The sequence below is a fragment of the Peromyscus californicus genome, unplaced genomic scaffold, assembly GCF_007827085.1.
Source record: "Peromyscus californicus insignis strain IS unplaced genomic scaffold, ASM782708v3 Scaffold_4__1_contigs__length_199733344, whole genome shotgun sequence".
NCBI classification, from domain to species: domain Eukaryota; kingdom Metazoa; phylum Chordata; class Mammalia; order Rodentia; family Cricetidae; genus Peromyscus; species Peromyscus californicus.
In genome coordinates this window covers 70,012,664-70,482,348 of record NW_026294562.1, presented here as the reverse complement: position 1 = coordinate 70,482,348, position 469,685 = coordinate 70,012,664, and the positions used below count along the sequence as shown (strand labels likewise).

The 469,685-nt window shown below is 45.8% G+C and overlaps 4 protein-coding genes, 2 long non-coding RNA genes and 1 pseudogene across 12 annotated transcripts; 5 read left to right on the top strand and 2 right to left on the bottom strand.

Annotated features, from left to right (window-relative positions):
- Window positions 1–3,813: 3,813 nt before the first annotated feature.
- Window positions 3,814–45,749, top strand: Abraxas2 (abraxas 2, BRISC complex subunit). Its single transcript, XM_052763389.1, has 9 exons — window positions 3,814–3,915; window positions 10,524–10,614; window positions 19,931–19,967; window positions 22,351–22,417; window positions 32,727–32,917; window positions 34,908–35,027; window positions 37,200–37,284; window positions 40,899–41,013; window positions 43,619–45,749. The coding sequence occupies exons 1-9, from the start codon at window positions 3,817–3,819 to the stop codon at window positions 44,086–44,088; spliced, it is 1,275 nt and encodes a 424-aa protein (XP_052619349.1). The 5' UTR covers window positions 3,814–3,816; the 3' UTR covers window positions 44,089–45,749.
- Window positions 45,750–54,872: 9,123 nt separating this feature from the next.
- On the bottom strand, window positions 54,873–91,832 carry LOC128095063 (uncharacterized). Its single transcript, XR_008213141.1, has 3 exons — window positions 91,343–91,832; window positions 70,827–70,912; window positions 54,873–59,721 (listed from the first exon to the last, which is right to left on the bottom strand). It is a non-coding gene; the product is annotated as an uncharacterized LOC128095063 (long non-coding RNA).
- A 6-nt stretch (window positions 91,833–91,838) lies between these two features.
- Window positions 91,839–153,454, top strand: Zranb1 (zinc finger RANBP2-type containing 1). Of its 4 annotated transcripts, XM_052713743.1 has the most exons (11): window positions 91,850–91,939; window positions 110,682–110,846; window positions 112,197–113,047; window positions 131,960–132,147; window positions 136,630–136,783; window positions 139,467–139,538; window positions 140,241–140,439; window positions 148,262–148,382; window positions 149,449–149,578; window positions 149,765–149,994; window positions 150,948–153,454. In XM_052713743.1, the coding sequence occupies exons 2-11, from the start codon at window positions 110,806–110,808 to the stop codon at window positions 151,164–151,166; spliced, it is 2,205 nt and encodes a 734-aa protein (XP_052569703.1). In that variant the 5' UTR covers window positions 91,850–91,939; window positions 110,682–110,805; the 3' UTR covers window positions 151,167–153,454. The 4 variants fall into 4 exon arrangements, with proteins under 4 accessions (XP_052569705.1, XP_052569704.1, XP_052569703.1 ...); XM_052713744.1 differs by lacking the exon at window positions 110,682–110,846 and having other exon boundaries at window positions 91,844–91,939; XM_052713745.1 differs by lacking the exons at window positions 110,682–110,846; window positions 112,197–113,047 and having other exon boundaries at window positions 91,839–91,939.
- Window positions 153,455–153,974: 520 nt separating this feature from the next.
- Ctbp2 (C-terminal binding protein 2) lies at window positions 153,975–294,267 on the bottom strand. Of its 4 annotated transcripts, XM_052713740.1 has the most exons (12): window positions 294,077–294,267; window positions 293,556–293,766; window positions 253,211–253,314; window positions 196,868–197,027; window positions 169,669–169,823; window positions 169,308–169,452; window positions 164,850–165,056; window positions 158,797–159,011; window positions 158,349–158,479; window positions 157,754–157,881; window positions 157,230–157,347; window positions 153,975–155,332 (listed from the first exon to the last, which is right to left on the bottom strand). In XM_052713740.1, exons 4-12 carry the CDS (start codon window positions 196,923–196,925, stop codon window positions 155,152–155,154), a joined length of 1,338 nt encoding a protein of 445 aa, XP_052569700.1. In that variant the 5' UTR covers window positions 196,926–197,027; window positions 253,211–253,314; window positions 293,556–293,766; window positions 294,077–294,267; the 3' UTR covers window positions 153,975–155,151. The 4 variants fall into 4 exon arrangements, with proteins under 4 accessions (XP_052569700.1, XP_052569701.1, XP_052569702.1 ...); XM_052713741.1 differs by lacking the exons at window positions 293,556–293,766; window positions 294,077–294,267 and adding an exon at window positions 293,110–293,221; XM_052713742.1 differs by lacking the exons at window positions 196,868–197,027; window positions 294,077–294,267 and having other exon boundaries at window positions 293,556–293,818.
- LOC128095062 (uncharacterized) lies at window positions 293,228–299,776 on the top strand. Its single transcript, XM_052713748.1, has 3 exons — window positions 293,228–293,502; window positions 294,184–294,281; window positions 294,388–299,776. Exons 1-3 carry the CDS (start codon window positions 293,407–293,409, stop codon window positions 295,169–295,171), a joined length of 978 nt encoding a protein of 325 aa, XP_052569708.1. The 5' UTR covers window positions 293,228–293,406; the 3' UTR covers window positions 295,172–299,776.
- A 20,787-nt stretch (window positions 299,777–320,563) lies between these two features.
- On the top strand, window positions 320,564–322,386 carry LOC128123827 (heterogeneous nuclear ribonucleoprotein A3-like; annotated as a pseudogene).
- A 70,107-nt stretch (window positions 322,387–392,493) lies between these two features.
- Window positions 392,494–407,443, top strand: LOC128094988 (uncharacterized). Its single transcript, XR_008213123.1, has 4 exons — window positions 392,494–392,629; window positions 393,401–393,752; window positions 396,052–396,254; window positions 406,682–407,443. It is a non-coding gene; the product is annotated as an uncharacterized LOC128094988 (long non-coding RNA).
- The last annotated feature ends 62,242 nt before the right edge of the window (window positions 407,444–469,685 follow it).

The window sequence follows — 469,685 nt, the reverse complement described above, 5'->3', positions numbered from 1 at the left end:
TGCTCCCAGTCAGTTGAACCCTTCTACTTCGGTTAGCAATAAAGGAAATGCCCCCACAAACATGTTCAGAGGCCAGTCTGATGGAGGCAGTTCCTCAGTTGTGATTCCCTTTTCCCAGGTATGTCTAGGTTTGTGTCAAGTTGACGAAAACCAGCCAGCATAATCACTAATCCAAACATCTAAAATCCAAACAACCCCAAAATCCGAAATAATTCTGATCTTGAGTGTATCAGATAAAGGACACCCTAGCCCAGTGGTTCTCAACCCTCCTAATGCTGCGACCCTTTAATACAGTTCTTCATGTTGTGGTGACTCCCAACCATAAAATGATTTTGTTGCTTCTTCATAACTGGGATTTTACTACTATTATAAACCATAATGTAAATATCTGATATGCCAAAACCCACAGGTTGAGAACCACTGCCCTAGCCTGTAATGACTTCCAATTTAACCTCTTGCCTCAGCTCCAACTTATTCTTCTAGCTGCCTGGATTTCTCTTGATACCTTGAATTCAATGAAACTGAATTTATGGGTCCCATCACCCACACCCATGCCTCCAGACCCTCTCTTGTAAAAAGTTTATCACATGCTTATTGTGTATGCAAGCCTCTCCTCCCCTCTCCCCCTGCACACACATACACATGTGTATATTGTGTGTGGAAAGGTCAAAGAATAACCCTCAAGAGTCAGTTCTAGGGCTCGAGAGATGCCTCCGTGGTTAAGAGCACTGGCTCCTCTCCCAGAGGTCCTGAGTTCAATTCCCAGCAACCATTGGTGGCTCACAACTATCTGTAATGAAATCTGGCGCCCTCTTCTGGCCTGTAGGCATACATGCCTTAAAAAAAAAAAAAGTCAGTTCTTTCCTTCCACCATGGGGGTCCCGGATTGAACTCTGTGCTGAGCTAGTGGTAGTGGTGCCTGCCTCTGCCTCCCAAGTATTAAGATTCAGGCAGGCATCACCAGCCCAGCATATTTCCATTCCCCTGCAGTAACCTGCTGATAGAATAAAAACCATCTTCCTTTGGACTCCACACTTTTTCACACAAAATTTACTCAACAGTTACAAATTGGGCAGCATTAACATGCCTAGCATTATTCCATATGGCAAAAATGCAAGAGCAAACAATTAAAACAGGAATCCTTATTTTTGATGAATTTCAGAATAGGATAGCAGGGGAAAAAAGACAATAATCTGGAAAATGGAATTAAAAAAATAGAGCTAAAGCTAGATAGTGATAGGAATTTGTCTTGGTTAGCTTTGTCAACTTGACACCGCCTAGGATTATCTGGGAAGAGAACCTCAACTGAGAAATTGCCTAGATCAGAGTGGCTTGTTGGGCCCTACTGCAGGGGATTGTCTCGAGAGTGTCAGAAACAATAATCCTCACTTCATAATAAGAGTACTGGAAACTTAGTAAAGAAAGCGAAGCACTTTATTTTGCAAGCTTGAAAACTCCTGTGTGAGCCTAGGATGGCAAGCCTACTAACTGAGTGTAGAGCACAGCTATAAATCCTAACAAATGACCTGTCCTTCCCTTTTTGAATAATTAGGAGGGGACAGTCCTAACAACAAAAACCATGGGTGGATCTATCTCCATATTTTACATCCTGTTTATTTCATTTTATTTTTGGATTTTCAAGACAGGGTTTCTCTGTATAGCCTTGGCTGTCCTGGAACTCTATCTGTAGACCAGGCTGGCCTCGAACTCATGGAGTCTCAGCTTATCTCTGCCTTCTGAGTGCTGGAATCAAAATCATGTGCCACCACCGAATCCTGCTTATTTTAAAGTGTAGCAAACACAGTTGGGCAGTGGTGGCAGACACCTTTAATCTCAGCACTCGGGAGGCAGAGCCAGGCGGATCTCTGTGAGTTCGAGGCCAGCCTGGTCTACAGAGTGAGATCCAGGACAGGCACCAAAACTACATGGAGAAACCCTGTCTCGAAAAACCAAAAAAAAAAAAAAAAAAAGTGTATCAAACACATGACCTTGTAGGCAAGCTTGCTGTTTGTAATTTTCTACTCTACACTTCCATTCTGGGAGGGTAGCATATTAAAGTTTGGGTGTGGGAGGACTAGAGAGACTGTTTTCTGTTCATGTGTAGCTGGATCTAAGCTGGCTCGAGGAACCTTTGAAAAGTGAACTATCACACCTAATTTCTAACAACTGTTAAGTGATGTAGGAGGGCCCAGGCCTTTGTGGGTGGCACGTACGTGTGCGGTCTTAAACTGTAGGAGAGAACTAGCTGAGCTGGAAAGGATTGCTGTTGGAAAATTAGGTTGTCTTTCTTAGAGAATCATCCCAGGAGATGTAAGTTGGGAGCTGGCAATGGGAAACTTCCCCAGCAGCCAGTCCTGCAAGCAGGGATCTGGGTGGCCTTTCAGTACACCTAGAGCAGGCATGAAACAGTGAATCACGCAGTTGTCCAGGAGACCAGCGTTCTAGGCAGAGGAAACAACAAATGTAAGGCACTATGACCCGATGAACTTTCAGTGCTTCCAGAAAGCAAAAGGCTACTACTGTAGCTGAAGCTGAGCAAACCAAAGTAGCAGAAGTGGAAATACAATCAGAAATTGGGGGAGGGGGTGTGTGTGTCTGTCAGTGTAGGGTTTGGAGGCTGGCCAAGTCTGACTGACACCTTATATTTAAACATTAACATGGCCATTTCATGGCTGTGTTGAGAATGTATTTGGCAGGTTAATAGCATCACGTCATTATCTTGACATTGTGGAATAGTTAATTCTGTTATGAGGCCTTTCCTGAGTTTAGCTCCTTCCCCTGAGTTGGGCATTGGAAAAATATCTGCTAACAATGTCAAGTGTCTCTTAAGGGCAAAATTGCCACCAACTGGGACACTCTCAGAGAGGTTATTATAATGAAGAGAGAGGTGGTGGTGCATTGCTCAGGGTGGCAGGTGTGCTGGTGGTGAATTGTAGGACTCTGTATTTTGAAGATTGTTTTAGCTGATCTGATGTGGGGAACGAGAGAAAAGAAGTTGTCAAGGTTGACTACAAGGGTTTTGACTTGAACAATTGTCAGAAACAGTTGTATTTATGAACTTGGGAAAGGAGTGAGAAGCAGCTTTGTAGGGAAACCAGAAGCCCAGTTTAGAACACTGAAGATTCAACAAGTTACAAAAGAATTAGTTCCTTCCCTGTGTTTCTTTCTTTCTTTTTTGGGGGTGGGGGTGGGGGAGCAGGTGAGTTTCTTTTTTCTAACTTTGATAGTTTAGTTTTCACTGTTACTTATTTGTTTTTTATCTTCCATGGCTTTCCCTAGGTTTTGTTTGTTTGTTGAAACAATGAAACAAGTCTATGTAGCTTTGGCTGGCATTGAATTTGCGACTCTTTTGCTACTACACGGCTTATAGTTGAATTATTTTTCAATACAGAATCCTATCGTTTTACCAGCTCCACTGCTTTTGACCAAAATTCCACTGTCGCTACACTAGTCAGGATTATTGTAGATCTCCCTTCCACCTCTCCTAGACGTTAGTCTCAACCAGGCAGGCAAAGTGTTGTGTTCAGACTGAAATTACATCACGCTTTTCCCGTGTCAAATCTCAAACTGTTCAATTGCTTGAATCATCTCCGACCTTTCATCCTTCAGCTTCATCTGCAGAATGGACAGACTGGATTATAACAAGGTTGTACAGACAAGCAGCCCTCTGAGGGACTCGTGTAACAGAAAGTGCTAGGTCTCTTTGATCAGGAATCCTTAATTTCCACGGTCCTCTCCCGGGGCAGCTTGGAAGACTCCATTTCCCAGAATGCTCAGCGGCGCGACGTCCAGAAGACTCTGCGCCCTCCGCAGGGCATGATGGGGGAGGTGGAGATTTCCATCATGGCGGCTTCCATTTCGGGCTACACCTTCAGCGCTGTGTGTTTCCACAGCGCCAACAGCAACGCCGACCACGTAGGTGCCGGGCCCCCTGCTGTGGCCGCTGGGGCCTTCGGCCTCCTCCTCGGGCCGGCGCCTGCGGCCAAGGGGGGACTGCTGGAAGCTCGGCCCTCGATACCGGGGCCAAGCCGAGGAGCTGGTGACCCAGGCGGCTCCCGCCCCCCTCCAGCTCCTGCACTTCGCGGGCCCTTCCTTCACTTGGCCCTCTCGGCCTCGGGCGGGTCCTGGCACAGCAGTTCTCAGTCCAGCGGACCTAAAGTGCCCGGCCCCGCCAGTGTCAGGAGTTGCCTAGCAAAACTGGGTGCCTACTGTTCGCTGAGAGTCGGGCTTACAGACTTGAGGAGCGCCCTGGGTCTGGAAGGAGTAGAGAGAGATCAGGCTTGTAGTCTAGGAGACCCAAGCCCTGCCTGCCGGCCTCACGGGTTGTCGTGGCTGTCACTGTTCATACTTATCAGACTTGGTTGTGTGTGTGTGGTTTTTTTTTACCCCAGTGGAAAATGGAGAATGTGAACAGGCGCGTTAGGTGGAGAGTCTGTTTGCACTTCCTCGAAGTTGCATGTTTAGTTCCTCAGCGAACGTAATAGTCCACGGAACTAGTCTTATAGGGAAGTGACAGGCCCACATAGGAGCGATCCTAAGTGCGTAGACCGTGGAGTCCATAGGAGCATAGTTTCTATTTTACACTGACCTGTAACTGAAAATTCTTTGTGATATAGATGCTTTTACAGGACGTAATTAATTTACCCACTATTTAGGGGATTTTTTTTTTCAGTGATGTTATTGGTGAACGATTCAAATTCATAAAGTAAGAGAGTGGGCTTTTGTGGTTGTCATTACAAAACAACGGAAGCTGGAGGAGGTTTGGATTTGTTTTGATGTCAGCAATCTTCGCTTCCATTAATAAATACTGATTCCGAGAGGTGATTCCATTAGTAAATTGAGCGGAAAGTTCTTTTCATCTCTACAGGGTTGATGGTAGAGATTACTGATAGGAATATATTCAGCATAGTTTTGTTTTTGTTTTTGTTTATTTGTTTGTTTGTTTGTTTTCAGAGACAGCTTTTGGTATTGCAGCCTGCCACTTAATAATGTAAGTGGTTGTGATACTCCTAGTGTCCATAGACTACAGTTACGAATTCAGGGGTGCTGCTTTACTCAGTTTTATGGAATACCTAGGAATATCATAGTCCATGTATAAGGCAAGATTATTGTAAAGATAAGAAGCTTCAATTGATGTGGTCCTGTTGTTTTTATTGTTATTCATTCTTTGTTGTCTTTTTCGCTGTTTTGAGATAATGTCATATAATAAAGGCTGGCCTTGAACTCCTGATCCTATCTCAACCTGCTATGTGCTGGAATTTCAGGGGTGTGCCATTATACCCAGCTCTAGATTGTTAGCCGTTTAATAATGGTCTTCTTACTATTATTTCATGCTTGGCATGAGGCTAAAAATTTTATACAAAGTAAATAGTTTGCATTGTGTTTTATACAATTATACTCGTTTCTATTAATCTTACATTTATGGATGTGGAATACTTAAAAGTAATGTCATTTTTAAAGTTAAAGAACCAAGAATTTACTTTGGTAAGACACATTTGTTTGGTCTAAGAAAATTAGTCTAAAGCCAAAATTATTCTGTAGAGGTAAGGTTAGCAAACATTTAAAAAAATTTTTTCCTTTGGTTTTGAGATTATAATATAATTACACCATTTCTCTCTCTTCTTCCCTCCAACCACCCCCCCCCATGGTCTCTTTTTTCATTAATCATTATTACATGCTCATATTTATATATGTGTACATACATATTCCTAAATATAACCTGCTCAATCTGTATAATGTTACTCATATGTATGTTTTCAAGGCTGACCATTTGTGTTGGATAACCAGTTGGTGTGCTCTTCCCTGGGGAGACTGTTTCTCCCACTCTCACCATTCCTTAGTGATCTGTAGTTCTTTGTGTAGGGCTGAGGCCTTCTTGACTTTCGTCCTTCCACTTTGGCCTGTCTATTGGTGTCATCCTTGTTCAGCTCAAGTTTAGCCAGTCATGTGTGTGAGACTTTATGGGCACAGCTTCTAACAATCTCACAGCAAACTCCATGATCCTCTGGCTCTTACAGTCTTTTTGCCCCATCTTCCACAATGTTCCCTGAGCCTTAGGTGTGGGAGTGTTTTGTAGACGTTTTGTAGATGTATCCATTGGGACTGGGCTCCATGATTGGTTGTGTTTTTCGATAATGGTTTTCATCTGTTGCAAAGAGATGTTTCCTTGATGAGGGGGTGAGGACTACACTTATCTATGAATATAAGGACAAATATTTAGGTTGTTGTTAGGGTTATGCTGGTGTAGTAAAGTGGTTATAGGTTCTGCAAGATCCATGACTTCACTAGCTTTGAGTAGTTGTTAGGTGTCTGGTACCAGGCATGGTTTTTCTTTTATTGAATAGATCCTAAGTAAGTCCAATTAGAGAGCTGTTGGTTACTGCCAAGTTATGTGTGCCACTGCTGCACCCTTAGGGTTATTGTGACACTCTGGTTATTGATGTGGTTCATAAGTGTCACAGGTGTTCGTTGCCTCCTTCCTTTGGAAGCTTGCATGGTGGCTTCTGGTACCATGAAATCTAGTCTGTGGGGGGTGGGGGTATTCAGGTCTGTTCCAGCTCAGGAGCCTCTGGACTCAGTTTCTGAAGTGCAAGGTGTGTCTTCAGCAATAGGAACTTCTTCCACCTCTTGGGGGCAACCAAGGGCAATAGCAATAGACTGTATGACTTAGGAGTCTCTTAGACAGCCTTGACCAACAACTCTTTAAAAAGAGTTTCTTATGCCTGATGGTAGGTTTTTGTTAGGTGGGTTTTTTACTCTTGGAGGAAAGCAGACATTTTCTGAAAAGGACCAGATAATGAAAGATAGTACTTTCTCTCTATTTAAAAAGTTTTGAGCCGGGCGGTGGTGGCGCACGCCAGCCGGGCGGTGGTGGCGCACGCCTTTAATCCCAGCACTCGGGAGGCAGAGGCAGGCGGATCTCTGTGAGTTCGAGGCCAACCTGGGCTACCAAGTGAGTTCCAGGAAAGGCGCAAAGCTACACAGAGAAACCCTGTCTTGAAAAACCCAAAAAAAAAAAAAAAAAAAAAAAAAGTTTTGGGGGCTGGAGAGTTATGGCTCAATGGTTAAGAGCACTGGCTATTCTTCCAGAGGTCCTGAGTTCAATTCCCAGCAACCACATGATAGCTCACAACCATCTGTAATGAGATCTGGCGCCCTCTTCTGGCATCCAGACAGAACACTGTATACATAATAAATAAATCTTTAAAAAAAAAGTTTTGGAGCCATACGGTCTCTTGAGCAACTCTTCAATTCTGTTGTTGTAAGGAGAGACAAAGTGCAGACCATGAACAAATGAGGTGACTGTGTTCTAATAAGAGCTTATTTATAGCACTGAAATTTGAGTAGCTAATGATTTTATCAGTTCATGGAGCATCTATTTTAATTTTTGCAACCGTTTGAACATGTAGAAACCATACTTGGCTTGCAGGCCATGCATTAACAGAGTTGGGCCTGTGGTTTGCCTCTTCCTGCTATAATTGAATCCAATGATTCTCAACCTTCCTAATGCTACAACCCTTTAAAACAGTTTCCCATGTTGTGGTGATCCCCCAACCATAAAATTATTTTGTCACTACTTCATAACTGTAATTTTGCTGCCATTATGAATCATAATGTAAATATCTGATATGAAAACCCTGTGAAAGGGTCATTTGACCCAAAAGGGTCATGACCCACAGGTTGAGAAATGCTGATGTAATAGTTACTCAGATAATCCAGACCAGTGATGAATAAACATTCCTAGTTAACTTTAGAATGTTTTAATGTCATGTGAGTTTTTTGTTTGTTTTTTGTTTTTTTCTTTTGAGACAGGGTCTCTGTCTCTGTGACCTTGGCTGTTCTAGAACTCCCTATGTAGACCAGTCTAGCCTAGAATTCAGAGATCCACCTGCTTTTGCCTCACCAGTGCTGGAATTAATGATGTGTGCTACCATGCCCAGCTTCATGTGAGTTTTATCATTGTTTCTCATGCTGGAGGATTATTGTGGTTAATAGGGAAATACAGAACACAGTTAAATTTGGATTTCAGATAAATAATTTTATGTAACATTTAAGATATACTAAAAACTTGTTTGCAGCCAGGCATAGTTGTTTGTGCCTTGTAATGAGAACTCTGAATTGATAAGACAAGTTTATTTAGTGTTTCTCATGATCCTCCTACATCAGCCTCTTCAATATATCCTGCTGGCTTGGACCACCATAACCAGTTAGTTGGTGTTTCTCAAACTAGTAATCATAAACATCTGTTTGAGTATGAGGAGATTCTTCTGTCTTTTTCTTTCTCTGCAGTATGGGGATTGGACCTTGGTATTCTACTACTGAGACACACTCATGCCCAGCCCAAGATTTGTTTTTGTAAATGAAATCTGTACATTAGTCAGATTTAAATGTAGGCATAGTTTTTTGTTGGGACCATGGATCAGTTCTGTTCCACCAGAGCTTTCCAAATAACCACTCAGAGACTTATTAATTATAAATGCTAGGCTGATAGCTCAGGCTTATTACTAACTCTTACAACTTAAATTCACCCATTTCTTTTTTTTTTTTTTTTTTCCGAGACAGGGTTTCTCTGTGTAGCTTTGTGCCTTTTTCCTGGAACTCACTTGGTAGCCCAGGCTGGCCTCGAACTCACAGAGATCCGCCTGGCTCTGCCTCCCGAGTGCTGGGATTAAAGGCGTGCGCCACCACCGCCCAGCCTAAATTCACCCATTTCTATTAATCTATGTGCTGCCCCGAGACTCGTGGCTTTTTCCTCTCTTGCATATCCTGCTTCCTTTCTGGCTGGCTGGTGACTCCTCTGACTCCACCCTCCTTCCCAGCATTCTCTCTGCCCCAAAAATCCTGCCTAGCCATCAGCCAATCAGCTTTTTTTTTTTTTTTTTTTTTTTTTTGGTTTTTCGAGACAGGGTTTCTCTGTGTAGCTTTGCGCCTTTCCTGGAACTCGCTTTGGAGACCAGGCTGGCCTCGAACTCACAGAGATCCGCCTGGCTCTGCCTCCCGAGTGCTGGGATTAAAGGCATGCGCCACCACCGCCCGGCACCAATCAGCTTTTTATTGACAATGAGAACAATACATTTTTACTGTGTACAAAGATTGTTCCACAGCATTTAAAGAATGCCCTGAGTGTGGTATTTGGGAAGTTTGGGATACTCCATCTCTTTTGGGGTTGCTGGCAGTGCTGTGGGTTGAACTCAGGGCCTCACATTTCCTAGCAAGTCCTCTTCATATCCAGCAGACACTCCCAAGTCAAATACAAAAGTGAGGGTCCAAAGCATCTGTTTTGCTGCCTTCACCCACAGATGTGCATTTGCCATTGGAAATGTTTTTAAACTGGGGACCTTCTGTGGCTGGTTTGATGAATCAGCATAGAGTGAAGGATTATGTAGAACCTTGTTGGAACAAAATTTATGCAACCAGTATTTGGTGAACACTAAGGGAGGTTGGGCACCACGTACATGTTGCAGTCTAACAGTGAACAAGCAGAGATGCCTGCTCCTGAACTTACATTTTAGCCAGGGTGGGCATTGATTATGTCTGTAAGTCTGTAACACGGCATATTATGAGAAGACAGTGAAGGTGGGCTATACAGGACAGAGTGTCTGGCAGATGTGATTTCACACATGTTAGTCAGGCAAAGCCTCTCAGATGAGGTGCCATTTGAGCAAAGGGAAGGAGTAATCCCTGGGTTATCCAGGAGAGAGATTATAAGACAGTGGTTCAGTTCATCAGTCTCTGCAGGAGGGTTATTTTGACTTTTAGGGTGTATCCTTACCAGCCATGTTTGTACTGAGCATGGCAGCAAGTGCTCAAATTGGTAATCTGCAAAGGAATTCCTGTTGACTATGTTGATGGATGTTCTCCACAGGTGTAAATAAGCAAAGTGTGTTGTCTGAAATCCTGATTTCTCATGCCAGCCCTATCCTGTCATTGTCTTTATTCTGTCATCATTAGTGGGGTTTTTTGTTTTAAAGATTTATTTATTTATTATGTATATAGCATGTATGACCAGAAGAGGGCAACAGACCTTATTACAGATGGTTGTGAGCCACCATGTGGTTGCTGGGAATTGAACTCAGGACCTATGGAAGAGCAGTCAGTGCTCTTAACCTGTAAGCCATCTCTCCAGCCCTATTTTTTTTTTGTTTTTTGGGTTTTTTTTTTAAGCAATAAAGAAGTTATATGAAGTTTCAAGAAAGCAACTGTGGTATATTTCTCTTCCTGAGATTGTCTAGCATGTTATGGGACTGACTAGGATTTAAGTAATGAACTCACCTAAAAGCAGGGAATGCTTGTTAGTTTACAATAATATGTCATTTTGGGACATTTTCTTCCATACAATCCAATTAAAAGATATACCAGCTTGCTGTGGTCCTGTCGCTGGTTTATAAATCAGCACTTTACATGCCACATGCCTTATTTGGATTATTGTTAAAATTGATATAAAATAGTAGTCCTCATTTCCTTTTAATTTTACTAAAAATTTTCTTTAAGTTTAACCAGTTGTTTTTCTCCTGTTATTTTAGGAAGGATTTTTGCTGGGAGAGGTAAGACAAGAGGAAACATTTAGTATCAGTGACTCACAAATCAGCAACACAGAGTTCCTGCAAGTAATTGGTAAGCCTGTCATTGTCCTTAAAAATAGCCTTTTTTTATAATCTTTATTTATTTTTTTTTTTTTGTTTTTTTGTCTTTTTTTTTTTGGTTTTTCGAGACAGGGTTTCTCTGTGTAGCTTTGCGCCTTTCCTGAAACTCACTTGTAGCCCAGGCTGGCCATGAACTCACAGAGATCCGCCTGGCTCTGCCTCCCGAGGGCTGGGATTAAAGGCATGTGCCACCACCGCCCGGCCTTTTTTTTTTTTTTTTTTTGGATAATCTTTATTCTTATGTGTATGAGTATTTTGCCTACATGTATGACTGTGTATCATGTGTGTGCCTGGTGCCCTTGGAAACCTAAAGACCTAGAAGCCAGAACAGAGCTTCATATACCTTGGAATTGAGTTACAGACAGTTGTGAGCCACTGTGTGGGCCCTTGAAATCAAACCCACGTCCTCTAGAATCAAACCTAACTCTGGAGGTGGAGGCAGGAGGCTCAGGAGCCCTTGCTACATGGCTAGTTTGAAACCAGCCTGGGTTATTTGAGCCCTTGTCTCAAGGTTAAATAATTAATAAAGTGTTAAAAGAATGCAAGGGGGCTGGAAAGAAGGCTCAGCAGTTAAGAGCACTGACTGCTTTTCCAGAGGACCTTGGTTCAATTCCCAGCACCCAAATGGCAGAGAGAATGCACAGAAACTAAAATTATATCCACTAATAGATGATATGATGACTGGTGAAATAGCTCAGTAGATAACCCAAGTTTAATCCACAGGATCCACATGGTGGAAGGAGAGAATTGATTCCCACAGATTGTCTTCTGATCTCCACATGCATGCTATAGCATGCCTTGCTCCTCCCGCAAAAATAAATACATTGAATAAAAAAAAAAAATAAATGATATGATGAAGTAGAGAGATGGCTCAATGATTAAGAATACTTGTTTCTCTTCTAACACCTGTGTCAAGTGGCTTGCAACTGCCTGCAACTCCAGCTCTATGGGCTCTGATGTCCTCTTATGGCCTCCACAGGCACCTGTACTCAAGGGTGCTTATACACACAGATACACATAATATACATAGAAACAGTGATTTTTTTTTTTTTTTTTTAAGACGGGGTTTCTCTGTATAACTTTGGCTGTCCTAGAACTCGCTCTGTAGACTAGGCTGGCCTCGAGAGAGATCCAACTGCTTCTACCTACTGAACACTGGAATTAAAGGCCTGCACTACCATGCCTGGCCTAAAGTAAATCTTTTAAATTTTGTTTTTATTTATTTATTTTTAGTTTTTATGTATATGGGTGGCTTTCCTGAATATGTGTTTGTTACCACATGTGTGCCTAGTATCCATGGAGGCCAGAAGAGGGTGTTGGATCCCCTAGAACTAGAGCTGTAGATAGTTGTGAGCCATCATGTGGGTGCTGTGAATTGAACCCAGGCCCTCTGAAAGTGCAGCCATGATCTTAACTCCTGAGCAAGAACTCAAGCTCCTAAAGTAAATCCTTTTTTAAAAATAGAAATTAATTATATAAGATGTTATGTAGACAGATTTTTCATCGGGACTGTTGGCTCCCCAATAATGAACGGAGACTTATTATTAATTATGTTTTTTTAGTATTTATTTATTTATTTTATGTATGAGTGCTCGATCTGCATATATGCATTTATGCCAGAAGAGGGCATCAAATCCCTCTAGAGATGGTTCTGAGCCACCATATGGTTTCTGGGAGTTGAACTCAGGACCTCTAGAAGAGCAGCCAATGCTCTTAACTACTGAGCCATCTCTCCAGCCTTTATTATTAATTATGAAAGCTCAGCCAATAGCTTAGGCTTGTTTCTAACTAGCTCTTATAACTTAAATTAACCCATTTCTATTCATCTACATATTGCCATGTGACTTGTGTGGCTTTTACCTTTCCTCCTGTATGTCTGCTCCCCCTGCGGCCACTGGCAACTCTGCCTTTCGTCCCAGCATCCTCTCTGCCCCAAAAATCCTGCCTAGCTGTTGGCCATTCAGCTTTTTATTAAACCAATCAGAGTGACACATCTTCACAGTGTACAAAAAGATTATTCCACAACAATGTTATGTCAGAGTGCACAACTGTAAACATGGGTCTTTTCTAAAGCTATTTCTTACTCAGTAATTAGTCTGACTTTTACTGAATAGGTATGTGACTACTTGATAGTATCCCCAAAACCACAGTGAACCTGAAGACTGACTATAGATCAGTTTTTCCCCATTGCTTATTTCACTTTGTGCTACAATGAATGAAGGTGTTGTTTTAGTCTTTTCTAGAGGGATCTGGCAAAGACAGTTCCACATGCTCTTAAGATACTTGCTTGAGTGCCGGGCGGTGGTGGCGCACGCCTTTAATCCCAGCACTCGGGAGGCAGAGCCAGGCGGATCTCTGTGAGTTCGAGGCCAGCCTGGTCTCCAAAGCGAGTTCCAGGAAAGGCGCAAAGCTACACAGAGAAACCCTGTCTCGAAAAACCAAAAAAAAAAAAAAAAAAAAAAAAAAGATACTTGCTTGATCTACACAGGAGTTCACAGGGTACACTCAACATTCACTTTGGGGAAGGTTGCTGAAGAAGAGGAAGGAGAGCTTATGGATGTATCCCCTCCCTTTCAATCAGTTTAGTTTTGATAAATAGCATAGTCTTTTCAGGAATACCTTAAACCCATAACCAAGTGGCAGTCTTCATAAGCAGAATAGAGCAAGGGATGTTTTGTTTATTTATATAGCAAATGTGTTAAAGGACTTCTCTCTATCTCTTTTTCTTTTTATCTCTCTTTTTTTTTTCTTTTTAAATTATGTGGGTGGGTATGTGCATGTGATTGCAGGATCCTGCATCAGCTCCCCATAGAGCTGGAGTTAAAGTAGCTGTGAGCTGTCTGATGTGGGTGCTGGGATCTGAACTAGGGTCCTCTACAAGAGTGCTCTTAACCACTGGGTCTTCTCTCTAGCCCCTTTTAATAAAATTGTGTGGGCTTGATGCCAAGGCAGAGGTCAACTTTGTGGAGTTGATTCTCTGCTTCCTCCTTTACATGGGTTCCAAGGATCATACTTAGATTGTCAGGCTTACGTAGCAATCACTTACCCGCTGAACCATCTTGCTGACCTTGTTGAAGACTTGGTATGATTGAGGCCAAAGCTAGGCAAAGAAAAGAATACCCAGATATCTGTCTTCCAGAATGATGGGAAGGATATGACAAACAGAGAAATACTACACAGCACAAGATAAAGCTGTAAAAAAGAAACAAAACCCCATAAGTGTCTGAGTCAAGGGACAAACTCATAGTGGAAAACCAGTAATGATATCATGAAGGAAAAAACATAGGGTTAGAGGGCTGCACATTCTGGGGAGTGAAGCGCAGTCCTAATTGGTCTTAACAATAAAAAACCCGGCGTCAGATATCAAGTGTGAAAACTGAAAGATCAGAGAAGTAGAGCAGCCAGCCACTAGAGACTTCTTACCTTTGTGACATCTCAGACCGAATGCGGGGCCCCGTCTCTATGAATCCTCAGACTGAATGAGCCATGAGATCCTGTCTCCACCCACCTTATATTCCTGTCTTTACCTCCTTAGTGCTGGGATTAAAGGTGTGTACCACCTCTGCCCAGCTGTTTCTCTTTTAAACTGACTCAATCTCATGTAGCCCAGGGTATCCTTGAACTCCTGATCTTCCTGCTGCTTCCTCCCAAGTGCTGGGATTAAAGATGTGTGCCATGACTGCCTGGCCTCTATGGTTAACTATTGGCTAGCTCTACCCTCTAATCTTCAGGTAAGCTTTATTTGTCAGAACACAAACAAAATATTATACAACAAGGGAGCACTGAATAAAGGCTGTATAAAGCATACAGAGAATCTGCTCTGTTTCTGTATAACTGAAACACAGGTTTCAAAGTGAAGCTGAGTGGAAGATGAGTTGTCACACTGGGACCAAGTCATTGATTTAAAGTCTGTTCTAATGGCCTTCTAGTACAGAGAATGGGGGCAAGAGTGAGGATGGAGGTGGAGTTGGAAGTGAGGGAGAACAGGTGATCCATCTGCAAGAGTAAAGACTGTAGCGTAAATTCTAATTGGTCTTAATAATAAAAACCCAGAGTCAGATTATCAGGGTAAATGCTGAAAGATCAGAGAAGTAAAGGAGCAGCCACAGTCACCTCTCACCTCTCCGACTCCTTAGACCAAAAAGTTCTCCGCTCACTTTATATTCCTCTCTCCTCCCAGCTATGTCACTTCCTGTCTCCTCTCTATACAGACCTCCAGACCTCTATGGTTAACTAATGGCTAGCTCCACCCTCTGATCTTCAAGCAGGCTTTGTTAGAGCACAAACAAAATATCACCATAGTTCCCCTTTTTTGTCTAAAGAAAAAGTTGTAGGCAGAAGTTTCTCTCCCGGGCTGGAGAGATAGCTTAGAGGTTAAGAGCACCAACTATTCTTCCAGAGGTCCTGAGTTCAATTCCCAGCACCCACATGGTGGCTCACAACCATCTGTAATGAGGTCTGGCACCCTCTTTTGTATATGTAATCAATAAATAAATCTTTAAAGAAGAAGAAGAAGGCCGGGCGGTGGTGGCTCACGCCTTTAAACCCAGCACTCGGGAGGCAGAGCCAGGCAGATCTCTGTGAGTTCGAGGCCAGCCTGGGCTACCAAGTGAGTCCCAGGAAAGGCGCAAAGCTACACAGAGAAACCCTGTCTCGAAAAACCAAAAAAAAAAAAAAGAAGAAGAAGAGGAAGAAGAAGAAGAAGAAAGTTTCTCTCCCACCTGCCTGTTCCCAAATACCCAGCGGCTGCTTCCCAAATAATTGACTTGAAGGCTTAATATTACTTATAAATGCTTGGCTGGTAGCTCAGGCTTATTACTAACAAGCTCTTACACTTAAATTAACCCATAATTCTTATCTATGTTTAGCCACGTGGCTTGGTACCTTTTCTCAGTGTGGCATTCTTATCTTTCTTCTTCTGTGTCTGGCTGGCAACTCCTGACTCCGCCCTCCTTCTCAGAATTCCCCTAGTCTGGTTGCCCTGCCTATACTTTCTGCTTGGCAAATCTTTATAGTGTACAAGAGCATTATCCCATAACAGGTTATAACTAATATAAGAAAAACTATATACAATAAGTACAATAACTTTATACAATATATACAGACAGTAAATATATCAGCAATGTCTAGTCCATAAGCATTTGACAAATTCAGAGAAAATACTCCATATCTATCCTATCTTAGTGAGTGCAAAGTGTTGTACCTTATTCACCTTCTATCCTAATTTACATTACCATCCTCAAACCATCTTTTGATGTCTCCCAACCCTGTACATTTATACCTCTTTTTGGTTTTTTTGTTTTTGTTTTGTTTGTTTGTTTTTCAAGACAGGGTTTCTCTGTGTAGCTTTGGTGCCTGTTCTGGAACTCACTCTGTAGCCCAGGCTGACCTCAAACTCACAGATCCACCTGCCTCTGCCTCCTGAGTGCTGGGATTAAAGGTATGTGCCACCACTACCTGGCTTATACTTTACACCTCTTTAGTGAGTTTCTTTTCTGAATTTGTTAACAAGGAAAACTATAACTATCTAGTCTTCAACTCCCTCAGAGACCTGAGAAGGAAATAATATTACCTAAGTAAGCAGGAAGTGCAAGCAAGCGGTTTCCAAAACGTGAGAAATGACAGAAACAGCTAGCTGCCTGGACAGTTACCCAAGGTTCCTCTGTAATGTTGGGGCATCCCTCTTCGGCCTACAGGCCTAGGATATCTGACAGACTTTTCTGTGAAGCAGGATATTCTGAAAGGCTGTATTACCTTGTCTTGGCAAAGTTATGCAGTCACTTTCTTTTGTGTCCTGCTTGTCCAGTTTGGACAGCATATTGTCAGCAGTCGAGGCAAGAGCACTTTCTTGCCCAGTGGCTGATTTTTTTTCGTTTGTTTGTTTTACAGGGTTTCTCTGGGTAGCTTTGGAGCCTGTCCTGGAACTCACTCTGTAGACCAGGCTGGCCTCAGACTCAGAGATTCCCTGCCTCTGCCTCCTGAGTGCTGGGATTAAAGGTGTGCACCACCACCCAGCTTCCCAGTGACTAACTTTTTCCACAAAGAAAGTAAACTTGGGGCAAGAGGAGGGAGGAGAGGGGAATCTGGTGATATATAAAATGAATAGACAATCTCTTAATAATAATAATAATAATAATAATAATAAAGAAAGTAAACTCCATATGGAGTTTCTTTAATACCCATCATCTTTTTTTTTTTTTTTTTTTTTTTTTTTTTTTTTTTTTTTGGTTTTTCAAGACAAGGTTTCTCTGTGTAGTTTTGCGTCTTTCCTGGAACTCAATTTTGGAGACCAGGCTGGCCTCGAACTCACAGAGATCCGCCTGACTCTGCCTCCCGAGTGCTGGGTTTAAAGGCGTGTGCCACCACCACCCGGCAATACCCATCATCTTGTCTGAAGTAGATTGGTGCTGCCAGGAGCAGATGTCCCATTGTTATTTAAAAAAAAAAAAAAAAAAAGAACCTATGATATTAAAATATCTTAAATGCCATATTTTGTAGCTCTCTGAAGTATTTGAAGACCACCTGTTGTGGAGGCCCACAAAGGTTTCCTAGTGAGATCTGAGCTTGCTTTACCCAGCAGAGCTGCATTAGAGGATTGCTTGACCATGTGCATGGTTACTAGGTGATTTGAAGAGTCTACACTTGGCTGAGCTAGGGGGAGGTCATTTGCTCCATCCTTTGGCATTCCTATAAAAAGTCCTTTAGAAGAGACAGAAGGGGCCAGTGGATAAGGATAACCCTTCCGAGGCTATCCTGTGTTTCTGTTTCTCTCCCCTCTATCCCTCTAATATTTCTTATCCCTCTCTCCTCTAGAGTACCCTGTTGTAAAATGTGGGAGCTGGGCTCCCAGCTGGGCTCCCACAACCTGTCTACCTAAAATATATCTGTTGGACCTTGAAAACATACCCAATATGACTACAAGTTTGATTGTAATAGGTGACTAACTACTAACCTGCATTTCTTTATGATCTTAAATAGTATGTAATATTAACTTTCAAGGACTAGAAATTTGCATTATATTGTTAAAAGAGCTGTATAGGTACAATACCTTGGACAAGAGTAGAAATGTATTTACAGTATGTTCTAACAAAAATAACATCAAATTTTATCGATATATAAAAATCCAAGGCAGTGTAAAATATTTAAAACTAGCAGTTGCTTTTTTAATTGAAAAGTAGATTCAATCATCTACCCTTTTATCCTATCATATCTATATCCCACCCTTTTTCTTTTTCAAAACAAGAACCCTGAATCTAATCTCTTTTGTTCAGCTTTTTTCCTGACCATTACTAATAACAACTTGTAACCAGCCACTCTAAACAATGACAAATATCCATAATCCACTGAAAAACTAAAAACTACCCACCCCACCTCTTGGTTTGATCTTTGGAATCCACGTGGTAGAAAACGAGAACCAGCTCCTGAAAGTTGTCCTTTGACCTCCACACCTGTGTCATGGCATATGTAGGTGCTCACACAGACACAAAATGCTATTAAAATTCTGAATAGTAGAATTTTACTTCATAAGGTGTTGGTGTGTGTAGTTATTTATTATTTGCACCTATGTTTTCAGAATTCATCTAGTAAATAAAGGTTAAATTGATAGATGCAAGGCCAGGAAAATAGCCCAGTAGGTAAAAGCACTTCCTACCGTAATATTTGGAGTTGAGCCCCTGGACCCATGTAGTGGAAAGAAAGACTAAATTGATCTCTGGCCTCTACACATGTACTATGATGGTTGCAAACACACAAATAAATGTTTTTTTTTAAAAATCTAAATTGCCAGATTCTGTTAAGTGAGTGCAAAGATTGCATTATTTAAGTACTGGATATCAAATCCAGGGCCTCCACATATACTAGACAGACTTTCCCCCCATGACCTACATGCCTAGAGCATGTCTGTATGCCTCTAATCCAGTGGTTCTCAACCTGTAGATCATGACCCCTTTGGGAGTCCCAACAGTCCTTTCACAGGAGTCACATAGCAGATATCCTGCATATGAGATGTTTACATTCCTATTCAGAACAGTAGCAAAGTTATAGTTACTAAGTAGCAATGAAAATAATTTTATGGTTGAGGGTCACCACAGATAAAGAACTGCATTAGGAAGGTTGAGAATCACTGCTCTATTCTGACTTATAAATTAAGAAGGTCGATGCTGGACAATTTAGCTTGAGGACTACTACATGTTCAGAGTTCAGAATTTGCTCTAGTGCTTTCAATCAACAAAATAGTGTTACCTTTAAAGTAAAAGGTAAGTTTTCTTTTTCCTAAATCCTAAGTAATATTTTTGCTAACCATGTTCCATAGTCATCGTAATGACTAACAGTATCTGAAATAATGTAAGGGTAGTGCATTGTATCACTGTAAGCATCAAAAGAAGGGAATTTTCTAGATGAGGTTTTCTTTTTTGTATTGTGTATTGATACCATAGTGGGGCAAATGAACTCTTCTTTTCAGTGGCAGTTCTGCATTTGGACATGGATTCGGGGAGCCTTAACTAGTGAGAATAGCTCTGTCCTTGAAGGCACTGGTTTTATTTTAATTGAGGTAAAATTATTGCCTAAAACCCCAAGGCTGTGTCTTTTTAAACAGCAGGTGATGAGTCACTCTGTAGGAAAATGTGGTAAATAGAATTGAATAGTCAATTAGTCTCATGCTTTCCTAAAAAACCAGCCTGTGGCCCCCTGATGAGTTTGAAGAAATTGTTCATTCTGCTTAACCCAGCATCTTTTTAGAAGCTGTTAGGATCTGTCTAATAAATGACTGTTTTCCTTAATGCCAACCAGCTCTGAAAGAGTTAATAGATATCCAGCATTCCAAACACCTGGCCCGAGTTGTCAGGCATCATTAGAGGGTTATTAATGGTAGGAAAGTTGAGGCCTTTCTCTTCCAAAGCTGTCCCCACAGCTTTTATCCAGTTTGATTAAATGCTTCCAGTCAGTGGCTACGTTTTCCTGTGATGCTTTGTTTAAATAGGTAAGATTGAGTAAGTTGTACAATAGCTTCGTTTCCTGAATAAGAACTGTCAGATGTGCACTCATCACACAGAGACAAGTGAAAGCAGAACTTCACTCTCCAGTCTGCTTTGTTCTGAGACCTCATCTCTTGCTGTAATGGGAAGCAGTCAACTGCCTTCATGGCATACACATGGCACCTGTTTACAAGAAGAAAATGGTCTTGGTTATCCTAAATTTTGGTTTGAAAAAAATCCTGAGCTATTTTATAATTGCCCGTGCCTTACATGATTAACTGATTTTTGTTTTTTTCCTTTGTCTGATTACAGAAATTCATAACCATCAACCCTGTTCAAAACTTTTTAGGTAAGCCATATGTGGTTTTTATAGTTTGGATCCTCATTGAAAAAGTTGTTAGAAACCAGTGAATTTAGGCCTGTAATTGGTTATGTTATAAGCATAATTAAGGATACTCCAAATCTATTTAAAGCTTTTTTTCTCGGTTTGTGTGTGTGTGTGTGTGTGTGTGTGTGTGTGTGTGTTTGTGTGCATGCACGTGCGTACATGTGTGTTGTTTATTGCTTGAGAGAAGATCTTGCTATATAGACCAGGCTAGCCTTGAATTTATGATCTTCCTTCTCAAGTGCACTGCCACACCTGCCTTCAAAATCTTATTTATTGGATGTAACTGTGTTTGCGCAACTGTGCTTGAGTAGGAAAAGGGATGCATGGACATGTAAATCATGTGTCAGTGCTTTAGATTGAGCTTTCTCTCAACCTCTCTGTCAAGAATTCTTTACTTAGAGAAGAAAGTTACTCAAAGATTACATATAGATAAAATTATTTATAGAAATCACATATAGATATAAATTTAATTTTGAGAAAAATTAAAAATATTCAATGATCAGCTTTTATTTTAAGGAGCCAATGAGTGGTGGTGCATGCCTTTAGTTCCAGCACTTGGGAGGTGGGGGCAGTTGGATCTCTGTGAGTTCAAGGCCGACTGGGGCTACACAGTGAGAGCTTATCTTTAAAAAAAAGGAACATAAACTTTCCCTTTTGTGTTTAAGTTAATATATACCAGTTCTGTAACATTGGCCACTGAAGGACAGAACTTATTGGAAGAGAGACATTCTGAAGGACAAAGCAACAGGCGAGTGACACCTGCAGGGAAAAGTAGATGCTCCCAAACTAGCACCAGGCCTTCTGTCATTGTGACTGGATGAATGGAGGGTCTTTCACATGCTAAGCAAGCCAGTCCCACTGAGCTACATCCCTGGTCTTCTTTCTTAACCCATCCCCTTCCACCTGAGGATTCGTGTGTGGATTTCAGAAAACTCCCCAGGCTCTGCTTCTTCCCCACCCCCCTCTAAAGCCAGGCCAGTGCTTTTCTTCCAGTGTGCCCACATAAACAGTAGTCATTGTTGAGATAGGATCTTGTTATGTAGCCCCAACTGACGTAGAACTAACCGTGGACCAAGTTGGTTTCAAACTCAGAGATTCCCCTGCCTCTGCCTCCCAGGTACTGGGATTAAAGATAGGTGCCCCCATACTCACCTTTTCTTCGGTGTTCTTTTTTTTTTTTTTTGGCTTTTTTTTTTTTGTTTTGTTTTTTTGAGACAGAGTTTCTCTGTGTAACTTTGGTACCTGTCCTGGATCTCACTCTGTAGACCAGGCTGGCCTCAAACTCACAGAGATCCACCTGGCTCTGCCTCGGGTTTGGGTATCATAGGGGCTTTTTTAGCCATTAATGCAGAGTTCTTGGTATTGCCGGCCTCCATAATCATGGAATTCATGGCTGAGGGCTGGGACCGGTCAGAGGCCCCGGGGTGTCGGTACTCACTGCCAGCAGGCGCAGGATGATTTGCGTCAACTCTGGCCTGATTCGGCAACGCCACAGCTAAAGACTGTGTAGCTGACTCACTTGGCATTCTTTGGATCTTAGTATCAGCAGTCAGGGCAACACCAGGTCCTGGTGGATATGGATGTGTACCTGTCACCAAATATTCAACATCTTGTCCTTGATTGGCAGGATACTTTTTATGAGGATAAGAATCTGCTGCGTTCTGAGGTCCCTTCTCCTTAAGGTTCTCTTTTGAAGTAGGCATATGCAATACAGGACCAGAGCCAGGTGCTGGGATTAAAGATGTGCGCCACCACCACGTAGCCAGTGGTGGGGCATTTCTAAGACCATCACCAGGGACAAGGGCCCTCGTGTCAGCACATCTGACTTGTCTGTCCCACTAGCTCTGCAGTTGGGACCAGTTGGTTAGTTTTGCTGTCTCTTTCCACAAAAATAGCAGAAAACCTTGTTGAATTTTGATGAACTCATGCCTCAGCACTGTGGCTAGAATATGTAATGAAAAAGCATCCAGAGGAGGGTCTGTTAAACATTCCACAAATGTTCATTTCCCTTCGTTTCTCAGAAAATGAGGTGCTTTTATCTTTTTTCCTAAGTAATTGATACTAGAAACAAAGTAGTGGAGCCATTTGAAACCACATTTTGTAATTACTTGATTACTTCCCACACATGGAAGGAATGTCTTTTGAATGGAGCAATCTCTTGAGTAGTATTTGATACAAAGTGTAGCTTCCTATCAAGAAAGCACTTAAGCTGATTTCTGTTTACCAACCTTGAGAAGAAGCAGTTGCATCTATTAGGATTAGATGTTCTGTAGGCCCCTGTAGTCATGTCTATGTCACAGTACTATAGCATTTTAATTGATTTTTTTCTTCTTTAAAAAAACAGTTTTTATGATTATGCAAGCAAAGTGAATGAAGAGAGTTTGGACAGAATCCTTAAAGATCGGAGGAAGGTATGTTTTGTGTATTACTTGATGTGATTTGAAAGCCATACCTTAGCACACAAAAGGAAGAACAGCTAGCTCATGATAACCAGTGTGTATGAAGTATTTTCTCTTGGTGCTGGAAATCAAACCCAGGGCTTTGCGTACAACAAGCAAGTGCTCTGCCTTTGAGCCACACCTCAGACCTGTAAGTAGATTTTAAAGGTAAATTACAGTTTTAAAACATTTCTCTATATCAGTGGGGGGCAGGAGATAAGTCTTTATAATATGATCTCATTTAAGTAAAATTTGGAAGAAAAAAATTAGCTTTAAGCCAGGTGGTGGTGGCATACACCTTTGATCCCAGCACTCAAGAGTCAGCAGCAGGCAGATCTCTGTGAGCTCAAGGCCAGCCTGTTCTACAGACTGAGTTCCAGGACAGCCAGGACACAGAAAACCTTCATTCAAAAAAAAAGACCGTTAATACAGAAAATTACCAGTAGTCCAAATGACTCTGGATAGTTCATTCTTATTAGTTTATAATTTGAAAAGTAATTTTGTAGATTTTTTTTAGTTTTAAAAATATTTTAAACTTACTCAACAATTTCATGCATGTGTGGTGTGTGTCTTGATCATATCTACCTCCAACCTCCCTTAATCATCTTAGACCTCTCCCTAACATTTGTCCCTTTCATCTTCGTGTCCTAATTTTGTTTGTTTTTTTTTTTTTGTTTTTTTTTCGTTTTTGTTTTTGTTGTCTTTTGATTTTGGTTCTTTGAGACCCGATTTCCCTGTGTAGCTCTGGCTGTCCTGGAACTTGTTCTGTAGACTGGGCTGGCCTCGAACTCAGAGACCCACCTGCCTCTGACTCCTGAGTGCTGGAATTCCTCTTTGTTTTTTTTTTTTTTTTTAAAGATTGATTTATTTATTATACAGTGTTCTGACTGCATATATGTCTGCAGACCAGAAGAGGGCATCAGATCTCATTGTAGATGGTTGTGAGCCACCATGTGGTTGCTGGGAATTGAACTCAGGACCTCTGGAAGAGCATCCAGTGTTCTTAACCTCTGAGCCATCTCTCCAGCCCTCCTCTTTGTTTTTTAACTCACTGAGTCCAGTTCATTCTGCCTAAATGTACATGAGTAATCTACCAGTATCCACTCACCCAAAGAAAAATGGCTTCTGCTTCTTCAGCACCCTTCAATTGCTATAGCTCCTCAGCTTCAGATATACTCATAAAGATATACTAATATTATAGTCAAGACAATAATCCTGAAAAATGTAAATTATACTGGGCATGGTAGCATATGCCTATAATCCCAGGACCTGAGAAGTAGAGCATTGGCCACATTGTGAATTGAAGGCCAGCCTGGGCCACTTGACACCCAGTCTCAAAACAACAACATCCGCCACCCCAACTCCCCAACAGATGTAGGGATTGGAAAGATGGCTCAGTGGCCAAGAGTGCTTGCTGCTCTTCCACAGGTCCCACAGTCAGTTCCTAGCACCTGTGTTGGCCAACTCACAACTGCCTATAACTTCTGCCCCAGGGTATCTGATGCTCCCTTCTGGCCTCCAGTGGCATCTGCATACACAAGGCACACACAGACATATACATCAATTTTTAAAATAAATAAATAACAGGGGTGAAGATATGGCTCAGTGGTTAAGAGCACATTTGCTCTTGGAGAGGACCTGAATTCCATTCCCAGCATCCACATGCCAACTGCTTAGTTAAGGTTTCTATTGCTGTGATAAAACACCACGACCAAAATAAGGGTATATATCATCTTATAGCTTGTAGTCTGTTATCCAGAGAAATCGGGAACCTAGAGGCAGAAACTGATGCATAGGCCATGGAGGACTGCCGTTTCTTCCCTTACTCTTCATGGCTTCCTCAGCATGTTTTTTTTTTTTTTTATAGCACCCAAGACCACCAGCCCAGGGGTGGCACTGAGCCGGGCCCTTCCACATCAATCATCAGTCAAGAAAATGCACCACAGGCTTGCCCACAGGCCAATCTGCTGGAGGCATTTTCTCAATTGAGGTTCCCTCTTCTAAATGACTAACTTGTTACAAATTGACATAAAACTGACCAGCATGGCCAATTCAGTTTCAGGGGATCCAGTGCCATCTTCTGGCCTTCAGGATAGCTGTATTCATGAGCACATACCTACATGCAGTGATACACATGTACACATAATTTAAAATAAAATAGGGGCTAGAGAGACAGATCAGCATTTAGGAGCACTTGCTGCTCTTCTAAAGGGCCTGAGTTTAGTTCCTACACCCATGCAAGGCAGTTCACAACCACCTGGAACTCCAGCTCCAGGGATCTGATGCCTTCTTCTGGGCTCTGTGAGCACCACATTTACATAAACACAAACACATTCACATAAATAAAAATAAAATCTTTAAAACAAAATTTTTTTTAAGTCTTAAGAAAAAAAGTTAGTAAGGGGCTGGGAGGTGGCTCAGTGGGTCAAGTACTTGCTATACAAACATGAGAGCCTGGGTTCAGATCCCCAGTGCCACATAAAAGCCAGACACAGGTATACTTCCCACATGTGTGCACTTGACAGTTTTATTAGTATTTGTGTTTTGGGGATATGTATGCATGATGTGTTGTGGCAGAAGTCATGTGAATGTTGGAAGGTAACTTTGTGGAGTCGGTTTTCAAGTTCCACTTTTATGTGGTATATTAGTTACTTTTGTATGCTGTGACAAAACACCATCAGCCAGCTTAGAGAAGGGCTTATTTTGGGCTTACAGTTCCAGAGGGTCAGAGTCTGATGGTGGGACAGCATGGCCTCAGGCAAGCGATGGAGGCTGAAACAACTGAGAACTCACATTTCAGACTCAAACAGGAAACAGATAGAATGGGAGTGGCATGTGGCTTTTGAACCCTCAAAGCCCCCAGTGATACACTTCCTTCAGCCAGGCCTTATACCCACTAAGCCTCCCCAAACAGCACCAACAACTAGGGACTAAGTATCCAAATGTGTGAGACCTATGGGGGACATGTCATTCAAACCACCACACTTGGGCTCCAGGGTTAGGATCCGAGGCTTGCACAAGCACCCTACCTACTGTGCATCTCACTAGTCCTCCACACAATCTTTTTTATTTTTTTTATTTTTATTTATTTTTATTTTTTTTTTTTTTTTGGTTTTTCGAGACAGAGTTTCTCTGTGTAGCTTTGAGCCTTTCCTGGAACTCACTTGGTAGCCCAGGCTGGCCTCGAACTCACAGAGATCCACCTGGCTCTGCCTCCCGAGTGCTGGGATTAAAGGCGTGCGCCACCACTGCCCGGCCACAATCTTTTTTAAAAAGGAGAGAAGAAAGAAAAAACAGAAAAGAGCAAGCAAGTTACAAGATGTAAAAAGAAGTCTGTAATGGCCAAGACACACATGAAAGGAATTCTACCTCAACCAAAACCACACATTGTAATAATGAGATGCCATTTGTGACCCATCACATTAGAAGATTAGAAGACTCGGCACTGACAACGTGGTGGGAATGAGTGGGGAGTGGTTGGTGAATGGAAACTAATGCAGGCATTTGGCAGGCAGATATTGTTTGTTTGTTTTTTGAGACAGGGCGTGCAATAGTCCAAACTGGATTTGAAGTTGGTGTGTAGCTAAGGGTGACTTTGAACTTCTAATCCTTTTATGCCATTCTAGTGCTGGGATTACAGGCATGAGCTACAACACCTTGCTTATGTCATTCTGAGGCTCTAATCCAGAGTTGGGTGACTAATGGACAAGCTTTGTTTTTCCCAACTGAACTACTTCCTCATCCCCAAGAAAAGTGTTTATAGGAACAGTTTTAAGTTTGCTGCCCTGGCTTTAGAAATCAGACACAAGAAGCCGGGCGGTGGTGGCACACGCCTTTAATCCCAGCACTCAGGAGGCAGAGGCAGGTGGATCTCTGTGAGTTCGAGGCCAGTCTGGGCTACAGAGTGAGTTCCAGGACAGGCTCCAAAGCCACACAGCTTGTCTTGACAAAACCAAAAAGAAAACAAAACAAAACAAAAACAAAAACAAAAAAGGAATGAGACCCACAAAAAGAATTATACTAACATCTAGAATTATTGAACATTTATTCAACCCTGCCAGACTGTGTTCTAAGCCCTTGCCATGTATTGACACACTCCTGCTCTAGCCGGTGAAACAGATCACTCATTTGACATTTTAAGCTACTTAAGTTGTAGCCAGAAGGTTTCTCCAGTTCTGCCTGACCCTGTGGTTGGGATGAATCTCTCCCTCCCGCATCCTGCAGCTGCTTGATCCCAAGTAAACACACAGAGGCTTACATTATTTACAAACTGTATGGCCTGTGGGTCAAGCTTCTTGCTAGCTAGCTCTTACATCTTTTATTTATTTATTTACTTATTTTAGGGTTTTTATTATTTATTTATGTATGTGAGTGCTTTACCTGCATATACAACTGCATGTACAACTTTATGCCAGAAGAGGGCATCAGATCCCACTAGAGATGGTTGTATGCCACTATGTGGTTGCTGGGAGTTGAACTCAAGACATCTGGAAGAGCAGGCAGTGCTCTTAACCACTGAGCCATCTCTCCAGCCCCTGCTCTTACATCTTAAATTAACACATTTCTATTAATCTATGCATTGCTACGTGGCTTTGTGGCATGCCAGTACTTTTACATCTTGCTTCTCCTGGCAGAGGCTCCCAGCTTCTCCTCAGACTCCGCCTTTCCCTTTCCTGTCTCTCTCACATTTCCCGCCTTGCCATAGGCCAAATCAGCTTATTTATTAACCAATGGGAACAACATATATTCACAGCGTACAGAAAGACATCCCCCAGCATCAAGTAATTTGCTTAAGACTCTAGTGATTAGTGACTGAACGAAGGCTTATACCAGAGTCTACTGTCCTGATCCCATGTACAAGGAAATTTGTTGTTTCAGTCTTAAAAGCCATCCATATATTCACTGGCAGAGAATGATTAGATCAAGTTGATTACATTTGTACATCATGCTGTGAAACTTGAAGCAGCTGTTAAAAAGAATGGGGGAGGAACTGGAGAGGTGGGTCTGTAATCAAGAGCATTGGCTGCTCCTGCAGAGGACCTGGATTCTATTCCTAGCACACACATAATGGTTCAAAACCATTTATAACTTAGTTCCAGGGAATCCATTGGCCTCTGAGGGCACCACACATGCGCGCACGCGCGCGCGCGCGCGCACATACACACACACACACACACACACGCACACGCACACGCACACACACACACACACGATGCACAAACATACAAGCAGGCAAAATACCCATACAAAAAATATAATATTTTAAGAAAAAACACGAGAGGTCTTCATGCAGTAACAGATCTCTAAGTTACATTAAGTGAAAAGAGTAGGGGGTTGTTTTTGTGTGTTTATTACATTTAGTTTTTGCATGAGTATGTGTATGCACATGACATGCATACATATGCATGTACCACAGCACATGTGTAGGTCAGAGGACAGCTTGTGAGAGCAGTTCTCTCAGTCATGTGGGTTCTAGGAATCAAACTCTAGTCCTCAAATTTGGTGCCTTTACCTTGTTTTGTGAATGTAAAATTAAACTTGAGCCTTGTGCACTCTGGCACCCTACTACTGAAGTAGTCCCAGGAGAAAGCAGCATTCTATGTAGCTAGATATAGTTTAAGTGAAGAGTTCAAATGCACAGAAAATCATCTTGAAGGAACTTTGTAAAGATTTTATAGTTTATTCTTATTTGGGTCTACTCCTACCACGAAAGGCATGAAATTAAACTCTCACCTCAAAAGAATGTGTTACCTACAAAGGAGCACTTAAAATGTTAAGGTTGAAAATGGAACTAACTAGGCAGTGGTGGCGCATGCCTTTAATCCCAGCACTTGGGAGGTTAGCCTGGTCTACAGAGCGAGTTTCAGGACAGGCTCTAAAAGCTACACAGAGAAACCCTGTCTCGAAAAGAAGAAGGAGGAGGAGGAGGAGAAGAAGAAAGGAAGAAAGAAAATGGAACTAATGTTTTTTTGCTATAAAAATCTCATATTGGGGGCTGGAGAGGTAGCTCAGAGGTTAAGTGCACTGGCTGTTCTTTCAGAGGTCCCGAGTTCAATCCCCAGCAACCACATGGTGGCTCACAACCATCTATAATGAGATCTGGTGCCCTCTTCTGGCCTGTAGACAGAACACTGTATGTGTAATAAATAAATAAATCTTAAAAAAAAAAAAAAAAAATCTCATATTGGGCAGGTAGAAGGCTCAGCAGATAAAGTGTGTCCCTTGCAAGCATAAGGGCAGGAATTCGGGTTCCCAGAACCCATGTACAAGCTGAATCGTGTGCTGGGGAGATAGCTCAGCTGTTTAGAGTGCTTGCTGCTGCTTTTGCAGAAGACTGGGGTTTGGTTTCTAGCACCCACGATAATAGCTCATAATTTGTAATTCCAGTTCTGGGGAACTGATGCCTTCCTCTGGCCTCTACTGGCACATGTGGTACACTTAAAATTTTACAGAGGCAAAATATTCATAAAAAAAATAGTACGGGAGTTCGAGGCCAGCCTGGTCTGTAGAGCAAGCTCCAGGACAGCCAGGGCTGCACAGAGGTACCCTGTCTTGAAAAACAAAATAATGACAATAAGGACTGGAAAAATAGCTCCACAATTAAAAGCATTGCTTGGTTGCTCTTCTCAGAGGACCTGGATTTGATTCCCATGGTAGCTCACAACTGTCTGTAAATTATAGTACCAGATGATCCAGTGCCCTCCTCTGGCCTCTACAGGTACTGTAACACGCATGGTATGCATAGTACATGCAGGCAAACACTCAGATACATATAAAATAAACTAAATCTTTAAAAAAATAATAAATCTTAACACATACACACAAAGCAGGTTGGGAGTGGCAGCTGCCTATACATTTCCAGTTGGAAAGTAGAGACAAGCTCCGCAGAGCAAGCTGGCTAGCTAGACAAGGGTTTCAGGTACAGTGAGACTGCACTTCAATATACAAAGATACATGGATTCACTCTTAGACACACACACACACACACACACACACACACACACACACACACACGTATGTATGTATGTATGTATGCATGCATATGTGCACATGCACATATGCTCCCACATACATATATACCACATGTATACATAGATCTGCTTTAAAAAATCTCTAGTAGTGTGCAATTCTAGCAGAATAACATACTGTGCTTACAAAGTTTCCATAGGCCTCAGGTTTTAGGTTAAGACAAGCATGTGGGTGAGAGTTTTTTTGTCTTCTGAAATCAGAGCATCCTTTATGAAATAGACCATAACAGACATAACGGCTTCTTAGTAGCATTGTAAGGACCAAGAGAACACAAGAGAAAGTTGGTCAGTATGTCCAAATGGACAAAGTGGATACTGAGGCGAGGAAGGAAGTCTGAAAACTTATCTATGAAATGTTACAGACAAGGTTTAGGGAGAGAGGTCCTTAACTCTATCCTGGCCTAGATACAGCCATCCAAAAATGTGCTTTTAGTACTAGTCTCTGAGTGAGTTTGCAACTAGCTTCTCTACTGATCCAAAAATACAGAATTGTAGATATCACAGTATGAATTTGGCATTTTAGAATGACGAGAGGATTTCATCTAAAACTGTCAGCAAATGTCAAATCCCGCCCCCTTTTCTTTTTAAAGTATGGATTTTGTATTAAGGATGCTTAATACTATAGAGGAAATAGACAAATAGAATAACTGAACAGTTAACAAGCAGAGGGTCTGAAAGGAGTTAGAGTGAGGAGTGATCAAGTACACATGTATGAAATTCTCAGAGAAGTATTACAAATAGTTTATTTAAAAAAAGAACAAGGCTAAAATTAACAAACAGTAGATCTAATGAAAGCTAAAAGTCTTTGGCCATCAAATCTATCTGTGTATGGCTGTGTGTATATGTGTGTTATGTGCACATGCTTTTTCTTAATTAAAAAACAAAGTATGTTTATTCATCAACAATGATATAATTTAGAATTATAACATGAAGTGAAAAACAAACAACTTTCTTGGTATTTTCAAATTTCTGGCATGTTACTGTTGAAATTCAGGGACAATAAATCAGTATTCCCAGATCTTCTCAGAGTTTTCAAAATTATGGTATTTTAAGATACTTCTAGGGCTGGAGAGATGGCTCAGTGGTTAAGAGCACTGACTGCTCTTCTGGAGGTCCTGAGTTCAATTCCCAGCAACCACATGGTGGCTCACAATCACCTGTAATGAGATCTGGTGCCCTCTTGTGGCCTGCAGGGACACATGCAGGCAGAATACTGTATACATAATAAATAAATAAATAAATCTTTTTAAAAAAGATACTTCTAACACTCTTCACACTCAATAATTTGAATAAATTATTATTAAAAAAGCTGTGATTCTTGTTTAAAGATGCTCTTGTGTGTCCAGCGGACACATTATGAGGCGTATTCTGAGAGTAGTTGACCAGCCAGCTTGGCTATGCTGTAGGCAGGGCTAGTAATGCTGACCTTTAAACCCAGGCTGTATAGTGGGCATGTGACAGAATGACTTGATGTGTGCTTTCATCAGTTCAGTCCTGGGCACACACTCAACACTGTCACCTTGACGTGATGGTGGACATTCCTGCTGCCTGCAGACCTCTTCTGAGTCCCCTTCCCACCCCTCCTCCTCCTCTTCCTCGCGTCTCCCTTCCCTGTCTTGTTAGCCTCTGAATTGCTATGTCAGGGCTTCTTGAACGTCTCCACTGTCAAACCCTTTTTGTTCAAACTTTTTACAGGACCCTAGGTTTATGTATCAAACATTTACTGATAATAGGTCACAAAGAAATTGATTATAAGACCATGCATTGGTATACATACATAATTTTATCATTTATTGACAATGAAATGAAAGCAAACTTGCTTCCTACTGAGATGGTGTCCTTATTTATTTTTACATAAAGAACTAAACCTTTGATAGACATTTGATACTGTGGGTATAGGAATCTTCAATGTATTTCAAATTAGTCAATACTTAGATCTTAAGTAAGGCTGGGAAAGCAGCTTCACATGATTGTGTGCAAAATAGCATTACATATGACAAACATTGCTGAAAAATTCTGTCGTCATCCAAGCCAAATTCATTCCATGATTTTTTTTTTAAGCCCAAGTCAACAATTAAAAAAACAACATTCTAACACAGTTCAGTTCAAAGATACACTAATTTGATATTTAGGCACTGAGAGATGACAGTAGAAAATGTTGTTTTTGTGTTCCATAATTAAACCATTACATTTCTACCAGCGCTAAAAGCTTTGTCTGTTCAGTCCATGGGAAATGCCAGTCTGGAATGAGAGCCGAGGTGCTTCTGGGCAGCATCTGCTGGCAGGGCATGGTGTGCCGCATGTACAGTGCTGCCTGTGCTGTGCTGCATGTGCAGTGCTGCCTGTGCAGTGCTGCCTGTGCAGTGCTGCCTGTGCTGTGCTGCCTGTGCAGTGCTGCCTGTGCAGTGCCTGTGATGTGCCACATGTGCAGTGCCTGTGCAGTGCTGCCTGTGCAGTGCCACCTGTGCAGTGCTGACTTGCAGTGGTAACTTGCAGTGCCTGTGCAGTGTTTCAGAAGCCAGGCTTCAGTGAAGCCTTGCAGTGCAGCATTGGAAAGTGCTGCCACATATATCTCAGATTCAGTGTGTGTGTGTGTGTGTGTGTGTGTGTGTGTGTGTGTGTGTGTGTGTGTCCCTGTGTGTGCACACACTTATTTTGCAGTCATTTTGTGCCATATCACAGATGGAGAAATTAAAGGGTAACCTTCGTGAGCGACTTTTTTCCTTCCACCATGTAGGTTTTGAATATCAAACTCAGGTCAGCAGCCTTGGTGGCAAGCACCTTTACCTATTTGAGCCATCTTTCCAGCCCTGCATATTTGATTTTGAATTCATTTTTGGTCATGTCACATTTAGAAGCGTTTTTTAACCTCACATTTAGTTATGCAGCCTTATATGGGGTCATGACACAGTGTAAGAAGCTATGCTATATGTCACTATCGATTCATTTTCTGGACTTTTATACTAAAAACCCTCCAGCATATACTCTCCATACCCTTATATCTGGTTTTTTTCATTGAGCATAGCTATTTTGAGATTCCTCCATAGTGATTTGTTCCTTTTTATTATTGCATATGATTCCAGTATACCTCAGTTTTACCCAGTTCATCCATTCACTTGTTCACAGATGGTTGTTTTTAGTTCTGGGCTAACCAACATAAAGTGATCATGAACATTTGTTTACAGATGTTCATTTGGGTGCATTCTGAATTAAATAAGCTCTTACTTCTTTCCTTTCTTCGGTTCTTATTGCAGAAAGTTATCGGATGGTACAGATTCCGTCGAAACACTCAGCAACAGATGTCCTACAGAGAGCAGGTTATCCACAAGCAGCTCACCCGCATCCTCGGTGTGCCAGACCTTGTCTTCCTCCTCTTCAGTTTCATCTCTACCGCCAACAATTCTACTCATGCTTTAGAATATGTTCTCTTTAGACCAAATCGCAGGTAAAGAAAACCTCCCACCACTGTACATAAAAAGAAAGATGCTGGGCCTCAGGGGAGGGCTCAGTGGGTAAAGGAAGTATGGACCTGAGTTTGGCTCCTTAGCAACTATGTAAAAGTTGGACATGGGCCGGGCGGTGGTGGCGCACGCCTTTATTCCCAGCACTCGGGAGGCAGAGCCAGGCGGATCTCTGTGAGTTCGAGGCCAGCCTGGTCTACAGAGTGAGTTCCAGGAAAGGCGCAAAATTACAGAGAAACCCTGTCTGGAAAAACCAAAAAAAAAAAGGAAAAAAAAAAAAAGTTGGACATGGCACCCTGCATCTGTAACCCAGCACTTGGTGGGCAGAAACAGTGGATCCCCTGGGGCTTGCTTACCAATTAAATGAATTAAAATAGTTTGGGGGGTCAATAAACTTCATTTAGACATGTTTGTATTCTTATATCAGATACTTCATTTGCTTCTTCATGACCCACTATACAAAAATAGAGTTTTGCTACTTTTGGAGTCTAATTGTAACTTTAGAGCATACAATGCAAAGACAGAAATTGTAAAAATGATCCATCATTAGTGATGAAGGTTTTGCATTGAAAGAGAAAAAACAACATTATGTGACCATGTTTTCTGTTTGTGAGTTGCACAAAGCTTTCCCTCTGGAAACATGCTCATAGGATCAGTAGTCTACGTCAGTGAAAATAGTTATATTGTTTGGTAGCTATTTCTAGGATTTCATTAATTTTCCACTAGGTATTTCTTTAGGATTTCTCAGTCACTGTGGGCATGCAAAATAATGTCTGAGCCAGAGCCACTGCCCTCAGGGAGTTTACAGCAGAGTTTATGCGAGAAGGGAAGGGAAGCTCACTGATTGTGCATCCTCTGTGGGTTAGCTTACCAGTTTTGGAGACACAGAAGCCTGCTGTCAACCCTGTCCTTTTGCTTTGTTTTTTTTTTTTTTGTTTGTGTTTTTGCTTTTTTTGTTTTTGTTTTTTTAAAGATTTATTTATTTATTATGTATACAGAAGAGGGTGACAGATCTCATTACAGATGGTTGTGAGCCACCATGTGGTTGCTGGGAATTGAACTCAGGACCTCTGGAAGAGCAGTCAGTGCTCTTAACCTCTGAGCCATCTCTCCAGCCCCTGGGGTTGTTTTTTTTTTTTTTTTTTTTTGAGGCAGAGTCTTGCTCTGTAGTCCAGATGACCCTTTGCTCCGTAAAGCAGGTCAGCCTTTAACTTGTGATCTTCTCGGATTTGCTGTTTGCTTTTTTGAGATAGGGCCTCCCTTTGGATCCCTGACAGACCTGTTACTCACCCTGTAGCTCAGAACTAGCTTGTATAGCTAAGAATGACCTTGAACTTCTGATCCTCCTGCCTCTGCTTCCTAAGGAATGCCAAGATTACAGATGTGTGCCACCACACCTGGCTTATCTGGTTCTGGGTATTAAGCCCAGGGCTTTGGGCACTCTTGGCAAGTACTCTATCAGCTGAGCCACATCCACAGCCTTCAATCCCAGTCCTTTAATTTTTTAAAAAATTTTATGTGTATAGATGTTTTGCCTGCATGTATTTCTGTATGTATACCACATGCACATGCGTGCCTGATGCTGGCAGAGGCCAGAAGAGGCTGTCGGATTCCCTGGAACTGGAGTTAGAGATCCATCAGTGAGCCATCATGTGGGTGCTGGGAATCAGACCTGTTCATCCCAATTCTTAAACGAGTACTTCTATAACTGAGAATGGTGACACATGCCTGTAAACCCAGCAATGAGGTACCAAGGTGAGCAGAGTATTTGAGCCCATGAGTTCAACACTGAGCTAGGCAACACAGCAGTAGAACCAAGGATGGTGGCATACGTCTGTGATCGCAGCCATGGGAAGCTGAAGCAGGAGGAAACAAGGTGCTTTGGAAGCCAGCTTAGGCAACATCGTGAGACCCTGCCTCAAACAACAAAGAGATGTCCTTATTATGTGCTGTTTTTCCTCAATCTCCCCACAGGTATAATCAAAGGATATCACTTGCTATTCCCAATCTAGGCAATACTAGCCAGCAAGAGTACAAAGTGTCTTCAGTGCCAAACACTTCTCAAAGTTATGCCAAAGTTATTAAAGAGCATGGGTAAGTTGAAAGGTAAAATGAGTTCTTTTGTCAACAGTATTTTCTTTGTTAATATTTTTTAAGTAGGGGGAAATGTAAAATCAAGTTTATTTTAACTGAAATTAAAAAAGACAGTTCTGTAAACCACCACCATATATCAGAATTCATTCTTAATGAACTATTGAAATGATCCCTATAGCCAGGCAGTGGTAGCTATATGTCTTTAATCCAAGCACTTAGGAGGCAGAGGCAGGTGGGTCTCTGTGAGTTCAAGGCCAGCCTGGTCTACAGAGCTAGTTCCAGGACAGCCACGGCTACACAGAAAAACCTTGTCTCGAGAAACCAAAAAAAAAAAAAGAAGATGAAGAAGAAATAATAATCCCTGAAGTGAAGTATGGTAGCTCACACCTGTAATCACTTCACTTGAGAGACTGAAGCAGGAGATAGTCATAAGTTCAAGGCCAGTTTACAGAGTAAGATCCTTCCTACAAAACAAAACAACAACAACAACAAAAACAAAACTAAACAACTCATAATAAAACAAACCTGCTCTGTAAGACATGGTAGCATATACTTCTAATCCCAGCACCCAGGAAGCAGAGGTATTGGATTTCTGTTCAGTTCCAGCCTAGCCTGGGCTACATAGTGAGACCTTGTTTCAAAAAGACAAAAATAAATCTAAACAACTGAGGCTGGAGAGAGAGTTCAGTGATGATTAAGTATTTGCTGTGCAAGCATGAGACCTGAATTTGTATTCTCATCTCGTTAAAAAGCTGGGTGGGAGGCTGGAGAGAGATGACTCATCGATTTAAGAGCACTGCTCTTGCAGAGGACCTGGGTTCTACTCCCAGCACCCACATAGTGGCTCACAACCATTGTAACTCAAGTCCTAGGGGATCCAGTGCCCACTTTTGGACCCTGCAGATACCAGGCATACATATGGTTCACAGACATGAATGCAAATAAAACATTCATACACAAAAGACAAATTAAAAGTAAAAAGCAGGGCTGGGCAGAGCACGTTATGACTCCAGCACTGGGAGCACAGAAATAGGCAGGTGCTTGGGACTTGCTGAGGTAGCCAGCAAAACAGACAAAATGGAGAGACTCTGCCTCAAGCAATAAGGTGGAGAGAAATAGGAGGACACCTCACAGTGACTTCTGACCCCAACACAAGCATGCACATTGGAGTGTACTTTTACATTCACATGAACAAACATGCATGTGCACCTTTACACATACACAAATAAAAGAATCCCTGAAAGTAATATTTTTTTTTATTCTTATTGAGTTAATTTTATTTTACTGTATTTTTTTTTCTCAGATTGTATCTTTTTTTAAAGGATTTTTTGTTTGTTTGTTTTTTTATGCATGTGAATGTTTTCCTGGGTATCTGTATGTGTACTGTGTGTCCAGTGCCTGAGGAGACCAGAAGAGAACATTGAATCCTCTGGAACTAGAGTTATAGATGCTCTGATTTGTGGGTGCTGGGAACTGAGCCCTGGTCCTCTGCAAGAGCAGAAAGGCTTGTAACCTCTGAGCCATCTCTCCAGCTGCTTTTTTCAGGTTTTAAAAAGAAAATCAGCCAGGTGTGGTTGCACACATCTTTAATCCCAGTACTTGAGAGGCAGAGGTAGGTGGATTTTTTTTTTTTTTTTTTTTTTTTTTTTTTTTTGAGTTCCAGGCCAACCAGGACTTCATAGCGAGTGTCAGGCTGGCCGGGGCTGCATAGACCCTGTCTAAAAATAAAAATAGTCGGGCGGTGGTGGCGCACGCCTTTAATCCCAGCACTCGGGAGGCAGAGCCAGGCGGATCTCTGTGAGTTCGAGGCCAGCCTGGTCTCCAAAGTGAGTTCCAGGAAAGGTGCAAAGCTACACAGAGAAACCCTGTCTTGAAAAAACCAAAATAAATAAATAAATAAATAAATAAATAAATAAATAAATAAATAAATATAAATAAAAATAATAAAAAAGAGAGACAAACATGATCACTGGAAACTGTTCTGTTTTTAGTTGGTGCTGTGTTCTTTTTTATTCTCTTCTATAACTCTAGTAAGATTAGCATATTATTGCCTAGACCCTGTCATCTTGAGTCACAGCACATAATGAATAGTATGAGGTAGAAGGGATAACAAATGCCTCTCATAGTCATGGTGATTTTAATAACTCTGACATCTTTTTTTCTGTCTTCTAGTACTGACTTTTTTGACAAGGATGGAGTCATGAAGGACATCAGGGCAATTTATCAGGTTTATAATGCACTTCAGGAGAAAGTACAGGTAACTGATGTTTCCATCTTGTTTATATTGCTCAAATCCTACATTTTTGTTTTTCAAATCTATATCTTTTAACTCACAAATGAATAGCTGTGGTTCACAGTCATAATGGGGATCTGGAGAAATGGCTCAGTGGTTAAGAGCACTGACTGCTCTTCTGTAGGATCCAGGTTCAATTCCCAATACTCATAGGTAATGTAATAAATAATGTCAGATGTCAGTCTACAAGCCCTGCCGCATGCTGAGGTAGAGGCCTTGAAGTCATCTATTAATGCTGATTCTTAGAACACTTAGGACCCCTTTGCAGCCGTGCTTTTTCTGGGAAGCGCATCTTCAAGTGTGAGTTTAAAGGGGTGCTGAGAACACAGTTGTCTCTGTCCGTCATATTCTAAAGGAAATGATGTCCAAGCCTACCCCCTGCTCTAGCTCTGCTTCCATCCAGTCGGTTCATTTTCCCCCAGCCGCCATGTGGAGTAGGAGGATTGCAGTGGAATCTGTTTCTTCCTAGTCATTCATGCAGCAAATATTTATGGCACCACCTCCAACTGCCAGCTACATGCTGACAGTACTTCCCACTGCACTTACATTCGAGAGCTAGAAGAAAAGCAGCAAAGTTGGAACTCTCCGAGCCTGGGAGAGACCCCAGAGAATGGAGGGAGAAGTGAAGGTAGCATCTGGGGAGGAGGGTATGTGGGGGGGGGGGGGGGGGGGGGGCTCAGTGAGAGGACAGAAGTGCAGGGCAGTTTCCAGGGCTGTGTTCACTGTATACTTGGAAGTGGAGGGAACGCCATTCATGCTCACTGATGCCAGACTTGCTTTCTGGAAGTTTCTGGTATTTCTGCTATGGGAGGAATGTGCAGTGGAAAACAGCTCTTTGTCCCAAATTCATGACCTTGGCCTTTCAACCCATCAGCATTAGCCAAACGACTTCTATATGGTATCACACATTACCTTCTGATTAAAGAAGGCCAGCTCTCATAGTGGTTATTGGTAGCTGAATTATATACATTCAAACCTCAACTCTGAAACTTACTTTCTTTTCCAGATTTCCCTTATCATAATTTTTTTCAGTTAAATAAATCTGTCTTATGTGTTTTTTAATTTTTTTATTTTATGTGTATGGATATTTTGCCTGCATGTATGGATGTTTTGCCTGTGTGTATAGATGTGTGCCATATGCATGCAGTGTCCATGGAGGCCAGAAAAGGGCATCAGATCCCCCTGGAGCTTGAGTTATAGATGGTTGTGAGCCACCATGAGGGTGAGTGCTGGGAATCAAACTCGAGTCCCTTGGAAGAACAGTCTGTGCTCTTAGCCTCCAAGCCATATTTCCAGCCCATCTTATCCTATGTTTAATTGTTGGTTATAAATGAATGTTGAAAGCATCTCATTCTAGGCTTATCTTTTATTCTTCCTTCCCTTGTAAGCTAGACTGATACCAAAAATTGCTTTTTTTGTTCCAATAAAATTAAGTAAGGGAAGAAATTCTATTTTTCCCATCTTAGCTAGCCTTTTAAAAGGCTTATAAACTGAATTGCACAATCATCTTAAAATGATAAAAATTAAGAAAGCAAGTTAGTCAGGTGGTGGTGGCACACACTTTTAATCCCAGCACTCGGGAGGCAGAGCCAGGCGGATCTCTGTGAGTTCGAGGCCAGCCTGGTCTACAGAGTGAGATCCAGTACAGGCACCAAAACTACACAGAGAAACCCTGACTCAAAAAACCAAAAACAATAAATAAATAAATCTTAAAAAAGGTTGGACATGGTGGCATATACCAGCATCAGGGAGACAGAGACAAGAGACTCCCTGGGCTACTTGACCAACCAGTATAGCCTATTCAGTGAACTCCAGGCTAATGAGAAACTCTGTTGAAAACAACAACAACAGCAAATGCCTATAAATCTGGCAACCTGGATGTGATCCCTTGAGCTCCCCCCACTCCCCCCCCAACCCCCCCCACCCCCCCCCCCCCCCCCCCCCCCCCCCCCCCGAGACAGTGGCTACCTTTTGCTCTTGCACAGTGAGAAACTGTGACCCTGGAAGATGTATTTTGTTCAAAATCATTGCACATTTCTGACAGGTCTCCTCAGTCTGGTTTGGGGTTCTTTATAGTGAATAGGAGTCCTCCATTGCTGCAGGATAATGCTCTTGTACACTGGTTTAATAAAACTCTGATTGGACAGTAGCCAGGCAGGAAGTATAGGTGAGACAAGTAGACTAGGAGAATTCTGGGAAGAGGAAGGGCGGAGTCAAGAGTTGCCAGCCAGACACAGAGGAAGCAAGATGACAAGGCAAAGCAGAGAAAAGGTACCAAGCCACGTGGCTAAACATAGATGAGAATTATGGGTTAATTTAAGTGTAAGAGCTAGTCAGCAATAAGCCTGAGCTAATGGCTGAGCAGTTATAATAAATATAAGCTTCTGAGTGGTTTATTATTATTATTTTATTTTGTTTGTTTTTTTTCAAGACAGGGTTTCTCTGTGTAGTTTTGGTGCCTGTCCTGGATCTCGCCTTGTAGACCAGGCTGGCCTCCAACTCACAGAGATCCGCCTGCTTCTGCCTCCCGAGTTCTGGGATTAAGGCATGCGCCACCACAGGCTGGCCCTGGAGCACTCTTAAAGGTGGACGAAGAGAACTGACTTCACAGTTTCCCTCTGACCTCCACATGTGGTCACGGCACACACACACACACACACACACACACACACACACACACACACACACAAATTATGTACTTATTAATTTTTTAACTAACTAAATATGTGTGTGTATGTGTTTGTGTGTGGGTATGTGTATGTGAATGCAAGTGCCCACAGAGGTGAGAGAATTCCCCTGAGCTCAAGTTAGTCAGTTATGCGTCTTGGTGGGTGCTAGGAACCAAACTCAAGTCCTCTGCAGGAGCAGTCCTGCTTTTAGCCACCGAGCCATCTCTCTAGCCCCCTAACGAAAATAATTTTGTTAAGATGACTAAAACTGACTCCTCACTGTGTTGATTAATGTAATATAGCTTCTAGGACACAGCCTTCAAAAGGAAACCAACAAGCTGGAGAAGTGGTTCAGTGGTTAGCGAGTGCTTGCTGTTGAAGTGTGAGGACTAGAGTTGAGATCCCAGTGTCCATGTCATAAGCTGGACGTGGTCCTGTGCATGCCTGTACATGCACTGAGGGGGCAGAGACAGGACCACTAGCTTAGCAGCTTCCAGTCTAGCCAAAAAACTCAGGAGCTCCATGTTAGGGAGAGACACTTTCTCAAAGGAATAAGGCAGGAAATGACGCCTGAGCTATGTGGGGAGGTCTTGTCTCATAAAGGGGAACTCAGCCCTGCTCTCCTGGGCGCTCAAGACTGCCCTACCTTACCTGTCTGCATTTAATTTGGGTGACTTCAGCGCCTGGTGACCTTGGAGGCCAGAAGACGGTGTGGATCCCTTGGGAGCTCAGTTACAGGTGTTGTGAGCCTGCTGGGAATCAAACCTGGGTCCTTTGGAAGAACAGGAACCAGTGCTCTTAAGTGCTGAGCCGTCTCTCCAGCCTTTTGTCCTGGGATTGTAAGGCGGAATTTACAGATTACCTCCTGCCTGGTTTGAAGCTGACGTTGTTGTGCTTTTTTTCCCTCAGGCAGTGTGTGCAGATGTAGAAAAGAGTGAACGAGTTGTTGAATCTTGTCAGGCAGAAGTGAACAAATTAAGAAGACAAATCACTCAGAAGAAAAATGAAAAGGAACAAGAAAGAAGTAAGCTTCTGACTGAGTCTGCCATTCCCTGTCAGAGAAGTGGCTTGGTTTGTTGGGGTGGGATGCTGAGGACTGCACATAGGCTTTCCACATGCTAGGCAAGCACTTCACCACTGAGCTACATTCCAGCCCCCCCTTTGCATTCATTTTATTTCATTTTATATTTATTTTATACACTGTCACTGTGTATCCATGGTAGGCTTGAAACTCACTGTGTAGACCAAGCTGGCCTGATCTGTCCCCTAAAGCCTCCCAAGTACTAGGATTACAGGTACGTGCTCCCATGCCTGATGAGATCCAAACGACTCTACCTCCTGAGTATTGGGATTAAAGTCATGAGTACCCAGCTTTACTTTTTGTTTATTTTTGGTTTTGTATTTGTTTGTTGTGAACATCAGTGGGAGGTCAGGTTGTAGAAGAAGAGTTGGTTCTCTTCTCCCAGTATACGGGCCCAGGAGATTGGACTCAGATTATCAGGCTGGGAGGCAGGGTTAATCTGTTGCACCATCTCACTGGCCCTGCTTTTTAGTTTTGAGAGTGTTGATAAGTTGCCCAGACAGGCTTTGAACTTGCTTCATGGTCCAGGCGGGCATCAGACTTGTGATCTTCCTGCCTCAGTCTCCAGAGTACCTAGAATTTTTTGTTTTGGAGTTTTTTATTTGTTTGTTTTTAGAGATAGGGTTTCTCCGTGTAATCCTGGATGTCCTGGAACTCGGCTCTGTAGACCAGAGATCCACCTGGATCTCTACTGGAATTAAAGGCGCGTGCCACCATGCCCACCTCAAAGTAGCTAGAAGTACAGGTCTTGTTATCTGGCTAAACTATTCATTACTTTAATTATCAAATTACCCATTCAATGACATGAGACCATTCTGAAAACCTCTCCTAATCCCCATGCTTGTGAGGAAGGGCCTCATATACCCCAGACTGACCTTGAACTTTCTCTGTAGCTGAAGATGACGTTGAATTTCTGATTCTCCTGATTTTTCCCTCCCGGGTACCAGCACCCCCACACTTTTTTGTAGGGGTGGGGACTGGATCTCAGGCTTTGTGTGTGTTAGGCAAGCTCTTTACCCATGAGCCATAGCTTCAGTTTGGCATAAATCCTTCTATACTAAGCAAGTACCAGGTTCCCATGATAGAGGAAGGACATTTCCTTGTCATTGAGCATTTAATGAGAAGTGCTTTTTTCATAGTATTCCTCAAATTTCTGAAACTAAAACAAGAGGGCCAAAGAGAAAAGCTGAAGCAAAAGTTAGTACAGATCTTAGAAATTTGGTGCAGATTTTTGTGTGTATTGACAATATCATCTATTTCTAGCAACTGTGATAACTACTCCCAAGCTAACCATGGCATGCTGTACATATCAGGATGGTGTCCTATGTTCATTAGAGCCTTGTAACTTGGGGGCTGGAAAGGTGGCTTGCTGCTCCTGCAGAGGACTAAGTAGGTTCCCAGCACCCACGTAGAACAGTTCACAGTTACCTATAACTCCAGTTCCAGAGGATCCAGCACCCTCTCTGGCTTCCTTTGGTACTTTTATGCAAGTAGTAGACACAAATACACATTCAAAGAAAAGCAATGTGATATTTGAAAGGATACTGTCTAAGGAATGTTCCATGTTCCTGTGACTTGTAAAGGTGGTGGGATGGTTTTCAGTGTCAGCTAGTAGTCCCAAATTTTTGAGCACAGTGGGCAACAGGTGGGCAAAATAGCACATAATTTGAAGTGACACCCTGTTTTACACATTGGGGCTACATTTCTAGTCAGATTGCCTGGATTTTCAACTGTTTTCTTTTTTGTTTTGTTTTGTTTTTTGAGACAGGGTCTCACTGTGTAACCATGGTTGACCTGGTACTCAAGATGCAAATAAATGGATGTATAGAGAAATTATTTATAAAATATAAACAACAATAACTTCACAGCCTTGCTGATCATTTCCAAAACATTTTTATAATATATTCCAGTTAATTTATTGAGTAGTATCCAAAACTAGATTTTTATTTTGCCAGAGAATAAAGATAACAGATTTTTCTGGTACACTAGCTGTTTTGATTCCCAATTAAAAATAAATATGCAGTTTAAAATCTTAAAAATACCTATCACTTTGCACACCCCATTAAATCACTTCATCTGCAGTGATGGCAACAGTCTGGCATCACAATGCCTGCATGAGAAGCCACTGAGTTTACATCGAGGATGTTTGTGTAATACTTCTATGCCCGTACAGATGAACAATTCAAACAGACAGACAGACACAAACCCTGTTAATTATTTGTACTACCAATAGAAGTGATATAAAATAATAATTGATTAAAACAAGATAATTCAAAGGTTCATTCTTTACTTTTTTCTAATATTAAAATTATAGTAGCTATTGCTTAGCTACCTTCAGAAATTGTTGACCTATGAAAACAGCAGACTGGCAGGATACAGTGCAAACTTCATTGTGAATGGTTCACCTTTCTGTTCCCTAATGCCATGGGTATGATATGATGGTCACTTCACATGATAAAACATTTAAGTTGACCTTTTTTTATTGAGTGGAAGTAAAAAGCTGTGAAGATAGAAAATTTGTTAAAACATTCTTCCTGTTTCCATGCAGGATTGCAGCAGGCCCTGTTAAGCAGACAGATACCATCTGAGAATCTGGAGCCAGCATTCAGTCCTCGGATGTCCTATTCTGGGTTTGCAGTCGAAGGGAGAAGTACTCTAGCAGACACTGAGCCCTCTGATCCTCCTCCCCCTTACTCTGATTTCCACCCAAACAATCAAGAAAGTCCTCTGAGCCACTCTCGCATGGAAAGGAGTGTCTTCATGCCTCGGCCTCAGGCTGTGGGCTCTTCCAGCTACGCTTCCACCAGTGCCGGACTGAAGCTCTCTGGAAGTGGGGCAGATCTTCTTCCTGCCCAGAGAGCAGCCGAAGACAGTGGGGAGGAGTCAGACAACAGTGATTATGAAAATCTGATTGACCCTGCAGAGTCCCCTCATAGTGAATACTCGCATTCAAAGAGTTCACAGCCTGTGACACATCCCGAGGAGGACCCCAGGAACACTCAGACCTCCCAGATTTAAGTAAACAAATGACATTCTCTCCACTTGGCACTGCTTTTCTTAAAGGCTTATTGAGAGTTTGTTGAGGACTTAATCTGTGGGGAGAACTGCTTTCTCAGATGCCGTGGCTCCCAAGTGGAGCACCCCATGCACAGAACCCCCAGAATCCTCTGTCCGCTGGTCCTCGCCTTGGGGTGCAGTGCATGGGTTCACAGCAGAATCATTATGATAATCAAATTGTCCTAATTCTGGTGCGATTCATGGATGTACTAGTCAGTTTAGGCAGAGTGAAACTCCTCAGTGTAGTCTGTTCTTTAAATTGGATGAGAGACTAAGCACAATTAGTCTATAAATACTCTAGAAGTCAGAAACTTACCTCTGCACTATCATGCCTTGAAATTTGCTTTTCAAAGGGAAATGAGTTTAGCAGCAGCCTTCCAAGAACTTTCTATGATGAGCCAAATTCATCTTTGCCAGAAAAGAAATTTTGTTAATTCCAAGAAGCCTAATTGGAACAAATCAGACATTCCTTCTCCTGTCTGCATGACTTTGTAAGATGGGAGAGAGGGCTTTGTTTCAACGTTTTTTCTACTAGCCTATGTATTGTCACTTAAAATGGTTGCCTTTTTAAAAACGTAGACATACTAATCCCCAGTGAGTACTCATCCAGATCAGTGTCATGAAGTCAGTTCCTTGTCTCCTGGTGTACGGCGGCCACTGCTGCACTGCACCAGCACATTTGGCCTCTGTTCTGGAGTCTTTGAGGAAGGCCACACGGCAGTGGATGGCAGAAAGGAGTGAGATGCCAGGCCTGAGTCTGTGCTGAACAGATCCCAGACACAGCGGATTTAGCTGAGTTCCTGTGGAAGAGATGTAATGCACTTCGGCCTGGCACAGCCAGGGCTAGGTTTGTGGAGGAAGGACGTTTTTAAAAACACATCCAGGAATCTTGGTGAATAAGATCTGCTGCAATGGTCTGAACAACCATACCCCCTCCCCTTTTTTAAGTTGCCATTTGGAGGATAATTGCAAATGTGTGGAGACCATTGGGATGCACTTATGTTTTTATTTAACTACTGCTTGTTTTCTAGTTTTGCCCAGAATGTGTAAAACCACTAAAAAACATTTTAGAATATATTGGGCTCTTGGATTGGAAATGGCAAGACCCATCATTTATGGCAGTCAGCCCGCCCATGATGCTTGCCGCTCAACTGCCTTTCCTTGGAATAGTTAAAACATGTGAGGATGAAGAAGTTGTTAAAAGGCTTAAAATTTGGTTCCAAAGGATTCCTTTCTTTTACAGTGATGTTTACTCATGAGCTCCAGCTCCCAGGCTCAGACAGCAGATACAGGCGTAGAAATGAGAGGCTGGACTGCCCTGCCTTGGTTGTGCCCTGGCGTCGGCACTGGAACTGCTGTCCCGGTTTTGCTGGGCTTACACCACTGCCGTTTGATTTGAATGTTGAGGGTCACTTTATCCGCAGTGAGTTCCAGCTTTTATCAGCTACCTACTAGCGGCTTCAGCACGGTGTGAATTCCAGTTTTCTAAAGTGCCATCACCATCTCCTCTGTTCAGATTTTGACATTCAGGAAAATATTCTTATTTTTATGCCATACTGAAATATACAGTGTATATCTGACAAAGCAGTTAAATGTGACAATAAAAACTTATTTAATCATGATACATTATTTTAGTGTCTGTCTCAGCACCAGCATGTTCTTGCTTCCATAGGTATTGCCTCTTGGGTAGCTCTTACTTTTTTTAAGACTTTATTTTTGTTTATGTGTCTGTGGGTCCATGTGGTGTGCATTTGTGGGTGCAGGTGCTAGTGAAGTCCAGAAGAGGTCCCCTGGAGCTCCATTTACAGATGATTGTAAGCCTCCAATGTAGACACTGGAAACTAAAGCGATTCCTTTGTAAGAGCAACAAATGCTCTTAACCACTGAGCCATCTCCAGCCCATGCTAGGTAGTTCTTTAAAGGGCATTAAAACTTGTCCTCAAACAAAAAAGCTTGTCCTCAGTCTCGATAGAGACCTGTCAGTCTGGCTTCAAGAGAAATCTAAGAACACAACTTAGTAACATGTTCATGTTGACTTCAAGGAAAGTGTGAGAACCAAGCTATCTAGAGAAGTACCCATAGTGGGTAAAGCTGCAGCCTGGAGAGGCCTCTGATAGCATCCACCCAGAAGAGTCACGCTTGTTTGAAGTGATTGTTAACCCAGGTCACCAACCACTGAGAAGCAGAACTTGGTGCTCTGAGAGTATCTTAGGATATGTGGGCTCTCCTCAGAACAGGGCCAGCAAATGTGTTCTGGACTTAGGGAGCTATTGCAGTTGAGCGATGTGGTTTCCAAACCCAAGGTGTACAATTCTGGGGAAATGTAATTAAATGTTGTAATTGGTGTTTCTGAAGTAGTGTCAAAATATAAAATTGGAAATTTCATCCCTAAATATTCAGGATATATATTTTTCCGCAAGTTAGCATTTTTTTTAATTTATTTATTATGTATACAGTGTTCTACCTGCATGTGTACCTTCAGACCAGATTTCATTACAGATGGTTGTGAGCCACCATGTGGTTGCTGGGAATTGAACTCAGGACCTCTGGAAGAACAGCCACTGCTCTTAACCTCTGAGCCATCTCTCCAGCCCCAGGATATATATTTTTAAATGGCAGGCAGTAGGGCAGGTGACACTAATTACTTTAATAAAATAATTTCACTTTACTAAGGAGGTTAAAAAAAAAAAAGGCTAGTGAGGTGGCCCAGCTGGTAAAGTGTTTGCTTATACAGTGTGATGACCCAAGTTCAATCCCCAGAACCCACATAAAGGTGGACAGAGAGTGGACGCCACAGAATTGTCCTCTAACCGCCACACGTCATGCACACATGCAATAATAGTTTTTCTTATATTTTAAAAAGTGGTCAAGAAGACTCAAAGAGTAAAGTGTTTGCTAGAGTTCAGATCTGCACCCACGCCAAAAAGCCAGGTGTGGTGATGTGCATCTGTCACCCCAGTGCTGGGGAGGTGGAGACAGGAGGATCTCTGGAGCTTGCTGGCCACCTAGTTATGCCCAGTCATTGAACTCTAGGGTCAGCAAGATGCTGTCTCAAAAAAATAAAAAAATAAAAAGATGGAGGGGCTGGGGAGATGACTCAGCTGATAAAGACCTAACTGATTCATTTCTTGGGATCCAAATGACAGAAAGAGATAACCATCCCATAAGTTAGTCTCTGACCTTCCTGTGTGTGCCATGGCATACATAAACACACATACAAATTAATAAAACAAGGCACCTAATGTTGACCTCTGACCTCTACATGTGTAGACATGGGCAAACACACAAACATGCACACAACTCACAATAATTTTTTAAAGTCAAGAATGGAAATACAAACTTAGGAGAAAGTGACAGTTGTGAACTGTGTTCTGGTTCTGTTTTGCGCTAGTTGCAAGTTTCTTTTCTTTACTGGGTGCCTCTTACAAGGTTCTGCTCATCCTCCCCAAATCTGCTAATAAAGAGTGGGAAGTAGGGCCGGGTGATGGCAGCATACCCCTTTAATCCCAGCACTCAGGAGGCGGAGGCAGATGGATATCCGTGAGTGGCAGGCCAGCCTGGTCTACAAAGTGAATTCCAGGATAGACAGGGCTACACAGAGAAACCCTGTCTTGAAAAACAAGTAAAAGAATGGAAAATGTAGCTGGGCATAGTGGTGCATGCCTTTTAATCCCAGCACTAGGGAGCAGAGGCAGATGGGTCTCTGTTCACTCCAGCCCATCTTGGTGTACATAGAGGGTTCCAGGACAGCCAGAGCTACATAGAGAGAGCCTGTCTTGAAAAAAAAAAGCGGGGGAGGGAGAATGTTTACTTCTCAGCTGACAATCTTCTGAGAGATCCTAGAATTTAGCTTAACTCTTCCTGTGTGTTTATGTCTGTGTTTGTATTGTGTGTGTATGTATTTTGTGTGTGTGTGTGTGGTGTGTGTATCACAGCATGTATGTGGAGGGAGGTCAAAGGACAACTTTGGGTGGGTGGTTCTCTCCTTCCACTGTGGAGTTCAAAGGTCAGACCCAGGTTGTCAAGCTCACACAGCAGGCACTGGCACCTGCTGGGCCCTCTTGCCAGCCAGTCTTACTTTTTATAATGATTTCTGTGATGTCTTTGGTCAGGCAGGAGTCAGGCCTTGGGGTACAGATGACCTGGCTAGCTGGTCTCTGATCACTGGGACAGGGGCATCGGAACTCTCAGATAACTGTACGTTCTCAAATAGCCTTTTATTCAAGCAATGATTTGGCAAAAGGGAGCCAGGTCTTGTGTTTGCAAACACTGGAAATAACAGCCATGCTAATTATTATCAAAAGGTTCCATTCCTATACAGTCTTGGGAAGAAATTTTTTGCAACCGTTAAAAATATTGAGGTAGAAGTCAAAAAATGTTTTAGAGCCTGGCAGTGGTGGCGCACACCTTTAATCCCAGCACTTGGGAGGCAGGGGCAGGAGAATCTCTGAGTTCCAGGCCAGCCTGGTCTACAGAGTGAATTCCAGGACAGCCAGGGCTACACAGAGAAACCCTGTCTCAAAAAAACAAAAAGAAAGAGAGAGAGAGAGAGAGAGAGAGAGAGAGAGAGAGAGAGAGAGAGAGAGAGAGAGAGAAAGTTCTAGGTGTGAAAATACTAAATGAAGAAGCACAGGTTTCCAGATTTAGTATGATCTGATTTTTGTGTGTGTGGGGGGGGGGAATTTATATGGGATTGTTCCTTGATGGAAAAGTCTGGAAGGATATTCACTTAAGTAATAATGGTGTTATTTGTAGGCTGTGAAAATAAGGATGATCTTTCTCCTATTTTTTGCTGCTTATTCACTTTTTTAAAAAAAAATTATTTTAGTTTTTTGAGACAGGGTCTCACTTTTAGCCTTGCTGGCGTAGAACTCACTATGTGGACCAGGCTGACCTTGAACCACCTGCCTGCTCCCTGAGTGCTGAAATTAAAGGCACCAGCCACTGTGCCTAGCATTTTCCTAGTTATTTCTGTGTGTTGATGGGTTGGTCCTGTGTATTCGGTGCATGAGTGCAGTCCCTGTGGAAGCTAGAAGAGCACCAAGTAAGTGCTGGGAACCGAACTGGGGTCCTCTGAAGGAGCAGTGCACGCTCTTAACCTTGGGCCATCTCTCCATCCCCTCATTTACACCTTCTAAACTTCTTACAGTAACTGATTTTATAGTGACGCCTTCAGAAATGGTGAGCCTTTCGCACATGCCACCCCGGGTTGACTCTAAGCGTGGTGCGTCTTTGGTTTCCTGCTGCACATGTCTCTGTTTTCTCAGAGACATGATCCATGTCCCATCAGCCTTGCTGGGGCAGCTAGGGCAGCTGGAGCACTTCCTGGTGCTCAGCCTTTTGTCTCCCTCCTGGAGAAAGGCACCCGTTCACATTTTTTTTCCCCATCGACACTGATTGTTCCCCGCCCCCCAAAAAAAAAAAATCTGAAACCAACTTAACTTTCCTTAGTTCAGAATTGTTTCCTACAGGTCCAAAAAGTTTCAGAGAACAAAGGTGACAAGAGGCCAGATAGGTTACATTCCTCTAAGGCTGAAGCTGGTAAGTGCTACAGCATGGATTTGGAGAGACTTAAAATGTAGGAACAATTTCCTTGATTAGTGTTTGTGTGTGTGTGTGTGTGTGTGTGTGTGTGTGTGTGTGTGTGTGTGTTCATGTGTGTGTGTGTTCATGTGTGTGTGTGTTCATGTGTGTGTTCATGTGTGTGTGTGTGTGTGTGTGTGTGTGTGTGTGTGTGTGTTCATATGTGTGGCTGCACAGGCATTTCTTTGATCATGTGGATACTCTCTTGGCAAGACTCTGTCTTCTGCCTGGGGTTGCTCCTTAGTGTGGTGAGCTGCTATGTGTTAAGTATCAGGAGGTGCAGAGTGCCAGCCTCTTTAGTCTGGTCTCCATACAAACAAGCCTGGGAGGTATTTGATTCCAAAACAAACATTTGCTTGTTAGGAACATTTGCTGTGGTCAGCTCACTGTGGTTGGGAGAGCTGAGGGCATTTGGTCTCAATGACAAACAGATGTGGTTTAGTTGTATTAAAAACATGGGTTACTAGCCAGGTGGTGGTGACACACGCTTTTAATCCCAGCACTCCCAGCACTCGAGAGGCAGAGCCAGGCAGATCTCTGTGAGTTCGAGGCCAGCCTGTTCTACAGAGTAAGATCTAGGACAGCCAGGACTATTTCACAGAGAAACCCTGTCTCAAAAAACCAAACCAAACCAACCAACAAACAAAAAAGCCATCGGTCACCCAAAAGGACTTTCTGACAGTTTCAAATCAAGTGTGTGGGAGGAGCAAAGAAACGGCAGCTGCTCCCTAGAAATAAGCACAGGGTCCCTGACTCGCAGGAGATGAGAGTTGGGAGTCAGTTTATGCAACTTGATGCTTTAAAGGAGTTTTCAGTCTGAGACAAGGCTGCCCATTGTTTGGGGGCCAGCTCAAATGTCTCCTTTAGAAAACCCTCTGAGTCCCTGGGAGAACTGTGTAGCCCAAGTGCCATGCATGTCTCTAGATGCAGTCACTACCCAACACACGGCAGACTGAGACTTAATATGTCTCACACTGTGGTAGGTGGTGATGCCCCAGAGGGCAGAATAGGGACCAAAGCACCTCAGAATCCCCAGGGCTTGGTTCAGACTGGGTACCAGGAAATACAGGGTTCATAAAGGAAGACAGTTACTCTGTTAAAAAGGAGTCAAATAAAATCCTGCAGTTGTTTAGAAGAATGAGGTGGTAAGACAGGTTAGTTACCACCTGGGAGGTGCTGGTGAGAACTCTGGGCTGGTGAGACGGCTCAGGTGGGTAAAGGCACATGTCACACAAACCTGGTGACCAGGATTTGAGCTCCAGAACCCATATAATGTGGAAGGAAAGAACAGTCTCCACAAAGTTGTTCTCCGACCTCCACTTGCATGCTGTGGCACACACAGGTGTTTGAGTGTGCACACAGAAACATGCTCACAACATTTACACCTGTAGGTGTACCATCCCTACTGGGCTATATGCCCGGGTAGCAGAGGACAAAATAAGCTCCTTTCCTCACATTAACTTTGCAGGTATTTCATCACAACAAAGAGATAAGTAATTACTCTATCAGGTTTTAGTCAACTAATCCCTAAATATATAAGAAAGTCCTAACAAGATCACCCCCACATGCAACTATTTGCAGACCTATCTACCCAACTCACAGCTGTCTACATATAAAACAGGGAGTTAAGCTGGTGTCTTGGATACCCCACCATAGCAATGGAGTGTAATTGAAAGTTTTCCTCCAGTTCCGCCCATCCCGAGATCCAAAGCTGCTTATAAAACAAATCACTCAGGCAGGCCGGCAGTGCACACCTTTAATTCCAGCACTCAGGAGGCAGAGCCAGGCAGATCTCTGTGAGTTCAAGGCCAGCCTGGTCTACAGGGTGAGATCCAGGACAGGCACCAAAACTACACAGAGAAACCCTGTCTCGAAAAAAAACAAACAAAATAAAATAATAATAATAATAATAAACCACTCAGAAGCTTATATTTATTATAACTGCTCAGCCATTAGCTCAGGCTTATTGCTGACTAGCTCTTACACTTAAATTAACTCATAATTCTTATCCACGTTTAGCCATGTGGCTTGGTACCTTTTCTCTGCTTTGCCTTGTCATCTTGCTTCCTCTGTGTCTGGCTGGCAACTCTTGACTCTGCCCTTCCTCTTCCCAGAATTCTCCTAGTCTACTTGTCTCACCTATACTTCCTGCCTGGCTACTGTCCAATCAGAGTTTTATTAAACCAGTGTACAAGAGCATTATCCTGCAGCAATGGAGGACTCCTATTCACTATAAAGAACCCCAAACCAGACTGAGGAGACCTGTCAGAAATGTGCAATGATTTTGAACAAAATACATCTTCCAGGGTCACAGTTTCTCACTGTGCAAGAGCAAGAGGTAGCCACTGATGGCTTGATAAGTCCCATTACCTTCCACGTGGAAACTTCTAGATGATGGCAATGTTGTATACCCAGAGAACTCAGAACTGAGAAAAACAGTGGAAAATCTGGTAGAGTACTTACTTCCTTCTCCTTCCGCTTGACCTGGCATCTGAGGTCTGGATTTCTGGATTCTGCATCAGGGGCCAGAGCTCATCTGTCCCTCTAGGCTCTGTGGTTTTACCAACAAGGTGGTCCCATACCCAGTGCACTTCTCAACAGGGGCAGGTCCTGAGAGAGGCATTTATAGACTGACAAAATAAAGTCCCAGGCACAGCCTGGCCTGGAGCAGGAAGATAGCTGGCTGGAGGTCACAGAGGATGGCTTTGTGTGTCCACACGTTTATTTGTCCTCTGAGTCTTTAAGTGCCTGTTGCATTTGGCACTGTAGAATGGATAAGACATGGTCCTGCCTTAGACCTCTCCATGTGTGTCTCAAAAGACCATCCACCTGGGCGGTAGTGGCATGTGCCTTTAATCCCAGCACTTGGGAGGCAGAGGCAGGTGGATCTCTGTGAGTTTGAGGCCAGCCTGGTCTACAGTGAGTTCCAGGACAGCCAGGGCTACACAAAGAAACCATGTCTTGAAAAACAGAAACAAACAAAGGCCACCCACTCCTCATTTTAGTGGTAGATGCCTGGCCCAAACTAAGCCAACCAGATTCTAGAAATTTGTAAAGCTATACCAAACCTCAAGGTGGCTGGAGCTGAGTCACAGGGGTGCGGGTGGGCCTCAAAGCCTAGAGGAATGGCCCAAGAGGATCTGCTTCTGAGTTCTCTGGAGAGCTCCTCTCTTCCATGGCCATGGCTCTCCAGCACATCCCCTGATAAAGGATGCCACTCAGAATTCCTCCGGCGACCTCTTTTATCCCTGCTAGTTTGTGTTTCCGCTGCTCCTAGCCAGAGCACACTAGCTTCTAGGGAAAGTGATAGGAAGTTGCCTGCTCTCGGGTAGGCAATCTCATCCTTGTTCACCTGAGATCTAGTGGATGCACCCAGAGCCTCCGAGGACAGTAACTCTTCAGCAGTGCCGTCACTCAGCCCTGGCTTTCTGCCCCCAAAGCTGATGGCCCCTCCCGTTTCCCCCAAATTTTTAGCAACTATGCGTTGTTGATTGAGAGGTTTGGGAGCTCTAAAATATTGGGAATTTTCCTTTCTGTCAAGACAGAGTCTCATATATCCTAGGCTGGTCTTGAACTCCATTTATAATCAAGAATAAGCTTGAACTTCTGCTCCTCATCCTCCTATCACTTCTGGAGTGCTGAGGTCATAGGTGTGCACTACCACACCCAACTAGGGACCGAAGTCATTGTCGAAACGCATGCTCAGCAAGCACTCTCTCAACCGACTTACAGAGCCAGCACTCCCTACCCTCTATTTTAAACTTCAAAAATGATTTATGCAGATGGGTGTTTTGTCTGCATGTATGTCTGTGCACCACGTGTGTCCCTGGTACCTGTGGAGGTCAAATTGGTTGTAAACTACTGTGTGGGTGCTGGGAACCTAACCTGGATCCTCCGTAAGAACACAAGGGTTCTTTTTTGTTTGTTTTTGAAACAGTGTTTCTCTTTGTAGCCCTGGCTGTCCTAAAATTCACTCTGTAGACCAGGCTGGCCTGGAACTCAGAGATCCCCTTGCCTCTCCCTTGGCATGCTCCATCGCTGCCTGGCTGCAACAAGTGTTATTTTAGAGAGAAGTGAGCCCTCTCTCCAGGCCCAGCCCTTTTTATTATTGTTGTTTGAGACAGAAATGGTCTTACTATGTGGCTCAGGATGGCTTTGAATTCCCAATCTTCTGGCTTCTGCCCTGTAAGTGATGGGATTACAGGACTGCATCATCATCATCAACCCCAAGGGCTTCCGTTTTTCCACTCATGGCAATGGTCTAGAAGTTTGTCTTGCTCCACCTGGCCACCAACAACACAGATACAAGACCCCGGGACTCAACCTCTCCTCTGGTAGTATCCATAAAACTATCTTCAAGCTGGGCAGTGGTGGCACATGCCTTTAATCCCAGCACTCGGGAGGCAGAGCCAGGCGGATCTCTGTGAGTTCGAGGCCAGCCTGGTCTACAAAGCAAGTTCCAGGACAGGCTCCAAAAGCTACACAGAGAAACCCTGTCTCAAAACAAACAAACAAACAAACAAACAAACAAACAAACAAACAAAAGGTAAAAAACATATCTTCAGTTTCTGATGTCAAAGCTAGAGGTCCTTGGATGGTAGCCACTCAGTAGAGTGACCAGTCTCCTACCTCCCAGCCATACCAAGGACATCCCAGTTGAGCACTGAAAGTACCGTGTCCTGAGTACCCTCAAGACGATTGGCCACCTGACCTAAACTGAACTCAAGAACCAGATGGCGCTGTAGGATGGTTTTGTAGGAAGCTGGTTAGTGCACTTTATTTTTTTCTTTCTGTCGGTTATTGCACTTTAATAGCCCATTTCTTCCTTGAGAGAAGCTGGGAAAATGTTGGCACTCGGGCCAATCTGAGCTAGGAAAACTATGTCAAATATCTTCTTTTATAGGCGTCATTGGTGAGAAGAAATGACCATAACTCAGTCAACAGTACCTTTCAGTTAGAAAATGTCTCAGGTGAGAAGTCTCATGGGAGTGTGCAGGAGGAGGAGAAAGAAGTTTGTACTGGCCTCCTTGACAGTGTCCTAAGCCAATGGTCCACCAGATAACTCAACCATCTCACCTGCCCCAGAGAAGCGTCTTTCTGTTAACTCTCATGCCCCCCCACCCCCCCCACCCCCGCTCCCTAGGCCATCAGCTGTGGTCCAGCTTAGAAGATGTCCTGTCTCCTCAGTCCTGGCCTCTCTCCTGCGTCCCTTGCTGTCAAACACACCACTGTCTCAAGGAGAACATCAACCATTTCTGTGATGAAGTATAGAACTCAGGGGCCACCTGGCCATCGGGTCACCTGGCCCAGGCCTAGGAAGTAGGCTAAGAGAACCCAAAGCAAGACTCGAGTTGGGCTGGGCAGTGGTGACGCACGCCTTTAATCTCAGCATTCAGGAGGCAGAGGCAGGCAGATCTCTGTGAGTTCGAGGCCAGCCTGGTCTACAGAGTGAGTTTGAGGATAACCAGTACTGTTTCACAGAGAAACCCTGTCTCAAAAAGCAAAAACAAAACAAAAAGACTTCAGCTGGAATCTTAGCCCTGTACTTTCCTTAATTACACATCCTAGGGCAATCAGTCCCTGTCTCGGAGCCCGCCCCATCTGCAGTTACAGATGGGTGACAATACTTATTTCAGAAGGCTGTGTTAGGGGCAGAGCATAAGATCTTGAAAACAAAGTGTAGAGGACAGTAAGTTGAGGTTACTATTGTCCAGGATTAAGCTTTCCTCCATGATGACTGGTTTTATAGACCAGAACCAGCAGGGGTGGGTGCTGAGAGCCCTGTTCTCTGAGCTACTCCACAGAACGGGCTCTATGGAGGAGCATGGGCTAAGTGTGGGAGATGGCCAGCCACAAGCATCAAGTGCCTTTCCTAAATGTTATCAGTTGGCTAGATTGGTCTTTTGGTGAGCTTTGGTCAGAATGAAAAAGGAAATGTATCTAGATTCCCCAGAACCCACAGTGGAAGGAAAAAACCAAGCCCTGAGAGCTGTACTCTGAAAATGAAGCAGGATATAGGAAATAGAAGTACAGATGGGGCCAGGCCAGCACTGTCCAATAGAACCTTCTGTCCCAATGTCCCGCCTCAGCACTGTTTAGCGCAGTCTGCCTCAGGTCACGTGGGCTACTGAGCTCGCAAATGTGCCTGGCAATTCAAAAAAAAAAAAAAAAAAAATGAGTTTTAGGGGCTGGGGATAGAGTACTTGCATAGCCCCAGGAAGTAGTCCATGGTTTGTTCCCAGCACTGTGCAAGCCAGGCACAGGGGTTCATGCCTGTAATCCCAGCAGTTGGGAGGTGAAAGAGGAAAGATCAGAAGTTTTAATTCAGCTACACGGCAAGCTGGAGGCTAGCCTGGAATATGTGATTCTGTGTCGAAATCAAGAAGAAAGGGAGGCAGGGGAGATGGTTCAGTAAGAGTGCTTGCTGCAAGATCATGAGGACATGAGTTCAGATCCCCAAAGCCGTGTCAAAACACCCAAGGACACTTGTAACCCCGGCACTGAGGATGGGGGTGGAGGAGGACCACTGGGACTTGCTAGCTACCAGACTAGCCCCAAAGCAAGCTCCAGATTCAGTGAGAGACCTTGTCTCAAGGAGATAGGGTGGAGAGTGGCTCACATCTTCCTCTGGCTTCTGTTTGTACACCTGCATGCTCTCACACACACTTTAAAATTTAATGCAATTTTGCTTAAATAGCTGTGTGGCTAGTGGCTACAACACTGGCCAGCCAAGGATGCTGAGCATCTGTCTCTTAAGGAGGGGACCAGAGAGGCTGGTGTGCATCATGATGTACCCAATGTCACAAAGCTGCTGAAAAATCCAGGAGGGAGCCTCCTGCCTCCTCTGTAGCTGCTCCCAATTAAGATGAGCTCGGTGAGTGCTAACCCAGGAAAGGACAGCTCCTGCCCCAGATAGACATAAGCAAAAAGCAAGCAGAAACACGCAAGTGTTCTGGAAGCCCCACAGGGCTTGGCAGCCAGTTTAGGATGTATGGCTGTCCCCTCACCCAGCCTGAAATGCCCTTCGCAGTGTCCTGGCACTTTCAATGTATGCAAGCCAGAGCCAGACAAGGACAAAGGGACCACACTTGGGGCAGCTGCAATCTCTGGAACCCTCTTTCTGACTGGCACACTTGCTCCCTCCCCCATTAGCCCAGCTTGGACAGGGAAGGCCACCTTTGGTGGAGGTCAAGGCCATCTTAGCAGCTCAACATGGATTCCACCTGCACATTCCCTCAGCCTGCCTACGCACAGACACCCAGGTGGAGGATCAAATTAATCCAGCTCTGTATCCGGAGGGCTGGCACTCATATCTCCATGCACCAGGGAGGGTGTGCAGAATTATGGACAAGGCTGAGTGACGGCCAAGCCCTCAGGAGCAGAGGTGGGTGGGAGAGAGTTCTGGCACCTCTTTCAAACCATCTGTCCCCAACCAAACCATGTGAGTACACCGGAGCATTCCAGGCACCCTGAGACCAGGCAGGACCAGTGTCCAGCCCCATTCCTGACCCTCCTCTTTCTTCCCCACCCCTTCCTGCTTTCTTTTCCTTCTCTTCTCTTTTGTTCAAGTAAGTTTTTAACCAAGGTATAATAGCACAGAAAAGGACACGAATCATAAACATATGGAATTTTCCCAGTCACCTCAGCTCGGTAACTGGCCTGAAGATCAAGAAATGGATCATAGAGCTGGAGAGAGGGCTCAGCAGTAAAACAAAACAAAACAAAAAAAAACAAAAAAAACCCCGCTTGTTCTTCCAGAGAATCTGGGTTTCCAGCACCCACATAGTAGATCACTGCTGTGGGGATGTCTTTCTGTATGCTGTGAATATGTGTTGCTCTGGTTGGTTAATAAATAAGCCACATTGGCCTATGGCAAGGCAGCTTAGAGGCAGGTGGGAAATCCAAGCAGAGATACAGGAAAGAGAAAGGCAGGATGGGAGAGATGCCAGCCCGCCACCCAAGGAGCAACAAGATGCCAGCAGACCGGTGATGCCAGCGGACGGATAATGCCATAACCATGTGGCAACATATAGATGAACAGAAATGGGTTGAATTAAGTTATAAGAGCTAGCTAGCAAGAAGCCTGACCCATAGGCCATACAGTTTGTAAGTAATATCAGCCTCTGTGTGTTTACTTGGGACCAAGCAGCTGCACAACACAGATGAGAGAGACTCGTCCTGATGGTGGGGCCAGACAGAACTGGAGAAACTTATGGCTACAGCCTATAACCATCTGATGCCCTCTTCTGATCTCCCTGCGCACTGGGCACACAGGTGGTGCACATACATACACACAGACGAAACACTCATACACACGAATAAAAATGAAAAGAAATAGGACACACTGTGCTTGAGAATTCCCCTGCCTGTCCCTTATCGGCCATCACTCCGACCTTTGTTCAGGTTGCTATTGCTGGGACAAGACATCGTGACCAAAAGCAGCTTGGGGAGAAAGGGTTTGCCTCAGCTTCTGCTCCACAGCACGGTCCATCATCAAAGGAAGTCAGGGCAGGAACTAAAGTCAGGAAACTGGAAGTGGGAACAGAAGCAGAAGCAATGGAAGGATGCTGTTTGTTGGCTTGCTCAGCCTGCTTTCTTATGCCATCCAGGGCCACTTGCCCAGGAATAGCACCATCCACAATGGGCTGGGCCCTTTTTTTGTAGCAATTCTATTGGATTGAAGAAGTCAATTTCTATAAACCTACCCCTAGTTTTAAACTTATTTATTTTTAAATTACCATTATTATTTTATCTATCTATCTATCTATCTATCTATCTATCTATCTATCCATCTCTCTATATATATCTATTTTATGTGTATGGGTGTTTTGTCTGCATGTATGTGCACCACATATATACAGTACCCTCAAAGACCAGAATAGCGTGTCAGATCCCCAGAGTTGTAGCTGTTTGTAAACTGCCATGTAGATGCTGAGAATCAAACCTGGGTTTCTCTGGAAACCTGTCCTCTCCAGTGCACTTAACCACTGAGCCATCTCTCCAGCCCCTAAATTGTTCTTTATTTTTTTTTAATAATATATTTGTTTTTGTTATTTTATGTGTGTTGGTGTTCTACATGCATGTATGTCTGTGTGAGGTGGTCAGATCTCCTGGAACGAGAGTTATAGACAGTTGTGAGCTGCCTTGTGGGTGCTAGGAATTGAACCAGGTCCTCTGGAAGAGCAGCCAATGCTCTTAACCACTGAGCCATCTCTCCAGCCCCTGGATTTTTGTTTTTCATATAATGTTAAGAGCACTGGCTGCTCTTCCAGAACCAGTTGTTGTTGTTATTATTATTATTGAATTTTATTTGTATGAATGTTTTGCCTGTACATATGTCTGTTCACCATGTGCATCAGATTCCCTGGGGCTGGAGTTAATGACAGTTGTGAGCTTCCATGTGGGTGCTGGGAATCAAACCTAGGTCCTCTGGAAGTGCAGTCAATGCTTTCAACTGGTGCGTCATCTCTCTAGTTCCTTAATTTCCCCTTTAAAGACCCCCATCTCTAAATGCAGTGCTATTTTGAGGTATAGACATTATTTTAATTAATTAATTTTTTATTTAAAAATTTATCTTTACTTTTATTTAATATGTAGGGTCTCTTGCCCACGTGTATGTCTGTGCACCACATGTATGCAGTTACCATGAAGACAAGAAGGTATCCGATTCCCTGGGTCTAGAATTACAGGAAGTTGTGAGCTGCCATGTGGGTTCTTGGAATTGACCCTGGGTTCTCTGGGAAAGCAGCCAGTGCTCTTAATGGCTGAGCCATCTGTGGTGGTTTGAATGGCCCCCATAGGCTCATGTATTTGAAGGCTTAGTCACCAGGGAACAGCACTATTTGAAAGGATTAGAAGGACTAGGAGGGTGGCCTGGTTGGAGGAAGTGTGTCACGTTTTTTTGAGGTTTCAGAAGCTCACGCCAGGTCCAGTGTCCCTCTCAGCTACCGCTCCAGCACCACGTCTGCCTCCATGCTTCCTGCCATGATGATCATGGACTAACCTCCGAACCTGTGAGAGAGCACACAATTAAATGCTTTCTTTTATAAGGGTTTCCTTAATCATCATGTCTCTTCACAGCAATAAAACAGTGACTAAGACACCATTTCTCTAGCCCCTCTCACACATCTCTGTGTGTATTCCACTTGTGTGCAGGTACCCATGGAGGCCAGAAAGGATGTCAGATCCTCTGGAACTGGAGTTACAGGAAGTTGTGAGCTTCCCCTTCATGGGTGCTGAGACCCAAACTCAGGTCCTCTGCAAGAGCAGATGTGCTCTTAACCATTGAGCCATCTGTCTAGCCCCCGAATCTTTTTTTTCTTACAAAAGATTTCTTTTGTACCGTACTTGGGGTGGGGTGCAAAGAATATTCTTATAAATGTCATGAGTATGAGTGCTTTTGTTCATTTGCTTCATTTTCTGTTTTGTTGAGATAAGGTCTTATGAATCCTGGCCTGGAACTTTAGAGATGGTTTATGGTGTACAGAAGCTTGCCAAGCAAGCCTGATGACTTCAGTCTGATACCAGCACGGCAGTGTAATATAGTCAGGAGATCTCCGCCCAGGCTGTCCTTCATAGTCCACTAGGGAGCTTTAGCCAATGCCTCCATCAACTCTCCCCCTGTAGAACTCCTGCTCCGATTGGTCTAGGCAAGCTGGGCTCCTAGCATTGTTTCAGTGCTCTCCAGGGGATCCGGATGGGCAGGCAAGGTTGAGAGGGCCAATCTGTCTTCACAGTGATTTAAGGGCAGGATGTGGTGAGAGGGCTCCTTGTTGCCTCTGTCTTACAAGTCAGGGGTGGGGGTGGCTGAGACCCGAGAGAGCCCTCGGGCTGGTTATAACAGGCTCTTCATTCAGCCTTTCTTATGACTTGACAAGCCATTCTCTTTAGAGAGCACAGCCTGGTGGAGTCAGCACCTCAGACCTCAGAACAGGTCAGGCTAGTGGCAAGAATCTGGGCCTGGGTGACCACAGCCTCTGGCGTGCTGGACACACCCAGTGTCTACCAGACTCTGTGTGGGCATTTTTCCTTCAACCCACAGGTGTTATTATGTGTGCTGCGTGTTGATGGCAGTGGAGTCCACTCGGCTCAAGCTGCATAGGACGAAGTGAGCCAGCCTGGAAGCACCTATGGGTGCCTGACCGTGAGCTCTGTGGGTATCTCATTAGTCCTTTCTGCTCCCTCTGTCCCAGGGGAGGAGGCCATGAACACCCAAGTCAGGTAACAGGCCTTCTGTGGGCAAAGCCATACTCCTCTAGCCTCAGTGTCTTTGGAAACCCAAATGCCATCTGGTACTCGGTACAGAAAATATTTCTAAGGAATCCTGCCCATCACGGCCCAGCTTCTGCAGTTTCACCTCTGGACACGTGCATATTCATCAGCAAATGTCTGCCATTAAAAGAATGCTTGTTGTTTGACACCCCATGTTCCCTTTCTGAAGGACAGACGGCTGCTTGCTTTGCTCTCGAAAAGAGTAAACCTGATGCAGATGGCTGAGTGCACATCTTCCCGACTTGCAGGGAGACAGGTTGTTCGGAAAGGTCTCAGTCTAGCCTCCCGTTAGCAGGCTCCCTGTCCAGGCTCCAGCATCATGTTTGCTTTCTTTCCAAGAAAATGTTTAAATATGCCAACAGTAAGGGTTATCTGTTAGGAATTGCACGCGGCGGGACTCCCAGATGCAGCGGTGGGCTGGCAGGCGGCCCAGTCCATGTGGGTATGGCGGCCGGCTGCGGGTGGAGATATACAACTCAGACGCTGCATCTGCGTGGAAATGGTTTATTATAATAGAGAGATGGAGAGGCAGAAAGACAGAAAGAGGGAGAGGGATAGAGAGAGAGGGGGATAGAGAGAGCGAGGGATAGAGAGAGGGATAGAGAGAGAGAGGGAGGTGAGGGGTGCCAGAGTTGCACACCTCGTGGGAGGAAAGCGGAAGAGAGAGAAGGGAAGGGGCGGAGTTTTCCCTTCAGAATAGGCTTCTACATCAGGGCATTGGGTGGCACCAAGGGGCGGGATCAGATATGTTAACAATATCTATCTCTCTTATTCCCTACCCCCGCTCCTCCTCCAGCCCCCCCCCCCCCCCCCCCCGCCCCAGATGCAACTCAGGTTGTTAACACTTTCTAAGCAAGTGCTGTATCTCCAAGCATGCTTCCCAGCCTTGGAAAATTCACACTTCTACCTTTTGAGTTTAAAAAAATAAAAATCCCTTGCAGCTAGGGAGATGCTCACTCAGTCAAATGCTTGTGTGAAGATATGAGGACTTGAGTTAGAACCATCCAAATCTACATGGAAAAGCCAGGCATGCTAAAATGCACATCGAACATCAGTGCCGGAGAGAAAGAAACAGGAAATGGCCTTCCCCAAAGCAGCCGCGTGTCCCCTGACACGCGCATTTTCTTGCCTTCTCAAAAGTCATGCAGAGAAGCTGGGCGGCACACGCCTTTAATAACAGCACTTGGGGGGCAGAGGAAGGAGGATTTCTGTGAGTTCAAGGCCAGCCTGGTCTACAGAGTGAGTTCTAGGATAGCCAGGGCTGCAGTGAGAAACCTGTCTCTAAAAACCAGGAATAAAAAAAAAAAAGAAAGAAAAAAGAACAGGTAAAAGTGCAGGGACCTCATTGGGTCTCTGACAAGAGCAGCCATCATTAGTGTCCTGTCCTGTCCCTTTCGTGTCCTCCTCGCGCACGCGCGCGCGCGCGCGCGCGCGCGCGCGCACACACACACACACACACACACACACACACAAGTCCCAGTTCCTCTGAACTGGGCCAGTCACCTGCGACTTCCTTCTTCCTGTGTCTCTGGAAGAGGTTGTAATGGAAAACTCCCAGTGCCTGTGCTGGGACTTGAGGGGCGTGGCTTGCACACATCACGTGAATTGGCAGAGGCCACCTCTTGGCAGCCATTACTTGCTACATCCCAACCTTGATACCTTTTAGGGGGCAAGGCAAGGCTCCTCCACCAATGGGAACCGCACAGGCCATCTGGCAGTCAAGGTTGCTTCAGCTCTTCATGAGTTTCAGATGTTCAAGGACTCTTTGATTTCCACATTATGACTGATTTTCTTTTTTGGTCTTTCTAAGCTGCAATCAGTCCAGCATGGGTGTGGGAGTCCTTCCAATATCAGCGAGTCTGGATCCATGTGTCAAGTGAGGGAATAATTAGGTAAGGAAATAGGCTTCATTTTGCTACTTCAGAACCGTGAGGGAGAACCAGCTTTAAAAAATATCAGGGAAGGTGGGGCTCGGTGTCTGGCTCAAGTCTTAAATGCCAGCAGAGGCAGAGGCAGGAGGATCTCTGTGAGTTTGAGGCCAGCCTGGTCTACATAGGGAGTTTTAGGACAGCCAGAGCTACATAGCGAGACCCCATTTAAAAAATCATTAATAATAACAGCTTTATATGCCAGTGGTTTTTTGGAACAAGGAGAGCCAACACTCTGAAAAGGTTCATTACTAATATGTTCAAAAGATGGTAGGCACACTCGGCCCCAACTGGGGCTTTTTCCTCATATAATTTGTCATGAATTGGCCAAATGTGAGTATGCCTGGGGACCCTTCCCCAAGAGCTACTGCTCACTAGGACTATGGTACAAGACATGTTGATACAGATACATTCAGCTCCAGGGCTATTTCCAAGGTCACTTTTTCTTTGCTGTGGGTTTTGCAGGATATTAAGAAAGAACAAAACAAAAGGCTGAAGTAATGGCCCAACAATCAAGAACACTTGCTATTCTTCTAAAAGACCCATAATCAGTTCCCAGCACCCACACTGAGTGGCTCATGATGTAACTCTAGTTCCTTGGGATCTGGTGCCCTCTTTCAGCACCATGAACACTAGCACGCACATTAATTAAAAACAAAATAGGAAGAACCTTTTATGTACACCCATATGGAACGTTTCTTTTCTTGCCGATTTAGTTTTTAAAGTGCTTCATTGGAAAGCATGTCTCAGTTCCTGGGAGAGATGATAATGGATGCCATGTGGCAAGGGAGGCAAGAAGAGGAAGAGGAAGGTTCATCGGATGACAGTACTCTCTGGCTGCACTTTCAGAGGATCAAGGTTCGATTCCCAGCCCACAATGGTCTCTAAATTCAGTTTCAGACTCCCATTTCTGGCATCCCAAGGCACTGCACACATCTGCTGCACATACATGCAGGCAAAACACTCATAAAAATAAAAATAAATCTTAAGATGTGGAAGTGGTCCTCATTCAGGCTGGCCATCGGCATGTAGTGTGCGCCCCCACCATGTAAATCTATCTTATCTGTGCATAGTGACACACACTTATAAACTGAGGCAGGAGGACCGCTGTATGTTCAAGTCCAGCCTGGGTTACATAGCAAGATCAGGTTTCAAAAACACAAGCAAGGGCTGGAGAAATAGCTCAGTGTTAAGATAGTACAGTGCTCAAGGAAGACAGGGTTTTGATTCCCAGCTCTATATAGCGGGTGGCGCACCAAGTTCCTGAAACTCCAAATCCAGGGGACATAGTGCCCTCTTCTGGCTACAAAGGACACTGCACTCACATACACAAGCCTGTATTTAGACCCACATATACACATAATTAAAAAAAAATTAGCTGGGTGTGGTGATGCAGGCCTTTAGTCCCAGCACTCAGGAGGCAGAAGCAGGCAGATCTTTGTGAGTCTGAGGAAAATCTCATCTGCATAGTGAGTTCAAGGCCAACCAGGGCTACATAGTAAGACCCTGTCTCAAAAACAAAATAAAACCCTAAAATTAATTTAAAAAAAACACAAAGCAAACAAACAAGAGTGAACCCATATCAGAAAACATCTCTCAGGCAGAATGCAATAAATGACTTGTGTGGGTGACTGGAGAGATGGCTCAGAGGTTAAGAGCACTGGCTGCTTGTCCTGAGGTCCTGAGTTCAATTCCCAGCAACCACATGGTGGCTCACAACCATCTATAATGAGATCTGATGCCCTCTTCTGGCTTGCAGGTAAAACACTGAGTACATAATAAATAAATCTTAAAAAAAATAAATGAATGAATTGTGATGCCTTCATCTTAGGAATATGATCCTGACTCCAACAAGTGAGACCTATCTGATATTTACGTACATAATCATATATAGAAAGATATAGCATGAAGTGAGAAAAAAAAACATGGTACAGAAGATGTGTTTAGTATGTCTTAATTTATGTAGAAAAAGCAAGCATGGCCAGGCGGCGGTGGTGCACGCCTTTAATCGCAGCACTCGGGAGTCAGAGGCAGGCAGATCTCTGTGAGTTCAAGGCCAGCCTGGTCTACAGAGCGAGTTCCAGGACAGGCTCCAAAGCTACACGAAGAATCCCTGTCTTGAAAAAAAAAAAAAAAGCATGCTGGAACATGCATATCCTTCCACCCATACCCATGAAGGCATTGCCAGGACTCCCTCCTCCTGTGAGTTTGAGTTAGATGTAGCAGTATTCCTGGGGGCTCCAGGAAGCCTCTTCCATCACTTTTCATTGTCCACTTGACTGGATTTGGAATCGCCTAGGAGACACACCTCTGGTTGTATCGTTGAGGGTATTTCCAGAGAGCTTCCACTGAGGAGGGAAGAAGCACCCTGATTGTGGGCAGCACCATGCCATGGGCTGGAGTTCCAGGCTGGATGGAAAGTAAATGGGGTACCAGTGCTCCCTTCTCTGCTTCCTGGCCAGTGCTGCGGATCACTACATTCCTGCTGCCACACCTACCACCATGGTGACTGCCCTCCTTTGAACCGTAAGCCAGAAGAAACACTCCTCCCCTCGGGACACTTCTGATCATATATTTGGTGACAGTAACAAACAAACAAACAAACAAACAAAAAACCAAATACACTTCCTGTGATGGTTTATATTGATTGCCGCTTGACAGACTCTTGAATCTCACAGGAAACATGCCTCTGGGATACCTATGAGGGCTTATTTAGGTTAGGTTAATTGAGGTAGGAAAGAAGACTCACCTTAACGATGGATGTTCCATGGACTGGAGTCCCATGGGAAAGAGGAGAAAATGAGCGAGACACCAGCACCAATCGAGCCCGCCTTCCTGACTGTGGGGTCTGTGGGTGCGATGTGACCAGCTACCTCAGGCTCCTGCCACCATGAATTCCTCATCGTGATGGAGTGTCACCTCAAACTGAGAGGCAAGATAAGCCTTTTCTTCCTTAGGTTGCTTCTTGTCAGGTAGCTGATCACAGCAACAATAAAAGCAGCTCACATATTCTCCTACTACCAGGGATTGAACAAGCGTGGGATCGAGGTGGGAACCGAGATTCTACAGTCTCTCCATGTTTCACCCATCGAACCAAAGTGGCCTGACACCACAGGCTGTGTCTTCGGGGATGAGAGTCTGTGACAAGGGTTGGGACTTTTGGAGGAAGTGTCCTGCTATACAGATGATGATGGCAATGGGCAGGGGGAGGGGATCATCTTCAGCCACATTCCCTTAGCTGGGGGCTGTGGCATCTTCTCTTCCCTCTTCTTCTTTTTCCTATTCCTCACCTCTCTCCCTTCCTCTTTCCTTCTTCCTTATTAGCTCCAGGCCCTGCTGGACTGTAGAGAGCCCATCTTTAAAAAATGACAGGGGGATGAAATAAAATGTCCTGTTTCTTCTATTGGTACATGGTAAATGTAATTCAGTTTTATAATTTAAAGTGATATTACCTGCTGTGGTGGGGCAGGCTTATAACTCTAGCACTTAAGAGGTGGAGGCAGAGGACATGGAAGGGGAGAGTTCAGGGTCCTAGGGAGGAACCTACTACTGTCTCTTTGTTAAATAGGCATGTTGTTACAATGTCTTTTTGTTTTGTTTCATGTTTTGTTTTGGGACACAGGGTTTTACTATGTAGCTCCAGCTGTCCTGGAACTCACTCTGTAGACCAGGCTAGCCTGGAACTCACAGAGATCCACCTGCCTCTGCCTCCCAAGTGCTGGGATTAAAAGTGTGGATCAACACCATCGGTGTTGTTACAATGTCTTTAAATCTATCTATGTTCATAACCCCAGATTAGCCTTGGTCATAGAAGTTTCTTTTTGCAGCAGGCAGAGGTTGGTGCAGAGACTCATCACTGGTCACAGTGCTGAGAACAGGTACCTGTTGCATGCTTAGTCCTAAACAAAACATGACATTCATCATGTCACCTCTCAGGGAGCCTCTGAAGAGGGGGCAGAAAGGATGTAAGAGCTGGAGGGTGGGAAGAGGTCTCGGGGAACATTCTCTTCTGAGGGTGACATGGCTGACGCACCCATGACCTCACAGCAGCTGTGGTTACCTGCACAATAACATTGTGCAAGCCCATGAATATTCCATCATGGGTGGAGTGGAATCCACCCCGTCTGAGGAGCTGTAGATAGTTAATAACATTGCCGGAGAGGAGGGAGTCATAGTCCTCAGTGGTGTAGTCCCTGGTAGGTTGCCCTTGCCGGAGTAAATAACCCCACACCCAGGCTCATGCAGACAGCCCTCATTAAGTGCAGAGGAGCACAGGCACGAAAAGACAGACAAGGTATAGGGAGACCCTGTCTCAAAAACAAACAAGCCTCGGCGTATCAGAAATTCACTTTAGGGAGCTGGAGAGATGGCTCAGAGGTTAGGAGCACTGGCTGCTCTTCCAGAAGTCCTGAGTTCACTTCCCCACGACCATATGTTGGCTCACAACCATCTATAATGAGATCTACTGCCCTCTTCTGGTGGGCAGGGGTATGTGCAGACAGAACACTGTATAACATAATAAATAAATCTTAAAAAAAAAAAAAGAAAAAGAAATTCACTTTAGAGGAATTTTCTTTGAAGAGTCTTATTTCATCTGCAAAGTAGTAATGTAAGTTTTCTTCTCTAGGGGATGGCGAGATGGCTCAGAGCTGTGTTCACAGAGAACCTGAGTTAGGTTTCCAAGCATTTGCATTTGAGGTTCACAGCTGTCTATAACTCCAGTTCCAGAAGATCTGACGGCCCTCCTCTGGCTTATGTGAGCACCTGTGCACACATGGTGAGCACACATACATTCAGGTACACATCCATACATGGAATGAATAAATAAACTTTTTAAAATGTCTTCTGGCCGGGCGGTGGTGGCGTACGCCTTTAATCCCAGCACGTGGGAGGCAGAGGTAGACGGATCTCTGTGAGTTCGAGGCCAGCCTGGGCTACAGAGCGAGTTCCAGGACAGGCTCCAAAGCTACACAGAGAAACCCTGTCTCAAAAAACCAAAATAAGTAAATAAATAAATAATAAATAAAATGTCTTCGGGGTGGTGCACGCTTTTAATTTCAGCACTCGGGAGGCAAAGACAGGTGACTCTCTGAGTTCGAGGCCAGCCTGATCTACAGAGTGAGTTCCAGGACAGCCAGGGCTGTTACACAGAGAAACCCTGTCTCAAAAAAAAAAAGTCTTTATACACACACACACACACACACACACACACACACACACACACACACACACACACACAGGGTCTGCTATGAAGATTGGGCTGGCCTGGAACTGGTGCTGCTCTTTCTGTCTGGACACAGGACCTGCCCCTCCACAGGCACTCCTTGAAGGCCCTACCTCCTGGATTCTTGACTCAGAGGCTTTTTGGTCATCACCAGCCAGCCCTCACAGAGCAGCTGTACCTGTGGGACAGGTCTCTTGTTCAACCCTGCCTACCTGGCTCCTCATACTTCCTTACTGCTGAAAACAGAATTTGGGGCTGGGGACCCTGTAGTCGGTGGAGTTGACGTCACCCCTCTACTTCTGGTCACTTTCCTGTGTTCAGCTGCTATGAGGTCAGGGGTGTATAACCTTCTGAAGACAGTGCTCCCCAAGACTTCTTCCCACCCTCCAGCTCTTGCATCCTTTCTGCCCCGGCTTCAGAGGCTCCCTGAGCCCTGGAGAGGTGACATGGATGTCAGGTCTTGTTTAGGACTCAACAGGCACTTGTTCTCAGCACTGTGACCAGTGATGAGTCTCTGCATTAAGGTGACAACAAATTGAAGTCCCTTTCTGCCACAGGTCCCATCACGTGATCCTGAGCTGCTGGTTCAAGCAGTCTTGTTTTATGTAACTTGTGTCTCCGGAGGGAGACCGGTGACTCGTCTCCTCTACCAGACCAAGGAATGGAACAATCCCATCAGCAGTGGCTGAGTGACACAAACCGGTTGTGCAGGCTGCCTCGTTAACCACCCCTGCCATGAGAGAGCATGGGCAGGGAAGGGCTGGGGACTGGGAGGCAGTGGTGCTGTGGTACCTCTTCCATCCCCGAGCTGAGGGAGGCAGCATTGCCAGTGGGGAGACTGGCAGGCCATCCTCAAGTTGGTCTGAAGAGTTCCCCAACAGAGCCACTGCTGACGAACTCGGGAAAGCTCTGAGGTAAGCCAGAGTGGGCTGGATGCCATCCCTGGAGGAGTATGCTGGTAACCGGGAGCTGGAGGTACTAGGTGAGGTCAGCCTGACAGTGACTCACCTGCATCAGGGCCTGTGTGATGTTAGAAGTCAGCTTTGGAGGGGTGGCTGGGCCCTTAGCCTTCATCCGAGCCTCAGTGTGGACCGAGGGAGACGGCAGTTACACATCTGCCATGGCGGAGGGCAGTGACAATGATGTGAGTGCCAGGAGCTGAGTAAGAATGTACCTTTTGTTGTTGTTGTTGTTGTTGTTAGTGTGCTGTTTGGGTTTTGAGAGAGGGTCTTGTTACATAGGCTGGCCTGGCTCAGGACTTGAAATGCTCCCACCTCTGCCTCTCGCTCGCTGGGACTACGGGTTAGGTTTGTACCACCACACCTTTCCTCTTTTACTGACCCCTCCTCGTCCCTGTTTCAGAGTGGGAGGTGCTGTGGGTAGCAGCTAACCAGTGGGGATGAGAATGGGATGTAGAGGACAGAGAAGATGGACCTCAACTCTTTCTGCTCTCCTTGGGGAGTCATGGTTTACCTTGAACCATGTTCTTTTTTTTTTTTCCTTTGGTTTTTTGAGACAGGGTTTCTCTGTGTAACTTTGCGCCTTTCCTAGAACTCGCTTTGTAGACCAGGCTGGCCTCAAACTTACAGAGATCCGCCTGGCTCTGCCTCCTGAGTGCTGGGATTTAAGGCGTGCGCCACCACCGCCCGGCTGAACCATGTTTTTTATACCTAAAATGAGAGCTGCTGCTCAACACCTGAAGGCTGCTGGGAGTGTGTGGGATGCACTAAGGGTCATCTGGGAGGGGAGAATTGGCAGAGGAGCTCTGCTCAGGAGGTGGAAGGCTCTTGGGTGCAGCCGGACCTGTGGTGTACTTGCTCCAAGGTTGAGAATGTTGAGGAGGCCTGAGGATGTGGCTCAGTTGGTGGAGTGTGCACAAACCCCCAAGGATGATACCCAGCACTGGATAAACCAGGCACGGTGGCCTGTAATCCCAGCACACGGGAGGTAGAGGAGTTCCAACTCGGCTAATAGCAAATTCAATAACAGCCTGGACTACACAAGCCCAGTTGCAAAAGAAAAAAGAAGTGGCTAAGAGAAGAACAAAAAGAAAAAGAAAAAAGGTTGCTGGGCATGACGATATGCACAATGGTCATCCCAACATCTGGGAAGTGGAGGTAGGAGGACCAGATGTTCAAAGGTCGTGCTTGGTGTGGAAGTTAGAATGACAAATATTCCCCATAGTTTCAGGCATCTGAATACTGGGTCCCTAAGTGTGTCTGTCGCTAGGACTGGACTTTGAGAAACCGCCCAACACTTCCAGTTCACTTTCTCCGCTTCCTGCTTGTGCTTCAAGATGGGAGCTGCTCTCAGCTTCCTGTTCCTGCTGCCATGCCTCTGCTCCACCATCACGGACTCTCATCCCTCTGGAACTGTAAGCCACAATAATGTCTCTATTCTTTAAGTTGCCTTCGGTCATGGCGATTTATCACAGCAACAGAAAAGTAACTAATACAATCAATTACAGAGCAAGATGGAGGGGAGCCTGGACGACACGAGAGACTGTCTGAGAGAGAGAGAGAGAGAGAGAGAGAGAGAGAGAGAGAGAGAGAGAGAGAGAGAGAGAGAGAGAGAGAGGAGGGAGAAAGAGGAGGCAGTTCCAGAAGGCCCTTTAGCTCTTACTTTTCCTTCACACTTCAGTCTAGAGTGTCCTTCTCTGAGGGCCTTCCTGTCCGGCCCCACCCCATGCTCACCTCTGTAATGTGGGGTTTATCTGGACTCTGAAGGCTTCCACAGCAAAGGCTGCATCTTACTCCAGTGCTGAGCACTCAGAATTCTCCTGTCAAGTTAAAGAATGAAAAGAAATGAAGACAGCTGGTCTAGGAGAGAATCATCCGAAGACAAATTCTAAAAAGCAAGAATGACACTTGTCTCTACATTTGGTCGGGACGAACATTTACAACTGGATCTGACTGGTTGTCAGATCAAGGCCTGAGGTTGTAAACCAACATTTGTTTCCCGCTTGTTTTTTTCATTGCCATCAAAACAGCCTATAAAGGAGAAAGAACCCCACCCGTGGCTATCAGCTGAAGAGGAAGAATACTTTTCTGACGGTTTCTTTTTAGGAAAAATGCAGGGTTTGTTGCTAAGAGCTTACTGTTCTAAATCAAAGTCAGGACCCATTGGCAAGAGATTCTTCAGAAGATGGATGTTTCGTATTAAGGACCATAGAAGATCAGCTACTGTAAAGAAGAACATAGATGCATAGGGTTTCTCTAGTCCACCTCCTTTATCAGAAGCATCCTTATGTAGACAGTCCAGCATTGCCCTATGAATTAAAGGGAACAATTCTCTTCTGCCCCCCCCTCACTTTTTGAGATTTTATCTATTTTTAGTTTATGTATGGGGGTTTTGTCTGCATGTATGTCTGTGTATACAGTAGCCTCAGAGGCCAGAGGAGGATCTCAGGTCTTCTGGAACTGGAGTTACAGATGGTTGTGAGTTGCCAAGTGGATGCTGAGAACTGGGTCTGGGTCCTCTGGAAGAGCAGCCAGTCCTCTTTACTGATGAGCTATCTCTCCAGCTCCAAATTCTCATGTTTATTTGCTTGTTTTTGAGACAGGTTTCATGTATCAAGGCTACAACTTGAACTTCTGATCCTCTTACTTCCATGTGCCAAATATTAAAATTACAGATATATGCCACTCCACTCTGTGTGTGTGTGTGTGTGTGTGTGTGTAGGTCGGGGATTGATGTCCAGTGTCTTCTTTCTCTCTACCTTATTTTTTGAGAGCTTATTTCACTGAACCTGGAGCTCACCCACTGTACCGACTGTAGGATCTTCCTGTCTCCACTGCCCTGGTGTTGGGGTTACAGATGTACGCTGCTATGCCTGGCTTTTTTGTTGGCATGGGGTTTCAGATTCAGGTCTTCGTGCTGGCTCGGAAAACACTTTACCAGTGAGCGATCTCCTCAGATACTGACCTCCTTCTTTTGAGACAGTCTCACTAACAGCCCAAACTGGCTTGAAACTCACGGTCTTGCCATCTCAGCATTGGAGCTCTAGGATTACAGATGTTCACGGAAATGTCAGCATCAAGAGGGGTAATTTCCTGTCTCAGTTTATTGGACCTCTTTCTCTGTGTATACTCATCATGCCTTTCTGAGAAGCCAAAAGCCCGAGTTAAAAAAAATGTATGCAATGCTCTTTTGAAGTATAATGAGCTTGCTAATCACATTCATGATCACATTAGCCCTTGTGCATAAGCATATAATCCCATATGTATAAGAGGCCTGGCAGATGTTATTATTACCTTAATTTAAATTTTATAGATGAAGAAACTGAGCTCAAAGAGATTAAGTGATATGTTCCAGTCACAGGAAGCAGGAGGTGATGCTATCCAAGCCACCTCAGGAATCCTTCCAAATTCTGTGTGGACTTCTGTAACACCCTGGTGCTCATCGGAATGCCCCAGGGGCAAGAAGTGGGAGTGTTTCCAAGACAGCTAGGGTTACATAATGTCTCGAAAAACAAACAAACGAACAAACACCACAAAACCAACAACAACAACAAAGGAAAACTCAAAGTCTAATAATAATACATTAAAAGAATATATTTGTGGAAATATCTTAAAATTTTATCTGTAATTATCTCTCTTGCTTTGGCATACATTGACAATTATTATTTTCTTTTATTCATTATTGTCTTTCTAAATCTTTTTATAAGAAATGAGTATTGGGGGTGGTGTATGGCTTAGCAGACAACCATGAGGGACTGAGTTCACATCCCTAGAACCCATGTAAAAAGCTGGCTGAGTAGGGCTAGGGAGATAGTTCAATGGGCAAGTGTTTGGAAGCTTGAGGACCTGAATTCAAGTCCCTGGCATTCGTGTAACACGTCAGGCACAGGTATACATGCCTGTAAAACCAGTCTTGAAGGGCGGAGACAAGTAGATCCCAGGGGCTCCCTGGTCAGGCAACCTAGCTGAAATGGTGAACTTCTGAACCTAGCTGAAATAGCTTTGTGCTCACTCAGGATCCGGTCTCAAGGCACTAAGATGAGGAGAAGTGCCCCTCTATTATGGCATACACATGTGTACATACACACACATGTGCACATACACCTGCACACTCACCTTCATTCAGCAGAGAGGAGAGAGAGAGAGAGAGAGAGAGAGAGAGAGAGAGAGAGAGAGAGAGAGAGAGAGAGAGAGGAGAGAGAGAGCCAGGAGAGTTAGCAAGACCTGGAGAGGCAGGAACAGAAGGATCCTTGGGTTTATTGGGATAGCCAGTCTATCCAACCAGCCAGACTTAGGTTCAGTGAGAGAGATCCTTTTTTTCTGCTTCTTAAAAAAAAAAAAGAAAGAAAGGAATATTTTTTGCTTTTGTGTGTGTGATATGAAGGAGTGAACCCACGACCGGGCTCCTTCGAGGCAAGTGCTCTACCACTGAGCTATGTCTCCAGCTCAAGAAATGAACATCCTCATTTCCTTTTTCCCCTATAAGAACAGAGCTCTAGACAGTGAGCCCTGAGTGGGCAGTAGTGGTCCTGAGAAACCAGGGTTGGATGGGCTGTTGTCCTGGGCCCTAGATCCAACGTGAAAGGCCGGGTATCAGGAATGTCCTAGCGGAAAACCAGAGATGCTGCCACTATGTTGTTGCCTGGATTAGGCCAGCAGGAAGGACAATCAAGAGTAGGAAATCCAGAAACCAGACAGAGTCCACAGGGGAGGGAGTCAAACTGCCCCCCCCCCCAGGCACATGGGGGTTGGGGGATGCTTCAGGCCTTTGCCAAGCAGGATTGAAGAAGTCTCACATTTGCCCAGGAAAGGAGTTGTTAGTGTGTTGTCTTGACTGCTACAGCGCTTACAATTGTAGGAATCCTGGCAAATGTGATCACAGGAGCCATCGTTCCTTTTTGGGCCTGACAGACAGCTCTGCCTGCTGCCCTATAAAGCACCATGCTCAAATGTCTTGGCAAACTCTCTGTAAACCCTGAGACCCGCATCAGTGACAACATCAGGAGCCATGGCCTCAAAGAGCCACAGACTGGCAGGATACCGAAGTGCAAACTCAAGGCCAGCAAGTGACGGGGAGATCATGAAGGTGGCAGCAGTGTGCCTCTAGGACAAAGGTCTCAAGCCACCAGGACTCGGGGGCCCAGAAGATCTGTGAAGCACAGCCTTTCCAGCAGGGAGCTCTGCCTTTACTTTGCCCTTTGGTGGCCCCAAGCCTGGTGCTGGCCCAGGCATGCAGAGCCCCGTCATAACACCGCTGAACTTCCTGGACCCATTCCTTTTGTTGATGACATCTCATTCCTGTGTGGCAACACTGCTATTGGACCCCATTGTTCGGCGTCTGGAGCCTTGTAACAGCTGAGTCAGAATGCTCCCCTAGATGCCTGTCGATTCTTTCTCCCATCTCACCCTCCCTTGCTCCCCCTCACCCGTCTCTTTCTTTTTGGACAGGGTCTCATGTATCCCAGGCTAGCCTCAAACTCACTGTGTAGCCAAGGATGACTTAAACTTCTAATCCTCTTGCCTCTACCCCCTGAGTTTGGGAATTATGGATATGTGCCACCATACTGGATCGATGCACTGCTAGAGTGCTAACACAGGGATTCACGAATACTAGGCAACTGTACTCTATCCCCAGCCCCACATGGCTCTTTTCTCTACGTATCTTGAAAATTGCTCCCTTGAGTCCGGGGTGGGGTGGGGGGACCATCCAGTTGTCCAGGATGTCTCAGCATCCCTATCCATCCTGCTAGCTCTCAAAACCATGCCATTTTCTTTCCTGCAATCAGTTGATCTGCTGTTGGTCAAAATAAAGACCAGACACACAGTATGTTCCATTTTGTTTGCTCTTCTAGACTGCAGGAGAGAAAATTCTCACTATGTCAATGTCTTATTAATTCTTCATATTTTACTTTAGTTCCTTAGATGAGTGGGGTGCCATCCAAATGCTGCAGCAACTCCTTTTCCTTTGGGCCCCCGACTCGGGCTTTAGAATCCCCTGTGGGAGCAGTTTCTGTTGCCATGGCACCACAAATGATTTGTAAACCCTGAAAGGCTTTGATTGCACTAGACCCTCAAAGAGTTCACGATGTTGCCACATGAGGATTGGGGTTATGTGAAGATTTATTCACCGAGTGACTGACATCACAGACCACCCTCCAGGCATCATCCTTAGAGCCTAATTCGATCACTTTCCTGACTCTTAATTGACAGATTTGCAATGGATGGTTCAAACAGCCAAAATAAGTCACTTGACAGAAGGATGCTGAACCACAGCTGCCAGATGAAGTACTTCTTGGCCTTGATCGGTTATGGTACCTATACTCTGGGGCTGCTCGGGAGTCAGCCAAGAAGTGTCTCTGTCACCGGTGATTATAGATCTCAGATGCACTGCCTCCTGCTTAGCTTGGACATCCATCCGTTGTCTGCTCTTCCCAGGAGCAGCTTTTTTTTTTTTCTTTTTCCAAGATGGGTCTTAGCCTGGTGGTGGCCCAGGCCTTTAATCCCAGTACAAAGCAAGTTCAAGGACAGCTAGAGCTACACAGATAAACCCTATTTTGAAAAACAAAGAAAAAAAAAAAAAAAAAAAAAAAAAAAAAGAAAGAAAAGAAAGGAAGACAGGGTCTGACTATGTAGCCCTGGCCTGGAACTCATGATATAGACCAATCTGGCCTTGAATTCACAGAGATCCACCTGTCTCTGCCTCTGCCTCCAGAGTGGTGGGATTATGGCCATGAGTCACCACATCTGGCAGTGGCAGTCTCTTGACTCCATTATCAGTCATGCTCAGCATGATTCCCCTGTGTTTGAGAGATAGAGTCTACCCCAGGTTTAAAAGTTGTATGCATCCTATGAAAGATGCTATGGAGTGTGTAGCAGGATTTCTTTGGGGCCACCTACCAGCTCCCAAATCATGACAAGAGACTTATTAGTTAAGAATGCTCGGTCTTATCTTATGCTGTTTCTTGCTAGCTCTTATAACTTAATTTAACCTGCTTCTATTCATCTATGTTTTGCCTTGGGGCTGGCAGCTGGCTGGTCCCAGGCATTTCCCTCTTTTTCCCTTGTTTTCTTCTCTCTCTTCTCTTGAGCCTAGATTCCTCCTCCTACTTATTCTCTCTGCCCGCCAGCCCCACCTATCCCTCTACTGCCTAGCTATTGGCCATTCTGCTTTTTATTAGACGAATCAGGTGCCTTAGGCAGGCAGTGTAAAACAGCAACACACCTGTACATAATTAAACAAATGCAGTATAAATAAATATAACACACCTTTACATACTTAAAGTAATATTCCACAATAGGAGGGCCACAATCTCTACCCTGCTCCTTTACCAACAAGCTAGCTGGGCAGCCATTTGTTGGTGGCATAATGAAGGTAAATACATTCATTGTAGCCGGCGGTGGGGGTGGAGTGGGGGGAGGTGGTAACTAGAATCTAAATAAGGATGCTACCCTTGAGGCTCATGGAACCTGTGATCAGGCCCAGCTTAGCCTCCCTGTTGCCAGATCCTCTTCTGTTAATGGGTGCTGACCATGGGACATTCCATGAGCTGGCTTTTATTGTGGCATAGAGCACAGTATGTGCTTGGGAGTTTGGGAGACCTTCCTTCTTTGTTCCTTCCCCGATGAATAAGGGGGAAAGAATGAAAACCAGCCCTACCTGTATGCACACAGTGTGTGAACACTCCTACTTGTTCACACTCTGTAAGGCGTGTGCCTTAATTTCTTTGGGCTATCATAAGCTACCGCCTTCAGGGCTTTGCACAACAGAAAGGCATCTTCTCTCACAGTTTAAGAGGCTGAGAGTTGGGAATCAAGTCATGGGCAGGGCCATGCTCCCTTCAAGGCTCTGGGGAGGAGGTGTCCTTACTTGTTCCTAGGTGTTGGCATTTGCCAGCTGTCCTTGGGGTTCCTCAGCTTCTAGGCCGATCACTTCAACCACTGCTTCCCTTGTCACATGGCCACCTATGTCTCTGTGTGCCCTTTCCTCCTCTTGTAAAGACCCCACTCACTGGATTTAGAGTACATCCTACTAGTCACATTGACTGGTTACATCTACAAAGTCCTTACTGCTTAGTAAGGTCACATTCTGTGGTTACAGATAGAAATTTTGAGGGGATACCATTCAACCTTGTGCATGAAGTTGAGAAAGAAAGCTGAGTTTCACAGTGAAATGCATCTCAAGTTAAATGACATTAAATGTGAGCCGGGCGGTGGTGGCTCATGCCTTTAAATCCCAGCACTCGAGAGGCAGAGGCAGGCAGGTGGATCTCTGTGAGTTTGAGGCCAGCCTGGGCTACAGAGTGAGTTCCAGGAAAGGCACCAAAACTACACAGAGAAACCCTGTCTTGAAACAAAACAAAAAAAAAAAATGAGATTAAATGCAAAAAATAATGTCCATTTGTTCGTGTGTGGACACATATGCATGTGTGCTTGCATGCACATGGGTGCATGTTGAGGCCGGATTCAGTGTTGGGGGTCTTTCTCGATCAGTCTCCAGCTTACGTCTGAAGACAGGTTTTCTCACTGAACCTGAAGCTCATCCATTTGTAAATGATGGCAGCATGCCCCATCTGCCGTCTCAGTGCTGGGATCACAGCTGTGCACCACCATGCCCAGCTGTGTGCGTGCGTGCGTGCGTGCGTGCGTGCGTGCGTGCGTGCGTGCGTGTGTGCGTGTGTGCGTGTGTGTGTGTGTGTGTGTGTGTGTGTGTGTGTGTGTGTGTGTGTGTGTGTATGTATGGCGGTCGGAGGACAACTTTTGGGGATTGGTTCTCTCCTTTCTTTGAGTCCTGGGGATTGAACTCAGGTTGTCAGGTTTGGCAGTAGGTGCCTCTACTCTCTGAACCACTTTGCCAGCCTGTGCCGAGCTCTTTTATATCCGAGCTGGAGATCCAAACTTGGGTCTTCATGATTGCATGGCAAGCACTTTTACCAACAGGGCCATCTCTACAGCCCTGCAAAAGGTCTATTTTAAGCCCAATGCAATATCCATCTTACGTCTGTGTGCACACACCCAGTTCACCAGTGCAGGTGAAAAAGAGTTCTCAACAGCTACATGATGAGTTTTTGGTGGATCCCCAGTTGAGGTGCTTCAACTTTTTGTTGTCATTGAGACAAGTTTTCTCTGTGTAGCTTTGGCTGTTCTGAAACTCATTATGTAGACCAGGCTGGCCTCGAACTCAAGATATCTGCCTGCTTCTGCCTCTCAAGTGCTGGGATTAAAGGTGGACACTACCACTGCTTGGGGAGATGCTTCAGCTTTGCTGGAGCAGAGGCACTCAGGGGCTCCAGAATAGTTGGAGTTTCTAGAAAAGAATTTATTCATTGATTCATGGTAAAGTGGATCCTAAGGAATTGCTAGGGTTTGGTGTAGTCTTTTAAGATATAAGATAACAGCCACGTCAATGATTTCCAACAGTCTAATGTGATAGAAATAAAGGTTAATGTGTATGCAGATTTACCACTTCATGCCCAGGGAGGGCCGTGTCCACAAAGGTGAGCATAATGGGCTTCAAGAAGTCACACAATGGGACTGGAGAGATGGCTCAGGTTAAGAGCACTGACTGCTTTTCCAGAGGACCTGGGTTCATATTCCCAGCATCCACACGGCATAACGCTCACAGCTGTCTGTAACTCCAGTTCCAGGGGATCTGACACCAATACATACCACATATGAAGGCAAAACACCAATGCACATAAAATTAAAATAATAAACAAAAATTTTTTTTAAAAAGTCACACTAATTCCTGTAAAAATGCCTCACCACTGAGTAAAAAAGAGTAAGTCTTTGTGGTTTCATAAACTCAAAGTCTGTCATCAGGGCTCCAGCCACCTTTGCTAAGCGGATTCATCTTAGAGCCCTACACACGACTTTTCCACATGTAGACTGATTATGGAGGGAGGGGCAAATTCCAGAGCATTTGATCAGCGTCACATGCTGAAGGATTTTACAGTTTTACAGTGGGTCAATCGTTTTTGCAAGGGGTCAACAGATCTCTGTACCTGTAAGGAAATAGCATTCACTCGCATTTCTCTCCCTCCCCTGCCTACTGTCTACCCCAGTGAAAGAAGACTTGAGGTAAATGCCTGGCTGGGTTGAGCAGAGGAGTAGGAAGTTGATGCATAACTGGAGAGTTTCTGAAGCTCAGTCCTGTGCTACCTTCTTTGTTAGACTACAAGGTGGAGGTGACACGCACACTCTTGTTTGGTCTTCACAATAAATGTACAAAACAAGTATACTACTGTTCTCACTTCACAGGTGAATGAACAGAGTCGCCCAATTTAGTGTCTGGCATAGAAACACAAGCTGGTATTATGCAGGGGACCACAGCCAGGCTCCCTATCACTTCTTCCTGTTGCACAAACCATAATGGAAGGAGAAATAAGCCATTGGGAGCATCTTCACACCTTCCCCCCAGGCAGTTCATCTGGCCTCCCAGTATCCTGACTAAAGTTTGAAATGAAGCATGAGTCTCTTTCAATTTTAATTTTGTTTTATGAGCACACCTATGTGTCTGAATATATGTATGTGCACTATGTGCGTGCAGGAGCCTACAGAAGTCAAAAGAAGGTGTCAGATCGTCTGGCCCTGGAGTTAAAGGCAGTTGTGAGCTGCCATGTAAGTGTTGTGAACCAAACCCAGGTCTTCTGGAAGGGCAGTAAGTGCTCTTAACCACCGAGGCATCTCTCCAGCCACAAAACACTTGTCTTTAAAAGTGAATGGGATTAATCACTAAAGAAAATGTCTGGGTGCTCATAAATGGTGTAGGAAGCAGAACATGGTATAGTGATGTGACTTGAAGTCTGAGGCACAGGAGGGGTCCCCAAGCTGCCCGTCTCTCTGTAGATGTGTATGTTGGCATCCATCATCTAGCAATGTTTTATTCTAGTAACCACTTCAGTTCAGCCACTGCAGATGAAGGCTGGGACTGATGGTGGCATAATCCACAGGCTAAGCAGCTGGCTTACTGAAAAACTAAGCAGGTCACAGTTTCATCAGAACTTAAGAGACCATTTGCCTGTAACAGTGATTTTACATTTTTGCACTTTATCTCGCCAGCTGCCTGTTGCTTACAATCTGAGCCAATGATGTGGTATGTGTGTGTATGTTCGCATGTGTGTATATATATTTGGAGGATGTTGTGTCTTTCTTGATCACTTTCTACATTACATATTGTGCAGGGTCTCATGATGAACCCAGAGCTTGTTGTTTTGGCTAGTCTGGCTAGCCAGTTTGCCTTGAAATTACAAGCGAGTTGCCATATCCACCAGATGTGGGTTCTGGGGATTCAAATTCTGTTCTTCAAGCTTGTGTGGCGAACTTCTACCTACTGAACCACATCCCTAGCCCCACAATGACTTTTGTTTAATGATTTATTTGTTTTTATATGTATGGATGTTTGCCTGCATGTTTGTCTGCACCACTTGTATCTTGTGTCTATAGAGGCCAGGAAGCACTGGATTGGATCCCTTGGAATTGGAGTTACAGATGGTTGTAAACCACCATGTGGGTGCTGGGAATTGAACTCAGGTCCTCTGGAAGAGCAGCAGCGCTCTTAAGTGCTCTACAGCACTGCCCTCCCATCAGTTATTTTTACCAAGTAAAAGTTGGAAATTGATTTTTGGAATTCTGTTAGCATGTTGGAATTATGAAGCCACATCCCATACAGACATAACTACTTTTCCCTCTGTCTTCTGGAACTTTCTTGCACATATTTGGATAGGAAATGTGGCTTCCTAATGTTTAGATTCAACAGCTCTTGTGATCAAAGTTCTTCCTGATTTTTCTTGTCTACTTTCCAACTTCAGCTGATTTGTTTCCATATGGAAACAAATTTCCAAATCTCCTTCCACAGGGCACAGAAAGAGCAGCAATCTGTGGACAGTGATTATCTGGGTTAGTGCTGATAATCTCAGAAGTCAATGTGAATTGCATACTTTTTCACATATGACATTCCATATTCAAACAAAAATTTAGGTCTGGGAATGACTTTTATAGTGAATGCACCGTCATTTTAAAGACTGCTCATGTGGTCATTTCCATTTTACCCACTGTATGAAACCTACCAGGCACGTCTTTCCCAGCAATGATGATGACAACCCCATGCATCAGGACTGCTGACAGCAGGCACATGTGAGTTCTTGGTTTATTCTCCACTAAGCTGATTACCTAGTACAGATTTGATTTGACCTCAAGATCTGCCAAACAACAGAAGGCTGTCCCCCCAGCCTGCTGTGTCTGGGAGGGAACAGGGATAATGTCCTCAAAGGATGTGCTTAAATGTGACTCTCCAAGTAACTGACCCTGAGTTCTCATGAGTTTGCCTTTTTACTGGCTGGTTCTTCTCTTTCCTCCCTTAGAGGAATGGTAGAGTGTGACTGAGGACTACACCTGATGCTTTCCTCTCTGCTCTGCACAGTGCACACAGATGAAAGCACCAGACAAATATGCACATGCACAGATATATCCACAAACATACAAATAAATAGAATGTTAAAAAATTGCTAATGATTGGGAGTTTGAGGCTAGCCTGGACTACATCAGATAGAGGTTAGTCAAAGCAACACAGACCTTGTTTCAGGAGAAAAAAAATTAAGTTCATTTGTTTATTCAATATTTTATTTTTAATACCTGTATGCACCATGTATGTACCTAGATGTCCAGGACATATCAGTAATCATCAAAACATCTAAACAAGGGGGAAGGCATATTTTGTTCAGTAAGTAGTAAGTTCTAAATGACATGTGAAGACTAGCAGGCTGGAGTTCACTATAGAACAATTCATGCTTTCTTTTTTTTTTTGGTTTTTTTTTTTCTTTTTTTGGTTTTTCGAGACAGGGTTTCTCTGTGTAGCTTTGCGCCTTTCCTGGAACTCGCTTTGGAGACCAGGCTGGCCTCGAACTCACAGAGATCCGCCTGGCTCTGCCTCCCAAGTGCTGGGATTAAAGGCGTGCGCCACCACCGCCCGGCCTTTTTTTGGTTTTTTGAGACAGGGTTTCTCTGTGTAGCTTTGGAGCCTGTCCTGGAACTCTCTCTGTAGACCAGGCTGGCCTCGAACTCATAGAGATCTACCTGCCTCCGCCTCCCGAGTGCTGGGATCAAAGGTATGCGCCACCAACGCCTGGCCATGCTTTATTTTTTATGTTAACTGAGTGAGTCTGTGCTGGGCAGAAAGGTGCATTTAACAAATATTTATAGCCATTATAAATCTGCCATATCTATGGCTACATAAAGGTCACAAAATGCTGGTTTTCATGATTCCCTATTAACCCTGAGGCTGCCAGGCGGGCTCTTCTCTTTGGTTCATTGTTTGAATGTGCATACTGTTTCTGAAGCAAATGAAATCATTTGCATGAGTCATTTGAGTTAACTTAAGAAATACTAGAATGATGTCATGGATAGTTTCAAATACTTTGAAACAGCTTTAGCCTGCATTATTTCTGAAATGACCGAAAGGAAAAAATGAAAAATAGCCTAGCATTCCTAACTGCCCGGCTTTGGAATTACTTCTAGCTAATTTGTCATTGTATCATTTGGCAAAATGGCAGAATAGTTTCAATCCCATAAGTGTTATATGATAAGGCATGTGATGAAGGACTACTTTACAGATCAATTTTATTTATTCATTCATTCATTCATTTATTGGTTTTTCGAGACAGAGTTTCTCTGTGTGGCAGCCCTGGCTATCCTGGAACTCACTTTATAGAACAGGCTGGCCTCAAACTCACCTGCCTCTGTTTCCTGAGTGTAAGGAATAAAGGCATGAACCACCATACGCAGCTCAATATTTTTATTCTTATGTATGCATTCATGTCTGAATGTGATATTTGTACATTATGTGTGCTGATACACACACATATATACATGTATATCTATACATATACACACACACATATGTACTCTTGGTATGTGAGCATGTGTGTAAGCATGAATATGTGCTTGGGATGACACAGATGTCAGTTTGTCCATAGTGAAATGAAAAGAGGTTTGTTAAAAACAATTGGGCATGCCAGGCAGTGGTGGTGTATGCCTTTAATCCCAGCACTTGGGAGGCAGAGGCCGGTAGATCTCTGTGAGTTCCAGGCCAGCCTGGTTTACAGAGCAAGATCCAGGACAGCCAGGGCTACACAGAGAAACTCTGTCTCAAAAAAACAAACAAACAAACAAAACAATTGGGCAAGTAAATATCCCCTTGAACCCATGATCTTCCTGCCTCCACCTCTTTAGTAGGACTACAGGCATGTACCACTAAGCTCAGGTTTTGGTCTATGGTTTATCCTTTTGCCTGAGTATGTGGTTTAGGTGTATGTGTGTTTGCGTATGAATGTTTGTATGTATGATGTCAGCATACATATATATGCAGACGCACTTACTGATGTGCGTGGAGGTGCCTTCTTTGATTGTTCTAAACTTTATTTATTGAGGCAGAACCCAGAGCTTGAAAACTCTGCTTAGCTAGCTGGCTTGGTCTGGAAATCTCTTCTCCACCTTCTGAGTGCTGGAATTACAGATGGGCCACCATACTCATCCAGTATTTTTGTTGTTGTTTTATTTTTTTGAGACAGGGCTTCTCTGTGTAACCTTTGGCTGTTCTGGAACTCACTCTGTAGACCAGGCTGGCTTCAAAATCACAGAGACCCACCTGCCTCTGTCTCCGGAGTGCTAGGGTTAAAGGCATGTGTCACCACTGCCTGGCTACTCATTCAGCATTTATGTGAGTTCTGGGGATCTGAACTTAGGTCCTTATGTTTGTGTGGCAAATGCTTTACCTAAAAAGCTATCTTTTTGGATGAGATGAGGGAAGGGGTTTCTCACTAAACAGCCTTACCTGGAACTCACTATGTAGATCAGGATTGAACTCACAGAGATCCATCTGCCTCTGCCTCCCAAGTGCTGGGATCAAACACATGCACCACCACACAGGCCAGAATTACTTTTTATTTTTATTTTTTAATTGAAATATATTTATTTATTTATTATTTATTTTATTCCTTTTTATTGAAGAGGGAGCAAGTGATAGCAAGTGAGCATGAGCATGGCTCATTGTGTGTGTAGGTCAGAGGACATCTTGTAGGAGCTAGTTCTCTTCTTCCACCATGTGGGTCCTGGGGATCGAACTCAGGCTAGTTAGTCTTAGTGGCAAGTGCCTTTGTTGAGCCATCTTGCCAGCTCCTGAGATGATGATGATGATGTTGATGATGAAGATGATGATGATGATTGTTGTTGTTATTGTTTCAAGATGGGGTTTCTCTGTGCAGCCCTGGCTGTCTTGGAAATCACTCTATAGACCAGGTTGGCCTAGATCCACCTGTCTCTGCCTACTGAGGGCTGGGATTAAAAGGATGAGGCACCACCACCTGGGTGCTGCTGCTGCTGCTGATTACTATTATTTTAATGCACAAAAATAAATGACATTACAAGGTAACTGACTACATTAAAATATTAGTTATTGAAATGATTTTAAAAACCTGTAATATTCATTCATATGCTTCAATGACATATTAAATGACAAGACCCAGTGGCAGATCATATGGTCACCATTGCTTTGCAGCTGTGAACATAAATCGTATTTTGAGATGGCCACAACCATAGGTAATCCCAGACAGAATCTATGCTTCTAGGTGCCAAAGCCATAGGTCTGCTATTGTGGTTGATGACTGTGCAGATAAGTGACGTAAATACTACATCTTGGTTAATCAAGATGTATTTTCTTCACATCCAAGTTCAGGGTCTGCTAGAGGGCATGAAGAGCCTTGGGTTAGGCACCATCCCCCTGCAGTCTGTCAGCCCCCTGACACAGAGAGCCTTATTTGTCTCTACATTGCCAATTCTTAATACAGTACCTGGTATAGACTCAGTCTCCAACAACCATCGTCTGATGAAGTAAAACACAGAGCAAAAGAAGTGGTGCTTGCCGGGCGGTGGTGGCGCACGCCTTTAATCCCAGCACTCGGGAGGCAGAGCCAGGCGGATCTCTGTGAGTTCGAGGCCAGCCTGGGCTACCAAGTGAGTCCCAGGAAAGGCGCAAAGCTACACAGAGAAACCCTGTCTCGAAAAACCAAAAAAAAAAAAAAAAAAGAAGTGGTGCTAACCACGTGACTGCAAGACTGCAAGGACTTTGTTTATTCCACCAGATCTTCGGGAACTGTAAGGGAAATAGTATTTTGTGTTCCCCTCCCTCCCTCCCTCCTTCCCTCCCTCCCTCCCTTGCTTTCTTTGAGACAGACAGGGTCTCTCTATGTAGGCCTGGCTATCCTGAACTCACTCTGTAGACCAGGCTGGCCTCAGACTCACAGAGATCCACTTGCCTTTGTTTCCCGAGTGCTGGGATTAAAGGTGTGTGCCACTATGCCCAGCCATACTTTCTGCCTCTCTGTTGAAGAAGCAGGGACTCAGGGACCAGGCAACAGATACAGAAGAGTATAATTCGGACTCAGGACTGTTTGACTCCAAAGTCTGTGACTGGGCCACTCACAGCTCTAGGTTCAGATGATAACACAAGTGAAGTTATGTCAGACCCTGGCATGTTTTGCTGTTTCTCCCTGTCCTCTTCCTCCTTGGGCTGTACTGGAGATCAATCTCAGGTTTTCATGCACAGCAGACAAGAGGTCGTCTAATGAGCTGCACTCATTTACAAAGAATCAATAAAATAGCAATGATTCTCTCACAACTCAGCGAGTCTAGCTTATACGGACATCTGGCCAAAGAGTTATTAGAAGCATTCTTAGTCTAGCCACAGGGTGCTTTGTTCCTATTGCTGTAGGAAACCCAGGGAAGGCACCAGAACTGTGCCAGGAAGCTGTTGACTGGATACATGCAATAAGGTCCAGAAGACATTTGTCCAAAAAAAGGGTCGATCCTCCGACTATCCCAAGATTGGGGTTTTTGCACATGTAGAATTTGTGTCCTCTTTCTATATAACGACACACTCTGTGATTGGGTGTTTTAAACTACTAGACAGCGATGACTAGAAAGAGAAAGGAGGAGACAAGGGGCTCCGGGGGGAGCACCAGAGTACATGCCAGCTAGCATGTATGGCTGAGCTGGCTGGGCCTTGACCAGTCCACATGGCTGTTTCTTGTTGCTCTTTCTCAGTCCTCTAGGGTTTCCTCTTCCCCCTACCACACTATGACTATTAATTTCTGCCCATTAGGTGAGACCTGCTGCAGGACAGTTGAAGACTGTCAGAGGGACCAGTAGGAAGGTATGATGTACATGTGTGTATGCACATTCATGTGAGTAAAGGTATGCACGTCATGACTCAAGTGGAGGTCAGAGGAAAACTTGGGGCGTTGGCCCTCACCTTCCACTTTGAGGGACCCTCTGTTCTCTGCCTCTGTCTATGCCATTCTAGCTGGCCTATGAACTTCTTGGGGATTCTCTTGTCTGTCTCTTCTTCCCATTTTGCCTTGAAAGCACTGGGATTACAGATGTGTGATAACATATTCAGATTTAAGTTGGTTCTGGGGATTTGAACTCAGGTCTTCAAGCTTGTGTGGAAAGTGCTTTTCTTACCCACCAAGCCATCTCCCCAGCCCTAGAAGAGCTATATTTTGTCTGATGCTTCCCAAGTTTATTTTGTCTGCTCACGGGAGATTTTATTTTCTGTGCAGGCTTGTGGCTGGCATCCAGGAAGGCCACAGGAAGGTACTAGTTTCCCAAAAAGCAGTGTCTTTTGTTACAAATGCCAACATGCAACAAAGGCTGCTCTGAATTTAACTTCCCTCCGGCTTTCCAACAATCCCTCCTCCACCTTCTTTCTCTCCTTTGTTTGCAAAAGGGCAAAGATATGCTGAAAACAGAACTTTTTCCCTGGGCCTACTCCCTCACTGTGGCTGTCCCTCTATTTCCTGCCTTCCTCTCGTGGCCAAAGCTCCTGGATGGTAGTCTATAAACCCATGCATGGCTTTAGCTTTTAAAACTTGGCATCTCTCCTAATCATCCTACTGAGGACTGTTCTCTGTAAGGTCAGGGAAGCTGTTTGTCAAATACACTGACCTTTTTATCGGTCTAATTTTCAAAATCTGCATACTCAGTACTATTCTGGGAACCATGTACTTGATGCTCACCACACCTGCAGCTTCTGTAATGTCCACCTTTTTGAATATTCATTCTTTTTTTCTCTGTTGGGAGTTTTCCCACTTCTTAGACTTCCACAGTGACTGCTCTGTAGCCAACTCTGATGTTTGTGTCCAGGATCAGCCTAGCATATTTCCTAGTTCTAACAATCCTTCGCTGCACTCTTGTGAGTGCTGGATCTGTAGACAGCTGATCTGAGGAGGGCATCTCACTGCACCTAGTTCTTCCTGTGAATCCTGACATTGTTCATATCATAGTCACGCAGTTCTCTGACTTCTGATTCTTCCTGCTGCCCCAGTTTCAGGTACTGGCAAACCATAAATAGAAAGGTTCTTAAAACCTTTTCCTAGTGAGCCTCATCACTCACTGCACTCTACCTCTGTCCCTCCTTCCCACTCCCAAGGCTACTCAGGTTTTAGCTCCTTGTCTTTCCATTGCTTTTGCTGCCCCTATTTCTATAGTTTTCTTCTCGTTTGTATCACAGACATTCCAGGAAGGTAGTTCTCATAAGGCACCTTATCATGCAAGACTCTTCTGGTGGCTATTAAAAAAAAAATATTTTAAGCTGGGCATGGTGGTGCATGCCTTTAATCCTAGCACTTGGGAGGCAGAGGCAGGCTCCTGTGAGTTAAAAGGCCAGCCTGGCTTAAATTGGAAATTCTAGTTCAGTCAGGGCTATATAGTGAGACCCCGTCTCAAAACAAAAAAATATTTTATTTCTAATTATGTGTGTGGGTATGTGCACATGAGTGCAGGTGCTCCTGGAGTCCAGAAGGCATAGGATCCTCTAGGGCTGGAGTTACAGGTGGTTGTGAGCTGCCCACCATGTTTGCTGGGAACTGGACTCCAGTCCTCTTAACTTTGGAGCCACCTCTCCAGTCCAGGCTTTCTACTATTCATAGAACTAGGCAGAAATCCTCAAATGGAAAACAAGAGAAACATGATGGAATGTATTTTCTACAGGTAGCTCAGGAAACACCTAACAGAAAAGGCATAGCAAACAATATTGACCCTATTTGTTACTATGGTGGTTCCAAGAAATATATTACTTCATTCTTTAAATGAATTGTTTCTCAAACCACAAATATACCTAAGAAAATAGTATTTGATCTTTGCCAAATAGCACAAACCAGTCTTTTTCAATTTTTAAATTACATGTATGTGTGGACAAATGCCTCTCTTGGCACACGTGTGGTACAGGACAACCCATGGGAATTAGTTCTCTTCTTCCACTGTGTGAGTTCCAGGGACCAAACTCAGGTCATCAGACTTATGGCATGTTTACCACAAGAGTCAACTCATAGGCCTCCAAGTTGGTTTCTTTTTCTTTTTCTTTTTTTCCCCCCCTTTTCCTTTTTGGTTTTCTAAGACAGGGTTTCTCTGTGTAACAGCCCTGGTTGTCCTGGAACTCTTTGTAGACCAGCTTGGCCTCGAATTCACAGAGATCCACTTGCCTCTGTCTCCCAAGTGCTGGGATTAAAGGCATGTGCCACCAACACCCAGCCCAAATTGTTTTTTTATCTATGACCAAGTCATTTATTCTGTTTATTGGCATGTTAAATCACTTAGTATCTATAGATATGGTGCCTCATGTGCAGAATTTGGGGGTAGGACTTCAACAGTAGTTTTCAAACCTGGATACACATTAGAGTAGCTGAAGGATGTTTAAGACCTGTTGATGCCCAGAAACTCCTTCTAGGGACCATCTCAAAAGATCTCAACAGGTGGAGCCTAACATCTATGTTTAAAAAGCTGCACCATCGATTCTAATGTGTTGCCAGGGTTGAAAACTAATACATTCCCTTTTGTGTATGTTCTTGTGGGTGTGTGCAGGCCTGGGGGCAAAGGTCAATCTTCGATGTCATTCTTCAGGAACATCCACCTTTTGTGTTCTTTTTTTTTTTTTTGGTTTTTCGAGACAGGGTTTCTCTGTGTAGCTTTGCGCCTTTTCCTGGAACTCGCTTTGGAGACCAGGCTGGCCTCGAACTCACAGAGATCCGCCTGGCTCTGCCTCCCGAGTGCTGGGATTAAAGGCGTGCACCACCACCGCCCGGCCCACCTTTTGTGTTTTGAGGCAGGGTTTCTCACTGGCCTAGAACTAGTTGTGATCTGCTGGCCATGGGAGCCCAGGATCCTCGTCTCCTTTCTGGCAGTGAGATTACAAGCATGCTCTACTACACTTGACTTTCTTATGTGGATTTAGGGGCTGGAACTCTAAGCTCTTTACGTACTGATTCATCTCCTCAGTTCTGAGAACTACTAGATTCCTATCAAGTGTCTTTTTGTCTTTAAAGTGGTTTTCTGACTTTGTTCTTCCTTTCAATGAGAAGTTACCTTTCACTTTAGTTTACTTAGCAATCACATTTGGTGATTGTGGTTATTTTTGACTTAGCCTCTTTCTGTGCCATCGTTCTTGCCACTAGGATGAGCCTTCCTTACCTTGTGTGCTTATTCCTTGGTACGCAGATTTTTACAAGACTAAACTGAATTAAAAAGCTTCCTCTTGGGGCTGGAGAGATGGCTCAGCAGTTAAGAGCACTGACTGCTCCTCCAGAGGACCCGGGTTCAATTCCCAGCACTCACATGGCAGCTAACAACTGTCTGTGATTCCAAGCTCTGACACCCTCACACAGAAATACATGCAGGCAAAACACCAATGCACACAAAATAAAGATAAATAATTTAAAAAAAAGCTTCGTCTAAATCATATTGTTTTTTCTTCCTAAAATAACATACAACTTGGACACCTCATCATGTGATTGATGCTTATTTGTAGGTAAAATGCTGTGAAGCTTTGATTCAGGAAGGGGAAGCTGGAAGTATTCAGAAGTGCTTAAAGGAAATATTTCCAAAGTGTTAGTTGAACTATTGTTCTTACATAATAACACGGTGTGTGATTCTATCTATATATGAGTTAATTATATGTTCAAGAATGTTGTTTTATAGGCAAAAGGCTATTTCTGTTTAAACTGAATTCATGGATAAGCTCTTGAGCAGGATGGGGGTGTTGAAGGCCTCTACTTCATAGCAATGACTACGGAAAAAGAAGCACCCCAAGGGTTATGGAAGACATTGGTGAAGGGAAGCTATAAAAGACATTATTCTTTGCTGGCCATGGCGCAGCTGTACATATATCTTATATCAATTAATGCAAAGAATTTAGAATACCATAGACAGCTTTACAAAGTGAGTTCCCACCCAAGTTTGGAAACATCAAACTTCAAGTAATATGGTCATCCTCTTGTACCTGATAGATCCAACACAACCACTAAATGCCCTCCCAGAGTGCTGTAATTTTCTGGCAACATACTATTTAAACGTTTTCATTTTTATGTGTGTGTTTGTGCAAGTGAGTGTGGGTGCTAATAGCAGCACAAGAGGGCATGGAACCCTCTGGAGCTGGAGTTACAGGAGACTGGAGCCCACTGAAGTGGCTGCTGGGAAGTTAACTCTGGTTCTTTGAAAGAGCAGAAAGTGCTCTTAAATGCCGGCCATTTCTCCAGCCCCCACATTATTATTATTATTTTTTTAAAAAATCACATTTACTTATCGCGTGTGTCGATCAGAGAACTTGTGGAAGTTCTCTTGTTCCACTACGTGGGTAGTGAGAACGGAACTCAGGTCGTCAAGCTTGGCACCTTTACCCACTTCGGTCCTCAACACATTACTTCTAAAGCAATTTACACTTTGAAAAAGTTTGAGTATAAAAAAATTTTAGGTGAAGCCGAGCATGGTGGTGGCACACCTATAAGTACAGCACTCGGGAGGCTGAGGCAGGAGGTTCAGGAGTTCAGGGCCAGTCTCGGCTATTTAGTGGGGTTAGAAGCAGACTGGGCTACAAGAGACCCCTTAATCAATCAATCAATCAATCAATCAATCAATCAATCAATCTCAATCAATAAAATGCAAACTAAGCAGAGCTTGTAATCCCAGCACTCTTAGGGAGGCTGAGGCAGGAAGACTATTAAGAGTTCTAGGCCAGCCTGAGCTACAGAATGAGAGTCTGTCTCAAAATACTGAAATTAAAAAAAAAAAAAGTTTTAAGTTGCATAAGGAACAGCGAAGCAGCCTCCCAGTTAGCAAGCAGCTCACTTCTGAGATGCAAGACTCGCGCTTGAGTCAAAGCTCTGGCGACTCTGCTGCAGAGAAGAGCCCACGGCGGCCCCGCGTACCTGCCTCCTGCCTTCCACATGCATCCCGTACCAGCACTTCGGGACACTTGCCAACGCCGAGGACGCGTCGCGGGACCGCGCGCGCCGCGGCCTCACAATCAGGACGCACGCTGCTGACGTCAGCGGCCGCGGCCCGCCTCCGGCGCCTGGAAAGAGCCGGCTGTCTATTGGCTGGACTTCCGGCGGCCTCGGAACCAATCACAGGACGGCGAGCAGCAAGGTCCAGTCCCTGACGTTGTGCGGTCGCCGCGGGGTTTATTTAGCTCTAGGGTCCTGACCGCCGCCATTCGGAGTCCTCAGCGCCCGAGGCAGTCCCTCGTCCGCTCCGCCCCTGCCCCCGAGCCGCGGCCCCCGCCTCCGCGCCGCCTCTCCGCCCCTCCGGCCGCTGGGAGCCGCGCGCGGGCCCGCGGAGACCATGTCCTGACTGAGGCGGGAGGGCGGAGGCGGCAGCAGCGGGGTGGGCGGCGGCGCCGAGGGAGGCGGAGAGGGGCCGGGCTCGGCTCGTCGCCGCGGGCCGTGCGGGAGTCGCCGCCGCCGCCGCTGCCGCGGCCGCCGGGCGCCGCGCGTCAGACGGGGAGGAGGAGCCGCGGCCGCCAGGTAACCGGGCCAGGGCTGGGGGCGCCGCGGCACAGGCCCCTCGCGGGTCGGCCGCGGCCTGACGGGGCCTCGCGGGGCCCAGGCTGCTAAGCCTCCGGGCGGCAGCGTTGCGGGGAAAGCTCATCGCAGGCCCGGGACTGCCGGCAGCCGCGCGTCCATCTTGGGCTTCCCGGTGCGGGGAGAGCCCAGAGGCTGAGGGAGAGTGGCCCGCTCGGCTTGTTTACCGACCTGAGTTGGCCACTGTCGGCTGCCTGCCTGGCGCTGCCCTTCTGCCCGCCGCATTCCGGCAACTGGGATTCCTCCCGAGTCCGAGTGTGTGGGTCTTGTTCCCATTCCTCAAGTAGGCCGTAAACACCCGGATTTGTCGCTATAAGTTGGTGCTGGTCTCCAAACTTGTATTTTGGTCCCTTGTCCGCTTTCTCTCCGGCTGGTACAGTGGCTTGCCGCTGTTGCCATTTTAAAGCAAATCAGGGCGAGAGTTGAGGCTTCGGGTGGCGATGAGCACCTGGAACTCTGCTCCTAGTAACGATCGCTTAGTGCAGCTACCTTGTACTTTGTTGTTGTTGTTTTTCTGCTCAGATTTGGCCGGTCATTGCACAGACAAAAATGTAATACTTGCTTTAAGCGCCGGGGACAGGCAGTTTAGGTTAAGCAGGAAGTTTGAACCCGCCCATTATCTTGGAGAGACACTGGTGTTTTGAAACCACCTTGCTTAGAATTTTGTATCTCAGCCCTCGATTTCCCCTTTCGGTTACCATACCCTGACTCACTGTTATCCTCTACTGCTGCCAATGTTTGGGCTCATCGTACGTTTGATCTGTGATGATGATAATAAACGTGATGTACAAATACTTGGAAGTGTTATATAATGAATGGCTCCTGTACCCTGTGGTCTCTCATTTAGTTGACTTTCTGTCAACTTTTGCAGCATCCATGGTACCTTTGTTGATCAAAAATGGGTGACTTGGTATACGTAGAGAAGCCAGGGGAGATCTTGGTTTGACAGGGGCCATTAGAAAATGGCTATACTTGGGAAAGGTAAAGCTGGATCCTGTTAATTTAATTAAATGAAGTAATTGTAAATATATTTAGAAGCCTGCTCTTTTTTGATTTGGGGGCTCGTAAAATAGTCTCATTAAACTTTTGTAACTTTTTTTAAATTGAGGGTAATGAGACATTTTTACATTTTTCTGGAGAGGATGTTATTTGAATGCTTCGAGAGATTTTTACTTGTTGCAATTTTAACACCTTTATTAGTGCTGTTGAGTGTTGGGACACCCATTTATTTACTCTTGAAATGTGTTTGGGATAGGATGATGAACTCATTCACGGTAGTGTATTTTAAGCTAATGGCCTTGATCCAGCTCAGTGTACTCATAGAGGTTATGACATATCACTTTTAAAGTCTGAGGATTAAGCCGAGAATGGTGGCACACGCCTTTAGTCTCAGCACTCAGGAGGCAGAGGAAGGTGAATCTCTGAGTTCTGGGCCAGCCTGGTCAATAGATGGAGTTCCAAGATAGACTATATAGAGAAAAACCTTCCTCCTCCCATCAAAAATAAATAAATAAATAAATAAATAAATAAATAAAGTCTGAGGATTAACAGAATTCAGTTGTACAACATTTGAGGTAAATTGATTCATGTGTAATTGATACAGTGAGAGTCATTTCATGTATTTTATATTTATATTGCTTTTATAAATTTTAAACTTTAAATGTAGTTGCAGAAGTAGGATGCTAACTTTTTATGTAACTTGATTCGGTTTTATATGAGCTTTGCTATGGCCTTCCCCTCTTCCCTAGAAATACCCTCTTGTTTGAACACTTTTCTTTGTTTGTGGTGGCTTATTTGGAATATGACAATTCCCACTTATGCCTTGGGTACATTATAATTTGTGTATTTAAACACACCTCTTGCCACAATATATAAACCTACAGAAATGAATGAAAAAAATTCAAACTCCTTATGGTGTTCAAATTTCTCAGTAGTCTGGTGTTGATGTATCCTTTAGTATTAATTTTGTCTTCTTCCCTATGTGAAGCTCAGTCTAGCCAAACTTAAATTGTTTGTTCCTGTGAAGTCTCCTCTTGGTCTTTATTTAATCCACCCTTTCTGTATTCATGGGTCTTAAGTGTGATTCATGGGTCTTAGTGTGGGACAACTTCAGTGCTGTCTCCTAAGAACCCTCTTGAGGCTGGGCCCTGGTAGCACATGCCTTTTATCCTAGCACTTGGGAAGCAGAGGTGTGAGTTTGAGGATAGTTAGAGCTACAAAGAGAAACCCTGTGTCGAAAAACAAACAAAACAACAAAAAATAACCCCCCTGAGAACTTAACCTGAAGGGATATATTTGCTCTTCTTTTGTGTGAAACTTTTCTACCTTTTTTTCCCCTTATTCTGTGGTAATGTAGATTTCTTTTTATGATTTCTGCTTCCCAACTGTATTTTTAAGGATCAGAGAAATGAGTTTATCTATGGAGACAGTGCAGTTGGCCCTGAAAATATGGTCTGGCAAAGTATTTCTGGTTATAGAGGTATTCCAGAATATATAGTTTATATGCTTTCTACTATTGGAGTTTCTGGGATTTTGGGTGACTTATGAGACAAAATATTTGAAACTATGGTCATGTCTTAAAAAATACTTGGTCAGTATGTTTACATCTGTTAGCACTTTTTTTTAAAACTAGTACAAGGTGTTGGTATTTTTCCAATGACTGTGTTATATTATTCAAATGAAAATGTCTGGTTTCCTTCACTGGGTCTGAGGCAGTTACTTCGCTTTGGGTTTGGTACTAGTGACCGGAAGGGTAGCCATCCTGCATTGTATGCAAATGACATGGGAAGGAGCAATAATTTGTAGCCTCAGTTTGCATTTCTAACCTCTGATGCTGATGGTATGTATCAAAAGGCCAATGAGACAGAGGAATATGTGATGTAGCTCAGAACTAGAATGCTTACCTAACAAATTTGATCCCTAGCACCATAAAAATAATAAACAAACAGGTAAGCTTTAGCTTCATTAAATACAAAGAGAAATAAAAGAAGAAAGTTAATTATATGTCCTAAACAAGGAAGCAGAGAATTGAAGGGGGTTATTTAAAGCAAAACAACAACAAATCACAGCCATTATATACTGTCTTCTGAATTCGAATTGCAAGTGTGTTATTGCAGCTTAATATGCAGCACTAAATGAGGATCCTTTCCTTCAGCTACACAACAGGGATTTTGGCATACATCTAAAGAATACTGTCTCAAAATAAAGAGCTTATAGTTGAGAATAATTAGGCTTAAAGTTCAGTAATCAACATACAGTAGGAGAAATGGATAGCTGCATTCAAAAAAATTAAGTTGTAACCCTGACTTCATCTAATATTTTATAGTTTAGCTCTTAAATTTATGTTTATGGTCAGCCAGGCGGTGGTGGCATAGGCCTTTAATCCCAGCATTTGGGAGGGAGAAGCAGGTGGATCTCTGTGAGTTCAAGGCCAGCTTGTTCTGCAGAGTGAGTTTCAGGACAGCAAGGGCTACACAGAAAAACCTTGTCTCAAAAAAGAAAAAGTTTATAAATGATATGAAGTAATGGATCCAACTTAATTATTAGTAGGAATGCTAACTGATCTAGGTTTCAATCTCATTACTGGTATTGGTCTATGAAAGTGCTTTTTACAAATCCAAGTAGCCCATTGACTTGATAAGGTTACATTATTATTATTATTATTATTATTTTAGTTTTTTTGAGACAGAATTTCTCTGTGTAGTTTTGGTGCCTGTCCTTGAACTTGCTCTGTAGACCAGGCTGGCCTCAAACTCAGAGAGATCCGCCTATGCTGGGATTAAAGGTGTGCGCCACCAACGCCCGGCTACATTAATATTTTTAATAGTTAATCAGTTTGTTGGTTCAATTATTTATGTCACTTGGATATATAACTCTCTTTCTTTCTTTCTTTCTTTCTTTCTTTCTTTCTTTCTTTCTTTCTTTCTTTCTTTCTTTCTTTCTTTCTTCCTTCCTTCCTTCCCTCCCTCCCTCCCTCCCTCCCTCCCTCCCTCCCTCCCTCCCTCTCTCTCTCTCTTTCTTTCTTTTGTCTTTTCAAGACAGGGTTTCTCTGTGTAGCCCTGGCTGTTGTAGAACTCACTCTGTAGACCAGGCTAGCCTTGAACTCAGAAGTCAACTCACAGGCCTCGAACTCAGGTCCACATGCTTTGCCTCCCAAGTGCTGGGAATAAAGGCATTCAACACCAGGCCCACCTGTTTGTTTTGTTTGACAGGGTCTCAGTGTCTCATGGCAAGCCTAGAACTTGCTATGTAGAGCAAGCCAGCCTTGAACTCATAGAAATTTGTCTGCTTCTGCCTCCTGACTGTTGAGATTAAAGTTGTGTACACTGTGCCTGGTGCAATGTATTTTATAGATTTGTGCTTGTATACTCATGAACCTTTCTTCTTTTTTTTCTTCTCTTCTTCCTCCTCCTGTGGTGATATTACGTTCCCCAAAATATTGTGCACCCTAGTAAACTTATCTGGGGTCAGAGAACAGAACAGCCACTAGATATAGAGGCCAGAAAATGGTGGCACACACGCCTTTAATCCTGTCACTTGGGAAGCAGAGATCCATCCGGATCTCTGTGAGTTTAAAGCCACACTGGAAACAGCTAATGTTGACTCACACCTTTAATCCCAGGAAGTGAGCCTTTAATCCCAGGAAGTGATGGCAGAAAGCAGAAAGGTATATAAGGCGTGAGGACCAGGCACTTAGAGCCTGGTTAAGCTTTTAGGCTTCTGACTAACAGTTCAGCTGAGAGCCATTCGGATGAGGACTCAGAGGTTTCCAGTCTGAGGAAACAGGATCACCTGAGGAATTGGCGAGGTGAGGAAGCTGTGGCTTGTTCTGCTTCTCTGATCTTCCAGTATTCACCCCAATCCTAGGCCCTGGGTTTGTTTTTATTAATAAGACTCTTTAAGATTCATGCTACATCCTCCTCCTCTCTTCTTTGAGACAGGTTCTCATGTAGCCCAGGCTTTCCTAAAACTTGGCATGTAGGTGGATTTCTGATCTCCTGCCTCTGCCTTCCCAATGCTGGAATTACAGGAATGTGCTGGAGATGTAACCTTGTTCATGCTAGATGAGTCCTCTGCCAATTAAGCTACATCCCCAGCTCTGCAGTACCAAACTGTTAAGAAGGCAGCATTTTACTACTTCATTTTCCTGAAGTATACTCATCTGTGGAAGTTTAGGATGAAAGGAACTTTGGTTTGTATTTTGTTGTATTTCTCACTTTTAAACCATGCCTGTAAGTTGTAGAATTTTTTTCTTTTCTTTATAAGACAGGATCTCATTGTGTACTCCAGGCTAGTTTGGTGAATACTTTGCAGGCTGACCTAGAACTTGAGGAAAGTGATCCTCCTACCTTAGCTTTCTGAGTGCTGGCTTTGTTAGGCATATGCTACCACTCACAGCTATGCTATATTAAGTTGTTTTTTTTTTTGTTTGTTTGTTTTTTGTTTTGTTTTGCTTTTTGAGACAGGGTTTCTCTGTGTAGTTTTGGAGCCTGTCCTGGATCTTGCTCTGTAGACCAGGCTGGCCTCGAACTCACAGAGATCTGCCCGGCTCTGCCTCCTGAGTGCTGGGATTAAAAGAGTATGCCACCACCACCCAGGTTATCCAGAATAATTTTTAAGTGTTGAATACAATGACATAAAACATTCAGTTTGGGTTTGGAAGTTAATATTATTTTTAAAACTTAATATAGCTGCCAGGCGGCGGTGGCGCTTGCCTTTAATCCCAGCACTCAGGAGGCAGATCTCTGTGAGTTTGAGGCTAGCCTAGTCTAGAGAGTGAGATCCAGGACAGGCACTAAAACTACACAGAGAAACCCTCAAAAAAAAAAAAACAAAAACAAAAAAACAAAACAAAAAAAAATTCTGTAAAATTGCAAGAACAGTTTTTTTAAACATTTACTTTGAATTTGTTTACAATCCAGTAAAGCGTTTATAGACCAAGTCTGTAAGTCCCTGGACCATTATTTTCAGTAGGATTGTGTTAATACTCTCCAAAACATTTCATTCTGTGTTCTGTTCTGTCCCTTCCAGGACAATGAATTCTCATGTGTTCATAACCTCATTATCAACACATGGCACACATTGTTTCATTTCTAGTTTTTCTACCTCTTCCTTGGGGATTATTTAAAGAAAAACTGCAAATATTTCAGTGCTGATTTCCCTCTCCCACTGGAACTATCCCAATATATCCCAGTCTTGTGCCTCTCTGTCTACTACATCCTATAACTCGGCAGTCATATCAGAGGCTTGATCACATTCTATTTCTATTACCATTTATATTATGTGGTACATTTAATTCATGGTAGGGCATATGACAGCATTAGAAACAGGTTTTGATATTGCTCAGGTCTGTTATGTAGTAACAAATTAAATATTAGTTAGGATTTTTGTTTGTTTGTTTTTTGTTTTTTGAAACAGGATCTCTTTCTGTGGCTCTGGCTGTCCTGGAACTCGATCTTTAGACCAGGCTGGCCTTGAACTCAGAGATCCGCCTACTTCTGCCACCCAAGTGCATGCACCATCACTCCTCAGCTAGTTAACTTTTAAAATTTGAGCTTAACTCGGTATATTACAGTGGAAACAGGGAAAATCTATTTTTTTAATTATCTTTGGAAATAAGGTGTTTGCAGAATAAGTCCATTAGTAGAAATTCTAAAGTGAGTTTTATTTATTTATTTTTTTTTTACACAGAAGAACAGAGGCTTTGCTAACTAGTGTAGTACCATGCTGGAGAGCACATTATTTAATTGCCTTTTATTTTTACAAGAAAGATGATTTTGGCTCTAACAGATATGTAGAATATGCTTACTAATCACATAGACAGTCATTGCTTTTCTTTACAATGTGATCATCTGTAGATTCTATACCATCTAAACATGTCATGTAGTTAGACTTACTCTTTTTCACTTGGCTGAATGCAAATAGAAGGCTTTTAAAATTTTTATTAACATAGCATATTTGTTTGTTTTTATTGTTTTTTGAGACAGGTAGGGTCTCACTCTGTAGCTCTGGCTGTCCTGGAACTCACAGAGATTTGCCTGCCTTTGCCTCCTGAGTCTGATTCTTTCTTTCTTTCTTTCTTTCTTTCTTTCTTTCTTTCTTTCTTTCTTTCTTTCTTTCTTTCTTTCTTTCTTTCTTTTCTTTCTCTCTCTCTCTCTCTCTCTCTCTCTCTCTCTCTCTCTCTCTTTCTTTTTTTTTTTTTTTCCTTCTCCAATCTGGACTATTATAGATTAGTCTAAAGTCAGGCTGCCTGTAATGTGTCCCTTCACCCCCACCCATTCTAGGTGCAAATTTAGTGTTTTGTTTTTAAATAAATTTCTAGGTTCTGCTTATTTGTTCAACTTTTTAGACATCTCTTTCATCATTCTAAATCTAAAAAGGAAAACATGAATAAAATGTGTGTCACCAAGTTTCTGTTGTTTTTCAAAATGTGTGTTTAGATATTGCCTGTTGGTAGTCTCAGAGGGATTGCTCTGCAAGAAACTCAGGCAAGTTAATAATTCGAGTTTTGGATGGTGGGAACATGCAACTGAGTGTGTGCGCTTGGATATAGAAGGCTTGGATTCAAATTGTGGCTCTATCACTTAGCAGCTCCTGATTATTATTATTTTTTTCTTAATGGTAGTTACTGTACTTTGTCTCTAGTCTTTTTTTTTTTTAAACTTTTTTTTAAGATTTATTTATTATATATATAGTGTTCTGCCTACATGTATGTCTGCACACCAGAAGAGGGCACCAGATCCCATTACAGATGGTTGAGAGCCACCATGTGGTTGCTGGGAATTGAACTCAGGACCTCTGGAAGAGCAGCCAGTGCTCTTAACCTCTGAGCCATCTCTCCAGCCCTGTCTCTAGTCTTTAAAATTGGACATAATAATAGTTCGGAGGAGTGAATTGGCTAATATATGTAAAATGTTTCATATAGTGCTTAGCAAGGTTTGTTAGCTATTATGTTTACTTGTTGAACAGGGCTAACTTTGGCAGAATTGTGAAATAGAGTTGGCCTAACTGTTCACCCACTTCTAATGATTTGGAACGAACAGTGTTTTCACTGTTCTGCATGATGCCCTTTGCTGTCTTTACAATGAAAGAAAAAGAAAAACTTCATCCTGTTCTTATTACTTATACTATAGGAATCATTGGTTTTTATTTGTTTGTTTTGGTTTTGTTTTGTTTCAAGACAGGGTTTCTCTGTGTATCCCTGGCTGTCCTGTAACTCACTCTGTAGACCAGGTTGGCCTCAAACTAAGAGATCCTCCTGGCTCTGCCTCCTGAGCACTGGGATTAAAGGCATGTGCCACCACCGTCTGGTTCTAGATTACATTATTAAGTAACACATTTTAAGTAAAAAAAAATTTTTTTTTAATACAGTCTCATTATGTAACCCTGGCTAATATGGAGCTTGCTTTGTACACCAGACTGGTCTTGAACTCACAGAGGTCTGCCTGATTCTGCCTGAGTGTTGGGGGTAAAGATATGGGCCACTATACCTGATGTTTTTATACAATTTTAATTCAAAAATAACTTTTATGTTTCAAGTGAATAACAGAAGTTGAATTGATTTGAGAGATTGGTATTTTTGAATCAGATGGTAAATCTAAGTTGGCACTGCCTTGGAGTATTTCAGATGTTTGCTTCTGCCACTTTTTCAGAGCCTTATTTCATATACTTTTATGTAAAAGTTACAGGTTTCTACCTCCTTCCCCTGTCAAACACATAGCTCCTTTAGCATCTGATGAAAAGCTGCTATTAGTGAGCTAGATATCCTTATCAATAACCTTCTTATAGGTGCTTTGTAATTTGGGAGTAATCTGTTGGCAATCTCTACAGAGAATAGAATAATGAAAGAAGTTTTGAACATGTTAAGTGCTGTTGGATGTCTTTCTGTATTCTGTGAATATGTGTTACTCCCCATTGGCTAATAAATAAAGCTGCATTGGCCTATGGCAGGGCAGGATGGAGCCAGGCGGGAAAATCCAAGAGAGATAGTGAAAGGAGAAAGGAGAGTAAGGGGAGACACCCCCGCCGCCTAAGAAGCAACAAGATGCCAGTAGACGGGTAACACCATGGCCACATGGCAACATATAGATTAATAGAAATGGGTTAAGTTATAAGAGCTAGCTAACAAGAAGCCTGACCAATAGACCATACAATTTGTAAATAATATAAGCCTCTGTGTGTTTACTTGGGACCGAGTGGCTGCAGGATGCGGGTGGGAGAGATTCGTCCAGACTGCGGGGCAGGGCAGGACCAGAGAAACTTCAGGCTACAGTTAAGTTCTTAGAAAAGTCTCATTATTTTATGATCCTCGGGATGGAAGCCAGGATTTCAGGCATGCTAGACTGAATTAGCTCCCAGACCTCTTTTATTTTTACTTATTTATTTTTGTCTTAGAGACAGGGTTTTTCTCTGTAGTCCTGGCTGTCCTGGAACTCACTCTGTAGACCAGGCTGGCTTTGAACTCAAAGTGATCCACTTGCCTCTACCTCCAGAGTTCTGGGACTAAAGGCGTGTGTCTTCTCTTTTATTTTTAAATGCTGAATTGGCAATGTACTCTGAAGGTTAATTGTCCCAGTCCCATACACATCTAAGAAGTCTGTAATTTTTCATTTCTATAGTTTCCCTGAGCACAAGGAGAATGTTTTACCTAGTTGTATCTGTCTACTACTTCTGAGTTGTAAATTGATTAGTTTTGTTTGAGATTGTAATTTGGGGTGCATGACTAAAATTGATTTTACTATAGCTGAGGGACATGCATGTATGTAGTATTCCTTACCTTTCTTACACTGTCTAGTAACTGAAATGCTTAGGAGAAAGTTGATTTTGTATTTAATGAGATAAAGTTGGTAAGTAAAGGGAATTCCTGAAATGACTAGGAGGTAGATGAAAAGAAATGTCACTATTTATGTTATATAAATGTCATATATATGTTATATGCTAGATTGGATACAATTGTAAATAATTGTGTTTTCTAGGTCTTTTTTTTTCTCATCAGTGGATTGCTAATTCATGTTTAAGAGGGAGAACCTGTGATAATTCTCTTACTATGTTTTCTCCCCTAGTTAATGCATTCTTTATTTTTTTTTTAAGATTTTTTATGTGCACTGATGTTTTGCCTGAATGTATGTCTGTGTGAGGGTGCCAGGTCCTCTGGAACTGTAGTTACAGACAGTTGTGAGCTGCCATGTGGGTGCTAGGAATTGAGCCCAGGTCCTCTGGAAGAGCAACCATTGTAGCCATCTCTCCAGCCCCCTAGTTAATACTTTTTTTTTTTTTTTTTTGGTGTTTTGAGACAGAGTTTCTCTGTGTAGCTTTAAAGGCTGTCCTGGAACGAACTCTGTAGCCCCGGCAGGCCTTGAACTCACAGAGATCCGCCTGCCTCTGCCTCCCAAAAGTGCCGGACTAAAGGCGTGCACCACCACCGCCGGCTAGTTAATACATTCTTTTTCTTTTTTGGTTTTTGGAGACAGGGTTCTCTGTGTAGCTTTGCGCCTTTCCTGGAACTCACTCTGTAGACCAGGCTAGCCTGGAACTCACAGAGATCCGCCTGGCTCTGCCTCCCGAGTGCTGGGATTAAAGGTGTGCACCACCACTGCCTGGGTTAGTTAATACATTTTTATCACATTGAAATGATAATCTTTAATGGGGTTGGAGAGATGGCTCAATGGTTAAGACCATGTACTGTTCTTGCAAGAGGACAGGAGTTGTGTTCCCAGCACCAACATCAGGTGGCTTACAACTGCCTGTAACTCCAGTTTCAGGGGACACATCTGTTTCCCAACACTCAATATGTACACACGTATAAATAAAATATTAAAAACTAGATCATCTAGTTGTAGTATGGGTAATTGCCTCAGTTAAGTAATTGTAGCTAGAGTTTTCCTGCCTGGCCCACTGTCAGGACAAATCTCTCTCACCCACCAGTCCCACAGCCGCTCAGACCCAACCAAGTAAACAGAGAGACTTATATTGCTTACAAACTGTATGGCCATGGCAGGCTTCTTGCTAACTGTTCTTATATCTTAAATTAATCCATTTCTATAAATCTATACCTTGCCACGTGGCTTGTAGCTTCTATACTGGCATCTTCACATTGCTGCTTGTCATGGCGGAGGCTGGCAGTGTCTCTTCCCACCTTCCTGTTCTCTCAGTTCTCCTCTCCGTTAGTCCCGCCTATACTTCCTGCCTGGCCACTGGCCAATCAGTGTTTTATTTATTGACCAATCAGAGCATTTGACATACAGACCATCCCACAGCAAGTAATGGCATAGTGCTGGTGTGGCCAGTGTCATTCTGATAGCTGTTTTTTTTGTTTTATTTTGTTTGTTTGTTTTTCTGAGACAGGGGTTCTCTGTGTAACAGCCCTAACTGTCCTGGAACTCATTCTGTAGACTAGGATGGCTTCGAACTCACAGAGATTCAAAAGCATGCATCACCACACCTGGTCTGATAACTGTTATTTAACTTGAATTTATTTTGTACTACTTTTCACATTCTTGGGAGGACTTTTACCAGGTTTGTTCAGTTCAGTCTTCTTTGATAACAGGGGACTCTTTCCTAGGTAACAGTGATTTCTGTAGAGGAAGGGTAATTCTGAGATCTACTTATACATTGTTTTCACATGTATGTAGTATTTTTAGATACTTGGACTATAGCTCAGAGTACTTGCCAGCACATGCAAAGCCCTGGCTTTTTTTTTTTTTTTTTATTAATTCCTCAGAACCACTACCAAAAATTAGTGATTTGTAAAAAATTGGTACTTGTGCCCTTTATGTAGCACTATCCAAATAATCAGTACATGGGTTGTGATAGCAGTTCATGTTGCTCAGATTTTTAATACAGAAGTCTGGCATAGAATGGCATACTTTCAGGTATCGAGGGATGGAACAGTATTTCTTTCTTTCTTTTTTTTTTTTTTGTTTTTGGAGACAGGGTTTCTCTGTGTAGTTTTGGTGCCTGTCCTGGTTCTCGCTGTCTAGAACCAGGCTGGCTTCAAACTCACAAAGATCTGCCTGGCTCTGCCTCCCGAGTGCTGGAATTAAAGGTGTGCGCTACCACTACCCAGCTGGAACAAGTATTTAATGAACAATTTATTCTTAGTAGTCTAGTTCCTTTAAACTGTTGATAGTTAAACTGAAGCTTAGAAACATGAAATTCTGATATAGAATTCAGTTTTGGATATGGTAAGTTTGAGATGTTTGTTAAATAGTTGAGTAAATGTTCTGGAGGCGGCTGGATTCATTAATCTGAAGTTGGGTAGTGTCAGACTGGAAATAGAATTTGGGAATCATCAGCATATAGGTAGGATTTAACACCCACAGATGGGAGCCAGTGAGATGGATCAGGTACAGGCATTTGCTGCCAAAGCTGATGACCTGAATTTGATCCCTGTAACACCCATAGTGGAAAGGGAGAACTGACTCCTGAAAGTTGTCCTCTGACCTACATGTGAACTACATACAAATAAAGAAAGGAAGGGAAAAAAGTAAAACCACAGATTGATTGAAATTCCTAAAAGAGTGAGTTGGTGGTTAGAGCTGTGTCAACCAAGGAACTCTTGGTGCCTGAAATCAGAAATAAAAAGAAGCCAACAAAGATTGAGGGAGAAGAGCTAGTGAGAAATACAGGAAAGCCAAAACATGTCTTGAAGTCTGGTGAGAACAGTGTGCTTAGTTGTGGGTCACAGGACCAGAAGGCTCCAGACTAAGCTATTTGACAAATTTTATGGTTGTTCTTTTTTTCCCCATAAGTTATTCATATTCCAAATATCAAAGTAGCAGGGGCAAAATGTTTTATAATTTTGTTATGGAAATTATATTATTTCTATTATAAGTTACATTTTATGCAGTGCATGTTCATTTATTTCTGAGACATTGTCTCTGTAGCCCAGGCTGGTCCAGAAGTTGACATCCTCCTGCTTGTACTTTTCTTAGTGCTGGGATTTCAGGCATGTGTCTGCACACCTGGTCATATTTATTTATGTTATTATAAATTAAAATTTATTATTTTATATGTATAAATAAAGTTTTGCTTGCATGTATATCTGTTCACCACATGCGTGGTGCTTGTGGAGTCCAGAAGAGGAGGTTGAATCCTCTGGAACTGGAGTTACAGATGATTGTGAATCACCATGTGAATGTTGGGGATGAAACCCAGGTCCTCGGGAAGAGCAGCAGTGCTCTTGATTGCTGAGCCATCTCTCCAGTCCATTTGATGGGAGTGAGTGAGAGGAGGACACAGTAAAGACCATGATTTTCAGCGGAACACTTTAGATAGTTGGTGATACATATGTAACTTGTGTGGTAAGATAAGGGGGGAAAACGGGTATAGCTAGCTTTTGCCAGTTTGTAATCTGTCTAGCTAGATAGGAATATATCTCAGATGTATCAAACGGGAACCCCAGCCTAAAACCTCAATCTGAAAGGTGGTACTACTTCATTTGCTTTGTTTAAATCAGCTTGATTTGAACTTTGAAATCTCTTGACATTCAATCTCAGTTCCTAGGGTTTTTTTGTTGGTAGTGTTGTTGTTTTAAGAACTTTGGCATTATGCATTTTACCTTCTCTAGGTAAAGTGTTGTCTTTCATTGTATTCCATTAGGCTCCTTCTAGTTTTTCTGGTTCTGCTGCCAGCTGTAGACTCCCAGTGCCTGTGGCTTGGCACTTTTTTTTTTTTTCAGTAGTGCTGAGTACTGGAAATTAACTCAGGGCCTTGGAACATGCCAGGTATATGTTATATAGCTCAGCTATGTCCCCAGCAATTGGGATTATGAGACACAATTTGACTGTAGCTCAGGTTGACCTTGTGCTTACTCCCATTGTGTCTCTTGATTCCAACTGCTGTGATTATAGACATGAACTATCTTGTTAGGCTTAAAAAAAATACCAATAAAGCCTTACCTTTTCCTACTTAACACTGTCTTGCAAGCACATTTACCATGGTCTTGGTACTTCTGCACTTTTACCCATGGAGTTGATTTACTCTCTAGAATTTGTTCAGAGATTGCTCAAAAGCTTCACTGTTGCTTTTTTCCAGGTCACGGAATGTGACATTATCTGTATTTTGTTGGTCTTAAAAAACACAGTGTACTGGTCTGTAGGCTTTGTCCTCTAAAATCTGTGAGACGGGGTTTCGGAAACCTTTGCTGCCCTGATTGAAAATTGGTGGCAGTGAACTTAGAAATTGATATTCCAGAAATTAATCCTAAGAGGAAACACAGTAACTCCACATATCAATAAAAGCATGATTGCTTGAAATGTTCTTGGAGTCATCTGAGAGCTTCCTGTGATGAGAAGTAACTGAGTTTTAAGGATGAGCCTATCGAAGGCAATGACTTTATGTGTGCATCTTTGGGAATGATGACATGTCAATAAGTTGAGGATATGTGTCGAGTGTATGGAAGTGAGTGAGTGGGCTTGTGTGTGTTATAAGAGGGAACTGAACTTGTATTGGAGAGAACTTCAGAAAAGAGGAGTGCTGTGGTAACAGTCACCTGGACGTGTTTAGAAAACAAAGGTGCTTAGGAGGATATTACGGTAGTTCTGACCTGAGCTGAGGAAGGATTGATGCCAGTGGGGTGGAAACAAATAACTGATCAGATGGAAACTACTGGGAAAAAATTGTGTAGAAGGCAGAATTCAAGGTGATTCTGAGATTCTCAGCTGAGGTCCAGGGATATGAATGATATCATTTGTGGAAACTGGAGAAATCAGGATAGGAGTGCCTTATGAAGAAAAGATAAGAGGTTTAATGGGGATTTGATAAGTTATCTGAGCTCTGGAATGGGATTAAATTTGTAGTTAGTGGGTTCTCCATGTCGTCAGGACCCTGCTGTAGCACCACTGTTTTTCCTGATGGTTGTGAGGAAGATAGTGTGATATAGGAAGATGAGAAAAGAGAAACTGAGTGGGGATTTTGACTGAAGAGTCAAGCAGTGTTTTCTTCCTTTCCTTTTTTTTTTTTTTTGTTTTTGTTTTTTTGTTTTTTAAGGCAGGGTTTCTCTGTGTAGCCCTGGTTGTCCTGGAACTCACTCTGTAGACCAGGCTGGCCTCGAACTCAAGAGATCCACCTGCCTCTGCCTCTCAAGTGCTGGAATTAAAGGCATGTGACACCACCACCAATGTTTTTGATTTTTTTATTTATATATAAATTTTGTAATTCAGAATTACTTTGTAATATTTTAAGAGAATTTGAAAATTGTGTGTGTGTGCGCCCTCTTTCATTTTTTATAGTCCTTTAAGATGCCCTGCGAACATTTATAAATCTCCACAGCTTCATATTAGTAACTACATATTATGTATAGTTTATGTTAAAATTAAAAAAATACTTTAAGACTGCTGTCATTAATCCTTTTGAAAAATTTCTCATTTGAAACTATTGACAACTGAACTTAACCACAGTTTGTTTTTTAAAGAGTTTGTGCTTGATGAGGATTATTCATATGTGTTTCATATGTGTTTTTTGCTTTTATTTATTTTTTTAACAGTGGCGTGCAGGTGTTTTTGGGCAGGCCAGGCCAGCACTTCATCACTTTAATAGAGGGTCGAGATTTGTAGTATAGTACCTAATTCATGAGGCATAAATTAAATGTGACTTTGTTTATTGAGTGTTTAGTAATAATTCATAAATAAGACTTAACTAAGCAGAATAATATAATTTTAAATTATTTTAGGTTTGTTTTGCCTGTAATATATATATATATACATATATATATATATATATATATGTATATATATGTGTGTGTGTGTGTGTGTGTGTGTGTGTGTGTGTGTGTACTACATGTTTGCCTGGTACCTGTGAAGGTCAGAAGGCATTGGATCCTCTGGAACTTGGGTTACAATGGTTGTGAGGTGCCATGTAGGTGCTGGGAACTGAACCTGAGTCTTCTGCAAAAGCCCCAACTGCTCTTAGCCAGTGAACTCTCTCTCCAGCCCTGATAAAGACTTCTTAAGAAGAAATGGACATAATTGTGACTCTTAAGACAAATGTTACTTGGATCAAGTGTAACACATATAATTCTGTGGAGAAATGAATCCAGGAGCTAAAAAAAAAAAAAAAAAAAAAAAAAAAAAAATCCTTTAAGGGGGCTGGAGAGATGGCTCCGTGGTTGCAAGCACTGACTGCTCTTCCTGAGAACCCTGGTTCAATTCCTAGAAACCACATGGCAGCTCACAACTGTCTCTAACTCCAGTTTTAGGGGTCCTGACACCCTCACACAGACATTCATGCAGGCAAAACACCAAAGCACATAAAATAAAAATAAACTTAAAAAATCTTTTTAAAGCCTCTGTTATGCAGATTTTATTGTACCAATTTATTGAAATATGGGTCCTTGAATAGAATTTGGAAATATAGATTGCATGCAGAATTAGACTTACTAAGTTAAATGACTTGGCTATAATATGGTAGCATGATATTTAGTCACAGTTCTTTTTCAAGCAATGGGGCTGGATAGATAGCTCAGTGGTTTAGAGCAAATACTGTTTTGTAGAGCACTTGCATTTGGTTTCCAGCTTTCAACCACCTGTAATTCCTCTTCTGGCCTCTGCAGGACCTGCACTTATGTGCACACACACACCTACACGGACATACAGATACACACAATTAAAAAGAAAACTGTTAAAAGAAAAAACCCTCTTAGAACTATTTTCCTTGAAAATAATTTTATATACCTCATGAGGTGTGACAAGTCTGGAAGAAAAAGGATACTTTCTGTTAATTCTTAGGAATGTAAAATCACACATTGTCCTCACTTTTTGATTTACTGATTGCCACAGATAAAAATGGCTCTCTCAGATGATCTCTAATGAATTGTAGCTTTCAGTTACTAAAACACAGTATCCTGTTGAGTTTCAACTCCCCAGAGTATGTGTCTCAATAGAAAACAGTCTAGTGTGCTTCTCTTGTCTTCCTCGAATTTCAGTTTGGAATTGCAAAGTTACCTGTATTTTCAGAATGAGCAGGGAACTTAGGCTGCTGTTTGTTCTTCATTTATGATAGCATTTATGATGAATAGTCATGATGATAATTATGTAGTGCTGAAATTTAACTCAGGGCCTTGCATATGGGTGACATGCTCTCCATTGAACTCTGCCTCCAAGCTAGTCTTGATATGATTATTACTATTTTGAATTTTATTACATTAAAAATTTCACTTTGTGTGCCTGTGTGAGTTGTGTACCTTGGCAAGCATGGGGAGGCCAGAGGACAGCTTGCAGGAGTTCTTTCCACCTACCATGTGGATCCCAAGAATAAACTCAGGTTGTCAGGATTGGCAGCAGGCACCTTTACCTGTTGAGCCATTTTAGAGCTCCAATGTGATTGTATCAGTGGCAGTTCTTTGTTTTTGTCAGCCTTGAAAATTTAAGTATGTTATGACAGAGCACTGATTCCATGGAGGTTAGCTAAAGTAAGATAACTGGCTGTTAGTTGAGCATGCAGTACAAGCACATATAAAATGCATCAAAGCAAGCATGGATTTTGAATGTAAATATTTTAAATGAAATACTGTAATTGCTTTAGTGTATGTTTATTAATGACGTGTTCTTGTTATGGTAACTTTCTGCATGCTTGCTATAATTTCCAATAGCATGAATAAGTAATTTACATTTCATTTATGAAAAAAAATGCCAATAAAGGAAGGAAATGCCTAATGAATATGAATATTGCCACTAAATTTCTGTTGTCCACTTTATGTATGCTTGTATGATGATAGTTCCCTGCCATTGAACACACTTTCAGTGCTGTTAGATTGGGTATAGTCAGTGTGTATAAAGTAAAATTTAAAAATCTAAGCAAGAGGCTGGGAGGATGCCTCAGTTGGTAATGCATTTGTTTTACAAGCACAAGGACCTGAGTTTGATCCCTTCACCCAGGTAAAAAGGCAGTAAAAAGGTGTGCTCTTGGAACCCCAGTGCTGGGGAGGCTGAGACAGGAGGATCCCTGTTAGCCTAATTGGGGAGCTCCAGGCCAGTAAGAGAGCCTGTCTCAAAGGAGATGAATGATATTCCCGAGGTTGTTGTCTGGCTGCTATATGTACATTTGCGCGCGCGCGCGCCCGCACACACACACACACACACACACACACACACACACACACACACAGAGTTTAAAAATGTCCAAGCAAGATGATTCAAATTACCTGGTTATTAAGTAAGGGGGGGGGGGAACCTCAAACAAATTCAGTTACAAGCATTTCAAACTAAATTATAAGTAGTTATTTTTTTACTTATTTGGATCATCTCACCTTTTCCTTTACAGTAATACAGATTGGAATTGACTCAGCACTCATACTCATGATACTATTGTTGGTTGTATTGGTACACGCCTACAACCACAGGTATTTGGGAAGCTGAGGCAAAAGAACTGCAAGTTTGAGGCTAATCTGGCCTACATGTGCAGACCCTGGCTCCACAAAATAAGGAGACATGCATACACACGTGTGTGTACGTGTGTCTGTGCACATATACTACACTATGCAGGAAATTCTTATGTTTAATTTGGCTGACCAGCCCAATAAATTAGCTGTTTTTCTTGCTATGTTAAAGTAAAAAATTCTAAATATAATAGTCCGTTATTTAAATAAGTAAGTATAATTAAAATGGAATTGATTAAAATTTAGGCTTTCTAAAAATACTTTTGAATATAGAAGGCTATAAGTGAAATTCAGTTTTGGTCTCCTTTACAGGAATAGCTATTCACAGTCAGACAGAACCACTTACACGTTTTGCAGTATCTCCTGAGGAAGTCAGAGTCTGAGCCAGCATGAAGATTGAATCTTGTCTTTGGTCTGATTTACCTTTATTGTAACCATGTGCAAGGTGGAGGTTATAGCATGGAAACTAAAATCTTAGTAAGTGTGCTTTTTATTTTAGTTACTAAATAGCATCCTTTCTATGAAGTTGTCCTCTTAGCAAAGGTCACTCTGTATGTAGGGTGTAGATTTTATAGGAAGGAACAGAATATACTTATCCAAAGTTCAGAAAGAAGGAAAAATACCCATCATTCTGCTAGGAAACTTTTCTCTTTCCTGGTTAAAATAGATCATGGGGGAGGTACTAAATTTAGAACAGATTGAAAAATTAAGAGGTTGTTTCCTGTTCTAATTTAAGTCATTAAAATATCATTAAATTTGCCATGTAAACTGCTTCATTTATGAATTAGTTGTCATTAAACAATAAAGTCTTCATTATAGTGTAGTGTTAGTAAGCCCACACTAGAGCCCTAGGAATATTTATTGACTGACTTGTCTCTCACTGTGTAGCCCAAGCTATCTTCAGTCTCGAGATCCTCCTGCTTCAGCCTTCTAGGTGCTAGGACTACAGGCATTGCCAGTATTCCCACCTTCTAGGACCTATTAGATAGCAAATATGTTTTTAATATTAATTAAACTTTAGTGTATTAATTTTTAAAATATCAAATATGAACAATCAAAAATAGATTGACATGAGTATGCTAATAGTTTTCTTAGAGACATTTTATCCATTTGACTTTCCTGAGAGTATAGGTGATAAGGAGTAACTTTTTTGCTCCAAATGTAATTAGATTTTGAGGATACAGAATATTAGAACTATTTCTAGTTTATCATGTTATTTTGTTAATTGTGATCAGTGCTCTTCAGCATCTTTCTTTTCTATTTGTGCCAATTAAAAGCAGTGAATAATTAGCACTTTCAAGCTATTTTTCTCCCTTAGCAAAGATAATTAGGTAGGACTTTGATCTTCGGAATTCATGGATCAGACATACTATAAATAGCATGATCCACATTGTTTGTAATTTGAGAGTGGTTATATGTTTAAGGTACTATTTGGTTTGTGTTCTTTCCCTTGCCTACAGGTCTTTTTAACTTCTAAATTAGTGGTGACAGCTGAACTGAAATTGAATAATTTCTACTAGTGACTTACTATTTTTATCTTCTTCCCCTGTAGAACAAGTCTGTATTCATTTCTTCTTATCACTTTCAGCAGTCTAAAGTAAACTTTCATTAAATTCTAAAGTCTAAGAGCTTCTTTGGGAATTTATCTCCAGTATCTCTCTGGAAGTCCCCAAACAAAAGTAGAATAATCCAATAAGAAAATTTACATGTGTCTTTTAAGGCATAGATATTTTCTAAGTTGAAGTGTATTTTTATTTTTGGGGACATATTTTCAGAGGTGGAATTATGTAGCTATTACTTTAATAACAGTGTCCTAATTATTTATAGCTTCCTGCCTGACATAACTCACTTCAAGAAGTACACAATGTCAGAACATGGGATTAAGTGGGCCTGTGAATATTGTACGTATGAAAATTGGCCGTCTGCAATCAAGTGTACTATGTGTCGTGCCCAGAGACCCAGTGGAACAATTATTACAGAAGATCCATTTAAAAGTGGTTCAAGTGATGTTGGTAGAGATTGGGATCCTTCCAGTACTGAAGGTGGAAGTAGTCCTTTGATATGTCCAGACTCTAGTGCAAGACCAAGGGTTAAGTCTTCATACAGCATGGAAAATGCAAATAAATGGTCATGCCACATGTGCACATATTTGAACTGGCCAAGAGCAATCAGATGTACTCAGTGCTTATCCCAACGTAGGACCAGGAGTCCCACAGAATCTCCTCAATCCTCAGGATCTGGTTCAAGACCAGTTGCTTTTTCTGTTGATCCCTGTGAAGAGTACAATGATAGAAATAAACTGAATACAAGGACCCAGCATTGGACTTGTTCTGTTTGCACATATGAAAACTGGGCTAAGGCTAAAAAGTGTGTTGTTTGTGATCATCCCAGACCTAATAACATTGAAGCAATAGAGTTGGCAGAGACTGAAGAGGCTTCTTCAATAATAAATGAACAAGACAGAGCTCGATGGAGGGGGAGCTGCAGTAGTGGTAATAGCCAAAGAAGATCGCCTCCAACTACGAAACGGGACTCTGAAGTGAAAATGGATTTTCAGAGAATTGAATTGGCTGGTGCTGTTGGTAGCAAGGAAGAACTTGAAGTGGACTTTAAAAAACTAAAGCAGATTAAAAATAGGATGAAAAAGACTGATTGGCTATTCCTCAATGCCTGTGTGGGTAAGTTTCTGTTTTTTGCATTATTTTGAATGAGATGGGAAAAGGCATTGAAAATGGCTTGAAAACATTACTTAGCATTACTTAGCATTTGACTCATTTGGTGTGATAGCTCAAGTATACATATATAAAGGTCTGTATTTTTTACCTTGTCTGCCTGGTACCCACTTGTGTACATGCCTCTTTATCAGCTTGAGAGAAAGCTTTTAAGTATAAGAGACTGTGAACACATCAGGGAGAAAGTATATACCTGAAGTTTAAAATTGTTTCTCTTATTTATTGTAACAAGATGTGACAGAGGAACACCAGCTGCTCTTTCTTGGTGTTTGTAAACAGTGTGAGCATCTTGTGATGATAAAGGCTTTAGTCAGAAGTTAAAAATACCATAAAAATGTGTGATCCAAGAAGTTGAACGAACATAACATTGACCTTGAAAATGCTGATGTTAACTTAACATGAATGTCATGTAGTAAATATTTACACACTTGGTGGAACTGATTTCACATAGCCAGCTGATTCCATAGTTAGATTATGATTTATGTGTATTGTGTTTTCAGTGCTTTCATAAAGAAACACATGATATTAGGCACGATTGTTTGTTCAGAGATGTTAAAGGACAGAGACAGGTGGAAGGAGGATTTTTCTCCAGCTACTAACTTGATGAAGTAATAATTTGTGGTATAATTTATAAAGGTGTTATTTAATTCTGTTTTGTTTTGAGACAGGGTCTCTCTACAAGACAGAGTCTCTCTACAGAGCCCTGGCTGTCCTGGAACTCACTGTGTAGACCAGGCTGGCCTCAAATTCACAGAGATCTATCTACCTGTCAGAAAGTATTAGCTGATTCTTAAAAGTTCCCCCCCACACCCTCTGCTCCCAGTAAATTAGGTGTTTGGATTTTATTTAAATTATTTCTGTGGGTTGCTTATTTTGACATTCACTTTTGTTTAGAAATATTTAAGTGATTTTTAAGGTTAACTTGGTGTGGAACAATAGTGTCCCCTATGTGATTTAACCTTCTGGAGTAGTCCCATGAGTATGGAAGATGTAGATGTAGTCCTCAAGAAATCTGAGGTTTCTCAGGGCTGGAGACATGGCTTAGTATCAGAGCATTTGTTTTCTTCCAGAGGACCTGAGTTTGGTTCCTAGCACCCATATCAGATGGCTCACAGCCATTTGTTACCCCAGCTCCAGGGGATACAATGCCTCTGACTTTCATGGGCACCTGCACCCAGTTGTAAATAGCCACATGAACACACACACACCTACATACAATTAAAAATAAGAAAAATAAATCTTAAAAACAGAAGAAATGTGAAGTCTCCACCCCCCTCCCCCGCCCCCCAGCTGAGGACTGAACCCAGGGCCTTGAGCTTGCTAGGCAAGCACTCTACCACTGAGCTAAATCCCCAACCCCATGAAGTTTTTTTTAATTTTCTTCAACATTCATGGTTGTTTTGCCTGCATTCATGTCTGTACACCATGTGTGCAGTCCTTTGTGCAGGCCAGAAGGGCAATGAATCCCCTGGGACTGCATTACAGAGGGTTGTGAGCTGTTATGTGGGTGCTGGAAATTGAACCTGGGTCCCCTGGAAGAGCAGTCAGTGCTCATAACCCATCTCTTCAGTTATGAAATCTGAAAGTGTTTTTTTTAATTTATAATGTCAAAATGTATGTCCTAGCAGTTGAGCCGCTGAAGTTTAGTCATAGTAACACTTAGCAACTGTTCTAATTTTCCTTCCATTGAGCCATGAACCATACTCTGTTGACTTTGTTGTCTTATTTCATCCCTTTTCTTCACGTTTTTTTTTTTATTACTTTTTTCCTATTGGGGTCAGATTTATATATTTAGTATCACTTAATGCGTTCATAATGTTATGCAGTTATCTTTGTTTTGCCCTAAAAGATTTTTGTTACCTAAAGGGAACCTTTTACCCATAAGGAAGTTAACACCTTCTTCCCTCCACCCCCATCCCACCAATGTGCTTTCTGTTAAAAATATCACAAAAATGTGACTTCAAGAAGTTGGATTAGAATTATATTGACCTCCAGAATATCTCATTCAAATTAATGAATTATATGACCTTTTGTGTTGTGATTGTCTTAATTACTTGTATGCCTTTGTAATACTTAAAATCACATTTGCAGTGGTAGTATGCCATCTGTATTTTAATCAGATGGTTAAAATACAAATAGTGTATATAAATTTACAGATGGAAATGAACTAACTTCTTTACCCTTTTGGAGGGTTATAGAATTCTTTTAGGAATCAAGGGTTTATAGTACCTTAAGTCTGAGGATACCAGGAGAAAAAAATGTTTTTAAATTTTTTTTCCTCTCTGTAAGCACAAGGTAGACCAGTCAGCATATTTGTCTTTGTGACTGCTAGTATTTCATGTCTTTATGCCTTCTTGGTACTACCCTTTATTTTATTTTACATATTCTTAATTCTTTTGAATTACCATCCGATTTCTGCATTTTAACAGCAATGAGTTCATTTTTAAATGACAGAGCAAAAATGTATGGCCAGTGTGATCTGATCTTAATTCATTTACAGATTTCTTTGTTGTTGTTTTGGTCCTTGTGTATGGCTCTTGGTAAGGTGGGTTCTGTCTTTGCTAAATTAGCTGAGTAATGTTAACCATAAGGTCAAAAGTTAAGGACCTGTGTCTGTTGGGTAATCATATCCTGATGTGTAAATATCATTCAACTATGTTAACTTTAAAAAGAGAAAAAAGCTTGTTTACATTATGTTAGATTAATTAAAAAGACAAAACCACCTAAGGAGTAAGCCTAATAGAAAGGTGGCATGTGCTGAAAAAGTTTTTTTTTTTGGAAACAGGGTTTCTCTGTGTAACAGCGCTGGCTGTCCTGGAACTCACTCTGCAGACCAGACTGGCCTTGAACTCACTGAGATCTTCCTTCCTCTGCTTCCCAAGTGCTAGGATTAAACTCATGAGCTATCACTGTCCTGCATGTTCCCCAGGTTTTATTAGATGTGGGTACATTGTGAGTTATTGATACTTTGTATCAAAAATCACCTCTAGGCCAGGCATAGTGATACAGCCCAGCACTCAGGCCAGAGGGAGGTGGGTTTCTGTGAGCTCCAGGCCATCTAGGACTACACAATGAGACCCTAACTCCAGAAATTTTTGTGTGTGTGTGTGTGTGTGTGTGTGTGTGTGTGTGTGTGTGTAAAGCAGAGATATTGAGCATAAAATTGTATCCTGAGTATAAATTATGAAATGTTCTCACTTAAAATTGAAAAAGATTCTCATAGTCAGGCCAGATTTGAAGTTGATAAAATAAGATTGAGGAAGGTTGATTTAATTGAGAAAGCATCAACAATGTTGAGCAAACAAGCTTCTGTGGTTATTGGATGTAAATTTCATATGTCATGTTATGTTGTGAGAGGATGTTGGGATGGCAGTGCCCAAATGTGCTGTCAGTAGAAGTGTTACCTGGGGATGGTAAAAGCAGAGCTCTCTTGTCTTTCCTTCTTAGATAGCATGTAGCTGGAGCATAGAGCAGAATACCTATTTAATTACACAGTTTTTGTTCTGGAGCTGTGTTGAGACAGTTCCCTGATAAAACTGTGCTCCAATTTGTGACTCATGTCCAAAGACACAAGCTTCATACAATTCCTAAGTTAAATCTGTGCTTATAGCACATGTACTTGAACCCTAGACTTACATTATCTACTAAAATCTAATCTTCCCTAGAATGTTTTGTAGATGTAACGGTCTTATTAAATAAGAAACACAGAGCCAAATGCAGAGTTAAAAGCCCAAGAGGTCAGAGCAGTAGCTAAGAGCTAAGACTAAAACCCTTTCTTACCCCTCGCTGCCATCCTTCCCCTCCAAAAGAGAGCCACTTCCTGTATATCTATCTTTTTAATTGACTTTCTGTTCTGCCTTCTCATTGGTTGTAAACCCAACCACATGACCTCCTCGTCACTGCCTGTCTATACAGACCTCCAGGTCTTCTATGGTTGGTATTGAGATTAAAGGCATGTGTCTCCATGCTGGTGGTGTCCTTGAACACACAGAGATCTGCCTGTCATGTGATTGGCATTAAGGGCCTTTGCTACCACTGCCAGACTTCTGCTATGGCTTGCTATTAGCTCTGACCCCCAGGTATTTTTATTTATTAACATACAAATAAAATCACATTTCAGCACAAATAAAATATCACTATAGTGCCTTGACATTTTATTTATTTATTTATTTATTTATTTATTTATTTATTTATTTATTTATTTTACATATATGAGTGTTCTACTTGCATGTATTTCTGCATCATAGAAGAGGGTATCTGATCCTATTATAGATGGTTGTGAGCCACCATGTGGTTGCTGGGAATTGAACTCAGGATCTCTAGAAGAGCAACCAGTGCTCTTAACCGCTGAGCCATCTCTCCAGCCCCCATGTCTTAATATTTTAAACTCACTGCAGAGCCAGTGAGGGATTGGGATCTTCCTCAGTTTATGACCTTACTTTTTTTTTTTTTTTTTTTTTTTTTTTTTGGAGACAGGGTCTGACTGAAATTCTGATCATTCTGCCTCTCCCTCATGGATTTGAGATCAGAAGTGTTCACCATATCTGGTTTATGTGGAGCTTTGTTCATGCTAGAAAAATACTCTTTCAACTGAGCTACATCTCCAGCCCTCAGTCTACCATCTTGATCAATGACAATCCATGTTCCAGAAGCTTTTGTTAACCTTTTATTTTCCTATACCATATTTTCTCTATCCAATTTCTTCATTTCTTTGTCAAGATTTTTATTTATTCATTTATTTAATTATTATTATTATTATTTGTTTTTTTTTCGAGATAGGGTTTCTCTGTGTAGTTTTGGTGCCTGCTCTGGATCTCTCTCTGGAGACCAGGCTGGCCTCGAACTCAGAGATCCACCTGGCTCTGCCTCCCCAAGTGCTGGGATTAAAGGTGTGTGCCACCACTTCCTGGCCTTCCATCTTATTTTTTTTTTTTTTTTTTTCAAGACAGGGTTTCTCTGTGTAGCTTTGTGCCTTTCCTGGAACTCACTTGGTAGTCCAGGCTGGCCTCGAACTCACAGAGATCCACCTGTCTCTGCCTCCCGAGTGCTGGGATTAAAGGCGTGCGCCACCACCGCCCAGCCCATCTTATTTTTTGAGATGGGTCTCTTCATCAGCTGGCTAGACTGACTGGCTATTGCTCTAGGGATCCTCTTGTCTACTTCACTAGTTCTTGGATTATGGGACTTTTTCATGTGCTGGGCATCTTAACTCAGGCCTTATGCTTGAGTGGCCAGTGTGACTTAGCTATCTCTCAGTTGTCTTTTTAATTTTCTTTTTCTTTTTTTGTTTCTGTTTTTGAGATTGGGTCTTTCTGTGTAGTCTTGGCTATCCTGGAACTCACTGTTTAGACATGGCTAGCTTCCAACTCACAGAGATCTGCCTGCCTCTTGTCTCCCAGTGTTGGAATTAAAGAGGTGTGCCACCATGCTAGGGTTTTTTTTTTTTTTTTTTTTTTTTGGTGAGATTAGGTCTGGCTTTGAACTGACCATGTAGCTTTGGCTGTACTGCAATTCCTAATCTTCCTGCTTCTACTTCTGAATGGTGGAAGTGTTGGGATGACATCATGCAGACCATTCCTAGGCTGATTATAATGTACTCTTGTGTTCCAGAGTAAGAGCTAAAGTTTTTCAAAGTCCTACTTTGAAAAAAAGGTCATCTATAAACTGTGAAACCCCCTCCACCACTTCCCACCCTCTACCCCCTATCCCCCAGCAAAGCAAAACATTATTTAACCTGGGATTTATCTACTGTTGTACTTGGCTCATAGCATTCTGACAACCATTTCTTTCTTTCATTCCCTCCATTTTCTCCCTTTCTTTAGTATTGGGGAATTGAACCCAGGGCTTTGTGTATGCTGAGCAGTTTGTGCTCGTCCGTTGAGCTTTATCCCCAATCCTCTTTTACTTTTGCTTTTGAGATAGGGCCTTAAAAAGTTGCCCAGGCTGTCCTTGAACTCACTATGTAGCCCAAGGAGAACTTCACTTGTGATATTCCTGCCTTCAGAATGTCTGTACCACCATACCTGGTAATTTCCTTTATTCTGTTTTTTATAGACCAACCTCAGACCTTTCCTCTGTCTGGGTTGCAGAGTTTGCTAAATTGCCTTTTTCAGGTCTTTTCTCTACTAATTTATTGGTGCTGGTAATGAAACCCAGGGTTTTGGACCTGCTAGGTAAGTGCTTTACCATTGAGCTAATAACAGGCCACTGTCAAGTCTTTCTCAGATGATTCCCTCTAAGGGAGGCCCTCCTGATTGATAAATTTAAAATTTCATCTTTGCCCTGTCCCTACTGCTGTCATTTTATTTTTAAACCATGCTTGTCACTTTTTGATGCGTTTATTCATCTTGTTTGTTATTTGTATATGCTTTGAAATTTGAGCTTCTTGGATGTCAGGAGTTTTGTTCATAGTGGTATCCTAGTGCCTAGAAGGGTCCATCTTCAGTATTCAATATTATGTGCATGTTTAGTTTTTTTTAAATATAGAAAGCTATTAAACTGTGCTTTTTCTGTCAACTGCAAATATATTGTTAAATTTGATCTAGTATCACCACAATTTTTATAACTTTTTTCTGTGAAAAATCAATATTTGAGGTATTTTCCATTTTGATGCCAATTGGATTTTTGCCCCCTTGCTAAAATCCTGTGTACTGAGCCCAAACTAGCCTGCCAGATTGTGACTGTAGAACTACAGCTTGATAATAGATTTGTCAGAATGTATTTGTCTGTTTGGTTTCACAAGCACCCTGTCCATTGGGGGGAAAAAAGTGTATAGGTTTTTTTGCATGAAAAAAAAATTGTTTACAGGGCCAAGGAGATGGCTCAGTAAGTAAAGTGCTTGCTGCCTAAGCGTGAGACCTGAGTTCAGATTCCAAGTACCCATTGAAAAAAACCAAATCCAGGTGCTGTAGTGCCTTCCTGTAACCTCAGCTGGGAAGTAGAGAAGAGGATTCTAGGTGCTTTCCTAGCCAGTGTAGCAGAATATGTCTCAGAAAATAAGATAGTGTTAGAGGAAGAAGACACCTGATGCCAGTCTCTGGCCTTTTCACATGCACACAAATGCAAGCCCATTTTACATACACGTCCATACAATACACATAAATAAAATTCAACTTGCTTTGGTATTAATTGTAGAGGGATGGATGTTTCCAACTTATCTATTGAAGATTTTATTTTCAAAGGAAGTAAGCTAGTAAAAATGTTTGTATTAGTGGTATTTTTCTTTTTCTGTGGAAAACAAAACTTACACAATGTAATCAATCTCATGTTAATAAAAAAAATCTTAGTTTTGAAATCCATATCTAGTTAAATGAAAAGGATATTTTATAATAATGAAAAAAAATTAGGCTCAATTACATTGAAGAAAGTCAGGCTAGTTTTAGATAGATTGTAGTATTGTCAGTTGGGATGGCATAAGGTTTTTAATTATAGCAAGAAAACTAACCATAATAAAACCATTGAAGATACTTCAGGTTCATTGGTTCTTTTAGAGTCAAGGCTGGCTATTTAGCCTAGGATGGCCTTAAATTCTGGATCCTCCCACCTCTAACTCTTGAGTACTGGGATTAAAGGAGTGTATCACAATCTTGGGCTTCTCAATTTTAAGATAAAAAGCTTTATTGTTATAAGTCAAGAAATGTGTGGTAATTTGTTAGAGCAACAATGAGAAATGTTTTTTTATTAAAAAAATAAAAAAGCATTTATATTTATAAGTATTTCTCCTGTATATATATATGTGCACTGTGGATGTACCTAGTGCTCACAGAGGCCAGAGGATAGCATTGGGGTTACAGATGGATGACTGTGTGCTATTGTGTGGGTGCTGGGAACTGAACCTGGGTCCTGAAAGAGCAAGTGCTCTTAACTACTGAGCTATCTCTCCAGCCCTCAACTAATTGGAAAAAACCAAAACCAGAAAATTTATCTTTAGTTTGCACCAGTTCTTAGGCAGCTTAGAGTTCTTTTGTTGTCTGGTGGAAGACATTGTACAGAAACTAACTTGAGGAGACATGCTGCTGCTAGTCTTTTCTGTACAGAGATGTGTAGCTGCAAGTTTTCCTGTGTCCCAGCTGGCCTACGGTTGGGAACAAATCTCTCCCACTTACGTCCCCCAAGTAAACACACAGAGGCTTGTATTAATTATAACTGCTCAGCCATTAGCTCAGGCTTATTGCTGACTAGTTCTTACACTTAAATTAACCCATAATTCTCATCTATGTTTAGCCATATGGCTTGGTACCTTTTCTCAGTTCTGCCTTATCATCTTGCTTCCTCTGTGTCTGGCTGGCGATTCCTGACTCAGCCTTCCTTTTCCCAGAATTTTCCTCGTCTGCTTATCCCTCCTATACTTCCTGCCTGGTTACTGGCCAATCAGCATTTTATTTATCAACCAATCAGAGCAACACATATTCACAGCATACAGAACGACATCCCACAGCAGAGGTGGGAGAGACTTCTGTTTGCTTGAGCACTAGATCAGAAGGATCAGTTTTTAGAGCTTTTGAATAATGGTTGATGCATCTTGCCCTTTTTGTGAAGGCAGTAAAATAAACATGCCTATATGAAGCTTCTTGTATCCTAGGGTACTCTGTCTCTTGCTGATAGTTCACAGCATCCAGGGGTCAGTCAGATTATTTGCACTTAATGTTTTACGTGGGGTTTTGTGTTCTGTTTGATTTGCTTGTGTTGGTTTTATTTCCATCCAATATACCTCATATACCATTTGGACAATTTATTTTCCATCTTTAGAAATCTTCCTTCCTTAAGGAATTGCTTTGCAATCATTACTTCCATGTTGTGGGCTCAGTAGCAGACATTTGTTCTAATATATCAACTTTAGAAATCATCTCTTGGGAATCTAGAGAGGAATAATAAAACCATTCACTACCTTGTTAGGTTTCAGTTGTGGTTGTTTGAGTGCTAAACTGTGAATTTTAATTTAATTATTTTATTTTATTCCTTCTTTTAGGACAGAGTCTCATGTACATGCCCAGATCTGCCGCCAACTTCTGTGTAGTGGAGGGTGACTTTGAATTCCTGATCCTCATGCTTCCACTTACCTTGAGGTTACAGGCAATGTGCCACTCTGCCTGATGAACTTTGATTTTATATTCTTGCCAAACTGAATATTCTACTGAAAGATTTTCTCTGCTTTAGTGTCCTGTTTCTTAATATGTTACTTTACATATGAATGAAGGCAGAACCAGACAAAAATATCTGGTATCTTATTAATTAATAGTCTTTGACATTTAAAACTGGACAACCCTGCCTTTTGAACAAAAATATTATATTAAAGACTTTTAATGGAATCAAAAATATATTCAGACTCCTGTAGCAAATCTTTGGTGCTATATCCATAAAAGGAAAATGAGCCTCTAGGCTGCTGGCGGTGCATCCTTTGTATGCCGTTGCTTAACTTTGTGTTGTACTCTTAATGTGGGGTGTGTGGTTATACTTATTGCAGCTCAGCATCTAGCTGGGCGTAGGGCTGCTTGCCTTTAATCTCAGCACTGGGGAGGCAGAGGCAGGTGGATCTATGTGAGTTCAAGGTCTCTCTACATAGTCTGTATAGTTCCAGTCCAGCTAGGGCTGCATAGTAAGACCCTGTCTCAAAAACAAAAAGCAAAAACAATTCAGTATCTTTTGCTCTATACACATTCTTGCTCATGGATTTACTTATCTCAGGGAGTTTATATTTAGCACTATGAAAGAAGTAATTGTCTTCAGGTAGTTTTTTGAGAGTTTAAGGATTTCCTTCTATGATTTTGGAACTTTGAATATAAAATATTTTAAATCACAATTTTTTGAACTGAGTTTTCAGGAATATAAAAGGTCCTAATTAAAGAAATAGGGAACGCATACATGTATGGGTTCGTACAACACCCCCTTCCTTTTCACTGTTAATTGATGGTGGGCAGTTTATTTTGATATTTGAATACTTCTTGACACTCAGGGTTTAAAAAAAAAATCAAAACTTCTAGGAATGGAGTATATAAGGCAAATTGATGATTGGTGCTGGCAGATATAGAGCCCTAACAGTTTTCTTCTGGTTGCTTTTGGTATGTTTCAGACATGTTTTCTGGCTTTCAGAAATGATTGATCACATAGGCTTGCCAACTAGCAATTTGTACTTCCTATGCTGAGAAAAGAAATGTAGCCAGCCAGCCAGCCAGCCTTTTATGGATACAGTACCCTCTTTCTGCTGTTTCTCAAAGCAGGGCCTTGTGCTGGTGATTCTTGATTATACATATGATTATATGATACAATATATGGGTCATTAAATTAGTGAAGACCTCTAGTTAAAAATGGACAGTGACTGGATGTAGTGGTATATGTTTGTAGCCCCAGCACTTAGAAATCTGAGGCAGGAAGATTGCCACAAGTTGGAGGATAGCCTGAGCTACATAATGGACTGTGAAAGGATGTGCTTAGAGTTAGTGTTAGTCTAAAACAAACAAAATTAAAAGCCTTATTAAAATAAGTTGTGTATATTGGGAGCAAAACCCAAGCATTGATAGTTGGGCTTCTTTTAAAAAAAATGATAAAAATCATTTTTCTTATTTTCTGTCCTCATTCCCAGTCTTACTTTGAAGACAGCTACCTTTCATCATCAGCTTATTCTGAAAAACTTTACAGTCTGTATGGAAGTTACAGGGTTACATAGCCTTGCCATGGTTTTTCATTGTCTACTTTGTTAACATTTGGTGCCTGTCTTCTCTTTCACTGGCCTGTTTCTCCTGAAACACTTTAGCCAAAGACATATGACACTTTGCTCCTCAATCTTTTAGCATATATTTCCCAATAACAAGGATGTTTTCCCTACATAAGCACAGGATATAATTACACAGGAAATGGAGTACTGAAGTCCACATTTCATCAGTTCCTCGGAAAGCTTTGCCCCACCCTGTTGAATCAAGGCAGATGACATTGTGTTCAGTTGTTTTGTCTGTTCAGTGTTTCAGTCTAGAGCAGTGCCAGTTTTTTAAAATTATTTTTCATGACATTAACGTTTTTGAAAATTCCAGTTTTGTAGAATGTGTCTCAATTTGGAATTTTAGGTTTTTCTGTGATATAGATTTAGTTAGGTATTGCTTTGAGGAGAGGGAGGAGTACTGCAGAGGTGAAGTTATTTTAGCAGTGCTTCTAATATCTCTGAATAATGCTTGTGTATCATTGTCTTCTCTATATTTTCAGATTTATTTATTTTATGTATATGAGTGTTTTGCCTTCTTAGAGGTTTACACCACATATGTGCAGTGCACAGGGAGGCCAGAAGCGGACACTAGATCCCCTGGAACTGGAGTTATAGGTGATTATTAGCTGCCACGTGGGTGCTGGGACTGAACCCAGGCCTTCTGGAAGAGCAGTCAGTGCTCTTAACCCCTGAGCCATCTCTCCAGTCCCCTCATTGTCTTAAAAACAAAACAAAACACAAAATTAGAATTTAATTGTGGTAAAGTACATATACATTTTACCATTTTTTTTTTTTTTTTTTTTTTAAAGATTTATTTATTTATTATGTATACAGCATGTATGACCAGAAGAGGGAGCCAGATCTCATTAGGTGGCTGTGAGCCACCATGTGGTTGCTGGGAATTGAACTCAGGACCTCTGGAAGAGCAGTCAGTGCTCTTAACCTCTGAGCCATCTCTCCAGCCCCATTTTACCATTTTAATCCAGTTTAATTTTTGGTGCTGGGAATTGAGTCTTGGAATATGCTGGGCATGCAGTCTACTGGGCCACCCCTTGCTCACTCTTAGTGGTATGAGTTTTACATTGCTGTGTAGCCACCCACCTTTTCCACCTTCAGGACTGCTTTCAGCTTACATTACATTAGACTGGGACTCTATTTCCCACCCCAGCAACTGCATTATACAGTCTGTGAATTTAACTACTCTAAGAACTACACATGAATGGGATTGTATGGTGTTTTGGTCTTTTGTAACTGGCCCATTCTAGTTAGCACACTGTCTTCTAAGGTTCATATGTTGTGGCATAAGTCAGTTTCCTTCCTTAATTTTTTAATGACTTTATTTTTGTGTATATGTGTGTGCATGTGCCCATGGGCCATACAGCATGAGGGTAGAGGACAGAGGGCAAGTTTCAGGAGTCACTTTTCTTCTAATATGTGGGTCCCCAGATTGTCAGGCTTGGCCGCAAGCACCCTTAACTTGCTGAGCCGTCTCACCAGCCCCAGAATTTCCTTCCTTTTAAAGACTGGATATTTAAATATTCTATTGTATACATATATCATGTTTTATTTATTTGTTTATCATTTACTGGCATATTTGTTATTTCATCAAATTTAGACGTTTGGCCTAGCATTGTTGTCCATGCTTGTATTCCTAGCGTTTGGAAGTCTAGGCTGAGGCAAATGGATTGCTGTGAGTTAGAGGCCAACATTTCTATACACACACACACACACACACACACACACACACACACACACACACACAGAGAGAGAGAGAGAGAGAGAGAGAGAGAGAGAGAGTATAGTGGTGGGAGAGAGATTAAAATGTTTTCATCTTTTGGACTTGGGGTTGTGGCCCAGTTAGAAGAATGCCTGCCCAGCATCCCTTTTAGTGGGATATCACACAAACCAGGCATAGTGGCTCATGCTTGTAATTTCAAGTCTTGGGAAGTAGAGGTAGGAAGATCAAAAGTTCAAAGTTTCCAGATGTGTAGTGTGTTAGGATGCATGAGACCCTGTCTCAAAAAAAAAAAAAAAAGGTTTCGTCTTTTAAGAACTAAATATAATTGGATTTAAGCAATTATTTTCAGAGCTGGAGAGATGACTTAGTGCTTAAGAGCACTTACTGCATTTGCAGAGGACCTGGGTTTAGTTCCCAACACTCACTCCCATCTGTAACCCCAGTTTCAGGGGATTCAACACCTTCTTCTGGCCTCCTCTGGCACCAGACATGTACATAGGATACACGCATTTAGGCATGTAGGCAAAACACTCATACACATAAAATACAAATGAATAATAAGAACAATTTATTTTCATTTTCTGATTTCTTGTTTTTTGAAAGGTCACTGTTCTGAGACACTTCTAGAATAGAAATGGCTGGCTGAGCTTGTTACCTTTGGTTATAGTGTGAAAAATGAAACTAGGAGACAGTTTGGTCTGCTCAAATTATTTCTGTAGTTGTCTGTGCTTGTGCCTGTGTGAAGGCATGGTTAAAAATATTAAGGGCTTGAAAATATAATTCAGCTTTTCATCTTGGAGAGATGGCTCAGTGGGTAAAAGTGCTTCCTGTGTGAGCGTGAGAACCTGAGTTCAGATCCCAGCACTCATGCAAAAGCTAGGAGTGGCTGCAAACGTGTAACCCATCTTCTGTATAGCAGGACTGTGGGCTTGCTGGCTTACCAGCCTATCTTCAGGTTCAGTGAAGGACCTTGTCTCAAAGCAGTAAGGTGGAGAGTGATTGAGAGGGCACTCAGTGACCTTTTCTTCTGGTTTCTGTAGGCATATGTACATACACACATGCATACTCACAAAAAATACAACTCTTATTTGAGTATTAAAAATTCCTTGCAAATATTTGAGCCCAGGTTTATGATTATAAATTATACAAGGATGTTTTTTTTAAAAATTGGTTACTGAGTGGGATAGTTTTCTTGTTAATGCCCAAAATCAATTAAATAATTTAAGCCTTATGTAGAGGAAACTGCCTAGACAATACAACCAGCCACGTGTGTATCTTTCTACTGACCATCCTTCAGGACATTCTGAACACTACCATTTAAAACTAACTTTTCTCTTTAAGGGTTCCTGAAATTGTGCCTGCTGTCTCCAGGTCCACCCTGACCCCACAGCATAAACCATGCTGTGATGTTACACAGCTACCATAGAACTCCAGGGTAGTGTTGAGCTGGCCCATGTGGGTTCAGGTAAGTCCTGGCTTTTTTTTTTACCATTTGGCATCTTTTTCAAAGTTAGTTACCCTTATGATTTTATATCATAAAGGAAAATAAGGCAAAACTTTGAAAACTGTGCCATATATGGGGGAAAAATAAGTCTATTATCTAAACATCTAATGAGCCAGCTCCAGATGCTAACCAATGGAGTTCCATAGTAGCTGTGAAGTCCCCAGTGAGTTTTTGACCTGTGGCTTCAAAATCTGTTAAGCTCCACTCTGGCCCAGTATATAGGACATCATGATATGAGCTTTCCTGCTGCAGCTGCCTCTTAAAGATTTTATTGGGTAGCTAGTAATATGCTATATGCTTTCATTTACTTAAAGACTACACAATTTAAGAAGTACATTAACATTTTCTTTACCTCTAATTGCCAATAGTTAGCTGATTTTGAATGTCTAATGATACTGTGGGTCAGTGTTAGGTTGCTGGTTGGTTTGGAGTTAGTCTCAGAGTGCTTCCAGTTGTCTTTATTTACCTTTATAATAATACAGAGGAGGAGGGGCAAGATAGAACACACAGTGTAAGTTTGTTAAAGAATACTAAGGTGCTTCAGTTACTTTTGGAGATGATGTGAGTGATCATAGATCCTACCTGCCTCTTCTCTTAGAATGGATCAACTCCCCCACCCCCAGCCTTTGTTCTGTGAAGTAAGGTTTTAACATTTATGTGCTGCCCTTTCCTGCTTTCCTGTGCTTTTTTTTTTTTTTTTCTTTTATCCTTGATGAAGTTACTAAGCATGTAAAGAGCTAGGGGACATCTTTGTGATTGTGATACTTTCCTCCTCCCTAAGCAAAAAAAAATGTGGTGGCTAAAGTTTAATTATATGACACAAGCCAGGTCCTTTTAAATATCAAACCTACAGTGAAAATTGATGTGAAGAAACTCCAAGCTTGATCAGTAACTCTTTTTGAGCACTATGTAGTAAAATTTAACAGAACTTGGACAGTTTCATGATGCTCTCATGAACTTTGATCTGTAATAAACTTAACAGTTATTAAAGCTGTGAGCTTTTACGGCTAATGAATACAATATTCATATTCCCAAAGTATTAGACAGTAAGCGTTATTAAAAAGAGGTGTTTTGTTCCTTTTTGTGTCAGTTGTGTGCTGGGAAGGTTGGAGTCTTATTCTTCTGCCTCCTCCATCTGTCTCCAGTCTTTGTTTTGGGGAACAACAGAATTGTTCCTACTTGAGTTTAACAAAGACTGGGAGGGGAGAATGGAGTATTTTTGATGTTCAAATCAAATGAAAATTCTGACTGGCTCTGTGTATGTGATTCAGCTTTCTGAGGTGTGATACATACAGCATGGAGGTCAGCATTTGAAGTTCTGGATACTTTGAAGACAGGCAGGTGGTAGTGTCAGTTGTAGTCCCAGGTGTGGTTTGCACAGTTCAGTGTGCTAACTGGTCTGATCTTCCCACCCCATGTACCAGTGCTAATTTCAGACATTCTTCAGAAACATTAGTGAGGAAATGAATTCTTAAGGACAGGCAGGTGGTAGTGTCAATTGTAGTCCCAGGTGTGGTTTGCACAGTTCATTGTGCTAGGTGGTCTGATCTTCCCACCCCATGTACCAGTGCTAATTTCAGACATTCTTCAGGAACATTAGTGAGGAAATGAATTCTTAAGGACTTCTAAGACATCAGCTGTACAGAGATTTAGCTAAAGAGTAAAGGCAGTGATGTAGAGCATCTTCCCATCTTCCAAACCAAAGAAAGGAGTCACTTGATATTTACCTTTAGATTGCCTCATATTTGTGCTTTGGGGGAAAAAAGTATTTGAACACACAGAAATTTCCTGCATGCCTGTACATCTGTATACATATGCACAGATCTTCCTCTTTGTCTATTCAGGTCAGTTGATCAAGCTTCTACTTTTAGAACTTGGAGCATTTTATGTGTAATATGTATTTATAAATAGATAATATTTTTAGATTTTTAAGCCAAAAATCTGTAAGGTGCAGAGATGCATTGTTTTTCTTCCCATGATGGGGATGAAACCCAATGCCTTTCAATTGCTGGATGTAGCATGGATCTTAAAGGTACTTATTAATAAAATCAAACCTGAGGCCAGTTATTGGCCTGAATGCTGGAAGATCAGAGAAGCAGAATAAGCCACATCTACCTCACCTTGCCACTTCCTCAGCTGGTCTTGTTTCCTCAGACTGGATGCCTCTGAGTCCAGAATGAATCTCAGCTGAACTGCTGCTAGAAGCCTGAAAGCTTGAATGCATAACCAGCCAAATGCTTCTAGTTTCTGGTCCTCACGCCTTATATATCTTTCTGCCTTCTACCATCACTCCCTGGGATTAAAGGCTGCTTTCTGAGATTAAAGGCGTGAGTCACCATGCTAGGCTGTATCCTTGAACACATGGATTTCTGCCTAGCTCTGCCTCCCAAGTGCTGGGATTAAAGGCGTGTGCTACCACTGCCTATCCTCTATGTTTAATATTGTGGCTGTTCTGTCTCTGACCCCAGATAAGTTTACTAGGGTACACAATATTTCGGGGAACACAATACCACCACAGCTGGATATGTGATCTATCACCGAATTAACTCCAGCCCTAGTTCTGGCTCTGATAGGTCTGAAGGGAAAACAGTTGTATTTGTAAAGAAACACTGTAGCATGGGATGTGGTGGCACACGCCTGTAGTCCCATCACTTGGGAGGTCATTTTTTGGCACATAGTGAGTTCTAGACTTGGGCTGCATTGTGAGGCCCCAGCAAACATAATAAAATAACACCTACAGAAACAAAAGGAGATGGGGGGGGGGTATACCCAGTTCTAAATAATATAAATTACATTAAATTATTTCTCAACTTTTTGTATACTTGAACATAATTAAAAATAGAAAACTCTGTAATGATCGACGATTTTAGTAAGTAGCATTACTTATGTCTGTTCTTGAGCTTTGTGTGTCAGGAAGATGTTATGTTGTCTTATGCTAACTCTACTATAGTTTGGTCCTGGTGACTTCTAGGGTACTTTTCTTCACAAGGATGTTTTGAAGCTTTTATGTTTAAAATGGATTAGAGCTGATTTATAGTTGGACTGTGTGGCAAGCAATGTATTGACCCAAAATACAAGCTAAATTTCTGTAAGAAGCATTCTTAGTTAATAACACAAGGGTTACAGTTGGTTTTGTTTTTATGGTGTTGGGATTGAACCTAGGTCTTCAATATGTGCTAGGCAAAAAAGGTCTACCATGGAGCAAGCTTTACTTCCAGCCCCAATATAGTGTGTTTTTATTTATTTTTTTGAGTTAGAAAATTGCACTGTTGTTACTTAGGCTCTTGGGCTCACAGGATCCTCCTGCCTGAGACACTTAAGAACTGTGACTATACAGCCCACAGCATCATGTCTACTTTCTTGTGAGCCCTCAACCTGAAAAATTTGTATTTAAATGTTGGGGGATGGGTGGAGATTTAGATTTGCAGAAAAGATCCATGACTCTTAGAGTTTGAAAACTTTTAAAGCTGACCTTCATGCCACACAGACATGATTTAAAAGGATTTGGGGAAAGATAGGCATCATATACTTATTGTCTTTTGTGCTTATATTGCTTTAGCAGAGTACTGAGGACACAACATACATCGAGTGAGTGTGGGAATTAAATGGACAATTTTAAGATTGGTTGTCTTTAATAAAGAGAGGACTGTTTAGTTATACCAGGTACAAGGAGTGTCTTTTTCTCAATTCCTAATTCAAAACGGCAATTACAATGCCTTTTAAAAAGTACACTAGGGCTGGAGAGATGGCTCAGCCGTTAAAGGCTAGGCTCACAACCAAAAATATAAAAAGTACACTAAGACTATTTTTAGTTCATCTTAGCATTTTACTCAGAAGATATATATTTTTTTTCTGATATAACTTAGGAAACACTGAAAAACAGTTGGCCTGATAATTTGTTTTACTGTATTTATTGAAAGCTAATGTGCTCCCCCAGGCTGTTTATTATCCATATTATTCAGTAATTACTGTCTTAACATTAATTTGTGTTAAGGTAATAAAATGATTTAATGGGAATGGAAGGTTATGGCTTTGAAAAAAGTGTTATGTTCCTGCTCCTAATTGTTTTGTTTTATTTTAGCATATTTAAAATCATGTATAAGTTTTATTTTAACAGTTATCATTTCCCTTCTTTCTCTCACTATATAGACCAGGCAGACCTTACAGAGATCTGGCTGCCTCTGCCTCTGCCTCTCAAGTGCTGGGATTAAAGATGTACACCACTCACTTTCTTTAGAGACATTGTTTCTCTAACACAGGCTGGCCTGGAATTCACTGTGTAGCCCAGGCTTGTCATGCCCTCCAGCCTTTAACTCCCAAGTGGAGTGCTGCAATTACAGTTGTGAACCGACACATTCAGCTATGTATGAACAATGTGTAACGTGTATCAGGAAGTCTTGACTGTGGGAGATTCTGAATTCAAAATGCTGCCAATTTCTACTTAAAATGAAAATTATTTTAGAGCTACACAGCTCTGTAGAAAGCTCAGTGTTTGTTTTATTCTGCTTTAAAAATAGCCAAACACCAACTGGAAGCACATGTGTATCTCTGGGTTTTGCTGTCAGGATGAATGCAAGACAATGGCTCAGTTCTTCAATGATGTCTAGTTTCTCAAACTGGGTTGTCCTTATTCATTTTTAATTCATTTACTCTATTCTAATAGTTCTTTAAAGCCTGCCGAAGTTTGGAGCGTCATGATGGTAAGTGCCAAACCAGGCAGTTCTAGTTCCGGAAAGAAAATGTGAAATGGTAGGAAAATACTAATTTTTCTTATTTTCTTTAGGACATGTTTTCTTTAGGAAATGATGCCCCAGGATCCAAGAAGTACAAAGGACTGTTTCAAGTGTTTAGTGTGGTTGCTTCACCTTTATGTCTTGAAGAAAAATAGATTTAAGTGCTTTTCTATCTTGGTACTTGTTTCAGGGGTTGTGGAAGGTGATTTAGCAGCCATAGAAGCATACAAGTCATCAGGAGGAGACATTGCACGCCAGCTCACTGCAGATGAAGTACGCTTGCTGAACCGACCTTCTGCTTTTGATGTTGGCTACACTCTGGTACACTTGGCCATACGCTTTCAGAGGCAGGACATGCTAGCAATACTGCTTACAGAGGTAAGTGTGGCATTTTGGTTATTGAACCCAGGGCTTGTGTGTGTTAGGTAAATATGTTACCACTGAACTGTTACCAGCTTTAATGTTCTTTTATATTGAAGAAAGGGGTTCTTTAGTTCTTTGGTTTTTTTTTTTAACTTTTATTTTTTATTGCTGTACTGTGGGTTGAATGTAGGACCTTGTACATACTAGACAAGTGCTTTACCACTGAGCTTTATCCTCAGTCCTAATTTTTTGTTATTAATGTTACAACATTTCCCCAAACTATTCTTACATGTTTTAAACTTTTTTACTTGCTTTTAAAAATTGTTTTAAATTTAAGAGATTTTTAATAGTTTTAAGATTTATTTTTATTTTTAGTGTGTGAGTGTTTTGCCTACTTGTATGTATGGGTGTGCACAATATGAGTGCAGTGACCTTGAAGGCCAAAGATGGTGTCACATCCCCTTGGAACTGGAGTTATAGTTGATTGCAAGATGTCACGTGGGTGCCAGGAAACAAACCTATGTCCTTAGTGTTCTTAACTACAGAGCCATCTCATACTCTAGCCCGTTCAATTGTGTTTTAAATGGTACTCCTTCCCTGGTGTGGTAGATGTTTTTGTTTTGTTTGTTTCTAAGCGGTCTTATTAAATAAAAAAACAAAACAAAACCATGGAGCCAAATATAAGGGTGAAAGACTTAGAGATCAGGGAAATAGGAATAGATACCAGCTAACCTTGTCTCATCACGCTGCAGCTTCCAAGCTTCCAGTATAATTCTTGACTGTATATATTGTATATACTTATTAGATATAGTTTTTCTTATATTAGTTATAAGCTTTTTTTATTTTAGACAAAAAAGGGGAAAGGTGATGATATTGTGTTCCCCAATATATTGTGCACCCTAATAAACTTATCTGGGGTCAGAGAACAGAACAGCCACTAGATAGACATAAAGACCAGAAAATGGTACACACCTTTAATACTAGTCTTCTGGAGTCAGAGATCCATCCGGATCTCTGTGAGTTCAAAGCCACACTGGAAACAGCCAGGCATGGGTGACTCATACCTTTAATCCCAGCAATTGAGATCTCATGTCTTGCTTGGGAAAGACACATGCCTTTAATCCCAGGAAGTTATGGCAGGAAACAGAAAGGTATATTAAGGCGTGAGTACCAGGAACTAGAAGCTGTTAAGCAGCTCAGCTAAGATCCATTCGATGAGGACACAGAGGCTTCCAGTTTGAGGAAACAAGATCAGCTGAGGAATTGGCCAGGTGAGGTTAGCTGTGGCTTGTTCTGTTTCTCTGATCTTTCAGCGTTCACTCCAATACCTGGCTCTTGAGGTTTTTATTTAATAAGACCAATTAAAGATTTGTGCAACATGTTTGTTTAAAAGACAGGGTCTCATTAACTGAGGATGAATGTTGTAGGTAGCCAAGGACTACTACTTGAACTCCTAATCCTTCTGCCCATCTCCCAAGTGCTTAGATTGTAGGCCTGTCTTACCAATTCTCTCTCTCTCTCTCTCTCTCTCTCTCTCTCTCTCTCTCTCTCTCTCTCTCTCTCTCTCTCTCATACTCTCTCTCATACTCTCACTCACACACACACACACACACACACACACACACACACACACTCACATTTACACACACTTTTTGTTTTGTTTTTTGAGACAGAGTTTCTCTGTGTAACAGCTCTGGCTGTCCTAGAACTTGCTTTGTAGACCAGGCCAACCTGGAACTCTGAGAGATACGCCTGCCTCTACCTCCTGAGTGCTGGGATTAAAGGCATGTGCCACCACCGCCCGGTTCTCTTTCCCTTTTGTGACGAGGTACTACTGTGTTGCCTAGGCTGGCCGTGATCCCCTATACATACAACATCTAGCTTTGAAATACATATTCATACAGTTTCCTGAGTTGATGGAGCTACTGATGTACACCACTGCCCTCAGCCATATAGCCTTTTGAAGCAGGACTTTTCTCCATAATATCTGAGTCATTCATTAGGTTTGATTAAAACACACATTCATTCATTCAACTAAGAAATATTTAGTGCCTATGCTATGTGCCAAGCTCTGTGGCTCAGGAGGATAGAATTGTAAGGATGTTGACTCTTCCTTTATTGAGTTTCTAGAGAAGTGGAGAAATGAGTGTGTATTTCTGTATATTGTGAGTAAATGACCATTTGAGTACATAGGAAAGAGCTTGGGAGGTATCTTCCCTTCCTGCTTAGCAAGTCACATTTCATCAAGTTTCCTTGTCCTTCTGCTCCTGCTCTTCCTTTTCTGCCTTGCCTTCTTCCCATCACAGGATAGCAAGTATCCCAGTCTAGCTTGCAACTTGCTATGAAACTGAGGATAACTTTGACTTTCTAACCCTGCCACACCTGGTTTATGTTTTGCATGCAAGGCAAGCAGTCTGCCAAAAGAGCTATACCCCAAATTCCATTTCATCAGATTTCTGGAGAGGGAGTAGAAGTTAGCATGTGAAGTAAGCTTGGTGGAGAATTGAGTTAAATAGACTATGAAGGTATAAGGAATTATATCTCTGGGTATATGATCCCAAAGATATGACATTATTATTCGGTTAAGAAACTTTATTTTTCACTATAAGATAAATAGATTAAAAGTACAGAAAGTCAGATAATTGTGTATTGAATTTTTGTCACTACACATCTTCTTGAGTATATAAATCGATAATTCAGGTTTACCATTATCTGGGAACCATTATGTACAGATATTGTATGGGGATTAAAAATATGCAAGATAGATGAAAACTTGATTTTATTGGCTAGCCATTATGTTTACTTTAGCAAGATTCCAGTGACATTAGGGGAGGAGGTTGGGTAGACTCAGGGAAGGGAAATTTACCATCAGGGAGGGTGGAAAGATAGGGTGTGAATCTTATATAAGAAGGCATGTCTATAGAAAAAGCATAGAACCAAGTTCTTTTGGATTATAGGATATATGTCTGGGACAGATTTTCATTGCGTTTTGTGTCATGGACCTGGTAGATAGGTAGGACTTATGAACTCCTGGAAAAATGGCTTTTTAGTGAAAAAAAAAAATGGAAATCTAGTTATTGAAATACAGCTATCAGAATAGTTAACCAAATTTGTGACTTATAAGATAGTGTATGTCTGTGGTGATGATAGTGTTGGTCAGGTGGTGGTGGCACACGCCTTTAATCCCAGCATTCAGGAGGCAGAGGCAGGTGGATCTCTGTGAGTTCCAGGACAGCTGTGTCTATAAAACAAGTTCCAGGACAGCCAGGGCTGTTACACAGAGAAACCCTGTCTCAAAAAAAAAAAAAAAAAAAAAAGAGAGAGAGAGAGAGAGAGAGAATGTTTGCATGAGTAGCTGATTCTGGCTTAGTATTTACAACCTTCCATCTCTAGAGTGCTGAAAATTAGAGACAATGTGCTATCATGTTCATTGCAAGAAAATGCCTTATAGTTAAGGCCATTGGCCAAGGAAAATGAAAGATTCTTATGTAGTGAACTCCATGGATCTTTCCCAGTACTTGGACTTGAGGTTAAGTACAACTGGGAGGATGGTTTGAGGTTTGAGGATGGTGGTGAAGGGAATGTTTCATGTTTCTCTTGAAATGTATTCAGAGTTCATTCCATGTTGTTATTTTAAAAAGAATTTTGGGTATTCATGTTAGCAGTGTTCTCTGACAAATAGTAATTGGGATAATACCTGATAATTGATTCCTGATTTTCAGTTACTTGAACTTTGAGTTTCTGAGTTCATAGAGCTAGAACGTAGTGAAATTTTTCATAGTTACTGGCAGTCAGTGAAATCTGATAAAATCAAAATAAGGAGTCCTATAGCTGTATTAATTGTGCGGAACTAACATCTCTGGCTCCTTACTTTAACAACGGTAATGCATAGATGACATTGTTAGCAAAACACACTTTCAGTAGCTTACTATAAGACATGCTGCTCCAGGTCCCATTTATGGTAGGAAGGAGGCTTTTAAAAAGTAAGGTGATAGCTAGATAGTTTTTTCTCACCAGATTTCTAACAACAGAGAACAGAGCTGACTGGCTGGCTCACTCAGTGTCCAGGCCACTTACTAACAGATATCCTTTCTGTGATTTAGAGAGTTTCCATAGAAGTTTTTTTTTGGGGGGGGAGGGGAGCTTGAGATGTAGCCCAGGCTGGCCTCTTCTTACTCCTGATCTTCCCACCACAGACTTCCTAGTGATTATGATCACAGTGTGCACCCTCTTTCCCTGTGCCACACATTAAATACAACTGGAATGCTAGTTGGAATCTGTACCATTTGTTGCCATTCTGCATTTAATAACTGTTCTTTGAACAGTTGCCCCAATGATATACATGTCCACTGGCAAAGGAAATAATACCTAGTAGTATATTTAAGATTAAAAAAAAAAAAAGAATTTGGGGGAAATTTTGCTCATTTAAGTGCTGTTGTATTTTGTTTCTGTTCATGATAAATAAGATACAGAAGGAAGTTTCTTTCTGTATTTAAGGTATCTCAACAAGCAGCAAAGTGTATTCCAGCAATGGTGTGTCCTGAACTGACAGAACAAATCCGGAGAGAAATAGCTGCTTCTCTTCACCAGAGAAAGGGAGATTTTGCTTGCTATTTTCTGACTGACCTTGTAACATTTACATTGCCAGCAGGTAACCCCAAAATTTATTATGAAAAGCAATCTCTATTTTCTTAGTTACTTTTTTATGTGGAGGTAAAAATATGTTTTTGTAAGAAAGCAAGTAAGTTGGGATTTTTAATATTTTTATATTTTATGTGTATGAGTGTTTTGTCTACATGTATATCAGTGCCCCACATGTGTCCCAGGTACCCTTGGAGGCCAGAAGATGGCATCAGATTCCTGGAACTGGAGTTAGAGACAATAGTGAGCTGCCATGTGGGTGCTAAGAATCAAGTCTGGGTCCTCTGGAAAAGCAGCCAGTGCTCATAACTGCTGAGCCATCTCACTAGCCCCATAGGTTAGGATCTTAAGATTTGACTGTTCTGTTTATGCTTGAAGTCACTCATGCAAGAACTATTTGTAAACAGATACTTTGGTTAGAAGACAGTAAATGATTTTTGTTGTTGTTGTTGTTGGCCTTAGTTTTCTTTGAAGACAAGTTCTCACTCTGTAGTTCAGGTTATCTAGAACTTTCAAGGATCTCTTGTTTCATCCACATGAGTGCTTCAATTATAGGTATGAAGCCACCATGTTCCATTCCTTTTTTTGAGACAGAATCTCATTGTATAGTCCTGGCTGGGCCTTGAACTTGCTATGTAGATCTGGCTAGCTTTGAACTCACAGAGATTGCCCTCTTGAGTGCTGGGATTAAAGGTATGTGCCACCACACCTGGCATATTAAAAACAAACCTACATATACAATATACATACATACATATATATTGCCCATTCATTTTTTTCCTTTTAGAATATCCTTATTTTAGCCTCCTATTTTTTATTTTCCCTTTATTTTCAAGTCTTTCTGTTTTGAAACTATATACACATTGGCTACTACTAAAAATTGGGATTAGGATATAGGTTTTTAATGGCTTAGGTTATTTGAATTAAAAATAATGGTACCTTTGAGCATGTCACTGGTTTTCATCCATTAATTTCTGCTATTTATGAAGCATTTGTTAATGTTTTTAATTCTCTAATAGTTGAAAGTGTCTGGAGATTGCCTGTGAATTGATATTGAATAAATTGTGAATTGATATTGAATAAATACACCAAAGAACATTTTTTTTAATTATTTTATTTTATTTTATTTTATTTTTGGTTTTTTGAGATAGGGTTTCTCTGTGTACTCTGTAGCCCAGGCTGGCTTCAAACTCACAAAGATCTGCCTGCCTCTGCCTCCGAGTGCTGGGATTAATGGTGTGTTCCTCCACCGCCCGGCTCTTTTTTTTTTAAAGTAAATGTTCTATCTGGTACCCAAGTATTTTCACTTTTGTAGGCAAATGTATTTACATGTGGGAATGGTTAATAATGAATCCTTTTTTTTGTTTGTTTCTTTCTTTCTTTTTTTTTTTTTTTTGAGACAGGGTTCCTCTGTGTTACTGGCTGTCCTAAAACTTGATCTGTAGATCAGGTTGGCCTCCAACTCACAGTTATCTCCTGCCTCTGCCTCCTGAATGCTGGGATTAAGGGTGTGCACCACCACGCCTGACTAATGAAACCTTATAAAATCAGTGAATTTCATTTAAATGTACTGTGTATTAAGCTCATCTCAAGGTGTTAACTTAAAAAATCTTTGTTATATTTATTTATTGTGTGCATGTGTGCTAGTCATGGTTTGTTGTTGAGGTCAGAGTACTGCTTACCTGAGTTGGTTCTCTCCTCCCATCATATGGGTCTTGGGGATTTGAACTCAGGTCATCAGGCTTAGTGGCAAGTGACTTTGCCTGCTGAGCCATCTTGCCAAACCATACATAGGGGTTTTTGTTTAGTTTTGTTTTTGTTTTTTAAAGAATTGAAAATGCCATTTTTAAAAATTAAAATATTAAAAAAACAAAAAATATATATTTTTAGATTTTAAAATTTTAATGTATATGTATGAATGTTTTGCCTGCATGTGTCCATTTGCACCAAGTGTGCCTGGTGCCATCAGAGGTCAGAAGAGGGCATCAGGTTCCCTGGAACTGGAGTTTAGGGATGGTTATAAACCTTCATGTAGGTGCTGGGAATTCAACCTGGGATCCTCCTCAAGAACAACCAGTTCTCTTAACCATTGAGCCACTCTCCCTGCCCCCAGGGGTTTTTAAGGGTAATGCTTTTTACTATACTAGAGCGCTCTATTAAGTAACCTGAATAGAACATAGAATGCTTGAGGAAGGTTACAAAAACATTGTGTGCCAAAGTGCATGGTTCATTAACTTTTATGAGAAAATTCTTAAATTTGAAAATAACAGGTTAAAGTCTGGCGGTGGTGGCACACATCTTTAATCCCAGTACTTGGAAAGCAGAGGTCAGCGGATCTCCTGAGTTCGAGGCCAGTCTAGTCAGCAGAGGAGTTCCAGGACAACCATGGGTACACAGAGAAACCCTGTCTTGAAAAACCAAAAAAAAAAAGCAGGTTTGTGCAGGAGCAGCCCATATGAAGAGAAAGAACAAATAATCTATAAATATTTGTTTACACCTTATTTTTTATATTAACTTTAAGAATTTTAGTAGTGAAACTCAGGAAGTTATATATACATAGTCATGTTACATACAACATTAAACATAGATATCTGACAACTTTAGTAGAAAGGGGTATTTTTATTAGAAGCTGGCATTTAGTTTATTAAGTTATTAACATGAGAACTGCTTTTAAGCCTGATTTTTCTGTGCAGATATTGAAGATTTGCCTCCAACAGTACAAGAAAAATTATTTGATGAGGTGCTTGATAGAGATGTTCAGAAAGGTAAGTGGCTGATGAATGGTGTAATTTACCTTTTATCCAGTCAGTTAACTTTAGTTTTTATTTTATTTCTATTTTTAAAGATTTATTTATTATTTATACAGTGGTCTATTTGCATGTGTACCTGTAAGCCAGAAGAAGGCATCAGAGCTCATTATAGATGGTTGTGAACCACCATGTAGTTGCTGGGAATTGAACTCAGAACCTCTGTAAGAGCAGCCAGTACTCTTAACCTCTGAGGCATCTCTCCAGCCTGTTTCATTTTTTATAATGTAGGAAGTGGTTCACTATGTAGCTGTCTTGCCTTGTTTTAAGTTAAAAATGTAGAGTTTTTAAGAGCAGTGTTATAGTGGTCTCATATGCAAGGCCCTGAATTTGACCCACAACTCCAAAACCAGCAGTACAAAACAAAAAAGACACCCACAGCCTTTAACTGTGACAGAGTGAACAAATACAAATATTAATTAAAGCTTAACAACCTTCATTTTCTACTTACTCTAGAATGAATATATTTCTGTGTTAGCCAAGATTTTAAAGGATTTGGAAGTTGAATAAATTATTCCAGAGCCACAATGTGTTTTACATATTTAGAAAGTTTGCGTTAATAAATTGCATATATTCTTGTATGTAGATGATATTTTCAGTCCACTAAATACTTTATAACTGTGTAGATGTGAAAATGAATGTATTATTTAAATTCCTTAGAGCTAGAGGAAGAATCTCCAATTATAAACTGGTCCTTGGAGTTGGCTACACGTTTGGACAGTCGACTGTATGCACTTTGGAACCGGACTGCCGGAGATTGTTTACTTGACTCAGTACTACAAGCTACCTGGGGCATTTATGACAAAGACTCGGTGCTTCGGAAAGCCCTGCATGACAGCCTGCATGACTGTTCACATTGGTGAGCTGGCACCCTTCCCTGTTTTGATTTTAGAACTGTGCTTGCTGGATCATTTCCTTACAATAGTGGGTTACTTTTCTGCTCAAGTATAATATATATTTTTTTAATGTGTATAGGCATTTTAATTGAATCTGTATCTATACCATGTATGTGATTGGTACCCAAGGAAGCCAGACTATTGGATCCCTTGGACCTGAAGTTACAGTTTGAGCTGTCATGTAGGTGCAGGAATTGAACCCAGGTCCTCTGAAAGAGCAGCAAATAACTTTTAACTATGGAGCCATCTCAACCAGGCAGTGGCAGCACTCACCTTTAATCCTAGCGCTTGTGAGGCAGAGGCAGGTGGAGCTCTGTGAGTTCCAGGATTACATAGAAAGCCCTGTCTCGGAAAACAACAACAAAAAAAGCCAACCAACCAAAAATCTATTGAACCATCTCTCTAGCCTGTCTTACATAAAAAATTTTAAAAGCTTTATTTTTAACTCGAGGGGGTCGGGGAGAGAATATGTGTCTGCCTATACTGTGGCGATGTGATTGGTTTGGTTTTTGTGATGGCAGTTTTTGTTTTTTCCCCCCCTTTTATAGGTCTGCCTTGTAAGTTTAATGTGATTGCCCCGTAAGGTGGGTATATTATTCTCTGGTGCTGATGAAATTTAGCTTCTTAGCTGGAAAGCCAAATCTGGACTGTGGTAAATCTACCACCTTGCAAAATTTGCTTTGAAAAGCAGCCTGGAACAGGGCATAGTGGTGCACCTGTAACCCTAACACCTTAGATGGAAGTGGCAGGAAGACTGAGTTCAAGGCCACCTTTTGGCTGTGTATGAAGACCCTGTCTCAAAAGTTTTCCCCACACAAAACTAAACACATCACCCAAGGCAGCTTGGGAATTGTCCTTTGGTAGTAATTGACTGAACTTGTAAGGCTGAAAATGAATTGTGAATTTTAGTAGTTGATTCACTCCTTTTCCGAATTGTGAAGCTTTTATTTTTCACTCTTTAATTTTTAAAAGACATTTGTGGCTACTAATAGTAGCCAGTTTCTTAAAGCTGATAGTAAGAGATCTCCTGATATTTATATTTGAATTGGACTGAAGTCATTTTAGGTTCTGTTAGTCTAGTGCAAGGGTGGGGAAGGGGTAGCAAGAGAGCACATAAATGAGCTAAGTAGGGCCATTTCATTAGAGTATGACAGCAGGAGAACTCTTCTTAAGTAGTCTTGATTCTAATGTATGCTTCATGGTAAGACCTGGAGCTATTGTGCGGACAGGACTCCTGATAGAAAGTATGCCTTGATGCCGGGAGTGGTGGCACATGCCTTTGATCCCAGCACTTAGGAGGCAGAGGCAGGGGGATCTCTGTGAATTCAAGACCAGCCTGAACTACAGAGTGAGTTCCAGGACAGCCAGGGCTACACTGAGAAACCCTGTCTTGAAATCACCACCACCCTTTCCACCCTGCCCCCTGCAAAAAAAGAAAAAAGTATGCCTTGATGCCATCTTCTGGAATCTCTGCCATCAGATACCTTTGCTTGGTGTTTTAGAGTTCATCTGGAAAGCACAGATCATAGAGATCTCCTTCCGCTATCTTGGAAATAGCTTCAGGATAAAGATTATGATGGACTGTTCTTGATTTAGGGTTCAGTGACTAGTTTGCTCATTAAACTCAACACATGACTATTAATTCCCTGGCAGAATGAGATTGGAGGACAAACTTGGGTCCTAGTCTAGATTAGGAGAGGAAGGGCCAACATATCACTTGTATGGCTCCTTTTTTAAAGCTGCTCTTTACTGAATTGCTAATCTACATAGTCTAAGTCAACAGGGAGTTGTCTTCAGCCCTGTAAAATCCCTAGTGAGAGCTGAGAAAGCAATGTTCTGTTATGTGAACTTGTATCACTTTTGGTTAGACTGTTTCTGTGTCTTTATGTGTTTGTAGCCATGTAGTTCTGTTAGACACCTGTGATCTGATCGGGCTGATGTTCTCAAGACTGAATAGACAATATTGTCCTTGATTTTGTTTTCCTTTCCTTTCCTGTTACTTTGATCAGATAACCTGGTGTTGTGTGATGGACTTTTCCTGGGGAGACAATACCCAAGTCTACTCACCCCAGAAAAGGAGCCCACAACAGACCAAAGTAAAGTCCAGCCTGATGAACCAATGAGTTTTATTGGGGAGTGGGTTACTTATAGGAATATAGGTAAGGGATTACTTATAGGACCAGAAATGACTAAAGCCCAGCCCAGCATGAATGGCAACTCATGAAAACTAAACTCTGCACAGTCTACAGTCAACTCAACAGGTTTTTCCAGGTGACTCAGTTGGTCTGAGCCTCTTACAGCAGTTTGCCTGGTCTCTGCTTCTTACTGACAACTGGGCTTGTCTGAGTCTTAGCAACCTTTACTGTTTATATACTCTTGGGAGAGAGGGCCTAATGAATCTAGTCAGTTTTGGGGACTTTCTGAAGCTATTTTGAGTTAACTGCCCGTCTTAACAGCTTTCCCATTGTATTTCACCTTTCCTTAGAGTATCCTGTTGTTTCACCTCCCTATAAACATCTGCTTGTAAATTTCCTTCCAAGATGAAAGATTGCTCATCACAGAGGAAAGTGCTGCACAATACCTGGACAAAAGCAATTTATAGAGTTTATTTGGCTCACAATTCCAGATTAAAGTCCATTACTATAGGAAAGTCAGGGTGGCAGGAACTTGAAGCAACTGGTTACATCATTCATAGTCACAAGCAGAGAGCAGTGAATCAGTGCACGCATACTAGTGCTCAGCTCTTTCTGCACTCTGTACAATCCCAGGGAATGGTCTTCCCAATCCAGCTAACACAATCAATATAATTCCATATAGGCCAGTCTGGAAGAGCCCTCATTGAGTGAGACTCCCTTCCCAGGTAATTCTAGATTGTGTCTAATTGGCAATTGAAACTATTACTTCATTGAAATGTCTGTCCGGTTTCGTATAGATCTTTTAGAGTCATTACCGTTTATTTGGTAGTCATTTTGAGTTAGTTATATGTTCTTCAGTGTAGACTGCTACAAATGTTTTGGAAGTATAGATGCATATATGCCTATGCCCTCTCTGGATACATATAGTTAATACTGGGCTGCCATGATTATTATAGTCAAAATACTAAAAAGCAACACTAAAATGTCTAGAAATTCCAAGGCTGAATTTGTAAAATATTTTCTAAAACAGTAGCTTTATTGAAGTACTGTTTGCCCTCAAAAATGTTAAAGCATATTGTTCACTGCTTATTATTTAATTTATAGGAGTAACACCCACCACTGCAACAGAGTCATAGAGCATTTATCACCTCAAAAGAGAACTCATGTCTCTTTTTTTAGTACCTTCTGCTTCTCAAGCCCCAGCTGCAGGGAATTAATTTTTAATCTACTTTCTGTACCTGTACATTTTTTTTCTGGATATTTCATATAAATGGAATCTCAAAATATGTGGTCTATGACTGAAGCATACTCAATAGTATAGCCAAATATTTTTATTCACTTGTTTAACAATGGAAGGAGAGTAGATTGTTTTCAGTTTGGCTGGCTCTTACACATAGTTCAACTGTGACATGTATAAGCCTCTGTGGAGCAAAGTACTTTTGTTTCCTTGTGTAGGTACCCAGGAATGAAATTGTTGGGTCATATAGTAAATCTGTATTTAATATTTAAGAAATGGCCAAACTCTGTCTCACAGTATCTGGACCCTTTTAAATTTCTATCAACGTATGTATTATATGAAGAGTCCACATTTTTCACATCCTCACCAATACTTGTTATTGTTCTGGTTGCAGTCATTCTTGTGCATGTGAAGTACTATCTTCACTGTTACTTGATTTGTATTGCTCTCGTGGTTGATGGTACTGAATGTTTTTTTCATGTACTTATTGTTCATAAATCATCTTTGGTGAATATCGCTCTAATTTCCCTGCTTTTTCTAATGCCTTGATTTTTGGTGCTCAGATCAGGGCTTCAGGCATGCTAAGCAAGCATCTATTACTAAGCTAGACCCCAGCATTCTTTCTATGCTCAGGTTTCGAGAGTTGGGTTTTCTGTTGTAGATACACTTTATGTATCAGGTCCTTCTTTAGGTAGGTGATTGGTGAATGTTTTCTTCTACCTGTGGCTTTTATTTTATTTTATTTTTATTTCCTTGAGGGACAAAAGTCATTTTTTTAATGTAACTTTATTTTATCATTTTGTGTGTATGAGTGTTTTGCCTGTGTGTATGTCTGTATATCACAAGTGCTCTTGGAGGCCAGAAGAGGGTGTCAGATCTCTGGGACTGGAATTACAGATGGTTATGATGGCGTGCTGAGGATTGCACCTGGATCCTCTGAGTGGCCAGTGTTCTTAATCATTCAGCCCATTCTAGCCCTGAGGTTTTAATAAGTCTCATTTGTCAGTAATTTTTTTTCCCCCCAGACAAGGTTTCTCTGTGTATCCCTGGTTATCCTGGAACTCACTGTGTAGACCAGGCTGGCCTCAAACTCACAGAGATCCACCTGCCTCTGCCTCCGGAGTGCTGGGATTAAAGGCGTGCACCACCACTGCCTGGCCTGTCAGTACTTTTAAAATTATACATCCTCTTGTAGTCACGGCTAACATCTTTTGTAGCTGAAGGTCTGTGCTGGCTAGTGTTTTGTCAACTTGATACAAGCTAGAGTCATGTGAGATGAGGGAATTTCAGTTGAGAGAATGCCCCTGCCAGATTGGCCTGCGGGCAAGCCTATGAGGCATTTTCTTGATTAATGATTGATATGAGTGGGCCGAGCTCACTAGAGGCAATGCACCCTCTGGGCAGGTGGTCTTGGGTGGTATGAGAAAGCAGCCTGAGCACACCAGTAGGCCTTGATGCTCATTGTCTTCTGCTTAGGTTCCTGACTTGAGTTTCCATCCAGAAGCCCCCCTCCCCCAATAAAGTATGACTGAGAGTTAAAAGATGAAGGAAAACCTTTCCTTCCCAAGTTGCCTATGGCCATGGTGTTTTAACACAGCAATAGAAACCCAAAACCCAAACTAAGACAAGGTCACAAAGTTTGGTCCTCTGTTTTTGTCTTTGGAATTTAGTTTCAATTTTTGGCATTTAGGTATTTGATCCATTTATTATGACCTAACTTAATTCTGTAGAAATATAATTGTACAGTTTGCCGAAAAGATTGTTGTTCTCTATTCTGTTGTCTGGACATTTTTATTGAAAATTAACTGACTATAAAAGATTGTTTTCTGGACTCTTGTTTTTACCTGTCAGAAGTCTGAATCCTTGAAGGAGTCCTATAGATTTATTTTTATTTTTATTTTTTTGGTATAAGCTTTAGGATCTGTGTAACAATTTTACAAAAAGCCAGCTAGGATTTTGTTTGTAATTGCATAGAATGTGTATATTAATAGCAAGAATATTGTCAGGTTGGATACTATTGAATCTTAGAATCCATAGATAGGTACTTGATTTTTCAGATATTGATCTAAATTTGTATGGTGCAGCTTGGTTATACATTAGCTTTAGGTTGTCCTTATGGGCCCACTAGCTTCAGGGATTGAGAATTTTGTCTTGATGTTTGTGTATGATTATTTGAGTCTGTGTAGTTTACAGAATCTCTTAGTAGTTTCCTTGAGTTTTGATTGCAACCATTGCTTAACTTCTGGCTAATTTAGACCTGTCTCGTTCATAAAATAACTTGAAGTACTAGTCAAGAAATTTATGGGCCAGTGAGATGGATGGCTTCGCAAGTAGAAGAACTTGTTTGCAAGCCTGATGACCTTGAGATCCATGGTGGAAGGAGAGAACTGACTCCTGAAAGTTGTTTTCTGACTTTATATACGATGGTTCATACTACACACACACACACACACACACACACAAATAAATTTTAAAATTCTAACTATAAGTCTTCAGTTTGAAAAAAACTTGATGTTTTTCTTAAGGTTTTCAAAACTGTATGTATATTCATTGCCCTTCAAACATTCAAGTGGAGTTCTGTGAACACTAAGCAGTTGTGAAAGAAGTGCTTAGATTTTCTTTTAAAAACATGGTACCATTTTAGAAAGCTCTTCTGAATATGAAAAATGCTTAAAATTTATTTAGATTTATTTTTATTTAATGTATGAATGTTTTTCTTACATGTATGTCTGCACCACATGTGTACCTGGTGCCTACAGAGGTCAGAAGAGGTCATGGGATCCCCTGGAACTGGTGTTACAGACAGTTGTGAGCTGCTGTGTGGGTTCTAGGAATTGAACTTGGGTCTTCTGCAAGACAAGTGCTCTTAACCACTGAGACATCTCTCCAGCCCTGAAAATACTTTTTATAATCAATTAAGAATTAAATCTTTGAACTGTTACGTTTTTAGAAACTGAAATTTATAAGTTTAGTTTTTACAGAACCCTTTATTAAACTAAAGATATGCTTAACTTTTTGCTGCTGCAGCTTTTCTTGTCTTTTGTTTTTTCCCCCTGGAATCTAAATGCATTAGATGAAAATGTGGTCTTTCAAATTTAAATATCTGTCTTCACATAAGAGGTCTTTTTTTTTTGTAGATTACATGACAATTTTAGTGAAATTTGTGTTTGCCTAATTTATTATATGAAAGCATTTTAAGGGTGTTAAATACAAAGAAAGAATTGTTTTTCTAGCTACAGTAACCTTTTTTTGGGTTAGTATGTAATCATGAGATTTTATTGACATAAAGGAATCTCAGGTGGTGATATTTATTTTTAAAGATTTATTTATTATGTATACAGTGTTCTGCCTGCATGTATGCCTGTAGGCCAAAAGAGTGCACCAGATCTCATTATAGATGGTTGTGAGCCACCATGTGGTTGCTGGGAATTAAACTCTGGACCTCTGGAAGAGCAGCCAGTGCTCTTAACCTCAGAGCCTAGTTGTATTTTTTTTTTTTTAATGAGGTCTTACATAGGTTAATAAAAACCTCTCTACATAGCTAATGATGATTCTTGAGTCTGTGTCTGCCCCACAAATGTTAAGATTACAGGCATATGCCACTAAGACTCATGCGATCTTGATATTTTTAAGAACATGATGGGATGTTTCAAGGCATTGTGTTTACACATAGTGATACATCACTGGAGAAATGTGGTATCTTTGTGTTTAATACCTCAAATGACATTTTGACCACCTTTGTTTTAGAGACAGACTCACTGCGTAGCTCAGGCTGGCTGTAGTAAATTCTGTAGTGTTCAGATTATAGGTGTCCAGCACCATGGTTGGCTTTTCAGTGATTTATTAAAACAATAGATATGCCAGGTGTGGTGGCAGCGCACGCCTTTAATCCCAGCACTTGGGAGGCAGAGGCAGGCGGATCTCTGTGAGTTTGAGGCCAGCCTGGTCTACAAAGCGAGTTCCAGGAAAGGCGCAAAGCTACACAGAGAAACCTTGTCTCAAAAAACCAATAAAAAAAAAAAGATACTATTAATAACAATAAAATTGTTTTCATCACTTGTTTATAGAGTTAATTAGATATAGGTTATATTTTCTTTTAAAAACATGTTATTGTTTTAGAAGTTCTTTTGAATATGAAAAATGCTTAAAATTTATTTACTTTTATTTAATGTATGAGTGTTTTTCTTTCATGTATGTCCGCACCACATGTGTACCTGGTGCAGAAATAGGTGGTGAATTTGATTCTTGTTGGAGATATGCTAAAAGATGTGTGTTTCCAGAATGTAGTTAATTTCTTGACAGGAATTGCCAAAACAACAAAACAAAACCAAAAACTACAATAAATGTTTGGAAGTAGTGTACTACTGGTTCAAAGCTTATTTATCATGATTTCGTTTGTAATTTACTTGCTAGGTTTTACACACGCTGGAAAGACTGGGAATCGTGGTATTCCCAAAGCTTCGGTTTACATTTTTCACTGAGGGAGGAACAATGGCAAGAAGACTGGGCATTTATACTCTCTCTGGCTAGTCAGGTAAGGTTGCACCAAGCTTTGACTTTAAGCTCTCCTGTCTGTTTGATCAGGCCATGCTGACTGACAGCACTGTGGTACAAAGGAAAGAGGCTTTCCTTGCTGGCAGTCAGCTTGGGTTCTAGGTTCAGCTTGGGTTCTAGGTACTGACTACTGCTTGTTAGATCATCATCACTGCAGAACTCTGCTGCTTAATTAAGGGTAACAGCCTTCAAGACCACAAGATCCAGTGTGGACTTTTAAGCATGGTATAGTCCAGACTGCTGTTTCTTCCTTAAAACCAGAGGTGGTATGCCCGCTTGACTTACCTCCACAGTTGCTCCAGTTGTTGAGTTCAAGCTCACAATAGGAATTCAAGGATGGAACTGAACTGTCAGGCTCGGAGGGAGAATTTACATTCTTTCTTTTGTTCCCTCGTGACTGCATTCACATTCATGTGTTAAGGTTAAGGGAAAAGTGCAGTCTGGCTTACTCTGAACAAATAACCATTTGTTCAGCCAGGTTCATCTGAACCTTGTGAAGGGAAGTTCCTTCTGTTCGGGCAATTTGTGCAGGGACCACAGTGGATAATGCATGAACTAATGCACCACCTCAGGGCCATGTGTTGTCACAGTGGCTAGAGTTGGAGAATGGACCTCATTTGGTGATAGTGCTATTTCCATTTGTGCACAGTAAAACAGTAAAGCTGTTTTCAGGAGAACTTCATTGTAGGTAGGACTTTCTCAGTAAACTTAAATGGTATCATTTTATAAAGTGTCCCTTGCTATCTGAACCCTTTTTTTCTGAGATTGGAGAGTAAATGCTAAGATTGGATAGCAAGGGATACCTTGAAATAATTGTCTACATCTTTTCTGTTTGTGAGTTTGAATGTGAATACTTATGCATAGACACCGAAGATTTCTGTTCTAATTCTGTTGGACTGTGCCATATATATGGGGAGTGGACTTCTTTGACAAGGCTTTCTTCTTGGAAATGGATTGAGATAGTACTGTTTTTTACACAGCGGTTTTCCAGGACTGGTAATAAATGTTTTTAAGAACAATTGCCTTTTCTTTTTGTGTGTGTACAGCCTGGAGCAAGTTTGGAACAGACACACATTTTTGTACTCGCGCATATTCTTAGACGACCAATTATAGTATATGGAGTAAAATATTATAAGAGTTTCCGGGGAGAAACTTTAGGATATACTCGGTTTCAAGGTAAGCCATTCCTCAAGAGCACTCTAGTAGTTTTGTTTACATATAGTTGTAGGTCAAAGCCCTCACTATGGGGAAAGGGTCAGAGCAGCTTCTGGGGTTTAGGTGGTAAAACAGTGGGAGTGGGTGGGAGTAGGAATTGGGGAGTAGGTAGGCACTTGCTCCTTGTGCTCTTGTGCTTTTTTCTAGGAGTTTATCTGCCTTTGTTATGGGAACAGAGTTTTTGTTGGAAAAGTCCAATTGCTCTGGGCTATACAAGGGGCCACTTCTCTGCTTTGGTTGCCATGGAGAATGATGGGTATGGCAACCGAGGTGCTGGTGCTAATCTGAACACTGATGATGATGTCACCATCACATTTTTGCCTCTGGTTGACAGTGAAAGGAAGCTCCTCCACGTGCACTTCCTTTCTGCTCAGGAGGTAAGTAGCATGTTGTCCTTTGTTATTGGAGGAACCAGACTCCTGTGCCTTTCAGAAGTGGTGGCATCTTTAGTGCCTTACACTTGTGAATGGTGATAGGAACTGCTTTTTCTGTAAACACCAGTTAGAGGCTAAAACAGGCCTTTTCAAAATTGGAAAGGCAGGCTGACTTGTGGCTTAGATTGTAGAAGAGGGGTGCTGTGGCATTGGTCTTGACAGATTTGATTTTTTTGGAGACAGGGTTTCTCTGTGTATCCCTGACTTGTCCTGGAACTCTTGCAGACCAGGCTGGCCTTGAACTTCAGAGATCTGCCTACCTCTGTCTCCCAAGTGCTGGGATTAAAGCACATGCCCAATAGAGTTTTCTTTTCAAGGGTGCTGTAAGGGGACTGGGTTGAGATGGCATGGGCAAGGAGCTGAGGGGAGACATGACCCTTAAGTCTTTATAGGACTTTGTCCTCTGAGTGAGCTAGAGAGTCCAGAGAGACACTGGCTTTTTGGTTGAGACCAGAAACATGGGAGTCCATGGGAAAGGCAGCAGTGTAAATCAGGCAGTGAAGTGGTGAAAATATATATGAAATACCCAGAAAGCCTACATTCTAGAAAATTACTGGCTGTTTATTTTAATAATGACCACAAAACACTTAGAAGTACAATATCAAGGAAAAGAATTCATAGACCATAACTTGTACAATTCTAACCCAAATGTAATTAAATTAACTCAGGGAACTTACCTTGTCATGTCTGAAGTTCATACCTTTCTTGGTACTTTCTATAAGGGTCATGTCCAATGAATTGCCTTCTAGGGTAGTCTTGCTATTTCCTTATTTAACTGTATGGTATTTAAGTTAGGTTGAAACAGCTGTTTGCATTACCACAGCAGCTTCAGATTATTCCTACCAGAGTCTGACCTGCCGTGTTACTTTGCCTTTTTTGTCATGTTCCTCTAAAAGCTAGGTAATGAGGAGCAGCAAGAGAGACTGCTCCGAGAGTGGCTGGACTGCTGTGTGACCGAAGGGGGGGTTCTGGTGGCTATGCAGAAAAGCTCTCGAAGGAGAAACCACCCCTTGGTCACACAAATGGTAGAAAAATGGCTTGACCGATACAGACAGATCCGGCCTTGTACATCCCTGTCTGATGGAGAGGAAGATGAGGAGGATGAGGATGAATGAACACAAACACATACACCTAAGGAGCAAAAGACCAAGGCATCAGAACTGAGATGACCCACAAATTAGTGTGGCATTCTAAGCAGAATATACAGCATGGAGTGAGCCAAACCCTGCAGGATCTGCTCCCAAGTATCTCTTTCTGCTCCACACCCACTGGAGATAACGAGTGCATCTGCATGAGGAGACGGAGAGCTTTGGTTGAACTACAGTTTGTAAAAAAGACCCTAATTTTATTGACGGAACTTTTTTCTTTCCAATTGTAAATCTGTCTCTGAATGTAACGCATGTGGTTGTGTAAGAAGTCGTGTACTAGGAAAAGTGCACCAGCATCTTCATGTTACTGCGAACATTTCCCCAGCATGGGCACTCGTAAAAAGCACACGGCAGATAACTTTGTTGAGATACTCTATTAGAACCTGACATCCTGCTCCCACCGTACAAGACCCATTTCCATTGTTTCAGAGATTTGGAAACTTTGTACAAATTATCCACGGCAAGATGAAAATAAACAAGCCTTTATTTTATTAATAATTTACTTCCTGTTGTGCCCAATAAAATAAAAATGAAATCCTTAGGAACAAACTGCAAGAAAAACTAGCAATTTTGTTTTTGAGTGAACTTTACATAGAAATTATCTTGTTTTGAAGAGGGTTTTGGTTTCTGTTGTTTTCAAGTTTCCTGATTTGCCCCTTTCATTAATTTAGCTATTTATTTGTTTGAAAGAGTGCCCTGTAAAGGGGGTTCTTACTCGACTCTGGGCAGGTGCGTTTGTGCACTTATTCCCTGGATAAATGGAAAGGGAGTAGGCTCACTTGTCACAAGGTGGATTGTGTGACAGTCACGTGAACTCAAACCTGTTCTGCTCCCAGGTGGCCATGTAGAGGGTCTTTATTGTCACCTCTGCTCTAAAGCAGATGCTGTACTGAGGGCATGCCTTTCTTAGGCTGATTGGGAATACAGTTCAGTACAAACAGAATAAAGATTGTTAAATGCAGTAAGGTGGTCAATGAATTGTATGATCAATCTCTGTGTAGTCCGAGAATTTTTGCATGTTGGTTAGTTGTAGCCATTATTTAAAGTTAAAACTGTAATCTTAGAAAAATCTTATGGAGTTATTCAACCACTTGAGGTAATTATTAGTACTGGTGAACATTTCTGACCTATCTCAGGAACACGACACATAGTGTCCTGCTAAGCACTTAGTAGACTGGCGTGGCAAGCAGTTGTTACATAGCAAATACATTCACTTCCCTTCTCCCCTTTAATGAAAAGGCTGTGAAACCTTTAAATCTTCTTTTCTGATGAGATGGTATTGAAGTGTGCACAACCTTCATTGCTGGAATACTAAAAAGAGGAAAATACCTATGTCTTTAGTTCCTTCTCTTGTGAACAGTAAAAAGGTGTTCCCAAGATGAAAGGTTATTTATGCTGCATGCTAAAACCAGGTGAAGTAGTTTTCACAGTGGGTGACTCCATCCATATAAATGGATTGTGGTATCAATAAGGTAAATGTTACTGTTCCAGTGGTTAATGGTTTCCTACAAATCGACTATGTAGTTTTCATTTTGACCAGTGAATGATAACCAAGTCTATAGAAGGCTGCTATTCTGAGTACTTAGCATCCATAGCATCTGTAATAGCCGTTCTCCATGTGCACAGTTTTTTAGGAGGCAGAGATCCAGTTAAGCCACAGAGAAAAGGGGAAAAACTGGTTTCCAGGTGAATCTGCATTGCACCCAAACCTTGTGGTACAGAGTCAGGATCAAGACTGAGCCTTGTCCTGTGTACTGTGGTTTTATGAGTGTCCTTTCCCAAGTTCCCCTGTATTTATTTATTTATACCAGTGACTCTGACCACATATAATTTGATGGGTATCACATTCTTCCCTGTGGGAAAGAATTAGAGATAGCTCCATTTCTTAGGTAAGAATGGGGTTTTACAATAGTTTCTGTAGCAGACTGACTGGCTCTGAAAGGCCAACACTTCTGGTAAATCAGTGCTATGTTAAGCTCTTGAAATAAACCAACAGCCATAATTATTGTCCCAAAAAAGTGTATGCCAACCTTTGTCAAAGATTATACGTGGCTGGGTGACAGGTGTAGGTAGGTATCTTTAGACTGACTCTGAACAGTAATACTTTTATAACTGCGTGGACTTTGGTTTTTTTCCTCGGGTGAAACCAGTACTTTGTTTTTATTCTAATGTTGTCGTTCTCTGGAGTCAGTTTATATATAATCATTTCTAAAGGACTGTTTGAACAACCATGCTAATTAAACACCATGGATTCAGATCTGACTTCTTTTGTTTCTGACCTTTAGGCTCACTATGCCACACAGAGAATGTTAAGTAAAATACTGCTGTGTAGACAGTTGAGGTGGGACCTCTTTTCCATCCATGTTTTTGACAAGACCTGTGATTGTCAAGGGAGTGTTCTTACTACCTTTCTGCTTTCTGTGAGTGGTCATTTTATAGGGCAGTTAGGATGGGCTCCTCCTGAAAAGGAAAGAAAGGCTTGGGGGGGGGGGGGGGTAAAACTTGAATTGTGGGACTTAAAAGCGTTGACTGCTATTTAAAAAGGTAAGTAGAACTTCAGAGTTCTACCTCCCCACCCCCACCCCCACCAGATAAAAAATGAACTTAATTCTAAAGTACTGCCCCATCTTCAGGATAGCCTGCCCAATTTGGACTTCTCTGAGGTCAGACACTGTCACCACCAAAGTTGCAACCTGGCTGATTGACACTGTGATGACATCTCAAGGGCTAACTTTTATACAGGTGAGATGTACTTAAATGTCAGGACTTTTAAAACAAATTTTAATTACTTTTATTGAAAACTGCACTGAACGCTAAATGTCCACCTTTACAATAAACAAATACAGTAACGGTAACTCACACTAAAACAAAACATACTTCTGATAGCCATTATTTTTCTGTTTGGGACAACTTTAAAGTTTTTCTTTTGTCACAAAAACAGGAATGTACCTATACAAAGGCTCAAAATAGGCCATCTTTAAAAACAAAAAGGCAATGATTCACAAAAGACTATGAATAGAACATGTAACTAGCTGATACAAATCTAATAGGATTTGTTAAAATCAGTCACATCTAATAGCACATCTGAAGTGTTCTTGTATAAAATATCACGTGAAGAAAAGAATTTATCAATGTCTAAAAAAGTGGGTTTGTTCATAGACAATCTGACAAGTTACCATAAAAAGTGTTTCCTGAGACATAAGGAAATGCAACATTATTCTTCTTGAACCCTTCTCGTCCAAGACTTTCCACTCAATAAAATAGCTGAGGATCTGAAACTGAGAAAATATATTTGAGTACAAACAGCTTGTGAAACTTAATACTTTTTTCTTTTTGTTCTTTTCCTTTTTTTGTTTTTTTTTTTGTTTGTTTTTGTTTTTGCATCATCGGAGGGTTTTACTGAACTCACAACCAACTTTGCCTGCTCAGAGTTGAGAGACACTTCTGTACGGGAGCTTTTGTCTTCAATCCTGTGCATGTAGATGTCTACACAGGCAAATAGTGTCCTCCCCAGCTTATCTTCCTACCGGCAAAGGAGGCCACCAGCCCCTGGAGACCAAAGGGACTAGTCTTGATGGGGTTTCCTCTCTGTTTTTTTTATTAATACTCGGAGCTCTTGATGCAACATTCTAGAGCAAGTTGCTCAGGACCTGCTGTGCCCAAGGGACTGATAAAGGAAAGCTCTATTTATTCTTTGTGATTTGATGCACAGATGAAAAACTTAACACACAATAACAGAAGTTGGTCGTTAATAAATCACGTCCTAGTCTTTCCACACTTCCAGAAGCAGACACCATCTTCAGTCTTCTAGCTCTTGTAGCTTTAACACTGCAACATCAGTGATGTCCAGGATCAGTTTTAAAAACCACCAAATTCCTTTTCTTAGTTCATCTGTTTGCTACTGTCTCTTGGTCCCAAGTTTATCTGAATGATCACCTTCTACCATTCTCTGCTATTGCTCGTTGGGGTGCTCTCGATTGTCCCCATGTTTTGTGGGCTGGTTGGGGGAGGGAGCTTGGGAAGGGTGTGCCACTGTGGGGAGGTTGTGAGTCACCGGGATGCCTCCAGGGATGATCCCTTCCATAGCTGCAGGAAGCCCTCCTGGAGCCACACCGACGATGCCTGGTGGATACCTGAGGAGCACACAGAAACAAGGCCTTAAGTCCAGGCTAGATTTACCAAATTCTTGGCCTTTCCTCACTTCCAACCAGACAGGACACAAAGGTTCGTTATTCTTTTCCCAAAAGCAAGGCAAAACTAGGCTTTTATATTGAACCGTGGAACCTTGTTCATTTTAAAAAACAAGTTCAAATCACAGCTGGGCTGGTTTTGGGGCTTTTAGACAATATCTGTACAAACTAATTATTAACACTTGTGGCTTTTGCTTTAAAACAACAATAAGCCTAAAAATACCCAAACAGGTTAGGCTTGAGGTCACTTTTAGAAAATACCAGTCAGATGACTGACTGATTTCCCTGCAGGTTTCACAAAGTACTCCAAGTTATATGGACTAAAGATTTGTTTTCTTCCCTAAATTCCTATGTTCAAGCCCTAGTCTCTAAAATACTAGGAGACAAAACTTGGGAGTAAATGGGAGACTGTCCAGTCTGCCTCCCAACAGGTTCCTTTACAGGACGTAGCCATGGCTTGTCCTCAGACTTCTGCTTCCAGAACTGAGAAACAGACTGGTTCATTAGTCACTGAAGAAACTTTGTGATGGTTGAACCCATACGACAGTGGCTCCCTAGGCTGGTCAGTCCTGTGTTCCCTGGAGAGGAGGACCGGTACAGTAGGCTGTCGGTCCAGGGACTCTATGTGGAGACATGCACTATGTGTATGAGGATGAGCTGCCTGGTACAATGTGACTCAATGTATAAACTCAGACGTCCCAGCACCTATCCGGGCCTTCTAAGTGCTGATCCTTTCCAGTCCATGGAATGTTCCAAGGGGTCTTACTACTTGAAGGAATTGAGAGGGGCTCTTACGGGCAGGCACTAACATGAATGAATAGGGGATTGTGATGCTGTAATGTGCACAAGTGTCAACGTCCTTATGAGGTAAGAAGCTAAGATTGGCCCTGGGCTGGTGGCTCATCAGAATCAGGCGACGTACTAACCAAGGCTGGGGAGCGTGAAGTTTCCACGAGGCTAACCTGGACTAGAGTGCGACTGTCAGAAAACAAAACACCCTAAGATAAACAGAATCAGACTGGGTAGCATATAAAGACCCATGTGATCTATACGCACATGCATAGCTTCTTCAGAGCTTTCCTTCCACACCTTGTTCAAGCACTAGGAATAGAACAGGGAACCGGTGACAATGTCCTGTCATCTGTCTACCTGTCTTGGTTGGGAGTGGGAATATCAACATTACAGTGCATAGATCAGCTAGTGCATAGATCATTTGGCCCCAGATGGGAATGTTGCCAAGTGTTCAGAGCCTGGCTATGGCTTCTTTCCCCTTTATTCTCAGTGGAATTAATTTCCCTGGAAGCCAGCAATAATAGTAGAGGGAGATCATGGGAACACCCACAAATGACACTATATTGCTTCCTTTAAGTCTATCTGTTCCATACTAGGTGGTTTTCCTTGAACAGAGAGTCTGATTTAACAACACTCTCCCCCAGAGTCAGTCTCATTTTGCAGGGGGCTTTAGCGGGGTTATCGCCATAAACTCCAGACAACTACTATGGCACCCTTCCTGAACCCATCTCCTGTGCCTTATACATGGAATTTCCTGCGCTGGTCATGGGGCTGTGAGTGCACATACAATCCCAACACCCAGGAGGCTAAGGAAGGAAGCTCACAGGTGTGAAGCCAGCTTGGGTAACACAAACATACTGTCTCAAAAATCAAACCAAACCAAACAGCCCCTCCCCCAAACGCCCTGGAGAAGTCATTTATTCCGGGGATTTTAGGGACTGAAAATAGAATATACACTGAAAGGACTAAGTTAAGGGCCCAGGTTACATCAACAGCCCTCTGGGCTTTTCTTGCCTCCAGGCCCAGAAAACTTCATTCTCCTCCTCACCTGTATGTGGCACCATTGAGCTCGGGATGAATCGCTTGCTGGTCAATGACTGACCAAGGAGCTGAAGTCACGAAGAATTCTTTGTTGACACAGTTTCGCAAGCTTTCTGGGATGCGACCTGGAGAGAGCAGATTATGATTAATCATGTGCATTATTTTACAAGCATGTGTTTAGTGTGTGGGTGCACCAAGACACACGTCTGGCAGTCAGAGGACAACTCCTCTGTGGAGGTTCTTGTGATTGAACTCAGTCTGGAAGCCTGTTCCTTTAGCAGCTTGAGCCATACATATATTCTTAAGGCCACACAGAACTTTCCCATTTAGTGGCTTCAGCTTAAGCCACTAAGAAAGGGGCCTTCTTCCCGTTTTCCACTACCCTCTGTTAACTGGGGAGCTGGATTCCTCCTTGAAGTTTAGTTCTTAGTTCCTACAAAACCTTATTCAGCAGATACTTCTAACCAGCAGGATCAAAGACAGTGGCACCATGTTAAGGGGGGGGGCGGGGGGGGGGGGGGGATGGCTCACCTGTGATAGCCCGGCGGATCTCAGTGGCAGCTGCTTCCCTCATCTCTAGTGATGCCTGCTCACTGTACCAGGCTGTGTGCGGCGTGCAGATGAGATTTGGCGCATCTTTCAATGGGCCCTGAGCGAAGCTGGGTGAATGGAAATGTATCCAGTAAAAATGGGAGAAGTTTAATACAATTACTGTTCATTATGGGGGGCCTCGAGGCCATTTGGAACAGTAGCTGTGTATGTTAGCAGACAGCAGGGAAGCCCTGTGTCAGGTTTCATTAGGATTGGTGAATAAGTCACTACAACTATGAGAGCAGGTGTGCCAGACCAAAAAAAAAAAAAAAAAAAAAAAAAAAGCCACTTAAGGGATCCCTTCCAGTCACAATGAATGCTCCAGGATCAGACACCACCGTCTTGCTTTTCTGCCTCAGCCCTCTATGTTCTCTGGAGATCTTTTTACAACACTGCAGTCTCTGGGACAGTGACTCCACTAAGCACCACCTGCAATTTCCTACCCAGGTTACTTATGGTGGAAAAAGCTTCAAGTGCCAAGAGTTGGGTCGGGCTCCTGGGAGGAAGCTAGGAGCCCGCGCAGCCACACACATACCTAAAGGGCTCGGACTCGTGCACGTCGAGGGCGGCTCCTCGTATCCTTCCCTCTTTGAGGGCCTGAGCTAAGGCTTTCTCATCCACCAGACCACCTCGGGCTGCGTTCACAAGGAATGCTCCTTGCCTCATCTGCAGAAGGAAAGAGGAACTGGTCAGACCTCGGAATCTCTGGAAGGAGGCTTAAAATGCTCGGTCTGACATTTAACTCTGAGTGGCAGTTCAGGGAAAGGGGTTGGGAAGAAATGGAACCCAGGAAAGTTTCCCTTCTTCCCAGGGCTGTGAGGTATGGAAGGGAGCCAGCTGGGCCACAACCCCTATTATTGATTCGTCCCAGGGACACTTCCCTGCACACCACTGTGCCCACGAACCCGCTTCCATCCCCTCTTTGTGCTGTTAAACTCTGGCAGAGTGTAAGCTTGGTCTGGGTGAATTTACTGTCCAATTACCTGCTTGATAGTGAAATCATTGATGAGGTGGTGGTTATGCTCATTCAGATTGCAGTGCAAGGAGACACAGTCGCTCTGATACAGCAAGTCCTGCAGGGTGTAGACCCTTTGCACGCCCAGAGACCGCTCTATCCCATCCTGTAAGTAGGGGTCATAAAATATGACGCTGAATCCAAAGGCCTTGGCTCGAACAGCAACTGCCTGCCCTGTGCGACCTGTGCAGAGACAGAATATTCAGGTGAGTAAGTCATGCAGATCCTGGGTGCTGTCTCCCCGCTTGCTTGCTGGGGAAGTGCTACCAAGTTACCAGGCCAAAGTGTGTCCTCCAACAGTGATGATGTTTAGATCAACTACGGGGCTTTAAAAAAAAATTATTTTTAAAATTATGTATATGCCTGTGGGGATGTGCATTTAAGTGCAGGTACCCAGAGGCCAGAAGAGGGTATCCGTGCTGGTTAGTCTTATGTCAACTTGACACAAGCTAGAGTTATCTGAAGGGAGGGAACCTCAATTGAGAAAATGCCTCCATTAAGATCCAGCTGTCATGTATTTTCTTAATTAGTGATTGATGGAAGGACTCAGACCACTGTAGGTGATGCCGTCCCTGCACAAGTAGTCCTGGGTTCTGTAAGAAAGCATGCTGAGCAAGCCAGTAAGCAGCACTCCTTCATGGCCTCTGCATCAGCTCCTGCCTCCAGGTTTCCGCCCTGTTTATGAGTTTCTGTCCTGACTTCCTTTGATGATGAACAGTGATAGGAAGTGTAAAGTAAACCCTTTCCTCCCCAACTTGATTTCTGGTCATGGTGTTTTGTCACAGCAATAATAATCATTGCTAAGACAAGCTGGTATCAGGACAGTGGAGTACTGCTGTGACAGACCTGACCATGTTGTTTGGGGGAGGATTGTGGAAGGACTTTGGAACTTTGGGCTAGAAAAGCCATCAACTGTTGAGAGCTCAGTGAGCCATTCTGTAGGAGCTTGGAAGATAAGAATGTTGAGTCAGCCCAGTGGTGGTGGCACATGCCTTTAATCAGAGGCAGAGGCAGGTGGATCTCTGAATTCGAGGCCAGACTGGTCTACAGTGAGTTCCAGGACAGCCAAGGTTACACAGGGCTGTTTGCTCTTTTGAATAAAGATTCTGTTGTTCTGATCAGCCGTGATTAACTGCGTTACTGGGACAACTGATACTGGTTAACTAGAGCTAACAATCAGTGGTGAAGAAGAGACCAGCATCATTAAGGTGAAGTCTTCTGGGAAGTGTTTCCTGAGAGTCAGCACACAGAAGGTGGCCAAGGTTGTACTTCATGCTGGCAGCCAAACTTGGTAGTGTAAGAGTCACCCAGGCAGTACTGGTTTTGAAGGCATGAAGGGGTCATGGAGAGCAGCTGAGGCTTGGCACTGTGAGAGGCCCAGAGGGGCCAGGAGAGGCCACTGGTGAAGGTGCAGCCTCAGTGGCAGTTGAAGGCCTGGTACTGCAGGGCTCATATGGTAAAGCTGAGGCTTGGCACCTTGAGGAGAGCCTATGAGAGGCTGTTGGTGAAAGTGCAGCCCAGATGCAGCAGAGGACCCCAGCATTTTGGAGATGCCAGTGCCATGGGATAACCGCCCAGAACAGCAGCAGCAGTGGAGTGGGGCCAGCTGAAGCCTAGAAGACAGGCATGTGCTGCAGAGGGTGGAGCTGGAGAAGTAAGTGCTCGAGCCTCTTAGGGATGCCCAGAAGATCGTGAGTGAGCCCAGACACTGGACACGGAGTTTTCACACTTCTGGAGTTGGGTTCTTCAACTCTGACAGGATTCTGACTGTGCCCTGGTTCTTCCCTCTTGAAATAAGAGTGTTTAGTTTTTGATTTTACTGGAGCCCACATCTGAGAGACTTTGAATTTTAAAAGACTTGGCATTTTTAAGAGATTGGTTATTTTAAAGGCACTAAAATGTTAACGTGTTTGAATCTGTGAAGACGGCGGGGGGCGGGGGGGATGGGATTTTAAAAGTTATGTTTTTAATATGAGATCTTGGGGATGAATGAGAAAGGAAGGGCTGTGGCTTGATACACATGTTGACAAGGAGTCAGTTGTGCTGGCTAGTCTCATGCCAACTTGACAGAAGCTAGAGTTTATCTGAAGGGAGGGAACCTCCCAGGAGCAGGAGTTATAAGCGTTGTGAGCTGCCCAGTGTGGGTGCTGGGAACCAAACTTGAGCCCTCTGGAAGAGCAGCAATCATGGACATTTTCAAACCAATACCCACTTAGAATGTTTTAATGGACATCACGAGCCCTTCCCTCAGGTCCAAACATCACCAATATGCTCCCAGTCTTGTTATTTCTCTCATCTTTGTTATGTAGCAAGCTTCTGTAGATGAATTTCTAAATGGTCTTATCAAATAAAAACCACAGAGCCGGCTGGGCGGTGGTGGCGCACGCCTTTAATCCCATCACTCGGGAGGCAGAGCCAGGCGGATCTCTGTGAGTTCGAGGCCAGCCTGGGCTACCAAGTGAGTTCCAGGAGAGGCGCAAAGCTACACAGAGAAACCCTGTCTCAAAAAAACCAAAAAAAAAAAAAAAAACAAAAAAAAAAAACCAAACAAACCACAGAGCCAGATATAGGGGTGAAAGCCTGAGAGAGATCAGGGAAACAGGGAAAGCCACAGCTAACCTTACCTCACCAACTCTGCAGCTTCCAAATGTGTGCGACTTCCTGTCTACCCACGCCTATATGCTTTGCTGTTTTGCCACCTGATCTGCTCTCCTGTCCAGCTACATCACTTCCTCTTCCTGCCCAGCTCTGTCACCTCCATGGTTATCTAGTGTTGGAATTTAAGACACATGCCACCACACCTGGCTCTGTTTCCAGTGTGGCTTTGAACTCACAGAGATCCAGACAGATCCCTGTCTGCCAAGTGATAGGATTAAGGGCATGTCTACCGTTGCCTGACTTCTTTGTTTACTTAAAATGGCTTGCCTTTTCCTCTGATCTCCGGGCAAGCTTTATTTATTAAAGTACAAATAAAATATCACCACAAGCTTCTTTTTTTTTTTTTTTTTTTTTTTGTTTTTTTTTTTGTTTTTTTTTTTGAGACAGGGTTTCTCTGTGTAGCTTTGGTGCCTTTCCTGGACCTCACATTGTAGCCCAGGCTGGCCTTGAACTCACAGAGATCTGCCTGGCACTGCCTCTCGAGTGCTGGGATTAAAGGCGTGTGCCACCACTGCCCAGCTGTAGCAAGCTTCTTAACGTGAATGTCATTCTTTGATGCTCTCAGTATGTGAACATCAATGTTTCCAGCCTAATGTGTGTTGGATTTGCCTTTACAGGCCTATGATGGTCAATACACCATTGCATTAAGGCCTGAGGGACTCTGAAGCCCAGTTCCAGCAGAGTCCAGGACTCTCCCTATTATAATGGATGTCAGAGAGCAGGGCAGGAAAGCACTCCAAACTTCACAATGACCGTCTCTGCTCAAAGCCACTGATCCCGACAGCACTTCTTGTTTTATTTAGCTTGAAAGCAAAATGGACTGAGGGATGTTGGATTGGAATTCAACTAGGCAGACTACAAAGTACACCTTATTTAACACCCTGTTCAAGCCAGGAGTAGTAGTGCACGCCTTTGATCCCAGCAATTGGGAGGCAGGGGCAAGTGGATCTGAGTTCAAGGCCAGCCTGGTCTATAGAGTAAGTTCTAGGACAGCAAGAGCTACATAGTGAGACAGAGTCTCAAAAATAACAACAAAACCTGTTCAAATGTGTGGGCAGGGGCCGGTGTGGTAGCTCAGGGGGGAAGGGTCCTTGCTGCCAAGTCTGACAATGACCCACATGATCGAAGGGAACCGACTCTGGTTGTTTTGTGACCTCATGCAGACCCACATAAATGTTTCTGAAATTGCGGAAAGTTAGAAGGGAAGATGCCCATTTCCTGTTTAGTCTGGTAACCAGCTCGCTTGCTTGCTGTTTGCTCCAACTGCGGAGGAATAATGAGGCCACTCTGACAAAGACGGACAGCTGCAGTCTCCAAGGAATCCCCTCAATGTCACTTTGAGAACACAGCTGACCAGGACTTGGACTAGCCACACATGGTAGTGTGTGGCAGAGGGCCAAGCAGGACTGGACAGTGGAAGGGAAGTGTGGTGGTGACAGGGACTCGGTGACGTCCTTGAAACGTGGGATTTGAGGGGCCCTATCATGTGGCCTGTGCCCGAGAAGATAAATGAGTCTTCCTCCTCCTTATACTGTGATCTGAAGCCTTCATAGTTCCAGGGCCTCCGAAGGTGGCAGGTGTGCCTGGGTCACCAAGCCAGATCGAAACACACTGTGCTGACTCAGCCACTCTCAGTGGGCGTACGTCTCATCAGCTCACACGAAAGTTTCACTGCCTTCTACTCCGACCCAGAGCACTCAGAAGACCATCAACATCGCAGTCCCCACAGATGAAAACCCCAGGGCACGGGCCACACTTAAGACAAACAAAAACCCCTTCACTTTGGCAGTCCACACAGGTAAGTGTGGCCCCTGTGTAAAGGTGACACGAGGTGAAATGTCAAAGTTTTTAATAACCAAGCACCCTTTTCCCCCCAATGCCATATATAAACCCTCATGTGCCAAATTCAAAACAAAAGCAAATACCGGTAGGCAAATATCTAGACAATTTTTATCAATATGGCAGGCAGGCTGCCTGAGAGACCTCTGCTCAGCCCCAGCTTCAGGTTCACTTGAGGCTCTGAGCAGCTCAAGGCAAACAGCCTTCCTCCTGTCTGTCCACTACAGTTCTGGGGGGCCATGGAGACTGCAGCAGCCATGACTGCAGGGGAAGCCAGTGAAAGGGCTTGGGAAAGCTGAAAGACAGCATTCAGCCAAACAACGTTCAAGCATGAAGCGCATGTGACTGGTGTATCTGAAGACCCTGGAGTGTGAGGGACTTCCGCCAGTTGGCTAGCAGCTCAGAGCCGCCCACAGGCTCCACAGCCTGATCAGAGACCATGGCAGGCCACAAGAAGGGCTTCCAAAAGGGACGGCAGCTTAAGAGCCACAGGAAGCACAGAGGGCACCAGCAGACAGTGCTCTAGTGTTCATACATGGTACCTGCATTTCTGAAGACCCGTGAAACACCACGGCGCCTTCCCCAGCATCTGATCACTTGAACTCAGACCCTGACTGACCCGGAGGCCGGGGGTGGGAGTGGGGGTGGGGAGTGAATCATGCTCTGCAGAAAGATGAGCAACCCTGGGGTCATGCAGCAAACTCTCCCTCTTTTCAAACTGCCTCTCAGAAGCCCTGACCCCCAGCCAGCTCTGAGCTAAAAGTGATGCAAATTGGGAAACTTTCTGGAAGCCAGAATCTGAACTATCCCACGTGTTCCTCATGATGCCTTTCAGTCTCAAGAGGCAGTAACGTATGCCTGCTCCCATTTCAAGCCCTAGGTACAGAAGCAGAAATGGAGGCAGTTATGGAGTTAGGAAGTGGTGACCACCAGCCTGTGGTCCTCTTTGAGACTGTGTGGACAACAGCAGCGGCACAAGTCTATCCCCCACCACTGCTTTAACTTTCCCTGGTCCCCTACCACACTTACTGGAGACTCCCAGGGCCTCGGCTCAAGTATCTCCATGGCAACAACCAGGTCCAGAAAGATCATGTGTTGTCCCATTCTCACAGGAGATTGCCAAGCCCACGGCCTGGTATTATTACCCTCAGGCTTGAATTTTCAAGTGACTTCATGTTACTGCTGGGTGTGTGTGTGTGTGTGTGTGTGTGTGTGTGTGTGTGTGTGTGTGTGTACACCATCTGTATTCAAGGACCTTCAAGGACCTGTGACCCAGGGCGGCTGCTCAACCACTTGTTACACAAACTGTCCACCCAACCCTTTACCCTCTGCTTCAGGGAGACTGACCAAGCACACTCCTTTCCAGTGACAGTAGAGGGTGCCCTCCTGCTGTATCACTGACCAGCAACAAATAGACACATTCTTGTACAACAGGCCCAGATCTCTGGGCAGGTTCTCTTATTCTTGACCCCTGACCTCCTCCCCACCCCCATGTACCAAATCCGTCTCAAGAGGCGCACATACCAAAGCCAATGAGGCCCAGTGTTTCCCCTCGGATCCGAGCAGCTCCCGAGGCAACCTCACGGATCTGTTCCACGCTCTGTACCCGTGTGCCTTCTCGTAGGGCTTGGTACAGCCATGTGTTCCGCCGATAGAGATTGAGGATGTGGCAGACGGTGGAATCGGCTGTCTCCTCTACTGCGGCCGACGGGATATTGCAAACAGCGATCCCTGAAAGGGCAATGGCCAGGCCCAGAGGTCAGCAAAGCCCCAGGATTCCCAGGCACCCTGCTTAGAAATGGAGAACTACTCCATGCCCAGGGTTGAGTCAAGCGTTTGATAGGCTCGCTCTCATACTTGGGAGTCCTCACCACTAAACCCAAATCCAACATGGCTTTTAGGTTTACGTCTTAGCTCACAGCCAGCCCAACTCCCCTTCTTTCCAGCCCTGGCCTGAGGCCCAAAGGAGCCCCGGAGCAGGCAGAAAGCCAGTGGGGGCTTGAGCCCCAGCTAGTCTAGCCTGGCAGGACTGAAGGGTGGAGGCATCAGAAACCCAGACTCTTTTTTGAGGCTCCTTCTGGAGGTATTGGGGCAGAGACTGTTTGAACCTTATGCACCCTCATGTAAACACCAACACCCTACTCACTAATTACCATTTACACACACAGCTCAAGGCAAACACGTGGACACACACCTCTAACCCTAACTCTGAAAGCTGGAGGCAGGAGGATCTTGATTTTAGAGCTATCCATGGTCCTAAAACTCATGGTTTGTCGGATTGTGGCAAAAAACAGGAGGCAGCTAGGGGAACTTGCTAATGAGCCTTAGGCCTGAGGGCACCTCAGGTGGATCTTCAACTCCTCAGAGAAAAAAAACCTAAGCCCTTGGGAGGGGTGCTAGCACTGGCTTCCCTTGAGCAGAGGGTATTGAGGAAGGGTAGTTAACTTTCCCTGCCACTCTTCAGGCCAAGGTCAAGATGTCATCATGGAGGGCCTAGTTATGAGGAGAATGCAGAGGCCCTGATGAGAATGTGGAGCCCTAGGCAGGCTCAAAAGTGGCCTGGACCTACCAGACAGGTAGTTTTCTAAGCAGTGGCACAGACATTTGGCCATCCTGTTGCTCAGGTCAAAAGGCTCCCTCTTGATCTACAGGTGTCATCTGGGCAGGTGCAGCTACTCAAGGTGGCCTTGGGTTCTGTGAGCTTTTCCAGACTGGGGAATAGGAAGAAAATCATCTAGACAGAAAGGAGATGATTGTCCCCTGAACCTCCTTAGACCTGTGGTATTATGTCTCACCCTGCTACCAGGGCTGCCCTGGGGTCCAATGATGAGCGAATGCCTCCCAGGAGAAGAGACAGCTCAGCGCGAAGGAAGGCAGGTAGGTCATCCTCGCAGCCTGGCTGCGGTGGGCTTGTCTGGACTACAGGCATTTGCTAAGGGACCTCAGCGATGAAAGCTATCTTCCTCATGAGGTGAAGGGCAGTGATCCTGCGACACAGAGGGGCCTGCTCGTTTGCAATGACTCAGCACAGAGTCCCAGGCTATTATTAGATTGCAGTGACATGTAAGAAACCTTGGGCACTAGGGACAATTTTCAGTCCTCTGAGAAAAAGCCCAGTGGAAGGTTAAGTCAGATTCTGGTGTGATCCCAGCCGTGGCTCAGTGCTGTCATAGCCTAGGTGAGCAGTGACAACCAGTGCAGGCAGGTCCCCATATGATAAAGGCATGCCCAGAGCTCCACAGAAAGAGGGAGACCAAGGCAGGATGTTTGCTCAGCCCAAACTACAGTGTGGATGTATAGCTTCTTGGCTCTAGCACCCATGTGGAGAGGCGGAACCCAAGCCTGGGAGCAAGTGTAGTTACAAATGGGAATTATTAATAATGGGACACGAAGAGGAACCATCTTGCCAGAATTGGCAGACAGTTAGTTAGTTGTCTGTTGATCATTGAGGTGGGTCTTCTTGTAGACATGCCGAAGGGTTCTGAGGACATGTTCTCCCTGGAGAACCTTTGAGTGGTAATTCCCAGATGGTTCTGATGTCCACAGAAAAAGACCATGGTTTTAAATGAAGATATGTAGGAGTCACTCAGTGGCTCCACATAGCAGAACACCCTTCTGAGGAGAGACCACGGGTAGTATGCATGTTCTCTGCAGCACCAGGGTCAAGAGTGGGTTTCTGACCTGTCCTGCCTATAAGTGCTGCCTCTGCATTAAACCCGACAGGCCGCACCTACAGTTCGAGGGCTCCATAAGACCCAGTTATCATTACTCTGTCTAGTGCTCCCTTCCAGAACAGGGCACACATGCCACCTGCCACTTTTGTCTTACTACTCCAAGGGTCTGCTGGCTGACTGACAGGGGCCATCTATGGAGGAAAGTCCATTTCCCTAGATGTCTTCTGAGCACCCACCCCAATCATAGTGGACCACGAGAGTGACAGTGTGACACTCATGTCCCCTTTACACTTTTCAAAGCTCTGGGCCCCAGGACTCTGGGAAAAGGCTCCTTCCTGGCCCTAGACAGTCTGTTTCTTGGACTGGAGATGAAGGGCTGGCCACGGACAGAACTGGGCGGGGGAGGCAATGGACTAGCGAGCTGTGTGTCTTCCTGCACAGTCCCAACTCAGGGAGTTCAGCTTTATTCCTGACACATACATGTCCTTTTTTGTTTGTTTTTTCTAAACAGGGTTTCTCTGTGTAACAGCCCTGGCCTGGAATTCGCTTTGTAGATCATGCTGGCATTGAACTCAGAGATCCTCCTGCCTCTTACTTCCCAGAGTGCTGGAATTAAAGGCGTGCACCACCACTGCCCGGCTCAGATACATGTTTTTAAACATAAGCATACTTGCTCATGTCTTGGAAACTTCCTTTCTGTTTTTCTTTTTTTTTAAAGTCAGTATCTCACTAAGTAGCTGAGGCTGGCCTTGAACTTGCTATGCAGACCAGGGTGGCCTCTGCCTCCCCCATGCTGGGATTAAAGGTGTACACCACCAAATCTGGTAGTTGTTTTTTGTTTTTTTAATTAAATTCAAGTATGTGGCCTCACACCAATCACACCAAGTTTCTTTGTTGCCAAAGAGGAGCTCAGCTGTAAACGGGAAATGTACATGGCTAGTCAGGCTGGGGACACAGGAAGCCATCATTACCCAGGACTCTCGAGAAAAGCCTGGACTGAATATGACTGCTTCTTTACCTGAAGTGTCTCCCATCTTACCCTGTGAGTCTGCTCCAACAAACAGACTGTGGGCACAGACTGGTGTCACCCGGGTTCAGCTTCCTCTGCCCTTTTCTTACCCTCGGGTTCATGGTAACTGCTGCCCTAAATGCAAAAGAACTAACAACTAAAGCAAGTGCCCACTCAGACTGTGAAGGGAAGTGGGATCAGGTCAGGGCTGCTCAGCAGCCAGCCTGGCCGGCATATCCCTCCCTGGGCAATGGACAGAGCTGCCAAGTCTAGCTTCAGGCCTGGTGCAGAGATAACTGTGGAAGACATCGCACCCGCCTGGCTTTCCTGTCCTAGGAGTTCCAGGAGCCCTTGGGGCGAGGCAGCAGCAGGTGGCAGGCCGAGGCCCTACGACATGAGCATTAGCACGGCCAGGCTGCTGTGGCGGCCATCAGCACCTGGGTTTCCAGTTATTCTAAGTTATTTCAAATTTATGAGCCTCATGAATTAAGGTGACACCCTTCAGTAATAGACCAAATACTGTGACTCTGGGGCCTCTCCCAATGACCCCTGTAAGCCCAGGCTCAGTGTCTGGGGGCTCGGCTGACAGTGTACAGCAATTCTCGTGGGGGTGGACAGGGAGTAGTCCCCTGTGCCATTCAGGTACCCCACCTTCCTGCTTGGCTTTCTACCTGCCTCCTGTGGTTTTCACTGGGAAGCCTCCTGGGCCTGGTGGCAGGCGATGGTCTGCTTGGTGTGCTCTGTGAGAGGAACTCACTAGTCTACTCTCAAGATCTTCCAGCCCCTGAACCTGCTAGGAGCTGAGGCTGAGCAAAGATACAGCTGCATGAGAAATAGAAACTGTGGGGGCCCCAATTACTCAGGGTCAGAGAATCTGAGCTTGCTTTACCCAGCAGGGCAGTGTAAGGAGATGATTTGACAACAGGTGTGATTACAAGGTGTTTGGGAGGGTCTACACTTGGCTGTACGGTATGCTTTGATCTAGCAAGGGGGAGGTCTTTTGCCTCTCCCTCTTGGCATGTTATAAAAAGCCTTTTGAATAAACCTTCGGGGCTGTTGGGTACTGATGCAGGCCTCCCGAAGCTATCCTGTGCTCCGGTCTTTCTATCTGATTCTTTCTTGTTATCCCTCTCTTCTCCTCTAGAAAAGGTGGGAAAGGTAGGAGCTAGACTCCCACAGCCTCCCACAGGAAACAAGACCACCTCAGGAACCAGCTGCTAGGACAACTGCCTGCCCTGCATTCTGCCTCCTGTCCATGGAGCATGGCTCCCCGGCAGCCAGCAAGGCTCTCTGACTCACCGAGCTCACCAGCGGCCTTGATGTCCACGTTGTCATAGCCGCTGCCAATTCGCACGATCACTCTCAGGGCCTTGAACTTCTCCAGGTCTTCCCTGGTGAGGGTGATAGTGTGGTACATCATGGCACCCACAGCCTCATTCAACACCTGTGGGCAGGGACATGAGTCACGGGTCAGAGCCCCTGGGTACCCACAGAGATTTTGTTAGCAGAAATATAGGATGGAGACATGGCGGAGTAGGGGCCTGAGGGTGGCAGAGTGGACTAAGGGCATCAGGAATTCCAAACATGGCATTCCTGTGTATAATTTGCTTACTGACATCAGTTGGCCTGGAGGGGTCAGGTGAGGTAGGGTGTAACCTACCTTCTCATGGATTTCCTGAGTGGACTGTGCATCGCAGAAGGCCACAGTGGCCAGGTCCTTCAGGATGGGCATCTCCACAGTACAGTCTCTGCCATCCAGCAGTGCCACTAGGGGGCGGGGGTGCAGGGGGCCGTTCATGATCTGGGGGCGGATACCTGTAAGGAGAGAGGAAAAGTGTGGTGAGGAGACTGTGGGGAGGGTGCGAGGGGACATCTTGACCTCCTCAGTGGTCAATGCCAAGGCAAGCAGAGAGCACACAAGTCTGGTGGAGCCAACGGTGACGTCCAAGGCAGGACATGACACAGCTTTACCAGCTAATGGGGGTGGGGTGGGGTGGGGTTCCTAGACCACAGGTTCCTAGATCAAGGTTCTGGTATGAACTCAGTTGGCTCTAAGACCCAGAAGGGCAATTGTGTAGCTCACTTGAAGTGTCCCATCAAGTAAAACTCTGGGCCAGCGAGATGGCTCGGTGGGTAAAGGCACTAGCCTCATGACCTCAGTTTGACCAATTCCCACACTGTAGAAGGAGAGAACTGACCCCTGCAAGTTGTCCTATGCTTTGCACATGTGAACAAACACATAGACATATACATAAGAAACGCAAAGGAGACCGGGCGGCGGTGGCGCACGCCTTTAATCCCAGCACTCAGGAGGCGGAGCCAGGCAGATCTCTGTGAGTTCAAGGCCAGCCTGGGCTACAGAGTGAGGTCCAGGAAAGGCACCAAAGCTACACAGAGAAACCCTGTCTCCAAAAACCAAAAACCAACAAAACACTAAAGAGATGTGGAAAAGAAAACAGGCACCATTTAAAAATAAAAATAAAGGCAACATGAAGCTAATTGCAGCCTGATACCTCTAGATCAAACCCAAGGCCCCAAGACTGAGGCCACACAGCAGGCTCATTCACCCACAAAGGGCACAGGCCCATTGGCATGCCTCCCTGTGTGCACTGGGTCCCCAAACAAACAGGCCAGCATAAAATGAAACAGGAGCAAACGTGTAGGCGTCTTGTTCTGAAAGAACTTCTCAAAGAACTCCTAAAGCAAGCAGGCAGCTGTAGCACGAATTCTAATTGGTCTTATTAATAAAAAACCCAGTGCCAGATATTGGGGTAAATGCTGAAAGATCAGAGACAAAGGAACAACAAGCCACAGCCACATCTCACCTCACCAACTCCTCAGCCGAAAACCAAGAAGCTCCCCTCTCCTCCTGCCTTATATTCCTTTTCTCCGCCCAGCCGTATCACTTCCTGTCTCAACCTCCCTAGTGCTGGGATTAAAGGCGTGTGTGCTTCCCAAGGACTGAGAGCATAGGCATGAGATCCCAAGTGCTGGGATTAAAGGCGTGGGCCACCACAGCCTGGTCTCTATGGCTAACTAGTGGCTGGTTTTGCCCTCTTTTCTTCAGACAAGCTTCGTTAGAGCAGACACAAAATGTCACCACAGGCAGCCCTAGCCCAGCACCTGTGAAGTGAAGGCTGGCTGTGCACAGAGGCTTGGAGAACCAACACCCAAAAGGAACACAGCATAGTCATGCTGGCCAGCTTCCCACGGGGTCGATATGGAGAGGGAAGAGGGAGGGACGCCATCCCTATGGTACCCAAGTGCGTGTTCTCCGTTGAACTCTGCTGGTCCCCCAGGATGCAGCCCGGCTGGGGCACCTTTCCTCCCAACGGTCTATACAGCGGACTGGGCAGGTTTGGACACCCACAGCACAGCAGCACCTGATCCTTTGGGGCCGGTCACCTGTCTGGGAGCTCCTGACTTTTGGTCTTCCCAGTCAGCCTCTCCCTCTTGACTGGAGTCATCAAAGTCTCATGCTCTGGACCCAGCTTTGGGGACTCTACACCACCATGACACGGGGAAGGGGCAAGGTCTGTTTCCTTGTCATGGAGACAAAAATTGAAACTGGACAGCTTTCAGATAACCACATAAAGTTTCCCAGCATCCTAAAGCCCCACACCATGTAGAGGGAGGGAGGTCTCTGGCCAGGACTGCTGGCTTTCCCTCCTTACACTGAGGGGCTTGGGCGGTCCAGGCCATCATTTCAAGCTGAGAGTTGTCTCCTTCCTCCTAGGCAGTCATTCTCTCCCACAGAGGCTGTCCACGGTGTGGTAGGATGTGGCTGTCCCTCCTGCCAGGGGAATTCTCTCAGATCCTATAGGGAACACAGGGTGCTGGAACCACGTGACCTTTATGTGAGCATTATGTACCCAAAGCCTCGCCTTCAGGCCTTCACCTCTTGGCTGTAGAGCATTTCCTTGACCAATGATTGATGTGGAAGGGCCCAGCTCACTATGTGCTGTATCACCACGGGGCTGGTGGTCCTGGATGCTATAAGAAGACAGGCTGAACAATTCATGGGAGCAAGCCAGCAAGTAGCATTCTTCTGTGGCTTTTGCCTCAGCTCCTGCCCTGGCTTCCCTCAGCAACGGACTGTGACCTCAGAGTTGTAAGCTGAAACAAACTCTTTCCTCCCCAAGTGGTTTATAGTTATGTTTCCTCACAGCAATAGAATCCCTAAGACAGCCCTGCCAACGAAAGCTCCTGGGCCGCCTTTGAACTAACCACTTGGTAGGGGCCTGGACACGTGGGATCCTCTTGTATCACACAGGCTCATGGAGCTAGCCACACACTGCAGTGAGAAGCTGAGGAAGGACAGGCTTTCCTGAGAGCTGTGTCCATCTTCCTCCGGTACCCTCACCACCACTGCATGCGAGTGACATCCTCGCACCATACCTGCACAATCTCAGGACAGACAGTGAGCTCAGAGCAGAGAGAATGTTTCTGTCCCCGTCTTACAAGAACAAGCTGGGTTGAAAGGGAATCATGGACCATCTCAGCCTGAATAGCAGCCAGATCCTCATGTTGAAGCATTCCCGGCGTGCACCTGTTACCTGCCTGAGACTCTGAAGCACATGGTAGGGTGCCCGAGTGGTCCCAGTTCTAAAATCCTCTCACATTGGCAACGGCAAAGGTAGCGAACAGGTTACACCCCACGTCCTCACTGGCCCATGGCTTAGATAACTAACAGGTTGGTCCTATGAGAAAACAAATGGCCTCAATATTCTCTGTCCTTAGTAGGTCCAGGCGAGATCCCCCAGGTCACAGAAGGGGAAGTGAGGTGACAGTGATTATCCCACAGTTGCTCATGTGTTCATCCTGTCACTCAGCTACAGAGCACCATCTGCTAAGCCAGATGAGCGCTCAAGCTGAGGTATGTAAGGTTCTGACAATAACCCTGCCTTCATTTTACTAAGAAAGAGGGTAAAATGGCCAAATTCCAAGAACATGGCATGAGGGTATCAGTATCAGACACACAGTGTCAGACCACATAGGTCACAACTCCTTCCCCAGTCTCCCAAGAAGCTTGGTTTTGTTAAAGAGCTAGCAGGATGGTTCATTTTGCCACACCAGAAGTTCAGGTATTAATTAAGTAGTAATTTACCCCACCTTGCCAGGGAAGACAGTGCCAGGAACAAGCCAGAGATCTAGAGCCATCCAGTACATCTGGAGCGGCTGAGAGCCACCATCTAAGATGTCCATCCACGGTACTAGAGCATGTTATCTGTTACCCGGGTAACAGACTCCAGGTTGCCTAGTGATCAGTTCTCTCCCTGACAAGGTGTCCTTTTTCTTTGGTGAATCCCATCCTTTGTTCTTTCCCTCAGCTGAGGTGGGTCCACAACACCCTGAGGACACCTGGCCAAGGCCTGAGGTATGACTCCCAGTGGGGAAGCCTCTGATATAAAGGCAAAAGGGAGGGGCAGGGGCAATAGAGACCTGTTGGCTACGGAAGGATGCTGAACGGGGGTGGCAGCGTCGGTGGCAGTGATAGCATGGAACCTGGCATAGAGTGGCTGAGGGGCAGCGCTACCAGGAGCCACCTGACCCAGGGTATGAGGAGGAAGGCTGGGAACCTGCCCACGGCATATCGGGGAACACAAAATCAGAGGTAGAGAGCCCCGATGATCTCAATACAGAGTCAGCTTCCGGCAGACCTCCTTCCCACCTCTTTCAACAGTTCTGAAGAATGTATCATTTTAACAGATTAGGGTGCCAGGGGCACATCTCAGTGTGAAGCACATTTACATTAATATGACCCTCAGAGGCTGGGATCAGTCTTCAGGTTGGCCCCTGGCCTGGAGCCGTGGCTCATTTCTTCAATAGGGGAATTTGAGGGAAGAAAGCTCAAGGCATAGTACTTACGGAGGCGTCCTTCCAAAATCGGAGTTTGGGATAGATACGCTCACAGCTTTTCCACATAGCCAAACTCTAAGACTGACAGGGACCTGGCGATGCAGCCATCATTCCCAGCCTCCCACACACTGGAGACACATCCGATGACAAGGTGTTCAGTGACTATGCAAAACAATGATGTGTTTCCTCTACCCGGCAACAATTAGGCTTCTTATGGGATGGAGGCAGTATCCCACTGCTGAAAGTCTACCCAGCATTATAGGTGGGGTAGAGAACTCAAGTCAGTTCCCCTGGAGTGAATTCCTAGCTGGCTCCAGGATTGCCTCTATACAACATGGAACTTGCTCATCTATCTATCTGTCTATCGATGGCGCTGCAGGTCCCTGGGTATAATAGAGCTTGGAGAGGAAGCTGCTCCCCAGTAACATTAGGTTAGAGAACGTCAACTACAACCCCAAGCTAAGTGGTTCAGGTTTGTGCCAGCCACCCCGGCAATGCCAGGTTCAAGGGCCTTGTAGACCTCCAGTGACCTCTAGACCTCTATCTAGAGAGACGTGGGTAACTTTCTAGCCAACCAGCTTCTGGGCCACTGTAGCTGGAAAGAGCACTGTATGATACTGCATGTCCAGAAACACACAATCTCATCCAACATACAGAGCTATGAGCAGACCCGCCATCCACTCCCTTAAAGTATTAGGATGTTATGGATACATTATAGTGTAAAGCACATTTACATTAACATGACACATGGATGACACCCCCCCACACACACACACCCAGGACTTCCCTCCTCAGGGCTTTGAGGACAGAAAGGCTGGAGTTATCTCCTGGCTCGGGATCTGCCCCATAGCTGTCATGCTTCCCAAAGCAGCATTACCAGGAAGGACATGTGGTGATCCTGTCCCATAGCCTTGCCCTGTCTTTCTGAGGCCCACTTTCCATTCTCTTGAATACTGTGTGAGTAAAGGTGAAGAAAGAAAGGAATCCATTTCTAAAATGTGGTCTGATCTGTTTCTATTGCTTGCAGATTGAGAACCAACCTGCAGGGGATGGAGGGACGGGGCTCAGTGGTTAAGAGGACCTGGGCTCCATTCCTGGCCCCCACATGGTGATGACAACTATCACTTTAGGTCTAGGAGCTGTGGCATCCTCTTGAGGCCCCTATGGGCACTGCCTGCACCCGATGCATATACATATATACATGCAAGCAAAAATGCCCATATACATAAAAAAATAAATAAGAACCTAAATGCCTTTGGATTCCCAAGCTGGCAATGTACTCTGAAGTTCTGAGACCTTATACTGGCCACACTGGGATCAGGAGACAAGAGACCAGGAGCTCATGGATGGCACCCAGACAGAGCCTCTTGTAGGCTTTGTGAAGTGAGCCACAATGTGAGCATGTTCCCCAAGGGTTCTTCACTGGGACTTTGGTCCTGAGTCCTTACTGCAGTTGGGTGTGTTCTTGGAAGGGAGTGAGAATTTGTGAGTTATCTCCAGAGGATGCTGTAAAATGCCAGCCTGTCCACCCCGCTTCCCATTACAGGCACTGTCTCTATCCTCTGTGCACACTCTCACCATGATGCTACCTACTGGGACAGAAGCTGGCAGTGTACTCTGGAAGTTCTGACACCTTATACTGGCCACACTGGGATCAGGAGACAGAGACTAGGAAGGAGCTCATGGATGGCACCCAGACAGAGCCTCTTTTACGCTGAGGTTAGTTTGCTGGAACTCTCTAGATGTTCTCCATCAGCTGTCCTGACTTTCTGGGTTGCATCATATGGCCACCTGCAGACCACTGATTTTAAATTAACCTGCTGGGCTGCAAAACCTAAGGGATATACCAGGAATGGCAAGGTCAAGGCGGTCAAACAGTCCCTATAGAGATTCCAAGATGAAAGCGTGTCATCCATGGACTGCTGTGTGCCTAGCAAGAAGCCAAGTCTGTAAATGATTCATTAGTAGCTCTGAGACCCATGAGATAACTGGGGAAGCCACTGAGTGTCTGGGTAGCTCCCAGCCTTACCCACAGGAACACGAAACCTAGAAAATGGAACCAGTGATGCCGACCCAGGAGCTGCTACCACCTGCAAGGTAAACCCCTCATGGGGCCCACCGGAGTCTCCCTAGTGTTGTAAGACAAGCCTCCCCTTCGGGATGGACTTCTCCCTATTATATATATGGCCACTTTTCAGTAGGACCTAACCCTCTTGGCTGGACACAATTTCTAGAAAGTCAGGTGGAAAACCAGAACTGAGATGTGATGTGATGTGATGTGATGTGATGTGATGTGATGTGATGTGATGTGATGTGTGTGTGTGTGTGTGTGTGTGTGTGTGTGTGTGTGTGTGTGTTTGTGTTTACCAGAGGCTTGGGCTTCAAAATGCAAACCCCAAATTGAGGCTCAGCCTTAAAGCACCCCAGCATATGACTACGAGGAGAGGAAGCTGCGTCTCTCGTTCTGCCAATACACTGAAGCACATGTAGAATGGTTTCCAACCTGCCAGTGTGGGGATACACACAACAGCAGCTGTGGTGGTAAGGGAGCAGCCAACAGCAGCCCGCTCCCTGCTGGGAAGCCCAGGAGAAACTCAGAGGCAGCCATTCAGATGGGACGTCTTTCTAAGAGTCACCACTTTACGTCACACCATCTGAAAGATCAGAAAACACCACTTTGATCAGAAACCTCAGCTTTTGAGCTCACAGGCCTTGCAGATTCAATGCCCCTCAGCACCAGGGTACACCACACCAGGGTCTGCTGAAATCTCCCTGCCAGGCACTGGTGACCTTGACCTACTCTTGTAATGCGGAAAGGAGCCTGAAGGTCATTTACCCACGACGTAAACAAGACGAGCCTGGAATGAAGCAGGGCCGTGTGGGGCCACCAACACAAGTGTAAGGCACCACCTAGCTGCACAGAGGGGCAGTGGCTTATTTAGAAGATCCCATAATCCTTCAAACCTGAGGGCTAAGCTGTGCCAGATTCTGAGAAGGGCGTACCATAAAATGCCTAGGATGAAGAAGAGCCACTGGCTGAAAGGTTACCATTATTTCTAGAATGATCTACTAGGGAGCAAAAACTAACAGACGCACCCCGGAAGGGCAAGGGCCCATGGTAGGGCCCATGAACAGGCAAAGATGGTTGAGAAAGGGCCGGCCCACTGTTACGGCCTATGCCTCGAGGAGCTAGCTTGTCACCAGGCCCTCTGGACTCAGGAGCTAGAGTGCTCTCTAGGTGAGACTCAGGGAGGGCCATGAGATGCTGAGCTAAGCAGGTTGGTTTGCTTAATACACCTTGTATTTTAGTGGGTTACAGCTCAAGTGAGAATCGTCTAGGCCCCCATGATCACCCACCAGGTGCGCACAGATTGCTGCTCCAAATGCCTGGGCCATGGCCATGGGGCCCTGCAGGCTTCCTGTGTGACTGCTGCTAACCCAGCGTTGTGTGTGCACCTGTATGTTTGGGTGTGGTGCCGTCCAGAGTGGAAGGAGAGAGCCCTACACTGTGTGGAAACATCATTGTTTCCAGTTCAGTAACAGGAAAGCAAACTTAGACTACCCTGCTACCCCAAAGAGACCAGCATCTGCCGTTACTTCGACTGGCTCCACCCAGAACCCGAGACAGACATCTCTGCAGCTTTTCCAGAGTGCTCAAACAAGGGAAGTGACAGAGAAAACTTTCCACGACAGCATGGCTTGTGTGATTTGGTTACTGGGCTTCTGTCACCTGCCAGTCTCCGGCAGCTCTTGGTGCTCCAAAATGAAATGTCTCCTAACCAATTCCTTGTCTCGAGAATCCAGCCAGTACAAAGCACATCTCTGCTGACCTCAGACTTGAAGTGGGTCCCTGAAGAACATTACCAGAAACTGACCAGGAAGGACGTGTCCTAATGCACAGCCAAGGGCACAGCCTCCGCTGCAGTTTTTGCTAAGATGGGTTGCGTGTCCTATTTAGCACCAAGGACAGAAGATAGGCTGGAAGGGTGAAGTCCCGGGCTTGTGGGTACAGTTATCTCTAAGTGTGAGGGTGTATTAGTTCCTCAAGTGAGGGACTTTTCTGCTTCCCAGCGTGGCACCCAGGTCCCTGGAGACCGCCTCATCTGTCTTCTGGAAGGAACATTTATCTATAAGACTACTTCAATCAGTTGGCTTCTCTGGGGGGGAGGAACACCAGTCTCTTCCTGCAACCTTGCTCTGAGAGCGCATCACCGTCCCTCACCCGTGCTGCCTCAGCCTCTTGCGCATGCGGCTGTGACACCCGAGCTCAGCTGCAGAGTAAAATCTCAGGACTTGGCCAGAGAAGAAACTTAAAATCTTAAACGGACAAACCTCAAGTTAGAAGGGGGTGCTCCCCGTTAACTAGCTACCAGAACTCGGTGAACTTCCTGTTCAAGGCTTAGGATTCCGCAGCCTCCCTGGGCACGAAGTCAACCCTGGTTCTGCTGACTGACTCACTTTGCCTTCTCGGCGGCTGTGACTCCTGTGAGGTCAAGCTATGGATATCCAGGCTGTATTTCTCAAGGGGTCGTGGCTATCCATAGCCTTTAAATCAAGGCCTGACTGTCAAGGTTATGGGTTGGGAGAGCGAAACATGCTGGAAAGACCATGGAGAGTGACTGCCTCCACTGTGCAGCCGTGGTGGAGAGGAAAAGGCAGCAGCTATATGTAGCTCTAGGGTCCCCAGGTTCGGTCTCTCTCCTGAGGCACAGCCCCTATTCCCATGTGAAGTACATTCAGTGCTGTACTGAATTAGGCTACTTACAGAGTATACTTTCCAGACCTGGGGACTGGCTTAAACGTAGAATAGTAAGCCCCGTCTCTAGCCACTTTCCCATAACTGGCTTCCAATATACATTAAAAACAACAACAACAACAAATCCCTTTTGATTTTTGAGACAGGGTCTCACTACGCAACCCAGGCTAGCCTGGCACTTGCTATGTAGCTCAAGTTGACCTCAAACTTGCTGTTCCAGAGTGCTATGATTACAGACACATGCATCCACCCCCAGTGCCTCAGAATTTTAGCCAAGTAATGAAATCACACATCCACAAGCCGGATGGAATACACATGAAACAGTGGTCCTGTACTGTCTACGTGGTCAAGGCAGCCTCACGAGTCCCCGGTGAGGCATATGCAGGTTACAGGAGCCGCCCGGCACCGCTCTTTCTTAAATCCTGCGTCACTGGTGCCTAAAGCAGGTTCTGATTTTCCAACACAAAAAGTGAAGCCAAGGGGTATGCTGATTCTCAAGGTCACGGAGAAGGGCCTGACTCAGTTCTACCTGACGACTCTAGAGCTTGAAGGAGAAGCTGGGGCTCCCAGAGGTGTAAAGGGTGTAAAGGGTGGCCCACAGCCACCATGCATAGGCACTCTAACAGCGACCTAAACACCAGGCCAGGCCAGGGATACAGCCAAGAAAACACATCAAGCCTTCTAGAAAGAATGCCCAAAGCACCTCCTCCATTGCTACCTTAGTGGGAAGGTTGGTCTTCAGATTCCGCCGCCCTCACTGAACAGACCCACCCATCAACCAAAGACATGATTTGCAGACACCTCCGTCAAGAACTGCACAGGGCCAAGGATCTCACCAGGCAGGGTTGGTTCCTCTCTCCAGCGGGGTCTTAGGCTTTGAGGCCTAAGAAAAAAACTACCGTGATAGTAACTGTCACCCAATGTAGCACCAAGGAAGAGAAAAACTCCAAATTCCCTTTGATTTTTACAAGGCCTCTGAGACCCACGCCTGAGGTTTGGTGGCCGGTCACCAGAGACCTCAGAACCATAGTCTGGGAATAGATACCAGATCACTCTTCACAGTGGCCTGCGACTCAACATGTACTGCTGGACATGCCAGGTAAGACATCCCCTGGCTCGGATGTAAAAACAGAATCCCACAAATCTGTGTGTGACTTTCTCCGCAGGAGCAGCCTTGAGGTGACCTGCGGCTGGTGTCTCAGATGCCCTGAGCTTTGCATGCACTACTAGCCCACGGGCCAGACAAGGTGTGATGAAACCCCGAGATAGCAAGGGCTTCTGCCAGGGCTCTGACTCAGAAGGAACATCCTCCCACAAAGCCTCAGGCAGAAAGAGAACTCAGGGGCCACACTTCAGGCCTAATGAGCAAGGTCAGGAGGGCCCACTCTGGGGCGCCCACAGCCACTCTCCAGCAGCCTAGGTAGGGTGCCCTTCCAGCCAGTAACCGGACGACAAAGAAGGGTTCCAGAGGACAGAATCCAAAGTGAGTACCTGTCCATCAAAGCTCCCTGGGTATTTCTGCTGTTAATTCCCCATGGCACGTGAGGTGTTTACTGCACATCTCTTTCCTCTGCTTTCAATCAGGCCAGGGAAGAAAGATCTTTTCCACCTGCCTCTGACACACTAGCTGAGTTTTCCAGAGAAACAGCAGCCTGGAACATGTCTCCCAAGACACCTCTCTCTCCTTTCCCGTCACGAGACTCATTTAGCAGATTTTGATGAATGCGGACTGTGCACAGGCCAGCAAAGTAGGAAACCACTCTTGCAAGCTAGCGACCCACTGATGGAGAGAACCACGCACCTCTGCAGAGGCCAGGGCAGAGCAACACGGGAGAACCAACGGCATCGCTGAGAACTGCAGGCAGGAACCACAGATACCTTCCCCTGAGTATGGCCCAGGTCCTGTGTGGCCCCAGGGCGAAGCCTGGCTGCTGGTTCAGAGGCACATCCTTCCTGGCCTTAAAAGAACGGTAAGGACACAAAATTCCAACCTCCCACGTCGCCCATGCTAGAACCTGGTGGCTTTGCTCTGGTCTCCAGCTATTGCCTTGCGGAACTGGATGCTTATAAGGTGGTGCATCCTGACAGGGTGTGAGTAGTTCTTAAATGCTAACTAAAACTGTGCCCATGGCAACAGAGAATGCCAGAGATTAGACACAATGGAAGACTAGAACAGGAAAGAAACCTGCCTGAGGAACGTGGAAGTGGACAGGAGCTGCCCAGGAACCTGCAAAGCCCACGCGTGGTCCCTGGACATCAGAGGCCCAGCTCACCCTGATGTCAAGGTCATTTGAGACAGCTTTCACCATGCGGTCCTAATTGGTCTGGAACTATGTAGCCCATGCTAGACCAGAACTTGTGGTGATACTTCTGCCTCCCAAGTGAAGGGCTGCAGGGGCCTGAGCCTTCATCATGCTCTGACTCTCTTTCTGAAGGCTGAGAGCACCTACTGTGTTCAAGTACCCGGGGTCCCCCTGCCCTCTGCACAGGGGCTTCAACACGAGCTAGGGGACAGAGGAGGGAGGATGTGCCAGTTTCTTTTGGCTCTTGCAGCGCCTTTTGTGCAGAAACCAGGAGGCAGCAGCAATTGGGATGGCATAGGCCTGGGTGCCCCAGGCACTCACCTCACAAAGGCACAGTGAGAGGAGGCTCGGCCGACTCTTGCCCGAGGACTAGGGTTGTCTGTGGGCACTCTGTGTCCATTGCAATCAAGCAGCTCATCCCTGGGAGTGGAACACATGCTACGACCCTGTCCCTCCAAAGTGGGCTGGGGCCTGGCAGACCCGACTCGGTACTCTCTCCACACCACCAGGGTCAAATGCCCAGAAGCACAGACGTTACTGTCATGTTGAAGCTAAGGCAGCCCCTGGGGTCAGCAGGAGAGGGAAGAGGCCCCCCGTCTGCTCCACTTTCTTCGTTCTGTGTGGGTTTTTCAGGCTCACAAAGAGGGGGACTCTTGAGGACCCTCCTGCAGGCTCTCCATCTGTGAGGCCAGCAGGCTGACTCTCCTAAGTGTGGCAGCTGGTCAGGGTCCCCACCCCCTCCTCTCCAAAGTCACTTTTTCTATGTATTCTAGGTTCAAATCCCCACACAGAGGGAAACACCAGAACGCACCAAGTAACATTTATCTCTCTATATATTAAAGGTTTCTGACAGGATAGTCCCCAAGCAGGGAGGCCAGCTTTGAATGGGATAGATATAGGAAAATGGACCGCAGAACTCGGTACTCCATTCTCCAGACAAGAGTTCCTACTGTCCATTCCGGCGTGGACGTGGGGAACTAAAGAGGGAGCAGCCACTCCCCAGGGCCCAAAACTACATGGAAGAGCCGAGCAACTTCATTTGGAATGAAGCTTGGATGAGCCTGAATGAAAACGATAAAGATAATAAAAATATGGGCAGCTGCTGGAACACAAGGAAGGCCAAGGACGCAACAGGACCCGAGAGGTGACAAGAAAGTAAACTCAACCCTGGAGACAGCAATTCGTTAGCGAGGCGGTCAAGAGGACACAACAGGGTCATTCAGAAAAGGCTCCCTAGCTCTAAAAGCTCTCGGGTCCAGTCCTCAATGAGTCTTTTAAGTGTTCCCTCATTAAATGCTACGAAGCTCCCAGAAGAACCTTCTACTTCTCCTTGTGTTCAAGCTCACCAGGCAGGAGTGGTCTCGTGTTCTAGCCTGGTTCCCCAGCTTCCCATTTTCCCCCCCTTTGTCCACTTAATCTTATCCTGTTATAGTTGCTGACAGTTTGGCCCTGGTCCTCTAGGGACCAAAGAACAGCTTGCATGCCGTTTAATCAAAGGAGAATGCTCTTCACTGTGAGGATGAAATTCCCCAACTCAGACAGAGGAAAGAGTTTGGTCACGTGGTCAGAGCAGCTCAGGGTCACGTGTAGCCCTAACTCAGACAGGAACAGGCCAAGCACTCAGCAGAGGTCTACAGAGTCACACACAGAGGTCCTCCATGGGCTTGTTCGATCTAGAGTAGTGAGTGGGTACAAGCCAGAACTTTGGAACTTCCAGGAGGTCATCTCCAGCATCCTTACAAACCAAAGAGGCCATCCTCAGAGCATGCAGAAAGCACTTCAAAGAGAGACATCTGAGGGAATCACGGGGGCCCTGTGGGAGCAATCCCCATCCTGATTTCTAATCACATCATGTGTTCACATGGCATTAGAATCAACGCAATGGCATACCACACCACTGGATAAATAGCCATAGATTTTTTTTCCAACTGACCTTAAGAGTCCTTAGTAACAGCCTTGGCAACAAGATAACTAGAACGGAGCCTTCAGGTGCTTCGTCAGTGCACCTGAAGAAGAATAGCTGGGAATATGGGAGGTGGGTGTGGGTGTGGGAGACTGTTTCTCACACAGCAAAGAAACTGAACCCTGCGCCTAGCCCGTGGCTGAGCATTGGCAAGCCGTGCTTTGCTGGTTTGGGGGGGGGGGGGGCAGACAGGATGGAAAATGGTCGCCACCATACTGGCGTTTGCTTGAAGCTCCTTGGCATCTGGTACAGAGTGGCTCAGACTCTTGGCCACAGATGACATCACGTGACAGCAGCCACCGTGTCAGCCGCCACATCAGTGTGGGATGGAGAGCCGACCCACCAGGTGCCATCACTCACGAAGCGCTGCCCAGAAATCCATTAATCCTGTGCCTCTGCCTGCCTTGCCCTGCTGTTCTGAACTGCCTGGCTGATGGGCTGGGACAGGCCTGGCAAATAGAAGCCTATTGTTACTGTCCACATACACCAAAAAAAAAAAAAAAAAAAAAAAGCAAACATTAGTATCCACACCGTGTCTGAAGAGCCAAACGAGACTCTTAAAAATTCCTCAAACAATTCTGCAGCTAACATTTGACATCAGCTCACCATAAGGGCATGGGGGCGTTGGGTGGGGGGGGGGGGGGAATCAACGTCCCAGGCGATCCAGGACCCTCCACACTGGGTGGAAACCAATAGAGTGCGGTGAAATCAAAATGAAGAATCAGTCAGGCTGACCCTGCCACTAATGAGTAACATAATACGACTCCATTTCAAGACCGGAGGTTGCCATCTCTGGGCCCAGAGGCAAGGCAGGCAGCCCAGCAACGTGCCTCGGGTCTCCGGTGCCTTTCGCTTGGTCTGATTCCGTTCTCCCTGGGACTCAGCACCTCTCTGCCTGAAGCTGTGCCTACAGACACTCCATGAAGTCCCCGGCTGCCTTCGGCATACCCCGATCTGGCTGTACACTCCAGGAAACAAACCTGTCACCCAAATGCCATTCACACAGCGGAGAAGCAGCCAGGAAGCCGAGGCCCTGCCCCCCAGCCCCGACAGGGTAGAGTCATAATGTCACACGGAATGTACGATAAGAAGCGAGGATGGCAACTGGCGCTCTGGGATAGATCATTTGACAGAGAAATTTATTTGCTGGCAGACTCCCGACTGCAGGCTTGCTCGGCGATGGCTCGCTGCCATGCAAATGAAATAAAAATCAATATCCTTGGGTCTGTAAAACAGTGTGTCAACAATCACACTCCAAACAACTTATATAACATACCTCACCCCGTACCCAAATAGCACTGAGTGTTTTTGTTCAAATGCAGCACACAGTAAACAGAAAGGGGGGGAGGGAGCCACGGGTCGGGGGAGACGGCAATTTTGCAGGACCTCCTCCTTCAGCAAAACCTTTCCAGGACTTCAGTGAGGAGATAATCTTTCTGTGATTATGACCAAACCCTTCCGTTGCTTAGCAACACATAATTAAGGAATATGTTTTCAGATCCGCTTTGCAAGCCCAGCCATTATCAGATGAAATTACTGGAGCAACAAATGTCATCGCCATGCAAATGAGTTGGTTGTAAAGAAAGAATGTTGGACTGAGAGAGAAAGAAGGCACACAGGCCCTCAAAACTTACTGACTCTCCTCCTGGCACACATGGATTTCAAAGTCAAAGTATATAATCAGACTTTAAAAGATAAATAAATAAAAAAAGTGGGGGTGGGGAGCATAACACCAGACTCACTGGCAAGAGAAAAACAAGAAAAAAAACAACAAATTGGAGGGGTGGGAGGGGAGACGACCCACCCCCAAGCAGTTAGCCAGTCTCTTTAGAAAGACAGAAGGCCCGGAGGGCTGGCTCTGTAGTCATGAGTCACTCTATGCCATCCTCATAGAAAAACCTATCTCAAGGCTCCGAAGACCAGACTTATCCAAAGCAGTTTTAGAGGACACTGTAGAAAATGTACATTTCCCACTCCACTACCCCTGTCCGATACGCTAGATATTTTTTAAATGTATTTTAAAACCTTTTGAGGGCTCAGCAGTTAAGGGCACCTGCTATTCTTGCAGAGGATCTGGGTTCAACTCCTGGCACCTGTGTTGGGCAGCTAACATCCACCTGTAACTCTAATCCCAGGGCATGCGATGCCCTCTTCTGGCTTCTTGGAACCCTGGCACACACATACAACAAAACAAAAATTAGTGTAAAAATGATGCCATTTTCTAAATTATGTACGTTGGAAGGCAAAGGCAAGGAGAAACTGACTGACCTTTTCAGTCCGGATTCTAGTGTTAAACACTGTTTACCACAGTGTCCAATGAAAAGCACACCATGAATCAATCACTCTGGGCTTCTGCTTTGAAGAAAACCACCTAGCACCCCCCCCCACACACACACACACACATTTCAACGGGGAAATAGTATCTTCCCCCACGAACAAGCAGAATTTCCAACCATGTTTTCTAAAATGAGAGGCTTAATCTTTTTTTTTTTTTTTCCTTTCAAACAGTTCTAAGAGATTTCAACATGTTGCTTTGTTTAGCCCACAACTATGGAGACAGACGTGTTCTTGTCGGCAGAGGAGAATCTCTGCCTTTGATACTATGTGCTGCTTTTGCAGTGGGGGGTGCTGCCCACACTGCCAGGCACTTTTACCAGCAAATTATCCATGCACAAATTATAGGAGGCATTCCATCAGAGATACTCTTGGCTTTTCCAAAGCTATCCAATGGAATTAGAGAACCACCCTTCTCATGCATAAAAACGGGACAGTCTCTCAGAACGGCTTCTGATCCTCTCCGGAAAGCAGCTATGTTTCAAAACCAGAAGAGGAAGCAGGCAAACTGGGGTATTAACCTGCTACATAAATCTGCAGAACTCAAGAGGAATGGGAGGAGGGAACTGACCCCAGCGTTCGCCCTAGTACTCTGGAAGGGTTAAGGGGCCGGGCACAGACAAAGACACATAGGACCAGTAGGAACACATTATTTTCTTCTCAAATCTCTGTACTTCTCTCCCCCGACCCCTTGAACTCCCAGCCAGGAAGGGTAAGTTACTTGGTTCTGGAGTGAGCATGGTTGACACGATGATGGGAGCCCCCGTCCGCCGGGCCACCTTCTGGTACGGAGAGTGAGGTGTGTGGAGGCTTTGGCTGGCTGGTGGCAGGGCAGGCGGCTCCACGGGGGCCGCTCCAGGTTTCCGCAGGAGCTGGGGGCTGCCATGGGGGCTGGGCAGCGGAGAGGTGGTCATGCTGCGCTCCCTCTTCAGCAGCTCCATGGGCACTGTGTACGAGGTGGAGTAAGCTGTTCTGGGACTTGAGTGGAGGGAGACAGAAGGACCTGGGTTAGTCAAGGCTACCCCAGCGGCTTGGGAAGGATACGAGGGGGCCAGCCGTGCTGTTAGGGCACAAGGGGTAGGAGAGCTGTACCCGGAGTTGGAGGGCAAGTGGGGGGGCTGGGCCCCCACCACTGGGGCAGAGTAAGTAGCCGCTGTCTCCAGGAGGTGCTGGGAAGGTGCGCTGGAGGGGCGGCGAGCTGCGTCTCCAGCCCGGGGAGACGGTGTCGGCAAAGGCCCAGCAGGGTGGAACTGCAAGGCCAAGTCACTGGGCAGTTCACTCCGGTGGCTGAAGCTACTGGACCGAGCGCGGGGTGGAGGGCCTGTCCGGTCCTGTCTCCGAAACTGCATCTCTGTCCTGCAGCTGCTGGCGAGGCGGCTCAGGACACGGGCCTGGCCCAGGTTGGGTGCGACGGACTTGATGTCGGCGTCCTCCAGGGTGGCCAGGACGGCGGGGGAGTCAAAGCCTTGCTGTAAGAGGGCTGCCAGGGTGGCCTCTGCCACACCTTCTGCCCGCAGCAGGGCCAGAAACTCGGGGTACACGGTCCTCTTGCCCCCGGGCCCCTGGAACGTAGACAAGTCAGCTTCGTAATTCTCATACGTCAGCTTCGAGTGGATGTTTTCCCGGATAGGCCCATAGCCTCTGTTCAGGGGACCCGGGGCCACTCCTGTGCTGTTCTCAGTAGGAGCAGCTGAGCTGGGGTCCACAACCAGGCACGTTGGGGCCACCTGTCTGGCAGGGGCAGACTCAACAGGTCTTTCACAGATATCACTGTAGACTTGACTGGGGGTGGGGGAGTAGGTGGGTACGTCTATCCCTAACCTTGTATCAGGCTGTTCCCTTCCATACCTCCCAGGAGATGGAGTCCTGCCATGTGTCCTCTGCCCATGTGGGAGGGTTTTAGCCCCAGATTCCCGGTACAGGTGGCCAGTATCCTGCAGAGCAGGTAACTGGCCTTGTACCTGCTCCCACGGCACTCTGCTGCCAAGCACTCCGTAGCTGGGCACCGGCCGGCTGGCTCCTGGGTCCCGATAGAAGGGAGGCTCCTTGGGTACCCTGGTGGCCCTGGATGGGTCACCATAGTAGTCTTGTGGCAGCATGGAGCCACGGCCAGACATCACTGCCTGTCTGCTGTCGTAGAAGGCGAAGTCAGGCACCGACCCCTTTCTTGATGGCAGCGAGTTGTAAAAAGCTTCCCGGGGTAGGTAAGGCTCAGTGTCCTGGGCGCAGTGGTTTAGCAGCTCACACCAGGTCCCTTCTCCGGGGCCATACGTCAGAGAACTTCTCCTCCCGGGAGGCCCAGCATTCTCCCAAGGGACCTCATACCAGCCAGCGGCATCCCAGCTCTGAGAACGGCCAATATTGATGTGCCTGCTGGGAACCGGCATTGGCAGAGCAAATGACTCCAGCAGAGGCAGGGAGGAAGCCTTTCTTTATAAATCTTCAATTACATACATCAAAACCAGACCTGGCCGCACGCGAGCCCTTCCGAGACGGCAGGAACAACCAACCAGGGGTTTCTGTTTCAAGGCACGACCTAAATTATTAATCCTCTGAAACCTTAGTAGGCAAAAAGCAGACTCACGGTAACTTTGCCTCATTCCCCAACGGTAGCCCACAAGGTCTGTCCAGTGTGACTGTAGCCCAGACAGGAGGCTGTACTCCAGCCTGCTGGGCCCCCTTTCCGGTGGCTGTGCTCACATGGCCCTAGGCTTTTGCAGCGTGAGGATTAGGCGCTAAATAAAACCCCTAAAGCTTTTGTTCCATGTGACATCTCAGGCAGATGAAGCCGGCTGCCTGCCTTATAGCCAAGCCTAGCACGGCTCCCCCCGCCCCCAATCTGATCCCTTCCCATCCCTTGCCCGGTCATTCTGCCCCTCTTTGGAGAGCCCCTGACCAGCCAGCCCCTCTCCACTGATGGCAAGAGAAACAAACTAGGACTGCTTAGCTGTCCGTCCAGTCCTAATCCCACTGCACAGGACACTAATCTGCAGCACACAGCTACAACAGACCAAATGGAGGCGTACAGGAGAGCCTTGCAGCCGATTCCAGGAGAGGTGTTGTGAGAAGCAAGCCTGTAGTCCCTAGCAGGTCACACTGCGCAAATCCAAATAGACTCCTCGCCCTAAGATCGAAAGGTTTTTTTTCATACCACCAGGGAAAAAGACAAAGTGTGGGTTAAGACCCGGAATTAATCAGTGCAAGATAACAAGCACCAGGCTGAGCCGAGGGTCGGCCACCAAGGAAGAAAGACCAGGGACTCCTGTGCTTCCCATCTCACCCTGTGGGCCATGTGCAGAACCCCAATCCTCCTTGCTCCTGCCCGTGCCACCCACACACACACACACACACACACACACACACACACACACACACGCCGCCAAACCTCGATGTCAGATTTCATAAAATAAACCAAGGTGGTGATCAAGAAGTATATTTAAATGAGATAATATAACTATATGCAGGCATGAGACCAAAGAAATTATATGCCTTCACCCACTTCTCTCTTAATCTAAGATTTAACTAGAACCTTCAACTAGAGAGATACCAGCCATTGAAATGAAAAAATCCAAATGTGAGAAGCATGGAAAACTTACTGTGGTGTGTGAATTTGGATAATGTACCTTTTCTATGAAGCAGGTTTATGGCGGTACCATGCTTTCACCCTACCCAAGCCCAGTCAATTCATGTCAAATTCTGGGACAAGAGCTGTGGAAACCACTGATACCCCTTAAGGAGTTCTTATCCCTCCAAACCTGCCTAGTCCAGCTGTGACCAAGGCTGGACCGTGGTGCAATTAACCCAAGCACATGCTCCCAAAGACTATAGACCATCAGGCTAACACCACTGTCGCCGTTCCTGACCCAAACGTCATACTCGGTGACAAAGAGACCCAAATCCTGTTTCGACTCCCCATTTCCTAGGATTCAAGAAGAGGGTGAAGAGCTGGGAAAGGCAAAAGACTGCACCGCATCAGATTCCTGCCACTGTCTGGAACGGATCCACAGCACACTGCGGATGACAGGCAGAGGACCAGGTCAGGAAGGCCAAGGGGACAGGTCAGGACACACCCAGGAGAGGATTTACAACTCTCTACCTCTAAGCAGGTTCATTGAGAATATATATTGAGAATATGGCGCACGTGTGCTCACACACACACACAGACACACACACACACAAGCCCCAGAGCAAATGGTGCAAAGCCAGGAACACCTCGCACACCAGCTCACTGCACTAAATAGTACTTAGTAGCCTGTTGGGTCCAGGAAAGATAAGCTGGGAAGGCTTGTGCGCGCATTCACGTATACACACAGGGTCTGTAGCCTTCAAAGGGTGGCCATTGCTCAGTGCTTTGGTGTAAGTGCTGTCGTGACATGATATAGCATTAACTCCAGGAGGCTCCACTTGCATTGTGGACAGGGTCCTCCAGACATAACTAGAACAATCTGGTAGCTGTCTGAGAACCGGCCCCCGCCCCGGGGAGCTCTAGGTGTCTTACCAGTTTACTGCCAGGAGTTTTGTAATGGCCAAGTCCACAAATCTGCAAGAAACCAGCAATGACTCTCAGGCAGGCAGCCCCTGAGACACTACGAAGGCGTGATCCCGCGGGCGGCGTGGCGGAGGAAGACAGGCTGTAGCCTGGGGTCCCCTCTGCAGTAGAACCAGGAGGCCCAGATTCCATTCTCAACAACCTCCAGCTGGTTCTGTCTGGAAGCCACCCAAACTCACGAAGCCTCAGCTCTGCAACTCAAATATTATGACAGATGTTTGCTTCCGTGAGAGAAACACCTGTACCTGGACACAAACTTCTCCAAACACTCTGGAATTTTTTTTTTTTGCCCCCATAGCATTTGAATAAATATTGATTTTCTGAGAAATCTGTCTGCCTAAAAAGGGCAGGATGGGTCCAGTTTCTGAAAGGCAATGAGTTTCATGGATATAACTTTTTAATCCTATAGGAATCCCCTCCATAGAAGATCATAAAGTAAAAACATGATGCCTGTCTAAAGTAAGAAACAACCCATGCTCTGGAGACAAGAAAAACCTGATAACGAGTTCAATGTGAAGAAGAACTGAATGGCCAACACAGAGCTGCAAGGGAGTGTTGGCTGGAAGCTTGTTCTTGAATTCTGTGCAACATGGGGCATGATTCCCAAAGGATGGGGACAGGTTCAGAAGCTCAGGGAAGAAAATAGGCAGATGAGGGTCAAGACACCCCAAGGGCAATTTCCCGTGCCATGCCAAATCCCCTGCCCCATGCCAAATCCCCCTAAAGTGCCTCGTGACCAGACAGACAGCAACCATTTTAAGACTTTCAGAAGGGTGACTGAGAATCTAACTGCCTAAGAGACAAGATCAGGCTGTGCAATCAGCAACGTCAAGGCCACTTGAATATGAAGGTCAGCCCTTGTCCAGCTCCCCATGCCACTCCCTGCCCACCTGGTGGGATGATGGGTCTAGGTGGCTCTCAGTCTCTCGGGGGCAGCTTGTGTTTATCAACAGCTGGCCCCAGCTCAGAACATTGGAACCACCTGTGGTAGGGTGGAGCATAAACAATCCAGCCTCCGTGGGTGCTCTTCTACACCAACAAAGCTCTGAGAATAAGGGTGGAAACAAGAACTTGCTGGGGGAAAGCAGGACTTTCTTGTCACCAGGATGAAGCCATGGCCACGGCTACCTACAGCCTGCAGCTTCCCAGGGTTGCTGCTGAGTTTACTGGGTTACACACTGCCTTCAGGCTGAGACAGAGTCAAGAAATAGGCCCCAAGCCGTGCCTACTTCCTACTTTTAAATGTGGACAGGCTGTGCTTGGCTTTTTAAAAACCCTAGTCTTCGGTGGAGATCAGTGATCTAGGGTGCGCTGAAACGCAGCTTCCTGAGGTGGGGTTGGGGGAGTGGCCTTTTTTCTTGTGCAACCAATGTCCTTTACTAAAAAGTAAGTGTTACTCTACAATGCACTTTGAAAATAGCCACAGGACGTCTGAGGCCACTTTTATTCAAATGACAGGAGAACAGAACTGGGGACCAGGCCAGTTTAGTTGTCAAGGATAAAGCACATCACTTTCACCACACAGTGGCACTCTCACTACTTGTGGACTTGGAGCAGTGAGGCCAGGGAGCATACTTACTCTGCTCCAAAGAGACAACTGGGGGCAGGGGGTTGGTGCACAGCCAGGGCACAGGCTGCAAAGATCTTCCATGGGACCTGAAGAATGAGTGTTTGCCCTCTTTGTGGACCTTGGGAGAATCCGCTTCTCACCCTCCAGGTGCCAATGGGAAGGGAAGAAGCATCAGGGTTTACACATGCCTCTCCAACATGTGGGGAACGGAATCCACACGTTTCAGCCTCTCTGAGGAGTGATCCACCTGAGAAGAGGGGTGCGCACATGGAGAGCCACCACGCACAAAGGCATGCCACCGTCAAAGATTCCTTCACAGCCTAGTGCTGGGTGTTGCTGGACAGAGAAAGGAAGCCACAGAATAAAGGCACACGGATGCCCTCGGCAGACAGAGGGAGCAGGACAGAGCCAAAGCAGGTAAGCTCTTTAGCAAGAGATTCGATCACTGCTCAGGCCACATAACACAGTCTGAGCAGTATGACATAAGCCGAGCTGCAGGGGTTTTGCTGCGCATCCTGACACTTGTAGATGAAACGGAAGAAGGGCAAAGACGCAGCCAGTCAAGTGTATCTTGGGCTTCGGATACACTGTGGCCCATGACCTATGGCTGCTTTCAGACCTACTGTAGCGAAGAGTGAATGTACTGGTTCCTCATTAGAAAATCATCATGGTCCTAAATATGACCAGGAGGAAGGAAATTCATCAATAAGAAACCAGGCTGGGAAGATGACCGGGTGGCCCTAAAACACCCTCAGGGGAGTCGGAGCTCATGTAGCAATGGAACCAGGGGACAGTGAAAGCCGCCATCAAAAGACCAAACCAGATAACAGCAGTGCATCCCCTGCCAGGGTCTCCAATGGCACCACACAACCCTGAGCCCCAGGGCAAAACCTAAGCAGCCACATTCAACTAGAGATGTGAGCACAGACAGCCATCCTGGAGCAAACCGAGGAGCACAAGAAATAGTCGCATTTGTACTGGACCAATGATTAAGGGAGAGTGAATTCAGCATGCAACTTGATTCTTAGCTGCAAGTGAAGACCTGGCCAGAAAAGAGCAGACAATACCACGAACCTCCTCCCCAGGTGCCAGTGAACAACAAGGGAGATTGGACTCCAATAGGCAGGGTCACTGCTCTAACTCATTTAGTTAAGTAAGACAAAACAGGGGATTCTTATCGCATGCACATTATGGCCTTGGCTTTCCTGTCTGAGCATTTCTTTACAATGTCGCGCATTATCTGGGACATTTGTTTGTATTGTAGAGTTTTGAGCCACATCTAGTTGACTATTGTATATTTATTTACACAGCTAAAGTAATTGCAGCTAATCACTTAATTACTGGAAATGTGCATAATTGCCTGATCTCAACATATAATTAAAATGTATAGCAACATTATGAATCCCATTTTTAAGACGTAGGTTTGGGGGACTTTGAAAGACAGCTTATTAAAAATGATCAGGAGTACCTGTGGACAATAGGGTTCAAAGCTGTTCCGAAGCAAAAACTAAAATCACAAATGCATAATGCATTTAATTAAAAAAGGACAGGTGAAACCAAATAGCATCTTGGATGTAGAAATCTAAATAAGGAAAACCAAACATAAAACAAAATGATCCCGATCCTGATCTTTATATGGGTGGTGTGGGTTCCGATGGGCCCTGCCAGGCAAGACTGGCAGCTGGAGAAGCCCTGTGAGCTGACCCATACCACCAGGCCCACAGCTGGGTTTGTGCATTTTGCAGGAAACTCAGGTTTCCTCAACAATCCAGAAACATCTTAGGGATCTTAGAGATGCGAAGATCACCCAAGTACCTTCTTGGGGAATGTTGTGTTGAGGCGCTTGATAGCAAGCAGATCCAACTCATGGAAAACACTACCCATGAAAGCAAGCTGCCCCACAGCTGCAGCACCGCTGCTGTGTCCTTCTGGTGACCAAGAAGACATGGAAGAGCCACGCTTCCTTCTTTCTTTTCTTCGGTGCTCATGAGACTACTGGGGGGCGGGAGGGGGGAGAGGGAAGGAATGTTGATCACAACTTCATAGCACTTCCTTGTATTTAGTTATTTATGTATTTGTTTTGCTTATCATAACTCAGCTGGTACCATTCTTGGAACCCGTTTCCACATTTCTAAAGAAACACTTGAACACAATAAAGTAAAATAAATAAATTAAAAACACAATAAAATACCTACTTCATTATATTGTTTTCCAAATCGCATCCTCAACAGCTACAGGAAAGGAATGTATCCAGGGTGTGACTTTATTCTAACCCATTGTAAGATGGCCTAACAGAAAAACATCACAGGCAATGCCACAGTGGACTTCTACAGTTCTACAAACCCAAACCGTGGGGTAGCTCTGCAAGGCTGAGTGACAGCATGCATGGTCTGTGACCCGCAAACATTTGGGGAAAACCACACTAGCCCTGGCATGATCGAACAGGGTATTCAAATCCACCCGTCAGTACAATCCACAAATGGACTGCGTCAATTATGTCAGCAAACCAGAGAGAAGAAAGCCAGCGCCTAAATTATACATCAGAGGGAAAGCAGGTTGCAATCTAGAGATGAGCGGGCCATGTGATCAAAGGCTGTTCCATAATTATTCCATACAACGTACTCCAGGATTGTCTGAGAGCAGACATCAAGAAAACCAGCAGAGAACAAATTATAGATATCAAAAAGGGCCGATTACAAAAGCCCATTCAAACCTGGCCTTTGAGTCAGCCTAAAAGATTTTATTATTCCAGTTGATTTGGATGGAGTCCCAATGACTTTGGCTGCCCCCTCGACACAGAGGAGAGATGTTCTCTAGGTGCGTATGTGAGTGAAGGCCCATATATTCCCAGTCTGGGTATAAACAAAGATGAAGCTTCAGGACATGGTACTCTGAGCAGAACATGCAGGCATCCCAGAGAGAAACTGGAAGGTGACAACAGGTTTCAGTGGAGAGTTCTGGGGGAAGAATCCTCACAGGGACGAAGCGAAGACTTCATCTGACCAGCTCCTGTGGCACTCAAAGTCTTGCCCAACTCTGGCAAGGGATCCCAGAAACAGGTAGGTGGCCAGCAGGCATGTGATCAAAGATCAAAGAGACAGTTAAGGGGTTGTTAGCACTGTCTGAAAACAGAAGGTAGTTAGTTCTCCAAAACCCAGGACACATGCATTCCATCAATTAAAAACAAAACCAAGCCAGACATGGTGGTACACACTGATAAACCCAGTACTAAAAAAGCTGAGGCAAGAGGATTGCTCAAAGACAGCCTGATACACACAACAAGACCTTATTTCAAAAAGATAACCAACCAACCAACCAACCCACCCACCCATCCAACGTCCCTAAGGGACAGAGAGGAATTATCCTTGGGATGAAGTATGGTAAGAAAGGGCAGAGAAGAGTGGAGCAGACTCTCTGGAAAACTATGCTAAACAGACATAGTGAGAATTCAAAGCTATGGGAGTGCTGTGTGGTAGCTGTACAAGGCCTTCAGTCCAGAGAGCTGAGCTCTGGGAATGGCTAAAGCAAGAAGAGCTGCCTTAGGAACAAGGCACAAATCACCAGCTCACCCATAAAATGGGCGCTACCCACCCAGACAACTGAACGGCATGGTGCACACCCCCATGTGACTTCCTTAGACATTGGACAAACAGGGTCACGGAGGAAGGGCCACACCTGGCAAACTTCAAAACACAATTGCTCCTGAGTCTGCAAAACCACGCACATTTAGATGAAGATACAACTGAACAACTTTCCGTCACAAACCAGCCTCGGTCACAGATACAGGGACGGGTGAGAGTGTTGGCGAACGCTGAGCAGGACAGAAGACATGATCAATGGACCAGGTGTGGTCCACTGAGTTGTGGGATTGTTTCCGATTTGTCATCTTTAGTGGGACAGTTATGGGTGGAGTCTTTCAGGACACTACCCTTGCCAAGTTGACTCACTGGGGCTTCCCGGAGAGAGGGTTCAGCAACCAACCTCCACGAGGCCTTTCTACAATCAGGTGAGTTCAGGTTCTGGGAGCCACTCGGTCCCAAATCTTCCATCACAACAATGCTTCCAAAGTTTCCAACAGGCCAGGGTATCATTAGAGATTCTCCCCAGACTAAAGAGACATGACACTCCAATGCAATGTGCAACCCCGGATGGCTGCACAAACGGACATGACAAAAACACGATAGCTACAAACAGGCCCACACGGGAGACGCGAACATGTAATCTGCATCGGATGGGGTCTTAGGGGACGATTATACTACTGTGGTTATGTAGGAAACTATCCTAACAGGAGACACATGCCATGGGGTGGTTACCGGAAACCACTGCCATCTACCAGCTTGTTTCAGATGCTTCTGGAAACAATTCACACAGCAAACCACACACACACATGCACGCACATGCCCTTATACCTCACAAAAAGCAACAAAATGTTGTTAGTAAATGCAGTTGAAAAAAAATAATGGTATTCATGACACTAGTCTGTCAATCTTCCTATAGGGTTTAAATTGTGTTATCAGAGACCAATAGCAGAAATTTAATATTTTTAATGTTTATTTTAAAAGCCGGTTAAATGCCAAGTTCCATAAACTAAACTATAGCAGAACCCAAGGGACATGGTTGGGTAGGGGGGTGGAGTTCTTGCATACTTTGAGCAGAGCGCTCAAGGGCTGTCTCAAGCAGAATGGCTTTGATGTCCCCATCCCATGTGGCTTAAGCTACATCTATTTAAAGGACAAGCAATTCCATATGGGTGGCTGCAGGGGAAAGAGATGGGGGCGTGTCTGCCTGCCTGTGAGCCGGAAGGACAGCCATTGCACGTGGACCCTCCCCTCTGTTACAGGCAATGCACCCACCATACCAGGAACCAAGGCTAGCCCTGCCAACATTCCCATAACCCCTAGACAAGGTTAACCCTGAAACACTGATTCTGGGCTGACACAGGCCGTATAAACCTCGAGTTGCAGGCTCAGGGTTCTGTGCTACTAATTAGGAAAGGATAATGCTTAATCAATGTTTCAGAGTTTTATCCCCAGGTTTCCATTAGATTTTAATTATGTTTATTTTTCCTTTCATGAATAAAACACTTCCAGACATTTTCAAAGATACCGAGGACTTGGAAACATCAAGAGGGGCAAGAGTGGGCTCCTCAGAAGTATCTTGGAATTCATTGTTGTAAATACCTTAATGGAAAACAGATAAAGTCTAGAAACTCCAGGAAGTTAAAAAAGCTGGTCCTGATATGTGGTGTCTTTCATATGCAAAGTAACCCTAGGTATATGGAAGAGGGGCACCTCACAGCCTACAGCCCTCCCTCACTTTCTGCCCAACCCCCACACAAGCCAGGCCCTGTCTAAAGCCAAAGGAATAGCCAAGGACTTGGTGTAGGCAGAGAACCTGGAGGACCCAGTGCCAGGGTGTGACACTGCCAGGCCCAGCTATCTTGAATGAGCAGGCCTGAGAGGATCTGCGCGAGGCGAGGGGCTGCATGTCTTTCATGAAAACCCGCCAGCCATGCTGGCTCTTACCTTCACAAATTCTGTCCAATCGCTGTCGCTTGACTCTGTGCTTATCCACAAGGGCCATTCTTTATCGAACTTTGCAACTCTCTGATTCAAAAGGCAAAGCAGTCCGCTAAGAACTTAGGGGAACTCGCAGGAGTCTGCGTGCATTGCGCCACTATGAACCCTGAAACAAGGAGAAAAGAATCCTTAACTCTCTGGAGACCTCCAGGACACAAGGTCATTCACGACTTCCTGCCACTTTCTAAGAGGGCCCTGCTGCTGCTCTGGCACGTGCTGCTTGCTCTCTTCCCAAAACACGGGAGCCTCCACAAACTCCGGTTTTCTACCTCGGATCCGTCAGAAAGCAAGCCGGCAGAAAGGACATTGGCCACACGCGTTGCTGAAAACAGCAAACGGCAGTCAGTGCACCGGCTTCTCAGCTATATGGACACCAATTACAGACGGACCAACCTCAATTATTACTGCGACTCCAAGGCCAGAGACCAAGAGACAGCTGGCTGGATCTGCCATTTATTTCTTTGAATCTCAGAAGTGCTACACCACCAAGGAGAGAGACAGTCTCATAGACAGCTCTGGAACACTGGCTGCGGGTCCTACGGTAATTGCATGGGAGTGCCCACGCACCCCCGTGACTGGCTCTCTCTAGGCCTCCGCTGGGCAGTTTTCAAAAGTGCTTCCTTTCCACGGTGGACTTGCAGGGACCAGGCACCAAAAACACAACATAGTGCAGCGCAGCGCAACACAAACTCCCTGTGTAAAAACGGGCTTGCCCGCGCCATCTTCTAGAACCTTCCTTCCTTAAATGCAGAGGGGGCTGTAGATGGCTGGCCCTGCATTTAATCCCACATTCCTGGACTGGTAGTTCTGGTTAAGCAGCAGCTGTTGAACTTTCTAAGCATTCCCTGATGACTCAGGATCAGGAGAGGAAGAGTCTGAACTACATCTGCCCTGATCCAAAGTACCCCCCTCTTTAAGTACCAGCTCTTAAATTGCAAGCCAGGCACTCCTGAGTTTTCTCCTTCAGAACTGTGGTCTGTCAGTCATTGCAAGAATAGCAGGGACCCATTCTCTGGTCTCTCATTCTTCATGGCAAAACTTCAAAACCAGTATTGTTCTAACTCTAACAGCAACACACACACACACACACACACACACACACACACACACACACACACACACACACACACACACACACCCCTGTTCTCGGCTATCAGGCGAATCATGCAGAGAAAGGAGAGGACAGAAAAATAAGGCTCGAGGGTTAAAAGTGGAAACTCTGGTGTGCATGGGCATCGTGGCCTCTATCAAAGGTCCAGGCATAGGTCTGAGTGGTAACATATAGCAAGTTTTTGGTAATTAATGGCTAATTTCCCAGCAATGTGGCTGGTAAGGCATCCTAAAGAGTTATAGCAATAATTACATGAATTTGATGGAGAGGGGGAGATAGGAAAAAGCAGTTTCTAGCCATATAATGACCACAGTATCCAAAGGACATGAGACTCTTCTAACACAAGCAGTTGCCAAAAAACCAGCCAGTCACCACATGGACACACTTATAGAACTCCTGCTGTCGTTGTTGGGCTCTTCCATAAAGGCAGCTGTGTGTGAGCAAGCCCCTAACTCCAGGAAAATGGAGATGGGATAGAAAGACCTATGAACATCAGCCACAAAAGCACAGAAATGTGACCCAAGCCCACATGCACATCAGAGAGTCTGAGCTAGCCCTTTTACCTTGCTGAGGCTGAGGCTCTGATGTCCACACTAGAGTGTGGCACCTTCTGGTAAAAACACAACCCTCGTTTTCTACCTCATCCAAAGGCCCAGTTAATATTTGTGAAGTGCTATGGAGATGAAAACTGCCAGCATTATGATCGGCGGCAAGATGGGCTGTGCACCCTCCTCCTCCTGTGAGGCGTAATCATTCTTTTTGCTTCCCTTTGAATTTTAATTTGTATAATTAGACGGCTTCTTGAAAAATTGATAAGCAGAATCTTGATCATGCAATCAGAGATCAGCCAACAGCTTACACAAATGTCTGTGTCTTGCTACTGTGACTGACTGCCCTGCCTAGCTTTTCTGGGGCTCTTCTGAGGGGTCGGTCCAGTGCAGACCCTGAACAGAGGTACCCACCCATCACATCAGCAGCGAATGTAGACTTGTGGACCAGTTAGTTTAGGTGTTGCTCAGACCTGGGGGCAGTGATAACACATAGCTACCACCCCCTCTTACAATACTTCTGCTTAAAAAAAAAAAAAAGTATGAAATAGACATTTTTCTTCTTTTCCCTTCCAAGAAGCAAGCTATTTACGAAGACTAACACAGCCACTGCACAAACGTCAGACACAAGACATGCCTTAAAATGGAGCTATGCACAGTGGCCTCGGGCGCGTATCCATACCAGTGATGCCCACCCTGCACCAGCTATACTGGCACTGGGCTCCCAGGCATCAATCACAGACAGCCCTCTTGGGTTTGCTAGGAAAATCAAGCTTGCCCTTCCTTTATTGTAAGTCAGTCCTCACATCCAAGTCATAATCCTCCAGGCAAAGGAATCTGTAATAGTCATCTATTGATATCATTAGTCAAAATGTTCAACAAAAATGCAAAAGTACATAAGAAAGAAAAAAAGAGGAAGTGCTATGGTTCTAGTCTTTCTTTGCTGAAATCACAACTTGAATCACAGCAGGAGGAAACCCAGAGGTGGGCTGGAGTTCTAGAGCCCAGCGACAGAATGACCTGATGCAGGCTGTCCTGGAGACTCGGGCTCCTTGCTTGTGGAGCAGGAAAGGCATTCCTTGTATGTCACCATGCCTAAGACAGACAGGACATTTTCTAGGAACTGCTCTGGCCAGCCGTGGGTTTGGTCTTGACACTTTCTACAAAGTGCCAATGGCACACCAGGCCTAAGGCAGGGAGCAAAAGCCAGTAAAGTTCAAAGTCAAGAGGAAGTGAGGCTGGGCGGGGAGGCAGGTGGACCTCTGTGAGTTCGAGACCCGCCTGGTCTGCAGTGTGAGTTTCAGGACAGCTAAGGCTGTTACACAGAGAAATCCTGTGGGTGCGTGTGTGTGCTTGTGTAGTGTCTTTTCATGGATGAGGAGGCAGCATGAAGGCCAACCTCACAGGAGGGAACGGAGGGAACACCAGGCCAACCCAGAGATAGAAACCTCCTGAAAACCGTATGTGATCAAAATGGAATTTAACGTATAGTAGTCTTCCCACAACACTAAGGTGTTGTCTTCCACAGCTTCAGTTACTTCTGTTCTATTGAGATCTAAAAATTATCATAGTTAAAATCACTACGTTTCAAACTGTGCATGGCTCTGAGCAGCATGAGAAAACCCTAGGCCACCCTGCAGCATCCAGCTAGGGCTGGAGCCATCCTGCTGTCTAGTGGATCCACACTGTATCTGCCACCTGACCACTAGTTACTCAGTAACTAGCTTTTGATAGCCAGTTGATCCTTGCAGTGCTGAAATCCATATGTTAAGCAACGGTTTTGCTTAACACCAAAGAAAAGCCCAAAGTCTCTCCTCTGAGCAGGAAGGTAAACACTGATGCTTCTACAGGTGTGTATGATTAGGGGGGAAAACGTTCTATAATAAGATCTGGTATTTTCTACTCATCAGGCATCTACTGCTGGTCCTGAGACACACCAACCCTGGAAGAAGGGGTTAACAATGTGGGTAAGTCAAAGAGATGTTTAGGTAAGAAAGCTTGATTGGGACACTGGCAGTGTCGAAGAGATTCAAGAAAAGGACAAAAATGAAAGACTGACCCATTTAAAAATTACCTACGCTGACATTAAACCAAAAGAAAATCATCCGGGATTAAAGGCAAAAGAAACCACTTGTCCAACAGAGTCTAAGTTTGGGCAGATAAGCACTTTCCACCAATTGTCACCAACAGCTACCTCTTGGCCAAACCAAACCACCATGCAATTGTAGCACAAAAAAATCCCAGCCTCACAAATCTGTTTCAACGAAAGGGGCTGTGTCTCCATTCCAGTTCAGACTCTACAAAGACCAGACGGAGCAAGTCAACTGAGGAGCAAGTGCGCATCTCCAACACTGTCTCTCCAGACGAAAATGCTTCTAGAACCCGTTTAACACCACAGACAGCTTCCCTTCTTTTAAGGGAATCTACTTACTCGTCATGTTCATACAGAAAGATCAAGTTTTGCAACAGTTTAAAGGATTAATACCACTGTAGTTAAATGGACACACCTCCTTGTTAATCACAAACCAGGTGCTGATTTCAAACCTCAGTGCTGTGGTGAGCTAATGCACGTAGAAAAGGGTCCATACACCCAGAAAGCAGCATCAGGGCGTGTGGTCATGCACCTTCTTCCACAGCTGGGACCCTCCTTTCCAAGGCTTTCTTGTATACAGAACCCAGGTGAGGCACAACAAGGACCTTGCACCATCGAGGAAAAGAAGACCCCCATTGTTGTGAGGCATAGGTGAGGGCTGAGGGCCTCTGTGATGCTCCTTGTTTAGACCCAGAAAAAGGAAGCCAATGGTACTCATACCTTAACAAAGCCATTCCATGGTTTCAGGAGCCAAGCACAACCAAAGACTGATAACAAAATTACCAAGTTTGCCAAGAAAGTACCAATGAGTTTCTAAATGATTCCTATGGACAGAATGCATGTGCGCCCCCTAAATCCTCTCATGTTGGAAGCAGTTCCTCACCAGGTACCAGGCTCTTGAGCCTCCTGAGCTCCCCTAGCTCGGAATGATTTGGTAGAGGTCAGAGAGGGCTGTCTGTCACTCCCTGAGCACCCAGTAGATTCTGCAAATGTCCCACCTTCCTTCCTTTTTCTGGTGTAGGTTAGGGGGTGGGAAGAGAAAGCCTCCCTTTCCCAGAGTCCCCCATTCAGGCCCTGGAGATAACTAACTTAAGAGGGTCCTTTCTGAGACACAAACACAGTTTCACGCAGAGTCCCAGGACAGTCCACCATCCAGTAAGAACAAAGGAGATTCTTTTCTCCAGGAAGCCCAATGCTGGGTGACTGGGCCCCACTCTAGTCACCTACCCTCAATTGGTCAGAGACCCATCCTCGACCCTCAAAGCAAAAGCACCTGGAATGTACACACAGGCTGCTGTGGGCCAGCCACAGCCTCTTTCCAATCTGGGTAGCTCCAGAATGTATAAGAGTTGGGGATTTATAAACGTAACGTTACCTTTTTATCACCTTTGACTTGCCTGTCCCCAGGCCAACCACTACAATTCCATACTAGAAAAATAAAGACAAAAATCTCATACCATGTGATCCTATCAAGTCAACCAGACTAATCCAGATTGTAAAGATAACATATATTGTCAATAATTTAGGCCAGGTCTGCCAGATTCTGCCACTGGCAGAGTTTCATAGAATTTGGAGGGTACTTGTTGGTGACAGAGGGCTGGCCTCTAGTAACTTTTATGTGGCCCTGGGTTTGAGCTGCAGCAACAGACTTACTGATCCATGCAGAATCCACCAGGCCAAAGGCGATATATCCCAGTCAAGGGAGGTGATTAACTAACTTTAAAGCCCTGATTTTCCTGGGATAAGCAAGTGGTGCAGTACTGCTTTGAGCTGGGATTCTTGGTCCATACATTTATTTCCCAGTGCTCAATGCAAGCCCCAAGAACTCTAAATATTTTCATTTGCTAAAAGTGATAACCAAGGCACGAGGACTTGGGCAGGAAGAACTTCCAATGTTCCTAATTGGTTGTTTTATTTCAATCACATTGGGAATCCACTCGTGAACCTTCACGTTCTACAGAAACTCTCTAGAATTTTCACACATTTAATTTAAAAGCCCTTGTCCTCCAAACATGTCTTGAAAATGAATATTTTTAGTTAATAATAGAGGCAAAATGGAAGGGATAAAAGCAAACAAGCCAACGTCCATTCAAATTAAGAGGCAGCACAGAAACGATGGCGTGTGCTCCAGCGGCTTAGACTGGGGAGTCTCTAACTGGTCCCCACCCCAGAGTGGGATGCGTGCTCCGCAGCTCAGGAGCCTGGCTAAGCAACGCAATGGGATCAGCAATCTCCCATTCTACGGGACAGAATAATAGCTGTCCCTGATGACATACCCAGTGCAAGAGACAGTTCAGAATGCTTTCATCTGAACAAGCAGAGGATGCTACCGTCAAGACAAAGAATCCACAACCTCTGAAGTTCTGACAGAATGTCTGCAGAGGGGTCACCGTACAGCTGCGGGGTGGGGACGGAGGTTCAGCACCACAAAGATCACTGAGGGCAGAGCTCACAGCCTGTGACAAAAATGAAACCCAGTATAATCTCCTGGGTCCAGTGCTGTGTGCAGGCAACGGGTAGATGGCCACCAGCATCCCAGACGCAGGAGCTGGACCACAGTGAGGCTCGGTAGGCCATGCATCTTTGAGAATAGTATGGAGATCACAGACTACACACAAGAGGCTACTCACTAAATCACACCACATTAGACAAAAGTTATATATTAAAATATATTGTGAACACAAGTCATTATAATCAAACAAATACTTGGGCTTATTATTAAACTTGGACTGTTTTTCTATGGAAAAATTACTAGTTCCAGCCTGGTCTACAGAGTTCCAGGACAGGCTCCAAAGCTACACATAGAAACCCTGTCTCAAAAAACAAACACACACACCCAAACCCCAAAACAAAACTCACAAAAAAAAAAAACCCTTAAAATATCTGTGTTAGTTTATTTTAAACATATCTGACTCTTGATTTTGTTTTGACCACACAGAGGCCCCTGTCTCCTCTGTGGATTGTCTGCCCAACTTTGCAGTACATCATCACTTGAGACCCCAGCGGCTTACCTATTGACATGTGAGGTCCAAAACACATGCCCTAGTACCTGCTGTCACAAAAGCAACAGAAAACAAGACATGTTCCCACCCCACTCCTGTCCCATGGCCAACCTGTCTTGCTGGGAGCAAGATCAGCCTAGAAGCATGGTCCCAGCAATGGGGCTCTTCAGCCAGCAGAGGGCACTGCTCACCCTGCCTGGCCATCCCAGGCTGCAAAGACTGGGTAGCTTTGCCTGGGTCTCAATGTAGACTCCATGAGAACCCAGAGAAAAGACTGTCAGCTACCCTGGAAGGAAAGGCCTGAGCACTGCATGTCTCTGGAAGCAAGAGAGACGCAAGGTATCTGGCCTCCCTTCTGGCTATGAATGCTAGCAAAGAAGAAAATGCCAAGCCCTCCCCCCATGATCTTAACCTCCACTAGGAGCAAGCGCCCCCCTTTCACAGCTCAGGCTGAGGAGCAGTGGGGTTCTTCACCCAGGGTGTGGGGTTTGGGCCCACAGAGAGGCATGGGCTGCCTTATGGGGTGATTTTCCATTATGCTTGCAATTCTCATCCAAAGATGTACGAACCACGGTGATGGCTGACGGGAACTTGACAGTGACAGGATTTATAAGAGAGAATAGTGGAGGTGTGAGGCTATGCAGTTCTGCTAAAGCCTTGATAGGAGTTCCCATCAAACTGAAACTGGGGGTGGGGGCGGTGGAGGGTGTATACAATTGAGCAATTGTTCCTTGACCCTAAGGTCCCTTTGTTGTAAGACTTCAGAGTAGGTGCCCATCCCCCCAATAGTATACGCTAAGTGGGGGAAGGAAAAGTAAAGAGGACTTCCCTGTAGGGGTGGTTGTCTGTGCTTCACCCCTGAAGCACTGCTAGGTACCTGCCCCCTCCCAGGTGTGGCTGAGGGGAGACCCCTTAAGACCTGAAATGCATATGTGCTCACTCTCTTGACTACCCTGTGGTCTTGGATGCTGGTAGGGCAGACCAAGGTGGAGTTCTCCAGAGAACCCCGTTGGACTGCGCTTCACCTCTCCTGGATCCCGAAACCAACTCCCCTTTGCTTGTAAGTTAACTCAAATTAACCCCTTTGACTATCAGACAGACTCTGTGGAATTGCCCTAAACTGCCACTTTACTTCCCATTTTAAAATAATCATATTTTATTAGTTTATTTTGGGGAGGGACATATACACTGGGCATGTGCTGAAGTGAAAGAACAACTTTTGGGAGTTGGGTTCTCTTCCTCCAACCATTTGGGCCTCGGGTTTAAACTCCAGATGTCATGCTTGGTGGCAAGTACCTTTAGGTACTAAACCACCTCACTGGCCTAGATTTCCCAATCTTATATAGGGAGGGATGAGACTAGCAGAGTCTCCACCTGCCTGCCCACCGGCCAAGCCCACCAGCTTTTCCAGTAGGGAGCCCCGAGTGATGCAGGGGAGAAGGGGTTGCTTAACCCAATGATGTTACAGGAGGGACACCATGCCTCACCTAACCTCATACTCTCCATAGGACAATCCCCCCCCCCCCAAAAGGGAACCAAGTGGCACGATTTCAATCATGAAGGAGCCCTCTTGAATTTGTAATTGTCCTGTCTTGCTGTAGGATGTCTTCCTGTAAGCTGTGAGTATGTGTTGCTCTGATTGGTTGACAAATAAAGCTTCATTGGCCTATGGCAAGGCATAGAAATCCCTCCCCTTTGTTGCCCAGTCTCCTGTCTGCCTGGTAGCCATGTCACTCTAGTCAAAGGCTCCTGCCCTCTCCAGTTGCCTTCCCAAGTTTCACCCAGGGCAGGGCCCATAGCCATGTGTGGCTTGCAGAGTCCAATAGCTGCCTGAAATCCCAAGGCCGGAGGAGAATCAAGTCTCTGCTTCAGAGGACAGGAAGGAGCAAAGAAATGTTAGACCGGGCTACAGGCTGACATCCCAGGGGACCTGTGGGTGAGCATCTCAGAAGGTACCCCTGTGAGGGGATGGAAGGCAAAGAGAGCGGCCCTCACTCATTCCTACCACCCGGCTCTGGACGGTGGTGGGAAAATCTCAGGTTGTAGGAGAACGAATGGAAATCAAGCAAGGAAGCAGACACACAGCCTTGCTTTTGGGCAGCAGGGCACTCACTGGCCAGATGCTGCATCATGCCAGCAGAGGATCTGCCTCCTCTTGGGGGAACCTCGCTAAGGTTCCAGGGACAAGGACTTACTGATCTATCCAGCTCCTTTTAAAAAAAAACTATAGAGATTCAAACCACTGTTGCTGGACCACCATTTAAGAAATCTGTACAGCGGGATGGCGAATTTGCACAACGAAGCCCTGCGTGTCAAAGAATTTACAAACAAAACTTTATTAAAAAGAATACTGGGGCTCCTGATCCCTTGGGGACCCCCCCCCCCACAGCCTGGCATCCACATCCTTTTGCAATCTCTGTTCATACCTAGCACAAGAATCAGGTTGGCGTATCACTCCAGACATCAAAGGAAAGACAACTGTGGTTTCAGGCATCGCCAGGCTCTTGCTGGCATTCTTAGAGGGTCACCAGCAATCATCCCCTGTCCTGCGGAGAGGCCTGAGCTATGGACCATCAGTGGGGAACCATGGTCAATATCCAGATTGCAGCAGCATGAGGGAGAACACCCTAGCCACAGGCACCCAGTGAAGCGGGGCAGATTCTGACCCCAGGAAATGAAGACCAGGCTTTGTGGCTTAAATCTCTACATTCTGAGGTAATTTGTCACACAGCAATAGATAAGTATCAGAGCCCTTTACGCAGCCCATCAAATTTACTATGGTCACTGATGGAGTGCAGTTCAACAGAAGAGACAAAGCCACGGATCCATTTGTAATGCATGACACCAAGCGCCAAGCACCTACAGGCTGCAGGACACTAACAAACCTACCAAAGGCTGTAAATCCCAGCTGCCTATACTGATGTTAGGTCTGTGATATATCCACTCTGTGAACTACCGGGGTAAACTCTACTCTGCTCACATCAGCAATACCCAGCGGCCCCAAGAGTGGAACATTACCCCAGACACTTTAAATAAATTTCAGGGCTCCCCTCCACATGTACTAAGGCACCCTGGGGTCTCCACACTGACTCCATGGACACTCATCAATCTGGGGGATGATTAGACAGATCTATCAGAGCATGAGCCCCACATTAACAATGTATCTCCCAGGCCACCCTCGGCATGATAATTCGCTGGGTAAACAAGGCCCTCTGGTTTCCTTGGAAGTGGTCCTTGAACCAAGGGTGAGCTCCAGTCATTGAAGACACAGGTAAACACTCAAGGCGGCCTGCGAGCTTGCAGTCACAAATACGGCCATTCTTGTGATGGGAAACCCCAGGTGTGAGGCTAGATATGCTGAAGGCCCTGCCTGAAACCCAGGATGAACAAAGACGCCGGAAGGGCAGTTGTGGTCACATGCACAAGAGTCACATGTGCCAAGTAACACAATCACAGGCTTCAACGCCTGCGGGGTCTCTCCTGACTCTTTGGAGGCATGGCACCCCTGAAGCCTGCCCCCCTCTTGCAAGTCATCAAATCCAACAGCTTCCTTCTGACCCCACCTCTCCCAGGAACGGCTCTGCAGAAGGTTATGTTGAGAAGCCTGGAAGCAATGGAGGGAGTGAGAACCAGCTCCAGGGACCAGCGGCTTCCCGTGGAGCCCCAGCCTGTGGCTTAGAACCACTCAAAGGCCATGCTCTCTAGAACCCGCTGGACGGGTTTGAAAAGGCATTAGACAGAAAGACAAAGAAGTCCAGGGAGCAGGAGCTTTGAAGGACAGGGCTGTCCCGCTGCCAGTGGCGGGAGCGCTTTACACAGGCAAGCATTAGTTTTACAAGTCAGTGTGCAGAGACGGTCCCAGAGTGGTTCCGGGTACTCAGTCACACACATCATAGCAGCAGCCCACACACACCATGATAACGATCCTCACATCTAAGGCATCCGTGGCACACAGAAGACTGTCTGGGTCATCGCTGTGTTAGCTGAGCCCCCCAAAATCTCAAGTGCTTGCAAAGCACAGGCACCCCAACCGCACCCCAGAAGTCCTAAGAGTAGGCTACTGAGTAAGTAGCCTACTTTAAGTAAGTTGGAGAGAGACCACCTCACGGTTCATTTTACAGAAAGGCTGACAAGCAACCCTGTCTTCCAGAGTTCTGACACAATGAGAGGTACTAGCCAAACTAACTCCTGTGGACTCAGGACCTCTAGGCTGGTCACTCTCAGATCCTGCAGGAACCACGTGATACAGCCACAAGGGGCCCCGGATCCCAGGCCACACACCCCCCATACGCTGAGTTTAGGGAGGTTTCTTCCTGACCCTTATTATACTGTGTGCCACTCTGCAGTCCATCCTGCTATGGAAAACACCGGTATCCCTCTATCCAGCTTGGGGAATGGAACGCTATGGGACATGGGACAGAAGCATCGCTGCTAATTCACAAGGCAAGGGCACTTGGGAAGGGTTAAATGGGCTTTAGGAACAAAATGGACGAAAATGGCCTCAATACAATTTGATGAGGTCAGCGAGTATGGAGCCCTAATGACAGCTGTAAGGAAAACCATCTGGCGGTGTCAAAAGGTCGGCAGGAAGTGAGTGGGGTTTACACGGCTCCGATTGGCTGGACCGATACTCCTGGAAAGAGACACACATGGCTTAACTTAGCCCTAGAGGGCCAACAAAACCCCTTTCAATTGTCCTCTGACCAGCCCCGCCTCTGGGGTCCCCTGTCTGGGACCCTGAGAGGCAAACAGTCTTTGTTTGCCCACAGAGAACCCCTGTAGTCTTTGGGGTGTGGTGACTGGAAGGTGTGCCCTCCCTTTGAGGCCCCAGAATCTCCGGCTTCATTCTGCCCTAGAACGTGGTTGGGTCACTCCACTAGCACATGTTTCAATAAATCCATCCCCATGAAAACCAAAACAAGAGGTTCTTTTGGAATAACAGGAAGTGCTGGTACACAGCATGCCTTAAAACAGGGCTCATTTCATCTGCTGACAAAGCTGTGGCCTCGGAGCCCGCTTACCTCTCAGTGGTCTTTCTTGTAGGAACCCAGGCTAGCCCCCCAGGCTCAGAGGGCCCGGTCTTTGTTACAATCAATCCTGGCCCTTCTTGTTTCCTGTCCACAAGCCCCAAAACAGCCTCATGGAAGTCAGGCCAGCCCCACAGCAGGGATCAGGTCTGGTGCTTTCCATAAACCGTGAGGCTTGCTTCCCTCCTTCCCATCACATTTGGTAAGACCCACAGGCCTTCTGTTACCACTGACTGACTGTTCTCTCTGGATTCTTAGGGCTTTTTCATAAGCCCCAGCTGAGAAAAACACAGATCTCAACTGGGCAGTGGTGGCATACACCTTTAATCCCAGCACTTGGGAGGCAGAAGCTGGAGGATCTCTGTGAGTTCGAGGCCAGCCTGGTCTACATAGTGAGTTCCAGGACAGTCAAGGCTACACAGAGAAACCCTGTCTCGGGGTGGGATGGGGGGGGGGGGGGGAAGCAGGGTACACCTGAAAGGCTGTGTGGGAAGAAGACAGGAATGGCGTCTATTCTCCCCAAGGGTACTCGCTTTAAGGGATGCGGGCACTAAGGAACCCCTAATGAAAGAGATTCTTCCACTGACGGCCTGAACACCTCCCATACAAAGATGGGTCCCATGCAGCACTTTGCATGCAGTCCTGCCTGTGGCCCGACTGCCTGATCCTCTCAAGCAGGCATGCACTCCATTTATGCAGTTCTGGGATCAAACCCAGGGTTCAGTGCATGCAAGGCAAGCACACTGTCATCTGAGGTACGATGCCAGGCCTGTTGTCTTCTTAAAGGGACAGTGCATACTTTCAGCATGTAAAAAACCAAGACGCATATACACAGAATCGACTGGACCAACCTAGACTCTGGTATGTTTCTTTACCATCAAGAAAGGAACGAAGTCTCCTACACAGAGGTCACAGTGTGACCTATCTGGGGATAAGACACTTTGTTCTTGAATCAAAGGCATTGAATCAAAAAGGACTGAGGTAGGTGGGTGGGTGGATGGATGGATGGACGGATGGACAGAGCACTCACAACACCAGATTTTGCCAGATAGTGCCAAACAGTGGTGGGTTCTCCTGCTGGCTTATACAGGAGGGCAGCTACAGAAAGCTTCACCAAGGGTAACATAATTTCCTATCAGGCAAGTGGAAAATTGTTTCTAGGAATGTAGAGGGGGAGAGAACAGGCCGTAGGATATAAGTCACAGCACTTGCAGGCATTTATTCTGATTCACACCGATCTCCCTGGACCCATAGGAAGAAGCAGCTAGGCCAGACACCATCACATCCTTCCCTACTGGAAGGTCCACAATCTTGGCTTTACATTCAACCATGACCTTGGGAGCAAATGCCTAGGGGAGTTGAAGCACTGGGTGGGTAGTGGCTCACAGGCGCCTTGTAAGCTTTTTTTGTCTGAGCTCACAAGCGGACAGGAAAGAGTGTGTATTGGGGAGCTTGTGTAGGGTTTGGCTTTGGTGACCTTTTGGGCTCACCTTGGGGACTTCACAGTTCCGTGATGAGTACACCTCTTAAGCAAGGCCCACTGCCCCGTCCTGGGATCACCTCACCCAGGGGAGTCAAGGCCTACTCTCTGGAACTTGCAGGTGGGTGGATGGGAACCTAAGACATTCTGAGTGAACAATAGAGACTGCGAACATATGTGGCTATGCAGCAGATCCATACAAGCATTCCCCACAGCACTTATTTTAAGGCAAAAGGTGCTATTTTTACCCTCCACAGAAAGACTGCCAAGGAAATCCACACAGAAAAACAAAGGCTGCAGCCTCTCCTGCTACTCCACTTCACACTTCCACTGAACAACTCACCACGCCACACTACCCCGCTCCTTTGTCTCGGGGGGGGGGGGGTGGAGGGGGGGACACAACGACGTTCACAAACAAGTCGCAGGGCACTGAAATCTAAGAAAAGACCAAGGCAATTGGTGTTTTAAATGAAAACACCAATTCTCGCCCTGTCCACCGTGAAACGCCGCCTGCAATGTTTGATGCCGAGCATGTGACAAACGTGTTACTAGATCAAGCGCCTGTGCTTACTGAGGCTTCGGCAGGGGCAGGGGACAGTCTAGAGCCTCCACCTCACTTCTGCCTACAGGATAGATACTTCCATGGGAGAGATGCTCAAGTACCATGTGGGCAGACCATGATCAGGAAGGGACAGGAAGCTGCAAGGAGAGGTCTTAAGAGTGCTGTTAGTTTTATAGTCACACAAACCCCCACCTTCCCACAGGAGACAGAAAGCTCGGTCCAGGACTCATCTACCCAAGGAAAATGAAGGGAAGAAGGGCACGAAGTGTGACATCTGCCTGTGCATGATTTATGCTGTTCTGGAATCTTCTAGCTGGCCCAGGAGGTATGCCTGAGGGCACCTCACAGCCAGCCCCTGTTAGACCCTGGCCTTGCCATGCTGGCTGCTGACTGGATTCCTGCAGAGGCAAACAGCCCTGGTATGTATCATTTTATTTGCACTCAAAACATCCTTCCTGGAGCCAACCCAACTGAGCACACTGTTCTCAGCTAAGGCCTTGGCGGTATCTGGGAATGTTTTGGGGAATCTTAACAGTTCGCTATAGCAAACCTCTCTCTCTCTCTCTCTGCCGTAAAAGAAGGCTTCCTGGTGGCTCAGGAGCAGAACTGCGCCCCCTGGTGGAGCAGCTGGCAACAAGCACAGGCTCGGGGGCACTCCCTGGGGGCAGAGTGAGTGATTTCTCACCCCTGGCTCATTCAACAGCCAAGCTGCTCCTCAAGCCTAAGAGCCTGAGGACAACAGGTGTGGCGATAAGAACATTCCAAGCCCAGAGAGTCCTGGGCCCCTCAAATGTGCTCATTCAGTCTCTAGAAACTTAAGACGGGGTGTTGTTATCCTTTTCACAATGGCAGAACTTGCTCAGATATACGGCCTAGGGGTGGAAGTTGGGGTAGGGACCCTGAACCTAGGAGATCTGGCCGTGTCTATGCTCCAGGCTTAACAGGACCCAGACTCCCCTACATTTCACTCCATTTATTTTAATTGCGAGGACGAAGGGCCTTACCCCACTAGGGAGGTGAGCGGGCCTGCAACTGATCTCAGAGGAAAGCCCGTACACAGGGGCCAGCTGAGGTTTGGCTTCTGTACCCCGAGTTCTAGAGAACTAGAAAGAGGGGTTCCCTGAACTGAGGCGTGGAGGTACACAGGTGCTCACAAGACTCATACTGTGTTATTTATTTAACCAAGGGAGGCCGTCCTTGTCTTTTAATAATTCACAATGCAAAACAGCGGCTGTAGTGAGTCGATGTAAAAGACTTGCTTCCAAACGATCTGGCAGCAGGAGTTGTTACATGGAGTAGGCCTGTGGTATGACCGAATGCTTCCAGAAGTAAGCAAAACTGCCCATCTATGGGCTGGGGAGACGGATCCGTTGCTGAAGTACCTGCCTTGTAAGGACGACCAATACTTGGATTCCCAGAAGAGCCAGGTGTGGTGGCATGCCCTGGCAATCCCAGGACAACCTGTGGATTCCCGGGTCAGCCAGCCGACCAGCCTAGCCTGCTTGGTAAGTTTCAGGCCAATGAGAAACCTTATCTCAGGGGTGGGGGTGGGGGGTGGGGTGCCTAAGGGCGGTGCCTGAGGGACAAAACCTGAAAGGGTAAGTGTTCTCTTGGCTCAACAGATATTCATGAACGAACATGAGCTCTCCCCGCCCCCCATCCCACTCCTGCCTCTCTCAAAATTAAATCACTCATCTGTGAAATGGGGAGAGTGTCATTACTTTGGGCAACTGCTAGGAAGACCCTGGGAACAGGCACAGCCCTCTTCATACAGTGGAGCTTCTAATGGCGTGAGCTAAGTGCTCTGGTGGGCTATGTGCATGCCGAGGTTCAGGAAAAGGCTCACTGAGCACCAACGTTCCTGCTGGGCCTCTGGAAAGCTGGCTGAGCACAGATCACCTTTCTGGACCAGCCCTCTCTCTGCAGAGAGCACACTCAGCCCCCTCCAGCAATGCCCTGGGGAGCAGTGCTCAGTGTCAAACAGCTGTCCAGACAGACCTTGGCTGCACAATAACCACCGGCCCCAGCAAGAAAGCCCCACCAGCTAACAGCCACACTGTCCTCTACACAAAGCTTGATGGAAAGGTAAAAAGTTATTCTGGGCACATCTTACTGAAGAAATCTGGACAGTGTTTATCTGCGAGCCACAGGGGTTCCTTGTGACGCAAGTCTATCATGTTCCAAACAGGGGTGAACATACATTCATTCACTGCCTCTGCTCTTACCATGGAGCATACCACCTAGGAGGCCACCACAACACAGCAATCCATAGGACATCCCTTACACAGAAGAACTTCTCAGTTCTCAATAAGCACAAAGATGAGACAAATGTCATGCCTTTTGGCTTTGGTCCAGTAGGAAAAAAATTAATTGCCACATACAATCGCTGATTCTCACCAAATGAAGCTATATACTGTATCAACTCATGGAAATCACAACTCAACAGTAGTGCTTTAACTACATCACCTGAAATACTACGGTGTTTTCTGTGGTGACAGCTTCACGGAGAATGTAAAGTTTTGTGAATTCACTCATGTAGGTAGGACAAACGTCCTAAGTAAACAAAGACAGCCAATGGCCAGGGCTTGTTTGTGGGTTTGTCACAGGATTCTCAAAGCTAGATTCCTCTCAGAGCCTTCTCTGGCAAAAACCCCACGGGTGGCAGACCCATGGGGATCATTTGCAAGAGCCACTGGTCACTTCCCAGATGGCTCCATCACCCTGCACAGGGACACTGCCCTCGGGTGACTCAATTCCTCAGCCCCGAACTGAAACCCAGTTCCTTTCACTGCAATAGCTTGTTTTATTTCCTGCGAGGGCAATGAATTTATAAACGCCTCACACAGCTCCACAGATGTTTAAGCAGAGAGGAATTCAGAGGGCCACATGACAAGGACAGAAGAGAGAGAAGGGGCAGAGGCCATCTTTATTTTACTAGATGTACCTGTTGGAGAGGAGGGGCATCACTGTCATTTCCTGGGCTATTTCCATCTACGCAGCCCCTTGCCCCATGCCTGTAAAGGGGTGAGAGGGCCATCTTTTTCTAATGTGAACAAGGCCAAGTATGAGCGCCTGCGTTCCATTCCCCTCCCCAATTCCCAGTTGTTGTGAAAGCCTAGGAGGGTGTAAGACTCCCTGGCAGGTGGTCAGATAAGGAGAGGGGGCCTGTGAATGGCCAAGATAGCCAGCCTCTGACGGGCTCAACAAGTCCAAGGCCGCAGCAGTCCATGTCCCACACAGGTGCAGACCAATCCATCAAGCACCCTTTGTGTCTTCATCCTGACCAACCCTAAATTAGGGGAGGTAGTCTCTTTGGAGTCTTTAAAACCCCTAGCTCCTCCACCCACCCAGCACGCGCGTGCGTGCGTGTACACACACACACACACACACACACACACACACACACACACACACACACACACACACTTTGCGGAGGGTCTTTTTCTGTGTGCCTGCTGCATGTATGTCTCCTCACCCCCAATAAACACCCTTCTTCAGCTACTGATTCTGTCTGCGCCGTGTTTGAGATTTCTCCGCTACCGGCTGCATTTCAGACTTTTCCTGCGTTTTAACTGGCAGAGAAAAGGAACCTGATCCAGACCCCTCGGCTGTATCACTTGGATACAATGCAAGCTTTGAGAAAGAAATGATTTCACAACTGCAAGAACCTCTCAGAACACAGACCTCAGTAAGGATGATACAAAGGGTTTGTCCTCAAGAAAAAATAAAACAGCTCTGGTGCCAGGGGAGACCCACGAGAGGATGGCATCGTGAACATCATGACTGCTTTAGATTCTGTCCATGGAGTTCAGACCTGCGCTACAATTATGTTCTTTACAAAAAAAGAATGTATTCATTTGAAAACTGTATTTATGTACAGGAAGTAGGCACCCAGGCATGCTAGTCAACATGGAGAGGTCAGAGAAGGAGCCCCATGGGGAGTCGGTTCTCTCTGCCCTTCATGTGGGTTCCGGGGGATTACACTTAAGACTTTCAGACTTGATGGTGAGTGCCTTTTCCCACCGAACCATCTAATCACCCTCTTTATAATTAAAGTTTTTATTACATTTATTTACTGTGTGGGGATGTGTATGCACCCACGTGGAGGTCACAGGATAACTAGCCCGAGTCCGCTTTCCACTTCTACCACGTGGGTCCTAGGAGTCGAACCCCCATCACCAGCCTCAGCAGTGGGTCCCTTTACTTACAGGGCCGTCCTGCTGGCCCCAGGATCCTGTGATCCTCTTCTGAAGTAGAGCAGGGAAAATTAAACTTAGGCTTCCCCGTGGTCACAGGTTACTAACCACATGTTGATTTTCCCATCTCTGGCCACTCCGATTTGTCCCTTTGCCAACCCCGGCTCCCCTGCCCAGAGAATGGGGAGGGAGGGATTGATTCTGCCTAGGGCCACAGGAAACATGACTAAGAATGGTACCTTTCTGGTTTGGTTGCTTACCTCAAAGGTGGTTTTGGTCTTCTTTTTTTCTTGGTGAAGTTTTACATTTTAACTGTTCAGTTTTCCAAGGTTCTCCATCCCACTGGTTTTACTACTTAATGAGCAGAGTCTATTCTGAAATGATTATCTTCGGTGCACCTGCAGCTAACCAACCTCGCTTTGCATAGAACAAGAAACGCCCAAGAGAATTGCTGTTGGGCGAACGAAAGCTTGCTTCTAGGAAATCCACGGCTCTCCCCGCTGCCCCCATGGGCTCCTGTGTACAAAACCTAGGGTCCGGCGGCTGCTTCAGCTGGACAGAATCCCTGGGGAGGTCTTGGCAGGGGAGCTGAAGCCCTCACTAGATAGAACCCCAAGGAAGCGGTGAGGCCCACCCAATAAGGGCCTGTTTACCCTGTGATAATTCAGTGTGCTGCACTCCCTTGTGATTGGTGTGTTGCTGGATACGTGACAGCATTTTAAATACTGCAAAGAATCCAAAGGAAAAGTCAACATTGTAATGTCCTCACCTGGCTGCTTAGTCCCTTCCTCTCAAAGCAGGAGTACTTCTGGCTAATACAGCAGACTCCTGGGAGGGTTTGTTCTGTGGAGGTGGGTCTTGGAGTGAGAAGTGAGGGCTCCAGATAAAGTGAGAGTAGAACCCTAGCCCATCAGTCTTTCATGCCACCTGAAGGGCCAGACTAACGGAGAAGAAAGGCATCCCCCAAGGCTCTGAGGGAAAGGATGTCTGAACTTGCCCCAACCCCACACTTGAGCTTCCATTAGCATGGTGAAGGCAAGGCACAGTGGCCACTCCTCCACTGAGTCACGCCTGCACACGCACCCCCAAATGCAACTCCACAGAGTAAGACCTTAGAAAGCAGAGCTGTCCACATCGGGACCAGCAGAAGGTCAGTGTTTCAAAGAGCTATATAAGGGACATAGGGGATGCCAGGCAGGCGATACAAGGTGTCCACACTATAACAGGAGAGGAAAACGTGTGGCATCACACATGAAGTGATACCATCATTCGTATGAAGCCAGGAGGGGTGGGTAGCACAGACAGAGACTGGCAAGACAGACAGGCAGGCAGTGTTGATGGCCTCTAGGCAACATCTTTGCAGTGAAAAGATTGAGTCTAGATTGTGGAGGAGGGCAACAGTTGCACATTAGACACGACATTGTGCTCTGGCCACAAGACGCTTGGGCATCATCTGAACCATCACATTTGGGAATCTTGAGCGGCAGTAAGAACTACTTTACCATGACTTTTAAATGTAGCCTAACGAAAGAGACTAGCGTAGCCCTTGGCGTCCCTCGGTTAATGCCGTGAGGTGAACAAGACTCAGGACAGCTTGACTTACCTCTCCCTATCTGCTCCCACAGACCTCCTTGCTGTCTGTAGGAAGAACCCATCAATGGCAAGGCCACCAAGTTCCCTTCAATGCAGGGGCAGCCCCTCTCGATGGCACCCACAACTCCCTGCCCCAGGAGCAACTTGGCACCAGCTGGCCTCGCACTAAGAATTATTCCTCATAGGAAAACTGTCTCCTATAAAACCCACAGCATTGCCCAGGCTAATCATGAGACCTCAGACAAACTCCAGGACAATCCAGAGACCAAATGACTATACTTGAAACCCAGATCGCCCCAACTCCAGAATTCAGTGAATAAACACATGCTCACAAAAGCAGCACACCACTGGGAAATGGTACCTGTAGGGAAACTGGGTGAGGAGAAATAAAATTACTCACTGTGCCATCTTCAGCTCTTTTATAATTTTCAAACCATTCAAATCTTGCCATCTAGCTCTGTGACAGCGGTCAAGGTCTCATTATCAAGTTAGTTGAAAGAAGAAGGCCCTGACTTGTCCTTATGATGGATCCAACATGAAGCGTGCCAAGATGAGGGCGACCGTTTTGCCCTCCCTGACTCTAGACACCTGTGGTTGCCCTCACGGGTCAGCCCCTAAGGACTAGCTAGCTACCTGTTAGATACAAGTCCAGTGTATATCCTATAAAACCATCTCCCAGGCGGGGCTTTTACCCACCCATTTTACAGAGGGCCCATCACTTCAGAAGCCCATCCTGTGGTGGCAAGCAGCGTTAGATAGGCACCCAGCACCCCATACAACTGGAAGGTCCTCACCTCAGCTGCCATGTACAATAAGAAGAAGCTACAGGGAGAGGAAGATGCAAAACTGCAGGTGAATTTTGTTGCCAAGCAATAAGCCCTGCTGACCCCAACTCCAGAGAATTCTGGGAAGGGTTATGGTAGATCCAGAGTTCTGCTCCAGTGACCTTCCTCAACTGTGGAAGGCCACGGCTCCCATGCCCAGATGGACTGTTTCTAGTTAGCACTCTAAAAGTCTTACATCAAGGAACGTACAAAGTTACTAACTTAAACCTAAGGAAAACATCAATTTACACATATAGGCCCATCTCCTTTCTCACAAAAAGAGCAACCTGCAGAGGCCTAGAAAGCAAGTGGGCAGCGTGGTGGAAGCCTGTAATCCCAGCTACTTGGGAGGCTGTAGCAGGAGAATAGCAAGTTCAAGTCCTGCTCAAATATAAGGATGGGTCAAATACGAGGTAACTCAGTGGTAGTGTTTGCCTAGCATGTACGTGAGCGAAGAGGCCTTGGGGTCGACTGCCAGTGTTAGATCAGTGGACAACGAAAATGAGAATGTTCTTCCCCAAAGAGACAGGCTGCAGGCTGCAATGACATAAGAAACACAGCAATCAGCATGTACCTGAGAGAGCTTTACCTGGGACTGACCGTGTGAGCTCTTGAATCCCGCTCAACACATTACCCGGCCCACCTCCTCGGCCTTTAAGCCTCAGGTTTTGTGGATTCCTGCACGTGACCTTGTGCAACTAACTCAGTTACACCTATAATCCTTTTTGTCTCTTGGGTCGGCAGCTGGGAGATAAACTTGAGGAATGTACCAATATGCAGGAAGGGCCTGAGGCAGAGCAGGTGCCCTCCCTGAACACCAGCATCCCTGGACAGCCTGAAGGCTGGTCACCCCTACCCTACCTTCCCCTTAGGAAGCCTTACCAAGGCAACACCCAGCCCTCCTCAGGGCAGTCCTCAGTGGCCACCAGCCACTTCTGCTGATTACATTATCACTGCAAACCAACTCTGGCAGCAATTCTCAGGTCTGAAATTCTAAAATCAGAGTCAGGGAAGGTCTAGCCCACAAAGCATCTAGGTCAACCATGACACGTGATCAAAGTTCCCACTTACTTCCAATGTGAGATTCCTAAGGAGGGCACTGGCCACTGCCCAGTTCATGGAGGACCACCCTGTACGGTCTACCGACTCACTTCCCTTCCTCCCTGCAAAGAGGAAGCCAAACAGAATTCTACCAAAGATGTGAAATTACTTCCTTTTCCTCATAGCGCCCCCCCAGAGGAACTGAACCATGCAGACCTAAAAGGCCACCCTCTCCAAATAGACTATATAGCCTTTAGTTATTAACAATGTGTGAACGTTGTTTCATTAATTGAAACAAACATGGCATTAACTAATAGGCTAATAATGAGAAAAATTGGTAGAAGGCATACAGACACATACCATTTTCTCATTTTTTTTCTGTCAAGTCTCACACTGCTCTAAAAAAAAAGTATTTTAAAATAATTTTTAGATTCAATTTTTATATTGAGTTTCCTCTCACCGTTTCCCTGTGGTGATTTCTTCCCTCAGCTCACTTTGTGCAGAGGTTATTCCCTCCACACTCAACCGCTCCGTGTCCCAGGAGGGGTCTGTAAGTCCTCTAGATGGTTTGTGGACGCACGGGAGGCCATGGTGTGAGGGAATAGCGAGGCCGGCAGTTCATGCATGGCACTGGAGGTCCATGGGTTTGGAACACCCTGGAGAAACCAGGAAACATACACCACACACTCTGTGTGAACCGCTGTCTCAAGAAGGGCCAGTCAGCAAGCGAAAGTCAGCCATTTGTGTGGTTGGCTCCGGCCCAAGCGAACAGGAAATCAATCCAGCATGCCAAGACTCCAACTGTTGGAACAAGGTGCCGGGATGGAAGCAAGCAGAAAGCCGGCAGTAAAAGTCCCAAGACTCAAAGGAAAATAGAGCAAAGGCCACAACAGCCAGCCAGAGAGAGAGAGCCCAAGAACGGACAAGTAGGCCAGGTTTCGAGAGGGCATGGCGAAGAGGGAGGCTCACTAGGGTGGCTGAGGAAAATAATGGCAAACAAAACCTCGAGCCAACAGACACATCTTTAGAACCAGAGTCCAATAATCCGCCTTCCAAGAATGAAAAGATGGGCAGACTAACTCTACTTTGCAAATTACACAGACCACCATATGAAACATGTCTCTCAACTCCCCTGCAAGCTACCAGGCCACAAAGAGAATCAAGGCAGTAAAGGGAATCTGGTGACTTTCCTATGCAGGAGGGTGGGTCAGTGGAGTCAGCAGCTCCCGGATGTGACAGACACAGCAGAGCCTGGGTAACTAGACCAGGTCAGGATATGTTCCTTCCAAGTCATAATCCAAGTCATGAGGATACAATCCTAGATGCCACAACCAGCCCCAATCCAGCCCACTCAAAAAGGCACCAAAAGAAGGATGAGAAAGTACCAGATACCAATTTCTGATTGTTCCCAGCGAGTGGGGGAAGAGTCCAAAGCTATGGCCCACTGACTACCAGTGGAGGTGTGCCCTACCCCCAACCACCTGCCGGTTTCTTGAGAAGCACAGGAACAAGCCCGAGGCACCAGGGAACAGGCTCAGGGGAACAGGCTGCAAGCACTGCTGTAAAAGCTAAACCAGAGAAAAGGTTGCTCTCCGAGACTCAGTATGCACCTGCCCCATGCAGCATAGCACGCGCTTCAGGACTAATTACCTTACAAGGCCCCAAATCATTAGCAAAAACGCTGAATACTGCTCTGGCAGTCATTATTTAAGTCATTACTTAAACTGATGGATACAATAGGTAGGTAGACAGAGCAGAATGGCAGACAGCTGAGAGTCCACCTTCAGAGAACACACGGTGAGGGAAGGACCACGGCCGTAGTAGATGCAGAACGGGCTCACCGCAGCCTTCTTAAGTGAACCATGATTGATGAATCAGTCTCAAGATATTTTTTCCTCACTGCAAAACTGCAGAGGCCACTGCTTTTTGTACAGATTTGCAAATTCACCTTACTACTGGCGATGCTCACTTAAGAAAATCTCAAATACACCTGATTTCTTCTATGGGATCTACGCTGCTTACCAATGAGCATTTCACACAAAATGGACAATATAAAAGACTCAGAAACCAACTGGCATGTGACACCTTTTTTTTACAATTCTATTTGTATGTGTTTATGCGTGTGCACCCGTGGTGAGTACAAGCAGGCATGAGGATAACCCAGGGTGTTGATCCTTGCTCTCCCTTCTTGTTTGAGATGGTCGTTTGCTGCTACGCACCACCCTAGCCAGGTGGACTGCGACTTTCCTGGGATTCTTTCATCTCCACCTCTCATCCCACTGTAGGATCCGAGATTATAATATAACACAGTATTTTATATGGGTTATCGGGGATCCAAACTCAGGTCCTCACACTTGTGTAGCTTATCTGCTGAGCTATTTCTCCAGCCCAGCAAACACTTTTGATGAAGCAAAGCAAACAACCTGGACTCGTATAGGGATTTAGACACAAAATGAAGGCTCGATAGATTTCATCAAAAATGTTCTTAGATAATACAGGTTTGCTGGGACCAGACATGTAAAACGGCCTGTGTTCAGACTTGCCGCTGGTCCACACGTGATGATGTGTGAGTGGTCCAGGACAAAAGACTCATTCACTATGGCCAGGGCTGAGCTGAATGCTGTGTGATAACCATCTCACTGGGCCTCAATGACAGGAGGTTCTGCTCTTAACTCTACAGTCCAGATGTGGACGGATCCCTGGCCCCATCCCCAAACTAGTCAGGGGCTGAGACACTGACGAACTTTCTAAGCAGCGTGAGTACCAAAGGCTCTCGCAGCCTGAGCACTGCTGATGTGCTGGGTTGGACAATTCCTTGAGGTAGAGGCTGGTCTATGTTTTGTGCTTGTTTGTTAGCATTCCTGACCTACACACCCTAGACACCAGTAGCAGCCCCAACTCTGGATATGCTGATACCATAAACCAGGTGTGGTGGTGTGCACCTGTAACTCCTATACTCGGGATGTAAAAAACAGGTGGATCAGAAGTTCAAGGTCATCCTAGTTCAAAGAGTGCACGTATGTGTGAGAGAGACTTGGGGTGACAAAGGATCCCCTACATAACCTGTTATAGAAATCTTGCTAGCAGTGTTAGGAAGGCCAAAAAGACCTTGCTGGATGCTATCCTTTATAGCAACCACTGCCCTTTCAACACCAGAATAACTGTGGTTCAGGGTGCATTGTGAAACCAAAGCACTAAATTCTTTCTCACCCTTCAGTAATTGCTTGCTGTCCCTTTAAGAACCTTGCACGCTACTTCCTGCTGCCTTAGCCTTTCCACCAGGTATGACACCTCACCCTGAGGCTGTTCTTCCTCAACAGTTGCTGATTCAACAAGATAGAGAGATCTAAGTAGGGGAGATGTCGCAGCCACACACCTAGAGTTAGCCAAACCAGACTAGCCTATGTCTGGGAATGACATGCTGCCTTGAAGTGGAGTCTACCTGACCTTTCCTTCAACACCTGGAGGGTGTTCCCCGCCTAATCCTGACTTGCTTTCTGACACATCTGCAGAGGCATGAGAGGCCTGTCTACCCGTGAGCGCCATGGTCGGCAGCTGTCTGCAGAATCAGGAAACGTCTGACTTGGACCACCACCAAATGCAGAGCCCAGGAAACTGAAAAGTGAGAACCTGGACCCACCACTCTCACCTGAAGTGGACTCCAAGTGCAGAAGGTTAAACCACCAGACTTCCACAGGAAACCAAGAAGTGGCGAAGGATCTCAGAAAGACCCACCATGAACTGAACTTACACAGAAAGCCACGGACCACAAAATGTGACAACAAAAACGGACTCGAGAGCTGGCTCAGCAGTTAAGAGTGGGGACAGCTCTCCCAGAGGACCCAAGTTTGGTTCCCAGCACCCACACTGGGTGGTTCATAACCACCTGTTACTCGGGCTCAAATGGGATCCAATGGCTCTGGGGGCACCTGTGCCTTCACTCACAAGTACGCAGAATTAAAAAATCTTTAAAAGAAAACAAAAACTATTTTAAGACAGTGAGGGCAGCGGTGGCTCACGCCTTTAATCCCAGCACTTGGGAGGCAGAGCCAGGCAGATCTCTATGAGTTTGAGGCTAGCCTGGTCTATAGAGCAAGATCCAGGACAGGCACCAAAACTACACAGAGAAGGGCTGGAGAGATGGCTCAGAGGTTAAGAGCACTGACTGCTCTTCCAGAGGTCCTGAGTTCAATTCCCAGCAACCACATGGTGGCTCACAACCATCTGTAATGAGATCTGGTGCCCTCTTCTGGCCTGCAGGCAGAACATTGTATACTAAATAAATAAATCTTTAAAAAAAAAAAAAAAAAAAAAAAAACTACACAGAGAAAACCCTGTCTCGAAAAACCAATAAACAAACAAACAAACAAAAATCCCAAGACAGTGAGAATGCAAAAGAGAGGAATATTTTAACACAAGCATCCAACATAAGCCTTGTAGCTGGAATCAGTCAGGAATTCCTACATTTCTAGTACAGGAAGATTGGAATGTCTTCCTAAACACAAGTACAGAGAGTTAGGATTCAAGGGAAGAGGAGAAAAGGGGGGCCCAAACTCTGCTCCCCTTTTATCTGCTTTCCTTCCCTTTTTATTTTTTCTGATGTGGAATTGCTGAGCATGAGGCCCTCATCATGCTAGACCCTTTGGCCTTGGACTTGTCAGCCCTCGGAACTACAGGCCAGTGAATTTCTGTTCGCTGTAAGTTATAAGCCTACGCCATTCAATCATAGCAGCTTAGAGCAGATGATGGCACCATAAGAAAAATCTCAAGACACCGATTTCCAACAGAGACTGAAGTTTGGTGGGTACTGCTCAGGAGAATGCCAACACAACTGGAAACGCCTTCAAACAGTACTACAAATGCAGCAGAATCACTAAAACGACCGCAGGAGTGCTAAGAGGCGGGAGGCTAAGAACAGAAACTCCCGTGTGGAGGTGGCAAGAGTGTAAAGTGGCAGAAAATCCTCTAGAGCTGGACACTTGTGCCTCAATGGCAACGCCACAGAACAGAAATACAGATGGTAACACAGTCACAGAAATACCATTAAAATGACCACTGAACATTCTTCTTCTTCTTTTTTTTTTTTTGGTCTTTTTGAGACCAGGCTGACCTCGAACTCAAGAGACCCACCTGCCTCTGCTTCCTGAGTGCTGGGACTAAAGATGTGTGCCATCACTGCTGGGCAAACATTCTATTTTCATCAAAAGAAAATACAAGATGCCTGACAAAACAGTCCACATCCTATGTGGTATTGTGTTCCCCAAAATACTGTGCATACTAATAAACTTATCTGGGGTCAGAGAACACAACAGCCACAATATTAAACATAGAGGATAGGCAGTGGTAGCACACGCCTTTAATCCTAGCATTGCAGAGGCAGAAATCCCTCTGGATCTCTGTGAGTTCAAGGCCACAATAGAAACAGCCAGGCATGGTGACTCACGCCTTTAATCCCAGAAAGTGAGCCTTTAATCCCAGGGAGTGATGGCAGAAAGCAGAAAGGTATATAAGGCATGAGGACCAGAAAGAAAGTAGGAGCATTTTGGCTGGTTAAGCTTTCAGGCTTCTAGCAGCAGTTCAGCTGAGATTCATTCTGGATGAGGGAGGACTCAGAGGCTTCCAGTCTGAGGAAACAGGACCAGCTGAGGAACTGGAGAGGTGAGGTAGCTGTGGCTTGTTCTGCTTCTCTGATCTTCCAGTGTTCACCCCAATACCTGGCTCCAGGTTTGATTTTATTAATAAGACCTTTTAAGATTCATGCTACAATCCTACACATCTCCCTTTCTGTCCCCACATTCCAGAGCCCCATAAACCAGACAACCTTGTGAATAGGGACACAACCCACCAACTCTGGACACCTCATATCTTCCCCGGACCAGAACCTGCCTCAAGCAGGTATATTTCAGACACTCGGCATACTGCCTCCTCGCAGGCGAGGCAAGCATATCATCCCTGACAGGGCACAAAGGGCAGCTAACCAGGGTTCCGGTTCTAGATTCCCTCACTCAGCTCAGGAGGTCCCACACATCCCCTACAGCTTGACCTAAAAGATGGGCCAATGCGGCTCTTTGGTCTTGGAAGTCTCAGATTCCTCCAAGAACCTTTGTGAGTCCCTCACTCTGCTATGTCAGGCCCTGGGATCTGAGAGGCAGAGCCTGCTCCCAAAGCACAGCTCACTCACTGAGTGATGGTGCGGTACACACACATCTGACACCAATGCCAGTCAGGGCAGTGTGGCTTTGGGGGTGACCATGGGGGAAGAGGGTTGAGATGGTTAATGCCCACGCAGGCAAGAGGCAGCTCTGTTCCCAGGAATGCCTGTGACCCTCCAGATTTCTTCCCCTGAAGAGTGTGAACTTGCAAAGTGCTGTTTCCTCCCCAGACCTCCCTCTTGGCCTTCCCCGTCTAAATGGTCTGTTCTGCCAAGAATCATCTGTCCAGCTACTTCCTGCTAGCCTACTAATTACAACAACGAGAAATAACCCCACGGTGATGTCATGCAAACTTTCACTTCCTGTAGTGAATGAATGAAAAGGTTGGGCCAACGGCCATGCCCAGAATGCACCATGCCTCCATTTTGGAAGGAAACCAAAATGACGGCTCGCATACGCCATGAAAGCCCTGTTTACAGAGGCATTCTGAAGGTTTTCTAAGTAACACAGAAAATGAGGTGTGCGGGATTGGGTAATGGCTCATTGGGTGAAGTGGTTTTTTTTTTTTGGTTTTTTTCGAGACAGGGTTTCTCTGTGTAGCTTTGCGCCTTTTCCTGGAACTCACTTGGTAGCCCAGGCTGGCCTCGAACTCACAGAGATCCGCCTGGCTCTGCCTCCCGAGTGCTGGGATTAAAGGCGTGCGCCACCACCGCCTGGCTGGGTGAAGTGTTTGCAGTACAAGCCTGAGGACCTGAGTGTGAATCTTCACTACTCGGCAAAGGGGTGTGTGTGTGTGTGTGTGTGTGTGTGTGTGTGTGTGTGTGTGTGTGTGTGTAAAACCACAGCACTGGATCATGGACAGCCTAGCTCCATGTTCAGTGAGACCCTGCCTCAAGGGAATAAAGTGGAGAGTGATAGAGTAAGACACTCAATATCCTCTGGACAATGGTTCTCAACGTGTGTCGCAGCCCCTTGGGGTGGCTGAATGACCTTTTCACAAGGGTTGCCTATTAGCTATTTACATTAAGATTCATAACAGTAGCAAAATTACAATTATGAAGTAACGAGGAAAATAATTTTCTGGCTGGGGGTCACCACAACATGAGGAACTAACTGTATTAAAGGGTCACAGGATTAGGAAGGTGGAGAACCAGTGGCCCACTGTGCCACTTTCATAAGCAAGAACACAACACATGTACCCAAAAGGTAGGGTGATAGAGCTAATCATGTGGTCTCTATATGCATGTGCACTCATGTGCACCTACATATACATGCACACTTGCATGTATCAAACCACACACACACACACACACAGAGGGCACCACTATCAACAAAAAGCAGCTAGTTCAGGGGAAGAAAGACACTGATCACGAGGAAACAGGCACAGAAGTTCACACACACACTTTCTTAACACATGTAATTAGGTGTGGGGGCTCCTGATATGTATGAGCTGACGAGAGCTTCGCCTGCAGGGTACGGAGGTGGCTATGGCTGACAAGGACACACAAAGACGGGGCTTCTTTCTCTTACCCATGTTCCTCGAGTAAGAGGAGGAGCTAGAGACAGGGAAGGAAGGACCAAGTACCAGGCTCCAAGCTGCCTGGGCGCCAACAATAGCTTCACTCAGCCCCCCGCCCCCACCTGACCTGGCAGCCAACACCAACCAGAGTTTAATCTTCTGAAGGGATCAAAGAATAAAGCTGTGCCCAATAACATGTTCTGGAAAGCTCTATGCTCGGGATTTTCAACAAAAAGGGCTTTCTCTGTGGCAGACAAACAGGAACTTGCCCAGAAGAATAGAAGAAACCCGGGTTAGCTGATGAAATTTACCTTGAAAAGGCTGTGATGGATGGGGCTGGAAACTGTACCACAGATTCACCCATCACTCGCCTCATGCACTCAGTCCAAAGAGGGCTACCACTTGTGATATCAGCGTCCCTGGCCAAAAGGGTTCGAGAACCAAGCCTGACTCTGGAGACAGGCACTGGCAGGTTGATTGATTCCCCAGCCCAATTCTAAAGCCGTGATGTGAACTTGTCATCACAATGCCTCCAGAAACAAGTACAGGCCTTCCGAAGAGGTGCCACAGGCCTGGATACTGAGACTGACATTAGAGGGAGCATCTGGGAAATGCTTTCCCATAGGGCCACCTGTTTCTGATATGCCCGAGAAGACCAGCTTTTTAAAAATTTATCTAGGACCCAGATCTTGGTACCATTTCTTTTCATAATTTTCATTAAATATTTTTGTTTTATGTGTGTGAGCATCTTGCCAGAATGTTTATATGTGTACTATGTACATGCCTGGTGCCATTGGATGCCCTGAAGTAGAGTTACTGAGCCACCATGTGAGTGCTGGAAGCCAAACCCGATCCTCTATGTAAGTGCTCTTCGCCACTCCAGCTGGTATTACCCATCATCGCACGTATTCTCTTCAAGTAAACTCTACTGACCAGTCTACTCAAGGCCAACCCAATTCTGAGAGCTACTGGCCCTATAACCACCCCAAGATTCTCCTAACTTCTACAGCTTTTTAAATCCGAAACACACCTCCAACCTCTGACTTCGGGAACATGCCACTCTGAGTTGATAGAAGGTCGTCGGCAAGCCAGGCTATGAGATAACTGAGTGGCAAAGGCAAGCAGAGCCCACACTGGATGTTGCAAAGATGGATGCATTCATGAGGACCTTTAGATACCTACGGCTGTCCCGGCTCTCCCCTGAATCTTAAGCTGAGCCTCATCAATGGAAATGTTTCTTTCTACCTGGTTTTTAATGATGGAAAGTGTGGATCTTATATAAAAGAGGGGGTTGGGGGGAGACAACACCCGCTGAGCATCTGCCTTCAATGGTAGTCCTTTCAAACTTCCCTGGGATTCTAGGAGCCAGTCTGATGTCACCTGGCTCTGCAGTCAGGTCCTTGGTCATCTGACCACCTGGCCTGCAGTGAATAGAAGTCCTACCATCTTGCACACCTTTCAACTCAGAGGCTGGTAGGGCATGCATGTCCAGCAGGACAGAGGGGCATCCTTGAAACCACTGTTAATCGGTCTGTCATCTACTTGTGTGACCTTCCCGGCTTAGAGCTACAGTCCCCTCAGTACTGGGGACCTTAGGCCATCAGGTTGTATTTACACACAGTGACTGGCTTTCCTCGAGATGACAAAGAACGGGGAAAGTGTCATTTTGAAACAGTCCACAGTGTAGAGAAAATCTTACCAGCATCTGGATGTGAATACCATGATGGGTTAAGAACAGCTGTCTATTAACTATTAATTTCCCTGAAACGTCCCAGTAGGGACTAACTGGCCCATTCTCAGAAGACCGTGTGTTCCCGGTCACAAAAGATCCAAATAATTGTCAGTGTTACTCATTTGCACAGAATGGGCTCCAAAATCAGGGCTAGGGACTATCTCAGCTGTGATTTTATTAACCAGGCATTCTCTCAGATGAAACAGTGAGACCAACATAGAAATCACAAGGTCTTCTTTGCTGAAAACCACTGCCACCACGAGGCACCAGTGAGGAGCGCTTACACCCTTTCCTGTTGATTTCGAATGTTTCAGGTAGAAGTTTAAAACCCGAGCTGGCACTCTCTATGTCCATTACTGGCCACCATACTAAATGGTACAGCATTTGCCGTGATCCTGTCAAATAAAATCTTCCCCCGAGTTAACACTGCTGAATATTTATGCATCTAATATCACAGCTTTCTGCAAAGTGAACAAATCATTTTAACAGAGTGTAAATTCAACTACCATGAAGGCATTTTACACTCTGCTTAACTTCACTAAGGGACAGGTAAATCAGGCTTCCTTAAGTCTACTTAAGGAAACGGAAGTCAAAACTTATAAAGAAACATACCAATTTCCATGGATTAGGGAGCAAACACATGCCCATACCCCGTGCCAAGAGTCTACTCTCTTATCAAGCACAGAGCAGTCCAGCAGGACCAGGGTAGTGTGGGGAGAGAATGGGTCTTCACAGGACACCTCTCCTCTCTATATACATCTGGGGACTGTCCTCTTTGCTATAGAATGACGGATGGCAATCGATCACGGCGGCCTGGAGACATCCCAGCATCACATCACCTAGGGCTGACATCTGGGCTGTCTTGAGTATCTGTCCCATTTGGAAAAAAATAATCCCCTCTGGCTTTTCCTAAAGTGACCCCAATGCCCTAAAACCAAAAGGTCCCCAGATGCACACAAGCACTATAAAAAGGGAGAAGAAGGCAGAAGAAGACATTCATGCCCACAGCAGCTGAAGTCATAAATTATTTACAGAATGAGGGAATGTTAGCCATGGCCCATCTGCAAGGGCCTGATGTGGGTCTCAAGCTGTGGCTCAAAGGTCGACAGCAGGGGCTCCAAGTCTGAGAAGCCAAGAACCTCTGAATTCACCACTAACTATGGTTTACTGTGTCCACAGCAGGTGATCCCAAGTATGTCACACCTATTAGCAAGGAACGCTCACCACAGCCTCCTCCATCCCTCCATCCCCGTCCCAATGCAGCATGACAGGACAGATAACTGCACATCTTCTTCCTTGCCAGCCAAAGAGGTAAGACGGGACATAAAAGACAACACATGATAATAACACAGCCCACCCAAAGAAAGCATTGGTCAAACCTGAACCAATCTGAAAGTCAAAACAGAACGCCTAGGTATAACAACACACTAACTAGACGAAGAAGCCAGGAATCCTCACAGATGAAAGACTGTGTGCAAGTTAAAGGAAAAACGAAAACCAGACAAAACAGCAAAGCAATATCCGTCCATTTAGCAATCACCATAACTATAGATTAGACAGGTATGGTCAATGTTGAGACTGCTGTGCTGGGAGAGGCCGAGGGTCAGCAGGATGTCCCATAAAACTGTAGCACAGCCTCAGAGCTTTACAGTTGAGAAAATAGTGGGACATCACCTTTACTGTGTGATCCAAGTTAACCTCTCCGGTAACCAGACCACGTGGACCATACAGCTTATGAGGTGGACCAAGGACAGGGCCTGCCCATGCTGCAGCCAGGCTGACGGTCTTCCTCCCCTGGGCAGCAAGCAGGACCTAAACCAAACCCTTTTCCCCATTAAAGCTCAGCCGGGGGGAGGGGGGGATGCTGATGCCATGTCACAGGTGCACACACCTTTAATCCCAGCACTTGGGAGGCAGAGGTAGGCAGGATCTCAGAGTTCGAGGCCAGCCTGGTCTACAAAGGGAGTTCCCAGTAGCACCCTGTGGAGAACTTCCTTCTGCTGTAACTATTTTTGATTTTACAATATAATCGATCCTTATGAAAAAATTAATAAAATATCCTTTGCCTCTGGTAGCATTTTCAGTTCATTCTGTCTCCTGTGATTAGCCGAGGGGGGCTGCTCAAGTCACATTTGCATACTGCCTCCACAATCACTGCACTCCACCCAAGTGATTAGACCTCTACTGCAATATTTAGCTCAGAGGTCAGTGAATCAGGAGAGGTCTGCTTGGGGCCAGACTGAGCCAGACTGGGAGGCTAGGACTATCAGGAGGCCCAGGGGATCCCGATTACAGCATCTTGGCTGTTCATCCTCGGCACCCATAGGTCTAAATAATGCAGGCTAATGCTTTACCTATAAGCCCAACTCTGATACCAAATCCACCTATGCGGCCGTCGGGGCAGCACATGTCCTCACCATGCTTGTACAAAGCTGGGCATGAGCTGGGCCTCGCTGCTCAGAAGACCTCTCTGGATTTCACATCCGGATGCAAACAAGGAGTGGGCCTTGTGCTGGAGAGGAGGAGCACTGAGGACATCTGAAACCCACCCCACAGCCCCACCATGAAGAACATGTCCACGGCTGGTGGCCGAGCACTGGCTAGGGTCATGCCATGCACACCAACCTGTCCTTCAGGAACATGAGTTGCCCAGACTCAGTTTCCTCATCGGCAGGAGGAAACGATGACACGTTACTATGGCTACCATGGCTATGCAATCCAAACTATGACTAACTGGGATAAAAGGTGATGATGTATGCGCTCTGAACAGAATCCAGGGCCCACTGGCTGCACTTACTCTCCACAGCCTGAAAACACGAGCCAGCCCACAGCTCCGAAGCTACCTCCAGCAACACGGGAGCCATGCGGCTGGGGAGACTGGCCCAGTCATCTTTCTATTTTGAGCCCACAGCAGCCACAGAAAGGTGACTGATGATGGAATGAGTAAGTGTGTGACTCATCAGGAGGTGATCTAGAGGCCACCCTTGCTTGCCTCAGAGGGGCCATCTTCTAAGTTGAGTCCCTATATTCAGTAGTCACCCACCCATTAACGGTCCCCCTGTCTGGGAAGGGAAGACATTGAGAGGAGGTACTCTGGAAATTACCTCCCCAGTCCCACACCTTCAGTCCCAAAGGCCCTCAATGACTGCCTCCATTACAGCAGGGAGTTTTCTAGCCAGGCTCTCAGAAACACCTCCAATACTTGTCCCACCCATCCTTTGTTCCCTGGCCGTGTGTGTGTGTGTGTGTGTGTGTGTGTGTGTGTGTGTGTGTGTGTGTGTGTGTGTACGTACACAGTAGATCGAGCAGGTCAGACCCACCCAGGATGCGGTAGTCATCCTCCCGGCCCCGCCCACACTTCCTTCCTTCACTTCAGCCTCCTCGATCCTTGTTCATCTTTTCCACCAAGGTATCTTGTGATTCCCCACGAACTTCCCCGCTTCTCTGCTACCCCAATCAGTCCCAGGGATGTTGACCTCGCCACCTGTTACTGCCGGCGCTCAACACCTAGCCGTCTTCCCCAATCAGCAAATCTTCGCCAAAGTGTATTTGTCCTTGAGCATTCCCTGGGCTCCATGAAAACAAAGTCCACATCTTAGCAACGGCACACCAGGCGAAACCAGGGACATACGACCCATGAACAGCAGCCCAACCTGGAGCGCCTCCAACAGCCCAAGTCGTGGCTGGAGACAACACAAAGGACCTTCAGCCCTCACACAGCCACCCATCACCCAAGCCTTTGCGCTAATCCATCAACGGGGAAAAGGGAGGCAGATTGCAAACAGCTGCCTAGTCCGAGATCAAGAGTTTTATTTTAGTGGCTAAGGAAGGAGGCAAAGACCCACCACCATTTTTACTAACGGCATAATTATATCAGAGAAAACTCCCTCCTCCAAGATCCCTGCGCTGCCCTCACAGCAATTTAAGCAGCTGAGAAAGGATGGTGTAGACAGCCATTCCAGCAGGATCCTGTCTCCTTCCCAGGCACAGGGCTGACTCTCTTTAATGACAGTGAAAGAGAGCTTCGCAGACATATGGGGACGGGAGCTACCCTGGGTGCAACAGCAGTTACATAAAGTGTTTAGTGGAGGATTTAGCTGTTGTAAAGATCCTATTAGCCAGAGACAATTTCCATCTCTGACTCCAGGGAGAGCTGGAAGCTTTCCTTCTGAAATCAGGGCAAAGAGCCTCCAACAGCCGTATTGATTGAGTGCTCTGGCTCCGAGGGCAGGAGTCTCGGGAACATCACTCCAGGATGCAGTATAGCCTGGTCCTGTCCATTTCAGGCTGCCACCTCTGCCGGACTGTTCTCTATCTCATTCATTCATTCTCTTCCCTACCTCTAGCCCATTCTCTATTGAAAGTATCTTACTGTGTGGGCCAGGCTGGTTTTGAACTAAGAGCTTCTTTTTGTTTGGGCTGGCTTTGAATTCGCTCTGCTTCAGACAGGCTTCAATCTTACAGCCTCCTGCCTCAGCCTCAGGAGGAGCAGGGATTACAGACCTGCACCACCAAGCCTGGCTTCTGCTGGCTTCGGTCTTCGACTTCCAGGCATCCAAAGCATTCAGATTTCTGTTGTCTACAAGCTGCCTGGTTATGACTGTTTCCTGTAAGAGCGAGCAAGTTAGACTGAAGCAACCTATCATCAATTTGACACCAAGCCAGCAGGGAAGCAATGTGCCCCGGAGGAGTGCTCTGCCTCTAAAACAGAATCTCAGTGACAGCTGTGTCCAGTGCTGCTGCAGAGGCTGAAGAACTGTGCCTCACATGCATGCATGTGTGCACATGAACACATGAGTGTGTGAGATGAAGAGGCAGGCAGGCACAAGCATGCTCTAGTATGTACGTGTACACACACACACACACACACACACACACACACACACACACACACACCAATTTCTGAATGAATGTGTATGTAGCAAAGACATGGCCTTGTCTTTCAGCCCCAATCTCAACCCTAAGGAGATGAAGGCCAGTCATCACCGTACCCCAAGGCTGGTCCTAAACAGACAGTCAGAAAGAGAGATCTATGGAGAGGGAACAAACAGAGAAAGGATGCCCCACTTGGAATCCCTGTTGCCGACAATTCCGACATGCCATTGACCCACCATCCCGCCCACAGGCCTCACAATCAATCCCTTTCCTAACATATTTCTCCTTGAGTCTTTCGGCTTGGCTAAGAAGTTAAGAGCCACCATCTAGGGACACAGGGAATGCATTTGAATACTCAAGACCTCCATGTTTCTTCAATACAGGATCCCAGGATGTGCACTGATCCCTTCAGGTGAGGCTTGGTGGCCTGTCACACAATCCACCAGCATGCAAGAAGGTCTGTCTCAGGAGTGGACTAGTGTGGCTCTGTGTCTTTCCCTCTGAACTAATCGTTCTTCCTGCCCCCAGCTCAGCTGTACTCTTGGACACAAGTGTTCTTTCTTCTGGGCTTCCTGTACCAGACCTTAAGGGAAGGAACTTTTAACTCTACAAGGATCCAGGTGCGGTGGACACCCAGCCCTGGACTCTAAGCACTGTAATCCTGAGTGCAACACAGTGCTCCCCTCTGGCTCCAGACACCACGAGGAAAAGGGAAACAAACCCAAGAGCTGAAGGAGAGAAACAAAATACCTACTGTGTGTCAAAGATGCAGCACACAGAATGGATGGCGGCGGCAGCTGTTAGGAGAAGGCGTGAAAAGTCGATCCGGTGAGTAAGGAGTCAGCCTTCCCCAGGCACGGACTGGACTGCTAGTGTGATTATGAAGAACTAAGAGGAAGGTGCAGGTTACAAACCACGACCTGGAGAAGCATGCAAATACTGTCTCTACCACCCACAGAGCGGCTAGAGGCACTAGTGCAGCCCCCTCAGGAACCTCCGGTGCAAAGGGAGAGCCCCTCTGAGGTCGGCATCACACAATCACTTTAAGTAACAAGTGGGGTTCCAAGCAATCCAGTGGGAATATCTAAGTCACTCCAATGACCAGGAACTGCCCACTGTTTCCAAACTGTATGAGATGAGTCAACACTGTCTGGATGTCTCTCCTGGAAATAACTTAGTGCTTCCAGTCTCTAGAAGTCAACAGCCCTGCCCACAACCTCACAATGTCGCCCTGCATTAAAAACAGAAACATGGGGCCCAGTTTCTGCTCAGTGGGTAAAGTGCTTGCCACATAAGCAGGAAGACTGGAGATTAGATCCTGGCCCCTCCATGGGCCAACCTGTAACTCAGCTCTTGAGAGGGGAAGACAGGGAATTCCCAAAGCAAGCTGGCTAGTCACACCAGGTAGTTAGAGCAAGCTCTCTGTTCAGGTGAAAGATCCTGCCTCTCTGTACCGTGGAGAGCAAAAGAGGCCCGGCACACAGGCATGATCTCCCTCTCCCCCAACCAGGGAATAACAATGTTTCTTCAGAATCCACACTCTCACCACTTACTGTAAACCAGCCACCTTCAAACAAGTTGCTTAAGATGGAAGGGAGATAATGCCGGGCGTTGGTGGCGCACGCCTTTAATCCCAGTACTCGGGAGGCAGAGGCAGGTGGATCTTTGTGAGTTCGAGGCCAGCCCGGGCTACCAAGTGAGTTCCGGGAAAGGCGCAAAGCCACACAGAGAAACCCTGTCTCGAAAAACCAAAAAAAAAAAAAAAAAAAAAAGATGGAAGGGAGATAGTGGAGGCCCTCCTGCGCCTCCCCGAGAGTCTGATTATCAGACGCTAAATGGTAAAATGTTGAACTGCGCCTCTTCACTTTCCTACCCCAAACCTGCTTTCTGCTATAGCCAGGTGCGCCACACAGTACCACGGATTTTCTAAAAAGTCGGACCCGTCTCATTCCAGCTTCCCTTTCAAACAGCAGCAATTGAGTCCCAGCTCTCCTAGGGCAGTTATTTACGCCTCCAAACAAGCTAAAACCTACACAGAATATTTCAGCGCCTGATAATATACTGTGAAATATTTTTTCCCTTTAACAAATCTGCCTTTGACAGATCTTCCACCGGAATTAAACACCACACACACCCACACACACACACACACACACACACACACCCCAAAGCAATGCTTGACCACAATAGGGTGGAAAAGGAAAAGAAACACTCCTAACAGAGTATGCTGCTTCTAAACATCTGCAGACTCAGAAGAATCTGAACTGACAGAAAAACGTCCAATCAGGGTAACAAAGTCTGAATTTCTCTGCCAAGGTGACCAACTATGGTGACAGCTACACCTTACAGGTAACAGTCTGGCTGGCCTAGAGTGGACGGTGTAGACGTAGCCCCAGAAGCTGATCACCGCAGGAATGAACAGCTAGGGAGCAAATGGGCACCTCAAGCAGGCCAAGCCCCCTGGCGAAATCCCGGACACACAGTAGGCTCTTCACAAACGCCCAACCAAAGAAACCACTCCTGGCAATCCAGCTGTTTAAGGGAAGCTCATAGTGAGGGACTGAGGGGCAGAAAGACGACAATGCCGTCCTCTGCTGGTTCATACTCAACCAGCCACTTCTGGATGATGGGGCCCCAGGAGTAAAGCAGTTTCAGGACTGAGTACCCCAAAGGTAGCCTTGTCCAACAGCCCTGTCTATCACAACAAAGCAAAGCAGACGTAACTACGGACAGGTTAACATGCTGGTATGCCGGGGGGGGGTGGGGGGTGGGGGGGTTGCGGGGGTGGGGGGGGGTGGGAGGTGCTGCAGCTGCTCCCTTTTTTTCTTTCATTTTAAGTGTGGGCTAAGTCTTGTGCATGCCAGGTTAAGTGCTCTGCCTGAGTTACACCTCCAGTCCGAACTCCTCACACTTAATCCTGTCTCTACTTCCCAAGCACTGGGACCACGGGCATGTACCACAACGGCTAGTTCACGCAGTACCAGAATCAAAACCAGGACTTCATATGTGCGACCCAAACACGCTACGCTGAGCTACATCTTCAGTCCCGCTTGCTTCGTCATACAAGCCTACGAGACAGAAGGAAGCAAGCTGAGGCACAGAAAAGAACTGCCATCTTCCCGAGGTTGCAGAACTAGAAAACTGCAGAGGTGTGCCTGAGTCCCAGTCAGCTCAAGTTAGGGGACAAGGTCCTGCCAAGACATGAAAACAAAGTGACACCTCTTACACGTAACATATGTCTCCGCTACCAGGGAAGCCTGAGTCCACGCATGCACTGAGAGACTAGAGGGAAGTTAAGAACATAAGCTTGACCTGTAGCCATATCTACCCACCATTGACTATCACAAATGGGCACACAGGGAAAGCAAGTCTCTTTGATAGGAAAGTGAACCACAGTCTGTCCTCCCTATGCTTTGAGCTGATCGGGTCTCAGCCTTAAGGCTAAGATCATGCATATGTTGTAGGACCTTCTGAACTTGAAAAGCCAGGGACAGAGAGGTGCTGCTGGGATCCTGAGGAGGTGGGGATGGCGCATGACTTGTTTTGCCTTTATGGTTTGCATTGTACGGCTTCCCTCTTCAGATATAAGCAGTGAGTAGTCATTATTTCCCCCTCCACACACCAAAAATAATAGGCATTCATTACAAGTTTGGGAAGGAGGAGAGGGATGTAAAAAGTCACAATCACCCAAATTCTACCAAATAAAGATAAACACACTATTCGTCTGGCAAGAGCATCTCTCGGGAGTTCAAGGACAACCTGTCTATATACAAATTCCAGACCAGCTTGAAACACAGTGAGAATCTGTCTAAAATCAAAATATTATTTACTAGAAGATGGCCTCTTGATTACTTTAGGCCTCAACAGTGAGTCCTTTCCCTTTTGTATAATGATTCAACTCTGCATTTTAAACTGTCAATGCTTGAGGGTGTGAGGAACCTTTTTGAGATGGTATTTCTTGTATCAGGCTGGCTCTGAACTATCTGACAAGGACTCCCACTTCTACCCCTTGAGTGCTGGGATTACAGGTGTGCCTTACCACACCGACTTTATGGAATCCTGGGGACCAAACACTATACCAACTGAGGTATATCCCCAGCCCTACACCTATCCTTTTAACATCAAAACCACAAATGACCAAAGTCTCGATTTCTCTTTTTCTTTATGTGTACGGGTATTTGACCTAGACACTTGTCTACACACCATGTGCATGGCAGTTGTCTGCAGAGGTCAGAAGAGACTATCATCCCAAGGAATTGTCGTTTCAGGGGGTTATGTGCTGCCATGTGGCCGCTAGGAAGGGAACCTGGTGGGTATTCTTCTGCAGGAACAAGTGTTCCTAACTGCCACACCATCTCTCCAGTCCCCAAGTCTTGGTTTATGAAGAACTGACAATCACTAGGTAGAAGAATAAAGGTAGCACTTTCTTGAAAGTGGATAATGGTTTCCACATCTGCTTGAAGTTTCTGAGGGATTACCCTCAGGCACCGCATCTATTTATCTTCTTCTAGCCTGCCTATGAAGTACTGGGCTAGACCCAGAGAGGCACAGTGGTCTCAGCTCCCTGGGCTTAGCTCTAGTAAGTATCAGTCAGGCCAGCACAGCCTTCAAGTAGAACAGAGATGGCTCATTGCTGTGTAGCCAGCATCTATGCGCAGATAAGCCCCAAGATGATGAAGGAAGCTGCTGTTTCTTCTGCAAAGCGCCAGGTGTGAGCATGGGGCTATGTTCAGGAGCCAGAGTGCTTGCAAAACTCTCACCTCTATACTCTAGTGATGGGTATTCACACAGCATATGGGGCCTATGACACCCAGAAGGCTAGGGTAGGGTGGCAACATTGGTGTGCCCTGTTCCTTAGGGGACAGCATGTGCTCCCCAAGATTAACAGGGCTCAGAGATCACCCTGGGGAGGGTCCCAACCCTAGCATGCACATATACAGGTCTTGAATGGTGCCCAGTACTCAGCAGCTGAGGCAATCAAACACCAGGTAACCTTTGTCCACTTTCTCTTGCCTCAACCTAGGTCCTTCACCTGCAATTGTTTTAATGCCCACTGGCCTAAAAGCATCTTGGCTGTGTCCTTCCACCTGAGTTCACAGGCCTATCAGGAAAGCACCAGGCAAGACAGCCTTACTAAGAGAATTCCCACTGAAGAACGATAGGGCCTAAAGGTTCTTTCTAATCCCGCCTGCTGTCTGGGTGACCATGTACTTGAGACAGCCACTGACCGAAGCAGGTTCTATTTAGAACAGACCTTCTGCATTAAAAAACACAAAGGTTAAAGATGGTTGTGTGAAACATTGCCACTCCAGGCACATTTTAAAATTCAGAGTCAAATGCCAAAGCAGGAGCGATTGTTTACCACACTGAGGCTTATACAGGGCCTTCCTGGTCACCCAGGCTGCCCCGCCCCCATCCCCCCCACACACAGCTGGGTGGGAATTCACTGACCTAATATCATTGGACAGATAATTCCTTGCCTTGGGGAAAGACTGGCAAAGCCCATGGCATCTGCCGTTTCCAATCTATGCTTGGGAACACTAACTAGGAGCTTGTGCCAAAGAAGGGAGGGGGAGGGGGTAAGCAGTACAAATGCCTGCGACAGTGGCTGGAAGTGAAGACTTAAAAAAAAAAAAATCCACCCCCAGCCTTGTGGGAAGTCACTGCTCTGCAGCAGAGAAGAAGCCCAGCATTTGATTCGACTAAATCATCTCCAAGCCTACGACAGAAAATAATTGAATTAAAGAGTTGCCATAACTCATTCAACTGAGATAAAAACCCAGCCAGTGGGGAGGCAAGAGGACCACAGAAAGACATTGCTGCAAAGATTCACCATCTTCTCGAGATAGTGAAGGGGGAAAAGGCAATATAATATGGTTCAAAGGACAGATGGGACTTTCCTAATTGTCCCCAGATTCCTAACAGCAGGGGTGGTAACTAAGCGGTTTCAATTAAAAGTTAAAGAAACAGGGAAGCAGGCGGCGAGGTTATGCCTGCTGCTGATAAGCCTCCACTCCGTCTGAGGGATGCGGCAGCCCGACTTCAGACAGCCAAGTGTCAATGGCACATGAGCGGTGAAGCCATCCCAACATGTCACCATGACAAGGTGACAAATAAATCTGTCTGTCAAAGGCACTGCCATGAGCAGTCGTGTGAGAGTAAAGCAGCCAGGCACCGGGCGGGCATGAGGCGGCCTCCGTCTCAGTGGCTTCCTCCCTCACGGGCCCTGCCTCTGCCATGGAGGTACAAAGAAGGGCGTGTGAGGAAGAGCCAGTAGAGGTGGAGCCTCTGACCTCAGCACTGATCAACCCTGCAGAACGCCGGGAGCTTTCTGCTGTACCACAATGGAGGGAATGAAAACTGGCCACCACTCATTTCAACCTTCCTTAAACCTGTGGTGCTCAAGAGGGGCTAGTCTCACTCAGGGGACTTTGGCGATGTCTACTACAGACAACTGACTGCATTGTGGGCGAATGCTTCCAACGAGGCAGGCCCGCACTCAGATAATACCTGCCCCCAAATGCCAATGAGGCCCAAGTCAGGAAAGGCTGCCTTAATAGAATCATGAAATTTCTAAGGATCTAGGAAATAGGTGGTATTGCTTACAGCCAAGTCAATTTTCCACCAATGTGGGACACCAGAAACGTGCTAATGAAGGCACCCAATGAAAAGGGGCAAGAGGAGATGGAGACCAAGGACAGAATCAGCTGTTTCTGTGGGGGTGGGGGGCGGGGAGAGGATGTGGCAGCAGTCCTGAGAGGTGGTGCACGGCAGGAGCGTTGGGAGTTCAAGGTCATCCTCTGCTACATCATGAATTTGGAGCCAGCCTAGGATACTTGAGACCCTGTCTCAAAAAAAGGGGGGGGGGGGGGACAAAGATGAAGAAATGGAGGGAGGGGATCCAAGCACCTGCTAAGTATGGCTGCAGCAGGTTAACACTGCCATGCTCAGCATTTCCTTCTCATCCTCTGAGAAAAGACGACACTGGACTCAGTGTCCATCTGTCCTCAAATGATGACTAGTGGAAGAAAAAAAACAAGGACACAATGCTAAACGCTCCCCATCAGAGCTGGGGTGGTTCAGGGGTAAAGGCACTTGCTGCCAAACCTCACGATCTGAGTTCAAACCCTGGAACCCACCTGGATAGGAGAGACCAGACACCCACAAGCACACATGCTGTGACTCAAGCCTGCATGGACACGTGCGCACGCACACACACAATTATTAAATAAATATAAAATATGTCTTCACGATGAGACCAAACTGCCCCAAGTCCAGTATCGACCAATCCCTAGCTCTTACTTCCCAGCTGGGAGGTAGAGACGCTAATCTATTCGATGAAACCCATGGCTAACAACAGTCAAATCAAGTCTAAAAATAAGTTCTTGTGCTCAGAAGGGAGATGGCAGCCTGTGGTCACTGACGGGTCGAGTTATGTTGACCCGGCTCCTCTGACAGATTCTTGCCTGAGACAGTCAATCAAGCGTATGCTGAGACTTAGAAAAAGGGGCATGGACATGGGTAAGAAACATCAACATCTCTGCAGCAAGCAACACCTCCAGGACACTTGTTTAGTGAAATTAACCGGTGCTTTAATGTAGGCACGGAGGTGAGGGAGGCCGTCCGATATACAAGAGTGCCCCCGATTTCTTCAGAGAAATTAACATTTCAATCCTGTTTTTATCTAGAAGTCATTAAACTGTGCAACATGAATTATTGGAAGTGTAGCAGCGAATTAACTCTATTCATCAGCCAAGTCCAAACACTTTAGAGCGCATCGGTAATGAAAAAATAGCTCCGCGTCCTATCTCTTCTCATTAAAGGGAACCAGTTTCGCCTCTCTCAGTATATAAAGCTGTCTTCTCCCCCTGTAATTTATATCACCGTAAGCCGGCTCACATTCTAAACTATTACATGCCTCCAATTAATTTTTGCAGCTTTTGCCTGAAAATTTAATGAGATAGTAGTGTATGAACCTGCTGACTCCCTGATTATGTGTGCGCTCCTGATTTTCACATTGGTGTAATAAAATAATCTGATCCAGATAGGATCACTCCCCTGGCCAGAGTGCTGGAGGTAATGTGTAAACTTGACTTGTTTACATCCAATTATAAAATTTACTGGCCTCAAATTAAACTGGCCCTACTCATCAACCTAGAGGACCAGGAGAAGCAAGAGGCCTGGTGGAATTATCACCAGGGACCATTTCCAGAGGCGTTTCCGTGAATGGTTAGGATGGACGGCTGCTTGTCCAAGAGTTCTCTGGCACAGAAGCCAAAGGCAAGGCGGTTTCTCACACCCAGCCCTCAGAGGCTACAAAGGCAATTGCTGCTGAGCACCAGAAAACAGGAACGACAATGTTCAGCCTCCTCGGGTACACACACCACAGGCAAACTCCACCCAGCTCACACCGGGTACGTACAGGTGTGTTGGGGTGTGCATATATGTGTGCGTGTTTCGTGCAATTTGATATTGAGCATGTGCTTGTGTGTGCATTGTTCCATCTCTGCTTGCATAAGCCAAGGGTGCTTACATTTATGTGTCCAAGACTGTGTGCATTTGTGAGCATATGAGCATGCAGTCATGTAAGTATGTGTTTAAGTGTTTGCACATGAGTGCATCTCAATGTGCCTGCGGGAGTCAGACAGAAATAACAGGTCAGAGGCACTGACACTCCAATCTCGGTCAAGGCTCCCTTGTTACTGCCTTTTGCCAAAAGATCTAGATGGGGGGGTGGTGGCGCCTGACAGTCCTAGTCTCAGATTGTAGTCACTGTTCACAAAAGACCTGCCATGTGCATCTGTATTTTTTAACTGATTTTGTGTGTGTAGTGTATGTGTGGGCATGCACCTTTGCGTATGCATGTATGTGGGGCCAGAGCAGGACATGGAACATTTTCCTCTATTACTCTTTCTTTTAGAGACAATCTCCCACTGAACCGGAAGCTCGCCACTTTGGCTGGGACAGCTGGCCTTCAAGCTCTACAGAGCCTTCTGTCCGTCCTCCAACGCCGGGCTAACTGCACCTGGCATTTTTATGTAGGTGCTGGGGTTCTAACAACTCAGGTCCTCGTGGTTGCAGAGCAAACCCTATTATTACCCACTAAGCCATGTCTCTAGCCCAGCCCCTACCTCTTTTAAACAGACCCCAAACTGCACACTTAGGAAGGTATGCTGACAGAAATCCCACGGCCAGGAATCAGAGAATGCTGAGTTCTGGAAACAAGTTCCTGGGCCTTAGGAACCTGTAGTCCATTTCTTCCTATGCTGTTCATGAGGATGATGTCAGTACACCTCCCCAAACCCCCCCACTGGTGGCTGAGAATTAATACTAGTCTAAGAATGCACATACAGGCTGAGTGGATGAGTGAGCCTCCCTGTGCCTCCTGGTAGTCCTTAATGAAAGCCAAGACCTGGAGGAAGAGAGACGGTATGTCCACAGAGTTACCCTGGTAGATTGGGGCGGGGGCACAAGCAAGCGAGCAGGCAGCCAGCACAGCATGTGAGCTGCCCTTTCACACTAGTCCACCAGAGGCTCTGGCACTATCAGGCAAATCCAAGCTTCTCCTGGCTTGACATCACCCCTACCAGGCTGGGTATGTAAAGAGCAAGTTCGAAACTCCATGCAGTAAGAACCACAAAGGGCCTCTGGGAAATGTGGGACACCCCAGAGGCAGACTAGAGAAAAGCCATCTACGAACATGTGGCCTCCAACTTCCAATCTATACCACACTCCAAGTCCATCTGGCTGAAGAAGACAGAAGAGCAGAACGTGCCGGGTGTTCAGACCAGACCTCTCCATCTGGTTCAAAGCTTACCTCTGTCCCTGCCGAGTGCCATGGAGTCAGCGTGCCTCACACCATTCTGCTCACTAACAGGAATGCATAAGGCTGTAACCTCTACACCACATGCAGAGGCCACGTGTGTTTCCAGCTCACAAGGAACACAGAACACACAGCTGACTTTCCAGAGCCAGTAGTTGGAGCACTCAGGCCCTTCAAACGATTCTCCTTCCCACTCTGCTTTCTTGACCGGGAAACCCAACACTTCACATTCCTTGAAAAACACACACCTCCAACTCAAACCAAGCTGCTCTGTACTATTCCCATGCCACTGTCTCCACCTCACCCCGTGCCTTTGTTTCCACGATGCCCTATACCATCTGAGGAAGAAAATGGTCCTTTACGACGGTGGGGTCCCTCATCTCCAGCAAGGAGAGCCAGGCCTCGCTGCCTGCAGGGGCCGTCAATGGGTTTGTATGAAACAAGAGCTTCTGAGTTGCCCACAGTACCCAACTGAAGGAGAGCACAAGGAAAGAGCACAAGACTCCGTGGGGCCACAGACACCGTCTCGGCCCACAGCTGCAGCCAGGCTGCCCTGGGTAGTTGTCCAGGCTCTTCTTAGAACCAACCACAACCCAGCCCACCCTGGTCAGAGGCCTCTTCAAAACACATTCCACGGGATCACAGGCACAAGTCTCAAGCACCAGCAAAAAGGACCTCAAATTTGACAGGGCCAAGCCCTGGGAAGACAGAGCAGGCCTCCCCAAGATCACGTGAACAAACCAAACCTTTGACTGTTGATGAACAGAGGCCATCAACTGTGTTACTGGCACACACTGATGTCTATTTCTAAAATCCCCAAATAGGCCAATTAGCATATTATAAAGAATTTACTTCCATTCTCCCTTGACAGATCATAAAAGCCAAAACACAATGCTCAGTTTGAAACTGACAAGTGTATGTAGCAAGAGAGGCAGGATTAGCAGCAGACAGCAGCGAAAGAAAACGGTATTTATAATGATTAGACACCTAATTAATTCCAAGAGTAGAATGTCAAAAGCTATACATGCATGTCTTTGGTTACCGAAGCTCAACATCAAACAAGTCACTTGCGCTGTGTGAAGGGGAGCCCTGACACGCTCCCTAACATGTGCCTGGAGGCTGTTCCACTGGCTTTCCAGGTAAGCTGCTGGGAATGTATATAGAGAAGTCGGGAGGAGACGGGGAGACAGCTCGGCTGATAAGGTGTTTGCCTTGCCAAACTAGAGGACCAGAGTCCGACCCCCAAAACCCATGTGGAAAGAGCCGGACATAGTGGCCTGTGTCTGTAATCTTAGCCCTGGGGAGGCAGAGACAAGAGGATCAGTCGGCTTGCTGACCAGCCAGCCTAGCCTACCTGGGAAGTTCCAGGAGAGTGAGAGATTCTCAAAACTAGAAGAGGTGTGTGTACAGTGGCAGGGGTTGTCCTTCGGCAGGCATGCATGCAATCATGCACAAACATGTATGAGCATACACACGGAGAGACAGAGGGGAGGAAGGAGGGAGGAGAGAGAGAGCATAGGGTAAACAGCCAACAACACACAAAATCCAGAATATCAAATTAAAATAAGCTTAAATATACAAAACATAAATATTAACAGGGTTCGAGGATGTGTGTCCATCCCCTACTGTGGCAATTAACTCAGTGTAAAGGAAGAAATTCTCAGGCTCCTGTCATGTGAGAAAATCCAAAGCCTTTTGTGTTTCTTCAACTTGACTGTGGGTGGGGGAGGGGAAAGGACAGAGGATAATGCTGAGACAGACAAAGGTATAATAACATTATTATTCTCTGAAACTTTAAGCTCTCCGTACTTGTGTGTTTCGACATGACCCTTTGGGGGAAGGGGAGGAGGAGGGGACAAGAAGAAAGAACAAGAGGAAGATGTGAAACCAGAATTAAGTTAATACATGCAGAGTTGTCCTTCCGCATTCTTCTAGAATTCTCTTCCTAGATTGCAAATCAAAATCTGCATTTAAATAGAATATTTTTAATGTAGAAAAGAGGAAGCCCTAGGGTAAAAGGTATTTCATTCAATACCTATGGGCACAACATTGCATTCAAAATGAGATGTGGCATTTTCAAAGTTACTGAATAGATTACATACTCCAGATTGTCTAGTTATTACTGTTTTTACTAAATTCTTCTCTTAATAAGTGTGTTTCTTTTTACGGCCAGTACTGTTAATAAAAGTAACTCAGTATTACATCATTCTATCAATTTAATCTTGAGAAAAGATTGCATGATCCGAGATCTCAAAAGCTGTGGGCTCTGATAACTCCAGCCATTATTCAGCGTGAAATTCAAACAGTCTGAATTCATTAACGTTCGTTGTTACAAATCTGCATTTTTAGACTTTGCCATAAAATGCAGGAGTCCAAACCCAGTGACCTGAATCTAACAGCCTTTCATGTGAAGTGGTGGGTGCTCACCAGCTTTTCCCCGCGTGGCTCCCAGATAAAACCCTATCCGTGTCCTCCTCCTCTCCCAGGCTGAGGAGAGAGAGAGGGAGAGGGAGGCTTTGGTGGACCTCAGACCCTGCTATGCATGAGATGAAGTTCAAGTAGTTCCAGTGTTGGAGGTTTGACACCCAACATTCAGATGTGGTTATACATTTGGAGATGGAGCCTTTGGGGGTTAAGCAAAAACTGCTGAGGCTGTGAGAATGATGGGGCCCTGCGGTAGTCTGAGCACCCTGACCAGGTTACCGGGCGAAGGGCCTCATCGCCTTACAGTGCACAAGGTGACCCTCATGAGATGACTGGGTTTCCAGGGTCCTCGACCCTAACAAAGCTATTTTTTATCCAACAGCCAGGAGTATACAGACAGAAGGTTCAGGCAAATTGTGGGGTCTCAAGCCATCAACTGGGACACGAGGGATGCACATTATTAGCAGGTTAGGCGTCAACTCTACCACAAGCACCTGTCACAGGCAATGCATCGTGGTGCCAGTATATCCCCACAAAAGTAAGCAAGTTTACTTGAACCTGGAGACACCCCCAAACCTGTCACTGCTGGGTGAAGAAATAGAAATATCACCACCAGGCTGATACAATGAGAGGACATATCCCATCCCCCCTAAGTCCCAGGAAGAAAACACAGCAGTCATGAACTCATTAAATATGTTGTAGGCAAGCAAACTAGATTCTAGATTCTTTTTTTGTCTACCAAGTTCTCATTACAATTGACCATGATGAGCCCTCGGCCCTGCATGTATCGTGGTTGCCACTGGCGATGGCAATGAGGACAACAATTTCCTCAAGTGTACCAGGTACTCACCAAGCCCTCTTCCATACGCTTTCATGGAATCCCAACTGTATGGAGAATAAATACTACTGTTAACTCCATCTGATATCAGGGGAATGGGAATTAGTTATCTCAGGAATTAAGCTCAAGGTGGCTTACTTTTCCCAAGGCCATTGTCATCACAGGAAGTCAAGGTCCAGGTACCAGAGTTTCTTGGCTATGGTATCAGGACTGTGCCCCTCTACCCCTCACCAAGGTCTTGGAATTTTTACCTTCCCTTGCAAACACAAGAGAGAGAGCAGCCAAAGTCCCCAGGGCTGCCGGAGAAAGACGGCTCGGGTGCAATTCCACAAAGCGCTGAGCTGTTTCCCGGCCAAGTTTAGTACCGAGTCAATCTGCTCTGTTTAAACAGAAGGCTTTCTGGCTTGAATCGGGCCCTATAGTGCTGCCCCATAAGCCCAGGGGAGTCCAGGGCACAAATCAATATGGATGTTCCTTCCTAGAGGAAGCTGCAGCCCGGCGCTGCGGCTTGGAGGTCATCCTTGGCTGTAATTAGGGAGCGGCAGTGGGTAGCAATTGAATCATGAAAAGCTGGAGTACTGTGTGCTCATCCAAGTGAAGGCTTCAAACAAATGTGGGACTGGGGCTGTCAGTTACACACAGGAAACACAAGCTTCCAGGCCTCTAATGGCGGCAACACAGGCAGCTGCTGCTGCTGCGCTGGTCCCTGAAGGAATGTGATAGTCACCTGAATTTCACCCCCAAGGGATCCAGAGCTTAGGGACTGGGAGAGCCACTTAAGCTCTTGTGCTGTCCTCATGGTCACGACTTGGATCCAGTCCTGGCAGCAGAACCATAACCCCGTTATCTATGAGGTAGCACAAATCCAGTGCTCCCAAAAGATGGGAAAGCATAGGCAGGCTCCCAAGCCACACAGGGCTCAGATTCCCTACCTTACCTACATGCAGGGAGCCAGGTTATAACTCCACTTTCCAGCAGTGGAAAGTGCAACTCTAATCCTACTCCCTTGTGAATAGTCTCACTTAGTTTCACTCACCCACTAGAAGCACCAGAAGGGAAAAAGAGAGACTCCATTAGAGGAGACTAACATCCTTGGCTACTGCTCCAGCCGTGACCACACCAGACAACAGGTCACCTTCCTGCACTCAAGAAGCATTGGTAATAATACAAGCATGTGGGAAAGGCAGTGATCACCCCAAGCGATGTCCCCAAGAAGGTCAAGGCAAGGGCTACCACCACTGCTGGAGACAATGGTCAAGGTCTCCATGGGATTTGAGATCCCACCCGTCTCCTGTGACTCCTGCCTAAGCTTGCTACCAAGTCCCTGATTTATATGGAAGCGGGTTGTGTCTTTGATCAACACCTGGAGCTAGACACACTGTGACTGAGTGATTGAGAAAAGAACAAACCTAACTTGGACTCTGGGATCCTTCTTTAAGGTGTGAGCTGTGAGAGACTTCCCAAAGGCTGAGCAGTTGTAAGGCAAGAGAAACAGGCAACTTCACCTACATACTCATCTCAAACCCATCAACACACAGCACAACTGCACTTGAAGAGAGAGTCTTTCTCTAAGAGATCCAACCGGAAGTCCACAGGGATGACAGAACCAACAGCCCAGACAAGAGGACGGAGGGACGGAAGTGGAGAACCCCGTGATGGAGTGGCTACTGCCAGCAAATACATCTATGGAAAATGGGGATCACATACCGCTATCAGGTGCTCTGAATGGCTCTCTAGCCAACGGTTGTAATTATTTTAAACCCTTGCCCATTAGCATTCCCCTCTAATGTTCTTTTTTTTCACATGTATGATTACTTTTAACAGCTTCTGCAACTTAACCCCACATGCTGCTGCCGCTTCTTTTCAACAGTCCACTGCTGAGAAACTGATTTGTCTTGTGCTCACAGAAACCACATTATGAAACAGGTACAAACGTTGCTATTAAGGCGGCTTCTCAGAGAAAATTCAGAGGTATGGCCCACTCCCCTTCTTTTCACAAATGGTCACTCACAGAAGACATTCTCATGGACGACCGCACCCTGAAAAGGCAAATTACACAGCATTTTCTTTTTAGAGCCGGCTATTTATCCTTAGCTGGTGTAAGTCTAGGGGAATTATCTTAATTGCTGTGTGGAAAGAGTGAATTGCAAAATGTATTCAGTTAGCAGGAAGACTTTATTTGTATGCAGCTTGGGGCCAGGTGGGAGTCTCGAAGTTTGCCAAAAAATAAAGGAAGTCAATCAATAGAGAGAGAGTGTTCTAGACGGGGTTAGATGGATGCCAAGGGGAAGGGAGGGGCCATGGGCCAATAGCACCCTTCTTCTGGACCCAGATAAAACATTAGGCTGGAGCCCGGCTCTAGGAGCGCATGGGATTCCTGGTGGCTCTTGCAGCCCTGCTTTGGGAAATGCACTTGACGTTCTGCTCTTTAAGCCAAGAGAAAACAGGGACCTGAAACTGGTTTTAAACTAAGACACCCGTGAGTTCCCTCATTGCTAGGCTCTCTGAAGGTAGAGCCACTGTCAGGGTTTCCTCAGCATTTATACTTGCCAACCACTCCAAGTTCAAATTTAAGTCCTTCTGTTCTCTAAGCCGGGCATGTCCAAGCATATCATGGAGGAGGTCCTGCCATAAAAATCAACTCAAAGTGACTTGACCTGAGGCCATGTTTAAGGCAGGGGGGGGGGGGGAAGGAGGCTGGGGAGATGGCTCAGCAGTTCAGAGCACATTTGGCTCCCAGCACCCATGTCAGGCCGCTCCCAAACGCCATCTCCAGGGAACCCCACACTCTCTTCTGGCTCCCACTGGTACTACACACATGTACACACTTGAAACACACATGCATATCCAAAATTAAAAATAAAGGCCAACTTTTAAAGTAGGCGTCACGGGTCTTATGCCAGCAACGTAATGCTGAGATGAGGAACTGTCCACAAGAAATAATCCTGCTCTGCTCTACTAATCACACGTGGAAACCTTAAGCTGAAATCTAGCTAAAATTTTAGTAAGAAAACTTATCCTCCTGCCTCTGCACTTTACACATTAACATACACATCCACAGCCCAGGGCTCAGACAAGAAAGTATCATTTCTCAACAAGTCAGAGCCTCTCCTCACACCCTCTCCTTTCCACTCCATGGAATCCAAGCTCCACGCCTCAGGCAGAAGGGCAGGGAGGGGTCACTGCTGTTTGCATCTAGTATTCCCACAGAATGTTGTCTGTGGTTACTAAACCTACTGGGGAGACCTTGGGTGGATCATAAACTTGTATGGTAAGTCAACAGTGGGGGGGGTGTCCTAAGATCCCCCACAGCCAACCCACAGGAAGCATCCAGAGGCTGGCCTCCATGCTCTGTGAACCATGTGCTGGCCTCTCACAAGCTTAGGCATGACCTAGTGCCATTATACACTTGAGAAATGAACCTTCAGAAAGATCAAAGGCCCCAGAATGTCCTTGCCAACTCCAAATGGATTCTCCTACCCCGGGTGACGCTGACCAAAGCTACTGTGGTGCTTCTCAAAGACGTCACCAGGAAGAAGGGATATAAGCGAGAACTTGGGCTTAGGACAATACCATCACCACCTTAAGCCCAGGTCTGCAGAAAGGCTTCACTGCAGATGAGTGGATCGAAGTGTTGAGTTCTTCACTGATCCCAAGGGTCTACAGATTAGGAGACAGATGCACCCAATTCTGCAAGAAGGCTCCACACGTCAGTGAGCAGATCTGCACACCAGAGTCTTGGCCCTGGTCATTAGGGAAAGAGATGGCTCTATCTCTGCATCTACCAGAGTGCCCAACTGTGTATCGTGCTAAAAGAAGACAGTTGACTGACCGGGTTCACTGACAATGCTAAATAAAGCCTGCTGGGAGACATCTTCCAAATGAGGGCCCTGCAGCAGGAATCCCAATGCTGGCCGAGAACCCTGGAAAACAGACAGACCTCTGTCCCATGAGTGGCAGCAGTGAAAATTGAGGCTGTTTCATCTGTTTCCTCTTCAACAACAGGAAGGGGCAGAAGACAGAGAGCACTGTTAACCTAGGAGGCAACCAAACCCATCGGGAGGAGCCCGGGAGCCCTGGACTTGAGGAAACAGGGAGGATCCCAGGGGCTAGTCCCACTCAGGAAGTGACACTTGGATGCTGAAATTCTCAGGAGGAACAAGTGTGGGTCCACCAACACTTCCCATTTATTCTCAGGAGGCTGGGAGTGCTTATCACGTGCTTGGCTTCTGCTGGGGACATCAAGTTCCAACAGGAACCAAGGGCTCCAGCTGCAGAACCTCTCCACAAGGAGCTAGCTCCACTCCTCTCCTCCAGCATGCTCGGCCTTACCCCTCCGTAGCTCCTGGCTTACAGACTTGTGTATTTTCTTTGCGGCTTTTTGTTTCTCACCCTGGTAGCCTGACGTCACTGTCACTCCAGCAGATCACATGTTCTTCCATAGCCACTGCGACACACTTACTAGAGCTAGCAACTACACCCGGGAGGCTGAAGGCCGGGATCCTGAAAACTAGTACACCGACACCGCAACCCATACCATCAGATCCCAAGTTTTGGGCATCTGTTTCTAACAAGGCAAGACTGTTTTTATTTTCTGTTTTTCATGAAAGAAAGGTAACTTCCTGCCAGAAATAAATTAGAAGCCCAGTGTCTAGAGTGGTGACCTCACCTGGTACTATTAGACAGCTGGAAGCCCAGCTCACTGTCAGCTGGCATGACAGACCATGGCAAGGTCTCCTCCACCACACTGAGTGACCAGCAGCAGCTCTCTGTCACCTCTGATGGCCTCTCCAGGGATCCAAATCTGTATCACGATCTATTAAAATACAGCGTGGGGCTGGAGGTGGCTCAGTGTTCTGAACCCTTTCTGCTCTTGCAGAGGGGCTGGGTTTGATTCCCAGTATCCAGCAGCAAGGTAAATCACCGTTATCTTTAACTCCAGCTCCAGGGGACCAGATGCCCTCCTCTGGGAGTACGGGTAAACACCCATAAGCATACAATCTTTTAAAGAGGGAGCGGGGAGGAAAGGAAAGGAAAGAGAAGAAAGGAAGTGTGTACAGGCACAGCCAGGTCCAGATCCACTTCTCATAAAACTCCGCGCCACCACAATTCTGCCATTGTCTTATGTTAAGAACAGCCAAGGGCTCTGATGTGACTTCCATTCTTTTTCAGGTATTTACAAAAGCACTTTTTTTCCCAACCCCAAGAGGAGAATCCATAAAATACAAGTATCCCTCTGAGGAACTGCTCCCCAGCCCAGGGGTTCCCTGACCCAGGTAAGAATGGGTGTGCATCTGTAGTAGGTACTGCCAGTTCCTGGACAGGACCAAACACACCTGTGGCATCATCACAGTTCTGAATAATAACTTACAGTGCACCAGCCCGGCCCACAGTGACCGTGGAATCCTGAGCCAACAGACATTGGCACAGGTCGTCCAAGGGTAACGGTTCTCAACCTGTGGATCATGACCCCTCTGTGGGGCACATATCAGATATTTACAATTCACAACAGCAGCAAAATTACAGTTATGAAGTAGCAACGAAATAATTTCATGGTGGTGGCGGGGCGGGGTGTGTGTGGGGGGGGGAGGTGGTGTCACCACAACATGAGGTATTGAAGGGTCAAATCATTAGGAAGGTTGAGAACCACTGCCCTAGGGGAATAGTGAAATGTAGCCTTGAAAAGCGAAAGTCAAGAAAAAAAACTGAATGAAAGAGGCTGTCTTAGTTAGGGTTTCTATTGCTGTGTTAAAAGATCATGACCATAAGCAACCTGGGGAAGATAATATTTCAGCTTACACTTCCACATAACAGTCCATCATTCAGAAGCAGTCAAGACAGGAACCTGGAGGCAGTAACTGGAACAGAGGCCATGGAGGAGGGCTGCTCACTGGCTTGCTCTTCACGGTTTACTTACCCTGTTTTCTTATTGCACCCAGAACCACCAACCCAGAGGTAGTACCACCTACAGTGGGCAGGCTGAGCCCTCCCACATCAATCACTAAGAAAATGTCCCACAGGCTCGCCCTTTCTTTTCAAATGACTCTAGCTTGTTTCAAGGTGACATAAAACTAGCCAAAGCAGAGGCTATTGGGCTTTCCTCATATGTCCTCCCCTACTTTAGGTTCATGGATAATCTAAGTCCATCACCACCCCCACCCCAATTGCTAAGATTGGTAATTGTCCAAAGACGACCAAGCACTCCTGCGTTAAGTGGCCAATGTGAGTGCCCACCCAGTTTATCAAAGAATGTCTAGGAAAGGTCTCTGCAGTCAAATGCAAGGCGGGGGACATCTCAGCCCACATACTCTCTTCCTTCCTCCAACACCCCAAAATGAAGCTCCTTTTTGACAGGCACTAAGCTGGGGAGACATCTGCAACCTAGGACTGCCTGGCTACGCTGCTGTCCCGCTGGCCTTGCTCCATGAGAAAGGAGCCACCCAAGCAGAACCTTGCTAAATCTACAACCCTATAACCTCCCTCTGCCATTTTGTTCACACTTGAGATTCAGCTTGGTCCCCCGGGGGTCACCACTTGCTGCTCCTGGAAGCTGAGAAAGCCAGCTATGATCCAGCTGTGACCACCGTGACCACAGCTCGAACCTCTAAACTATACAGTAAGAATAATGAGCTAGGCTCACGATTGACTCCCCGTTTTTGAACGACAGACACTGTTAGTTCAAGGGGGAAATATGTATTTTTTAAAAGCGCAGGGGTGGGGGGTGGGGCACGGCAGGAATCAATCCCATTGCAGAAGTCGACACTTGATGAGACTTCTGAGCAAGACCCAGATCTTGTGTACGACGGCAAAAAGCATGTTAAGAGTAAACTAAAAACCCTAAACCTTGCTGCTAGTGCAGGACTGCGCCATGCCCAATCAATATTCTCTCTGCCACATGCCTCCTCCACCTACACCCACAGTCCCTCCCCATCGACTCCCTCAGGGGGGGAAAAAATCATTAGATCACAAGACATCCTTGAGGCTGGAACTCCAAAAGCATAAGCACTACTGCCGTGGCCGGCCAGCCGCTGCCTTCTTAAGGACATCCATCTACTATCTCACAAAGTAACTGAACGGCAAGAAACCATCTCCCTAATTCATTTTTATTCCTTCTAATTAATACGTCGAGAAGTCCTACTACTATTTCCATCCTGACTCCAGTTTCCTTGTAGGATAATTTCTGCTGACTTATCTCCAGAGAAGCAGCAGCAGGAATCTCTCGCCACTGGACTGTAGTGCTTCAGAGTTAATTACATGTATTTTGCTTTGATAAATGAAAATACCAGATGCAATTAATTGAAAGACAATCAATATGATCCTGCCATGAGACATCCCAGGGAAGCACCCAGAGGCCGCCAGCGATCCGTAGTCATCTGCTAATTGAAAACACCTTCCAAAAGGGATTTCAGAAAACTCAACTTTTACCTGGAGATGTGTTACAGTAACTCACCGATAGAAATGCGTCCACAAACTCTACAGCGCACTTGATGGGCTGTCCGTCTCTGTAAGGGGGTGCAGCTTCATCGGTTTACAACCATTGACGGTGCTGAAACCCTGAAAACACAATGAACCGAGTCCGTGAGGAAGAAGCACCGATTCTGTTTACCCCCAGCCATCCTTTAATTGCGTTTTTCCAATGCCCTCCACTCGAAGCTACCAGGTTATTAAACGGTTTCATTAAAAATACTATTTGTCTTGCTGGAGCTGCACGGCAGATCAAATTAAACAGGGGAGCACCAGAACAAATGGACCCTTTCCACCCTCTCTGACATGAAGCCAAGAGTGCAAAACCAGAGGGGTGATGGTGTCATCGGCGTGAAAACGTCCCTTGGCTTCCTTTACGGGGCCACATAGCACACCAAGGGACCAAACAATCAATACCTTCAAGCAAAAAGTATTAGCAAGTGTTCTAAGAGATACAGAATAATAAAGTGCATTTCATAAGCGCCTGGTTTATAAGTGCTATTAGCATAAATGCTGACAACTGCTAATCTGGAAGTCGGAGGAACGGCTGCAGCTGTCCATTAATAGAAGGCATTTTAACTCACTACTGAAATTGATTACCCAGTTAAGAATTCAATCCTAACGTTCAATAAAAATCGCACTTTCCTGGCAAATGCAGTATGAGGCTAGGTACTGCATTAAGCAGCACTCACATTCATTTAAACCCAGGTGGGGCAAATATATGGTACCATCCCAGTCACCTGACCTGCTTCCCATTTGGGCAGAGCAGCAGCAGGGGTGGGCAGTGAAGCCAGTCCTGTGGCCAAGGGAGAAAGCCAACATCTGGCCCGCAAGCACGGCCAGGTTTCTTTCTCTATGGCTTTTCCATGAAGATGGAATTCCACCAGTGTGGGTTGCTACGCAACTACAGAGCCCACATATGAAAGCACCCCGCTAGAAGGGTAAGGGACACATGCTACATTCATGAACTGTTGCCTCCAATCCACCCTCCCCCAATCTCACCACTTAACCTGGATTCCAATATTTGGTTAACATATATACTCACCATCACCACAAACAAACAAACAAACAAAAAATCCACACACCAACGAAAACCATGAAATCACTAGCTTCCCAGCTAGCCATGACTTTTCCAGCCATACAATTTTAGGGGACAAAGAGGGACAGGGACCCCACTGTGTAGCTAGTCACAGAGCTCCTCTGCCTCCAGAGTGCTAGGATTAAAGGCGTGCGCAGCCCTAATGTCCTAATACAGCTCTCCTCATTGAAAAGGAGGAGGCCTGGCTAACAGGCAGAGAAGTTACTGCCCATTGCACACCCACACCCACACACACACACACCTTACAACCCAAACAGCCCAGTTTAAGGAAGGTGGTTTAAGGTAGACATTCCAAGCTCTCAAGTGTCAGGAACAGAGAGAGGGACACGCACATCCTCTGAGTAGTCTAGAGCAATGACAGAAGCATCCATCACAGCCAAAGAGCCATCCTTCTGAGGTAGCAGGGCTTGTCTGACAAACTTCTATACACTTTTAAAAGTCGTCTCAGCCGGGCGGTGGTGGCGCACGCCTTTAATCCCAGCACTCGGGAGGCAGAGCCAGGCGGATCTCTGTGAGTTCAAGGCCAGCCTGGGCTACCAAGTGAGTTCCAGGAAAGGCGCAAAGCTACACAGAGAAACCCTGTCTCGAAAAACCAAAAAAAAAAAAAAAAAAAAAAAAAAAAAAAAAAAAAAAGTCGTCTCACAGGTACCTTTCCTAACTCCTTCCCTTCGGACTTTAGCCCATGTTCAATATTCTCCTTTCTGAACATTGGAGGGAATCGAGTATTAATTATCAACATAGCTGACCTCCGTGTAGTATGGCTTGTGCTAAAAGTGCCACAGGATTCTCTTTTCCATTTTCAATGATTTGCTCAGGAGAAAAGATCTCTCTCGCTTTCTACCGTACATACACTATACATATATATACACATACATACACATATATATATATATATATATATATTATATATATATATTTTTCCAGGTGTAGGGATACACATCTTATATCCCAGCACTCAGGATACCGAGGCATGTGTTCTCTGTATCTCTTTGAATTCTTGGCTACCAAGTGAGATTGTCTCAAAAACAAACAAACAAACAAACAAACAATCCTCCCAAAGGATAAGGAAATTACATACCCACTTGATTGACAATACTGACCCTTTTAGAAATAAGGGGGGAAAAAAAGAAACTGAGTGGGCAAAGTGCACTCAGACTGTAATGTTTCTCAATCATAAACTAAGACTTGAAGGAAACAAAGAGACTCTACCCTTGCTTAATCTTAGTGGGTGATGGGCGCAGGCTTTATTTGCAGTTGAGATAGTCCACACTAAAAGTGAGTACCGAATCGCAACTGTGCCTTCATGGGGGCTTCACGTGGAATTTCAAGCTGGGGGTTCGGAAGAGCCTGCAGCCTTCAGCCGAGCAAAGGGTGACAGCTTATTTAGCGGATTAAAAACGTTCAAGGGCTTGGAAAAGCGTCAGAATCTTTGAAGCCAGCACCACTGTTACCTGAAGGTTGGAGGGGGTACTTAGAGAGAGCGGGGCCCCCGAACACCCAGCTCTGAACTCAGATACGTGTCTCAGCAGATACCTGCTGACAGTGCAGCATGAGTCGTGCCCCGAGGATGCACCAGGGGAAACTTTCTTGGCAGGTTTCTCTAAGAACTTCCAGGAGTATACGGCCAGACACAGAAATGACTTCGCTGATTAAGATCACCACTGTTCCTAACTCAGCGACCCCAGGATCCCAAGCAGCCTCAGTACAAGCTTGCCTGGCAGCCTGTCCTCCACCTTTCTCGCCATCTAATCTCAGCAAGATCTACCTACCACCCGGGGGGGGGGGGGGGGGGGGGGGGACAGCGTAACTAACTCTTACCTACCTCTTCCTCCACTTGGGAGCGGGGACAGCGAGTGAGGCCGCACACTGAACTACAGACATGAACTGAACAGCGGGCACCATGGGAATTATGCCAGCTGAGTGGGCAGGGAGAAGGGATGTGCACACTTGGGGCTGCTGAGGGTATGACAGCGCATCCAGGACTAAATTGGTACAAGGGACAGCAGCTGGAGGGGCATGAGCCCCACTTTCTGGGTCCCATGGTGATCCAGGCCCTGAGGCTGTCATGGCTTCTGCATCAGTACCCTGAGTATCATGTAACTGGCCCACTGAATACAAGCCTACTCCAGGAAGGCCTGGCTCATTGGTATGAAGCCAGGGGAGGTATGAAGTCATTTCATGGGGAAAAAACATGCACACAATCATGTCCCCTGCAGGGCAGAATAAGTAGCCCACATCCGACATGGGGAACATGTGCCAAAGTGTGCCATCTGGGAGGGTCAGCGCACACCTTTAATCTCAGCACTCAGGTGGGTTTCTGAGTTCAAGGTCAGCCTGGTCTACTACAGAGTAGTAGGACAGCAAGAGCTACACAGAGAAATCCTGTTTTGAACAACCAAAGGGGCGGGGGGGGGGGGGGGGGGGGGATGTGAATAGCCTCAACAGCCGTGGACGTGAGAACTGCTTTCCACTACTAGTGAAAACTGTAAGGCAAGCCTTGGAACTACCTGAGTAACGAGAAGAAAATGCCCAAGCCTCAGCTGTGTCTCCACGGACTACCTGACAGGAAGCACTATCCTGGGAGACTCACCTCGATGGGGCACTGGGTGGTAGGAGCACCACAATCTCACTGGCTCATGGAGGGTACAGGGATAGCAGGTGGGGTGTCTTGGCGGTCACTGGATGTCCCTTGATGATTGGGATCTGTTACTCAGGACTGATGATGGCCAAGTTTTTTAAAAGGAATGAAAGTTAGACCCATGAGCGACAACCCACACAGCGATGTCATTTTGTGACCTCAAGCTGAGTTCCCACACCCCAAACTGCCCAGCTTGCCAGGAGACAGAAGGCAAGCTACTGTGAGCAATCTGAGCACAGGCTCCAGGGATGAGGTGGGAGGCAGTGTCTATAGGTACTGGGTGGACTGTAGACTGTACAACCACCTTCACTGGAAACTGGGATGTGAGGAAAGTCTGTCAGCTGATCAGGATTCCCTAAAAGAAGCTGGACCCACCCCCCAAAAACTTACCAGGGCCCCTTTCAACCTCTACCCAAACACCACTGAAGGGTGTCTCCTCTCTGGCCTATCATTCCAAACAGTACCCAGGCCAAAGTGACCAATGAGGAGCAAGAGACTCAGGAACCTGCTGGAAAAAGTAGATACAAGCCTAGGTTGAACTGGCAGTGACTGAACCAGCTAGTACACCCTGTCCACCAGAGGTAGTGGAATGTTATCTAAGAAGCCAGCCTCGGCACTAGGCACCCACCAACACTCAGCTGAGCAAAAGACAAGGGGCCCAGGGTAGTCAGCACAGATGTCTCCAGATGTTTGGTGCACAGACTGGTATTATAACAGATGGAGGCTGGACACCATCATAAGCTTCTGCATTAAGGTTTGGAAGGCACAATGGGAAAATGAATGTTCCTGGCTTTGAGGAGTTTGCAGGGCAGAGTACTGCTCATCTAGTCCCTGGAACCATCTCTGAAACCGATATGCTATCCCTAATCTGTTACTGCGGAATAATGGGACAAGCGGTCAATACTTACAGAAAAGTTAAACGCCACTGCATGAGGCGTTAGGTAACATCAGGGCTACTGTGTGACTTATACCGTATGTTATGATGATACGGATTTCAAACACTTCAAAAGACATAAAGATATAGGAATACCTATAGGTCAAATGGAAAATGAAATACAGAACACATTCAGATTTTTTTTTATTTAAAAATACTCTCTAGTGAATTTCATCTTTTAATGTATACATATATGCATGAGACAGAAAAAAATCTAAAGTGTTATTTCTCCATGCAACGATTAAAAGTGATTTTTCTAAAATATATAATGGAACAGTTATTCATTATTCATTTTAATTTTCTTCCCTGTGTGCTTCCCTGTTCTGCAAAGAGCATGTGTTTCCTGACATCAAGATAATGCTGCAAGTGGCCAGGTCAGAAGGGACGGAGCTGAAGCTGGGAACAGAGGTTCCCAGGCTGTCCCCGTCTCATTTTCCAGCCACCTGGACCCCGACTTGGGATGTGAGTCCTTAAAATAGCTGCAGTATAGCACAGTAAATTATGAAAGAAACGGAGTGTCCTTCACAGAGTTCAAGCTACTATGAAATGATGCCCTTCCTCTTGGAAATTTCAATTCAGAAGTCAGAATTGCAGTGGTCAATTATCCCTAAGATGTGAAGAGAGACAGCCGTGGAACCCTGGCATTCATGAGGACAGCAATTTGTAAATGCTAAATGTTATCCTCATTCACACAATGTGTCAGTGCGGGCGTGGCTGAGAAACAGCTTGAGCCAGGTGTGGTGGTACATCCCTGTAATCCAAATACTTGCAAGGCGGCTTAGACGGGGGTGGGCTGTGAGTTCAAAATGGCTAACCGGAGCCAAATAGCAAGTTCAAGGGTAGCCTTAGTTAGACATACAAAGGGTCTCAAAAGCCAAACAATATTCAAATATTTTCTGTGAAATTAGATTCCCAGGATGTGCTGTTTTCACTGATCTCACTGAAGCATGCCCAAGATGGAGGCCGATGTGACCTCTACCTGAAGAACCACAGACACCAACAGCCCCGGCTGGAGTTGTGCATCAGGTCGGCACCCCTTGCTGGAACCTTACCTAACACTGGAACCTAACAATCCTTTCGACAGGATCTGTTGCTTACTGTATTCTGTGCAGAAACACACGAGGAAGAAGACTTCTTACCCAAATCATGGTGACACAAAAACCGTACTGCAACATCTGAGAAATGGGACTGGTGTGCAGGTGCTATAAAGACATCTAGTTCCCCTGAGCACCATGCAAGTCCCACAGAGAACCTGCACAGGATGTGTGCTATATACCAGTGTCTCTTTCCAGGCTAGGATACTGTTACCAGTGGGGAGAGAGAGGAGGGAGGGAGGAAGCTGCCATCTCAGGGTACTACTTCTGCTACACCTATATGTGGATCTAACAAGATAATAGGGCTGGGGAGAAGGCTCGGCGAGTAAAAAACTCCTGTCACACATACGTGAAGACCTACGTTTAAATTCCCAGAAGCAAAATAAAGCCAGAGAGGTAGCAAGAACTATAATTCCACTCCTCTGATGGTTGAGATGAGAGGCAGACACAGAGAAACCAGGGAGGTTCCTGTTGACAGACAGAGGCACTGCACTGGGGTCGCCGCCTTCTGGCACCTGGCCTGTAAGAACACACAGCTCCCTGAACCCTGACCTTCTTCCACTGGAGCTGGCACTTCCCAAAAAAGCAGGTCTGGCTTGTTTCCTTCCAGATGCTACTTCCCAGTCACCCTGCAAGCCACACCTGACAGAAGAAGGCTGCTGACCTGGGGCCTAGGAAGAAAGAAAATAAGCTCTTGGAGCAGCTGGGTGAGTGGGCCCCCTTGGGATCAGAAGTCCCTGATCCAGCCTGGCTGAAAACGAAACTACAGACAGCAGGCTGGAATTGGCTACAACTGTGTCCCAGCCACCGTGTGTACGCTGGGCTGGCTGGCTTCCAATGCCCAGCTCACTCAAAGAAAGTTCTGGAACTGGAGTGTTCCAACAGATCGCCAGGGTCAGTGGAGCTGCCTGGCCCAGAGCAGACCCATGGTTATGCCAGTTCCTCAAGCAACTCAGGGACCCAGTTGGTGGCCTCAGCCTCTGTGTCGGCCTTTTCATTCCAGGCAAAAGGTCTGTCCTCCCACATCTTCGCTGCCTCCCCTTTTAAGGAGCGCTGGCTCTGCAGCTAGGACTCACAGTAACTTCCCTGCTGATTCAAAGAATCCAGAAGAAGAAAATTACAGGAGCGTCCTTGCTATGTCCGCCTCCATTGTCTTCGTTCGGGCTTGCATTTTCCCCGATTCATCCCTCCAGAGTTTATCCTCACTATCGCCAGGCAACAATCACGCAAATACCTCTTTCCCCCAAATGCTTGGTGACGTAAGGTGTATGGACCAAAAAAGGATTTCAATACTAATACTCCTTTCTCCCCTAGATTTTGATGAAACCTTAAATGGCTGTTTTCTTGAATAAGTGAGCCTCTTTCAAACCACCAGCCTCACTTGGCTTCAAAGCTGCTGGGGAAAAAACCACCCATGAATCTTCCACATGAATAAAAGTTACATTTTACATAAATTAAATATATAATTTGATTAAACATGTTTATGTCTTTGTGATGACATTTAAAATAGAAGTAATCATTTTCTCTTTTTTTTTTTACAAGAAAAACTCTTTCAAATGTAATTCGAAGCTGTCAAACCAATCTTCTGCTACAGATCTTTTAAATGTCACATACCTTCAAAAGGAGATGGCAGTTTCCTTTTAAATATGCAATTCCAAACAGTGTGCTCTGAATCAAGACTGTATTAAAATACACCGCTGGCATTTATCCCGACTTAAGTAGCGCCCTTTCCTCCTCTCTCCGAGTGGATGGGCTTCTATGCTGGATGTGCTTAGAAGCCCTACAGAGGCATCCCTCCTCCCCAGGACAGGCTCTCTTGGTTCAGCGAAGTAAGCGCCACAGCAGTTGGCTGCAAACCACAGGGCCTGACACCAAGCCACACTCTTCATACCTTAAGAGGGCAAAGGTGCCCTCTGCTGAGTTCTAGTTCTTCCCCCACCCAGATGGCTTGCTGAACTCTGCGTAACCCAATTTTGGCATAGCGTTGATGGCCCAATTGTAAGACAGTGTTAATCAGATGCAAGGAAAACTCCCAACTCATTCTCCTAAGTCAATGACCTACATATTCAATTGCTTATTTGCCATCCCGGTAGCAAACACCATGCTATATTTAAACACAGCACAGCTATCTTTTTTTCTAAAACGCTTCGAGACAAATAAGCCTTATGCTCCAGCCTTCTTCCTCTTGCCGGCATCAAGCGTTTGGGGAACTCTGAAGAGCCCGATTCCATCTTTCTAACCACGGGGACAGGAAGAGCCGTGTCCATCAGTAGCAACATTCCCGCTACAACTTCAGCAAAGGCAGTCAGGTTCCCTAGCCCCTGGCTCACAGTAAGTGCGCAGAGGGGACAAAACATAGGTCTTCAAGTTAGCTAAACACAGGTGACAAGCAGGGTCACAAAAGTACACAGCATATATCAAGGCAAGGACCAGTATCTGATCATCTCGAGCCACAAGAGATGAAAGGAAAGGAGTAGAGAGGGATGATGAAAGACCAGGTGGAAACCACGGCTCAGTTGCTACCATCTCTCAGTGTTTTGCACCCAAGCTTCTGGAGGAAGGCGAACCAACTCAGCCAGCAACTGCATGCCTAAGGGCCATGTGAGGTGTCTGGGCAGAAGTGAACAACCAATACACCCAACCCAACCCAGATGCAGATACCTCCTTCACCTCTGAAGGAAAAGCAGCACTTGGGGTGGAGTTTACTGGATTACACACTATCAAGAGAGCCAATCACATAGACTAGTATGGAGGGGGAGGGGCTAGGTAGGCACACTTCCCTATGGAACTCAGGGAGAGTCAGGGCAGCAGGTCACTCATCAACCCTGAATGGGAACTAACCAATCACCAAGCACAGTCATCTTGAAGGTAACAGGATTTAGCTGGCAGTCGTGGCACAGTCTTGTAATCCTAGCACTCAGGAGAGACTGAGGCAAGAGGATCAAGAATTGGGAGGTTAGTATGGACTACGTATTTTGCCTCGTGGCAAAGAGCCTCAAAGGCTGTGTGGGACTGCTTTGGGAGGTGGGGGGGGGATTAGGTCGCAGATACACACGGGAATACCAACAGTAAGTACTACTCTAAAACAACCACAGGTGGAGAGTAGAGGATGAAGAAAGGAGGAAGGAAGGAAAGAGAGGACAGGAGGGAGGAAAGAACAGTAACAACTACCCCCAAAATTCTCACTCAAGTTCTAAACAGGCCGTCATGAAACTTAACAGCCAAAGCGGATCCCAGTCACTGGGCCTTGAGGAAATCCAGCGTGTACAAATGCCAGAGAGGCGGAGGAGAGCTCTCTTCTTTTGGATTCTGGCAAATTTCCTTTCCTGAGTGGCAAGGCCCTCTCATGGTGAAGGACTATGGCTTGGTAATGCATTCTGAAAACTGGCGTTTGGTATATCCACAGCTAGCTGCATCGAGAGCTGTGGATGAGCTGGGACGCACGACAGGGCCAGGCCCATCAGCCCAATCCGCAAGCCCTGCACTTGATCCTTCCCTATGAAGGCTCCAGTGCTTGTGTCCACCCTGCAGAAGTCACCACCTCCTCTCCCAGGCACCAGCATTCCAATACTTGACCTTGCCATCAACCCGTGAATCAAATGGCGTCTAATATTCACACATAGCTCATGAGCGTATGTTCATTGGATGGTCTGACCGTTCCACAGTGTAACACACCTTCAACGGAAACTGTGCTTGGAATGCGGAATCCTGACCTTTCCCCAGGCCAGTGATGCGTGCTACAGTCTTCTGTTAAGGTAGCAATGGGCCTCAGTTCCCTCCCAGGTAGCAGCAACTGCGACACTTGGCTTTTTGGAACATCGAATGGAACCATCAACCGGACTCGTTCTCAAATCCTACTTGGAATCAAATGACCCTAGAAGGGGCTGGGCTCCTCACCACACCCCTTCCCTCAATATTGTGCTTCTGACTTTTTTTTTCCGAGGTCCCAGATACAAGCTGAGGTTGTGGAAATGCAACCCTAGATAAGTGGCTGTGTTGGCAATGCTTTGGGGGGAAGGGGAGGATCAAGTCGCATATGTACATCAGAACACCAATCACATGTCTCCACCTCAGTGTGGGGAATCACAGGCCTGAACCGCCACGCCCACCTAGCATTGTATGTTAAGTCCTCAGAGTGGTTTCTGGAAAGAGGAAGGCTATAAATAAATAAAATGGAAACCATTCCAAGGTCACTCTGGTAACCCTATAAAACATGCCTCAGAAAAGTCCCTAGGCAGACCTCAGGAACAAGACTGTCATGCTTCCTCTAGGAAGCTTTACTGGGAAGCCTAGCATTTTGATGGGAGGAGGCAACAGGAAAAAGAAGAAGGGAAGAGCCAATCACACAGAATAAGCAGGAAAAGTGAGCATGCTCTCTCCCAGCAGAGACTCCACACTCTATACTTGCAACAGAAAAAAGGGTGCACACCCTGAAACCATCTTGTTAAGGGCAGATCAAGGAATAAGTCAGAGACCTGGACTTGCTCCCTGAATCCAGCCAAGCAGAAAGCCAGAATTCCAGTAAGAGGGTTACAAAATATCTGACTTTTTCTGTTTTGACATGGGGTCCCAATATCATAGCTTAGCCTGCAACTACATACACTTGAAAATGTGTTGATTGAAGGAAAAAGTATACACCATGCCAATGCACATGATACTGTGTGTTTGCATGTGTATTGCATATAATATACATATGCGGTATTATATAGAAAATTCTAGAACAAGCAAGACTAATCCTGTTGGGAAAACCAAGCTAAACCTACCAACCAGCCAATCAACCAACCAAAAAAAAAAAGTGATTGCCTGAGGTGGTAGAGGACACGGTCCAGACAAGGCCACCAGGGAACTTTCTGGATGGAGCAGTTAAGTTCTATTATCTTGATGGGGTCCAAGATGCAAGTGTACCTGTCAGAACTCATTGATGGCACACTGATGACCAACATAGGTCACGTGGCTGCTCTTTCTCAACCAATCCCCACTGCAGCCCATTAGTACTTCCTTTACATGACAGGAAGCTGAATTATTCTAGGTGAAGCTGAGCTCTGAAATGCATCCCAGTAATGTGGCCAAGACCAGGCTGGAGCAGAGAGCAGAGGTGGAGTGTACAGTGCTGGCAGGAGAGCCTAGGATGGCTGAGCTGTGCTCGCTGTAGATTGACACTTGTAGCCAAAGGTAAAGAGTTACCCGGCTGATATTCCATAGAAACCTCAGCAGCTCGTTAGGTGAACCATTCACGCATCAGCCCAGGGATTGTCCTGGGAATGCAGACCACTGCAACCACCAAGGACCAGCATGATGAACAGACTTGACTTTCAGGGGCTCCTGCTTAAACACTGAAGGCCATGCAAATGCAGGCTGGAGAGATGGTTCAGTGGTTAAGAGCGTTGATTGCTTTTCCAGAGGACCCGGGGTTCAATTCCCAGCACCCACATAGCAGCTCACAACTGTCTGTAACTCCAGTTCCAGGGGACCTGACACCCATGGCAAAACACCAATGCACTATAAAGAAAAAACCCACAATTAAAAAAAAAAAACAAAAAAACAAAACACCTCAAGTTTTGATGGCTCAACAAGTATAACAGTCTGCCTTTAATCCCGGTGCTGGGAAGTGGGAGACAGAGATGGGATTCTCTAAGAGAATGTCTCTAAGAGACCTGGCTATCCAGCTGAATCGGTATGCTCTGGGTGGAAAGCAGTGAAGGAAGACACCCATGTGTACACGTGTGTGTACACACACACACACACACACACACACACACACACACACACACCACATAATACATGGAGTAAAAAAATACAAAAACTTGAGATCTCTTACCAGAAAAGGACCAGAATGCAAGGGTGGCAACACACAGGTTTCCACGTGGCTTTGAGTCTTGTTAAAGCCAGCCCATGGGGGCACCTGACTCTCCCATTCCAAGTCTTGTCTGGGCAGTGCAGCCTTTTTGGCTCAACAGCTCTGGAAGAACATAACTATTTCTGCCGGGGTCCCTTTGGAAGGATGCTGCTAAATAGCACATGACTCTAACAAGGCTGCCATTAAATAAAGTGACTTCTCAATCTGAAGTTTCCTTTCCAGGGTAGGTCACATGCAGCGGTACTTACAAGCCTCTCTTAGTACCCAAGAGGCTTTTTAAAGTATTAAGTAGAGAAAATACACGTAACTCCCCAGTTAAAATAGAGTGCAGACACTCCATTTTTATTGCCAGACGGCAGGACACTGTGATAAAAGCACATCCTCTGATAAAAGACTCAACTGCTGTGACCCTCAATGGAATCCTAGCTATCTCTCTCATCGGGGAAGATTCTGAAATCACCTGGTGGAGGCTCATCATTTTAGGGGAGGCATCCTGAAATTCTAGGGAAGAAATTGGCCTCCTGGTCTCAGGCCCTCTAACCCACATGATGGTAAACAGATGTGTGTTAGACTCAGTCTTTTCCACACACAGAAGCCAAGCCAAGAGACTCTTGGGGGAAGCTAGAGGACCTGGGAGGCAGAAGGAAATGGCCATCCACGCAGTGTGATCCAGAGATGGCAGGGGAGCAGGGTAAGGAAGCTGAGACAGGAGGATTACACACTTAGTTGAGACTCTGTCTCCAAATAGAAAGTAAAAGAAGTCTGGTGGAGCCAATTTGCCTGGCACACAAGAGATGCCTGAGGTTCATCCTCAGCACCATAAAACAAAGCTTAGGCCAGCATGACTTTAAACCACAAACAAGGAAAAATTGCTGCCGAGACATGGCATTGGATCTATTTATTTAGTGACCATTTGATTCCAGAGATGTTAAAATGTTGTCAACCTGTAAAATATAAGTACTCTCACTGAAGACCTCCAATAAGGTTAGGAACACAAGGAACCCCCACTTCAGATAAAAACTGGGGCTCCCCAGGGTTAGACCTGCCTGTCACTCCACTGGCAGACAGGGAGGGAGTTTCCAGCCAGCCTCTGAATCAGTGCTAAGCTCCACACAGCTGCCTCCTGCCACACAAACTCCAAATGACCATGCCAAGCTCCAAGACCTTACACATCAGACTCCGCCACAATGGCAAACCAAGCATATTCTTATCAACTCTCGAATTTAAAAAAAAAAGCCACTAAAACACTTTTCATCTGTAACACTTCAACAAAATTCCATGATATTCAAGTGAGAACGGATAATGTACAAAAATATCAAAAATAAGAATCCAATTTGGTAAACTGTTGAGTGTTATTTTCACATCCTAATGAATTTAGTTTCAATAAACTCAAATCAAGCAGACACTCAAAATTCTAATGGTATGATGCAAAATGAAACTCAGAATGCCAGCTCCAAAAAAAAAAAAAAAATGAACTCTTTTATGCTGAGTATGGATGCCAATAAGAAAAAAACGTAAGGGATGACTCTGTTCAAAGGGTCTCCCTCGTGGTCTGTGTATGTGAACTGGGCTCTGAAAGGTGGCTGAAGCAGGAAGGCGTTGGAGACACAGGACTAGGGAGACGGCTCAGTCATAGAGTGCTTGCCATGGGGATCTGAGTTCAGATGCCCTGGCAAAGACCTAAAAATGTAGATGTCTGTCCATAATCTTGGTATTGGATGTGGGGGTGGGATGCCCTCAAGGAGGGGATAGGGGAGAAAAGGTGGATCCCAGGGCTCCAAGTTCAATATGGGACCCTGTCTCAGAAAAGGTGAAGAATGGATGTCTGATGTGTGCTTGCACATGAAACATCAGAGCCCTGAGACCCCTTATCCCTGCTGAGGCATATTCCGGTAACAGGTGTCTGGTATGTGTGTAACTGAGAATGCAGCAGGTGGGTCAGCACACATTATCAACACAGAGGGCATCCACCTCACTAAGACCATCAGCATCAAGTGAGGATTCCTGGGCAGCATCACGGTATCTGGAAGAACATGGAGGTGTTAAGATGAAGGCCAAGGTAGACTGAGACTACTCACCTTGCTGTATAATGCTACAATCTGTGTCAAGCCCCCCACTGCACTGAAAACACCCAGGTTCAAGTCCCGGAGTTGAACCAACTGACCACAAGTATGCAGTTAGCAGGCTGGATACAAAAAACCAGGAGGCAGGGACACACACCGAAACCCCAGCCATATGCTCTGCAGCCTAGTGGGATGCAAGCTGGAGGCTCCTTAAGCTGAGGCCCTCTCCCTAAGAACAGAGGCTTTGGTTTGGAGACTGATCAGGACACATCTGAACATGACTGTACAACACCTGTCAACCAGTATGTGAACACCAGACCAATCTACTGAAATGACATTTTCAGCCTCGTAAATAATAAGGCAACAAATTCCTCCAGTTGTTTTTTTTTTTTTTTTTTACAAAGAATCCTAAAGCCTAACCGCTTCCCTAAGACAGAAGTATAGCATCTTTTGCCCAACCTGGGGGCCTTGGGGACAAGGATGCCTCATTCCTGTGGATCCCACTGTATGGAAGACAATACCCAAGAAACTATCCTTGTATGGCAAGCACACACCACCACGTTTCCCAAGACTAGAGCTTATTCTGCATGAGGAGAAATCTGGAAGTCGCAGACACACGAAGAAATTCAAAGGTACGACCACATTCCATGAGAAACTAAAAAAACGACATTTCTGGTAAGACTAGAAGAAAGCCACATCAAAGCTGGGTCCTGGGTCCCCCTGCCATGGGAGAAAAAAAAGAGTCAAGACTGTCCCAAGTACTCGATTAAATTCTGTAGGACCACTCCTGGTCAGTAATGCCATATCCTTTCCAACTCACAAGCAGATGGACTGAGGCTCAGTGTTCTGTTCAAGAGTTCACAACAGAAACAGACCGAAACTCAAGTTAAGCCCACCTGTGATGCTCCAACCCAACTGGAGGAAATGAATGAAAATATCAGCATGGACCACCTTACAGGGAATACGGGACCCTCTGCTTCCCATGCCCCTGCCCCTCAAGACTGGCAGTCAGGAGTATGGTTTCAACTGAGTCTGGGGTTGATCTGGGTAACCTCAGGCAGAAGCCACATGCTTCTAGACCTTCCACCTGCAGGAGTCCTCTGAGGAACAGCTTCCTGATAAGCTAGTACAATGTTCTCCGCACCCCAGCAACCAGGTATGCAGGGGTTCAGTGTCAAGTACCAGTCAACTCACCCTCCAGTTTTCCCTACCCTCATTCACTCCCTACCCAAGAACATTACCTCCTGGGCCTCCAACCTTTGTGAGCCAAGAGTGAGTTCCTGGAGAAAGCGGCCCTTTTGCTATGAAAATGCACATGACCCTTCCCCCACCCATCTCCCTTTATGGGGTTCATCCCCCTCCACCTAGGATGGAGCATTGGACGTCCCCAAGGTGCTTGCCCAACCTGAGTTCAGTACTAAAACTGTTTCCTAGGCAACAGCTGCTTTCTCTTTTCAGCTTCACGGGGACCAGTCCCTGCTCCCAGATCTACTTCACAATGGTTTGAGATTCATGGGCAAAAGCGCTGGCTGGGTTGTCATCAACTACCTCACAGCAACCTCATCCTATAAAGTATTTCCCTGTTGAGGGGCAGGCTAACGTAATTAGTGGTGGGCTAACGTAATTAATGGCAAAGCTATGTAAGACGCCCCTCATCCCGCTAATGGGAAGCCAGGTATCCCTTTTCAAGGTAAAGTGGAGGGGTTTCATGGTATCGCCCTCCTGTGTAGCCCACACCAAGGGAGATTACATACCCTCGCTCAGGTAGCATGTGAAGAGCTGAAGTTCTCACAGCAGCCCTTAGCCACAGTGTTCAGACTCTACTGAGCCTGGGAGGCAGGTAATTTGGGTTTCTCTGTGACGGTACCTTCCGCCTCAGGTGAAACTGAGAATTTGCTGGTGGGACAACGTTATAGTTGTGCTGGAGGTCCATTAGAATCACCTGAAACTTTTAAACTAGCCAAGGCAGGTCTCTCCCTAGGCCACTAACAGTCTGAGAGGGTAGGGCTTTGAACTTTCCCAGATGATTCTCAGGTCTACACAGGGATGAGGATTCGGAGTATGGAGTATGAGGCAGCCCGGGCAGAAGACCAAAAGAAAGGGGCTGTGGTCTAGCCCCTACCCTTGCAGCCCGTGACCTCAAGGCATATATATATAAATATATGGGTGAGACACCTCCCCCCAGGCCTCCCAAGTTCCTACTGCTAAGTTTTGATTGTCCACTGCCCTCTGGGAGGGTGATGGGATCCTTTCCAGCAGGGCTCCCTCAGTCAGACTTGTTCAGGCCACACTGTGCTACCCCCTCCCCATGACTCAACAAAAGGTGAGTGAAGATCCACCTCTCTAATGCAGGCGAGAAGGATAAGAAATGAAGCCCACAAGCCTGTTCTTGTGGGCATTGTGCCCGTAACACCTCCAAGCCTCCCACTTAAGACTGACCTGCTCCAAAACAAACTCCTGCAGGGAATGCATTCGCTTGGCCTCACTGCATATTCTACATGCCAGGGCTTGAGGAACTTGAACCCATCGGTGTTACAAGATGTCATCCAGAACACTATTAAGCCCCCCTCCCCCAGCAACATGTAGGAGCAAAGACAGAGCATGTATCCTCCCAGAATGGTAACCAGAAGCTTTCCTACTACTGGCGTAGTCTATGGTCTGGCAAGAGTCAGGTGACTTCAAATGGACCATGAGCAGGCAGAGGGGAAGGTCAATCCCTTAGCTTGACATTGCCACCAGGAAGAGAACTGTCTATTTATTATAGTCTCATGTATTTATTTATTTATTATAATCTGCATATTCTTTTATTTAAAAATCTACATTTTTCCAGCTGGGGCTTCACACACTGGTCACCAAAACCATGATTCACCGAAATGTAAGGGAAACCTAGCAATTCTGAAAATCGGTTCAAGGTGAGTTTTCACAGTGTATGTACTAAAACAAGCACAGAGCCTCGAGTCCCTTGGCCTGGTGTGGCCCAGTGACTACAGAGAGCGGCTATTCTCAGGACCAACACCCCCATCGGGCCCTTGCCATTCTGGCCCGCCCCAGTTAGCTGCAGCCGGTTCTCTTCACGGATGGGGAACTGTACATTCCAACATCAAGGGTCAGACTTTATCTTCTAAATGCACAATGTGCTCGGGCCAAAAACAAAACAAAAGGCCTTTCCAGGATGCTTTCCAAATTCCTGAAACACACTGGGTGGAAAAATGGAGCCTGTTTCCTCTTATTTTTTAATCTCACACTGGCTGTGTTTATAATAAAATAGAATAACTTATTTATTTGCTTACCTTACTTGGAAAGACAATAAATTGGAAGGGCTTCATAAATCTCACAGGGAATTCCTTTAAACAAGGACCGTTGTCAGCAAAACTCTGTAAATAACCCCCGGCAGCCTTGAGCAGTCACCTCCAGCAGACCCTCTTGTTCCTCCTGCCTTTTCCTGAACTACTTGCAAACAAATCAAACTGAGAAGCGTACTTGCTTTCTTCTTACTCCGGTAATGTATAACCGGAGTACAGCAGAGGTCTTGAGGCAAGGTTGTGATGGGTCTGATGAGCATGACCTTCCAAGTTCAGAACCCATCAAGATGGACAGTCTCACACCAGGGCTTCAAGGACTGTGCTAAAAATACGTTGAAATAAGAGGCAAAAGGAAGCTGGGTGGATAATCAAACTGCACCCTAGAAAGAGCTGCAGTAATCAATTTACATATCACACAAAAGGGTAATTACCATGACTAAAGGGGACAGTCCTCCAAGCCAAAAGGTTACAAAGAAATTCAGCCCAGCTAACCGCTATCCAGAAAAGTGACTAAATATGTATTTTCAGCAAGGTTGAGACTTAAAACTGCTACATACCTTCACCTCAAGACTTTGACTTGGGCGTGAGATGCACCGCTTCAGAAAGCAAAAGGTACTTGTCTGTGGACATCTCTTCCTTCATGCTTAGCTGAACAAAGTGGGTCTGAAGCTCTGCTGAGGTTCCTATATAGCACCAAAAGACCCAGCATGATCTCTGTATGGCTAACCGTGCTTCACTAGTGCCTGCTGGGTAATAGAGCCCAGTCTGTGGGGTATGACATTTATATGCTGAGCATCACCAGTCTGAAAATGCTTCAAAATCGTTTTGAGTGCTGGCACAGCCCAGGTAAAAAGTTCTATGGGCCAAGCTGCTAACACTGTGAAAGGCTAACCACTTACTTACATCTGTGTATCAGGGAAAGGTAAAACATTAATCAGCTCTGCACTTCGACTCAGGACCTCATTATGTATATGCAAAAGATCTCGTGGGGAGAGGGGCTGGAGAACTGGCTCAGTGGTTAAGGGCACTGGCTGCTCTGCCATAGGACCTGGGTTCAGTTCCCAGTTCCAGGGGATCCTACACGCTCTTCTGACCTCCATAGGAACTTCATGCATGTGGTGCACATACATACATACATACATGCATACATACAGGCAGGCAGGCAAATATTTGTGTGCATAAAGTAAATCTTTTTTTTTTCTCCCCCTTTTTTTTGGTTTTTCAAGACAGGGTTTCTCTGCAGCTCTAGCTGTCCTGGAACTAGCTCTGTAGACCAGGCTGGCCTTGAACTCAATATATGTATATATGGTATGTATATATGTGTATATATATTCATTCTATTGGTTCTGTTCCTCCAGACATCCCTGATTAATATATACACCTTCCATCAGCCAGGCAGTGGTGGTGCATGCCTTTAATCCCAGTACTTGGGAGACAGAGGCAGGTGGATCTCTGTGAGTTCGAGACAGAGAAACCCTGGGGGGCGGGGTGGATCTCATTATGTATAGGCGTAGTTTAAAAATTCCAAAATCAAATGCAACACTCCTAGTCCCAAGCATTTCAGATAAAGGGCATTCAACCCGTGACTATGAGGGACCCACCAGATATATTTCCACCTCCTCCTTCGATGGAACCTCATTTATAAACAGTAAGTGGTGTTGTTTCTTAAGGTACATCTAACGAGAGGCCTTTCTGAAGAGGCTCCTCTCAAAGATTCCATCACCTAACACACCCTTGGTTTTCTCCACTGCAGACACACTGGGTGGGAACCTTCAAACTCTAAGTCCAGATCAGGCGCTGGGCTTCCCTGATCAGTTGGCAAGCTGTCTGCCCTTCTCCAAGAAGCCAGCTGGGGTTTCCCAATACACAAGGAACACGCCGGCCCACAGGTGGAGAGAGGGCAGTCTGTGCCCCCGTCACCACCAGGCCCTGCGGCTGCTGAGCCCTGCGGCTTTGCTGTGCCCCCAGCCTTGTCTTTCACAGAAGGATTCTGGCTGAGGAGGTTTGTGGGCTGCTTCCTGTTGGGGATGACGGCTCTTAATAAGTTTGCCAATGTTCTTCATGCCAGCCGAGCACTTTCCTCCTTATGCTTAGTTTTAAAGAGTCTATTTAAGGTACAATTTAAAAAAAAAAAAAAAAGATGCATACACCTGTGAACCCTTTGCCACAACTATGGTGATAAACATAACTCCCCCCCACCCCACAAGCTCCCAACTGCTGCCCCTGTGTTCAACTTGCCCCATAAAATCTCAACATTCAGGCTGTCCAAGGATGGAGGAGAGAACTGCCATGGGGTGGGGGTGGGGATGCGGCCCGACAACAGAGTTGATTTCTCCACTCTGTAGGCCCTCTCATGCCAACACCTGTGAGGAACCCGACTTCTGGTGAGTAGAGCACTTCCACATTAACAGACCTTGCCCCGTGGCCCTGCCCCGTGGCCCTGGAGTCTTTGAGGTATGTGCCATATCCATCCACTTTTTAGCTCCTCATCCAGACTCCCCCCTTCAGCTTACACTTTCAAGGCTCCCAACCCAGAATTCTGTAGGCCACTGCCTGTGTCTCCACACCTCCTCAGATGACCACCCCAAAGAACCCAAGGCCACACAGGCATTAGTCTAAGGCAGGAGTCCAGGACACTTCTGGTCTCAGCTCCCACATCTAAGGGTGTTCCCAGGCAACACTGGGTCAGTGAGGGGCAGCCACCCAGCCCTGGGCTGGTCTGATTAATGTTAAGAGCAGAAATGATCACAAGCCTTAAAAAGATGGTTCCAGCCAGGCAGTGGTGGCGGCAAACACCTTTAAAGCACTTGGGAGGCAATGGCAGGTGAATCTCTGTGAGTTCGAGTCCAGCCTGGTCTACAAAGTGAGTTTCCAGACAGCCAGGGCTACACACAGAGAAATCCTGTCTGAAAAGAAAAAAAAAAAAAAAAAGATAGGTCCAGAAATAGCCAACAGTGATTCCTCACATAATCATCTTAAAACTCTGTAGCCAGACAGGGATGGTAGGCAGATCTCAAGAGTTCAAAGCCAGCCTGGTTCCAAGACAGTCAGAACTACACAGAGAAACCCTGTCTTGAAACACACACACACACACACACACACACACACACACACACACACACAGAAAAAATAAAGACACCCAGAGATGTTTTCCAAACAGATAGATGGAAGTAAGAGGATATATTACTACAAAGAAAGTAAATGGTTTTCTACTCACATCCCAGAGCGCAACAGAGCAAGTGACCTAGTGTCTCACTGTGCTGGCTTCCTCCAGCACCTGCGTCAAGAGCACAGGCTCCTTTCTCCTCCATAAAAAAACGGCCCCATATATACACAGGGACCAGAGATGTAGGGGCTTAGGACTGGACACCGAGGACTCAAACTCAGGCACTCCATACTCCACTACCTGCAAAGGACCCATGTGGCTGACCTTCCCCACCTGGGAACTTCTCCAGTTCTCTGGGCTATTCAAAAACCACACTCCTTGACCACAGGAAGCCGGCTGGCCCAGCTGGCCTCTACCTTCAATAAACAAATCATGACCCATGAGCCACCCAGGGAGTCCTGGGAAGACAAGCAGCCCCAGAGCTGTGAGCGGCACACCACCCAGCTATCTCCCAAACCAAGAAAGGATGAAGAGAAAAAGGAGAGAGGATGAAGCAGTCAGTGTCCCTCCGGACCTGGAGCCACAGCAGGCAGACAGACAGACACGTGTTCCTAGGCCCTTCCAAGAGGGGTTGACGGGACACTGCGGAGAAGCTGTGGAAAGGCAGTGAGCAGCTGTTTTGTGTCCCCAGGGAGCCCAAGGATCATGGCATGGCCTTAGATGCACTGGGCCCTCAAGTGTGAGAGCCCAGAACTGCTCGTCTGAGATGGGAGGGTACTTTGATGGGAGGGTACTTTGAGGTGACAGGTGGCTTAATGTGGCACACAAGACTTGGGTTTCAGTGACTGGCTTTTAATGCTAGCTGTCTAGTATGAGCCAAAGTCTGTCCTTAAGTCTTAGGCATGCCTGGCATGGCACCAGTGGGAGGTCACCCAGGTGTGCCCATCTGCTGTGCCTGGGCTATCCTTGTGGGCATGAACGCTCCTTAGTCATTTACAAAGGACCCAGAATCTCCCAGCCTCTTGCATGAACATCTACCAACTTCTATTAACTTCCTAAGTCTTTCTACTAACAAAAAGAAGCGACTTGGCTCAGCAAGATAGCTCAATAGGTAAGACTTGCTTGCAGCCCAGCCGGACTACCCTAGTTCAATCCCAGAACCCAGATGGTGGAAGGCAAGAACTGAGTCCTGAAAGTTGTCTTCTCACCTCCGAATGCCTGCAGGGAGGCATACAGGGAAGCAGAATATTTCCCAAAGCACAGCACTGTTTTGCAACTAAGTGATATTTATCTCATTTTGCAAAGTTTGCAGAATTCCACACTACAAGTGAGTTCTACTGTCTACAAGTATATCTACACGACATTGTAGGGAGTTGGCACCCTTTCTAAAATAAAAAAATAAAAAATAAATGAGTAATAGCAATGACTTTGTAGGATAAACTGCAAAGCTCATTAACTCAGCAGTGGCCTTGAAGTCTGGCCCTGCAACCATCTACCCCCAGCTCCCTGTGAAGAACTGAAGGGGAGCCCAACCGCAGAAGCAGACGTTTGGAAAACACTTGTAGATTCTTCGTAGACTCACAGTAATGCTACAAACAACATCGTGAGGGAAAATCTTTTGGCTACCTCTGGAAATTTCATGGCCAGGGAAATGTGGAAGGAATTCCCCTCCAGTCACTTTCCTGATCAGCTCGAACCTCATCACAGCTCTTACCCAGCACAGCTGGTGCATTACATACATTCCCCTCTGTATAGCCTCAAACCCAGTGATGTCTATTTAAGCAGGAAGGTACAGTCCCACTCTCTTGGCTGGTCCAAGTTGCTGGAGGAACTTCGTACCCCAAAAAGGGGACCTGTACTTGTGTGTGACTGACATCAGGACCCCCAGTAAACTTCCACTCCAGAATCCAACTCTGTCCCTTCCGTGGACATCTAGAAAAAGCATGCATAAGGCAAACCAGCAGCAACCCCTGAGTTACCTGAGGGGAGGTTCTCAAAGGTCAGCCCTCTCTTGGCAGGACATAATGGGACCATGGATGAGCTTGGGCTTCATGAAGATTAAGGTTCAACCATGACTTAGCCATGCTCTGAATCACATGACCACACACCATACTTCTCTCTGCTCTCTCAAGGTCCTCATCTATGACACAACAGCACACCTCTCTCTGCTCTCAAGGTCCTCATCTATGACACAACAGCACACCTCTCTCTGCTCTCAAGGTCCTCATCTATGACACAGGGGGTAGCTCAAAAGTCCCAGAACAGCACCTAGCACACAGCAGTCCTCTTTTAGAAGACATTACAGTCAGTACCCAATGACCACAGACCTGACCAATGTACACAAGTCAGCACCACCTGGCAACTAGAATACACTACAATCCTGTGCCACACAATCGAACATGGTCAAAGAGCCCCATGGATGCTCTGCACCTGAGGTCGGTACCAATGGCCCCTGGGATTGATTCCACATGCCTCACACTGCGATTCCACTTGTAAGCAGGAAGACACCTTATACATGACCAATTAAAAGACAAGTTTCACCTTCTCTGCCCACCCCACAACTACTGCCTGTGCATCCCGGTACTCTTCCCATCTGCCCTACAGCAAGCTTCACACCAGTGTTTACAGCTCTTCCGCGTTAGATTCAAACTGTAAGTGAGCCCACTGATTCATTTTCCCAGGCACAGCAATGGCTTTTATATGAAATAACTTCAGCTGAGTTTGGTAGCACACACCTTTAATCCCAGCACTCAGGAGGCAGAGGCAGACTCTGTAGCCCAGGCTGTCTGTCATATTTGCTATGTAGCTGAAACTGATCCATCTGCCCCCATCTCCCAAGTGCTAGAATTACAAGCATGTGCCAACCTTCCTAGTGTTTATGTGGTACAGGGGATCGAACCCAGAGCTTCACACATGCTAAGGAAGCATTTTTATCAATTGAGCTACATTCTTAGGCCCTGGCCACAATAACCTCTCAGCAGCCCACCATCATCTTCAAATGATGTCAAACTCACAGCCCCAAACTCCCAGACATCCCTTCTCTCCAGACTCATCTCTCCCAATGTTCCTTACTCCAGACAGAAAGAGGGAACACTCACTCCACACCCTGCATAATACCAGAATGCCAGGGAGGTGGAGTCTTCGGCCCACCGTCCCCAGCCAGTACCTGGAGCACACACCTGGAGATGACAGAAGACACCTGCAGAAGACAACCAAGTATGTCCTTTTCTTCCAGTGGGCCCACCCACTACAGCTCTGGGCCTGGGGATGACCCAACCTCTTGTGCCAATTCCAGCTGCCCATTAAGCTCTAGGCCCCCCTCGAACTACAGCACACAGTAGGAGCTCTACCTGATCAGGTCAGATAGGCATTTATTTTCTAAAGTAGTACCCTTATGTGACACCCCCGACACTGGACATCTATTTTCGTATGATTTACTAAATTACAAATCTTTTCCAAATCCCTTACAGATAGTTCCTCCAGCGATGTCTAACTGTTTAATTGGGAAGCGTACTAAACATAATTAGACTGTCTAAAACTACAATATTGCTTATGGGAGAACCTCGGCTCATGCATCGGCTTTATTCTGTACTTAGTCTCTATTAAGTTGTCTGCATGAGAGCAGATAGGTGTGCTAGACTTCATAAACACCATAAATCACAAAGTCATTGTTTTGGTAGAACAAAAGCAGCCCCCAAAGGAAGCTGGCTGGCCCCAAAGATTCCACTTTCCATATATTCAAGCAGGCTAGCCTCTTGCTTTTTCTTCGGGTGACCCTAGTGTACCCAAGTTTCAGTGAGCCAGGCCACAAGAGTTCAGGTCATGGCTACAAGGGCTCTCACAGTCACAGCTGCATGATACTCCAAAAGCACCCCAGAAAGCAGCTACTCACACTACAAGTGAAGTTTTTCTGTCTAAGGTCCCAGTTACCAATCTTGTACTCAAGCAAACTGAGGTCCCTTACGCTCTCCCTCATCTGAAGACACCTAAGAACATTCTCAAAGTTAAGTCCATTTCCCCTGTGAACTCAGGAAATTACCACTAGAGGATTGAGACTCAACTGGATGAACTCACACATACACACCCACACCCCCCACACACACACACACAGACATGTACACACACAAAGAGTCTTCAAATTTGCACTTACCCATTCCTAGACTCATATTATTTAAGAACACGGCCATTCTTTGTATAGCTTGGCACTAGCAGAGAACCCACCTCAGGGTCTCACTCTTTTCAGAGCTGTGAGGTGATCGCTCCACAGCTTTGACAGGGTGAAAGTGGGAAATAACCACTGTCCCATACTGCGTCACACAGGGCTGTTAGTAAAAAAATAAGCCAATGGGTGACAAGGCATTTGTATAAATGAGGTAGGGGCCAGAGAGGTGACTCAGCAGTTAAGAGCACCGGCTGCTCTCCCAGAGGACCTGGGTTCAATTCCCAGCACCCATATGGTGGTTCATAACCATCCATAAACCCAGTTCTAGTGGATCTAACAGGCATGCACATGGTGCACACACATTCAGGCAGGCAAAACATTCATTCACATAAAGGAGAATAAATCAATCTTTTTTAAAAAAAAAAAAAAAAGGAGCCGGGCAATGATGACACACGCCTTTAATCCCAGCACTTGGGAGGCAGAGCCAGGTGGATCTCTGCGAGTTCGAGGCCAGCCTGGGCTACAGAGTGAGTTATAGGAAAAGGCTCCAAAGCTACACAGAGAAACCCTGTCTCAAAACACCAAAAAAACAAAACAAAACAAAACAAAAACAAAAAGAACCCAAACAAACAAACAAAAAAGAAAGAAAGAAAACGAGCTAGGGGGGTGTAGTGAGATGTTGTAATCCCAGCATTTGGGATCTGTTTAAGGCCAACCTCAGTTAAATACTGAATTAAAAGACCAGCCTGGACTACATAAGACCTTATTGGAAAGGAAGGAAGAAAGGAAGGAAGGAAGGAATCAATCAATCAATCAATCTACCAACCAGCCTTGGAAACACTAATGATAAACAAAGCAGAATCAGGTGATCATACAAAAGCCCCAGCAGTTAAGGCTCAAATAAAACAGGAGGGTAATTTGAAGTCTACAGTGAGACCACCTCATGAAAAAATAAAAAGGATTGTCCACAAATGCATTCAATGTCATTTCTTTTTTTTTTCTTTTTCTTTTTGGAGACGGGATTTCTCTGTGTAGCCCAGGCTGGCCTCAAACACAAGAGATCTGCCTGCCTCTGCCTCCCATGTGGGGATGTCATTTCTAAAACAGAAGGTATTGTTCCTAAATCTGTGTAGTGCCTAGCATTATTACCAAACAACGCTGTCTGTGTGGGTAAAGGTGGATTTGGTCTGTCCACGCATGTTAATGCTCCTATCAGCTAGTATTAAGCATATCAACTTCCACACAGAACAAGGTGGCTCTTATCTCTAATCCCGGGGCAGGGCATTCAGGCAGAAGGACTGCCACAAATTCCAGGCCAGTCTGGGCTAGCGAGAAAGACCCCGTGTCTCAAAACCAACAAGCTGACTTCATGCATCCGTCTTTGACGGGCGCTGTTCATGGTGCATTTCACCAAGCCAAGTCTTAAAAAGTTCCTTTCCTTCTGGCATGCTAAGACACGACTCTCGGTGCAGGCTCATCTGAGTAAACACTGCTGCGCACAGACACAGTTCAATGTCAAGTCCATCTGCACATGGAACCAGCCCCAAGAGTAACAGACACACACACATGGGAAACTTCCTCCCAGGTTCCTAGGAATGTCTGGTGATGTTCTAGAGGCTTTTAAAGAGAAGACAGAAAGGCACAAATACATGCTTCAAACTTCAAATGTCTTCATTCAATCTGGGGGTTATTCAAGCTATATATAACCTTCTTTCAACCACGTTTGCATGCCAAATGTTCAATAACCAGACTCAAGTGTGTGGGTGTATCGCTGGGGGAGTGGTTTGTGTTTAAAGAAAGACAGACTGTGTGTGGTTGGCAGGTTCTGGGCTGACTACAGGGAGAACCACCTGGAGGAGTTTGCTAAAAATACAGATGTTGGGGGTTGTCCAACATGATGGCGTGCAGGGCCCAGGAGACGGACTCCTAGAAGGGGTGCCCCGGGGATCCCCCTGCTCTGGCAGCCAGCCTCTCTGGAACCACCCAGCCATCAGGTCCTCCCCGGGGACTGTGGGAAGTCACTCATGTGAAAACCACCAAACCCACAGCCAGTTTCTTAACCCAACATGCATGGGTCAACCTGGAGAGTAAGGGCTCCTTGGTTAAAGGATCCTGGCACTCCCCCAGAGGACCTCTCTGTGCTCCTGGGAGGCCCCTAACACCACCCCCATGCCAGTCGGCAATGCAGAGGGAGCAGGGAGCTAGAACATGTCACACAAGGTAGGTGAGAAGACAACTTCTTCTGAGCTCTATTAATGCTGCTGTAACTTTGATGTTCCTCCCCCTGGGGCTACCACCAAAACCACAGTGGCAATAGAACCAACTATGCAAATGCCACAGGCATCAGCATCATATGGATTTACCCACCCCCTCTCATAATCTGGTGGAGGACCTTCTGATTCTCACAAATGGCCTACTATGTATATAAACACACACACACACACACACACACACACACACACACACACACACACACACTTACACTGCAGACCTCAGTTTTTCCAAGAGCATCTTCAAGGACCAAATTAAATTTTCAATGGCATGAATTGAGCAAAGAAATTGCTGGTCCATGAAACAACCAGGCCTCCTCAGAGGTAACAAATAGTGTCTTTCACACTGGCACATGTGCACAGCGTTACTACTCACACCTGGAACCTGATGGGCAGCACAGAGGAGTGGCACTGCCTAGAGAGAGCAGCTCATGCTGAAACTGGAATCAGCCTTGTGAACTTGGCGTTTGGGAAGCTGAGGCAGGTAGGTCAAGAGTTCAAGGCCAGACTGGGTTATGCAGCAAGAGTCTGTCTTAAAAAAAAAAAAAAAAAAAAAAAAAAAAAGCAACAAAAAACCCCAAACAAACAAAACACAAAAAGGGGGGAGGGTTAAAATTGAAATCTCAAAAGGCACATGCATGATCAGCCTGGCTCATAACGGGTGCTTTCTCAATATCTGATAGTGGATGGATATATTGGAGACCGTGTCCAGGGTTGGAAGGGCCTGGATCAGAAACCTGCCTAGACACGCAAAACCACTACCCCACTGAATCTGACCCAGGTACCAAAGCTGTTCTTACCAACCAAGAACTCACTACCACGTACCAAGCAGATGACACACACAAGATTCCACGAGCACAGACCCTCCTGCCTGGGGACCAGGGAAATGAACTAAGAAAGGCTAAGAAAGGCCAGTCCGTCACAAGGGAAGGGGCAGGGGAAGAGGTTTTTTTTCTCCCCACAGACTCTGGGAGTGTTGTCTTCCTGCCCATGCCATGGCTTCCTGCTCTGTGCAGTGGGAGCTAGGCTCCTAGGGGAGACAACCAAACCCTGGGCCATTTTTCTCAGCAGGTTCCACCTGTCTCAAGCTGCTGGACCAGGCGAGGTCCCCGTGTTGACTGCCCACCAGGCAGGACAGCCAATTTATTTTCCTTCCATGGAAAAGGAATAGGTCTCCAATAACACATGAATATTTTACTAGGCTTCTTGGACTTAACGCATGTGCAGTAATGGGCCCCTGTCTAAAAACAACATCTTGAAAGTTACTTTAGTTCATTCACTTTGGTCCCAGGAACCAATGAGAAGCAAACCAAACCCAGTGCCCTTCCCTAGGCTGGTCACTACATATTCCAAATATCCTTTATAATGCCCCCAGTCAGTCCTGAGCCCATGGATTCTCTCTGCTGTTCCAGACCCTTCAACCCTCTGGATGCCTGATGGGGACCCATCCACCCAGTTTGAAGGGCACAATGGGCTTCCTTAGTACAAGAACGGCAGGTTTACTTCACTTTACACTATTTATTTTTTAATTTATCAAACCAACGTGTCAGTCTGTTCTGAGCACTGATAAACATTACCTCGTGGGATCTTGTAACATACCTCTAAGTCTACATACTCAGAAACTGAAGCCCTTGAAAAGAGCTCAGCAAAGGCAATGCAGTAAGGGTGCCAGCATTTTCCACCCCATCTTCGCCACACTTTCTGGAAGAGTCTAACCCCTGTGTATCTGATGCTTCTACTAACCTCTAGAAGGGTATCTCTCTTGTCTAACCATATGTCTTCTGGGGCAAGTCCAATCATCCTACTAGCCCAGTGGTTCTCAAGCTTCCTAATGCTTCGTGACCCTTTAATACAGTTTCTCATGTTGTGGTGACCCCCCCCATCACAAAATTATTTTCGCTGCTACTTCCTATCATTTTGCTGTTATGAATCATAATGTAACTATTTCTGGAGATAGGTTTGTCAAAGGGGGCCTTGCACTAGCTCTCTCCCTCGCCTCCATACAGTACAAGGCCCCCAGTGCTCCCCACGTGGGCTGCTGCTGGGAGGGTCCCTAGAGCACCATTTAGTTATCACCAGCTTGAAATGCTCCTGGAATGCAGCTTCAAGCCTGACCCTGCTCTAGATGATGGGAAGTCTTTTCCTAAGTTTGTTTTTGGTTAACAGTTATGAACTTATACTTTTCACAAGCCTAACTGGCATGTGTGAACAGAGCCCAACCAACCAGGGATCACTACATCCCCCTGCGATCCTTATACACAAGCTATAAGAAATCCCCAGTCATTACTGGGGAAAAAGGGGAAAAAACAAAGTCAGAAGCAACCCCAAATGAGTTTGTGATAGCACCCTGTGGTACACCTGACCAGCTTAGGAAGGAAAGGAATGACCCACTAGTCCAGTATACTCAAGAAGAGAGACTTTCACATTCTTTGTTTTTGTTTTTGGAGACAGGGTTTTTCTGTGTAACAACCCTGGATGTCCTGAAACTCACTCTGTACACCAGGCTAGCCTTGAACTCAGAGATCTGCTTGCAACTACCTCCCGAATGCTGGGATTAAAGGTGTGTGCCTCACAGCTTAAATCACATTCTTCATCCTCCATTTAGTTGAGAAGTGAAAGGATGTCTTCTGGTGAGGGTGAGGAATAGGAGTCTCCATTCCCAAGTCAAAAGCGCTGTGAAAGGCCAAAGGAAACAAATGGAACTGTACACGCACAGGATGGGAAAAACTAGATGATCAGGAGACTAGTGTGCACCTCCACGGTGGGCAGATCATCTGCCCTGGCCCCTACCCTGTGTTGAGGGAGTTAACTTAGGTGCCAGCCTCAGTGGCTTTTCTGCACGGCAAAGGATCCCTGAGTCCTTGAAGCAAGCCAGGAGTGAGTGAGTGTGTGTGTGTGTGTGTGTGTGTGTGTGTGTGTGTGTGTGCGCGCGCGCGCGTGTATACAATTCCTGCATCCCAGACCCACCTGCATGGTTCTGAGACCACCTGAAACTGTGGCTGGCAGGGAATGACTGTCCCCGAAGAAGTTACATACAGGAGTCAGTCCGCAAAGGCTGCGAGAACCACAGAAGTCATACTGGTGCTCAGCTATCTGCAAGACTCAGCTGTGCCCACCTTCCAGGAAAAAAGCCTCTCATGTATCATCATCTAGACCTGTACAGTAAAAGCCAACAGTGAATACAGCCCCCACCCCCAACTGACCTCCTCTGTGTGATGTAAAGCATACAATGGAGACCTGTTTGAAACCCGGGAGGAGGGGGACCTTAAAATAGACAGTAACATAATCATTACCCAAGTTGGAGCAGGGCCAGGACACCAGGGCAAACATGAGTAATTTGTTAAGAGACCGTCCAGCATGTTGTCCTCAGTCAGGGCAGAACCTGTGTCCCCAGCACCCACTCTTTCAGGCTCACACCCCTCCCCAGCATAACTAAAGGGATTTCCCAGTTCACAGGCCCACACCTGTTCTCGATAGGGAAGGAAGGGCTGCAGAGCAGGAAGGTACTCTCTTAATGAAAGCCTGTTTTTCAGGAAAATCCCCACCATATGGGGACCTTAGGTCCAGAGCTCCTGCCCCGGGTGCCTTTGAGGTGAGTTAATCACCACAAGGGCAGGGCTAGGCTCTGGATTTTTAGGACACACCCAAATTCGTGCCATTCCCTTTCAGTTCTGATCGCCACTTTGAAAAGAAGACTAATCCTTTTGTTCTGGAGAATTCACTCATATTCCTTGCTAAGGCCAGTGTTACACAAATGCATGGCTGTAACCTAGAACTCCCTTGAAAGGAAGTTTTTACTGGTTTTGTGGGAGTTGAACAGAAAGACCATCCCATCCTCCTTAGGGGGGACCCTACTATCCTGCTATATCCTCCAAATATCTATGTGCAGAAATTGAGGAACAGTGGGGTGTAGGGAGGGGCACACACTAGAATGGTAGTACCTGCTTTGAGGAGACTGAGACCCTGCTAACTCAGCCTACAAAATGGAAATTCAAGTGTTAACTACTGAAAAAGGGATGGCTATCCTTAAGCACTAGGCGTTGTCTGTGCACTCCTGGGGGGGGCGTGCATTTTAGGGGAGTGGGGCATACAGGTAATCCAGAGAATTCTTTCCACACAGCAGGGAAGCTCCCAGAGACCTCCCAGGTGTGAATAGTCACTTTAAAATGACAGTGAAGAGTGGGTGGAGACAGCTCAATGGTTAAGATCACTGACTGCTCTTCCTCGAGGACCAGGGTTCAATTCCCAGCATGCACTGGTAATGGCTACAAAGCTCTGTTAACTCCAGTTCCAGGGGGTCAGATGCCCTCTTCTGGCCTCTGCGTGTACTGTGTGCAGGCGAAACACCCATACACATGAAACAGAAATAAATGTTATTTTAAAGTCCCAAGAAGACTGGGTCACTGGAACTCTAGATACTGCAGACTGAGGCTGCAGAGTGAATTTCAGGCCAGCCTGCACATCTTAAGAGAGAAAAGGGATGAGCTATAGCTCAGCGTGCTTACTCAGCTTGTGTGAGACCCTAGGCTAGATCTCCAGGACAAGAGTGCAAGAACCTACCAGCAGGTGGTGGTGCACACTTACACACTTTGATTCTTTTCCCCACGTACACACAAATAAATGTGATTTAAAATGTTTTTAAGTGCAATAAACTTTTAAAGGCCTGCAGGAAGCACTCCCTGCTTTGGACTGGGCCACTCTAACAAAAAGATCACCCAAAGGACAAAATGAAAACAAGCTGGACTTCTCACAGCTCCATGAGCTCTGGGAAAGCTGTGTGGTGGAGGCAGAGTAAGGAATAATTAATTCTGTGAAGTCTGCCTGAATTCTCGAAGAATACGGAACCTGCTCCTTCCCTCTGCTCTGAAGGCAGAGAGGAAAGGGAGATGGGAGGAGGCTCCACCCAGGGAGAAGGTCTTCCAACCAGGAAGTGTGAGCTTTCCACACTTCAGGTCCCAGCTCTGTGGGGCAGATCGTAGGCAAAGCAGCTCAAAGTGCTTCCTGGGTCAGCCATCATTCCACCTTGGGAGAAACAAAGGCTAGTTAGTGTAGACCAGTCACGGCCAGATGCCGTAAGGACTCAATAGGTGGCCTCTGTCTACACTGTTACTCCATCAAAAGTGACAATGCTGTGAAGAATTCTAAGTCTACAAAGACCGAAGGCCAATCGTTCAGTTTGTTTCACCATGGAGAACCCCCAATTCAAAAATCTAAAGCCTGCTGCCCCTCAATGCCCAGGCACCTCCGGTCATAAGCCCCAGACACCAGAACTACCGCCACAACAACACCCCCAGCTGTTGGGGTAATAGGCAGGCCTCGGTCCTGGCAGTTACCTGCGTCAACCCTATGGCCCGGTGTGTAGTACAAATAACGCAGCACTGAAAAAACTTATCACACAACCGCAAGCCGGCCAGTAAAGACTGTCTCATGTCACCCCGCAGCTCCCTCCCCGCCACGGAGGCCAGCTGGTGAGAGGGAAGCCTGCAGGAGGAAGGAAGTGGGGGCTGGGAAACGGGGTCCATTTCCATCACCTAAAGACTTCCCTGCTGTTTCGATTAGCAAGTGAAAAGACGCGGGCAAAGGGAGTTTTCCCGGTGTCAGGTGCCCCACCCGAGGCGCAGAGATAGGCGGGCGGGGTCGCCAGGTGCGCGCACCCCAGGGACAAGCAGCCCACTGCACCCGTGTGCGATTCGGGTCCGGGTCCTGGGATCCTTAGAAAGTCAAGTCGTTAAGGCTCCCCACCCGCCCCCCGCTCTTCCCCAGGGTCCCCAAGCCAGACCCCGCCCACTCCAGGGGCGGGGGCCAGGTGTGGCGGAGGCCTTCCTCACACCCAGCCTCTCCTCTTCCCCGGCTGGAAGGTCGCGCGGGACACCGGAAGTCGTCCTGGTGTCCCGTTGGGCAGAAGGCAGAGGGTCCCGGGTGGCCTGATCCACCTCCCCAACTCTGCGATACAGGAACTAGGGGAGAAAAAAAAACAGTCCCTTCGTGACTTGGAGGAAGCGACTCAGTATTTCTTTCTCGCAAATAAACAGGAATTACTGTATTTACCCAGCTCGCAGGAGCCTCGTTAAGATTAATGGCTGTGAACTGTTTTTAAGATAAAAAAAAAACATTCCAAGATCTTACTTGTAGGCACTCATATATGCATATGGACTCTTTACCACGCTTCCCAAGTCACATTTTCATCACCAGATCTGAGACTAACAGAGAGAGCGATGGGTGCTCTCCGGACAGAATCTGACCCTGGCACCCACCCGAGCCACCTGCTCGAGCCCTCTAGCCTCGCCCCAAAAGGCAGGCTAGCATATCCAGCCAGCGATGCAGACTGGTAGAACATCTGGAGAAGGCAGTGAAAATAAAACTCTGAAAATATCGGCCATCCACTACATTAGGAAAGAAAATCAAACGGCATCTTCCTAAGGAATCCTATTAGGCTCAGCCTCCACCTGGTGCTTGGAAACCAGTGGCCAAACCCGGGCCCCAGTGGTCCCTCAAGTTTTGCCACTGCCGGGAGCCCACACTGTCTGGTCCTATCTGGCCTGGCAGCTGCAACAAGCAGCGCCCCCCCGCCCCGCCCCCCCCGTCTCCGTTCCTGAGTAATGCCAGGCCACGTGATCGCCGAGGGCACTGTTGGGCTGGAAATGGGGGTTGGGGTTCAGAATATTAACCTCTTTCCTTCAACCATCCCTGAGACTTGGTTTTAAAGCGCTCTCTCGGCCCTGCTCACCTGGCTTTCAGGTGGGCCAGTTTGGGTGTAAGGACACCAGCGTTTCAAGTATGTGCGAGGCATTACTCCCACCTTTCCTCGGGCCTACCTGGGCCGGATCTAACAGTAGAGAAGCACTTTATTTCCTGGGCAGACCACACTAAAATTCTCCATCAGCAGTAGAATAGTCACAACCAGGGAAGGCTGCAGGAACCCTCTTCTCCAGCAACTCATTTTCACCTGGTCCTCCTACCCCACCCTCCCAGGACTCTCTTTTCTCAGCTCTGAGATCAGATATAATAAAATACACTTCCAGGTTTTATTATGTCCGTTTGCATCCATAAAGCAGTACTTTGCTAGCCTCCATATTAAGGTGGTTTTTTTTTTTTAACTGTCATAATAGGACCAAGAAGAACCACCAAGTATTCCAATAGGTCATGAGGTAGGTCTCTCAGTTCCTTCAGACAAACTCCTAGGATTCCATGACTCCAATAATAAAGGTTTTGTTTGTCCTGAGCTTGGTGAGATAGCCGGAGGCCAAATTTCAAGCACGATGGGAGAGCAGAGCCACAGTGAGGATGAACTTACAAGGTCTGAGGAGGCCTGGTGCTGTATTCCACATCCTCTGAGAGGGCCTCAATCTGGGCTCCAATAACACACAAAGATACTGCTGCTCTCTCCTAGCAAACAACCAGTCTTTAAACCAGGCAATTTAAATCATAATTCAAGATGTTGGAACGCAAGAAGCACACTTCTGCTGACCAGAATCCAGAAAAAAAAAAAAAATTAACAACGTAAACCAGGTGTGGTGGCGTACTAAACGTGACCAGGAACAAATTCAAGTCTAGCCTGTGCTACATGAGCCCAGACCAAAAGATAACATAGGGCAAAATCTATTTTTGTAGTTTATAAATGAAAAGGATTTTTATAACCACAATGAATAAAAAGCACCTCCTTCTCTTTATCGGGGCTTTTCCTGGCCACCAGAGGCCAAGGCAAACCTAGTCACCAGGTAGTTATTCATGGTTAACATCCTCCGTACACCAACCAGCTTGGGTGGGATGGGGAAGAAAATTCTATTATTACCTAGGACAGAAGTCATAATTCCCTATGAAACTAACATGACTGCTTGCCCCATTAGTCAGAACCCAACCATTTTATCACAATTTCTATGAAATTCAAGTCCACTCTAGCAGCCATCTGTTAAATCTAAGTTAGGTGCGCAGCTAAAGCAGGCCATTTCTAAGCACCCACTGGAGACCTAGCTAGGTACAGAGGGAAACTGCCAAGGGGCCTCCAAGTTATGACTGCGCATTGCTAAACACCAAACAGAAGGAGCCCTGGGAATAGACAATTACCCACAAGATTCCAGTTTGGATGGAGGCTTTTACAAGGTACCAGGAATGCCTGTCACCTGAGCCATCATGGGCCCCATGTGGAAGGGAGAGGGGAGGCTTTGAGAATGAAGACTCAGAAAGACTAGCAGGAGCCACAATCAGGCCCTACCTACAGTGAGTGTCCCTAAAGGCAGCACAGAGGCACAGGGAGGATTTAAAAACAAACACAGCTCCTTCCTGGGACGTCAGCTGCCTCAGTGTCTGGCATATGTATTATTCTCCTAATATCCAATTTGAAGGGGGGCGGGGGAGAAAAAGTTTGGATTCTTAACGCTTTTCTTGGAAACGTTTCTATTTGCTCTTGTAATCTTTCCTAAAAAAGAATGCGGATTGCTAAGAAGCCAAAGCATGCATTCCCTAGGAGTCCAGGAAGACCACCTTCTAAGAAAAACTCAGGAAGGGGAAGCTGGCCAAATTTCCATGCCTGACCAAGGCAGATGAATGCCAGGCTGGTTCCCATGCCCATTCTGTCCTCCTGCAGAAGGCAAAACTGCCCCTCGGTTCCCATTGTCAACATTCCACACAAACAATGGCCTGGTTCTCTCACCATTGTACATTCTATATTCATCTGTGAATCCCCCCTCTTCCACACAATGTGCAAAGCCCTTCTTTTCATAGGAGAGCTTCTGAATGCCCAAGTGTAGCCATAATTTAGGCCTTCAACATTAATAATGACATCTAAAAGCAAACTCCAGATTAGGCCCAAACATTCATTTGTGGCCATCGTTAGCATCACAGGGATGGCTTTGGGATACTTTTCATTAAATCGTGATCAAAGAGCCACGGAAAAACCTTTAAAAATGGTTCTGAAGTTTTTGGCGATTATTAAATATAATTTTCTAAGCTCAGAGATAAAGCTTAAAAAAAAAAAAACCTTTCAAACGCTATGACACATATTCCATTAAATCCAGATGTGAATAAAAACTAGCTTCAAAAGATGGATTTGGGGAAAGCCTCAAATTTTCCCTACTTTCTATGGGGGGCTGTAACATTAAGTTGCAGTCAAGGTAAATTAGGTCACGCTTACCAGCTGTAAGGGTTAAGGCGATCTACCTAGGCAGCACACCTACAAGTTACCCACTAAGCATCCCTGTGCCCGCAAAACTTTTGGGCACACACAAGCCTCTTGAGCATTCCTGAGCTACCAGTCCACAGAAAGTCTGTTAGTAAGATACCCCAAGATTTCACCAAATGGTGCTACCTCTATTAAGCACAAGGACTTTCCTGTGAAGGGTCAATCTACACTACACTATTTTTTTCTTTTTTTGGAGGGGTGGGGTTTCTAGACAGGGTTTCTCTATGTAGCCTTGGCTGTCCTGGAACTCGCTCTGTTGATCTGGCTGACCTTGAACTCAGAGATCCACCTGCCTGTGCCTTAAGTACTGAGAGTAAAGGCATGCATGACCACTGCCCAGCTCACTATGTTTTTTTGTTGCTGTTATTGGTTTTTTCTAGTAAAGACTGAAAAATTGTGTCCCACCGTCTATCATGGAACTGTTATCACCTGGACATGGAAATATTAACTGAGCTGTTCATACCAAGCACGATGGCTAAATGTCCCTTCCCAACCATGTGCTGTGCAACCATGTGCTCCGTGGATGCTTATGTTTCCATCAAGCACCTGGGACACTTGGCCTGGTGCTTTCGGCTGATAGAAAGATTATTAACACAGGGACCCAGATTGAACTCACATACATTATGATGACAGCCCCTCTAGACTGCAGTGACAGAGGTAAAAAATGACAACTGGGGCCACCATTCTACTTCGGCTGTAAACTCTTTACATTTTTTCCCCCATTTACGAAAAGCACTGAGTACAGAGGGGATAACTGATTCATGATGCCAGGGTCTGTTGTTGGCAAATGACATTCCCGGCTACCGCGCAGCAGGAGTCCTCCCTCAAAGATGTCCTTTTGGATGTCCTTTTCTGTTCTTTAATAAGTCAAGCATAAGAATAAGAAAGGCAGGGTGTGGTGGCACAAGTTTTTAATCCCAGGATGTGGGAGGCAGAAGCTGGCAGATCTCTCCGTGAGTTCTAGGCCAGCCTGGTCTACATAATAAGTTCTAGAACAGCCAGGGCCATGTAGAGAGACCCTGTATCAAAAAAAAAAAGCTTCTGGATGACAGTATTTTTTTTTAATTCAGGGCGCTGCTGGTTCAGTATACCCATTTACTGAGTGCTTTCAAGAACACCGAGAATGGTACAAGTTGGTTTTCACAGTTTTGTCTGTTGCTACCATTTGTTTCCCTGAATCCATTTTTCTTCCAAACACTCTCTAGACTTACAGGAGTAGAATTTCTGTCTGGAGTTTTTCAAGTCAAGAGTGAAGTTATTGATTATTCCCTGAAAGGGGAATGGATGGAGTAGTTAATAATTATTCCACTACCAAGTTTGACTCTTTCTTGTTGTGTACAAGGGCCAGATTAACAATGCCAGGGAAAGCAAACGACTCAGCAGGGACAGGAACAGGTGTGCCCAAGTCTTAAAAGGCCAAAATATTTCACAAAGTATGTCACTAGTGCTGGGTTTTTGTTTTTGTTTTTAAACAGTGGCTGTGTTTGGTTTTTGGTGGATAAACTTTTTTTTTTAACTTTCTTAACTCTGAAGTGACGACACCTTTGCATTTTACAGACATTTCTTCACTTAAGTTGACGACTGAATCCCACACATAAATTCCAACTCACGCTTAGCAAGGAAATGCATGAGGGACAAAGGGTTTTTTTTTTTTTTTTTTTAAATCACAGCTAAGAAAAGGTAATTCACCCCGCCCCTCCCCCAGAAGAACACCCATTCAAGGGCCAGTTTCAAAGCTCCCAAGTGAAACCGTAAATAACTCACGTGGTTGTGAGCTCCCCTCGGCAGGGCACACCACACCGCCCTCCACCCTCCCTTCTTAACGTGCCATTACCAGGTGGGGAGGGGATATACTCCTTCAGCTTAAGTATCTCCCCAAACAAGGAACCAAAACACACCTTGTCAGGTTCGGAACTAGCTCCAAACCTGGGATCTTTTAATTCCCTCTAATAGCTGCTTTCCACAGAGACGTACCGGGTCCCCTACCCCTGGGGCACAGAAAAACCAATCAGTGTCATAAATCCCCCTAGCTTTCAACTCTCTCTCTCTTGAACTGGGGCGGGTGGGGGGAGGGGCGACCCAACATCAACACTTACACTAAACCCCTCAATGCTCTACAGAAATATGCTGGCTTATTTCCTTTGTTTGGTCATGTTATACTTGATCAAGTGTGAACGATTAAACTGGTTTCATTAAAGGCAAGTACATTCACGGCTAGCATTCAACTTCAATGGCGACTATAAGCATATTTTGCAAGAGGGAGGACCTGCTTCTTGCTTGAAACCGACCAGCTCATTAACTTTTCTTTGGGGGGCTATAAAAAGGGCACTGGGGGTTTTTCCAGGAGTGTGTCAGAGCCAGACAAAAGGATATTCAATGTTCCAACTTTAAGATACAGTTGCTATTTATTAAAATAAAAAGGAAACCTTGTTTTCACATTAAAGTTGCTGGGGCTGAAAATGTTGAATTAGCATTTAAAATATTACTTTGTAATTGCTGTTAAGAAGTACTCTTTGAAATCCAGTATAAAAACAAGATCCTTTTAAAATCCCATTACTCAAGACGTAAAAGATTTATTTTGAAAATTTTTTCAAACCAGAATTCTCCGAAGTAGATGGAAACTAGTTCTTTGAGAATCTATCTAAAGGCAAACAGCAGCCCCAGGAGCTGAACGCGAGGTAATTTTTAAACCGTCTTTGAACCCAGCACGAGGAGAGGAGGCGGTATCTCCCTCCGAAAAGAGGTCCGATAGTTTGATGCATCCCGTCAAAGTTAGAAAGCAGAACCACTTTTGTAAGCCCCCTACCCCAATGCAATGTTCCCCCAAAAGTCACCCACCTCAGATAAAAATACACACGTCCCAAAGAATCGCAAATAAAGGCGTTTAGCATTTTAAATTTCCAATGCATCGAGTTCTCTTTCCTACCCTTCCAGCCACTCGCCACCAAGGACTCTCTAAGAAGTTCCCCCCATTACTAATTTTTAAAGAAAAGAGGGCAAATATCCAGGAAGGTCTGTTTGCCCGAGGATGGGAGCCTGGCGTGGCGACGTAGGCCATTGCCAGCAACCTCCAAGCACGCAGAGATTTCATAAATATCCCCCCTGCTCCCCTACAAAATCCCAAACGAGGGGGTCCCCTGGAGCCATCCGCTGCTTGGGCCGCCTCTGGGAAAAGTAGGGGGTGGGGGCTGGGCAGGGGTACCACGAACACGCGCGCACTCGCACCCTGGGTGTCCGCGACCATCGTCGCCGGCGGAAAGCAAGCCACCGGAGGGAGTGTGTGCGCGCGAGTGTGTGCCCGCGGTGACCGCGCCAAGCTCTCGGGCCCGCGGCCTCCGAGCCCCAGGGCGCAGCATGGGCTGCAGGCGACCGGCCACGCCGCGGGGCCTCCCGCAGGAGCAAGGCCTGGGCGCGCCGGTACTCCCGCACTGCCCAGCCCGGGTCGCCCAAGGCGCTGGGGAGGGCGCGAGCCGGAGAAGAAAGGCTCTTTCCGCAGGTCGGTCAGGCTCCGCGAAGCAGACCAGGAGCAGGGAAGCGACCGCGGCGGCCCGGCCGTACCCACGCCACGCTGGGTCCCTGCTGCCCAAGGCGCGCCCTAGTCAGCCCCTTCTACGAAACTTTCTTTTTTGCCTCGCCCCACCCGAAAAGTGCGGCCCGGGCGAGGGCGCCGAGGACAGCCGGCGGAGGGCGAGGAGGAAGTGGTGCCCGCGGGAGCGCGGCCGGGCAGAGGAAATGCCCGCGCCGCCCGCCCCCGCCCTTGCAGCCCGCCCCGGCCCCCCGCCCCGCCGCGACTTTGGCGGGCCGAGCCCCGCGCGCCACTGGCGGCGGCGGCGGCAGATGTGGCCCCGGCTGCCCCAAGGAGCCAACAATGCCGGGCCGGCAAAACAAAAGGGATCCGCTTCGCCTCCTCCCCGGCCTCTCACTTACACTCTCGGGGAGCCGCGCGGGATCCCGGGCCGACAGGGGCCGCGCCCCCAGGGGCCCCGAGTCACGCGCGCCCCGACTTGTCCCCGCCGACCCCGGCCTCTCTTCTCCCCCCACCCCCCGCCCGCCTCACAGGCGCAAGGCCTGCCGCACCCCGGTACGCTCGGACTCCTGGTCCCCAGGGATCCGGCCGTATTGTCCCCGCGGCGCGCAGCGCGCTCGTCCAAGATCGCCAGCTGCCCCCGCGCGCGTACCCACCGGGCTCCAGGAGCAAGCCGGGGGCGCCTAGGAAACCGTCGCCAGACGCCGCCGCCGCTGCCCTCTGGACGCCGCTGCGCTCCGGGTTTTTCTTTCCTTTTTTTTTCCAATCCTGATGGGAAGGAAGGTGACCGCCTACTTCGCATTCATCAACTCTCATCACAACAACAAAAATCCTGGCGCAAAGGGCGGCCAGCAGGCGCAATCGGTGGCGAGGGGCGGCGGGCGATAACCCCCAGGCGGGCGTCCACCCCCGGGCGCAGCGTGCGGACACGGGGCCGGGGGCGCTGACCAAAGATGTCCTCGGATGCCGGCCCGGTGTCCTTCGCCCTCCTCCTCCTCCCGGAGTGGCGCAGTGAGGCGCGGGCACGGCGCCCCAGCCAGCGGCCGCAGGTGAGGCGGGGGCGGCGGCAGCCCCAGCCCTCCCCGAGGACCCCCCCTCTTACCTCGTCCTGGGTCGCCGGCGTCCACGGAGAAGGGCGCCCACCCGGGAGGCGGCGGCGGTAGCGGCGGCTCCCGCCCCTCCCACCCCACCCGGCGGCGGCGGCGGTGGTGGTGGCGCTGGCGGTGAGGCCCCCCCTCAGCGCGGCATGGCTCCCAGCTCGCTCTCCCGCTCCTCTGGGCGCCGCTGGTTCCTCTGGGCCGCTCCCGAGCCACCTTAAAATGACACGCGCACACAGAGACACACACACAAAAACTTAATCTCTCCAGCTCCGCGCCCCACCCCCTCCCTCCCTCCCCTCCCTTCCTTTCCCTTCCCTTCCCTCCCTTCCTTCCCTTCCCTTCCTCCTCCTCCCGTCGCCGCCGAGCCTCTTCCTACTTCCCCACCCACCCCACCCCCTTCCCCCGCCCACCGGCTCCCGATCACCCCCCCCCATCCCGGCCGCGCGCCCTCTCGCCAGCCCCGGGGCCAGGCGGGGGCTGCGCTGGGGGTCCCCGGCCCGCGCCCGCGCCGCACCGCGCTCACCCCCCAGAGGATGCTGGCTGCAACTTGGATCCGGGGAGGGAAGGTCCTAGAAGCCGAGCGCCTCCCGGCTATTTGCTCTTCTTTATTTGTTTTCTCCTCCCGGGAAGGAGGAGGAAAGCGCAGAGAAAAGGAAAGGAAGGACGGAAGCGGCGCGGGCCGCTGCTCCGGTGCCCTCCGGCTGCGCAGGAGCGAGGCGGGAGGCGAGGTGAGGGTCCCCGCTCGCTCACTCGCTTTTTTTTTTTTTTCAAAGGCGGGGTCTCTCTTTGCAAACCAATGACACAACCCCACATGGTCCGGTCTCGCCCCTACAGATACTTCTCACTACAAATCGGCTCTCTCCAGGGATTAGCGGCTACGCGAAAGTGCACACTGGCGCTGCGGGCAGCCGAGGGGGCCGGGCAAAGCCGGCACTCCCCGGCCCAGCCCCACCACACCCTGGAGGCTCTGGGGAGGCGCGGGGGTCCCGAGGCCGGTGCGGTGACTCCACCCGCCCTCGCCTTCCTTCCTCCTCCGCCCCTTCCACGTGGGGCCCGCCACGTGGGGAGACGCGAGCTCCGGCGGGCCTCGCCGCGGTCCCCCGGGTGGCCCCGGCTGGGTAGGGCCCCCGCCACGCCCGCGCAGCAGACCTGCCCTCTACTCGGCCCCGAGGCTCCAACTTCCTCCTGGGCCCTGCGCAGGCCACTGGTGCCGTCCCAGGCCCGCGAGGTCAGGCGCGGGCCGGCCACAGGGGGCACTTGCGTTCCCCGATCCCAGATCCCGGAGACCGTGCCGGCTGTGGGTGCGCGCGGAGACTGGTCTGTGTGCTGGAACTTGCCGCAGTGTGTTCGCTACGAGAAGCTAAATGTTTTTACACATTTAAAAAATTTGTCTTTTCTGCTGTCTAGATGTCGCTGGGGCTATTTTGAAAGCCTTGCCTTGGGACGGATCTCCAGCCTCACTGAGGCCTTGGGGGCCCGAGGGTCGCTTGCGCGGTGCCCCTTCACGGGTCCACAAGTATCTCGGTGTTCAGCGATTGGAATCTGGACACCCAACGACGATGGGGCACTGCGGCCGCGCGAGACTAGACAGCATCTGGGCTGGATTCCTTGGCCATGACCCGCGACATCCGAGCGCTGTCCCCGGAAGGGAGCCAGCTCCTTGCGCCTAGGGCCTCCCTAGCTTACTAACCAGACTTTAGGCGAGCGGCTTCAAAGGACCCCTGTAGCGCTGAGCAGAGCCCTTGGGTGCAATTGTTTTTAAATCTTTCGGGTGCTAGCGATTGGATTGAGATGTTGGACTGTATGATCGAGAGGAGGGGGTCTAGTGTCATGACTTTGAAGGTCACAGAGACCGCCGCCATTCAGAGAGCCACTTCGAGTGGTGTGGCCTTCTAAGGACCGGAGAAATTTATAGCGGACATGAGCCGCGTGAGGACTCCGAGCCCCTGAACCCATCGCTGTGCGTTCTGGAGAGCACTTTATCTCGTCCTGTTTGCTAAAGTGCACACCCAGATGCCGCCTGCAAGACTGGCAATGTGTGGTTTCTATGGTTGTGGCATAGTCAAACTGGTTTTAAAACTAGTTTACAAACCTTTTCTGAATGGCAACGCGGGAATGGTCCCTCCCAAACACACTTAACATGGTTTTTAACGTGCCCCTAATAGGCCTGGGGCTGGTCAGTCGCGAAGTAGCTCACCATCTTGATGTCCTGTGAGAGAATTCACAGGTGTGCACCCACCCCAACCCCTCCATCTGTCAGGGCTTTGTATTCTCATAAATTGCTCTGAAGAATTCACTGTTTCCCCAGCAGCTTCCCTCCAAGGTCGTGGGGCCCAAGACCTGCTTGTAAACTGACCTCGTCGCATAACCCAGGCTCCTGTGCCACCAGTTCCTGCTTCATGAGTTCCTTGGCCCTAAACTGTGGTGGTGAAGGCTCCTGCGTCTTGTTTCTCAGATCTTTGCCCTTCCTGGCCCTCTCTTCTTACCAAGAAACCATAGCCAGCTGGCTTTTCTTATTGCTTGTTCAGCTTTCCTCCGGTCTAATTTTGAATTCCACTTGAGAAAAATACCATGGTGGGTCCTGCAGGGTGGCACAGCCTGCACGGATCGGAGTTCAGTCCCCAGTGCCTAGTAAAAGGCGCCAAAACTACACAGAGAAACCCTGTCTCGAAAAAACAAACAAAAAAGTAAAAGGAAAGAGCGGACGAAATTGTCCTCAGACCCCTGCTCATGCATCACATATCACACAACCATAAGAAAACACTACCCTCTTAGGAACGCAAAACTAAAAATCATTTCGAACTTCTGACTGACGGCCTGCATTTTAAAATATGGAGCCCAGCCTGGAGGAAGTAGCGCTGTAGGCAGAACACTGGACTGGCTTATAGGAGGTCCTAGGTTCATCCCTTGCTTCTGGGGACAAGGGATCTGACAACCACCCAGTGATGTTGCACTGGTAATACTTTGGGGCTGGCAAGATGGCTCAGTGTGTCAGGTACTTGCCCCCAAGCCGGACAACCTAGAAAGAGCAAACCGACTTCCTCCGGCCACCATACATGTATCATGGACAGCATGCCCACCACACAAAATATAAATAAGTGTACTAACATTTTCAAGAAATGTAAGTCTGGTGCTGGAGAGATGGCTCAGGTTAAGAGAACCAGCTGCTCTTCCAGACGACCTGGGTTCAATTGCCAGCAACCCACGTGGCAGTACACACATATCTGTAACTCCAGTTCCAGGGCTTCTGACACCCTCACACAGACATACATGCAGACAAAATACCAATGAACATAAAATTAAAAACAAAATTAAAAGAAAAGAAATGTAAGTCCAGTTACCATCAGCATGTAAATTAGTTCAGATAGTAACCATTTTTTAAAAAGATGTTGAATATAGACAACAAAACCAGAAACAAAAACCCAGTCCTGGAGAGATAGCTAAGCAGTTAGGAGCACTTGCTGCTCTTCCAGAGGACCTGATTTCAGTTCCCAGTAACTACATGGGGTGGCTTACAATCACCTGTAACTCCAGCCCTAAAGGGATCTGATGCCCTCTTCTGATCTACATGGATACCAACGTGTGTGTGTGTGTGTGCATACACACACACTCAAAAATCTTTAAGTGTTAAGTAATTTATTTATTTCTTTACTTACTTAATATTTATTTAATTTGTAATGTGTGCTGGTATTTTGGCCTGTGTGTATGTCTGTGTGAGGGAGTCGGATCCACTGGAACTTGAGTTACAGACAGTTGTGAGCTGCCATGTGGGTGCTGGGAATTAAACCTGGGTCCTTCGGAAGAGCAGCCAATGCTCTTAGCCGCTGAGCCATCTCTCCAGCCCTCTTTAAATTTTAAAAATATAAACAGGCTCTAATAGATACTTCTCTGAGGATGATGCACGAATGGCCAATAAGCACGCTCAGAAAATGTTCAGCCTCAGTCATTAGGGAAATACAAATGAAAACCACAGTAAGATACCACTAATTATCCACTGGGATGACTATTATCAACAGAAGGGGAAATGATGTGGAGAAATGGGAGCGCTTGTGCGGTGCTGATGGCGGTGTGAATGCTTCCCCCACAGTGGGAGTGGCAGCTCCTTAGAAAGTTAACACGGGATTGCTATATGATCCAGAAATGTCACTTCAGCACTGGAGTGGGGTATAGTGTGGGAAGAGACAAGAGAGTCACTAGGGCTTCATAGCCAACCAGTCTAGGTGAAAAAATGTCCCCAGTTCAGTAAAAGGCCCTGTCTCAGGGGGCTGAAGTGGAGAGTGACAGAGCAGGACACCCACATCCTCTTCTGGCCTGTGCAGTGGCATGGGTATGCACAGCTGTATACACACACACACACACACACACACACACCATTAAAAAGAGGAAATTCTGAATTGCTAAAATATAGATGAACATTGAAAAAAAGGCTAATGAAGCAAACCGGGCACCGAGGACAAATAATTTGTACCTCCATTTACGTGTGGTTAGTAAATGGGCAAAACCGTAAGAAGCACGGTGGTGGTGATTGGAATTGAAGGGAGGCAGTGTGGGCATTATTGTTCAGATTGTAAAGCGCTTACCCTGCCAGACTGGTGACCTGAGTTGGAGCCCCGGAACCGCATGCGTGTGTCCATACATACACACAGAAAGTTACAGTAACTTACTTTTTACAAGACGGGAAAGACAGAGGCAGATGGGGTGGTTCACGTGTGCAATTCTAGCTGGGGCAGGAGGATGGCCATGAATAATTCTAGTCCGTCCTGAGCTACAGAGTGAGACGCTGCCGTGGAATGAAAGAAAGAAGGTGAGGAGACAAAGTTGGGTACGGAGGGGTGGCTCCTGAGGCTCAGTTTCTGCACATTGGCAAAGTTGTGGTCATGAGAAAGCCAGAGGGAAATTCTGACAGGCTGGAAATTAAAAAGCCGTGTGTGCTTTTATATTTAAGAGGAAGTAACGTGAGTTCACAAAGTTGACAGCAAACTCTTTTTTTTTTTCTAATAGTATTTATGATCAGGCCAGGCCTGGTGTCTCACAGTTCGTCCAGCAACTGAGAGATTGGAGCTAGGGGATGACGGCAGGTTGGAGACCAGACTGGCCTGCCAGGCCAGCACGGGCTACACAGTACGATCTTGCCTCAATAGGCAGACTCTCCATTCGCTTTCCTGATGGTCCGAGTTAAGTCAAGAGTGTTGCTTTCTCTTGGGCAAGGGCATTAACTAAACTTCTGGGGGTCTGTAAAGCCCCCATAGCACTGGGTTTCCAGTGGGCATAAGCTCTGTTGCCAAGGACTCTCCATTCCCCTGGCTTCCATCTTTCCTGGTTGTTTGCATGTGGTTCAAACTCGCCCTCAGAAATTTCCTTCCTTGTTCTGGGGATATCCGTTCCCTCTCCATTTGGGGTTCAAGAGAAAGGGTCCTAGCTTTGCATTGAGAGGTCCGGCCTGGTAGAGGCCCATGGCTCTAAGATGAAGGCAGGTGTGCCTGGGGCAGGTGTAAGGGCACAGTCTGCTGCCCTCACCAAGACTGCTGGCGGTGCCATTCTTCCCTTAATTTGCAGTGCCTATTCTTTGCCTCTCGGCCTGGGGTTCCATCTGGCCTCAATGAAAGGGAGTGGAGACATTCTCACGGTTTGCCATCAGATCACGCTTCTGCATTCACCGCTAGTATCCCAGGGAAGGGACAGTGAACGCTGGCCCAGACGCTTCATCAACACCTGGCATAAAAGGATGCTCTGTGGTGCACACCCATAATCCCAACATTCCTCCAGATGTGGAGGCAGGAGGATCAGAAGTTCAAGGTCATCTTCAGCTACACAGGAAGTTCAAGTCCGGCCTAGACTACCTGAGACACTGACAAAAAGCCAAAGCCAGCCACCTGCTGGTTAGTGTCTGTCACCTCTGTTCTGCATTGCCACCTACAAGAGAAACAAAGTGTTATCTCTGAGCCGGACTTAATGGTGTCAGATGCCTTTGACTCCAGCCGTCAAGAGGTACAAGCAGGCTGATCTCAATGAGTCTGAGGCAAATCTAACCTACACAGTGAGTTCCAGGACAGCTGGGGCTGTGTAGAAAGAGACCCTGTCTCGCCGGGCGGTGGTGGCGCACGCCTTTAATCCCTGCACTCAGCCAGGCGGATCTCTGTGAGTTCGAGGCCAGCCTGGGCTACCAAGTGAGTTCCAGGAAAGGCGCTAAGCTACACAGAGAAACCCTGTCTCGAAAAACCAAAAAAAAAAAAAAGAAATAGACCCTGTCTCAAAACGAAACAAAAACAAAAATAAACAAAAAAACCCAAACAACAAAACAACGCGCATCTCTCTTGAAGAGTTAATGAATTTGCTTCCTAACAGATCCTTAAAACTGCAAGCCACCCAGATTCAGTGTTACCTCGGCCCACAGGATATCCAAAATTAAATTTAGTGCTTAAGGATACCAGCCATTCTAGCATTCTGGTACTATTTTCTTCCTTCCTTCCTTCCTTTCTGCCTGTCTTTTATCCTTTTTCTTTTCATTACTATTATTATTATTATTATTACTACTACTACTGGTTTGGGCTTTGATTTTTCAAGACAGGGTTTCTCTGTGTAGCCCTGATTATCCTGGAACTCACTCTGTAGACCAGGCTGGGTTTGAAATCAGAGACCTGCCTACCTCTGCCTCCAGAGTGCCAGGATTAACGACATGGGCCGCCGCCGCCACCTGCCTTCTAGTACTATTTTCTATGAAGCCACATCCCCTTTTTGCGCTTGCTGCGGGAGAGAGGTGGTTAGTGGTGTTTCAAAGGCATTGTGAATTTTTTCGTATGATCCTATTTAGAAAAAAAAAACTTTTTTAGGGGGCAGCACTTGAAACAGGATCTCATGTTGTTCAGGCAACCTGGCCTGCGAGCTTCCCGGGACTCTTCTGGCTTCTCTTCTTTTCTTGCCATAGCAGCACCAGGATTACAGACACACACTACCACGCCTGGCTGTTTTCTGTGGCTTCTGGGGATCCGAATTCATGTCCTCACATTTGTGTTTTACCTACTGAGCCATCTCCCCAGTCCCCGGTGTTTGCAAACATGTACTAGTATGATGAGTTCATCTACTCATAGGTCTGGTCCCTCAGAGGCACTCGGGATATTGCTTGGACGGTTGGGTGGGTGGGTGGGAAGATGGATGGATGTGTGGGTATGGGGATAGGTGGATGGATAGACAGACGAATGGATGGGTGGATGGTTGATGTGTCGGTAGAAAGATAGATGAGTGGGTGGATAGATGGATAAGTGGATGGATGAGTGAATGCAGTGGTTGGATGGATGGTTGAATGAATAGATGGGTGGTTGGGTAGATGGATGGTTGAAAAGATAGATTGGGTAAGAGGGTATATCACTTGTTGAATATGAGATCCAAGAGAAATTACTTCCTGTAAAGTAGTAAAAATGCAAAATCCGCAATCTGAAAGATCCTTTCCTTTCCCTTCTCTTCATTTCATTTGTCGAAGTTTCGTTTGCATGTATGCATGTGCACTACATGCATGTCTGGGGCCTGTGTCTGCATGTATGTATGTGTACCACGTGAATCAGCCCAGTGCCTGTGGAGGTCAAAAGAGAGTGTCAGGCCCTCTAGAACTAGAGTTACAGATGTTTGTAAGCTGCCGTGTGGAAAGAAGCCTGGTCCTCTGTGAAAGCAACAAGAGCTCTTAACCACTGAGCCTTCTCTTCAGCCTCATCACTTTCTCTTAAACATTTTTTTTTTAAATAGACTGACCCAAACTCAATATGCCATTGAGAATGACCTGAACTTCTGATGCTTCTGCTTCCACCTCCCAAGTACAGGGATTACAATGAGTATGTTCAGTGTGATTTGTGTGGTGCATGCCAGCTCTCTACTCTATCCTCTGAGCTGTATTGCCAGCCCCCTGACAATTCATTTCAGATTCCTTATGAATGGTTTCTTGGTGGAAGGAAAGGCATTATAACATAAATGTAGCATTTGGACAGACATGGACTGAATAAGACAGCAGAAGCTGAGCTCGTGCTGAATACCAGCTGCATGTCAGATCTGTGAGCACAGACGTCAGAGAGGACAGGCAGGAAAGCTGGACGGAGGTTCTGGGGAAAACCTTTGCACAATAATTGAGTGCTGTGAGCTGGGCATGGTGGTCCACGCCTTTAATCTCACCACTGGAAAGGCAGAGAGGTAAGCTGAGCTCTGTAAATTTGAGGTCAGCCTGGTCTACATAGTGAGTTCCAAGACAGCCAGGGCTGTATAAAGAGACCCTATCTCAAAAAAACAAAATATAATTTGAATGCCGTGCAATTTAGGTTCCAGGTGATTCTCAGCTATTGAATACAGGTCCCAGTGTTGATCTAGGGACTGCTGAGCTGAGAAGCACCATCCATCCCTCTAAATCCAGTCCTACTGCAGAGGAATGATTCACAAGGTAGGCTCCATAAGGTAATGCCACCATTCACTGCCTGTGTAAAGCATCAACACGGTGTGAGGTGCATGGTGCTTAGAGCAGGTACCACTGGGCTCTGCCTAAGTTACAGTCTATGTAGGAGCTTGGAGCCCCGTTCTTAGAAACACCCATATGAGCCGGGCGGTGGTGGCGCACGCCTTTAATCCCAGCACTCGGGAGGCAGAGGCAGGCGGATCTTTGTGAGTTCGAGGCCAGCCTGGTCTACAGAGTGAGATCCAGGAAAGACGCAAAGCTACACAGAGAAACCCTGTCTCGAAAAAAAAAAAAAAAGAAAGAAAGAAAGAAAGAAACACCCATATGCTCTACAACTCCTATCTATCTTGAAATTCTTAGTCTGGTGGTGGTAATCCCAGAACATGGGAGGGTGAAGCAGGCACACAAGTTTGAGGTCAACCTAGACTGCATAGTAAATAGCAGGGTGGTTGGGGCTAATGAGGGAGACCCTGTATCAATATGCCCCTGCTAGACAATCATCATTAATAGTTACTAATAAGAATCTTGTATTTTCTTTTGCTCTCTGTAGCTCTGTGGCTGGTGCTCCTCTCCATAACTGTCTGGCCCACCTGTGAGCTCCGCAGCAGGTGCAGCCAACAGCTGGGTGTAAGCTCACTCCTTTCACACCTCAGCAGATACTTGTAGCACAGGGAGCCCTACATGCTACATTTGGCTTTGATCACCTCCCACACCAGAAGATGCCACCCACTCACTCACCCCTCAGACCGTCAAGGAGCACAGGGAGATCATGGGCAAGAGGGAAACCCATGGGCAGCTGTCACTGAGGGGCAGGAGCAAAGTGCTGGGCTCTTGCCCTTTAGAGAGACGTCCTGGAATGTGTTCTGTGCACTTCTCAGAGTTCTCAGCATAGTCTAGCCCTAGGGCCCTTGTGCTTATCCCCTTCCATATATTCTTGGGTGACCAGTTAGCAAAACTAGGTGCTTGAATCGACAGATTTTTATTATCTCCCAATTCCAGAAGCAAGAAACAGCATCCAAGGTCTCTGTCTCTATGGCTGTCCTTCTGAAAGCCCAGGGGAGATCGGTCCTTCCTGCTTCCTTCATGCTCTTGCGGCTTGTGGACACACTGTTCCAGCATCTGCCTGTGCCATCATGTGACCATTTACTGGGTTTCTGTGTCTGCATCTTGTTTTTCTTCCCTTAGCTCGAAGGTCCCTCCTAATCCACCTCACCTGAACTCGGTTACTGCTGCTGAGACTCTCTTTCCAAATACAGTCCCATTCACAGGTACCAGGGGTTAGAGGCTGACCCTCACCACATTCTGTCCACCAGAGATAAAAAATGGAAATGACTTAAAATAAAATGGTTACCTTAAACGGACAATATTGACACTCTTGTATCACTCTAAACAAAGCTAGGCTTCTTGGGGAGATCGGAAGCCTGTGTTGACATAGCCTTTGGTAAATGAGCTAAGAATTTAACTTTTGATACAGGCCACAATCCCAACTGGGCTTTTCCCACAGAGATATTTATAAATAGCCTCAGGTGTTAATTATTAATACATATAAAACATTTATTAAACACTTTATTCATGCCAGGCTCCTGTGCCAGGCACTAGCAAGACAAAGAGGAATCCAGCACAGACTTAGTCCTTCAGGAGCTCTGGTCCATTAGGCAATGGTAGTAATTTACAAGTGCACACAGGTGCACTTATTAATGCCTGCTGTATGCATAGCACAACCTGGTTTTGTGGTCTTTGCTCTCGTCTCATCTGCAATCTGATTGGGCTGTCCAAGGCAAAGTACCTAAACACGAGAGTCATTGCAGAAAGCTTCCAAGGGGCACTCAGCCTGAAAACTAGGATGTCTGCCTGACTCACCGTTTCCTTCTGACCAGGTGGTTCCTGGCTCTCTCTGGGCCTCCTTCTTTTCTCTATAAAGATGAGTTAATGATGAGGCTCAGCATGTAAAAACTTTGCAAGCCTGGTGGCGTAAGTTCAATCCCCAGAACCCATGTAAATGTGGAAGGAGCGAGCTGACTCCACAAAGTTGTCTCTGACCCCACATGTGGGCCTTCACATGGGCTGCCTCGCACAGCATGCATATATAAACCCAGTAATAATAAATAAATTTAAAACTGAGCAAATGAGATGAGAGGCTAGAGGGACTGGAGATGAAGTTCAGTGGGAAGGGTGCTTGCTTAAAACGCATGGAGCCTCTGGTTCGATACCCAGTATATAAACATGAACTGGGTGTGGTGGTGCACGCCTGTGATCCAAGCACTTGGGAGATGGAGACAGGATGGTTGGCTACATAGTAGGTTTGAAGCAAACCTGGGATACATGAGATCCTGTTTCAAAATCGGGAAGGGGTGGGGTGGGGCTGGAGAGATGACTCAGCAGTTAAGAGTGCTTGCTGCTCTTACAGAGGATTCAGGTTTAGTTCCTAGCACCCATATTAGGCAGCCCAGAATTAACCTTTAACTCCTGTTCTAGGGGATCTGATAACTCTCTTTTGGCCTCTGTGGGCATTGTACACATGGGGCACACACACACATAATTAAAAATACAAAAAAAGTAGGGACTCAAACCTCCATCATCATCATAACCTACTGTACCAACCTAGACATTTGCTAAGCACCTACTGTGTTTCAGGCATAGTATGGTGTACTTGCCAAACATCATTGCATTTCATCTTCACAATATTCCTATGAGATCTAGATTTGAGACTAGTTCATTTTAGCTGAGTTCTACTGCGCATGCTATCTAGAAGGCCAAGACAGTATGCTCTGGAGTCAAGGTCAGCCTTGGCAACATAGAATGACCCCACCTCAAAAAGAAAACTATACCCTTTTGTTTGTTTGTTTTTTCAAGACAGGGTTTCTCTGGCCTCGAACTCACTGAGCTCTAAGTGCTAGGATTAAAGACCTGTGCCACCACCACCTGGCCTTTTTGTTTGTTTTTAAGACAGGGTCTCATTATATAATTCTGGTTGTTCTGGAACCCACTATGTGGACCAGGCCAGCCTTGAACTCACAGAGATCCTCCTGCCTCTGCCTCCCAAGTGTTGGGATCAAAGGTGTTTGTTACTATGCCCAGCTAAAAACTGTTCCCATTTTGCTGATGTAGAAACTATGGCTTAGTCAAACATGGTAGTACAGGCTTGTAAATACAGTACTCTAGATTCAGAGGCAGGAGGATTGCTGCAAGTTTGAGGAGGCCAGCCTGGTCTACACAGCAAGTTCTAGGTCAGCCAGCGCCACATAGCAAGATCTTTTCTCAAACAAACAAACAAACAAAAAAACAAAAATCGAACCAAATAAAAGAAGAAAGGAAGGAAGGAGCCAGGTGGTGGCACATGCCTTTGTTCTCAGTACTTGGGAGGCAGAGGCCGGTATATTTCTGTGAGTTCCAGGCCATCCTGGTCTACAAATTGAATTCCAGGACAGCCAGGATGGTTACACAGAGAAACTCTGTCTCAAAAACAAACAAACAAAAACAAACCCACAAAACAAAAAAAAGGAAGGTAGGAAGAAAAACAAATAAATTCTTAGAAAGATTAAGTCTGTTTTCACAGGTCAAAGTGAATTAACTGTTAGAGCAGGGGTCTGGCTCAAGCTGTCTGCAGCTAAAATCCTTCTCAGAGGAGACATAAGCCATGTCTACCCCTCTTCCTAAGGTCCCAACAACAACCAAAGTATGATTCCACTACAGTTTACTCTGGGGGAACCAACGAGTTTGTTGAAATTCCTTGCAGAGGATAGGTGAGTGGATGATCTCCTGCAAAATGCCACTGGATAGTCTTTACCCAGCAGAGATAGTGACTCTCCCTGGGACACATAGATTGAGGTCTCTCCCCTCTTCTCTAACCTATGTGCTCTAGCCCTTCCTTCCCTGAGGCAGACTTGCATAGAGCAACTGCATATGTAGGTGAGGGTCCCGTGACCCTCCCTGCCCCTCGAGAAGTGATGCAAACAGTCAACAAGCCTGGCTGGGATTATCTTTTGCAAGTGGGCACTTGCCTTCCCATTACCGCTAAACTCATGAAGACAGCAGCAGTTTGGTTTGGAGAATAGTCATATACAGCGCCCTCCGATGCCAGGACCAAACTCTTTATTTTATTTATTTATATTCTATGTATGAGTGTGCTCTGCATGTATACCTGCATGCCAGAAGAGGGTATCTGATCCCACTAGAGATGGTTGTGAGGTACCATGTGGGTGCTGGGAATTGAACTTACAACCTCTGGAAGAGCAGCCAGTGCTCTTAATCCCTGAGCCATCAATCCAGCTCTAGGACCTATTTATTTATTTATTTATCTATCTATTTATTTATTTATTTATTTTGAGACAGGGTTTCTTTGTGCAACAGCCCTAGCTGTCCTGGAACTAGCTCTGTAGACCAGGCTGGCCTCGAACTCAGAGATCTGCCTGCTTCTGCCTCCCAAGTGCTAGTATTAAAGATGCGTACCACTACCACCTGGCCTCAGGACCAAACTCTTAACAAGGCCACTGTGCCATCTTCCTTCATGTTCTGTGATTGTGCAGTACTGATCTCACTTGTGAAGGGGCACTGACCCATCGGTGAGAGTAGGAAACCTTGGGCTGCCAGGGAAGAGCCGCATCTTTCCCACATGCCCAGCTGGAGCAAACTGTTGTGTCCATCCCTCTACTTTGCATTCCCGCAAGCCTGCCGTGAGCATTCCCCATTTGGCAGAGTTCTCTCTGTGCTAGTTGCTAGAAAACCTAGTTTTTACCTCCCTCGTGGTCTTGACTTCATCCAAGAACTGCATAGCTGCTCCATCACTGCTATCTTTCCAGGGTAGCTATCTACTAGCCAGTCAATGGGAACCAGTTGCCCAGAGGAAGGGTAAGGGGGGTCAGTGTATCTGTTTCTCTGATCTCCTTTGATCCTCTCTCTCCCACTCTCCTTAGGCTGCCTTAGGCTGCCTTAGGCTGGCTGTGTTTTTCCATCAAAGGTTATGCCCCCTCAATTAAATGTTGAGATCTACCTCACTTTTGTGTCTCTATTATTTGTTTTTTGTTTGTTTCTTTCTTTATTTTTTTCTTGAGACAGGGCCTCTCTATGTAGCCCTGACTGTCCTGGAACTCATGTAGACCAGGCTGCCTTGATGTCTTAGAAATTTGCCCACTTTTGCCTCCAGAGTGCTGGGATTAAAGGCATGTGCCTTTGGCAATGTCTCCATTTTAAAGTGTTCCATTTCAGTGGTTTAAAGCACATTTGCAAGCTTTTGCAGTGACCCACCCACCCACTACCTAATGCTAGGACATTAAAAACAAGATTTATATTTATATTTTTGCCTGCATATGTGTGGCATGTAATAGTACTTTCTCGTCGGACCGCCAGCATGTAAATAACGACCCAGAGACTTATTATTAATTATGAAAGCTCGGCCATAGCATAGGCTTGTCCCACTGGCTCTTATAACTTAAAGTAACGCATATTTTTATTAATCTATGTTCTACCATGTTGCTTTTACCTCTCCCCATTCTTTGTGTCCGATTCTTTGCTCGTCTCCGTGGTATATTTCATGCACCTAGATTCATCTCCTACTTCCTCTCTCTGCCTGAAAGTCCCACCTATACCTCCTGCCTAGCTATTGACCATTCAGCTCTTTATTAAGCCAATCACAGCAATGAATCTTCACACGGTGTGCAAATAACCCACAACAGTGCCGTACTACGTGCACAGTGACCTTTTATGTCAGAAGAGGGTGTCAGAATCCCTGGAACTGGAGTTGTGGATGGTTGCGAGCTGCCATGTGGGAGCTGGGAACTGAGCTCAGGTCTTCTGCAAGAGCATCGAGTGCTCTTAACCACCAAGTCATCTCTCCAGCTTCAATTCCAGTATATTTTTGTCACCCTCAAAGAAACCTGGAACTTGTCAGTAGTCCCTAGCCTTCCTTTTTCCCATCTCCCAGCATCCATGAATCTACCTTCTGTCCCTTTGCCTTTTGTATGAATGAAAACACAACAGCTGGCCTTCTGGCTTCTTCACCTGTTTTCAAGGTTCATCCCTCTGGTTACATGAGCCTGAATTCCATGATGCCTGAATTCCCTCAGGCATCCTTTTGACACTACCGGTACATCTTTCTGGCGTCCTGGAACTTCTTCTTTTCTTGCCCTTGGGCCTTAGGAGTGAGTGTAGCCCCAGGCAGCTGCACTACCTTGTGGGGATTTTCCTCTTCAGAACATTCCATTTGGGATCTGTCTTTGTATCCTATTGGGGTCCTTTGTGACACCCAATTTCCTCACACATGGTGTATATTTTGCATGGATTTCCATAATATAGTTTATGTGCTTTTTCATAATAAAATTGGACTGAACTAGATACATAGCAGGTCTGCTGATAACAACACATTGATGGGTGGCTCCTTCTCAAGCCCATTGCCGAGGACTGAGGATTGCTTGGTCTTAAGAATCTTGGGGATTTGCCAGGCAGTGGTGGTGCAAGCCTTTTATTCCAGCACTTGAGAGACAGAGACAGGAAGATCTCTGAGTTTGAGGCCAGCCTGGGCTACAGAGTGAGTTCCAGGACAGCAAGGGCTATACAGAGAAACTCTGTCTTGAAAAACAAACAAACAAACAAACAAACAAACAAACTCCTGTAAGTTGTCTTCTGACTTCCATACATGGAGTGTGGCATGTGTGTCCCTTCCCCAAATGTATATATTCAAAACAAAAACAAAAACCAGAGGGGCTGCAGTGATGGTTCAGCCATTGAGAGCACTGTCTGCTCTTCCAGAGGACCCAGGTTCAATACCCAGCACCCACGTGGCATCTCACACCTACCTGTCTGTAACTGCAGTTTTGGGGTACCTGACATCCATGGCAAAACATTGATGCACATAAGAGTAAAATATATATATATATATATATTTTTTAAAAAGAATCACGAGGCCGCTCAACCTCACCAACACTATCATTTCTGAAATACCGTCGGGGAAGGCTTGGTGGCTCCATTTTGAGAGCGGTTCACTGACTTGGCTGAAGTAAAGGCTGAAGCAGCTCCCATTGGATGGCTGGGCTGCAGAGTGGTCACAACTTTTCAGTTCATGAGAAGGCCCACACGGAGGAATGACTGAAGCCCTTGCTTTTCAAAGAGACTCCTTGGGAGGGCTGTCAGGCTGACAAGGAGCCATTTTCCTGCTTTCATCAGTCACCACTGGTGGCTGGGAACAGACTGTCCAACTCTGCCCACTCCTGAGGATTCCCAAAGAGTTTTCAGTAAGTTTCATTTATTAACAGGGAACAGTTGTGCTCAGGGAAACAGAATAACACTTGCAAATAACCTCCTATTACCTAAGGTCTGTTTCTTACTGTATTCTGTAAGAGCTAGCAGGAACAGCAGAGCAAGACAATGGGCTCCGTTGGAGGTGGAGGAACATGGAGAAAGGAAGCAAGGTCTGCTCAGCCATTGGCTTATGCCAGAGCCAATGGCCATTTAAATCTCAGCGATAAAACTCGGGAACAAGGCAGCTATTTAGAACAGGAAAACTACAAAAATGGCCTGGCGTGGTGGTGCATACCTTAAATCCCAGCACTTGGGAGGCAGAGGCAGATGGGTTTCTGTGAGTTCGACGCCAGTCTGGTCTACAGAGTGAGTTCCAGAACAGTCAGGGATACACAGAGAAACCCTGTCTCAAAAAACCAGCCAACCAACCAACCAAACAAAAATCCATTTGAGCTCTGATGTGGTGTTGAGTGTCTGTAGTCCCAGCCACTTGGGAGGTAGAGGAAAGAGGACAGCTTGAGCCTCAAAGTTAGAGACCAGCCTGGGTAATAGAGTAAGTTTCTTTCTAAAAAGAAAACTAGAATCAGGTGTGGGGGTGGTCCATAATAAGACCCCATCTCAAGAAAGAATAACAACAAGAGAAGAAAAGAAAAAGAGCTTAGGGCTGGGGAGGTGGCTCCATGTGCAGCTGGGGAGGTGGCTCCATGTGCAGCTGGGGAGGTGGCTCCATGTGCAGCTGGGGAGGTGGCTCCATGTGCAGCTGGGGAGGTGGCTCCATGTGCAGCTGGGGAGATGGCTCCATGTGCAGCTGGGGAGATGGCTCCATGTGCATGGTACCTACTGAGGACTTAAGTCTAGTCTAGCACCCATGTCAATGCCAAGCAAGTGTGGCAAACAACCCACCTGTAATTCCAGCATTTGGAAAGTGTAGACAGGGGATCCCCTCAGCAAGTTGGCCAGCTAGACTAGTTGAATTGATGAGCTCTGGGTACAAGTGATCCAGGAAGACACCCTCCACACACACCTGCATATACATGTGAACCTCCCCACTCCAACTCCATGTACACATGCATGCTACACCCGCAAACACATCACACATATCTACAAAGGAAAAAAGAGGCTGAAATGGTCAATTAACACATGAAAGTATGCTAAACACCAGCAAAAACCATCAGTAAAAGGCAAATGAAAGTCATAGTAAGGCCAGTATAATCCCAGCACTCGAGAGATGGAGGCAGGAGGATTACCATGAAGGCCTGTATGGGATATCTAGAGTTCCAGATCACCCAGGGCTATAGAGTGAAATTCACAAATTAAAAACAATGAAACAAAAAACCATTCTGAGGTTTCTCCCCCAACACCCATCAAAAGAACTGGGGGAAAAAAGTCTTGTTGACGATGTGGAGAGACAGGAGGGGACCCTAGTGTACTGTGGGTGGGAGTGCCACATGGTGCATCCTCCACAGAAACAGTATGGAGGCTCCTCAACAAATTAAAAATAGAATTATGATATGATCCAGCACTCCAGCTTCTGGGGATACAGCTAAAGAAATTCAAAGCAATATTTCAAGAGCTATTTGTATACATGTGCTCACTGTAGGATTTTCCACAATAAACCAATGGGGTGGAAACGACTCAAATGTCCATTGATAGATTAAGAGATAAACAAAACGTGGCATTAAACATGCAACAAAATATCAAGAAGTCTTTAAAGACTAGGAAATCCAAGCTGGGCATGGTAGCACATGCTGGAATCCCAGCCCTGGGAAGAGGGTAGAGGAAGGTAGATCATGAGCTCAGGCCAGTTCCGGCTATAGCAAGGCCCAGTTGAAGGAGGAGGGGAAAGATGAGGTAGAGATAGGGAAGGAGATGGAGGAAAAGGAAGAAATGGAGGAGATGGTCGAGGTAACGGAGAGGAAGAAGAGGAGGAGATGGAGGTATAGGAAGAAAAGATAGAGGAGGAGATGAGGTGGAAGATGAAATCGAGATGGAGGTAAAGGAAGAAGGGAAAGGGGAGAGCAAAGGAGAGAAAGAAGAAATGGGAGATGGGAGAAAAGGAAAAAGATGGGAGTAAGAGGAGGGGGGGAGGGGGGAGTAGAGAAGGAGAAGGGATGAAGGTTTGGTTCCCAGCATCCACAAGGCACCTCACAACCATCTGTAGCTCTAGTTCCTGGGGATCTGATGCCCTCCTCTGGCCTCTGAAGGTACCAGGCATGCATGTGATATACATGAGTGTTGGCAAAACACCCAGACACATACAATAAAAATAAATGATAAATAAAAAAGAAAAGGCACATTAGAACTTAGAATTATAATGTGGTCCCAACTTTGAATGTTTCATGTGCATATATACGGAATTAAAATTGAAAGGTTTATATTGAAAATGAACAAGGGCATCTGGGTTAGAACTAGGCTTTATATAGTCTTGTGTTTGAATCTATTTTCTAAGACAAATTCATATCAGTTTTGTAATATAAATAAGCAGTTAAATTTTTGATACATTAGTGTATTGTGTGTGTATGTGTGTGTAGATCAGGTGACAGTTTCTGGGAATCTAGTCTTTCCTTCTACCATATGTCTCCCCACAATCAAACTCAGATTATCAGTCTTGGTGATAGGTACCTTTCCCTGCTGAACCATCTTGCTGACTATAAGCATTTTTTTGCCTTCTTTTTTTTTTTTTTTTCTTTTTCAGACAAGGTCTCTCAGCATCCAGCCAAGGCTGGCCTCAAATTTACTATGAAGCCATGCCAAGGTGACCTCAAATTTGAGATCCTCCTGCCTCTGCTTCATGAGTGCTGATACTGCAGACGTGACATGACCCATCATATTCAGCCAGGACATAACAAATTTAAAGGATAGAATAATAAAAACAAATTCTCAAGTAGATTGCATCACCGGTACACTCTGGAAAGTGAAACCTAGATCGCTGAGAAGTAACTTTCACTTTTTACCTTATAAGCTTTTGGCAATTTTAAAAGAATGTTTTTTTTTTTGTTTGTTTTTGGTTTTGGTTGTTTTTTTTTTTTTTTTTTTTTTTTGTGTGTGTGTGTGTGTGTGTGTGTGTGTGTGTATGTGTGTGTGTGTCTGTGTGTGTTTGGGATGGGGTGTGTGAACCTGTGCACGCAAGCACACTTGTCCTGCTTGGGGAGGTCAGACTACAATCTGCAAACCTCAGTTCTCTCCTTCCATTATATGAGTCCCCAGGGTTGAACTCAGGCCATGAGTCTCGGCAGCAATTGCTCTGCATACTGAGCCGTCTTGCCAGCCATTTTTAATTAAAAACAAACAAACAAACAAAAACCTTTAACAAGTACTACTCCCCACCTGCCTCTGAAACAGGGTTTCTCTGTGTCACTGGAACTCACTCTCTAGACCAGGCTTGCCACGAACTCACAGAGATCCTCCTGCCTCTGCTCCTGAGTGCTGGAATTAAAAGTGTGCATCACCACCACCCCGAAACACAAAATACTTTTATTATTGAAAAAGGAGAACAAGGTCAAAGCTAACTGTGTAGTTACTGTCAACCCTTTTTCCAATTCACTCCCACCAGATGTCTTTTTAAGATCCTGGCTTTTAAGAGAATCAATATAAAAAGCGCTCATCAGCAGGACAGGCTGGAAGCCCTTCTCATTGGAGGCCCTCAGTTCTGGGGGAAGCAAGGTGTTTGGTGGTGCCATCCCATACCCAGAGAGGATGTGTGAGCTCATGGCCAGAGGAGGAGCAGTGACTCTTGGAGCAGAGCCTGTCTTGGGGGGAGTGAGGCCCAGAAAGACCGTGTGTCTGATGTTTCAGGCAGAAGGGGGCAATGCACTTGAGAGGGAGCGCTCTCCTGCAAGTGGGCCCGACTGTCCGTTTTCAGACTCCAGACTCCATTCAGCGGCAGAGAATGCCGGTGATGCTTCTGCTTTGAGGAAGTAGGTGCTGGGATTGGAGTGCTGCCCGAGTGCGCCCAAGGAGTGATCTGTATTATCTGAGAACAACGGCACTTTCAACACACTTGAATAGAAGCCTGCTCCCTCACAGTCAATCCCGCTTCTACGATGGAGCACACAGCCCTGAGCCTAGTAGATGTTGCCGGGACGTCAAGTCTGAGAAAAAATGACTGTGATCGTTTTGAAGGAAGTATGAGACAGGCAAGGGTCTATTTTTAACTTGGAGTTTAATTAGCCACCTCAAGTTCATAATGTAATTTTTTTCTTCTCTTTCATTCTTTTTTTTTCTTTTTCTTTTTAAGACAGGGTTTTTCCATGTAGCCCTGGTTGTCCTGGAACTCACTCTGTAGACCTTGGCTGGCCTCGACTCACTGATATCCACCTGCCTCTGCCTCCTGAGTGCTGGGATTAAAGGTGTGTGTAATACGAATTCTAAACGTTCTTTTAATAAAAACCCAGAGCCAGAATATTGTGGTGAATGTCGAAAGATCAGAGAGACAACGGAACAAGCCACCTCTTACCTCCAGGACTCCTCAGCCTGAAAAGCCTCAGCCGATAGACCTTTAGCTGAATGAGCTTCCTCAGCTGAAAAGGCTTTAGTTCCTGTTTCCTCAAGCCTTATATACCTTTTTCTGCCCACTCATATCATTTCCTGTCTCAACTTTCCTAGTGCTGGGATTAAAGGCGTGTGCCACCACTGCCTGGCTCTGTTTCTCTCCTAGACTGAGTCAATCTCATGAAGTCCAGGGTGGCTTTGAACTCACAGAGATCTAGATGGATCTCTGACTCCCGAGTGCTAGGATTAAAGGTGTATGCCACCACTGCCTGGCCTCTATGTTTAATCTAATGGTTGTTCTGTTCTCTGATCTTCAGGCAGATTTACTAGGGTACACAATATATCACCACAGGTGTGCTCCACCATGCCTTTTTATTATTATCATTATTATTATTATGGGCTTTTCAAGACCGGGTTTCTCTGTGTAACAGCCCTAGCTGTCCTGGAACTCACTTTGTAGACCAGACTGGCCTCAAACTCATAGAGATCCACCTGCTTCTGCCTCCCAAGTGCTGGGATTAAAGACATGAGCCACCATGCCTGGCTTCTATTATTATTTTTTTTTAATTACATGTATGTATGTGTGTGTTTGCCTGTGGGTATGTGCATATGAGTTCAGGTGCCCTTGGAAGCCAGAAGAGAGTTACAGGTTGTAAATTGCCAGAAGTGGGTGCTGGGAACAGAACTCAGATCCTCTGCAACAACAAGACAGGTAACTAATGCAACATTATTTTATGGAAAAAAAAAACAAACCCAAGGTGGGCATTTTCAGGGTTCTTGACTCTATTAACAAATACTTCCCAATGGGTTGGATGGTAAGAGCCACTCCACTACCAGTGTGTAGCCGTCTCAGTCACAACCAGTGAAAATCATTTGCAACATCTTACTTGGTTTGTTGACATGTGTCTGCAAAGGAGTGACAAGCGTCTTGGCTGGGAAGTCTGATGGTTGCTTTTCTCCCCTGCCTTTTATTTTGTAAACAGGTCCTCATTGTGTAGCCCCCTTGCTGGCCTGGAACTCACTGTATAGACAAAGCTGGCTTGAACTGGGATAGCTACCTATTTCTGCCTCTCAAATTGTGGGGTTAAAGGTGTGCATCACTGTATCTGCCTGGCTGGCTTATTTTCTTGAAAAATCAAAAGAACAGCCTGGATAGATGGTTCAGTGGTTAATACCATGTGCTGCCCTTCCGGAGAACCCAAGCTCGGTTCCCGGCACTCATGTCAGGCTGCTCACAACGGTCTGCAGCTGAGGCTCTAAGGTATCCATGGCCTCTGGCCACCCTGGTACCTGTAGTCATATGCACATATCCACATATGTGAGAACACACACACACACACACACCTATGTATAATTTAAAATAATAAAAACAAACAACATTGAGAACCAGGAGGCTACTTTTCCCAGGAGTAGACTTACTTCTGAAAAGCTTGCCCAGAGGGTGCTTGGGAGGGGCCTAGATGATTGGGGCTTCCATCAGTATGACAGAGCATTTATCAAGCCTGTGAGCACGTCACAAGATTCGGACCAGAGGTTTATTTACTGTAACGTATAGTATCTTCGGGGACCATTGCACATAGATACAGCAATTAACTCAATCTAAGAATCACCATTTTTACAGTTAATAGAATGCCAGTCCAACACTCTAATTATAAACATGGCCCAAAAGGTCAGTCCAGCAGGGAGCAGGGAGCCTCCTAATTAGGGAGGACTTTCAACACAGACTCAGAATTGAGATGTGGAGGGTCAGACAGGAAAATGCACCAATCTGTACCAAGTCACCCGGGCCAGGAACATGGCGCAGACAAATGACATTCACCTGTGCCCGTGAAGCCTCATTTGCGCCGTTCACGAGGGCTGTGGGAAATCTTCAGCGGTGGAAGGGACGGCAGAACAGACGTGTGGTATGAAGAGCAGAGAAGAGGGCTGGAGACCGCACAGTGGTTAACAGCATTTCCTGCTCTTGCAGAAGACCCAAGTCTGGTGCTCAGTTAGGAGGGAGCCATTTGAGGCCCTCCCGTATCCACGCTGGAATTCTGGCTGGCTTGGTTTTGCACAGGTCTTGTTTAGGTCACTGTAGCTAGCTGCTGTGAGTTCAGGATGCAACGGCCATGCCTCGTCCAGAAGACATCCATTCATAGCATCCTCCAGCTCTTACATCCTTTCTGTCCCTCCCGGATGCTGGGATTACTAGTGTTTGCCACCATGCCTGGCTTTTTTTTTTTTTTAAACATAATATCTTAGGGTTTCTATTGCCGTGAAGAGACCTCGTGACTATGGCAACTTTTATAAAGGAAAACATTTAATGGGCTGGCTTACAATTTCAGAGGTTCAGTCCATTATCATCGTGGTGGGACATGGCAGCGTGCAGGCAGACAGGGTGTGGGAGAAGGAGCTGAGAGCCCTACATCTTGATCCACAGGCAGCAGGAAGTGAACTCTCTCACTGGCTGTGGCTTGAGTAGATCTGAGACCTCAGTGCCCACCTCCACAGTGACACACTTCCTCCAACAAGACCACACCTCCTAATAGTGCCCCTCCCTATGAGCTTATGGGGGCCAATTACATTCAAACTCCCACACATAGGCTCTGGAGATTAAACTCAATTCCTTCTGCTTTTCAAGGCAAAATTTAATGGACAGAACTCTCCCCAGGCCAAGTATCAGGCTTTCTTAAGTGGCTGGTTTTATTTTGAAATTGAGCCCCTCCTTGGGACTCATTAAAATTTCTCCAAGTTCTGATGAGACAGAGCTGATGCTTTGCCCTGCTGTGACTTTCCAGGGGCTTCTAGATACTCAGGACCCCACATCCACACCAGAAGACAGTGGGGGGACACTCTAAGAAACTGCCAAGAAGAAAACAAATAAAGGAATGCAGACTTCTAACCAGAGACCCAGGACACATGTTTGTGGCCCCAAGGATGTCTGCCTTCCAGCAGCAGCATGACGAAAACCAGGACCAAGCGTCTGGGTGTGTGAAATGGCCTTCGTCTATCACTTCTTTGGGCATGAGGCCACAGGCAGAGCAAGTGCCATCCTGGGCCGACCACTTTTCTCCTACCCTTTGCTGGCACCAAATGTTGATTGGCCCTGGGATAGGTAGCGAAGAAATCTGTGCCTGAGGTGAGGACAGGGCAGCCATTGAATAACCAAAGACTCTAAGATGCCTCCTGGTGGTATGATGCTTGCTCCTGGTGGGAAATGGGCTTCTTCCAGGCCATGGCATCAGAGTGACATGTGGAAGGGTTGATAGGGTTCCATAGTGTGTAACAAGAGCACACAATAGCACTATGTCAAGTACCTACTGGTCCCTAGCAGACATAATCCAAGTTTCTCTGCTGGAGTTGAAAAACATCTGGTCTGTGTTCCTCTCCTTTGGAGACTGAGGTGGCTCCCCAGTTCAGTTCTTCCAGGCTGTGACAAAACCTCTCTCACGTGCAGTAGAGGCCACACACAAAATAACCACCTTCCTACCTACATCTTGCCATCGCTTGCTTCCTCCAGCTCCATCCTTAAGGAAATGATTTTTTTTTATTTTTATGTGTATGAGTATTTTACCTGTATATACGTCTGTGTGTTACATGCATACCTGGTGCCCTCAGAGGTCAAAAGAAGGCATTGGATCCCCTGGAACTGGAATTATAGATGGTTATGAGCTCTCAGGTAGGTGCTAGGAATTGAACCCGGGGCCTCTGGAAAAGTATCCTGTGCTCTTAACCATTGAGCCATCTCTTCAGACCCCCAGCCCTGTCCCTTTTGTCTTCTGCCTGGAAGGCTCACCTCCTCAGCTTCATCCCATGTGTTTCCTGTTTTGTTCCCTCTCTGGGGCTGTCTGTTGCCCTGGCAGACCCTTGGCACACAGCACAGGATGGTGTTCCTGGAGAAACCCCCTCAGTCTCAGAACTGAGGGCAGCGACTTCCGTCTTCCGAGAACTGTGAGCAGACCTCTCCCTGAACGAGGGAATGAACTAGGGTCTCCTTTGCTTGGTGCCTTCAAGAGGGCAGTTCCGGAAGGTGAATCCCACCTCCGTGTTTCCTGGGCCAATGGTCTAGAGTAAGTCCACGTGGATTCCTCACAGGCACACAGACCTGAGATCCTTCCTTATTCTCTTGTCATTTATGCCCCTAAACACATAAGGAACATTTGCCGTGGGGGGGGGGGGGGGGGCACTGTCATGCCACTGGGTAGAAAGGGATGGATGGTCACAGATCCTGTCATGAAGACCTTCTAAACAGGAGGGGAGTCGGTCAGTCACAGGGCTGACAGTGAGTCAAAGAAGAAGGAAGGTAGGGTCTGAGAGTGCCCAGAGGAGAGAGAGAGAGAGAGAGAACTTATCTATGGGTGGCTAGGAAAAGCTTGCAGCCTTGGAAACATTGGTGTACCATCTGAGAAAAGAAAACATATATACACACATTTGTCACATGTGTGACTTCTGTACTCAAGTGGCCCTGGTTTTTTGTTTGTTTGTTTTTTGTTTTTTCGAGACAGGGTTTCTCTGTGTAGCTTTGCGCCTTTCCTGGAACTCACTCTGTAGCCCAGGCTGGCCTCGAACTCACAGAGATCCACCTGGTTCTGCCTCCTGAGTGCTGGGATTAAAGACGTGCGCCACCACTGCCCAGTGACCCTGTTGTTTTTATATGTGTACAAATGTCAGTGTGGATGGCTAGTACATATTTATGTATCTGTACATATGTGTATAAGTGTGTGTGTGTGTGTAAGAATGGATGTCTAAATACATATTTATGTATCTTTAATATGTGTATAAGGGTGTGTATGTATGTTATATTTATAATATGTGCATTGTGAATGTATGTATGTGGGTGTTTGCATGTGTGATTATGAGGATATGTGTTCGTGTGTTTATAAGTGTGTATGATCATGCAGGTGCATAAGTGTGCACTGGCTTATACATATCTATTTATATATGTTCTGTGTTCAGTATCTATGTGTGCATTATGAGTATGTGTGTCTATGGGAGTTTGGCATGTACGTATATGAGTACACTGTATGAGCATGCATGTATGTATATGTGCATTGTCTCAAACATATGCATCAAACATATATTTGTTCATATACATTTATTTGTTTGTGTGTTTAGTATATACATGTAGCATTGTGAATGTGTATTATGATTATGAGCATGTGTGTTCATGTGTATGTATGAATATGCATTCGGATAAATGTGCACTGCCTTAAACCTGTCTGTACATATGCATCTATCTGTGTCTGTGAGTTCAGTGTATACATGTGTACATTGTGACTCTCTGGAAGGGCATGTTGGGCAGAGGAAACAGCAGGTGGTGGAGACATAAGGCTGGGAGTGGACATGGTGGGATATTGAGCGAGAGGTGCTACGTACCACATGGTGAGAGGAGCTGAGATTTTTTTTGCTCCTTGGAGACCACCTGAGGACTCAGGACTGCGTCTGTGAGTCCCGGAGCATCACTGATGAGTAAGAGAGAGGCATGTCCAGGGCAGGTGAAGTGTCCCTCCCATTCTGTTTGTGGCAGGATGCTTAAACTCATGCACAGACAAGGGTATTTCAGGCGCAGGAGAGAACAAGAAGCCGCTCACCAGTCTCCTGCCTTCGGAGGGATTTGGCTTTGGCTGAGAAGTTTGATAGAACAAAGAAGGAGGTTTGCCCTTAAATCTTGCTTTATCCTGCTCGGATCTTTCCCATAACTTCTCATTAATTCCTTATGGATTCTGCACAACGCGCTGCTCTGCTGTGTGACTGCCTGGGTTTCTGCCTCCTGGAGCCTCTGCCCTCAGGTGACCCTGGTGCAGGGGAGGACGGCCCCCCACGCAGGCCTCCAACATCTTCCTGGATCTATGGAACCAGCCACAGGGCTCTTTTAAAAAACTGAGGGCTGGATTTTGAACAAACTGTTTTTGTGGGAATAATTTTTATGCTCCCAAGTATTTGTGGGTTCAATTTTGCACACAATTAACTGTACTTACAAAATGCTTCCTTGAGGGCACCATTAGTCACTGGCAACTCATTCTAAAGGAGCCAGAGGCTAATTGTACCCCCAAGTGAGAAGTTTCAGGTGTAATTAATTATTCTTTAATTATTAAATTTATTATTCATTGGTTGGATGCGCAGAGTTGTGCTCGGGTGAACTCGCCAGCGGGAGACTGGCTGGCATGCGGAGGCCCACGCTGCCTTCAGAGCTAACCTCTGCCAAGGAGACGTGTGCAGAGCTATCCAGGGCTTGCTGGCTGCCTGGCTCAGCATGGAAAATATCACAAGGGTCAGTAATGAGCCAGCTCAAAAATCTTATGGCCTCAAAGACCCCCAGCTGAGGGGAAAGCTGGGGTCGGAAATCAGCCACACCGGCCTTTTCCGCCGTGTGATGGCCCTCTCTGAACCCCACCTGTACGATGGGATGGCTGAGTGAGAGTCTTTACTGCGTGGGTGGAGAGAGCTACGTCTGAGAACACCCAGCGCACACATCCCGGCCACACACGCTGGTTTGTTTTCGGCAGATGGCAGCCCCCTTGAGAAGCAAGATAGCAGGGGAGAGAAGGATGTTCCCGTTTTGAAACCCAGATGTCCATGCCAGCTGCGTGACCCCAGGCAGACTCTTATTTCCCTGGGCCTCAGTTTCCTCCTCCGGAAAGTGGGGATTTTAACAGCCACCTGCTTTACTGGGTTGTGGGAGGCTGAAGGAGTTGGTGTTCTGAAAGCGTTTCGCACACGCACCTGCCTGTGGTGAACATGAGGGTTTGCTGTTGTTCATTTGGTCCCAACAGAGAAACCAGCCATCAAACGGCGTGCCTGGTGTTAGGTACCAAAAAGCGACTCCAGGGAAGTGGGCTCATTTTGGCTCCCAGTTGGAGGGTGCAGTCCATCATGGCGGCGGAGTCACGGCGGCAGGCGTGAGGTAGATGGTCACCTGGGTCTGCAGTCAGGAAGCAGAAAGAGGAATGTCTGTGCTCAGCTCACTTTCTCCATTTTACACAGTCTAGGACCCCAACCACAGGCTGGGGCCGCCTCAGTTAACCTAATCTAGAAAAAACCCTCATAGACACACGCAGCGGTGTGTTTCCATGGTATCTACGTCTAGTCAAGTTGACAATCAAGACTGACCATCAGCCTTTCCCTGACTCCCAAATTCATTTAAAAGTTTATATTGAGGCCCGGAAGAGTATTGTCTTTTGTAGCTGCTGTACAAGAGGCCGGATTAACTGTCCCGAGTGGGTACCAGCTGTAGAGAGGGGTCACAGGTAGTCATATTTTTCTTACTTTTTTTTAAAAGATTTATTTATTCATTATGTATACAGTGTTCTGCCTGCATGTATGCCTACAGGCCAGAAGAGGGCACCAGATCTCATTACAGATGGTTGTGAGCCACCATGTGGTTGCTGGGAATTGAACTCAGGACCTGGGGAAGAGCAGTCAGTGCTCTTAACCTCTGAGCCATCTCTCCAGCCCTTTTCTTAGACTTTTGCAGCTCTTTAAGTTTAGGGGTTTTTTTTTTAATTAAAAAAACTAAAAATAATATTGAACTTGAGTTGGAAGAGGTGAGTCCAGTCTCAAAACGGAGAGCCATGATCCAAAGGAACCAGAACTGTTAAGGAAGCTGTTTATTGGTGGTCCGAGCTTCGAAACCACAGATGATAGCTTAAGAGAACATTTTGAGAAATGGGGGACACTTACAGACTGCGTGGTAATGAGAGATTCCCCAAACAAAACGTTCCAGGGCTTTGGTTTTGTGACCTACTCTTGTGTTGAAGAGGTGAATGCTGCAATGTGTACTCGGCCACGCAAGGTTGATGGGCGTGTGGTGGAACCAAAGAGCTGCTTCTAGAGAGGATTTAGTAAAGCCTGGTGCCCGCTTAACAGTGAAGACAATGGTTGTTGGATGAATTAAAGAAGAATAATGTTATTACAGAAGTATATAACCTGAGAGACCACTTTGAAAAGTATGGTAAGACTGAAACTGTGGAAGTTATGGAAGACAGGCAGAGTGGAAAAAAGAGAGGATTTGCTTTTGTAACGTTTGATGACCAGGACCCAGGTGACAAAATTGTTGTTCAGAAATACCACACTATTAACGGGCATAACTGTGAAGTGGAAAAGGCCCTTTCTAAACAAGAGATGCAGTCTGCTGGGTCACAGAGAGGTCGTGGAGGTGGATCTGGCAACTTTAAGGGTCGTAGAGGAAACTTTGGAGGTGGTGGAGGTAATGTTGGTCGTGGTGGAAACTTTGGTGGAAGAGGAGGCTATGGTGGCGGAGGTGTTGGCAGCAGAGGTAGTTATGGAGGTGGTGATGGTGGATGTAACGGATGTGGAGGTGATGGTGGCAGCTATGGTGGTGGTCCTGGTTACAGTAGGGGAGGAGGATCCGGTGGTGGTGGACCAGGATATGGAAACCATGGTGGTGGAGGAGGAGGATATGATGGTTACAATAAAGGAGGAAATTTTGGTGGAGGTAACTACGGTGGTGGTGGGAACCATAATGTCATTGGAAATTATAGTGGACAACAGCAATCAAATTATGGGCCCAGGAAGGCGGTCAGTTTGGGTGGAAGAACTCAGGCGGTCCCCACGGGGGTGGCTATGGATCTGGTGGTGGAGGTGGTGAATACGGTAGCAGAAACAGCAGAAAAGGGCTCCAGTTCTTAGCAGGAGAGAGCGCGAGGAGTTGTCAGGAAAGCTGCAGGTCGTCCTAAATGATTAGAGGAACTGTAAAAATCTGCCACAGAAGGAGCGATGATCCATAGTCAGAAAAGTTACTGCGGCTTAACCAGGAAACCCTTCTTGTTCAGGACTGTCACAGCCACGGTTGATGAAACGTCCAGCTATTGATTCATGCAATGTCATGTCGATGAGATGGACACTCCTGCGGTCTTTTATCTGTGGTAGCTTTGTCTTTTTCGTTTTCTTTTCATTGCTTCAGGTACATTGTCCTGTAAATTGTGGTAACGGTACCAGAAATAAAAGATTAAGGATTTTTTTTTGAGACAAGGTTTTTCTGTATAATAGCCCTGGCTGTCCTGGAACTCACTCTGTGGACCAGGCTGGCCTCTAACTCACGGAGATCTGCCTGCCTCTGCCTCCCGAGTGCTGGGATTAAAGGTGTGTGCCACCACCGCCCAGTTCCAAGTTGATTCCTAAAGACCAAGGTAAAAGCCATGGTCAGGATCTTCCTCAGGAGCACCTTCCACTCCCAGGGTCCAACTATCATCTCAGCTGGTAACTCTTCGCACTGGTTGTGGGGACTGTGTTTGATTTTAGATAAAAAACTCACAGCTGGATGGTGGTGTGTGCCTATAATCCGAACACATGGGAGGCAGAGGCAGGAGGATCAGGAATTCAAGACCATGCTTGACTATCTGTTGATTTTGAGGCTATTCTGAGCTACATAAGACCCTATTTTAAAAAAAATCAGAGGCTTGAAAGATGGCTCAGAAGTTAAGAGCATTGGCTGCTCTTCCAGAGGACCTAGGTTCGATTCCCAGTACCTATGTGGCAGTGTGAAAGCCAAAGTTACATTCTAACTACTATGCCTAAGAGATCCATGAAACAAAAATGCCTCTGATCTACAAGCCCTTTGCCCAGGGACAGATAGTTCCTGAAATGTTGGAGGCTATTGCTTATGGGAAGTAACAAGCCACATGTTTTCACTCCCCTAAACAAGTTTGTTTGACCCATCTGCACTGGATGGATCACATGTGGGCAGGAAGTACACAGGCAGGAAATACATCAGGATGTATGCTTGCCCCTGATTGGACCTGATGGAAAATAGTTAAGCTGCTGCAAAACTTGATTCAGGGCCATCTTCTGGAAATCTAGAGATGGACCTGGCCAGTATTTAATTAAAGCTTGCTTCAAGTTTGGCTTTAAATTGTGGTAGTGGTCTTATTCTCCACTGGTGGAATTAACAGCAACTCGTAGCCACCTGTAACTGTAGTTCAGGGGATTCTTCTGGTCTCTTCAGGGGCACTGGGCATACATGTGATACCTAAACATTCATACACATAAAATAGAAAAAAAAAAGGAAAGCTTGAGAAGAATCATAGTATCCGAGAGCATGATTCACCCATCACCTTTGCCCAGCACACCAGAATCCATGCCTGTTGGTACTTTCATGATGTCAGGTCTGTTTTCTTTCTTTCTTTCTTTCTTTCTTTCTTTCTTTCTTTCTTTCTTTCTTTCTTTCTTTCTTTTCTTTCTTTCTTTCTTTCTTTCTTTCTTTCTTTCTTTCTTTCTTTCTTTCTTTCTTTTGAGGTGGGGGTAGAAGTGGAGTCTCATGTAGTAGTCTAGCTGTCAACTTACAAGGTAGCCAATGATAAGCTTCGACTTCTGATCCTCCTGTCACCACCTTCCAAGAGCTGGGATACAGGCATGCATCAGCATGCTTAGCTTCAGGTGGCACTAGAGGCTGTACCCAGGGTCTCATGCGTGTCAGGAAGTCGTGCTGCCAACTGAAATGCGCTGCACCCCTATCTTTTAGGCCTGTTTCAGAAATGAAACACTGCAGATCCTGCAGAGACTTCCTTCATGACCCTGGTCAGCACCTTTCTCCTCCCTCTCTGCCGAGAGGGAACTGCTGACAGGAACCTGGCCTGTAGCCTTCCTCTTCAGGGTTGACATCTTGCCCACACGTGTGCCTCTCTAGACACTTTAGTGTTTGTGTGTGAACAGTCCGTAGGTGATGTCCTTCTGCAATGTGACTTACCCTTCAGCTGTCTGTCCGTTGATTCTGTCCTTGGTGATGTGTGCAGATTCAGGTCTGAAGATGGAAGAGGTGATGGATGGGTCTATGTTGCCTGAGACCATAGTGACAGAGCCTAGAAGCCCAGGAACAGTCTGCACCGACAGCTCAGTGTTGTGTCGGGGAGCCTGAGGTGTGGGCAAGGGGAACTGATATCCCAATAACTTGAGTTGAAAATGAGTCCATTGGCAGGCTATTAAATGGCCCAAATAATTATTAAAAAAAATTCTTAGCAGGGACTGGAGAGCCAATGGTTAGGAGCACTGGCTGTTCTTCCGGAGGACCCAGGTTCAATTCCCAACACCCACATGGCAGTTCACAACTGTCTGTAACTCTAGTTCCAGGGGATCTGACACCCTCACACAGGCATACATGCAGGCAAAACATCAATGCACATGAAATAAATAAATCTTTAAAAAAAAAAATTTAGTAGGATGTGGCATACTTCTTTAATTCCAGAACCCAGGAAGCAGAGGCAGTCGGATCTATGTGAGTTCAAGACCAGCATGGTTTAAAAGTGAGTTCCAGGACAGCCAGGACTGACTGGTGTACAGAGAAACTCTGTCAAAAAAAATTTAGATTCATTTATTTTAGGTGTATGAGTTTTTTGCCTGTACATATGTATGTGTGCTACATGTGTGCCTGGTACGTGCCAAAGTCAGAAGAGGGTGTTTGATTCCTTGGAACTGGAGTTACAGATAATTGTGAGCCACCATGTGGGTGCCGGGAACTAAACTGAGGTCTCTTTGCAAGAACAAGTGTTCTTAACTACTGATATAACTCTGCAGTACTCAAATTTTTTTTTTTTTTTTTTTTTGGTTTTTCGAGACAGGGTTTCTCTGTGTAGCTTTGCGCCTTTCCTGGATCTCGCTCTGTAGCCCAGGCTGGCCTCGAACTCACAGAGATCCGCCTGGCTCTGCCTCCCGAGTGCTGGGATTAAAGGCGTGCGCCGCCGCCGCCGCCGCCGCCGCCGCCGCCGCCGCCGCCGCCGCCGCCACCACCACCACCCGGCATATTTTTAAAACTTTTCAAATTACATTTATTTTATATCTATTGGGGCAAGAGTCACATGTGTGCCATGATCCATGTGTGGAGGTCAGAGGACAACTTGCAGGAGTCAGCTCTCTCCTTTCACCATATGGGACCTGGGGACAGAACTCCAATTGTCAGGTTTGGCAGCATTTACCCACTAAGCCATTTCACTGGCCCTAGATGGCTTCTAGCTTAAAGACACACATTACCAGACCATTTCAGGAGTCTTGAAGGCGGGGGAGAGACCCCAGTCGTGATGCCTCTAGCTAAGATTCCTTGTCTTTTCATCATTTTACTAAGGATTCCTAAGGAAAACACCTCATTCAAAATGGCTTCAAGGGTCAGCCATGACTCACATATTGAAAAGTGTTCAGTGTTCAGAATTACGCCTAGCGTCATGTACGACTACACCAAAGACCTAAATGGCCTCACCCTTATCCTCCTGTGTTGGCATGGTGGTTCCTGAGCTTCCAACCTCCCTGTCTATTGGCTGTCTTGCCATCTCTCATTGGCCCTGATTAGGTCATGTGTCCATTACTTACTTTTTTATTTTTCTTTATGAGTATGTCTGTGTGTCTATGTGTACATGCACACATGTGTGCCGTTGCCTGCTGAGGCCAGAAAAGGGTATTGGACCATTGGGAGCTGGAGTTACAGCTGGTTGTGAGCTGTCTGATATGGGTGCTGGGAACTTTACTTAGGTCCTCTGGAGGAGCAGCAGGTGCTTTTGAAAGCTGAACCATCTCTCCAGTTCCTATGTGTTTGTTTCTGAGCTAAACACTTGGCCAGAGGCATGCAGTCATCTTGTTGATGCTTTTCCCTGGAGAGTACTGCCTGGGGAAAAGACAGAATCTCAAAGGGAGATGGGAGGTGGGGGGAGACACAACACCGATGCTCTGTTGACCAGAACATAAGCCAAAGAAAAGATGAAGGAAGTCAAACAGGGTAGCAACAGGCTAGCCATCTGAGGACCTGCAGAGTCAGGCGTGGGGAAAGGAGGGCCTGGAAGCAAACTCTTCTGGACCACCAATGGGTGAGCAAGCAGCTGTTCTAACAGGCCGATCCCGGTTTACCTGAGCCCTCATCGTAGGTAGCCAGGCTGTGAGATGCTGCACCTGTTCCCTCCGGCTGGATTCCCATCGATTACTGTCAAATGACTAACTTCAGCCACACACTACATTTTCCTAGGATTATCCCTTCAAGTGAATTATATGAATAATAAAGTTCCAATGTTTCTCATCCAGCTATTAATCTTGGCGAGCACTAAAGTTCATTGAAAGTGCCACTACAGTGGTTGGCATTCATTAATCAGGGGTGAAGGAGCCAGCCTGGCGAGGCATCAGCCCTGCCAGTGAAATATGGGCACTTCTCAGAAACTGGGGCTTTTACCTAGCATGAAGTAGCTCACGTTAGGGGCACTGACGTCTTGAGGCTATGCGTCTGCCAGGCTGTAAACTCCTCGCTGAGAGTCTGTGTGAAAAACCCCCAGATCATGTTTAAACTTCACAAGGAACGTTTTCTTCCTCATCAGAGAAAAGAGTCAATCAGAAAAAAAAAAAACAAGACCCCCAAAACAACAAAAAACCCTCGAACTTCCTAAGCCCAAACCAGTCATTATTAGTGTGGCAACAACATAGTGCTTATGCACAGACTAGTTTACGTTAAATTAAAAACCATAACTTATCTCCGAGACACTCCATTTAGTACATGTGAGGTTAAATATGGTTCAGAGCGGCTCTTTCAATTAAATTGTTCTTCCTTAGCTCTAGTAAATGATATTAAACATAATTTCCTGAAAAGTAACAGAGATCATTACTCTGTTTGCAAATTGATACTATGTTATTAAAAATAGGAAATATTTGCAGGGATATTGCAGATCTGGGTGTTTTTCACAGAGAACCTGCTATAGGCCCCAGGTTTTGTCTGGCTGGTGCAATCATAGGATCTGCCTGGATGGGCTGAGGGTCTCCAAGTTAGCTCAGGTTCCTGAAAGACCAGGGAGGGGTTTCCTAAGGCCCCTTCTGTCCTCCAAACATGACTCCAATGTTCCCTGAGTTAGAGAGCTCCAGCCAGCTAGCTTCCCAATAGTTTGGAGTTGTTTATTTATGTTTGACTTTATAGGCTGTCATTCCTTCCACATAAACTGGCTTTGTGACTTTCATGGATTTTTATCTTTGCCCGTCCTTTCGGAAAGGCCCATTGCAGTTACAGGAAACAAGAGCGGCTGTCATCTCTGCTCCCCAGGCTTGGTCACAGAATGACTGCAAGTTCATAAACCAGCTTTGAAACAGCTGCTGCTGCTCCTGGGGGGAAGCGAGTGCCTGGTGAAGCGGTTGTGTGGTCTAGCCTGTTGTCCTGCTGTGATCTGGCCAGTGGTGATGTGGAAGGTACAGGACATGGGACTGAGTGCTGACGATCCAGCCCTCCACAAGGGCAGAATCTTGGAGCCAGCCATGGTGTTAAGACAGAGCCACTGTGCTGGGTTTGGCCAGCTGGGGATGCTTGTCACCAAGTTGGGCTCAGGGACCACAAGGCATTCCTTGGGTAGAGGAGGGTAAAGGATTCCCCGCTTTGAGAGGATTAAAGAGGACATGTGCCTGGATATTCTGGCCTTCGTGACTCACCCGAGAGTTGTGACACAGGACGAAGATTCTCAAGTTGCTTGGGGAACTCCCCAAATGAGCTTCATGTGTGGTCTCTTCAGAACCATCTGATTGTCCCACAAAAGGTCCCACCATTCCAGAGGGAATCAATGTCCTCTGGGAACAAGGCCAGTTGATGGAAAGCCCAAGGCCAGAAGCCCAGTGCAGACATTGCTGCTTGGCTGCTGGAGGGAGTCTGGGTCACCCTAAATCTATGCAATCAAGTGCATGGTTCCTACTATCTACATCCTACCCTCCTGGGCCTGAGGACATCGTGGATGCAGGCCTCACTGTAAATGAGCAATGTGAGCATAGCATACTGATTTGCCAGGGAAATACCAGGTAGAAATTGCACTGAAGTTGGGCAGTGCTGACACACTCCTTTAATCTCAGCACTCGGGAGGCACAGGCAGGAGGATCGCTGAGTTTGAGGCTAGCCTGGTCTACAAGTGAGTTCTAGGACAACCAGAGCTGCACAGAGAAACCCTGTCTTGGAAAAACAACAACAACAACAAAACCCAGCTCGGCAATGTTTCAGTGTGAAGCTGCCTTCCTTTTTCACGTGGCACAGATGATTGACACGCAGAACTGACATTTAACAAGGACCCTGACAAATCCTGTGACGTCTGCTAGGAGGCTTGGCCATTGGACCTCTCGTTTCATCTGTGCTGAATTATGAGGCAATGAGGAAGGAGGGGGGAAGAGGGAGAGAGTGAGGAGAGGGAGGAATAAGAGGAACTAGGCACTCATGGAGGAGTTAGAACATCAACTCTATCAGTACAGTCAGTCCCTGTGGGGACATTCAGTTCAGAAACATCTGCACTAAGTTCAAGCGTTGACCTTGTCAAATTACCTGTATGACCTTGTATGAGACCTCTACCCATTTGGCACCTCTGGTCTTTGTTTCTTTGTCATCTGTAAAATGGGGATGCAGTGACTTATTTGCAGCCAGGAAAAATGTGAGGTGCTGATTGGACAGCACAGCCTCCAGGGTCCCATAGACCTCTGTTACAAAGGGGCTACACAAATCCTGGGTCTGGTGGGATGACTTGGCCTGGTAATACAGACTTCTAGTTCCAGTGACTCGGAAGGCTGACGTAGAAAGATTATAATTTCAAAGCCTGTCCAGACTCCAAAGTGAGTTCAAAGCCAGTCTGGGCAATGTGTGTGTGTGTGTGTGTGTGTGTGTGTGTGTGTGTGTGTGTGTGTGTGTGTGTGTGTAGGGGAGGGAGGCTGTTTTAAGTTAGAAGATGATGGTGAAGTAACTCAAGGTAGAGAACTCATGCAGCATTGTGAGGCCTTGGGTTTACTCTCCAGACACCCCACCCACCACCCCACACAAATTGGAGGCTGGGCTGGTATGGTTCTATGAATACCTGGGTCACAGGAGAGAAGATGAAGTTATTTTTCTGGGAGACAGCTGATGGAGGTTGTATGAATCAGGTTCTCTAGAGCAACAGAACCAATAGAATAGATATATGTGTGAGCCAGGTGGTGATGGTGCATGCCTTTAATCCCAGCACTCAGGAGGCAGAGGCAGGCGGATCTCTGAATTCAAGGCCAGCCTGGTCTACAGAGTGAGTTCTAGGACAGCCAGGACTGTTGTTTCATAGAGAAACTCTGTCTCGAAAAACAAAACAAAACAAAACAAAGAATACATATGTGTCTGTGTGTATATACTTTATTAAATCAGCTTACGTTGAAGTAATCACAACAGCTATCTCACATCTTAGAGGTGGAAAACCCAATCATTGCTCAGTCCTTGAGGCTGGGCACCTCAGCCAGCATTCCCAATCTAGCTCCAAAAACCTGGAGGATTCCTGAGAGTTACTGGTCCTCAGTCAACAAAGATCATCTGGAAACACTGGTTCTGTCATCAGTGAGGGAAGCAGCGGCAGCCACAGGGTAGGTCAATTCCGAGGCAAGGGGGAAGGCCAAGGAAGCAAAAGGGAATAATCTTCCTGCTGTGCCCTCCCCTCCTTAAAATCTGGGGTGCTCCCAGAAGGTGCCACCCACATTTGGGGTGGGTCTTCCCAAGTCAACTAAGATGATTAGGATGAGTCTTCAGTTGAGGCTCCTGACTGAAGTAATCCTAATTTGTGGTGAATTGGCTTTCAAACTGATCATTATGAAGGGTGTTGAAGTCCTCAGTGGAGAGCCACGACTTGGCAAAGTCCTGGAGGTTCTTGGTACTTCACTGTTTTCTTGGTCTGTATCTTGGGACCTTTGATTAGGTCTTTTGATGACAGAGGTGAAGGGAGTTTGGTCTTCTTAATGGTGCTTACAGAGTTAAATGCACAAAAGAAACAAGGAAGTTCCAGATGGAGAAGACCCTCAGGGGAAGCTCAGGAGAGCCATCCATTAGGGGCTGCATCTGCCCTCTCTGAGAGCATCTCCCGGGAGATCCATCAGCATCAAGGCCATGGAGAAAGACCCACAGAGATCAATGCGCCTGTGCAAGATAAGTCATTTAAAATAATTGTGTATATGTAAAGGGTTTGCTTTCTCTTATTTGAAGAAAACACGGAGTCTTGAATATTTCCAGGCAAATGTCTTGTACTCCAAGACAGAGAGACTGCGATATCCTACAGATGGACAAGGAGCTGGCACTGAACCAAAAAACCTTAATCAATCTGTAAGTTAATTATGAACAACCTCAAAGTGAATGGATCGTTCTTTGTATGAACACCATCCTGGTTTATCTTCTCTCTCTCTCTCTCTCTCTCTCTCTCTCTCTCTCTCTCTCTCTCTCTCTCTCCTGACAGGGTATAACTTCATAGCCCTGGCTAGCCTGGAACTCACTATATAGACCAGGCTGGCCTCAGATTCCCAGAGGTCTGCCTGCCTCTGTTTCCTGAGCATTGGAATTAAAGGTTTGTGCTATCATGATTCACTAGTTTTATAAATTGATCTCTGACTTTCTATTTGGGTCCTTGAGAAAGCTGCAAGAGGCATTAAAAAAAATCAGTGTATCCTGGGCCTAGGGGTGTGGCTTAGTCGGTAGGGAGCTTGCCTACCATGCATGGTGCCCTGGGGGCTTTTCTACAGCACTGATCAACCATGGAAGTGGCTTACACATGCCACCCCAGCACTTAGGAGAGGGAGGTAGGAGAATTTGAAGTCCAAGGTTATCCTTCAATATATTGAGTTTGAGGCCATCCTGGGCTACATGAGACCCTATCTCAAAACAAAACAACCCAGCAAGCACAAGTACACATGGCAGAATCTTTTTGTTTGTTTGTTTGTTTGTTTTTGTTTTTTCAAGACATGGTTTCTTTGTGTAACAATTAACACTTCTGACTGTCCTGGAACTCACTCTGTAGATCAGGTTGGCTTCGAACTCACAGAGATCCACCTGCCCCTGCTTTCTGAGTGCTGGGATTAAGGTGTGCACTACCGCTCCCCAGCAAGCAGAATCTTTATTTCCAAAGCAATCAAATAAAATTACCCTGTTGATCCTGGGCCAGGATCCTGTCTCCTGTTTCTAGCAGTGGCCCCAAGGCACATCTTTGAAACCAAAGGGACCTGGTAAATAGTCCGAAGCCCCAAATTTCACCAAGCTCCCTCATTGTGCAGATGAGAAAGCTGAGGAACAGAAGGGAGTGACTAAACCAGGGTCATACTCAAGGGGCATGAGGCAGCCATGGCTGGTTGCTCACTCAACAGTTACACGCCCATTCCCTCCTGTCTTGAAACCTTCAGTAACTATGAGGGTCAGCTGGTTAGTGACTTCGGGACTGTCCCCTGCTCTGCCTAGATTTCAGGGAGCTACAAGATGGGGACTTCTGGGTAGGCCCATCTCGCATAAGAGTTGCTAAATATCCTGGTCACCCCTCTTCTGGCTAGAATATGAACATTGACATAGTTATGGGAAGGGTTTATTTTCCTGGTGAAAAGCAGCAAGCAAGATGAAATTATCTTTGTTCTCAACTTTCAAATGTGGCTGGGATAAACTTGTGGATGACTGGAGCTGTGACAGCTGTTCTGTCCTGTAGCCTCAAGAACAAAGCTTGAGGGGCTGGAGAGATGGCTCAGTGGTTAAGAGCATGGGCTGCTCTTGCAGAGGACCTGGGTTTGATTCCCATCACCCATAGAGTGGCCCATGGCCACTTGTAACTCCTGTTCCAGGGGATCTGATGCCCTCCAGCTCTCCTCTTCACCTCCTATCGGCCAGTCTCTCCCCACCCCCACTCATGGGAACTGTGGGCAGAGAAGGGCATGGTTGTGAGTGACTGGGTGCTGACTCTCACAGCTAACTTAGATGCCAGGGCAGGGGGAGGGAAAGCCTCTTGGCCTTTGGTGATGAGTGTGAATTCGTTGCACTTGACCTGTTGTCAGGGCACTTCCTTCTGCAGTAAGTAAGTTCCGGAGTCATGGGCCTCTTGGACTTGCAGTTGAGGCAGCCTTAGTATTATAGTCAGTCTGAGTTAGACCCAGGTCTTCCAGCTTCCAGCTAGGCCTGGGCTCTGCGCTTGTGGGGATCAGACATCCAAGCCTTGTGTGCTTTGAGCAGGGAGAGAGAATGAGTCATAGGAAAACCACACACTCCCTGCCTGGAGGACCTCTACCAAGCACAGGACAGAAGGAAGGGCAGGGAGTTGGTGGTCCCCAAGTGGAATCATGGATAGAAGTTGCCTATGGAATAGTCCCCAGGTGGTCCCTAAGGCCTCTGTGTGAAACCCAGGATGTCAGCTGCCGGCTCATGTGAGTCCGGGGATCTATGCAGTTTGTTGAGACTAACAACGAAAGGTTTGCCTGGAAACCGAAGTGGAGCCAGGAGGCCTGAGTGCTTCTCTGTCTGTACCGGGGTCTGGGGGCTTCCTGGTACTCTAGGAAAAAGATGAAAACAGAAGTTATAGTTCTAAGTCAGTTTACAAACGAGGAAACTGAGGCATAGACTGCCATTAGCTGGGATAGTGATGGGAAGCCTGGTAATGTGGGGAAGAATGGAGATGACTTCTGGGATGCTGGGGTCTGGGTACCATCAATGGGTCAGCTACCCTTCCTTGCCCTTCCCTGCCCTCTCCTTCTCTTCTCTACCCTCTTTCCCCCTCTTCTTTCTTTAACTTCACCTATTCCCCCTCCCCAGTTCCTTCTTTCTCCATCCCTTCTTCTTCCTGACTTTTCCTCAGGCTGGCCTGGAACTCAGGATCCTCCCACCACCACGTTCCTAGGGTTAGGACACACTTATGACTCTCTTCCCCCACATCTCTCTAGATTGTAGCTGGAGTTTTCTCCAGTCCTGTCCAGCCTCACGGACCCCACAACTGCTATAAAATAATCACTCAGAAGCTCATATTAATTAAACTGCTCAGCCATTAGCTCAGGCCTACCATTGTCTAGCTCTTACACTTATACTCAGTCCATTTCTGTTCATCTATATGTCGCCACGTGTTCTGTGGCTTTACCTGCTGCCTTTACATGCTGCTCCCTGGATGGCAGGCTGGTGTCTCCTCCTCTCCGCCTTCCTGTTCTCTCAATTCTCCTCTCTGCTAGTCCCGCCTATACTTCCTGCCTGGCTACTGGCCGATTAGTGTTTTATTTATCAGTCAATCATAGCAACATATTTTTACAGCATACAGGACATCCCACAGCACTAGATGCTGACTTTGTCAACTCTGGTGTCAAGGTTATGGCTGCCTGTATCTCTAGATAAACCTCTTCTGGATGCCCCACACTTCATTCCAGGATGGAGACTTCTAGAAACACATGTGGGTCCAAGCCATGGTTTGGTCCATACCCAGTGTCAGGAGCGTGTGACAGCTGAGGGCCATCTTCTGTAATAAACTCAGCTTGGGGAATGGGCATTGATAGTGGGGATCAGGCAGGCAGCATAATCAGGAGCCCTGGGAAAGGACTGAGTGAGACAGTCCTAGCCTGTCTCTGTTCCAAGTCCCACAATACAGTGAGTGGAGCCAGCTGTAGACAGAGTCCCTGATCCCCAGCAAGGCTGTGGCTTGGACTTCACTTTGGGCAGTCCTGCTGCTCTGCTGCTTTGGTGCTTAGATTAGATGTCAGGCAGGAATCACTTTCTGTGTCACAGACTTTTTTTTTTTTTTTTAAACGGAGTCTCTACATAGCCCTGGTTGTCCTGGAACTCACTATGTAGACCAGGCTGGCCTTGAACTCACAGACATCTGCCTGCCGCTGCCTCCCAATCACTGGGGTTAAAGGTGTGTGTCACCAGACCCAGCTATCACAGCTTCTTGATCAAGCAGACAAGAAGTGAACAGCTAAATCCAGGTGAGGCATCCACAGCTATCGGTTAGATTTCAGAATGGGCCTCCTGACTCTCAGGCTCCTCCTCCAGCCTTGGCACCAGGCCTTGACTTCCCTCAGGTTCATTTTGGAGCTCCCTTTGGGAGTGAGAAGGAAGTATCCAGGTGAGGATGCTCAAAGCCCAGGCTGCCGGGCCTCGTGGAAGCCCCTTCCTGGATGCGCGCCTGCTTTCTAGGCTTTTCGTTTCTGGGGGCTGCGAGGCTTACTTGGTTAAATAACACATTTTTAAAAATTGTTGTGATTCCATACTGAAGCTTCCCATATGGTTAATTGGAAGTGTTCTCACCAATATTGCAGGCTGTAAAAACTAATGAGGTAAATGGAAAATTTATCAAGTGCCACAGTTAGACACTAACGTATTGCTTAATGCCGCACTCGGGCAGACACTAACGTATTGCTCGATGCTACACTTGGGCCTAACCAAGTCAGGGGGGCTCTTCATCCCCAGAGCGAGAATATGAGGGTCAGTCAGCAGGGCTGGGAGCTGTGGCACTGAGGAAGAATCTTTCACCAGCCTTTCTTGACCTGTCTCCCACCCACCTCCTGCAACGTGACAAATGAGAGCAACCAATGATGTCCAGGTCATTTTTTTTTTTTTTGTTGCTGACAACACAGTACCACATGCTGGGTGGGTTGTAAAGAACAGGGTTGTTTCTGTCTGTGCTTCTGGAGGTCAAGGTTGAGACAGCTGGTGGCCTTTTTGCTGGCAGAGTTCCAAGGTGGCACAAGGTGTCACATGGTGAGAGATGAGGAATACACACTGGAGTGTGTCTCTTTTGGTCTTCTTTATAGACAGCCTTCAGGAGCCAGTCATGTGGATACCCTGAGGGCCTGAGTCAACCCCCAGAGGCCCTTCCTTTAAACCCCATAGCAAAGATTTCCAGTCTTTTGGCTTCTTTGGGTCACACTGGACGGAGCCAATCTTGGGCCACCCACTAAGTCTAGGGCTGTCCAACTCTAGAGGTGCCCAAGGTTTGCAAGAGCATGCATACTTTTATTTTTGTGTGGCACTGTGATCGTATGGGAATGGAAAATGCTCCCACTCTTAATATCTCTCAGTAGGGACACGATGTCAACACCTAACACGTTAGGAACTCACTCCAGCCGTGTGCAACCACAGCAAGGGCCACTTCGACGTCGCTGGATACACTGCCAGCATTCGGTTAGGAGTGACATCACTGTTCGGAACAGCGGGCAGTATTTAACGGTACCGAGGCGTTGTCTATTGTCCCCTGTTCTCACCTCGGGAGAGGAAACGGAGGCTCAGAGAAGGAGAAGTTAGTTGTCCGAGGCCACACGTTCTTAAGCGGTCAAGGGTAGAATTTGAACTCAGGCTGGAGTACAGTGTCTGAACCCATCCCACTGGGTGGCACAATCAAGCAGCATGTAGGTGCCTGAGCCATGAAGCTCTGGGTACTACAGTGCCCTGGAGGCAAGGGGTAGATGCAGGGCAGAAATGAAGGTGCTGGCTGCCAACCCAGTTTCCTCTGTCACTAATTAGCCACTGGATAGTTCTGGACCTTTGTCCCGACTCTAGGTTTGTTCTGTCCTGGGAGGTAGGCCTGTGTATACACATCACGATTCACTTGCCCTGAAGCTTCTGTTTGGGTTGGTCAGTGGGAGGTGGAGTGTTTATTCCTGGCTCTCTTCTTATTGTTCCCACGGGTTAACTTCACTTCTTCCTCCTGGAATGTCGTTCTTACCTCCTACTCCTACTCCTAAAGCCCGGGAGTGGTCAACCACCCCCCACCATCACTGACTCCAGAAGCCTGTGTCCTTCCTTTTTGATTTTCTTAAATCTTGCCTCTACTTCTGTAAATTCCTTTTTAAAGAGACTCCTCTCAGGCCTGAGGATGTAGCCCAGTTGGTAGCATGCTTATCTAACATGCACGAGACCCTGAATTCTATCAGAAGCACCATAAGCTAAGCATGATGGGACATGCCTGGACTTCTAGCACTTGGGTATAGAGACTGGTGTAGAGAACAGGGGAGGTCTTAACTTCCCATTTTTGTGTGTGTTAAGCTCAGTGGAGAGCTTCGGAGAGATGGGTCTATGTATTATGTCACCATTCCAGGGTGTGTGATGACAGTGTGACAAGTTCTGGAGGCTCCTCTGCAGCCAGAGTACAGCCAGGACTCTGGAGTAAGGGGTGGTGAGTCTCTCAAGAAGTTCAAGGAGTCTACCTTGGGTCTCTATGACCTCTCTAGGAACCTCAAAACTCACCTCAGATTGGGTTCAGCGCTCCTGCATTCAAGCTTTTGGCTTGAAGGCACCTCTATTTTCGGGTGGCTTGTCCTCCTCCAGGGCCCCAAGGCCCCCCTTCCCCTGCCCCCAAAGGTGGACTGAGTGCCCCCTTTTTATCCTTTTGTTCCTGTAGCCCATCCGGTCTAACTACCTTCACTTCCTCCCTTCCACACAGGATACACTCGGGTCTGCTCACTACTATGTCAGCTGGGTCCTTCTCCTGATCTCTGGCACCAAGGATGGTTTGCCACTTTCCTAGGCCAACAAAACAAACACTAATCAAGACCCCACTTCTCTGAGACTATTTGAGTTGAAGCTTCCATCAGACCATAGATTTTCCCAGAGAAAGGAAATGCCGACAGCCAATGACCACAGTCTCTGTGACAAGGACTCAGTCTGCTCTTTGCAGAGAGGCTGAGCCCCAGGCCTTGGGCAGCTGTCTCCCCTGGGGGCTGCTCTGAAACTGTGTCTTCAGGACGCCAGTAGCTGGATCCGCTTTGTGGGTGTTGCTTACACATTTGTTGAATGAGTGAAATCAGATGGTGCCTTCACGATTGGCTAACTGCAATCCTCACGTACTATGCTGGAAACTTTGGACAGAAGAGAGGGAGGCTTGGTGCCTGCCTGTCCTAATGTTCCAAGGACTCTGTGGAGAAAAAAATGCCACACACTTCTCTATGGTTTTTCTGTGCACTGGTGCCCTTGAAGCCCAGGCTTTCTTTCCACCACTGAGGACTCTTGGTGTCCTTCCTCCTGGACCACGGGGGCAGCCTCCCAACTGTACTCAGTGCAGTTAACTCCTCCCCTCTCCATCTTCTCCATCTTCTCTTTGTACTCAGGCAATGAATGTTCTGGAAGGCTATAGCATGACCCTCCTGAGCTTCATTGTTTCCCATTTTTTGTGTGTAATCAGCACGTTGTCCCACTATGCTGGCATCCGGGCCCACTTTGCTCCTGGCCCTTCCTTCCAATCCCTCATACCACTGCTTTCCTTATACAGTGTGTTCCTTACCTTTGGGTTGCTGTACTAATACCTGACAGAAACAGTGTAATGGAAGAAGAGGTGAGGACTCACCATTCTGTCTGTCTGTCTGTCTATCTGTCTGTCTATCTATCTATTATCTATCTATATATCTATCTATCTATCTATCTATCTATCTATCTATCTTTTTTGTGACAAGGGCTTACTATATAACCATGGCTGGCCTGGAATCAGCCTGTAGATCAGGCTGACCTCAAATTTGAACCTACAGAAAACTGCCTGCCCTCTGCCTCCTGTGTGCTGGGATTAAAGGCACACACCCCATGTGCGACCTATTTATTATTCTTTGCACAGAGAGTTTTCTTACATTGTCCTGGTTAGCCTGTACTCCCTATGTAGATCAGGCCCTGTGACTTCCAGTGAGCCTCTTGCCTCAGCTTCCTGAATAAGGGGATTATGGGTGTTTGCAACCATGCCCCAGCCTGGCTCATGGTTCAGAGTTTCATCCTTTCATGGTGGGAAAGGTGTGGCAGAGGAACTTCGTCCATGGTGATGGGAGTGTGTGGTGGAAGGCAGCTGTTCACATCACAGCAGACAGGAGATGGTGAGACAGGAAATGGGCAGGGGTAACAGGGCCCTAAGGACCTGAACGCAGTACCGTCCTTCCTCCCCAAAAAGCACCACCAACAGGTGAACAAGGGTTTAAACACGAGCCTGTGGGAAGCACAGAAAAGATGTGAGCAAAGCTAACTGACCCTTGCCCTGTGGGGTGCACAGTCCTCCAGGGTATAGGTAAATTTATCGAGGCTAGAGGTCCACAATACTTTGTGGCTCCAAGGTCAGGGACCTGAATTCAGTTCACGAGAAGCCTCTACCACTGTGGTTCTGCTTTCTGATGCCTGTGGGATAGTCTAAAGACAGAAAAGGAAGCACTCTTTCAGAGTCTCTTTTGGAGTATTGTAACAAAATCCTAGAGAATGGTAACTTATAAAGAGAAATAACTTGGTGCCCAACCCCACACACAGTCCTGGCATCTGATGGGGCTTTCATGCTGTGTTATCCCACGGTAGAAGGCAGGTGGGCATCCGAGTGTGAGAACAGTCGTTCAAGAGGAGGCATACTTGTATACATGTGCGTGTGTGCATTGTATATGTGTTCCTGTGCATGTGGGTGTGCCTAGAAGCTAGAAGTCAATGTTGGGTGTCCCATATGAGGCAAGGTCTCTCAGGGAACAGGGAACTCACCAGTTTGGCTAGGATAGTTGGCTAGTGAGCGTCAAGGATTTTCTTGTCATCACCTCTCCAGTACCGGAATTACAGGTACTCCCTAGAGTGCCTGATCTCACGTGGACTCAGATCTTCATGACTTCATGACAAGCGCTTTCGTAACTAAGCCATCTCTTGGCCCAGTATTTGGTGTGTGTGTGTGTGTGTGTGTGTGTGTGTGTGTGTGTGTGTGTGTGTGCATGATTGGTTTTCCTGCCTGTGTCTGTGCACCACTTTTGAGCCTTGTGCCTGCAGAGGCCAGAAGGGAACATCGGATCTCCTAGAACCTGAATTACAGACAGTGGAACTGAAATTATAGACAGTGGTTGTGAGCTACTATGTGAGTGCTGGGAATCGATCCTGGGTCCTTTGCAAGTGCAGCCCGTGCTCTTAACCACTAAGCCATCTCTCCAGTCCCTCCTTGCCCCATTACTTGCTTTTTATAACAAGTCCATTTCTGAGATACAGAGTCATTACCAAGATCATGCCATTACTTCACGTTCAAAGATGGAGCCTCACGATCCATCACCTCTCACTGACCCAGCCCAACGCTGTTGCACTACAGAGGGAATTTCTAGCAGAGGACATTTTGAATCACGACACCTCCATGAACAGCAACATTCTGTTGTCTCTGGCTTTTCCGTTGCCTGCTCTCCTGTACTCCGAGGGCATCTGCGTCCCTGGACAGCATCCATTACATGGGCTGCCAGGCAAGCAGCGATGGACCTGGGCTCTGAGCCCCAGCTCTGTGGGAGTGTGGCAGGGAAAGTGTCTGGTTCCAGTTAGATCAGCCTCCCTTTGATGAAGCCTAGGAGTTGGGAGACACAGCTGCAGATGCAGGAGGCTGCTTTCTCCTAGCAGGCTTGGGAACCCTCGGCACCCTGGGGGGGTCATCTGCTTAGAGCGCTCCCATCGGCAGGCCACCAGAAGGGAGGCTAGGGAGGTGTAGAGGCTAGGGAGTGACAGCCACCCGAGGCCAGGAAAAAGGAGGGGAGACAGAGAGTCCCCATCCAGGCATATGGCCAACATGAACTGGAGCCAGATCTAAGATTAGAATGGGTAGGTTTGTGGCTCTCAGACCTCCACTCGAGCTCCCAGCCCATGCTGTTTCTTGGCAAGGCTCTTCTTGCCCTGCTCTGACTCAGACCCACCCTACTTTGTCTCTGGAATTATTGTCGCTGTCATAATCGTTGTTCTAATAAAATACTCATCTGACGACCTATTAGTAAGGCATGTTGTTGACAGGAAATGTGTAGTCTCCGCATTTCCTATTACACTGTCTATTTCCTGCCTCGTTTTTCTTGGGAGGCCAGGAGTCACTGGCGATAATAGCGTATTGACAGAAAGAGAAAGTGGGAGAGTATCGTTGGAAGTGGGGACTTAGTTATATTTCCTGGCAGGGTTTCCGCAGGAAACCCACAACTCATTTCCTGGTGGCTTGCTTAAGAGTTCATCTGCCCCTCTCCCCTCAAACAGATTGTCCCCACCACCCTCAGGACTGATGCCTGGGTCCTGTGTGGATGCCAGGCCCACCATGTCTGGGAGCTGCAGTTTGGAAAGACTCCTTGAGAGTCTGGAAAGTATGTGGAACTAACCTTTCTTGTCGGTCATCAGGACTTAGTTGAGGATGGTGGAAGAAGAAGAAGAAGAAGAAGAAGAAGAAGAAGAAGAAGAAGAAGAAGAAGAAGAAGAAGAAGAAGAAACCTAGAATCATCTAGCTTTCTGGGGCTGGAGAGCTGGCTCAGCGGGTAAGGGCATTTGCTGTGCAAGCAAGAAGACCTGAGTTCAGATCTTCAGTACACACATTAAAAATGCACACGTGCCGGAAAACACGGTCCTGTCAGGGTGGCAGACAGGAGGATCTCTGGGGGTTGCTGGCTGCCAGCCTAGCTCCAAGCTCCAGTTAAAGAGGCTGCCAGAGTGATAAAGCAGGACCTTTTGATGTTCTCTAGCCTCTCCACACACACACACACACACACACACACACACACACACACACACACACACACACATGCACCTCTCACTTCTCTCCCTACACATTTTCTTTTTGGGGATGTGTTTTGAGACAGGGTTTCACTGTGTAACAGTCTTGGCTGTCCTGGAACTCACTCTGTAAAACCAGACTGACTCAGTAAACTGCTGACCTCAAACTCACAGAAATCCACCTGTCTCTGCCTCTGGGTGCTGGGATTAAAGGTGTGCGCCACCACTGCCTAGTTTTATATATATATATATTTCATTCCAGAAGCAGAAACTACTGGATGCTTATATAGATGGCAGGCAGTGGTTCAGAGCATCTGAAGAGAGGCCATTTTGGAGCCCAGCAGCTGTGGAGGGGTGTTTCTGGCATGGCGTTCTCCTTGATGACTCTGCCCAGGACAGACTGTGGAGCTTTGGCTGGGCAGAGTTCTGTGGGTGGCCAGTTATGGCTTCCAGGATGAAATGGGCCTATCCCTGACTGGGGGCTCCATCCACCTCTTTCCTGGGAGCCTTCCAGTTTACCACTACTTTCTCCTAGATGTGTTCACAACTGGGTGAGGGGAAGAAAGAGGGAGAGAGGGAGCAAACAGTCCTACTGTGCCTGGCTACCCCTGTTAGCCCTGAAACACCTCAGTCCCCAGAAGACTGCAATGGTTGGTCACTCTCAAAATGAATGTCATTTCTTCAGCAGTCACGTCCAGGCTTGGAGCTGGGGTCCTAAGAGCTGAGTAGGACACCTTCAGGACAAGAGAGATTGATGCCAGTTTAGGGAATTATCCAAACTACCTTAGGCCAGCAGTTTACTGAGTCGGGTGTCCCAAAGCAGAGAGGCCTCTTGATTCTTGCAGCCTGCCTGAGGGGGTTGTTACATTCCTGTGGGGATAGCGCCCCCTGTGGAATGACACCCAGGTTGCTAGAGGCCAGCCAGTCAGCTCCTGTAGACTGGAGACCCAAGATTCTCTTAGGTGCTGAATAAGAACCAAGAGCAGAACAGACAACAGAGGCCCTGGCTGGTCTGTCAGGACCCTGCCTTCCTGGGCCCTTCCTTGGCCGTCTAGAATGGGCTGGACTCTTCTCCAGTGCCCTCACAGTGGCAGGTTATTTTCCCATTGAAGCATTCCCACAGAATCGGAGCTGTTCTTCCGTCTGCCTGGGGAGCCTTTTGGGCCGTGTCTTGGTTTCTTCATCAGGCTTGCAATAGCTGTCCATGTCTCTACACTTCTACCAGAGGGACCTCTGAGTTGTGACTCAGGAGATGGTTGGCTGTGGATGCCTGGTGTCTTTGGATATCTAGACATTTGTCTAGCTTTTCCTCCCAAACCGGGGTCTTGAAAATAAAAGTCCTGCCTTTAGGGAATGCCACAAGCCTAAGAACCCAAGGGACCAATGGAAAAAAGGAGGCTTAAGCTTATAGGAGTGGCCATGGGCCAACACTTAGGGACATGGGAAAGAGGATGCCTGGGCCTGGGGACATGGATGGGGACATTGGAAGCCTTTGCCGCCTCCTGAGGTTGTGTGGCTACATTCCTGTGGGCTAGGCTCTTGAGTACTTCTGTCAGAGTGGGTCTTTCTCACTGACCTACCTGCTTCTCCTTTTCCTTGTTCAATGTGGTATGGTGATATTTTATTTGTATTAAAATGTTATTTGTATGTTAATAAATAAAGTTGCCGGGGGTCAGAGCTATTAGCAAGCCATAGGAAAACAGGGCAGTGGTGGCGTACGCTTGTAATCCCAGCATTTGGTAGGCAGAGCTAGGTAAGTCTCTGTATGTTCAGGGATACAGCCAGTATTGGATATACATACCTTTAATCTCAATACCAATCATGGAAAACCTGGAGGCCTATACAGACATCATCCATCTCTAGAACTTTCTTCATCTCTGAAATTCTCATCACCATCTTCCTCTACCCTCTGTCCCAGACACTTACCATTTCACTTCCTGTCTCTATGATTTGAGAACTGCAGGAATCCACATCATGTACTTTTTCCTTTTTGAGGCTGCCATTATATGTATATCCCACAGTTAGTTTTGTAGAATTTTAATTTTTAGAGAGGATCTCACTGCATAGCTGTGGTTGACTTGGAACTTACTATACAGCTCCGACTGGTTTTAAACTCACAAAGTTCTGCCTGTGTCTGGTTCTTGAGTGCTGGGCTTGAAAGTACATGCCACCATTCCTGGACTTATCCCCCAGATTAAAAAAAAACAGTCTGTCTCTTATATTTTGTGTGTATGTGTATTTGTATGTGGGAATGAACTTGTGAGTTTGATGCTCTTGCAGTCAAGAGGCATCAGATCCCCTGGAGCTGGAGTTAATGGCAGTCATGGGCTGACATGAGTATTGGGAACTGAACTCGGGTCCTTTGCAAGAGCAGAAAGTGGTATTAACCACTGTGCTATCTGTCTACATCCTACTGCTTATTAGTTAGCCAGTTGCTTCCACCTTCTGGCTGCTGTGAATATGGTTCAGGAGTTTTAAAAATCTTCATTTTACTGAAGTGAATATGGAGGCCGAAAGAAAGTAAGTACTTGCCCAAAGATACCCCAAGACACAGAACCACATAAGGACTGGAGGAAGTCTTAACTCCAGGCCTGTTGGAGGCTCCTACCTCACATTTCCTCGTGTGATGAAGCAGATGGATAACTGAATGAATGCTGTAGAAGGCAGGTGCTAAATTGTACTAGCAAAGCCAAGAATAGCTGTAATATAGCCTGCCATTTGATTGTCTCAGTCGTGAAACACATTAGCATAGAGTGCAGCTACAGACCGGTCCCAAGTGGGGGAGCTATTTCTCTGTGGGGTAATTCAGAAGACCCAGGTTCTTTTGTGCTCAGCTCCACTGTATCCGGGGACTCCTCTACCTCTATGCACCGGGAAGGATGAAGAAGCGTGAAGAAGCCCGCTTGCCTCTCATAAGTCCCTGGTCTGAAAGTGCCCATCTCACCCAGGCTCATTGGTGTAAACCTGTCCAGGGACATGCTACAGGGAAGGGTGTCTGGGAGATGTTGTCCCCAGCTGGCAGCTCTTCCTGGTAGCCTCATTACCTCCTGGAAGGTGGAACAGGCGTTCTTGGTTGGATCACTTGTGAATGTTGTACCAGCCAATGCCGTCATTGTCTGAATGGGATTTTTCATGGAGGATGCTGGGAGAAATGCTTGCATGTTCGGGAGGCACAGAGACCAGTGTGAGCACCGATATTGTCCGGACACAGCCCCTTCTGTGCTGGCTAATCTCACTTTCCAGCTCCCTCACTGTCACGGGCTATTTCATGAGTGCATCAGTGTGGAAGCGTGTTTCCGCAGACAGCAGATAAAGATCTTTTAACCTTGTATTTCCTCTCATATTGTCATAAATAGCTCTGCAATGCCATTCCAGTGAGCCTGACAGTTCCTACATTGAGACCTGGATGCGGCGGCATATCTTCCTGTTATATATAAAAAAGAGTGACAGCATTCATCGTTTACGGTGACATCAATGAAGTCTGCTTGTAGAGGTTCCCACTCTATCCATTCATAATGCCTTTTATGACTTCAGGCTTTTAAACGTGGCATTCGGGTCTATTTTTCAAATGTACCACCATTATCAGCTCAGGAAGCAATTCTTCAACATTTCATTTTTCTAAGAATATCTGGAATATCTTAATTCCTGTGAGGCTTCTCCGTGGGGCAGGCTGGCAGGTAGAACTTTAATGCGAAAAATAAGGAAATGAAAAGGCTGCTGGATCCCTCACCTTAGGCTATTGCTCATCTCATGCCCCCCTCCTTTTCTTGTAATCCCCAGGTAAAGACTATAAGACATGGCTGTCTTTGTGTGGGGATGATAGAGGGGAGCTGGAGTGTGGGGCCAGTCCTGACCTGGAAATATTGCCAGATCTGCCATGAAGAGGGCGGAGCTCAGTTGAAGTTGGAACAACTTTCCCAGTAGGGCTCAAGGTTACGAATGGTAATGGAAGTTTCTCCTTGCTTTCTATGAGACTCCACAACTGATCATCAATGACCTCAAGGTTCTTGAGGAAAGGACCCAGATGTAGAATCAGATCTTACATCCTCCTAGATGTTTCCTGTCTTTGGAAGAGGCGTCTCCCTTGATCTTCTGTGTCCTGGCTTTGTCCTCACCTGAAGATCTTGCTAGAGCTGGGCAAGACCAGTTTAGTAGCAGAGGCCTGGGAACAATCTCTCTCTAGTACAGTTGTTCTCTTGGACAGGCTGGAAAGAGCAGTGACCGTTCCTGAAGCCACTTAGACTGGGCAAGATTTGACTATTGATTTAAGCGAAAGAGGTTGGTGAGTGTCTTGAGCTGCCTCTCAGCAGCTGTCCAGGACATGTTGTGGGCACAGCAGACCCTCCAAGGACGGGAACATCTGCCTGGTTTTAGCCGACAACAAACCCTTCCCTTCTCACGTACTCTCTAATTATAAGTGAGTTCCTGTGGGCTTAGCAATGGTAAATAACATTGATTCTCTCCACGAAGGGGTGGAGATGATGAATGTGTTCAGGCGAGGGCTTTAAGAGCCTGTGTGCTGATTAGAAAAGGCTAAATAATTGTAAGATGGTGACTAATAGATGGAAGGAATTGTGGCAGAACTGGTCTCTTGTACAAATGTCACCCCTCTTATCTTTGAGAGATAAGTACTGTCTGATGACTGTGTGTTTCATATTCTACCCTTGGGGTTGGTTTTGGAATATTAGAGGGGCCCCCAAATGGTTCCCCAAATGTGGCTTCACCTCCAGGGCATTTGGGCTTTCTCCTTGATGCCTGGAGAGACTGTATTTCCTGAATGGTTATGGTGTAGGCATTCCCGTGTTCCCTGGGTCTGGTGTGACTCCTGGCATAGGGCACTGTGTTGTCAGTGTTTGCACTGTGGATAAGAAGCTAAGAGTTGGTGTCATGAGTTCAGGTCTCTGGCGTTGCACACGGTGACCAGGGGAGGTCATGTCACCTCTGAGAGTCCGTTTCACATGTCACATGGAGTGAAGCTAAATAGTACATAGCTTAGGGATGGGGGTGTGGCTCAATGGTAGAGTGCTAGTCCAGGATGTCCCAGGCCCTGAGCTCAATCCCCAGCACGGTTAATGTGATCATACACAGCTTGCAGGATATGGATGAAGAGAGCGACTAGGTTAAAGAGCTTTGATTGACTCCTAAGAAGTTGCTGATATTTCACTTTTGTTAACATAATGAACAGTAGTGTCATAGGGCTTCACCTAATACATATTGTTTATTGTTGCATAATGAATTCCCTTTAAATATAGCAGATGAAAGAAGCACTTCTTACATTTTCTGCTCAGAGGGAACTCTGGTGGGGCTGAGCTGGAGACGCCGCCGCCTCTCGGCTTCTGTGAGGCTGCAGTCGGCTACATCTGAAAGCCCAGGTGTGGAGAATTCCTGATTGACGCTGAGTGTGCTCGCTGTCTACCTGTGAACTGAGGGAAGGGCACTTAAATCCCTTGTTGGCCTTTGGTGGAGGGTGACCCTGGTTTCCTGCTGTATTGACCTTTCCACAGGCTGCCCTTGATGTGAAAGTGTACACACACACACACACAAACACACACACACACACACACACACACACACACACACACACACACACACACGCACCATGGCTTATGTGTGGAGATCGGAATAGGAGTACGTTCTCTCCTTCTGCCATGTGGGTCCCAGGAACTGAACTCAATCGGTTAGGCCATCTCTGCAAGGGCCTTTATCCGAAGAGCGTCGCCAGCCCAAGGTCAAAGCCTTTTTGGAGTCTAATCTAGAGAATGACATTTTATCACCCTGCCCACACTCCAGGAAAAGGTGTCAAACCATGAGGCAAGATCACTGGAGTCATCTCAGCAGCTTCCTGCTACACCATGTGACACTCAGCACAGAGCAGACCACCAGAGGTGGCAGAGGCCATCAACAAGGGGAGAGAACTGCAGCTCTGGACGTGGTTCTATTTGCATTTTTTTACTAGCACATTAAAAAAATTGGTTCTTTGGGAATTTCACATCATACACTCTAATCACACCCACCACCCAGTCCCTCTGCATCTGCTCCTCAGCCTTTCCCCCTCAAAGGAAAACCAAAAAAGAAACAATAAAAACAAGATAAAAAATAAAATAAAAAATACAAATAGGAATATCAATTAAAAGCAAACAGCCGGGCGGTGGTGGCGCACGCCTTTAATCCCAGCACTCGGGAGGCAGAGGCAGGCGGATCTCTGTGAGTTCGAGGCCAGCCTGGTCTCCAAAGCGAGTTCCAGGAAAGGCGCAAAGCTACACAGAGAAACCCTGTCTCAAAAAAAACCAAAAACCAAAAAACAAACAAAACAAAATGCACTTCAATCCTCCGTCTTTGCTGTCTCTCTATCACCTCTTCATTCATCCTAGTGGCATTGGGAGCTCCTGTGTGTCCTACAGCAAACCCTTTTGTCCAAATAGCTTTACTTGCAAATGTTCATTGTGTAATGTCTTGTTGGTCAGGCTCCCGGCCTCTGGCTTCTGGTACACCATCAACACTGGACCCTCACCGAAACTCCTATCAGACATCCTGCTGCTGCCTAGCATCATGGAGGTCCTGCAGCCATGATTCCGTAGGACCAGTCCCTTCACACACTCCAGCAGGTCATAGACAGGGTGGGTGATGGGGTGTGCCAGCTCAAAGCCCTGGATGTATACCTGGGTGTCAGTCAGTTGAGCTGGTCAGTCTGGGCCACTAGGACCACCCCTCTCAAGTGAGGGGCAGAGCCAGCTCCCCCATGCCTATGGTGAGGGGTAGGGCCAGCTTTCCCAAGTGTGGGGGCTGATTCTTCTATTAGGGGCAGGGCCAGCTTTCCTGTGCTAGGGTCCTTTATCCCAGGGCCAGCAAGGAGAGGGGTCAGCTCTCCGGTGGGGAGGGGGGAAACTCTCCCAGGGCCAGTGAGGGGCAGGACCAGTTCATCAGGCCCTTGCACTTCAATGCATGGTTCAACACATGGTTTGCATGGGCCCCTGTGGTAACATGGTAATGGGTAATCACCACAGACCCCAGCTACAGCAGGACCATGGACCCAGACACGGCCATCAGCAGCCGCTTGGACCCAGATGTCACCATGGCTCTGGATGCAGTGCAGGCCTCTCAGATTGGCATGGACCCAGCAGCAATGTGGTCCCAGGTGGCGGTCTAGACTCTGAGCAGTCACACAGCCCCCAATGGCAACAAGAGCCTTTGCCATGACCTCAACACAGACCCTGGCTGTGGCAGGACCATAGACCCAGATATCTCCCCCAGCCACAACTTGGGCCTGGATGTCAACATGGCCCCATGTGGCAGCACAGTCCACCCTGATCTGCATGGCCCCAGCAGCAGCATGACCAACATGGCCTCAGGTGGTGGCCCAGACCATGGTCATCTGCATTGCCTTTGGTGGTAACCAGAGCCATGAACATCAATGCAGACCCTGGCTAGCGTGGGGCCATGGACCTAGACATGGCCCTTGGCAGAAGCTTGGGCCCAAATGACTCCATGGCCATGGGTGGCAGAGCAGGCCACTGAGGTCAGCATGGCACAGGCAGAGGCACATCCCTTGGACCCCAACCTGGCCACAGGTAGCAGCCCAGAAGCCAGGCATCCTTGTGGCCTTTGGTGGCAGCTCAGGCCATGAACATTAACACAGACCCTGGCTGCAGAAGGACCACAGACTCAGACATGATCCTTGGCAGCATCCTGGACCTGGATGTCATCATGGTCCCGGCCATGCTCAGGCCACTCAGATAGGTATCACCCTGGCTACAAGGTGGCCTTCAGACAACAACATGGCCCCAGGTGGCAGCCCAGACTTTGTGCATCCATCCGCATGGCCTTCAATGGTACCAGGAGCCATGAATATCAACACAGACCCTGGCTGTGGTAGGGCCATAAATCCAGACATGGCCCTCAACTTCTTCTTGGGTCTGGATGCCACCATGGCCCCAGGTGGCAGTGCAGTCTACCCTAATTTGTATGGCTCTGGAGGCAGCATGACTTTTGGGCACCACCATGGCCTCAAGTGTCAGGCCATTCCCCAGGCATCTGCCTTCAGTGGTAACAGGAGCCACTGACATTGATGCAGACTCTGGCTGTGGTAGGGCCACGGACCCGGACATGGCCCCTGTCAGCAGCTCAGGCCAGTTGATACGATGGCCATGGGTGACAGTGCAGGCCACTTAGATCAACACGGTTTCAGCTGCAGCACATCCTTCGGTCCCTAACGTGGCCACAGGTGGTAGTGACATGGGTCATGGACATCAACACAGACCCCAGCTGCAGTAGGACCACGGACTCAGACATGGTCTTCAGCAGCAGCCTGGGTCTAGATGCCGCCATGGCCCAGGGCGGCAGCACAGGCCACTCAGATCAGCATCACCCTGGCTGCAGGGTAGGCCTTGGACACCAAAACGGTCCCAGGTGGGGCCCAGACCCTAGGCATCCACAGGACCCTCGATGGCAACAGGCGCCATGGACATCAACACAGACCCTCCTTGCTATGGTAGGGCGGGCCACAGACCCAGACATGGCCTTCGGCTGCATCTCAAGCCTGGATTTCTTCATGGCCCCAGGTGGCAGCCCAGGTCACTCAGATCGGGATGGCCCCTGTGGTGGCATGGCCCTTGGGCACCAACATGGCCTTTGGTGGTAATAGGAGCCATGGACAATCAACACAGATCAAGGCTATGGCAGGGCCACAGACCCAGACATGGTGCTTGGCAGCGGCCCAGGACCAAATGTCACTATGGTCCCTGGTGGCAAGCAGGTCTCCCACAGCCCATTCCTCACCACTTTCACCTCTTCAGATCCACCTCTCTCCACAGGACGTGAATGTTTCTGCCTCTCTTTCCCACCCAGACCCCTCCATACATTTGCTCATAGTGGGCCCATGGCTTCTTCCCCCGACCCAGGGCAAACTGCCCCGGGCAGGCATGTGTGTGTGTTCATCTCCACTGCTCGGTAGAGTGGAAATTAACGAGGCAATTCCAGGTAGTTTATCTGATAGTCAAAGGAAGTTTCTTTTGGGTAAACTGACAGCAGGCAAAGGGGTTGGTCAAGGGATCCAGGAGAGGCGAGGCGCAGTCCAATGCGGTTCTCTGGAGCATCCAGGATCACAAGGTAGCCAAGAAAGAGTGAGTTTGCATGCATCTCAGATCTGAAGGGATCCCTGTCTTGGCCACACCCTGGGTGGGGGCAGGTACCTAGTAGTTACCTGTTGCCTACTAGGGGCGGTACTTCAGGGGTGAAACACAGATAACTACCCCTACAGCTCGGTCCTCTCCATTTGCATCTTAATTGGAATACAATTTTTTTCTCTCATGAAATGATGTGGATGGAACAACCTGTAATAAAACCTCCCAGTGACAGCAGGTTCTAATATGCCTTCCTTACATGGTACCTTTGACCTTCTGCACCTTGTGCTCCTAGGATCTTCTTGCCAGCTTATTCTGAGCACCTGGCCTCTGAGATAACAACTGTCATTATTAGGGGACCCTTTAAAGCCTGGAGACCTTTTAAACCCAGGGGCCAAAGCCCTGGAGGTGGGGCCCTATCAACTGCAATCAATCTGGAGAGTTTGAAAGGGGCCAGCCAGAGCTCAGTTCCTTGACCTTGGCATATTGGAGTGTGGGCAGGGCCCAGGTTTCAGAGACAGGTCCTGTGAGGGAAGGTGCACCTTGCTGCTTCCTTGACTGGTTCATATCAAGCATGAAGTGTGTAGGGCAGAGCCATGGGGCTCGTGGGTTAGAAAGACACTGGAGCTGGTGGGTTGCACAGGTGTAGTGCTAACTTCTCTAGAGCAAGATCTCTTTTGAGCTCCAACTCCAGTTGGAGGATGTGAGAGCTGCTGGTTTTTTCAGCAAAGAGAAGGCTCAGAGGGCCAACGACATTGACCATGGTCCCTTGGAGTAACCCTTTAAACTCATGTCTATTTGGGATGAAGGAGAGGGATGAGTGTTGGGGATGCTGAAGAAACACCATGATGTGTTGGAGTTGAGAATTGCCTTGGGGTCCTTAAAACTAAGTTATCCTCCACCAAACACTCTCTTTCTCATTACCCAACATCTACCTAGGTGCATAGATGCAGGGGTAGATGTGCAAAGAGGGGGTGACGAGAAGTGCCCTGGAAGCTGCAGAAATGGAGAGGACTGCCCGGTAGCTGAAGGATCTAGACTTGAATCTTAACTTCTCCTCCCTGCAAGGTGACTCAATCTTTCTGAACAGGTCTTTTTGTGTTTCTCTGATAGAAACAGTTGTGCTGGCTATCTTCTGGGTTTCATGGTTTGTGTGAAGTCTCATGTTGGCGACTGTGAGTTTTAACCCAAGTTGAGAGGAGTTGATTAGTCATGTCTGCTGTGGGTAAGGAAGGGTAGCAGAGGTGTATGTGTTTTTGCTTTTTCGTCTTCCTTGTCTGCAGGCTTCTGGTGACTGTGACAATATATGTGAAGTTTCTTGATATCTGGTTGCGGTCAATAAACACTTGTGTTTTTCTTTCAATTCACTCCAATTCAATTAATGACCAAGTAGACACCTCAGGAAACACTGAGTCAGTCATCACAGGTGCCTAGCAAGTATTCCTGAAGTATTGACAGCAGAACCTGCTCTTTCTGAGTCATGCTGACCCCCACTTACCAGGGACATTTGTAACCAACATCATCATCCGAAAGAAACATCTCAGAGCTCCAGGGCTGCAGAAGCAAAGTGAAGGAGAAGCCAGCAAGCCAGCAAAGGTACTGATGTGGTGTTTTTACACCCAGAGTGCCTCGCTGTCATCAGGAGCAGCTCCTTCATGAGATATAAGTAATTTGTGCAGGCTGATCCTGGTTTTCTCATTAATATGCAAATGAGGCATGCCAGTTGTTAGGTTAGAAGAAAGCTGTCATGTTTATTGTGACAGATTTAATGGATGTGTTTGGATTGTGCATTCAATGTGTTTTCAAGAGCATGTCTTATCTTTGTTTAGGCAGTAAATCAAAAATGTAAACAACAATTCATTAGCATCTGTCAGAAGCTCAAAGCCACATTGTTTCACTTGACAATCTTCCCAGAGGTGGGGAAAAAGCCCTATATCTGACTTATTCGAGATTAGTTAGAAATCGCTCTGCTTTTCCTCTCCTCTCCCTCACTAAACATGTAAGCAGTAATTGAATGACTGTGGCTCTGTTTCTAGAGCTGGGAGGGTCGCAGGGCCATAAACAGGGACCTTGTGTCTCCATGCATCTTGCATGTGTTGCAGGACTTTGGCACCCTGATATGCCCCATGGTGACCAGGTCTGGGGTAGGTCCTGTTGAAAACAAAATAAGTGATAGAAGTGCTGCTTCATTCCACAGAGTATTTCAGATAAGCCAACTGGGAGAAAACAGTGAAGTGTAAAAACAGAAAAGTGAAAAAGAGGATTGGGCTCCAAAGGGACTGGGAGATGGCCCAGTGGCTAAAGTGCCTATATTGACGTTTGGATGCTGAAGAGTCCACACACACACACACACACACACACATACACACACACACACACACACACACACACACACACACACACACACACACACACACACACGGTGTTAAAGATTCCATAAACGGGCCTGCAATGTGGTTCACTGGGGAAAGGTACCCGTCACCAAGTCAGATGACCTGAGTTCAGATTTCCAGCACCTGCACAAAAACCTGGCTTGTGGCATGAATCTGTAAATTCCTGTGCTGGGGAGAGAGAAACAAAAGGATTCCTTAGAATTCATTGACCAGCCACCCTAGCTGGACTGATGAGCTTCTGTTCCAGACTCTGCCTCTAAAAATAAGATGGTGAGTGGTGGAGGATGACACCTGATGTCCACTTCTGCCCCCCCAACACACACACACACACACACACACACACACACACACACACACACACACACACACGCACACCACATACACATACACCACACACAACATACATATACACACATACCCTACACACACCACATACACCTCCCCACCCCCCACCCCCCACCCTACCACCCCCACACCACACACACACACACACACACACACACACACACACACACACACCACACACACTTAGGTAGGGATTCAGGGAACTATAAACAAAGGAAAGATGAGAGAAGAGGATGTCTTAGGGGTTTCTATTGCTGTGAAGAGACACCATGATCATAGCAACTCTTATAAAGGAAGGCATTTAATTGGTGCTGGCTTACAGTTCAGAGGTTTAGTCCATTGTTGTCATGGTGGGAAGCCTGGTGGCATGCAGGCAGACATGTTGCTGGAGAGGTAGCTGAGAGTTCTACAACTTGATAGGCAGGAAGCAGGAAGAGACACTGGACCTGGCTTGAGCATCTGGAACCTCAAAGCCCACCCCAGTGACACACTTCCTCCAACAAGGCCACATCTCCTAACAGTGCCACTCCCTATGGGCCCATGGGGGCCATTTCCGTTCAACCTGTCACAGGACTAAGAGGGAAGCGAATTCTGCCCTCCCTCTGTCTGTTGAGAGACAAATATGAGACTTGGTCCTAGAAGCCTTTTAACAGCTTCCTAATCTGTGCAGATCAGGTCTTACATAGAATTGTGCTGTCTTTTTAAAAAAACATTATTTATTTTATGTGTGTGTGTGTGTGTGTGTGTGTGTGTGCATGTGCACATACGTGTGTGTGTGTGTGTGTGTGTGTGTGTGTGTGTGTGCAGAGCTTGGGTGTCATGGTGCTTGTGAAGCACCTTGGTGAAGGTCAGAGGGTAACTCGGGGAGTTGCTTCTCACCTTTCACTGTGTGGATCTCAGGGATCCCAACTCAGGTCACCAGGCTTGGCGGCAGGTGCTGAGCCATCCCATGGGCCTGTGTGTGGGATCTTTAGCATTAAAAACATACAGTGTAACTCTGCATTTCACTCTCTGATCTCTCCTGGTTTCTAATCAGAGGTCACATTGCTCCTCAACGCCACCCCAGTGTTCCTTTTCCCTCACAGACCAGCTTCTGGGCAGGGTGTCTGTCCCCTATTCCCCGCTCTGGCCCTCCTGTTGTATACCACTCTTGTCTCCACCATGCCTGGAGATTGCTCTGACTACCCCTTCCAGTGGTAGGAGCCTTCTCTCTGGGCGGAACTCTCTCTTGGGCTCTTGTTCAGGCTTTCTCACACTCGCAGGGTGTGCTTGGCTGCCAGTTCCTCTTTTTTGGCCCCTCCCTCTTTTTTGCCATCCATCTTCCATTCCAGGCTGTTTTTTCTCTAGCAGTCACTCAGGGATCAACTCTTTGTTGATCCTCTTGTACTCAGTGACTGGTGCTCAATTACAATCCTGTCTGTATCCTTGCTTATCACCTCCAACTCCACAGCTCCAGTAAGAACAAGGCAGACCCCTGTCTCCTCCCATCTCAGGTACCCTCATCTGTTTCCCACTGGCTCCCTGGGCAACCCCACCATTCCCGCCTTCAGGAGGCCTCTTTGCTACCTGAAGCTCAGCAGCAGGCTTTTCCACTCCAGGCCAAACCTCTTGGTTCTTTCTCAGCCCTGGAGCCGGAAGAGATCTTTCCAATGCCTATTCTCTTGTCATCTTTCAGGCCTGTGACAGGTGGCAAGCTGCTCTTCTGGGGAGCTCTGAGTCCCTCATTCTCCGTGAGCTTGGCAGCACCAGCCTGTCCTTTGGCTCCCTGGCCCTGTGACTGGGATGGCCAGCTGTGGCTGCAGGGTATGGTGTCCCTCTCCTTGGTTCTGTACTGTCCTCAGGTCCTGCCTACTCCAGGAAGCCTTGCTGGGAGGCCCTCTGGATTTTCTTCCTCCCGAGGGCTGCAATTCTTTCTCCAGTTTCAGATTTCCTTACTTTTCTGTCACTGTGAGAAAATACCATGACCGAGGCAGCTTATAGAGGAAAGAGTTTATTTGGGCTTACGGTCCCCAAAGGTTAGCTGTGGGCATGGCAGCGGGCTGCTGGTGACAGCCACGATGGCAGGAGCAGGAAGCTGAGAGCTCACATCTTTTTTTGTGTGTTTTTGTTTTGTTTTTCGAGACAGGGTTTCTCTGTGTAGTTTTGGTGCCTGTTTTGGCTGTCACTCTGTAGACCAGGCTGGCCTCGAACTCACAGAGATTCACATGGCTCTGCCTCCCAAGTGCTGGGATTAATCATGCGCCGCCACCACCCGGCCGAGAGCTCACATCTTGAAAGACAAGTACAAAGCAGAGAGAGTGAACTTGAAATGGCTTCTGGGGTTTTAATAAAGTCTTCCTTCAGCAAGGTTTCCCCTCATAAATCTCCCCAAACAGCACCACCAACACCGAGTGTTGAAACACCTGAGACTACAGGGGACATTTCTCATTCAAACCATCATCAAACTCCCTGCCTCCATAGGCTCGTGGCCAAATCATAATGCAAAATACATTTAGTCTAACCTTGAGTTTCCTTTGATCTGTGCATGCTTAGGCCAGGGCCACCAGTTTTGGAGCAGGCCTCAAGATCAGAATGGCTTTTATAGCCGGCCGGTGAGTTGGAGGCCGGCCTGGTCTACAAAGCAAGTTCCAGGACTGTTACACAGAGAAACCCCTTATCAAAAAAAAAAAAAAAAAAAAGGTTTTTGTAGATGAACACTGGCAATTCATGTGATGATAGGGAACATTAATACAACCCCCACTGAAGCCAAAACTCCATCCTCTCCACAAAAAAATCCCGTTCTTCTGAGCCTTACACCAGTATTACAGAAACACATTAGGAATTCCACTGATGAACCCAAATCCATCAATAAAAATTTGGGAGAAGCCTAAAATATTTCCTGGCAGGTTCCTTTGCAGCCACTATGCAAGGAGCTCATCTCCTGAGTACTGGGATTGTGAGTGTGTACTGCCACACTCTTTTTACACAGTGGTAGAGGGGAAACGGAAGGCTTTATGCACATTGGGCAAACACTGCAAAGACTGAACTCCATCCCCAGCCCTACTATCAGCCTCTTCATAGACAGAGGCTAGAGCCATCCCACCTCTCCCAGAGGCCCCCCAGCCAGGCCCTACCTTTCCCAGGGACCATGGAGACCACTCCCTAGCACTGACCTTGACCTAGGAGGTTGGGAACCTTCACTTACAGCTTTCACCAAGATTTACACCACAGGAGGCTGGTGAGACGGCTCTTCAGGCAAAGGCACTTGCTGCCAAACCTGACAACCTGAGTTTGATCCCCCGGACCCACACAGGAGGAGGAGAGAACCAATTTCTGACCTCCAAAGTTGTCCTCTGACGCCCACACACATTGCGTGCACGCACGCACGCACGCACGCACGCACACACACTTGTGCGCGTGCGCACACACACACACACACACACACACACACACACACTTAAAAATATTTTAAAAGTTTTACATCAAGAACTAAAAAGGGTGCATGAACCTTCGAGCAGCAATCACCATTCCGTGCCACACCGAGTGGGCATTAAAGTAATGGAAGGACTTGTCTAGGAGATGTGGGCTCACGTAAATAGAGAGCTATGAGCCTTAACAATAACACCCCAGGCCTTTTCTTTCTTTCTTTCTTCTTCTTTTTTTTTTCTTCCTTAAATGACGTAAAGATCAACATGCAACTCACCCCAGCAGGCTTTATGTCAAGCAATTAGGAAATGGGACGATGAAAATGTTTATTCAAAAATCAATGACTGTATCCTAAGAGGGGTTTAAAAACCACATGAGTAGAACCTCCCCCCAGTGCAGGCCTCAGAGCCACTGTGGCCCAGGGAGGCTCCAGACAGTAAGGGGTTAAGATATGGATTTTTAACTCTAGATTTGAAGGAAGACCCCTGGGTGAGCTTTTCATTGTGTCGACTAAAAATGTTTTAAAAATCAATATCACAGTATATAAAAGGATCTTCTAAAGACCGTGTCAGCCCCGTCCACAGCCAAGTGGACCACAGTGACTGATGGAAGAGGTGGACATTAGTTCTTTGAGGCTGGCAGCTAACAGGATGGGAGTAGCTGCAAGGTTCTTCCGTGCAGGTGAGGAAGCTTTCTAACGAGTGCTCATTGCAAGCTGGGTGTGGTAGAGCCTAACTGTAGCCCCAGCACCTGGATGGTGGAGGCAGGAGGATCAGGAAGTCAAGGTCATCCTGAGCTGCATGGTGAGTTCAAGGCCAGCTGGTCTCTATGAGACTGTCTTGAACAAAAGATAACTAAAACCCAAACAAGAGAGTATGCTAATGGTTTCTGTAGGAGAAGGTAGTGCAGCTCTGACCTTTCCTATCAGTTCAGTTTTTAGCCAGAGACAATAATTATACTTTTCATTTCTGTCCTCAGGTTGAAGTTGAAAGCTATGTAGTTATTTAATAACGATGGTAATAACTAAGATTCATTCAGCATACACTCAGTTCCTGCTGTAAGTCAGGGGCTGGGTTCTGTGCTCTAAAGGGATGGACATAAAACTTGTCATTAAAGCTTTTTTCCTAAGGAGTTTAGATCAAGGCAGGCCTTCAACTTAACAAAAAAAACTTGGTTTATTATTATATTATTATTATTATTATTTGGTATTGTGTGCGTATGTGCCTGAGTCATGGGTACCACAGCAAGCATGTAGAGGCCAGCTGGCCATTTCAGGGGTCAATTGCCACTTTCTGCCTTGGTTGAGAGGTGAAGTGGTTTGAAAGGAAATGGCCCCCAAAGAGAGTGGCACTATTAGGAGGTGGGCTTTGAGGTCTCCCAGCGAGTCAGAGCACTTCCCGTTGCCTGTGGATTAAAATGCAGAAATGTCAGCTCCTTCTCGAGCACCGTGTCTGCCTGCATGCTGCCTTGCTTCTCGCCATGACGATAATGGACTGAAACTCTGAGCTGTAAGCCAGTCACCACAATGACATGTTTTCCTTGATAAGAGTTGCCGTGGTCATGGTGTCTCTTACAGCAATAGAAACCCTAACGAAGACGAGAGGGGTCTTTGTTTTTTGAAGTGGTGTATGACCATGACCTAGCTGACCCACAGGCTTCTGGGGACCCTTCTGTCTCTGTCTTCCAGGAGCGCTACTGTGCCTGGCTTTCATGTGGGCTCTGGGGATTCAAACTCACGAAAGCCCTTTACCTACTAAGCCGTCTCCCCAGCCTGTAAAGTATTGCCAAGGCGACCTCCCATCAATGTGTTTTGTTTTTTTTTTTTTTCCTGGCAGTACTGGGGGTGGAACCTAGGGTCTCAGGCATGTTAGGAAGGAGTTCGACACCTGAGCTGTGGTCCCACCTCTGCTTTTCCAACTTTTCAGCCTTGATGCATTGGCAGAAAGTCTGTATAGTGCACATTCCTGTGCTTCTCGATAAGAACTGTGCTCAGCGTGGTCTTCTGCATTGCCCTGCATGTTGGGATGTCTACTGTAGTCTATTGGGTTGAGAGAAAAACAAAACGCTGCTTGCCATCTGAACAGGTGCACTCATGGCACTCTACTAATATATGTGTGTGTGTGCATATATATAATACATACTATATACATGTAATATATATGTATACCATAGCTACATAATTATACATAATATATAGCAAATTAGCTATATAGTATATAACTAATACATCATGACCTGAAGTTTGGACATTTCTCTCTAATTGGACAGCGCAAGCGGAAAGTGCTTTCTGAAGAAAGTGTGCTTGACAGAGTGGGGAGACGCTGGGGCCTTTTGGCTTGGGTGTCAAGGAAGTGACATTTAAGATGGGCCTGATGACAGAGGGATGCCTTCCAGGAGCTGGTCTGAGTAATGAAGGAGTCGTAAAGTTTGTGATAACGCATGTTACTATGTTTTGGCTTCTTGTTTTTTTTGAGTTAGGATTGTGCTGGTTAGTGTTTTTTGTATTTTTTTTAAATTTTTATTCTATGTGTATGTATATGCACCTATATATATGTATGTACACCACCTGCATGCAGATGCCTATGGGGGCCAGATGATATTGTTGTATCTCCTGGAGCTGGAGTTACAGAGGGTTGTGAGACATCATGTGGATGCTGGGAACTGAACCTGGGTCCTCTGCAAGAGTGTTAAGTATTCTTAACTGCTGAGCCATCTCTCCAGCCCCTAGTTTTAACTATCAGCTGGACACATCCTAGAATCACGTGAGAAGAGAGTCTTTTTTTTTTTTTTTTTTTTTGGTTTTTCGAGACAGGGTTTCTCTGTGTAGCTTTGCACCTTTCCTGGAACTCGCTTTGGAGACCAGGCTGGCCTCGAACTCATAGAGATCCGCCTGGCTCTGCCTCCCAAGTGCTGGGATTAAAGGCGTGCGCCACCACCACCCGGCGAGAAGAGAGTCTTAATGAGAACTTATCTAGATCAGGTTGGCCTGTGGACATGAGTGTAGGGGGTCTGTCTTGATGGTTAATTAAGGTGAGAAGATCCACCCTGAATGTGGGTGGCACCATTTCATGAACCACAAAAGAGAGGAGGAGGCAAGCTGAGCAGGAGCAGCAGCAGGTAAGGATCCATGGGCAGTTTCTCTCTGTTTGTGAGTGTGGATGCGATTCATTGAGCTTTTGCCTTCAACTCCCTGCCGTGAGTACAGCCTGGAATTGTGAGTGACAACAAATTCTTTCCTCCCTCCCACTGCTTCTGGTCAGGGTGCTTCATCACGGTGATAGAAAGGAAGGGTCTCACTGCAGAGCCAAGGCTGGTCTTGAACTTGTGACTCCTCTGCTGTAGCTTCTCCAGTGCTGGAATTACAGGTGTGGACTGTCCCCAGCCTGGAGCCTGGTTTAGATCCTTTTATCAACCTATGAAATGATCCTTTCCTTTTCAAGGGATGTTCCCACCTATCCCTCCGTTGACCTGCCCTTACGCACCTGTGAAGTAACCAGACAAGTGTTCTACTGACCACATTTTATCAAAGGGGAACACAGAGACTTCGTGTATTAGTCTTTTATTTGTGTTGCCACAAGACACCTGACAAAAACAACTTAGGGATGGGTTTATTTTGCTGTGATCAGGAAGTGACAATACCTCCAGGAGACAGAGACAGCCCCTCTGGAGAACCATGGACCACCCAGCATTGTACCCGTCAGTGAGACTCCCATATGGCCCACTGACAGCTCTGAAAAGCCCTAGACACCATCACACACTCCAAGACCACCTCCCTGGGCTCAGCTACAGCTCTGAACTTCCTAGCTTCTTCCTGACCCTGCCCCAAACTGACACCTCCAGGAACACTGGCTGCACTGTCCTCTCCCCCATCACAGGGATGAGGGCCCTGGGCCAGGCCCATCCTACCCTACCCTCTCTGGATCCCAGTTGATGTGGTCCCAGGACTCACAGGACCACAAGTGGCCAGACACACAGCATTCAAGAGCAAGGTCTAGGTTGACTCCAGTTCTAGGTACTTGCCACAGCTCCTGTTTCTCTGATGGGGGCATGTAGACCCAGCTGGCTTTCTGCTGGATCCAGGTTCCCAGGATCCTGGGGTGACATCGACCTCAGTAGCCAGTTAGGTTGTTCCTTCCCCATTGCCTACCAGCTTTTTGATCTTGGCCATGGACTCAGTTTGGAGATATAGTCCATCACGGTGGGGAAGGCATGGTGGCAGGGATGTAAGGCATGCAGCTGGTCCCATTGTGCCTGCCACAAGGATGCAGAGAAGATTTCTGGCACTGGGCTTGCTTTCTTATTTTCATTTAGGCCATGAGTTGGTGCTGCCAACATTTGGGGTGGATGTTCACACGTAAGCCCTTCTAGAAACTCCCTCACAGACACACCCAGGGCTTTGTCTCCTAAGAGATTCTGGATCCTGTAGAGTTGACAATTAATATTAACCATCACATAGAGCAAGAAGGGACCTTGCCCACAGACTCACAGCTTGCAGGCTTTGGCAGGCTTTGGCAGAGTCGGGTATGAGCTCCAGTCTGCTGATTGCAGCCTCTGAGTCACCTTGGCAATGGGAAGCTGGGGGCTGAACCTCTGATCGGGGTTTGGTGGTGAGAGCTAGGGTCCAGAATAATCGCTTCGAGCTCTACAGCTCAAGTCTTGTCTACCCCCCTCTCCTGCTCAGGCGGCAGCACTGACTGATGTGACTTGGAGCCACAGCCAGGTCAGTCCTCTTCTGCCTTTTTACGTAGGGAAGACTGAGCTTGGTATCATGAAGCCTCCCACCCAGTCATATAAATAACCGCTGTTCTGCCCAGAAACCTTGTGAATCTGACCTCCCAGTGTGGAGCCCACAGCTCCAGCCGAAGCCTTCCGTTCACCAAGAACAAACTCTGCCCTCTCCCCACACCAGGCTGATTCTGCAGCCTCGTCTGTTTGACTTCCTTTCTCTCAAGGAACTTACAATTTAATCAGGAGTGCCTAATAGTACACACATTCTAAATTGCAATCATTCATTGTATCTAGCCTGGGGCTTTTCTGTCTGTTAGAAATATCAGGGTTATTTCCTTCTTTTAAGAGTTTATGTTACAGAAAAAAAAAAACAAAACCCAACAAACTTTACAAATAATGTTTGCTGTTTAATGTTCTCTCCTGAAATATCAATCTGCGAAAAAATAGAAACTCCTTCTTTACAATTCATCTTTAGGATGGAGTTCCAGTTTCTTATAATGTAATGAATGTACTGCAGATAATGGTGCAACCGTGCAAATGAAAGGCACATATAATCAAAATGATAATGGAGCGTATTGTACTGCTTGTATAATAAAATCCATACCAATATGGAAATCATATCTCAAGGCAACATTCCTCTCTTTGATTTTTGTAGTAATTGTACATGTAAGAGCAGGGCAGTGAGAAGTGGAGGAAACAAGGGTCTTTATTGCTTCATTAGGCAGCTGGCGTTCTGATGGTCCAGCTTGTCAACAGCCATCCCTTAATTTTCAAGGGAACTTACCCTCTATTCGCCATAATGATTTACGGCTCATGGCTGCTTTCTCCTCAGCCTTCTCTCTGTGAAGAGGCACAGTGAGAGGAAATGGGATTGCAGGAGCCCTTTGGATTGGCACCTTCTGTCTGCTCTGGGGTTCGGGTCATTTGGGAGCTAGGTCCTCACTGGGGCCTGAGAGAGCTTCAGGTTGGATGTGCGCTGTCCCGCCCCCTCCCCCGCCCCCCTGCCCATCAGCAGTGTGCAGATCCGAGCCTGGAAGTGTAGATGGTCGGCACACACCAACTGATGAGAATTGCTTACTCTCCAGTTGGCTCACACAGTCGCCTCAAGTACGACCTTGGCTTTGACCTCTCTTTGGTTCAGGCCTTTGGAAGCGATTCCCCCATTTCTCTTTCAACTAGCTAGAGCATGCTTTGTCGTGTGGGCAGTCTGGATGGGTAGAGGAATGCCTGATGGGTTTGGGAGGTGGGCAGGCATGAAGGATAACCTCCAGAGGCTGGGTAAAGTTCTGGGAGAGAGTAGACCTCTGCTTGGTGTTTTCCCTGGCCCCGCTTCCCTCTAGATAGTCTTCTAGAGTTCCTGACCTCAGCCAGTCCAGGTGTGATCAGCCAAGCTTCCACTTGACCCCTTTGCTGGTGTTCACGCTTCCTCCAAATCTTTGGGTGTGAACATGGCGAACGTGCCTTGCAGGACCCATGTAGACCGCTGAGACTGGCTTGTTCCTGGGCCAGTGTGGGGCTCAGTTGAAGGCAATAGTTACCTGTGCCTGCTGACCAATGGGACTGTAACTGTACCTGTGGATCCTTAACCAGCCCCTCCAGGTGGGTGTTTTATTATTCCCTCTGTATAGATAAGGACACCGAGGCCTTGGACAAGATTACAGAGCTGGTAGGCAATGGGGAAGGAACAACCTAACTGGCTACTGAGGTCGATGTCACCCCAGGATCCTGGGAACCTGGATCCAGCAGAAAGCCAGCTGGGTCTGCATGCCCCCATCAGAGAAACAGGAGCTGTGGCAAGTACCTAGAACTGGAGTCAACCTAGACCTTGCTCTTGAATGCTGTGTGTCTGGCCACTTATGGTCCTATGAGTCCTAGGACCACATCAACTGGGATCCAGAGAGGGTGGGATGGGCCTGGCCCAGGGCCCTCATCCCTGTGATGGGGGAGAGGACAGTGCAGCCAGTGTTCCTGGAGGTGTCAGTTTGGGGCAGGGTCAGGAAGAAGCTAGGAAGTTCAGAGCTGTAGCTGAGCCCAGGGAGGTGGTCTTGGAGTGTGTGATGGTGTCTAGGGCTTTTCAGAGCTGTCAGTGGGCTATATGGGAGTCTCACTGATGGGTACAACGCTGGGTGGTCCATGGTTCTCCAGAGGGGCTGTCTCTGTCTCCTGGAGGTATTGTTACTTCCTGACCCTTGTGTGGTAGGTATCCCCTGGCCAGCTTGTGGTACAAGCAGACTTCTGGGCCTTCTACAGAATTCGCATCTCAGGCTGCTTGACAGTGATGGGGCATGCCGTTAATCCCAGCTCTGGGGAGGTCAAGGCCAGCCTGGTCTACAGGGTAGTTCCAGGACAGCTAGGGATACACAGAGAAACCCTGTCTTGGGGGGGGTGGGGGGGGGTAAGAATTAGCATCTCTGTGGACACAGCCCAGGAATCTGTACTACTAATAAGCAAACTAACAGGATGGCCCCACCCGCACCTGGTATGGTCTAGAAAAAGGTGGAAGAGATGTTGGAGAGCGTCAGAAGCTTTTGGAACAGTTGAGGAATGAGGCTTTGAAAGGCAGGTATTCTTTTTCACATTCGTGAAGGCATCAGGGACAGCTGGGTTTGAACTTGAATTCTCCTGATTCCTAGGATTCTGTTGGGGTTTGGATTTGAAATGTCTCTCACAGGCTCATGTGTTTGAGCGCTCATTCCCCAGCTGGTGGTACTGCTTGGGAAGATGATGAGAACTTTAGGAGGTTGGAGCCTTACTGGAAGAAGTGGGTCATTTTTTTTCTAAACTTCATTTATTATTATTGTATATGTATGGTGTGCATGTGGGGGGGGCATGCTTTGCCACAATGCGTTTTATTTATTTATTTATTTGTTTATTTATTTATTTATTTATTTATTTATTTATTTATTTATTTAATGTGCATTGGTGTGAAGGTGTCAGATCCTCTGGAACTGGAGTTACAGACAGTTGTGAGCTGCCATGTGGGTGCTGGGAACTGAACCTGGGTCTTCTAGAAGAGCAGCCAGGGCTCTTAACCGCTGAGCCATCTCTCCAGGCCCCACAATGTGTTTTTGAAGTCAGTCTCTCTCTTTCCACCTTTAGATGGGATTGTGGGATCCAGGACTGAAGTCAGGCCACTAGACTTGTGTGCAAGTGCCGTGGCTCCAGAGCCGTCTCACTGGCCCAGGCCTTGAGGGTTTATAGTCATACCCCACTTCCTGTTCACTTTGCTTTCTGATTACTTCATGACCAGATGTGTTCACTCCTGCTACTCAGCCTGCCATTCAAATTCCTCTCCTTAGGGAGACATAAACCATGTGTGTCTCTCCTCCAAAGGTCCCAAGGACAAACTGAGGTACCATTCCATCAAAGTTCACTCTGGGGAACCAATTTTTTTTTTAAATAGAGCAATGGGGGCTCTAGGCAGGAGCATGGGTGGCCTTAAAACAGCTACATTGGAAGGTCTGCATCCAGTATGGATGATGACTCCCTTATGCCTACACAGATGGAGCTCCCCCCGCCCCTCCACAGTCCTTCCCTGCCTATATACTTCTAGTCCTTCCCTGAGGTCATGCGCAGTTAGGGCAGACTTGCATACACCTGGTTTGGAGGAGCAGCTGGATACTCCCTCCAGTGAGGGTTTCATTTCTGTTGCTCCTTCTATGAGGAAACGTCAACCGTCAAGCCCAGCTGTGGGCATCATTTGCAGGCCCCCCTCCCCAAAGCTGAAGATGGCAGTTTAGCTCGGAGGACAGTCCTGTACAAAATCCACTATGAGGGGCGGTGACCCCTTGAACTGGGAGCCAAAATAAACACTCCCTGAAGTGGCCGCTTCTCAGCTATTCAGTCATAGAAATGAGAAAAGTAAATAATATAGTTAACCTTCACACCGTGTGCTGTTTGCCTGCTGCTGCTGCTGCTGCGTGCATGTGGACAGGCTTACAGGGGAGACTCAGAGCACTGTTCTCCTGTTTTCAACACCATCGTTTAGGAGCCTGGGAAGGTTGGTGCTTCATGGTGGAGTGCTTGTGAACCATTCACGAGGCCCTCAGTTTCATCTCCACATCCTTCCTCATCTTTTCCCATGATGCCAGTGGCTCCTTCTGCTTATCCTATTCTCCTTGTGTCCCCGAGTCTGCCTGCAAAGAGAGGAAACCTGTGTGTGTGAGTTGGGGGGGGGGGGGCAGCGCAGCAGCTCAGAGGCTGACTTCTGTCCCTGCTTCTGTCATTTCTGACCTCACCCCTACCCTCCCAGCTTTCTTGAATCCAGCTGGGCCAGCAGGCTGTCTCAAGGCCACACTAGCAGCTGTGCATGTGGAGTTATTCTGTGACTGTTACGAAATACTAGCTTCCTACTGGCCCAGAGTGTCCACTTCGGAGCAGATGGCTACTTTATCTGTAAAGTGTGAGTAATTTCACAGAGGTGATCTTATTCTCGGTCGTTTCTTTGTCTTGCTGGGGAAAACAGTAAGATACATTTCCCACCGTGGTCTATTGTGGCGGCCCCCATCAGGGTCCCCTTCGGAAGTTGGTCTCCTCTCTCCTCCTTGCCAGTCCCTAGGGCTAGCCTGAATCATCCAACATTGAGATGGCAGCTTTGAATGAAAAGTTAATTATTCTTCTTTATCATACTGAAGACAATTCATTTTTGTTAGTGATTTACTCTGCTCTGTAATTATAGATGCAGTGATTAGAATGTCTTCTGTTCTGTTCTGCAGATTCTAAAAAAATATGATCTATCCCATCACTGAGTTATAGCTCTTCCTTTAGAAGTTTTCATTCCTGATTTTGTGATCGTGTCGAGGGACTCTGGCCAAGCCCGGCGCCTCTGCTGGGGCTATTAGAGTTGCTGTGTACATATACAATTAAGGAATTCCAGAACACAAATGACTGCCTTTGGGGCGTATAGCTAGTCCAGTTACCATCTATCATGTCAGTCTCTCCCCACTTCCCCCACGGACAATACTGTGTGTTTGGTGAAGTAAGTTAACACAAAATAACATTGCTTAAAATAATGCTTAAAAGACCTTAAAATAATACTTTTTTTTTTTGACACAGAACGTCTGATCCATCTGCCTTTATCTCCGAGTTCCATGCATCGACTACTAGTTTAAAATAATGCTGAAATTTAAGAGATATTGAAAAGGAGGAAAAAACAAAAACAACACCAACAAAAAACTGCTGCCCAGTGAGAGTAAAAAACACACATTTAGAAGAGGTTCAAATTTCTACCTGGCCCCTTTCATCCTGGAGACTGTCTGTGCATAAAGCTGTCTGAAGACTAGATATCTCTTCCCTTGTTTCTGGTCAAACTTGAGTGAACCTTAGGCTTGGCAGGGCTCTGGAACCTCATGTGCACCCCACATTTCATCCTTGGGAACCGCATTGTCATACAGACAATAGGCTGCCCCAGCCAGGGCAGTTGGAGAGGAGCTGAGTCTCCCCAGCTCCGTGGGAGGCCTGCCTCTGGCTTTAATGTCCAAGCTGGGATTCTTGGCTTCACAAACCTGCTTCTGGTTTTGAGACTTGGTCCTTTTCCCAACATTATAGCATTTAAAAAAAATTTTTTTTTTTGCCATCAATAAAACCATGTTCAGGGCTAATATTCATGCTTTAAAAAATTCAATTGTCCACTGGAGCCCAGTTAATAGAAGCATATTTCTTCAAAACAGATGTTGTGCTTTGGGTCTGATTTGGACAAGGCTCTTGCTGTGGGGATCAGTGCAGGAGTTTCCCATCTCACTAAGGATGGAGATGCTGACTTTTCATACATAAGAGTTAAAAGTCAGTGGGTGTCACGCTACCCAGCAGCCACCATAGTTAGAATTTTCCTGTGAATCTGTTTCTGCATGTATTTACACAGCCAGAGTAACTCTTAGAAAAGCAAATTGGAAACATCACTTTTGAGCCCTCTCCCCAACTTTCTTGGGTGGACACCTACCCAAGTTAGCAAATGTGACTTTTAAATGTTGCCAAAGGTCTTACCAGGCAGCTGAGGCACCCTCCCTTTGGTGTTTCCACCTCTGATGGCGGACGGAAGCTCTTGCCCTTTTTCTACTATTAAGGATAGTGCTTCGATGAACATCACTCTGCATGTATCTCCAAGCATGTCTGTGATAATTTCCTTAAGATAAATACTTAGAAATGGGAATGCTGTATCTAAGGTTATGGACATTGACATGCCCATTCATCCTTTAAAAAAGAAAATAGCACTTTTCTTTGGTAAAAGAAGCAAATTCCTTTAAGGCAGGGTTGCTGCACGTCCTACACAGTATCCATCAGCTGGGCAAGAAAGGCTCAAGGCACATCGCTTGAGAAGCTGGCTGGTGAATGTCACCCTAGAAAGAGCCTGTCACCTGCAGGAGAGGTACCCGTCACCAATGGCTGGGAAAGCAGTTACCCCTGTGAGTGCTGGCACCAGTACTGCCCCAGGGGCGGAGACCAAGAATGACAAAGGAGATGTGGGAGCCACAGCTCTCTGGGGAGGAAACTGCTAACTCATCCCCAAACCATGGGTGATCCTTCTCAGGGAGGGCAGAAAGCCCAGAGTCTTCATCAGATGAAGACAGAACAATAGGGATGGAAGCTCCATGAGAAGCAGCTGTTGCATTGTGGGTAGGATCCCAGCCACGGAAGGTTCCAGGAGCTTCAGCAGTCAGGTAGGTGAGAGAGTCGTATTTTCACTGGGCTGAGGTCTATGGGATAATCAGCCACTAGAGAATGAGCCCTAGGTAGTTGTGGGAGCTTTGGCGGAGAGCCATGGTGTTTTCTTTAGAGACAGCTGGGTCCCCAGGGGCAATTTGCTAGCTGGGTTAGATAACAGCCTTCCTGCTGGGTTGTCTCCTCAGTCAGGCAGCAAGGCTTCCGCCTTCTCCGCAGGCAGCCATCAGTGTCTTCTGATAGTAATTCCTTCACTTTCCTCAGGAGAACACTAATCTTCCCACTCCTTGGGGTCCTTGGGTTGGAGTAGGGTGGGCCCCACTCATCTGAGCCACACTGTTAGTACGTTGTCTCCCTGACTGCTATGGTGGATCTAGGGATGGGCATGTAACTGAGCCCTTCCCATCGGAAAGAGTCTTAGTTCAACTAGAGAGCACCTGTTAAAGGCGTGCTTTAATAAGTGGCACCGAATTCATACGAGAAAGAAGAGGAAACCCCAAGTCCTGTGCAAAGACACCTTCCAGGAGCATCATAGACATTAGTATGGAAAAGAAACCATTATCAATTCTAAAAAAAATTGCAGGGAATATTTTCATGATTTAGGTATAAATTCTAAAGTGAGACACAGAAAGTGCTTATGAAAAAAAGATAGATATCTTAAACTACTTTAAAATTAAGGACTTTTTTGTGTTTGCAAACAGGCATAGGGAGACCAATCTTACATAAGACATTTCACACACACACACACACACACACACACACACACACACACACACACACACACACTTGTTGTCCAGAGAGGGTCTCATGTAGCCCAGGCTGCTTGAAATGGGCTATGTAACCAAGGATGATCTTGAACTTCTCACACTCTAACCACCATCTCTTGAGTACTGTGATTATAGGCATGGACCACCATGGCATTGTGTGTGTGTGTGTGTGTGTGTGTGTGTGTGTGTGTGTGTGTGTGTTGGGGATGAAATCCAAGGTATTGCTCCCAATAGGTAAACACTCTACCAACTAAGCTATGCCCCCAGCCTCTTAGTATGTAGATCTGACTGAGGACTCGTCATCAGAGTGATGATGATAAAGATAAAGAGCTCTTAAAGCCAATAAGAGAAAGACAAAACAGCTCAGTAGAAAAGTGGGGGCAGGCACAGAAGAACTTGAATAGGTGTTTTGTAAGAGCCTATGTAAGAGAGCTAGAGGGATGGCTTGGGAATTCACAGTGCCTACTCCTCTTGTAGAGGACTGGGTTCAGCTCCAGCACCCACATGTCTGTTTTTTGCCTCTTGTAATTCCAGGTCCAGGGGACCTGACATTTACTTCTGGCCTCTGCAGGCTCCCTCCTGTACACACACACACACACACACACACACACACACATACATATAAAATAAATTTTTTTTTAAATTGAAAAAATTTAAAAAGGATGCAAATCACACAAGCAAATGAATGAACAAACAAATTTGGGAAGATGTTTGACCTGGCTAAACCACCACCAAGATAAATCACGATAAAGTCAGAGTTGAGCCGATACCAGAAGGATGAGGGTGAAAGGAGACGGTGTGGCCTCATTAGAACTTTCACTCTTTTTTCTTTTCTTCTGTGTAACAGCCCTGGCTGTCCTGGAACTCCCTCTGTAGACCAGGCTGGTTTTGAACTCACAGAGATCCAACTGCCTCCTGAGTGCTGGGAGCAAAGGCGTGCGCCACCACACCCAGCAAGGCAAGACTTTCATTTACTGTTGACAGGAGTGAAAACTGCTCCATCTGCTTTGGAAAACCTTTTGGTTTGCATACCAAATTGGAACAAAACACTTGCTCCATAAACATGTACATGCTTAAAGTCATGACGTGCATTTAACAACAAGAGATCTACCATTGCAGTAAAAGTCCCTAAATAAAAAAAAAATATGGATGTCCCTGAGCAGTGAAATGGATTTAGTTAGGGTCAGGACGTGGCTGCATGCTTAGAGGGGTCGTATAGTATCTGTGAGTACCTGAGTTCAATCTCTAGCACCCAAACAAAGCCAAATTAAAAAAAATAACAAATGAACCCTCAAATCCACAAATAAACAAAACTGAACAGTTAAGTGACAAAAACCCAAACCCAAACAAAAAACTTTGCCCCTCCCCCCATCCCCCTTAGACAAGGTTTCTCTTTGTAGCCCTGGCTGTCCTGGAACTCTAGACCAGGCTGGCCTCGAACTCACAGATATTGGCCTGCTTCTGCCCCTGGTGGTGGGATTAAAGGCGTGCGCCACCACCGCCAGGCTCTACCAGCTGTTTAAGAAACAAAGCATTCAATTGCAGCTTTTGGAAGATTATACAGTGAAAAGGAAGGAAAAGGCTGCAGTCATGCTCCTGCCTCCGCTCCCCACCGCATTGGAGTCACACTTCGGTAGTTCTGTGAGATAGCCCACAAATGTTTTCCGGGTTGTCCCGTTACACATCTCCTCCAGCCATGGATGAGACCTCCAGTCACTCTGCGTTCTCAGTAGCATTTGGTATTGTCAGGGCAGAGCTTTCTCTTTAACGCAGTGATTTTTAACTTGTGGGTCACAACCATCCAAAAACACGTATTTCCGATGGTCTTAGGAACAGACACCGCTTGGGAGAAAATTACAGTTAGAGTGTAGCAATGAAAATCGTTTTATGGTTGGGGATCACCACAACGTGAGGAACTGTATTAAAGGGTTGCAGCATTAGGAAGGTTGAAACCACTGGGTTAAAGGGTCTGGAACCTAGAAAGATGATTCTTCCTAGCATCCCTCCAGCTCTGGCCGCCACAGTTCTCTTGACTGCCTAGTCGGCTGGAAGTTCAAGGTGCGGCTAAAATAGACTGTGGCAGACAGTGGGGAGGACATTGGAAGGACAGATGGGAGCACTCTTCTGTCACAGTGTGGGGTATGGGAGTATCATTGAACACAGAGAGACACACAGAAGCTTTCGTGGAGAGGTGTCAGGCTCTGTTCTGTAAACATGGTACCAGACGTGATCCTGCTTCTGACCGGATGCTCTCATTCACCCTCTGCAGCAGGAATTCTGAGTGTCTCTAATGCACAACTTTGAGAGCAGCAGGACCGTGTCATAACAGGTCAAGTCACCTAAGAGCACTGGGGACAGCAGGAACGACTAGATTCCATCCAAAAGGGAATCTTTTCTCTTAGGAAACCGTGCACGCTGCCTGCCAATATCAGGAAGAATTAGCAGCAAGTGGCTGAAGTCAGAGCTTGGCCTGAGGACTGGCAGAGAGAGCTTTCCTTCTGCTTACCACATGAATTAAAACAATTACGTCTCTCTCTCTCTCTCTCTCTCTCTCTCTCTCTCTCTCTCTCTCTCTCTTTCTCTGTGTGTGTGTGTGTGTGTGTGTGTGTGTGTGTGTGTGTGTGTGTGTGTGTGTGTAGGTATGTGCACATGAGTGCAGGTGCCCATGGAGGACAGAAGAGAGCATTGGATCACTGATGCTAGAATTACAGGACGTTGTGAATCACCTGGAAAAGGGAGTTGGGAGCCTAACTCCATCCTCTGGAAAAGCATTAGCCGTTGAGGCATCTTTCCAGCTCTTGACAGAATTTTTTTGATGGTAAAAATCTGTGGTGAGGGCTGGGGATGTAGCTCAGTTGATAGATTGCTTACCTAGCATGTACAAAACCAAAGCCTCAGGTTCATTTCCCAACATCTTGTATAGTGATAGTGCATGCTTTGTAATCAGATGTGATAGTGCATGCTTTGTAATCCTGGTGCTCAAAATATGGAGGCAGGAGGATCAAAAGTTCAAGGTCAACTACGTAGTGGACTTTGAGGCCACCCTGGTTTAAATAAAACCCTGTCTAAAAAAAAAAAAACTTGTTGTATGTGATGGATAAATACATGTTATTAATATCAACTCATGGTACCATTTTAGAAAATTTACAAGGTTTAATATATGCGTGTTCTGTGTGGTGATTTCTAAATGAAAACAGGCCATGGGTATGGGTGGGTCTTGGGGTGTGGCCACTACAGCAGTTGGGAGTGATGATCCATGTGGCTCATGGAGGCCCATTCAGCTGCAGCCTCGATGACTCCTTTTTGCTGGACAACCTGTCAAAACTGTTAGACAGTCTCAGACTACAAGGGGCTTGTCACTGGATTTGAAGGGAGACAAAGGTTTCATAATATTTGAGCCTAAGCTCATTATGCCCTCTAATAACTGTGAACTCGAATTCTCTGTGCCTTGACTTGCTCATCGATAAAGTGACAGGGCAGCACAGGGCTGTTGTGAAGCTTCATGGAGACACCATGACGACCAGTGACCAAGAGAAATTGGCATGTGATGGCTGTTCACCTTATAAAAGATAGGATGGATTAAAGGTCTCCAGAACAAGGACCACGTGAATCAGGAAGGAGGGAGCCATTTCCACAGGGGACACTCCAAAGACTTCCAGGGAGAGATGTTCTAGGTGAACACTGAAGGACAAAGGAAACATTGATGGGGGAGGCGGTGAGTGGGTATTTGATGGTAGGAAATGCCTTCAAAGGATTGGGGCTGGGTGAGCACCACTAAAGATCTGGGGAATGAGAAGTCACCTGGTATGGCCAGAGCTGAGGATAAATAGAGGGATGAAAAATGCTGGGTGTGGGTCATAAGGGGCCTGATTCATAGGCTATGCAGGCATTCCAGAATGCACCTAGGGCACCATTCATGGTGGCCCTGCTTTGTTGATGCCTGGAGATGGGTCAGGCTGACCCCTGGGGTACCTCTGAGAGGTCCTGTGTTACTCCTTTGTCCCATTTGCTAATTTTAGCATCATGGTAAAGCAAAGACTAAATTAGATTGTGTAGGTAAATACAGGAAAAAAAACCACAAGATTAAAAATATAAAGGAGGGATTGAGTTGTTAATCATATCTCTGTGTTTCAAAAAGAATAGGCCAAGTTTTCCAATGAACTGATGACTCCAGCATATAAATTAATCTTTTGTATAGGAAGAAATGAAAGTCGTTAAATGTCATTGTCTTATTTTAAAAGCAGCAATATCCTGGCTGATTGCAAGTGCTTAGAGGGGATGATTAAACAGAGACCTTATCTTCGCGGTTGCAAGGAGAAAATTGGAGCAAAGCTATCCAATTATGGATGATAAAACCAAGAGAAAATTCTGCGTAGAGGCAGAGTTGGGTCAGCAGGTTGCGCAAGGAACAAGATCACCTTGATATCATGATGGGCTCATGGTCAGCACCCAAAACACGCGGCCACAGGGTTACCGCAACACTCCTACTTACTGTCGAGTGCCAACAATATCCCCAAATTCCTGATTTTTGTTTTTTTTTTTTTTTTGAGATATTGTTTCACGTAACCCAGGCTGGCCTCAAACTCACTATCCATCGTCGGATGACCTTGAACTTCTGAACTGCTGCTCCTGCCTGTACCTCCCAAATGCTGGGAGAACGGACCTACTCCACCATACCAGGTTTAAGCAGTGTTGGGAATTGAACCCAGGGCTTCAAACACGGTAGGCCAGCACTCTACCCACTCAACTATCAACCTAGCTCCAAACTCTTGCTTTCTTGAATCTTCTCTCTAGTTTCTATTTTGTCCAGTGACAGTTGTTTTGTTTTCATTCCTGCAGAAGAATCAAAGGCTTTGCAAATTAGTCGTGGAAAGGCACACATAGTCTTGATTCCTGGTTCAGTCTCTTTACCTAGAGGCTGGATCTGTGAACGCCCAACAGTGGACATTCCTGGGAGCTTGTGCTGTAGACAGTGAAGCCTGCCTTGTTCATTCCAGAATGTTTAAGGAGCACCCCAGATTTCCACCCACCAGCAGCCCCACTCCCCTTGCCCAGTTGTGACAACCAAAAAGTTCTTTATCCATTGTCAAATATTCCCTGGGAACAACAACAACAATAATTAATCACCCTTGGTTGAGAGCCACTTACGCATTAGGCCATCTGTGCTTGAACTTTGCAGAGTTCACAGCGGCTGTAAAGTTTTTTTTTTTTTTTTTGAGACAGGGTTTCTTTCTCTGTGTAGCCCTGTCTGTCCCAGAACTCACTCTGTAGACCAGGCTGGCCTCAAACTTAGAGATCCACTTGCCTCTGCCTCCCAAGGACTGGATTAAAGATGTGCACCACTATGCCTGGCTTTTATTCTATATTTTTCTGATGATAGAAATAATGGAGCAGGTACCATTTCAGAGGTGAGTATAATGGAGAATCACCAAGACATTAACATATAAAGGGCAGTGTGTTGTGTATGATGATTCCACAGGAATGTATGTTTCACTAGACACTGTACTACAAATTCATGTTTCAAATAATTTAGCCTCCATGTGTAAGTTATGTTTCTATTGCTATGATAAAACATCATGACCAAGGCAACTCAGAGAAGGAAGTCTTGTTTGGCTTATGGTTCCAGAGGGAAAAGGGTACATCATGGTTGGGAAGTATGGCAGCAAGCAGCAGACTTGGCAGCTGGAGGAAAAAACCGAGGGGTGCACATTTTGGGCAGCCATCAGGAAGCAGAGAGTGAACTAGAAATGGCCTAAGTCTTTAAACTCTCAAAGCCCACCCCAAGTGACACACTTACTCTACCAATGCCACACATCCTAAACCTACTGAAATAGTGCCACCAACTGAGAACCAAGTTTTCAAATAGGGAACATCTTATTCCAACTACCACATTCCACTCTTTGGTTCCTACAGCCTTGTGATCATATCATATTGTAAAATGCATTTTGTCCAACATCAGAAGTCTCCTAGTCTTTCACTGTCTTAACACTGTTTAAAATTCCTAAGTCCAAAGTCTCTTCTGAGACACAAGGCAATTATTCCTATTATTATTCCTATTATTATTATTATTATTATATTTATTATTGACAGGGTCTCTTTAAATAGCCCTGACTGTGTAGCTAAAGTTTTCCTGGTGCCACCCAGCTCCCACGGTCCCACAGTCCTGCAGTCCCACAGCCGCTCAGACCCAAATGAACACACAGAGGCTTAATATTAATTAAAACTGCTTGGCCATTAGCTCAGGCTAACTACTGACTAGCTCTTATACTTAAACTCAGCCCATTTCTGTTAATCTGTATGTTGCCACATTTTCCGTGGCTTTACCTGTGTATCATTACATGCTGCTCCCTGGATGGTGGACTGGTGTCTCCTGACTCAGCCTTCCTTTTCCCAGAATTCTCCTCTCTGCTTGCCCTGCCTATACTTCCTGCCTGGCTACTGGCCAATCATCATTTTATTTATCAACCAATCAGAGCAACACATATTCACAGCATACAGAACATCCCATAGCATGTCTGTCCTGTAACTCACTATATAGACCAGGCTGACTTCGAATTCAGAGGGATCTGCCTGCCTCTGCCTCTCAAGCGCTGGGTTTAAAGGAGTGTGCTACCATACCCGGCAAGCCAATCTCTTAGCTGCAATTCCCTGTAAAATACAAAAGCAAACTACATACTTCCAGCATACAATGGCACCGAGTATATATTACCATTCCAAAAGGGAGGAAAGGGAGCATAATGGGGAAATAATGGGTCAAAGCAAGACTGAAACCCAGCAGGACAAACACCAGATTCTCTAACTCCATGTCTCCATGTCTGATGGCAAAGGGCTTAGATAGTTTTGCCCTTCTGGCTTTGCTACCTGCAACATATATCTTTCTCTTAACCTGAATCCACTCCCTGTATGTGGCTCTTCTGGGAAGATCTCTTATGGCTTTGACATCACCAAAATCTTGGGGTCTCCAGTGCAACCTAAGCTTCACTTCCACAGCTCCATGCCATGGCCTCAGGGCCTCTTGCCTCCTCAGATCCTTCTCACAGGAAATTCCCTGGCACACATTGTTTCATCCCAACAGCCCTCTGAAACAGCAGAGGAAGATTCCACAGCCCCCTATTTTTTACAACTTTAAAGTCAGGACCATATGGAGAAGAATGCCAAGTTTGACTAACAGCTTGGGATGGACCCTGGGTCCCTTGAACCATAGTGTCAGCAGCTTTTGATTGCAGTTGCCTTCAAGGAGCAGAAAATGCCTTATGTTCTCTTTCACAAGCTGGGAGCTTAGCTGAATGGGATCTTGCCCTGAGGACATCCCTCCCTTTATTCTGGAGCAAGTCAGGCCTCTTCTTTTTTTTTTTTTTTTTTTTTTTTTTCGAGACAGGGTTTCTCTGAGTAGCTTTGCGCCTTTCCTGGGACTCACTTGGTAGCCCTGGCTGGCCTCGAACTCACAGAGATCCGCCTGGCTCTGCCTCCCGAGTGCTGGGATTAAAGGCGTGCGCCACCACCGCCCGGCTGTCAGGCCTCTTCTTAACTGTGCTAATCTCCTTAGCAATTGCAGCCTCTCTTCCAACACAAGCCTTGGCTGTAACATTGAACTTGTCAGTGTCCCTTTTCTCTTTAAATTGTACGTTTTGTATTTGTTTTTGCTCTCGATCTTTTTCATTGGAGACCTGCACGAGAGTGATTACTAATAACCACAAGACAGGGTCAAAATGAGGCTGTCTTGAAATCTCCTCTGCTAAAGATATTAGTGTTTACTTTTAAATTTAGTTTTAGGCAAGATCTTAACATGGGCAGAAAGGAGTCACAATTTTTTTTTTTCCCAAATATCACAGGAATTGCCTCTAGTCCAGTTGCTAATATGGTTCACCTTTGAAACCTCTTGAACTGGGCCTCCACAATACATATGTATCTTGACACCATAGTTTCCAAGCTTCTACTAGAATAGCTCATTAAATTCCGCTTACATGAGATTCAACCATTTTTGTAGTCGGAAATTCCAAAGTCTTCCATATTCCTTCAAAACACAGCAAGGTCAGGTTTGTCATAGCAATTGTGTACTCTTTGATACCAACTCCTGTATTAATTAGTTTTCTATTGCTGTAATGAAACACTGTGAACAAAGCAACTTATAGAAGAAAGAGTTTACTCGGGCTTATGGTTCCAGAGGGTATCGGGAAAGCATGGTAGCAGAAGCAGAAAGCTGCGGAGTGATGTCTTGAACTGCAAGCTAGAAATTGTACAAGCCTTTAAACTCTCAAGGCCCTCCCTAGGCGGCATACTTCCATTAGCAAGGCCACCCCTCCTAAACCTATCCAAATAGCACCACAAACTGGGAACCAGGTGTTCAAGTGCCCTAGACTTTGGGGGGAAATTTATCATTTAAAGTACCACATTACTCCTCTCCTCATTCATACACCCACCATCCATCCATCTGTCTACTCATGCCCCACTCATTCTCCATCCATCAACCTGTTGTCACCTTCAATCCACTCATTCTACATTTTCCTTTCTTCTTTCATTCATTCCCCCTTTAAAATATTTATTTATCATTGTTTTATGTGTATGAGTGTTTTGCCTGAATGTCTGTATGTCTGGTGCCCATGGAATTCAGAAGAGGGCATCAGATACCCTGGGACTGGAGTTGTAAATGGTGGTGAGCCACCACATTGGTGCTAGGAACTGAGCTCTGCTTCTCTGTAGGCACAACAAATGTTGGGCCATCTTTCCAGCTCCCTTCCCCTCTTTATTATCAGTCCATATATCCCTCTATCCATTTATTTAGTTCCCTATGTACAATTGACCTCTCCCTTCTATGCAGCTATCTGTCCACTAGTGTTTTTCCTTCTGTCCATCTATACATCTATGTAGCACACAAGGTTAAGACTCAACATCCAGGCACAGTTTTGGTGCATTCTGTGAATGGACTGGTCAATAAGGCAGACTTGTCTCTTCTGTGACTTAAAGCTAGTGCAATGTGGTGGGCCCTCTTTCAAACAGCAAAGCCACACTTACAAATTGATAGGCTTTCCCATTGTCTCCAAATGGGCCCATCAGTGAAGAGCCCGGAAATGTAAGCTTTGTTGGCTTCTTAACAAATAAATCCTCCTTTGTAGGTGTGGCCTCCTCCCTCTTGGGGCTCATAGATAGTGTCTTGTGTCACAGATGAGGTCTAGGCCTCTACCAGGCAAGGATTTAGATAAACCTGGAAGAAATCCCTCAGACCATGGTCCATGAGAGTGTGGAGTACTGCAGCTCTCATCTTCTGCTCTGTCCAAGTCTGCATACACCACTCCATGTCTCCCCTTACTGCCTGTGCACAGAGCTTCACCCGTCTGCTGATGCCATAGGAGGTGCCAAGCAGTTCCCAAGGATGGTAATGTCACCACCTTGTCGTGACTTGCAGAGCTCCTGTGTTTCTTGTCTCCTCATCTTGCTTCTCCCTTCTTGCTCAGCTTCATAGTTCTCAGACTGTCTGGGGTCTTTGCTTCTGTTACAAGTGAGCCAGTCAATCAAATCAACTTTTCTTAGTAAAGGTGAGTGTCTCCCTCAGAGAAATTCCCATGTGTGCTGCAGGAGAACACACACTATGTTCATCTTGTTACACTGGGCTGATATCAAGATCCCTCTCCCAGACTGAGACTGGACCAGGGACTCTATTTCAGTGGCCCCTCTATTTTCCCAGCTACCGAATGAGATCAGCACAGGATGAGCACCTTGGGGTACAAAGTACCTCACAATCAGTCAAATGGGCATGGCTCCTCTTCTTTTCTTGCCTTGGTGCCCAGGAAGCTGATGCTTTCTGGCCTTGCTTCTTGATCCCCTAAAACTCTGCGATGCCCAGTTGCCTGTTGATTTCTGGTCAGGATGCTCACTAGGATCTACTTCATCTGCACGTCACATTACTGGTGTTCTAGATTCTTTTGATTAGACTCTTCCAATTCCTCTGGGGCAGGACTTTATTCTTTGTATAAAGCCCACCGTGGTCTGCAAGGCTGCGTAGTAATGTTGAGTGGTTTTGTATAAATAACAGCAGAAATAGATGTAGACACTTTCTTCCTAAATAGCACTTTTCATCCTCAAAGTATTTTGAAAATATTAGCTAATTAATAAACAAGACAGAATGCTAGAGTCAACATGTATGTTTTGAGCAAAGCAGCCACAATGCTTCAGGGTGGGAATCTGTTCAGTTTGCTGATACTGTTCTATTGGTTTGGTCTGAAATTACTTCATGGGTTCCAGAGTCACTTGGCAGTAAGCCCTGATAGACTACTGGGCAAGGTGTAAATGTGCCTTAAGTGGGACCCTTATTGAGTCAGGACATTCTCTCATTCTCTGTAGCAAAAATTCGGAGGGCCAGATGGGTCCAGATTGCCTCCTCCAAATGTTGTAGGTACAGTGAGATTGACTCTGCCCCAGGTGGGCGGAGAAGACCCGTGCTTCTCCACTTCAGATAACCTGGCATCCACCTATTCCCATGATCTTTGTGATGTGCAGCCTAGACGGAGCCCCAATATCTTTTAGGCCCAATGTGGTGGTGCACACCTTTAGCCTCAGCACGCAGGAGGCAGAGACATGTGAATCTCTGTGAGTTGGAGTTCAGCCTGGTCTACATAGCAAGTTCAAGGCCAGTCAGGGCTACACAGTGAGCGATTGTCTGAAAATCAACCAAACCAAACCAAGATAAAACAAAAACAAAATCTCAAATAATAACAACAAGCAAATGCCAAATAATTAAAGATCTTTCAGTTATCTGGAAAGACAACCATACAGCGGCACATATGTGGCTTTGATGCTGAGAGTGGGGGCAATTTGAGCGTATCTCTGCTTTATTACCAAGGACAGGCTGGGTGGCTGGTGGTTGCACAGTCAGGAACTGGGTGATAATGAACCTGGGGATTCTTTCCCTATAACCATGTTGTTATTCTATAATAATTCTTGGCCCACCAATACCTGAGCTTTACAAAATTTAAGAAAATCACATGAAGCATGCATCATGAAAATTTGCTATTGATGCTAATTAAGATTTAGCCATGCTATCCAGCATACACCAAGAATTGAACCATGATAAGAGACCCCAGAAGCAGACCTGCTGCACACACACTAGCCCTTCAGAGGGCTACTACCTGCACTTTTAATGTCCATTTATTTTTTTTGGAGTTTCACTATGTAGCCCAGGATAGCTTGGAATTCACTGTGTAGTTCAGGTTGGCCTTGAACTAGAGATTCTCCTGTCTTAGTCTCCTGGGATCTGGGATTGTAAATGTGTACTGCCACACCCACTTACACACTGTGCCTTTAAAAGTATAAGGGGCTGGGGAAATGGCTCAGCAGTCAAGAGAACTGGCTGCTCTTCCAGAAGACCCTGGTTCAATTCCCAGCACTCACAGGGCAGCTGATAACTGTAACTACAGTTCCAGGATCTCTGATGCCCTCTTCTGGCTTCTATGTACACAAGGTACATGCAAATATGCAGGCAAAACACCCATACACATAAAACAAGATAAAATAATTTACACAAGTATTTTAAAACTCTGCAAGAAATCTCTTGTTCCTTTTATCAAAAATAGATTTTTTTCCTTACATAAGATATACTGATTATGATGTCCCCTCCCTCTACTCCTCCCAATTCCTCACACCCTCCCCTTACATCTGGATCCACCCCCTTTCTGTTTTCACTAGAAAACAAACATTTGGCCAGGCATAGTGGCACATGACTTTAATCTCAGCACTCAGGAGGCAGAGGCAGGCAGAGCTCTGTGAGTTCGAGGTCAGCCTGGTCTACAGAGCAAGTTCCAGGACAGCCAGGACTACACAGAGAAACTCTGTCTTAAAAAACAAAAACAAACAAACAAAAAGTAACAAACAGTCTTCTAAAGGATAAAAATATAATATAATAAAAATATAAAACAAAAACTAATACATTGGAATTGGCCAAAACAAACAAAAGACGGGAAAGTCCTATACCTACTCTCTATCTGTGGTTCTACAGACTGTGGCTTGGTTATCATTGACTTAACAGTTACTATACACTTATAAGTGAGTACATACCATATTTGTCTTTCTGGGTCTGGGTTACCTCACTCAGGATGATTTTTTTCTAGTTCTATCCATTTCCTAAGAATTTCATGATTTCATTTTTTAAAATGGCTGAATAATACTCCATTGTGTATAGGTACCACATTTTCTCTATTCATTCTTCTGTTGAGAGACAGCTAGGTTGTTTCCAATTTCCGACTATTACGAATAGAGCAGCAATGAACATGACTGAGCAGGTGTCTCTGTGGTAGGATGAAGCATCCTTTGGGTATATGCCCAAGAGTGGTAGAGCTAGATCTTGAGGTAGATCAATTCCCGTCTTCCTGAGGAACTGCCACATTGATTTCCATAGTGACTGTGTGGGTTTGCACTCCCACCGGCAAAGGAGGAGTGTTCCCCTTGCTCCACACCCTCACCAGTATGAGCTGTCACTTGTTTTTTTTTTGATCTTCGCCATTCTGATGGGTGTAAGACGAAATCTCAAAGAAGTTTTGATTCTGAAAATAATCTCATCAGCACACAAAATCAGTACAGTTTTTATATTGAGGTTATTTGGTGATCTTGTCCTCTCCCCCTCCTTTCCCTCCATCCTCTTTCATTCACTACTGCAGCCAAACAAAATTCTGAAGTTGAGCCCCACTGCCTTGAGTGATTGGATCATTCCCTCAGCACCCAGCTGGAAGTCTACATTTTCTTTCTGGACTGGGAACTTCCTGAGGGTTTAGGCTGGCCCAGGAAAGGTGTGTCCTGGTGAGCACCATGAGCTGAGCTGTCTCTACCTAGTTTCTGCCTCCCTTGGCTCTCATCCACCCATCTGGTGGCTCAGATGCCTGGGACCATTTTGTCTTCCAGGTCCAGAGGGTGAGCTATTGTTTCCATGACAACCACCCACACGTGGATATCTGAGGTCATGCGTACACAAAGGAAGGAGCAAGCTGGCCACGATGACATACGTGTTTTCTGTGTCTGTAACATTGCAGGTGCATTCCATAACATTTGAAAGTCTGTTTGCTGGGCTCCAGCTAACGCAGCTTCTGTGGCTTGCTGACCTCTTGATGCAATTTTAGTCTATTTATTAACAACTTCTTAGGTTTTCCTTTCCAGAAAACTGATGCTTGGCTCTGAAAATACTTTAAAAATATTTTTAAGGTATCAGAAAAAGCAAAAGTAAGTTGATGCTTCTGTGTCATAGTAAGTGAGGGACGGGATGGCATTCTGCGTTCTCAGTCACATCGTGGAACTTTCACAGCAACTCCCTGTGACCATGTGGGGCTGAGAGGAGACAGGCTTGCACTGTTGAGGGAAGAAGACTCAGTTTCCTCTTTTCCTTCTCCTTCCCTTCTCCCACTCCGAGCTGGCTTCCCACCTCTTTCTTTTTCCTCTCTGTCCAGCTGATTGTTGGCAACGATGTGCTGCATGGCTTTAGCAGTGTCCGTGGTCATAGCCATGGTGGCTGTGATTAGCTCAGGCCATTGTTCTTTTGATGAGCGATGTTCTGAGTCCTCCTTGACCGTGAGTTTGGGGTTAGCAAGTTCTGCCCATTGGTTTTCTTCAGAAGAGGAAAATTCATGGCTGTATTTATACATGTGGAAGATGGCTTTCAGGAGGAAATAAATTATGCAGATCTCCTGAAAGTCCTCTGATCCAAAAGGCAGCTTGGATTCCTCCCCATTACTCATCTTCTATCTCCCTAAGATCTTGCTTCAACCCGGCTCTCTCCGAACACATCAGGCTCATGCCTGCCTCTGGGGCTCCTCCTCCCTCCATGGCATGGAATAGATATTCAGGAGCTGTGTGCAGATTTTAGAGGTGTGCCATGGTGCACAGGCAAGCAAATATACTAAGACCCTTCTAGGTCCTGGCTGCTCCAGCTTATTGCTTGTGAGACTTGTTCAGCCTCAAGGAACATCTGTTTCCCAGTTTGGAAAGTGGAAATCTGAGCTCTGCTGCTGGGTGTGTCTGACACGGGCTGACCTATTGTTCCGACTGGCGTGGTGGGGGTCACTGCTCAAGTGGAGTGCTGCCCTTAGGCAGGCAATGCGTCTCAGTGTGACTTGTGTTCCAGTAGTGTTTAAGACTCAGTGGAAAAGGGGAGTATATTAGGCTCTTGGAATAGAATATGCGCCCAAAATGGTGATGGTGCATGGCCTTCTCTCTCTCTCTCTCTCTCTCTCTCTCTCTCTCTCTCTCTCTCTCTCTCTCTTTCTCTCTCTCTCAGTTTTTGGAGACAGGGTTTCTCTATGTAACAGCCCTAGATATCCTGGAACTCATTCTGTAGACCAGGTTGGCCTTAAAATCACAGTGATCCACCTGCCTTTGCCTCCTGAGTGCTGGGATTAAAGGTGTGTGCCTTCTAAAGACAGTGAGAGAAAACCACACAGTGACTGCCAGCCGGTGCATATGAGGGAAGCCATAGTAAAAATGTCAATCAAATGGTAGGCATGGTCATGCATGCCTTTAATCCCAGCACTTGGAAAGTAGAGACAGATGTATCTCTATGGGTTTGAGGTGTAGCCTGATCTGCATCGTGAGTTCTAGCCAAGCCAGCGCTATATAGTGATATTCTGTCTCAAAAACATGTCGATAAAACACTGTCACTTCATTCATTCATCTGTGCATTCATTCATCCATTTATTTGTCCAGCGAGCAAACATTAGCTGTGTGCTAATGGATTTGCTGTGTGCCAGGCGTCATGCTTGACACTAACATCTAGTAAACAAGACTACTTCACTCTTGAGGCTCAACACACACTCTTGCTGCTATGATCTGCAGAGCCTGGGGAGACTGTGCCTTTGGCAAGTGTGAAGTAGGAATCAGGGAGCTTTGGGGGACCTTTTTGATAAAGACCTAGAAGGGAAGAATTTAGGAAGGGGTCAGATGGTGAGGGAGGAGAGCATGTGTGAGCAAAGGTAGGTAGTAGGATTTCATGGACGTGCTTGAGGATTGCAGGAGAGCAGGTTTTTCCTGGGGAGCAGACTGTTGGGGTGCCACTGGAGGAGGACTTTGCATAAGCAGGCTTTGCATGCTGTTGAATGACTTTGTGGGGGAGAGATGTCATTATTCACCCTACCTGAGGCACTAAAGACAGACCAAAGATGTGATTCCAAGTCTATTATTAGTGAACTAATGAGCTTGGGACAGTTACTTAAATAACTGTATGAGTTAGAGTGAGGGGGTCACTTACTGAAGCGTGGGGTGACTCCAAGACAGCTGTATCACAAAAAAAGCCACCTCCACATGGTGACAGCTCACAAAAGCTGCACCCACAGAACTTCCTGCCCAACCCACAGGCAGCTCTACAGACGAGTCTCCTCTCCCCAGCAATTGTCTCCTGTTCTTAAGAATCTTGTAGGTTTCATGATCCTTCTGAGCCTTGTGAGTTTTCTAAGTATTATTTCAGTAGTGTGAACTGCCCTTCTCTCTCTGGGAGGAACCTATCACACAACCCTGTGAAGGCTATTCTTGGTTGTCAATTTGACTACACCTGGAATTAACTCAATTCTAAGCATCTGGGTACACCTGTGAGGGAGTTTGCTTAAAAATCGTTTGAAGTGAGAAGACCCACCTTAAATCTGGATCTTTAGAGTTGGGAAGATCTACTTTAAATCTGGGCCACACCTCCTGGTGGCAGCCTATGTAAATGCTTATGCTCCCTCTCACTGGCAAGTCCCTTCTTTCACTGGTATTGGAGCCTACTTCTTTGGGATTCTGATGTATACTGAAGACCATCTGAGACATCCTGTCTTGTGAACTAAACAACTACTGGATTCTTGGATGAGCTGGACCACAGCCTTTCAGCTACTTTAATAAATCTGGCCCCTTTATCTATTCTATACTATCAGTTCTGTTCCTCTTGAGAACCCTGACTAATAACAGTTGCTGGATCCAGCCTTTCTTACTCACCACACTTCACCTGCTCTCCAGCCCTAGAAGGGTAGCCTCTCCCTGAGTGTTGAGGATGTGTCACAATGGGGCCAACCAGCCGGTGAGATGCTAACGGCTCTGGATTCAACCCCAGGTGTGTCTAGACCCAGGTAGTCCTCTCAGCCCATCTAAGGCTGCCCCAAGTGGGGCCCCAACAGCTAGTCCCAAGCCTCTTCACTGGTAACTCTCCTACAGGAGACATCATTGATCTTCTCTAGGGGAGGCATTGGGATCACTCTTGGGGCACCCTGGCTACAGCCCAGTATTGTTTCAGGCAGAGCTTAGAGGCCAGACCCAGCCTGCTGAGCTCAGCTCCTCCCAGTGAGCACCCAGCTCTTGGAAAGATCCTTTTCTCCTTGCTGCCTTTACACCAAGGTTATCTCCTCAAGTATGTACGAGTAAATGAGGTTGTTTGGCTTATGGATACAAATAGATACTGCTTTTTTGACTTGCAAAATGAATTTCCCCACGACTGGCTCAAACTTAAGTATTCAAATGCTCACTGAACCAGTTGTCTATTTATTTCTGTTTATGCCTGCAGACCCATTAGCAACTTTTTCTTGTTTTCTCTTAGAATATTAAACGGTTCCAACATATTCTAAAAATTAGTTGATTAGCTTGTTAGGGCACATTTTAACTGCTAGCTCCGCCGAGCCAAAGGAGAAAATGAAGGTAATTTTGTTGGCAAGGGATGTACGGCACGGAGCTGACTGTTGAAAGATGCACCATGTCAACGTAATGAGGGAGTGTAATATCTTAGTTTGCATCAGTATGGAAATAACCGTGCGCTCTGACAGACCTGATGCTGAAGGCACCACCAGCCTCCTCATTATGCATGCCGGCTCTGATTATGAAAAATAGTGTGTTTTCTTTTAAAGAGGAATCCACATTATCAATCAAACCACACCAATTATTTCAGAAAGGGATCATGGTGAAACAGACAGGGGGCTTTTCAATGAGAACAGCGCCTGAGAGGCAGGCGGATCTTAAGGGGTGTGATATTTTTATTTCGTGACAGTTGTTAGTATTAATTAGGAGTGCTAACGAAGTATTTTGTGCGGTGGCACCCAGACAACCTCCTCTCCCCGCGATCATCTGGATCTTTATTATTTGTTTTAATGAGCCCTGTCTTCAGTGGTACCAACGCTCTTCTAATGATAAGTCTCATCCTGTTCGACTCTTCCAGGGCTTCCTCGTGTGAGTTGTCACATCAGGGAGACGGAGGAAGGAAGGGAGGTGAACAGAGAGACAATAGAGAAAGTGTGGTCTGTGACATGTAAGAAACCAAACAGAGGCATGAAAACAATGTTACCCACTGCACCAGCCAGCAGTCCCCGCCCCCGCCCCTGTGTGTGTGTGTGTGTGTGTGTGTGTGTGTGTGTGTGTGTGTGTGTGTGTGTGTGATGGCTCTCATGATAACTCAGCTCACTTGTTTCTATCTCAACCTTGCTCACGGGTAGGTAGAAAAGTCCAGGAACTTCACTGGTGGCTTAAGGGATAGCCTTGGGCACCATCACTTCAGACTGTAAGGGATAGCCTTGGGCACCATCACTTCAGACTGTAAGGGATAGCCTTGGGCACCACCACTTCAGATTGCTCGTTGTTCTTCATGACGGTTCCCCACCAGTCTGTGAACTTCATGAGGGGGTGACCGGTCTAGCACGTTGTTGGAGGCAGCCTGGGAGGTGACTCTTAGGAACTGGTATATAACTGACGGGCATTCAGGAGCTGCCGGATGAACACGGGACCGAAATCAAAGGCTCACCCACCCACTCCTTAAAGCCACACACTTGGAGATGTCTTACTTGCTTTTCTGTTACTGTGATAAAATTCTGTTACCTCGGCAAAAGCAAAGTTTGGGGCGGGGGGACTGATTCTTGCTTACAGTTCAAGGTATAGTTTGTCGGGCCAAAGGAGCTTGAAGCAGGCAGACGCTGCATCCACGGTCAAGAAGAAGAGAGCTGAGGCTGGAGAGATGGCTTAGCTAGCTGCTCTTCCAGAGGACCCGGGTTCAAATCCCAGCACCCACATGGCAGCTCACAACTGTCTGTAACTACAAGATCTGACATGTTCACATAGACGGACATGTAGGCAAAACACCAATGTCCATAAATAAAATAAAAGAAAATTGAAAAAGAAGCAGAGAGCAATGGATACATGGTAGTCCTCAGCTCACTTTCTCCATTTTATACAGTCCAGGATCCCCTGCCCAGGGAACGGTTATGCCCACAATTAAGACAAGTCTTCCCACATTAATTAATGTAATTAAGATAATCAACCTCAAACATGCCCAGAGGCCCATCTCCTAGGTGAATCTAGATTCTGTCAAGTTGACAACACCAACCATCACAAAGAATATCTATACATATATATACATATATTTTTTTGTTTGTTTCCAAGATAGGTTTCTCTATGTAGTCTTTGCAGTTCTGGAACTCACTCTGTAGACCAGGCTGGCCTTGAACTCAGAGATTTTCCTGCCTCTGCCTCCTATGTGCTGGGGTTAAAGGCATGGCCTACCACTCCCCAGCAGGCACACACATTTTTATTTCTTTGAGATAAAGTCTCATTATGTAGTCCTGGCTGGCCTGAAACTTGAAATGTAGACTAGGCTGGCCTTGAACTCTCAGAGATCCACCTGCCTTTGCCTTCTGAGTGCTGGGATTGAAAGTATATGCCACCACTCTTGGCAGACACATGCTTTTCTTGCAGCAAACACAATAAGAAGCTAATGATATAAGGCAGTGAATTTAGCTCTGTGCGAGAGAACTTGCCTAAAATATACAATACTCTGGGTTGATCCCCAACACTGTAAAAATAAATATTTAAAGTGCTCTTAGGGTCACAAGAGTCAGTGATTAAACATGCAGGATTTGGGCAGACCTGGACACACTCACTTTGTGGCCTTGGGCACACTACATCATATCTACAGACCTTGACTTCCTGTAACATAAATGGACACAGAGGCATTCCATCCCTGGTGGGTCATCATGCAGGAAATATTGAAGTGAAAGGTCAGAGAAGCAGAGGAGAAGCCACAGTTGGTTCCTACCTCTCCGGTTCCTCCAACCAAAAAAGTCTAGATCCTCTCTTTGCTCTGCCTTATCACTTCCTGTCTCCTCTCTGTACAGATCTCCAGACCTCTATGGTTAACTAGTGGCTAGCTCAGCCCTCTAACTCCAAGCAAGCTTTATTTGTCAGAACACAAACAAAATATCACACAACAAAACACTTGTAGGATGAACATGTATTGGAGAGAAAACAGTGTGTCTCTTGGAGATTTTCCTCTTTAGTCCCCAGTGGCCAAGTTCACTGACAGAGGGGAGGTGGTGGTCATGTTGTTGGGACAGTAGAGCTACCGGTGGCCTATCAAGTGGGCATGCGTCTCTTTGATGCTCCAGGACAGGCCTAGAAAAAGCCTGGCCATCTGTCTATTACCTACCCATGAGAAATGCTGCCCAACTTGTTTGTTATTTCCATCACCCTTATGCTCCACCGAGCCCCATGTGGGACACAAGGAATCTATTCATGAACTGGGTGGCATTGCCCCTTTTACTGCTCTGGATGGGTCATGTCGGAGTTGGTGTTGCCTGTTCCTAACAGCAGGGCTGCTGTTTATAGTTGAGATCCAGGGAAGCTCAGCAACACCAGGGAACAAAGCTGGGGCTGTGGCCCAGCCTGGAGGGAGAGCCAGGGGCTTATTCTAAAGCTCATGCTGAAAGTGCTGCACCTTGACATTCTTACAGTTTCCTGTTACCCCAGGGACACAGCCAAGTGGTCTGCACCTGTTCATGTGTTCACAGATGCCTTCATTCAAAACACGGACTTCAGGAAGTAGATCCTGGTCTATCTGAGGCCTGAGGTTTGCTCCCCAGCACTGCAGAAATGCGGAGTTGATTTGATTTACGCAGAAGGCCCTAAATGAGGTCCTGCAGAAACTTGCAGTCTAGTGGGAGCATAAGATACACTCTATGATTCCCCAGAAGTGACCAGTACAGTGAGTAACTAACTAGCTGTGCTATGTAGGTTCTGAACGTGGCTCATAACAGCTGTGGGGGAAATCTGCAATGGCTTCCTAGAAGACTTGTGTTCATTCAACAGCATTTCTGGAGCAGAGGTCTTACAGCTCCCTACTTGTCACAGGCCTTGAACTACAAGGTTCGCCCTCGTTCTGCTGTTATACAATAGTGGGGGGTAAGGTACAGAGGCAGACAGTGAACCAGCCAATAAAGGCACAGAAGGGACACTTTGCTGAGGGAAATAAGTACAGAGAAGGATGGATGTGTAAAGCTCTATCTGTGCAGAGGAGGAGGGTGGGCATTCCAGAGTGTAAAAGAGGGCACAGGTCCTGAAGCTGTTGAGGAGTGAGAGCTGGAGAGAAGACTCGGAAGGGAAGCAGGGTAGGAGGCAGATCGGACATGAGCTAAGGAACAACCATTGTGTCCTTGGGTAGCAGGGAGCCAGGGCAGGTTACTGTTCAGGGCAGCAGTGGATTGGAGGTTGGAAGACCCCAATTAGGATGTAACAGTGTAGGATCATCTGAGGTGGGGAGAGCAGAGTGACCTGGATGGGAAACAGGAAGAGAGAATGAGGAGGTCATGGCAGAGATGGGGATGAGAGAAGGGGAGAGAAAGACGTCTATGGATGGGCGCTTAGCAACACGCTACTCCTCAGTGACACCGGTGACTCAGTTGTTCCTAGGATGGATATGCAGTGAATGAAGGAGAGGTAGGCACTTCTCAGAAGGCCTCTGGGTCGGGGGAGGGGGCATGCCTTGGTGTGCAGCATCCCCCTACTCCCCCATCTTTGTGCCTAAAATAAGCAGCCTTTGGTAGGGTTGCCAGGTTCGGGATACAAGGGCAGGATTCCCCGTTAATTTTAAATTCCAGGAAAACAACAACACCAACAACAATGAAATGAATGGAATTTTACAGTGTTAAGTGTGTTCCATACACAGCATGGGACATACTTAGACTATTATTCGTTGTTTGCCTGAAATTTGTATTTAATGATGTTTTGTACTACCATTCTACTCTAGTAGCAACCTATATGAAGACGCTGCCAACCGTGTTCTGAGAAACCATGGTTCCTTGCGGGCATGCCTATGTGTATGGCAGAGCCAGAAGGTTTGTGTATCAGTTTTTAAAAATAGAAACAAATAAGCAAATCAATTAGAATGAGTCAAGTTTGAAGCTGTCTTGTCAGCGTGGACGGAGCCACTTTCCCTATGGCGGCTTGACAGGCAGGGGTGGACTGCTGGTTGGACAGCGTGTCTGCTTACGACAAGGAGACGGTGGCATCCCGAGGCGGCAGGCTCTCTCCTTCCCAAGGTCAGTGGGAGTCACACACCAGGGTTGAGGCTGATGTGATCTCAAAACATAGCTGTGCTCACATCTACAAGCAGGAGGGCTCCCAACGGGAACACGTGTCTGATGTCCCCTCCCTGTCCCTTGTCTAGTACCTGCGAATGGAAACACCTGTGAACACCAGGGTGCTGTGGCTCTCTAGGAGCTCACATGGGGTCTTCAGAGTCAGGTTGTCTGTCATTTGTCCTGAGAGGAAGCAGGATTCCTCTGGGATGTCAGGATGTGTCAAGATGTCCACCAGAGATGACTGAGAGTATGTTAATGCGCCCTCTGCTTGGAATCCATGTGAGTTATGCAGGGGAGATGGCTTCTCAAGGCTTTGAAGCTTGTCTCCAGGGAGAGGAATAAAAAGGCCAGTCTAAGAACAGATCTTGTGGGGTTTGGACCTTGTGTGGACTGGGAATCCCTGATGGTGGGTGTTGAGGGTGCTCACCTCCTGGACTTAGGGGACCTAGAGAGGTATTGTGGGGAAGTAGACCCTTGCTTCAAAGATACCCAGTCCCTGGGAAAGACCTCCCAGCTACAGAGAAAGGGCCCGTGATGCAGAGACAGCCTCCAAGCCTGGATCCAGAGAGCATCTTCAATGAACCAAACAGGTTATTTTTTTCCCTGTCTGTTACTGCCTGTTGTCTGGCACCGAAATCTGCTTAGACTCAGTTGTGGGGAGTTCAAGGTGGAATCAGTCTGGACCAGCCCATGCAAGTTTCTTTTAGGAAAGTGTGATCTCCCTCCTTGAAATTCTAAGGCCAGGCTCTGGGTGGGTCAAAGACCTGCTTTCTCTGGGTAGGAGATGGAATGGAAAGAATTGAGACTTTACAGCTGGACTTGGGTACGTCTTTTGACTCTACTCAGTGGCTAGATGACTTTAGGGCAAGCACTTAATCTCAGCATGCCTCAGTTTCCCACCCGCGAAGGCAACTGGTAACAGTGAGAGGCAGAAGGAGAACACGCAGGGTGTGTGTGGCTGGTGAAAGTTCTGACACATCCTTCAAGCACATCCCTTGAGCCAGGTGCTCCCTGGAGGACTTCCACTGTGAGAACGCAGTCGTCATTCAGGCTGGATGAGCCCCGTTCTGGAGGCACCTAAAAGAGAGGCTCCTGTTAACTTTATTTTACTATTTCCTTTTCATACTTTTTTAATTGAATTTTTTTTTCATATGATGGATTCTCATCATGGTTTTCCCTCTCCCGACTCCTTCCCATGCACCCAACTCCTTTTCTTTTCTTTTTCTCTTTAGAAAGCAAGCAATCAAACAAATAGAAAATCAGAATTAGAAGAAAAACCACAAGAAACATACACACACACACACACTGTAAAAACACAAAATCAGACACTATAATGTACAAGCAAAAGATGAGTAAGAAAAAAAAATCCAGCCAGGCGGTGGTGGCGCACTACTTTAATCCCAGCACTCGGGGGGCAGAGGCAGGCAGATCTCTTTGAGTTCAAGGTCAGTCTGGGCTACAGAATGAGTTCCAGGAAAAACGTGCAAAGCTACACAGAGAAACCCTATCTCGAAAAACAAAAACAAAAAAAAACAAAAAAAAAAAAAAAGGAAAAAATGTTCAAACAAAGCAATAGGAGTAAAAAAGTCTACAGTGTACAATATACAAAAACACCATTGAGCTTGTTTTGTGTTGGTCATCTACAGCTGGGCATGAGGGCTACCCAGTGGGTAATACACCCAGCGAGACTCCATCAGAGAAAACTGAGTTTTCCAAAGCAATTGCGTATCAATTGTGGATAGCTTCTTGGTTAGGAGTGGGAGCCTATGTCCACCTTTTCCTTTCAGCGCTGGGACTCCATCTGGCTTGAACCTGGGCGTGCTGCCACAGTCTCTGTGAATACATATATGCATCAGTCTTGTGTCGGAAGACAGTTTCTTTGGAGTCCCCCTCCCCCCAGCTCTTACAGTCTAAATGCCTCTTTCTCTGCCTAGCTTCCTGAGGCCATCTACAGTGGTGACCTGTCTGCAAGATATGTGGGTGCAATAGCAGCACAAATGTGGTGGGAATAACCAGTTACTCTCTGATTGGATTTAAGGCCCATTCCATGGGATGGAAACCATGCCCGACACTGCTTAGTGTCTGCATAGGCCACGGGCCTAGGGAAAAAGCAAATACTATTCTGCTAAAGGAACATAGCAACAAAATGACCCCTGATGACATTCTGCTACACCCATACATCAGTGCCTCGCTCAGCCATCATCATATAAGCTTCCTTTTGCAGTAGATGGGAACTAACACAGAGCCTTGCAACTGGGCAATGTGCAGAGCCCGAGAGATTTGAGATTCTCAGTCCTGAGTGGGATGACGCCATGAGATACTCCTGGTTCCCACTGTTAGTTTTGTCTGTTAGCAGGACAGACCCATGTACCTAGTAAACAGCAGGGCTGAGGGCCTGGTAAGTTCTATAACATACAAAGCCCTGAGCGAGGGAGGTAGGATTCACTTGGGCTGGGGATGGGTGACAAGGTGGTGGTGGGTTTTAACTGGGCTTTGAAGGACTGAGAGGTGTTCTGGTGGAAGATCCACCTCAACTCCCCTCCCCCATCTCTTTCCCTAAACCCGCCCCTTCAAAGCCCACCAAACACAGCTCCAACCCCAGAGAGGCTCAAGACCACTCCCACAAGGTATATAAGTTGTATCCCAGAAAACAGACCCTTGGTTCTTCCGGTCTCTCCTCTCCTCTCTGCGGGACCCGGGAACGTTTCACTCATTAAACCGCGCCTTTTCCTAATTTGGTCTGATTTGGATTGCTGCGTCCTTGGAGAAGCCTATCAGGGTGTAAAAACTTATCAAGAGGTGGGTGGAGGTGGGAAGGGAGAGCTTCAGACAGAGCTTAAGCAGTGGAGAGACTGGAGAACAAGATGTTTGGGAGGAGCTGTGGATCCTGCTGTGCTGCAGCTTGGCTGCGGGCTGAGGGTGGGGGGGTGTGCGCTGAGGGGCAGGCAGTCCCAGAGCTGGCCACAAGGTGGGATGGTCATTCTAATTCCTGAGGCATTTTGAATGGCACTTGCCAGCCGCACGGTAAGTGGGCTGTGATGGGACAAGTTTAATGGGGGATGAGGAGGGGTTGGCAACAAAGGGAGATCTGGGTGCTCTGAGGGGGCACGTGGCCATGGGCATGAGGTGAGGTTAGCACAGTAGCTCTCAGATGCAGGGCTTCCCAGATGCCTCTGAGGACCCTGGACTGAGGAAGGAGAGAGGGGCAGGTACTTCGGTTGTAAGTAATGGAAATGCACTCTGGACTTCAGCACAAGGGAGTTTGTTGGGGAAGTATCTAGTCTTGGCCTGAGGAGCTGGCCACTGAGTGAGCAGAATCTAGGGGACTTGTTGGACAGGGGAGTCAGCTAGGGGCAGAAATACCAGAGTAGAGGATGCTGGGATTGCCCGTGTTCCTTGATACTCAGGCTCCCTGCTTGAGGCTTGTGCTCAGCAAAGGCTCCGCCTAAGAGCCTTTGGCTTGGAGAAGGCAGGGCCCTCCCTGCCTGTGATCCCTCAGGGAAAGTAATTTTATACACAAAAGACTGTAATGCTATGTTAATGACCTTTCCAGTCACTGTGACAAATACCTAGAGCAACTTAAGGAAGGGTTTATTTCAGTTCCCAGTCCGAGGGTCCATCATGGCGAGGAAGTCATGGCGACAGAAGAATGAGGCAGCTGGTCATATAGCTGGTCCAGAGCCAGCAAATAGGGATAGAGATGGGATGCTAATGCTCAGCTCGCTTTCTTTTTTATTCATTCCGGGACCTGTTGTGTAACAGTTTCCTCTGAGATGGAAACATTCTATTCTGCAGAGAAGCTCCTTAAGCCGGAAGGTAAACAACTCAAAATAGCTGAAACCCACCAGATTCCCTGGGCCCCTCCCTGCCAGAGTAAGCAATAAAGGCGGAGTGTTCTCTCAGAAGAGCGGAGCAAACTCCAAAGAAGACCTGGGACCAGACCAGCTGCCCGGAAGAAGCAGAAACCAGCGGAGCTGCCTGGAAGAGGTTCAGACCAATTAACTGAGGCACGTGGGAAGGACCCTCTCCATTCTGTTGAGCTGCCCGTAGGCTGTGCAGTCAGCTCCAGGTTCCCAGCTCTGTGAGCTGTCACCGGTGCTGGGGAGGGCTCTGGTGATGCAGCTGCCTTTGAGACATTTCTGCTCCTGTAAGTGACTCCTCCCCTATATTCCTGTAAGCAACTCCAGTAAAACTTAGGGTTCACCACGTGAGACTTTGGTGTTGGCCATACTTTGGTCTGTCGTGGGCTCCCTTTCTGGAGAAGGTAGAAAATGTTTCTCTCTTGGGAAGGTTTTGTCACACAGCAGGATCCTAGTCCATAGAATGGTGGACACATCCCTTTAGGGTGGGTCTTCCCAATCTGGAAACTCCCCCACAGACATGCTCAGAGACTAATCTCCCTAGTGATTCTAGACCAGTGGTTCTCCACCTTCCTAACGCTCTGACCCTGTAAGATAGTCCCTCATGCTGTGGTGACCCTCAACCAGAACATTATTTTCATTGCTGCTTCATAACTGTAATTTTGCTGCTGTTATGAATCATAATGTAAATACCTGATATTTCCAGTGTTCTTAGGCAACCGCTGGGAAAGGATACGTCCACCCCCAGGGGGTCGTGACCCACAGGTTGAGAACTACTGTTGTAGAGCCCGTCAAGTTGACAATTAATATGTCCTCAGGGACAGATTTTCCTTTGCCCTTGAGGGCGACTCTCAGAGCGTCTCTGCCACACGCTGGGCAGATGGAAGCAGGCTCTTGGGCAGAAAGTTCCTGTCATGGCAGCAGCAGAGTCATGTCTGATAGGAGAGAACATTCTCCCCTGCTGGATGAGGAAGGAGCCAAGACGGGGTACAATTTCAACAGGTTAGAGAGAGAATCCTCCAGCACAGGCCCTTCCCCACTACTGCACACGCTTTTGTAGGAACTGGAACAGAGATGATAAGTTGTGATAGACGAAGAGCTATCCCACGATGACAGGCCGTGTGACGGGATGGTATTTTGGGCCGGGGCTGGAGTTAGTTAATTACAGTACTACCCGAGCTCAGCGTCCCCACTCCTCTCGCTGTGCTGCTGGGCTCTCGCACGCGTGGATTGTAGAGAAGGGGATTGTTGGAGTCTAATTTCCAGCCTTGTTCCACTAATGGCTCCTTGTGGGATGATGTTAAGTAATGATAATTATCACAGAGCCTGTGCTCTGAGCCAGTCTTGCCATCTGCAGCTGTGGCCTGCGGGCTCTGCCATTTCTCTGGAGATGGGTTGGGAAGGCTGGTCTACAGATGTTTGCTGATCGCTTCCTCTTGCCCTTTGTAATTTGGGTCAGTGTCACCAGATGAACGCGGGGGGCCTTGAGCTTAGCACTGGGGGGTCTAACAGTTTAGGCGTTTCGCAGTCACCCGTACTTCCAGGCAGGGGACCTTGTGTGTCACATAGAGGCATAAAAGCAGAGCGCAGCTTTAGGGAATGATGATAACAGTGATGACACGGCAAGTCCGTATTTTAAATTCTGAAACAGTTGTGTGTGTTCCGGTGTCTGAGTTCTGGGGTCAACCATGCCTGGCTTTATGTAGTGCTGGGGAGTCAAACCCAGGGCTTCATGCCTGCTAGGCAAACACTACATCGACTGAACTACTTGCTCAGCTCCCGGCTACGTGTTTTCAAAGAATTACTTTATTTTTATTTATGGGTCTCTAGGTGTGCGCTTGTGTTGCTACAGAGATCAAGAGAGGGTGTTGGATCCCTTGGATCTGGAGTTCCAGGCAGTTGGGAGCTGCCGGATGTGGGGGCCGGAAGCTGAACTCCAGCCCTCTCCGAGAGCAGCAGTTGCTTTGAACTCTGAGGCTTCTCTTCAGCTCCCAGTTACATTTTGAGAATTTCAGAGAAAACAAAGGAGAGCTCGAAGGCAACGGTGTTGACAACTTTGTTTCTCCTTGGTGTCCTACATCCCACATCTTCTTTCTTCCCCCTCTCCCTCTTCCTCGGGTGTGTGACTTCCTCCTTCCCTCTTTCTCCAGAGCTAGGAGGAAACTCAGCCTACAGTTCTGTTCCCTTGGGTCACACTGTCTAGTCACAATCAGATTATCTCCCCGTCATAAAACACCACTTGTGTCTATTATTTTCATTGGCTCAGTACTTTGCCAGATGGCTATACCATTGTTTTCTAAATCATCTCTATGCTGTTGATCATCTCAGTGTGTTTTAAATATTTTTGCTTTATAAATAACATGATGATGGATGTGAGAATAAACTTGTCCATTTCTTTGGGATAAATTCTTAGAAGTTTAGGGATGAGATCGAAATGTCTCTGTTGCTTGAAACAATGTTAATTGCTCTGTTTTAAAATTTATAGTTATTGAGAAAGAAGCCTGTCCCTGTAACTTCCAGGTAATGATGACAGATTGAAGATTCTAATTATGTTCCTCCACCCCCCTCCCCACCCTACTACAACAGGCTGAGTTTAAAAAGATAGAAACTTTCAAGAACATTCGAGGAGAACAGCAGTGCCGTGTGGAAGTCTGGGAACAGATGGGTGAGTGGCGACTGCTTCAGCAGATTTGAGAGGGCTGAATCCCCAGCCGGTGGCTGAGAAAATGGAAAATCAACCTAATGTACACAGTCGAGCTCTCAAAACATGCAGGAGTGGGTGGTAGCAGGTGAGTCTCCATGAAGGGGAGGATTGTTTTAGAAGCAGTCAGATCTGAGATCCCTTTCCAGTGTTCCTTTTCAGGGTGGGAACACCTTACCTTCTTGTAGCTGGGATGTTATTCTCCAGAGGAGAGGAAACTGAGAACTGGGGACCTTAGCAGGTGGTTGCCGGGATCACAAATTTCTCTCCTCTCAAACTCCTGGAACACTGACTCTAGGATGGAGCCTGAAGAAGTCTCTTTTAGAGAGGACAGACTGTTTTCCAGATGGACTTACAGGGACCTTCATAGTTGACTTCTCACGCCCACTCGTGTGTGGCTTCTTTGTGTGTGGGTGTGTGTGTGGTGTGCATCTATGTGTGTGTGCATGCGTGTGTCTGCGCATGTGCAGAAACCAGAGGAAAACATTGAGTTTCTTGCTCTGTCGCTTTCTGTATGTTCCAGTTTCATTTCTGCTACTGTGAGAAAAACAAAAAAACAAAAACAACAAAAAACCTCTAATGAAAACAACCCGGGGAGGAAAGGGTTTATTTAGTTGACATATCCGGAATCCCAGCCCACGGAGGGGAGCCACAACAGGAACTCAAAGAGGGTGGGCATCTGGAGTCAGGAGCTGATGCAGAGACCGTGGAAGGGTGCTGCTTACTGGCTTGTTCCTCATGGCTTGCTCAGCCTGCTTTCTTATAGAACTCAGGACCATCTGCCCAGGGTAGAATCTCACCCACAATGGGCTGGGCCCTCTCATATCTACCGTGTACGGCCAGATCTTATGGAGGCATTTCCTCAATTGAGGTTCCCTCCTCTCAGATGAATTTAGCTGTGTCAAGTTGGCATGAAACTATCCAGCAGACCCGGTGAGCAGCAAGCCCGAGCAATCCTCCTGTCTCTGCACCCACAGTATCGGAACTCGGGTTCTCCTGCTTGCACAGTCAACATTCTTACTCACTGAGTCATTTCTCCAGTCCTACTCTTGTGATTTCTAAATAGATAGTTTAGTTTCTCATTAAAAAAAAAATATTGATGTGTCTGTGTGTGTGCCTGTCTGAGTTTATGTGCAAGCAGGTGTCTGTGGAGGCCAGAGGTCACTGGGTCCCCTGGAACTGGAGTTACAGAAGGTTGTGAGCTGCCTCATATGGGTTCTGGGAACCAAACTTGGGTCCTCTGCAAGAGCAAGTCAATTCTTAACTACTGAGCATCTCCCCGGCCTCCTCCTGACTGACTCCTCTTAGTGCATGAGAACAGCACAGACGGTCAGCTTTGCAAAGACTTTCTAGCCTCAAAGAAAGAGAACAAGGCAAGCTTCCAGAGATCGTGGATCCCTCACACCACACACAAAAACCAGTTGGAGATGGAGTACAAAGCTAACTGCGAGGGGAAAAATAAAGCTTCTAGCAAAAACATGAGTATGTTATCATGACCTCCAGGTAGGCAAATATTTCTTTAAAAAAGATGATTTTAGTATTAATTATGTGTGTGTGGGTATGTGCATGTGGGTGCAGGTGCCTGTAGAGGCTAGAGGCATTGGATCCCCGGAGAGTTACAGTTACAGGGAGCTGGGAGCTACCCAGCATGGGTGTTGGGAACCAGAGTCAGATTCTCTGCAAGAACAGCACTGGCTGTAAACTGCTGAGCCATCTCTTCGACCCCCAGAGATTTCCTAAAATAAGACACAAAAGGCACTAATTATAACATAAAAGATTAATTATTGGTGGCTCATTAAAATCTAGCATTTCTGTTCCTTAAAAGATGTCATTTAGAGAATAAAAAAAAAAAAAACTAAGCCACAGAGCGGGACTAGATGTTTTCAGTTCATGCCTTAGGCAAATGCTTCTATCCAAATCATCCAGGAACCCATTTTACATTAGTTCACTGCCCCCATTCCAACCCCAAAGATCACTGAGAGCTTGGAAGTCTTTTAGAGAATTTTTTTTTTTTTTTGAGACAGGGTTTTTCTGTGTTGTCCTGGCTGTCCTGGAACTCACTCTGTAGACCAGGCTGGCTTCAAGCTCAGAGATCTGCCTGCCTCTCGCTCCCGAGTGCTGGGAGTAAAAGTGTGTGCATTGCCATGCCCAGCCTGAAAGTCTTCTGGTAGTGCAAAGCCCAGAATAAGGAACAGAAAAAAAGTCAGAGAATCTCACAGCAATTGAACAAGAAGACCAAGAGCCGAAAAATAAAAAGCTTAGAAAACCGATGGATCATCTCAGAAGCTAGGAGGTCAGGAGACAATAGTGGCATTTCAAGGAAATGACCCAGACAAGAGGACCAGCCCTCAGCCCAGAAGAGCGCAGGAGTGTACAATGTGTCAGGACAGAATTTAAGAACTGTACATCTTGTGCATCCATTTTTTTTTTCAGTAAACAGCAGTGAGTTTATGTTTAATCAAGTGATAAACAAAAAGAAACCAGAGAAGCAATGGGAGGAGAGAGAAGGTCTTCTGGGATGGCAGGAACGACCCTGGTCCCTGATGGGCACCAGATAGGAAAGGCACCACATCAGAGCAGTGGGAGTCCCGAAGGGAGCCAGGATGCCCATCAAGATGTCCCTTGCTGGTCTATAGTTGTCTTTGTACTAAAAGGATTGTTTATCTTGCTGGGGATCAAACCCTGGGCTTTGCTCTTCTTGTGCCGGGAGAGCACTCTACCACTGAGCCATGAAATACACAATAAAAATAATAAATTATTTAAGTTTTTATTTATATTAAACATTTAAAAATATATAAATATATTTTTATATTGTGTGTGTGTGTGTGCATGAGCGCACATGTGCATGTGTCTGTCTGTCTATCTGTGTGAATGTATGCCACATGTGTACTTGTGGAAGCCAGAAGGGGACATTGGATCCCTTGTAGCTGGAGTCACAGGCAGTTGTGAGCTGCCATGTGGATGCTGGGAACCAAACTTGGGCCCTCTGGAAGAGCAGCTGAACCATTTTTTCAGTCTCTTAAAATATTGCTCTCTCTCTTCCTATAGATCAATCCATAATCTCTCTCTCCTCTCCAATCTGTCATTTCTCTACCCCATCAATCAATCAATCTTGTCTATCTAATATGTCAACTATCTAGCTGTCTGTCTATCTATCTATCTATCATCTATCTGTCTACCTACCTACCTACCTTGGTTTGGGCCATAACCTTGGAAGACACAATTTCAGACACCATAATCTCAAATATCAAAATCTTGAAAATTTAAGATCCTGACAATAAATTCTGGAAGAAATAATTTAATTGTTTGAAAAAGACTTTTATTCACATTTTGAAAATTAGATTTGGGAAGAATATCAAAACAATATTTCATGAGCCACTTACCATAGCAGGCAGGTAAATCATGGCATATATTTTTGCAGCAGTGAGTACCAGACATACTAACACTTGCGTGGGTGCACCAGTTCTGAGCCGATGAACTGTGTTCATGGGGACAAAGGTCAAAAGCAGAAGGTCTAAATGAATGTCACTGTTTGTGGTACTGGGTGCACCCAGCATTATAACTGTCATTGTCTGAAATATAACAAAAGGCAACCTAAGTCTTTGAAGAGATTCCACAAAACCCACCACGTGTCAGCACTGCACACACAGGTGCCCAAAAGAGCTGAGACCTTGGGAGATTTTCTCTCTCACAAATGCAGGCACACAGAAGGATACACCTTCATTCACTGAGGATTGGAACAATTTTTATGCATGTGCACAATACCTACCCACAAAGTCCAAGTTTGTGAGGGCGATAATGCATTTCCTCAGACTCCAATTTGCAATACATGCATAAAATGAATTTAAAACTCTCCAGAAGTCTTTACACAATTCACATCCCTCATATTGACGAGATGCTCGGCAATGAAAGAGGAAATGCGCAGCAGAGAGACTTGTAAAAAGCAACGCCGACGTAGGAGGACAGCGTTATACACTGCATGTTTATAAAAACGATTTCGACTCATTTATAGCATATTTCTTGGAGAGCCTGCACAGGGGTCAAGGCTTATTATGGATGAAATGAAGAGAGCAGAGGTGAACCGGCTGCCCTTCCTGCCGATTGTCATCCAGAGGGAAGCGACAGGGTCAAGCTCTGCAGTCATAAAAATAAATACATTGTTACAACGGGTGATGAATACCATAAAGAGGAATTTCAGGTTGAAAAAGACTGTAAAACAAAAGAAGTCGCCTGTGCATTAATACTGTTTTGGTAAGGCATTTTCTTAAGTTGCTGTCTACTCACTTTTATTTTCCTTTATTCCAACAAATGGGTATCAATGTGTCTTATTTTATTATTGCTGTGATGAATATTATTGTATTATTGCTGTGATGAAACTCTTAAGACCAAAAGCAACTTTAGGAGGAAAGGGTTTATTTGGCTTCCACTTCAGCATTGCTGTTCATCACTTAAAGAAGTCAGGACAGGAACTCAGAGCAGGAACCTGGAGGCAGGAGCTGATGCAGAGGCCATGGAGAGGTGCTGTCTACTGGCTTGTTTCCCATGGTTTGCTCAGCCTGCTTTCTTATAGAACCCAGGACCAGCAACCCAGGGACGGCACCACCCACTATGGGCCGGGCCCTCCCACGCCCATCATTGGTTAAGAAAATGCCCTACAGACTTGCCTACAGCCTGATCTCATAGAGACATTTTCTTTTTTAGCCTTATTTGTCCTGGAACTAGCTCTGCAGACCAGGCTGGCCTCGAACTCACAGAGATCTGCCTGCTTTTGCCTCTGAGAGCTAGGAATAAAGGCGTGCACCACCACCTCTCAGCTATGGAGACGTTTTCTTAAATGAGGCTCCTTCTTCTCAGATGACTTTTAGTCTTATGTCAAATTGACATAAAATTATCCAGCACACAATGTAAATGGTAAATATGACAACTGATTAGAGAATATGTTTGAACCAGCTTTGTTTATTTTTATTTTTTGTTTTGTTTTCTTTTTTTTTCCCTCTTGTTAGAGCTGAGGACCGAACCCAGGGCCCTGCGCTTGCTACGCAAGTGCTCTACCATTGAGCTAAATCCCAAACCTCTATTTTTAGTTTTCTTGAGATATGGTCTCAGGTATCCCAGGCTGGCCCTGAACTCTGTGTACCTGAGGGTGATTGGAAACTCCTGGTCCTCCTGCCTCCACTTTCTGAGTGCTGGGATTATAGCACCATGCCCCGTTTAGTGTGCTGAGGATGGGATTGAGGGCTTTGTGTACACCAGGCAAGCACTTTGAACTGAGCCACGCCCCCAGCCGCTGAACTAACTTCTTTTGCTACAGTTTCATCTTTACATAGGTATATAAAGTAAAGATGTACTAACATCCACTGTAGTGCTGATCGTAATTCTGAAATACAGAATTGGAGCACAGCTTTGGTGTGTTTTTGTAAAATGTTTTAAAAGATTTATTACTTTATGTTTATGAGCATTTGGCCTGCACGTATGTCCTGTACACCATGTGTGTGCCTGGTGCTACGGAGGTCGGAAGAGGGCGCTGGGACTGGAACTGGAGTACAGACTGTTGTGAGATGCCATGTGGGTGCTGGAATCAAACCTGCGTCCTCTGCAAGAGCAGCCAGCACTCTTAACTCCTGAACCCCCCTCCAGCCGCTCCCCTTTCTAAAACTGAGTACACTGCAGGAGGCAGCCAGCGGGGCAATCATTAATCGCCATGTGCAGCTGATGGTCAGTATTTTAATGTTTCTGGCTTTCAGAATTGCAATTTTTGGGACTTTAGAATTTAGGATTTAAAAGTTACATTTAATTTGTGTGTAAGTGTGCATATGTGTGCATGTCACAGTGTAGGTCAGAGGACAACTTGCAAGTGTCAGTTCTCTCCTTAAAAGGAGTTGGGTTCTGGGGAATCAGACTTTTTGGCAAGCATCTTCACCCACTGAGCCATATCGCTGACCCCAACTGTAGGTTTTTAAACGTTGCATACTTTGAGCTTTCAGATTCCAACATTCAGGATTATATTTTTTGGGACCAAGACTGGATGTATATCTGAATGTCTGTGTATACATACACTTGCACACATGTGACATTTGCCATTTTGATCATTTTTAAGATGCGTTTCAGTGGCACTGATTACATTTGCAATATCATGTACTATTGCTATGGCTACAATGTCATGGGACCACCAACCACTGTAGTCCATTAACTTTGTACCTTTTTAAGCAAAAGCTTCCCATTTTCTTTCCCTAAGCTCTGACAATATCTATCTGTCTGTCTGTCTGTCTGTCATTGGCAGGGTCTTGCTATGTAGCGCAGGCTAGCCTTGAATTTACCATCCTGCCTCAGCCTCCCAAAGGCTGGGGTTATAGATATGCACACCCCTCATCTCCTTCTCTCCCTCCTCTTCTGTAAGATTTGCCTGTTGTAGGAACCTCCCATAAGTGGAATTATACAGTATTTGTTCATTGTGCCTGGCTTATTTCACTTAGCAAACTGTCTTCAGGTTTCATCTGTGTTGGAGCATGTGTCAGAGCTTCATTCCCTTTATTGGCTGATTTATTTCCACCCTATGGGTAGACCACATTGTATAAATCTATTCATTTGTTTATCACTCCCTTTGTGAGCCTCAGAGTACCCAGGTAAGCCTTTTCTGTATTTGGTTTCCATGACTGGTGCACTCAGGAGGTACCTCTGCTGTCCCTGTACCAGCTCAGGGGTCCCATTTCACTTCACAGAGGTGTTCTGCTGTGACAGATCCCTGACAGCTAGGACAAGGCATAATGAGCTCAGGGAGAAAACCAGGAGTGCCCCCATCTCTCAGACCTGTTCCTGCAGTGTGCCCAGGCATGCCCACCCTATACCTTGCCCATGTTGCCTTCCAGAGTGGCCGGCTCCTAAAACCTTCCTTGTCCTTCCTATGTGTGGACTCAGTCCTCTTCTGGACTCTAGGGGCAGACATGACCTGTAATCCATTCATCTTCTCCTCTCTTGGGGCCTGCACCTCACAGTGAAGATATTACACCCGAGAGAGCTTCAGGCCTTGCTGCCCAGTGCCCATATGAATCATTCCTTAATCCATTTATAGAAAGGAAGTTGATGCTAAAGTAGTGAAAACACTCTACTGAGAGGGTTTATTGCCCAGGTTGATGTGAAAAAGCAATACGTTACTATCTTAGTATTTTTGTTTGGATTATTAATGAGGTTGGCCATTTTTTTCATATGCCAGTTAGTCATTTGCAAGTATGTCCACCTTTGTACTTTGTATGTGTTGTGTAGGTGTGTGTGTGTAGGTGTGTGTGTGTGTAAGTGTGTGTGTAGGTATGTAGGTGTGTGTGTGTAGGTGTGTGTATAGGTGTGTGTGTGTGTAGGTATGTAGGTGTGTGTGTAGGTGTGTGTGTGTAGGTATGTAGGTGTGTGTGTAGGTGTGTGTGTGTAGGTATGTAGGTGTGTGTGTGTAGGTGTGTGTGTGTAGGTATGTAGGTGTGTGTGTAGGTGTGTGTGTAAGTGTGTGTGTGTAGGTATGTAGGTGTGTGTGTAGGCGTGTGTGTGTGTGTGTGTAGGTGTGTAGGTGTGTGTGTAAGTGTGTGTGTGTAGGTATGTAGGTGTGTGTGTAGGCGTGTGTGTGTGTGTGTAGGTATGTAGGTGTGTGTGTAGGTGTGTGTGTAGGTATGTAGGTATGTGTGTGTGTAGGTATGTAGGTGTGTGTGTGTATAGGTGTGTGTGTGTAGGTGTGTGTGTGTGTGTGTAGGTATGTAGGTGTGTGTGTGTAGGTATGTAGGTGTGTGTGTGTGTAGGTGTGTGTGTGCAGGTGTGTAGGTATGTAGGTGTGTGTGTATAGGTGTGTGTGTGTGTGTAGGTGTGTGTGTGCAGGTGTGTAGGTGTGTGCACATGTGGAGGCTAGAGGTTAATGTCTAGGCTGCCCTCAGTTGCTTTCCACCTTCGTTTTTGAGACAGCATCCCTCACTGAATCCAGACCTCACCTTTGGTTAGACTGGCTGGTCAGCAAGTTCCAGGGATCCACTTGTCTCCTCAGAGCTGGGTTACAGGTATGTGCTGCGGTGCTCGGCTTTCACATGGGTCTGGGGATCCAGGCTCAAGCTTGTACAACAATCACTTGACTAAGTCAGCTCTCCCAGCACCTCAGCACGAACAATTTGAACTTTTTCTCATGAAAAGCAATGGGTAGTGGCTGTGGTTTTGCCTCACTTGGAAAACTGTCTTCCTAAGCAAGCGTGAAGCCCTGGGTTCAGTCCCCATAACCTGCATAAGCTGGGTGTGGGAGTGCACACCTATAGTTCCAGCACTTGAGAAGTGGAGGAAAGAGAATCAGATGTTCAAGGTTGTCTTTGATTACATAGTGAGTTTGAGGCCAACCTGGGCTACATGAGACCTCAAGGCCAAGGTGATTAGGAAAGGGTCTTTATAGGGGCAACCCACCCCCCTTCACTGTGGGCTTTGGCCCTGTAGGTGGGTACACTTGTAGAGGAGGCACAGATTGAAAGTTCTGCACTCGGCCCCAAAGGCTATTCTCAGTAGTGAGGCTGGTGATAGGAAAGTCAAAATCGCCAGACATGGATGAACAGAAATGGTGCTGTAAACACAAGACAGCATTTTGTGTTTTCTTTGACTGCCTCTGTCCAAGGTCTTGTGGAAGCCATAGCCCATCCTTCTGGTAGCTGTGCTCTGAGCACTACTGGGACCATCCCTTCTCAGTAATGGGACGCTGCAGCATTGATTTCTGTACTTCTGGAATTGTCCTGCTGAAAACGCCCAGATACCAAGCTACTGCTTTGGCCAGAAGAGGTATAGCTGTCCCTGCATGGCTTACGGTGGGAGGTGGGTGGATATCATTGTCTATATGCACCTAATTGTCTTCTAAATGAACTGGTCGTGAAGGTCACGTGTGTTAAGGCAAAGCACTAACGGACATGTACTGACATTCTAGCACAATGTTGCTTATTGTTATATTATTTTAAAAATCATTTATTTATTTTTCAATGCTGGGAATGGAACCCAAGACCTTGTGCATACTTTACCACTGATCTATGTTCCTAGGCCTGGTTTTCATGTATTTTGTGTGTGTGTGTGTGTGTGTGTGTGTGTGTGTGTGTGTGTGTGTGTGTGTGTGTTTTGAGACAGGGTCTCACCCTGTGGCCACTACGCTTGCCTTCATCTCATGACAATTCTCCTGCCTCAGCCTCTCTTGTCCTGGGATTGCAGGCATGAGCCGCCATGTCTGGCTTCTCAATTTGATTAATCTCTATGAATGTAGCTTACTACTCTCTCAGGGATGTGGCTCGGCTATGTTCCACCCACTTGAAGGAAGAGGAAACACTTGTTATAATTAAGTTTCCCAGGAGTTTGTAACAAGATTAAAAAAAAGTACAGTGTGTTGGCAAGCAAGGAAACAAGCAGGATCCCACTGTTCTATCACTGTGACAACCACAGAGAAGGAATTGGGACCGGAGGGGAAGCACGCCAAGGCATTATTGGCTGTTTCCGGAAAGCGGAATACTAGGTGGGCAGCCTTCTCCCATTGTGTCTACTCTCTCGGTTGTCTTCACTGGGGAAACACCTGTTGTCATGATGGATTTCATTTATTAGCGCAAAGGCACAGGCATCAGCTAACATGTAGAGTAAACCTAAGTGTGTGTCCATGCCCAGATGGATGGATAAATGAAATGCAGTCTACACACACAATGGAAAACCATGCAGCTGTGAAGAATGGAAGCCTGGGCTTTGCAGGGCCATGGGTGGGATTGGAGGATAGTATGTGAAGTGGAGTCAGTGAGATACAGGAAGAAAAAGATTCTTCCCTGGCCGGGGAATCTTTAAAAAGCTGATTTCAAAGGCGATACTGCAGCAGTGGTTACCAGATACTGAGAGGGATATGAGGGAGGAGGGAAGGGTGGGAAGGGAATGGTTAATGGGTGCAGGGGTGCAGTCCTTTCAAGATTTGTCTTTGGTTTTATGCCTCCTACCGCACCCCTTGTAAACAGGTGCACGTACAGGCGCCTGTCCACAAAGGCCAGAAGACTGAGTCTGATCCCGGAGCAGGAGTTACACATGGTCCTGAGCTGTCTGATGTGGGTGCTGGGAACTAAACTGCAGTCCTCTGCAAAAGCAGCAAGTGCTTTTAACTGCTGAGCCATCTCTCCAGCCCACATTCTCTCTTCCTTCCTTCCTTCCTTCCTTCCTTCCTTCCTTCCTTCCTTCCTTCCTTCCTTTCTTTTTTTTTTGAGAGAATCTCTCATTGATCCTGGATCTCACTAATTTGGTGAGACTAGCTGGCCAGCAAGCCCCAATCACCCACCCGTCCCACCTCTCCATCCCACCTCTGGGATCGTAGGCACACCCCATCATGCCATGCTTTTGAAGTGGACGCTGGAGATCTCAACTTGCCTAACAAGCACTTCACTGGAAGAGCAACTGATGTCCCAGACCCCTGACACTGTTCTTTTAAACAATATTTATTTTCATTAATGTGTCTGTATATGCCTTCATGTCTGTATGTGCATCATATGTGTGCAGGTACCATGGAGGCCAGGAAAGAGCGTTGGACCCCCAGAACTGGAGTTTCAGGCTGTTGTGAGCTGTCTGATGTGGGTTCTGGGAACCAAACTGGGTCTTCTGGAAGAGCAGAAAGCACTCTTAACTGCTGAGCCAGGGATCAGCCTGCGCTCCATTGTTCTTCTGAATGAGGCACCAAACAGGTCTTCTAGCATGTGATTCTGGTACTTTCTAAAAACGACCCCTCCCACCCAAGCAGTGCAGCAGCAAATGGGGTGGTTGAAACTGGGCAGCCTGAAGGGGTTTGCAAGGCTTGAAAAAGAGCTCGTCTCCTCCACAGCCTGCTTCCGTGTTTGTTTTAAAACCAGCACAGGTTAGTGTGGCAGCTGCACGGGCTCTCACTCCGCCGCCGCTGCAGGAGTGTGAATTACCACAGCTTTTCCCAGGGACAATCTGGCACATCTCAAGAAGAGCCTCCTGCTTCTGTACAGCCTTTTAATGGGGCTGTTCTACAACAGGGATTTCTTCTGAGGAAATGACCCTGTGTGTCTAAAAATAGAGCTGTAAAGTCCATCACAGCAGAGCTTTGAACAATAAGCATTGAAAATAATGTAAAGGGGTGAGTGAGATAAATCACGGTGCGTTTCTGTAATGGGATGTTGTGTTTCTGGGGAATATTAAGTAAAGAAATTATTATGCTGTCATGAGGGAAAAAACTGATATAAAGTGATACATATATAATCAATGTGATCCATTTTGTATTCAAAATACGTATTTGCTAATTAAAAATAATGGGAAATTACACACAAAATTGGTAACTCTTCCTCTGTTTCTGGATGGTAGAATTGGGGTGATTAATTTTTTGTGTGTTGTTCAATCTTTTCATTTATCCAACAGGTGGGTCTTAGCTGTCTTGCTCCTGTAATGGATAGAGATCAGCAAGATGTGTTGGGCCAGCCTGGGCTGCTCAAAGCAGGGGCTTGGCCCTGGGTATACCAGATGTTCTTTACAAACCCAAGACAGTGGCCTAGACCTTGGGAAAAGGAGTAACACAATAGCTTGGCCATGCCCTAGGAGGGCTTTGAAGTGGCTCACTGTTTAATCTAATTGGATATGGGAAAGGAGGACATCCTTGTTCTGGCCTTCTTGAGTGTTATGTGACTGGAGACTTTTACTCACATTTTTCAGTGAGTTATCTATCCACCCATCCATCCTTTAATCTATTTATTCATCTACACATTCACTTATTCACCCATCCACCAATTCATTTACTTATCACCCATACATGTACCTCTCCACCTACCCACTTATCCATCTAGCTGTCAAACACACCTGTCTGTTCTCCAGCCATGCTCTTATCCATCATTCCTTCATTCACCTACACAGCTACCCACTCATGTACCAAACTACTCATTTATTTGCTTATATAATTGTTCACTCATTCATTCACTCACCTCTTCACTCATTATTGATCTACTTAGGTGTATACATCCCCCCTCACCCCCACACCATCTATCCACCCATCTGAACCCTCTATATACCCATCAATCTTCTATTCATCTACTCTCAAATCTATCTACCCACTCACCAGTCCATCCATCCTTTTGTCTCTCTATTCATTCTTCAAACCTTGACTGAGGACCTGTAATTTCCACACGTTGGAAGGTTGGAAGTTTGGATTGGGTGGTGCCAAAATAAAGAACACATTCCCTACTCCCAAGTCAACCTAGGTTGCTTCCATCACTCAAATAAAGAAGTGTTACTGGCAGCCGTGGTGTGGCCTGGAAAACAGTGATAACCTGGGTCTCCACATCTGGACTTTAACTGAGAAAGGAACTAAAGGCAGGTGGGTTTGCAGAGAAATAAAAGCAAAGTTCTCTCTCTCTCTCTCTCTCTCTCTCTCTCTCTCTCTCTCTCTCTCTCTCTCATCTTTTAAAACAGGGTCTCATGTAGCCATGAGTGTATTGATTGGCCTTGAATTTACTATATACAAGGGGAGAATAATCTTGATCTTCTGATCCTCCTGCCTCTACCTCTCCAGTGCTGGGATTACAGGTTTGTGTCACTAAGCCTGGTTTGTGCAGTGCGGGGATAAACCTAGGGCTTCATGTATGCTAGGCAAATTCTACCAACTTATATCCCTAGCCTGGGGATAAGCATCTTAATAGGTAAAGGCAGTTGGAAGCTTCCTCTGATTTTAGGACAAGGAAGAGGCTTCACATTGGGCCTTAACCTGATTCCACAAGACCTGGGGGAGGGGGGAAGGGGGCGGGGCCTTAGGATACAGAGGGGTGTGGTGTGGTCATGGTCAAAGTTCTCGACAAGCACAGATGCATAGTGGGAGCTCTCTGAATCCGTGAGTTGCCCTATGGAGGCCAACATGCCTTGGAAACCAAATGGCTTTTCTAGGAAAGGCAAAACTTCCCAGATGACTGAGACCAGTTACGTGAAAGGGTGTCTCTGACAAGTTTAAATGTCACCTGACAAGTTTAAATGTCACCTGGATAGAGAAAACAATTCTTTAGCTTTTGTTAGGGAGATATTTTTTACCTGCCGTCCTTGCTTTGAATTTTCTTTTGCATTGATTGGCTTATTCCGTGTGTATGTGAGAGGGGTCCATGTGCGTATGTGGAAGTCAGAGGAAAACCTTGGTTTTCTTCTAGCACTGGGATCAGACTCCGATTGTCAGGCTTTGTGGTAAACGCCTTCCTCCACTGAGCCATCTCCCAATCCTTCCAGCATCTTTCTTGCTCTCCGGGTGTGATTCAAATGATGTGTTGATACTTAAGCTTTTAGAAATGTTTCAAGTTTCTTCTAGGGTCCTCCTCCTGTTCTTCCTCCTCCCCTTCTTCCCCTCTCGTCCTTCTCCTCCTCCTTCGACAAGTCTCCCTCTGTAGACCGGAATGACCTGGGAATCAACTCACGGCATTCCCCTGCTTCAGCATCCCAAGTGTTGAGATGACAGACATAAGTTGCCATGTCCAACAGGACTCCTTTTCAGAGCTGTAAGAGTTCATGTTCTTGCCACATTGCTGCACTTGAATATTCCAGAAGTTTGCCTCTCTCATTAGTCAAGCATTCGTTATTTTAAAGTGTATGTCCCTGACTCTTGAAGAGGTTGAGAATCTTTTTTTCCCTTTATTCCTTTCTGCAGTTTACTGCTCATTTGCCCCTTTTCCTCCTTGGCTCGATCGCTCTGGTTCAGGTCATGTGCCTTTTGTCCCCTTTGGCGAAATCTAAAAAACAAATAGACATCTTAGAGACAGCAGTGAGTTTATTCAGGAGAGCATTGTGTGCCTCCATGACCTACGTGTGTATTCAAGGAGGCTGAGGCGGGTCGGGGAGCGGGGGTGGGGGATGTTTTTAAAGGCTAAATGAAGAAGTCAGAAGTTATTTTTACTCGGTCACCCTGGACTACAAGGATCAATGGCAAAGCTGGTGTCAGGCCAAGGTCATGGAGTTATCAGGAAGACACCCTGTGGAAATAGTTCTGTGGAAGGTTATGGTTGCCTTTGTGGTTTTGGCAGAAGCCTCAGTTGCACGTGCCTCCTTACACGCATGCCCACTTCAAGCCTCCTTAAAGCCTTCGGGGTTGGCACCAGGGACCCTCTTTGAGTCTGGCGACCTTTGCGCCCTTTTCAACCATTGTCTTTGGAACAAGGTGTTTGGTCCCTCGCTGGCTCAGCTAGGAGCCTTAAATTTGCTCTGTGCTATGGCAAGCTTATGACTTCACCCACTCCCTGCTCTTTTCCACGGAGGATGAGAGGCAGCTGCTTTACACACAGGTGTTGGGTTGCATCCTCTCCCCTTGGCCACTCCACGATGCCAGAGATTGGGCTTCATCAGACTTTGTGTTAATCCCTTCTTTGAATGGAGGACTTAGGGTGTTTCCATCTATGTTAGTCAATCTTACAAGCTTTTGAGAAATGCACCTTTGTAGCGCAATTGTTTGGTAGAAGATTAGCATTAGAGCTGACGTCCCCCACGGGGGGTGAGTTAACATGTGTAGGGGGGTGGTGGTGGGGGGGCACCTCAGTCAAATGACTAACAAAACAAATTCCAGCCGGGGGACATACTGAGAAACAACTAGCCTGTCCTCCTTAGAGCTGCTGGTGCCAAGAGAGATAGACAGGCAGAGGATCTGGTCCAGACGGACGGAAACTGGAGTTCTGACAGCTAATATGATATGTTCTCGCAGGCTGGATCCTGAGACAGAAAAATGTTGCTCTGAAGGACTTTCTTGGGACAGCAGGGAATCTGTGAATAGGCTCGATGATAACGGTATTATGTCGAAGTGAAATTTTCTGAGTTTGGTGATTACAGTGTGGTTACACCAAAGAATGTCTCTGTTCTTATACAGATCAATACTGAGGCATTTAGGGGTGATGGGTCATGATTCTGCAACTTATTTTCGATGAGCTCAGAAAAAAAAAAAGCGGGTCTGGGTTAGGCAGTGAGGTGGCTTATCAGGTTAAGGTGCCCCCAGCTGAGCCTGAAGACCTGTTTTCAATTCCCTGGACTCACATGGTGGGAAAAGAGAATCACACAGGCACGCACGCATGCGCGCGTGCACACACACACTCTAAATAAATAATGTAATAAAACAGAGGGTGGGGTCTAAGTGTTAGCAATTGAGGAATATAGATGAAAGGTATATTAATACTTACCATACTTTTTAAAAGGTAGATTAACATTTTTCAAGACGAAATGGCATTTCTTGTGTTAGGTAAGAGGATGGATATTGTTGAGGTTCTGTTGAAACTACGGTCTTTTTCTGGAATAGTCCAGGTTGGAGGACAGAGCTGGCATCTGCTACAGCAGACAGGCCAGGGATTAGCAGGGACTCAGTATCTCTGTCTGCATCTCCTGCGTGAGTTCTGCAGATGAGGAGCATGTGGGTTGCTCTTGGAATCTTATCATCGCCTCTGCCATCTACCCACTATCTGCTCAGCTCAAACCACGTTCAATCTCAAGGGCGTGGCTGCCGCTTAGAGAGGTACACGTGGCCGTTTTCTGGAAATCTGACTGGCTTGGTGGTTGTTCCCTGACACTCTTTCAACTCTCAAGTTTGTGTCAGTGCTGGTTGTGGTTTCAGTGACTCCTGGTGGGTGTTCACACTGATCGCACAGCTGGAGACCCCTTTGTCTCCAGGTTTACAGATGTGCTGTCAAGAAAAGCCTTTGTTTGCCAGGTGTGAAACTCGTGTTAATAAAGATTCGAGGTTCCCAGTGCATGGACATGATGGGTACCTGACAGGTGACAGGTGTCACAGGAAACAGGAAGTCCAGGATCTGTGTGTGTGTTACCTTGACCCTGACAGGGATCACTGAGCACATTCACTGCAGTGCCCTTGAATTACAAGCACTGATTGCGTTTGTATGTGTGTATGTTAGTGTGTGTATGCACACGTGAGTGCAGGTGCATGTATGTGTGTGCGGGTTAATGTGTGTATGCACTTGTGAGCAGGTGCCTGTGTAGGTGTGGAGGCCAGAGGCCGATGTTGGGTGTCTTCCTTATCCTTCCCTGTATGAAAAAAATGAGGACATGACTGCTCCTAGGTATGGTTGAGGAGAAGGTTTAGTGTAGATATGAGGGAGAAAATAGCCAGAGCTATCTGGAAGGGTCGAGACTGAACATGACCAGCAGACTGAACCTGGCCGTGTGTGTGTGGGTGTGTGTGGGGGGACAGGGTGGGAGGATGAGAGAGGAAGAGAAGAGAAGAGAGGAGGAGGCCAAGAGAGATGGAGCCAAGAGGCCAAGAGCACTAAGAGGCTAAGAGAGAAGCCAAGAGACCAAGAGAACCAAGAGAGCGTGTAGTCAAAATGGCTGAGTTATAGAGGGAAGAGAAGGTGGGGGAAGAGAAGGTGGAGGAAGGGAAGCGAAACTCAGGGGCTGGAGAGATTGAGGGTAGGGGGCTGGGTATGCCTGCTGGGATGACTCTGTAACCAGTACTTATGGGTAAGGAGAGACTGGTGGCCAGAGTCTACTTTGATATGTTAAATGGGCTCCTCAGTTAGCCATTTGTCCCAGGTTTCTTAGAGACCTAACACCCCACATCTTATTTTTTTGAGACAAAGTCTCACTGAACCTGGAGCTCACCAATTTTCTTGACTGGTGGTTCAGAAAGCTTCAGGGGTCCTCTTATCCCTGTACCTTCAGTGCCCGCATTACAGGTATGTGCGACCATGCCCAGCACCGCAGTGGGTTGATCTGAAGGTGGGTCCTCATCTTCACACAACAAGCATTCGACTGAACCATCTCCCCAGCCTCCACGAGGGTTGTTTTTAAAACAGAGGCACTGCGTCTACACAGGGCCCTCAGCTGCACCGGAAGCAGAATGGAACTGAAGTTGATTCTCCATGGGATTAGTGTGGCTGGGGACATTAGGCTTCAAAGAATGGTGGAAAGAAGGGGCAGGAGTGGGATTTGTCTTGAGAGCCAAATCAGAGCTGGACAGGCAAAGGACCTGGGGTAGAGTTAGAGCAACAGAATGGGCAAGGAGCACTCCCTTGGGGCAGAGAAACTGGCCAGGGAAGGTAATAAGGACACCCCTGACACGGACACCTGCCCCAGACTCAGTTGGATACAGCAGGGCTCCGGGTCTCAAGAAGAAGATGCTGAGACTTGCAGTGGTAGGGAGCAGACAATGAAGGTGGAGGAAGGGATGGACAGAAAAGACTTGGGTCCCGGATGTAGATGTAGCTGATCCTGAGAAGGGCGGAGTGTGGAACTGGCCTGCAGGTCAATCTTATTTTAGTTATAGAGGACTACATAACATTCAGGGTCTGTGTCCTCCAGGGAACAGAGGCAAGGGACACAGATGAGGTCTCCCCTATATCTCTGGATGATCTGGTTGGTGACTCTGATGGTGTGGGGTCAGAACATACAGTATAGGACACTGGCATTGTTGCTGACTTTTATTTATTCAAACAAAGAGGAGGTTAGAACATAAACTTGCCTCCACCAACCACCCCTTTGGAAACCCAAGGCCTCTTTCTCCTGCACGAGAGCCATTCTCTGGATGGAGCATAGTGTTCCACACTAAACTGGCTTGGCTTGCGGGGAAGCATACTTTATTACTTTTTTCTCTTTGTATCAAACTGAGGGGAGCTTCCTCCGATGTGGCAGAGACCTGGCAGCAGGGCCACCTCTACTCAGAGCTCCAGAGCCGGTGGCTTCCACAGAGCAATTAACCTGAGGGCTGCCTGACCCTCACCTGGTGTCTCCATTGTCACTGTCTGCAGAGTCCTGGTCTTCTAATTAATGGAACAGGCATGGTTTTTTATCGTACTAACAAAGGGATGGGGTGACCGGAGGCAGGTGAGTCTGGACTTAATGTGCTGGTTTGATTTGATTCATGACCTTTACTCCCCATTTTAAGCAGACGAATGAACAACTGTAATTGTGAGCGATGTTATTTTGGCCTGTATTTAACCTTTGACATTACCTCTAGGAGAGCGCCTAGCCTCCCCGGAGCCTCAGGAGGGGCTACTGTGCTTACCCACGGCATTCTCAGCCCCTCCCCCCCTCCCTGCCAGAGCTGACATTTTCAGCTGAAATGGAACATAAGGAAGAAAAGTAGGTAAAAGATTAAGACGCTCAGTAAAAACAAAACAAAACAAAACAAAACAAAAAACCAAACACTCCCCCCCGACCCCTGCAAAAACCCCCCGTGGTCCCAGAAGGAGCTGCCACCTGGCTGGAATCACTTCAAAATTCTGGACCATCCCTGTCAGTGATTGTTGGGGTGTGTTGAGGTTGACTTCACTATACCCACGTCTCCCATCTCTTACTGTGGAACAGAAGTCAGAGGAAGCAAATGCTTGGATAAAGACCCCAGTAGGCTGAGGTTCAGGGTTTCCCTTGCCTAAGACTGGGGACCCAATTGTGGCAGATGACATCTGAGGTTTTCTAGACGTTTCTGAAAATTCCTCCTCACTCTTCAGATAGCCAAGATTTCTCCCTTCCTCTGGAAGGGAATGAGGATGCCTGCCTCCCCTAGCTGCCTTATAACCAGGAGTAAAGCTCAAGTGGAACCATACTTCTCTCAGTAGAAAATGAGGGAAGGGATGGGCAAGAATTTGGCTACACCATGGGGATTTCAAGTCAGCTTTCCAAGATGTCCTGTCCACCTGCCGATGTTCAGGAGACGGCTGTTTCTTTTGCTTGTCTCATCAAATGCTGGGTCTGTTTCTTGTAGGCAGAGCCTCCCAGCCTGGTGCCACACACCTTCACACTTCCCTCACTGAGCTTCTTTCTGATTCCCAGGAATTCCTCCACCTTCCCACACCCTGCTGGGGCCTTGTGTGTGTCCTTGTGTGTATGCAAAAACTCTCTTAAATTTGTGTTGTCTGAGGGCTGCATCACCTGAACTCCAGCTCACCTATCACCTTCTCCGAAGGGCCTTCCCCAGGGGCTCACACCCTCATTATGCTTCCACTGTCCACTGATGAAGGGGGTGGGGTGGGGCAGCCAGCTTCTACGAGATCACTCTTAGGATGCGGTTTCACTTGTGTGTGAAAGATTGAATGCCATGGCTTAACCAAGGAAGGCATGTTTCCTATTTATGTGAGATGTGGTTCTGCCACATAAAGTCATCAGGGTCCAAATCCTTTTTTTTCTGGTGTCCTCACAGTCCCTTGTATGTTACTCCTATGTGTATCATAGGATTTCTACTACCATGTCCTTGTCCTAGCCAGCAGGAGGGGACAAAGGTAAAGGGAGCACCTGACTCTCCCTTTAAGGGGAGAACTTTATTTGGAGAATTTGATTCAGCCTGTTAGAGGCAAAGGAGTCTGGGAGATGTAGTCTTGAGATCCAGCCCTCAGGAATCTAGCTAAACTAGATTACAGTGGAGGAGGAAGGACGGTATGGGGGATTATTTTTCTTTTCTGTTTTGGCATCAGCCACAGACAGGTGCTGGCTAAGGTAGCTTTCTGCATATGTCTGCTCACCCATCAGGTGACATGAAACTTAGTTCATTTTTTAGTTCAAGAGTTGTCCTAGCAGCAGGAAAAATGGTGACTCCATATGTTAGTCTTCCCACCACCTGAGAAAGTCAGTGCATAGGAAAACTTCCGGCTGTTGCCAAGCTGTCGAGTGACTGCACCAGACACTGGCAAGGGTCGAAGCTGCCTCTGGCCATACACACTAGCCCAAGATTCACTAGCAGTGGCTACCTGGAACTGGTATCTCAGGACACCGAATTCTGTAGTCAAAATAGTGTATGGTCTAGTTCTATGTTCGATGAATAATTTTTTTCTTTCATTATTTGTATTTCTATAGTCTACTCTAACTCCACTATAAACGATACTTGCCTGTTTTGGTAAGTCACAAAACAAAACAATAGGGGCTGGAGAGATGGCTCAGTGGTTAAGAGCACTGGCTGCTCTTCCAGAGGACCCAGGTTCAATTCCCAGCACCCACATGGCAGCTCAAGACTGTCTATAACTCCAGCTCCAGGGGCTCTGACACCCTTACACAGACATACATACAGGCAAAACACCAGCACAATACAACATACATAAAAATAAAGATTAACAACAACAAAAACTAAAACAATAAGGAAAATAAACACTATGGAGTGTAAGAATTCAGGTATATTTTGATTTTTAAAATTAAGAATTCATTTTCTTAGTGTGTATGTGTGTGTGTCTCTGTGTGAGTGTGCCTATGCATACATATGCACTTGTGCCATGGTGCGTGTGTGGAGGTCAGAGGGCAATTTTCTGGGGAGATGATCCCCTCCTTCCATCATGCACGGACTGGGGATTAGTCACAGGTTATTGGACTTGGTGGCCATCTCACCTGCCTTCAGTTGCATTTTGATTGAGACTTTGGGGTTAAATTTACTCAGATCACCCATTCTTAGTGTAGACAAGGGACCGATGCTCTCCAGGCTGGGTGTTAGAAAGTTGTGGAGAAAAGACAATGCAGTCTCTATTCTGCTCAGCACAGGCAACACATTGCTTATTTTCAGCATTTATGGTTTAACATGAAATGGCCCCCTTGGACTCCTGTGTTTCAACACTCTGTCCCAAGGTGGTGGTGCTGTTTGGAAAGGTTGTGGAACCTTTCAGAGATAGGGCTTGGCTGAGGGAAGTGGTCACAGGGAGGTGAGTCTTAGGGTTTATCTCCTGACCCCATTTTTTGCCTGATTTTTTTCTTTTCCTTCCTTCCTCCCTCCCTTCCTTCTTTCCTCCCTCCCTTCCTTTTTTCCTTCCTTCCTTCCTTCTTGCCTTCCTGCCTTCCTTTCTTTTTTTCTTTCTTTCGAGACAAGTTCTTACTATGCAGCCCTGGCCATAGGACTTGCTGTAGGCCTAGTCTGTTTCTGCCCCTGGTCTGCAACTGATGTGGGCAAGCGACCTCACACTCCTGCTGCTGGGGACAGGCCACTCCTTGCTTCATGAATGCAGGTGTGCCTTCCCTCCGCGAAACTACGCGAAACTACCAGCTAAAGCAAAGCCTCCCCTGGCTCAGTCACTTCAGGCAGGTACGTTTTCCCAGCAGCAAGAAAAGTTTTGAATCCATATATTGTTATTTTACTGTGTATTTTTATTTTAATGTGTTCTTTAATAATGGGCAATGTTTCTAATGTGCATACATTTGCATTTAAGAATAGTACCACATCAATACATCCATAATGCTATCATTTCAACATGTAATCAACATAAAAATTACTAATGAGGTATATTACATTCTTTTTTGCACTAACTCTTCAAAACCTAGTGTAATTTTACCTTTATACCATATGTTAATTTAGATTGTAAATTTTTGTCTGGAGTACTTAATAAGATTTAGATTTTATAAAATTCAAAATTTTACTTTCGTTGTGTCTCAATGAGGTTAATTAGGGTTGCTTATAGGATCATAGGTAGGAGATTTGTTATAGAAACGAGGACAAATTACCTGTGGCTAACCCCCTGAAGAAACTGTCTCTCCCTCCCCTAGCAACCCATTAACTGCCTATTGATTCTCAGGAAGGGGTGAGGCCTCATGAACCCCTTCCCCCTGACGTCCACACGTCCAGTCTTTTGCCTGTCTTGTGCAGGTAAACATGGGTGCTATGCATTCAAGAGTGGGATGGCTAAAGCATGCCAGAAGACAGCATTCCACACACCACTGTAGTTTCTCCTGAGATGTGGTCTCAGGCATCCCAAGCTGACCTTAAACTCACTGAGTACCTGACAATGAATCTCACTTTTTTCGCCTCTACCTTCGGAGTGCCGGGTTCATGGCACTGACTTGGTACAGCACTGGAGATCTCACTCAGGGCTTTGTGTGTGTTGGGCAAATGCTCACAGGCTGAGCCTCAACCCGAGCCCCCAAACTGCAGATGAAAAAGTAGACTTGCCTTCTTAAATTTTGCAATAACCGAGTCAAGCACCAACATTTCCTCTTTAATATTTACATCCAACTTGACAAACCCATTTCATTTATTTTGGAAAGATTGAAACATATCACTTTCAAAACTATAACAGTTCAAGCCAGGCATGGTGGCACATGTCTGATATCTCAGCTTCAAGGACAACCTGGGCCATATGGTAAAATCCTCCCTCAAATCAACCAACCAACAAAAAAGTCAGCTCAGCATTGCTAATGTGAAACTCCAAGGGCTGTTGTGTCAACTGTACATCCAAATTTATTAATAGCAACAAAGTATTTCTTACTATTTTTTATGGCCCATTTACACAGGGCTGTTGCTAAAATTAAAATCATGCATATTTGTGGTGACTGTCCTCTGATCCCCAGGTAAGCTTTATTGGGGTACACAATATATGACCATAATATTTGTATTGTAAAGAAACCATACACTATTTTTATTAATGAAAGTTAAGAAATGACTTATTCCACCTCTCTAATCAGGCAGATATTTAACAGTCCTTTTCTGAAGGGGAGAGGGCTGATAGTTCTGATCCTACAGGTGAGTTAGTCTTTGTTGGATTGTCTGGACACTGAACGGTTTTTATTTGTTAATGACCTCCCCCGCCAAGTGGATTCTAAGATCCTTGACATCAGCAATATGCCTTAAACCTCAGCCCCCAGGTAATGGGGCCAGAGGGGAAGTGAATCCTGTCTGTTCCCATCAGCAGGACCTGGTACCCCAGTCCGCCCCCAAAGAAGCTGTCCAAGCAGTGTCAGAATGGGGGTGGGGTGGGGGCAGGGGAGAGTTTTCTGGTCGAGTCAGTGGGAAAATTGCCACTGGACTTCGCAGCATGTGTTTGAATACTGGATGCTCTGAGGTGGCTTACAGCAAATGACTTGGTGTGACTTTGTTCACTTCAGTGTGTCCCAAACCTACACAGCTGCATTTCTTCAACATTACATGAAGAAGCCACAGATACAATGTATTTCATGCACGTGGAGTAATCTGGTTCCTGTGAGTACTGTACTCAAACTTAACATTCAGCCATATTTCTCAGAAATCCACTCTTTTCTCCAGCAGCACTTAGTGAGGTGATAAAGAGCCAATGCTGGGCAATGCTGGCCTTCTGAGAGGTCTCCATCAGATGAGGTCCACATTCATGCTGCACACTGTTGTCAGTCAACCCTCCTCAGGCATTGCCATGGCAATACCATCTTTCTTCTCAACATTTTCCTCAACTCGCATGGCTCGCCAGTGAGTCCCCACTTCTCTTCCAGTCCCAGGGTCCTCTTTTTCTGATTGCAACATGTGACTCTTGGGCACAGGACCTTTTCAGAGAGAGAACATGCTGCTGTCCAGAGTGCACAGACTCTTCTGTTCTTGCTCATCCTGGCCCTTCTGACTTGCCTCTGGATGAAGACCAGCCATTATCAAAGGCATTGCATGAATGCCTTCTCCTTCATGACCTTTTGTTGAGCTAACTCATCTGGGTGCATTTAAAGTTTATTGTCTGAGAATTTTACTCTCTCTCTCTCTCTCTCTCTCTCTCTCTCTCTCTCTCTCTCTCTCCTACTCCCTCCCTCCAACTCCTCCTATATCCACTCCACTAATTTTCCTTCCTGACTTCCTGTACTCATTTTTAAACCCCGAGTGTGATTAATGCTTTCAGTATGTATATGGATGGAAGACCATCTACTTCTCTGTTAGGCTATGACCCCATAGGGTGCTCATTCATAGGAGCTTGGTCAGCTTATCAGGGGCCTAATCTCTGAAGAAAACTGAGTTTCCTCCCCCAGCAGCCATACTAAGTTCTCTCTCTATCTCCCTCTCCCTCTCCTGTTAGAATCTCGCTATGTAGCCCTGCCTGGCCTGGAACTTGAACTTGCTAGCTCTGTAGACTAGGCTGGGCCTCTAAATCACAGAGATCCACCAGCTTCTGTCTCCTATAGCACAGACTTCTCTTCAACTGTCTACTTTCCTGAGACCTGTGTCAGGGCCAAGTCCACTCCAAACACTGCCTGAGTGTTGTCATTCCAAGTCTTGGTCTACCTACCCGACTCATCAGTCCTACTTCTCATGTTGTAGCCATTCATTCCTGTGTCAGTTAACCATTTTCTAGCAAGGTTGGGATGTAGGACACAGAGCCCCTTCTCTATGAACTACCACAGCTCATGGAAGCAAAGGCATGCACTGAATTACTAAATATTAACCTGATAGAAATCCAGGCAATTACATAAGAGTTGCCAAAGGAGACTTCAGGGGAGATCTTAAAAAGTTTAGCATAGAACTGTCCTATGATTTTTCAATTCTATTTCTTGTTATATGCCCCCAAAGAGTTTCAAACAGGTGTTCAACATGTCGTTACATTCATATTCACGGCAACACTACTCACAATAGGCAAAAGATAGGCACAAAGACAAAAAAAAATTGTGCTGTATTAGTGTGATGGAATATTATGCAGCCTTAGGAGGAAATGAAGCATTGAAGCCTATAACTGAAGGATGGACCTTGCAGATGTCATGTTGAATGAAAGAAATTAGACATGAGGATCATGAGGAATGCTCAGAATGGCAGGAAAGGCTTCGAACACACAGGTCATTGCTGAGATTCATGGATGCCAGGGCAGACAGAGGAATAGGATGAGTGACTGTTTAGGGGGTGGAGGGTCTCCTGTGGGGTTAAATAGAATGCAGTGAAACTTGGAAGGGGTGGTGGGTTCACAAAATTGGGAATGTTCTGAATGTCACTGGGTTTACACTGTATGACAGTCCCCCCATCCCCCTCTTTTTGAGACAGGGTTTCTCTGTGTAGCCTTGGCTGTCCTGGAGCTTGCTCTGTAGACCAGGCTGGCCTTGAATCACAGAGATCCACCTGCTTCTGCCTCCTGAGTGATGGGATTAAAGGTGTGCACCACCACCATCCGGCCTATGACAGTCCTTTTTATGTTATGTGAATTTAACCTCAATGAAAATAAAATTAAAGATGGTACTAGATTTGGGGAACCTCAGCCTGGAGGATGAATGTGGTTTTCATAAGACAGCAGCAGAGAAGAAAGACGGCCAGGGACCTGGCGGGGGAGCCAGAATGGGAGGCACACAAACGCTTAGAGAAAGCCTAGGAGACCAAGGCTCTGGGGGAGGTACCAATGCAGAGTGTGGCCAGATGGCTGTGCTCCACAGTCGAGCAGTGGAGGGGAGAAGAGCTGTAGGAAGACCGTTGGGCTGGATTATTCAACCCGCCCTTGCTGAGTAGCTGCATGACCCAGGCTCCACAATGGTCACCAGGATCTCAGTGATTTTAGATAAGACACTGGGCCAGGGCTGCAGGGTGGTGGTGAGGAGCTGTGCCATGGGCTGGGGCGGCGGGTGGTGGTGGTGCTATCTGTGCCATGGGCTAGGGGGCGGGGAGTGGTGGTGCTATCTGTGCCATGGGCTAGAAGGGAAGCTATGCCATGGGCTACAGGGGGAGCTATGCCATTTTTGGGGTTTTTCCAGTAGAGGGTTGGGGAGTGGAAGGACACTGGGCAGGGAAAGGAGATTAATGTTAAAATGGTGGGCTCAGAGGGACAAGGCCCCAGGAGTGAGTGAGTCGAAAGAGCAGGTGAGGCAGGGTTGATTTAGAGAGGGGTGCATTGAGGAGCTGATCAAACCCAGCCTGGGGTTGGCCTGTGGCTTTCCTGAGCAGAGGGAGGAGAGGGAGGAATATTTTGGATGAGGTCAGTTGCTGGCAGTCCTAGTTGACTTGGTGCTGGCCCTGGGAACAGGTTCCCTGAAGAGTGCGTTGAGTACTTCTCACCTGCTCCAAGCCCCTTCCTTCCCTAAAGCCTGGCATCTTGCAATCAGGACTCTTAGATGTTCCAGGCTCGGATTAAGCCCAAAGGTTTGGAGAATGTCACAACAGTTTTGACATCTCCCCGCGACCACCCTGCTGGCCGCAAGTACTGGCATCTGCGACTCCATTCTGTCCTGAACTAATTCAGTACTTAAGAACGCGCGTGCTTTCCAAAGACCATCTGTTTACGCTGCTGCCTAAGGAACCCGCTCTCCAGCAGCCTTCTAGCATAGGATAAATCCTGACACAGAAGGATGTTTTCTTGGTGGGGCCAGCAATTGAATGTTTTCCAAATGGCACATTATTGATATTAAAACTGATTTGTACATCGCTAGCCATAAAAAAATGTACTAAATAATATCTCTAGGAATGAAGAGGGAACAGAAAATTCTGTCCACATGCATTCATCAGCAAAGACCTGAGACTGACTATACCGTACATTTCAGCAAGTCTGTGGGCCCCAGCAAATGAAAAAAAAAAGACCAGGTATACTTATTTATGCTGAGACACACTTTCTGACGTCAAAACAGCTTTCTTAAGTAGCCAGGGCTTTGCTCCCTTCTTGTAGCATGCAGCTACCATAAAGATCCATAAAGAAAATTGTGAGGGTTGGGGTGGGAGAAAGAGGGAATGAAAGAGAGAGAGAGAGAGAGAGAGAGAGAGAGAGAGAGAGAGAGAGAGAGAGAGAGAGAGATTTGGGTTGAATGCCCCTTGTCCAGCTCTGTACCCACAGGTGATGTGACCTTGCACGGTGCTGTGGTTTGAATAGGAAATGTCACCGGCAGGCTTGGGTTTTGAGTGCTTGGTCTCCAGCTGGTTGCATCATTTGGGTAGCAGTGGAAATGTTAGAAGGTGGAGTCTAGCTGAAGGAAGTGAGTCATGGGGGAGGGGTGTCCTTGGGGGATGTCCCTGGTCCCTTCCTGCCGCCCTGTTCACCAGGAAGTGAAGGACAGTGCCTACCTGCCCTTCACTGTCATGATGTCCTGCCCAGGTACGTGAGGCTCAGCAACCAGACTGCAGCCCTCTGATGCTGTGAGCCTCAGCCAATCCTCTTTAGCACATTTCTTCACAGCAAAGGGAGAGCAAGCAATGTAAGTTATTAAAACTTTCCCCAGTCCATTTCCTCAGGAGTAAGAAATACATTCTCATTAGATTGGGTGTGCATGTAAATGGCAGGGCACACAGTAGGCCTACAGTTCTCGTTTCCATCCCTTTTCCCGGCCCCACCCTGTGCTTCCCAGCTCTTGTGTGGGTGCTGAGCCGTGTGGCACTGGCTCCTCCTGTCTTCCCGCTGTGGCTTTTACTCATTGCCTATTTGCTGACTCAAAAAGATGTAACCTCTTAATGCAGAGCCCTAAACAGAACGGTGGATATCATATCAACGCCTTGTTGACGGCAGAGGGATCACGTACAATATAACTCTGAGAGTGACTTATATATTTAAAGACACAGTGAGGGTGCAGCTGCAGATGAGGATTAACTATTGCTGCTTGTTTTCCAGAGAATTCTATCGATCATCATAATGAAGACGGGCAGCTTCCCATGATTTGAAGGTGGGTGTGTCCTTCACTGGCTGTCATCTGCCACCCCAGCACTAGGGTTTCCAGACTGGTAAAGGGGCTGAGGGTGAGCTTCCCAGGATGGACAACTTCAGGAAAGTTCTTCACACTCCTCCAATATTATGTAAATAGCAAGGGAGCCGTGTTCGTGCCGGTGCACCAAATGTTTGCCCTATATTTTCTCTTTAGATCTTATCCGGGAGAAGTGTTTCAGGCCCATGCCAAGTTTTGCTGCTTTTAAATCACTATATATTAGCCATACATAGCAATGGGTTCCATTATGCTGTCTTTGTGCATTTTGATCACATTCATCCTGTTTCCCTCCCTTGGCCCCTGTCCCTTTCCTGTTGATGTCCTTTTTCTTCCTAAGTAGCCCCTCCCCTTTCTACTTTCTTGTCTCTTTTTGTGTGTGACATGAGAGTCGATTTCATGAGCATGGGTGAAGGATTAGTTACAGGAGCATGAGTAACTTACCAGAGGCTACACTACTGAAGAAAACAGAGAACCCCATTATTATTATTATTATTATTATTATTATTATTTTTTTTTTGGTTTTTCGAGACAGGGTTTCTCTGTGTAGCTTTGCGCCTTTCCTGGATCTCGCTCTGTAGACCAGGCTGGCCTCGAACTCACAAAGATCCACCTGCCTCTGCCTCCCGAGTGCTGGGATTAAAGGCGTGCGCCACCACCGCCCGGTGCCCATTATTTTTTTAAAGTGTGTGTCGTGTTCATTCAAGTGTGTTACAGTTCACTTTAACCACTCTAAGCTACCGGCTCAGTCACGTGGCCTAGGCCTGGAGTAACATCCAACCAACATGTAAGGGTGAGCATCCCATGAATATAGTGCCGGGGAGAAGAGTGTGGCTTTATCCTGGCCTCTTTCTGGATGTGGGTGTGTCTGCTCCGTCGCAGACATTCATGTCCAGGTTCAAGAGGGTCCACCTTGTGCCCACTCCAATGATGCTGCTGTCCTACTCTACCGCTTGTGGAGTTCATGTGTTTGTCATCTGATGCATTCGACAAAGTATGGAAGCAGCTGAAAAGACAATGCATGATGTCATTAATATACAGCATAGCCAAAGGCAAGCTGAAAAGGATATGTACTCTGCTAAACAATATCCACAAAAAACCACCAAATTTCAATTCGCTACAAATAAGAACCTCTGCTCATCCGCTAAGAGTAAAAAGGCAAGCCAGGGGTGGGGAGGATATGCACAACACACACACCTGGCAAAGGACATGGACCTAAATATATAAAGAGTTTCTGCAAGCCAAGAAGGAAGCCACAGGCAGTAAAAAGCAAAGCAAAACAAACAAACAAACAAACAAACAACAAAAAAAAACAACACAGGATTTGAGCTGATGCATTGTCAAGACAGGGATTGTCAAGTAGAAGGCAAACATGTGGAGAGAGACACATTGTCATTACACATTGTTGTTATTATTAATAGTCCTGAGTCCAATTATGCTGACCATATGGGTATTCACACCTTATTTCTTGATTAGACTGATTAGTATATGTCTCTCTCTATATATACACATAGACATATACTAATATATATATATATATTATATGCAGAAATCTATTGAAAGAACATTTGAGAACTATCAGGTCATCATTGTAGTGTTGCAGTGACAATGTGGGAGTCAGCAGTGCATTTGCAAGTATTCAATGAAAAGCTACCGTCTTAGTAAAATTCCACACCTGTACATCTTTCAGCATGTGTATGGGTGAATCTGTAGGATCAGTCCATACAAACAGAGAATAAGTCAAGTGTAGACAAATTGCTAAACAGTCTTATTAATAAAAACCCAGAGCCAGATATTGGGGCAAAAAGCTGAGAAATTAGAAAAGCAGAAAGAAGCCAGCCACGTTCTCACCACTTGGAGATCCTCAGCTAAAGAGACCTGCTTCCTGTATACCGATGCCTATATGCTTTTCTGTTCTGTATTTCACTTCCTCTCTCTGCCCAGCTACATCACTTCCTCTTTGTCTGTACAGACCTCCAGACCTTTATGGTTAACTAGTGTTGGAATTCAAGGAGTGTGCCACCATGCCTGGCTCTGTTCCCAGTGTGGCCTTGAACTTACAGAGATCCAGACAGATTCCCTGCCTCCCAAGTGATGGGATTAAAGGTGTGTGCTACCATTGCCTGACTTCTGTGTTTAATATAGTGGCTGGCTTTTTCCTCTGATCCTCAGATAAACTTTATTAAGGTGCACAATATTTTGGAGGACACAATATACCACCAATGTCAAGGGTCATACCCACTTAGATTTTTAGGCAGTATCCCCAGCAGTCTATACTCTGTCATCAACACAGAGTGGTCCCTCCTTATCCACAGGGCAATGAGCTCCAAGTCTCCTGGTGGACACTAAATCCTATATAATCTGTTTTCTCCTATAGATGTGATGAAGCTCGACTTGGCCACAGTAAGAAATGAATAATAACCAATGACACAGCAGGGCAACCTGATGAGGGTTATCTAAAAGTTACAAGCTACGTACTTCCTGAATTTTCCATTCACCTTGTTGGTTTTCAGAGTAAGGGGTGCTCTGAGAGGCATCATGATTAATATGGACACATGCAAAAGGCTTTGCATTTTGAAAATTGAAATAAATTTGACATTGGCTCTGAGTCTCAGGTACTGCAGATAGTCCTATTGCAATAAGGTGTGCCTGTTTTTAAAACTGGCTACCACTGACAGGCAGAATAGGGCATTCACTGTTCAGGAAAATATTATGGATGATACTAAGTTTTGGTTTTGCGTGGCTTCAGTCTTCAAGAAGTATCCCATCACTAACATTTTAAATATTTGTATTTTGCTTTGTGTGGCACAGCATGGGTCATCTTATAATTTGACCGGTCTCTTAAAGATGCTTCCTTCTTCCAGACATGGGGGTACATGTCTTAAATTGAAGCACTCAGGAAGCAGAGGTAGGCACATCTCTGTGAGTTTGAGGCCAGCCTGGTCCTACACAGGGAGTTGCAGGCCAGTCAGGACTACACAGACACCCTGTCTCAAACAAAACAAAAACAACCCATTTAGTAATATTCTCTTTAAATGTAAGGCCTAGAGGATAAAGCCGTGGTACACATCCCACATATGATTTCCTAAAAGCATGTGTTCCTGCTGCATTTCAAGCTCTGCCCTTGTTTAAATGCATGGATTTTAATTTTAACTGGTTGTAATTCCAGGGTGTGACTGTGATGTATAAGATGGTCTTGGCAGTCGACCAATAGCAAACAATGAGATCAGCTCTTCTTGGAGTGCAGATGACAGTCACACATGGCCTCCAGCCACTCAGCTTGGGCTGGGTCTGGTACCAAACCAGCTAGTGAAACTACTCACTAGCACTTTCTTAAAAAATAAACAAACAAACAAACAAAACAAAAAACTTCAGCTCCCCACACTTCTCCTCTCCACCCTCCCCTCCTCATCTTCTTCTCTCCTTCTCTTCCTCTTTCTTCCTCCACCTCCCACCTCTTCCCTCCCCCTTCTTCACTTCTTGCTTCTTTTTTCCCCTTCCAATGTGAAAGGATGCAAGGAAAGACAAACAAACAAACAAATAAACTTAATTCAGATGTGGACAAGTCGCTACTTTCAGTAGACATCAAAATCCCAGCAAAATACGTTGGCGAAGTTTTAATGAAGAGATGAAAGGTCCAGAACATTTAACTGGACAGTGAAGGAGAAGGAAGTTGGGGAACTGACACTTCCTGGCTTCAATACTCTGGATAGTTAGAGCTGTGGTCAAGATGGTTGGTGTTGGTCAAAGAAGAGACAAGATCAGGGAGCAGAGTAGACACCCTCAACACAGCATCGTGAGTGCATGGACCACTGATCTTCGACAAAGGGGCAAAGACAATACAATGGCAGAGAGAATCTTCTTCACAGAAGGTGGTGGAACTGGAGGTGGAAAGCAAAAGCAGGGGATTGCAGAGCTGTGGAAACACAACTTCTTAGTCTAGATGCTGGCTGGGAAGCCAGAAGAGCTGGGACGAAGGGGCATGAGGACCACCTCCCTGAAATCTATGCACAAGAACTCTTGCCTGTATCAGAAAGGTCAGTCCAGCCTTGGAAGGTTCCCGAAAAGGCTGGCTTTCCACAGTCTTTTCTGCCTCTGATGAGGCTTTGCTTCTTCCCTTTCTTTATAGTACCCAGGGGTGATGCAGAACAATCAGAATGTGTCAAGGCTTATTACAGGCAACCAGGGCTTCTGCTCCAAGCAAATAAGACTGAAAGATAAATACTTGTTGGCTTTGTCTGGACTTATCTAAACAGGCACATTAATGGCTGCTTCCCCGAATATATTTCACTTCTTGGAGTAAAGGAAAATCAATAATAATATCAGGTTTATGTGAAGGTCAGTGGACGCAGCACTTAGCATCTCTCATGCTCTGGTCTTGAAGGAAGCTACAAAGCAGCCCTGTTTCTGACAATTCTGCATGGGAAGTGTCTTGACTGAGATTCTTGGACTTAATAAAAGATTTATGGGGGAAATTCTGCAAGTAATATCTTGTTAAAATAACTTCTCTGCTAACCTCAAGTGACAAGTGATTGCTCAAACTTGTTCCTACAGCTCCTGGACTTTCTTTTTAATCTTTCATTAGCTCTGTTCTCCTGACTTGAAGTACAAGGGATGGCAATTGCTTGGGTCCATTATCTACAATGTGTCTCTTTGTTGTACTGGATCTGCGTTTTCTTTTCTGAATTACAAATGAAGTAAATGTCACCATTTGATGGTAATGGATGGCATTTAGATGCACCCAGAATGTCACATTGCTCCAAAGTCAAGACCTTTGTAAGCAATATTAAGTGCTAGGCTCTTAGAGAACATTTCCTAGGATAGAGAGGACAGTGGGAAGAGTCATAGCTTGGATATTGTGAACTGGCAGCCCCGCCGGATGCCAGTTCTTTGCAAATCAAGGCAGCAGGGTCTCTATTGTTATAAACTGTTGTGTTGTGTTGTTGTTTTTGCTCTTTTGGGGGGCCCACCACCCAGCTCCCAAATAAATCACACATGGAGGTTTATGCTTAATTATGACTCCCCGGCCTTAGTTTGGCTTGTTTCTTGTCAGCTTTTCTCAACTTAAATCATCTCATCTTTTACCTTTGGGCTTTTATCTTTCTCTATTTCTGTGTATCTTTCATTATTTCTTACTCCATAGTGGCGCCTGATGTCCTCCTCCTTCTCTGGCTACTTCTTCCTCTCACGTTCCTAGATTTCTCCTATATTTATCCTCTCTGCCTGCCAGCCCTGCCTGTTTTTTTTCTCCTGCCTTGCTATTGGCCATTCAGCTCTTTATCAGACCATCAGGTGTTTTAGACAGGGCACTGTAACACAACTTCACAGAGTTAATCAAATGCAACATAAACAAAAGTAACACACCTTAAAATAATATTCTACAAGAGTGTTGAGAGACTTTTCCTGAGGAGACAACACACACACACACACACACACACACACACACACACACACACACACACACACACACAGCCCTACTCACTCCAGAATGGGAACCAACAACAGATCCAAGTAACGACTGGACCGGGGTCCGACTTGGTGAACCAGTGAGTTTTTACTGTGGATGTGAACAGGAGTAGCGGGTAGGGGTCACTTACAGAAATAACTCCAAAGCTGCTGCATCCCTGAGAAGCCCACCCCAACACAGACATCAGCTCAGGGAAGCTTCATCCCTGGGGCTCTCTGCACACTTACAGACAGCTCACCTGATCCAAGAGTCTCCACTAGGCCACTGGGCTGGCCAGAGTTTCCTTTTTCAGCATTGTTTACTACTTCTGTAAACTTGGGAAAGGGCTTTCTTGACTCTTGTAAATTTTAGCTTTCCCAGACACATGAAGATTTTTGGCCTCTCAAGTCTCACCAGTCACCACCACCCCTCTCCTGGAAGGAACATTTTAGTTCAGAGGAAACTCATATGCAACATAAAGAAATCAAGTGTCCGCCTATATGAAGCCTGGCAGGGTGAGAGACCCACGCCATCTTATTATCTGGTTCTTAGGGAACTTGATCCTGATTGCCTTCTGTCCCAGAATGGATGGAGAGCTTCCCCAAAGCCATGTATTGAAGTCCGAACCACTCAGTGTGATAGGATTTGGAAGTGGGCTTTCAGGAGGTAATTCAGATTAACCACTGTTCTATTGGTAGGGTCCTGACACCTTATAAGAGGAGGAAGAAAGATGGGCTAGGTTAATGGTACAGGGCTTGCCTGCTTTCAGCTTGGGCATGTGACCCAGTCTCAGCCAGTGACGTGTAAAGTGAAGACTCCTGGGCCTTCTGGGTAGGAAGGAAAGAGAAGAAGCCTCTGTGGTGAGCCCTTCAATTTCCTTCCTGCTTTTGACTACTTGCCTATGAGGAGGTGAAGTCTGGAGCTGCTTCCTTGGGTAAGACTCAGGGAAGTGGGAGGCCAAACACCGCGGGACCACGGAACCATGCCATAATCAGCGAGGACTATGCCGGAAACGGCCTCCCCGGCACTCCTCTCATGTTTGGGCCAAGTTCAGTTGCATTTGCATTGCTTGGCTGAGGATACACGAAACAACAGAGTTTTGCTTTTTAAAGGAAGTTTTTGGAAATTCTGACATTCCATGTGATGCCATGCCAGACAGCCATTCAGAGAATTCTCATTAACACAGGACACTGGAGAGCGGGACACAGAGCCGTCAGCAGTGATATGGCTCACGGCCCATGAGCAATTACGACAATGGTGTGGGCTTCTAACATAAAGGCCACACCACGCAGCGACACAGAGCCCAGGTTTTCAGATAGCCCTGAAAATCTCTTGTATTGGCCCTCATATTTACTGTGAGCAGCCCAGCATGCCCTCTGCTTCCCCCGTGCTGCCCACAGCTTCCCTCTAGAGACTGGATGTTCAAGATCAAGTTTGCTGTCACGTGTATGCGTCTACAGACCAACAATGAAGTCAAGCGATAATGGGTCGACTGTCTTCTTGAGCCCGCCTCCCTGGTGCGCCTACAAGGGCAATCACTTTAACCATCATAGCGCCAGCTCTTAGCTTCATGTTCCTGCCTCTCCTCCTCATAGAATAATCACTAATTACTATTTTTAGTTCTTTTTGTTGCTGTTTTTAAAGAATCCGTGTCTTTAAAAATATACTGACTGGGGGTGACATTCATGGCTCAGTGCACTTGCAGAGGACTGGAGTTTGGTTTCTCTAGCCATATCAGGTGACTCACAGCCACCTGTAACTCCAGCTCCAGGGGATCTGATGCCCTCTTCTGGCCTCTGAGAACATCTGTACTCACATGCATGTGCATGCATACACACACACACACACACACACACACACACACACACACACACACAGACAAATGACCCACAAATTGGCACATGTGCGGGCATGTTTGTGTGTGACTGCTGGGAACTGAACTTGGATCTTCTGCAAGAAGTACAACTAATGAGTAAGTTATTAATATAAAAATGTAGACATATAACATTACTTAGTAACTTACATGTAAACTAAAATGCTAAATGAAAGGAGAGCCATGTTAAATTACATTCATAGCAGGAGATTTAGCATGTTCATCTCAGAACTGGATTCACCTGATGGATTAATATAAGGATATAGAAGAATAAAGCGCAGAGAAAAGAAAACTGATGTGGTAAAAACACATATCCACGCCCTCTGAACATTTGCAGGCATTGGTGATGTCCAAGTTGCCTGTAAATGAAACCATAAACTCCAATATAAGAAAAATTAGAAATGATGAAAAAACAAAGAGGCAATAGAAAAATTTTAACTCGTAAAGAAATTAAGTGATCTATTCCTAATTAAATGTTGGAGCAGTGCAGTCAAAGAAAAATTACATGCTTATCTAAACAATGATGGAAAAGAGACCGTTCCAGAATAAATGGATCTGAGCATGGAGTGGAAGTGACTGAGGTTGGGAAGAGAGAGATGGAAGTGAGTAGGAAGTGGCAAGGGGCGGGAGGTGGTGGACAGTGGGAGCTGGGGGAGCAAGTGCCCAGGATCAGTTAGATAGAAGGAATGGTCCTTGTGCTCTGTATCACATGTAAAGAAATGGCAAGGAGTGTGGATGCTAACTGCCCCGATTTGCTTTATGCCTTGTGTTAAGGTCCCACTCTGAACCTTGCTCATATGCAGCACAAACTGAAGCTCCCAGAAAATAGCCACGTCTACACAAAACACTCTTCAGGATGACTGATGGATTAGAATTCCAGTGATTGTAAAGAGCTGGAATGTTGCAAGTCCAGGACCACATTACCCTGGGCTATCTAAATAACCATCCATTGCCCACCTCTGGGTGTGATGTAGCATCCTTGTGACTATTAGGTAGGTCCTTTCAGAATGTGCAAAAAGTAACAAAGTGAAATTACTTAACAGCCACTGGAATGTTTAAAACAATACTGTGTTTGTTTTAGAAGCACAGTAGGTGCTGAAGGAGTCAGTCTTTATAAATGCATGTGTATGGATGCAAGTGAGCATACATGCAAATGTGTACATCTGCAAATGTGTTCTTATGCAGGCATGCATTGCTTAGTGATGGAGAGGCATCCTGAGAAATGCCTGATGAGGTGGTTTTGTGGTTTGTGAATGTCACAAACCCTGTTAGTCACATGGCCTCTTGCATACAGATACAGCTTGTAGAAGAAATGTGCAGTTCCAGCTGGTATAACATGACGTACCATTTTATAGTAAGTTTTTAAAAATAAGTAGGACTATAAAATAACAATAAAAGTATAGTGCATACATAAATGAGTCACCATTGTTATCATTATCCAATGTTATGAGCAACGAGCAATTATGTGTACCATTCTTCTACATGCCTGGCAGCATGCTGGGCAGTTTTCACCAAGATTGTCATACATAGAGATAATGTGTTGAGCTATCATGTCATAATGATGATATGGCTCCAATGGGACATGTTTCCCATAGGCTCATGTATTTGGATGCTTGGTTCCCAGCTGGTGGTGTTGGCTTGGGAGGCTGTGGAATCTTTGGGATGAGTTTAAGAGTCTGAGCGAGGGACTGAAGAGATGTTTAATGGTTAACAGAGCTTGCTACTCTGACAGAGGACCAGGGTTCAGTTCCCAGCACTCACTTGACAGCTCACAATCATCTGTAATTCCAGTTCCAGAGAATCTGATGCCCTCTTCTGGCCTCTGCTGGCTCCTGTATGCAAATGGTGCAACCCTAGGCACAAACACATACACAAAAAATAAATATGTATTTCCAAAGGAATCTGAGGGAGATGTTTTCTATGTAAAAGATGCCTATAGATGTACCTACTCACATACACAACTTCACATATATGCATAAAGCTATCAAGATCTACCTGACTGGTGTGGACAACTAAGGACCATCTTTGAGGGTTGTTGCCTCCCCCAGAGCTCTCTGCTTCCTGATTCCCTAAGCTGTGGAGAGGCTGTGGCTCAAGATCTCACCACCATGGATGAAGCTTCCTGGCCACTATTTCTTCCTTTCCATGATGGACTGTGTGCCCTGTAGACTGTGAGCCAAAATAAACATCTTCCTTATGCTGTTTCTGTCAGGGGTTCTCCCACAATGATGAGGGGAGTGACTGAAATAAATGGCTATGACACTGAGAAGGGATGGGAATTTCAGCTCCACTAAAAGCTTAAGAGCTCACGTTGTACGTGTGGTCCATAAGTAACTGAAACACCGAGCAGCTGTGACTGTTTGTGTGTGTATGATTTCATGAGTGGACAATTAAGGTTTCATTAGATTGTTGGTGTTAGAGGGCTGATACAAAAGGGAAGGAAAAGGAAATGGATATAAGTGAGTCATAAAACACAAGAAAACAAAAAATTTATAAGATATTTTTAAAGTATCAGTGATACGCTAACCATTGAGCCATCATCTCTCCATCCCCTCCCTTAGATTCTTCAAGTCATTATTCTATCATCTCCCACCCCAGTTCATTTAAAAGCTTAGGAAAATTGAAACGGTAGTGCAACATCCCATGGATATCCTTCACCTACCTTCAAACATTGGTGACAGCTTGAGTCATTTGCTCTACTTATATGTATGTGCACATAATGTTGATCCCTCTCTTTATACTGATGCATTTCTTGCCTAAACTATTTGAAAATAAGTTGCTGGCACAGTGGCACTCTATCCCTGAATACTGCAATATGTATCTCCTGAAAATAAGGACATTTCTCTTATACTGTTACAACACAGTTATCACATTTAACAAAATCAACACAGATCTCCTTCCCTCTCCTTATGTACCTCAGGCTAGTCTTGAACTCACTAGACAGCTGAGGGTGACTTTGAACTTCTGGTTGTCATGTCTCCACTTCCCTGTGTTAGGATTACAGGGGTGTATCATCTTGCCTGGTATGATGCAGCACTGGGAATCTAATCCAGGGCTATATGCATGCTAGGCAGGTGCTGTAGCAGCTCAGCCCACCAACACTGCATAATGCTGCCCACCGCACATGCTCAGTTCCCCTCAGCTATTCCAATGTCAAAGTTGATTGTTTTCTCCCTTTGGAGCTTGAATCTAGCCAAGCTTTCCACATCATGAGCAGATGTATGTGTCTGTGTGTGTGTGCATGTGTGCCTGTGCATGTGTGTCGTGTGTGTGTGTGTGTGTGTGTGTGTGTGTGTGTGTGTGTGTGTGTGAAAGAGAGAGAGGTGTAGTAGAATATTTTAAGGTGTGTTACTTTTGTTTATGTTGTATTTGTTTAACTCTGTGAAGCTGTGTTACTGTGCCTGTGTAAAACACCTGTTGGTCTAATAAAGAACTGGCCAATGGCAAGGCAGGAGAAAGGATAGGCAGGGCTGGTAGGCAGAGAGTATAAATCGAAGGAAAATCTGGGAAGAGGGATGGGAGATCTAGGAGCCAGAGAAGGAGGAGGACTCCAGGGGCCAGTCACCCTGCTACACAACCAGTAAGCCATGGAGTAAGAGGAAGACACAGAAGTAAGAGAAAAGGAAAAACCCAGAGGCAAAAGGTAGACTGTAACACGAATCTTAAAAGTAGTTTTTGGTTGGTAATACAAGTTAGGATAGAAAAATGAATTAGGTACATTTTAGACTCACCAAAATAGGACAGATAATGGAATTTTTTTGCTGAATTTGTCAAATGCAAATGGACTAGACATTGTTGATGTATTTATTGCCTGTATATATTATATATAGTTATTGTACTTATTGTATATAGTTTTTCTTATATTAGGTATAACTTTTTTTAATTTAGGGCAAAAAAAAAGGGAAAATGTGGTGATATTTTATTTGTGCTCTAACAAATAAAGTTTGCCTGGGGATCAAAGGAAAAATTCAGCCACTATATTAAACATAGAGGTCAGGCAGTGGGTGGTAGCACACACCTTTAATCTTAGCATTTGGAAGGCAGAGATTCATCTGGATTTCTCTGAGTTCAAGGCCACACTGGGAACAGAGCCAGGCATGGTGGCACACGCCTTTAATCCCAGCACCAGTTAACCCTAGAGGTCTCGAGGTCTATACAGACAGACAGGAAGTGATAGAGCTGGGCGGAAAGAGGAAGTGATATAGCTGGGCAGAAAGAGGAAGTAAGATGGCAGGGCACAGAAAGGTATATAGGTGTGAGTATACAGGAAGTAGCTCTCTCTTGGCTGAGGATTTCCTAGTGGTAAAAATTGTGGCTAGCTTGTTCTATTCTTCTGATCTCTCAGCTAGCACCCCAATATCTGGCTCTGGGTTTGTTTTTTTTTTATTAAAAAGACCTTTTAAGATTTGTGTTACAGTAGATGTGATAAATTAAGTTAAGGAGCTGACAAGAAACTAAGCCAAGCTAAGGCTGGGCATTCATAATTAAGAATAAGCCTCTGTGTGTAATTTATTTGGGAGCTGGGTGGCAGGTCCCCCAAAAGAGTAAGCAAAACCCCAACAATAGTGAGTGTTCACAAATCCCATGGCACCTCTAAGTCAGAGGAGAACTTCGGGTGTTAGTCATTGTCTTAGCTAGGGTTTCTATTGCTGTGAAGAGACACCATGACCACAGCAAGTCTTATAAAAGAAAACATTTAATTGGCGTGGCTTATAGTTTCAGAGGTTCAGCCCATTATCATCATGACTGGGAGCATGACGGCGGCATACAGGCAGACATGGTGCTGGAGCTGTGAGTCCTACATCTTGCAGGCAACAGGAAGTCAACTGACTGCCAAACTGAGTGAAGCTTGAGAAAAGAGACCTCAAAGCCTGCCCCCAGAGTGACACACTTCCTCCAACAAGGCCACACCTCCTCATAGTTTTACTCCCTTTGGGGGCCATTTTCTTTCAGACCACCACAGTCGTCAATATTCATCTTGCTGGAGATGGGCTCACTTTATTGTTGGCTGCTGCTGTGTACCAAGCTGTCTGGCCCACAAGCTATCTCCCCACTTTCTGGGGAGTGTCCTGTCCCTGCCTCTTATCTTCAGGTTTCACCTGGGATCTTCAGGTTTCCGGGTTTGTAAGTACTTTCACCATGCGGTTATGGCATTGATCGTACATACAGGAGGAGACATGTAGAAGTGTTTCTGTGTACTGAACCAAGCTGACTCCAGCATGTCCCTGTGTGCATAGAAAGAAATAAAAAGCTAAGAAAGTGCGGGAGGCCTAACCATACAGCCAAGTTGCAAAGTGCAGAAAGAACAAGCAAGACAGACACACATAATCAAGCCCAGATCAAAAGAGCTGACTGCCCTTCATACACAGTAACCATCTTACTTACTGGTCAAATCTTGGGACACAGCTTGTTCCTGGAGTCAGGGTGTGTTGCTGCTATTTCTCAGCCATGCCTGACTTTTTAGAATTATTTCCAGATCTAAATAAAATGCCAATGGCAGCTGCAGTAGTAGACTAGAAGCAGGTTGAAAAGGACACAAAGAAGATCACACTTGTTGAGATCTGGGACTTGAAACCAGAAAGACATACCCAGGATCGACCTGCACACTGCCATAGGTCACTACAGGAACTTTTAAAGACCCACTGTACTGAGTAATGTGGGCTTCTCAGCATTCCCCAGTCTGCACATGTGAGCCACATCATCTATTTCCTAACAAGAGTGTCTTCATTCCTCAGGTACACTAACATCACCTGGTAGTGGTTAATAATGACACCTGCTAGGTCCCAATCTACACTAATTTTTAAAAGGCTGTAATGTGCCTCCAGGGTTGAGAGTCGCTTCATATGTTGGTGTCTAAACACGAACTGTGTCCACTTGGGCTCATGTGGTATCCATGACATCACGTATTCCTAAAGATTTTGGTGCCTCCTCAAGGGACATCATTGAGAGAAAAATTTCAGTTCATCTGTATAAGAAAGTTCTGATGGCATGAGCTGTGACTGGCATACCCTCCGTGTAGTGGCTTTGAGGAGATCTACATGTTGACCCATACCCTGGATGGGAATACCCAGGGGTCTGGTCCAATGGCAGTGGTCTGGCACCTTCCCATCTCGTTCCAGATCTACAGGTCCTGAGGAGTTGCTCTTGTGAGGTAATAATGTGGTAAGAATGCCACTGGTGCCCATGGTGCAGAGTGCAGAGAATCTTCTGGGTGCTCTATTGGGTGAATGGGAGTGGGGAGAGATTCTGAGAGGTCTTGGTGTTTTTACCATGGACCACTTCCCTAACCTCAGTGGATTGGAGTTTGTGCACAACCCACACCCACAGCAGGAGCCTGTTCTACAGAGGTGTTTCTGTTCTTTCAGCACTCCAGTAGCTGCAGGAATGTCTACCTTCAACCCATCCATGATTCTTTCTCCTCAACTTATTTTTAACTATAGTCACATGAATATTTGGACTTTCTAGACCAAAAAGGCCCAAAGCTTATGCCCAACTCCCTTCAAAGTCTCAGAACCTCTTCATCCCTTTTTCTTGTGTGTGTGTGTGGAGGGGGAGGGGGTGTTGCCCACACCCATCATGCATGCACATGCAAAGGCCAGAGCAGAATGTCTGGTGTTTTGCTCTATTTCACTTCACCTAATGGCCTTGTCCAGGTCTCTCACTGAACCAGAAGCTTGCTTTTTAAGCTTAGGTGGCTGGTCAGGGAATTCCCTTGACTGGCCTGCATCTGCTGCCCAATGCTGGGGTTACAGCATCAAGCAGCCATGCCTGGATTTTTATGTGCATGTTCACACTTGGGTCCTCATGCTTGCAGAGCAAGCACAATTACCCGCTAAGCCATCTCCCCAGGACCCCGCCATCATTTTTGTGGCCCTTCTTGGGCCTGGTTTAGGTTATAGCCTTACAATTATGTAGATGCAAATGCTTTTCAGTTTAAAAAAAGATTAATCTTATTTTTAAGTGTGTGTGTGTGTGTGTGTGTGTGTGTGTGTGTGTGTGTGTGTGTTCGTATATGTTGCATGCAGATACCCATAGAGGCCAGAAGTGGGAGTTGGATTTCCTGGAGCTGTAGTTACAGGTAGTTGTGAGCTGCTAGATGTTGAACCAAACTCAGGTCCTCTCCAAGAGCAATGAGCCATCTTACTGAGCTATCTTTCCACCCCTGTTCAGTCTTATTTCATTCCTTACGTTGATTGGGTGCTCTTGGTTGGAAACAACAGAAAACCCAACCAGAAGAGACTTAAACAAAGGGAAAGGTTACTATCTCATGCCCCAGGAATTCTGGAGGCAGGCTGCTTCAGAGGTGGGTTAATGAGAAATCTCAGATGCTATCACAGGCCCAGGCGCTCTGGTTTTCCACTCGGTCACAATCTGCATGCTGCTAGCCCTTCTTGAGCTCCTCCCCGATGCTGTAGGTAGGTGCCCCGGCTCCTGGCTTCTTGGCATTTAGGGATGACGTGAATGTGAGCAGGAAAGAACCCTTTTCACTGGTCTATTTCTTTTATCACCAAGGAAAATCTTGTTCAGGCACCTTCTGGAAGCTTCATCTAATACTTCGTCAGCCGAGTTTCATCACATGCCCACTCCTCGCTGGCAAAGTGAATGGGTGAAAGGTTTAGATTAGTTAATATTTAGCCTTCTGCACTGCCTTTCTGCAGCACAGTGTCATCTTGTAGTGAGGAAAATTGGCTTGATGGTGAAGTGTGTGTGGTGAATTGTTTGCAGGTTTAACACAGGCCCTGTTTTGTTTGTCTTCATCACCGCAGTGCATGTAGGAAACGGCTCATCTTGGTCCTGGGGAAGCTTTCTCCGGCTCTGCCTGGCGTATCCAAAGGGGTCTCCTGTGTGCTTGCTTATCTCTCCAGGGGCTTATCTGTGTCAGAGTTGTTTGATCGAGGCACATCTCTGGAGAACCTGAGGTGCTGTCTGGCTCTTCTCATACCTGGGTGTCTGAGATGTCTGAGTCAAATGTGACTCTTAAGTCTATCCACGTAAAGTGCTTTGCTCTTGCGAGAGCAATTACGAACTTACCCTTTATCTCTGGAGCTTTACAATGTCAGCAGAGATAGCGAGGTGTGGGCTTGTTTTCAGTCACCCCTCGGGCACTGAGTCTGAATCTTCTCGGCTTGGCTCACCCCTCCGCTGACTCTTCTCTGCTGCTGTATTCCAGGATCTGGTCCTTTATCTCCTGTACCCATCACACCTGATCCTTTATCTCCTCTGATCTTCTCACTGCTGGTCTCCAGCACTGATGAGGTGGGTCTCCTGCGCTAGTTCTTCTAGACCTGGACAGATGAGCCACAGGCCACGGAGCAATATGGCCTCTGGCCCATTTTTTTTTTTTTTTACAGCCCTTGAGCCAAAAATTAGGTTTTATATTTTTCCCTGATTGAAAAAAGATAAAGCAAACAGTGTTTCATGACAGGTGAACACTTTGTAAACAAAATCTAGTGTTCAGAAATAAAATTTTAATTATATTTTTTTTATTTTTTGAGATTATTACATCTCCTACCTTCACCCTCCCCTTCCCAGTCCCTCTTATGTACCCACCACTCTTTTTTTTTTTAAACTCATGGCCCTTTTCTCTTTAATTGTTGTTACATACACACACACCCCTAAATACATCAATATAACTTGCTTCGCCCATATAATGTTACTTATATGTGTATATTTTCAGGGCCGATCATTTAGTATTGGATAACTGATTGCTGTGCTCTTCCCTGGGGAAGACCATTTCTTCAGCTCTCAGCATTGAGAGTTGCCTGTAGTTCTTGGTCTAGGGCTAAGGCCTTCTGAGATTTCTCTCTTCTGTGTTAGCATGTCCATTGGAGTATTTTTTTTTTTTTTTTTTGTTCAGGTCATGTGTAGGCAGCCAAGTTGGTGGGGCTTTCATAAACAAGGTTTTCCTGAAACTCAGTAATGTCTGTCCATGTACATATCGCCTATGACTGCTTTGTGTTACAGTCCACAGTGGCTAGAACAGACTGAGGGACTTCCGATGAAACTGTTGAATTTCCTGGTCCTGGGCTAATACATTTACTGGCCTATTCCAGACCTCCAGTGTCAGCCACTGTCATTTGTTGATCAGGCAATTCGCCAGCTTGTTTTCAGGGATATTACTTTTACTTTCTTAGAATATTTGTCCTCAAATTTTTCCTTTGTCTGATAAACCAGTTAATATGTTATGGGATTAGTATTATTGGTTATGTATTTATTTAATGTTTACTGTTTAATATCTGCATTTCTGAGTCCCTTTACATTATGGCAATTTGCACAGTTTGTTTGATAATCTTACTACCAAAGTTGTTTCTAGTTTGGGCTACTGAAATATCACTGCCACAAACATTTGCATATACTTTAAGGAACACACTATATGCATTTCCACTAAAGGAGAGGAGGCTGTAGAGTCCTAGAATGTGGATTTTTTTTTTCCAGAGGCTTTTCTGCATCCTATCAAGACCTGCAAGTGCTTATAAAATAATCACGCAGAGGCTTAATGTTAATTATAAATATTTGGCCGATGGCTCAAGCTATTACTGGTTAGCTCTTACAACTTAAATTAACCCATTTCTATTAATCTATATTTTGCCATGTGGCCGTGGCATTACCAGTCTGCTGACATCTTGCTCCTTGGGTGGCTGGATGGCGTCTTCTCAACTCTGTCCTTCTTTCTCCCGGTATTCAGTTTGACTTTCCCACCTAGCTACATTCTGCCTTGCCATAGGCCAAAGCAGCTTTATTCATCAATAAAAGCAACACATATTCACAGCATACAGAGGGACATCCCACATCATGGATATGTTCAGGTACAGATGGTATTTGCAAGGCCCTTCCAGTAGTAGATGGGGGGAGTGTGTCCATTTGCTCTATGTCTTCAATGGCCCTTGGTCATATCAGTCCCAATTTTAGTCATTTAGTCATGATATGCAGCCATGCATCACTTAACACAGGGACATGCTTTGAGAAAGGCATCCTCACACATTGTGATTACATGTAAACTTCCTGGAGTGTACTGACACGAACTGAGATGACTATGACATCACTCACTAGGTGATGTCATCTTATGGCTGCAAAGTCTTCTGTGTGGTCCGATGTTGACTGAAACAGAAGGAATGCAACTTGGGTGGGGAGGAGGCTGTGCTCCTTTCCTGCCGGGGTGGGAATGAGGCAAGACTGCCTCCTGTTACTTTTACTCAGCATTGGAGGAGAGGTCTGACACCACAACAATAAAACAAGGGAAAAGCTTAATGGAGAAAATAAAAACAAAACTGACACTCACAGACTTTGTTTTGGTTGATACTCATTAAAGAAGTTCTCTGCTATGCCTATTTTTGTGGATGGGTATTGAATTTTATTAAATGCCTTTTCTGCTTCTGTTGAGATGATGATATAATTTGATAATGTGGCACATTACCCTGATTGAATTTAGAACATTAAACCAACTTTGCATTCTTAGAATAAACTCTGCTTCATAATGGTGTTTTCATCTTTGTATCTGTTACTGGACTTCATTTGTGCCTATTTAGACCCTTCATATATATCTTCTTGCAGGGCTTTGAACCACAGCTTTCCTTTCTGGTTAACTAGATTCTGACATAGGCTGTTTTACACATGATGCTTCCTACAGAGAGAACTGATGATTTAGAAAGCTCATATATTAGAATCTGGAAAAACTTGAGGATGGCATCCTACAAGCATTGGCAGGTTGGTTGTTCAAGCCTGCTCAAATCTTGAGCATGTCAGAAATGGTAGCACTATCCATGTCTTGATCTGACTGTGTAGAATTTGCTGACTCTCCTTTCTTCCTCTCATACCTATCACCCAGTAAATTAGTAATTCCTATTCTTGGTACCACCACACATACATCCAAAATCCTGATTACATCTTCTATCCTGAATGCTCTGTGTTTGACACAGTCATGTCTTTGTTTGGATTGTTCAAACTGTCTTCCCTCTCATCTCTCCGTTTTCCATTCTTGTTCTCTTCCTTAAGTCCAACCCATATTCAGAAACTGGAGGGATATTAAAAAAAAATCGACGTCTTTAGAGTCATGTCAGTGGACACTCAAGACAGATGGAGCTCAGTGGGTCTGAGACAGGAAAGGGGCAGTGCGGGGGAAACGGGATGGAGCATGTAGGTAGTGAAGGCACCCAGCACATGGGTGATGAGTGTGGGGAGAGGAGGGTGAGCAACGAGGCCAACTGTCAACTCTGGATGGATGTGGGATGCCTCTGATGTCTGAAGAGTCTGAGGAGTGGGTCACAGAAAGGGAAGGAGGGGTGGTATTGAGATGTCACCCTACTGTCCTTATCTCCATGTTATCTCTTGGTTGTTGACTCATGGGGAACTGAAATTTCCAAGACATCAGTGTTCTGGGAGAGAGCAAAGCCACAGCTTTATTACTCTCCAGGACACCAAGGGAATGATTTCTGTTCCATTGTTCAAGCCTTCAATAAATTAGTCAATATCAAATACCTGTCAGCCCCAGAGCTGTTACTGCCTGGCATTCTGTGCTCATGATGTGCTTCCAAACAGACAGAAGATGGTTTTATTTCACTTAACTCTTCAGGGTAAGTGGTAAACCCAAGAGCAAATGTGTTCTCTCCCCACAACTTTTCCCAAAGCACAAAGCCTGACTCCATCTGGTCCCGCCTCTTTTGGACTCAGCCTCTTGCAGTGTCAGTCGCTCCTCAGCCCTCCTCAACCCTCCTCAGCATCCAGGGCTTGGCTTAAGGGGCCTCTGAGGTGAACTTTTCCTGACCTTCCAGGCTCCCCTTCACTCTTCCATCCTCAACCTGTTCTCTCCTTCTACACCCTTTTCTCCTTCAGAAAACGCATCTCAATGTCTAATCCTCTTGTTAAAACGTTCCTCTGTAGACAACGTCTCTCTCATTAGAATACACTTTACTCAGGCCAGTACTGTCTGTCCTCTCAGCATCCAGTTCCCACAGCGCTTGGTACCTGTCAGGCATTCATTAAGTGTTGGCTAAGCAGCCCGGAGAAGGAACGTGTTAGCACAACACATTAGCACAGAGCATGGAAGGATGAACAGAGACAGGGCTGGGGGAGAAAGAATGGCCACCGTCCTGCTCATTTTGTCCTTTTGCTTCTGGGACTGCCTCTTTTATCCCTTTCTCATCCCTTTGGAAGGATCAAACATGAAGGTTGTTTATGAAGGTCTCTCTACCTCCTACCTAAAAAGCCTTTCAGATTTGGTCCATAGGCAGGGCAGTGATGTTTCCTCTGCTAATGGCTAGTTAATGAAGGCTCCTATAACCTGCAAGTGCAGCTCCATTGTCCTTAAATAGAATGCCCTGAAGAGCCGCCTCCATCACCCCCTTCCCTGTCTGAGGATGTCTATAGAGCTGGACTTGTTCAAAGTCAATATGGGGTCAGCTTAGCTGAGTTGTTGACACACTTGTGTCCAAAGCTCCTTGCATGACCTTGCTGTCACTTGCTGTCAGGCGCTCCAGGTCTCAGGAAGGGGACCAGGTGGACACTCAGGCTGGACCCGTTTCTACAATTAGTGCATGGTTGTCTGTGGAAAAGATGACTGGACATTTTCAGATGGACTGGCTTTCGGTCTCAGGTTAAACATTTGCCGTCCTCTCTGCTAGCACAGTCAGTTTGCTGAGTGCGTTCCCTTTCTCCGTGTAGAGTGTGGAGGTAAATTCATGTTTGAAATTCTAATAAAGACAGTGCAAACCCTGAGGCTTTGGCTATGATGGGTTTTTTTAGTGGGTGGTGGGAGAATGTGGGGGGCAGTAAGGTTGGGTCAGAATCTAGGGGATCAGATAACTGGTCCCCACTGGCCATGGTGATTGGAAGCAGGCACTTCCTCTGTGTGGTCATTTACTTATGTGAGCTGTAGAGCCAGGCCAGGCTCCATGTCTTTGCTCCTCCCCTGGGAAGCCAAGAGACAGCTGTCCACTGATTTATCTCCTTCACTTTATAGGTGAGCAGATGTGGCCTGCAGGGATCAGTGGTTTCACTGAGGTCGAAGGTGAATGGGTCCAACAACTGAGGCTTCCCTACCCACTGTTTTCCATGTCAAGGGTAGTATCCTGGAGTCCTCTGTAATGTGTGTGTCCAGTTCTCAGTGACTCAGGTCACCCTAAACACCAGAGATGGAAATACACCCCTGCTCCCTGTCCCTAATGCCCAAAACCCCAGGAATTGCTTCACATTATACAAAACTACAGCTACTTCCCAGAAGAAGCCCCTGGGGTAGCCACCCATTGCCTAGAACCTAAGGGCTTGAGGACAGTGACCTGGGTGCATGAGTCCTCTCCACAGGACCCTTTTTTTCTCCATGAAGTCCTGGCTCCTCTCTCTGCCTTTTGGGGTGCTGGCTTTTCTGGTGCTGTCAAGCCTGTGGTTGAAAGACTTCACTGAGGACCACACTGAGAGTGACCCAGTTCTCTGTTACCACCTCTCCCCCTTCTGCACCTGCTGCAGCCTTGCTGGGAGCTTCAGCCAGCCTGGCCTCAGATTATTTCAACCTGGTGGGTCTCCCTGCTGCTGACCACCTGTCTCCTGAGAGGACCCACAGCCAACCCCTCCCACAGCAGATGGCTGCCCCCTCCCGCTCTTCTGAGGCATTCTAGATAAGGCCAGGCTCAGCATGGACAAAAGAGGTCCTGGGCATCTATGACCAAGGTCAAAGTGTCCATCTGGACACAGGTATAGGAAGTGCCAGGGGGCTGCCACAGGACTGCTTTGGCAGGGGAGGTGCTTCCCAGATGGTTGCTCTTGGTTCCCTTTGAGTCTTGTTTCTAAATCAAACCTGGGCTCAGGTGCACAGTTCCTTGGGCAGGTGGGCATATCACCTAACAAATACCTTCAAAAGCCCCTCCTTGGTCAGGGATGGGGCTTTGCTCAGGAACCGCTGTGGAAAGCAATCCTGTTGTGTTGTTGGAGAGAAGTTTGGCCAGAAAAGGATGGACGCTCCTCAAAGGTCATGGTCAGTGAACTTTCAGGGTTCCACCTCACAACTTCTACCCCAGCCCGAGTTCTGACTTCCCACTAACGTTGCTGCTCCTAGACACTTCCTTTGAGACATTGAAATGGGGCTCCTGCTGCCAGTGAATCATATCTGAACAGTATTACTGCACCAAACTGTCTATAAACTAGACTGCTGAAGAGGAAGCCAGGCTTTGTTTCCTGTGCAGTATGAAACCGAAACAGGCCCGCTTCTTTTCAATCTCTTGTTCCTCTTCGTGAACACAAAAAGGGCATCGAGGCTGGAGAAAATATCTCAGTAAAGCGCTTGCTTTGCAAGCCTAGGAACCTGAATTTGATGCCCAGAGTCCACATAGCAAAGCCGGGAGTGGAAGAGTGCACTCCGTGCCATCCAAGGGTTGGAGAGGCAGATACAGGTGGACCCGTGCAAGTCTCTGGCCAGCTAGCTTAGCCAGCTTGGCCAGCTCCAGGCCAGTGAAAGACCCTGTCTCAGCAAAACCAAACCAAACCAAACCAAAGTGGATAGACTCTGAAGAGAACGACACCCAAGGTAGTCCTCTAGTCTTCATTACATGTGCAGACATGTGCATGCACCCTTGCGCTAGTACACACACACACACACACACACACACACACACACACACACACACACACACACACACACCATTGAGCTGGCCTTGCAAGAGCTTGTTTTTAAGACCTCCCTTGAGATCCTGTTGGTGGGTCATACATTCAGAATTGAAAGACAGTAACCTCAAAGTAGAAAGATACCACTGCAAGTGTTTCGGAACCAGTGACACTTGTTTCTTATTCTAAGCACATGAACAAACACTTGTCTCCAAGGCCAGGGCATCAGCATTGAAAAAACGCCTTAGAAAGGGCGCAAACCTAAGCCTCCCAGGCCGATAGGGATGACATGGGCTGGTAATTACAGCGTTCTCGCCTTTTCCTCCTCTCTTTTATTTCCTGATCCCACATTGCTGTGGTTACTTCCAAAAGGCATTCTTGCTTACATTCCAACAAGGCCTTCATTAGACTAAAAAAAAAATGCTTTTTTCCAAGAAGGCATCAGAATTATCATATCAATTTCCTCAGTGACTGCTGAAATGGAATCCGGACAAACTGACCATGTTCTCCTGTGAGAGATGCATTTGAATAAGGCCATCTATTTACTGGCACCTGCGGGAGATGCCGGGTGGAGCTGGTGGTCGGGTGGGAATTGACACTGACTTGCAGTCTCATGCCTTCTCAGAAGCTTGGGTGCCAGCTGAGCTCTGATTGGCTGGCATTTCTCCAATCACAGTCCCACCTTCTCAGCTCCTCTCAGGATGGACGAATCACCTGACCAGGGTGCCTGGAAGGAGGCCGCCATTGCAGTTTCTCCAATTGCACTTGGCGGTGGTATGGTGCCAGCCTCATTTACATGCTGCCAATGCTATGGGGGAAATCGGATCTAATTTAAGCACCACTTTATCTGCTTATTTTACCTACAGACACGAGACGATCTCTTTATTATGTAAGCATTTCGACTTCATTACAACAGTCTGCTAGCACTCTCTGCAGCCGACAACCCCATGGTGCTGGAGTCGCCTTTTATGCAAGTTACAATCAAAACTAGGATGCAAGCAAGACTTGCTGAGGTCGTGGTAAAGCCGCCGGAATTTACCAGAATGTGTCTTTGAGCCAAGTCATTTGTTTCACCTCTGTGCTGAGAATGAGTCTTCTCCATTCCCGACTCTGCCTCCTCCAAATGAAATATTAATAATGTTACTTCTGCTACATTTGGCAATGTGAAGGAACATCCAATAATAAGCTGAGCGTACAAAATGTTCTTATTCACCGCAGGTTAGCAGTAATACAATGTACACAGTACAGTATGTGTGATTCCCCAGTCCATGAATTGAGTAGGGCACTAGGGAATATTCCATTCTCCCTAATGAAGAGTTACCAGGAGGGGGGAAATAAAGTGTGAAGCCAGCGCAAAGCCTGCTCTGGAGTCGGGACTCAGCTCCTCGCTCGGGTTGCAAGATTCTCAGGTGCAACTGGCTTCTTGTAGGTGTCCATGAAGTCAACTTAATAGGTACAAAAATGTGTTTCCAGGTGCAGATAGTTTTAGCCTGACACGTGTCTGTGGTTGTGGCAGGTTCTGTGGAGTGGACTGCCACGTGAGGTTGGAGTTTAGAGCAGGAGGGGACCCCTGGAAGTGAGAAAGCGGAAGGGAAGCCAACAGGGAGACTGATCAGGGCTAGCAGGGAAGTGAGGAGCAGACACAGCTCAGGGGGCTTCAGTGGCTGGGAACTGTGGGCAGGATCCATCTCTCCCTGCTACAGTGAGGACATTTGGGGAATACAAACTGCATCCCTTCTGTGTTCTCCAGAGGTTAGGTGCTTAGCATGAGTCTGTGGTTCCAAGTGCAATGTGAAGGCAAAGGGGGTTCAGGGTAGAGTTCGACCCAAGATGGAGCAGGACTTGGCACAAACCTTTGATCCCAGCTACTTGGGAGCCTGAGGTAGAGGGCCTTAGACTGCTTGCCTAACACATATAAAGCCCTGTGTCCCACTCCCAGTACTGTAAAAAAAAAATCTCAAACCCCAAGACCCCAAACAGAAGGATTCTCTAAGGTGAAGGTCCTGATGAGTAAGGGGGCATATAGAACATGGCTGCCCTTTTTTATTCTCTGTGCCTCAGAAAGTTTGGGAAATGGAGACTCCTTTTTGGCAAAACTGTGCAGGGGCTCTCACCATCCTTTTTTTTTTTTTTCAGACAGGGTTTCTCTGTGTAGTTTTGGTGCCTGTCCTGGATCTTGCTCTGTAGACCGGGCTGGCCTCGAACTCACAGAGATCCACCTGGCTCTGCCTCCCGAGTGCTGGGATTAAAGGTATGCACCACCACCGCCTGCCTCTCACCATCCTTTTACCTTGTCAAGTCACCATGATAATGAGCTGTGATCTCTGGAAACAACTTGGGTGAAGCTTCAGAGCTGGGTACCACTGTTTGCAGCTGTGGTTGCAGTATATGGGTGCCGAGTTTCTTCTGACATCTGGAGATGTCCTTTCAGGGCCATGTGGGTTGTTTGTAGAGGTCATTCACTCAACAGAATCCTGAGATCATGTACTGTCTCTCACCATGGTCCACTCAGCTCTTGCGATTGGCTGGCTCCTTATGTCTCTCTGACTCCCTGGCCAACAATCTGAGTGATGTAGAATTCGGCTGTCTCCTATAGCAGTTCATGGCAAGCTTATTTTAGGAAAGGACCGAAGAGTACATATTTGCAGCTTTGGGCGCTGTGCATTCTCCCAAGCACTTCGGCAACAGCTGTTACTGTGTGTGAGCAGCAGCAGAGCACAGATGACCAAGTGAACAGAGGAGGCTCTGCTACCTGCTGATGTTGGCTAGCCTTAGACAGCATTTGTTCATCAGCTGGCTCGGGCACAAAGCCATTTACTTACTTGACAAATGTCTTACTGCATCTACCCTGTACTGCACATAGTTCTTGGTCTTAAATCAATGAACATAGACAAAGGTGTTCTTCTGTGTTCTTCTGACTCACAGTTCAGCTGGGAGACACACCATACCAGTGTGATGACTGTGTTATCACCATCTGCTGTCCATCCCCCAGCCTATTCCTTTTCTGCCCTGGTGTCTCATAGACAGCATTGGTAGACTTTCTTGCCTCTGTCATCCTCCTGTTGGGTCCAGCCAATAAAAAAGCATAGGCAGGTGTGGTAGTTTGAATGTAACTGGTTCCCATAATTTCAGAGAGTGGCACTATTAGGAGGTGGGTATTGGAGTGGGTATGGTGCTGTTGGAGGGAATGTGTCACTGTGGGGGCGGGCTTTGAGGTTTCCTATGCTCAGGATACTGCCCAGTGTTACAGTTGACTTCCTGTTGCCTGCAAGCTATAGCACCCTCAGCTTCAGCACCACATCTGCCTATACTCTGCCATGCTCCTGTCATGATGATAATGGACAGAACCTCTGGAACAGTAAGCGAGCCACCCCAATTAAATGTTTCCTTTGTATGAGTTGCTGTGCTCACAATGTCTCTTCGCAGGAATAAAAACCTTGACTAAGACAGCAGGCATGCTCTTGTTTCTCTAGCTTGTGAAATACCCAGCTCATAATACCTATGGAGCTTCTCCACTCCTTAAATCTGTGTGATTTTCATGATGCCAAGAAAACCAAGAAAGGTTTATCTTCCAGCCTTTATATCCTCATTGACCTGAAGAATCTTGGGGTAGATGATCACTTGGGAATGATGTCAACTTCCCTCTTTTGCTATTTTAGTCCATCTATCCACCCATCCATTCACTCATCTATCCACCCATCCATCCACCCAAAGTGGTTACTGACAATAGGTAGTAGACATAATTCTAGATATTCCAAGAGGAAAATGTACCTAAGCAGTTCAAGTGACAATGTACAGTGGATATGGAGATATGATACCTGGGTTTCAGCTTCAGGGTGAGTTGGCTACTTATGACTCAGTTTTTCTCTACTTAGGATTAGCCTTAGCCAGGGGCCACTGTCTTGACCAAGATTCTACTGTCTTAGAGGTGGCCTGTCATACCCAGTGACCAGTCATTGTGTAGGTCAAATGTTGTAGAATATTATTTTAAAGTGTGTTACTTTTGTTTATATTGCATTTGTTTAACTCTGTGAAGCTGTGTAAAACACCTGAATGATCCAATAAAGAACTGAATAGCCAATAGCAAAGCAGGAGAGAGAGAGAGGTGGGGCCAGCAGGCAGAAAGAATTAATAGAAGGAGAAATCTGGGAGAGGAGAGACCTAGGAGTGCGAGAAGGAGGAGGACAGCCCGGGCCAGCCACCCAGCTACACAGCCAGGACTCAGCTACACAACCAGCAACGGAGTCAAAAGGAAAGGTGTATAAAAGTAGAGAAAGGTGAAAGCCCAGAGGAAAAAGACACATGGGTTAATTTAAAGTTAAGAAAAGCCAGCAAGAAACAAGCCAAGCTAAGGCCAGGCATTCATAATTAAGAATAAGCCTCCATGTGTGATTTACTTGGGAGCTGGCTGGTGGGCCCCCCAAAAGAGTAAAAAACAACAACCAACAGTCAAATATCCGGCCCCTGGTCTCAAATGAAATAACTCTGAGGGACTGTCTCAGCTCTAGAGTACCTGGAAGTTAACCCTAAGGATCTGCAGAAGCCTTAGCCTTAGATGTCACTATATCGTTTTCCTTTGCTCAAAGCTACCCCCACTCTTACAGGTGTTAATCTGAAGAGTGCTCTTCCCGACATACTCTCTGCCTTCGGGGCTCTAGCTCAGTCATCCCGTGGACTCTGACTCAATGTATCCTTCCCACTTAATAACCTTTAAATGGTGCCACCTCCAATGTCAAGAGGTACAAATACACACTTATCATTAAACAGCCTTAATTCTTTGACAACAGATTGATAAAATTAATTAAAATCAATAGAATCCATCCACACTAGCATGACTGCCTAACTTTTATCTAATACTTGGTGTCGTCTTGTATTATTTTATTTTATTTTTTGTCAGCTTGACACAAACAAGGGTCATCTGGGAAGAGGAATTTCAATTGAGAAAATGCCTCCATCAAATTAGTTTGTGGGCAGGTCCATAGGGCATTTTCTTGATTGATGGTTGATGTGAGAGAGTCCTGCTCAGTGCGGGTGGTGCCACCCTGGACAGGTGGTCTTGTGTGTATAAGAAAGCAGTCTCTCTCTCTGTCTCTCCCTCTTTTTGGGTTTTGTTTTGTTTTGTTTTTGTTTTTCGAGACAGGGTTTCTCTGTGTAGCTTTGCGCCTTTCTTGGAACTCACTTGGTAGCCCAGGCTGGCCTCGAACTCACAGAGATCCACCTGGCTCTGCCTCCCGAGTGCTGGGATTAAAGGCATGCATCACAAATGCCCGGCTTCTTTTTGGTTTTTGAGACAAGGTTTCTTTGTGTAGTCCTGGCTGTCCTGAAACTCACTCTGTAGACCAGGCTGGCCTCAAACTCACAGAGATCCGCCTGTCTCTGCCTCCCAAGTGCTGGGATTAAAGGTGTGTGCTACCACCTGGCAAGAAAGCAGTCTTAACTAGGAATAAGCAGCACTCCTCCATGGCTTCTGCTTCAGTCCCTGCCTCCAGGTTCCTGCTCTGACTTCCTACCCTGACTCCCCTTCAGGAAAGAAACTCTTTCCTTCTCCCCAGGTTGGTTTTAGTCACGCTCTTTGTCACATGTGGAAACCTAACAAGGACAGGTATTGTAGTGCTTTGAGATTGAGTTTCCAATGTCACGACCCCAAGGCTTTCCAGGGAGGATGCTTCCTTGGCATCCTAACTGTATCAGGACTTTCCCAGTACAGCTTTGTTTGCTCAGAGCTTCTGATTGGTTCTCCACTTTGTTTTCATGTATACCTCCTTTCCTCTCACTGGCAAAGCTCTTTTCAACATTTCTCAAGTGAGTCCATTCCATCACCACCACCACCACCACCACCACCACCACCACCACCACCACCACCACCACCACCTTGTCTTTGGTACAACACCCCAATGCATAGGGTTTTACTTGGTCTACAACTGTTCGGGCCAATTGTTACACTCTGCACAGTATAAATAGTAGATGGCACTGTTTGTGCGTGATGGTGCTGAGCTGCAGGGAGGTCAATGGGTACGCCTAAAAGTCCTGAGTCATTCCATAAGCCCGAAAAACATTGCTGAAAAGCTGTACTTGCGTAGACTCTACCATGGGTTGGTTGTGCAGGGTTGCAAAGTGATCATCTTCAATCTGGTAAGTTTAATGCAGTTCTTCTTAGTGGATAAGCCAGACTGAACTGCAAAGGAGAAGTCTGTCTGAAGTTTTGCCTGCTGAGATAAGATAGAATGGTGGGTATGGTTTAAGCAGTAACATTGCAAGATGTGTTCCTCACTATTTTTCACAGAGGGGAATAAGGTGGACGTCTGTGGGTTGTTGGTGTTATTCCTTCTGAACCACTACCATTACATTGTTTAATGACGTTGATTATCAGACTGTAGATATACACATTGGATCTCATGGTTCATAAATGGTAGGCATCGGTGGGAACATGTGTGGGCATTTGGAGAAGAGCGCTACAGTTCTGTCTCAATTGCTCTCTGGCCTGTCAGTTTTCTGTAGACCTCGGTGATGCTTTGGGATGTCAGCTGAATCATGTGTTCCTCTCCACCCATTATTGCTATTTCCCCCCTCTCGTTGGAAAATAGACTTTGTGAAAGGGAAGAAAAGGAGGCTTGGGAGAGGGCTCAGGCAGTAAAGTGCTCGTTGCTTAAGCCGTGAGGACCCAAGGTGAGGCCCCAGAACCAATGTAAAAAAGACAGGCACAGTGGGGACGCCTGTAATTCCAGAGCTGGGCAGAGGGAGACAGGAAGATCCCTGGACCTCCCTGGCCGGCCAGTCTAGCCTAAGCAGCAAGCTGCAGGTCCCAGTAAGAGACCCTGACTCAAAAACAAGGTGGATGGCTTTTGTGGGATGACACCCAAGGTTGACCTCTGGCCTGTACATGCATGTGTTCATGGACACCAAACACACACACACACACACACACACACACACACACACACACACACACGGAACACCAAAACAAAACTAGCAAAATGACCCACAGTTCTCTGCATGACCCTTGTTCCAGATATCACCTTTTCTCAGTTTCTTTTAGGAAATAACAAATGTGAGTTCTGAAGCTTTTCATCCTTAGGTCATCTCATGAACATTAGCAAATGTAGGTGCCACAGTATTGTGTGCCATATATTGGGGGAAATAATAGAGAGGAGGATGCTAACATTCAAATAAGGGGAGCTTCATTCTGCTCCGAAGTCCCATGGTACTTATTTAAAACAAAACAAAACAAACAAACAAACAAACAAACAGGAAACCATTTGGCCCTACTGGTTCGCTCCTTGCATGCCAGGATACGTGTATTTACCAGCTAGGCTGTGAGTCAGACTGTTTGTTGTTCAAAGTTAACAGACAGGCTAGTGTGCACTGGAGAAAGACCCCATTCCCGAGTAGTGACCACGAACAAGCTCCTGAGAGCTTCCATTTGAGATGTTTCCTTGTGGTTTCGGGAGATGATTTATTGGGTAAAGCACTTGCTGCCTAAGTGTGAGGACCTGAGTTCGAATCCCCAGATCTCACGCAAAGCCAGGCGAGGGAGTAAGCACCTGTAATTCTGGTGCTCCTGTGGTGGTGAGATGGGAGGAGGAAAGAGGCGAATCAGTGGAAATTGGCAGGCTAGCTGGCCTGGCATTTGCAGTGGTCTCAAAGTGGAAGGCAGGTACTGACACCCAAGGTTAACTTCCGACCTCCACATAGGAGCACAAGCATGTGCTTATCTGCACTCATGTGTGTAAATGCATGCAGAAGCTTGCATTCACAAGTAAGGTAAAATAAATAAAATGCCTTCATTCTTCCTTTCATCGAGAAAACAGCGAGTAAGCTTTTCTACGCCAGTTCTACACTTAGCTTTGGCAGATGGGCCAATGGACACAAGGCCCAGCAGAACGAGTATGGTTTCTGCCAAGAGCGTGGACTTTCCTCCAGGAGCCCATGACTCTAGTAGGGATGGAAAGCCCCACCCTAGGGAGCTGGCAGAATGAGTTGATGGGGCTGCTGATGGTAGGCAATGTCTTGGTTTATTTGCATTTCTTTCACCCCTTTGGTCCTTGCCACCCCTGTTTCTATTCCAGAAGCTTCGAGGAAACCTTCATCTTTCTTCATTTTTGCTGCATTGGCCCTCAGGGACCCCAAAATCTCCCTTTCTCCTCTCTAGCTCACAGCTCTGTTCCTTTGCCTCCAGGGACTTGACTTCCTCTCCTCCTGGGGACAAGACTTCCTCTCCTCCTGCCTTCCCCTTGGCTTCCTCTTATTTCTCTCCAACAACGGACTTTCACAAAGTGTCTGCCTCATAACATTGCGTCTTAAGTATCAACATCTTTTCACGGTTTTATTCTTCAGTCCATTTTTCTTGACTCCAACTATCATCCTTAATCTCCTGCACTCACAGACTGAAACATGAGTCCTTAGCACTGAGGGTTTTTTTTTAATTGATTGACATTTGCTTCTTGTTCCCATTAACTCCTCCCTCCTTACAACCTGAACTACATATGAATGATCATTTTCTCACTGTGATCTTTTTGGTTTTTTTTTGTGCTGTTGTTGTGAATTCTCTCCTCTTTTCATCCATCTAGAGAACCTATCTATTTTCCTGAAACTGTCTCATGTCTGGGGAGCCTTTCCCAGCCCATTCCTTTGTCCCAGTAGCTCTCCATGTATGGTCCTAGGATAGGACCTGCCAGTCTGCTTGGCAGTTTTTGTGTTGGTTTTAGAGAACACTGAAGAATCTAAGCTTGCAAGCTCCATTTGTAATCTCTCCCCCATTTCATTTGCTTTGTGTTTCTGAACCTTGCTGCAGTCTCAGGAGTCTTGTCCTGAATGGGTCTCAATAACAGCTGTTGAAACATATAAATGAGTGAATGATGATCTCTTATACTGCATACTGTAACTTTACATTTTGTAGACATAAAACCCGCCATAATAACCTAATAACTTAAATATATGTGGAAGCGTTCATGCCATTCCCTTAATGCTCAGCAATCTTACCGTGTGTTCACAGTAAATCCCACTGTTTTAAATAATAGGGAAACTCAATCTGTTCACTAGATAGCCAACTTTGTTAAATGGGATAACTTACGTATCTCAGATTTGTCTCTGAAAATTCTCAACCGAGAGATTGGGGCGTGCCTCCGTTCCACGGCAGTTTCCATGGTAAAATAGGAGCTGTAATAGAACTGACATTTCAGGGCTGCAGTGATCACTGAGTATGGTGATATTTTATTTGTATTAAAATGTTATTTGTATGTTAATAAATAAAGTTGCCCAGGGGTCAGAGCTATTAGCAAGCCATAGGAAAGCAGGGCAGTGGTAGCGTACGCTTGTAATTCCAGCACTTGGTAGGCAGAGCTGGGTAAGTCTCTGTGTGTTCAGGGATACAGCCATTATTGGATACACATGCCTTTAATCTTAATACCAATCATGGAAAACCTGGAGGCCTATACAGACAGGCTGTGAGGAGGCGGTCATGTGGTTGGGTTTACAACCAATGAGAAGGCAGGACAGGAACTCTATATAAAGACTTTAACAGAGGGGTAGCTCTGGTTGCGGAGAGGTAGGACCACTGCAGGAGGAAGGGTAAGGTTTTGGCTCTTGGCTCTGACCTCTTGGCTTTCTTCTTTGCATTGGTTCTGTGTTTATTGTTTGATGGGAAGGTTGGATACATCTACATTTGGCGCCCAACGTGACAAGAATTCATTAAAAACCGATTGGCTTGGCTTGGCAGCAGGTCCGGTTTCCAGCCTGGGCGGCCCGGCTGCCTAGCTTGGGCCCAGGCCTGACTGACCCGCAGCTGGAACTGCTACAAACAACTCAGGCCTGCCCCGCTGAACAGGGCCCCTGCCTGTAAAGCCAAGGCTTGACTCGGCTCAAGCGGCTACACTTTCTCTCTCTCTCTCTCTCTCTCTCTCTCTCTCTCTCTCTCTCTCTCGCTGGATTCACACCTCGAACACCAGGTGGCTGTGAAATTCCCTGGGATTCTACTGTTCTACCCAGACTTGGTAAGTCAATTAACATATCTATTTAAAAGAGAATTTTTTTCTACATTAAAAAAAAAAATGGGCTTTATGTGTACATTGGAAGAAAATTGGGCTTTGTTTGAAATTTTAGGCACTCTGACAATGGAACAACTATATGAAAAGATTAATATTGATCGAATTATTCAGTTTATTACTTTTCTTATCCTCATTTTACTATTTAAAAAGATCGTCAACTTAAGTGCCAGGATAACAGTCTTAGAAAAACTTGTTAAACCGGTAAAAATGAATTATAGAGAAATTCAAATTCAGACAGAAGAAATAAATAGTGAAGTTGTTTCAAAATTGGATCGTAAGGTTACAGAAAGAAAGCCAGTTTTCACACAATCACCCTTAATTTATCCAGTAGCCGTACAGCAGCTACCTGATGAAGAGAATGAACAAAATACTTGGGTTCCAGTTGAAATGTTAGACTTACGAAGATTTAAGGAGGCAATAGCATCTTATGGCATGCACTCCCCATATGTAAAGCAAATGTTAAACACCTGGTCAACTTGTAATAGGATTATACCAAAGGACTGGCGGGAATTGGCACAGGCTGTTCTTGAACCCGGACAAAATCTCCAGTGGAAAATGTGGTTCAGTAATGAGGCTAAAAATATAGAAAGACAATGGAGGGATAGCGGAATACAAGTCTGCCAGGATCAGCTTATTGGCGAAGGCCAATATGCTTCAGTAGAAACACAATGTTCATATGATGTCCAAACCCTACTTCTATGTAAAACGGCAGCTTTGAATGCATGGGACAGAGTTGAAGAACCAGGAAAAAAAACTGAGTCATTTACAAAGGTTATACAGGGCCCCAAAGAATCTTTCACAGACTTCTTACAAAGATTGACTTCAGCAGTACAAAAAATGGTCCCGAATTCACAGGCTAGTCAGATAATAATTGAATCTTTAGCCTTTGAGAATGCAAATGCAGCGTGCAAAAGAATAATTAGGCCGTTAAAGGCAAGATCTACACCTTTGGAAGATTGGATTAGAGATACAGTTAATGTCGAGGCTTATGACCATGATGATATGTGGGTAGGAAAAGCAATTTCAAAAGGTTTGAGCAATGTTAGATGTTTTGGATGTGGAAAGCAAGGACATTTGAAAAGGGATTGTAAACAGGTCATTCCTAGAAATAATGTTTCTTCAAGGAACACTGGCAACAGAATGCCCCTTCCTTCTGGAGTATGCAGAAGGTGTGGTAAGGGAAAACACTGGACCAACGAATGTAGATCAACAAGGGACAGACAGGGTAACCCTCTGCCTCGAGCTTCGGGAAACTCCCAGAGGGGCCTCAGGCAGGCCCCCACAGTAAATCCAGTTCAAACCTTTCCTGCAGTTGTAGAGGAAACCCCTACTCAAAGCAACTAAATAACCAAATGTCTATTGGAATAAATCATGTTAGTCGAGATGATGAAACAGAGAAAATAGGAAATACAGGAAAAAACATAAAGAAAATTTTTTGGCAAACTTCTATTAATGAACAAAGACCAAAACTAACAATAAAAATAAATGGTGTTTTGTTGTCTGGTCTGGTAGACACAGGTGCTGACATTACCATAATTGCACCAGAATTTTGGCATCCAACTTGGCCTCTTCAGGAGGTAAACATTCAACTCTTAGGAATTGGGACATTATCTAGAGTGAAACAAAGTGTAAGATGGCTTGAATGTATAGGTCCAGAAGGACAGAAAGGAAAATTAAAACCATATATGGCTAACATAGCTATGAACCTGTGGGGTCGAGACTTGTTACAACAGTGGAATACTCAGATTAATATCCCTCCAATCTCAGAAACAAATCATAAATTAGTACATGTTTCTGAGAGAAATATTAAAAGATATTATTCTAATGAGTGCTCACCAGCCATCCATGTCATACAAGAACAGAGCACAACAACTGATAATCTTCCAAAAACATTAACAGCTCTACCTTTAAAATGGTCAACAGACAAGCCTGTATGGGTTCAGCAATGGCCTTTAACAACAGAGAAACTCCAGGCTTTACAAGAGCTGGTGGAAGAACAGTTAAATGCTCATCATATTGAAGAATCAACCAGCCCTTGGAATTCTCCTGTATTTGTTATAAAAAAAAAATCTGGTAAATGGAGAATGGTAACAGACCTTAGAGCAATTAACAAAGTAATTCAGCCAATGGGCTCTTTACAATCTGGAATTCCTTTACCTACTCTGTTACCAAAAGGCTGGCCTCTCATAGTTATTGATTTAAAAGACTGTTTCTTTTCAATACCCTTACAAGAAAAAGACAGAGAAAGATTTGCTTTCACAGTGCCTACTTATAATAATTCTCAACCGGTTAAAAGATTTCAATGGAGGGTTCTCCCACAGGGAATGTTGAATAGCCCAACTTTGTGCCAATATTTTGTAAAACAGCCATTAGAAGTGGTACGTAAAAAATTTCCTAAATCTATAATTTATCATTATATGGATGACATTTTATTAGCTGATTCAAATGCAGATACTTTAGAAAGAATGTTTGAAAAAGTAAAGAAAATTTTGCCTTGCTGGGGATTACAAATTGCTTTAGAAAAGGTACAAAGAGGAGATTCTATTAATTATTTAGGATATAAAATAGAACTTCAAAAAATTAGACCTCAAAAAGTGCAAATTAGGAGAGATCGACTACAGACTCTTAATGACTTTCAAAGATTATTTGGAGACATTTCTCATCTAAGAACTATTGTTGGGGTAAAAAATGATGAACTGAATAATTTGTTTAAAACCTTAGAAGGTGATAAGGACTTAAATAGTCCAAGAGAATTATCACCTGAAGCTGAGAAAGAATTGGCCTTGGTAGAAAAGAAAGTACATGAAGGGCACGTAGATCGTATTGATCCAAAGCTGGATTGCATTTTGGTTATTTTACCTTCTAGGCATTCCCCAACAGGAATATTAATGCAAAGGGAAGATATTATATTGGAATGGATATTTTTACCAAATAAACCAAATAAAAAATTAAAAACTTATGTGGAAAAAATCTCTGACTTGATTTGGAAAGGAAAATTGAGACTTCGTCAATTAGCAGGAATAGACCCAGCAGAAATTGTCATACCTTTAACTAAGGAGGACATTGAAAAATTATGGATAGAAAATGAAGCTTGGCAAAAAGCTTGTAGTAATTTTTTGGGAGAAATTAACAGCAAATATCCCAAAAGCAATAGAATTGATCTTATAAAGAGAGCTGATTGGATCTTGCCTCAAATTGTGAGGAAAAAACCCATATCTGGAGTTCGTACATTTTATACAGATGCCAACAAACAAGGAAAGGCAGGTTACAAATCAGAAAATTTAAGTAAAGTGGTTCAAAGTCCTTATAATTCAGTTCAAAAATCAGAATTGTATGCTATTCTGTTGGTATTAATGGATTTTTCAGAACCTCTCAATATAGTAACTGACTCTCAGTATGCTGAAAGAGTAGTATTACATATTGAGACTGCAGAATTTATCCACGATGCTTCAGAATTAACTTCATTATTTATTCAATTACAAGATACAATCAGAAAACGGAGTCATCCTTTATATATAACTCACATCCGATCCCATACTGGTCTGCCAGGCCCTCTAGCACAAGGCAATGATGAGATTGATAAATTATTGATAGGAAATGTGCTGGAGGCCTCAGAATTTCATAAAAAACATCATGTAAATAGTAAAGGTTTAAAAAAGGATTTTTCCATAACCTGGCAACAAGCCAAAGAAATAGTAAAGAAATGTCCTACTTGTTCCTTCTACAATCAAACACCATTACCAGCAGGATGTAACCCAAAGGGTACTCAGAGGAATGAAATCTGGCAGATGGACGTGTTTCACTTTGCAGAATTTGGAAAACTGAAATATGTACACCACACTATCGATACTTATTCAGGATTTCAATGGGCAACTGCTTTGAGTTCTGAAAAAGCTGATTCTGTAATCACTCATTTGCTAGAAGTTATGGCCATTATGGGTATACCTGCACAAATCAAAACTGATAATGCTCCATCATATGTCTCTGTTAAAATGAAACAGTTTTTTGCTTATTATAATATAAACCATGTTACAGGTATACCACATAATCCTACAGGTCAAGCAGTTATAGAAAGATCAAACAGAACTCTAAAGGATATGCTAAATAAACAAAAAGGAGTAACAAAAACCCCCAGAAATAGACTACATAATGCTCTATTAACTTTGAATTTTCTCAATGCCAATGAGAAAGGAACAACAGCTGCAGAGAGACATTGGATAATAGAAAAAACTACAGAATTAAATCAACCTATATACTTTAAGGATGTGCTGACCTCAGAATGGAAACCAGGATATGTGTTACATTGGGGACGAGGTTTTGCTTTTATTTCTACAGGAGAAGATAAGCTGTGGGTACCATCAAAATTGATAAAGGTGCGATTTGAACAAGAGAGACCTCTTAATTAGAGGAGGTGATAGTTCATCAACTATCGTAAACATCCAATTTAAACTAACTTACACCAGTAACACATGCCTTTTCATTTAATCAGATAACTTGTCAAAAAGGAACATTCCCAAAAAAACCTTGGGGAAAGGTTTTTGTTTTTGTCTTTTAGGAGAATGAAGGTTAAGGAATTTGAAGAACACTGGACAAATGAGACAACTGAAGAAAAGGAACAAATCATCTATCCTAAGAAACAGAGTGAAATGGCGTATGGGTATGTTATCTAAAAAAATTTTATGTCTTCCTAAATGTTTGTTTCTGCTTTTCTTTAAAGATTTAACACTATTTAACTTCTAATAGTCCCAGTTCAATTAAAATTTAAAGCTGACTTTGGAGTTGGAGAATGGCTCTCTCCTTCTTTAAACTCAAGCATGTTGTTAAAAGGAAAATGCAAACTCCCTGTATCATGCCAGAGGAAAAGAGCCATCTTCTGCTATGGGACAGGAGAAAAGCCAAATTAATTAAGGGACTATTCTATTACGAATCTCAATTCTTTGATTCTATTCTGATTCTTTAAACTTTTCTTAAAGTATGAATTTTATATCAAAATTTACAAGATCAATATATATAGATATATATACATTTTAAACTTTGTTAAGATATAAATGGTCATATAGAGTACTAACTAATTCTAAAAAGTCGTATATATAGTCTTTGTGTTCGAGTCTCTTATCAGTTTTTTGCAGGAAATCACGGTTAGGCCTAACATCAACTGAAGTCTCCAGGAAGAAGATGGGGCCCCACAACAACAACAATTCCACGTGGACAATAATAACATCACTAAGCTGACAAACATCATCTACAGATCAGCTTTGAACTACAAGGTGCTCAGAGCAATTTTGAGAAGAGCTAGCTGAGATGATCCAGTCTCAAAGACTACTTGAATAAGGATTTGAGATAAACCCTGAATTTTGGCATTATACACAGACTGGATAACGAAGGATATATTTTCTTTTCCTAGAATTTGACAATTAACCTAAAATTTTTCTTTCAGGATAAAGATACCTTCGCCCATACCCAGCAGGAAGCAATTTCAAGAATACGACGCCCACATTCCCAAAGAGGTGGTGTGGGGCGGTTGGTTTTTTTGGTCTTTTAATGGGTTTTGGGTCTGGGATAATTTTCATTGATTAGGGGGGTTGGTTACAAGTTGTTGTCAAGGGTTAGGAAAAAGGCTAAGCAAAGGAGATTAGATTTAAGGTTCTTATTAAAAAAAAAAAAAAGAAAGAAAGAAAGAAAAGAAAAATGTAAATACTTTACATTGGATTGGATTGTTTTATATTGTATACAAATTATATATATTGAAATTGATATTGTTAGAAAATGTTATATATATTTTTCTAATTGTACCGTTCATCTAACAATGTAATGCAATTTTCTGATCCTTGAATGTTATTACCAACTATTAGGATATAAAGAAATGAAAGTTAGTAGTTAGATATTATAATAGGTATAGTAGTTAGATATTATAATAGGTATGTTTTCAAGATTGAGTAGATATATTTTAGATAGACAGGTTATCTTCAAACCCTTCAGAGATCTACAGAATAAGGCATTTAAAATGTTTTAATAACTTAGAAAATTTTTCTTTTTTGTTATGACTATGAGACATGTCGGCTCCTGGCAGTACCAATCTACTTCAGAGAAAATATGGGCATTGAAGAAACTGCATATGGAGTTAACTTTCATTGTGGCAAAAGTTAGCCACTGGACAACAAAGTATCCTCGAATCAACAGGACAAAATGGACAAACAGGACATAAAACAAAGGATTACTGATTCTTGCCAAAACAAGTGTGGTTATGGCTTTATCAAAAGGCATCTTCAGAGGCCAGGACAATATAGCACCATCCCTGAAGTGGCCTTCACAATTCGAAAAAGGTACAGTGCCCTTTTCTTCGAAGGCAGCTGAACAGGCAGTGGGCCGATGGCCTCTGATGTGCAATGGAACAGCAGCTGAAACAGTTATTCTTGAAGAGTAACTAAGCTCACGCCTCTCAATAGTAGACTGGCATTTGATGGAGGGATATGGAGAAGAATGGGATGCTGAGATGAAGCCATATATATACACAGCCAGGAAGAATGGACAGCTGAGTTGGAAAACCATCATCAATTTCCAGAATTTGAAATCCTGAATCATGACATGACACTGGTGGAATTCAGGTGTTTCTGGTACATGGACTACTCTCACTCAATGTGAGGTTGAACTGTTGACCTTGTGTACATCCTGCTTCACAAATGAGTCTGTCGGATATGCTGGGCCTATAGGCTGAAGATGATGCCCCAGCACTTCGGAGAAACCTCAGGTGACTGTCCAGACAGCTGTCTGTTTCTGTCAACTCACAAATTTTTTGGAGGTTGCTTATGTGCACTTCCTGTTTTTATTTTTGTTAGCTAATATTATTTCCTTCTTGGGTCTCTGAGGGAGTTGAAGATTAGTTAGTTATAGTTGAAGGTTAGTTAGTTATAGTTGAAGATTAATTAGGATACATTTTGGACTTACAAAAATAGGATAGATAATGAAATTATTTTCTCTGAATTTGTCAAATACAAATGGACTAGACATTGTTTAGGTATTTATTACTTGTATATATTGTATATAGTTATTGTCCTTTTGTATATAGTTTTTCTTATATTAGTTATAAGCTTTTTCTTTTTTTTCCTTTTTATTAAAATAGAAAAGGGGAAATATGGTGATATTTTATTTGTATTAAAATGTTATTTGTATGTTAATAAATAAAGTTGCCCGGGGGTCAGAGCTATTAGCAAGCCATAGGAAAGCAGGGCAGTGGTAGCGTACGCTTGTAATTCCAGCACTTAGTAGGCAGAGCTGGGTAAGTCTCTGTGTGTTCAGGGATACAGCCATTATTGGATACACATGCCTTTAATCTTAATACCAATCATGGAAAACCTGGAGGCCTATACAGACAGGCTGTGAGGAGGCGGTCATGTGGTTGGGTTTACAACCAATGAGAAGGCAGGACAGGAACTCTATATAAAGACTTTAACAGAGGGGTAGCTCTGGTTGCGGAGAGGTAGGACCACTGCAGGAGGAAGGGTAAGGTTTTGGCTCTTGGCTCTGACCTCTTGGCTTTCTTCTTTGCATTGGTTCTGTGTTTATTGTTTGATGGGAAGGTTGGATACATCTACAACTGAGTGAGACAGTTTATATAAAGGGTCTGAACACAGCAGGGATCCAACAAATATGAGTGGATTTAACTAAGGTTTTGTTAGACTGAGTATAAAAAGTGGAAACGAAATAGTAGCACACACTGTAGCTGTCTACAGGCATGGCCTTATGACTCCACAGCGCCTCTCCCAGGTGTTCAGCCACTGGAGACACCAGCTCTATCAAGGACATGATGGGGATGTTGACAGCATCGGTACTTGTAATAGCCTCAAACTGGAAAACATCAAAATGTCATCACTAGGCTAGATGCACGTACCATGCTATATTCGTATAATAGAATACAGCCAGAAGAATGATTGAAATATGAGTGACTCTCATAAGTGCGATATGAGGGGAAGAAGTCAGGACTGCAGGATGTGTGTGGCGTATTCAAGTGAGACCAGCTTTATAACAGGTACTCTTGTCTGTGCTGGTGGGAACCATGCGTGGGGACAGAGACGGGAGGGAGTAAAGTCTAGGATACTGATGCTCTAGACTTCCAGCTTGGGGTTGGGTCATCTGCACAAGTTCTTTGTTTGGGGGGGGGGCATGTCTGATCCTCTGGAACTGGAGTTATAGACAGATATGAGCTGCCTCTTGGGTGCTTGGAATTGAACTCAGGACCTCTGGAAGATCAGCCAGTGCTCTTCACCACTGAGGCATCTCTTCAGTCCCTGCACAAGTTCTTTTTGTCAACTTGGTGAAGCCGCTCATGAACTCTGTGCTCTCACCACAGTTCAGATAAAGCTTGACTGAAGAGGCGAATGGAGTGGCTGGATATGGGAGCACAGCCATGATAAGCCAATGAGGAAACACGGCCAGTGGGGGGACAGATCGTAGGCGGAAGAGGGAGAGAGGCCCATCAAATACAGACCCTGGGCCTGGAGAGGTGGCTCAGTGGTTAAGAACACATACTGCTCTTGCAGAGGATCTGAATTCAGTTCCCGGTACCCATTTCAGGAGGCTTACAACTGCCTGGTACTCCAAGGGATCCCGAGTCCATGGCCCATCCCATGCCCCCCCTTTTTTTGTGGTGAATAATAGAACCCAGAGCCTTGCATATGTTAAGCAAGTACCTGTGTTCCCATTCTCCAGACTCTTCCTCAAGATCAGGGACAGGGTGTATTCGCTCAGCCTGTACTTCCTGAGTGAAGCAATTCCTGGTGGCTCTACCCTCTGGCCGAACTTCAAAGCATACAGCCAGGGAATTAAGATGCAAGGCAAGGTACACAGGCTGGGGGCAGGTGGGGTGCCAGGAGTGGCTCTCCATTAATTAAAGAGAACACGAGGTGAAATCACCAGCGTCTACAAGTTCCAGACTCTGAGAAATTGTCTCAATAAAAGAGAACTTCATTTGGCTTTCGGTGAGAACCAATCAATAAATTAGTTGGCCGAGGGCAGAGACGAGCTGGAAGGGAAAGGGTCAGGTCCTGTTTGAAAACAGGGAGGCAGTGAAGCATCAGTGTGGGGTAAGGGGTGGGGGTGCGGGGAGGATGGGACAAGCAGTTTGCAAAGGTTAAAAAAAAAAAAAAACAAAGCCGCCATTTCCCTGTGATGTATAAACTGGCTGGTTAGCCTTGGGAGAGACAGAGAGGATGGAAGAGGAGAGCACCTGTCACAGATCAGTGGCCATGAATTTTCTCCCGTTATTGTCTCCATTAGGGTAGAGAGAGGATATCCATCAGAGAGTCACTGCCATAGGACGTCCTGTACTGGAGCTTCCACTGCAGACATAGCTAAGGATGCTAAACTCCCTCGAAAAGCATCCTTGCCTAACTCCCAGCATGCCATGCTGAACTGAGCAGCTCCATCATTAGGAGGTGGTGTGGGGGGAGGTGACAGCCCTGGGCTCCCAGCTGGCCTTGTAAAAGTTGAGTCATGGTGACAGAATTCTTTCCATCACTTATGCCTCACCTTCTTGAAGACATTCCTGCTATTTAGCACACTGCTGTCAGCCATAAAGCACCTCTTTGCTGTTTGGTTTTTATTTCTCACTCCCCTGGGGATGGTTGTCCTCAAGCCTTGCCTGAGAAGTGGGGATCCCCACCCCACCAGGTGAGTGCAGCAGACCTGGGAATCTAGGGCCGGGCATCTGGCTACTCTCCCCTACTCTTCTACTTTATGATCCTGGGCAAATCTTTTCATTTCTCTTGTGTGTGTTCTGTGCCCTAAAAGGGACAATTGTAGTGGCTCCCTTTTCCTCCCAGGATTGTCAGGCCAGATGTTGTTTTTCCTTACTGTAATAAATTTGCGAGGCTGCATACAAACACCAAAAAAAGAAACACACTGAGTTTCTTAGGAGAGCAGGGTCTGCTAGGCGGGTCCAACTAGAGCTCTCAGACAAGGACAGCTGCGAACTTGGCTTAGTACAAAATCATAAACTTACTCTAAATATGAAGTTTTGTGTTACAATTCCCCCATGCCATCCTCGAGTATGGACTTTGTTGGTGACAATGTTGTATTGAGATGCCAACAGTTGGAACCTCTGCCTTATTCCTTGCCAATAAAAGCCATGTCTGGGAAAATAAAACCTCTTGGACACTCTCTCCCTCTGAACCCCAAGTTCATCCTCTGCTCGGACCCTCTAATGCCCCACATCTCACCTAGAGTCAAGGAAGGTCTTTGGTCCAGGCTCATGCTGGTCTCTGTTTCTCACCCAGCCTCCTGCTCTGCTATAGCCAAGCTGGCTGCCCTTGCACATAGCTGGGTAGTACCTTTGACACCTGGAGTTTGCTGTTTCATAAGGCTGCATGGGTGTTCTAGCATCTTCTGATACTTTCTCCTAATGTGGTCTTGTGGTATGGGAGTGAGGTGCTTCCCAGACCCTAGTGCCCTCTGTAGGATATCTTCTAAAGCCCTTACAGCACCCACTGGTTTTAGAGCATCAGAGCATCCCCTATATCTTTCCAGACTATACTGGAAGCTCCCAAGGGCAACGTTCCCTGCTTTGATCCTTGCTATTTCCCACTACCTCCCTCAGCACCTGACCCATGGTCATTAAGATGCATCTACTAAACACATCGATACTATAGTTCTGGGTTGGAAATAGACAAAACCAGCAATAATTATTCCCACTAGAGGTTGCAAAGCAGTTCAAATGCAAACCCAGTAGTGTTCATGTGCTGCAGGCACATTTGCCAGTCAGGAACTTGGGCAGGCAAAGATGGTCACTTTGTAGACACTGGGAGTTAACTAATTCCAAATCCTTAATTCTACTCAAGACAAGAATATTTCACCTTGACAATACGAAGACACCAAGTGTTTCATGAGTCCCTTGTCTCCAGGTCATTTCAAGGGTGTCAACCTTTGGTTGTGTTGCATTCTCCAACTGGTCTACCTTATCCTGCACTGCTGCTGGGGGTGGAGAAAGGATTGCAGTATACCCTGACTCTCAGGGGGGACCCTGTAGATGTAACCAACTGTCTTATTAAATAAGAAACACAGAGCCGATTCAGAGAAGAAAGCCAAGAGATCAGAGCTAAGAGCCTCACCCTTCCTGATTCAGCGATCCTCTTCAGCCAAGAGAGCTCTCCGAAAGGGGCCTACTTCCTGTGTGTATGTCTTTATATACTCTAGCTGTTCTGCCTTCTCATCGGTTGTAAACCCAAACATGTGACTGCCTCGTCACTGCCTGAATGTACCGCCCTCCAGGTCCTTAAAGGTGTGCGCCACCGCCGCCACGCACTTGCTATGGCTCTAATAGCTCTGACCCCCAGGCAACTTTATTTATTAACATACAATTAAAATCACATTTCAGTACAAGTAAAATACCACCACATTTCCCCTTTACTATTTTAATAAAAAGGAAAAAAAAGAAAAAGGCTATAACTAACAAAAGAAAAACTATATACAAAAGTACAATGACTATATACAATATATACAAGTAATAAATGTCTAAACAATGTCTAGTCCATTTGTATTTGACAAATTCAGAGAAAATAATTTCATTATCTATCCTATTTTGTTAAGTCCAAAATGTATCTAATTCACTTTCTATCCTAATTAATCTTCAACTATAACTAACTAACCTTCAACTATAACTAACTGATCTTCAACTCCCTCAGAGACCCAAGAAGGAAATAATATTAGCTAACAAAAATAAAAACAGGAAGTGCATACAAACAACTTCCAAAAAATTTGTGAGTTGACAGAAACAGCCAGCTCCCTGGACAGTCACCTGAGGTTTCTCTGCAGTTCTGGGGCATCATCTTCAGCCTATAGGCTTAGCGTATCTGACAGACTCATTTGTGAAGTAGGATGTACACAAGGTCAACAGTTCAACCTCACATTGGGTGAGAGCAGTCCATGTACCAGAAACACCTGAATTCCACTAGTGTCATGTTATGATTCAGGATTTTAAATTCTGGAAATTGTTGATGGTTTTTTAGTTCAACTGTCCATTTTTCTTGGCTGTGTATATATGGCTTCATCTCAGCATCCAGTTCTTCTCCACATCCCTCTATCAAATGCCAGTCTACTATTGAGAGGCGTGAGCTTAGTTACTCTTCAAGAATAACTGTTTCAGCTGCTGTTCCATTGCACATCAGAAGCCATCGGCCCACTGCCTATTCAGCTGCCTTCGAAGAAAAGGGCACTGTACCTTTTCCGAATTACGAAGGCCACTTCAGGGATGGTGCCATATTGTCCTGGCCTCAGAAGATGCCTTTTGATAAAGCCATAACCACACTTGTTTAGGAAAGAATCAGTAGTCCTTTGTTTCATGTCCTGTCTGTCCATTTTGTCAGCAGTTGATTCGAGGATGGTCTGTATGTCAAATGTGTTGCTGATTGGTCAATAAATAAATCACTGATTGGTCAGTGGCCAGGCAGGAAGTATAGGCGGGACAAGGAGGAGAAAAAACTGGGAAGTGGAAGGCTGAGTCAGAGAGATACTGCCAGCTGCCATGATGACAAACAGTATGTGAAGACTCCGGTAAGCCACGAGCCATGTGGCAAGGTATAGATTAATGGAAATGGATTAATTTAAGCTGTAAGAACAGTTAGCAAGAAGCCTGCCACAGCCATACAGTTTGTAACCAATATAAGTCTCTGTGTTTACTTGGTTGGGTCTGAGTGGCTGTGGGACTGGCAGGTGAGAGAGATTTGTCCTGACTGTGGGCCAGGCAGGAAAACTCAAGCAACAGGACCCTGTCCTTTTGCTAGTGCTAGGCTTGTCAGCCCCACACAGCTTACCTTGGAGTCTCACTGTGCATTAAGTACCACACAGGTCTTGACTCCTCAGCTCCCATTTGTAAACCACCCAGGACAACCAGGGAGGCTTTTAACATCTACATGACTGGAGAAATCATCTCTTTCCTCTCCCTATGGTTGTCTCCCAACTACCACTTTCCTCTGGTTCTCTTCAAGGCCCTTTCTTCTCAAAGCTTCACTAGGGAGCAATTTTAAATTCTCTAGCTTTAGCTCTCCAGATCTAAACACCAAAACACCAAAGAAAAAACACAAGAAACACATGTAGACACAGAGACACACACATTCACACACAGAGGAATTCCACAAAAACTCAACCCTGGAAGCCATAATAGATATCTATATCTATCTATCTATCTATCTATCTATCTATCTATCTATCTATCTATCTATCTATATCTATTTATCTAGATATCTATCTATATAGATATATAGGTAAATGCAAAGAACCTGCAATGTTAAAAAAAAAGCCCCGTCTTAACATTATGAGACAAAGAACTGTTTTGTGTTGGACATCTACTGCTGGGCGTGGGGCCTCCCTTTAAGAGTAGTGTGTTTCCCCAGTGAGACTCCCTTGGAGAAAATGAATTTTTCATTTGCAAGTGGGTAGCAGTTGGAGATAGCTTCTGGGTTAAGGATGGGCATGTGTGTTCACGTCTCTGGGACTCCATCTGGTGCAGACCCGTGCAGGCCCTGTTCACACTGCCACAGTCCCTGTGACTTCATATGTGCATCCATCTTGTTGTGTTTACAAGGCCTTGATTCTTTGATGTCCTCCATCCCCTCCAGTTCTTGCATCCACTCTGCCTCTTTTTCTACAGGGTTCCCTGAGCCCTGAGGGAAGGGATTTGATGGAGACATCCCTTTTAGGGCTGAGTGTTCCAACGTCTCTCACTCTCTGCATATTGTCTGGCTGCTGTTCTCATCTACTGCGGGAAGAAGCTTCTGTGATGATGGCTGAACAAGATACTGATTTATGAGTATAGCAGACTGTCATTAGGAGTCATTTTATTGTTTTGGTTCTTTAGCAGAACAGTAGTATTTGGTTTTCCCCTGTGTTCCTGGCTAGTCTCAGATTCTTGGCCATCCAAACAGTATTGGGTGTGGTTTCATCTCATGGAGTGGGTCAAATCAGATAGTGGTTGGTGACTCCCACAAACTCTGTGCCACTATTGTACCAGCATATTTACAGACAAGTCACTCTTGTGGATTGATGGGTTTGTAGCTAGGTTTGCACTTACTTTTCTCCTTTGGTAGCGTGCAGAGTACCTTTGAGTACCATGAGTACTAGTCCATAGGGGTGAAGGCTCTAGGTAGATACTAACTCAACTTCTTCATGTTTAATGAGTTGTGTATGTGTTGTGTGAAGGTGACTTTTAACAGTCAAGTATGTTGTAAAGGTACAAAGATTGGTAAAAAGCATCAAATATATGCTTGCTTTCCTGGGTCTCTCTCTACCTTCTTCTCCTTA

Bases quoted from the DNA above. Each gene is read 5' to 3' on its own strand.
- Abraxas2 (XM_052763389.1), top strand. From the start codon at position 3,817: ATGATGGGGGAGGTGGAGATTTCCATCATGGCGGCTTCCATTTCGGGC. The intron at 32,918-34,907 runs GTAAAGAAAACC...ATCTCCCCACAG, and splicing joins CTCTTTAGACCAAATCGCAG to GTATAATCAAAGGATATCAC. The intron at 37,285-40,898 runs GTAACTGATGTT...TTTTTCCCTCAG, and splicing joins CACTTCAGGAGAAAGTACAG to GCAGTGTGTGCAGATGTAGA.
- Zranb1 (XM_052713743.1), top strand. From the start codon at position 110,806: ATGTGCAAGGTGGAGGTTATAGCATGGAAACTAAAATCTTA. The intron at 110,847-112,196 runs GTAAGTGTGCTT...AATTATTTATAG, and splicing joins GCATGGAAACTAAAATCTTA to CTTCCTGCCTGACATAACTC. The intron at 148,383-149,448 runs GTAAGGTTGCAC...GTGTGTGTACAG, and splicing joins TACTCTCTCTGGCTAGTCAG to CCTGGAGCAAGTTTGGAACA.
- Ctbp2 (XM_052713739.1), bottom strand. From the start codon at position 187,610: ATGCCGGTTCCCAGCAGGCACATCAATATTGGCCGTTCTCAGAGCTGG. The intron at 169,824-185,944 runs GTAACTTACCCT...CTCTCCTTACAG, and splicing joins CATGCTCACTCCAGAACCAA to GTATCCGCCCCCAGATCATG. The intron at 157,882-158,348 runs GTATGTGTGTGG...CCATTCACCCAG, and splicing joins CACGAGTCCGAGCCCTTTAG to CTTCGCTCAGGGCCCATTGA.
- LOC128095062 (XM_052713748.1), top strand. From the start codon at position 293,407: ATGTCCTCGGATGCCGGCCCGGTGTCCTTCGCCCTCCTCCTCCTCCCG. The intron at 293,503-294,183 runs GTGAGGCGGGGG...CCTCCCGGGAAG, and splicing joins GCCCCAGCCAGCGGCCGCAG to GAGGAGGAAAGCGCAGAGAA. The intron at 294,282-294,387 runs GTGAGGGTCCCC...TCGCCCCTACAG, and splicing joins GGAGCGAGGCGGGAGGCGAG to ATACTTCTCACTACAAATCG.